The 576,716-nt window shown below is 39.0% G+C and overlaps 3 protein-coding genes and 1 pseudogene across 8 annotated transcripts; 1 reads left to right on the forward strand and 3 right to left on the reverse strand.

Moving 5' to 3' along the window:
- Positions 1-145,229: 145,229 nt before the first annotated feature.
- LOC149220809 (long chain acyl-CoA synthetase 8-like) lies at positions 145,230-457,788 on the forward strand. 6 transcript variants are annotated; one of them, XM_089384924.1, is made up of 9 exons: positions 145,230-145,387; positions 145,597-145,635; positions 146,500-147,035; positions 147,387-147,467; positions 206,293-206,370; positions 291,741-291,872; positions 291,958-292,092; positions 292,183-292,389; positions 457,362-457,788. In XM_089384924.1, exons 3-9 carry the CDS (start codon positions 146,589-146,591, stop codon positions 457,524-457,526), a joined length of 1,245 nt encoding a protein of 414 aa, XP_089241050.1. In that variant the 5' UTR covers positions 145,230-145,387; positions 145,597-145,635; positions 146,500-146,588; the 3' UTR covers positions 457,527-457,788. The 6 variants fall into 6 exon arrangements, with proteins under 6 accessions (XP_089241050.1, XP_089241046.1, XP_089241047.1 ...); XM_089384920.1 differs by having other exon boundaries at positions 145,231-145,387; positions 145,597-145,725; XM_089384921.1 differs by lacking the exon at positions 145,597-145,635 and having other exon boundaries at positions 145,231-145,387.
- LOC149220810 (uncharacterized) lies at positions 149,279-152,184 on the reverse strand. The gene is made up of 2 exons (XM_089384919.1): positions 150,060-152,184; positions 149,279-149,935 (listed from the first exon to the last, which is right to left on the reverse strand). The coding sequence occupies exon 1, from the start codon at positions 151,998-152,000 to the stop codon at positions 150,312-150,314; it is 1,689 nt and encodes a 562-aa protein (XP_089241045.1). The 5' UTR covers positions 152,001-152,184; the 3' UTR covers positions 149,279-149,935; positions 150,060-150,311.
- Positions 302,288-303,629, reverse strand: LOC149220811 (uncharacterized). The gene is made up of 2 exons (XM_089382859.1): positions 303,343-303,629; positions 302,288-303,218 (listed from the first exon to the last, which is right to left on the reverse strand). Exons 1-2 carry the CDS (start codon positions 303,624-303,626, stop codon positions 302,738-302,740), a joined length of 765 nt encoding a protein of 254 aa, XP_089238985.1. The 5' UTR covers positions 303,627-303,629; the 3' UTR covers positions 302,288-302,737.
- Positions 317,990-318,948, reverse strand: LOC149220812 (uncharacterized; annotated as a pseudogene).
- Positions 457,789-576,716: the final 118,928 nt, after the last annotated feature.

Below are 576,716 nucleotides of genomic sequence, written 5' to 3' on the forward strand. Positions count from 1 at the left end.
TATGTAAGGCATGATGTTTGGAGGAAAAATTCGTGGAATCAAATGAATAGCATGATCATGATCACGAATAGGTGGGAGGCCTTTGGGAGTCTCAAATACCTTGGAATGATTGTCCTAAACATTTTGGAGATCTGGAGAAATACATGATTTTGATGTGGGATCCTCCAATGAATATAATTGTGCAATTACGCCCTGTTGTTCTTTATTTAGAAGCTTTGTCATGCTTTTAGAGTCGATTATCTTTCCAGGGTTTCCTTTGATACCCCTCAATTCAACTTCCTTTCCTTCCCAAAAAAATTTCAAGAAAGTTCTTGAAAATTAAAAGCTATCGTACCCAGAGATTGTAGCCATTGGACTCCTAGTAAAACATTAGCACCACCCATTGGAATGGAAAGCATTGGGCTATTCAATACATATTCTCCCATGGATAGCTTGATATTATGGCACTTTCTGGAGCAATTTATGGTTCCTCCACTTGCAACCATCACTTGACACTCTGGTGCTGGATATAGGAAGCAATTCAATTCCTTGGCTATCTTACAATTAACAAAATTATGGGTACTGCACGAATCAATCAACACTTTTACCTTTTTCTTCTTGATATGTCCTTCTATCTTGATAGTTTGAGGAGTGGTAATTTCTTCCAATGCATTACAATATATGGTCGGATTGACTTCTTGAGACTCGATGTGATCTTTCAATTCTTGAACATTTATCTTCTTGATGTGTCCTTCTATATTGATAGTTTGAGGAGTGGTAATTCCGTCCAATGCATTACAAGATATGGTCGGATTCATTTCTTCTTTCTCAATGTGATCTTTCACTTCTTGAACCTTTTTCTTCTTGATATGTCCTTCTACCTTGAGAGTTTTAGGAGTGGTAATTCTTTCCAATGCTTTACAAGATATGGTCGGATTCATTTCTTCTTTATCTAGGGTTGGTTCCTGGTGTATATAATCTTCTTTTGACGTTTCTTGATCCTTTTCTTCCTCCTCTCCACAATCAATGTAAAATAATTTCTTCTCAGCACACTTATGACCTTTAATGTATTTGTTATCACAATTGTAACAAAGCCCTTCTTCTCTTTTTTCTTCGAATTGTTGTGGTGTAACCCTTGTAGGTTGTGGAAGGCTAGGAGAAACAACACTTCCATCTTTATAGTTGTGAGGGGTAGACTTCCTTGTTGCCATAATTTTTCTTTCCACTTTGTAACAAATCCCTTTTTCTCTTTTTTCTTCCAATCGTTGTGGTGTTGCTCTAAAGAAGGTGTTGCTCTTTGTATCCTCATAATGTGCTATCATTTCCTTCGTGAAAATTGACCACGTAACAAGTTGTTTACGAGAACAAAGCCCTTTATACCATAAAAATTGATCTGGTTCTAAATATAACGATGCAATACATACCTTTTGTAACAGTGGTATGTTGAGCCCTTAAACTACATCTCTTCTACACACTTTTCTAGATTTGTTCCCCTCACCAGTGCCTCATAAGCTATCAAATATCATTACATATTGATTCTGAGAGTGCATTTAAGTGTGTTTCTAACTATATTTTTGTGTTTGCTATTTCACTTAGATTTTTCTCATCAGCTGCGGAATGCAGCCACTTTCCGCAGCTGACTTGAGATTTCGCAGTTGTTTTTGTTGATCTCTAGGTTACATGTGTCAGCAAGAAAAACAAGGCACGTGGGCAGTTCAGAAATGATCTAGACATGGACCAAGTCCTATTGGTTTATCCAAATCCGCAGAGGAAAGCCTTGGTCAAACGGTGGTCAAACAAGGAGTTCTATGGCAAACAGGTCTCTGTTTTCAACACGTGAAGGGTCCGAGACCGTTCCTAGATCCATGGATTCATTTTGACAGCTGTAGACTGCCTCCACAATGCAAATCCAACAGCCACCTTTTGGTAGATTGAATGATCATGGCAACCAACACGCTAAGCTTATGGGTGCTGTCTCTTTACGTGTCTTCTGCTGAAGGTGTTCCATAGGAAAAACAGTTACTTAATTTCCTTTATAAATAACGCGTTTGCAAACGCATGTAGCTAGTTCTTTTTGTAGTCTTGCTATTAGTTCATGTACTATTCCATGACATTGGTCCTGCTGTTGTAATGAGAGGATCCTTCCTCTGTTTTGCAATATAAAAAGACTCTATTTTATATGACTGTGTGAGCATAATTTCGGACTGACAGCGTGTTAACCAAGGCCGTGAAGAGGGCCCATGCTGGCTAAGGTTTCATTTCTTTATTTCTGTAAAGTTTTCATATGTTGTTGTCTTATTTCCATTGTAGATATTTCGTAGTTTGTTCACCTGTGTATATTTCATATTTTAGTTATGGTGTTAATGTTTCATTCCTGTACATGATTTCCCAAGCATTGTATATTTTTGCTAACACTGATCAGTGTGTTTTAGGATAGGCTAGGCTCGAGCATTTTCATAAAAATTTTGCAATAAATAGTGACATGAGATTGGCCTCTCTGCTGACTTTGTTTTTCTTAGCTTTCAATTTTCGGTTATACTTTGATTTCAGTCTTATTCATTTGATGTTGATAGATAGTGTAGATATCAAATTCTTCATGTCATTTAACGTTATCTCCAGAGCCATGGCTTAACCCCGAAAAGCTACTTAGCGAGCTATCGGATTATGAGTGAGGTGATTTGATTTTACTTTCATTCTGCAATTAGATATTAGGTTCTTCATGTTATTGACATTATCTCCAGAGCCATGGCTTAACCCCGAAAAGCTACATGGCGAGCTATCTGACTATAAGTGAAGTGACTTGATTTTATTTTCATTTGCAAGTAGGTAATTTAGATATCAATTCCTCATGTTATTGACGTTATCTCCAGAGCCATGGCTTAACCCTGAAAAGCTACTTGGCAAGCTATCGGACTATAAGTGAAGTGAATTGGTTTTACTTTTATTAGTTTGCAGTTTTTGATTTGTTTGAGTGCAATAGCTTAACTTTTATTTCTGTATTTAGATGAGCAGCAGAGATAGTGATTTCATGATCAATAGTTTATTATTTGTTTGGTTTGAATAGCTGCACATTTACATTCTTGTTCAAGTACTAATTTCATCACTAGTAAGTTTTGAGATCCTCTGTAGTGTTAAGCTCTGGAAGTCATCATAAAGGACATAATTGCCTTAAAATATATATCCATACTTTCCTTCTAAAGTATTCTTAAAACTTAGGAATAGGATTTACATTCGCATTAGGAAACAAACCAAGATAAAACCCCCAAAAACAAAATAAAATTGAAAACAATAAAAAGTAAGAAAGAGGTTGTATTGCACATCTAGTGCGCCACACTTCATCAGTTTACGACTCCCGGATTGATAATTAATGTAGAAATTTAGGACATACTAAATTGACTAAACATTTTGGCGCTGTTGCTGGGGAAGTGTAACTAGGTAGCCGATCTCTTACAAAAAAAAAATAAGGGAAAAAATTGATAACTTCTTGAAGTATGCTCTCCTCTTGCACCTAGTGTGATCTGGAGGATCAAAAAAGGGAGTTATTAGTTCAATAATTTCTTGATTATGCTCTCTTCTTGCACCTAGTGTGACCTGGAAGATCAGAAAGAGAATTATTAGCCCGACTTAAAAATAATAAAAATGACATGCATAGAGCAAGAGATTCTAGGGGAAGGTTTATAGCTAGGGCCAAAAGTTCGATTTTCACAACTCCAGCTACTTCAAGGCATAGACAAGATACACCTCCATCTATGACTCATACTTCCAGCCTTAGGATTCCTAGAATTCAAGGGGCAGTAGCCGAATTAGGAGATTCTCCCACACTATCTACTAAATCTGATCTAGGAGAAGAACCTTTCTTCACTTCTACAGGGGAACATATTGTAATCAAAGAAGTAGAATCACCTGAAGAAGAGGGAAAGGGAGAAACTCTCCCTCGTTCACCATTAATATAAGAACCAGAAGACTCTGACGGAACTATCATGACGGAGGAAGTAGTAGATGGATTTGGAGGAGGGGGTTAGAGTTAGAGGAAGAGGAAATAATGGAGGAGGTAGAGGTAACAATGGGGGAAATAGGGAAGGAGATAACTCGTTTGGATTCCCTATAGCCAATGAGGAAATGCATACAACAATGAAAAACATTTCACCATCTGTCCTCCCAAACTTTTATGGGTTGCGAATTGAGGATCCTGAAACATTTCTATTTGAGTTTGAAGTCTTGTGCCGAACCTATGACTATATGGAAGACTCTCAAAAACTCAAATTGTTTCCTTCAACATTGAAAGGAGATGCTTTGAAATGGTTCATGGGATTAGTCACTCAATATATTAGGACTTGGAATGATATGAAACAAACATTTTTGGATAGATACCTGGATTATTGTATGCCCACCAATCATAAGGATGAGGTATTCAAGATGATGCAAAAAGAAGATGAAAACTTGGAGGATTTACTTGAAATATTTCAATACAACTTAAAGAGAGAAAAAATGAGTAATTTAGATGAGGAAACCTTGAAATCCCTTCTATTGAAAGCCATTAGAGATGAATGGATAGATATTTTAAACATGATGGGGAAGGGAGACATTTCTCAACTTCCACTTCGTGACATAGCAGAACTATGTGTCCATCTCTCAAGGGGAAAATCTAAAACTGGAAAAGGGCTGAGAGATCCTTCTCTTATTAGAGCAAACAAATCTGCAACTGGATCAGTAAGTAGGGCAAAGATTGGCAATATGCTTGATGAGTTCAAAACTGATATTCTAGGGAGCCTTAGTGAACAACTAGACACCCTTAAAATGCAAAACAAGCAGAAAGTAGACGTTGATGCCTTGGCCATATTTTGTCCAAAATGTAGAAAGAAACATGCTCTAAGGGAATGTCCCTTGGATGCAAAAGTTGTAGAAACATGTATGATTTGCTCAGAAAGTCATGAGACCAAGGATTGTCCTTCAATTCCTGGGCTCAAAGCTGTCTTTCAAGAAGATCCAAATTCAATAGAGTCCCTTTGTTTTGTTTCAAGAAGATCGTGGCAGGGGCAACAAAATCAAGTATTTAACAATCCTATGAACTTTCAGCTCCCCCCAAATTGGAATTCTTGGCAACAACCTTGGACCCAACCTCAAAATCCATACCAATCATGGGCACAAGGGATGCAAAATACTTATGGGAGATCTGCTCAATTTTATCAATATCCTCCATCTTTTCAAAATCAACAAAATCCACAACTTCCAAATCAAAACCCACAACTTTCATTGCCATTTCCACAACAACAACCTTCTCAACAAAATCCAAATTCTCAACTCTTGCTTCCATTTCAACAAAAGACAAATCAACCACTAGCCCAGCCATTGCCAAATCCCAACAACAAAAGTCCTCAGAATGCTTACATGGTAGAAGGACAACAATTTCCTACCTATATGATTGTTCCTCTTAATGATGTTCAACTCAGATCTGGTAGAATTTTAGAAAAACCTTCTATAGATGTTCAAGAGCAAGGTACCTTTGAGGAGGATTCTCTTAAAGTCAATAAAGGTTCTGAGGAATCATCTCTCAAAACCCAATCATTCAAAATAAAAAGAAAAAGAGTCAACCCCCACAACTCCTATAGTTGAGCAACCTGCATCTTCATCCACACCTCCTTTCCCTGAAAGATTACAAATTGACAAAGGGGTGGAAAAACAAATCTTGTTGTCTGACTATGATTTTCTAGATGAATTAAAGAATGTCTGTATCAAGATTCCCTTGCTACAAGCCATTAGGGAGATTCCTATTCTAGCAAAAACAATAAAGGAGTTGAGTCTCAAAAGACCAAGAAGAAAACCAAGAGATACAAGAAGAATCCACCTAGTAGGAAAAATTGCAAATATCATGATGGGAAAAATTACCATACAGCAATATGTGGATCCAGGTAGTCCAATTGTCAAGACACATATAAATGGGATAGAAATTCCAAACACTTTGATTGACTTAGGGGCTGCTATCAACAGTATGAGTAGACAGACTATGGAACAACTTAAACTTCCTAATCTTCTTTTTACACCCACCTTACTGCAACTTGTAGATAGATCAATAATCAAACCAAATGGTGTACCAAAAGATATTTCAGTCTCCTTAGATTCTTGGGAATATCCAGTATATTTCATGATTTTGACTCCCAAGAGTAATTTAGGAGGGCATCCACTCATCTTAGGAAAACCTTGGCTAGCCACAGCTGATGCCTTCATTAGTTGTATATCTGGGGATATGTATATTTCTTATGGTAGCTCGACAAAGAAATCCAATTTTTATCCTCCAGAAAAATCAATTACAGAAGTAGGAGACAATGAATGGGTCGACGACGAAGATATTATACAACCTGTCTTTAGCATCTCTGAAATTAGTGAAGATAGTCAAATTTTGAACACATTAGAAAATTTTGAAACATCTTCAGAATATGACCACACACAATTTTAGTTAGATTCTAACATTGAATATTTATCATCAAGACAAATGTCTCTTTACTCTATGGAAGAGTTTGGTAGCTCTACCATTGAAATTTTTCTAGGAAAAACACTGAATATCAACAAAAATTTGGAAAAGTCACAACAGGAAGAGCTAACCAAAATCTTGCAAAAACATTCTATTGCATTTGCATGGGAGTATACTGATATGAAAGGTATTGACCCTAAGACTTGCATCCATCATATCTATATCGAGGAAAACAATAGACCAATTAGACAATCTCAGAGAAGGATGAATCCAAATCTTAGGGAGATAGTGAAAGAAGAGCTCCAAAAACTATTCAATGTAAATTTCATTTACCCAATTTCAGATAGCTGATGGGTTTCTCCTTTGGTTATAGTACCCAAAAAGAATGGTAAACGGAGGGTATGCATTGATTACAGAGAATTGAATAAAGCAACTTTGAAGGATCACTTTCCTTTGCCCTTTATCGATCAAGTATTAGATACATTAGCAGGCAAAAAGTACTTTTCATTTCTGGATGGTTTTAGTGGTTATAATCAAATTCAGGTAGCACATGAAGATCAGGATAAGACCACATTTACCTGTCCATGGGGAACTTTTGCTTATCGAGTGCTTCCTTTTGGATTATGTAATGCACCCGCAACATTTCAAAGAGCAGTGCTAGGAATTTTTTTTGATCTAATCCATGATTGTATAGAGGTATATATGGATGATTTTACAGTTTATGGTGATTCGTTTGAAGAGGCATTAGAAAATTTGGAAAAATTCCTTATAAGATGTAAAGAAACAAACCTTTCACTAAGCCATGAAAAATGATTAATGATGTTTACTGAAGGTATTGTTTTAGGGCATCATATTTCAGGGGATGGAATTAAAGTTGATAGATCAAAAGTTGAAGTCATCTCCAAGTTACCTATTCCAAATTGTCAAAAAGATGTTAGAATTTTTCTGGGATTTACTGGATATTATAGAAGGTTTATAGAAAATTTAACTAAAATAGCATCTCCACTCTTCAAACTGCTTACAAAAGACTGTGAATTCAAATGGGGTCCTGATTGCCAATCAGCATTTGAAACTTTGAAAACAAGAATATCAGAAGTGCCTATCTTGAGAGGACCAAATTGGAAACTTCCTTTCCATATTTCTACAGATGCTTCAGACACAACTCTAGGGGTTGTATTGGGACAAAAAGATTTAGTTCCTTATGCCATTTACTATACCAGTAAAAATTCAACGCCCACTGAGTTGAACTATACTGTGACTGAAAAAGAGTTCTTAGATATTATTCATGCAATCAATAAGTTTAGACATTATATAATAGGCTATGAAACTTTTATTCATACTGATCATTCTGCAATTAGATATCTAATGAACAAACCTATTACTAATGGCAGAGTTACAAGGTGGCTCCTACTTTTACAGGAATTCAATATTATTGTGTTAGATAGACCAGGGAAACAAAACACAGTAGCTGATTTCTTGTCTAGGATTCAGAATACTAAAGAAGATTCTCCTGTAAAGGACAAGTTTCCTGATGAATATTTATTTGCAGTAACTACTAAGACTCCTTGGTATGCAGATATATCTAACTATTTGGTTACAGGGAAAATACATCCACATTTATTTCCTGGTGAAAGAAGAAAGATTATTCAGGAGAGTTCAAAATATTCATGGATTTCTAACGAATTGTTTAAAACAGGGCCAGATATTGTGATCAGAAGATGTGTTAGGGAAGATGAGATGCCTGATATTCTCAAAGCATGTCATGATGAACCATGCGGCAGACACTTTGCTGACAAAAGGACAACTTATAAAATCCTCTCTTTAGGATATTATTGGCCATCCATCTTCAAAGATGCAAAACAATATGTCAAAATATGTGACAGCTGCCAAAGAGTAGGGAAACCTACCCTCTCAAATGAAATGCCATTACAACCACAGGTACTCATTGAACCCTTTGAAAAATGGGCTTTAGACTTCATTAGACCTATTAACCCACCATCTAAACAAAGAAAGTATATATTGGTATGTACTGATTATGTCACTAAATGGGTAGAAGCCAAAGCATTATTTTCTGCTACTGAGCATTCAGTTGTTAGTTTTCTTTATGAGGATATTTTTACTCACTTTGGTATTCCAAGAGAAATTGTGACAGATCAGGGAGGTCAATTCACATCCAAACTAGTGGAGAAGCTGATGGAAGAGTACAAGGTCAAGCACGTAAAATCTACTCCTTACCATCCGCAAGCAAATGGTCAAGTGGAGTCTACAAACAAAGTTATTGAAGGCATCATTACCAAGACTGTTCATCTACATAGAAGAGATTGAGCAGAAAGGCTTCCTGAAGCCTTATGGGCCTACAGAACTACATGGAGGAATACAACAGGACATTCTCCCTATGAACTTGTATATGGGAAAGAAGTTCTGCTCCCCATTGAGTTCTAAGTTAGGACTTCAAGATGGCAGTCCAATTGGGAATGGATCTATCAGAAGCCCAAAAGCATAGAATGGAGCAGTTGAATGAACTAGATGAGATCAGACAAGAAGCAATCATAAGAATTGATCTAGTTCAATATCAAAGAGCTAAGTGGCATGACAAATACATCAAGGAGAAAAAGTTTCAAGAAGGAGATTGGGCATTGCTATTTGATTCCAAGTTCAAAGATTTCAAAGGTAAATTTCAGAATCACTGGCTTGGGCCGTATGAGATTGACAAAGTCTTTAGCAATGGAGTGGTAAGAATCAAAACCATTGATGAATATCAAACTCCTCTTATTGTGAATGGTCACAGATTAAAGATCTATCATAAGCCACTCTCAAAGGAGGAATTTGTCAAAATCTTTCAAGATAATTCTGCAATAAGGCTGGTGAAGAAGAATCCTTCTTCTCCACCAGCCTAGTCTTTGTTCTTTTCTATTTAAAAAAAAAAAAGTGTATAAGCCTGAAAACCGATCACTGATTGACAGTCTTATACAGAAAATACAGTGCAAAAATCAGAAACTTTTGACACCTATATTTTCCAAAAAAAAAAAAATCTCTCATTTTATTCATAGTTTCTTGTCATTTCACTTCACTTCATTTCATTTCATCATCACATTCCGCCAATAAAATCCCTTTTATGACTAGTTTTCATATATCATTCACTTAGTCATCATTCATTTCCATCCATCTCCATTCAGTCATATGTTCACTTTGTCAATTTCCGCAGTTGAATTCTGTTTCCGTAACTAAATACTGATTCCGCAGTTGATTGTTGATTCTGCAGCTAACACTCTATTATTTAGCACTGACAGTCAGATGTTGGCCAAATAATGATGAGAACTAAATGCAGGTATGACAAAGAAAAATATTTTGAAGATATAAAAGCACCTAAAGCACCAACAGGAAGCAGCCAATCAAAGGTCAGTGGTGTTAGAAAATTATATATTACGGAGCAATGGAACACATAAAATATTGCAGAAATATAAACACAGAAAACGCACAAAACAAGAGAGACATAGATATATGTGGTTCACCCAGTTTGGACTACGTCCACCCCGAACAGCCAGTCCTTCCTTTTTATTATCCAGCAAAATGAAGAGACACAACCTACAGCAAATCCGTTGTAATATCCTCTGTTTTCTCTCACAGTCTCACCTCTCTGTTTCTCGCTCACAGAATACACATCTATCTCACAGCCTCAAATACAATACCCTCATACAAAGAGAGGGGTTGCCTTCTAGGGCAAAAAAAACCCTAAACTAAACATAAGTTCTACCGTCAGATCATCCGCCTAATGAACGGCCCAGATTGACTAGAAATTACTATACTTTTACAAGGCAATTTTACAGCTGTTTTTAGCTTCGGGGGCGCTGCCCCCGAAACCCCCCGCCAGGGGGGGCTCCCAAAGGTCGCAGCCGCCCCCCCCCTGCAGCGAATATTTTACGGGCGGCGTTGCCGCCCCCATTTCGAACTGGGGTCCTATGTGGCGATACCTTTAAATATAGAAGATAATCAGGCTCCACACCCAACAATCTCCCACTTGGAGACTGATTGTAGCAACTCCACCGCTGCTCCATTTGCTGGACAATGACTCCTCTTTGGACCTGGCTGTTTCTCATCTTCATCGTCATCCTTGAAGACCAACTGAAACTGAGCATATTCTCAGTTTCTCCCTGGTTACAACTTTTGTTAGCATATCTGCAGGATTCTGGCTAGTTTGTATCTTTTCCAGCTTCAACTCTCCATCTTCCAACACTGATCGTATGAAATGGTACTTGAGCTGTATGTGTTTAGTCCTGGAATGAAATGCTGAGTTCTTTGCAAGATGAATGGCACTTTGGCTATCTCTGTATAACGTGCCCATATCATGCTCCTTACCCAATTCACCCATAAACCTTTGTAACCAAATCATTTCTTTACTAGCCTCTATAGCAGCAACATACTCTGCTTCTGTTGTTGAAAGTGCAACAACACTTTGGATTTTTGAAACCCAACTGACAGCTGTTCCTCCAACAGTAAATACATATCCTGTAGTGCTCCTCCTATTATCTCTGTCACCTGCCATATCTGCATCAACATATCCTTGTAGGGAGATGTTTGAACCACCAAAGCATAATGCTTGATTTGTGGTACCTTTCAAATATCTGAGAATCCATTTCACTGCCATCCAATGTTCCTTTCCTGGATTGTTCATGTACCTGCTTACAACTCCCACTGCATGTGCAATATCAGGCCTTGTGCAGACCATTGCATACATTAAGCTTCCAACTGCTGATGCATATGGAACTTTAGACATATAATCCATGTCTTCTTGGGTCTTTGGGCACATTTCCTTGCTAAGTTTGAAATGGCTAGCAAAAGGTGTACTAACTGGTTTTGCATTGTGCATGTTAAATCTTTTCAACACCTTTTGTATGTACTCATTCTGAGACAATGTTAATTTACGATTTTTTCTGTCTCTAGTTATTCTCATACCAAGGATTTGTTTCGCAGCTCCCAAATCCTTCATTGCAAATGAATTTTCCAATTTTCTTTTGAGCACATTTATTTCCTACATGTTAGATCCTGCAACAAGCATGTCATCTACATACAGTAACAATATAATATAGCTGCCATCATTTTGCTTTTTCAAATAAACACAATGATTAGAGTGACATCTAGTATAACCTTGTTCAGACATAAACTTGTCAAATTTTAGATACCACTGCCTTGGAGCCTGTTTTAAGCCATACAAGCTCTTCTTCAACCTGCACACTAGTTTCTCCTTCCCTTTCACCTCATATCCTTGTGGTTGCTGCATATATATCTCTTCCTCCAAATCCCCATGGAGAAAGGCTGTCTTTACATCTAACTACTCAAGATGCAAATCTTCAGCTGCTACAAGACTTAAAATAGTTCTGATTGAAGTCATTTTAACAACAGGAGAAAATATTTCATCAAAATCAATACCTTTCTTCTGTGAAAACCCCTTCACCACAAGTCTAGCTTTATACCTCTGTTTTCCTCCATCTTCTTCCTTCAGCCTGTAAACCCATTTATTCTTCAATGTAGTTTTTCCTACAGGCAACCTGACTAAATGCCAAGTCTGGTTATGCATTAAGGAGTCCATCTCTTCTTCCATGGCTACCTCCCACTTCTTCCTGCTTTCAACCTGCATTGCTTCTTCATAACATTCGGGTTCACCGGAATCAGTCAACAATAAATAATATAATGAAGGAGAGTATCGTTCAAGGGGTCTACCTATCCTGGTAGATCTTCTAACACCACTTTCAGGTGTTTGGGGTGCCTGTTGCTGTTGTGGTGGTTGTTGTTGTTGTGGTTGTTGATTATTATTATTTTCAGGCACCTTTACTTTTTCAGTGATTTCATCAAGAACTGCGTATTCCTTGTTCTCCTTTTCCTGTTTCTTTTCCTGCAACTGATTCTTATATAAGACCTTTTCATTGAATATTACATCTCTGCTCCTAATGATTTTGTGATTTTCGTAATCATATAAGTGATAACCAAAATCATTAACACCATATCCAATAAAGGTACATTTCTTTGACTTTGCCTCAAGCTTTGTTCTATTTTCTTTATCAATATGGACAAAGGCCTCACAACCAAAAGGCTTTAAAATAGAGTAGTTTACCTTTTTACCTGTCCATGCTTCCTCTGGAACACCACCATCCAAGGAACTTGAAGGCCCTCTGTTTATTAGATAAACAGCAGTATCTACAGCATCTGCCCAAAACTGTAAAGGCAATCCTGCATGCAATCTCATGCACCTTGCACGCTCCATGATTGTTCTGTTCATCCTTTCTGACACACCATTTTCTTGTGGTGTTCTTGGAACCGTCTTCTCTGCGAATTCCATGCTCTGAACAGTACCTATCAAACTCTTTGCTGCAATATTCACCTCCATTGTCTGATCTAAGACACTTCAATTTCTTTCCTGTCTCAATCTCAACCAAAGCTTTCCATTTCTTGAAAGTATAAAATACATCAGATTTATTCTTAATACAATAAATCCAAGTTTTTCTAGTTGCATCATCAATAAAAGTAACATAATAACGAGAGCCACCGAGAGATGATACCTGAGCAGGTCCCCACACGTCTGTATGCACAAGCTCTAATTTTTCGTTCTTATTTTCTTTCCCAACTCTGAGAAATCTTACTCTCTTCTGTTTTCCATAAATGCAGTTCTCACAGAAGTCCAAATCAACATTCTTCAAACCCGGCAACAAATTCCTTGAGTGAAGAATCTTCATCCCATTTTCACTCATGTGTCCGAGCCTATGATGCCATAATGCTGCATTTGCTCCTCTGGAAGTTAAAGAATTAACAGAGTTAGAAATACCATTGCATAAATACAATGTACCAACCTTTTCGTCTTTTGCTATTACCAGGGCTCCTTTAGTGACCTTCCAAGCTTTATCTGTGAAAGTTGTCACACAACCTTCACCGCCTAACTGCCCTGTTGAAATCAGATTTTTCTTTAGATCTGGAACATGCCTTACCTCCTTTAATAGCCATTGGTTTCCATTCTGCTGTTTTACAAGAACCTTACCCATTCCAACAATTTTACAGGGTTTATCATCACCTAGACGAACTTGTCCAAAATCTCCTTGAACATAGTCATGAAAGTATTTCTTATCAGGTGTGGCATGGAATGAAGCCCCTGAATCTACCACCCAGGAATCAGTAATATTTTCGAAAGAAAGAATCAAAGCATCTTGTAACACCTCACCTGTCACATTTGCTTCATGATTGTTTTCTTGCTGTGCATCTCCTTCTTTTCCCTTCCGAGATCTACAGTCTTTCTTTAGGTGTCCTTTCTTTCCACATTTCCAGCACACTATCCCCGATCTGGACTTGGATCTGCCTTTCCTTGATTTACTGCGATATCCTGAGCTCTTTCCTCTTTCCATTTTTCTTCCTCTAGACTCTGCACTCAAAGCATTTCCCGATGTCTCACCGGAGCTTTTCCGTCGCATTTCCTCGCTAAGGATAGCACCGACAACATCATCAAACTTTAAAGTACTAGATCCAGAAACGGAGTTACTAATGGCCTGATCCGGATTTAAACAGGAACGCAATAGATTACAGAGATAACCATAAATACAGAGATTCGATAACCATAAAAACAGAGATGCAGCGGAGATAATACTTCATTTCATTACTGTAAAATACTGAAATATGCTTACAAATAGAAATAACCCAGCTAGGGCGATGGTAGCTTATCTCTGAGAAGAGATGTGTCGGCTACATGCCTCTGAACTGTTTCGAACTGTATTACAATGAGGCTCGAAGGCCTATTTATTGTTGAGAAACAATGGAAAACCCTTCACATCCCGAAACCTAACCCTAGAAGATGAAACGCCAAATTGTGGGCCCCGTTTGGGTAAATTGGTACATCAATTTCCCGGGGTCGTAACTTTGGCATACGATCTCCGTTTGACGCGTACGATAGCTCATTATAAAGATCTATCCGAGTACTACCACTTTGGGAGGCACCCATGTCGCCCCAGAATCCCAAAAAAACGTCGTTTAGGGCCTCAAAACGGCTCCGGAAGTTCAGGACCCGAAAAAACTGCTAAAAATAGTAAACTGTGCTACAATTTAGGAAACTGAAAAGACTAAAAGAGGCAGTTGTGGGGGTCCAAATGGGTTGGTGGGTGGCCACCAACATCCACCTGGATCATTCCTCCCCCCTTAGGAAGCAATGGTCCCCATTGCGTTGAGTTCCTCCCTGAGATGAGGAAGCTTCTGCTGGGTTGGTTCTCTGGTGAGCTGTTCTGCAATCTCTGATGTGTCCAGAAATGGTGGAAAGCATGGTCGACGATGGTCCACATTGAATACTCGGTGCAAGCGAAGGAATGGAGGAATGTTGTGCTTCAAAGCATTGTTGCCCATAGCCTTGGTACTGCTGTGAGGACCATGTCGTAGTGGTTGGAGCTTCTGATGGGCTCTTGTAAGGCGTTCTTTCTGTAGATGTAACCAAACTTTGTTGCCCACCTGAAACTTATGTGGTACCCCTGTGGGTGAGGAGAGGTTGTTGCTGTGTTCTGTCATGACCGTATCCCTTTGTTGCTGTTGCTGCGTGTAGGAACCCTTTGCAGGGGTCATGGATGTAGCAACGATCTTCCCCTTACTTTGGGAGTGAACCAGACAGATGAATTTCCTAGTCTGGGAGATGAGCTTGCTGCCTTTCTTAGCAGTGATCAAAGATGTGGCGGTAGGTGGGGCTACCTCCGGTATCCTGTATAATGAATTATTCAAATAAATAATGACAGCACGAGGCCTGGACTCATATACAGCATGTCGCTTCCACAAGTATGGCTGGCCTAATAATACATCACAAACATCTAGAGGTGTAACATCACATAATACCTCGTCTGTGAAGGGCTTGATGCTGTAGGGAAGGCGGCACTGCTGGCGAACTTTGAGATCTCGTCCTTCATGAAGCCACCCGATACTGTACGACTGTGGGTGTGGTGTAGTCGGTAGGCCCAACCGCTTCACGACCTCTGCTGAAACAAGGTTCTTTTGGCTGCCACTGTCGACAATGAATTGTAGCGGCGAACCCTTCACCCACATCTGTGAGTGGAAAAGACGCTCCCCTTCCTCTGGATTTTCGAGCTCATCTTTCTGGATCTTGGCGGTGGCAACAGTGGTGCTGGGATCCGCATCAATGATCTGCTTCCCTTTGCCATTCCCCTTGTCGGGTTCTGGCTCAGGGTCAGAACATGCACCTGATTCGGAAGCCTTCAATTCAGCCACCAGCGACTGCTTGGTCCGACACTCACTTGTGTTATGAGTGGGACTCTTGTGGAACTCACACCACTTCCCTGTGTCCTTCTTTGGCTTTGTGGTGTTGTTCTTTTCTTGCGGCTTCGACGGGTTGTCTTGGGTCACCCTGCCTTGGCTTTGTCCTTTGGGCTTCGGATTTGTAGATCCAAAGTCTCGCTTCTTCTGTTTGAACTTTTGCTCGATTTTGACAGCGTATCGGTATGCTGTGCCGAGTGAGGAGATGTTCAAGAACACCATCTCTTCCTGGATGTATCTGTGTAGGCAGCCACGGTATTTGAGTACCAGATGTAGCTCAGAATCTTTGATACCCAACTGTGTGCGAAGGGTATGAAAAATGTTTGTGAACTCCGGCACATCTTGGTCTCGTCCCTGCCGCAGTGTGGTCCATTTGATGTATTTGTCCTCATAGCTTCCGACAGGGTAGTACTGCTCCTTGATGGCATCCCAAAAGTCATTCCAAGTGGGTGCGGCTGAAAATAGTGAGGTTGTACTTTCATCCTTCTGCTCGCAGTAGGTTTCCCACCAGTCCTTGACGTGGGGGGCTGCTTTGAGAAGAGCGAAAACAATCTTTTCCCGACTTGAAAATTCGTGAACAGAAAAATACCCATCTAGCAGATTTAACCATTTATCTACGGCATTTGCGTCTATTTGACCCTCGAAGATGGGGATTTCAAAATTAACTTGTACCTTAAACGGTGTGGCGTTCCCAGAGTCGCTGTTGGAAGCCGATGCGTCGCCTCTGGGTAGCCGCTGAAGGATCTGTGCAAAGCTGTCCATCATCGCGTTCCTTTGCCGCTCGAGCGCTTCTTCGAGCAAGATTTTGATAGGATCTCCTGCCCCCTCGTCTTTCTTCTCATCCGCCATGGGAGGCCGTCGAGATTTGCGAGGCTGGTCTTGCAAAGGTTCGACCAGTTCAAGCCCTAACTCCTTATATCCTGACCTCGTTGGGGACATGCAGAGAAAAACAGAGAAAAAGCAGACCGCTCTGATACCACTGATCCAGATTTAAACAGGAACGCAATAGATTATAGAGATAACCATAAATACAGAGATGCGATAACCATAAAAACAGAGATGCAGCGGAGATAATACTTCATTTCATTACTGTAAAATACTGAAATATGCTTACAAATAGAAATAACCCAGCTAGGGCGATGGTAGCTTATCTCTGAGAAGAGATGTGTCGGCTACATGCCTCTGAACTGTTTCGAACTGTATTACAATGAGGCTCGAAGGCCTATTTATTGTTGAGAAACAATGGAAAACCCTTCACATCCCGAAACCTAACCCTAGAAGATGAAACGCCAAATTGTGGGCCCCGTTTGGGTAAATTGGTACATCAATTTCCCGGGGTCGTAACTTTGGCATACGATCTCCGTTTGACGCGTACGATAGCTCATTATAAAGATCTATCCGAGTACTACCACTTTGGGAGGCACCCATGTCGCCCCAGAATCCCAAAAAAACGTCGTTTAGGGCCTCAAAACGGCTCCGGAAGTTCAGGACCCGAAAAAACTGCTAAAAATAGTAAACTGTGCTACAATTTAGGAAACTGAAAAGACTAAAAGAGGCAGTTGTGGGGGTCCAAATGGGTTGGTGGGTGGCCACCAACATCCACCTGGATCATTCCTCCCCCCTTAGGAAGCAATGGTCCCCATTGCGTTGAGTTCCTCCCTGAGATGAGGAAGCTTCTGCTGGGTTGGTTCTCTGGTGAGCTGTTCTGCAATCTCTGATGTGTCCAGAAATGGTGGAAAGCATGGTCGACGATGGTCCACATTGAATACTCGGTGCAAGCGAAGGAATGGAGGAATGTTGTGCTTAAAAGCATTGTTGCCCATAGCCTTGGTACTGCTGTGAGGACCATGTCGGAGTGGTCGGAGCTTCTGATGGGCTCTTGTAAGGCGTTCTTTCTGTAGATGTAACCAAACTTTGTTGCCCACCTGAAACTTATGTGGTACCCCTGTGGGTGAGGAGAGGTTGTTGCTGTGTTCTGTCATGACCGTATCCCTTTGTTGCTGCTGCTGCGTGTAGGAACCCTTTGCAGGGGTCATGGATGTAGCAACGATCTTCCCCTTACTTTGGGAGTGAACCAGACAGATGAATTTCCTAGTCTGGGAGATGAGCTTGCTGCCTTTCTTAGCAGTGATCAAAGATGTGGCGGTAGGTGGGGCTACCTCCGGTATCCTGTATAATGAATTATTCAAAGAAATAATGACAGCACGAGGCCTGGACTCATATACAGCATGTCGCTTCCACAAGTATGGCTGGCCTAATAATACATCACAAACATCTAGAGGTGTAACATCACATAATACCTCGTCTGTGAAGGGCTTGATGTTGTAGGGAAGGCGGCACTGCTGGCGAACTTTGAGATCTCGTCCTTCATGAAGCCACCTGATACTATACGGCTGTGGGTGTGGTGTAGTCGGTAGGCCCAACCGCTTCACGACCTCTGCTGAAACAAGGTTCTTTTGGCTGCCACTATCGACAATGAATTGTAGCGGCGAACCCTTCACCCACATCTGTGAGTGGAAAAGACGCTCCCCTTCCTCTGGATTTTCGAGCTCATCTTTCTGGATCTTGGCGGTGGCAACAGTGGCGCTGGGATCCGCATCAATGATCTGCTTCCCTTTGCCATTCCCCTTGTCGGGTTCTGGCTCAGGGTCAGAACATGCACCTGATTCGGAAGCCTTCAATTCAGCCACCAGCGACTGCTTGGTCCGACACTCACTTGTGTTATGAGTGGGACTCTTGTGGAACTCACACCACTTCCCTGTGTCCTTCTTTGGCTTTGTGGTGTTGTTCTTTTCTTGCGGCTTCGACGGGTTGCCTTGGGTCACCCTGCCTTGGCTTTGTCCTTTGGGCTTCGGATTTGTAGATCCAAAGTCTCGCTTCTTCTGTTTGAACTTTTGCTCGATTTTGACAGCGTATCGGTATGCTGTGCCGAGTGAGGAGATGTTCAAGAACACCATCTCTTCCTGGATGTATCTGTGTAGGCAGCCACGGTATTTGAGTACCAGATGCAGCTCAGAATCTTTGATACCCAACTGTGTGCGAAGGGTATGAAAAATGTTTGTGAACTCCGGCACATCTTGGTCTCGTCCCTGCCGCAGTGTGGTCCATTTGATGTATTTGTCCTCATAGCTTCCGACAGGGTAGTACTACTCCTTGATGGCATCCCGAAAGTCATTCCAAGTGGGTGCGGCTGAAAATAGTGAGGCTGTACTTTCATCCTTCTGCTCGCAGTAGGTTTCCCACCAGTCCTTGACGTGGGGGGCTGCTTTGAGAAGAGCGAAAACAATCTTTTCCCGACTTGAAAATTCGTGAACAGAAAAATACCCATCTAGCAGATTTAACCATTTATCTACGGCATTTGCGTCTATTTGACCCTCGAAGATGGGGATTTCAAAATTAACTTGTACCTTAAACGGTGTGGCGTTTCCAGAGTCGCTGTTGGAAGTCGATGCGTCGCCTTTGGGTAGCCGCTGAAGGATCTGTGCAAAGCTGTCCATCATCGCGTTCCTTTGCCGCTCGAGCGCTTCTTCGAGCAAGATTTTGATAGGATCTCCTGCCCCCTCGTCTTTCTTCTCATCCGCCATGGGAGGCCGTCGAGATTTGCGAGGCTGGTCTTGCAAAGGTTCGACCAGTTCAAGCCCTAACTCCTTATATCCCGACCTCGTTGGGGACATGCAAAGAAAAACAGAGAAAAAGAAGACCGCTCTGATACCACTGATCCGGATTTAAACAGGAACGCAATATATTACAGAGATAACCATAAATACAGAGATGCGATAACCATAAAAACAGAGATGCAGCGGAGATAATACTTTTCATTACTGTAAAATACTGAAATATGCTTACAAATAGAAATAACCCAGCTAGGGCGATGGTAGCTTATCTCTAAGAAGAGATGTGTCGGCTACATGCCTCTGAACTGTTTCGAACTGTATTACAATGAGGCTCGAAGGCCTATTTATTGTTGAGAAACAATGGAAAACCCTTCACATCCCAAAACCTAACCCTAGAAGATGAAACGCCAAATTGTGGGCCCTGTTTGGGTAAATTGATACATCAATTTCCCGGGGTCGTAACTTTGGCATACGATCTCCGTTTGACGCGTACGATAGCTCGTTAGAAAGATCTATCCGAGTACTACCACTTTGGGAGGCAACATTGGTCCATGGACCCATGTTTTCCCAAAATCCCAAAAAAACGTCGTTTAGGGCCTCAAAACGGCTCCGGAAGTTCAGGACCCGAAAAAACTGCTAAAAATAGTAAACTGTGCTACAATTTAGGAAACTGAAAAGACTAAAAGAGGCAGTTGTGGGGGTCCAAATGGGTTGGTGGGTGGCCACCAACATCCACCTGGATCATGGCCATTACCAAACCATTCCAACTTTCTAGTAATGAGCACAAGAATAACAGAGCTCTAACTTCATCATCAAAGTTTACCCCTACAAAACTTAACTGACTTGTAACTGTATTAAAATCATTTAAATGGTTTGCAACAGATCCACCTTCCGACATATTCATATTAAATAACCGTTTCATAAGAAATACCTTGTTTGAGGCCGAGGGTTTTTCATATAGTTTCGACAACGTCTGCATCAAACCCTCTGTCGTGGTTTCCTTCGAAATGTTGAAGGCGACTGATGCAGCAAGGCACAACCGTATTGTTCCAAGTGCCTTTCTATCGAGAAGGTTCCATTCTTCGTCTTTCATACCTGTCGGCATCTTTGTTTTTCTGCCCAATGGTAGGTATAGATCTTTCTGATACAGATAATCTTCCATCTGCATCTTCCACAGCGAGAAGTTTTGGCCGTTAAATTTCTCGACCCTAAACTTACCATCTTCCGCCATTGCTCCCACTCGAACCAGGAACCCTTCTTTCCTGCGAGTTTATCAGTCAAATAGACCTTCGGCTCTGATACCAGTTGTTAGAAAATTATATATTACGGAGCAATGGAACACATAAAATATTGCAGAAATATAAACACAGAAAACGCACAAAACAAGAGAGACACAGATATACGTGGTTCACCCAGTTTGGGCTATGTCCACCCTGAACAACCAGTCCTTCCTTTTTATTATCCAGCAAAATGAAGAGACACAACCTACAGCAAATCCGCTGTAATATCCTCTGTTTTCTCTCACAGTCTCACCTCTCTGTTTCTCGCTCATAGAATGCACATCTATCTCACAGCCTCAAATACAATACACTCATACAAAGAGAGGGGTTGCCTTCTAGGGAAAAAAAAACCCTAAACTAAACATAAGTTCTACCGTCAGATCATCCGCCTAATGAACGGCCCAGATTGACTAGAAATTACTATACTTTTACAAGGCAATTTTACAGTTGTTTTTAGCTTCGGGGGCGCTGCCCCCGAAACCCCCCGCCAAGGGGGGGCTCCCAAAGGTCACAGCCGCCCCCCCCTGGACCCCCCCTGCAGCGAATATTTTACGGGCGGCGTTGCCGCCCCCATTTCGAACTGGGGTCCTATGTGGCGATACCTTTGAATATAGAAGATAATCAGGCTCCACACCCAACAAGTGGATGGAAGTGGTAAGATTCTAAGGTAAGCAAAATTCATTTCAAATAGAATTGTAAAGCACATTTTATATAGTTATGAAACCATCGGCTCCATTATGTGTAATGATACGCATTGATAGCTTTCATAACCACTCCATGGCCTTTACATAATTCCACCACAAACTTTGCATTAATTTTTAACGGCCTCATGATCTGCCTCCGAATTTAACTCGTGTTTATTTGTACGTTGGCATTCCACCTGTTGAACCAGGTAATTATGAGGACGTAATCTATTTGATCATGGCTCTTTCCTGCCGCACAAATCTGCAGTCATTTTGAGAAAATTCTAATGCCTATTCCACAACCTTCTAGTTCAAAAGTCGGGCTCACTCTATTTCGATACTATCCCATTGAAGTTGCGTTTGTTATTTATGGCCTGTTTACATAAGCCTCCCCTCCGCGAACTCATTCTCACTACCTGTTCTCTACTCTTCCGTTTACAACTACTGGTTTTTCTCCACAAACCTTCTTTATCCCCCGCTAACACAACCATTTCACCTACGTCAATCCATTACTCATAGTCCATCACTCACAGACATATTTTAAGGCAAAAGGAAGGAATGGGCCTTCTACTAAGAGCAAAGCCGGACAGGCCTAAATTCATGGAGGGTTATCCACAATTGAAAAACATATTAAGGAAGGCACGGCGGCTGCAGTTCATCCAGAAATTCAGAGGTCACAATAAAGAAGTCACAAAGACATTTGCAAGGTCTTTTAATGGCATGGAAGTTGAGGTTGGAGATCTTAAATTTTCAGTCACAGAGGCATCTATCGCAGCAGCAATGGAACTCCCATAGGAGGGGGACTGGTGGTTCAAAAACAAAAACTTTGATGAGAAGGCCTGGAGGATTATCTTACGCAATCTAGGTATGGATATAACCATTTTCAAACGTGGAATCCCTGTCTCTGCTCTAGAAGAAAAGTGGACTAGTTTATTATTGATAATCCAGAAGTTTATTACATGTGAAGGACGGTTTGGGTCCATGTACATGTACCACATCCGGTTGCTAATGAATTTTCTAGAAAATCAAACCATCAATTTGCCTTAATTTCTATTGAATAGCCTGATAAAGATGTCCATAATTGTACAAAAGAATCTGGAGGACATAGAACCCCACCTTTACCATCGCGGCCTTGTAAAAATTTTGATTGAAAAATAGTTGAAGGACAGGAAGGACACCTGGGAACAGTTTTTGATTAGAAACTTCTTTCAGGATCCACCTGAAACACCCGAGAGTAGCTCAGCAAGGAAAATTAGGAGAAGGAAAACAAGTGTGAACATTTAGGACACTCCTACTAACATAGCTAAAGAAACTAGTAAGGAAGATAAGTTGTCTGAAAGTAGGAAAGAAAGAACTGAGGTTAGGAAGCAAAGAAAACTAAAGGGGAAAAGAAATATTGAAGCTATCTATCAAACCCCAGAACCTTCCTCAGAAGAGGATCAAATACTTTCTGAAAGACTAATTTACCTGCAGGAACAATCAACTGCAGAAAAGAGAAAAGGGAAAGAAAAACAGAGTGTGGATAAAGGAGACACTAGCTCACAGAATCTAAGGAGGAGCTCCAGACTTAAAGGAAAACTAAAGAAAGTACAAACTAAAGGGTCCCACTTCATTGATTTAGGAGGGGAAACACTGGAACAGTCTCCAGCAATCCCTCCTAGCCATAGCCCACAACATACTCCTATTTTTCAACCAGATTTTGAGATCAGTCCTTCTCAACCAGATTTTGAGATCAGTCCTTCTCACCCAGATTTTGGGGACAACCCAAGAAAGGCTACACCTGAGATAGATCCAACCCAGCAAGAAATGTATGATTTTATTGAGTCGTTGGAGAAGACTGCCACGGATCAAGTCACTTCATCTACCCAGCCTAATACAACCCAGGAAGCTCTAATCCAATCACTAAAACAGGAAGTTTTTGAACTAGAAGTCCTAAATAGACACATCAAAAGAGAAAACGAAACATTGAAGCAACAAAGCAAGTTGGATAAGATTATTCATGACAAAACCATGTTGCATCTTAGGCTGTGGTAAAAGAAAAATAGGAAATTGAAGAAAAAGAGTAGGAGGTTGAGCAAAGCTCTCATCAACCTCAAATTCATGTGCCTAATGAGAAAGCCTAGGATGACAGTGGTACCAAGAAAGAAGAAAAGAAGGTTGGATGTGTTAGTAAAGGTCTTAGAACACATGAACTGAAGAGAGGATGATCACAGTTTTGGTTGCATGAGGACACGCAACACCTTCACAGTGGGGGTATGTTGAGCCCTGAAACAACATCTCTTCTACACACTTTTCTAGACTTTTTCCCCTCACCAGTGCCTCATAAGCTATCAAAGATCATTACATATTGATTCTGAGAGTGCATTTAAGTGGTTTTCTAACTATATTTTTGTGTTTGCTATTTGACTTAGATTTTGCTCATCAGCTGCAGAATGCAGCCACTTTCCGCTGCTAACTTGAGATTCTGCAGCTGTTTTTGTTGATCTCTAGGTTACAGGTGTTAGCAAGCAAAACAAGGCATGTGGGCAGTTCAGAAATGATCTGGACATGGACCAGGTCCTATTGGTTTAGCCAAATTCGCAGAGGAAAGCCTTGGTCAAACGGTGGTCAAATGAGGGGTTCTACGGCAAACAGGTCTCTATTTTCAACACGTGAAGGGTCCGAAACCGTTCCTAGATCCATGGATTCATTTTGACAGCTGTAGACTACCTCCATGACGCAAATCCAACAGCCACCTTTTGGTAGATTGAATGATCATGGCAACCAACATGCTAAACTTACGGGTGCTGTCTTTTTACGTGTCTTCTGCTGAAGGTGTTCCATAGGAAAAACAGTTATGTAATTTCCTTTATAAATAACGCGTTTGCAAACGCATGTAGCTAGTTTTTTATGTAGTCTTGTTGTTAGTTCATGTATTGTTCCGTGACATTGGTCCTATTGTTGTAACGAGAGGATCCTTCCTTTGTTTTGCAATATAACAAGACTCTGTTTTATATGACTGTGTGAGCATAATTTCGGACAGACAACGTGTTAACCAAGGCTGTGCAGAGGGCCCCTGCCGGCTAAGGTTTCATTTATTTATTTCTATAAAGTTTTCATATGTTGTTGTCTTATTTCCATTGTAGATATTTCGTAGTTTGTTCACCTGTGTATATTTCATATTTTAGTTATGGTGTTAATGTTTCATTCTTATACATGATTTCCCAAGCATTGTATATTTTTGCTAACACTGATCAGTGTGTTTCAAGATAAGCTAGGCTCATGCATTTTCATACAATTTTTGCAATAAACAGTGACATGAGATTGGCCTCTCTAGTGACTTTGTTTTTCTTAGCATTCAATTTCAGTTATACTTTGATTTCAGTCTTATTCAATTGCTATTGATAGATAGTTTAGATATCAAATTCTTCATGTCATCTAACGTTATCTCTAGAGCCATGGCTTAATTCCGAAAAGCTACTTGGCGAGCTATCGGATTATGAGTGAGGTGATTTGATTTTACTTTCATTTCTACAATTAGATATCAGGTTCTTCATGTTATTGATGTTATCTCCAGAGCCATGGCTTAACCCTAAAAAGCTACTTGGTGAGCTATCGGACTACTAGTGAAGTGACTTGATTTTATTTTCATTTGCAAGTAGGTAATTTAGATATCAATTCCTCATGTTATTGACGTTATCTCCAGAGCCATGGCTTAATCCCGAAAAGCTACTTGGCAAGCTATCGGACTATAAGTGAAGTGAATTGGTTTTACTTTTATTAGTTTGTAGTTTTTGATTTGTTTGAGTGCAATAGCCTAACTTTTATTTATGTATTTAGATGAGCAGTAGAGATAGTGATTTCATGATCAATAGTTTATCATTTGTTTGGTTTGAATAGTTGCACATTTACATTCTTGTTCAAGTACTAATTTCATCACTAGTATGTTTTGAAATCCTCTGAAGTGTTAAGCTCTGGAAGTCATCATAAAGGACATAATTGCCTTAAAATATATATCCATACTTGCATTATAAAGTATTCTTAAAACTTAGGAATAGGATTTCCATTTGCATTAGGAGACAAACCAAGATAAAACCCCCAAGAACAAAATAAAATTGAAACAATAAAAAGTAAGAAAGAGATTGTCTTGCACATATAGTGCGCCACACTTCATCAGTTTACGCCTCTCGGATTGATAATTAATGTAGCAATTTAGGACATACTAAATTGACTAAACATTTTGGTACACCATGTAGATCAAAATATTGCTCCATCTGTAGTATCCAATTTACTGGATCCTTTCCATCAAACTTCCTCATATCGACTTTTCTTGATTTCAGGAGCTTGATCCTGAAATGGCTGTAACTCTGTACTTTCATATCTCAAAGTTCTGAAATTGTCTCTTGCAGTAGCCCTCTGAGTCATCTTTCTAACCTCGCAAGTCTGATCAGAATTTGATTCTCCAAGAAAGAGTTATGCCCAATCTCCTAAGATGACCTGATTATATAATGTTTTAATAGAGAAAACATGTATGTCGTGCCACATGTCACTGTTTCGACCTTCGGATCTGAAAAATATTCACAAAAAACTACAGTCCATCCCCTTTCTGTAACTTCTTACGAAATTTCAATTTGTTGCTCAGAGAGAAATTTATGAAGATTTTCCAAAGGTCACCTGCTTAGGATGTAATTCGGGAGACTGCAAAAACCCTAACTTACTCAGATGATATATCCGAAAATATAGCGAGACAATATCTGAAATTCAGATCCTAGATTCAAAACAATTTCTTCTCAAATGGGTTTTTTCTTTAGCTTCTGAAACTTTGTAGCGAAAAGGTTATAGCGAAAATATCACGATGACCTATTTTAGATGCAATTCTGGAGCTTGCCAAAATTCTAACTTCCTCATATCATATCTCTGAAAATCTAGTGAGACAAGATCTGAAATTCGAACACGCGGTTCAGAAATATTTCTTCTCAAATGGGTTTTATTTTTAGCTTCTGAAACATCGCATAAAAAAATTTATAGCGAAAATACCACAATGACCTGTTTGGAGCAGCGAAACCCTAGAATCCAAAGCTCTGATACCAAATGTTATGAAACCAGCTCACAAAAAGTTAGAAAAGATAGATGAACGCCTTACAATTCAGCCTCTTCAAGTGGGCAACCTCCTTTACATTACACAAATGAACAATTCTTGGATGATACAAATGACAAGACCTCCTTTCTATATATAGGAGTCTAAGGGGTCATAAGATAATCAGCGCTGACATAACAATAATAATGTAAGGGCACAATAATAACAATATGGGGACTACATGGGCACAACAATATGATAAGGGGGTTGTACTAGTAGTATAGGGACCTAACAAATATTCTGGTGGGAAAATGATAAAACGAATGACAGTGATCAAAGAAAGAATAATGATCAGATGTTTTGATTAAAGCAACAAATTTCCAATTTGTCACAAATGAAGATAAATCAATTTGAATAGTATTGCAAATGATTTGCATAATATAATCATCTTCTTCACATGACAAATGTAACAAAACATTTTCTAGTAACTGGTTACACACTGTACTAGCATTGTAATTGTCGAAAGGAGTAAAAAGAAATGCTAGGATAACAAACACATGAAACTAGTCAACATAAAACAAGTGAAGAAGAATTGTATTCATCAAATAATCCATGCATTCGCTAACACTCAAGAGGATTTCAGGTGTGATGAAGAAAAATATTAACATCAGGCTATTCACAAGAAGGATGAAGAGTTGATTTTTTTCAAAAGAGTGCGACAACCATGACTCCTTTGGCCAAAGATAATATTTAGAATAATCAACTTTGTAATTCCATGATTTTATGAGAGATACACATTCCAAATCGGAGTTTGATATAGGATACTTGCATGAAGATGAATCGTTTGAAATAGAAACTTGAATCCGACCAGAAATTGAATCTTGAATGTCCGAGAGATCATATCCTCAATGCCAAATATATTTCAAGAAAGAATTTACATAGATCGAAACCATGCAAAAGGAAGAGTTTCCCGCAAAAAACTAGACCTAACTAAGTTCATTGGTCTTTCCAAAGTTGTGAGATCCTGACAATAACCATCAATGTAAGTTGAAGTGCCCCAACTCCCAGGAAAGTCCCGGAACTTTCAAGGATTTTAAATTCGCATTCCAAATATTGAACCAGATCACGCATGGTGTGAGGATGGTTGCTTTCACTGATTTCAATGAGGTCACTATTAACTAGATGGAAACCATCTATGTCACTGATTTGATCAAATTTTACAACTTCAACAACCAAATTACTCAAGTTGAAAGATTCATCTGATCACAAATCTGAAGATACATGAATCGGAAAAAAATCATGAGAAAGTTGGTTTCGAGAGTTGTCTTCATGCAAGAGAAGAGATAATGAGGGATGGAAAGAGTACACATTGATTTGACTGTTTTTATTTTCATCATGGATAATCTCACCACCTTGTGTTAATTGAGAAGTTAACTCATCATATGAAGAACTTGAAGAGCATGGAGTATCTCTGTCGCAAGTAGATGCATCGCAAACGGTGGAGCACAAGGGATAGTAAGATGAAGAGGAAGTTTCGTTAAGGGTATCTTCTTTGACCAAATTAGATTCTAGATCTAAAGTAAAATCTATGTGAGAAACCGGAAGATCAGATGATGCACTTAGGCATTCGTCATCATTTACATCAACAAAATTATCACCATCTGAATTATTTTTTCCCAATGATATGGATTGATCGAAATAATTGATTACATTTAGTTCACTACCAAGATTAGTAGATTAAAAATCATCCAAGAATGGAAGCATTCCATCTTCACATGGAGGATTTTGAAAAGGAGAAGAAAGAGTGAAAGCATATTCACCTTCTTGTTCCTCTACTCATGTACTGTGGTTACCTTGTACCTAATCACAATTTGAACTAGCAACTCGAAAATTAAGAGTGTGAAAAACTAGCTAGTGGAGCAAATTAATTGGGTGGATCACAGTACAGAGAGTCATGACATGTAGATGATAGAGGATAATAGAAATATAAATCATATTGGAGGTTGGAGTTATGAATAATAATATCATGTTGCGGAATGGGGAAGTTGTTCTTCACCATGGGCTTCATGAGCCATTCTAAGATTTCCTCCATTGAATCTTAGTCATGAGAAACAAAAGAAATGAGAATATGGATTAGGAATTTGATCTACATATTTTCCAACTTTATTACCATCACACAAAGGCACTCTTATCGGAATTGGAAAAGGAGGAGGACAAAGAAAAAAAGAAGCAGTAAAATCCTCCTCTGAAATTAGAGGTGTCTCATGATTCATAAGAGTTGGGGAAGTAGGAAAATCAAGGGGTTTAGGTTCGCCGTGTAAAGAGATAAGAACCAAGTGCTCAAAATCTTGTTTTAAGAAGTCTCGGTCCATATATTCTTTGGGAAATTCATAACAAAGGTGAACAATTGATCAGAAAAAATCCTCAACTGATTCATTTGGCTTCATTCTTAAGTGATTGATTATTTTACAAACATCTCAATAGTTATACCTATCAAAGGCTTGATAAAGCTCTTTGAGGAAATGATGGAAATCATAGATGGAGGCGGGTGGTAAGTTATGGCACCATTATTTAACATGACCTTGAAGGGTGAGGAAGAAAAGCGCACAACCAAACTCTTCATCATTGATTTCTTAAGATTCACAAAATTTCAAAAATTCATAAATGTGCACAGTTATGGATGTTCCATTGTCACCATCAAAATTTAACTGAGACAAGTGATAGATAGGCTCATTGGGGATTGAAAATTGATAAATGGATAAATTAGAGAAACACCTCAGAAGTAAGTTTTGAAGATAAGCCATTTGAGATAAGAGGTTTAAAATATACTCAACGGGCACAACTTGTTGTCTAGCCCTCCTTTTAGCGTCAGTTGTTGATGGTGCTAGAAATCCATCAACCAAGGGGGTCTCCCCAATGTGAAGTCTCAATTATACTTCACACAATTTAAAGTTGGATCCCCATCCGGAATATCGACTCTGTTTCCATGTATTCTTAAATATATGCCTTGGGTCTCTATGTCATCAAGAGAGAGGAATGCAAACATGCCTTTGAAAAGCAAGGGAGGTGTGCCTGGTGAGTGTTCAACCGTATGTGTGTCAAAGTTATTTTACTGTCGAGGGGATGAAAGGTGAGCCTCGTAGTACCACCCTATTAGAGACACACATAAACGAGAAGGATTCGTACAACATCAAGCAGAATAGTTCGCAGAGATGCGACAATCGGTGTAACAAATGTAATGAGGAGGATTTGTTTAATATCCAATGGAATAGTCCACGAGGATGCAACAGCGGTAATAGAAATTACAACACATTCTCAATATGATAAGTACCAAAATAACTGAAATAGTTCAACTACTTTGGCACAGCTGAGAGCAAACATGAAATAGAAACATTCATAGAATAGTCTTACAAATATCCATAACCCATACATGAAGAACCCGCTGGCCCATAAGGCTTCTTATATTAAGTAAAAGTTCTAAGACGCATGTATACACTGAACATCACTAGCTCTAATAGTTGAGCGCTACAGCCACTCCTTGCTCCTCAAAAGAACTGCTCTATCTCTCTAATGCCTTGCAGGAGGAGCCAAGGTGAAAAGTCCTTTGCTCAGACAATGGGAGTGTATATATAACCAAGAGGTGATGCTTCACCTTCCTTGTGACTCTTTGGCTACCCTCATGATTGTTTGACTTCCCATGAATTTTCGACCTTGCATGACTCTTCATATTCTGAATGTGTCCTTAGGACTTCCACTTTAGCATACATTTCAAATAGGTAATTACATAATCCACGATAATGATGCGGCATATGATAACTTGTGACAAGACCTAACATGACACTAATGACATGAACTACATGATGATGTGACAGTGCCAAGCTTTCCTTTTTGTTACTTCTTCCTTTGTATCTTCTCGAAAAGATGGTAAATGCTCTTCTTCTTCCTCCTCCTTATCACTTGAAGATGAGGAGTCTTCCATGTGATCTTCATCTTCATCTTCTATTAGAGTTTTGTGTTCCTTCATCTTCTCACCTGATGATCATCTTATTTATTCAGCTCCATATGTGTCTTCTAGCATGTCCTCCTTATCCATATCCTTCTTCATCATCTTTCCATAGCATGATAGAGTACTTGTGTCTGCAATCCACTCATGAGAAGATGATATCAGTACGATAAACCCCTAATCTAAGATGATGCTTATTGACCCACTGACTGAGCCAAAACTAGATGACAGGTTAGGGAATATGCTCAGTAACTACGCAATTGCACGGTTTAGGAAATCAGGGGTGAGATTGAGCCTTGAGACTGCACAGTGCGTAGTTCAGGTTGCGCTAAGCAAGAAAACTACTCAGTCTGGGAGCTCAGGGTGACAGTCTGAAGGAATGGGCAATGGATCAGCCTATTGCATAGTTTAGGAGGAGATATGAGTCCAAGTGATTATGTAATTATGTAGTTCAAGAGATAAGGATGAGCCTTGAGCCTTGAGATTGTGTAGTGCATAGTTCGGGCAGGAATGGGGAGACAAACTGTGCATTTTCTTGACTCAGTGAGCTTAGCTGCGGGGTTTTGCACTGCTTGGGAAAACTGCACAGTTCTGGGAGATAGAGGAGGTTGGTCCATTGCACAGTTTTCCCATTTTAGGAGCTTAAGGATGAGCTTGAGGCTAGAGATTGTGTAATGCACAGTTAATGCCAGTATGAGAGGATGAATTACGCAATTCTAGGAGGCAAGGTTAGGCTTGAGCATTGGAACTGTGTAGTGCAACAGTCTTGGGAAGCACGAACTGCACATTGCGTAGTGTCAAGGGACAAGGATGGATCTTGAGGGTTAGAATTGCATAGTGTGCAGTTGAGGAAGGACATATGAGGCTAGGTTGTTGGGGAATTTCTAAAAATTGGCTAAGTTTGGGGTCGAACAGACTAATGTGAACAGTGATGTGACTTGATTGTGATCACACACTTGAAACACTTTGATGACGCAACATCATAGATCATCCAGAACACATTAATCAACATATTTCCCTCAATGCAACAAACTTGTGAAGACTTTACGACAAGTGTGACACTAAAGATACACTTTGCGATGACCGTGACAACACTTGTGCGATAGTGCTAAAAACTTTGGGAATGAGTGTGACTGATGTTTACATGGTTATACCAACTCATTCACACAAAGATAACCGCTTGAAACCACTAGAACAAGCATACATACATTGTGCAACAGTCAACATGGAAAAGACGCCAATTGCTAAAGTGTGAACGACTCTTACGATATGTGGATGACAGTGAAAGTAACACATGTCAGAGAAAATATAACATGAAAACAACACTAGTTAGAGTGAAGGAAAGTGAAAATGATAGCTGAAAACATGAAAATGACACATGCGAAAATGAAGGTGCGCGAAAGTGATAGTTTGCAAAACTCATCGAAATGGAAGTATGAACGCAGCTAGAATGTGAGAAATTGTCATTGTCAGTGCACATTGATTGTCGACATGGATTCGACATAACATAAGAAAAATATTGATGAAATAGTGAGGGTGTACTTTCGTCCTTCTTCTCACAGTAGGTTTCCCACTAGTCCTTAACATGGGGGGCAGCTTTGAGAAGTGCAAAAGTAATCCGGATACTAGAAAAGATGCAGATCTAATGGGTTCCCTCAAGGTTTTCTAATTGGATGTATCATATTTTCCATCCAGAATTAGATCAACCTATGGCATCTTCCCAAACAAAGAAGAAGAAAAAATAGAAAGCTAAGTGATGTACTTGTCACATTTCCTCTTTTATTCCACCACAAATTCCTTTATGAGCCATGCACTTTTCACACAAAGTCTTATTTATGTACAATGACCAAGACAAAAGAAAACAAGACAAGACTTGACTTGACATGACACACAAAGACCAACACAGACAATAAGAAAAGAAACAAAAAGAAAGAGTTTACAAGAAACATAGTACTTCAAATCTCAGCCATTTATGGGAAGGGGGTCAATCCTCCCGTCTAAGGATTTCAACTTGAAGGTATTATGACTGAGCTTCTCTTCAATGGTAAAAGTGACAATCCATAGAAGTTAGAATTTCATGTGTTTGCCTTTCTCTTCGTGGGATTTGTCCCACTTCAATACTAAGTCACCAACTTAAAAACCCTTAGTCCCTGCGAATTTCTTGTCGAACCAACACTTAACACGGTTTTGATTAACAATAAATATTTCTTTGGCTTTGATCCTTTCTTCCTCAAGTTTGAGAAAAGTATTTATCATACTTTGAACCAGAAGGCAAGGTCTACCTTGGGACTCTTGGGAGAGTTGCAAGGCTGGGAGATACAAGTTTGGGGGCAAGATAGCTTCTTTACCATAAACCAGAAAGTACGATGAGGTTTTGAGGGAAGGCTTAGGAGTTACACGGTCATCCCATAATGCATTTTTCAAAGCATTGTGCCAGTTCCTTTGCTAAGAGAAAATGGTTTTCTTGATTATGCGGATGATAATTTTATTTGTTGATTCAAATAAACCATTTCCATGCGGATAATAGTTAGATGCATACTTTAACATGATACCATTTTCTAATGTGAATTCATAATGTTTCAATAAAGAAAAATAGGTTGCATTATCAAAGACAACTGAGGTTGGAACGCCAAACCTAGTTATAATATTCTGCTTCAAGAAGTGGATGACTTTCTGGTAGCCAATACAAAACCATAGTCATAGTACTCACAATTTCAGTAAAGTAACACTCTGACGACCCACATAAGTTCCAAATAATACCATATCGAAATACTAATAATCATACCAAGCAAATCATCAATAATAGACTTTAACAATCTTAACACAAAGATCCACATAAGTCATATTCCTCTTTTTAACAACAATATTCTCATCACAAAAACCCTCTCATAGTTATAGCATGCAGACCATGGAATAGTCATGCCACAAAAGTTTAATATAATTCTTAAACAGTCATTAGAAATGATGCAAATAGTCAAGAATATGTCAATAGTTACAAGGATATACAAGTCCCCCTAATCATGAGTATAATTATGCAACACATATCATTGCAAACGCATACAGAAATACTCATTCCTTCACTAAAAGTGTTGATACATTCTTCATCACATAACAACAAAACTTATCATTCAAGTGTAACAACCATACATAGAGGTATAAGGAACAACTTATCTTATCAGTTAAATGAATGTCAACTAAGAGAGGGACTCCAACTCTCCTCTGAACCGTAGGCCGGCTACACTACTATTCTTTCTTGTAGTTAGACACCCTTGATCTAAACTTAGATTCTAAGGAGTGAAGTGCTTAAGGGAAATTCACACCAATAAATCATGACACATGGGAATCCAAAGCACACAGTGCCTACACCTGCAATTCAACAAGAGTCCAGAGACATAGTGTCTCCACCAAAAACTTTCCCTTTAGGGAATCCAGAGCACATAATGCCTCCACCTACAATCTAGTAGGAGTATAGAGTACACAATTCATACACCCAATAGTCACTTATAGAAAAATAAAACCCATGGTGTCTCCAATTGATTCACACTACAAGAATCCAAAGCCCATGGTTCCCCCACCTACAATATGGTAGGAATCCATAACACACCATGCCCCAACTTGATATATTTCACAAGAATCTAGAGTCCACCTTCACAGTCTCCACCTGTGAAAACACCAAGATAAATTTTGAAGTGGCCAATATTTCCACCTGTTGAGTAGGAATATAGAGTCCATTATCCCTCTACCTTCTCAACACCACAACTTTAGCCTAAGCTTCCACTTAGCTCTTTCTAGCCCTACACACGCACTATTGCTAACTTAATATTCTTGTTGCAACACTACCACTGCACCTCAATCTCTCATGCCTTTATCATTGTGCTTGATGCTAGTGCACACTTGCAAATCATTTCCTTAGTTCCCTCACACAAAAGTGTTTTTCTCTCTTCCCTACAACTAGTTCTCTAATGCCCCCTGTTCTCGTTTCTTTGCATACTTATGTATATCATTTTTCAATAACATGTTTACTGAGCCAACAAACCTTAGGAGGACATGACTAGCTCGTCCTCTCGCCTATACACATATTAATGTATGTACCAGTTGATGATGCTCATCAATAGGTAAATTATATGGACCTTAATGCCACTCTCCAGCTTATTAAAATTAACTTTTCTCACATTTCTTTACATATTTTATTATATTTTGCATAGTGAGAAGGGTAAAGGTGGGATGTTATGTCATGTGGCATAATGTGCATTAATTGTAGGATTTGGAGTAGTTTTTGGCTAATTTAAGTGTCGGAACTCAAAGTAGACAAGAAAGAGGGATTGTAGGAGATTGGATGTCCCTCCTTAACTCCTTAATCACTCTAATATTCCTCCACCAAATCTCATCAGCTCGGAGTTACAAGTAGCCAAGCCCACCGAGGTCATTGGCAGCCAAGCCAGTGATAGTTGAAGACAAGCTAATCTCGAGTTTGGGAGCCAAGAATCCCTAATTTTAAGGAAGTTGTTGGTGGCTTCAATGGTATAAATAAGAAGGCCTAGGGTCTCATTAGGATTCGACTTTTTTTGTTGTAGCCAAGAGGCATTTTCAAGTTAAAACATTGTGACTGAATACTCTTATGTATTTTTGACATTTTGATGAGAATGAGAAGCATTCCCTTGATTCAACACTAAGTTGAATTAGAGGGTTGAATCTTTTGGGTTAGGGCCCAACCCTAGCAGCAATGGTTCCTCTTTTTGTATATGTATGCTTAGATTACATTCATAGTTAGATGTTGGAGTGATTTATGTTTTGTTTAATCTACAAGTATTTGGATGATTACTTAGTTTGCTTCCATTAGTGAAAAGATAGATCAGTGGTACAATAGTGAAATTAAATATTTCAAAAAATCTTGTGGTAGTGGCCTCTGCCTCATCTCCCTTATGGGATCATGGTTTGAGGGTCCCACTCTCACAGCCCAAAAACATATTTATTGTTTGATCACTGCATAACTTAGGATTTCTTGTTGAATAGATCATTGTTTCTCAATTCCTTAGAAGTACCTGCAATTGTCATTTTGGTTTCTTGAGTTTGCTATGGTTTAGAATCATTTCCATTCATAGACTTAGCCATTAGCCATTAATAACTCTGTTTTTCCTAAATTCAACTCATCTTTTCCATATATAAATGAAGTGTGAATAAATAAATAAAATAATATATGTTGTGGCAGGGGTTTCTAATCTGTGGGGAGACCTCATCTCACCAGCCTCATCCAAGTCTTCTCCACCTACACTGCCGAAGTCTACCAACCCCTAATCTGAATTTATGTTTTATAGCAAAGTAGACATCTTCCTTGAGCAAATCCAACCATATTGAAGACTTGGGTTGAGCTTTGGGTAGTGTGCACCTCCTCTCTACCTTGTTCCCCCATCAGACACATTTTACACTGATGCAGGAGCACCCAACACCCTTAGTCAAAGGGAGGAATCCAAAGTGGAGCGGAAGAGGAAGACGTGGACCAGGGGAGCAAAATAGGGAAAAATCTGTTTTAAAACAGATTTAAAGATGGATAAGTCTCTCAAAGAATTGATCTAAATGTAATATGTCATGTGTATGCATGCATTATCGAGCTTTAAGGGCTTTTGTTGGAGGATTGATCAGATCCTTCCATGATCCGATCCAACACTTCTTATATATACGAACCTGCGCTTAATCGTCAACCGTCGGATCAAGAGCCAAGATTGACGGTTGCGATCAAATCGTTAATCGCAAATCAAAGAATCCACATGATAGTGGGCAGTGCTGAACGCCAATAGTGATAAAGCCAATTCGGCAATCGGAGATCAGTCTATCGGAAGTCGGGCGATCGGAGCAGTGTTATGGATCAACCAAAGGTGCGGACCCGATGGAGATATAGGTGCGGGTCTAATGAATTTGAAGTCTGACTGTTTATGTTCTAGCGGGGTTTCTGTGTGCATTCCATTGTCCTTGTGTATTTCAATATTTGGTGTCCCGGGGGGTTTTGGTAAAGGGGAAGCGGAAGATTAACACTTTCGATAGTGTGGTGGCTCCGATTCTTATGTGGTCCATGATCATAAAGGCTTAAGGCCTAAAGAACGCTTCCGATAGGCTTTGTGGGCCATAACCCACAGGCCTCAAGATTGATTTGTTAAGGAAAAGGGATTTTGGTTAACCCCCAATTTCTCTTTCCATCATACACATTTTATTCCACCTTTCCTACGTCCCTATAGCTTTCAGCCTATTTCCTGTAGTAAAACAGGACATCCTGTAGTAGAACTAGGACATCCTATAGTACTACAGGAAACGCTGTAGCAACCTGTTTTAAGCCCGAATTGAGCAGAAATGAGCATTTGAGCTTAGTTTAGGCCTCCACTTGGCTTCCATACCCTCAACACCATTATGGACTTGTTTCCCCATACTTGTCTCCCCTACCAAAGATCAAATTGGTTCAATGAGCATTTACATTCATAAAATTGAAAATAAAAATTGCTTTTATGTAATTTGTAGTTAGTACATGCATGCAGCAGTCACAATAATTTTAGGATAATTTCCATGCTTATTTAGTCCAGATAACTAGATGTTAGATGCAAGGTTAAGTTAGGTCTCTTTTGCAAGCAATATGTGTAGATGCTTAGCTAGATGATTTCATGTCACTTTATAGCACTTTCCAATTCAACACTTGCATTTCCTAGAGTAGGCAACAATTCCTCTCTGCATTAAAAAATATTTTTCCCTTTTCTATTTGGTAGCCACACTCCTAGTCAATAGAAGACTGGTTTTAAAAACTCGAGTGGTCTATCGCCCCAGTTTAAAAGTGACAAGAATAGACCATTGCATCTACTGTGTATACAACACTGTCACCTCCAAGTTTGTATGAACCCCGAGTTGATGAAGTAAAGTTGGTAGCCCTAGGAGTTGCAGCATCCTTGCTGCAATACTGGAGCTCATCACTTTTTGGCATTGTTTCTGGGGAGGTGTCTAAGTAGATGTGATTTTTGCTTTTCTTTTTGTTTTGCATTCAACAGATAGTTGCAATATTTTCTTTCTTTCCATTCTGCAAGTAGTTCCATTCAGCAAATAGTTGCAAATCTTGCTTTCTTTCCATTCTGCAAGTAGTTCTGAAAAAACCCTAAAAAAAAGAAAAACAAATTCCTTTCATGCCTCGTAGGAGTAGAGATAACTTAGGAATTTTTTTGCCAAATACCCCCACCACATATAACATCCAGATATCTTTGAAGAGCCTATTGGGGAAGAAGAAGAAGAAACTGTTCCACCAACCTACACCATGGCTGAAAATAGAAATGGGGTTGAAAACAGAGATGGTGATGAAAACAGAATTGAGGGTGCTTTTCCCATAAAAGAAACTAATGGAGATTCCAAGATGAAAAACATAAGCCTCTCTTCCCTTCCTCACTTCCATGGCTTAACCTCAGAGGACTCGGATACATTTTTGTTTGAGTTTGTTGTCATATGCAAAACTTATGATTATACCTCTGACGACCAGAAGTTGAAATTGTTCCCGTGCACCCTCAAAGGTGCAGCCTTGCACTGGTTCATGGGTTTACCTGGGGACAACATCACCACCTGGGCTCAAATGCAACAATCCTTCAACAATAAGTAAAGGGATTATTGCAGGTCCAAAGATACCAAAGAGGAAATATTTAGAATGACCTTGAGACATGATGAGTCTTTTTAAGATTATGAGGAAAGGTTCCAAATCAGCTACAAAAGGGCTAGATGCACCCTCGATCCTGAATCACTCAAGCTAGTCCTTCTTAAATGGAACAGGGAAGATCTCCTAGAAACCCTAAACATTTTGTCAGGAGGGGACATCTACAAGTTATCCTATGATGATATCAAGACAGTTTTCAAAAATCATTCTAGGGCAGCCAGAAAGAAGGGTAGGGCTATTCAAGCTTTGGCCAGTTCATCCTCATCCAACAGCTCCATCAAAAGTGAAATTGGGAACATGTTGGAAGACTTCAAGAGTGAAATGCTATATACCCTTGCTCTGCAAATGGACACCATGCAGATCAAGAGGAAGCAGGAGGAAGCACAAAGAGATTTAGCTATCTTTTGCCCTAGATACACCAGAAGGAACCCTAGAAATGAATGTCCATTGAATCTTATAGAGATATGCTCAGTGTGTGAGGAGAACCACTCCAGATACAAGTACCCTTATATGTCTAGATTGAAATTTGTGTATCAAGGAACTGAATGTGTGACTGAACAACTCTGCTATATCAAGCAAATAAGGCCTCAAGGACCTTGACCATACTAGCAAGGCAAGCAAGGGGAGTCTTATTCATATTAAAACTCTAACCAGAATGCATCCATTCCCCCTTGGTGTCCTCTTGCTCATCCTTCATGGTCCACACCTTCTCCCTAGTCTTTTGCACCTCAATACCATTCCCAACCTACCAATCCATCATTTAAGCTATATGCTCCCCCACAACCTCAGTGGAATACACCATCTCAGGGGCAAAGGCCCCCATACAACCAATCTCCATCCTTACTACCTCCACCTCCATCTCAACCATATCTCCTTCACCCTACTCCACCTAAGCAACCTCAGATGCCTGCTCAACCAAATCTGAACCCAAACAATAAACAGGCACAACAGGTCTATAGTGGGGAAACATCTTACCCTGCCTATGCTGTGGAAATTCAAGAAATCAACCTCAAGTCTGGAAGAGTGCTTCTAGATAATCAACCTCCATCTCCACCTGAGGAGCTTGAAGAGGAAAAGGAGGAGAGTGTTCCTCAAGCCAATCCACCTCCTTTTCCTGAGAGATTAATCCATCCTATCCAACACACCCCATAAGAGACTGAACTTCTGGGTGAATTGAAAAACTTGTGTGTTAAAATCCCGCTCCTCCAAGATATCAAGGATGTCCCCATCTACAATAAGTTAATCAAGGAGAAATGCTTCAAACATCTAGGGAGGTGAAAGAAAGACACCCCTACCATTAATGTCATTGGACAGTTGTCTGACTTAATGTTGGGGCAAGTGATTTGCCTGAAGTATCTAGATCCTAGAAGTCCTATGGTAGATGTGCACATCGATGGTATCATTGCCTCCCATACCTTGATCAATCTTGGGGATGCCATCAATGTGATGACTAAGGAGACTATGCTTAAACTGAATCTCCAAGGATCATTAAGGAAGACCACAATAGTCTTGCATCTTGCAGACAGATCCACAGTAGCTCTTGAGGGAGTTGTTGAGGATGTGATGGTCTCCATTGATTCCTGGGAATACCCTACGGACTTCTTAGTTCTCCAACCTAAGACCAAGTTCAATGGTTATCCTCTCGTCCTTGGAAGGCCATGGTTATCCACTACTGATGCTTATATTAGTTGCAAGGCTGGGAATATGACCATTAAAAATGGGCATTTGTCCAAACAATTGGTCTTGTACCCTCCTACTCAACCATCTCTAGAGCATGACTTACCTTTATGGTTAGAAGAGGAGGAAGAAGATGAAGTCTACTCTTCCCCAATCTATACCCTAGATGCTACTATAGGAGGGGGGCAACCTGATGAAGATGACTGATTGAGAAAATCCTCCAGAATCAGCCCTCCAACACCATGTCTCTTGAGGAGTTAGTAAACTTAGTTGAAGATAACCCTTAGACTGATTTGTGCCTAGCTGAATCAAGTCCTACTCATGTCAAGATGATAGAATTTGGTCCAGAAAGAACATTGCAAATCAACCCCTCTCTCTCTACATATCAAGAAAAGGAGTTATGTGACATGTTAAAAAAGCATCTAGATGCCTTTGCCTAGATTTATAAGGAAATTAATGGAGTGCACCCTTCAGTGTGTACTCACCAAACTTACACCAAGGAAGGCCGCAAGCCAGTGCACTAACCTTAGAGGAGGATGTACCCAACCCTCAAATATATAGTTAAAGAAGAACTGCAGAAATTGTTGGATGCAAGGTTCATTTACCCCATCTCAGATAGTGAGTGGGTGTCTCCTCTAGTTCTAGTCCCAAAGAAGAATCGGAAGTGGAGGATCTATGTGTACTACAGATATCTAAACAAAGCCACAAAAAACGACCATTTCCCTCTACCTTTCATTGACCAAGTATTAGATGGTCTTGCAGGAAAGAAGTTCGTCTCTTTCCTGGATGGATTCAGTGCTTACAATCAGATCCATATCAGCCCAGAGGACCAAGATAAAACCAAATTCACTTGTCCTTGGGGTACCTTTTCTTATAGGGTCCTTCGTTTTGGATTATGCAATGCCCCTACCACTTTTTAGAGGGTAGTCCTAAGCATCTTTGCAGAGCTAGTCCATGACTCTATGGAAATTTATATGGATGATTTGACCCCCTATGGGTGTGATTTCCTGGAGGCTCGCTCCAACTTAGGGAAAGTATTAAGCAAATGCATTGAAATGAACTTATCCCTTAGTCCTGAGAAGTGTGAATTCTTGATGAATTCAGGGATTGTTCCAGGTCACTCAATATCCCAGGAAGGACTACAAGTGGACCCAAATGAAATTTCTACCATAAAGAGGGTCCCTACTCCTCAGAACCAAAGGGATGTCAGAAGTTTCTTAGGATTAGATGGATACTATGGGAGATTCATAAAGGACTTCAGCAAAGTAGCCTCACCTTTGTTTGGAGTATTAGCCAAGGACTCCGAATTTTTATGGTCAGAAAGATGTCAAGTGGCCCTAGAAACCCTAAAGGACAAGTTGACTACTACACCTATACTCTGAGGCCCAAATTGGACTCTTCCTTTCCACATCCATGTTGATGCCTCTGACAAAGCTATAGGAGCAACTCTAGGCCAGATAGATGACAAGTTACCTTATTCCATTTAATTCATCAGCAAAAATCTATCCAAGGCTGAATTGAACTATATTATGACTGAAAAAGAGCTCCTAGTTGTTGTCCATTCATTGAATAAATTTAGACATTACATCACTGGTTACCAGACCTTTGTACATATTGACCATGTTGCTATTAAATATTTGATGAACAACCCTGATGTGAATGTCAGAATTATTAGATGGTTTCTTTTTTTACAACATTTTGATCTAACTATCATTGATAAGCCTGGTAGAGAAAATGTAGTTGCAGATTTTTTGTCTAAACTGGCTCTGCCTGTAGGTGAGAAAGGAATGGTTGATGTTCATCTGCCAGATAAGAATTTATTCTCTATTTTAGTTCTCCCTCCATGTTTTTCTGATATAGCCAAATACTTAGTGGCTTCACAATTCCCTCTAAATATGTCCTCCAAGGAAAAGAGTAGAATTATAAGAAAAAGCGCACCATTCACTTGGATTGGGGGCAATCTCTTCAAGCTAGGCCCAGATCAAATCTTGAGAAGATGTGTCAGGGAGGAGGAAGCTTTTAACATCCTTCTGACCTATCATGATGCGCCTTGTGGAGGTCACTTTGCAACTAAGAGGACAGCCTTCAAGGTACTACAAGTTGGCTACTACTGGCCCACTCTCCACCGAGATGTAGGAAGATATACCAATCAATGTCACCAATTCCAAAGAATGGGGAAACCTACTCCCAAGGATGAAATGCCTTTGCAACCTCAAGTGACTCTTGAGCCATTTGAAAGTGGGACATGGATTACATTGGGCCCATTGATACACCATCAAGGCTGAAAAAGTACATAATTGTGTGCACTGATTACTTGACAAAGTGGGTTGAAACCAAGGATGTCAAGGTAGCAACAGAAGAGAAAGTGGTTGATTTTTTAAGGGAGAATGTGTTTTACAAGTTTGGGTACCCTAGAGAGCTAGTCATTGACCAGGGTGCTCAATTCACCTCACACTTGATTGAGAATTTGTTGAGTCAGCATAAGATCAAGCATTGGAAGTCAACTTCTTACCATACTCGGTACAATGAAAAAGTAGAGGCTACTAACAGATCATTGGAAAGCTTTCTCACAAAGGTGGTGAGTAGCAACATGAAAGATTAGGCTGACAGACTAGTGGAGGCCACTTGGGCCTTGGAAGACAACCACTGGATTCACCCCTTATGATTTGGTCTATTGGAAGAAGGCTTTGCTCTCCATTGATTTTGAGTACAACACTTTGAGAAGGTTAGCACAGTTGGATTTGGATGTTACAAGGGCACAACAAGAGAGGCTGCTCCAGCTTAATGGGTTAGATGAATTCAAGATGCAGACCCTCCTACACACAGAGGTGACTCAAGTACAAAGAAAGGTTTGGCATGACAAAAACATCAAAGACAAAATTTTTCAAGAGGGTGATTGGGCTCTACTATATGACTCTAGGTTCAAGGACTTCAAAGGAAAATTGATGACTAGATGGCTAGGCCCATATGTGATAGAAAAGTGCCATGAAAATGGGGTTGTTCAGATAAGAACCATTGATGAAGAAGGTATCCCCTTGCTTGTCAATGGATACATATTGAAAGCCTACAAAAGACCTCTGTCAAAGGAAGATTTTATCAGTACCATCAGTAAGGAACTGAATGTGATCAGAAGTGTCTCAACTTTCAACTCACCGAATTCTTGAAGACTGTTTTATTCTTGAAGAAAAAAATGAAAAAAAGAAAAAAAAAACAATAAGGGACCAAGGTGAAAACTTCCATGGAGCGCCTGAGGCCAAATTTTGGGTTGAAAACCTCCTTGAGGCACCTAGGGCAGGCAAACATGTTGAAAAAATCCTTTGAGGTGACCTGTGTGTCTTTCAAAACAAAAACAAAAAACAAAATGCTATGGCAGGGACCTCAAACCTGCCCACTAATAAAATTATATGATTTTTGCAGGTTTTCAAGCCAAGAAACACCCCATTATTCCTTCATTCACTTCATATCTCTCATGCATACCATGTCTCCATCATCCATCCTCATTTCCAAGTATCCAAAACCAGTTTTCAGGCAATTTTCTTACTTCTACAGGATTTCATGTAGTTACTACATGAGTTTCCTGTAGTACTACAAGATGTCCTGAAACTCTACAAGAATGGAATTTCGGTTGAGAAAGGATGATACATGCCTATTCTAGGTTGAAATAATGGACCATTCAACTCACCACATCTCACCCAACACCAACTCATGACCATGCCACCCTCCGTGTCCATAAAAAAAATTCACTCAAAAAGAAAATATATAGATATATAAAAAACAGAAAATTCCAAGGGTCATACCATCATTAGCCTCACTCACCTACCACTCCATCTCCCCCATTGATACCCCTTCCACACCTACCTCACCACCTATTCCTCCTCCAAGTGGAAAAAAGTGAAAAAAAAAACAAAAGAATTATGAAAGAGGCAGCTACAGGATTTCTTGTAGTACTATAGGAAACCCTGTAGCTGCCTATGTTATGACAACAACATTTCTCCATGCCTCCTCCTTGATCATCCTTGTAGAATAAGAGTTTCAACACCCCTACAAGCACTATGGCACCTATCTAGAGCTTAGCAATAGCAGAAGAGGCCAAGCACCTGCACGCCACAACAAAGAAGACAAATATATCAACTGGGTGAAATAAACAAAACAAGAGCCAAGGAAAAACATGTATCGAAACAAGAAGAAACATAGCAGAGCCACCCTCTAGCATGCATTCACCAAGCGAAGGAAGGCATAGGCATGGCACCTCATCCACACTCTTTCCTAAGTAAAAATATGATAAAAGTGTGGGAATATGAAAAAATTTATTTTATAAGCTCAAGGTGGCTAGTTAACTTGGCCACCCTCAGATCGAAAACAAAAGGTAAACTCCTAGTCAGCAAGCCACATGGCAAGGTCACATCAAAGAAAATGAGTCAAAAAGGTGGCTGAGTTAAGTTGTAGAGGAGTGGGAGATGATTACGAGGGAAGGATGCATGAAAATTAACAGTGGGCCAACAGTCCAAAAGGGGAAATCACGTACACTGCCAGCCAACACAGCGCTCCAAGGAATCAACCATAAATAGAAAAAAAAAATTAACTTTCATGCACAGATAGTTCATTTCGAGATTAAGAGAACCAGGACCACCTGGAAGAGCATTCGAAGAAGTAAACTAGTTTCGGTCAGCCTTCAGGGAACACCTACAAGAAATGCAGAGAACTACAGGAAACAGTGGGAATTGTCAAAAAACTCTGCAAGGGGGTACCTAGGGCCCAGCTATTCAGAAATCCTCCTCACCCAGTGCATCACAGTGAAAGGTAGGTGGCCCATATCCTTTGTGTTTTGACTTGATAGCTAGGAAAGAGAAAAAATAAAAAGAAAGTTGCATTTTTCTCTTCTAATTACAGTGGGGCTGGGGATAGACAAAATTGTGTGGAGGAATTGTGTGGGGATAAAGAGAGAATTGCAGTCACCTTCCTAAACTATAACCCACAGTCACCTTGGAAATATCTAGAGCTAGGCCACCAAAATCCCTACAGTCATATTGCCAGAGAAGAGAAAGTGACAGGAGGTTTTAACAAAAGGGAGCCCACAGGGACATCCAAAATACACCTCCATCCCCCTGTGGTAGAGATATTTAGAAGGTATCAATGGTTGGTATTCTTCACGCTACTTAGAGGATATGATGATGATGTAGCTTGAGAATTTTCCATGTCACTTATCCCTCGGTAGAATCAGTGCCACTTCTGTCGTAAGAGAATTGTCAATAACAATTACCCCTAGAATCATTAGCAAAATCACTACACTTCCTTTAGGCATGAAATGGGGAAAGGAGGATAAAGCTAGCAGCACTTTTTCTAAGAAGAATTTTTTCTTGAGAGATGAAGAGCCAATTGATGACAAAAATGGGATCAGAAGGGAGAGCCTTCCCTATCCTTGGGATGAAGTAAGCTATCACATTCTCAAATACATTTCTTGTGAAGGAAGGCTCAGTATAATTTATGGTTACCAATTTAGACTCCTCTACGAGTTGAGATTTGGAGAGGATTTACCCCTTAACAGAAGAATTAGTGTACCCTACTTCGTGTTGCAATCAATAATAGACATGAGCATAAAGGTACAGGAAGGAAAACATCAGCAGCTGACACATCATGAACTCGTGAAGCTCATACTAGAAGATGCCTTGAGCCAGTTAAGAGTCCCTATTCTATAGTCCACATTTAGGGACATGGATAGGGAGGTTGTAATTGAAGTAATTGAATATGAGAGGAACCCAACCTCTAGTGGTGAGGAGGAAGAAGAAGAACTTGAGGAGGAAGGGGAAGAACCTAAAGAAGAAGAAGAAGAACCTAAAGAAGAAGAGGAAGAACCTGAAAAAGAAGAGGAAGAACCTGAGGAAGAAGAGGAGGCAGAGACAAATAAAATAGAGGAAGAAGAGGAAGGAAAATAGAACATTGGGGAGGAAGAACAGAAGGATGAGGAAAGCCCTAAAAAACACACCAAGGAAGGGGAGGAATCTCCAAGAGTGTCTCCTGGACCCACAAGGAAGGAGGCAGTTGTTGGCTTGACTTCCCTAAGAACACCCATAAAGTCAATAGGAAAAAGGCAGAGGCAGACTCCCCTATATTTCAAAACAAGGAGGAGCACTAGGATCAAACAAGGGATACCACAAACACCCACCAAGACTCCTATAATTATTGAAGACTCATCAAAAGGACAAGAAAAACGAGTCTCCCTGGAAATGAAAGGTTAAGAGGGCACATCAAAACAGGATTCCTCGAAGTCGCCAATCACCTATGTTAGGAGGCTTGTCACAAGGTCAGCCTCAGCAAAGAAAATCAAAGAACCTTTGACCCCATTTCAGAAAGGAAAAATCCTCCTACAAGAAACATAGACAATCCTATAGGAAACTTTGTCAGCACTACAGGAAACACAGAAAAAGTAGCAGGAAGGACAATAAGGATAGATGAAAGGCAAGGAAGCAGCAACACAAATGCAAGAAGAGGAAGATGCTCGAAATACATTAAAGGGAGAATCCCAAGAGATGCAAGAACCTAGCCCATAGCCCAATCTGAGCTCTTATTATAGATTTATTGAGGGAGGCAGAGTAATACCACAGAAATTTTCCATCCCTCTCTTCTTTGAGCTTTAGAAGGAGAAAGGAAGCACACATCGCTAGATGCAAATTGCTAAATCAAACAATGTAGGATGTGGACAATATGGAAGAGAAGCTATTGGATATGGGCAGAGAGTTGATTAGGATAAAAGACAGGGAACGAGTTATGAAATCTCAATTAGAGGCTGAAAACACATGGCTGAGGAGGCAGGTACAGGAAAAAGAGAGCCAATTGGCCACTACGGAAAGCCTCTCTATGGAGGCACTCCAGTGAAGGATGCCACCAAATTCATATGCCTTGTACCTAAAATACCAATGACTGCAATCTCAGATAAAGACACTAGCACAACTGGGTACTATGCCTTTCCAAGACTATAGGAACTTCATTGAGCTATGTGACCAAAGCACCCTCGAGAATAAGGCCAAGATATCTGAATTCTACTTACACAACTTGGCCTTAACAGACTTGAATATGTGGGACCCCAATGAAAAGTTGGGGGACTTACAACTAATGGCCCTTGCATCATGGATGAGTCATGACGAGGTCAAGGCAAAGGAAGTAGAGAGGGTGTTTGAAAGAGAATAAAAAGAGACCCCTTATATTAGAGCATAACAGATCAATTTCATGGTTGTCATTAGTACCCACAACATCATTGCCAATGATGCCTGGCTTGCACCAAGATACCTAGCTACACAAGAGAAAGCAGACACTCATTTTGAATACACCTTGAGATTGCTAGGGGATGAAAGCCAACAAGCATGCCAAAGGAGATGGGGCACCCTACCATACAACCAAAGGATCAGGGAGTATCATTCCTCTGAAAGAATGAGAGATGCACTATAAAGGACCCCACCATATAAGAAGTCACTACAGAGACTCAAAATCAACTCGATTGGTTTGAAACTTAGTCCACCATTGCTGTTGGGTATGTTAGAAGGAAGAAAGGAGGAAGAGGAAAGAAATCAGTGGGAGGAAATAGAGAAGCATGCAGGGTTTTATCTGCAAGAGGAGACTACACTAATAAAAGTTTGGGATGTCAGAGAGGCCACAAGAGCAATGAAAGACATGGACATAGATTAAGTTGCTTAGAGGATGAGAAACACTTTCAGTATGGGGGTGATGATGAGGTTCATCAATAGGTAAATTATATGGACCTTAATGCCACTCTCTAGCTTATTAAAATAAACGTGTCTCACATTTCTTTACATATTTTACTATATTTTGCTTAGTGAGAAGGGTAAAGGTGAAATTCTATGTCATGTGGCCTAATGTGCATTAATTGTGAGATTTGGAGTATTTCTTGGCTAATTTAAGTGCAGGAACTTGAACTAGACAAGAAAGAGGGATTTTAGGAGATTGGATCTCCCTCCTTACCTCCTTAATCACTCGAAGGTTCCTCCACCAAATCTCATCAGCTCGAAGTTACAAGTAGCCAAGCCAGTGATAGTTGAAGACAAGTTAATCTCTAGTTTGGGAGCCAAGCCTCCCTAATTTTAAGGAAGTTGTTGGTAGCTTCAATGGTATAAATAAGAAGTCCTAGGGCCTCATTAGGATTCGACTTTTTGTTGTTGTAGCCAATAGGAATTTTCGAGCTAAAACACTCTGACTGATTACTCTTATGTATTTTTGACATTTTGATGAGAATGAGAAGCATTCCATTGATCCAACACTGAGTTGAATAAGAGGGTTGAAGCTCTTGGGTTAGGGCCCAACCCTAGTAGTAGACGTTCCTCTTTTTGTATATGTATTCTTAGATTACATTCATAGTTAGTTGTTGAAGTGATTTTTGTTTTGTTTAATATGCAAGTATTTGGATGATTACATAGTTTGCTTCCATTACTGAAAAGATAGATCAGTGGTACAATAGTGAAAGTAAATACTTCATAAAATATTGTGGTAGTGGCCTCTGCCTCATCTCCCTTATGGGATCATGGTTTGAGGGTCCCACTCTCACAACCCAAAAATAGATTTATTTTTTGATCACTGCATAACTTAGGATTTCTTGTTGAATAGATCATTGTTTCTCAATTCCTTAGAAGTACCTACAATTGTCATTTTGGTTTCTTGAGTTTTCTATGGTTTAGAAGCACTTCCATTCATAGACTTAGCCATTAGCCATTAATAACTCTGTTTTTCCTAAATTCAACTCATCTTTTCCATATATAAATGAAGTTGTGCATAAATGAAGAAAATAATATATGTTGTTGCAAGAGTTTTTGATCTACAGGGAGACCTCATCTCACCAGCCTCATCCAAGTCTTCTCAACCTATGCTGCTGAAGTCTACCAACCCCTAATCCAAATTTTTGTTTTATAGCAAAGTGGACATCTTCCTTGAGAAAATCCAACCATCTTGAAGAATTGGGTTGATCCTTGGGTAGTGTGCACCTCCTTTGTGCCTTATTCCCCATTAGACACATTCCCACACTTTATTCCACCTTTCCTACCTCCCTATAGCTTTCAACCTGTTTCCTGTAGTAAAACAGGACATCCAGTAGTAGAACTAGGACATCACGTAGTACTACAGGAAACCCTGTAGCAATATGTTTTAATCCCGAATTGAGCAGAAATGATCTGAGCCTAGGTTAGGCCTCCACTTGGATTCCATACCCTCAACACCATTTTGGACCTGTTTCCCTATACATATCTCCCCTACCAAAGATTAAATTGGTTCAATGAGCATTTACATTCATAAAATTGAAAATCAAAAAGGTTTTTCTGCAATTTCTAGTTAGTAAATGCATGAAGCAGTCACTGTAGTTTTAGGATAATTTCCATGCTTATTTAGTCCAGATAAATAGATGTTAGATGCAAGGTTAAGTTAGGTATCTTTTACAAGCAATATGTGTAGATTCTTATCTAGATGTTTTCATGTCACTTTATAGAACTTTTCAATTTAGCACTTGCATTTCCTAGAGTAGGCAACATTTCATTTCTGCATTAAAATACAGTTTTCCCTTTTCTATTTGGTAGTCAGACTCCTAGTCAATAGAAGACTGGTTTGAAAAACCCTAGTGGTCTATCACCCCAGTTTAAAAGTGACAAGAGTAGACCATTGATCTACTGTGCATACAACACTGTCACCTCCAAGTTTGTACGAACCCTAGGTTGTTGAAGTAAAGTTGGTAGCACTAGGAGTTGCAACATCCTTGCTTCAATACTAGAGCTCATCACTATTTTTGCATTCAATTCCTCAAGAATATTGTTGGCCAATTAAATTCCACTTCTAAGCTTGGTTGTTTCCACAATAAATTCCCAAGTAGCTTCTTCTTCTATAACTCCAAATTTGTGTTCTCTCTCTCTGTCCAGTCACTTTACTTTCACAACTATATAAAAATATTTATGAGAGGGATAACCAAAAAGGGTTGTCATAGACCCCACGCCCTTAGAGGAGAATCGTCCTAAATGTTCAATACCTAAACATAAAATTTACAATGAGATTTATACACACAACTATTTTACATTTACATTTTCTTAACCAGCAAACAAAAATGGGTTTGATACCCTCATCTATTCAGCCATCTCCTATGTTGATTAATATTATTCAAAGTGCTTCCATTACACCTTGACCTACTTGATTACTTGATTAAGGATTATACACACAACTATTTTACATTTACATTTTCTTAACCAGCAAACAAAAATGGGTTTGATACCCTCATCTATTCATCCATCTCCTATGTCGATTAATATTGTTCAAAGTGCTTCCATTGCACCTTGACCTACTTGATTACTTGATTAAGGAGCTCAATCTACCTCCAATACCAAATCCACAATGGCTTTGGCTAGAATTTCCCCCTAGATTCCCCTTGTATCATATACCGATCAATAACATTATTAGCATCATAAATATACTTTTTAAGTAAATATATACGGAAAACATCATGAACCTCCACTTTGGGAGGTAGAGCTAGACTGTAGGCCACCGGTCACACTCTCTCAATAATATGAAATGGCCCACAAAATCATGGTGCAAACTCGACAGAATACCCATTCCTTAAGGATATTTTTCTTGGTCTAATATGGAGGTAGACATGTTTCCCCACTTGAAACACTTTGTGCATCCTTTAGCTCTTCTACATGTCCTGAGATATTTTTAATTTCTATCTGATAACAATTATTTGTTGTTCCATTTCCTTCAGCATGTATGGCCTAATATGCACCGAGTTCACAAGATTATTCCAGCTGATAGGTGTGTTGCATTTCCTATCATAACTCGCCTCAAGTGGATTCATTCTCAATGATTCTTGGTACCCATTGTTGTAGGAAAACTCTACCATGGGTAGAAATTCTTCCCACCTCCTTGGCTATTGCCTGACATACATTCTCAAAATGTCTTCCAGTACTCGGTTAACTCTTTTAGTCTATCCATTTTTCTGAGGATGGTATGTTGTGTTGAATGCCAAATTTGTCCCAAAACCAACAAACAATGCACTTCAAAATTTTGATGTTAACTTAGCATCTCGATTTGAAATAATCTTTTTGGGTACACAATGTAACCTAACTATTTATTTTATAAAAAATTGAGCAATGCCACTTTCATAGTAAGTGAACTTAACATCTACGAAATAAACCACCTTGCTCATCTTATCCACCACTACCATGATGGCATCATGCTACTTGGTTTTCCTCAGTAGTCTCATGATGAAGTCCTTTGAGATGATTTCCCACTTCCATTTTTGAATGGGGATTGGTTGTAGAAATCCCACTAGATGTCTACACTCCACTTTTACCTGTTGGCACTCCAAGCATTAAGCAACATATTTAGTTAAATTATTCTTCATACCTGGCCAATAATATAACTTCTTCATAGTTTTTATCATTTTATGATATCCTGGATGACTAGAATATGTCCTTTTATGGAATTCATCTGAGATGAGCTTCTTCAAGTTGCCCATACAAGGTATGTACCACCTGTTTTTGAAAGTTAATAGTCCATTCTCTATGAGGCAATAGTTCTTGCTCAATTCTCCTTCTCGCTCTTACTACAAGTGTTCTTTGATTTTCTCATAGCGCTAATCCTATTGTATGACCTCCTTGATCTTGTTTTGAATGTTAGCATCATAAACCTTATAGCTACAACATGAGATATTTGTATCCTTTTGTTGAGTCCATCGACTACCTTGTTCTCATTACCTTTGATAAATTTTATTTCAAAATTGAACTCACTAATCACGGCTAACCATATTTCTTGCATGGCATTTAGCTTGGGATGATCAAATAGATCTCTTAGCCCTCCATCATCTGAAATAAAGATAAACCTTCTTCCAAGAAGGTAATGTCTCCACATTTTTAGCGCATGCGCTATAGTTTCTAATTCTAAATCATGGGTGACATAGTTGCACTCATGCTCATTCAACTTTCTTGATTCATAATATATTTCATGCCCTTCTTACATCAGGGCCCAATCAAGCCTTTCCTTGTAGGCATCTTTGCACACCACAAAATATTTTTTTGGGTCTGTTATCCTTAGTATCGGTGCATGTGTGAGCAAATATTTCAATTTCTCAAAGTTGGCTTGGCATTCCTATGTCCATTGGATTAATTCCTTTTCTTTGTAGCACTGTCAATGTATTCCCAATCTTGGAAACATTTTGGACTAATATTCAATAATAACCAGCCAAAACCATAAAGGATCTAACCCCTATCATGTTCTGAGGAGTAGGCCTTTCCATAATGGCCTTAATCTTATCTGGATCTAATGATGTCCCTTCCCTTGAGACAATATGTCCCAAATACTGAACTTGGGACTGGAATATTTCACACGTGTTGAGTTTGGCATAGAGCTTATGTTATCTCAGCAATTGCAATCCAAATTCCAAATGTTCTTCATGCTCCTCCTTAGCTTTTGAGTAAACCAATATATCATCAACAAAGACCAATACAAACTTGTCAAAGTATGGATTGAGCACATTATTCATTAAACACATGAATGTGGTTAGGGAATTTGTATGCGCAAATGACACAACCACAAATTCATAGTTCCCATACCTGGTTCTAAATGACATTTATGAATTTCGTCATCTTTGATATGTACCTGATGGTACCTACACCTCAAATCGATTTTTGAGAATACCACATCTCCTCTTAGCTGATCAAACAAATGAGCAATTGTTGGTAAATAATATATGTTCTTGATTGTGGCTTTATTGAGATGCATGTGATCAATACACAACCTCAATGTGCCATCCTCCTTCTTTGTGAAAAACATTGGAGCTCCATATGGTGATACACTTGGTCTGATGTCTGCCTTGTCCAACATCTCCTTTAATTGTAATTTCAACTCTACTAACTCTCGTGTGCTCATTCGATGTGGTGCTTTAGATACTGGTGTTGATCCTAGAAATAACTATATGGAGAAATCGATTTCCCTATGTTGCAATAATCCTGGAATCTCCTCAGGGAACACATCCTTGAATTGTTTTAAAATCGAGTGCTCCTCCAAGCTTTGGATACTAATTTTTGAGTCACTAGTCACTTGGAAAATAAACAAATCATGTCCCTTCCGGTTGCACCACTTCAGCTACAACATTGTTATTTGTCGAACTGTCACTTGTTTTAATTTTCATTGTAAAATTACATTTTCCCCTATGTCACTGAGACATTTTATTGACTTACAAAATAAATTGACTTTGGTCATATGCTTTGCTAACCAGTCCATCCCAATTAATAAGCCATATGGACCTAATGGTAGCAGGTTCAAATCAACTGACATGGACATACTATCGATTATAACTGGACATGACTTCACCACATGCTCAACCCATTTCTTAGTCCTTTGGGGCCAACTAGACCAGCCACAATTCCCATGTGCTTTCTTTGGTAATGCACACTTCTCCGCAATACTAGAGCTAACATAACTGACATTAGAACCTGGGTCTAGTAAAATTCAAAACGAATGGTTATTGATCATACCTTCCATCTCAATCACTGAGTCTTGATGATCAACTTTTCGATTATCCAATGTAGCATAAATCCATGCCACAATTTGAGCCACATCCATTACAGTCTTTGCCTATTGTATATTGTACACTCTCATACTAATTTGTTGTTGTTGGTGACAATCCCTTTTCCTATGGTTGCCTCGACAAGTCCAACATTGCATCGTCCCTCCTTTGGACCTATTAGATTCCTCTCTTGCAAGTCTTTGAAATTGGTCCTTCTCAATAATGGTAAAATTCTTCTATTGAAAATCATCCCTGAATGTGGTGGAAAAATTCGTACCTCCTCTTCCTAGCTGATGTCCTACAAACTTCTATTTTGTCCCTTTAAAATTAATCCAACTCCAAGAATATGGTTGTATAATCATCAATTGACATCTTCTCTCGTTTGTGCTCATAAAACTCCTTGGACTTGTTTTCATAGTACTTATCAGATGGGTACTTTTCACTATAATACCTCTCCAATCTTCCCACCAAATATCAACCTTTCCCTTCAGGTTGAAGACGACTACTCTTGCCTTCATATATTTATAGTAATTATGAACCTTAAAATACTTCTTCATTCCTAGCATCCATTCCCATGCTTCCTTATACTTCTTCACCTCTCCATAAAATGTAGGATATTTGGCCTTCTTAAATTCTTTTGGCATGAAATCCTTCTCCTTCCTTTTTGTTGATAATACTTTTTAGTTGCAACATTAGCAAAATGCTCATGATTGCCTATCCTCCTCTCTGGAGTACTTAGATGAATTCCACCTCTCATTGTATCATTGCTTCCCTTCCTATGCCTTTTCTTAGACCTGCTTCCCTCTACACCATTAGTTCTCAACTCTTGTTTCTAGAGTCCTGATGAACCCCAACTAAACTTGTAGCTAGCACCTAGTTCATGTTTTTTTGTCTTTATAGTTCTAATAGGATTTGTAGTATGACTCCATTTAATTATGCCTGCTTTTCTTAGGATATAACAATCTTCTCATTATCAGCCTTATATCTCCTTCACTCAACTCCTACACTTTAAATATATCCATCTAATTAGGGGGTCCTTCTTCTCTTCTTTTTTCCACTGAATCCTCTTCATGTCCATGTTGGGATCTATCAGTGCTATAATGCACCATTATGGTACTCATTCCTTTTACTCTTTTTATTTCCTTGGTGTCCTCTTATGTGTTATCATACACATACCACTATTAGCCCATAAAAATACAAGTAATCATATTTACCATCACTTTGGCTTAACTACAATAAGCCTACTAATATGTGGTTGTATGAAACACCAATTCTCAAGTTATAATGCATGTTAGAAAATAATAAGCTTATTAGAATAAATACTTGCATACAACACACACTCCACAATCAAATGCTACATGTAGCACACATCAACAATCACTATCATTATTTCCCTCTATGACAAATTTCTAAGAATCATCCTTCTAGCCACCCTTATCCCTAGTGTTGAACATGGTTTCTATGATATTACTCTATAACAGACTCTTAACACATTATCATATTGCATTAGAGTCCCAAATTTGTCTCCAAAGGTCTAATATTAAACCTTATGCTCTCATACCACCGTGTAATGCTCCTTCCCAACCTCTAGACCCTATTAGGCTGAATGGGAGGTGTTACTTGGTTCTAACCTGACCTCCATGGTCTTTCTATGGAAATGGGGTTGCAAAATTTCCTCCTCCTTCAAAATTAGCATATATAACTATGGTAAAGATTATCACATTTAGATCATTGAGATCTTTCCAGTGATATAAATTTTATCCCGATCCAATACACAAATCAAAATATATGCCCATTTAAAGTTTCACCATTTAAAACCTACCACACAAGCAAGGACTTGCCATGTGGCACCCATGTGGCAGTTATATGACCATCCCCACCTCAATCAGGTGGTTCTACATCACCACTGAAATCCATTGTGGACGTGGCTAGGTCCATGTGGTGCTCGCCACATCATCTAACACCCTAGGCCCACAATATTGGCCCTCAACATGAAAATGTGTCAAATCACATTAAATATGATTTTTAGTAAATCTGTCCTTCAATGGAATGACTCTTGGTAAAATCCCTAGACCTTGGAACTGCTAGACCTTACAACCAAATTCCTTTGCATTTACCCTGAATGTGTCATCTTCCAATCCAAATCTGACTCGCACTACCTTGAGCTACAAGGACGCCACACTATATTTTTACTCAATTCAATATTTCATGGAGTCCAGCCCTGTGCTCCACATAGAATTAACCCCAAAGCGCCCCACACTGGATATACCATATCTAGTCTGCCTATCACTCGCATCAAGCTAATTCTAGCCCATCCAAAATCCAGACCCACAACAATGTAGCACTCTCCTTTCCTCCTGAATTCCCGAACTCCCAAACCTCCACAAACTAAACCAAATATGACCTTGAACATAAGGAAGTTTCCACCTTAGTAGCCTAGAACAAATCCTCGGGTTTTCTTTGACAATTTCAAGGAATTAACAAAGAATTCCCCGATGATATGGTTCTCCGCAAACATGCATAACCACCATAGTTTATAGTCATAATTTTATACATTTACCTTCAAGTGTTAGACATAATAGAATACATTCGTAAGATATGAACCTACCTTGCGCACAGACATTGTAGCCAAGCCAAAACCATGGCTATGTACTTTGTAGTTTCAACACAGTGACAATCTGATGACACTCATTGGATCTAGATAAGACCACATTAGAATATATGTTATCATACCAAGCACATCATTAATGACAAACCTCAACAGTCTTAACACAAATATCCACACAAGTCATATTCCACTTTTTAACAACAATATTCTCATCGCAGAGACCCTCTAATATTTATAGCATGCATACCATCGAATATTAATTGCATAACAATTTAACAGAGTTCTGAAACAGTCATAATAAATCATGCACATAGTCAAGAATATGTCAACGGTTACAGGAATCTACAAGTCCCCAAAATCATTAGTATAATCATGCAACACATCTCATTGCAAAAAAATACAGAAATACTCATTCCTTCACTAATAGTGTTGATACATTCTTCATCATATAACAACAACACTTATCATTCAATTGTAACAATCATACACATAGGTATAAGGAACAACTTATCTTATCAGTTAAATGACTGGAAACTGAGAGAGGGACTTCAACTCTCCTCCCAACCGTAGGCCAACTGCACTGATATTATTTCTTCTAGTTAACCACCCTCGAGCCAGATTCAAATTTTGAGGAGTGAAGTGCTCAACAGAAATTAACACCAATCATTCACAACACATGGGAATCTAGAACACACAGTGTTTCCACCTGCAATCTGATAAGAGTCCAGAGACACAGTTTCTCCACCTAAAACATTCACTTCAAGGAATCAAGAGCACATAATGCCTCCACTTGCAATATGGAAAGAGTGCAAAGCACATATTACCTCTACCCAACAGTGATTTATAGGAATGCATAGCCCACCATGTCTCCACATGATTCACACTATAGGAATCCAAAGCCCATAGTGCCTCCACCTGCAATCTAGCAATAATCCACAACACACCATGCCTCCACCTAATAGCTTTCATAAGAATACATAGACCACCTTCAGGGTCTCCAATTGTGAAAACACTAAGAGAGGTTCTAGAGTGGCCAATTTCTCCACCTACTGAGCAAGAAAGAAAGGTTCCAGAGTCGCTAGTTTTTTCACCTGTTGAGCAGGAATCTAGAGTCCATTGTCAATTTACCTTCTCAACACCAAAACTTTAGCCTAAGCTTCCACTGTTTTCTTTCCATTGTTTCACACACATTGTTGTTGCAATCTTCTTGTCGTAGGACTACCACTGCACCTCAATCTATTGTGCCTTTCTCAGTGTGCTTGATGCTAATGCACACTCACAACTCGTCTCTTGAGTGCCTTCAGATGATAGTGTTTTCCGATCTTCCCTACGAATAATTCTCCAATTCCACCTATTCTTGCTACTCCACACACTTTTGTATGCCCATTTTTCAGTAACGTATTGATTCAGCCAACACAACTAATGAGGGCATGACTGGCTCGTTCTCTTTCTCACACACATATTAATGTATGTACCCATTTTACATTCAATTCCTCAAGAATATCGGTGGCTAATTAAATTCCACTTCTGAGCTTGTTTATGTCCCCAAGCAACTTCTCCTCCCAAAAATTTGAATCTGTGTCCTCTCTCTCAATCCAATGACTTTACATTCTCAATTATTTATAATTATACATAAAAATATTTATAAGAGGAATAACCGAAAAGGGTTGTCACACTAATAGATTAAAGATTAAATTTTCGCTCCTTAAAATCATCCCCCATGTCAAGTTTTGGTGGTATATTTACCGTGAGCAAAAGGCCACAAAGGAATCCATAGTGTTTGCAGTCACACCCACTTGGGGTTTTTCCAAGGATGTTATGAAGGACGAATATAACCCCGTTGGAAGCTATAATGACTATTACATGAGATGGACCATAGTGTGGAAGGAGAGGAGCCAAACAGTGTTGGAGCTCATAAATATCTTCCATACCTTGTGCACCAAGTTAGGTATCAAAGACTTCGAGTGGCATATAGTGTTGAAATACCATGGCAGTTCGTACAGATACATCCAAAGAAAAATGGAGTTTCTAGACATCTCTTCACTAGGCTCAATGTATTGTTATGTTGTCAAAATTAAGCATAAATTTGAAAAGAGGAAGCAAGAGTTTGGATTTGTGAATTCCTCACAACAAAAGTAGGGCAAAGGCAACCCCAAACTATGGAACAAAGGACAAATCTAGGATGGACCACCCTAGGGAAACCCATCTAAGCCACAAACAAATAAGGGTAATTGGAATACTAAGAAATACACGAGAAAGTGGTGCAAATTCCATAAGGTCCCTTGGCATAACACCAATGAATTTCACTCATAGTAGCCATTGATGGCCAAGCTAAAAGCTTTAGAGTCAGATGTAGGTTTCAGATCTAAACTACATCTTAACAAAGGCAAGCATATCATTGATGCAAAACCCAGTGCTATTGTTGTTACCATCAAGGTCCAACCAAGTTATATGGAAGAACCAGAGGAAGGTGAGTGCCTTTTTCACTCGCAAATGTGGGTGAAGGGTGTTTCGTTGCACTTCATTGTCAACAATGGAAGTCAAAAGAACCTAATCTTCATAAAGGTCATTAAGTCATTACACCTACCAACAACATCACACTTGCAATGATACACCATCAGGTGGCTTCACCAAGGGAGAGATCTCCATGTGAGCCAATAGTGTTACCTTCCCTACAACATCAAGCCATTCAAGGATGAGTTCATTTCCTAGATTGGGATTTTTGTCTTCTTCTTGATTCGATCTCAAAGTGATAGAATTTCCTAAACACATCCATGACCTACACACAAGGCCTCTCTGCATATCATAATTAAGTGGACAAGGTCATGGAAGAGTACAAATACATATTCTTCTCACCCATCGAGGTACCTCTACACTTTTAGGTCAACCATTCAATCGAAATGACCCCTGATGCACTTCTACCCAATGGGCCAATCTATCACCACTCTATATTGGAAAATGAGGAAATCAAGTGCCAGATCTAAGATTTGATTCAAAAAGGGCACATCCAATTGATATCCTCACCCTATGGAAGCCCAATTTTACTTGTGCAAAACAAAGACAGGACCTACAAACTCTACATCAATTACATATCTCTCCATAGCTCTACCAACTACAACACTTTTCAGGCAGGATCAAGATTTCAACGATTAAGTGCAACTGATGTAGCACTACCCCTTACATCCACACAAGTAAAATCTTCCCATGCTCTATTTGAGGCCAACAAAGCCACCAAATGCATTGATCATATTCAACACATTCGTCAACAGGTCCATGGTATTTTACATAAATCCAATACCAAATAAGCGATGTAATGATCAACAATGGCTACCACACAAGTTTTAGTTGGGAAGCAAAGTTTGGTGCATTTGCAAAAAGAGTGCCTTATAAGATCCTATTGGAAGCTTCGTCCATTTTTTTATGGACCTTACACCATCAACAAGGCCATGGGTGACAATGCTTTTGATATAAGTATCTCCCCCTTTCTTGTCTTACACCCAATGTTAAATGTGAACCTCCTTTGGTCATACTTTCCACCATTATTGGACACATCAGAGACAACATTGCAGTTGACATTGGTAGAGCTCAACTGTGACTACATGGAACATGCAACCATTGATTAGATCGTGGAAACACAGGTTAAAGGCACTCACCAAGAGAGGATATAGCTTTATCAAGTCATCAACAGGGAAACTCCTGCACCAAAGCAAGTGGCTCACTCAGGGCCAAGTTCAATAGAGGTTTTCCCATCTAATGGGGGCACTCAATGCAATCGGGACCATTTCTTCTTAAGGGGGTAGGACTCATCCAAGTGGAAATTGGTGGTTTTCCACCTTTTCCATCAAATCACCATGGTCAATAATTGTTTTCTATTGTTGGTTCTTTCCAAGCCCATGGTTTTGGTGAACCATGGTATTCTCCCATGGTATTTGAGAGGTGGAAGAAAAAAACGAAAAATCTAATTATACAATTAGCTTTTACCATACATAACTAATCATTAGTTTTTATCATATCGATTTGTGGTATTCACCCATGGTATTGGACATATGACTAAAGGTCACGAATCTTGATGAAAACGCAACGTAAATAATATAAATATGGGCCTTCCCTATTGTAAAATCATGAAAGATTTTCTCGTGATGTAGCCCAAAAATATTTTTACCATTTACAAATGATTAAAATCTTTTAAATATGACTTTACATTATTTATTTTATGCACTTGTGACATTTTTTACCAATATTTTGACTCATTCCTCAGACAGTCCAGATCAACGAGATCCAACATCAATCCACTGACTACCACTGTAAGACCGAGAGTATATCCAACAAACCACAACCCCAATAGACCAAGAACTTAGGACTTAGCAAAAATTGAGACTCCATGTGGTGGGGGAGCCTAACCCTTGAGCCTTATCACAACGGTTCAAACATGTCCAACTGGAATTGAACCCAGGTGGATGGGAGAACAAATAGTGCTTGCAACAACTTGAGGTACAACCCTAGTAACTTTAAATTGAAGGACATGGGGGTGGATTTTGATCCACTAATGTGTGCAACAAATCACAAGATTATATTATATATCTGGGTGTAAGCACATGTTCAACCACTACCTCAAGGTGACCTCTTGGCTTCAGGTTAGGTCCTCATGTCGAGTATAGCTCAAGTGGGCGTAACGATTAAGAGCATTTGTTTCCTTGTAAGAGTATCATGTTGTAATGTTACAATTTGAGTGGGTCTAATGATTAAGAACATGTGTTTCTTGCTAATAGGTCACAAGTTCAATTCTAGAGGAGGGTAGAGTATGTACATATTTGAAGACTTTAACAATCAAATCACCATGTAAAAGAGGCTCCATTTTCACTCAAATAAAGGGATATCATGTACCAATTTGGTGTATAATTTAACTATACCTTAAAATTAAATTGTTATTATTTTATCATACACAAAATGTATTAACTTTGGTCTATAAAATAATTTTTCACAACAAACATTTTTCCTAATTAAAATATACAAATTTCATTCCACCATATGCACAAAACTTTAAATGGCTTATAAATTTCAAATTCCATAAGTTCCTTCAATGTTTTATGCTGGTTACAAACCTCATACATTAATTTCTTGAATACAATACCTCTATGTTACCATCTCACAACCTAAGTAGCAAATATCACTTGTACTTATTAGTCTCTGGAAAGGCAAGGCTCTAGCAATCAATTTACTTGTTAATTATTAGTTGAGCATTGACCAATACAAATTCTAATGTTTAACTTTGAAAACTAAATATCTATTTTTCAATATTAAAAAAAAAAACAATTTTGAAACTTCTGATTGGACCATAACTTGAAGGTCTTATTACAGCCTCTTCATAAGATAATTCCCTGTGAATAACTGCCTCACAAATTTTCTATATATTGTTTTCCTTGTTAAATGTATTTTCGTAATACAACAACTTCACCCTCATAACTAAGCTATCACAAATTTTCTATATATTATCCACCATAACATATTTTAGATATAACGCCACCTATATATATAATTGCATCGTTCATCTAAATTCTCATAGATATCAGTATGAAAACTATTATACAGATACTTATGGACATAAAAATAGGAAACCGATGGGCTAACTAATTCATATAAGAAAGTGACAATTGCTAGGTGGTAGTTTGGGTACCTAGAAAATTATGTAGTTGAGTGAGTGGATGCACCACATGTAGGATTTTTGGCTTAATGAAAAGAGGCAACCACTTCAGGAGCAGGGTTGGAATTTGGATTCCTCTTTACCAGTCGGACATTTTTTTATTTTTTATGTTTTAGGTCTTTATACTTCCCATCAAGAAACATTATATTTACAATTTTTCCCTTCAAGAGTGATGTTTTGATAAAAATAACCCTTCATCAATGAATGTTTGATTAAAAAATTACCCTTTAACAACACAATCGTGTTAAAAAAAATTCACATATTTATCATAAGGAAGAAAGCAAAATTACCATAACACACAAACGACTTATTGAATCATGAATCTTGGTTTGAAATTGCATGGAACGCTCACAATAACATATTACGAACAAAAATCAATAAATATTAACCATTAGCTCTAAATAGTATAGTAATTTTTGTCCCCTACAAAACAAAAAACCAACTTTTATTCACAACCAATTCTACATAAAATTTAGTTTCAACAAAAACTCGAAAATCATACTACTTTCATATCTACTAGGTAATACATTAGTACAAGCATAGCTATTTTTATTACATGAATCGTTTAACATTAAAAGTATTATATTGTTTGTAATCCAATAAACATTAAAATGATTTTCAATAAAACTAAAAGAATGTGAAAGAGTTTGATAACTATAGTATACGGTTAATAACGTCAAAATACATAATAATTATATTTTTAGTAACATGCACTAATTAGTGAAAATGATTACTATTAAAAAAATTGCTTATAAAAATATAAAATAGTATCCACCTCCCAATTAAATAATTAGTTATTCAATATTATATTACTTAATTACTTACAATATATACAATAATTTTCCTTTGGGGTCATGCATCAATAGGAGCAACCTTGATAATGAAGATTATGTTGCCTTCTTTATCAAAAACTCCAATTGGGTGTTTTTGTGGTCATCTCAAGCCATAGCCACAAAGTGGTCATCTCTAGCCATAATACAAAGCAGTCATCTCTCGCCATAGCCACAGGAACTCAACAAAGTCACTTTAAAGGACAAATTTCCTATCCCAGTCATTGATGACCTTTTGGATGAACTTCATGGAGTGGGAACGGTCATTTTGGGTTACACTAAGTCTAAAACCAAGTTGATTTATTTTCTTTGCCATACATATCCTTTTTTTCGGGATGCTCACTTGATGGAATCACAGAAAGGGATCTATAATTATAGGGATTCATATGAGCTCCTTGAGTTTTGTAAGTGCCATGGTATCCATACCAGAGAACACTGTATCTTCTAGGAAGACATTAACATTATGCAACAATGGGTCAAAGAATTGAATCAGAATGTCCTACATGTAGTCATCCAAAAACACATCTTTAATATGCTTTCAAGGTATCATGGTGAATTCCAGCATTACGACGTAAATAATGAGATGCTTCATGGATCAATCTGTCAAGGTCATATATGTTCAAAATGGCTCGCTAGCTTGACATATTTGCAACTATGTTTATTAATGACTACAATGTAGAAGATGGTTCCGATGACATATCTAGATAAGTATATTAATTAGATCGTGGATCTTTAAGAACAAGGTGTACCAGTTGGGATGATAGGGATACATGGCCATATTATTGACGTTGTTGGTTCCATTGTACACATTGCTTTGAACATAATGTTTGTTTTAGGGCTACCCATTTGGTGTACAGAGATGGATGTTTACTCAACTAATGAATCTGTGAGAGCAGACGACATGGAGGTTATGCTTAGTGAAGCTTTTGCACACCTAGCAGTTGAAGCATTATGTTATGGTATTTTTGGGAACTTGTGTCCATGGAGCAGGAACACCTTCACCTTGTTGATTGTGATAGAACACCCAATGAAGCAAGAAAGAGATCCATTTCTCTAGAGAAAGAATGGACAACAAATGTAAAGATACATACAAATTGTGAAGGCTATTTTAAATTTAGAAGCTTTTATGGGACCTATGAAATGAAGCCTCAAAAAATTCTAGAGAGATAAAATAGACTTTCACTGTTGACAAAAGTGATTCTCATATTGTGGTAGAGATTTGTTTGTAACCATTTTTTTCTTGTCTCTTTATTATGAAAAATAATGTAAGTCATAAGTTGGCATTGTGTTTATGTATTTCCTCTAATTCTTATCCTCAATTGTATATACAATAAAAAAATGATTGAACATGATCTATCAATAGAGTCATTGAAGAAAATAGCATTGGTTTGTAAAATTGTTATGTAGGGGGAAACTCATTCACTTATCCTTGCATATTTATTGATTGACATAAATTTAACTCTCTACATTTCACAAGGTGTTTTAAATTTATAATTACTCATTATTTTCTTGAAATCAAGTATTTAGATGGCTTTATATTTTCATTTTGAATGTAATGGTATGGTTGGTATATCATAAAACTTACAAACAAATAAAATGCTAAAAATAGGAAGAAAATAGATGAATAGTAAAATAAAAAACTCAAAAATCTATTGCATAAACTCCTTTAATCTTTGTACACTTATAACTGTGAACTAAGTATTGTTAATTATAAACAATTACCTTAAACAATATTTATATTAGACATCATTATAACATATCATAACGATCGAATTGTTATAGGACGGTAATGTAGGCAATCGAACAATAACAATAACAGGCTTCGGGGAGTGAGACCAGGGAAAAAACAGCGATCTCGGCTCTTATCCATGGCTTCCACTGATCCTGTTGCGGATACCGTCCCTGCCAAGCCCGTGGCGAATGAAGCTGTCAAAGCGGCTGAAGAGAAGCTCTTAAAGGAACCGAAGGAGAAAAAGGCGAAAAACCCGAAGGAAAAGAAGTCGAAGGCTGCCAAGGGTTCTAAACCCCCGCCTGCACATCTCCCTTATTTCCAGAGGATTTCTGAAGCCACAGTGGCTTTGAAAGAGCGCGGCGGATCTAGCCCTCATGCGATAGCGAAGTACGGGAGCGAAAAGTTTAAATCTGATCTGCTCCCTGTTTTCAAGACGAAACTTAAGGCACAGTTCCAGAATCTGACAAATTCCGGCAAGCTAACCATAGTGAAAGGCTCTCATAAGCTTGAGGGATGCAAGAAGACGAGTAAGCCCAGCAAGGGTTTAGTCAAAACCAAGCTGGATCTCCTGACCCAGATACGGGCGCCTTCATATTTCAAATCCAAGGAGGATGTGAGACAAGTGTTTGATGAAATGCCCAACCGAGATTTGATCTCAGAGAGGGATCTGATCCCAGCCTTTGCAATCCCGTGTGAGATGCAATGGTTAGAGAACGTATGGCCTTTGCTTGGCCCTACAGATTACAGAGTCGGGAGTTTCAGTGGAGCCTCGATTCCGTGCAAACCAAACTTGGCAATGAAAATTGCGTGCTGCCCTGCGAAGGAAAAGAAGGAACTCGATTACCCTAGGATCGGCACAAGCGTTTTGAGCGAGGGAGCGTTCTTCAGTAAAAATGGAGCTTTCAGGATGGAAAAACGCAGCTTATATTTAAGGTATGAAGGAAAAACCCATTTTATAGAATATCAGAATGTTGTTCTATTAATATATGATGTAGATTTGAGCACCTACATACCATGGGGCTCTGCCTGGGAGCCATTACCAAGGGACAGCCAGATCTGGAAACCCCATGGGATGGAAAAAATTAAAAAAACAGGGGATTGCCAGGGTAAAGATTGGATCCAGATCTTCATCAAACAAACAGGGGGCAGCCACTGCTGCATGCGACTCAGCAAGAATTCAAACATACAAGAGCTAAAAAACAAAATACAAATCCAACTTGGAATTCCCATAAGACACCAGAACCTGATATGTGCAGGGCGTAGCTTACAGGACCATCTTACTCTACAGGAATATGGGATCTGTCAGGATACAACCATATACCTTAATCTAAGACTGCGTGGAGGCTGCAATGGATCTGGCTCAAAGACCTCAGGCTCCTTTCGTGATGCAGTAAAGGGGAAGGGAAAGATGCAGGACAAACCAATGTTACCACCAGAACAACCTGGGCCACATATAGTAGAACAAAAACTGGAACATGCTATGCTCCAAGTTACTATACCAGAGGTAACTACAATACACTCTGCCTTCACAAAACATGTTGTAATATGTAGATTCAATGGTTTCTGGCCAAAATCATATGCTTTACATCAATGGATACATTCCCGCTGGACACCAGAATGTAATATATACCTATGTTCAAAAGGTTTTTTCATTGTTCAATTCCACACAGAGGAAGAAAGGGACAGCATCATCAATGAGGGGCCTTGGTTTTGGGGTAGTGCAGGTCTCTTTGTTACCCCTTGGTTTACTGATTTCGACCCTAATATTATGAAAATCACAACAACACCTGTTTGGGTGAGGCTTCACAACCTCCCATTACATCTCTGGCACCCCATAGTATTATATGCCATTGGGAATTCCTTGGGGAAATTCATAAAAGTTGATGAAGACAGAAATAGCAGAGGGATATACACATTTGCCAGAATTTGCGTTGAAGTGGACTTGAGTCAGGGGCTGCCTGATAAAATATCATTAATCTATAATAACACTGAGAGGATACAGCCCCTAGACTATGAAAACACAGCATTCAGATGTCGAAGCTGTCGGCAAACAGGACACCTTCAAAATTCTTGCCCACTGGCCAGAAAGAATACAAAAGGAAACAAAAAACAGCCAAAAAAGCCAAATGGGTGGCAGAATATAGAACCGCTGGAAGAAGAGGACAATCTACCAGAGCATAAAGTGAATCAAGAGGAACCGGATATAAATATGGAACAGAATGGTACACATGAAGAAAAAGCACCAGACCCACAAATGGCGGACCATGTTCGGCAGCAGGAAACGCCACGGCCGGAAGCTAGTGGCTACAAAAGAACCCATGGATCAGAAGGATCAAAATCCGACAAAGAACCACCAGCGAACACGCAGGAATACTCACAGGCCATCATTGTTCCCCCTTCTGACTCACAGGGTTGGCGTAGGGTGGAGAAGAAGAAGGGCAGAAAAGTATAGGCTTTGATGTAATTGTAACTTTTTTTTTATTCTTTTTTCGAGTATACTTGTCCTATTCATGGACAGCTATCTGCATATGCTCTAAGCATCTACAAAATGTAATTTATTTCAATATGAATATAAATTACGAATTTTTTCCACGTGAAAAAAAACATATCATAACGATCAAAACAGAAAACACTCTTGTTGACTCTGGTGGAGTTTCCCCCTTGATGGAGTTATTGGTGGCCTTCTTAATAGACTCTTTGGTATACTCAGTATATAGCACCATTAGTAGACTTGTCTTCATGTGGCCTATTAGAGTCGCTTGTCATATCAGTGAAGTTACCCTGCAACCTAATGGATATACTTTTAAATTTGACATGTTTTTAAACATTCGCACACCACTATTTATTAAAAAAACTCTAAAATTCTTTGAAGACTCAAGACTCTTTTTGTTTCTTAAAGACATGAACTACCCCACATGTCCACTATATAAGATTCCCTAATTTATTGTTCCTTTCAAATGTTGGAAAAATATTTTGACTGCCACTTGAAGTTGTGCAATTGTGCTCCAGGATTTTCCATACTAATATTAAGCCAAGTGTAGAGTGTCATATACATTAGAGCATGAACTATATGCCTTTTTTTTAACATTTAGGTTAAATGACACTTTTTTTCTCAAAAAAATTATTTGGTACTTTATGATAAAATGTGGTTTCCCATATCACATGGTTGTTAAGTTGAAATTTTCAACAATATAAAATTCAGAAGAAAAAATCATATTAATGTAAAAAAAATCAATGAAGTTCAAGCAACAATAATAATGCAAGAGGCCCGAAAGGGTGCGACTTGTTGGCCAGCAAACGCATTTCTAAGGCATTCGTGTTGTTGTGCAAGTCACAGGTTCAAACCTCGACTTACCTGTGTGCTATGCTTGGGGGTGGTGCAGTTGCACCTAGAGGTTATAGTGGCAGTCATCGGGGATCGACCCTGTGTCACGCGAGTACGAGAGCCGACACGTTACCGATTTTTCCGGTAAAATATATATATATATATATATATATAAATGCAAGAGTATTTAGACATTCTTGGAGAGGAAGGAACAAAAATAATTCAGAGTAGAAAAGATAGATGACAAAATCAACACCTTGTAATTCCTTAATATCCTACTTGTTCTCTTTTCTTTTATTTTGATTTTGATTTTCTCCTCTCCGTCAATTCAAAAATGTTATCACCAACATTTAAACCCTTTCCATTTAATTTTGGAGAAAGAAAGAATTTTTGAGCAATGTCACTAGGCCTGTCAGAAAGAAAGGAGATATGGTGAGTTTACAACGAGTACAAAGAAATGGTGGCATATAAATTGCAAGGCAACAAAAGTAAGCAAGGAGGAAATCAATTGGAGAATTCAAGATGAAAAATAGCAAATTTTAGAGCCACCTATCAACCATGAAAACTAGTCTTATGATAGTATAATATTTATATATGATAATAAACCATTTTTCTTGTTTATAACAGGGGGGAATTACCCTAATGTAATGACATCCATATGAAAAATTAAAGGCAATAACAAGAATGAAGTATCCTTCTAGGTAGAACATCTATCTATATAAGGGATTTGATGTCCTCAGATGATTCATATCATTAGAAGAGGGGTATTGTAACTTCCCATCCAAAGAACCCTAATATAATAGTAGGAGGTCCTTGTGTATAGGGGAAACCCATTAGAAAATTAGTCATCCTCCCTTTGTTTAATTCCAATAAACCAATTTAGGCTTCTGGCAACTGGGATTTTAGTTGTACATTGCGTGTGGCTTACCCAATTCAGACTCATTAGCATAAATAATTTACAAACATGAGATGAAGAAAAATAGTTAGTGGAGCATCAAGCAAAGTCAAAATTTTGATGAATATTTGGAGCATTGGCTTACCACACTTAAGGTTTCTATATTTATAGGCCCTACATTTGATATTTTATCAATATATTTTTCTCATCACCATGCAATACCTCATAGAGTCGTAAGGATCGATGAAAGGATCTACACCTTCGCACGAATCTGTGTGGAAGTAGATTTAAGTAAAGGGCTGCCGGAAAGTATAAGGTTGATTGTTATGAAACCAGCTCACAAAAAGATAGAAAAGAGAGATCCACGCCTTAGAATTCAGCCTCTTCGAGGGGGCAACCTCCTTTACATTACATAAATGAACAATTCTTGGATGCTACAAATGAAAATACCTCCTTTCTATATATAGGAGTCTAAGTGGTCCCAATACAATCAAAGCCTACATAACAATAATATTGTAGGGCACAACAATAACAATAGTGGGCTTCTATGTGGCACAATAGTAACAATATGGGCACTACATGGTTACATCAATATAAATAAGGGGTATAACTACAATAGTAATGGGGTAATCACTAGTATTATAGGGACCCAACATGCCCCTCTCCTTCAAAAAAGTGTTGTCCTCAACGCTTGAGTAGTTCAGGATACTTCTGCATAAAATTCTCGTCCTCCCATGTGGAATCTTCAGCGGATAAGTTCTTCCACTTGATAAGGTACTCTGAAATTGATCGATTTCGTAGCTGTCGAGTTCTTGTTTCTATAACTGCTTCCGGTTCCAATATAATTTTTCCTTCTTCGTCAAGTTCTGGCAATATTGTTTGAACTGGGAGCTTGTCGCCTATAACCTTCTTTAAGCATGAAACATGGAAAACTGGGTGCAATCGAGAAGCTGCAGGAAGCTCCAATTTGTATGCCATAGTACCAATCTTTTGCAACACCTTGTACGGACCATAATACTTTGGTGATAATTTATTATTCTTCTTAGCTTGCTTGAGGGACATTTGCTTATATGGTTGTAGCCGTAGGAATACCCAATCACCTACATCAAAACTTCTTTCACTGCGATGCTGATCTGCCTGTTGTTTCATTCTATTCTGTGCCAACACAAGGTTATCCTTTAAGAGTTGGAGGACTTGTTGTTGATGTTCGATGTGATGTTCCACTGCCTGAACCTTAGAATTTTCTCTTAAATATGATGTGATGGATGGTGGTTGATACCCATAAAGTGCCATAAATGGGGTCATTTTTGTTGCTGTATGAAAGGAAGTGTTATACCACCATTCAGCCAGAGGCAACCATTTGACCCATTGTGTCTGTTTATCAGATACAAAGCAACGAAGGTATCCTTCCAAACATTTGTTTACTATCTCAGTTTGCCCATCAGATTGAGGATGATAAGATGAGCTATGAGCTAACTGAGTACCAAGACAAGAAAATAATTCTGTCCAAAAATTTCCAGTGAAAATGGGATCTCTGTCACTTACAATAATCTTTGGGTTTCCATGTAGCTTTTGAATGGTTTCCATAAATGCAGTAGAAACTGTACTGGCTTTAAATGGATGTGATAATGCACAAAAGTGTGCATACTTGGTAAGTCTGTCAACTACCACCATGATGACACTCTTTCCCTCAGACTTGGGTAAACCTGTGATAAAATCCATTGATACCTCCTCCCAACGTTGGCTTGGAATGGGTAAAGGTTGTAATAGACCCGGTGTCTTAATTGTTTCAACTTTATTTTGCTGGCAAACCAAACATTCTGCCACAAACTTATGAATATCTGATTTAAGGCCATCCCAAAAAAATTCCTTCTTCACCCTGTGGTAAGTTTTTAAAAATCCTGAGTGCCCTCCTAAGGGAGAAGTGTGTAATTCCATAAGAATCTTTTGTTTTAGCTGGGAATTCTTACAGAGGTATAAGCGATCTTTGTACCATAACGAATCATTTTTCCAGCTAAATGTATCAGACGTACTGGAATCTTGTTGTAGCTTTCGAATAAGTGCCCATACTTCTTCATCATTCTTCCATTCCTCCCTTGCTTCATTTATCCAATCTGGTTGGATGATAGAAATAGCACACAACAATGCTTCCACATCCTCATCCTTCCTTGAGAGTGCATCTGCCACCACATTTTGCTTCCCCTTTTTGTAGATGATTTCAAAGTCATAACCCAACATCTTTGTGACCCACTTTTGTTGCTCTTCAGAGGATAATCTTTGTTCTAAAAAGTATTTAAGGCTATCATGATCTGTTTTTACCTTGAAGTGTCTTCCCATTAGGTAGGGTCGCCATTTCTTAAGTGCATGGAGTATTGCCAACATTTCCTTCTCATAAATAGCTTTTCTTAGAAACTTTCCCTTGATTGGACGACTTTCAAAGGCAATGGGTCTTTCATCTTGCATTAGAACAGCACCAATTCCATTTCCTGAAGCATCACATTCCACAGTAAAGGTTTTTGTGAAGTCCGGTGTAGCTAAGACCGGTGCTTGGCACATTGCCTCTTTAAGATGTTCAAAGGCCTTTGTTGCTTCCGGAGTCCATGAAAATGCATCTTTCTTCAATAATGTCGTTAGAGGTGCTGCTATTCTCCCATAATTCTTAACAAACTTGCGATAATACCCTGTCAACCCAAGAAATCCGCGCAAATGCTTTATGGATGTGGGGATTTTCCATTCCTTAATGGCTTTAATTTTGGTAGGGTCTACCTTAACTCCTTCATGAGATACAATATGACCCAAATATTCCACCTCCTGGACTCCAAAGAAACATTTGGATCTTTTGGCATATAATTGTTTCTCTTCCAATAGTTGTAGCACCCTGTCGACATGTTCAACATGATCCTTCCAAGACTTGCTGTAGATTAGTATATCATCAAAAAATACTAACACAAATTTTCTAAGGAATGGTTTGAAAATTGAATTCATCAAACCTTGAAATGTTGACGGTGCATTGGTAAGGCCAAAAGGCATGACCAAAAATTCATAATGACCCTCATGAGTTCTAAATGCCGTTTTCGGAATGTCTTCAATCTTCATTCTGATTTGATGATATCCTGAACGAAGATCCAACTTGGTGAAGTAAATTGATCCATGCAATTCATCCAGTAATTCATCAATGACAGGAATGGGGAACTTATCTTTAATAGTGAGCTTGTTGAGCTCCCTATAATCGGACACATGCGCCATGATCCATCCTTCTTGTGCACCAATACTACTGGAGCAGAGAAAGAACTTTGACTCGGTTGAATTATACCAGCCTCTAGCATTTCTGCAACCATACGTTCAATTTCACTTTTTTGGACATAGGGATATCTGTACGGCCTGATGTTTGGAGGAACACTTCCTGGAATCAGATGAATAGCATGATCATGATCACGCATAGGTGGGAGACCTTTGGGAGTCTCAAATACCTTGGAATGATTGTCCAGGACTTTTTGGAGATCTGGAGAAATAGATGATTCTAATGTGGAAACATCTAGGGAACATAATTGTGCAATTACACCCCTTTGCTCCTTTTTTAGAAGCTTTGTCATACCATTAGAGCTGATTATCTTTCCTGGTTTCCCTGCAATACCCCTTAATTCAACTTCCTTTCCTTCCACAGAAAATTTCATGAAAAGTTCTTGAAAATTAAAAGCTATTGTACCCAAGGATTGTAGCCATTGGACTCCTAGTACAACATCAGCACCTCCCATTGGAATGGAAAGCATTGGGCTAGTCAATACATATTCTCCCATGGATAGCTTGATATTATGGCACTTTCCAGAGCAATTTATTGTTCCTCCATTTGCAATCATCACTTGACACTCTGGTGCTGGATATAGGAAGCAATTCAATTCTTTTGCTACCCTACAATGAATAAAATTGTGGGTGCTTCATGAATCAATCAACACTATAACCTTTTTCTTCTTGATTTGTCCTTCTATCTTGATGGTTTGAGGAGTGGTAATTCCCGCCAATGCATTACAAGATATGGTCGGATTTATTTGTTCTTCATATAGGCTTTGTTCCTGGAATATATCCTCTTCTTTTGACCTTTCTTGCTCCTTTTCTTCTTCCTCTTCACAATCTATGTAGAATAATTTCTTCTCAGCACACTTATGACCTTTTGTGTATTTGCTATCACAATTGTAACAAAGCCCTTTTGCTCTTTTTTCTTCCAATTGTTGCGGTGTCAACCTTGTAGGTTGTGGAAGACTATGGGCAACAACACTTCCATCTTTATAGTTGTGAATGGTATGCTTCCTAGTTGCCATAATTTTGCTTTCCATTTTTCTTGCTAACCTGAATGCCTTCTCTAATGAATCAGGTTCCCAAAGGCGCACATCATGTTGGATATTATCCTTTAAAGACCCTATGAACACATCAATCCTATGCTCCTCTGGAATATCTTTTATCCTTATGTTCAATTTTTGGAACTCCTCAATGTGCTCCATTATTGAACCCTTTTGTTTGAGATTCATCAATTGGCTAAAAAAAGTGTTGCTTTTTGTATCCTCATAATGTGCTATCAATTCTTCCGTAAAAATTGCCCAAGTGATAAATTGTTTACGAGAACAAATCCATTGATACCATACAAACTGATTTGGTTCCAAATATAAAGTTGCCATACGTACCTTTTGTATGTTTTGCACATTATTGAGATCGAAGAATTGCTCCATCTGTAATATCCATGTGGCAGGATCCTTGCCATCAAACTTCCTCATATCGATTTTTGGAACATGGTGAGTCTTCGATCCAACATTAGATTCTATGGAATCATGATTAATATTTCTTTTGTTCTCATCATGAGTTTCCTTTGGTACTCTTTCACCTTTAGTGACTATTTCTTGTAGCAACTTATCCATCTTATCATCCATGCCATCAATTTTAGCTTCCATGCCCTCCATCTTAGCTTCTACACCTTTCTTTAAACCATCCATCTTAGCTTCTACATCTTTCCTTAAACCATCCATTTTAGATTCTGTTGCTTTTTGTGCAAGTGACACTCGTTGCACTTGTTCTTGTAATTTTGATATATCATATAGCATTTCTTCTTCTTCTTCATGAGTCATGCTAGAGCTTTCAGGCTCCTTACTAGGTGTTTGCATTTTCTTTCCTCGTGGCATCAGTTACCGATAATAATTCTCTAATATTCCCTTTGAATACCTTCAAAATAAATTTTCAAACCAAGCTTAAGCAAAAATTAAAGAAAATCTACACACCTTTTTTCACTTTGTAGGAGCTCGATATTGCCTCCGATGTATCTCTGTACTTTCTAATTATCTAGTTCTGAATTTGTCACCTGTAGTAGCCCTCTGTGTCCTCTTTCCAATGCCACAAGTCTGACCCAAATTGGATTCTCCAAGGAAGAGTTATGCGAAATCTCCCACAGTTACTTGATTATAGACTAGTTCAGTAGAGCGAACTTGGACGACGTGCCACGTGTCACTGTTTCAACCTTTGACTCTGAAAAATATATAAAAGAAAACTACAGTCTGTCCTCTTTCTGTACCTTCTTACGAAATTTCAATCCGATGCTCAGAAAGAAAGTTATGACGATTTTCCCTAGGTCACCTGTTTTGAGTGTAATTCAAGAGTTTGCAAAAAGACCAACTTCCTCAGATCATATCTCCGCAAATATCGTGCGAAAAACTCTGAAATTCGGACCCAAGGTTCAGCGCGATTTCTTCTCAAATGGGTTTTTTTTGCGACTTCTGAAACGTCACAGAAAAAAAGTTATAGCGAAAATGCCACGATGACCTGTTTGGAGCAGCGAAACCCTAGAATCCAAAGCTCTGATACCAAATGTTATGAAACCAGCTCACAAAAAGATAGAAAAGAGAGATCCACGCCTTAGAATTCAGCCTCTTCGAGGGGGAAACCTCCTTTACATTACATAAATGAACAATTCTTGGATGCTACAAATGAAAATACCTCCTTTCTATATATAGGAGTCTAAGTGGTCCCAATACAATCAAAGCCTACATAACAATAATATTGTAGGGCACAACAATAACAATAGTGGGCTTCTATGTGGCACAATAGTAACAATATGGGCACTACATGGTTACATCAATATAAATAAGGGGTATAACTACAATAGTAATGGGGTAATCACTAGTATTATAGGGACCCAACATATAATTTACAAACATGAGATGAAGAAAAATAGTTAGTGGAGCATCAAGCAAAGTCAAAATTTTGATGAATATTTGGAGCATTGGCTTACCACACTTAAGGTTTCTATATTTATAGGCCCTACATTTGATATTTTATCAATATATTTTTCTCATCACCATGCAATACCTCATAGAGTCGTAAGGATCGATGAAAGGATCTACACCTTCGCACGAATCTGTGTGGAAGTAGATTTAAGTAAAGGGCTGCCGGAAAGTATAAGGTTGATATACAAACAACAGAACTGGTTGCAGGTACTAGATTATGAAAACACGGCGTTCAGATGCAGGATCTGTAGGCAGACAGGACACTTACAAAGCTCATGCCCATAAGCCAAGAATAAAAAGAAGCAGCAAGGGAAGCAAAGGAAAGGATGGCACTTTCCTCCTCCAGATTCAGATGACGAAGAATCAGAAGCAGCAGAGGAAGAAATCCCAGCAGAGAAAACCGAGGTAGCTCAAGAAATGGAGAATCAGAAAGAACCCTCATCAGACAACAAGGCAGTGGAGACAAGTATGCAACCGAGTACGGGCGGCATAAAATGGCACCACCACTCAGATACGTCAGATTCAGACAAAGAACCCAGCCCACAGAATACAGAGACACAATTAGTCATTGCTTCGATCGAGCCATCTCAAGGAGAGTGGCGAAAGGTCGAAAAGAAAAAGGGGCGAAAAACTTGATGCGTGAGTTTTACTCACTGCCGGATTTCAGTTTTTGCCTCTTTTCTCTCTCCTCTCTTCTCTATTCTTATTCTTTGTACACGTTAGTTCTCTAACGTTGTGTGGGGTGCGAAAGCACTCGGGCCCTCACGGCAGCATACGGAATGCTTCAATGCATCTGCTAGTGTAACTTTTCGTTATCTTTTTAATAAAAAGTTACCGATTTTTTCCTTGGAAAAAAAAAAAATACCTCATAGAGTCGCTATGTTCCATTAGCTTGCTATCATAGGAGAATTCAGTGGGGCAATCAAATCATCTATCTATAAACACATTGAAATTGACTAGACCTTTACAGAGTCCAAATCATACGTATTTTTAATAAAAACACAGTTATATGATTTAGGTCAAAAATGACATCAAAGATTATATGCATACCTGCTAATCGTGATATTCTAAATATGCATAGGAAAGTTGAGCCTCCAACAAAATAACTAGCCTTGAAATGATGCAATGGTAATGTTTGCATTGTTCTCAAAGGTAAAATGACGAAATGTGGAGGCTATAATGTTTTCCAATTATTTTGTCGTGTGAGTTCAAAGTCACACAAGACCTAAATGCATATTAGTGACACTTGTAGATGCAACTAGCAACGTCAAAGCCATAACGATTGATTAATCAATCTATCTTAATGAATAGTCTATTGTTATCTAAGTTGTCCTTGTCATAGGGTCAATAACACATAGAACACACCTCCACACAATTGATTGAATAGTTTTAAATTGATATTGAATCTACTAGAAAGTTACCTTTTTATATTATGTGGAAATTATATTATAATTGTACCTCATTCATTGGCATTAATGGATGTTTCTGGTAGAAATTGTATGTGTACTCTTCGTTCATTTAAATACATTGGTTGGTAGAGATTGATTTGTGATATTAGTTCATATTATAATAATATAATTAATTTCATTCCACCAAATTTGTTGATATTACAATTATGAAGCTAATATTGATACATGATATTGGGTTGGAGAGAAATGGAAGGTTCCCTTCAGCGATAGGGTATTAATGACATTTTCGAAAAGAAAAAAGTTGTTAAAAATATTTTTTCTAAACTTCAAAACATCACAAACATGGTTATATAAAATTTTAAACGTTAAATACATTTAACATGGCCTATGACTGGCATTTTGCCCGTCAAATTCAAACCGTGTTTGGGAGATTAGTTGTCAGTTCCAAGGGAATAAGTTAAAATATGACTGTTGATGGTGGTGTCACAAAAGAACTTCCCAATATGTTAAGTTCCAAAGGTTCCATTTGCAGTCTCTGTAAGGTGGGGTGTGGTTTTTCCCTTGCAGTCTCGTGCCTCTTCCCCGATATTGCATGATCATCAGTTTGTGGTAGGATTTGCAGAATTTGACAAGGCTACGAGAGAGCACTAGTGTCTGGAGATAGTGCGCCCCTATGCCCCTCGGAAGGTAATATATATGGTAGAGGAAAGAAGGAGATTGTTGAGGTTCGTGCAGATCGATACACTCAGAAAATAATTACGATGAATCCCAAATGTTTTCATTTCTCAGAGTTATTACAACTTTGTATAGACTCGACAGGTGAGGAGGATGTTAACAAAGTTTCCAATTTGTTTAATGAATATATGCATATTCTCATAGTCGGCACCACATTTACTGCTAGCCTGAGCAGGTATGAGATTTTATCTTTGAACCTCTAAAGTTTCTTTTGTTTTAATATTTCTTGAATTTTTTAGGGTTTCTAGAATTTTTTGTTCTGGATTTTTTTTTAATATTTCTAATCTTTCCATTTTCTAGGTAGCAAAGGTTAATTTATAGAATTTTCTCAAATCCGACGTGGGAATCTCTGTGGTGGATGTTGTGTTATCTTATTCCATTGCTTGTTGCATGGAGAAGATAGTTTCAATCCTTGATTTGAATTGCGCTAAATTCCTCATGTGATTTCCAACAAAAGTGCCATGGATAATCACCATCAGCGCTAGCAAAATCAGCTGAAAGTTCTCAGCTCCCATGGTGCCTAGAAACGGAAAAAACTTTGTCTATTCCCTTTACAAAGGGAATATGCTTCGCAACAAGCATCTGTCACTAACACATGAGAAAATAGTGCCCAATAATGTGACTGTGAATCTTTGCCTTGCAAGATATCTTGACATCCTTTGGTATCCTTGGAGAGCATGAATTTTGTGACAATTGAATAAAATTGAATGACAAGTTGTTTGTCACTAGTGAATTGTATTTGAATTTTTCTCCTTTTTATTTTCACTCACATGGTAAGTAGGTAAAATTGAGGCTATGGAAGGAGTCTTTGCATGGGTTTCTCTAGTTTACTTAGTGTTAAGGAGTTTATCGACTATAGTCATCTGGTAATGCTCTTGTGGTCTGTCTGCTCCTATTTCCATCATTTTTGGTATGTTATTTTATCCTGGATTTATCCTTGCTACTTGATTTTTGATGATAGAGTTTCAGTCTGCACTATTTTCTTGGGCTCCTTCGGACCCCTGTCCCTTCCTTTCTGGGTTTCACTGTTCGAGGCTCTTACCTCCCCCCATCTTTCACTTAGTTTTTTGTCGTTTTCATCCCCCATGTTGCCCATTGACTAGAACTTGTCTTTGGTTAGTGTTTTGAACGACGATGGTCTGATACGTGTTGTTGACACCTATTCTAGCTCGGGGAAAACATTGTCTTCTCTACTTGTCTCTAAGGCCTGTTTCTCCAATCATACTCGACATGCTTTCATTTTGAACCCTTTTTTGGATAGACCCATGTTGTCACTCGGTTGTGATGTCGAGATAAGTAGGGTCTTGAGTCTATCTGGTCAGGATCTTATGTGTAGGTTTTCTTAAATATCGTTAAACAAAAACCAGTTGTAGTCCTAGGTCTTCTCGCAATGGAAACCTTTGCTGGGCTATAGCCCTACCATTAATATTCTCATGAAAAATGGGATACACTTTAATTTTTTGGATGAAGGAGACCTCAATGGGCATGGGTAATTGGGAGGGGTTACTTATGGTTACAATGATGGAGCACAAGTTTCAATCCTCTACATGAAAATCAAAAGTCTCAATATTTATGGGTGAAACTTATAGGTTTTCTGCTGGAATTATGGACCCGACAAATTGTGACAAAGGTTGCAAATAAGATTGGAAAAAATATTTATTTCGATGATATATCATTGGTGGATTTTGATAAACGGATCTTGTGGGTTCTTGTTGAGATGGACCGGACCAAGAGGCTCCCAATTGAGTTGGAAATTGTACTAGTGGATTTCTCCTTTTTCCAACGTCTGTAGTTTTGGAAGATACCATTCAAATATTCTCTATGCCACCAAACATGTCACCTTAAAGCTTCCTACAGTCTCAAGTGGACTAGTGGGTCAAAAATCCCCTCCCGTGGTAAGTTGGCTCCCTTTAGGTATTATTTGGATATTTTTGTGCCTATTGGTGACTTCATGTGTGGGGATGTTAGCACTCCTGATGTGAAATGGACTCCATCGGATCCAGGGTTTCCTTTGAAGAACTCTGCTCAGGTGGCTGGTTCAAACCCATATATGGTTTCTTAGTATGGCTCGCAAACATTGGACCATTGCTCTATGGGGACAATGGTTGTGTCAAAAAGTGCCTCTCTCTTGGATTCATCAGTTTTGGATTGTCTTCCTCATGATGGGTTGGTTTACAGAAGGGTCCTTTTGAAAAATTCACGTGATCCTGGATGGGTGGACTCAAATGCTCTTATCGTTTCATCTCCCCCTTCTAAAGCCCCACGATCACTTTTGGATGCACTGGCAGGATTTTTGAATATATTTAAGAGTAAGCTTTTCTTACTGGCAGAAAGTAAGGCTCGTCTTCTTAGAGTTGAGAAGGAGCGTTATGTTTGAAGAGCAGAGAAATTTGGATCAAAGAAGGTGACGGGAATACTAAATTTTTTCATAAATTTAGCTCCTGCCAGAGAAACAAAAGAGATATCTAGGACATCCAGGATGATGAAGGCATCTTATATAGCTCTCAAAGGGATTTGGAAAAGGTTGCAAGGGCATATTTTTCTGAGCTATTCCAGAATTCAGGCCCAGCTAAAGTTCATCCAACACTTTCCTCGTCTTTTTTATGAGGAACATTTTGATAGAATGGGAGCCCCTATCACTCTAGATGAGATAAAGGACGTTCTTAAATATTTTACCAAGGATAACTACCTTGGTCCAGATAGATGGACTGTTAAATTTTATCTTTCATTTGTTGACCTGATTGAGCACGATATCGTATGTGTTGTGGAGGCTAGAAATTCTAGAAAGGTGTCAGGGGTGATCAATGCTACTTTCTTAGCATTAATTCCCAAATGCTCTCGGCCTCTTTCCTTTAATGATTATCGAGCGATTTCACTTTGTAATATTATCTACAAGGTCATCACCAAAATTTTAACAAACAAAATAAGAGTCATTCTCTCTTCTTCTATATCGTCATAACAGTTCAATTTCCTCAAGGCTAGATTGATTCATGATGTCGTTGGGGTGGCCCAAGAGGCCCTTCATTCGATCAAGACTAAAAAAAGGTGTGCTCTTGTTCTCAAAATGGATTTATTCAAAGCGTATGACTAGGTGAACTGGATCTTGCTTAGACTCCTCCTACTGCACATTGGTTTGGATTTTAAGGTGACTAGCTAGATCATGGAATGTATTACCTTTACCAATTTTTCTGTGCTCATAAATGGTCATCCTTCTACTTTTTTCTATGTTATGAGGGGCCTGAGATGAGCTTTCCCTTGTCTCCTCTTCTATTTCTACTTATCATTAAGGGCTTCAGCAGGTTGATTCATTAGGCAAAGAAAGATGGTTCCATCAAAGGAGTCAAAGATTCTAAATCCAGTTATATCACTTGCCTGGTCTTTATAGATGATGTGCTTATTTTTGGTGATGGCTCGATATCTGAGTGGAAATAATTTAGTGGTATTTTTCCCACTTTTTGCTCTGCTACAGGTATGATGGTTAGTCAAGCCATATCCTCCTTCTTTTAGAACAATTTGTCTGGTCAGACTATTGCTTCCATTTCCAATTTTCTTCCATATAGGGTGGATCGATTAGACCAAGGTTTCACATACCTCAGCTTTCGTCTCAAGCCAAATTGTTATTTAGCAAAGGATTGGTCTTTGTTACACAAGTGTATTGATCATTGTATTGGAAATTGGTGTTAAATATGGTTCTCACTCGGTGGGAGGATGACTTTAGTCAATTCAGTTTTGGAGAGCATTCATGTTTATTGACTCTCTCTTTCAAAGACTGTTAAATCTGCCATTAATAAGATTTACAAATCTATGTTTAATTTCCTTTGGTCTAGAAGGAGAAACCATGTTGGTTTTCACTTGGTTGAATGGGAATTGCTTTCCCAACCTAAGAGTTGTAGTGGTTGGGGTTTTAAAAACCTTAATTGGTTTGGTTTAGTTTTAGCAATGAAAAATTTGTGGAGAGCCATTACAGGCTCTGGTCTTTGCAGTAATATAATTTTGGATAAGAATTTTTGCAATCGTACTTTTATTGAGTGGTTTTAGTTTTATCAGTCATCAAATTTTGTTGTTGGTTCAAATATTTGGAGGGGTTTAATAGATGCCCTACCTTGGATCCAAATTATCTTTCCTGGAAGGTTGGAAACGATGTTCATGTTTTCCTTGGGGTTAATCCTTTTATTGGTGGGTCGTACTTTTATATTCTATCTAATGAGCTATGTGCACAATTGAACACTCGAGGTCTGAATAGGTTGTGTCATGGTTATACACCTTTCTCCCAGGCCTCACTCAGTGGTAGGTGGAAGCACTCATCAGACTTGGGATTGCAGGGACTATTGGCCTATGAGTGGGATTATTTTATCTCTAAGATGACACATTGTGATCTTATATTATCGGATGAGAAGGATGAATTGGTGAGGTGTTGTAATTCCGCATATGGACAGGTCACTGCCAAACTTACTTATGGTGCGCTTTCTGCTTCTACCCTTCCCTCTAAGAGAAAACGGTGGATCTAGATACTGTGACAATGGCCCCTCCCTCCAAAACTCAGGTGTTTCATTTGGTTGGCTCTCGTACATAAAATATTGACATTGGGAAACCTGCTCCATCATGGATTTCATGGACCCAATGTATGTGCTCTTTGCTTGCGTGGTCCTGAACCGATTAACCACCACTTTTTTCAATGTGCATTTTCCAAATCCCTTTGGAGCGCAGTTATGTATACTCTCAATTTGTTGGATGGAGGTCCATTTTGCTTCCTTGAATCATGTATCCATTGGTGGTATCATCATATGGGGCACTTCAGAGCCCTGCCTATCTTCTTAACACAGGGCATCTGGAAGGTATGTGAATGGTGGGCTCCAGTATTGCAGCAATAATGTTGCAACTCCTGGGACTCCCTTCTTTACTTTTATCAACCCGGTGGTTCATAACAAACTTGGAAGCAACGGTATTGTATGCACAAGTACTAGCTCTTGCCGCAGCTGTCACTTGGTCAGCTAGCACAAGTCCGCTAGGAGCTTAAGCCAACTTCTATGAGCTCTAAGAAGAATCTTTTTAATTGATGGATGAAAGCTAACTCAAAGAAGGCCGATCTACTTGCAGAAAGAAACTGGAAAGCTGAAAGGAAACGTAAACCCTAGCAAACCCTAATTTTACCGGCTAGCCCTACTGATGCAAGAAAAAGGATGCAAGCTACTGAAAGAGATGCCATTGGCTTCTAGGAAGGTAAAATACATGTGTCTAAGCTACTTCTACAGTAACATCTGAAAAAAAATAAAAATAAAAATAAAAATAAATAAATAAATAAAAATAAAAAAATAAAAAAATAAAAAAATAAAAAAATAAAATAAAAATAAAAAATAAAATAAAATAAATAAATAAAAAAATAAAAAATAAAAAATAAAAAAATAAAAAAAAAATAAAAATAAAATAAATAAATCTTTTTGTATTTTTGAATAAGTTGCCAGAATTATCATGCATGCGATTTAACTGTTTTTTACTGTGCAGAGGTGGATTGGCGAGAGGAAATGCTTGGAGGAGGTCGAGAAGGTTCAGAGAGGGCCTAAGGGGTCCCTAACACCCTTCCAGAGAGTTTCACAGAGTTTGGCTATCAAGAAACCTCATTCGTGAGCCTCTACAGGAAGTCTGCAGGGGTTCTACAGGATGTTCTGGAATTTCTACAGGATGTCTGTAATTTTCTACAGGTTGTTCAGAAATGGGATTTTGGAGGATGGATGGAGAGAGAAAGGTGAAGGAGTGAGTATGGAGGTAGGACAGGGGTGTGAGGAGGTCCAGGACTTGGTGGATGGAGTTGAGGAAAGATGAAGATGGCTGGATTTGTTCAAGGAGGAATGAAGCAATGTTGCACAAAAATTAGGGTTATGTGAGCAAGTGTGGCAAACGTGAGGCAAGAATCCGAGTTAGGGGATGGAGCAGATGGGATTGATGGAGTATGGGCAGATAGAGAAGTGGTACAGGTGCTCTGCAAGTTGTTTTTCCAACTGAACCAACGAAGACTTGTAAAATCAAAGACCTAGTTACGTTGACCTAATCTGATCTAGCTAACAGTAAAGAGAATGAACAGAAGTTTTAATTGCAATGAAACCATGTATACTAACTATGCAACGAAGTAATCAAGAATCTGAACATGTAACCAACTTCTGCAAATAAAAATCAAACACTAATGATTGCATGGTGAAGCAAAGTCAGTGTTTTTGTTGGCAGCAAGGTCACCTTGATCCCAGCTCCTGATCCCACTGAGGGAGAGGTGAAATCAGAGGTGCTTGATGGCCCTTTTCTGAAGCTTGTCCCTGTTAATAACCTATCAACTCAATCTGAACATCAAAAATCTTTCTAATCATCAACAGTGACCTAGTTAATCAGCAAGATTTTAATCTACTTAACAAAAATTATTTTGCAAAGACATAAAAAACAAATAACAGTACATAAGGAGGCCTTGGCACTTGGGTTGGGCCCAACCCCAAGAGCTACAGGCTCCTATAAAGAACTCATAACTGATGCCAAGTAAAGCTGCTTTTCATTACTAAAAAATAATCATCACAAGAAAGTTATACAGCAGTAGCTAGAATAAAACGAGCTAAGAAAATGAGAGAACTATAGTGCAAAGCCCAACAGTTCCAAAAGTAAACTACGAAGGTTGAGGCCTTCTTATTTATACACTACGAGGCGCCTAGCAGCCCTCCTTCATTCAAGGGACTCGGCTGTTCAAACTGCCAGTAAACAATCATTCTTCCCAAAGCTGCTTGGCTGCCTTTAGGATTCGTTTTGGTGGCATGTTGAGCTCGGAGTTGAGGGTGGAGATTTTGAGGAAGGGCCATTTAATGCCAGAGAAAACCTCCCTACGAATCCTCACCTCAAGCTTGGCTGCCACCTGGCCCATAATTGCTTGGTTTTGCTCCAAAATTTGTCCAAAAAACCTGAAATAACCACGTATTAGTCTCCTTGGTAGAGTGACCACCCTTATTCGTTCAAATAACATAAACATACTCAAAAAACATGCATAATCTATGAAAATGGTGGATTGATCATGGACAATTAGGCAAAATGAGCCCAATAAGTTACTGAATTCGTGGCTCATCAGTGACAAAAGGATTTTTGAGGATCATTTTATCAATATATTGGGTATCCGTCTATAGATCCTATGCTTGTTCTTTGGGTACTATTGTAGCGGCTACAACCACCCTCCAAAATTTTTCCTTAGCTTCATTTTGTAGCCTCCCTACCAACCATCCTTAGCATCATGTCTTGCACTGTCAAGTACATAAGCTTCACTGGTTTTTCAGCAGCTTGCCAGCCTGTGCATGATAGCTTGCTTCACTCCCCTCACAGGTTGCTACTCCGGACTTGGTCCAGTTTTTGGCTGAGCAGCTCCCTCAAGAAATTGCACAATTCTGGAGGGGAACCAATCTTCCCTCAAGAAATTGCACAATTCTGGAGGGGAACCAATCTTCCCTCAAGAAATTGTGCAAAACTGACTAGAAGCCTGTTGAGCTCAAAAACTGTGTAATTCTGTCAGCCAACCTTCCCAGTGAAAACTGCACAATCGGCCCAGCAGGACTGCTCGGCCCTGAAATTGCACAATTATGGGCAGTAGTCAGTTGCTCCTCCCATAAATTTCATAATCCCTCTGGACAACGAGCCCAGCTTCCTCCTAGAAGCTGCGCAAAATTTCCCCTTAATCAAGCAGGCTATTTCATGTGCCCTCAGGTTGACCGGTTCCACGCGGGACCGAAAAAACTTGACTTGCATACATGGGCTACTTTTTCCTGAAATAGCAAAAAGCAACATGAAAAAGCATCCCTAGAGTTTAGGGAGCTATTTTTAGTAGTTGGAGGTTACATGCAAAGATCATTTTAGAAACCTTCCTCCAAGTGTCACTTTTTCCTAGATTTGTGGCATGCACGTCATGAGCCTCAAACTTATTTATTTGACACTTCAAAGCTCATTCTTCACATCGATCTTGGAGCTCTGACATCCCATAGCACATCCAGGAGTCTTCGACACATCCAACTCAACTATTTCTAGGTAAGTCCGCTTAACTTGTCTTTTGCAGCATTTATGTCGCTTTTTGTGTTTTAGCTTGTGTGAGTGTTGTCTGCTTGATTTCTGTGAATGCTTGTTGTCATTTACATGCATATTAGCTTGTACAAGCATTGTTTCATTTTTTGTTAGCATCTCACTGTTGTCACATGCATGACACTGTTTTGCACGAACGGTCGTTGATTCGACGACTCGTCTCACACACATGCATGTTGTTCTGTTTTTTGAATCTTGCATTCACTATTTGCATGCATGAACATTCACCTCTGATTACACTTAGCATCGCCATGCATTCACATCTTCATTTGCTTTTAGTTGTCCGTCAGCGAGTTTGGGCAACCTTGGCCCAGACTCTGCCTCACCAAGACAGCATTGCGCAATTCTGAGAGGGAAGGCTCTGCCTTCCTCCCCAAAAATGTGCATTTCTAGCCAGTGACTATCCTCTAGTCTTGCCTTCCACAATTCTAAGAGGCAGCTACTACTGGCCCAGAAAATTATGCAATGCAGTCCCTAGGCTACAGCTCTTGCCGGATAAAATTGCGCATTGCACAATCCCAGCACCTAGCAGGTCAGTCTAGATTACGCATTACGCAATTCCAACAGTGAGCTAGCCTCCAGACAGTCTGAAATGCCTTTTGCCCAGTTCCGACAACCAATCTCTCAGCCTCCCAGTGAAAATTTTGTAATCCTTTCTAGTCAATCCCCAAGTATGTAGCATGCCATCCCTAAAGTTTGCTTTGTTTTTAGCTGACATATTTCTTGCCGTGCATGTCGCCACGTCTCCGGATATAGCAGGTGTTCATCCATCTCTCAGTAGTTCAGGATCAAGGCCTCCAAGAGAGCAAGATCAAAGGACACTAATGGAAGCGCAACTGGAGCAGCAGTTGAGCAGTGTCTACAAGTTTGCCGATCTATGAAGACACCAAGATGACTGTAGACAAAGACATCAAGATGAAATGGCAAGAGGTCAATGACACATTCTCAGGCACATTTGGGGAAGATCTCAAAGACCACCAAGTCTATGTGAACATTCACAAGTCTGGCTTGTACCGGATTCCATGCAGGTATCCTGCATTCCTATGCGCGGACATGATACATTGGATCGTCTCGTACACTGATCCCGAGACGATGACATTGAGCATTTTCAGCGGGATGGAGATTGCCACCTTTAGGGCACAAGATTACCAGCAGATGTACCATTTTTCAAAGCTAGTGATCACCATGGAGACACAATTCATCCTAACCAGCAGCAATGCCAACTCCAGGACTATCTTGAAGAACTAGGTGAAGGAGCCAACCAAATTCAGGATGACACCCAACCATATTTACAAGAGGAAGATACTGCAGAAGGTGCATTAATACTTGGTCATCTTTGCATGTCGCTTGTATGGCCAAGAGAGCACGGAGACCTTCCCACAAATTTGGGTGATCACGTTGGACTAACTAGCTAGTGAAGGCAAAGCATGCAACTGGTCTGACATATTGGCTCACAAGCTGAAGGAACAGGTCACAGGAGCTCGGCAGCCGCCCAAAGGTCAGCAAGCAGAAATCTACATGTCTGCCTACATCTTGGATGCAATCTATGCCTGTCAAGAGTTCTCAGGCATGAAGTGGTCATGGACATCAGCAGAAACCTCTATCAACGCTTATTGTAAATTGTTTTCCGAATGTAGCTTCAGAGGATTTATCACACAGTTGTCAGATCATTTTGTCACCCCGGTGTACAAGATGATATTTGAGCAGGATCCACCTTGCATGTTGAAGGTAGCAATGGAGGCATTGATCGACATAGCAGATTGGTATGCCTTACTGTCCGGCTTCTTCATATGGATGTACAGCGCGGATAGGCCTCTGCATGTTTTGCTGAAGTTTGCCATGGACAAGCTCGTCATGTAAGAAGTATCATACCACATCTCGGTAGGACAATCAACTAGGCTATACCAGAAGAAGAAAGCACCTTGGCCCACTCTTCCGTTGTGGATCGGGTTGTACAATATACAGAACCTCAAGCATGCAGATGTTGAAACAAAGGAGATCAAGAAATATCCTTTCGATATCCAAAGCTTCAATCCGTATGACCCACACTATATTATGAAAGATCACTGCATGAGAGTACAGTTTCAATGGATCCACAGGGCATGTCATTGGGCGAAGGAAGATCCATGGAGATATTGGTATAGCTTCTCCAGGCCCAATGAACTGGTTGGCATCGTTGTGGAATGGTTAATGAAGCAGCATGAAGCTGCATCTAGTATAGCACCAACAGAGGTAAACATACCGGCACGCGACAAAGGTAAGAGGAAGATTGTCGACTACGTAAGAGGCAGAACAAAGCTGCAAGTTCAGAGAAGACCCACTTGTACAGAAAATAGTTTTAGCAATAGAGGTGAAGAGGTAGCATCGTGATAGGAGGAACGCGCAAAGGCAGAGAGAAAAACAAAGGATGGAGGAAACAGTGAAGGAGTTGCATGAGTTGAAGGAGAAACTTTGGAAGGAACCGGAGATGTGCAGACAAGACAAGGAAGCACAGAAAGAACATGTACAACAGGGGGCGCAACATGTACTGACAGATGAAACTGCGCCTGTACAGGTAGTAGACTCATCTGAACAAATGGCACCAAGAAAATAGGGTGAGTAGTCACAGGAGCAGGACTTCGCTCAAGAGATTGAGCAATCACTTGAGCATATGGATACGGATATGGAACAACAAGAGAGAGAAAGACATCAACCTCATGCCTTACCACCAAGAGGTCGACCTACCAGCTTCACGGGATCCAGAAGCAGAGCAAGTCCTAAGTGACCAAGGAGACACTGAGATCCTTGGGGACAATCTGGAAGAAGAGATGAACAACATATCATTCGACGAGTCGCAGTATAGAGTTGTGCAATATCGCAGAGTGTCTACTCCGGATGACAACAAATCTCCTGCGTAGTTTGAGGAACGAGTGCTTGTGTTTGACGTGTGCAAGCATCCAACAACATTGGTTGATGCTACCAGAGCATATGCTAAAGCCACTAGCTCAAGTGTTCGCTTCTTGATAGATGAGAACAAGCGAATGGCTAAGGAATTACAGACGACCAAGCAAGTAGGAGAAATGTTTACAACATCCACCTGAGCAGAGTTGAAGCAGGCGGTAGTAGATGAAGTATTGTCCCTTGAGACAGTCATGCGGGCATTGTATTCCAAGTTTGGTACCGTGCATAAGGCAGTTTTCCATCTCAACGGTTGGCAGTAGCCATGTTCTAGGAGAGCACGTATCTTGTCAAATTTGCATATTGTTGTTGACTACATGCAAAAATGGAAAATGAGATACAAGGGAGCCCCGTTACACTTGCCCAAGATGATGAAGCCCAGAGCAGTCGAGTTGAAGGAACGCATCCAGAGTCAGATATGGAACTATGAAGAGCTCTTGCAGCTCATCACTAGTTTGCAGGCTTCCCATGCATGGGTATTCAAGATTATGGATGTTGTTGTGTACGCACATGTGATCCCATCTATTGGGACACTAACCAAGGCAAAGACAAAGGCACAAGTCTGACTGGAGCTTGACTCGTACGTTGACGAGTTGATGTGCATAGCCACCAGCGCAAACTTGGTTATTAGCGCAGACACCATGCATCAATATGTTGCTGGTCCAATCGTACTCAAGACAATGATGCACATGATATCAGACGATTTGGACAGAGGAGCTAGAGCAGTGTACCCGGATGCTACTGAGGCAATAGTTTGTTTCCAGAAAGATGTCACCATAGAGTACACATACACCATCACGGACTACCGAGCTTGGCATCAGTTCACTACTATCGACCACCGTGAGGATGTCGAAGAGATGGTCTTCCCATGGTTGGTTGAGTCATAGTGATGTCTTGCATGGTTTGCTTAAGCATATTTTGTCTCACATGGGTACATGTGCAGATTGTATGTAACGTCTTGTCAAGTGGAAGTTCAAGTGTCGATAGTTAGATGTAGCAGTCATAGAGTAGATAAAGAGTCATGAGGGTAGATGAACAGTCACAAAGGTGAATGTCAAGGGACACCCCACCCTTTACTATATATAGTCCATCATAACTCATTTTAGAGGCTTTTGGTCAACTAAGCTTCCGATACGAGTATCTTAGAGAAAGCTTGGAGAGTATTGTAACGAGCCTTGGCTTCTCTACTATGCAGAGCTAGTATATCTCTTTGGAGGAGCAAGCGTCAGTGACTATAATGTTCCACTGTCAAAACTAGTGGTTGGTCATGGTTGTATTGTATGACTGGAACTTTCACTTATTAATATAGTAGAGCCAGCACGTTTCATGCATATGTCATATTGTATTTTAGCTATCTTGTTTACTCTAAATGATATATGTATCTGTTTTCTTACACATGCATGTGTAGCTATTTTCTGTATATGTATGTATGACTCTTACTGAAATGTATTATTGGTTTAACCATCACTTTGGATTGCTAGCTTACTTGCCTTCCAGTTTTTGATGCATCTTTCCTCGTGTGTTCCCTTTTTAAACCTGTGCTTTCATAGGTTTCCAAGGGGCGCACTCACCTCACCCTCAGTGTGTTAGAACCGCTCATGCACTTTCCTTGACTTTCTGCACATGTCACACCCTTGCTACCAACAGGAATATCTTACTTGCCTTTGTGCGCAATTGCGGTCAAGGCGTTACTGCATGACCCTCTACTAGGACTCCTACACCAAACAGTTTGAGGTCTAGTTGGGAATTCTTACCGAGGAGATCCCCAAACATGTTGGCCAGTCTAGCACCGTGAACAAGTACATTAAACCTATGAAGCATAAGAAGTCTCACCTAATTCCATATAACTTGACCCCACTTTTTGGATATGTCGACTTTTTTGATGGTGCTCAGTAGGAGGGCATCTGTGGTGCTAGGGATCTCCTACTTCTCCAAGGGAATCACTCTTATTATATTTGGCTAAATATTGGCTCTAGTTCAAACACGAAAGCATAAGTATTTGTCTGTTGTGCCCTTCTTCACTTTGTTGTCTCCATTAATATTGATTCTCTGTAGGTCTATGGGGATTCAAAATTTGTCATTCAATGGTTAAATAGGAGATATCACTTACAGTCTCTCATTCTTCATCCGTGGATGGATAGAATAAAGCTTTTAAAGGACCATTTCCATTCACTCTTTTTTTAGCATATCTATAGGGAGTGGAATCATATGGCAGACTCTCTTTCCAAGAAATCCCTTCAAGAGGAGGAAGGTTATATCTCTTTTGAAGAGAGACAGGGCATTCATCTTTATAGGATAGGGAGACTCATTGTTGCCTCTAGTCATGAGATATATCTGTTTCAACCTCTTTGAGTGGAGCTTGACTACACACTTTTATAGTTTTTTTCATTTTGCAGTTTTATTCAATGTGCGAGAACAAACAAGAGGCCCAGTCTCGGACTTTTGAACACTTTTTTTTGTTCCTGAATGGCTATACTATGTATTGATTCTTTAGTGGATAATGTATTATGTGTTTTTTATATGATGTACCTTTGATTTTCAATCTTTTTTTCTATCATTTTAATATGGAGTCTTGGTTACAAGTTGGCTGACCGAGTTCCTACAGACTCTATGCTCTTTTTTATTAACTAAAAGGATGAATTTTCCTTTCTGGAAAAAAAAAAAAAAAAAAAAATAGGTAATTTTCGGGAAGATATTTTTGACACATAGAAAACTTCAAACAATCCTTTGCCACATATTTCAATTTTATCTATGGATATGTTGGAATTGAGAAGGGGGGTTGTTAATACATGAAGATTTCTATCTCTTTGTTCAAATCTCTATGCTTCAAATATGTATTGAACTTAAAGCTAAAACTATAAATTTCTATTTTATAGATACCTTAAAATGACATTTTCTATCTAAATGTAAAATTCTCTGGTATTTTAAACAATAAACAATATAACCATTCTTATTAAATTATATGTTTCATTTTCCCTGCCTTGAAAATATACTAGTTAAAATTTAAATTAATATTTTTTTAATACATCAGCCTAGATCCATCTTAACCCCAGATCTATCAAGCTTCGAGAGGATCAAATCTCTCGAGGTGCAAACCTCCTTTTTTAGTGAAAAACTTGAGGAAAGGATTGTACCTTGAGAGAGTTGATCCCTCTTAGTGATTGATAGATCTGAGGTTAAGATTAGGTTGGTTTTATTTGTGCATGTTCACACAAAATTTGTTGAACATCTAATTATTTTGATCATTTTAAATATGCTAAATATTTCTAAGATTGATTTGGTCATTTTATTTTTATTTTAAATTTTCTCAGTTACATTAGTTTGTTGAGGATAGAGACTGTTAATAACTTAAATGATGGAAAATGATGAAATAAAAAATTTGAATGCAAAATGACAATGTAACAGTGTTAAATGATAGAAAATGTGAATAATAAGAATGTTGTCAATTACAAATAGTCTTGATTGTGATAATTCCCATACTATTTTCTTCTATTGTTCTTATTGTCACACCTATTGGTTTTGCCATCTTTTCATATCAATCATATGAAAAGGGAGGTTGAAATAATAGAGCATTCAAATCTTTAACTCGAGTTATTGTAGTAAACATCATACATTGTCTCTCTTGCTCTCCAATATTAATAATAAGATTCTCCAAAGTCAATCATTGTGACTTATGAAGTGTTAAACCTCAAGTAACTTTCAATGGTAGTTGTTTTCTATTACCTCATTTGAATGAAATGTGACTAACAATGTTGAATGATGGAAAATGCGAATAGTAAGAATGTAGCTAATTAATAGTGTACATTTTCAAGAAGCAAACATTTCAATTATGTGAACATGTTTTTTGAGATGAAAATTCAAGTATTTTATTTATGGTTGAATTATTGTAACACAGAAATCAATGAAGAGGGTTTAAGTTGGTATGATGAGCGTTAGGATTTCATGTTTTGTGGAAATGCATTTGTTCCGCCACCAAGATCTTGTTTTCCTATGGTGTTCATGGCACCCAGTGGCTCAGGTGTGCTTTGTTGTGCTTTTGAAGTTGAATGTGGTCGCTTCTTGTTACATTAGGAGGTGTTTCGACCAACTCTATCTCATTTCACATCATTGGCCCCTATTGCCATACGCGGTAGTGGTTTTGCAAATGTCTTCCTAGTAAAGGCCTTTTCTTTGACTATATTTTGTATGCAAAGTGCAGACAAGTGGATTTTTTTTTGTAATGAAGACGTCATTACCCTATTGTTGCGATCATGGTAGGAGCGACTGCCAAGTATTTCACCTTCTTCTTTTTCTCCCACTTCTTTATCTATGTATATTTGCTTTGTTTTTTACATTGGACAACCCACCATGGAGAAGGATTTTATGTTGTTGGATATTGCCTCCTCTCAATCTCCACACTTTGTCTTGGTCGTTGAACAATTTGAGAAAAAATAAGAGACCCTTTCAAATATTCATAAAAATCTAAAGGAAAAGTCTATTCTCCTGTAGATTAGGGAAACAGACCTAGTGCAACATCTAGACCAGAGTATTCAAGACAATTTAATCATTCTTGCATCTTCCCAACGTCTGATTTACCAAGGGAAACTAATGCAGAACCCATTTCAGATGAGGGACTATGGCATCTCAAGGAATGTTACTATTGTATTGGATTTAAGGTTGTGTAGTGGAGCTTAATGTTCCATTCAACCTTGATGATCTATTTCTTTCAAGGATGTAATGAAGGGGAAGGCCTCCATCCCTGCTGAACATATCCAAAATATTCCAGGCCCATATAGCGTATAGTAAGTGGAACACACTCCAATGATGGAAGTAAACCTCCTAGAGGTAAACTCTCTCCTCTTTGCTCTCTAATTTAAGTCTCTTATTTGTCGTTTTAATTAGTTTTGGCCTAAATTTGATGCATTGCATTAGTGGATTTTTTCTACTTGGACATTCAATTGTGACCTATATTTGTGTTCAGAAGGCCTTTTCATTATTCAATTTGATACATAGAAAGAACCAGATTTTGTCATGAATGAGGGGCCATGGTTCTAGGGTAGAGCAGGGCTTTTCATTACTCCATGATTCCCAGAATTTGACACCAAACATGGTGGTTACAACAATGTCGGTTTGGATAAGAATCCCTAACCTCCCACTTCCTTTTTGGCACCATAAATTCTTTGAAGACATTGGAAATACTCTAGGAAAATTTAAAAAGATGGATCTAGAAAGAACATAAAAAGGTCTATTCTCTTTTGCTATAATCTGTGTTGAGATAGACCTTAACAAAGGCCTTCTTGACCACATCCAATTGAATCATAAAAATTTCAAGTGGACCTAAGTATTAGATTATGAGAACACGACTTTCTAATGCCGTGAATGCTTTCAAATAGGTCACTTGCAGAACACATGCCCTTACGTAAAAAAGAATCCAAAAAAGAAAAAGAGGTTGGTCCAAAAGTCAAAAGGTTGGAAAGTATCAGAGCCTTACCTCTCAAAAGAAGAAGAAGGAAATGTGGAAATTCTACCAAGAAAAACAAAAGTGAATGTACATGATCAATAGGGAAACCATGCAGAAGAGGATATTGTGGAAAGGTTCGAAAGTGTAGTACATACACCGATGGAAATCATCTCTTTAAACATCCAGGCTCTCGATGGGTTGGGAGGCACAAAATGAGCACATGTATCCGAGAGCTTGGATTTTTATAAAGAACCCACACCATCATCATTAGGTAGAGATATGGCATTGGTTCTTGTTGAACCAAATTCAAAGGGTTGGAAGAAAGTACACAAAAAGAAAGGAAAAAATAAAGGTTAAATGATCATTTCCACTCATAGTCTTTGTATGCTCTTTGTCTAGTTTCTTTCATGCCTGTTATTTCTACTTTTATAGCTCATTATAATGAGGGAATGTACATGATCAATAGGGAAACCATGCAAAAGAGGGTATTGTGGAAAGGTTTGAAAGTGCAGTCCATACATCGAACAAAATCATCTCTTTAAAGATCCAGGCTCTCAATGGGTTGGGAGGCACAAAATGAGCACATGTATTCAAGAGCTTGGATTTTGATAAATAACTCACACCATCATCATTAGGTAGAGATCTCGCATTGGTTCTTGTTGAACCAAATCCAAAGGGTTGGAAGAAAGTACACAAAAAGAAAGGAAAAAATAAAGGTTAAATGATCATTTCCACTCATAGTCTTTGTATTCTCTTTGTTTAGTTTCTTTCATGTCCGTTATTTCTACTTTTATAGCTCAATGTCGTGAGGCATTAATTCTAGAATGTGTTCATCATATACAAAATATAATTTGGTTCTTTATTTTTTATGAATAAAATTATAGGTGCTTTTTTGTCCAAAAACACACACACACACACACACACAAAAAAACAATGCACACTATTAATCTAATTACTTTGAAACTATTGTACATCATACATCTAGTTACATCAAATAGGAAATCAATATATACACCGATATCAATGCATCTAGTGCAAGCAATCAAATAGTATTAGAAATCAACAACTACACTAAAATCAATGCATCTAGTGCAAATGATCAAATAGGATTAGAAATCAAAATCTACTCTAAAATCAGTGCATCTAGTGCAAAGAATCAAATAGGATTATAAATCAACAACTACAGTCAAATCAATGCATCCTATGCAATCAATCAAGTAGGATTAGGAATCAACATCTACACTAAAATCAATGCATTCATTTTAGTGGAAAAACAAAATATTCATAAGAGTCTATCTCAAATAGCCTTCATTGTGATCAATGCCAAACTATTTTCTTCTACTATTCTTATTGTCACACCTATTAGTTTTGCCATATTTTCATACCCATCATATGAAAAGGGTGGTTGAAATCAAAGACCATTCAACTCTTTAACTTGAGCTATTGTAGTGAACGCCATACATTGTCTCTCTTTCTCTCCAATATTAGTAATAGTTTTCTCAAAAGTCAATCATTATGACTTATGGAGTGTTAAACCCCAAGTAATTTTCAATAGTAGTTGTTTTCTATTACCTCATTTGAATGTAAAGTGACCAATAATGTTGAATGATGGAAAATGAGAATAATAAGAATGTATTCAATTCAAGAAGCAAACATTTTAGGTAAGTTAGCATTTTATTTAAGATGAAAATTCAAGTATTTTGTTTATGGTTGAATTACTGTAACACATAAATCAATGCACATCGTCAATATTTTTTTGTGCTTACTCTTAAATCAATGCACACTATTAATATAATTACTTTGAAATTAATGTACATCATACATCTAGTCAAATCAAATAAAAAGTCAACATCTACATTGAAATCAATGCATCTAGTGCACGTAATCAAATAGGATTAAAAATCAACATCTACACTGAAATCAATGCATCTAGTGCAGACAATCAAATAGGATTGGAAATCAACAACCGCAATGAAATCAATGCATCTAGTGCAAGCAATCAAATAGGATTAAAAATCAACAATTGCATTAAAATCAATGCATCTAATGCAACCAATCAAATAGGATTAAAAATCAACAACTATATTTAAATCAATGTATCTTGTGCAATCAATAAATATGATTAGGAATCAACATCTACACTGGAATCAATACATGAGAGAAAGTATGAGGAGCATTAGGATTTAGTGTTTTGTAGAAATGCAATTTGTGCCACCACCGAGCTCTTGCTCGCCTTTGGTGTTCATGGCACCCAATGGCTCACGGAATGTGTGCTTTGTTGCGATTTTGGCCCTGAATGTTGTCGTTTTTTGTTATATTAGGAGGTTTTTTTATTGAATCTACATTGTTTCACATCATTGGCCCATATTACTGTTGAACCTCGGAATTACCCTCTCCTTGACAACTTTCCCTTGTTTTTCCATAAGATTACAGATCCCAATCAATGATAAATGATAGGTTTTGTCTTAAGGGGGGCATTAAATGATTGACATGTTATATCTTTATGTTTTTTCTATTTGAATAAAGTTTTTCAAATTAGCTACAAAACGCAGCTTATTCTACAGCTAACTATGTATTTCGTAGCTACTTCCATGGTCTGGTAGGTTCCAAGTGTCAAATGAAGAATCCAGCCACATGGGCATCTCTAGAATCGTCTCCACATGGATCCTATCCTAGTCACTCAGCCCAGATCGATAAGAAAGCAAGCTCAAGATCATAGTCAAAGGTGGAGTCAAACATATGACACCCAGAAGAAATAGGACTCTTCGTCTGCTCTTTCGTGGTTAATCAATAAGCTAACAATTTTGTTGCAGCATTAACTCAGATCAACCACCTGTGTTAACCGTTCTGTTGCAAACATCTTGCTCGAATTTAAGTCACATGTAGCTAATCAAACGTTTACGCAGTCCTATTGTAATACATATAGGCCACCTGTAGCTAGTTTTCCTAAAAAATAGTTATGATTATTTCCTTTTAAATACTAGTTGTACAGAACCGAGGGGGGTTTGAAGAATTTTATGTATTAAGTTCAGACTTTCAGCTCTGTATTTTTGGGAACTTTGTTCTTTTCTATAATATAAATCGTGTGTTGACCAATGATCGTTTAAAAGAGAATTTTCAATTAGTTAGCAGCTCAACCCAGTCAGTTGCAGAGGGCCCCTGCACTGAAGGAGGTTTTCTTTCCATTCGTTTTCTGTTTAGTTTTAATTTCACCATTTGCTTTTAGCAGTATTTCTAACTTAGGTTGATTTCTTTTAGTTTGATTCCTTTTAGTTTTGATCAATAGCATAATGTTAAAGCTCAATTGTGTAGTCTTGTTCCTCCAACACATTTCATGAAAGGAAACGATTTTGTTTCTAAACAGAGTAAGGTTGAAGTAATGAGAATGCATTGTTGACTAGTTTACTCACTGTTTTGTTATTTATTTTCTAGTTCAGATTGTCAATACACTGCGTTAATGAATGTTTTTTATCACCATTTCAAGTTGATACTCATCCTAAACTAAATGGTTAAACATTCACTTCACACAATGGTTGAAATCAATCAGTTACCTTCTGCATGTTTTCATTTAGTTCTCTAGATCATAAAGTATAGAAAGTTTCTTGTATTCCATCTCAAGAAGGTTATCTTTCAAAATTGAAGGTTAGAGTAACTAGAAGTACTTCACTTGATTTCATTCTCTGTATTTATTTCAACATGCATTACAACTTCACCTTTTTATATTCATGACTTTGGATTAATGACAAGATAGGACAGATACTCCGTTTTTCCTTTCTTTAAATTAGATTTTGACTAGTTTCAGCTCTTGGTTCACCTTTAGGAAGTTTAGATTCAGTTTCTCATAGTTCAGATTGTACATCATTAGGAATCAAAGAACAGAAACCCCCAAAACAATATAAAAACAAAAAACAACGAAGTAAGAAGGGTTAACTAAGCACATATAGTGCACTACACTTCATCAGCTTACAACTTCGGTTGATAATTTATGCAAGCAATTTAGGACACTAAATTGACTAAATATTTTGGTGCCGTTATTAGGGAAGTGTAATTACGTAACCTTATCTCCTACATTAAAAAAAATGATATGCATAGAGAAAGAGACTCTAGGGGTAGATTTATAGCTAGAGGCAGGAGTTCAATTCCTACAACACCACCTACTCCACCGAGAATAAGAAGAGATACACCTCCATCTCAAGCTCATACTCCTAGCCATAGAACTCCTAAAGTTATAAGGTCATAAATTCAATCAAGAGGATCTCCTACTTCATCTACTGAGGCAATCCTAGAGGAGGAAAATCTTAGATCTCCAACAAAAGGAGTAGCCTTTTTCACCTCCACAGGGGAGCATATTTTAGTTGAAGAATTAAGAATACCTAGTGAGGAAGAAGAAGTAGAACCTCTCTCCCACATACCATTAATAGAGGAACCAGAGGAAGATAAATTAACCTTGCAGGTTGAACCTTATACTGACTCTGAAGAAACTATAATGGCAGAAGAAGGAGACGATAGAGAATTCACACTGTTTGGGGGGGGGGGGTAGAGGAAGAGGCAAAGGAAATAATGGAGGAGGCAGAGAAAATAGGGAAATAGATAATTCTTTTGGATTCCCTATAGTTGATGAAGAAACAAATGCCACAATGAAAAATATCTCAGCTTCTGTCCTCCCAAATTTCCTTGGATTAAAAAGTGAGGATCCTGAAACATTTTTATTTGAATTTGAAGTCTTGTGGAGAACCTATGATTACTTAGAAGACTCTCAAAAACTTAAGTTGTATCCTTCAACGTTGAAAGGATCTGCTTTGAAGTGGTTCATGGGGTTGGTCACTCAGTCCATTAGAACATGGAATGACATAAAGTGTTTTTGGACATGTATTTGGATTATTGCATGCCTACCAATCACAAGGATGAAGAATTCAAAATGATGCAAAGAGAGGATGAAAATTTAGAGGATTTAATTAAGAGATTCAACTATAACTTGAAAAGAGCAAAGATGGATAATTTAGATGAAAATACCTTAAAAGCTCTTCTATTAAAAGCCATTAGATATGAGTGGATAGATATCCTTAACATGATGGGGAAGGGAGATATCTCTCAACTCCCATTAAGTGACATAGGAGAATTATCCTTCTCTTGTTAGAGTGAATAAATCTACAACTGGATCAGTAAGTAGGGCAAAAATTGGGAATATGCTTGATGAATTCAAAATAGATATTTTAGGGGGCCTTAGTGCGCAAATAGACACCCTTAAGTTACAAAACAAGCAGAAAATTGAGGCTGATGCTTTAGCTATTTTTTGTCCCAAATGCAGAAAAAACACGCTTTAAGAGAATGCCCTTTGGATGAAAAATCATAGAGACTTGTGTGATTTGTTCAGAAAACCATGAGACCAAGGGTTGTCCTTCAATTCCAGGTCTTAAGGCTATTTTTCAAGAAGAAATAATTCCAAATTTAGCAGAATCTCTTTGCTTTGTCTCTAGAAGACCTTGGCAGGGGCCACAAAATTATGGATTTAACAATCAAATGTATCTTCAACCCTCACCAAATTGGAATTCTTGGTAGCAACCTTGGCCTCAACCTCAACCTCAATCTCAATCTCAACCTTGGGCTCAAGGAATACAAAATCCTTATGGAATATTTTCTCAATATTATCAATATCCTCCATCATATCAGAATTATCCTCCCCCACAAATTTGACAACAAAATCAACAACCACAACTTCAAAATTAGAACCCTCAACTTTCACTTCCATTTCCACAACAAAACCAGCAACCTCAACTTCAAAACCAAAATTCTCAACTCTTACTACCATTTCAGCAGAGACCAAATCAGTTACCTACCCAACCATTACCAAACCCCAACAATAAAAATCCTCAGAATAATTACATGGTGGAAGGACAACAATTTCCAACTTATATGATCACTCCTCTAGATCTCAATGATGTTCAACTAAGATCTGGTAGGATATTAGAAAAGGAAAAGCCTTCTGTAGTTATTCAGGAACAAGACAATTCTGAGGAAGATTCTCTACAACCCAATAAAAGTTTTGAAGGAACGTCTCTCCAAAACCAAAATAATGAAAATGAAAAATAGAAAGAACCAGTGAACTCAACTCCTATCATTGAGCAACCAGTCTCTACTTCTGCACCTCCTTTTTCTGAAAGATTTCAAGTTGATAGAGGGGTAGAAAAGCAGATTATGTTGCCTAATTATGATATTTTAGATGAATTGAAAAATGTTTGTATCAAAATCCCTTTGTTACAAGCCATTAAGGAGATTCCAATCCTAGCTAAAACAATAAAGGAGTTGAGCATAAAGAAACCAGGAAGAAAAGCAAAAGAAACAAAAAGAATTCACCTGGTAGGAAAAATAGCAGACATAATGATGGGAAAAATTGCCATACAAAAATATGTAGATCTAGGAAGTCCAATTGTGAAAACACATATCAATGGAGTTGAAATTCTGAATACATTGATTGATTTAGGAGCAACTATAAACATCATGAGCAAACAAACCATGGAACAACTCAAGCTTCCTAATCTTCTTTATACATCTATAATTACGGCAATTAGCAGATAGCTCTGTAATCAAACCAAATGGTGTGTTAGAAGATATTTCAGTGTCCTTAGATTCTTGGGAATACCCTGTTGATTTTATGATATTAACCCCCAAGAACAATCTAGGAGGACATCCACTTATATTAGGAAGACCTTGGCTGGCCACAGCTGATGCTTTCATTAGCTGTAGATCTGGTGACATGTATATTTCTGATGGGAATTCAACTAAGAAATTCACTCTATATCCTCCAGCAAGAACAATCACAGAAATAGATGACAAAGAATGGATTGATGATGAAAATGACATTCAGCCTCTCTTTACTATTTTAGATATTAGTGAAGATAGTCAAATCTTGAATACAATGGAAAATTTTGAATCATCTCTAGAATATGAACATGATCAATTTCAAGAAAAATTCAATATTGAATATTTGTCATCTAGGCAGATGTCTCTTTATTCTATGGAAGAATTTGGTAGCTCTACAATTGAAATCTTTCCAGGGAGAACATTGAACATAAACAATAACTTGGAGAAATTACAATAGGAAAAGCTAATCAAAACATTACAACAAAATTCTGCTGCATATGCATGGGAATATACTGACATGAAAGGAATTAGTCCTAAGACTTGTATACATCACATCTACATTGAGGAAAATTGTAAACCTATCAGACAACCTCAAAGAAGGATGAATCCAAATCTTAGGGAAATTGTGAAAGAAGAGCTACAAAAACTGTTGAATGTAAACTTCATTTACCCAATTTCAGACAGCCAATGGGTTTCCCCTTTAGTGATTGTGCCTAAAAAGAATGGTAAATGGAGGGTATGCATTGATTATCGAGAATTGAATAAAGATACCCTCAAAGATCATTTTCCTTTTCCCTTTATAGATCAAGTGTTAGATACTTAGCAGGTAAGAATTATTTCTCATTCTTGGATGGTTTTAGTGGTTATAATCAAATTTAGGTGGCACCTGAAGATCAAGATAAAACCACATTTACTTTTCCATGGGGAACCTATGCCTACCGAGTACTTCCTTTTGGATTATGTAATGCACCTGCAACATTCCAAAGAGCAGTATTAGGAATTTTTTCTGATCTAATACATGATTGTGTAGAGGTATATATGGATGACTTTACAGTCTATGGGAATACATTTGAAGAAGCTTTGAAAAATTTGGAAAAAATTCTTAAAATATGTAAGGAAGCAAACCTTTCACTAAGCCATGAAAAATGTTTTATGATGTTTATAGAAGGGATTGTTTTAGGATATCACATTTCAAGAGATGGAATTGAAGTTTATAAATCTAAAGTTGAAGTCATCTCTAAATTATCAATTCCAAATTGTCAAAAGGATGTTAGAAGTTTTCTAGGATTTACAAGATACTATAGAAGATTTATAGAAAATTTCACTAAAATAGCATCTCCACTCTTCAAATTACTCACCAAGGATTGTGAATTCAATTGGAATCCTGATTTCCAGTTAGCATTTGAGACTTTAAAAGCAAGAATTTATGAAGCACCCGTCTTGAGAGGTCCAAATTGGAAACTACCTTTTCACATTTCAACAGATGCTTGAGATATAGCTCTGAGAGCTATATTAGGACAAAAAGATTTGATTCCCTATGCCATCTACTATACAAGTAAGAATTTGACTCCCACCGAGTTAAATTATACTGTAACTGAAAAGGAATTTTTAGTTGTTGTTCATGCCATCAATAAGTTTAGACATTATATAACAGGCTATGAAACCTTTGTTCATACAGATCACTCTGCAATTAGATACTTAATGAATAAACCTATTACTAATGGCAGAGTTACAAGATGGCTATTACTCTTGCAAGAATTCAATATTACTGTGCTAGATAGACCTGGAAAACAAAACACAGTTGCTGATTTCTTGTCCAGAATTCAAAATATCAAAGATGACACTCCGGTTGAAGATAAGTTTCCTGATGAATATCTTTTTGCAGTGACTACTCAGACCCCTTGGTTTGCAGATATTGCCAATTACTTAGTCACAGGGAAATTGCCTTCACATTTGTTTCCTAGAGAGAAAAGAAAAATCATTCAAATAAGTGCAAGATACTCATGGATCACTAATGAATTGTATAAAACAGGTCTAGATCTCATGATCAGAAGATGTGTTAGGGAATATGAAATGCTTGAGATTCTTAAGGCATGTCGTGTGGTGGACACTTTACTGACAAGAGGACAACCTATAAAATCCTTTCATTAGGATATTATTGGTCATCCATCTTCAAATATGCCAAAGAATATGTCAAGAGGTGTGGCAGCTGCCAAAGGGTAGGAAAACCTGCTCCTTCAAATGAAATGCCACTACAAATTCAGGTACTCATTGAACCTTTTGAAAAATGGGCCTTGGATTTTTTTGGACCAATTAACCCCCATCTAAGCAAAATAATTATATATTGGTATGCACTAATTATGTCACTAAATGGGTAGAGGCTAAAGCATTACCTTTTGCTAATGAAAAATATGTAGTTAATTTTCTTTTTGAGGACATCTTCACTCGTTTTGGTGTTCCAAGAGAAATTATGACAAATCAGGGATCTCAATTTACATCTAAAATGGTGAAAAGTCTTGTGGAAGATTACAAGATCAAACATAGGAAATCTACCCCCATCATCCACAAGAAAATGGTCAAGTTGAATCTACAAATAAGGTGATTGAAGGAATTCTCACTAAGACTGTGCATCTACATAGAAGAGATTGGGCATAAAGGATTCCTGAAGCCTTATGGGCTTATAGAACTACATGGAGGAACACAGCATGACACACACCCTATGAACTTGTGGGAAACAATTCATGTTCACTATAGAGTTTCAAATGAAAACCTTCAAGATGGCAGTCCAATTGGGACTGGATTTATCAGAGGCACAAAAAAATAGATTGGAGCAACTCAATGAGCTTGATGAAATCAGGAAAGATGAAATTCAAAGAACCAGTATAGTCCAATAGCAAAGGGCTAAATGGCATGATAAATATATCAAGGAGAAGAAGTTTCAAGTAGGAGATTGGGCACTTTTGTTCGATTCAAAATTCAAAGATTTTCAAGGGAAGTTTCAGACTCATTGGCTTGGGCCATATGAGATTGAAGAAGTCTTTAATAACGGAACAATAGGATAAGGACAGTAGATGAAAGCAAAATAACTCTTCTTGTGAATGGTCATTGGTTGAAAATATATCAGAAGCCAATTTCAAGAGAGCAGTTCATTAAGATTTTCTAGAATAGCTCTGAAATGAAGCTAGTGAAAAGAATTCTTCTTCTGCACTAACTTAGCCTTTATTTTTCCACATAAAAAAAATAAAAAAATAAAATTGTATGAGTTTGAAAACTAATCATTTGATTGGCATACTTATACAGAAAATACAGGGTGAAAATCAGAGATTTCTGAAATCCTATATTTTCCATTTCCTTTCTGTAATAAGTAGTGACAAAAAGCTACATTCATTTGTAGTTTAGAGTCTGCAAATTCATAGTCTCATTCCATCTCATTCTATTTTCATTTTATTTTACAGTTCCATTTCATCTCACTGTCATATTTCATTTACATTTTATTTTTACAGTTTTACTCCATCTCACCCTATTTCCCATTTTATTTTACATCTCATTCCATCTCACTGTCATAACCCATTTCCATTTCATTTTTACACTCATATTCCATAGCCATACTTCACTTTTCCTTCTTTTCACATTCTGCAGCTAATCTGATTCTGCAGCTACAACTTACTTATCAGCTCTAGCACAATTGTACAGCTCACAAATAAATCATGAATGTAGGAAATTGAAGAATCAAGTTTTGGAGACCAAACATGCTAAAAGGTACCTACAAATCAACACCAAAAGAGTTATCGAGTAGAAAGGTTAAGTTCTGAAGGTAAAATGCAAAATTTATTTCAAACAGCAAGTTAAAAACATAAGGCATGTATAATATGAATAATCATATGTCTCCTTAACGAGTCACCATTTGATTTCATTACCACTTCATCATACCACATCCCCGCCACATCTTCCATACTCGGTACCAAAAGGTCCATAATAACTTCATCATACCACATCTCCGCTACACTCTCCATACTTTGTACCTAAACGGTCCCTAATAACTCCATCTGTTAATGGTCATGGCTACGATGTGACTAACATATCCACATATCTCCAAACCCTCACCATCTACTTATTCCATGCAAACCCGTAGTTCTTTTTCACCATACCTGCAGCCAGTCCATTTCATAGACTAGGAGAGTAATTCGGAAGGTTAAGAAATTTTGTGAAATAGAAGCCATGGACTCATTGTCAGGACAGAGCCAGTAGGAGAAAAATATATGGAAGGATACCCACAACTCAAGGAAATGTTGCAGAAGGCTGGATGACTGAATTTCATTGAAAATTTTTATGGCTTCCACAAAGAGATCACAAAATATTTTTCTAGATCATTTGATGGTACAGAAGTAGAAATTGGAGACATTAAGTTTGCAGTAACAAAATCTTACATAACAGAGGCTACAGAACTACCAAGACATGGTAAAAGATGGTTCAAAAACAAGGAATTCAATGGTGAATCATGGAAAGTAATCCTCAGGAACCCAAGTATGGATGTCTCTGTGTTTAGAAAAGGAAATCCTATTTCATCACTTAAAAGTAAATGTAGAAGCATGCTTTTGATATTAAAAAAATTCATTACCTGTGAAGGGAGATTTGGGTGCATGTATGTCTACCATATACGTTTATTGATGAACTTTATAGAAAATGGAGAAATCGATCTCCCTTTCTTCCTGCTAAATAGTTTAAGAAGGATGGCTTCAAATGTACATAATAAAATAGAATTCATAGACACAACCATGTACCATCGTGGGTTGGTAAAGATAATAGTTGAGTTTCATTTGAAAAGAATAGGAGATACTTGGGAAAATTTCTTGATAAGAAACTATTTCCAAGAGGCACCAGAGTCACCTGAAGAGGGTAATGTTAGAAGGAGTAGGAGAAAGAAGATCAGAATAACCATTCAAAGCAAACCTGAGTCCTCAACACAAAAAAATGATGAAGAGCTAGTCTCTGAAAAATTGACAGAGATCTGGGAGAAAATCAAGCAAAAAGGGAAGATGAAAAAGAAAGCTAGTGAAACTACTGGAAACAAACCTAAATCTTCATTACAACAAAATGATGAAAAATTAATCTCTAAAAAATTGACAGAGATTAGGAAACAAATCAAGAGAAAAGAAAATATAAGAAAGGAGAAAAAGGGTACAAAGGAGGAAAACATAAGCCCTCTACAACTTAGAAGGAGCTCTAGACTCGGAGGTATGGTAAAGAAGATATCATCAAAGGGAACGAAGTTCATAAATTTAGAAGAAGAAACCCCAGTACCATCTCCTGATAATGTTCCATCTGCAGACAGTCCTCAAAATTCTCCTGAACAGTATTTTGAAGGCAGCCCCAGTAGAAGATCTCCAGGCATAGACCCAATGCAGTAACAAATATATGATTATATAAAATCACTGGAGAAGAAAAGTGCCTCAATGGATCCAGAATCCTCTGTCAATCCAAAACCCTCTGTCAATCCACAAGAACCTCTAGTTGACTCTCTTAAACAGGAAATCTATGAGTTAGAGATATTGAACATACATATCAAGAAAAAAATGAAACCTTGAGGGAAAAAAGTAAATTGGATAAGGTTATTCATGATAATACAATACTGCATCTAGGGCTATGGTATAAGAAGAATAGGAAGTTGAAGAGGAAGAATAGAAGCTTAAGCAGAACAGTCATCAACCTTAAATACAGGCTTCTTATGAAGGAACCCAGAATGGTAGTCACTTCAAAGAAGAGCAAAAGAGTAAAATTAGATGTACTAGCAGAAGTGTCTGAGCAAATGCAATAGGAAAGAATAATTTACAGTTTTGGCAAATTTCATGAGGACATGCAATGATTTTGCAGTGGGGTTATGTTGAACCTCATAATTACCCTCTCCTTAACAACTTTCCTCACTTCTTTCCCTTGTTTTTCCATAAGATAACAGATCCTAATCAATGATAAATGATAGGCTTTTTCTTAAGGAGGGAATTAAATGCTTGACATGTTATATCTTTATGTTTTTGCTATTTGAATAAATTTTTGCAAATTAGCTACAGAACACAGGCTATTCTGCAGCTAACTATGTATTCGTAGCTACTTCCATGGTCTAGCAAGTTCCAGGTGTCAAATGAATAATCCAGCCACATGGGCATCTCTAGAATCGTCTCCACATGGATCCTATCCTCGTCACTCATCCCAGATCGATAAGAAAGCAAGCTCAAGATCGTAGTCAAAGGTGAAGTAAAACATATGATACCTAGAAGCAATAGGACTCTTCGTCTGCTCTTTCGTGGTTAATCAATAAGCTAACAGTTATGTTGCAGCATTAACTCGGATCAGCCACCTATGTTAACGGTTCTATTGCAAACATCTCGCTCGAATTTAAGTCACATGTAGCTGATCAAACGTTTACGCAGTCCTGTTGTAATACGTATAGGCCACCTGTAGCTAGTTTTCCTCAAAAACAATTATGATTATTTCCTTTTAAATACTAGTTGTACAAAACCAAGGGGGGTTCAAAGAATTTTATGTATTAAGTTCAAACTTTTAGCTTTGTACTTTTGGGAACTTCGTTCTTTTCTACAATATAAATCGTGTGTTGACCAATGATCATTTAAAAGAGCATTTTCAATTAGTTAGAAGCTCAACCCAATCAGTTGCAGAGGGCCCCTGCACTGAAGGAGGTTTTCTTTCCATTCTTTTTCTGTTTAGTTTTAATTTCACCATTTGCTTTTAGCAGAATTTCTAACTTAGGTTGATTTTTTTTAGTTTTATTCCTTTTGGTTTTGATCAATAGCATAATGTTAAAGCTCAATTGTTTAGTCTTGTTCCTCCAACACATTTCATGAAAGGAAACGATTTTGTTTCTAAATAGAGTAAGGTTGAAGTAATGAGAATGCATTGTTGACTAGTTTACTCACTGTTTTGTTATTTATTTTCTAGTTCAGATTGTCAATATACTGCGTTAATGAATGTTTTTGATCACCATTTCAAGTTTATACTCATCCTAAACTAAATGGTTAAACATTCACTTCACACAATGGTTGAAATCAATCAGTTACCTGTTGTATGTTTTCATTTAGTACTCTAGATCATAAAATATAGAAAGTTGCTTGTATTCCATCTCAAGAAGGTTATCTTTCAAAATTGAAGGTTAGAGTAACTAGAAGTACTTCATTTGATTTCATTCTCTGTATTTATTTCAACATGCATTACGGATTCACCTTTTTAGATTCATGACTTAGGATTAATGACAAGATAGGACAGATACTCTGTTTTTCCTTTCTTTAAATTAAATTTTGACTAGTTTCAGCTCTTGGTTCACCTTTAGGAAGTTTAGATTCAGATTCTCATAGTTCAAATTGTACATCATTAGTAATCAAAGAATAGAAACCCCCAAAACAATATAAAATGCAAAACAACGAAGTAAGAAGGGCTAACTAAGCACATATAGTGCACTACACTTCATCAGCTTACAAACCTTGGTTGATAATTTATGCAAGCAATTTAGGACACCAAATTGACTAAACAATTACCATATGCAGTAGTGGTTTTGCAGATGTCTTCCTAGTAAAGGCCCTTTCTTTGGCTATATTTTGTATTCAAAGTGCATACAACTGGCAAATTTTTTGTAATGAAGACATCTTTACCGTATTACTACGGTTGCGGTGGGAGCGACTTACAGGTATTTCACCTGTTTTTTTTTCTCCCACTTCTTTATTTATGTATATTTTCATTGTTTATTACATTAGACAACTCGCGGTGGAGAAGGACTTGTTGTTGTTGGATGTTGCCTCCTCTCAATCTCCACACTATGTCTTGGTTGTTGAACATTTTGAGAAAAATAAGAGCCCCTTTCAAATATTCATAAAAAATCTAAAGGGAAAGTCCATCCTCCTCTAGATTAGGGAAACAGACCTAGTGCAACATTTAAAACAGAGTATTCAAGATAGTTTGGACATTCCTGCATCTTTCCAATGTCTGATGTACCAAGGTAAAATTTGTATAAACCATTTCATATGAAGGAATGTGGCATCTCAAGGAATGCTACTATTGTATTGAATTTAAGGTTGTGTAGTGGAGCTTCATGTTCCATTCAACCTCGAGGATCTATTTCTTTCAAGGATGTAGTGAAGGGGAAGGCCTTCATCCCTGATAAACATATCCAAAATATTCTAGGACCATATATTGTAGATCAAATGGAACAAACTCTAGTGAATGAAGTAAAACTCCTAGAGGTAAACTCTCTCCTCTTTTCTCTCTAATCTAAATTTCTTATTTACTAGTTTAATGGTGTCTGGCCTAAATTCGATGCATTGCATTAGTGGATTTTTTCTACTTGGACATCCAATTGTGGCCTCTATTTGTGTTCAAAACACCTTTTCATTATTTAATTTGATATACAGAAACACCTAGATTTTTTCCTAAATGAGGGGCCATAGTTTAGGGGTAGAGCAGGGATTTTCATTACTCCATGGTTCCCAAAATTTGACGGCACAAACATGGTGGTTACAACAATGTCGGTTTGGGTAATACTCCCAAACCTCCCACTTCCTTTTTGGCACCACAAAGTCCTGGAAGACACTGGAAACACTCTGGGAAAATTTAAAAAGATGGATCTAGATATAACAAAAAAAGTTCCATTCTCTTTTGCTAGAATTTATGTTGATATATACCTTAACAAAGGCTTTCCTAAGCACATCCAATTGAACCATAAAAAATTTAAGTGGACACAAGTATTAGATTATGAGAACATGACTTTTAGATGTCATGGATGCTTTTAAATAGGTCACTTGCAAAACACATGCCCTTAGGCAAAAAAGGATCCATAAAAGAAAAAGAGGCCAATTCAAAAGTCAAAAGGTTGGGAAGTACTAGAGGCTTACCTTCCATAAGAAGAATAAGAAGAAGGAAATGTGGAAAGTCTATCAAGCAAAACAAAAGTGAATGTACATGATCAATAGGGAAACTGTGCAGAAGAGGGTACTAAGGAAAGGTTCGAAAGTACAATCCATACACCAATGGAAATCATCTCTTTAAAGATCCAGGCTCTCGATGGGTCGGAGGGCACAAAATGAGCACATGCATCCGAGAGCTTGGATTTTGATAAAGAACCCACACCATCGTCATTAGGTAGAGATCTAGCATTGGTTCATGTTGAACCAAATTTATAGGGTTGGCAGAGGGTACACAAAAGGAAAGGAAAAAAATAAAAGGTAAATGATCATCTCCACTCATAGTTTTTGTATGCTCTTTGCCTAGTTTATCTCATGTCTGTTGTTTATTATTTTATAGCTCAATGTCGTGAGGCATTAATTCCAAAATGTATTCATCATATACAAAATGTAATTTTGTTCTTTCTTTTTTATGAATAAAATTACGGGTGTCTTTTTCTCCAGAGAAAATAAATAAATAAAATCAATGTGCATCATCAATAACCTTTTTTGTGCTTAAATTTAAATAAATTCACACTCTCAATCTAATTACTTTTAAATTATTGTACATCATACATCTAGTTACATCAAATCAGAAATCAATATCTACATTGAAATCAATGCATCTAGCGCAAGCAATCAAATAGGATTAGAAATCAACAACTACATTGAAATCAATGCATCTAGTGAAAACAATCAAATAGGATTAAAAAACAAAATCTACAGTAAAACCAATGCATCTAGTGCAAGCAATCAAATAGGATTAGAAATCAACAACTACATTGAAATCAATGCATCCTATGGAATCAATCAAATAGGATTAGGAATCAACATCTACATTGGAATCAATGTATCCATTTTAGTGAAAAAACAATTCATAAGATGAAAGAGTCTATCTCAAATAGTCTTCATTGTGATCAGTCCCAAACTATTTTCTTCTACTATTCTTACTGTCACACCTATTAGTTTTGCCATCTTTTCATATATATGAAAAGGGAAGTTGAAACCGTAGACCATTCAAATCTTTAACCTAAGCTATTGTAGTAAGCGTCATACCTTGTCTCTCTTGCTATCCAATGTTAATAATAGCTTTCTTAAAAATCAACCATTATGACTTATGGAGTGTTAAAACCCAAGTAATTTTCAATGGTAGTTGTTTTCTATTACCTCATTTGAATGTAAAGTGACTAATAACGTTGAATGATGGAAAATGGGAATAATAAGGATGTAGTCAATTAATAGATTACAGTTTCAAGAAGCAAACATTTTAGGTAAGTGAATATTTTATTTAAGATGAAAATTCAAGTATTTTATTTATGGTTGAATTATTGTAACACATAAATCAATGCACATCATCAATATTTTTTTGTGCTTACACTTAAATCAACGCACACTATTAATCTAATTACTTTGATATTAATATACAACATACATCTAGTCACATCAATTAACAAATCAACATCTACATTGAAACAAATACGTCTAGTTCAAACAATCAAATAGGATTAGAAATCAACATCTACATTGAAATTAATGCATCTAGTGCAAACAATCAAATAGGATTAGAAATCAAAAACTGCAATGAAATCAATGCATCTAGTGCAAGCGATCAAATAGGATTAGAAATCAACAACTGCACTGAAATAAATGTGTCTAATGCAAGCAATCAAATAGGATTAAAAATCAATAATTACACTTAAATCAATGCATCTTGTGCAATCAATCAAATATGATTAGGAATCAACATCTACACTTAAATCAATGCATCTTGTGCAATCAATCAAATAGGGTTAGGAATCAACATCTACACTGAAATCAGTGCATATATTTTAGTGAAAAACCAAAATATTCATAAAATGAAAGAGTTTATATCCCTCCCTCTCTTTTTATCTTTCTCCCCCCACCATCTATATCTATATCTCCTTCTATCTCACCATTGTCTCTCTATCTCAGCCCCCAAACACTCTCTCTCTCTCTCTCTCTCTCTCTCTCTCTCTCTCTCTCTTCTTCCTGCCCTCCCACCTCCATCTGCATCTCTATCTCCCTTCGTCTCTCCTTCTTTATCTCTCTATCTCACCCCAAAACATACACACTCTCTCTCCATATCTATCTATCATTTTCTCTCTCTATTATATAATACAATATTAATATCCATATATATTTTATAATATATTACAAAAAAAAAAAAATTATTGGTATTAAAAATTGGATGAGCATTTTAAAAATAAAAATAACATTAAAGAAAAAGATAATATTAAAACTTGTGGGTATTTTTCCATGTATTTCCACCCTTTTTCCTCTCAAAATGTTTTACTTTTTTCCATCTTTTTTCAATTTAACATGAAGTCAAATATAATGAACATTGATATAGAAATTCCAACTTCGTACACATATATCCTAGAGCTCGCAGAAGCTAATTGACAACATAATTTGCGTCTATGAAATATTTTTGGCTAAAGAAATCACATGTGGACGTTCTTGAGCATTAGGTTGTATATATATATATATATATATTATTGAAGTCGTGTCCATGCCATAAATATTACTTCAACCTCACCTTCCTTCTATCAACTGCAACATGCAAAGTGACAAATAGTAGTTGTATTCAGGTGCCTTGAAATTTTGTGCGCTCATGCAACTTAACTAACATATTTAAGTTTCTTACTTCACGCACAACATATACATATAATCAACATAAACTATCTACGTCTGAGGATTTTCTTGCAAATAATGTTCAAATGATCAACATTAAATATTAGTTCAATCTATGTTATTGATAAAAAATGATGTTTGTGCTATTAATGTAAGTTCACTCTCACCTTCCTTTTTGCGAACATAACTTGTAAAGGTGAAAATAATAATGGTATTCAAATACATGATGCATTAAAATCACGCATTCCTTTGAGTAATAGTGCATGGAATTACAACTCTAAAACATAGAGCATATATATGGAATAAAAAATTATATAATTGTATCAAAAGGTTTGCATGTACAAAATGCTCGAATAGTTAAGTTTTCTTAATCAGTCCCATAATGGAGTGCACGGTAAGAGCTTCTTGAATGCAAAGAGTTTCTTTCTTTCAAGCATTATCAAAATCAGATTGAATGTTGGCTTCTTAAATGCAATGGATTCTTCTTGCAAACATTATTGAAAGCGGATTGAAGGTCTATTGCATTCTTCTTGCAAACATTATTGAAAGCGGATTGAAGGTCAACCACTCCTTCGTAATAATCTAAATAAAATGTAAACCCTGAAAGAACATATCAAATTTGAAAGAGAAAATTACCTTTTTGTTTTTTCTCCTCCATGGATAGAGCATCCCCGCTAAATATTTTTTAAGCAAGACAACTTTCTTGTGGTTTCTAGTTTTTACATCTTATTTCATAGGGAAAGATTGCATTGTGCATATTTTTTAAGCAAGACAACTTTCTTGTGGTTTCTAGCTTTTACATCTTATTTCATAGGGAAAGATTGCATTGTGCATATTTTTTAAGCAAGACAACTTTCTTGTGGTTTCTAGCTTTTACATCTTATTTAATAGGGAAAGATTGCATTGTGCATATTTTTTAAGCAAGACAACTTTCTTGTGGTTTCTAGTTTTTACATCTTATTTCATAGGGAAAGATTGCATTGTGCCCACGACTACCTATCGAAAGTTTGCCATCAATGTGATGGTTGTGACAACTAACATTTTTAAGATGATAGATATGGGCTTAAAATAGATCTAGGTTGGACATAATGGTAGGTTGGTGTGCAGGATCATCTTGTCTTCTAATGTAGAACTTAGGAAATTTCTTGGTGGAATCTTGATTTGTCATTCTCCGTTTATTTGTTGCCGCACATATTTCTATTTGATTAATCAATATAAATTAATCATTCACTTGTATAGGTTAATCGTTCAATAGTAATATGTAATGTGTAATAGAGCTTACATTTAAAAAATGTTTACATCTAATGTCTAATGCATACACATTTCCCCTATTTTGAAAAATGTTTATCGTCTAACGTATAATGCCTACACATCTCCCCTATATTGGGTTGTAGAGCACCTCTCACATAATTATATATAAAATATGAAAATGTTTAAAAATTTTATACTTAAATTATTTCAAAAATATCAATTTTAGCTAATTATTCAATTTAAATTAATTTAATAAAAATATAGTCTATAGTAACATTTTTATTAAAATTTAAACTAAAATTAATAAAAATAATTAATAATTTAGGTAACTTAGAGAACCCAACTTCAAATCTAGCTCTAATCCAATTTCCAAGTCATGTAAACCCTATAGTCACTTTCCCTTTGAATTCCTGATTATATATATATATATATATATATATATATATATATATATACAGACACCAAAATTACTTCTCAGAAACATTTTCATCGGACATTCATAGATATTTTCATAAATAACCTCAACATACATTTAAGCAATTTTATATTCAAAATTGAGATACCCTCAATCATTAACATAGATTTAAATAATTTTATATTCAAAATTATTTGGCATGACTATGTTACATGCAACACTTGTTTAGCTATGAAATGGATGACTTGCCTTTGAACCCTAGTATCGAAAATTGGTCAGGTTGAAACAGTGTCCAGTCAAACTGGTTGATTCACTAGTTGACATGGTTGAACCAGTTATTAAACTCAGTTAGTTTTCTTAGAGGGCTATGGTTTCCTTAAAACCGACCATAAACCAATTAGTTTATGACGAAACTAATCGATTCATTACCAACACGGGCAGGGGCCCCAAGGGACATGGTTTTTGGCATACATGAGTGATTTTGAGGGAAAATAGGGGTTGTTTTTGTAACCACCTCCTCCCACACATACCTAAGTTCACTAGTCCACCAGGGTAAATATGTGATGAAGAGTTACTATGATATGATTCAACCTCCTAAGTATAGTTAAGGAAATGGAATCAACCAACCAAAACTTTACTGACCTTCGTTAGGATCTATAGGACCCCCAAGAGTCAAACAATCACTCTAGGTGCCCAAATGTTGAGTTAACTTTATTTTTCGGTGACCTGGACTCCCAGACACAGAAATAATACTACCTAAATTCAACTATAACCCTCCAGTCACGTCGATGACCCTTCCTCCCAGCTATTGCAAACTAATTTACTCAATTTTGTGCATCTGACCTCGAAATCTTAGCCACTTTTTCAAGACCTGACTCTTAAACACTGCCCAAAACTTAATGAAACTTTCCATAACAATAAATGACACAAAGACAAAGCATATAACACAAAAATTGTTCAAGGAATTGACCTAACCAAGCCTAACAATGATATAAATTTTGTCAAACATATTGAGAACATGTAATCTACAGGTCAAGAATGCATATTTGAACATAAGGATCTGATACTTATATGAGAATCATCAAGAAGAACTAATGCCCTCTCATAATAGCTACAATAAGATCTATTAGGTAATGCATTCACTAAATAATCATTTACCAATTAAAACATGATAAGAGCCATAACTAGAATCTGCCATAAAACCAACATATAACTAGAATAATAAAAATAATAGAACAACCACCAAAGCCACATCTTAACAAGTACATTACTCATAAAATACAAGATGAAAAGACCTCTTATTAACATATGCAAAGCCAACCAAGTCAAGGAATTCTACATACCACCTGACCATAGTGTTACAGATCCATTTGGGCACATCAACCCCAACCAACAGATCAGTACTATTAGGGCCCATCAAAACCTAATTCATTTGTTACATCCCCAGTATGGTCACCAATTTTTTTTGGGAAGTTTTAGTGTCTACGGATAAACGCTTAAACCTATAGACTAGTAGCTAAGTCTAGAACAACAGTGCAAAGCATTCTCTACTTTTTCTATGACCAATAGATTAAATAAGAGGTAAAGAAGCCTACCTGTAGCTTTCGCTTACTCCTTATCTCCCTTGGCCAATTCTGTCACTCCTCTCCGTACTTAATTCACTTGAAGAGTACCTGCAAACAGACAGAAGACAAAAACCAATCAAAGCATATGATAATGATCTATTGATTAAACATAGCATGGAATCGAGTACATGATACACATATGAAAGCATCAATGAATAACACAAGCATATGGAAAAAGCTTTGAACACTTTATTAGTAAAAGGAAGAGTTACAACCCAATTTTCTTGATTTAGCATCACTCCTCCAGTTCAATCCCATCCTAGGTGGTAAAGTTAAGTTTCCATGTAGGTTATGTTAAGGGAATCACCCCATTCACCTTTGTCCCTATCTAGATGAAGCCAAAAAAGTGTTGGATAACCGTCGTGCTTCACCGCAGCGACTTCCATCTGGTTACAGGAAACTATCCCTAAATCCTTCACTAGTTGATGAATTGACTGACCAAACTCAACTGTCGATCAAAACCACTCTCTATGAAAGTGAATCCCATGAATCTATACCCGACCCAAATCAACAAGTCGAGGTAACAGTTGACCCAATTTCACCTTCAGTTAATCGTACCATTCCCAAAGAGAGTGAATATGATACCACTCAAGTTCTTTTTGTTTCTTCAAATTCTAATGAGCTTGGGGGCAATCCTCTTGTTCCATCAAGACAGGAGGAAAATCCTCCCACTCTCGTAACTTAAGGGGTTAATTCTCCTGTTTCTATGGTACCCCCTCCAAGTAGTCTAATCACTTCCTTTGATTGGAATTGACTAGCAGGATCCCGTCTTCCTTCTTATGTGCCTTTCTAGATCATAGTACAAGTTTGTAATATTATTGTATCTGGCACTATTATAGATGAAGGTGCATTTGTGAGTATCCTTTCCTCGACTGATTGGCAAGTGCCTGGTTCGCTGCCGCTTGTGCCTGTTACCCAGAATCTGTTGGCTTTTAACAGAGGAACCAGTCAACCATTAGGGATCCTCCCTCAGTTACCTATTACTTTGGGAGGAAAAATCATTTATCTAAACATGATGGTAGTCCCAGGTCCTTTAGATTACAATTTAATTCTTGGGCGCAACTATGTTTATGGCATGGGAGCTATTGTTTCAACACTCTTTCGAGTGATTTGTTTCCCACATGAAGGCAGAATTGTCACCGTTGACCAGCTTTCATTTCTCAGTCCAAATATGGCTCCTAGTCAACCATCTTCCCTAATTGGTCCATTTGTACCAATGGTATCATCCCCGCCACGACTTAATTATGTGGCAAACCGTTCCATACCTACATCAACTGACGATCAATTCAGTGATGTTGTACATCATGTACTGGGGGCATTGGAACTAGACCTCTCCTTCATGACCACTTATGAGATGTGATCGCAAGGATCCGAGGATAGTTCCTGGTCTTGTGTCAACCTATCTAAAAAATGAAACAAAGGAGTATGAGGATAGTTCCTTTTCTTGTGTCAACCTTGTTAAAAACCAAGGATATGAGGATAGCTCCTTGTCTTGTGTCAACCTCTTTAAAAAATGAAACCAAGGAAAATGAGGATGGTTCTTTTACTATGTCAACCTCTTTAAAAAATGAAACCAAGGAAAATGAGGATGGTTCTTTTACTGTGTCAACCTCGGTAAAAAATGAAACAGGTCCATGACGATAGTTCTTTTACTATGTCAACCTCGTTAAAAAATGAAACAGGCCCATGAGGATAGTTCTTTTACTGTGTCAACCTCATAAAGAATGAAACAAGGTCCCCTGGAGAAAAGTTCCAAGTCGATTCTTTGAATAGATCTCGTAAAATCCCAGTCGAGTCTTTCACTCGATCTCATAAAAGAACCTTCATTCCATCCACCTGATAGCCACGAGTAGTCTACTTAGGTGAATGTAATGAAGCTTGGGGGGCATGCAGCTACTGGTAAAGTTAAGTTTCCCTGTAGGTTATGTGAAGGGAACCACCCCATTCACCTTTGTCCCTATCTCGACGAAGCCAAAAAGGTGTTGGATAATCGTCCTGCTTCACCGCAGTGACTTCCATCTGGTTACAGGAGACTCTCCCTTTCATCATGTTAGGGGGCATGTAAACCAATCTCAAGCATATTTTTTTCATTTAAATTCAAGCATAATTTTTCGTTTCAAGCTTATATAAACATGAAACTGAATCCAAGCATAGTTCTCTATGGTTTAAGCTTGTGTAAAAATGAACCCATCTCCATTTAACCCTCATGATTTCCATTCTATCAACCTCTTTCATTAGATGAGCCTTGGTTGTTTTCATCCCATCACCACCATCCCTTTGGCCATTCATATGCTTTCACTTGGTTGTTTTACCTTTTTTGAGGGACAATTACAATGAGTGGTCTTATTAGCCAGCCTCTTCACATAAATCAACATGTTTTGAGAAGTTCCAACATCACCGGAACTAGTTGCTACCCTAGACACCACTCGTTCCTCAAAATGGAGTCCTCTTTAAGCTCTTTTCAGACTCTCTAAATATGAAAATATTGTCGAGCGTTTGTCCTTTCCAACTCATTAATAGATTGGAAACGATATCTCTCTTGTATTATTTTATGCTTTTTCAGACTTGAGAGATTAATTTATGAAAAATAACTTGTGGAGTTTTCTTTTTGTACCTTTTAAAACTCTCTAAACATGAAAAGGACCGAGTTATCTTTGTCGTTAAACTCGTTAAAACATCAAATAGCGACAAACTTGTCCATCTAGACAAGACCGAGTTTCACCTTTGCTAGACTCGTTAAAGCATCAAATAGCGATGGATTCACCCGAATGGTGGAATTATACAACAAGCATATGTTATCCTCCTGAATCTTGATAAAAATAAAGAGGTATTGTTCAGCAATGACTGGGGAAAATGGGAAAAAGGGGAGAACACTTTATGGTAGCAAGTCGCTCTTGAACATGACACTTTCACCTCATCACCGTGACTATGTGGGTTGGGTCATTCAGCTTGATGGTTATCACACTATTGGACTATCATACCATCCATTACTTTTTTTTGGGTCAATGCTACCAATTCATCTTAGTGTCACTGACATGTTCAAGAGAAGTCATTCAGTTCAAACTTCATCCTTTGTAATATCGTAAACCTTCATTTTCATGACCGCCATTCCTGAACCTTCAGTCGTCAGTCAATTTTTCATCTCCAAAATCATTTACCTCGTTTCGTGTCATTGATGTGGGATACATCAAGGCCCTCTTGTGATGAGTCACTTCTTGTCGACATCAACACATCATACAAGAAGTTGACTTACAAACACCCCTTCAGTATCTTGAGGCTTGCATACATCAATGGCAGGTTTCTCGCTTCCGGCGATAGGTTGACATCACTGACCTTCGACCGAAAGACTTTGTATGGTGTTCGACATCAAATCATTTATTCACACCATGTGAAATTTACTATAGTACCTTGAGGGTCATTATCATTATCGGTGATTCCTCTCGCGTCTGTTAACGGCTTACATCATTGGCCGGTAATTAGACGTTGTCTCCCATGTTCGACTTTAGATCATCTATTCACATGCTTATACTTGTACTTGAGCAAAAGATTGAACGAGATTGAAGACCCCGGATCTAGTTTCACCCATCCGGGCTGCGATATTTTGAGGAGTACTGAATCAAATGTACAATGGCCTTACATTCATGGTCATCCATTCATGGGTCTATATCTGTAGACGACTATATTTGTACATGTAATGAAAGTTTATAAGTTGAGCATGGGTATGCCTTCCCTCAGCAAGTTCATGAGAAAAAATCAAATTATCATGATATATGTATTGTAATTGATGCAGGTCACCTTCTGCTTCAAAACCTCCTCTCCACATGATAAAGCATTTCACTCGACATACATATTTACGACTTCATGCTTTAGGGGGAAACTGTTACAGATCCATTTGGGCACATCAACCCCAACCTATAGATCAGTACTATTAGGGCCCATCAAACCCTAATTCAGTTGTTACATGCCCTAAAGAAGTCAACCATCAGAATGCCTAGCTTCCCAAGAAGTTCCATGACTGAAATCATCCAGAAACTGCCTCTAAGAAGATCAGCGCAGGCAGGCCTTCATTAGGGTGCGCTGCAATGCAGTCCATACACTGATAGGGTGCTATGTAGTGCACTTGAGCCCTCTTTGGCCTACGCTAGGCGAATTTGAGCGAAATTGCATTGGGGTTTGGGAATATTCTTATCCATTGGAGGCATCTAGAAGCTTCCCAAGTTTATCTACTCCTTTGAGCTCGTATTTGGATGAGGTAGGAAGTTAAGGAACATCAATCCCTTTATCCCTTCCTCCATGGAACTAAATCCTAAGTTTGGGAGGGCATTCATTATCACCATTTATGGCATATCTTCCTTCATTTGCCTATAAAAATACCACTCATCTAAGTGATCAGGGGGCTGGAAATCATTGAATTATAGGGATATGTTGTTAGTATGAGACTTGAGTTGATTTGAAGTATTGTAATGATGTCAAAATGTCTTGCTTGTTATGAGGAGAGGATGGGATTGAATTGGAGGAGGGATGTTGAATCAAGCAAATTGGGTTGTAACTCTTCCTTTTACTAATAAAGTGTTCAAAGATTTTTCCATATGCTTGTGTTATTCATTGATGCTTCGTATGTGTATCATGTACTTGATTCCATGCTATGTTTAATCAATAGATCATTATCATATGCTTTGATCGGCTTTTGTCTTCTGTCTGTGTGCAGGTACTCTTCAAGCGAATTAAGTACAGAGAGGAGCGACAAAATTGGTCAAGGGAGATAAGGAGTAAGAGAGAGCTACAGGTAGGCTTCTTTACCTCTTATTTAATCTATTGGTCATAGAAAAAGTACAGAATGCTTTGCACTATTGTTCTAGACTTAGCTACTAGGCTAGGGGTTTAAGCATTTATCTGTAGACACTAAAACTTCCAAAAACACATAGATTGGGCTAAACGAAATATTTCTTTCATCCAATCACCCCCGTGCCATATTCCAAGCATGAATTTGGAACTCACAAAAAACAACCAGGGCTTCCTAAGGATTTACCGCATATCCTACCATTACCGGTCAAGGGATTTCTAAGCTCAAAACTCTCACCTATACAACCAGTGCTTACCGCAATCCCATCATTACCGGTCAAGGGATTGCTAGGCCAAACAAAGAAACATACACTACCAGGATTTACCACAACCAGCCAAAGCCAGTCAAGGGATCACTAGGCCCTAAACAAACATGGATGCCTTTAGATTTCTTCACCAATACCTTGAGTAATTTTCCTGTCTCCACCCTTAGGCTTTGTTTAGTATGCCTCCATTACTGGTCAAGGGATTCCTAGGCCCTTGGGAATTTTCCTGAGACCACCTCACCCGGTTCCAAAACCATCTGGCAATCCAAAGCTCAACGACATGACAAAACCCCATCACACCATGGTTATTTGCAAGATAAGGCTGAAAAGTATTGTCACACCCGGAAAAATGCATGCCAATGATAGCAAGAAAACAAAACACACACATGCATGTACAATGCATGTCGAAACTAGCAAGGAAACCATACATGAAACTCGATACATGTAAGTAATCCTGCCATAGCCGCTTGATCCAACTCTTCCTTGCTTGATCTTTTCTTCCCTTTGCTTTCTTGTCCTTCCTTTGCCTTCCTTTCTCCAATGCTAGAGTGCTCCAAGAATGCTTTAAGTGTGCAAGAGTATGAGATAATAGAGAGAGCTTCAAAACTGAACTGACAAAAGTTGTGAACTGATCCTCAAAATCCTTTTTATTAATGAGACCTTTATTTTCTTCAATTTCCACTGATTTTCCTTAAATTTTTATCACATGCAACCTGTTACCTTTCACCTTCCTTTTCCCATATTTTCCATTATTTTCATCAATAAATGTCAATTAATGCCTCTTTGCCTTTTCAATGCCTTTTCCAATTTACTTAGCCATAATAAACCAATTGAAGACCCCACTAGGATGTTTTTCCCAACATTCAACTTGGAATACATGTCCAATGACATTGGTCTTATTTTGCCTTTATTAACTTTATTACATGAACTTTTAACCAGAGGTTGTTGTAGACTCCTCCCCCTTAGGGGCACACCGTCCTCTGTGTTCTATGACACCTATAACCAGCAAGACCATTGAAAACCAAAACATATTTCCCATGGAACTTTATAACTTAGCTCGATGTTGTATTTACAATGAACAACCTGTTGAAAAGCAAAACGAACATGATAAACATGACAACATGATAACCATACCACTTATTGGAGCTTTATAACACAACCCATTGCAGTATTTACAATAACAACAATACATATGTACATATACCAAAACTCCTTTGCCTCAACTGGCAAACATGAAGGATACATAACCTGCATCTGATTAGCCATCTCCCATGTAGCTTCATCGGGCCCAAAGTGCTTCCACTGCACTTTAACTTGCTCGATTTCTCAGTTCCAGAGCATGAGTTATTTCTGTTGCAAAATTCACTAAGGTTCCGACTGGAATTCTCCTTATGGTTCCACCTACAATACATACCAATCAATCACATGATCAACATATTTTACATATCTTTCAAGCAATGAAACATGGAAAACATCATGGAATTTCACTTTTAGAGGCAATGCAAGTCTATAGGCCACTGGTCCAATCCTCTAAAGGATCTTGAAATTCCCGCAATACCGAGGTGCTAACTTCACACATGACCCAATCCTCAAGGAGGTCTTCTTAGGTTTGATGAGGAAGTATACATGCTCCCCAACCTGAAACTCCTTAAATGCCCTATGTTGATCTGCAAAACTTTTATGTCTATCTTGTGTTGCCTTTAGATTCTTCTTGATAACTTGGATTTCCTATTCCATCTCTACCAACATGTCTAGTCCTATCAGTACCCTGTTCACTGGATCACTCCAGCTAATAGGAGTATTACAACTTCACCCATAAAGTGCCTCAAACAAACTCATCCTCAACGACTCCTGATACCCATTTTTATACGCAAACTCCATCAGTGGAAGTTCTTCCCACTTTCGTTGTTGATGCATAGCATACATTCTCAACATGTCCTCCAAAATCCTGTTGAACCTTTATGTCTTTCCATCTATATGTGAATTATAGGTTGTACAGAAGACCAATTTTGTTACCCAAACCTGCAAATAACTCCTTCCAAAACCTAGAAGTGAACTTATCATCTCTATCCGACACAATCTCCTTAGGAATACCATGAAATCTCACTATCTCCCTGATGAGGACATGTGCTACCTCACTAGTTGAATAATTAGATTTCACTGGAATGAAGTGCGCTACCTTTTTCAACATTTCAACCACAACCATGATGTAATCATGTTGTCTAGATGTCATTGGAAAACTTGCAGTGAAATCCATGGAAATTACCTCCTATTTCCACTCTAGAATCAGAATCGACTGTAGTAGACCACTAGATGCTTACACTTTGCCTTTACCTGTTGACAATCCAAACACCTTGTGACAAAATCAGCTACCTATTTCTTTAGATTCTACCAACAATAAAACTTCTTAACTACTGTCAATGTCTTATGGTATCTTGGGTGACCTAATACAGGTTAACATGAAATTACCGCAATACAAGCTTCTTGAGCTCACTGTTGTCCAACACATGGATCCTGTCCCTAAATTTGACCAAACCATCTGTCGTGAGATCATAATCCACATCTTTCTCACTTTTACCTTGTTGTTGTGATATGTACTTGAGCTCCCTAGACCTATCATCGTATTGTCCTGCCTGTAAGACTCGATCTTGTAAATTTGTCCCATATGAACTCATAATTGTTATATGATTTACTTGTACTCTTCTACTAAGAGCATCTGCAACCCTGTTCTCTTTTACCTTAATATACTCGATCTTGAAATAAAAGTCACTGAACATGGCCAACCACCTAGCTTGCCTAACATCCAAATTAGGTTGGTCAAATAAGTATCTTAACCCATTGTGATCACTCATCAGAATGAACCTCCTTCCAAGAAGATAGTGCCTCCACATATTTAATGCATGAATGATTGTTGCCAACTCAAGATCATGCGTCACATAGTTTTGCTCGTGCTCATTCAGTTTCCTTGATTCATAACATGCCATCTACCCTTCTTGCAACAAAACTCCACCAATTCCTCTATTGCAAACATATGTACACACCACGAACTCTTTATCTGGATCTGCAATCTTTAGAACTGAAGCATTTGTAAGAAACTACTTCAACTACCCAAAACTAGCTGCACATTCCTCTGTCCATTTAAATTTCTTTCCTTTCCTCTGCAACGATGTAATAAGGTAGGCGATCCGTGAAAAGGACCTGATGAACCTCATGTAGTAACTTGCTAACCCCGTGAATGATCTGATCTCATCCACATTTCTAGGAGTTGCCCATTCCATGATAACTCTTATCTTTTCTAGATCCAATGTTATGCCTTCCTTGGAGACAACATGCCCTAAGTAATGTACCTTTTTCTGAAAGAAACTGCATTTACTAAGCTTGGCATACAACTGATTCTCTCTTAGCAACCTCAAACCACTACTAAGTGTTCGACATGCTCTTCCTCATTCTTAGAATATATCAATATATCATCAATGAATACATTCACAAACTTGTCCAAATAAGGACGCAACACATTATTCATCAAACACATGAAAGTAGTTGGAGCATTAATCAAACCGAAAGGAACTACAACAAAATCATAATGTTCATACCTAGTTTGGAAAACAATCTTGTAGATGTCCTCTTCTTTGATGTGTACCTGATGATATCCTGATCTCAAATCAATCTTCGAGACCATTGTTTCTCCTTTCAACTGATCAAACAAGTCATCAATCCTCAGAAATGGATACATGTTCTTAATCGTCACATTGTTCAAATGTTTGTAATCAATACATAACCTAAGAGTACCATCCTTCTTCTTCACAAACAATAATGGTTCACCCCAAAGTGACAAACTTGGCCTTATTTATCCCTTGTCAAGAATTTCCTTCAACTGCAACTTCAATTCCACTAACTATGGAGTGTTCATCTTGTAAGGTGTCTTTGATGTTGGCGCTGCCCCTAGTACCAAATCAATAGAGAAGTCCACTTCCCTGTGAGGAGTCAACTCTGAAATCTCTACAGGGAATACATCCTGAAACTAATGCAAGACTCGGTACCTCTTCAAGAATTTCACATCATCAACATACTTACCTTTATCACTGGAAATATGTATTGCAAAAAATACACACCCTTTCTTGCGACTATGCTTCGCCTGCATAGCTGTAACCATTCTAACTCTTGTTGCCTTCTTCTTACCCTACAATATTTTTTGTTCTCCATTGTCATCCAAGCACTCAATGGCCTTTTCATAACAATCCACCTCATTCTTGTGAAGATACAACCAATCCAAACCCATAAGCATAATGTATGATCCCACTAGAAGTACATTCAAATGCGATGATGTAGACATACCATTCAACTCAAATGGTATGTCTACATCATCGCATTTGATGAACTCTCTTCTTAGTACCTATAGCCAATTGCACTAACCAAGACTCTGTATGAACTTCTTTTCTCAAACCACACTTATCAACTAGGTCAGGGTTAATATAACTATAATTACATCGAGGGTCAATTAAAATAGAAACAAATTGATCATAAAGCTTACCATCCATCTTGACAATAGATGCTTGGTGATCCGCCTGCCTGTTATCCAATGTTGCATAGATCTGAGGAATGCTCTGTCCAACATCCCTGACTGTCTGCGCCTCCTGTGCACTATATATCTGAGGCCTACTACCTTGATACGACATAAAATACTTCTTGAGATGATCCTTCCCACATATCCAACATTACAACCCCTTCCACCACCTCGATTCTGCTGCTCTCTAGGTTATGATCCATGTCCCTTCTCAACTACATGAAACTTCTTGCAAGGAACAATGTTTTCTTTCTCACCTGCATCTTGCGGTCTTGTTCGCTTCAGTGCCCATTTACCTTTAGTCTTGTATTTCCCTTTCCAACCCTATTGAGACTTCGTCTTATGCTTCGGTTGCTCATAACAACATTTAAACTTCCCAATGACTTCTTCCAGTGACCAAGCCTCATCATACTCAATCTGATCCTTAAATGCTAATGGTAATCCACTGAAAAATATTTGAACTTTAGCTTTCTCATCCATAATATACGATACATGCCTCAATAACTCCAAGAAATTAGTCATGTACTCCTCATCTATCATCGATACCATCTTTAGCTCATAAAACTACTTAGCTTTGTTGTCATAGTACCTTTCTGACAAGTACTTCTTCCTGAAAAGTCTCTTGAATTCATGCCAACTTAATTCCTCTGTCCTTATGTCTCTCACCTGCTTCACATTTTCCCACTAGATGTATTCTTTCCCTTTGAGGCTGAAAATAGTTATCCTGATCTTCATGTTCTCAATGTGATCATGCAACTCAAATGATTTTTTCATCCCAAGAAACCATGTATTTTCATCTTTTGGTTTCTTCAATTCTCTATCAAATGTAGGTTTCTTGGATTTCTTGAACTCATCTGGTAAATATCCCCTATCATTCCTCCTGTAAGGATGATAACAATGACGACCATGATACATGACTGAACTAGAACTAGAGTAAATCCCATGTCCATTGCCTCTCCTATTAGGTGTATCCAAGAATCTGACATCTCTAACTATGTCATCTCCATTCGACCTATGCCTACCATGAGACCTATTGCCATATGCCCAATTAGTCTTGTCCTTTTGTCCATGACAGATCCTAAGAGGTCTTGTCTCTACAAGTATGACAAACTCTGAAGGAAAATTGCATTGACCTTTGCTTGTTTCTCTTGTGCCTTGGCAAGCCTTTCCTGTGACTGAATAATTATGTCATTGTCTACTTTGCAACTTCTAATTTTTGCTTTCAAACTTCTCAAAGTGTCTGCTATGTTAGGAGAGAACCCATCACCATGTTGTTCATCTGATCTGTAAGGGAAGTCTCGTGAACTATAATCCACCATTTTTTTAGTCATTTTGATCTTCTTCTTCCTGCAAATATACCATGTTAGTTCAACCAAACATAAACATAACCAACATACTTTAGTATAGTTCATGGGAGGATATCTCGTCTACAAGATCAACCAAATTAACACAATAAATGTATAATCATAACAATATATCAACCTCATGCATTACAATACCAACTACATACCATGAACTCATGCACGATAACCATGACCATAATGATGCATGTATAACAAACTAAATAAATTGACATGCATGCATGCCAACACATTCTACCCATCCAGTCCAAGTGTTGAACCATGCTCTGATACCACTCTATAACCACCTCCTCCCACACTTACCTGAGTTCACAGGTCCACCGAGGTAAATATGTGACGAAGATTTACTATGATATGACTCAACCTCCTAAGTACAGTTAACGAAATGGAATCTACAACCCAAAACTTTACTGGCCTTCCTCAGGAGCTACAGGACCCTCAAGAGCCAAACAACCATTCCAAGTGTCCAAACCCTGATTAACTTTCTTTTTAGTGACCTGGACTCCCAAACGCAAGAATAACACTACCTAAATTTGACAATAACCCTCCAGTTTCATGGATGACCCTTCCTTCCAGCGACTGGAGTCTAATTTACTTAGTTCTGTGCATGCGAACCACATATTTGAGCCACTTTTTCAGGGCCTGACTCCCAACCACTGCCCAAAAATTAATGAAACTTTCTAAAACAATAAATGACACAAAGAAAAATCCTCTAACACAAAACTTTCTCAAGGACTTGACCTAACAAAGCCTAACCATGACATACATTTCATCAAACATATTAAGAACATGTAATCTACAGGTTAGGAATGCATATCTGAACATAGGGATCTGATACTTATTTGATAATCATTAAGAAGGTCTAATGCCCTCTCATAATAGTTACAATAACATCTATTAGGTCATGCATTCACTAACCAATCATTTACCAATCAAAACATGATAAGAGCCATAACTAGAATTTGTCATAAAACCATGCTTATAACCAGCATATAACGAGAATAATAACAATGATAGAACAACCATCAAATCCACATCATAACAAGTACATTCAATCATAAAATACAAGAGTAAAAGAGCTCTTATTAACATATGCAAAGCTAACCAAGTCAAGGACTTCCACGTACCAACCGACCATAGATTGGGCTGAACCAAATCTTTCATTTAACCAATCAGCTCAGTGCCATATTCCAAGCATTAATGTGGGACTCACAACAAAAAAACTAGGGATTCCTCAGGCTTCATTTCATATCCCGCCATTATCGGTTAAGGGATTTCTAGGCCTGAAACCATCACCTATAAAACCAGGCTTTACAACAATCTCGCCATTACTGGTCAAGGGATTCCCTAGGCAAAACAAAGAAACATACACTACTAGGCTTTACCACAATCCCACCAAAATTGGTCAAGGGATCACTAGGCCCTAAACAAGCATGTATGCCTTTGGATTTCTTCACCAATTCCTTGAGGAATTTTCCTGTCTTCACCCTCAGGATTTACTATGTACCTCGCCATTACTGATCAAGGGATTCCTAGGCCCTTGGTAATTTTCTTGAGATCACCTCTCCCGGTTCCAAAACCATCCGCAATACAAAGCTCAACCACATGATAGAACCCCATCACACCATGGTTATCTCGAAATGGCAAGGCAATACTAAAAACCATTGTCACACCTAGCAAAACCCATGCCAATGACAATAAGAAATCCAAACACAAACATGCATGTACCATGCATGCCAAAAATAGCAAGGAAATCATACATGCAACTCGATTCATGCAAGTAATCTCGTTGTAGCCACTTGATCCAACTCTTTTTTGCTTGATCTTTGCTTCCCTTTGATTTCTTGTCCTTCCTTTCTCCAATGCTAGAGTGCTCCAATAATTCTCTAAGTGTGCAAGAGTATGAGAGAATAGAGAGAGCTCCAAAAATGAACTGATAAAAGCTTAAACTGACAAAAGTTGTGAACTAATCCTCATAAGCCTTTTTATCAATGAGGCCTTTGTTTTCTTCAATTTCCACTAATTTTTCTTCAATTTCCTCCTCACATGCAATATGTGACCTTTCACCTTCCTTTTCTCCTATTTTCCATTATTTTCATAAATATATGCCAATTAGTGCCTCTTTTCCTTTTCAATGCCTTTTCCAATTTCTTTAGCCATAATAAACCAAATGAACACCCCACTAGGATGTTTTTCCCAGCATTCAACTTGGAATACATGTCCCATGACCTTGGGCTTATTTTGCATTTATTAATTTTATTACATGAACTTTTAACCCGGGGTTTTTACAGTTTCCCTCCAAAAATAACCACTCCAAGCCTTTAAAAGTATGCCTCCACTCTCATTTGCCTCACATATCTCGACCCTAGCAATGCTAACAATCAATGGTAATGTTAAATTCTTAAAATGAAAGTGACATTTCCTTTATCTTTCATTTTCATCCTTTTACTTAAATTTTTAACATTACCATGAAATGACTCAAGATCTTCGAGAGTGGTTTCAACCTCATTGGATTTCATATGGAGAAACTAGAATTTTAGATATCACTCAAAATCCAATAGACTTAATGGTTTTCAAGATTTCAATATTTGAGGGATTTCAATGTTTCCATTTGATTCTATCATGTGTGAGGGTATAAGATTGGCATTTTAATTTTGATCAAGAGCATGAAACCGTTTAAGTACCTTGATTTTTGTTGCATTGGTTGTTGAACTTCATTGATGTTGATGGTATTGATTGTTGAACTCCTCTACCATGGCCTTAAAAAAAATGTACCCTTCACTCAAAGGAAAATATTTGGTTAGGCATCCTAAGCTTTTTCAACCATATTATAAGGTTGAGGAGATGAACCCTTCACTCAAACCAAAATCTTTGGTTAGGCATGTTAAACTTTTTCAATTTCTACCATATTATAAGGTTGAGCAATCCAAGTGTGAAGACTTTGAGCTAGATATTGTTTATGTAGCTCTTGTTGAAGATCCCATTTATAGTGGTGTTGAATCAATGATGAGTTTCATGATTGATCATGTTGATAAGTGATTTTTAGTTTTGATTGCTAGTTTTGTTGCTACTCATCCTCCTGAGGTTGCAAAGGAGTTTGAGGAGTCCTCAGACTTTGAGCTAGATGATTTTTATATAGTTCATGTTGATGATCCCATATCTAGTGGTGGTGATGAGTTTGATCATGATGAGGCATGATCACGTCGATCATTGATATGTAGACTTGTAGTATGCTAGTGGGCCATAGCTAGTAGCATTGTTTTTAGACTCTAGAGGCCATTTAGAGCCTCATTGATTATATATTTTGTTGTTGATATGTATTGCACTTAGTGTCATTTTAATATATTCACCTTTACATGGTATATAGATGAGCAAACTTTTCATATTTTTTCTCTATTGGTATGGAATCATGGTTTTAAATATTAAAAATAGTTTCTTTCATTAAAAATTAATTATTTCATGTATTTTTTAAAGAACGATTCATTGAGATCTCACTAGTCAGGTTTTTTTGGTTTTGGTTCAAAAACTAGTTTGATAGGTGGACCTGTCCAGTCACCGGTTCCGGTTTTGAGTACTATGCTTTGAAATAATGGATAGGTGGGGTCCCTCCCTTATAAGCATGTGAGAAAAAATCTCACAGTTCATATTTTTTAGTTTAATAAAAGGTATTTCAAAATGAATTAAAAAATGAATTTTGGTAAAATGTTATATGTAAATTTTTCATTAATTCATAAAATAATAATAAATCAAAGATAATAATAATAATAATAATAATATAGTTAAGGTCATTAAATTGGTGTATGAGACCTCTTAATTTATAATGTAATTTGCTTCATGATAATAATTTAACTATCAATCCCCACGGGGGGTGATGAACAAGGACGGTACGAGGGAAGGAGGTAGTATTAATCTCCCATGCGGTAACAATTATGCATAGACATGGTTGATGGTGGGCATTGGGAAGTTGCCAGACGAATTCTCTCGAGGCTCCTCTTGGTTTAATATTGATGGCGTTGGTTTGGATTTGTTATTGTAACTGCAAGGAAATGAGATTCAGTACAATGGAGGGTGGTGCTGGTTCTGACCTTGCGAGTCTCCTCAGAGCCACAAGTTGTTACTTAGGTGGATGGGAGGCTCATTCTACAACCCGCAATCAAGGGATTGACAGAGCACAAGGATTAAGTGATGATGCATTTTCAGTCCAGGACCTGGGCTAGAATCCTTCTCGGTGCCACTAGGTGAATGGACTCCATTTCCAATCTTTCTTCTTCCCCTCTACCTGATTTTTTTTGGATTGAAAGCAAATGGAATTTTCAGGAGGTGGTTTGACCTTTTACTACTTGTCCTTAGATAAATCTACCCCGTTTGCATTCCTCATAAGGGTAGTTTGGTTATTGTATGATGTGTGGGTTGCATTTCCCTCAAGGGTAACTGAATTATTCTGTTGTGCTTATGGTCAAAGTCCTCGAGAGGTTTTCTATTGTCTTGTTTTGTTTCTTTGGGAGAATTTTGTTAATTGGTGGCTAGAAAATAGTGAGAAAACAATGGTCTTAGTTGTTTCTTTTATTCGTTTCCAAGAGAGCTTTCCCCAACCCTTGTGGTGCTCAAGGAAGGAGTCTCGAGCCAACTTTTTTTGTGAAGTCATTATGAGTCGGGCCTTTGGAATCTCAGATCTCTGGGCTAATCGAGTGCTTATGTTTGCTCCTATTTGGTTGGTCTAATCTGTGCGAGTTGAAGTCGTGTTAGTTGTGAACCGCCAATGCTGAGATAGTGTGGTCGTCCATGTCGGGGGGTGGACAATAGGGCAGGGGAGAAAGAAGACAAGGGGCTCAACCAGTGGATGAAGGCATGCTCGAGGTGCCGTAAAGAGGATCTCCTGGGCATGTTGATTTTCTACCTGAATGCAGGTTTTAACCCCGTATAGAACTTACTTGCATACAAATTCTAAAACACAGAAATTAAACAATGCGATAACATAACACATAAAACACATATACACAGAGATTTTCCTCTGGATCCCAAAACTGGGGCTACTAGCTTGATTTTTCATTATTCTCCTTTAAATGTTACAATACATATTTATACATGCCGAAGCATCCAATACCATGGACTGAAAACCATTGCGTCCAAAACATGTGCGAAAAACCATGCACAAAACCATAGGTAGGTCCAACCAGCCTACTATAGGGTCCAAAAAAAAAATTCTCAGAGCACTGCGCCGGACCCCATAGAGGGGGGCTGCCCGCCCCCCTTAAACCTCGCTGCGCAATTGGTGCAACGAAGGGGGGGTTCTGCCGCCCCTCTAACCCCCCAGTTAACTATGTGGGCTAGTTGTGGAAAGAATATAACACAACCCAACATTCTCCCACTTGTTGTTTTCCTTCCACAGGGGGCCACAAGAGAGCTTAGTCATTTATCCAACCTTGAAATGCCCATTGTTTCTCTACACCAAGAGAACTTCTCAGAGCTCACAGATTTTGTAAATGCATCTGTAGTATTCTTCAAAGTGTCCACCTTTACCAGCAACACCTTTTTTTCTTCTATCATATCCCTCACAAAGTGATACTGAACATCAATGTGCTTTGCCTTTGAATGGTAAGCAGGGTTCTTTGCTAAGAAAATTGCACTTTGGCTGTCACAGTATATCCTTATGGCTCCCTATACTAACCCCATACTTGAACAAAATCTCTGCAACCAAACTGCTTCCTTGCTTGCATGAGTGGCTGCCATGTATTCTGCCTTTGTAGTTGATAGTGCTACTGCAGATTGTTTCTTACTCATCCAAATGACTACACCTCCAAATAGGTTAAACTCCAGCCCAGTCTGCATCAACAAAGCGATGGATATCCAAAACTCTGTCCAATCCTGGTCTTCCTTGGTAGCACAAACCATAATCACCAGTGCGATGCAAATACCTGAAAACCTGCTTCACTGTTGTCCAATGCTCCTTCCCTAGTTCTGACATAAACCTGCTCAATACTCCCACTGCATGTGCAATGCCTGGTCTAGTACAGACCATCGCATACATCAGGCTACTGACTACACTTGCATATGGAACACGAGACATATCCTCTTCCTCTTCTTGTGTCTTGGGACATTGTTCAACAGATAACTTTACACCTACAGGAATAGGAACCTTCACCGGTTTACAATCCTGCATATTAAACCTCTGCAATATTGTCTCGACATACTTCCTTTGGTTTAACCAGAGCTTCCTCTTTGCCTAATCTCTTTTAATTTCCATGCCCAAAATATAGTTTGCAGCACCAATATCTTTCATGTCGAATTTGGAGGACAATTGGGTCTTCAAATCCTGGATAATTTCTTTGTCATTTCCAACCAGCAACATATCATCCACATACAAGACCAGATAAATAAGGTGGTCAGCAATTAATTTAAAATACACACAGTGATTTTCTTTTCTTCTGGTGAATCCAAGTCCCTGTATAAATGTATCAAATTTTTGATACCACATCCTTGGTGATTGTTTTAACCCATACAAAGAATTATTTAACTTGCATACCAATTCTTTCTTACCCTTCATCGTAAAGCCTTCAGGTTGCTTCATGTAGATCTCCTCTTCCAGATCCCCATGAAGAAATGTTGTCTTCACATCCATCTATTCTACCTCAAAATCAAAAGCAGCAGCAATAGATAAAAGTAATATAATAGAAGCTACCTTGGCAATAGGAGAAAAACTATCACCAAAATCAATTCCCCGCACCTGGGAATAACCTTTTGCTACCAACCAAGCTTTGTATTTCTCCACCTTTCCTTCTGCATTTGTCTTCTTCTTGAAAACCCATTTGTTTCTAATGGGTTTCCTTCCAGCTGGCAACTCCACCAGATCCCAAGCCTCATTTTTGTGTAAAGATGCCATTTCATCAACCATGGCCTCTTTCCAAAGTTTGCCATCCTCTGAATCTACTGCTTCCTTCACAATTCTAGGATCATCATCAGTAATAGATAGAGCAAAATTTGAACAAAAAGCGGATGGACTATACCTTTCTGGCTGCCTTCTTTCTCGAACTGATCTTCTCACACTCAGAGTTTATGGCTCTTCATCTTCTGATTCCTCCTTTGTTGTAGAGTTTGATTCTTCCTCCTTAAGTTAAAACTCTATCTTCTCAAGTTCCTTTGGTTGGAATTCATGTTTAATAACATCTTTCACCTCTCTGAACACCACATCTCGGTTGTACACAACCTTCCTTGTTACTAGGTTCCAAACTTATAACCCTTTAAACCATCCTTATACCCAATAAAGATGCACTTTTCAGGTTTACTATCCAACTTTGTTATTTTCTCCTTTGGAACATGTACATATGCATCACATCCAAATACCCTCAAATGTGAAAGAGAGGGTTTCTTACTAGTCCATACCTCTTGTGGAGTCTTATCCTCCAACGCTGATGAAGGTGATCTGTTGACTAGGTAACATGCTGTCTCCACCGCCTCTACCCAGAATTCCTGTCCTAACCCGGCACCACTGAGCATGCTTCTTGCCCTTTCCATCAACGTCTTGTTCATTCTTTTTGCAACTCCATTTTGCTCAGATGTGTATGGAGTAGTCTTCTGTTGTGCTATACCACACTTCTTATAGAATTCTTCAAATTCCTTGCTGCAAAACTCTCCACCGTTATCTGACCTCAACACCTTTATCTTCTTCTCTTTTTGGTTTTCCACCAGAGCCTTAAATTCTTTAAACCTGTCAAAGGCTTCAAATTTCTTCTTAAGGAAATATATCCATGTATTCCTTGAGAAGTAATCTATAAATGATACATAGTACACAGGTTTACCCAGTGATGGAACCTTCACTAGTCCAAACACATCACTGTGCACAAGCTCTAATATTTGTTTTGCCCTCTTACCACCAAAGGGGAAACTCACCCGATTCTGCTTCCCATATACACAATTTTCACAAAAATCAAAATCCAGAGAACTATTACTCATACCTTCTACCATAACTTTACCATGAAGTATTCGAAGGCCCTTCTCTCCAATATGTCCAAGCCTTTGATGCCACAACATGATCTTCTCTCCAGAGACCACTAAATTTTTTGCTCCACTTTCAAGAACCACATAACTGTTGCACCCATCAACAAAAATGCTACCTTGCAGCTTGTACAGAGTTTCAATCCAAACTCCTCGCATCAATACTAGTGATCCCCAAACCATCTTGCAGGTATCCTTCTCGAACATTGTTTTTACACCTGCATCATCTAGCTTGCTTACAGAAAATAGATTTCTGGCCAATGTAGGAATATGCAGAACACTCGGAAGTGTTCTAACCCTTCCACCTTGCAACTTCAACTTTAATTTTCCGCGACCAATGATTCTAGCCTTCCTGTCATCCCCCAAGAAGACATCACCACCATCATTTTTCTCATACTCGCAGAACCACTCTCTATGGGGAGTGAAGTGAAAGGATGCACCTGAGTCAATCAACCATGCCTCATGATCTACATGTGTACTTGAAGAAGCCAAGTACACATCCCCACCTTCATTTGAGGTGGTTTTTGCCTCTGCAGAAGGAGCATCATCAAATCCCTTTCCTTTATCAAGAGCTTTAGATTTGCAGTCCCTTTTGTAGTGCCCTTCCTTTCCGCATTTCCAGCAAACCACCTTTATAGGTTTTCCTGGAGATTTAGATCTCCCACTCGATGACTTATTTTTGTTTCTGTTCTAGGGCCATTCTCATACAAACAAGGCATCACCATTCTGGCTCTCCATATTTTTCTGTCTCATCTCCTTCGTTAGCAAGGATGAGACTATTTCATCAAACTGCAAGGCAGTTGCATTGCTACCTATTGCAATAACCAGACTATCCCACGAATCTGGTAGAGAACACAACAAACTGATGCACTTATCTTCATCTAAAATTTTAATATCAACAGACAATAACTGACTTACCACAGTATTAAATGCGTTCAGATGCTCTGTCACCGAGTCTCAGTCTTTCATCCTCATGTTATACAGTTTTTTCCGTAGGAATAGTTTATTCACCAGAGACTTAGATTGGTACAAAGTCCATAACTTGTCCCACAAAGCCTTCACCGTATCTTCCCCTGATACATTTAGCAATATTGAATCTAAGATGCACAATTGTATTGTGCTCTTTGCCTTTCGATCCAACTTCTTCCATTCTTCATCAGACACTCCCGTTGGTTTAGTACCTGGATCTACTACAATCCACTGATCTTTATCCATGAACAGATCCTCCATCTTGAGTTTCCACAACTCAAAACTCTGACCATTAAATTTCTCGATCTCTATCTTTCCACTGCCTGCCATCTTCTTTCACCACTAGAATCGATCCCATAGATCTCCCACTAGACAGGGTCTACCACAGGTCCGAGCGAAACCCCTGAGCAACAAAGGCGTCCCCTTGAAGCCAAAACAACTTCGATACCAAATGTAGGTTTTAACCTCGTACATAAATTACCTGCATACGAATTCTAAAACAAGGAAAATAAATAATGCGAGAGCATAACACATAAAACACATATACACAGAGATTTTCCCCTAGATCCAAAAACCGGGACTACTAGCTTGATTGTTCATTATTCTCCTTTCAATGTTACAATAAATATTTATACATGTCGAAGCATCCAATACCATGGACCAAAAACCATCGTGTCCAAAACCATGGACCGAAAACCATCGCGGCCAAAACCTTCTGCGAAAAACCATGCACAAAACCATAGGTAGGTCCGCCCAACCTACTATACGGTCCAAAAAATAATTTCCTGGGACGCTACCCCATACCTCGTAGAGGGGGGCTACCTGCCCCCCTCAAACCCCCCGGAAAGGGGGGGCTGCTGCCCCCCCTGTGACCCCCCCGTTGCGCAATCGACGCAACAAAGGGGTGGCTCTGCCGCCCCTCTAACCCCTCAGTTAACTACGTGGGCTAGTTGTGGAAAGAATATAACACAACCCAACAAGGGTAGTTTGGTTATTGTATGGTTTGTGGGTTGTATTTCCCTCAAGGGTAACTGAATTATTCTGTTGTTCTTATGGTCAAAGTCCTAAAGAGGTTTTCTATTGTCTTGTTTTGTTTCTTTAGGATAATTTTGTTAATTGGTGGCTAGAAAATAGTGAGAAAATAATGGTCTCAGTTGTTTCTTTTATTCGTTTCCAAGAGAGCCTTCCCCAACCCTTGTGGTGCTCGAGGAAGGAGTCCCGAGCCAAATTTTTTCGTGAAGTCATTGTCAGACAGGCCTTTGGAATCTCGGATCTCCGGGTTGGTCGAGTGCTTCTATTTGCTCCTATTTGGTTGGTCTAATCTGTGCGAGCCGAAGTCATGTTAGTTGTGAACCGCCAATGCTAAGATAGTGTGGTCATCCACGTCAGGTGGGGGGGTGGACAATAGGGCAGGGGAGAAAGAAGACAAGGGGCTCAACCAGTGGATGAAGGCATGCTCAAGGTGCCGCAAAGAGGATCTCCTAGGCATGTTGATTTTCCACCTCCTTTTGATTCCATTGAAGCCCAAATTCACCTGGTCCAAGCCTTAGTGGACCAACTAGCTCAAGACCGCCAAACAAACCACAATGATATGATTAGTTTCTTTTCTGATATCCTGCACAATTATGGACGCATTCTAGACAGCCAGCATCGCTTTAGCGTAATCAACAAAGGTTGCATGACAACATGGATGGTTTTGAAGGGTGGATGGCACATATGGAATCTCACATCCATGACACCTTTCATCGCCCGATTGACGAAGGAAACGAAGCTCAAGCCCCAAATGATGATAATTTGCAATGAAGCAAGTGGGTTTTTTTTTCCTAGTTTTTGCTCAGTTTTGTGCTTGGTGGGCTGTTGATATGAAGTTATCTAGTTTTTTGCAGATCCTCTCAATTCTTTTTTGTATGTATCTAATGGCCAACAAATCCAGTAAGAGTGAGGCCTTGTTTTCATGCTTTTGTTTGTCACTCGATGTATCATTCTCTTGAATTAATAGAAAAACGTCTATTTACAAAAATAATAATTTAACTATCAAAATTTATAAAAGTTTATATACTCTACTTTTTTAAATTTAAAACATTGAAAAACAATCTAGATTCATCTTAACTCCAGATCTACCAAGCACTAACAGGGATCAAATCTCCCTTCACTCTAAAAGAGGTTTGCACCTCAAGTTGTAAATTCCCCAAAATTACAAACATTATTTTTTTTTACGACCAAATTAAAATCAAGTTTTTGTCAAGATCATTATCTTATAAGTCACTATAATTACATTCATAGGGGTGTCTAATTTGGAATAAGCCTTACGTAATTTTGAATTAATTATGAATAATTAATAGGTGGATGATAGGGATTCAACCTTTACTAAATATCCCCAAAATATTTTTAATAGTAATAGGATAGGGGGTTGAGATTTATCTCAAAGATAGTTATACTCTTTTTACTTTTCAATTTAAGTAAAAAGTTTTATAAAATTAAACTAACATAATTATATATATATATATATATATATATATATATATATATATATATATATATATATATATATATATATATATATATATATATATATATATTGATTATGATGAGTGTTTATGATTTTTTGGGCATGTGGTATTGATAAGCCATGGTATTGGAAGAAATCCAATTTACAAGTTAAGAATCTCTATGGTAAAGTGAGTGTGAATCTTCATGGTTAATAATCTTGTTACATGTTTTTTTAAATATATATGTGTTTAACCTATATATATATATATATATATTTTAGTTATTTTTTTAAATCTTATTGGTGTGAGTTGTATCATGAGGTGAGTATTTTGATGTTTATCATGAATTGATACCTACTTGCATTTACCAAACATTTAATTTATATGGTTGTGTCAGTAATAATAATATCCTAATTTTAAAGTCACAACCATGCCAACACCAAATTGGTGTATAGGACCTTATGGTCACAACCAAGCCAACACTAAATTGGTGTATGAGACCTTTGTTGTTTGTGGAGCCCTCTGTGTAATTATTTGTCAATACAGGATGTCTCAGCTCTTGCTTAGTCATTGGATCATCATTGTAATATATATATATATATATATATATATATATATATAACCTATGGAAATGTAGCTTGTGAAATGACACACATACATAAAAGACAAAACTAAAGGAGTAATATAACTATTAGACATTCCTATATAAAACCTATGGAAATGTAGCTTGTGAAATGACACATGTACATAAAAGACAAAACTAAAGGAGTAATATAACTATTAGACATTCCTAATCGTTTTTTCGGGTTAAAATTCCATCCTATAATTTTTGGCAAGATCATGAATTTCAATTATTTAAAATGTGTTTTTGAATACATGAATGGATTAGCTATCCTCAAAAACCTCAGGCCACTCAAATTTTGAAAATTACACCAATATAGATCCATCTTAACCACAAATCTTCAAGTGCTGAGAGGGATCAAATCTCTTATGAAAACCCCTTTTAGAGTGCAAAGCTTGAAAAATTATTTGCATCTCAAGAGATTTAATCCCTCTTGAAACTTGATAAATATGTGGTTAAGTTACACACACCACATGTAATTTTTCATTGTTTAAATTGAATTTTTAAATGCATAAATGTATGCAATGCCTTGAAAGTCCTCTTGGGCGCTTGGATTGTATAGATTACATAACTTAAATTTACAATTCTAACAATTTTTTGCAATATTTTAAAACAAATTTGACCAAAAAATATACTTAAAAAGAGCCAAAATGTAAAATAGTGAGGTTGCTTTAAATATTTTTAGACATTTTAACAATAAGATTTTTTTAAATTGTTTTCTATAATATATACGTATATGCATAGATGACATTGAAATATTTTATTTATGAACAACATTGTCCATATTAAAATGTTTTTCTATTATTAATATATTTTTAAATATACTTCAATAAATATTTTATTTACCACGTTGAATATTTTTTATTATTATTAAAAAAAAATTAATGTCACATATCAAGTTTATATTAAGAATTGAATGAATCACACATCTCCAAGTATATATATATATATATATATAGAGAGAGAGAGAGAGAGAGAGAGAGAGAGAGAGATTTCTCTATAAATGAAGTTTATATTGAAATATACTAATTAATATGAATATTCAAACAATTTATTGAAGTCTTACATATATATATATATATATATATATATATATATATATATATATATATATATATATTACTTCACTCTATTTCTTTAAAGTTGATATAAAATTAGAAGGATCAGTTGGAGTTTTGGCTTTGCTTTGCAAGTTTTAGGGTTTCTTTTGCATAACCATCTATTCTTGGCTTTGCGAGAGGGGGCTCTGCTCCCTCCTTTAGCTAAATTGTTTCAGGAGTTCATAATGATTCTGGATCTATTGGTATTCATCGTTAATATTCTCATCTTCGACATCCTTTTCATTAAGAAACTTGATGAAGTGGAGTTACTAGTTTCGTAACAAACTTTCCATTGGTTGCATCGTGGCAAGAAAGAAATCTAGGGCATTTCCTGCCAAAAGCGGCGCAAGATCCAAAATAGGAGGTTAAATCTAGTAAGATTGGATAATATATCCAATATATGTAGAATCACACTTTGATATGCAAATTTGCTGGATTTCGACCCTCTAAAAAGGCTTTGATTAGGTGGCTCAGAAATAAATAGAACCCCCAGGATCAAATAGAATTAGAGTTAGGGGCCAAGGGTGTTTTTACAACCATTTTCTTCAACTTAGAAGACACATATAGGGGTTTTGAGGGAGGGTCATATTTTTCAACAATGTTGGCCTCTTTATATGATTATGGAAGGAGCAATATAATCCAAAGAAGAAGGATTTCCTTGCAGCCTCAGTGTGGGTTTGTCTTTTTTCTCTCCCCAAGGAATATTGGGAAGAGGAAACCCTTGAAGGCATTGGAAATGCCATTGAATTTTTTTTCAAAGTATTAAAGGCTACGAAGAGAGGGAGCTACACTTCATATGCATGGATTTGTGTTTACATGAATATCTCCGAGTCTCTTCCAACCTCCATAGAGATTTACTATAAGAATAATGTTTGGACACAATGTCTAGATTATGAACAAGTCCCTTTCAAATGCAAACATTGTCATCAATATGTGAATCTCATTAGGGGTTGTTCGATGAATACCAAGGAATCATTTGAAGAAAACCCTTCTCAGAAAGATATAGTTGATTTGAGAAAAATCTACAGAAGAAGCATAAATTTGAGTCCCCAGGGTACCTCAAATCCTAACCAAATCCCTAGATTTGAAAATAGGTTCAAGTCTCTCTCATCTCTGAAGGATTCTCTAGAGAAAGTCAGCATGCAATCAAGCATCTAAGCAACAAAAGGTAAATCCTATAACCCCAAAAAGGTTGGAAAAAAGTATGCTAAAGGGCATCAGAAAAATACATTACCACAAGAGATGATTAGCTAAGAAGAAGCTCAAGTAGAAGCCCTACTGGGAGATATGGATTTGGATGACCCATGACTGATTTCCCTTGCAGAAGAATGGCATGGAAAAAATGTGAAAGACATGCAAACTCATAAGGCTAGGATTATGTATAAGGCTTATCTTTGAAGCAAGCAATTAGGCTCGAGTTCCTCATATTATAGCCTTGGGGTTTAGACAATGGATTTCGAGGTGGTCTCTATCGAAGAAGCCAAAAAATGAGGTCGTAAGAGCAGCAAGGCATGGATCCAAGAAGACGATGAATAATTAGTCAACTTGGGGAAAGGTTTGCAAATACAAAGGCATTCGCCCCCTTGAAATCTTGAATTCTCAAGGAGTTTTCTATCTTAATATGATTATTGTAGTCATTTTCCCCTTTTAAATCTTGAATTCTCAATGAGTTTTCTATGTTGGTACAATTATTGTAGTTGTTTTCTGGTTGTTTGTTCTTGGTAGGAAACTTGTTAGTATCAAGTATCTTCTAGATTTTAGTCCTCTTTTAAAGATTCAAGCTATATATAACTTTTTTCTCATTAATGAAAGGATCCTTTTACCTCACAAAAAAAAAAGATATATAATTATCTTAGTATAAAAATCTAAATATTTTATTTATGGCTTTTAGAGTTAAAGTCAAATATTTTTACCACATCCAAATTAAGTGAATACAGTGAGATTATTGATGTTTTATAATGTTTTAAATCAAAACTAACTAACCAACCTAGATCCATCTTAACTCCATATCTACCAAGCATTGAGAGGGTTCAAATCTCTTTTCACTCTAAATGAGGTTTGCATGTCAAGAGATTTGATCCCTTACATCCCTCCAAAAATCACTTAGAAAAATAATTAAGAATTACCACGAATTACATAATATTTTTTTTTAATCACAGCGTGCATTAGCTATCACATTAGTTGGATGACTAATGAATTTTTCCTTCACATAGGTAACTCTCTTTTGATTTCCACATTATTCTTGCCTCTTCAACAATTAAGTACATTGTATAATCTATGCATTTTAAATTTGGTTTGTGATCCAACTTGGTTGGATATGGTGATGAAGTTTATTATATATTCCTTATTACCAATGATCTATTTAAACACCTCAGGGCTATGGCATATGCTAGAGAATTGGTCTTGCTGATCTACCCCTACCATAGCTTAAGGATATTGGTTGTTGTTATGTTTTCCTTGTACCATAGCCCAACTCTTATAACATTATATTAACATTTATATATCTATATCACAATCCAACTCTTATAACATTATATCGACTCATATTGTATGCATATGGTGGCCACTGACTTTATATTTCCAACGTTTGCACATTATATATATTTATATGGATTTTTCCTTGATGTTACTTCTCTCTTTGCTGGAAATTTATACATAAATTGATGAGTGATGAATATTATAGACATTGGGCCTTTGTGGCACTGTATGCAGCCATGGAGGCATTATGTATTTGGCTCACATGATACCAATACACGGATGAGGGGCCCACGACACTAGACTAAGCCCTAGACAAGTGTTCCCATTCGACGGTGGCGATTTTCTTGAGGTTGATCAATGATGAACATTGTTATGTTTTTGTTAGGGTGACTACCTACCCTTTGTCCCTCTACCACTTCGACCTCATTCGCATTTGCATGGGTTGAGAGCTAAGCTATGCAACCATAAGATTAAACTGATAAGGGCTAGGGTTTAACCAGTATATATATATCACCGAACAGGGAAACAAAAATTACCCATCATAATATCCAAGAATCTTAGCAATAGTCGCATATAACTATGCATATAACCAAAAGGAATTAAATGGATAGAGAGTGAGAGTCAAATTAAGACATGGGTGCAAAACCCTGCCTTGGCCAAAGAACAATTCTCCTTCATGTCGACATACAGAGCAAGACAAACATAATCACTCTGTAAACTCTTTGAAACTACAAGGTAAAACCCTAGCCCTTATCAATTTAATCTTGAGGTTGAAGAGCTCAACTCTCAATCTGTGCAAATGAAAATGGTAGATCTGAAGTTAAGATGGATCTAGACTGGTTTAATTCCCCCCTTTAAATAGACTATATTACACATGAATACCATGGGTCATTTTTTTATTATTATTTGATTTTTATAGGTTATTTTTATTTTGACCTATTTAAAATGTTTGCAATACATTATATTACATTATGTTACAACATCTTTACCATATTGCACTAGAAAGCATAACCCAAAAATATATATAATTATATTTTTATTATAACCAATATTATTATTTTATTTAGTTTTTTTTTTTTGAGCTAGACTGACCTCTAATGTTGGATGGAAGAACGATCTGCCTACTAGTGGATGCCTATGAGTGGGATGCTATCACTAGGATTGTCCGAAGCGATCGAGCTTGGACATCCCTTGAGATAGTTTAATTCCCCCAAAAGTGGCTCCCATCCTCAATCCCTTCCCATAAAATTTGAACCAATAACCTAGTATAGACTGAACCCCACACAATCCAATTGATCTACACTTTATAGTAAAATAGTAATATAATGTATTCTATTTTTAAAATAAAAATAAAATATATTCTATGTTTAATTAAAAAATATATATTTCTAACTTAAAGTTAAACACAAAAGAATTACACAAATGTCCTATTTAGTTATAAGATGAGCCTCTCCGAACCATAATTAATTAAGAAAGAAAGAAAATTATTTTAACGTCCACGAGGCTAAAGATAGTCTATGGGACAGATTTCTTCTTCATCTGGTTGATGTATTGAACCCTTTTCCTGTGAAGCCTCACAATAAACGCTCCCTGCTTCTCAACAAACCCCTCGCTAAATAGATTATCCTAAGAGATAGCTACCATAATATCTGCATAACTTTCCCTGTTGTCTTTGAAGGCCTCGCATTCTAAAATAAAATGCTTTTCTATTTCCACTTTTTCGGAAGAACAAAAAGCACATACTCTTTCCTCCCACACTTTTTTTGGCCTTTTCCAACTCACTGTTTAATTAGTCCTTAACTGAGCAATAAGTATTTTGGCTCTCTAAGAAATATTGGCCTCTATGTATGCTTTTTTTTGATGATTATGAGTGGGATTAAACACTTCAATATAATACTCATTCTTTCTCCCTAGCTCTTTATCCCAAGTATGCTCGTGGAACTTATCCATAACAAAAGCTTTTATCTCTTTATTGTTTATGGGACACATGTTTAAGCAAATACCCCATTTACTAAACCATTTGTTATTTTGTTGCATCCAAGTCTTTTTTCTTTTGCACAATATGTCATTAAAGACAACCTTAGCCCATCTGCCCTCTTCCATTTGCTCAATTTTTTTAAATACCTTATGACTCACACCATAGCAATTGGTTCAATAGGAGCAACCCCAGTTTCACTTAACAAGATAGCATAAGGAACTACACTTTTAATTTTGAATTTGTTTGTAATCAAATGCTTCTAAATTTTCTCAATTTGTTTCCATTGCATGTTAGATGTATTGTTGGCCCACAGTTCACAACCATAGAGAATCACCAGAATCACTAGAAGCCCAAAAAGAGTTTGGGTGGTTTTCCAGTCCCATAATTCTGCCTCTTTACACCTATTTTGAAAAGCATAAAATGCTTTCCAACCCCCCAGAGTTCTTTTCTTTCTACAACCATCCCAACTTAGATTTTTGTTGAAGTCAATTCCGAGGCATTTGTAATCTGCAACTTCTTCCAAAATGTTGCCTTCAAAGTAGGGCTTATGCTAGTTATGTTTTTTTTTTAGAGAAAACCACTACTTTTGTTTTGCTAATATTGACTTGCATCCCCACCCTTCTACAAAAATGCTCAAGGGATAGTAAGTGCTCTTGCAAACCAAAAGCATATTTAACAATCAAGATAAGGTCATCTGCATACAAAAGAAGCCTTAACAAACTTGCCCAAATAGATACCATCACCCCCTCGTGAATTTAACCACTCCTCAAGCTTGTCGATATATAAACCAAAAAGGGTAGGAGACAGTGGACAACCTTGCTTGACCCCAATATTGCTTTTAAAACTTTCAGAAATGCTTGTTGAAGTTCTAATTTTGACTTTCACCTCTTCATATAGGCTATGCACAATTGCTCTCAAATGTTTAGGAACCCCAATTTCCTCCATTATGTGCCAAATCTTATCCCTAGAAACTGTGTCAAACGCTTTTCTGAAATCAACAAAGCAACAAAAGACTTCTTCCTTTTCCTCCCAAATTTTTTCAATGATGTGCCTTAAAGTTATACAATGATCAACTCTGGAATGTTTAGGTCTAAAACTTGTTTGCCTTTTAGCACACTTATCTCTTTCTTCTGCCACTTGCTGCTTTTATTTTCTAGCATGCTTCCAAATAACTTTGCAATGAAAGAGTTTATCATTATGGTCTTATAATTGGAGGGATTATTGACATCATCACTCTTGAAAAGAGGTATTTCCACACTAGTTGTCCAATCTGTGGGGAATCCCTGTTGTATGATGTTGTTGAAAATTTTTGTAATGCGAGGTGCAAGAATCTTTGAGCCCCACTTTGATGTTGTTGAAATTTTTTGTAATATAGATACAAGAATCTTTGAGCCCCACTTTAAATACTTTTCTTGAAATTTAATTAAATCTTTTGCTTTCCAACACCCAACTTTTTGATACCTATCTCTACTTTACTTTTTAAACCCTAAAAAGTTCATTATCAATTCTTAAGCCAAATTAAAACTTCAAGTAACGGTTGCAAAAAATTTAGCCAAATTAAAATTAAACTAACGGAAAAAATCCAAAAAACACTAAACTATCTACTAATTAAACTATGCGAAAATTGCAGATCATAACTGTATCAAACCAATGTGACACGTAGACAGTGATACACAACCCTTCAACAGCGACACACGGGGGAAGAGGAGAAGAAATCCGGAAAGGCTCCATTGACGTCCCGTAAGCATTAAGTTGGTGTCAACTCTCAATTTTACGATACAAACTTTACAATAAATAAATGATAAAAGAAAGGACGTGTTTGATATCAAACATGAAATTAATCTAAAATAAGGAAAACAAAAAGAAGGGCCTGTATGCATTTTAAGGTTTTGGTTGTGCTTCATTTACAAGTTCTCGAATCCTGCAATATCGCCATTTATGAGCGCGTTTAAGAATTGTCTGTGAGGTAAAACATATCTTTCTCATCGGTATTACTCATCCATAAAAATCGACATTACAGTAGAAGTAAACTTCAATTTGCAATTTTTTGTTTTGAAAATGCATGTTGGACTCAAACAATTATACATCACTGAATTTACATCATCAGGTCAAGGCATGAGTACCCAGGCGGCTATTTGGATATAATTCAATTATATCCTTTTCTTTTATGTGCAGTTGATTTGTTTCAAGAGTCGGGAAAATCTTGTTCACTTTGTAGGTGCTACTTCCCCTGTTTTCTCTGGAATTTACAGGGTTTTACTGTTCAGTGCCGCTACTGAATATCGGTTGCTTTCAATGAGCGAGGTTTTAAATTTTGCTTTAATTTCTTAAAGTCACTGGTCAGATACGTTAGGTTTAGTTGAAAGACTTCAGAACTCAATCAATTATATTTTCAGCAGAGCACTTTTCACTTTTTTCAGAAAACTTATTTAAAAGTACTTATGTTAACGTCCGAACTCGTGCACAATGGCATTTAGTCTGGGACATCTTTTATGCCTAGATTGTGGCCATGATTGTGTTCTAAATATTGTTACTTTTTCTCTAGAGTAAAAACTTATTCTTATTATAATTGAGATGAAATTCCCCTTAGTTGTCCATTTCACACGCCTTAGCAAATGCTCATGTTTCTGTGCTGAACCGTATATTGAACAAGTGGCTGGTAAAACATTATAACGCTTTTGCATGAAAGTATCAGCTTTCATATTATCATATGTTCTTGTGATGTTGCATTAATTGGCATGGTTAATTTCTACTCTCTTAATTTTCTGTCAAGTAGCCGCAATAGAGTGTCAGATAAAGAATATTATTTAAGGCCTTTGTTATTCATCTTTAGAAAGAGATGAGCAGTTACTTGTAGCCAGTATATCAACATTGACAATAGAAAGATACCAAGAATGTTAGATTTTATCGTGTCTGTTGGTAAATGGCATCTTATGAATCATGATTCTACTCTAGCTTAAAGATCCAACAATATAGCTTTCTTTTTTCGTTGATATCGTTAATCGAGCCAGAGTAAGCATCTGGGATCCCCCCAAGGCAATCTCCTCATCACCTATACAATTCATATGACAATTGCAGATGAAAGCGACCCGATTGTAACCTTGTTGCAACCATCATTAAAAGCAGATTCTCTGGCGGCTGTCTAGTAATATAACCTGTTCACAAAGATGAATGCTTACATTGTTGGCATCCTTGTGTCTGTGCTGATGTCATTTGTGTTAAGGAACAGAAGAAAGCGAAAAGTATATGGAGTGCCTGTGGATGTGGGCGGGGATGCTGGTTTTGCAATCAGACGCCATGGCACTTCTTTCTTAGTTGAGACGCCGTGGGAAGGAGCTTCAACTCTTGCGGACTTGTTTGAGCAAGCATGCAAAAGACATGCTCAAATGCGTTTACTTGGAACGCGAAAGCTGATTAGCAGAGAAACAAAAGTCAGTGAAGACGGCAGGAGTTTTGAAAAGCTACATCTGGGAGGTTATGAGTGGTTAAGTTATGGCCAAGCATTTGAACGTGTTTGTAACTTTGCATCAGGTTTGGTAGTACTTGGTCATGAAAGAGGAGAGCGTGTCGCAATTTTTGCTGAAACTCGAGCAGAATGGCTTATTGCCTTGCAAGTAAGTTCACAAGTTAGCATCTTTTGTAATCGCAAATATTATTTTTTAAAACCATGAATGCTCAACTCTAATTTTTCAGTAGTTTCTTTTAGATTAGGCATGGCTTTAATTGTCTCTCTTAGCTGGATGCTATTCTGTTTTTTGGAGAAATGGGTATTAATCTTTGGAGTGTTTTCTGGCATATTGATAAATGCAGCCAAATGGTAAGGCCAATGGGATTCTTCGTTTGTTTTGCAACTGAAAATGGTCTTTGCCATGAATTCCTTACTTATATGTCTAAGAAGTAAAAATGGAAAGTATTGTTTTTGCTTTGATTGTTCTCAAGTTTTCGTGAATCTGTATTTGGAATAGGGTTGCTTCCGTCAGAACAACACAGTAGTTACGATTTATGCTTCTTTGGGAGAGGAAGCTCTTGTTCACTCACTAAATGAGGTTTGTTTATCAACCTTTACCTTTTCAAATGTTGTTTCTCCTCATGCTTAACTTTCTGTTTCATTTGCAAAATAGTAGTGTGGTTGGCAAAATTTGTTTCTACCATTATCATATCAAATGTTTTCTTATCTTGCAAGGAATAAGCATACTTCCATTGGCAATCTTAATTGCACAGATTAGCCTGTTAGTCTTGAATTTTTCATCTCAAATTTTCTAGAAGCTTTATGAAGCAATTTTAATTTTAGTTGCATGGTAAAGCTCGGTAAACTTGATTTTTCGTTTTAAATTTTCTAGAAGCTTTATGAAGCAATTTCAAATAGATGTAACATTTTACAAATATTCAATATTTCTTTTTGCATCTTGATCTATCTATCAAGTATCTTTCATCCCGTCTTTCATATTCTCATAAACATTGAATACTTTCATCCTGTCTTTCACATTTTTGCAAACAGTGAATACGGCCATTCTCTTATCTTTGGAAATGCAAGTTTAACCTTTAAAAGATATAGTGCTTTCTCTTTGGTTTCTTTTCTATCATATGAATTCCTATAATTATAATGATATGTTTTCAAAATTTATAGTAAGTTCAGTGCCATTTGAACCCATCTTTATTGAGATGTGAAAAATATTGTTAATTTATTTTAAATTTAATCTGTGTCTGCATATATATACATATATATATTTTTATTTTTTTTCCTCCGAAGAAAAAATCATAATTTTATTCAACCTGAAAAACAGGGACAAAATTACATTTTGCAGATGCTTGAGGGCATTACAGTCACATCAGTCAAAAGGCATACCAAAATGAAGAGCTCAAAGCTCCATAGTTAACATTCTTCTAATTGGAGGTCCATGAAACATCTTAAAAACTGGGCATAGCCCACCCAGATAGCCCCATAAAACCCTAGAGAAATCAAACCCTATGACAAAATTTGAGGAAAACTAAGAGGCCAAGCACGCAGGCCCGCCAAAACCCAGAAGGAGCAACAAAGAAATCCCGTAACCCCCATCAAAAGATAACCTGGGCAAAGATTGCCCAAAAAGCTCAAGAAACCCCACTGAAACTGTGGCAGAAAACCTGGCAGATGACAAAAACTGCAGCAGCGACGACATCAACCACCCATGAAAAGAGGTTAAGCCTAGCTAAGCTGGCTCAAGAACCAACACGAACCTGCACCGACAATGCCCACCTCCACTGCAACAGAAAAGAGGCACGAACCCGTGTATAAGACAACTATGGAGTCATCGCACCCCAACCCCTCAATTCCCTTCACAAGATCTAGGCCAACAACCGAAAAAAAAGGCTCAAATCCGAAAATATGACGACTATGTTGCCGCCACACCTCAACCCTCAAATCCCTTTGCCAGATCTAGGCCAACAACAAAAAAAGACGTCACAAAATGGAGATAGTGGTGAAAGATGACCAAGCATGATCCAGAGCATCATGGCAACGATGATCCAGAGCAGCAACGACGATGTTCGAACCAGATCAGGGAAGAAGAAAGAATACAAAGGGCTACAGTGGCAAGGGTTTATGCAGTCGATCCCTCCAACATATATATACACACACACACACCACGAGAAATATATTTATATCAATGTTGCACACATCGCGATCGGGATTTAATCGGCGCCGGGAAAAAAGCGGAAAAAATCGTTAAAATCGGGAAAAAATCGGAAAAAAGCGGGAAAAATCGTTTGGCACAAAAATATTCATTTTTTTTCAATTTTTTTCAATTTTTTTAATATCTAAACCATCTACAACATAAAATAAATACATTGACACATAAATATGATAAAAAAACTAATATATAAGATGTTCAATATCATTTCTAGCGCTAAAATCACACATAACATTGAATCATGTCCTGAATAGTAAGTCCTGAGTCCCAAGTCCAACTCAGCCTCAAAATATCAACAAAAAATATGATAATGTATCTCATCATGTCATAATGTCATATACAATAAAATGAAAGTCTAATCCTATTGATTTCCTCTGCCCCTCTTGCGAGAAAATGGCACAACTTTCTCTTTCCCTCTAGATGTAGAAGCTGGTGCCTGTGGTGGTGGAAATGGCAGTGGAGTCTGACGTGCTCTAGAAGCTGAAGAACTAGTAGTAGCAGCTACAGGAGGCTGAGGTGGACGGAGACCACGTCCTCTACTGGTGGTAGTGGTAGCCCGGGTAGCCCGGGTAGGCGGTGTCACCTCCTCCTCCTGCTCCTCCAACTCCTCCTCCTCCTGCTCCTGCTCCTGCTCCTGCTCCTCCTCCTCCTCCCCCTCATCCTGCACTAACCAATCCTCAGTGGGATCCATGAGAGGCCTCTCGGTCTCAACCCTCCATTCAGCAGTGGTGTCAATCCCATCCAATGAGATGGCTTCCGTATCAGGTGTCTTCTCTAGTTGTTTCACCCACAATCGAAGATTGTAGTAGACATAGACCATGTCATTAAGTCTATGGGACTCCAACCTGTACAAAGTTCATGAAATAATAAATTAATAATTAATATTATAAAAAAAATATTGTTTAAAACTTTAATGAATTCAAAAATTTATTTGGAAATTTGCAATATTTTAAATGTTTAAGTGTTAACCTATTGCGCTTCTTGTTGTGTATTTTTTCAAATACACTCCAATTGCGCTCACATCCCGAGGAGCTGCATGTTTGGCTGAGGATCCGCACGGCAAGATTTTGCAAAAGGGGGACTCTGCCACCATACATCTTCCACCATGCGTCTACAACAAAATTACAAAGAAAATTTTAAATAAACATAAGAAAAAAATGGAATTTGAAGAAACAATGAAATTTGAAACAAAGTTACAAAGTACATACTACATAGTACAAACTAAAAAATACCTGGCATTTTAACCGTCCTATCAATGACAGCCATCTCAAAGCCAAATGTGCCAGCTGACAACTTATATTGCTCAATTTGTCTAGAGACCTCCATACGTTCTTCTGAAGTTCTCACCATCTTCTGGACACAGGTTAATAATCCTTCCACGACCTCAACATCAAAATTAAACCCACATGCATAAGAAAATGCAGGGTTCAGGAAAAGGCCAGCAGCATGAATGGGACGATGGAGTGTGTTGTTCCATCGCTCATCAATGACCTTCCATAGAAGGAGTTGTCTCTGGAACCCATCATCTCCCTTGTCATCATAGTAGGACCGAATGGCTTCTTTGGCCCTATCCATGGCTTCATACAAATAGCCCATTGCGGGCTTCTCACCATCAACCAACCGAAGAACCTTTACCAAAGGTTCTGTAACAGCGCACACCTCCTGCACTCCCGCCCAGAAGTCCTCCTGGTATGAAACTAGTCTGCAGACGGCCTCTCCTTCTGGTTTGCGGCTCATTGACGAAGCACGCCACTCCTCTGAAAGAAACATTCTCTTCAAATCCCACATAGAATTCAAGAGGGATTGAAGAGATATGAAACTCGTCGCAAACCGTGTAATGGCGGGGCGCACCAACTCTTTGTTGTTGGTGCATTTTCTCATCAAGCTAAGCACAGATGTGTGATTGTAAATAAATTTTGTGATGCTTTTTGATGAGTCAACAACCTCTTTGACAAAGGGAATTTTCCCAATGTCCTCTAACATCAAATCAATACAATGGGCAGCACAAGGTGTCCAAAATAAAGTAGGATGCCTGTCCATAAGCATTCTACCAGCAACAACATAATTTGCAGCATTGTCCGTTATGACTTGGACAACATTTTCTGCACCCACCTCCAAAATAAACACATCCAGCAAATCACATAAAGTTTTTGCATCTTTCATTTGATGAGTTGCATCAACAGATTTGATAAACATAGTCCCCAAGGGACAACTAACCAAGAAGTTTATAAGGGTTCTCCCCTTTTGGTCAGTCCAACCATCTGACATAACAGTGCATCCTGTTTGTGCCCATGATGCCCTAAAATCCTCCAATCTTTGGGTGCAGTCACGCTTTTCATCTTGAAGAAGCCGGCCTCTGAAATCATGAAGAGAAGGGAGTTTGTACCCCGGGCCAACACTGGCAACAGCATCAAGAGTAGGTTGGAAAAATGGATTATTCCTTATAATGCTGAAAGGAATATCACTCCAGAGGAGAAATTTTGTCATCAACTTGTCAGCTTTTTCTTTTTCAGTTCTTTTTAGCATTGAACCAATAGTTGGTTGTGAACCAGGTGTGGTTCGAGGAACAAAATATGATGATGCAGCTACCGGATTGACTGACGCTGCAGTAGAACCTGTGCCACTTGGCCCACTTCCTTCAACTGACCTTTTTAGTTGCCTTTTGAGTTCTTCTTTGGCGTCTCTAGTGTGCTCTAATTCTCCCAATGCTCTCATGGCTTTTTGGATAATTTCAGCATTTGTCTTTAGACAGGGCCCCACATCACGTCCAGGGATTTGTGCAAGGTGGAACTTCAACCTGTACACCCCCCCGAATATTTCCTTTCCACACAACTTGCAATACAAGTTTTGTCTATCATTCGGAGTTTTAGGGTCACCATATTCCCAGAAAGGATCCAATTTCCTTGGCATGTTTGTTTTTGAATTTTGAATTTGCAAACCTATGGAAAAATAAGGATTAGGAAATAGGAATTTAGGATTACATAAATGATAATAGTAAATACAAATTACAATTTAGCATTTGCAAAATTACAAGCTAATTATTTCCAAAATCCCAATTTCTAAACCCAAGTTACCCAACCAAATGCCAAAAAACAATGAAAAATAAAAAAAAATAAACAATGTTTAAAGAAAATGAGAAAATAAAAATCAAAAATTGGTTCTCATAGTCATAACAAATAACCCATCCCAAATCAATGAAAAATTTCCAAAAATTCTTTAAAAACAATGAAAAGCAAAGTTTTTATAGAACCAAAACAAAAAAAAATTAATCTACATACCTGGTTTATGGACAAATTGGCGATCTTGGCTTGGATTCCTCCTAAAATCGCTTCGATTCGCTCCCACAACCGACGGCAACCCTCTCCCTCACTTCTTCTCCTTCTCCTCCGCGGCGGACTGCTGAATGAATAAAAAAAAATTCGTTTTTTCCATATAAAACCCCGCTGCCGCGCGCCCTCGCGATTTTAAGCGAAAAAATCGCGATTTTTTCGATAAAAATCGCTATAAAAAAAAGAGGCGATTTTTTGGATAAAAATCGCAATTTTACGATTTAATCGCGATTTTATCGCGATGTGTGCAACACTGAAATTTTATATTCCATATGAGGAATATACATGTTCCAGTCCTCAAGGGACTACTCAACAACAAGGCTTGAAGCTATTGCAAGAACATTATGAGCTTAACATGTCACATGTGGGAATTGAGCCCAAGTGGGGAGGTTAACAACATTTATCCCAACCACCTGAGCTAAACCCAGCGGACCAATGGATGCATATATATATATATATATGGGTGTGTGTGTGTGTTTTCCTTTAAATCTATAATAAAGTCCAATTATTTGATTTGAAAAAGGACCACTTCTAAACAACTTGTCAGCCTGGTACATTACATCTATTTTAGAGTTGACTATTTAGTCATCCTAGATTGATCTGCATATGTCCAAAATATGGCCGAATCACACAATGTTCCAAATATAAGGAGGTGTTTCTTGTTTACTCTTTACCCACCAAAAAAACTAGCCAAAGAAGCTTGTTTTGATAGGGGATATTAACAAAACTTCTCCTTTGCATCATATTGTCAGAACAGGTGTCTGAATTTTGGAAAGTGGCATGGAGAGTCCCTCCACAGAGTGTTCTACTAGAGTAGGCTCTGGTACATGGATACTGCTTCTTTTGCCAATACATCTGCCTCAACATTTACCACTTTGTAGAAATGCTTGAAAGAGATGTGGTTGAAAGTTGAGCTTCTCAAACTAGGTTAAGAAAAGTCGAGACAATAAGAAAATCCACTTAATTGTTCGTTACACTACCAATACCAGTCTTAAATGATAATTTGGAACAATTTAGTAAAATGAACCAAGCCCCCACTCCACTAAGTCTAGGGTTGCCCTTGGAAACCTCATTGAAAAAATCTAGGGTATGTAGACTCTAGGGGGTCTTAATCAGGGGGGAGTATGATTTTGGGGGTTCTGGAACTTTTGGGAGCATCTTGCTGTTGAGAAATCTAGGGCATTAACATTAGGTGATTTCTCTTTTATTAGTAACTGCTTGTGAGTGTTCTTCACAACTTTGGATTACGATCTTCTTTACTTAGATCATTATTGATCTTCTTCATCAAACAACTACCAATGCATAAACATAAGTAGACAAGAGACACAGAATGTAGGCTATGAGCCAGGGCCAAAACCTCTCACTCTTTGAGGAGAAAACCCACAAAAATTCTTCTTATAGAGATTCCAATTGACAAATACCAAGACCAAGACCCTTGACCTATTAGCCACTCCAAGACCAAGACACAAGTTCTTTTGATAGTCAACCTTCTTCTAGACTCCTCTTCCACTTCGGCCTTCTTCGCTTATGAACTGAGATCATCTCTTATCGAATTGTAGCCACCATACTGTGAACATTACTGTCATATCACCATAATGTGGACATTACTGTCATAGCACCATACTGTGAACACCGAACCTCTGTGACTTACTGATACGTGGCTTCCAGAAATCCAAACTTCAGGACTGTATTGCTATCGAAATCCTTGACTGTGATTATATCTGAGCTTCTTGACTCCTTGTTAACCGAACTAGTCACTGTAGTTATTTACCCGAATTTCAGAGATACATTTGAGCATGTGACTTCAGTAGTACTTCCTTGCAATCCCTTGAAAAGTCCTCACATTGCTTTTATCATAAAAGACCTTCGCTGCCCCTTCAATACCTTCTCTGAACTTGACTTTTGTGATTCGAATCTTAGAGAATTCGAGCTATTGAACTGTGGAAATGTGGATTGTCTACACGCCTATATATAGTCGTTTTCCCATCAATATAAGCTGACCTGTCATTTCGAATAGATGTGTCACCTTGTAATGTGAGCCGACATGAGTTTCTTATCCTTTCTTGAAGCCGACATGAAGAGAGGACTGTGTGCTTGTCGTTGGAGGGCTATATAGACTTATATACAATTGACACATGCTCAAGAAGAGCTCTTCATACATGACATTGACTCTTTGACTCAATGATAAATCCTAAGGCTCTCAATGGGAGCCACTAACAAATAAAATCTCTTGCTCATGAAACCCATGAAGCAAGCCTTACAATAATAATTTTATTCTCTTCTTTTTCATCATTTACAAATATCATAATTACATGTCATTATGAAGACCGAACCTAGTTACATTTTACAACAATCCCTCTTAACTAGGGAGGTATTCATAATGGTACTTGGTCATTCTCAATCTGAAGAATTTCTCATAAGAAGAATCAGATTGGTAACCCATGTGTTTAACATCATATCAACCAACATTGTGTAGGAATTTACAGGGTAAGTTCCTCAGAAAGAACACCAAAAGGACACCGCTCACAACCAGATCACAGATCAATACACCAGTATTTTTGACGTGGTTAAAACCCTCAAAGAGGGAAACAGTCCACGGCCTGAGCCAACACGGCCACTTCAGGCAATTTATTAATCAAAGAATGAAAATTTACATAAGCTTCTCTCATGCACGGATTACCCTACAAATGACCCTCCATACGCTTTAAATAGAATTCATGGACCAATCGGGTGTCAAGCCACGGATCAAGTGTCGGTAATACCGAGGAGAGAATGAACCGTCGGATCACTACATATCGTGACCGTCGGATTGTAAGTTACAAAATGTACAACGGTAAAGAAACACACTTTACCTAACTCTATACCTAACTCTACACTAGACCAAGTTGAACTTAACTATATCCTATGTGTCGGAATATCCTAACATCCCCCCTTAAGAACAACTTGGGATAGGATTGAAGGATTTACAAATATGACACAATAGGAGAAGGAAGGAGGCACTAGAGCCTATCCCCCCTTAGTGACAACTTCCTGAACTCCAACCATAAATCGAAGTTTAGTGAACTTCGCCTCTGTGAGAGCCTTTGTGAAGATGTCTGCAACTTGATCATCTGTTGAACAATATTGCACTTCAAGAACATGGTCGTGAATGAGCTTTCTGATGAAGTGCATGTGCAGTTCAATGTGTTTGCTGCACTGATGTTAGACTGGATCTTTGCATAGCTGAATGGCACTTTGATTATCACACCAAAGTGTAGTCGGATGCTGCTGCTCAAAGCCAAACTCTGATAGGATCTGACGAAGCCACAAGGCTTCCTTACTAGCTTCTACGGCACCACGATACTCTGCTTCTGCTGATGAAAGAGAAATGGCACCCTGTTTCTTGCAAGCCCATGTAATAGGTCCTGAACCAAGAGTGAACACATAACCGGCAGTAGACTTCCGATCATCAGGGTCACCAGCCCAATCGGAATCAGTGAAACCAACCAATAGAGGAGATGCTTTGGCACTGTAATGAATTCCAAACTGAACTGTACCTCGAACATAACGAAGTATTCTTTTAGCTACTTTCCAATGACTTTCACGGGGGTTTTGCATGAACCGAGCAACAAGGCCAACAGCAAAGGAAAGGTCAGGACGAGTATGGGTTAGATACAAAAGTTTTCCTACAAGTTGACGGTATAAGGTAGCATCAACTTCAGGAGAAGTACAAGTGACTGAGAGTTTGACTCCAGACTGAAAGGGAGAAGGGGCTGGCTTACAGTCTTCCATGTGAAAATGACGTAGAATATCACAAGCATACTTGGACTGGGAAAGGGAAATACCCTCCTTGGATTGCAAGACTTGAAGACTGAGAAAATAGTGTAAGTGTCCTAAGTCTGTCATTTCAAATTTCCTTTTGAGGCTAGACTTCACATGATTTATAAGGTTGGGATCACTACCATTAAGGATAAGATCATCAACATAAAGAACAAGGATGATAAGAGAGTTGCCCACTTTCTTGGTGTAGACAGTATTGTCAGAATGACACCTAGAAAAGCCAGATTCTAAAAGAAAGCTATCCATTTTGGCATACCAAGCCCGAGGAGCTTGCTTGAGACCATAAAGGGATTTCTTAAGTCGACAAACAAGGCTGGAGTCTGTTTGTATGAAGCCAATGGGTTGTTCCATATAGATTTCTTCATGCAAGTCCCCATGCAAGAAGGCAGATTTAACATCCATCTGATGGACTTCCCATTTGAAAGAGGCAGCAAGGGAAATAACAAGGCGGATAGAGTTCATTTTGGCAACAGGGGAGAAGGTTTCAGTGTAGTCAATGCCTTCAACCTGTGAAAAGCCCTTAGCAACAAGACGAGCTTTATGTTTATCAACTTTCCCATCTGGTCCATACTTGGTTCTGTAAACCCATTTGCATCTAACAAGTTTTCGTCCCTTTGGTAAAGGAACAAGATCCCATGTATCATTTGCCAATAATGAATGATATTCTTCATTCATAGCTGCTTCCCAATCTGGATGGCCTGAAGCTTCTGCAAAGGTGTCAGGATCATAATTTACTGGAGCTTGAGCCAGTAAAGAAGAGGCTCTCTCGAACTGAGAACGTGTGCGTCGCTGATCTGTAGGATCACCGGCAAGATCACCTGCTGCATCTCGAGTAGCACGAACCAATTGATCTATACAAAAAATTTGAGAGAGAGAGAGAGAGAGAGAGGGGGGGGGGCTTTGGGTTGCGTGCTTGCTTTGAGAAAGCTCTTTTTCCCTACAAAACAAAAAACACAAAACCCAACACGGACATGCAAAGAAAACGAACCTTGCGGCTCGAAGTTAGCTTTACCCAAAAAACTAAATATTTTCAAAAATTGAACCTTGCGGCTCAAAGTTAGCTTTAGCCGAAAAACTAAATATTTTTCTCAATGTTTCTGATTTTCCGAGATCACACTAAGGTGCAGGGAAAAGAGCATACGCATGAGAAAAATCCTTCCTTTCTGTTTCTGATTTGCCCAGATCGCACAGAGTCGCAGGGCAAAGAGCATACGCAGAAATGAAAGGTATAGATCCGTTAAGAAAAAGCTAAATAAACCGAAACCGAAATAAGCAGAGAGAAAATAACAGTAAACTGCAAATAAACACTGTATACCTCCAGATCTTAAAAATGACGCAGCTAGGGCTACCGGAAACCTTTTCGCGTGAAATGAAAGGGGTTCCTCACTGGAACAGATGCTCCGAACACAAAAGAGTAGTCCACTCGGCCCGAAAGCAGTCAGAAACAGCAGATCTAGGAAACGGCAGTCGGATGCAGTTCTACCGCTTCAGATTTGGATCACCAACGGACGCGGCCCTCAAATAGCTCTGATACCATGTAGGAATTTACAGGGTAAGTTCCTCAGAAAGAACACCAAAAGGACACCGCTCACAACCAGATCACAGATCAATACACCAGTATTTTTGACGTGGTTAAAACCCTCAAAGAGGGAAACAGTCCACGGCCTGAGCCAACGCGGCCACTTCAGGCAATTTATTAATCAAAGAATGAAAATTTACATAAGCTTCTCTCATGCACGGATTACCCTACAAATGACCCTCCATGTGCTTTAAATAGAATTCATGGACCAATCGGGTGTCAAGCCACGGATCAAGTGTCGGTAATACTGAGGAGAGAATGAACCGTCGGATCACTACATATCGTGACCGTCGGATTGTAAGTTACAAAATGTACAACGGTAAAGAAACACACTTTACCTAACTCCATACCTAACTCTACACTAGACCAAGTTGAACTTAACTATATCCTATGTGTCGGAATATCCTAACACATTGTTCCATAGCAAGGCCTTGACTAACAACTCTATCTCTCCATAAGATCCGAGCTCAATGCTGGCGAGACCAATGATTTATAGACACTCTCATCATTGTATCTCTCAGAACATACCCTACCCGGGTACACAGGGCGTGTTCCATGAGGACTATTCTTATCTTGGACTTCCTAGCCCTCAAAGAATATCGGTCCTCCACAACTACTCTTCTTTCGGATGCCCTGTATCATCCTCAAAGAGTATTGGATGCCAAATGATTACCCAATCCTCTTATTTTGTCTTTCCAGGTGAAGACCAGAATGATGTGTCTATCTCTCCCTCTCAATTAGGGAGGTCATATCTATTCCATTAAAGAAATTAACTGATTCCTACACAAGGAATGTATTGAAGCTCCCTCTTGGCTTAGAAATTTCCAAGTTTCTTCCAAGTAAGAAACTTTCCAGGCTCCCTCTCAAAATAGGGACCTTGAACAGCTCCTCAGGTGGAGATGATGGGACAAGCAGCTACTTGAAGAACTCCTTTCTTCGATATCATGAATTTCTTCTTTGTTGTGGAGTCTTCATCTTTTGGGACTTCTTCATATGGCACAAACCATCCATCACTTTCATCCATCAGTCATGTCATACTCCTTTCATCGAAAAGTGATCCATCAGTCTTCATCTGGCATTGCTTCATGTTATGCTACCTTCATCAGGCTTTCTTTTCCGGAAGGTTCTTGCATCCTTCTACATGGTTCTTCATGGAAGACATTCATAGTTCTTCCCTTTGGTAGCCCTGCATAAGCCCATCCAGATATTTGTTCAAAAATAAGAAATGGACACTTAAATCAAAATTACCTTTGTGATGGTATTTCATCATGACATCTTTCAATTTGCATCAACATCTTGCATACATGTTGACATATCTCCCAAAGCTATCCATTGCCAAGTGCCTCCATCTTTTCCAGACTTTCGTCAGATCTTCATATCTTTCTAGGAGATTTCCTAGTCAAATCTTCTTGGTCTTCCGGATGTTGATTGCCTTTCCATGGATGCATATTTCACGATCTCTTCCTTCCTTTCTTCACACATTTCATTCCTAGTAGCTTTCATTCAAAGTTTCTCAATTGTAGTCAACCACCTCATACTTCATATGAGGACATATTATGTTGATTTCATCTAGTGCGACCCATGCCTTTCGACAAGATTTCATAGGATGAGATTCCTTTCCTTTTGATCATGCTTCTCAAAATAGAGCAGTGATCCATGTTACCTGCAACCATACAACACGACTTTATAATATTTACTACAAGCAAACATACCTTATTTACCTTTAGGTCATCTCGGCTTCTTTCAGCAACTTCCTTGATTGAAAAGATCTTCAACCCCTTGATCTACTTCATCTCTTATGTCATCATACCATCATCCTATGAATTCCACACGCTGGAGTTCCTGATGAAAACACTAGCTTCCTCTCTAGATCGGTGAATTCTCCGATGAGGATTCCATCAGAGAATCTTGAGGATCTCGCATATCCCTATCCAACAGATGTTTCCCTTTGACTTGATGTATGATGAGACTTGTCCTAGATGACTTCTTCCTTTCCTTAAGTTTCCAATGAGGTTCCCAAGAGCTATATCCTTCATAGTTGATTATCAAACATCCTTTATGTTTCCTATGGTGATGTCACGAGCTCTTACTTCTAATGCTTTTCCTCTTCCTTGGAATTCCTTCTTTCAGCTTCCTCCACTTCTTCAGTGAAATGGACTTCTTCTCTATTCTCCTTGTTATTGCCCTTGAACTTAGGACAATCTTTCCTGTAGTGCTCATAACATTGAATCTTAGCTATGTTCTTCTTTCCTTTTGACAAATGTTTGAATACTTTTGCCCTCAACCTGTCTTCTTCTATCTTGCATAGAAACCACTAGTTGTTGAATGGGATAGCCTTCTTATCCTCATAGACATTGTTACCTTGTTCATCAGTTAGTGCATTTAGAACAATGAGGATTATCTCTCCCAAATCTTGCAATTGAGATCTTATGAAGATAACCCTTTATCCTTTGATACCTTTAATTTGTAGATAAGATCTAAGTGATGTGACCTTCTTTATCGCATCTTCAGAGAATAGTTCTACCAGCTTATCATATATATCTCTTTGATGTCTCCAATACTGCTATATGAGGGGACCTTTCATAAGAATCCCTTTCCATGTATTCAGAGGAGACCTTTTCATTGATATGTTCAATGACTTCACTTTCTTCGAGGACTATGTCTATCCTCTTTTCCATGCAAGGAATTTCGATGACCCAACCAGCTTATAGATCTCCTTGCAAAACGAAGTCATTTTACCAAATTTGATTATAGAATGAAAGATACTTACTTGACAAGTGAAGATGAAATCTTCAACTTGATCACTTTGATGGTGGTTGAAGAAGATGTATTAGTGCTCCTTTTGGATGATCTTCTTCCAAATGAAAAACCCTTCTTCAATAAAGGAGATTGCTCCTTTTATGATGTCAATGCCTTTAGATCTAGCTTCCTTTGTTGATGGTGATTGATGAGGATGTTTTTTATGCTTCCTTGGATGATCTTCTTCACGGATAAGGATGAGATCCTTGCTGCAATGATAGGGAGCTTTCCTTATATATTTTGAAGATGATAATGCCTTCTCGCCTTCAAGATACTTCGACTTCTTTGGTAGTGAATGAATGCAGATCAGAAATGCTTCTAGGATCTCCAAGATGATGTGATCTTAGTCCTAGAAATGCTTCTCTATACTTTGGGTTGCCTTGCCTTGTAGATATCTTCATCTTGATGAGGGTCTTTTTGGTCTTTTGCTAAAGATTATAGGATCCAATACTCTTGCTGGTGTAGACTTCTAGTTGCCTTTATTTGTAGATCTATTCGCCTTGAGTAGAAATAAGGCTTTGGCCTTGATTATTTGATGATCCCAAGACTTCTCCTAAAGTAGACCTTCTTCTTTGATCTAGGGTTTGATTCTTCAATGTAGATCCTTCACTTTGCTTTGATGCCTTCCTTGAAACTCGATCCTTGAGTGTCTCTTAGATTAGATGCCCTTCCTTAATTGTCGCCTTAGCTCTGATACCATGTTGAGAAATCTAGGGCATTAACATTAGGTGATTTCTCTTTAATTAGTAACTGCTTGTGAGTGTTCTTCACAACTTTAGATTACGATCTTCTTTACTTAGATTATTATTGTTCTTCTTCATCAAACAACTACCAATGCATAAACATAAATAGACAAGAGAAACAGAATGTAGGTTATGAGCTAGGGCCAAAACCTCACTTTTAGAGAGGAAAACCCGCCAGGGAAAATTTTAAGAACCCCCCCTAAATTTATAAATATAATAAATGGGCGAATCTCCATGGTATATAGGAAAAATGAAAGGCGATTTTATCAATAATATAATATGTATATATAATTTTTTGGCGAATCTCTCACCAGGCATGGCGAACATTTTACTCAATTATAAAATCTTGTAAGATCTTGGCGAGTCTTTCACTAAATAATAAAACTTTGTAAAGTCCTAGTGAATCTTAGCATAGGCTACATGCTGGTTTAATTCCCCGATTTAAATAGGTTACATTCCAGGTGAATACCATGGGTCAATACCATGTGCCATTTTGGTGAATACCATGGGTCAATACCATGTGCCATTTTTATTTTTATTAATTCTAATATTAGGGTTAATAATGGTTTTTTGCATGGTATTAATAACAATCTAGTCAATGGTATTTGTCCCATAGTATTTTGGCCATAGGTTTCACCTAAATATAACCCATTTTTTGAGTGTTCGTAAATATAAGGTGACTTATGGAGTAAATATAAAAAAATGTTTTATTTGTTTACCATACCTCTCGTTTATTTATATTTTTATTAATTTACCATACCTCTTTTACAAATATGGTATTTGGCCCATAGGATTCACTTAAATAAAACCTCTTTCTTGAGCCTTCATAAATAGAACGAGGGTTATGGACTAAATATAAAAAGAGGTTTTATTTATTTACGATACGTCTAGTTTATTTATATTTTTATTTATTTACCATACCTTTTGAGTAAGTATAAAAAGATGTTTTATTTATTTACCATACCTCCACTTTACTTATATTTTTATTTGTTTACACCCTTACATGTATATAAGGTGACTTATGGAGTAAATATAAAAAATGTTTTATTTATTTACCATACCTCTAATTTATTTATATTTTTATTAATTTACCATAACTCTTTTATAAATATGGTATTTGGCCCATAGGATTCACTTAAATAAAACCTATTCTTGAAAATGGGCGAATGGATTCACTTAAACAAAACCTATTCTTGAAAATGGGCGAATGGAAGGTTGTAAGTCCTAATTTCAAGGGCTAAATTTACCTTTTTTACCCTCTCCCTTAAAATAAGGTGGGCTATTTGAGGTGATTTGTAAAAATGTACTATGATACAAAATATTCGCCCACTAAAAATTTAAAACCCCTTAATTTCACCAAAGGGCGAACATTCGCCCCTAAAATTATCCTTGAAACCCGCACATTCTTCTTATAGAGATTCCAATTGGCGAATACCAAGACCAAGACCCTTGAACTATTAGCCACTCCAAGACCAAGACACAAGTTCTTTTGATAGTCAACCTTCTTCTAGACTCCTCTTCCACTTCGGCCTTCTTCGCTTATGAACTGAGATCATCTCTTATTGAACTGTAGCCACCATACTATGAACACCATACTGTGAACATTACTGTCATATCACCATACTGTGAACATTACTATCATATCACCATACTGTGAACACCGAATCTCTGTGGCTTACTGATATGTGGCTTCTAGAAATCCGAACTTCAGGATTGTAGTGCTATCGAACTCCTTGACTGTGATTATATCTGAGCTTCTTGACTCCTTGCTAACTGAACTAGTCACTGTAGTTATTTACCTGAATTTCAGAGATACATTTGAGCCTGTGACTTCGGTAGTACTTCCTTGCAGTCCCTTGAAAAGTCCTCACATTCCTTTTATCATAAAATACCTTCGCTACCCCTTCAATACCTTCTCCGAACTTGACTTCTGTGATCCGAATCTCAAAGAATCTGAGCTACTGAACTGTGGAAATGCGGATTGTCTACACGCTTATATATAGTCGTTTGCTTATCAATATAAGTCGACTCGTCATTTTGAATAGATGTGTCACCTTGTAATGTGAACCGACATGAGTTTCTCATCCTTTCTTGAAGCCGACATGAAGAGAGGACTATGTGCTTTTCGTTGGAGGGCTTATTATAGACTTATATACAATTGACACATGCTCAAGAAGAGCTCTTCATACATGACATTGACTCTTTGACTCAATGATAAATCCTAAGGCTCTCAATGGGAGCCACTAACAAATAAAATCTCTGCTCATGAAACCCATGAAGCAAGCCTTACAATAATAATTTTATTCTCTTCTTTTTCATCACTTACAAAGATCATAATTACATGTCATTATGAAGACCGAACCTAGTTACATTCTACAACACTTGTTGACTTTCAACTTGTCGAAAATTCTATATATACTTGCTTCTCTATTTTGAAAGATGCTTCTCTACTTGTTTCTAGGTAGTCAAGTGGACCACATTACGTTTAATGCTATTCTTGGGTGTGCCGCTTTTGTATTATTTATGTAGTGGTCTAACACTGCTTTGATATTATCCCTGAATCATTACCGAGGTTGTGTGCTTAGTCTATGGGATGCAACCTAGAGAGTTCTCTCTCGAAATGATAGTGGACCAACAAATGTGAGTTAGATTCTTTTTGTTCCCCACAAAGGGGGTATCTATAGACCCTCCTTGCCAACCTCTTCTTTTTGGCATTTGTTAGGTTGGTACATCATCTTTTATGGAGTGCCAAGCAAAAATAATAGTCTTTGGAGGTGCCTTAATTTTCTTGAGTTTTACCATCACTGACATGTTTCAAGGGTGCTAAGGAGGAATAATTCTATGTTTGATCTTTATGTCGTATCTCCCTGAGGCTGGATTTTCTCCCCATATTAAAAAGTTCTCTTCTCCTTTGATGTGTACTCCAACTTTTGAGGAGTTGGCTTATAAACATTGCCCATTGTTATCCAACTAGACCATGCAGTCCAATCTCTCAATTTGTGTACCACATTTGTACTAGAGCGCTGATTCCTTTTGCTGCTTGACACAAATAATGGAGTTGTCTATATTGTAGAGCTTCCTATAGCTATATGGGTATGATTGGAATACCCCAAAAAATAATCTGACAAATTTTTTGGAATTTTGCTTCAAAAACTTACACTATAAATTTTCCAATATGAAAAAGTAGAAATGCTGCATTTCAAAGTTAACATGAGAAATAGTAGCAAATTCAGCAAAATTCAACCTTCTTATATTAAAAATGTTTCTAAGAACTTGTTACAAACACCAACAAATATTTGTATGGCTGACAATGACTCCTCCAACATTATGCACCTGCGAGAGATCTGATTGACCTTTCCTTGTGATCTTCACTTAAGCCCCATGAGTGGATCTGATTTGTTCCCTTCTTTTACTGAGTGGCTAGGGTATATCTTTCAATACCAAAACCGCTCCTGAATAGATCAACTATGGTGGATCACTTGCCACCGAAACTAACCCTCTACATAATATGGACTCTCACCCAGACAATCTCCAAGAGCTCAACTTAACAACAACAAAACAATAATCCAAATGCATGCCTAAAGAGTGAGCTCTCATTTCCTTTAATAGTCACGGATAATCAAAATACCATAGGTAAATACCATGGGTCATCCGAATACCATGGGTCTTTTTCTTCTTTTATTAAAGTGACTTATAATATTTCTTTTTCTTTAGTCACTTTTAATTAATTAATTCTCCCATAGCCCATAATTAATTTTAATTTGTAACCCAGGCTAATGAGATACTCTCCTTTCCCAATGTCTGGAAAAAGGGACATTACAGTCCTCCCTTCTCGAAATTGCTTGACCCCAAGCAATTCTAACCTTAATACTAGGATCCCAAATGAATCTGAAGAATCCCTGTTGCATCATTGAGATGGAATCTAGAATTTGTATGCTAGGACCAATTCTTGGATCCCACTACCAAATAGGGAATCTAGCATCTCCAATGTCCAAACACTCCAACTGTGTTGTACCCCTAGCTAGAAGTAATCTCCCATAAGTTTCCCATTTGATAGGGTACCAACTCATAATCTCCCTCCAGTCTAACTGCTGGGGTTCTTTGTCATAGTAGATGTCAACTGCCACCATAACATCTTTGGAGTCCATGACTTCCCAAAGAGTGCCTCTCCCACCAGTCATCAACAATCCCTAAAACAAACCACCATGTTGACGTTGCGCTACTATGATTATAATTGAGATGCCACTACGCCATAGTTCTAACTTTTGAGTTTGCATCCCGATATGCTTACCATCCCGCTCTAGCAACTTGCAAGATTGTATTCCCATTCGTCCATTACCTTCTCCTTATGTGGGCTAAGCCATAATGTGCAAGGTTGCTCATTACTCACATTTCTACTACTGTGCAATTGTACGTCTCATCCATTGCTCTCATTAAGAGCATGTTTTTGTTGTTGCCCTCTTAGGTGTTTTAACTGCTCCTCAATACTAAAAAGCTTAATAGTTGTGTTAATTTTAATTAACAATGGTATGTTCTTTGCTTATCACAATTCACTTCAATGTTCCTTTAGTAGCCCAATAACAATTTCCAATTTCCAATAGCAATTACAATAATCACATTAATAGTAAAGGCAGATAGAACATAAAATAAACTGCAGAAGACAAGCCAAGACAAGAGGACACTAGATTTGGCAGATGCTAGGGAAAAACCCCAATGTGGGGAAAACCCTTTGATCAATTCTTCTTATTATTAAATCTAAATTTCAGTAGAGAGAGTACAAAAGTCAAATAAACTTGCCCAATACAAAGTGTTACACAGTATTTTGTCACGCCTCCTACACTTCCCTATGATATACCCTGAAGTGCCCGAAACATGATCATTATACAGTATACTCATCAATGTATACAACTCAGATCCCTCCTTTAACTTTGCTTGGAAAATATCTAGAGCTTTCCTTGAAGAAATAGCTCATGAAACCCTAAAATGAGAATCATCGCCCTTATGAAGCTCAAAACCACGATGATCGCCTGTTGCACCTTGTTAAGCTAGCGATGGCATCACTTTGTTCTCTCTCATACCTGCGATGGTCTCAAAAAGGAAGTTTTCCCAAAGAGGATGAGAAGCTTCGTGATCTAGAAGCTTCCAGAGCGGCGAGCTAGAGGTGGTTTTGCATAGATGAGGTCGAATCCTCCTAATTTGACCTCTTGGTCTCATCCCTATGAGCTACCTCCTTAAGATGTGGGCCTAATCCTATCTTTGGAGGAGGTCTAACTCCCTCTCCCAGCCTATAAATTTCCCCTCTACCATTCCCAAATGGTTGATCTATGTCCATTTGCACCCCTATGCTGAGCTTGTGCTTAGAGGTTATTCATTAGACTTGGAGGAGTGTTGGAGAGTTTCTTGGCTTGGACTTGGATTACCACTCAAGGATAGCCTTTCAACATCAAGGCTATGGTTGTAAGCTTCCCCTTTATTCTTTAAATAATAATACAACTACTGGTTCATCTTCCCAAAATATATATGTTCATGTATGTATTGGTTTGGCATTCCTTGATTAGCTAAATAGATTATTATTGGATTTGTTATTGGTTTTGGCATGCTTTGTTGTCTCTTGGTTGTTTGTGCAGGTACATAAGCGCTGAAAGAAGCAGGAACAAGACCTTGACACAAGCAGTTCGAGGATCTCAACAAAGGAAATCAGATTAGCATCAGAGCAAGGTAGGTCATCTCTCTTGTTCTACTTTTCAGTTATAATCTAGGAAGATGTCTAGTTGATTGTCCTTTCAAGTTGCTAGACCCACTCATTGGGCTAGAGGGATTGTCTCTGTCTGCAGAGAGGATTAACCTTGTCAACAAAATGGCGACTCCACTGGGGAGCCTATGACCCTTTCCTTCCTTTCCTTCACCTTGTCTTTTGACGAGTTTGGTCAACCATTGATTTTTAGACTTCATTGCTTGCTTGCAGTCAGTGTCATTGCCTGGTAGATGTCTGAAGATTGTTAACTTGAGCTGTTTTTGAAAATTTTAGATTTCTTTGTCTTTTTCCTCGACCATCGCGGATATGAACCTGACAGTCACGATGATATCGCGGATTTTTTAGTTACAGTAGCGATGATCGCTACTTTACTGCTGACAGGTGCGATGATTGCAAAAAACTTGGAAATTTAGGGTTTTCTCTTTGATTTTCGGTTTCAATTGTCTTCTCCTTGTGATTTACCAGTGTGTTTCTCATTGACTCTCTCAGTGTCTGCTTGCAATTTCCTTTTGACTTGGCTTGAGTGTTCTTGAAGTTTGATTAGCCTTTTAGGGTTCTAGGTCTTCTAGGTCAACCTTAGTACACTCGTTGGTCTTTAGATCAGAGATTGATTGCTTGTGTTAAAAAGTCTTTGTGTGTTCAGACGTGCTTGCAGATTACTTTTGGTTCTTGTGACTTAAGTTGTTTTCATTAGAGGATATAGTGAAAGTTGCTTAAGCTTCAGTTGACGAACGATAGATTACAATTCAATCGTCTCATTGGAATCAAAAGAAAGTGTTTTCTTTGAAGTTTTTATGTTTCGAACTGAAAGTGAAAGTGTTATTCTTTTCCTAGTTTTCGGAACATTTTGCGTTGCATTCGAATCATTGATGTGAAAGTGATTTTCATACTTCTTGGTTTGCTTGCATTCTCTTTCCCTTTGCACTAGATTACGTTTGTTGCATTTTGAAAAAGAGAAAAATCATCATTACATCTTAAGGAAATTTTTCTTTAAGATTTGTTTTGGCATTGCATTTGCTTATCATGTGAAAGATTAGATTTCATATTTTGCATTTAGCATTTGAAGATGGTCATAGATGCATATTGCATTTGGTTTGATGCATGATTTGAGTGATTTTCTTCCCTACATAGCTAGCCTTCATCGAATTGAAAGATTTCATTTCATCATCTAGTTTGCATTTTAGGAAGAAGAAACATCATTAAGGCCTTGAAATTGAGACATAATTACAAGATTAACTTTAAAATCTATCAATTAACCTAAGGAGCATTTGAAACATTAACGATCATATCTAGTGGTCTAGGTTAGAGACGTGTTCCGGCGTCTTTAAAACTTAGCAGCTGTTGTTCGCTTCGGCATTAGATAGCGCTAGCATGGACTTGTGCTCCCTGTACCGTTGCGTATATAAAGGGAGACCCCTCTAGGTTGCAATCCTTTATCCATAGGAAGCCGAGTCTACCGCCCTATAAACGTGATACACCGAACACAACATTCGGGGAGATTGCCTGCACGTACGTCAAGTCCTTGGTCAATTTATTGGTTGAGGTGTATATTGCAGTTCACGGTTACTTGGTACTCCTTTTACCTAGATTCACCTGAGCAGTCATTTGATCTTTTCTGACTCTTTAAATTTGAAGAGATCATCGAGCAACTTGTCCTTTCATGCTCGCAAAACTATTGAAAGCGACTAGAGTCACCTTTTCACCCTTTTCTCGACTCTTAAAAAATGAAAAGGCAATGTTTTTGTTTCTAAAATTTAACTGTCCACGGTAAACATGTCATCCCAAGCAATTGCTTCTTAGACCAAATTGAGTAATTCCCTGTTAATTTCAAGACTGTTAAAGCCTTAATCAAATTGTTTCCTTTCCTTTTTTGCTATTGAGGGGAAGCCATCATGGTTGAACCATTGAGTCCATCTCATAGTTCCCCTTCGTTGTTTGATACTGAAGGGTCCTCCCAAGGAGTTCATCCGGAACTTCCTCAGTTGCTTGAGGATCAAGGTGTTGAACTTGGAATTGTTCTGAGTATCCAACCTTTGTCTTCTCGCCCGCCTCCATCAGATTCCTGGTCACCACAAGAATCTGATCCGGATTCCTCTGATAATCCTATCCGGACACCCGAGAGTCCGCAGACTCCAGAAAGTCTGCAAAGACTGGTTGTTTATCCACCGAACCCATTGTTCGATCCTGTTGTGATATCTCCACAGCGTCCGTACAGTCCATACGATCGGCCTGGTATTCCTTTGGAGTTATCTCCTTGGACATCTCCGGTTCCTCGTCGCCAGTTGTTTCCATCTATGGAGTCAGAAGGCGAGATCCCAGTCTCCTCTCTGGGTCATTCAAAAGTTTCCGCTACCCACACTCCTCACGTAGATGATGAGCAGGGATACGAGTTCCCTCTAGAAGGCTTCCCTTTTACGGGAAGAGTCCCGTATCTCTCTTATCTTGAGTTTAATGAGCCCATATTGCTGCATGGTTATACCTCTCTAGTTTAGTTGGTTTCGGGCAGTCCTAGTGCCTCATCATTGTATCAAAACCCCATCTGGTCTTCCGGCGCTATGCCTACGTCTGGTCCATTAGGTCAGAACACGACCTCTCGACCGATTGTACAAACTGCAGTCACTTCAGTTCCGGTTCAACCTACCATTCCGTCTCAACCTGTTTTGTCATTTCGACCAACTCTTCTGGTTCAACTGACAGTCTCAGGTCAGGTCTCAGTAAGTTCTTCTATCCCTCCAGCGAGTGGACAAACTGTGCCACCGCCTGGGGGGAAAGATCCGAATATCCCCATGATGTTTGGTGAAACCAGTGTGAGTGGATTACAAACTCACATGGTTGGAATGAATCAACCCTTTTACGGTGCTATTCCTAACCCTGCTGGTCCATCTGGGTCAGGTAACGTCCAATACCAGCAGCCATATATGGCTCAGGTTCCATTCCAACTGGCTTATGTCCCATATGGTTCACAAGCTATGGTAAATCCGCCTTACATTCCTCAAGTTGGGCCTTATGTTCAGCCTGGCCAATCCACTGTGCCTAGTGGATATGGCCAGATCCAATTCAGGAACTATCAATACCCTCAGGGTATCACCCTAGGAACTGTCCAGATACCCTTGCAGCAACAAGGACAACCTTCGTAGCAGCAAGGGCAATCTTTGCAGTAGCAAGGGAAAGCATTGCAGTAGCAAGGACAACTGCTACAACTGCAAGGGCAACCTTTGCAACAGTCGCAACAACCTTTGCAGCCACAGACGCAGTTTGTTCAACAGTCCTCCCAACCTTTTTCCTCGCAGGGCCAACCTTTACAGCAGTAAAGCCAACCTTTGCAGCAATAAGGTCAACCTTGGCAGCAATAAGCCTTATATGCATATCAACAAGGTCAAGGTCAAACCCTGCATCAGCAGGTTCAAAATCCTTACGTCCAGGGTCAGCAGGTTCAACAGCCTTATAACCCGTATGCCACGTACAATTCTCATCAGCGGCCTATGGCAGGGCAGTATCAAACCTACCCAGGACCGAATCCTCCTTATGGGCAAGGTAACCCTTAGTGGGGACAAAATCAGATTCCATTTGGACAAAATCTGCCACTATGGGGGGAAATCCTTACCAACAAGGATGGACTATGCAGTTTGGGTCTCCTCAAAGGTCCTATATGCCATTTAACACGCAATTGCCTTTCTTGGCTACATTGGAGCTGCCCGATGTTTCAAGGCTCACGAATGATCCCATTCTTCATTCGCCATACTGGCCTCCAGTTCCAATGAAGATTCCGAGTGATTGCCCCAAATTCGAGGGAAAAGCGAAGGAGGATCCACAAGCCCATGTGATGACATATCACCTCTGGTGCTCCTCCAATTTGTACGTCGATGATTATATCTGTCTTCGACTCTTTCAAAGAACTCTCACAGGTGTTGCTGCCAAGTGGTACATCGAATTGCCTCGAGGTACCTACGATGACTTCAACTCTCTCGCTATGGCTTTTCTCACTCATTTCCAGCTGCCAGTTCGCTATGAAACTGGCACCCATTTTCTTACGTCACTAAAGCAAGACACTGCGACCCACATCTCTGATCATATCCATGAATGGAGATGTCAGCGTCGCCTCATCAAGTTTGAGATTGCTGATGAGTTGTTGACAAAATGGTTCACAAAATCATTCGTCAGCAAAATTGCTAAGGACATAGCCATGGGTGGATGTGTTACCGAAGAGCAAGCTATCGCTCGTGCTCAGTATTTAGACCTAGTCTATTCGCAATCTGGCACATTGTATGAGATGTTACCTGATGCTCCAAGACCATCATCGGATCTGACAGCATTGAAGTCTCTGGATACACCACTTGTTGACGGTGTGATTGGTTCCGTGTCTTAGACTCCTGCGAAAGCTTCTTCGAAGCAGAAATCGGTCTCGAACACTAGTTCCAATAATCCCTCTAAGAATTCATCCAGTCCTGGTAAAACCTCTAAGGTTCATGCTGTCCAGTCTACCACAGCAGATAAATCCTCTAAAGGTAAAAATAAAGGCAAAGGTAAGGCCAAAGTCGATGCCCCAAAATAGGACCCTCCTAAATCTTCTACTGACGATGCTTCTCGTAGAAAGCCAAAATATCCTTGCCTCATCTGTGAGGAGGATCATTACACTAAAGATTGTCCTCGACGATCTGAAGTTAGTTGCTTGCTAAAAGGGACTCCGGCTGTCTTAAAAGAACCCTTTCCGTCATAGCAGACCCAATTGGTAGACCAACCTCAGTCTTCTGCTTCCTCAGGTTCCCAAGTGTTCATGATGCAAGGTTCGTCACCTATCTCGATCGCTACTTGAACCAAGGACTATCAAGCTACATCTAAACAGACCACGGAGAAAGAAGCCCATGATGCTCCTACTTCTACTCCGTCCTCTTCTAGTCTGCTCCATATCGAGCGCCCTAATAGTGAGTCTGTCATCCGACCACCCCCTAAAGGTGTTCTTCGGAAGTCATCTTTCAATCCGAATGCCAGAGCTGCGCAACATTACAATATTGTTGAGGATTTAGCTCAGGCGCCTTCGGCGATGTCTGCCTTGGAGGTTCTTCAATCCTATCCAACGCAGCGGAAGTCACTACTATTTGCTATAGGTCCTATTGATCGTTCTGATTCGAGTCTGATTACTTTCGATCTAGAGAATCATGTACCTCGTCTTCCTCATCAGATCACATTTTTGATCTAGGTCCTTATCAAAGGAAAGACGATTCATCGAACGGTTATTGATGAAGGTGCCTCAACCTGCATCATGTCAGTTTCGTGTTGGAAAGCCATTGGCTCTCCTCCTCTTAACCAATCTCTGAACACCTTGGAAGCCTTTGATGGCAGAGGTTCGCGACCATACGGTATTCTCACGAACTTACCAATTACGTTAGAAGGCAAGACTGTTGAATTAGAAGTAGAAGTTGTAGATGCCAATCTCAACTACAACCTTCTTCTCGGGCGAAGCTGGACTCATGCCATGTTTTGTGTGGTGTCTTCTTTGTTCCGCATACTTTGTTTTCCTCATGAAGGAAAAATAGTCACAGTTGATCAACTATCTTTCTTTTCTTCTAGTTCGTCCAACGATAACGTTCCTTATGTGGGAAATACTGAGATTCCTTACAAGAGCGTGGGCGCAGGTCTCTTCAAAGACTCTACTTTAATGGGTACTTTTACTCTCCCACCTCCACATGTTCATTTAGTCAATATGATCTTGGATTCCACAGATCCTTGGATTATCCCTTCCGAAGATCAAATTGACTCATTTGGTGATGCTATGCCTTTAAGTCCATTGGAGATAAATTATCAAGAAATTGTTTTAGCTTTGATGGCCGCTTCAGAAAGTCATACTGTCTTCAGTATGAACTTGGACACTTATGTGCCATCCCCTTGGCTTGGTTCTTGGGATTCTCCGGATCCCTTGAACGAGACATTCCCCATTGACAAGAGTATTGTGGAGGTCATGTCTCTGGAGGAAGTTCCATGGAACGGTCTACATCATCGTTCTTCCTTTCTCCCTTGCCTCGATGAGATGCCTTCCTATCCTGAAGCGTCTGTTTCTCATTTTTCTACACCTCTGCTTCAAACACCTATCCGGGTACATGAATTCTTGTCGGAGGATAATATGGGAAACATCACTGCAACCCTACCTGTTGACATTTTAGTTTACCCTGAAATTGTCCAAATCTTTCAACTGGGGCACCTTTTCCTCGTCATGAGATCAAGTTTTTCATGCCTCCTTTCATGAGATTTTTTCACCAAGTCTCTACTGTTTGCCCATTATCGCAATGGGGTTTTCATCTTATGACTCATAACCCTCACTCGCCCGGGGGGCATGGGGGCATAGCCTTTTATGAGTTTTACTCTATTATTTGGCCGAGTCGATGCTTACACGTCATGTCAACGGTGAAACTCCGGTTTTATTCTCTGTTGATTGATTACCCGAGTCCAGAAATGGACTCCATCTGAAATTTTTACGCGTGAAATTCGTGTAAATTTACTTTTGTACATTAGTGTGTTAATTCATTAGTGCATTTTTTTTTTGGTGTGTTTGTTTGCTTTGCAGACATATGTTTTTCTGCTTACCCTGTGTTCCACTTGGTTTGCAGATGTCATCAGGTCATTACATTGGTTTTGTTGATGGTGCCTGTCGTATGACACATAACCTCTTTTCTGCAGCATGGGTAATGGCGAGTTGATTAACTTACAAGGTATCTGCCTTGGTCGAAACACCAATGATATCGCTGAGTATAGTGCAGTTATTGAACTCTTGTCAGAAGCAGTTGCTCTTGGCATTAGGGATTTAGTTGTTAAGTTGGATTCACAAGTCGTTGTGTTACAATTGAACAATCATTAGTCAGTAAAAAATCCACAAATATTGCGTATGTATCTACATGTTAGATTGTTAGAAAGAAATTTTGATTACATTACATATCAACATATTCCATGTAATTTAAATACATTAACTGATGCATTAGCAAATTTTGTTCTTGATAGGCATTTGCGTCATTTGTAAAACTGAATCATGTTATGAACACATAAGTAGAAATAAAACATGCATATATATATATATATATATCGCATTTACCGGAGTGTTTACATCAAAATGTCAAAAAATAGAGTGTTCTGAGACACTTGGCTTTCAAAGCCTACAAAATGTGTAAAAGACTAGAAGAACTATCAAACTGCACAATGCTCATGGTAGCACGCGACTGCTCTGATCACTCGGCCTAATAGCCAATGTAGTCTCGTAGAGACTTTGACTATATGTCTCTGCCAATGCAATGGAACATCGTCGATGGTGGCATAATTTGGAACCCCTTGGGTGATTGCCTCCAGATTGCGCTCCATCTCAGCTAAGGGGTCAACCCCTTCCTCGTAGTCTGCAACCACTATCGGATGGGCAGCTCACCGTGCTATTGGCGACATGCCTGGTGGTCTCTTTGGTCCCACATTTGCACATTTATCATAAGTTGAGTCTTAGATTACATTCTCATAAAAAATCGTAAAAGATTGAAAATTTTCAAAAAAAAAGTTTTTACCTGCGTCGGTCCACTGTTCGCCTGGTGGCAGAGGTAGATCTAGATCCCCTCTGAAATCCGTGCTGGCATAAGCATAGTCATCCACCATAAGTAATTGGCGTTCAAGCCAAGCAAAGAACTGTGGTGGGTAGTGCATATGTTGGCCTGTGCCTCCTCGAGGCATGAGCTGGCTCCATCTCACGAGCCTCGGATCTCGGGGGCAAGATGTGGTACTTCTGCCCACTGATACTAGAAGAGCGGTATTCGCTCCAAGAAGAAGGTCACTAGTATGGAACCAAACCCGAACTGCTTCAGGTGTCCGTGCTTACCCTTGGTCAGTTGGCGCTTCATGTTCGCCAAAAGACCTCCACACCAGTTGAAGATGGTGGGGGTCAAACAAGCAATAACGTACTGAAACTGAGACTTGGAAGCCTCATGAAGAGCTTGCGTGCCAGATACACGCGCCATGGTGAACAATATTGTTCTCAGAACGAGGTTATTGGTGATTGTTGCAATCTTCACCTTACCTCTGTTGGTTATCTCAGCTCTAGGACAATATCTATGGACTAGACTCCTGGTACTCTCACCTCCTTGGCGAGATCCAAAGAGTTGAATGGCTTCTCCTCGACGGGATAATCCCGTGATGAAATAGATGTCCATTTCCTCCAGTTCCAGTTCTTGCCCTTTGATGATGAAGATCTCTCGATCTACATCCCAAAGGCTGATCAAATAAGGTAGCAACTCCATCTGTGCCCTCAACCCTGTGGTCCAGAAGAATTTCAGTAGGCCACAATCCCTCAAAGCATTTATGCATGTTGGACCTTGAGATGCTTGGTGATCCTTGGCCTCATGGCCTCTTTCTTTCCACTCTAGGACCATATTTCTCTTGCAAACAACATTTAAACACTTTTTAATGCTTTTTCCATGGATAAAAATCAACATTTTTTGCTTTAAAATGAGTTTTTAATCTCAAAAATCGCTCTTGGCGCCATCGCGCCTGTTTTTCAAAACAGTGTGATGGCATCATGCGAGCCTTTGGGCTCAAGCGCGACCATCGTGGGTCCGATGACCATACCCGCGATGGTCACCGACGACCTAAATTTTAAAAATCCTCTTTTCTAGCTTAAACTTCAACGTTAAAATTGCATAAGAAGGTAATAAAATGCAAGAGTAGGGATGGGGCTCTTGTCGTAGACGGATCGTGAAATGGTACCCCGGATCTCCCGCAACAGCCACTGGAAAATCAAGGAAATTAGGGCACAAAAACACTTTCAGAGCTCAGTTTGGTAAAATGGTAAAAAATGAAATTACTTTTCCTATTTATAAGTTTTGAAAGTCATTTTGTCAAATATTTTTGTAATATTTTAAAGTTTTCTTGATATCAGTGATGGTTGCATTTCTTGTGCAGTTATAGGTGCCTTCAATGTGAACAGTGATCATTATTGACTGATTCTAGGAGTTTTATTTTATCCCTTTTTCAGACTCCTTAAATAAACGAAAAAGGAACCCCCTCGAGTCATCTTTCAGCTCTTTTCTAACTCTCGAAAACTGAAAAGATTGCCGAGTACTTGTCATTTCGAACTCGTTAATGTAAGTGAATCGACATCACCTCAGTATACGTTTACCCCTTTTTAGGCCGAGACTGACTATTTACGAAAAAGGTACACCTTGGTTGACATGGTCAAGAGGTTCCTTCGGATATTGTTTTCTACCTTTTCGAGTTCGAGGGACAAATTACGAAAAGGGACATGATGGAGTTTTCTTTTTCGTTTCTTTTTCAAACTCTCTAAACATGAAAAGATACCGAGTTATTCTTACGTTGGGCTCGTTAAAATTTTGCGACGAAAGGCTCGTCACCATGACGGGATCGAGCTTCTCCTTCCTAGGGCTCGTAAAACTTACTAGGATGGATTCATTCGAAGAATGAACTTACATAACAAGCATATGCTATCCCCTTCAAGCTTGTGATAAAAATAATTGGGGTACTCGCTAGAAATAGCGGGGGAAAATGAAGATGAGACATTATATAGGCAGCATGTCACTCTTGAACATGACACTCTTCTACTCTCGTGTTGGGTTTGGGATATCCTCACTTAGTCACTTGTCCTCCCGGGTTTGGGTGATCCATCTTGCCTCTCATTTGACTATTCCACACTGTCATCATGACCTTTAGTCCCGTGTTGAGTCAGATGTTGCCACACTCCGGAGTCGTGTCGCCAATATGTTCAAGAGAAGTCCAATCTGCAATTATTTACCTATAAATTGTTTGAGTCATTGCTACGGTTCTGAGTATCATTCTACTTTATTCCTTGTTTCGTGTTGATGATGGGGGAATTCATCATTGCCCTCCTTCGACAGGTCACTTCCTGTCGACTTCAGCTCATTATCCAAAAAGATGACTTAGGAAATCCCTTTCAATACTTTAGAGCTAGCATGCTTTAATAGTCGGTTCTTCGCATCCGACGACAGGTCTTCATTATTGGATTTCGATCGGGTGATCGGGTGATTCCACGAGTGTTCAACCTCAACTTCATTATCACATTCATGGATTGTACTGTTGTACCTTGAGGGCCATTGTCATTATTGATGGTTTCTCGCGTACCTGTTAACGATCCACATCATTGGCCGCTAATCAGGTGGTTTTCTAACATGTTTGACTTCAACACGTTTATTTGCATGTTGGGATTCGTACATTAATTGGGTCTGGAAGGAGCACAAGAACCTAAGTCCTGTCTGTTATGGCTCAGGCTGCATGGAGTTTTATGTTATTCATGATTGTACACATGTTTCTACTATACGGATGGCTGTGACCATACCGTGAGACTTAATATTTATATTGATCCTTGTTATCTGGATGGCTGCACCCATACCATGGATCTTTTTATATAGTCTTCATCATCCGGATGGCTGCGTCCATGCCGTGGATTCATGTCTTAATATCAAATATGTATATGTATATGCGTCCTTGATTTGCAGGTCTCTTGACAGTGTGTCCTCGTCCTTGCCAAAAGCTCGTAAAGTATTTCAGCCATCACTCCTCATTCTGCGTTCATGCTTTAGGGGGCATCTGTTACACAGTATTTTTTCACGCCTTTTATCGTTATACAGTATACTCATCAATGTATACAACTCAGATCCCTCCTCTAACTTTGCTTGGAAAATATCTAGAGCTTTCCTTGAAGAAATAGCTCATGAAACCCTAAAATGAGAATCATCGCCCTTATGAAGCTCAAAATCGCGATGATCGCCTATTGCACCTTGTTAAGCCAGCAATGGCATCGCTCTGTTCTCTCTCATACCCGCGATGGTCTCAAAAAGGAAGTTTTCCCAAAGAGGATGAGAAGCTTCGTGATCTAGAAGCTTCCAGAGCAGTGAGCTGGAGGTGGTTTCGCATAGATGAGGTCGAATCCTCCTAATTTGACCTCTTGGTCTCATCCCTATGAGCTACCTCCTTAAGATGTGGGCCTAATCCTATCTTTGGAGGAGGTCTAACTCCCTCTCCTAGCCTATAAATTTCCCCTCTACCATTCCCAAATGGTTGATCTATGTCCATTTGCACCCCTATGCTGAGCTTGTGCTTAGAGGTTATTCATTAGACTTGGAGAAGGAGTGTTGGAGAGTTTCTTGGCTTGGACTTGGATTACCACTCAAGGAGAGCCTTTCAACATCAAGGCTATGGTTGTAAGCTTCCCCTTTATTCTTTAAATAATAATACAACTGCTGGTTCATCTTCCCAAAATATATATGTTCATGTATGTATTGGTTTGGCATTCCTTGATCAGCTAAATAGATTATTATTGGATTTGCTATTGGTTTTGGCATGCTTTGTGTTGAAGTTTCTAATTTTACTTATTTAGAAACCCTCCATGCACTTTATTTGATTTATTCCTACCTACTTGTTATTTTCCTTAACAAGTTATTTACAATGTAAATACTGAAAATAAAAATTAGTGCATGCTCAACATATCATAGATCAGCAACTAAAAGAAACAGAAACAAACACACCATATAACACCATTATTTTTGGACTAATGTCCCTGGAAAAACCCAATGTGGGAAAACCGGTGTAGCTACATGAGGGTTTTCTTATTAAGCAATATCAGAGTACAATCTGGGTTCTGAAACTGGCCTACCCAACAGAGAATTTACTTAGCAGCTATCCCTCATAGTTTGAGAGAAATCTCTTGGCTGAAACCCCGGAAAATCCTTCCGACAGCTCCTCAGCACAAAATTGCTTTGCAACCCCAGCGTCTGCCCAATCTGGACTGTGTCAGCCCCTCTCTGTCTCACGTTGGCCCTACGTCAGCCCCAGGAGGCCCTGCGTCAGCTTTCTGGGCCTCTGCATCAGACACGCTGGCCTCTCTGGTGCTCTGCGCAGCACTTGGCTACCTCTGCGTGGCCTTGTGTGAGCCCTTGCTGGCTCTGCGTCACTCTCCTTGGTTGCTCTCCCAGCACAATATCTGCCTTCTTTGTTTCTCTGTACTCAATGCCCCTCAGCTGCTCTCCCGATCACTGATTCTATCTCTCTTAGCAAACCCTGCTCTAGAGAATAGAATGACTGATCACTCTGGTGTAATCTCCAAGTGACCCTCAAGAGTCAAGACTCCTCTTATACTTTTCCTGTTGACGATTCAACGGCCGAGATTAAGTCCCTAATCAACGGCTAAGATTATATCTGGTTTGATCCATGTCTTTTGGACCACTCTAACATAGATTCATATTAATACTCATTAATATTTTATTTTCCCTAAGTTTAAACTTAGGGACTCCATTAAAAATATTAATTATTTTAATATCTCCTGATCTGTTTAGAATCTGCCCAAACCCTTTCTGGGTATTGGAGATCTCATGTGCCCCAACCTCTCCACCAAATTTCGTGGCTAGAGCACATCCGATGCTACCCCAAATCAACACTCCCTCTTAGCGAGGATTGTGCTCTAGCAATACTCCTCACTAAGTATTACTCTGATCATCCAGCATCGGTACCTGTGTTGATGCTAGGCCTTCCTGCCCAACATCCTCTGCACTGCTGCCTCCTATACTGCTGCCCATGGTTCTGCCATTGCCACTGCTGCATCTGTACGACAACTCCCTCTGCATCCGTGCTGTTGCTGGTCCTTTCTCCCAGCACTACATCCGCACTGCACCTCCTCTCATCATGCTGCATCGTGCTGCCCACTGCTGCACTGCAACTCAGTTACTAAGAAGTAAGTAACTGATCTCCCAACTGACCTCCCTGTTGGGCTAGAAACACCCACTGATGCTGAAGCTCCCTCTGTTGCTGACAAGTGCTCCCTCTCTCTGACCTCTGCGCTGCTGCAACAACTCCCTGCATCTCGCACCGTTGCACACCTCGCTGTGCCTTCCTGCATTGGTGCAACACTCCTGTGCCTCTTGCACTACTGCAGCCTGCTCGCTCTGCGCTGCCTTGGGACTCCTGCACTGTAGCTCTCTCTACCGCTCCATCCGCATGTGTCTCTACCCACTCAGCCAGTCCTATTACACCTCGTCGGGGCTCCCGTAGCAAGGTCTAATCCAAGAGGCTGGGTACCTCGAGGATCCTGCCCCTCATCGCCTGTAGTCCACCTGACTACAACTCGATGTCTCCCCACTTCCGCTCAAGTGGTGTGTGTGCACTCATGGCACAATCATCGTCTGTCAAAACTTCCTTCTTTGCCTGTGCTGGTGCTGCCTTAGTCTCGGAAGACTCTCCCTTACTCTTCTTCCTTGGGCACTGGGTCGCATAGTGACCCATCTCCCCACAGTGGAAGCACTTGATCTTGGAGAGATCTTTCTTCTTCCGCTTCTCCTGCTTTCCCTCAAATGCTAGGGCCACATCCTCCTCCTCCTGCTTGACCTTGATCCCTTTGCTGCTGCTACCTATCTTTGATTGTCGTCTGATCTCTTCCTGGCGAAGAGCTGCCCACATCTCGTCCCAAGGTAGGAGAGTCCCTCTGCCCAGGATGCTCTGGACAAACACTTCCCACTCTTCTGAGACAACATTCAGGGTTGTCCTCACCATAAGCTCCTGATCCGGTGTCGCTCCTATAGCAGTCAACTGATCTCGAATCTCATTCAGTCCTCTGAGGAAGGAGTCAATCGTTTGACCCTTCTTCATCTGATACGACCTCATTTGGTTCTCGAGCAGCATTCTTCTCTGCACAGAAGTATGTTGGTATAGGTTCTTGAGAGCCTCCCACATCTCAATTGCCATTTCCTTCTCGGCTATATGTGGTACCACATGATCCTTGACCCTGTCAAGGATAATGCACTTGGCCCTCGCCATTGCCTCCTCGTACTTGTCGTTATCATTGGGGTCGACTGGGATAGCTATAACCTTCAAGGCGAAGTTCTTGACACGATTCCTGTCAAGCACTGATAAGATTTTGGCCTTCCAGACTGCGAAGTTCGATGCTCCGTCCAGTTTATCCTGGTATCTTACCCCGTGTAGTGCCATGACGCTCCTCTACTTCCCTCCTGGAAGTTCTCTGTTCGACTCCTCTGAGTCTCTACTTCTCGTCTGGAAGTTCTCTTCTGGACTCCCTCTGAGTCCTGATTTCCCTCCTGGAAATCCTTCTGCTGCTTGTCAAGATGCCCCCTACTCTGATCGTCTTGTGCAATTGCACTGCTGATCCAAGTTCCTTGGCTAGAAACCTTCGGTAACAACTCCTCTGGCCCTACTCTGTCAGGTGTTGTTATGACTACAGTACCTCACCAGCTCCACTCTGCAATATCTCTGCAGCCTTTTAGACTCCAACAATTGCCTCTCTGTGAATTGCGTCAGCCCCTCTCTGCCTCACGCTGGCTCTGTGTCACCCTAGATGGGTCTACGTCAGCCCTGGGATGCCTTGCGTCAGCCCTCTGGCCCTCTGCGTCAGCAATGTTGGCCTCTCTGAGGCTCTGCGCAGCTCCCGGCTTCTTCTGCGTGGCTCTGGCTAGCTCTGCATCACACTTCTTGGCTTCTGTGCTGCTAGAAACAACTTTTGTCACCTTGGGACAGTTGTTTTCTGCTACTATTGCTCCGCACAGCTAATGTCTTGTAGTCCTCCTGTGATCTGCAATCACGCTCTGATACCATGTTGAAGTTTCTAATTTTACTTAGTTAGAAACCCTCCATGCACTTTATCTGATTTATACCTACCTACTTGTTATTTTCCTTAACAAGTTATTTACAATGTAAATACTGAAAATAAACACTAGTACATGCTCAACATATTACAGATCAATAACTAAAAGAAACAGAAACAAACACACCATATGACACCATTATTTTTGGACTAATGTCCCTGGGAAAAGCCAATGTGGGAAAACCGGTGCAACTATCTAAGGGTTTTCTTATTAAGCAATACCAGAGTACAATCTAGGTGCCGAAATTGGCCTACCCAACAGAGAATTTCCTTAGCATCTATACCTCACAGTTTGAGAGAAATCTCCTAGTTGAAACCCCGGAAAATCCTTTCGGCAGCTCCTCAACACAAAATTGCTCTACAAACCCAGCGTATGCCCAATCTGGACTGCTTCAGCCCTAAGAGGCCCTGCATCGCTTTCTGGGCCTCTGCATCAGACACGCTGGCCTCTTTGGTGCTTTGTGCAACACTTGGATGCCTCTGCGTGGCCCCGCGTGAGCCCTTGCTGGCTCTGCATCACTTTCCTTGGCTGCTCTCCCGACACAATCTCTGCCTTCTCTGTTTCTCTGTATTCAATGCCCCTTAGCTGCTATCTCTCTTAGCAAACCCCGCTCTAGAGAATAGAATGACTGATCACTCTAGCGTAATCTTCAAGTGACCCTCAAGCCTTCTCTTATACTTTTCTTGTTGACGATTCAACGACTGAGATTAAGTCCCTAATCAACGGCTAAGATTAGATCTGGCTTGATCCATGTCTTTTGGACCACTCTAACATTGATTCATATTAATACTCATTAATATTTTATTTTCCCTAAGTTTAAACTTAGGGATTCCATTAAAAATATTAATTATTTTAATATCTCCTGATCTGTTTAGAATCTGCCCAAACCCTTTTTGGGTATTGGAGATCTCATGTGCCCCAACCTCTCCACCAAATTTCGTGGCTAGAGCACATCCGATGCTACCCCAAATCAACACTTTGTTGTCTCTTGGTTGTTTGTGTGGGTACATAAGCGTTGAAAGAAGCAGGAACAAGACCTTGACACAAGCAGTTCGAGGATCTCAACAAAGGAAATCGGATTAGCATAAGAGCAAGGTAGGCCATCTCTCTTGTTCTACTTTTCAGTTATAATCTAGGAAGATGTCTGGTTGATTGTCCTTTCAAGTTGTTAGACCCACTCATTGGGATAGAGGGATCGTCTCTGTTCGCAGAGAGGATTAACCTTGTCAACACAAAGTCAAAACAACCCTGTAAATTTCTGGAGTCAACTGTAGTCAAACTTCAACCCTAACCAGAAAGTCAACGTTGATCAAAACAACAACAATTCTTCCTTGAAGCAGCTCCGTCTTCCTTGGGAAACTCCGCTTGATCAAGAGGTCAGTGTCAGCCCAAAACAACTCAGTCAAAGGAGAGAGAAGACTGCTGTATTTTTCTGTGGTCAAACAACAGTCAAACCTGAATTCAATGCAGGTCAACCAGCCCAGAAATCCTGGGTTTTTGTGCCCAGCAATGCGGCCTGGAAAAATCAAATCTTTGACCCAAAAATCAAAGTCAAACTTAGTAAAAAATGCTTTGGTAAACGCTGGTCAAACCTATCCCTAAAGTTTGAAATTTGGCTTGTAATTTTTGCCTAGAAAATATGTTGTCCTAGCCGCACGTGTGAGATAGAGAGAGGTTTCCCAAGAGTTGTACGAACCAATTTGATGAAGAGAGAGAGAGAGAGAAGAATGTGTGAGTGATGGATGTCCAAATGAGGTGTGAGGTCTCTTGTATTTATATAATTCTGTTAGCTCTGCTGCATATCCTTGATTTTTAAAGGTCGGAAGTGAGCTTGGTCCTTGGTTATGCTCAAAAGAAGCTCATAACGATCACTTTCTCCTTTTTCCTTTGCCCCGCTCATTCTCCCTTCATCAGTCCTAAAAACGATTAATTCCTTTATCGGGTCTGGGTTTAATCGCTATCGCAAGTCGCATCCATGTGTGTGTAAACGCTGCGCCCCTCGGCTTCCGCCGATGCGATATTGCGATGCGATCTGATCGCAATCGCGCATCACCATACGTAAAGGCCCAAAATTACCCAAAAGCCCAATCTGATGACTCCTGTCGCGCTCGATGAAGCGCCTTGCCCGATCACTTCTCCACCGTCCGATCAGCTCCGCCAAGATTGGACGGCCTTCGCACATTTCGCGCCCACAAAGCGATGGGACGTTAGCGCGCGATGGAGAGTGGTTTCCTCTCTCCTCCGCCGCCATGTGTCGCACTCTGAATGGGATCGCGCGACGTTGTCCTTTTACTGCCTGTTGTCGCGCAGATTGACACGACAACGCTCAGACCGGGGGCTGTCACCCTGATCCCCGATCCCTCCATTTAAGCCTGTCTCCCACGGCTAAGGGGGGTAGACCCTATGATATGACGAAGACCAACTGTCGACCAGTTGGTTGGGAGACACGAGACACGATATGATAAGCATTAAAAGGATTTGATTAATTTAGCATACCAGTGCCTTAAGAGATTGTTGTTAAAACGATTACTTGTTAGATGATATAGAAACATAAACCGTGAACAGCAATCATTTGTCATCACAAGATATCAGCTAAACTCACAATGCTCTTAGAATGACCAAAACGATATCCAGCAACTGAGAATTTTGAAAAGATGAATGCTTTAAACCACCACGAGAATCATAAATCATTAACCAGATATCATATTCGTATCTAGACTTGAAAATTTAAATCTCAGCATAAAAGATATAACATGATAATTCCCTGAGGAAAACAACTGAATCTGGCAAAAATTTCCACGATGCTTTTAAAATTTTTATTTTATTTATTTATTTATTTATTTTTTTTATCAAAATGAACTAAATCAAAAATTTAAATTCCTAAACTTAAATTTTTAAATATATATATATATATATATATATATATAAATCTAAAATTAAAACTTAATAAAAAAAAACTACAACATAAACACTAAATTAAAAAATTAAAATTTAACAAAGCCTAAGACTAAAATATAAACATTTTTAATGAAATCTAACTATATAAAAAATAAAACTTTAAACTAACAAAAATAACCTACGTCTAAATCTAAAATCTAAGCTCTAACCATATAATACAAAGATCAAACTAAAAAAAAAGCTCAAGTTAAAAGTCTAGACTACAATGAAATACGATCAAACAAGAAACACGCTCAACCCTTAAAACGATACGCAGACAGAATGACCGACTGGCGTGACCCTGGCTCATCGAAAATTATCGAACACGTAAAAATATGACAGGCCGAGAAAATCTTCATAAATAATAGCGCATTGACAAGCTTACCAGATCGATTCGAGCTCAGAGATACTCGTACTTTCAGTAGAGATCGAAAATCTAAGACTATCCTGAAGGTGCAGATGATTGAGATCGGTTTTTTGCAGACATGAAATCCGGTACCGTGAAATTTATGAACGCAAATTTGTCTACTGAAAATGCTGAGTAAGGTTGCTCTAGTCGCAAAGTGAACCAATGCCTCCTTCTGTTGCAGAGACTCGAGCCATTAGCAACTCACCCTCTACCTCACCGCAAAGACTTTAACCTCCACGGTATTCGCCGAGACATCAAGAGCGTGGATCTCTCCAATCCAACGATGAAGATGGTGCCCACTGCCGGAGTTCGAGACTATTATGTCCAATTCCCTGTGTAATACATTTAATGTTGCACGTCAGCCTACAAACCTCAGGTTCCCTCAGAGCGTAATGCTTCTGAAGAAAATGATGTGCTCAGATGATGGCAGAACTGCTCGACAGGTCTGCGGGCCAATCCGGTTTGCCCCCCACGAAACACAATTCCTGTCCTGCATGCAGAAAATTGCAAAGTTTTTTTTTTTTTTAAAGTAAACCCTAAAAAAATTAACCTAACCTCACAAAACTCCACAGCTCTAGAACAGCCAGATTTAGCAATGATTACAGTAATATTTTCAGAAGAAAATTTCAGATTTTCACTATGAAGAACTTCAGAAAATCTCTCTTGCAATGTAGAAAAATAAACTGAATGATAGACCCAGGATCAAATCCAACTTGGCTCAGAAAAAAATGCTTGCGGGAGTTGGCTGGTTCAGCCGAGAACTTCCCCAAACGCCTGTTAATTCTTCTTCAATGAGGGTTTCCTGCACAGATCACTTCAACCATCAGTAAAGAGGGCAAAAATGCTGCTAGATCTCAGAAAGTAATGGAGATACCTGCCATTACTTCAGAAACCCTAACACCACTCAAACCCTAGCAAGTGAACAAGATACTTGTGCTCACAATACTCTACAAAAAGCTATTATTAATGGCTGAAAATAATATATGCAGAAACTAAATTAGCTCACAGCACTTCAAGAGAGTAACACCAGCAAGATTTGGACCCCAAAGTTTTCTTTTATTAACCAGAAATAGATTACAAGAGAGCTTCTTCAGTACCAGACTCACAGAGCTAATGATCTGAAATGACCCCTAGCACCCTATTTAAAGGAAATGATCCCAACGGCTAGTTCGAGTGATCCATGTCGAAATGATCTCGACCGTCGATGAGGATCAAGACATCTCTTGATCTCATCCGTCAAATTATTAAAGAATAATATTTTGCATGCATTCACTTAAAATATTATTATTTTATTATTTTAGGGTTTTTGCTCTATTTTATAATTTTTTTTTATTTATTTCATTATTTTTATTTATTTTCTCAAATGGATCATCGAACTAAGCCTTCAGAAACATCACCTAGGACCTAGGACTTAGGACTCATGAGGGGATTTAAAACATTTTTCAACCCTCAAGACACATTACATCATGACTTTTACAATTTACATCTTAAGGGGACAAACCCACTTAACATAGACCCTCATAAACCACCCAGTTCTGCGACACAACTATAATCTAGCAGATTAACACACTAGGATTCTCCTAAAATTCTAATGACAAAATCCATCCCGGCTTTGGGGTCAGGTTGAAGGAAAACTCTGCCGATCATGGATCGGTGAGACGAAAAACCTTCCGGGACGTAGATTACCACTAGAAAGTTAGGTCCACCTAGGCAATTTACATACACGACTCATATCTGCTAAGATTATTTACAATTCATACATGCAGACTGGGTTTACAATCAAAATGATCAAGCTGCTGATGACTGCAGGATGGCACGGACATGTCGATCAGGTGCTACCCCTTTTTGCGAAGAAAAGGGGGATGTACTACATGGGTAGTTGACCGGTAGTGGTCAACACTGCCCAATGTCCTACGGTGGTGCGATCAATACCGCTCACCGCCTGGTCCTTCGTCCTCGCCCGATAACCACTGCGCGCTTCCGTCGCCTGACAATTTTTGGATCTGTCCACTTGAGATCCAATGGCCCACATTCACTTCACCCCCGCTTTTCTCGATAGCCCCCGCCAAGGCATCTCCGCCGTCTATCTGCCCGATCCGACGGCCAATCTTATTCCTTCATCCGACTTGTCCACCTGCTATGCAGTCCACGTCCCTTGACTGTTCCGTGCACCCAAAGGACGAAGGTGACCGGTCTTCTAGTACTGTTTGCAGTTGCTCCTCAACCACCATATTTAACAAACAGTATGGCCGAGGAGGAAAAGGACGGAGCATGGTCAAATGGCCGCATTTAACAATTATGGGGCCTCATTGATACAAGCACTCCAGCTGCCGGAGAGGATAGTAGAGCACAGGAAAAGTCCAGATTCATCCACGAAAGCAAGCAAACGCACTCCGAAGCTCCATCAGGCAACTAAATGCAGTTGGTGGTCAATGATGACCCCTCCATACCTAGAATGGCCAAGTTCCTTTGTATTAAAACTCTATATACCCAGAAACAAGGGGTAATCAGGGGTTGATAGTTGATGTTTTGATGTAAGGTCCAACTTCTGGAGATTGTAACTATTTTGACACTTGCAGCGTCTTGTCTTCATTTTCAGCTAATACAAGCTTCTTTTGCTATTAATTGCTCACTTTCCATTTCTCCTCTGTTCTAAGTTGTGCTTGATATGCTGTATGCTTGAACTCTTGATTTTTAGCATTAGAGTAGCTGTCATCCTATCTCTGTGTTAAAGACTTGCATGTATCATCGCATAAGTTATTCAGGTTTCTATTCATCTAGTGCCAGAGAGCTGTCATCCTATCTGTGTATTAGGAGATTAGATTTGCAGACTTCTTTACTGGTTGCAGCCAGCCATCACATGGTCTTGTGCATCTGCTGGTGTGGTCAGTATTCTCCATAATCACCCAATCCTTAAACTGTGAGTAGTTGGTGGTCTAAAGCCTTGTAGTCTGGGGGTGTTCACGCATGTCTGGAGTGAAACAGAATAGAAGTGGTTATCTGGCTTGGACAAGCATCATTCCTTCCATTCATCCATTTGCAACAACAAGTTGAATTTATATGTTACTAGGCATCTCCGAGTTACAACCTAGGAGAGTTTCTTGGAATCCTAACATAAATTGGCATCGTTGCCGGGGAGAGGAGATTGAAGCCCAGCTTCCCTGCGAGAATGGCACAGTTCCAGCTTTGTGATAGACAAAGCCTGGACACATTTCTGGTTGTAATCATCCATCTGGCGACTCTGTTGGAGAACCAACCTTTGGCGACCCCACATTACAGTTCTGGCTCAGTTCGTGAGGCATACCTGGAGAAATCCTTAGAAATCACCAGCTGACCCAGTGCTTGACCTTGAGAAGATTGTCAAGCAGAGGAAAACATCACAGAAAGGAGCATCAGGATTAGGTAAGCCTAAAAAATCTTATGTATCTCTACAAGAGAAGATTATAGCTGAGAATGTACAGTTCGAAGATATAGAGCCTAACATTGTTAGCGAAGAAATACCCTCAGAGATTCATAAAGCTCCTTGTTCGTTAAGTTCCCCTTTGGATCTCAGCCCAAAGAAAACCTCCCACACAATCCATCATATTCCTTTGTCCCTATCATTCATTTCACAGCTCCCTACCTTTCAAACTGCCAGCATCCATTCACCTACCCCAGCCATGGCAGGCCCACAAGCTCCCACTAAGATGGAAAGAATCATAGCTGCTAGGTATGGACCTCTTGTCCTACCTGTTCCTTTGAATGCCATGCCCGCAGGAGAATATCAGAAATACATGCCTAAATTCACTGGTACAGAGGGAGTAACAGCTGAAGAACACCTTGAATCTTTTTATAGTTATGCTGATAACCTTGATATCAGTGAGGATGATGTGTGGATGAGAGTGTTTGTCCAGAGCCTTGATGGAGAGGCTAGAAAATGGTTCAGAGAGTTGACCCCTAGGTCAATAGCAGACATTGAAGCATTAGATGATGTATTTTTGAAGCATTGGGGAGATAAAAAAGACCTACTATATTACCATACTGAGTTTGGAAACCTCAGGAGGGAGAATGGGGAATCATTGCCTGATTTTAATAAAAGATTCAATCGTATGTATAGTAAAATACCAGCTGAAGTAAAGCCTACTCCCACCTTTGCCAAACTCACCTATGCTAATGCTTTTGATTTTGATTTTTGCCTGCTGTTGAGAGAAAGAAGATGTGCCACTCTAGCTGAAATGCAAGATGCAGCGCTAGAGGTAGAATCTAATATCATGGTTGCCAAAAAGCTCAAGGGTCATGCTGATAGAAGAAGGCAGAGAGGTGAGGCTTCTTCCTCCTCTGTTTCATCTTTAGAGCCTAAGTTAGACAAAATGACTAAAATGATAGAGTCATTGGCTGCTGAGATATCTAAGCTAAAGGTTGAGCAAAGCTCGGGGAAGGCAAGGCTTCCAAACACATTTGCTCCAAGAAACCCAAATCCATTCAGAAGAGCAAATGAACAATTGCAGATCATTCAGAGGGGTAAAGAAGCAGGTGAAGAACAAAAGGTTAAAGCTCCCTTCCAGAACGTAGTCATGGAGGAGGAGCAGTTTGAAGAAGAAGATGAGATTCATTGCATGGAAGATAAGGGCAGTGCTGCCTTTTTGACATTGGCTGCCTACGAAGAATCATTACTCCAAGACCAGACCAATCAAGAGTGGGACAGAGAAGCTGTTCTACAGACCGATGAACAACAACGGTATAATTTGAGGTCAAGAACGAACAATGTCAAGGAGAGTCCTGCTCAAAGAGCTGCTATCCCCATAGAGCAGCAGGCCAGTAAGCAGAAAAAGCCAGCAGCTGAACCAGTCATCCCTAAAGCTCCAACTCAAGAGGTAAGAGGTCCTGATAAGTTCCCTTCCCCTTTCAGTTTTGAATCAGAAGTCCAGAAGTTAAAAATATCTGTGCCTCTGATAGAACTTGCAAAGAGTGAGGTATTTAGAAAGCCTATCCTTGATGCCCTTGAGCTAAAGGCCTCACAAGCCTCCCATGACTATGTAAATTTGCAAGATGATAAGCCTGCAGTTGTGCTTAGCCCAATGACTGAACCTTCTGATAATAGCTCCCCATCATTCTATGTCTCCTTGACCATCCATGACAAAACCCTCCATAACTGCCTGCTGGACACCGGTGCCAGCCATAACCTGATGCCCAAAGCTGTCATGGAAGAGTTAGGCCTTGACATTACCAGACCTTATCATGATCTATTCTCCTTTGATTCAAGAAAGGTAAAATGTCTGGGATTAATCAAAGACTTGGTCATTACCCTAACTCAACTACCCATGAAAAGCATGATGATGGATATTGTGGTGGTAGATGTCCCTCCTAAGTTTGCCATGTTGCTGTCCAGAGGATGGATTAAGAGGCTGGGTGGAACATTGCAGAACGATTTATCTTATGCCATTATCCCAGTTTTTGGAGGGGAAAGCAGGAGATTGTATAGAGAAGCACAGCTGGCCTACATCATCAGTGATGAGAAGAATCCTTCTAATCATCCCATCTATGCTGTGGATACCGATTTTGGAGCATGTATTCTCCAAATTGAAGAATCCCAGAAGGCCTCATTGCAGCTCAAGGAACCAATAGCCCAGGCTGAGGGAAAGCAAGGAAGTCAGGTTTGGGGGATGTTCTTTGATGGAGCATGTTCAAGGGAAACTGCAGGAGCAGGGGTGGTGCTGATATCTCCAAAACAAGAAAGCACACATCTGTCTTTTAAGCTGACTTTCCAAGTTACCAACAATATAGCAGAGTATGAGGCTCTGATATTGGGCCTTAACGCAGCTAAAGACAGAGGAATCAGAAGCATAAAGGTGTTTGGAGATGCTGATCTCATCATTCAGCAAGTAAACAAAATGTTTCAAGCAAAGCACCCAAGGTTGAAAGCATATAGAGATGAGGTATGGAGACTCAAAGACTCTTTTGATAATTTTTGTATCTCATACATCCCTAGAGTCAAGAATCAGCTTGTTGATTCCCTTGCTGTGTCTGCTAGCATGTTTATTCCCCCCATGCCTCCCAGACTAGTTTATGAAGTTCAGATGAAATATAGACCATCCTTGCCTGATAATGTCCAGCATTGGAAAGTTTTTGAGGATGATGATGAGGTGAATAGGTTTCTGCAAGTCATTGATGAATTCTCTGAAATGCAAATTGATCAAGAGAATGAAGCCTTGGAGGAAAACCCCCAGCCCCAGCTTAAAAACAAAATTGGCAAAAACAACATTGTCCAACTGCCCAGCAATCACATACCTAAAGGCCTAGTCCCTTTAGAAAAGCTGTTTGACCAGAATGATGTGCCTTATAAGGCTGCCCAAAAAGAAGACCAATCTGCGGTCTATAAGCACAACATAGGGAGCCCTGAACATCCAAGATATATAAATCTATCCACCCATTTGTCTGCTGCCCAAAGTTCTGAGTACTGCAATTTAATGAAGCAATTTGCTGATGTTTTTGCCTGGGAATATAGCGACCTGAAAACTTATGATAAGAAGATCATCCAGCATAAGATCCCCTTGGAGAAAGACACCATCCCTTTCAAGCAGAAGCTGAGACCCATAAATCCTTTGCTCCTTCCTCTGATTGAAAAGGAGATCAAGAAGTTGCTGGCTGCCAAAATCATAGTCCCTCTCAGATATTCGAAATGGGTGGCCAACTTGGTAGTAGTGAGGAAGAAAAGCGGAGAAATCAGGCTCTGCGTTGATTTCAGAAATTTAAACAAATGCTCGAAGAAAGACAATTATCCTTTACCCAAGATGGAGCATTTGCTGTAGAAAGTCTCAGGAGCCAAAGTGATGTCTTTTCTGGATGGATTTTCAGGGTATAATCAAGTGGCTGTGCATCCAGATGACCAAGAGAAGACTGCATTCACCACTCCCTGGGGCACTTTCATGTATTCCAAGATGCCTTTTGGGTTGATGAATGCTGGAGCCACCTTTCAGAGAGCCATGGATATAACATTCGTGGGGGAGAAGGATAATTTTGTCCGCGTCTACCTAGATGATATAACGGTGTACTCCAGCAGCCATCAAGATCATTTGCAGCACCTAAAGAAAGTATTCCTGAAATGTAGAAGGTTTGGGATATCAGTTAATCCTAAAAAATCATAGTTTGCTTTGGAAGAGGGCAAGCTGTTAGGGCACATTGTCTTTGCTGTAGGTGTCAAGATTGACCCAGAAATAGTGAAAGCCATACAGGATTTGTCTGTCCCGAGATCGAAGAAGGATATCCAGTCCTTCTGGGCAAAATAAATTTTGTAGGAGGTTTATTCCAAATTTTGCAGAACTTGTAAAGCACATTACCTCCATGTTGAAGAAGGGGTCAGAAATTAAATGGACCAAGGAAGCAAGGGGATCTTTTGAATCCATCAAGAGGGCCATTATGAAAGCTCCTACTTTGATTAGTCTAGACTTTAGTAAGGAGTTCCATATATTCTCATTTGCCTCAGATGACACCCTTGTAGTAGTTTTGTTGCAGAAAGATCATGAAGGTTTAGAACATCCTGTGGCATTCTTCAGCAAAACCTTAAGGGACGTCGAACTAAGGTACGATATTATAAAAAAACATGCCTATGCTTTTATCAAATCCTTGAAAGCTTTCAAGATATACATTTTGCACTCCAAGGTAATTGCATATGTGCCCTCTACTTCAGTTAAAGATGTCCTAATGCAGCCAGACGTTGATGGAAGAAGGGCTAAATGGATTGCAAAGCTGATTGAATTCAACATCGAGCTGAAGCCCACCAAACTGGTCAGAGGCCAGGGCCTAGCCAAATTGATGGCTGAAGAAAACTGCAGGATGCTGGACATAAATCTCATAAGCACAGTCTCAGAAGATGGACAGACAGAAGAAACAACTGAATCGGGGCAGAGCCAATCAGTGGCAGAAAATCTAGCTTCTTGTGAATGGTATTCCACAATAGTTCAATTTTTGATGAAGCTAGAAGTCCCTTCAGGCCTAAGTTCAAGCCAAGCCAGAACCATCAAGCTCAGGGCAGCCAAGTACTGCATTCATGAAGACCTGCTCTATTGGAGGGACCCATCTGGAATCCTTCTAAGGTGTCTGGACAAAGAACAATCCATAGAGGTCATGCACCAGTTTCATTCCAGCATTTGCGGAGGACATCACTATTGGAAGACCACAGCTCACAAGATCCTCAGGGCTGGGTATTACTGGCCCACTTTGTTTTCTGATGTCTTTTCATTTGTTAAATCTTGTGATAGGTGCTAGAGGTTTGAGGGAAAGCAGCAGTTGAAGTCCTTGCCTTTGAAACCTATTCATGCTAGTGGTCCTTTTCAGCAGTGGGGCTTGGATTTCATAGGAGAAATCAATCCACATTCTAGTGGCCAGCATAGATGGATCTTAGTAGCCATTGATTACTTCACTAAGTGGATTGAGGCCATCCCTACAAGAAAGGCTGATCATCATGTGGTCATGAAGTTCTTGACAGAGAATATCTTCACCAGGTTTGGCTGTCCACATAAATTAGTCACAGACAATGTAGCAGCCTTCAGGGCAAAAGAGTTGGTGGACATGTGTGACTCAATGGGCATTAAGCTAGTTCATTCCACCTCGTACTACCCTCAAGGCAATGGTCTAGCATAATCTTCCAACAAAAGCTTGATAAGGATAATTAAAAAGTTGTTGGAAGACAACAAAAAGAATTGGGATTCTAAGCTCAAGTATGCATTGTGGGCTGACAGAGTGACCACCAAGAAATCCACAGGGAATTCTCCATTCAAGCTGGTATATGGCACTAAGGCTGTGTTCCCAATTCAGTTAACCCTCCCTGTGGAAAAATTCTTGCAAGAAGAGCAGAATGAGGAAGAAGACATGGCAAAAAGGATCACTGATTTAGCAGAAGTACATCAAGTTAGAGAATCGCTGGTTGAGAAGTCTGCAGCGCATTAGGGAAGAATCAAGGAAGCCTTCGTCAGGAAGGCAAAGACAGACATCTTTCAGGTTGGAAACTTGGTTCTTAAGTGGGATGCACTGAAAGAGAAGAAAGGCAACCATGGGAAGTTTGATTCTTTGTGGATTGGACCTTTTGTCATCACTCAGATCCAAGGGAACAATACTTTCATGCTGCAAAGTATGGAAGGAGAGACAGTCTTTGATGGCCCAGTTAATGGGCGATTTTTGAAAAGTTATGTTGTTTGAGGTGTTCAGGCCTTAAAGTTGTAAATATGTTGTTCTATCAGTTTTAGTGTAGGCCAAATTAGATTCCATGCCCATGGAACACTAGGAATTTTTTGTTGATCTAGTTTTTGAAGGAAAGACAACGGTCTGCAGTTCTTGAGACCTCATAGGGAGGATCTCATCCCCAGAAGGAGCCAGTGTTAGCTCTACTGCATATCCTTGACTTTTAAAGGTCGGAAGTGAGCTTGGTCCTTGGTTATGCTCAAAAGAAGCTCATAACGGTCACTTTCTCCTTTTTCCTTTGCCCCGCTCATTCTCCCTTCATCAGTCCTAAAAACGATTAGTTCCTTTATTGGGTTTGGGTTTGAATAGCTATCGCAAGTCGCATCCATGTGTGTGTAAACGCTGCGCCCCTCGGCTTCCGCCGATGCGATCTGATCGCAGTCGCGCATCACCATACGTAAAGGCCCAAAATTACCCAAAAGCCCAATCCGACGACTCCCTTCGCGCTCGATGAAGCGCCTCGCCGCCCGATCACTTCTCTACCGTCCGATTAGTTCCGCCAAGATTGGACAGCTTTCGCACATTTCGCACCCAAAAAGCGATGGGATGTTAGCGCGCGATGGAGAGTGGTTTCCTCTCTCCTCCGCCACCACGCCTCGCACTCTGAATGGGATCGCGCGACGTTGTCCTTTTACCGCCCATTGTCCTACGGTGGTGCGATCAATACCGCTCACCGCCCGGTCCTTCATCCTCGCCCGATAACCACCGCGCGCTTCCGCCGCTCGACGACTGTTGGATCTGTCCACTTGAGATCCAACGGCCCATGTTCACTTCACCCCCGCTTTTCCCGATAGCCCCTACCAAGGCATCTCCGTCGTCTATCTGCTCGATCCGACGACCAATCTTACTCCTTCATCCGACTAGTCCACCTGCTATGCAGTCCACGTCCCTTGACTGTTCCGTGCACCCAAAGGACAAAGGTGACCAGTCTTCTAGTACTGTTTGCAGTTGCTCCTCAACCACCATATTTAACAAACAGTATGGCCAAGGAGGAAAAGGACGGAGCATGGTCAAATGGCCGCATTTAACAGTTATGGGGCCTCATTGATACAAGCACTCCAGCTGCCGGAGAGGACAATAGAGCACAGGAAAAGTCCAGATTCATCTACGAAAGCAAGCAAACGCACTCCGAAGCTCCATCAGGCAACTAAATGCGGTTGGTGGTCAATGATGACCCCTCCATACCTAGAATGGCCAAGTGCCTTTGTATTAAAACTCTATATACCCAGAAACAAGGGGTAATCAGGGGTTGATAGTTGATGTTTTGATGTAAGGTTCAACTTCTGGAGACTGTAACTATTTTGACACTTGCAGCATCTCGTCTTCATTTTCAGCTAATACAAGCTTCTTTTGCTGTTAATTGCTCACTTTCCATTTCTCCTCTGTTCTAAGCTGTGCTTGATATGCTGTATGCTTGAACTCTTGATTTTTAGCATTAGAGTAGCTGTCATCCTATCTCTGTGTTAAAGACTTGCATGTATCATCGCATAAGTTATTCAGGTTTCTATTCATCTAGTGCCAGAGAGTTGTCATCCTGTCTGTGTATTAGGAGATTAGATTTGCAGACTTCTTTACTGGTTGCAGTCGGCCATCACATGGTCTTGTGCATCTGTTGGTGTGGTCAGTATTCTCCATAATCACCCAATCCTTAAACTGTGAGGAGTTGGCGGTCTAAAGACTTGTAGTCTGGGGGTATTCACGCATGTCTGGAGTGAAACAGAATAGAAGTAGTTATCTGTCTTGGACCAGCATCATTCCTTCCATTCATCCATTTGCAACAAGAAGTTGAATTTATATGTTACCAGGCATCTCCGAGTTACAACCTAGGAGAGTTTCTTGGAATCCTAACAAATTCATTGTGTGTGAAGAGACACATCCATTGGGCTTCTTGAGCCTACATAATGATGAAGCCAACTTGATCAATTTGCACATGTGTGGGAATAAATTCAAAATCACACTTTTGCTTGTCCGAATGAGATGATCTTTATATCAATCTTGGACCTCTCAAAAAGAGGAATCCAATGTAATCATTATCTCCATCAAATGAGTTGTCCCAAGGTGGAATTTGGCCCTAGTTGCCAATTTTAACACTCCCTCTCAACTAGGGAGAATTCCATTATTCCACTAGCCAATCCATTTGTCGACATCATGCCATCCTGTTGTCATGTACCATCCCTGTCATCTCATCTCTGCTCTGCTCAACCATGACGTAATAATGAAGAAGAATCAATCGATAGTGAGTCACAAGACCTTACCGCTCTCCATTGACTAAAGTCAGTCGATAGGTAGAACCTCAAATGGTACCAGATCAAGTTGTTAAACACCATGCATCCTAGACAAAGGGAGTATGACAATGCATGATGCATCCATTGGTAGTGCTATGGTCCCTATCCACGTCTCCCAACTCGTTGGCCAGATAAGAGGTACTTCCCATGAGTCCTGGACTACATCGGTAGGATGTATGCTGGGGCATTAGCTAGAGAAGGTGAACCACTCATCCTGCTCATATGCCATAGGAGAAGGTGAATTGCTCATCCTATGCATATGTCAATTGTAGGGGAAGGTGAACCACTCACCCTGTATACAGTGCACCACATAGGGGAAGGTGAATTGCTCACCCTATGGTCGCTCATAGCTCCATGAAGTACCCTAAGCCCCCAGGAGCTCCCAAAGCTCACTGTCCAACTCAAGCGGGACCCTCATGGGAGGGTCTTTCCACTCCAAGTCTCTCTCGGAAGGCTAAGAATTTGACCTTCCCCAAAGGTTTTGTGAGGATACCTGTGACTTGCTCATCGGTCCTAATACATTGGAGCCTTATTGCTCCTCGTTGTACCATAACTCGAATAAAATGGTACCTGATATCAATGTTCTTGGAGCGGTCGTGGAACATGGGATTCTTTGAAAGGCGAATCCCACTCAGGTTGTTGCAAAAGATCATAGTGGTATCCAACACGTGCTCAAATAACTCACTGAAGAGCTTCCTCAACCAAACAGCTTCACAACAGGTCATACTAGCTGCAATATATTCGGCCTTGGCGGTGCTTAGTGCAACCGCTTTTTGCTTCTTGCTCATCCAAGAAATTGAAACAGACCCTAATGAGAAGCAACATCCACACGTGCTCTTACGATCCACCACACTGCAAGCTCAATCAACATCTGCATATCCATGCAGCCTCAAATTTTCGGCAGTGTATCTTAGTCCATAATAGATTGTTCCTTGGAGATATCTCAAGAGATTCTTAGCAGTAATTCGATGTATGTGATGAGGCTCGACCATAAATTGACTCAACGTGTTCACAGCGAAGCATATGTCAAGACGGGAGTTTACCAAGAATATTAGGGCCCCCACAAGTTGTCTATATTCGGAAAGGTTCGCCAATTCGGGCCCAACAACACTTTCACATAGCTTCTTGAAGTCGAGTTCCATTGGAGTAGACATAGATTTGCAATCCACCATCCCACATCTCTCAAGCAACTTCACAATGTATTTTCCTTGAGAAAGGAAAATCTCACCTGGCTTTTGCCAGACCTCCAAGCCTAGGAAGTAGTGCATCAATCCTAGGTCCTTCATCTCGAACTTGGAAGCCAACTCCCTCTTGCATTGATAAATGAGAGGGTCTGCACCTGTCAGAAAGAGATCATCCACATAAAGGACCAGAATGAGAGGCCTGTCATTTTCAACCTTGAAATATAGGTTAGGGTCAACATCGCTCCTTGTAAATCCCAGCTTCATAAGATAGCTATCAATCCTCTCATACCAAGCCCTGGGGGCTTACTTCAACCCATAGAGGGATTTCTTCAATCTGCATACGTGTGTCCTTCGATCCCGTACTTCGAATCCCTCTGGTTGTTCCAAGTAGACTTCCTCCTCAAGCGAACCATGCAAGAAAGCAACCTTAACATCCATTTGGTGTAGGCTTCATCCTTGAGAGGTAGCAAGAGCTATAACCGAATGGATAGTGGTATATCGAGCAACTGGTGGAAAGATCTCATCATAGTCCCCTTCCTTTTGAGAGAAGCCTCGAGCAACGAACCTAGCCTTGTATTTTTCAACACTCCCATCAGCTCCATGTTTCATTTTGTAAGGCCATTTAGATGTGACCACAAACTTGTCCTTGGGTCTAGGAACCACATCCTAGACATCATTCTTCATGATGGATTCATACTCCTCATTCATCACATCCTTCCATACTTGATGTTTCATGGCTTCTTCGAACGTACAAGGCTCAGATTGAACAATGGTACTCATGGCAGCAAGGTATCCTTGATACCTGGTGGGCTTCTTACTTTCACGAAATGTCCCTCTTGGAGCAATATGCTTTTCAACATCTTCGAGAGTGTCTTTGAGCCACAACAGTCTTTTCCTTGAGGTAGAGGGATCACTAGGAGGTGGATCAATGGGATCCATTGGACCTTCAACATCGGGCATAGGCTCATCGGACGAAGGTTCTTCCTGCTTTCCTGTAGCATCATCATTTTCTTTTCCTGGAATGGGGAGATCTCTGGCTTTCCCAAGAGCAGTGTCTTCATTGAATGTAACATCATGGCTTACTTCCACATCTCGTTGACCAGGCACATAGATTCTATATGCCTTTGAGTTTTCACTGTAGCCCACAAAAGTTCCTTTCTTCTCGCATGCTCCCAACTTGTTTCTCTTCTCTTTAGGCACATGAAAATATACGGGACAACCAAATATTCTAAAATGAGAAACATCAGGTTTCTTACCAGTGAAAACTTCTTCGGGTGTCTTGAAATCCAATGCTTGATGTGGACACTTATTTTGAACATATACGACGGTATTTGCAACTTCTCCCCATAAGAACTTCGGTAGACCTAGATCATGAAGCATGGCACGGGTGGCTTCCATGATCGTTTGATTCTTTCTTTCAACAACTCCATTTTGCTCGGGAGTGTATGCAACGATTGTCTCCCTCTTAATGCCAGCTTCTCTACAATAGTCATTGAATTCATTTGATTCATATTTGGTCCCATTGTCGGTCCTCAATATTTTGATCTTCTTCCCTGTTTGATTCTCCACCAAGGCTTTGAAAGCACATAACCATTTGAATACTTCATCCTTCTTCTTCAAGAAATAGATCCATGTTTTGCGAGAGAAGTCATCCACAAAAATAACATAATATAAGTATCCTCCTAATGATGTTACGGGCAACATACCAGATAGGTCAGAATGGACCAGTTGAAGAATATCAAAAGTTTGAATTTTGCTTGAGGGGAATGGTCCCCTTGTAAGTTTCCTAGCTGCACAACCCTGGCAAACACCTTCGTGATTCATGTTGAAATCGGGCATACCTGTGACCATCAAATCTCCGGTGCCACAATTTGGATTGAAGAGAAGTGTCGCAAGACATGGCTCCAAAGGACTTCCTCCAACTTGATAAAGATCATCAACCCTAAATCCAAGTGTAAATGCATCTTTAGGGTTTCTTTGCCAAAGACATACCTTTCCATCAACGAATGCTACCTTGAAGCCTTTATCTTCCATTGCAGAAATAGATACCAGGTTCTTCTTCAAATCGGGCACATATAATACTTCTTGTAGATGGATGGTTTGACCTTGATTCAAGTGAAGAGTGACGGTACCTATTCCTTTCACGGGATAGGTGGCATTATCTCCAAGTATGATTTGCAAGTTAGTCTTCTTTTCAACCAAATTTGAGAGGGCCTCTTTGTACCCAGTGAAGTGCCTTGAGGCTCCACTATCAATCAGCCAATGATCCAATGTATTTGGAGGAGAGGCAGTAGATAAAGTGGAAATAAGATAAAATTCATTTTGTTTTTCTACAACATTGCTTTCCTAATACCTGGAATTTCTTGATCTTTTAGGAGGACGACCATTTCCATATAGAGTAGCGAGAGCATTTATCTTTCCTTTGTTGTTGAACTTGTTACTTTTATTGCCATTGCCTTTGTAGTTGTTGTGGTTGTTGTTGTCATCATCCCTTGGAGTATCCTTCTTGTGAGGACACTCTCTAGTATAGTAGCCAAACCTGTTGCAATTGAAGCATCTTCCTTTTCTTCCTTCTTTGGATCCTGACTTAAATCCTTGACCTTGTCTCCTTGGACCAACATTGTTTTTCCTTTTAGCATGAGCAGAGAAAGTGGTAGGATCATTTCCATTTGAGGGCTTATCTCTCTCCATCATCCTTATCTTGAGTGCATCTAGCCAATAATTCATCAAAACCTGAAATCTTGTCATTGTTGAGAATGGTGGTGTTGAACACATCCCATGCTCTTGTAAGACCTCCAAGTGCAATAAGAGTGAGCTCCTTGTCACCAACAACTTCTCCGATAGATAGGAGATCATTCTTGATTTCAGTAATCCTCATGAAGTAGGATTGAATGGACTCTCCTCTATCCATCTTGATGTTTTTCAACTTGTTCTTGAGAAAGAGGACTTGATTTGCATTGTTTACTTTGAACATCCCAACCAGCTTGTCATACATATCCTTAGATGTTTCCAAATCAGAAATATAGGCAACCAAAGGCTTGTGAATGGAATCTACAATAATTTTCTTAGCTTTGACCTCACCTGTACTTTGTTTTTGCAGCAGTGGGTGCATTTGAAGGAGCCTCCACCACTCTTCCCTTTACATAGTCCATAAAATCATTCTCTTCCAAAGTCAAATCCAGAGACATCTTCCATGCATGATAGTCGAATTTGTCCTTGAGCTTGTCCTCGGATTTGAAGTATGATGTAGTCGTCATTAAAGCTAGCTCAAAATTCTTATCCAACAACTTTCCTTAGTGATTGCTTTTCTCACTCTTGCTTAGGCTTTGTCTTCACTTGGACTTTGATACCATGTTAATTTTAGTTAAAAATAGTATGTTCTATGCTTAGCACAATTTACTTCAATGTTCCTTTAGTAGTCCAATAACAATTTCCAATTTCCAATAGCAATCACAATAATCACATTGCCAGTAAAGGAAGATAGAACATAAAAAAAACTGCAAAAGACAAACCAAGACAAGAGGACACTAGATTTGGCGGATGCTAGGGAAAACCTCCATGTGGGGAAAACCCTTTGATCAATTCTTCTTATTATTAAATCAAAATTTCAGAAGAGAGAGAGTACAAAAGTCAAATAGACTTGCCCAATACAAAGTCAAAACAACCCTGTAAATTTCTGCAATCAACTACAGTCAAACTTCAGCCCTAACTAGAAAGTCAACGCTGGTCAAAACAACAATTCTTCCTTGAAGCAACTCGATCTTCCTTGGTCAAAGGAGTGAGAAGACTGTTGTAATTTTCTGCGGTCAAACAGCAGTCAAACCTGAAGTCAACACAGGTCAACCAACCCAGAAATCATCGGTTTTTGTGCCCAACAATGCGGCTTGGAAAAATCAAATCTTTGACCCAAAAATCAAAGTCAAACTTAGTAAAAAATGCCTTGGTCAACGCTAGTCGAAGTTGTCCTTAAAGTCTGAAATTCCCCCGGTAATTTCTACCCAGAAAATATGTCCTCCTAGCTGCATGTGTGAGAGAGAGAGAGAGGCTTCCCAAGAGCTGTATGAACTAATCTAATGAAGAGAGAGAGAAGAATGTGTGAGTGATGGATGTCCAAATGAGGTGTGAGGTCTCTTGTATTTATACAATTCGTTGTGGGTGAAGAGACACATCCATTGGGCTTCTTGAGCCTACATAATGATGAAATCAGCCTGATCAATTTGCACATGTGTGGGCATAAATTCAAAATCACACTTCTGCTTGTCCGATTGAGATAATCTTTATATCAATCTTGGACCTCTCGAAAAGAGGAATCCAATGCAATCATTATCTCCATCAAATGAGTTGTCCCAAGGTGGAATTTGCCCTAGTTGCCAATTTTAACAAGTTGACCATGCATTCCCGATCCTCCATTCTTCAAGCGTATTATCCTTCTCCAATATTGTGCCCTTTAGCTTCTTGAGTTTTTCCTTTATTTCTAAGAGGTCTCCTGCAAATCCGCAACTTCTTTGTACTTGTTCAACTCCCCCATCCAATCTTGGGTGTCACTACTTTCATCATCCTCTCGTGTTATGGTATCTGTAGATAATGAGGACTGTGCTTCATCAACTCTTTCTTCTTCTACTGGTTCCTCCTCAGTTGGCATGTTTTCTTCTTGGGGCATGGCATTAACCCCATGCTCCACGGTTTCACCTACTCTTTTGTCCTTAGCACCCTTTGACTGCAAGAAATCTTTTCTTTTACCAATTCCTCTCTAGTGACCAATTGTTCTCCTTTTTTGTTGTGATGGATAATTTTGCTTCCTTATGTTTTGGTTCTTACCCTAGTTTGCATAACGTGTGACCTGTAACCCCATTGAATTTAGATCTCTTTTAGTTAGTTGCCTTTCTAACCATTTAAGGTCGAGCTCAATCAATCTTCCCAAGAGTACATGAGCAACTAGTGAAACAACCTGCTCTTTCCTCCATATAGCCAACACATTTGATTGCAGCTACTTGCAAATGACATCATCATCACCTAAAACAAAGACAATATTTTGCATTTTGGCTTTTACAATGCTCGGATGATATTCTCTGATGTTGGTGAATAAATAATGGAATATCTGGAAAATCAAATTATTATAGTCTTGATTGAAGTTTTGAACATGATGGCACACAGTTTAGTTTTGGCCACCATATCCAAGATCTTGAGTTTCTTACCAATGGTAAGATCCTCGATATCCTGCAATCCTTGGAAACTTTCCACAATCAGCTGTAACACCCTTCTTAGAATGTCATCATTGTAGGGAGGAACAGGAGCAATTATCCTTATGATCTCATAGAGGCAAGAAGCAATTGCATGTCTTACCTCCTTACAAGGATGTTCCATAAACTATGCTGAATCAAGGCAAGCATGGATGGCTTCACTTCCCAACTTAATATCCTCCAATCAGATTGGGCTACTTTGGACAAGCATGTGTCTAACTCCTCCAACTTAGAGAGAACATCCCTTGTCTTCATAAACTTCAAATTTGATCCAAGGACAAAAAGCCAATTTCCCACGTCCTTTTTTTTTGTAGATACCTCAACTGCTTTTGTGAGAGAGTAATATGGACTCCTTTGGAGAAGGGTTTGTTGATTTGTCTTGTTCTTTGCTCCATAAGAGCATCACTGCCCAAAGAACCAATTGATGTATTATTGAACTATTGTTGCTTTCCCACCAAGTTATTTATGGCATTTGTGATGCGTTCTAAGGCATGTTTCCATCTGTAGTCCATGAGCAAATTTTCAAATTCCACCTTTACAAATAGCCAACATGCCAATCCATTTAATTTAATTCATAATTCTTTTATCAATTTTTTCAGAAAACCTCCAGAAGTAATTTTGCTGAAAAATTAATAAATTCCAACAAAAATTGGACAACTGGTAAATCACAAATTTTTCATTGGAAAAACGTCACAACAGAAAAGCCAACCAATTTTATTAAGAATACTTAGGGATCTTTTTTTTTGACATGGCAAATTTAATAAGCTACTACAATAAGGCAACTTCTCCACAAATAAACTTAGTTGCTGCAATAAACCCAACCTCTCCACCAATAAATTTAGTCTAGCAAAACAAATTTGGCCCAACAAGAGAAATTCAGCCCAACAAGAGAAATTCAACTCAACATAATAAATTCGGCCCAACAAGATAAAGCCTATTAAAATAAATTTGACACAACAAGATAAATTTGGCATAGCAAGATAAATTCGGCCTGGTAAAATAAATTTGTTCCAGTAAGATAAATTTGGCCTAGTAAAATGAACTCTGCCTAACAAGGTAAATTCGGCCTAGCAAGAAAAAATCTGCCAAACAAGATAAGTTCTGCCCAACAAGAGAATTTTGATCCATCAAAATAAACTTGGCTTCGACAAATAAACTCGGCCTTGTTAATTTTTGGATGGTATAGTAGCATCAAACAATTGTTCTAGTCTTAGATGGTGCTGAGAGGCTAAGGAACACAAGATTTTCAATACCCAGAAATGGTTTCACGAGATATGACTCCGAAACACCTTAATTAAATTAATTAGCCAATAATTAAATTATTTCCTAAGTCTAACTTAGGGAAGTTGGTTAATTAAAGTTAATTAATTAAGGATGTTCGAGATTGCTCTAGAGACTTCTATTGATGAAGTCTAATTGATCTTAGCTATTGATGAAGATTTAATCTTGGCCATTGAAGTCTCAATGAGAGATTATAAGAGCAACTCGAAGGGATGGAGAGAGACACATTGAGCATCAGTTTCTTTGTCGATTGAGCTACCTAGTTCGCAGAAAGTGAGGGCGTAGTTTGAGCTAGAGGTAGATCATTAGAGAGAGGGAGCAACAGAAAATTCAGGAGGATTCTAGGGAATTTTCCAATGTTTCTCCAATGCTGGAATGGTGGGAGAAAGGAGGTCAAATTATCTGTAGAGAGGGATGCAAAAGCCAGTGCGAGCAGCCAAAAACCCTAGTGTGAGTTGCCAGAGGCCAGGGGATCATTTGGAAGGCAGAGCGAATGTTTTCCAGGGGCAGAGGGAGGTTGGACGGTTCACTTGGAGCCAATTTGCAGGCAATGCGAATTATCCAGGACAAGCAGTGCGAATTATAGGCAGAGCAAGCTTGCTAGTGCGGGGTTCAAGCAGGCCAATGGATCCAGATTGATTGCAGAAGGGAGAAATCTTCTCCATATTATTTTTGCCAGATATTTGCTGAAGGATTGCCAGTTGGGCATCTAGATTATTGTACTCTCAGAATTTGTTGCATAATAATAAAATAAACCCTCATCTGCTGCACCAATTTTCCCTATGGCTTTTTTTCAGGGAATTTTTAGTCCAAAAATATTGGTGTCAGTTTTATTGTGTGTGCATCTATTTCTTAATTCCTTATTTACTTCCGCAACGTATTTATTTTGTGAAGAATTGTAGTGTGATTTATTCGTTAATTGCCGTAAACAATTAAACTGCTAATCAGTTAGGAGAATAAATTCCAGTTGTTGCAATTTCAAGGAAATTTCACATGGTATCAGAGCATTGCTAATCAAATTGGAGGCTCAGTGGAGAAAGATTAGTAGATTGTGCAGTTTCAGAGGGCAATCTAAAGCACAGAATTCAGATTTGTGTAGGCTAGCTAGACAGTGCGAATTGCTAGAGGCAGAAATTCGATTTCCAGTTCAGGATGGATGTTACAGATCCATTTGGGCACATCAATCCCATAATCCAGATCAGTGTTTTAGGGCTCATCAAACCCTAATTTCGGTTGCTTCATGCCCTAAACAAGTCACCCCTTTGAATGCCTCCCTCCCAGACAGTTTCATGACTTGAAGACATCCAAAAATAGCCTCTAGAGGGACCAGCGCAAGTAAGCCCTTGTAAAGGTGCGCTGCAGAGCACTTGAGTCCATTACCAGAGTGCTCTGCAGAGCACTTAGGCTTCTTTTCACCTGCGCTAGGCGAGAATGAGCAAAATTCACATAGGGTTTGGGGAATATTCTTTTATTTTGGATTCATCTAGAATGTTCCCTCACCTATCAACTCCTATGAGCTCGAAAATGGATGAGGAATGAGTTAAGGTGCATCCTATCCTCTCATCCCTTCCTCCATGGAACTAATTCTAAGTATGGAAGGCCATTCAATGCCACCATTTATGACAAGACCTTCTTCATCTTCCGATAAATTGACCACTCATCTAAGTGATCAGGGGCTAGATTATGTTGAATTGTAAGGAGATAATGCTGTTGTGAGACTTGGCTTTGAAGCAAGTATTGTAATGCTACAAGTTTGTCATGCTTTTGATGTGATGTGGATGGGATCCAAGCTGAAGGAATGGATTTGAATCAGACACCAATGGTTGTAATTCCTTCTTTTATCTAATCAAGTGTTTGAACCTTTCTCCCATATGTTTGTATAGTTTCATAACGCTTATATGTGTGAATTGTATCAGATTCCTTTCACTTATATTTAGTAGATCGTGTGCTTTGATCGATTCTTTGTTTTATGTTGTGTTTACAGGTACTTCTCAAGCGTATTAAGTACGGGAAGGAGCGACAGGATCGATACAAGGGAGACGAGAGGAAAGCGGAACTACAAGTAGGTCTTCTCATCTTCTCATCTTATCTATTGCTTATAGGAAAAGTCTAAAACACTTTAAACTGTTGTTCTAGATATAGCTACTTATCTAGGGAATTAGTATTTATCCGTAGATAGCAAATTCTCCAAAACAATGGAGGAAAAGTTCGATTTGCCTCAGGAGCAATAGCAATAGGCAGTGTTGTTGCTATATATAGGGTTCTGATGAGCAGATCTGGGTGCAAAAGATTTACATGAGGGCTTTGCAGTTGCAGATTTGTGCTGGGGAGGAAGAGAAAAGCACACAAAAATTATACCCAGGACTTATCTAGTAAAATTCTCAGATTTCTCCAGTATGGCCGCAGAGAGATTCAACATTCAAGAGGCTACAAATTTGTCTTCCAGATTGGAGGATGAATTCACTCAGATAGCTTGCCTCTCTAGCTCAACTTCACAGGGAGTCTGGTACATAGACAGTGGAGCATCAACTCATATGATAGGAGTTAGAGAATACTTCTCCAGCTACAAGGAGGAGTAAATGAACTTCTAGATTAAGACAAGAAACAAAAGTAAAGGTACTTCAGTTGGAGTGGGTATTATCGAGATTTAGAGGGAGTAAGGAGAAACCACCAGTGCTACAGATGTGTTGCATGTGCCCAGTTTGTGTATGAACCTAATTTCAGTGTCCCAACTACAGGATAAGGGATTTGATGTCTACTTTGTAGGGAAGAAGGTTATGTGTAGAAGGAAGGCATATATTATGAGGATACCTTCGCCCCAGTTGCTAGATATACTTCCATCCAGTCCATTATATCTCTAGTAGCACAAATGGGATAGTAGATTCACCATATGGATGTTAAGACAACTTTCTTGAATAGGGTGATAGAGGAGGAAGTATACATTGAATAACTAGAGGGCTTCGAAACACATGAGGGGCACACATGTGTGCAGATTGAAGAGAGATCTATACGAGCTCAAACAGGCTCCTAGGGCGTGGTATTGTCAGATTGACAGCTACTTGCAGAAAATGGGATTTGTCAGGAGTGACGTAGATCCCATCCTTTAGTATTTGATGGTAGAAAGTGAGCCACTCATCTGTGTTGTATGTGGATGACCTCTTTCTGACTGGGTCATCAGGGATCATATAGGACAAGAGGAACCTGGCAGCATAATTTGACATGAAGGATCTAGGATTGATTCATTACTTCCTAGGCATGAAAGTATGGCAGAGGGACAGGGAGATCTTCCTTGGTCAAGGGAGATACCCTACAAAAATTCTAAAGAGGTTCAAGATGCAGGACTGTAGGCCTAAGTCTACACCTAGGGATGTAGAGGAGTTCATTGGAGCTCCTAGGATGAACAAGAGAGAATGTAGATAGCTAGACAGGTATCAAGTTTTGGTGGCATAGGTTGTTGAACCTTCCAGCTATAAGGAGGCTGCACAACATCAAGTGTGGGTAGGTGCCATGGTAGAGGAGTATAGCTCTATCATGAGGAATGATGTGTGAGAGGAGTGTCGAGACTTGTGGATAGCTCAGCTGTGGGCTCTTGGTGGATCTACATGATCAAGTATGCTGCAGATAGTAGCGTGGAAAAGTATAAGGCGAGGTTTGTGGCAAAGGGATATGCGCAGAAGGAAGGCATAGATTTTGAGGAGACCTTTGCCCTAGTTGCCAGATTTCCATTCGGTCTGTTATATCTCTAGCAGCACAGATGGGACGACAAATTCACTAGATGGACGTCAAGACAACTTTCTTGAATGGGGTGATAGAGGAGGAAGTATACATCGAATAGCCAGAGGGCTTCGAGACACATGAGAGGGGCACACGTGTGCAGATTGAAGAGAGCTCTATATGGGCTCAAACAAGCTCCCAGGGCGTGGTATGGTTGGATTGACAACTACTTGCAGAAAATGGGATTTGTCAAGAGTGATGCAGATCCCAACCTTTACTATTTGATGGTAGAGGGTGAGCCACTCATCCTAGTGTTTTATGTGGATGACCTCTTTCTGACTAGGTCATTAGGGCTCATAAAGCACTGCAAGAGGAACCTTGCAACAGAATTTGACATGAAGGATCTGGGATTGATGCATTACTTCCTAGGCTTGGAAGTATGGCAGAGGGACAGGAAGGCCTTTCTTGGTCAAGGGAGATACACTACAGATATTTTGAAGAGGTTCAGGATGTAGGAATGTAGGCTTATGTCTACGCATATGATTACGAACTGGAGGAAGATCTATGCATCATAGGACGAGGATGTTGACCCAACCTTGTATAGACAACTTATTGGTTCTTTATGTATCTTGTCAACACTAGGTCAGATATCTGCTTCGCGGTCAACACTCTTAGTCAGCGTATGGTGGAACCTAAGGGAGTGCATTGGACAACAACGAGGCATATACTAAGGTGTTTGCGCAACATGATTGAGTATCGGCTGAGGTATACTCAAGGTGATGGTGTCAAGCTATGTGGTTATATAAATGCATATTGGGCAGACAGTTGAGTGGATCGGAAGAGCACTTCTGTAATGTCCCGTTTCAAAGATATTCCCCAAAACCCCAGTAAACTCCAACCAAATACGCACAAATAGTATAATAACCGGGAAACTCAAAATGATAAAATAACAGTGGTGTAACATATAATAATATAAGCATGAAATATAAGTAGATACTTGAGAAATGTAGAGAGAAATGCTAAGCCATTTTATTATACTGAGTAATGGAATGAGTACAGGAGGTGATCAGAAGGATGGCACCTCGACTTGCACCAGGCAAGTGAAGAAATACACTCAAAATAACAAAGGAATGGCCTCTCTCTGAATTGTGTGGATGCTGCTAGAGAATTGCCGTGCTGCTGCTACTACTGGAAATCAAATGAGGATTTGGGGCTGTTCCCCTCCTCAGAAAATGTTGAAACTCTGGAATCCACCCCTACTCAGAAAACCCAGAAAAACCCAGAAAGCTTTTCTGAAATGGCCGACCCCCGAAAATCGCCCCCTTGGGGAATCACGCAATCCCTCAAGGCCCTGCGTTGCCACTGAGTAGAATCCTCCAAAATACTGCCTGAAACTCTGCCAAACCACTCCAATATGCAAGAGTTGATCCCTTGCTCAATATCCCAGCTCAACTCCTCCACAAATCCTCAATCCGGAATTTCTCCGAGAAGAACTACGTCCCTCTCTCTCAAGACTGCGCAGTCTTCCAATGCTCAACTCCACCACAATGCCAAAGATCAAAACTACTGCAAAAAGACTGCTGAAAATACCTTGCCCGAGTAGGCACTCGAAGTCCCCCAGGGCTAAGGGTGAGATCTCCGAACGGAGACACTCAGTGCACTAAACAGTGCTGCAGACAGGCTAAACAGCCAGTGTGCTCCAAGTTGAAGTGACTAGCTCAAATGCTCATAATCGAATGCCAAAATGAGGAGGCTCCTCTCTCCTTTATAGCATTGGCCTCTCTCAATCCCAAGGCTCACCTCCTCTAACATAATCTCCTCTTGCCATGTGTTCCTTTTCCCATTTGCGCAGTCCCTCCAAGTGTCTGCGTGGGCCCCATCTCTGCGTGGTCCTTTGGTCCCCTTGGCTCCCCTTTAAGTCACAACATTGTGCTACTAGGAATGACTTTTATTCTAAAAGTGAGTTATGTCCCCTTTTCCTCACTTTTTTTATTTACAAATAACTATAGAAGGCGAAATTGAGCAAAATCGAATATTCCAATTAGCCATGGCTAATTAGGAATATTACAGTCTCCCCCGGCAAAATGTTGCTTGTCCTCAAGCAACTGAAGTGATGGATGCTGCAAAATTTTCTCACTCTCCCAAGTGGCATCCTCATCTGGCAAATTCTTCCACCTCACCAAGAATACTCGGATTGTCCTGTTCCGTAGCTGCCTCTCCCTGGTATCAATAATAGCCTCTGGCTGCAACACCAAATGCCCCTCATCATCCGTGGGTGGTATCTCATCTGTCACTGTCACATGCTGCCCCAATGCCTTCTTCTGGCATGATACATGAAAGACGTTATGAATCTTGCTGCCTTGGGGCAGCTCCAACTCATACGCAACCTGTCCAATCCTGTGTTCTACCCTGTATGGCCCATAAAAGTGGGGCTTGAGCTTCTCAACCCCCTTCTGCTTCAGTGACGACTGTCAGTATCGCTGTAATCGTAGGTAGACCAAGTCTCCTACCTCAAACTGTCTCTCCACCCGACCCCTGTCAGCATACAGCTTCTACTGGTTCTGCGCTGTAGCCATATTATCCTTGAGAGCTCAGAGAATATCCTGACTCTCTTGGATCCAAATCTTGGCTCTCGGAGCCTTGCTAGCACCAAACATCACGTCAGCAAAAGATAAAGGATGATATCCACACAAAGCATAGAATGGTAACATACCGATGGACATGTGATGTGTAGTGTTGTAGCAATACTCTCCTAGATGTAGCCACTTCAGCCATGCTCACTGCTGCCCACTGGCATAGTCACGCAAGTAGCCCTCCAACCACTTGTTAACTATCTCTGTCTGTCCGTCTGTCTATGGGTGATATCTGGTACTCGGTGTCAACTCTGTCCCCACCAACCGAAAAAGCTCCTGCCAAAACCCACCCATAAAATGGTTGTCCCTGTCACTGGTGATGGTCTTAGGAAGACCATGTAGCCTGAAAATCTCTTTGAAGAACAGCTCGGCCACCTGCGCTACTGTGTAGTGTGCGGATATGGCGAAAAAGTGGGAGTACTTTGTCAGCTGATCAACGACGACAAAGATGCAGTCCTTGCCTTGTACCACGGGTAACCCTGTGATGAAGTCCATCGAAATACACTCCCATTTCCCCTTCGGAATGGGAAGAGGCTGCAATAGTCCTGCTGGATGGTTCATCTCCCCCTTGTTCCTCTGGCAAACATCGCATTCCCAGACATGTTGGAGTACGTCCTCCTTGAGGCCCTTCCATGAGAACCTCTCTCTAATGGCCCTGTAGGTTTTGGTAAACCCCTGATGACCTGCCAATGGTGAATCATGTGACGCCTGAAGTATCTTATTCTTGAGCTGAGATTCCTCAGTTAAGAAGATCCGGTCCCTGTAGTAGATGATCTCATCGACCACCCTGTGCCTGTCATCCGCCACCTGCCCATCCAGAACCTCACATGCAAATCTATCCTTGGAGTACTCTACTAGGAGTCGAGCCCTCCAGTCTGCGTCCAAGCTCATAAGAGACAACGTGGCTGGTCTACGTGAAAGGGCATCTGCTACCACGTTGTTCTTACCCTTGACATACTCAATGTCAAAGTCATACGCTTGGATCTTATTGATCCACTTCTGTTGACTCTCCTGTAGCTGCTTATGCTCCAACAAAAACTTGAGGCTGTTGTGATCAGTCCTCACCCTGAACCTGTTACCCACCAAATACTGCCAGTACTTGGCCAATGCATGCATGATGGCCAACATCTCCTTGTCATATATAGAATACAACCTCTCATGTGGAAGGAGCTTCCGGCTCTCAAAGGCTATAGGGTGACCTCCTTGCATCAATACTGCGTCGATCCCCTCTCCCGACGCATCACACTCCAAAACAAATGGCTGCGTAAAATCCGGCAATGCAAGCACGGGGCAGCTGCTCATAACCTCCTTGAGCCTATCAAAGGCTCGTTGCACTGTATCTGACCAACTGAATGCCCCCTTCCTCGTCAAATCTGTCAGGGGTGCAGCACGCTGTGAGAAACCCTTGACGAACTTCTGGTAGTAAGTGCAAATGCTAATGAATCCTCGAAGTTCTGTCACGTTTCTCGGCTCCGGTCAATCTATGATGGCCTTGATCTTCTCCTCGTGGACTCTCACTCCGTCCACCCCTATGATGTGTCTCAAGTACAACATCTCCGTCAACCCAAACTCACACTTGGAGAGCTTGGCATAGAACTGCTGCTCTTGCAAGATACGCAACACTGTCTCAATGTGCTGGAGATGCTCCTCCCAAGTCCTGCTGTAAATGAGGATATCATCAAAGAATACCAACACAAACTTCCTCAAGTGACTGCGGAAGATGTGATTCATGCAGGACTGAAATGTAGCGGGGGCGTTGGTTAGCCCAAAGGGCATCACCAAGAACTCAAAGTGCCCATAGTGACACCTGAAGGCGGTCTTGGGAATGTCCTGCTCCCTCACGCGAATCTGATGGTATCCAGATCTCAAATCAATCTTTGAGAAGAACCATGCTCCTCTCAACTCATCCATCAACTCATCCATCCTGGGTATGGGGTACCTGTTCTTTAGTGTCTTCTTGTTCAAGGCCCTGTAGTCAATGCACATCCTCAATGTGCCGTCCTTCTTCTTCACCAACACCACGGAAGAAGCAAAAGGACTCGTGCTCGGCCGAATGTGTCCAAGAGCTAGCAACTCCTGAATGACCTGCTCAATCTCATCCCGATAGGCCTTGGGATGCCTATAGGGGGTAGTAATCACTGCCTGTATGCCCTGCTCAAGCTCAATGTTGTGCTCAAACCCCCAGTCCGGTGGCTGTCCCAGCGGAATCTCCCCAAACACTATGGCATACCGGTCAAGGATGGACTGTATATCTGGATGTACTGTTTGCCCTGTAGTCCCTGCCTCTGATGCACGCAGCTCCACTGCCCACTCTACGTTTCCCTTTCGGAAGATTGCCTCCATCCGATGAGCCGAAATAGTCTGAGGCGGATATGTGTGTTGTCCCCGTATCTTCTCATGCCTCCCTGTCTTCTCATCATCCCACTCCATCTCTAGGGTCTTCCAATCTATCGTGACCTTCCCTAGAGTGATAAGCCACTGAACACCCAGTATCATGTTGGTGTCCAAAATATCGACCACGAAAAAGTGGTCAGTCAATGTGTAGGTGCCCATCGTCACTGATAGCTCTGGAACATAACGAGCACACATCATGGTCTGATCTCCTGGGACCAAAACTGAAAACCCATCGAAGCTCTTTGTTTGTATACCTCTCCGCTCAACCATCTGTGCATCGATGAAGTTGTGGGTTGCCCCACTGTCAACCAAAACTGATACTCGCTGGCCACGTACTGTCCCCCGTATGCGCAGCGTCAAATACTTGGGAACTCCTCGCAATGCTGCAGGGCCCCTCCGGTGGGTGAAAAAGCTGCACCACCTGCTGGTGGTGGTGGAGGTAGCAAAGGACCCTGCACGGCTTGACTATCTCTTGCCTCCACATCATCCTCCTCATCCTCTTCCTCGCTGCTCTTGGAGAAGACCTCAATAAAATGTGCTTTGCCAGCAGCACATCTATGTCCCGGTGCCCACAGCTCCTGACAGGTAAATCAAAATCGCTTCTTCTTCAGCTCCCTCCTGGAATCATCATCAATCTGTGCTCGTCCTGGATTCCCCTTTGGAGGCGGAATCCTCACATCCTTCCCCTTAGGCTGGAAAGCCTATCTCTAGGGGTAAGGTGTCCGAGTCCTGGGTAAGGCATCCTGCAAGTCCCGAGTCCTGCTAATAGCATCTTGGAGTGTGGCTGGTCTGGTGGATCTGACTAGACCCCGAAGTGGCTCTGCTAACCCCTCAACATACATGTAGATCCTCCGTGTCGTGGATAGATTTGGCACCATCACTGAAATCCTCAAGAAGTCTGCAATGTAAGTCTCTAGGCTCCCTGTCTGTTTGAGCTTCGTCAGCTCAACAAAGTGCTGTTCCGGATCCCTCCGGTCAAATATCTCCATCAATCTCCTGGTGAAATCGGCATATGTCATCACTGTGGAATGTCCGAGTGTAACCATCCCATGGAACCACCAATCCTGGGCCTCACTATCCAAATGTAATGCCGCCACCTTGATGGCTTCTGCCTCCGACATCTGGTTAAGCTGGAAATAGATGTCCAACGTCTCCACCCAAGACCTTGCTGAATTGTTTGATGGGCCATAAAACGTAGGCAAGTGGAATCTACTAGCTGTGCGGTGGGTGTCTCCATCATGATAATGCCAGTATCCTCTGTGATGGTCGCGGGGTCTACTATCCTGCTGGAGCTGAACAAAGTCTCTGAATGAGAGAGCGTCCCTGAACTCCTGCCCATAGGCCTGGTACTCTGCAAAATAATCGCCCATGTGACCGGGCTCTGTCTCCTGCTGGGCTCCTGCCCCCGTGTCTGCTCCTAGGAAAGTGGGCATGGTAGAACGTGTAGGGGCATGTGAGGCCATCTGCTGAGTCGTATCACGCTGCTCTGGCAAATGGTGGGATGCACCCGATCCCTCACCAACTTGGAAAACTCGTGGGCTCTCACGCTGTTTAGCCTCTACTGCCGTGAATCTCTGCCCCATCACCTCAATCTGCCTCGACAGACCCTGTACTGATTTGAGGAGCATATCCGCAAATCTCTTCTCGTCCTCGTCTGCCATCGGATCCTCCTGCTCTGCGTCCACCACAGGTTCCTTATGTTCTGCATCCACCACAGGCTCCTCCTGTTCTGTGTCCAACACTGGAACACAGTCTCCCTCTCTGTATGTGTTTTCCAACCTACGCTCAGTGTCTCTGTATCTCCTACCTCTGTAGCAGATGTAGGGCTTTTCTCCCGGTGTCATATATTGCTAGCTCCACAGGCTGAGCCAGTTCTATGCTCTGATACGACTGTAATATCCCGTTTCAGAGATATTCCCCAAAACCCTAGTAAACTCCAACCAAATACGCACAAATAATATAATAACCAGGAAACTCAAAATGATAAAAATAGAAGTGGTGTAACATATAGTAATGTAAGCACGAAATATAAGCAGATACTCGAGAAATGCTAAGCCATTTTATTATACTGAGTAATGGAATGAGTACAGGAGGTGATCAGAAGGATGGCACCTCGACTTGCACCAGGCAAGTGAAGAAATGCTCTCAGAATAACAAAGGAATGGCCTCTCTCTGAACTGCGTGGATGCTGCTGGAGAACTGCCGTGCTGCTGCTACCACTGGAAATCAAATGAGGATTTGGGGCTGTTCCCCTCCTCAGAAAATGCTGAAACTCTGGAATCCACCCCTACTAAAAAAAACCAGAAAAACCCAGAAAGCTTTTTGAAATGGCTGACCCCCGAAAATCATCCCCTTGGGGAATCACGCAATCCCTCAAGGCCCTACACTGCCACTGAGTAGAATCCTCCAAAATACTGCCTGAAACTCCACCAAACCACTCCAATATGCAAGAGTTGATCCCTTGCTCAATATCCCAGCTCAATTCCTCCACAAATCCTCAGTCCGGAACTGCTCCCAGAAGAACTGCGTCCCTCTTTCTCAAGACCGAGCAGTCTTCAAATGCTCAGCTCCACCACAATGCCAAAGATCAAAACTACTGCAAAAAGACTGCTGAAAATACCTTGCCCGAGTAGGCACTCGAAGTCCCCCGGTGCTAAGGGTGAGATCTCCGAACGGAGACACTCAGTGCACTAAAGAGTGTTGTAGACAGGCTAAACAACCAGCGTGCTCCAAGTCGAAGTGATTAGCTCAAATGCTCATAATCGAATGCCAAAATGAGGATGCTCATCTCTCCTTTATAGCATTGGTCTCTCTCAATCCCAAGGCTCACCTCCTCCAACGTAATCTCCTCTTGCCACGTGTTCCTTTTCCCATCTGCGCAGTCCCTCCAAGTGTCTGCGTGGGCCCCATCTCTACGTGGTCCTTTGGCCCCCTTGGCTCCCCTTTAAGTCACAACGTTGTGCTACTAGGAATGAATTTTATTCTAAAAGTGAGTTATGTCCCCTTTTCCTCACTTTTTTTATTTACAAATAACTATAGAAGGCAAAATTGAGCAAAATCGAATATTCCAATTAGCCATGGCTAATTAGGAATATTACAACATCTGGGTGTGTTGCTTCAGTGTTGGATTAGGGGTTATATCTTGGTGCAGCAGAAAATGGAAGTATGTGGCGCTGAGCTTTGCAGAAGCAGAGTACATGGCAGCCAACATGGCCACATGCGAAGCTATTTGGCTTCGGATGTTGTTAGTGAGTTTGTTCAGTCAGAAAATGGAGGCAACTAATATCTAATGTGATAATCAGAGTATCAAGCTCTCTAAGAATCTAATGTTCCATGATAGGTCGAAGCGTATAGACATACGATACCATTTCATTAGAGATTGTGTGTAGTGTGGAGCAATCCAGCTACAACATGTACCCATACAGCAGCAAGTTGTAAATATACTCACAAAGGCTCTAGGGAGAGCTAAGTTCGTCTATTTCAAAGAATAGATGGGTATAGTGGAGAACACCTTCCTCGCTAAGAGGGAGTGTTAGTTTTTGGATGGTATGGTAGCATCAGATAGGTGTTATAGTCTCAGATGGTGCTGAGAGGCTAAGGAGCACAGGATCTCCAATACCTCGAAATGGTTTTGTGAGATATGACTGAAAAACCTTAATTAAATTAATTAGCCAATAATTAAATTATTTCCTAAGTTTAACTTAGGGAAGTTGGTTAATTAAAGTTAATTAATTAAGGATGTTCGAGATTGCTCTAGAGTTCTATTAATGAAGTCTAATTGATCTTAGTTAGCCATTGAAGAGGATTTAATCTTGGCCGTTGAAGTCTCAACGAGAGATTATAAGAGCAACTCAAAGGGATGGAGAGAGACACATCAAGCATCAATTTTCTTGGCAGATTGAGCTACCCAGTTCGTAGAAAGTGAGGGCATAGTTCGAGCTAGAGGGAGATCATCGAAGAGAGAGAGAAACAGAAAATTCAGGAAGAGGTTTCCAGGGAATTTTCTAGTGTCAGATTTGCAGGAGAAATGACCATGGATTATCTGCAGTGAGGGCCACAAAAGCAAGTGTGAGTAGCCAAAAACACCAGTGCGAGTTGACGAAGAGCATTCGTTTCAATTACCGGAAGCTATGAGATCATCCGGAAGGCAAAGAAAATATTTTCCAGGGGTAGAGGGAGGCTGGAGGACTCACTTGGAGCCAGTTTGCAGGCTGTGTGAATTATCTAGGTCAAGCAGTGCGAATTCCAGGCAAAGGGAGCTTGCCAGTGTGGGGTTCGAGCAGGCCAGTGGAGGGCAGATTGATTTCAGAAGGGAGAAATCTTCTCCATATTATTTTTGCTAGATAATTGTCAGAGGATTGCTGGTTGGGCATCTAGATTATTGTACTCTCAGAATTTTCTGCATAATAATAAAATAAACCCTCATCTGCTGCACCGGTTTTCCCTACAGGGTTTTTTGGAGGACTTTTCAGTCCAAAAATATTGGTGTCATTTTTATTTTGTGTGCATTTATTTGTTAGTTATTTTCTTCCGCGACGTATTTATTTTCTGAAGAATTGCAATGTGATTTATTCGTTAATTGTTGTAAACAATTAAATTGCTAATTAGTTATGAGAACAAATTCCAGTTGCTGCAATTTCAAGGAAATTTCACAGGCCTTGCAAATCTTTGTATGCGCCTGATTTAATCTTTGGCACACTCCCACTGCAATATTTCTGAAATAAAACCCTTTAAGTTGGCAGGAAAACCAACTTTGATACCACTGTAATATCTCAAAAAATAATTTGACAAATTATATATATATATATATATATATATATATATATTTTTGGAATTTTACTTCAAAAAATTACACCATAAATTTATTTATTTAAACCCAATCAAATTGCACAATTTGCACCATGAAATTATTGACACAACAAATAAATTTTGCAATATGAAAACCCAAAAATGTTGCAACTCAAAGTTAACACGAGAAATAGTAGCAAACTCAGCAAAATTCAGCCTTATTGTATTAAATATGTTTCTGAGAACCCGTTACAAACACCAACAAATATTTGTATGGCTGATGATGACTCCAACGTTATGCACCTGCAAGAGATTTGATTGACCTCTCCTCGCGATCTTCACTTAAGTCCAATGAGCTTATTTGATATGATCCCTTATTTTTCAGAGTGGCTAGGGCAGATCTCTTAATACAATAACCCCTCCTGAATATATCAGCTAGGGTGGATCACTTACCACCAAAACTAACCCTCTACATAATATGGGCTCTCGCACAGACAAGCTCCAAGAGCTGAACTCAACAACAACAAAACAATAATCCAAATGCATGCCTAAGGAGTGAACTCTCATCTCCTTTAATAGTCATGTACTATTTGAATACCCCATGGGTCTTTTTCTTCTTTTATTAAAGTGACTTATACTATTTCTTTTTCTTTAGTCATTTAATTAATTAAATTCACCCATAACCCATAATTAATTTTGATTCGGAACCCAAGCTAATGAGATACTCTCCTTTCCCAATGTACGAAAAGAGGGACATTACAATGATCCTGCCCTGCCCATTTGTCTTGGCCCATTCTTACCCTTGAACGATTCCTGATCTTCTAACAAAAATAATTAATGACGATGTTGGCTAGTAGAATGAGAGTTTTCCTAAAAGATGGAGCCTCCTTGGTGTTGCTTAATAGGGTCATTGACCCTGTCCTCTAGTGAAAATGGGGCAATATATTTGCTATATAAAACCTCTTGCCAAAGACCTCTATTGTTGATGAGTTTACATGTGCCTTCTGTAGCAAGCATTGAGGTGAATGCGTTAGCATGTTTCATACCCCATCTGCCCAATATCTTTTTGTCGTGATAGGAATACCCAATAGACCAAAGGCATGTTTCTATCTTTATTATTTCCTTTCCAGAGATATTTAAAGCATATCTCTTTGATATGAGAGAATATATGCTTAATGGGGGAGGCAAGAGCTAGCTAGTCAATAGACTTGGATGGCATGGAACACACTTTTAAAATTTATCTTGTCAACAAGAGATCCAACGACGGATCTAATAATTTATTCTTGCTCTTACCCTATTGATAATCCAAACCTAGTCTTGAATCTAATAGTTGTTGGGTTTAGATGAAATCCTAGGTTTTTCTAATTTCACATCAAAATCTTGCTCTAAGGAAGGGAGAAGCTTTATAATCATGGCTAGGTAAAAATGGAGGACAGGGTTGAAACAAATGAAGGATTTTGTCTTGTTTATTTCCAAATGAATTGCTAAGCAGAAAATGAAGAAAAATCACACAGCCATATAATCATACACAACAAATTAACACAATATAATCAAACCAACAACACACAAAAGACAAACTAGCGGAAAAGGCAGAGAGCCCTCGCGTGGCCTCTCATACTCATGAATTTCTCTCTTATTCAAATAATATAATAATACATTTAAATACATGAGCAAGTGGTCCTAAGATAGTGCGTCTATCTTAGACTCACTTGGTTGAGACAATTTCTCAACTTACACACTAATTTAGGAGGGATAGTTGGAGAGAATCTCTCATCCAAACTAGAATCCTTAGTTTGAGGAATTCTCATGATTTTATTTATTTAATTTAATAATTGGATTTATTATTGATTTTTAAGGGAGTGAGGCTAACATTCCCCCCTTCGATGATAAATCCAAAATGAACAAGGAACCATCTTCCAAGTTCTCAAGTTGATCCTCAAAAAAACATTTGCCTGAAAAACCGCCAAAGCTGGATGTTGAAGAAACTACAATATGAAGAGACCATGAGTCAGCTGCATGACTGATTCATCTTTGAATGTCACTTGACAACTCCATCATGTGCCAAGCCACAAAAGGATCCAATTGTCCTTTGCTTGAAAACAACATCCGGTGTCCACTGACACAATTTGATGAATGCCCACTGGCGTATTTGCTAATGATGATCACCCACTGGCTGATGAAGATGCCCACTGGCTGCTTTGCTGATGTTGTCGAGACTTTCAGTATAACAACCACTTGTCAATTTCATTGACATTTTCCCCCCTTTGTCAGCTGAAAGGAGAGGCAATCTTCTCCAAATTATATCTGAACTCCCCCCCTGTAGGTGGAGAAGTGTTTCACTGGTGTACTCCCCCGTTCAATTGCACGAGAGTACCATCTTCATTTGACTGTTGGCTGCAATATGTGTGAGTGAATCCGATTGTAAAACTTGTACAATCTTTTGGCTGTGGATGACCATTCCCAGGGATCAATCCATGAATAATCGATCTTTAATCTGGCAGGTTGGTCTTGTTTGCAACATTTCTCTGATGAATGATTTTGCTTGCCACAATGGTGACAAGGATGGAGATCAAAACACTGATCTTCCAGATGACTAGTTCTTTGACAATGAGAACATGTCGGTTTGTCTGCAACTTGAGTTTGTGTGCATTTCTGTTTGTCTGCAACTTTAGTTTGTGTGCATTGACGTCGGTCTGCAACTTGCAGAGAACTTGCTGAGGTGATATGTTCAAGTAATCCGGCACTGACGAACTGAATGGGCTTTGAATAATCAGGGATATGTAAGTTGTTGTCATCTTCGACATATCCTAAGCCGTGTCGATTTTGATTACTTTGGATTTCTTCCCATGGCTTGATGATGGGTTTGGAAGAAAGTTGCACTGGAACAACTTCAACACTTGAAGTTGGTTGGATGAATGAGTTTGAATGATCAACTTTATTTGGAAAAGACTTGGAAGCAACACACTTCTCTTGCAACTCAATTCTCTGCAGTTGCGATTCTAGTTGAAGGAACTCAATCATTTCATGTGCATGTTGAAGATGCACTTGAATGTCAGCAAGAGTGGTTTTGTTGATGTGCACCATGTCATCGGCTGATGATAACATTAAATTGTGAAGAATTTGGGACAACTGAATGTGTGTCGCCATGTTGTCTTGCTTACTTTGAAGTCAGGCTCGCTTGGTGTAGAAGTCGTGCTTGAAAATTGTGCACTTGAGTTGATCACTGAAATGACAGGCTCGCTTGTACTGCTGGCTGATAGCTGATGCTTTAAACACTTGCTTGAATTGTTGACTTGACGCTTGCTTGATGACGATCACTTTGCTTGAAAGGAACTTTATGATTGTTGTAATGAACTGTTGCACTTGATTTTGGTTACTTGACACGCTCACTCGATCTTAGTGTGCTTGCTGTAGACACATGCTTGTTTTGATGCTTACTTGAAGATTAGAAGTCACGCTTGTTTGATGATGATTGCTTGCTTGATTATTTTATGAACATGCTCGCTTGCTTGATTGTTTGAATGACACGCTCGCTTGCTTTGCTTGCACTTACTTGATTGATTATTGACACTTTGTGCTTTCTTGAATGTACTCACTGAATGTGATGACTTGTTAAAAAAGGAAAGGGTGTCCAACACTGTCGAAAGTGCACCCAAATGACAAATGATAAATTCAATGTTCAAGTAACAACTGTCTTGACTTAATGATGCACTTTAACAAATCAAATGAGGGTGTCGGTTGCAATTGAAAATGCACCCGGACAATTCAGTTAAGACATTGAAAGTGATACAAAAAGTGTTCATAATGTTGATAGCATTTGGACTTGAAATGCTTGAGTGTGTAGCATCCTTAACTTGATGGCATGAATTAGCTGTTGTGAAATGTTGTTGCAGAAGATTGCTTTTATCAAGTCGATGATGTGACGCTTTGTGCTTATGAACTTAATTGATTATGGGAGCTTTGATTTCAGGAGCTTGATTGATGACTTGTATATGTAAACTTTTCTTATGTGCATGTAGTTGTTTTGTTGAAGCATAAGAAAAAGAGCATTTTTACAAAATCGACACAAGTCATGCAAGCACATTCACGACACAGTGTGTACCTATGATCCCCTTATTCAATTTCGGGCGGATCTAGGACACGATCACCACAAAAAGATATGTTTTTATTAATCTTCAAGATACATCATCATGACAATGGCTTCAGTGAGGCTTCTCAAGCACAGACTGAGAACTCTTTGGCGTCAATTTGTCTTCAAAAACTGACTCAACCGCTTTCTTCAACAAAATATGAAAATGACCTCCTTAACAAATACACCTTATCACTCCATTACAAGGAAATAATCCCTTACTTTATAAAAAAATCTCACTTGTCACTCCACACTAAAAAATATTTTCACCTTATTACTCCACAAAATCACACTTTATACCCTTTTAGACTCCCATTAATTTTTATTTAGTGAAGTTCCTTTTAAAAGTGAATTAACTTTTATAAAGTCACTTTTTCAAGTGAACGAATCTCTTAAAAGTCAAAACACTTTAAAAAATCAAAAGACACTTTAAATTTTTCATAAAGTATACCTTTTCGTTGGAGAAGACAAACTGAACATCTCCTCTAGCATTGTAAAAGTCTCAAAGATCTGTTCTTGAACTCCATCACTTGAAATGCTGCTGTCCTGATGCAATCTAACAATCAATCGTTCCAAAAAGGTACAAGAAAACACAAGAGGATCATCCTCCGAGCTGGAATAAGAAACCCCAATATATATTCAAGGGTTGATCTTTTAGCCAATTATACTCGACACCGTAGAAAACACTGCAGAGCACCAACGTGACATTTTGAATGTCTCACCAGTTTGCTTCTTTCAAACATCAATTAGAGGCACTGCTTCATCGGTCCTAATCGAAGCAATTTAAATGCAGTCCATGCGTCTGAGGTTCTTGAATTCACGAAAATATCGCGGATATCTTATCTGATCAGTGGAGATGAAAAAGCTTACGACATTGTGGAGAAAAGACTCATGAAACTGCTATCATCTCTGCAGCAAGAAGGAAACGGATAGGGGAACCGTTCTTGATCCGAGTTAATGGGTCACTCTCGCCTCTAAAAGGTGAATTTCATCAGCTCCCAGTTTCCTGCATTTAAACGATCACATTCAATGGAATTCACAAGGATTGCAGCTTCTTTATTGCTGATCCTCTGCAATCTTGCCGGACGTGCTTTGGCCAACGATTCTCATAAAGTATACCTTTTCTCCTCCTAAATGCTCTCAGCTCACTGGTCGGACCTTACCCAATGTCTTTCATGGAGACCTAAAGCTAGATAACAAGTGATCATAACATGAACCAATATTCCCAGGTCAATTTCCATACAGCTTGCCACCTCAAATAAATATGCCCAGAATAAATTGTCACCACGAAAAGGTAGAAACAAGGAAAAATTAATATACCCAGAATGGATTGTCACAGCATAAAGCAGAATCAAGGGCTCTGAATAGAATCTATGGCCGTGTAACAAGACAGAGGAGGTCAGGTAACCCAACGTTGTCAAAAAAACCAAAATGGTAAGCAACTTATATCCACATCAAAAATACGAGCCTGTTCACTAGTGTATATATATATATATTTAATGGCTGTCTACTATATTTATATTAATGGATTTACCGATTCATCGATTCATGTGACCTGATAGCCTAGAAATGACAAGGGCAAGACCCTGGGTACATGGGATCGTTGTACGATATCAGCTTATAAAAGCTAGTACCCATTTTATCAGACCTCTGAAACTGCACTTAAATATCAATAGAAAATTGTATGTAGTCAAACTTTTCCAACGGGGACAAAGCTCCTTTACACGCAACACTGTTTATGAATCTGATTTGTCGAGGAGAACCGTGTAGTGGGCATTCTATGGGCAAACAAGCAGGACAGTGGACTGTGGTTTGCGCCTGCTTCTTGGAGAGAATGTAGATTAGGTATTCAATTGCTTCCCATTCTTAACATGTTGAAACCACTGTGATCACGATCTGCTCCACGATGTCTCAAAGCTCCTTGGTGCGGCTTCTTCTCGGGCTTGCATGCAGCTTCTACATGGCTCTGGTTCCTTACACTTAGTTTCAAGCACAAACCAGGCTGTATCCAATACTGTACAAGCCTCTAAGCCTCTAGCTTTGATACCACATGAAGAAAAATTACACAGCCATATAATCATATGCACAACAAATTAACACACAATAATCAAACCAACAACACACAAAAGACAAATTGGCGGAAAAGGAAGAGAGCCCTCACGTGGCCTCTCATACTCGTGTATTTTTCTCTTATTCAAATAATTTAATAATACATTTAAATACATGAGCAAGTGGTCTTAAGATAGTGTGTCTATCTTAGACTCACTTGGTGGAGACAATTTCTCAACTTACACACTAATTTAGGAGAGCTAGTTGGAGAGAATCTCTCATCCAAACTAGAATCCTTAGTTTGAGAAATTCTCATGATTTTATTTATTTAATTTAATAATTGGATTTATTATTGATTTTTAAAAGAGTGAGGCTAATGGAAAAGGTTTGGAATTGCAACATATACTCCAGCTTCTTGAGTGGATCCATTTCCAAAGAGAAGCAAGTTGTCAACAAACATTAGGTGGATGATGTGTAGCCCCTTAGCCATTTTGATACCTTTGATATTTCATGAGTGAATTTCAATATTTATAAGTTCACTGAGGCCTTTTGTGATGATAAAAAGAGGACGGGGTAGAGAGGGCATCGTTGGTGAAGTCCCTAAGAGGCTTGGAAGAAATGGGATGGTTGAATTGTTAATGAGATGGCAAAGGATGCTAAGTATTTGTAGGGTTCTATCCAATTGATAAATGATCAAGTGAAACCAACTTGCAAGAGAATCAAATGAAGGTAGAGCCAATTGGAACAATCGAAAGCTTTTCAGAGGTCAATTTTGGCAATAAAGGCTCATTTTTGAAGGGTATCACTAGAATGTAGAACCTTGTGGGCTTTGTTGATTGCATTGATTTTTGTTGGATCATCATATAGTTTTTCATCTATATTGGTACTTTTTGGGTAGAAAAAATTGAGGAATCGGCTTGTAGTGCCCATTTTAGTGGTAGGTCATTTTACCGCAAAATCTAGCAGCCATGTTGCAAAGACTTATTAGGTGAGGGGCCAGAGCTTAGGGAAAAAATGAGGAAGGGTCAATGTTGCATGAAGCATGGACATTTTTTGGAAGTGAAGCTTCGGAAGCATGATTTTCCAAAAATATTTGGAAGTGTCTATATATATTTATATTTATATATTTTTTTGCATTTATATTAAAAGAATCCAAAATACCAAATTAGTTGCAGAAGATATGAAAACATGCATATTTGTACATAAATCAAGATAGATATGGCATCCATTGTACATCAATGATTAATTATTCGAGCATCAACCATCTAGATTCTAGCAATTACAAACATACATCAAATTTTTAAGCATATCACAAATAATAGAAGGTAAAAAGTATCAAAATTTTAAGCATATAATAGAAAGTAGACATTTAGAAGATAAAACATTCAAATAACTTATCTAGCAAGTGAGCAACTATCAACATGAGTCATGACCAAATAATAATGTTTACAAAATAGGCCACCTGGCCACCACCAACTGCACATTGAACTAGGAAGACTAAAAAGTTCAAATTCACAACACTAAAGTCTAACACTGTCACAAAAGAACTTGTGCTCTGTTAATCTTTCTACTAATCTCTCATCCTTACACCACCACGACCACTATGTGCGCCTCCACGTGGTATAAGTGAAGAAGATGCTGGCCGTGGAAGTTGTGAAATTGAAGATGAAGTCCCTGCTGCTGCTTTTGAACATTGGAACGTGGGGTCCATGGTACTAGATGGGGGTGCCATCTCATAACGATCATCATTATCTTGGATAAGAGCATCCTCCAGTTGCTCTGACTGCAACTCCATCCTCTAAATTGGCCTCCTTTGGATTTTTGTCCCAAAGCTTAAAGTCTTTATTTTTCTTTGCCTCCTCACAGTAATGGGACAACAACCGCAAGTTGCAATGAACATAAGCCAAGCTCTCTTCTCAATTTACATTTAACCAATTTCTTTTAACACTATGGATGAAACTGTAGGGGCTCCAACAACTCTCTACAGAAGAAGTGTTTACCACCTGTGATAGCACTCATATTGCCAAAGATTGTAGATGTGGAGTAGCACCTCCATGCTTGTTCCACCACTCAAGAGAAGGAAAATTCCCTCTATCTCTAATTGCATGATTGGTCCCAAATACATAGTGGCAAGGATATAGTTGCTCAATTGTTTTCGTATCATGTCACACTCATTAATTTGTCCAATGCTTTCATATGACCAACCAGAACCTCTAGATCTTTGTGTGGTTTTCTCTTAGTGTGCGCACCAGGTACTGGTGTTGAAAGCTATGATGGATGATATTATTTAGGTGTAAGAACATATGTTAAGGCATGCAATGGAATGTTTGGCATTTCCAATCGCTTTTCCACCTCTGCACAAATATAATTGTACAAGGTGATATCTCTAGGCTCAACAATGTCTTTAATTTGCCCCAACATGCTATCCATATGCTCATACATTGCCCCAATTATTTGTAGATCTCAATTTGCAAAGTTGATCATGTAATAAATTGGCTTGGTGAATTGTAAAACATATTTAACCTATGACCAAAAACAACTGTCAAGAACAATGCCCTTCACTACATTAGCACCATCTCTATTAGTGCTCATCTCATCCCATGAATCACACGTCACCATAGTAGTTAAAGCTTGTCTCACCTTCACTAGGCGCCTAAAGGTGAGGTAGTATCTTGCAAATCTAGTTTTTGAAAGCTTAAGCAGTTGCAACTTGGTGTAAGTGCCATAAAAGTAGTCGACCCTTGTTTGCCCTGTGACATGTTTAATGAGTTGCTTCCCTCTCTTGTATAACTGATTAATCAATCCACATTCCTTATGCTTCACAATATCATGCATCAAAAGGTTTAACGTGTGTGCGAAGCTCTCAAACCAAAAGATGTGTGGATGAGTCCGCTCAATGAATCTTCCTACTCCCTTACAATTTGTTGCATTATCAATGATCACTTGAACCACATTATTAGGACCAACATCATTAATTGTTTTCAATAGGAGATTTGCAATGTTTTGAGAAGATATAGTGATGGAGGAGTCATGACTTGCAAGAAACACTGCACCGCTAGTAGAAACACCAAGAACATTTATCAAATGTTGGTTTCTAACATTTGTTCAACCATTTGATATAATGGATACCCCAGACTCATTTGTAAACCATCTCAAAGCTCTATGACCTTTGCTTTTTCTTTGTCTAATAACAAAGTTCTATATTTCTCATAGTTGGGGCTCTTTTATACTTTTGGGGCTTCATTGATGGCCTTAACCAAATCATGCCAGTAGGGAGAGCGAAGCGTATTGAATGGTATACCACAAGCACAAAGAAACCATACCACTTTTGCATCCACATCATCCCTCATCAATAATCAAGAAATATGCGATTTCTCTTTTAGATTTAAAGGTTCTAGAAGTACCATGAGGAGAGGTTGCACTTAATTTGGACTGAATTTTTTGTTTCATACTTTTCTTTTGTGTAGCCTCCTCTCTTTGGATGTCTTTTCTCCTTTGTTCCATTGATACATTAGGGCAAACTGAGATCCCTATTGGAGCCTTTTTTTTAACATTGTCAATTACCCCACAAATTGCCTCCTGACATGGATATATGAACCACTAGAAGGTTTTTTTCCTCCATGACAGTCATAAGGGCATAAAAACTTGAAGGTTCTGCCACCTCTCCCCCCCTCAAGTTTTGTCACATAATTCCACAAGGGTGTCAATGCAACTTTTCCTCGTGGCATTTCAATGCTCTCTTCATCCCCTTCCTCTCCAAATCCTTATTCTTCATCATAAATTGGGTCACTATGAGTGCGACCACTATCCTCTTCTTCCATTTCTTCCCTTCTATGCTTACCCTGTTGATTTCTGGTAGCATCAGATGTGCTCTAAGTCTCAAATTTTGTAGGGAGGCTTATGCACATGTATTCCAAAGAACCTAGAAAGCATTTTGGGAAATTCCACCGAGAAACAATTGTATTAAAATAATTAATTATTTTTAAAGAGACCCCAAGTCTAAACTTAGGAAAATAAAATAATTAAAGGATATTAATATAAATTGTGGGTGTAACTTCTAGAAGAAGACGAGGATCAAGCATAAATGATCTTAGCCATTGATTAGCTTCTAATTTGGTTCGTTGAATGTCAATGAGGAGATTATTTAAGGAGGCTTGAGGGTCGCTTGGAAAAACACAGAGAGTTTAGAGAATCGTTTTTTTGAAGTAGAGCATAGGAGTTGCCAAGAGAATTTCGATAGTGAGATGTTGCAGTGAGGGGCAGGGATAGTTGGGTTGGAGTATCTTCTCTAAGACCCATGATACGCAACAGAGAGAGGCAGAGAGACACGAGAAGGGTTGACGTTGGGCCAAAAGGGCCCACACAGAGCTTGACACTGAGCCAGAAGGGCTCACGCAGAGACAACACAATCATCCAGAGCAGAAGTCTGAGTTTTACAGAGGAGCTACCATTTCTGAGTTGGGAGGACTGGAAACTGCTCCAAAAGGCAAGACGTTTCCCAGTTGAGCTGACGCAGAGCCTTTTTTAGGCTGATGTAGGACCAAAGCAGAGATAGCCGAGGACAATTGGTTCAGCTGCCGGAACAATCGAGAATTGTTGGGTAGAGTGAGGTAATCTCACTAAGTTTTTCTACCAGTTTATTTTCTCTGTAATTGGATTGCCGGAAGGGCATCCAGAGTTGTATTCAAAAACTACTGCTTAATAATATAAAACACTCAGAGCTACTGCACCAGTTTTACCGCATTGTGTTTTTTCGGGGACATTTGTCCAAAACATACTGTGTCACTTGTGTGGATTTCTCTCTATTGTTATTCTCTTGTTTTGGGCAAATTAGCTAATTAAAGTGAAGGCTGCAGTTGCATTAGCTTCGATATTTGTTGTAGGAAGCAATAGATAATTTGTTTTAGTAATTAACATATAGGAGAATTTTAATCAGTTGCTGCAGTAGTTGATTCGGTTGGGATTCTTGAATTTTTACATGGTATCAGAGCATTGCAAGTGAAGCAAGAAGAACAGTGCCAGAGAACCCAATGTTGAGTAGAAGAGGGAGACCGAAAAAGCTTAGAGGGTAGCAGTCCGAAACCCCAGAGGGTCTGTGCAGTCCTAGCCGAAGTGCTGATTTTCGAGGCAGTCTCTCTCTGTGTGAGTCGACAGAGAGGAAGGACTCCTAGTTCGAAAGTTTGCTAGGGTAGAGGGAGCAGTGCTGAAGCCTCAGCGTGAGGAGAAGTTGGTGGGTTGCAGTCTTTTCTGCAATCCGTTTTGCTAGGAAGAAAGACGTCAGAAGAGAAGGAAGAAGCACGGTTGAGGGAATTTCTTCCTTAGTAAGACTTCTCGCCAAGAAGTTTGTTTTCTTATTGGCTGAGCAACAACAGTAAGAACCAGAGAGGAGATTTTCGACATTTGTGGCAGAGATGGCAGCCAGTGCATTGAGGGATAAGGATAGGTTAGACGAAGCATCCAACTATGTCATCTGGAAGGCTAGAATATCATTCCATCTAGATGAGCATGCCCTCAAGACATATGTCGATAGCATGGTGGCTGTGCCCGCAGATGCAGATCCACTGAAAAAGTACAAGGTAGAAATGGTGAAGGCAAAGTGAATGATCCTTGAGGGAGTGAAGGATCATGTTGTCTGTCACATCGCTAGCAGAGGGACTGCTAAGGAGATGTGGGACGCATTGTCTACGTTATATCAGGGATCTTTCGAGTAGCAGAAGATGTACTTGGAGCAGAAGCTGAGATTTACTCAACTGCAGAAAGTGGAGCGCGTGGATCCATTCCTCATGAAGCTTCAGGACACCCGTGATGAGTTATCTGCTATGGGGTCTACATCTTAAGACTTAGAGTTGGTTAGACTGGTCCTCAATTCTGTCTTAGATGAGTGGCAAGTCTTTGTCTAGAGTAGCCTTGGCAGGGTGACTTTGCTGAATTGGGATGAGATGTGGGCAGCTCTCAAAAAGGGGAAGTTGAGGAGAGACTTGGTCAAGTGCAAGCTTGACGGAAGCAACAGTAGTGGGTCGAAACCCAAGGAGGAGGAGGATAATGCAGCTCTCACATCGAAGGGGTAGCAGGAGACGTAAGAAGGATGTCTCGAAGATAAAGTGCTTTAGGTGTGGTGAGATGGGTCACTAGACAACTCAGTGTCCTCTTAGGAAGGAGGAAAAAGATGAGAAGCATGATCTGAAGGCTACACCCGCAAAGATCGAGGAAGAGCAGTTGGCCATGACAGTCAAGATACCTCCAAGAGGGAGATGGGTTGATTTGGAGTTGTAGTTTAAAGGAGCTACAAATGGGCAGGATCCTTGAGGAGCCCACCTCTAGGATCATTTCCTTGCTATGGGAGCGTAGATCAGAAGTAGCAGGATGGACTAGTGTCAGATGGTGCTGAGGAGTGTCGGAGAGACAGTTGCAGTGGCTAGGAGCGTCAGAGACTGAACAATGCAGAGTAGAGTTGGCAACAGCGCAGATGGCACAGAGCAGAGGTCAACGACAACACAGTAGATTTAGAAGCTCAACGCAAAGACTAGCAGCAGTCAGGTTCCAACATTCACATGGTATCACACTGAACACAGTTAGTTCAATAATTTGGGATTTTTTCTGTTGCTAATGGAGTAGCAACAACAGTTTGCAATGTAGTTGCAGTGGGCAGTGGCAGTGCTAGCAACAACACGAATGCAAAATTTCAGAGGGAGTTGCAGTATGGATGCAGTGTTGATAGTGGCAGGGTTAGCAATAGTACATATGCAACATTTGCTCAATAGTTGGTGGACTACATGTTAGACATCAACAACGCAGAGGGAGATGTTACAGAACAGAGTGATGCTTTAGCAGGTTGTATTGCTAGAGCACATTCCTCGCTAAGAGGGAGTGTTAATTTCGGGTAGCATCGAATGTGCTCTAAGTCTCAAATTTTGCAGGGAGGCTTATGCACATGTATTCCAAAGAACCCATAAATAGTTGTATTCAAATAATTAATTATTTTTAAAGGGACCCTAAGTCTAAACTTAGGAAAATAAAATAATTAAAGGGTATTAATATAAACTGTGGGTGAAACTTCTAGAAGAAGACGAGGATCAAGAAAAAATGATCTTAGCCACATTGATTAGCTTCTAATCTGGGCCGTTGAATGTCAACAAGAAGATTATTTAAGGAGGCTTGAGGGTCACTTGGAAAAACACAGAAAGAGTTTAGAGAATCGATTTTCTGAAGCAAAGTAGAGGAGTTGCCCGAAGATTTTCGATAGTGAGCTGTTGCAGTGAGGGGCAGGGATAGTTGGGTTGGAGTATCTTCTCCAGGACAAAGGATACGCAACAGAGAGAGGTAGAGAGACACCAAAAGGGTTGACGCTGGGCCAGAAGGGCCCACACAGAGCTTGACGCTGAGCCAGAAGGGCTCACACAGAGACAACGTAGTCATCTAGAGGAAAAGTCCGAGTTTTACAGAGGAGCTGACATTTCTGAGCCGGGAGGGCTAGAAATTGCTCCAGAAGGCAAGACGTTTCCTAGTTGTGCTGACGCAGGGCCAACACAGAGATCGCTGGGGACAGTTGGTTCAGCTGTCGGAACAACCGGGAATTGCTGGGTAGAGTGAAGTAATCTCACTAAGTCTTTTTGCCAGTTTATTTTCTCTATAACTGGATTGTCGGAGGGCATCCAAAGTTGTATTCAGAAACTACTGCTTAATAATATAAAACCCTCAGAGTTATTGCACCGATTTTCCCACATTGGGTTTTTTGGGGACATTTGTCCAAAAAATATTGTGTTACTTGTGTGGATTTTTCTCTATTGTTCTATTCTTGTTTTGGGAAAATTAATTAATTAATGCAAAGGCTGCAGTTGTAATAGCTTCAATATTTGCTGTAGGAAGTAGTAGATAATTTTTTTATGTAAGTAACAGATAGGAGAAGCTTAATCAGTTGTTGTAGTAGTTGATCTGGGTGGGATTCTCGAATTTTCACATACCCCTCACCAACACCATGAAAACCAAAATTGGAATGATAATCCAAAAGAACACCATTTTAGAAGGACAACCTGCAATAAAATGAGCAAGAGTAAAGAATGGGAAATAGCAGAGGAGGAGAAAAAACACAAACAAGCATGAAAAAAATGAGGGAGGTAATTGGGGTTTTCAATTACCTCTTTAGCTCTTGAGAATTTGAGAACTTGAGGTAGATTGCTGCCCTTCTTCACTCCTCCAAGCTCCTCCTCCTTCACTCCAAGATCCCCTCAAACCTCTCAAAATTATGATCTTAAAAGCTTGTTATCTCCTCTCTTCTCCAAGCTCAAGCCAAAGATGTAAGAATGAGGAAAAGAGAGGAGGAAGAGGCCTTTTAATCTCATCCCTTTCACCTAACTCACCCTTATCTCACCCTAATCCCCACTTTAACCATAGTCATTGAAAAAGAAAAGAAAAAAAGTTGAGCCGTTGAACCATGTGGGTTGGTCTTGGAACCATTTGCGGATTGCAGTGGAACTGTTTTAGGATCACGGTTTGGGCCTGCTAAACCACACACGGAACTGTCACAGTTCTGGATTTCCAAGAAGTATCATTTTTGGGCGAAATTGCGATTTTCCCACGGTTTCACGTTCTGAACCACTTGGGGGGTGGGAAGTTCCTGCAACACTAAGAAGGGTTGCGATTGTCACATCAACATTCCTCCTGCTCTTTAGTGGGATTTAAACCACATGGGAGGCTTCCCTAAATCATCTATAAGGACATTCTAAAACTAGGGCTTAAGATGATTAGTTTTTGAAGGTCTAAAAATGGATAGAGAGCTTGGTAGGGCCAAAAATGACCAAGATATTCAATGCTATGGTTCAAGCACTCTAAAGCTAGACCACTAAATGGGTTGCTATAAGTTAGGGTTTGGACGATGTTCAATAATATGGCATACAATGTCATATAGCAGCATAAGAAAATGAAAATCCCTCCAAATGATCTTCAACAAGAATGGAGCAAGGACTTCAAATAGAGATTAGCGCTTAACTAGGACAAATTGTTTTAAGGCTTTTAGGTAATGCATAAACAACAAGATAAATGTGTGATGTCAACCCTTCTAGGGAATGTAGGGCTATACACAATGCTAGATTTTGGTTGTATAGGATTTATAGAGACTAACCCTAAATAATGAGCCACCTACATGCAATAAAACAACGATTGTCATGCATAAATCACACCTAAACCCTAACAACTACCCAAGCGTATAAGAGAGAAAATAAGAAGGATTTTTATGAGGGTTTAAGGTGATCAACACACTCTTGGACTAATGCATTATCCTACAAGGGTTAATCGAGTATTTATGGCACAAATTTTCAAGGAAGGATTTTGAAAGAGTAAGGGACAATGCCTTAGGGCATCCACCACTTCTAAAACCCTAGATGTTACTTTTGTGAGGGGAGAAATTAAGTATAAGGTCTGCACATATAGAGTTTCCTTACATGCTTGAAGAGGACAATTTTACATGCAATTATGAAGCAAAATTTCTGCAATGATCGAACAAATAGTGATGGAACAGGTAAAACCCTGCTTTAAACATTGAAGCATGCAAAATATCAATAATATACAATAAAATTACAACAATCCTCCTCCAAAACCACTTCTTTCAAGTCCAAAACAATGTCTCCAAGCAAAAATCACTTCCATTAGCAAGTCACATCCATAAACCTCACATTTTTCCCAATGTAGCGAAAAAGAGAAAAGTTGCACTCCCTTAGAGAGAAGTCAAATTACATGTGTGATGCTGAAAAAGGAAAGGACTCTCTACTTATATGAGACTTAATTCCCTCAATATTACAATGATTCAATTAAAGAAGCCCTATTGACAAGTTTACTTTAAGTGGTCCATAAGAAAGAGGTTACAAGCCAACCTCATAGCTCAAAAACATAACAAAAGTGCCATAAAAGCCCACAAATGTGAGAGAAAATGCTCCTAAAACATGACATCATCCTCCAAATGAGCTCAATAAGCCACCAAAATATGTGATAAGGGCTAATTAGTGCCCCATACTCCAAGATGCAATCTCACAGATCATGTGCAAGCCTCCAAAGTCACTCCATGCCATCGCATCATAAGCGTTGGATCTCCAAGGCGATGTACAAGCCCTCCCATGTCATCTTTAGGATGACCATCATCATCTCGACTTTGGAGTCTGGATCAATTGATGCCCATTATACAGTGTCAAGGCTAGCATGGGGGCATCTTAGGGCCATTGGGCGCATCATCAATATCTCCAACACCAAGCTTCATGGGCTCAATGTTTTAGCATTTGGGGGTCCCTTGGGGTGTCAAGCATCATGTGGGGTCATGAAATAGGCCAACACTTTGGTTTGGACAAACAATGTTACATCATCAAGGTTAATCTCTCTCTTTGCAATTAGATGGTACAAACTATGTTGCTCTGTTGAGAAGGTGGGGCAATCACCTCAAGAAGCCAGCTGCTGCTGTGATAAGAACCACTTGACAAAACCCTTTCAATATCAAGTGAAAATCTACAATCATTAGGTAACAAAAACCATGAGTACATAATAATGGACCATACTTAATGTTAGGGGCACAATAGTACTTCACACAAATATAGGCTTCAAATGTCTAACCATACCAAGTCCCATATAAGTGTTCCCTTGTTAGGGATGGCTAGATAGATAACCCTATTAGGTGTTTCCAGTTGTTGGAAAATGAAAGATATTATATTAGGGTTTGATTCTCCTTTCTTGATAATTACTTGTGAGTGTGTTGGCTTCTTTTACTTCTTTATTATCTTATCTTTCATCAAGCAATTATTGTGAAAATTCTATCACTGCAACATCTGATTTACTTTGCCTAATTTTCAATAAGTTATTTATGAAATTCCTTCTATAAACATTAAAATAAATTTTGCTACAGATATCACACCATAATATAGAAACAGACACATGCACAAGAATCAACACATCGACATAGATATTTTGGACAACAGTCCCCGGAAAAACCCAATGTGGGAAAACCGGTGCAACAAGGGAGGATTTTATTATTCAGCAATTCTTCAGTACAACTAGGTGCCAAACTGGCTTACCCAACAGAGAGAAAAATTCTCCAGCACTTCTCCTAGTCCCATCGTCAACCTGGCTGACCTTTGCGTGGCTCCCAGACACTCTGCATCAGCCCCAGGCCTCTTTGTGTCACCCACGCAGGCCCTCTAGTGACTGCGTAGTCTCCTGCTTCCTCAGCGTCTGCCTCTCCTGCCTCTGCATTGGTCTTCTGTTGCTGATCCTGACTCTCTGCTCCATACTTGTTGCCTCCTACTGCACTCCAGACCACTAGTTCGAATTTCTCAGCTAACCTCGCTCCAAAAATCGAACTGATTGGTCTCGCTCAGTGTTTTCTCCAACTGACCCTCAAGCCTCATCTTATACTTTTCCTGTTGGTCCTTCAACGACTGAGATTAAATCTCTAATCAACGGCTAAGATTAGATTTGACTTGATCCATGACTTTTGGAACCTTCTAACCCAGTTTTATATTAATACCCATTAATATTTTATTTTTCTTAAGTTTAGACTTAGGAACTCCATTAAGAATAATAATTGTCTTTAATATCTCCCAAACCGTTAGAATCTGCCCAAACCATTTCTGAGTCTTGGAGATCTCATGTGCTTTAGCCTCTCCACCAATTTTCATGGCTAGAGCACATCCGATGCTACCCCAAATCAACACTCCCTCTTAGCGAGGACTGTGCTCTAGTAATACTCCACACTGAGCATTACTCTGATCATACGGCATTGGTACCTGTGCTGATGCTAAGCCTCCCTGCCCAACATCCTCTGCACTGCTGCATCCTGTATTGCTGCCCATGGCTCTATCACTGCCACTACTACATCTGTACTGCAGCTCCCTCTGCATCTGTGCTGCTGCTGGTCCATCTTCCCAACACTGCATTTGCACTGCAAACTCCTACTCATCATGTTGCATCGTGCTACTGCATTGCAACATCATACCCATTTCTGCTACTGAAATGGATTCTTTATCATTCCCATCTTCTCCCTGAAATAATCAAACTCGGTTCTTCCAAGGGCCTTAGTAAGGATCTCTGTCACCTGTTCTCCTGTAGGAGTGTAGCTCAACTGTACATCTCCTCATTGGACACATTCTCTAACAAAGTGACACCGGATATCAATATGCTTTGACCGATCGTGAAATAATGGATTCTCAGAGAGCTTGATGCAACTCTGATTATCACACATGATCCTAGTCGCCTCCATTTTTCTTCTGAATAGGTTCACAAGCAGTTTTCTAAGCTATATGGCCTCACACGAAGCTATGCTTGCCGCAATATATCCTGCGTCAGATGATCTTAGAGCCACAGACTTCTGTTTCCTACTGCACCAGGAAGTCATTCTTGATCCAATTTTGAAACAGTAGTCAGAGGTACTTTTCCAATTCACTGAACTTCCTGCCCAATCTGCATCAGTAAATCCACTCAATCTGATATCCTTACCCCTGGTGTACAAGAGTCCATAATCGACTGTTCCCTGTAAATACCTGAGAACATGTTTGGCTGCTGCACATTGCACCCTCTTTGGTTCCACCATGAACTGACTGAGGGTGTTGACAACATAGCAAATGTCTGGCCTGGTATTGATCAGATACATCAGGGACCCTATGAGCTGCCTGTATAAGGTGGGATCAACATCCTTGTCTTCTGATGCATCAATCTTCTTCCAGTTGGTGATCATTGGAGTAGCCATGGGTCTACAGTCCTCCATCCTGAATCTTTTCAGGATTTCTATAGCATACCTCCCTTTCCCAAGGAAGATCTCTCCCTTCTGCTGCCAAACTTCCAACCCTAGGAAATAATGCATTCGTCCCAAATCCTTCATATTGAATTTTGTGGCTAGATTCTTCTTGCAGTCCCCAATGAGCCTGGATGATCCTGTTAGAAAGAGATCATCCACATATAATACTAAGATTAGCAGCTCATTCTCTACAACCAGATAGTAGAGATTTGGATCCGCGTCACTCTTGACAAATCCCATCTTTTGCAAGTAGCCATCGATTCGACCATACCATGCTCTAGGTGCCTGTTTCAGCCCATACAAGGCTTTCTTCAATCTGCATACATGAGACTTCTTCTCATGTGTCTCAAAGTCCTCTGGTTGTTCAATGTATACCTCTTCTTCTATTACCTCGTTCAGAAAAGCCATTTTGACATCCATCTAATGAATCTCCCACCTCGTCTGAGCTGCAAGAGATATCATGGTCCTAATAGATGTATACTTGGCTACCAGGTCGAACGTCTCTTCGTAGTCAATTCCTTCCTTTTGAGCATACCCCTTAGCCACAAACCTGGCCTTATATTTCTCAACACTTCCGTCTGCAGCGTATTCGATCTTGTAGATCCATCTCGAACCTACTACTGATTTGTCTTGAGGCCTTGGCACTACCTCCCAGACATTGTTCACCATTATGGAATTGTACTCCTCTACCATCGCATCTAACCAAACTTGATGTTGAGTTGTCTCCTGGAAACTGGCAGGCTCCCCATCCTGAGCTACTAATGCATGATATCTATCTGGTTGTTTTCGCTCCCTCTTATTGTTTCTTGGCGCACCGATGAAGTCCTTTGCATCTCGCAAAATTTGAAGAAGTTTCCTGCTAGTTCTTCCTCTACCAGCAGGTGCTTCTGTTAGCTCCTCCTCATCCTGTGAATCTTCTTGATCTGAGGAAGAATTCTTTACTTCTGTTGGTTGAAGAGGTTTAACCAATGGCTCTTCTTTTGATTGTTCCTCGGAAGACATCTCACGAGATTTTTGAAAGCCTTGTCCTCCATGAACTTTACATCTCGTCGAACCACTAACTTCTTGCTCCTTGGAAGATAGATTCTGTATGCCTTAGTGTTCTTGCTATATCCCACTAGATATCCCTTTTCTGCAGTTTGATCCAGCTTTTTCCTCTTTTCCTCGGGTATGCGGTAATATGCTAAACTCCCAAATATCCTAAAATGACTGACTTCAAGCGTCTTCCCCGTGAAAACTTTTTCTGGAGTAATCTTGCCCAACGCCCGATGATGAGTCCTGTTCTGAACATAAACCGCTGTGTTGCATGCTTCTGCCCACAGGAATTTTGGCATATCCTAATCATACATCATGGCCCTAGTTGCTTCTACAATAGTCCTGTTCTTCCTTTTTGCTGCTCCATTTTGCTTGGGATTGTACAGAGCTGTCCACTCTCTTATGATGCCCTCCTTAGTGCAAAAATCAATGAAGTCCTTATCGACATACTCTCCTCCATTATCTGAGCGCAAAACTTTTATCTTCTTCCCAGTCAGATTCTCCACCAGAGCCTTGAACTCTTTGAATTGACAGAAAACTTCGTCCTTGGTTTTTAGAAAATAAATCCAAGTTTTCCTTCAGTGGTCATCAATGAAGGTAAGCAAATACTCGGCACCACTAAGAGCTTTGGTGGACATAGGTCTACAGATATCTGAGTGTATCAATCCTAGTACACTCTTGGCCTTGTGTTTACTCCTAGGAAATGATGCCTGGGCATACTTTCCTAGAGCACATCCTCTGCATACGTCATCTCGTTCCGTACTAAGATCCGGAACTCCTATTATAGTGCTCCTGAGAATTCTCAGACATAGGTCTGCAGATATCTGAGTGTATCAATCCTAGTACACTCTTGGCCTTGTGTTTACTCCTAGGAAATGATGCTTGGGCATACTTTCCTAGAGCACATCCTCTGCATATGTCATCTCGTTCTGTACTAAGATCCGGAACTCCTATTACAGTGCTCCTGAGAATTCTCAGAGCCCCATGGTGCAAATGTCCCATTATTCTATGCCATAGTTCGTTCAAGTCCTTGTCTCCATGACTGCCTATTAGTGCCATTGGTTATTCTAGTTGTAATCTGTACAACCTGTAGTTTTGATCCTGATCTGCACTTTCTTTTTCTAGCTCGGTTGTTTGACGTATACCTTCTCCTTGAAGTTGCGACACGAAAAGTAAGTTCATCCCCAATCCTGGTACATGTATCACATTTGTAGCGCGGAACCGTTCTCTCGATTCTGTTTGAAAAACTATGGTACCCTTCCCTACTAGAGTACACTTTGATTTGTTCCCCATGGTGATCTGGAAGTTCATCTTTTCTTCTTGATACTCTGAGAAACATTCTTTGATTCCCGTCATATGCCAAGAGGCTCCACTGTCTATATACCATACTTCTGATGATGCAGAACTAGTCATACAAGCCACTTCTTCTTCCATCCTGGAATTCAACATGGAGAAATCAAAATCTCTTGTGTAATTTTCTGAAAATTTGTGCGAGTCCCCTGACGTGGATGCCTCTACATCATGGTCTCGACCCATAATTGATTTTCCCTTCCCGTCTCTGATTACCCCCTCTAATACCATGTGAAAATTCTATCACTGCAACATCTGATTTACTTTGCCTATTTATTTTCAATAATTTATTTATGAAATTCCTTCAATAAACATTAAAATAAATTTTGCTGCAGATATCACACCATAATACAGAAACAAACACATGCACAAGAATCAACACATCGACACAGATATTTTGGACAACAGTCCTCGGAAAAACCCAATGTGGGAAAACCAGTGCAGCAAGGGAGGATTTTATTATTCAGCAATTCTTCAGTACAATCGGGTGCCAAACTGGTTTACCCAACAGAGAGAAAAAATTCTCCAACACTTCTCCCAGTCCTAGCGTCAGCCTGGTTAACCTCTGCGTGGCTCCTTGACACTTTGTGTCAGCCCCTGCTTGTCTGCGTCATCCTTGGGTCTCTTTGCATCACCCACGCAGGCCCTCTAGTGATTGCACAGTCTCCTGCTGCCTCAGCGTTTGCCTCTCCTGCCTCTGTGTTGGTATTCTGTCGCTGATCCTGACTCTTTGCTCCGTACTTGCTTCCTCCTGCTACTCTTCAAACCACTAGTTCAAATTTCTCAGCTAACCGCGCTCTAGAAATTGAACTAAATGGTCTCCCTCAGTGTTTTCTCCAACTGACTTTCAAGCCTCATCTTATACTTTTCCTTTTGGTCCTTCAACAACCGAGATTAAATCTCTAATCAACGGTTAAGATTAGATTTGGCTTGATCCATGACTTTTGGAACCTTCTAATCCAGTTTTATATTAATACCCATTAATATTTTATTTTTCCTAAGTCTAGACTTAGGAACTCCATTAAAATATTAATTATTTTAATATCTCCCAAACCGGTTAGAATCTACCCAAACCATTTCTGGGTCTTGGAGATCTCATGTGCTTTAGCCTCTCCACCAATTTTCATAGTTATAGCACATATGATGCTACCCCAAATCAACAATTATACATACATGAAGATCATAAAACAAGAGACACAAGATATAGGCACATGCCGGGGAAAAATTCCCCTCGAGGGGAAAACCCAGTCAAGATAATTCTTCCTTTCAATAGTATTCTTTGAGACTCTTCACCCTAGACCAAGACCAGACTTTCCCTCCACACCATGTCAGCCTCCAAGATCTTCGACTAGGCAACAACTTCCAGCAACATGCAGCTCATGACAACAACAAAACCTTAGGAGACTTCGATCTCCCAAACCAGACCACGAAACAAGAGAGAGAGACACCAAAATCTCAATTTTCTTCTTCTATAGAGACTCCCCCGAACTCACACTCCTTTTCTCCTTTCGACAGTAGACTTCGCACTTCCCAGCCCTTCTAGAGATATCGAATTGCTTGAGAGAGTGAGTGTTCCAAATGACTTTGACCTCCTTCAATATATAGGCTTCTTGTGGACCCAAAGACTCTTCAAACAAGTTTGTTAGAAGCTTCCGTAACCAAACAACCTCTTTTCCTACTTCACATGCAACCACATATTCTGCCTCAACACTACTCAATGCAACGGGATCTTGCTTCCTACTCATCCATGAGATCATAGCAACTCCCAAACTAAAGCATCCTCTGGTAGTGCTCCTTCCATCGGTCTCACTGCCACCCCAATTAGAGTTTGTGAAGCCAATTAGCTTGACTTCCTTACTATCATACTTTAGGCAGTGATGTATAGTGCCACGAAGATACCTCAATATATGTTTGGCAACTATCCAGTGATCATGACGAGGCTCCAACTGAAACTGACTAAGAATGTTCACTGCAAAACATATATCTGGCCTAGTATTTACCAGATACATCAGGGAACCCACCAATTGACGATATGAGGTAGGATCCACGAGACTTGAGTTGGAGCTCCTCAACTTCTTGAGGTTGGTGATCATAGGAGTAACCATCGGCTTGGAGTTCATCATCCCAAATTTTTGCAATAACTTGATGATGTACTTTCCTTGCCCCAAATATATCTCCCCGGGTCTCTGCCATACTTCTAGACCTAGGTAGTAATGCATTAGTCCTAGATCCTTCATCTCAAATTTAGCTGCCAACATTTTCTTGCATTCTTGAATTCTTCGTTCTATACTGGTGATGAATAGATCATCCACATATAGTAGAATAATGATTGGCTCATTATTCACGACCTTAATATATAGATTCAGATCAACAATACTCTTCACGAACCCAATTCTGAGAAGATATGCATCCATTCTTGCATACCATGCCCTTGGTGCTTGCTTCAAGCCATATAGAGCCTTCTTGAGTCTGCAAACATGAGAGTCCTTGCTATTCACTTCAAATCCTTCAGGTTGTTCGATGTACACTTCCTCATCAATGGTCCCATTCAGAAATGCGGTCTTAACATCCATTTGATGGATATTCCACCCCATTGTAGCAGCCAGTGAAACCAACAATCTAATGGTAGTGTACCTTGTAGTAGGTGCAAATGTTTCTTCATAGTCAATGCCTTCCTTTTGAGAGAAACCCCTTGCAATGAACCTTGTTTTGTACTTGTCTATATTTCCATCAACAACATGTTTGATCTTATAGATCCACTTCGATGTGACAACCAATTTGTCACTAGGTCTAGGAATGATTTCCCAAACCCCATTCTTCATGATGGATTGATATTCTTCCTGCATAGCTTTCTTTCAAATCTCTTCATGCTCAACTTCCTTGAATCTAGATGGTTCGGCTTCAATCGACTTTATCATATATGCAGCGTAACTAGAATACCTTTTCGGTTTCTTACTTTCCCAGGAGGATCCTTTCGCAGCGCCATGTCCTTCAACATCTTCTAATGTAGGTCTCAACCAATTTGGCCTCTTTCTTGCGGTTGGGACAACCACCGATTGAATAGGCTCACTTGGTCCTTCTTCTTCATCATTTGTAGTAGAGTTCTCATGAACTTCATCTTCTTCAAATACGAGAACTTCTTTGTCATCAAAATCAATAGGAATATCCTTTTAATTTCTTGTAAGCTTGATTCTCATCAAATATGACATCCTTTCTTACTTCAATGTATCTTCCCTCATTTATGTATATTCTATATGCTTTTGAGGAAAGACTATAACCAACGAATATTCCCTTGATTCTTGTCGAGTCCAACTTCTTTCACTTGTCTTTCGGAACATGGACATATGCTGGACTTCTAAATATGCGGAAATGATCTACACTCAGCTTCTTTCCTATGAATACTTCCTCGAGTGTAGTATTGTCAAGACTCTTATGAGCAATTTTATTTTGAACGTACACGACAATCATCACTGCTTTACCCCATAAGAACTTTGGTAGATCTTGATCAAGGAGCATAGTTCGAATGCCTTCTTCGATTGACCTATTCTTCCTTTCGGCCAATCCATTTTGTTTGGGATAGTAGGGAACAATGAGCTCCCTCTTAATACCTGCATCCTTACAATATGCAATTAACTCTTTAGAGGTGTATTCCCCACCATTGTCAGACCTTAGAGTCTTTATCTTCTTTTCGGTTAGGGTTTCCACCTCAGCCCTAAACTCCTTGAACTTATCAAATACTTCATCTTTAGTTTTGAGTAGGTAGAGCCATGTCTTCCTTGAATGGTCATCAATGAATGTTACATAGTAGAGATGACCTCCAAGTGTCTTGTCAGACATGGGCCCACATACATCGGAATGGATGAGATCTAATATTTCTTTAGATCTAGATTCACTATGATGAAATGGCTTTCTAGTATGCTTCCCCAAAGAACATCCCTTGCACACACCTTCATGGTCTAACTTCATATCAGGAATACCATGAACCAATTGACTAAGAGTAGGGATGACCCTATAATGAAGATGGCCATACCTTCGATTCAATGGGACTTATTTCCATATGAACCAGAGCTTGAGGAGATGGAGTGATAACTCTGTAAAGACTCCCTTCACGAGCTCTAATAACCCTAGCTTTGTCGATACTAGAGTTCTTTCCCCAAACCAATACTTTTCCATCAACAAAGAAATTCTTTTCTCTTTATCTTCTAAACAAGAAATAGAAAGTAAATTCTTTTTCAAACCTGGAACATAGAGAATGTTGTTGAGATGCAACTTCGATCCATTGTCCAGCTTTAATGATGTAGATCTCAGGCCTCTAATAGCATAACTTTTGTTGTCACCCAATTCCATTGCATGAGAGGATGACTCCTTTGATAGTGTGTGTAGATGCCTACTTTCACCTGTCATGTGTCTCGATGCTTCACCATCAATGATCCATGGATTGCCATTAGTAAGAGATCTTGTAAGGGTAGCCAAGAATCCACGACTCTTGACTTTGTTGAATAGGTAGTAGAAGATCATCTTGATCCATCCTCCTGCGGAATTGAAACCCAAACTTATGTAGTTTACCATAGCTGGAGAATCCATGCCAACAAAGTGATCTTCGACTTCTCTTGACCTTAGCTTCGATACCATGTTGGAATATCAAATATATTATATTAGGGTTTGATTCTCCTTTCTTGATAATTACTCGTGAGTGTGTTGGCTTCTTTTACTTCTTTATTATCTTATCTTTAATCAAGCAATTATACATACATGAAGATCACAAAACAAGAGACACAAGATATAAGCAAATGCCAGGGCAAAACCCCCCTGGAGGGGAAAACCCAGTCAAGATAATTCTTCCTTTCAATGGTATTCTTTGAGACTATTCACCCTAGACCAAGACCAAACTTTCCCTCCACACCATGTCAGCCTCCAAGATCTTTGACCCCTTCAGCAACTTCGACTAGGCAGCAACTTCCAACAACATGCAGTTCATGACAGCAACAAAACTTTAGGAGACTTCTATCTCGCAAACCATACCACAAAATAGAGAGGGAGAGACCAAAAGCTTGATTTTCTTCTTCTCTAGAGACAACTCCCAAACTCGCACTCCTTTTCTCCTTCCGACAGTAGACTTCGCACTTCCCAGCTCTTCTAGAGATATCGAATTGCTTGAGGGAGTGAGTGCTCCAAATGACTTTGACCTCCTTCAATATATAGGCTTTTTGTGGGTTGAATGGGGGCCTTTAGGCCAACTTGATCTTCCTTAGGCCGACATGATGTGGAGGACACGTAATTCATATTTGACTTGATGCAAAAACTTTTTACATGATTTGAAAGCCCAAGAAGGGTCTCTTCGAATGTACAATGACTCTATAAACTCAATATTAATCCTAGGAGTCCAAAATGGGGAGTTTGACTAATATAATGATGACCCAAGCATGAAACCCATGCTTTAATAAGTCATTGTTACAATAATAAAAATTCTCTTCTTTATTCTTTTGACAAGTGCATTTACATAATGACTGAAGTACATTATTGAAGACCAAACATAGTTACTTTTTCCAACACCAGCCCCCAAGGGGGTGTGACAAGTCCCAAGTTAGCCCATCAATCCATATGTATATGTGAAGATGGTGGCAATGGATTGGACATGACTTTAGGGCAAGGTGCCATAGCCAAGTGACCAATTGATGGTGGTCCAACATCCTGATTGTATAGATGTAAAGAGTGAGCAATTGTGGACGCATGAGTTACCCCTTTCCTCAGCTTGCTTTTTCCATCCCTTTGGTGCACCTTTTATTTCTTATGATAATGATTTGATTTGGGTTGTTGTCGCACGAAGTATCTAGGCACCGCGACAACGTTCAGACTGGGGGCTATTATCCTGATCCCCGATCTCTCCGTTTAAGCTGTCTCCCTAGGCTAAGGGGGGTAGACCCTATGGGATAAAGGAAGACCAACTGGAAACCAGCTGGGTTGGGAGACACAACGAGGGAAACAAGCACTTGCTCCATATTTAAAATTTGATTGAACCTTTAAATGTTTAAGACCAGTGCCTTCGATAGATGAAGTGAACACTGAGTAATTAGCTTGTTGTTGCTTAGGAAATAGAAATATGCACAAGCCCTTAAACAATTGCTTGAAAATATTTACTGAAGTGTCTAGCATACAATGAGCATTAAAACGAACAAGCAATAAAGATTAATTTCAATGATTTAGCAAAGCTTCAACCATGAAAATCTTTCATTTTAAAGCTTAGCCTTAGCACAAAAATTCACCAAAATTATAAACATGACAATTTCTTAGGTAAATACGCTAAAACTAAATGTGACAAAAATATTTCGAATTTTATTTATTTATTTTATGAATAAAATCAAAACCAAAACCCTAAAACCTTTTATGACTTTTTAGGATATATATATATATATATATATATATATATATATATTTTAAATAAAAGAAAAAAATAAAACAAACCAAACTAAAATCAAATATATCTAAACTAAAACAAAAATTTAATGTCTAAAACTAAAATCTAAATATACTAACCCTAAGTATTGACTACGATAACATACATCCAACGAATATAACTAGATGGAATCCTAAGCTAAACTAAATAACAAAATCGAATCGTATCAATGAAAATCGAATTATCGTATTTGTCTTTGTAGGTTCGATAGGCGGCGAAGGTGGGTGCGAAAGGGTACTTCAACGGCAAATCGACAGAGGTGACGGGATGAACGCTGTGAACAGCGTTGCGGCTTGCAGATTTGATGGACGAGAGGGATAGACGCGGAGAAAGGAGTGATGTAGGTCTGGCAGGGAGCAGCACGCTGGTGATGGCTGCATGGATCAGTGGAGGCTTCAGCTGCGTGAGGAGCTGTGGGTAGGGCCGCGATGAAAGCTACGCACAGGCAAAGAGGAGCAACAATGCAGCTGAGGATGCGTGAATGGCTGTTTGAGTGGAGTAGGCAGCGCGTTTGCTGAGCTGAACGATGGGTATGGATACACGCTGACAGGGATGAGGGTAGTGTGGAGCGAGGAGAAAGTGCAGTACTGGAGTTAACGCAGGGTTTTAGCAGTGAATAGGAGCGAGTTTGCTGCAGGTGAAGGTTCAACGGATATGCTTGGAGGTCGATTGGAGGAACGATGTGACAAGGAATGAAGCCTGCGTGAGGAAATGAGACAACTGCGTGGGAATGGAGGACAGCAAGGGTGAGGGACAAAACCCAAGGCAAAATAAGCTTGAAAATAATTCTGGGCAACAAACAAAGTAGAAAATCACAGCTCAATGAAACCCCAAAATTTCCAGATTAAATTGTCTCAGATTTATTAATGAAATCCTTGCAGAATCTTCTCCAGATAAAAAAATTTAAAACCCTGGATTGCAGAAATAATGCCCCTGCAAGAGATTGTTCTGAGGCCAGATCTTACCCTCTTGGGCCTAGATCTGGCTTCAAAATAAAACTCCACCCTTAGATCTGCAACCTGCAATGACAAAAAAAAACACCCAGAAACAAAATATGCAAAAAAAACAAAACTAAAAACCCTAAAACCAACTAAATAATTACAATATTCACAGTTAAAAGGCTCTAAATAGCCATATTAGTTAGTATGCCACAAAAATATTTTCAAAATTTTAAATTTAAGATGAGGTGCTTCAGAAAACCCTTCATGCATCCACAACAGAAGTTCTAATGATAAGCCCGGGATCAAAACCAGTTGGGCTCTTCAGAAAATGCTATCTGGGAGTTGGCTGGTCCAACTGAAGACTTCCCCGAACGCCCGGTAATCTCAAAACCAAGGATTTCCTGCACAACTTAATTCAACCATTAACATAGAGAGAGAAAACGACAATGAAATTCAGATCTAATGGAGATACCTGCCATTATATTCAGAAATTAAACTATCATTCAAACCCCAGTGATCAGACAAGATACCTGTGTCTAAATCACTCTTCAATAAGCTAACATCAATGGCTGAAAGTAAATCTATGCAAGAAAATAAAACATCTTACAACATTTTTCCAAAGAGTAACACCAGCAGAGATTAACCCCAAAGTCTTTCTTTATTGCACATAAAAAACGATTACAAGAGAGCTTTCACTCAGCACACGACTCCAAGGTCGAATGATCTCAAATGACAACTGACCTCCTATTTAAAGAAAAAATTCCCAACGGCTAGTTCGAGTGATCCTTGTCAAAGTGATCTCGACCGTTGATGAGGATCAAAAAATCTTTTAATCTCATTCGTCGAAATTAAAATAATGAGGAAATTCGAAATTATCATTTAAATGCATTTTAATTAATTCAAAAATTTAATTTTTGAATTAATTTCCTCAAAATTTTGACTTTGACTTAACCCAAGGGACCAAGGGCCTAAAATTTAGCAAAATAATCATTTAACCTTAGTCCCTGGACCTCTTAAAATTTAATTTTTTAAAGGACCCTCGAATTTAGCCTTTGGAAAATTTAAAAATACTTAGGACCTAGGACTTATGAGGAGATAAAACATTTTTCTAACCCTTAAGACACTTTACATCATGATTTTTACATTTTTACATTTCAAGGGGGAAAACCCATTTGACATAGACCCTCATAGACTACCTAGTTCTGCGACAAATATAATCTAGCAGATCAAGCAATTTGTAATAAAATAACCTAACCAAATAGTTAAGATTATTTCTAAATCACTTTTACATAGACTCGATCTAGCACACTAGGACTCCCCTAAGATTCTAATGACAAAATCCATTCCGGCTTTGGGGTTAGGCTGAAGGAAAACTCTGTCGACCATGGGTTGGTGAGACAAAAAACCTTCCGGAACGTAGATCATCACTAGAAGATTAGGTTTACCTAGGCAATTACATACATGACATAGATCTGCTAAGATTATTTACAATTTACACATGCAGACTGGGTTTACAAAATAACATGATCAGGCTGATGATGATAGTCGAATGGCATGGACACGTTGATCAAGCGATATCCCCTTTGCGAAAAAGAGGGGGTGTACTGCTATGGGTAGTTGACACGTAGTGGTCAACATCTGGCTCTACTTGGGGACACGTTGCTGCACTGTAGGAATGTGAGAATCCAGAATCTACATCCATGCAACACACAACAAAACATAAGTAGCGTCCATCCAAAAATCATCATATAACGTTAAGCATAGGAAATATATAAGCTCTTCATTTATTAACTATTTAGTAACATGAAAAGTTAAATCTAATCCTAAAACAGAAATGAAATGCTAAAAAGATAAGGAGTAGGGCTAGAAATACAGAGGATCACCCATGGCATCAGATGCGTTCAATATAGTGTATACTGAGCATTTGCCTGCTTTCAGGAAAATCTGTCAGCTGCTTCTCGAATGTGCCATGTCCAATTCTGCATATGGTAGGACTTTTTCCTATCTGAAAATCAAGCTGCTTATGGCTATCTGATGTATCAAAACGCCTTCTTCTTGTTCTCTTTTTCTTGCGTTTTTTCTTTGTGGCAGGCTGTATCACTGATGACGTGGAACTTTCTGCTTCAAAGCTCTCAGATGAAGTATGTAAGATATGCGTGACATGTCTTTCTTCATCTTGCATCTGACTTTTATCGTTTTTAATTTTATCTGGGCCACCTTCAATTAACCACTTTTCAATGGAACTATTGACCTCCTCATAATAATACGGAGCTTGCTATAGCAGATAAAGAGGCTTATGATCTATCGACATCTCCTTGTTTCTTTCATCCTCTGACTGATGTTGAAGCCTCTGTATCTGTATTGTAATGGCATCCATCTGGCTAGAGTGTTCAACCTTCATAGCACTGAAGTTCAGGGATGAACTTGGTATCTGTTGTAATGTATCTTTGGATCATAGGGGGGAATGTTAGATGATCCAAAAATACAATTTTATCATAGGTTATAAAATTAGAATAAAATAATTATTAATTTAAGATATTAAATTAATAATTATTATTCTAGAATGTTTAATTATTTAATGGAGACTTTTAGAATTAGCATATTGTTGTAACTAGATATGACTCTCCAAATGTGTCGTATCTTAGGCTCTATTTTAGGAGATTTGTTAGCTAGTTGGTTTTTATAGCATTTGTTGTAAATGGACACTTGTTATTTAATAAGTGATCCATAATTAGAGGTAGTTAGGACATGGAGCTTATAAATAGCTCATTGCAAGAGTGTTTGTGTTGTTCGGGTGTAAACTCTTGCAAAATCAATTATGTAATTGTTTTTTTCTGATTAATAAAATTACGTGTCTGAGGACACTTCTGCCATTATATCCTTGGCATGTTCTTCTTCCATGCTCAATAACTTATTTTGAAGACATATCTGACTAGCTTCCATATCTTTTATTACTTTATTGTTCTTTTCCTTTATGGTCATCAAGCAATGTTGCATAGAGTTTATCTCTTTCTTATGATTTGCTTGCATCGTAGCCAACTGATTATTATAATTGAATGTCATGATAGTCATTTCTTCATCAATAGTTAATAACTTGTTTTGCATAGAATTAATTTCCCTATCATGATTAACTTTCATGGTTTCCATTTCCTTATCTCGCTTTTCCAGGTTGGTGTATAAAGTTCTCATATCATTGGCATAATTGGTTACCGACTTTTCTTGATTAATCTCCATATTTTTTACCAGCTGCATTAGTTCTTCTATAATTTTCTTATCATTTTCCCTTTCATTGTCGACATTGATTTGACAATTTGTCCCTGCTTTTCCACTATCATGGATTTGATCTGCAACGGTACAGGTGGATGGCACATTCTGATATGGAGAATTGTCTTGAAATCTTTCATCGACAGCTCGATCATTCACAAGATCACTTTCATTCTATTGCATAATTTTAGGGGCACAAGGCGAGCTATCTTGATAACCATATCTATCTTTAAAAGCATTGACGATGTCTTGTAAAGAAGCGAAAGAATCTTCAGGACAATTATTAAACCAATTCAAAGCATCACCCTCTAAAGAAAAGGCAAATAAACGCATTTTGACATCTTCATGATCATACTAGGGAGAACTACAATATATGAACATTATACGAGAAAACTTGCGTAGATGTTTTCTAACAGCGACTGAATCACCACCTGAGAACAAAGACAATTTAGAAATGGCCACTTCTAGAATATCATGGAGAACATCAGTAAAATGACAAGGGGTAAACGAATAATCCATGATGAATAATAGGGACCAAATGGATGATAGAGAGAGACCTTTGCTCAAGAAAATCAAGAGATGAAAGAAGTGGAGTCGCCACTTGAACATGAATCTAACTCTAGGGTCGCAAAGGCAACAAACAACCGGAGATAAGGGGGGCTTCTTGTCTGGGAAAAAGAAATGGAATCGCCACCCAAACAAGAAACGAATCGAGATGACGAAAGATAGGGCGATTAAAAGATCAAATGACGCCGGGAAATGCTGGCCGTTTGATAGGCTAATGAATGTCGGAAAAGATGAGATGATTGAAAAGATGAATGTCGTGAGGACCAAGGACAGAAAAACTCTATCCTCGGCAATGACGCCAAAAAATGTTGTTGTTGCTGGCTCAAATGAAAAGATGACAGATGAGAAGATGAATGAGGAAATGTCATTGAAACGATGAGAATCAAATATCCCCGGCAACGGCGCCAAAAAATGTTGTTGCGCAAAGTGTCTAGGCATCGCGACAAAGCTCATACCGGGGGCTGTCACCTTGATCCCCGATCTCTCCGTTTAAGCTGTCTCCCTAGGCTAAGGGGGGTAGACCCTATGGGATAAAGGAAGACCAATTGGGAACCAGCTGGGTTGGGAGACACAGCGAGGGAAACAAGCACTTGATCGATATTTAAAATTTGATTGAATCTTTAAATGTTTAAGACTAGTGCCTTCGATAGATGAAGTGAAAACTGAGTAATTAGCTTGCTGCTGCTTAGGAAATAGAAATATGCACAAGCCCTTAAACAATTGCTTGAAAATATTTACTGAAGTGTCTAGCATACGATGAGCATTAAAACAATCAAGCAGTAAAGATTAATTTCAATGATTTAGCAAAGCTTCAGCAATTAAATTTTCAAAAGATCGACTACTTGGAAAAACCACGAAAATTACAAGCTAAGCACCCAAAATTTAAAAAAAAATGGTTATGCTTGAAATTCCAGACTTGGAAACATTTATCGCTTTCCAATAGTTAAACTCCAGATAAAAGAATTTAAACACTGTTAACTATAGTAAAACGGTAAAATACTGATACCATGAAAATCTTTCCTTTTAAAGCTTAGCCTTAGCACAAAAATTCACCAAAATTATAAACGTGACAATTTCTTAGGTAAATACGCTAAAACTAAATGCGACAAAAATATTTCGAAATTTATTTATTTATTTATTCTATGAATAAAATCAAAACCAAAACCCTAAAACCTTTTATGATTTTTTAGGATTTTTTTTTAAATAAAAGAAAAAATAAATCAAACCAAACTAAAATCAAATATATCTAAACTAAAACAAAAATTTAATTTCTAAAACTAAAATCTAAATATACTAACCCTAAGTCCTGACTACGATAACATACATCCAACGAATATAACTAGATGGAATCCTAAGCTAAACTAAATAACAAAATCGAATCGTATCAATGAAAATCGAATTATCGTATTTGTCTTTGCAGGTTGGATAGGCGGTGAAGGTGGGTGCGGAAGGGTACTTCGACGGCAGAGGTGGCGGGATGAAAGCTGTGAACAGTGTTGCGGCTTGCAGATTTGATGGACGAGAGGGATAGACGCGGACAGAGGAGTGATGCAGGTCTGGCAGGGAGCAGCACGCTGGTGATGGCTGCGTGGATCAGTGTAGGCCTCAGCTGCGTGAGGAGCTATGGGTAGGGCTGCGATGAAAGCTACGCGCAGACAAAGAGGAGCAACAATGATGTTGAGGATGCGTGAATGGCTGTTTGAGTGGAGTAGGCAGCACGTTCGCTGAGCTGAACAATGGGTATGGATACACACTGATAGGGATGAGGGTAGTGTGGAGCGAGGAGAAAGTGCAGTATTGGAGTTAACGCAAGGTTTTAGCAGTGAATAGGAGTGAGTTCACTGCAGGTGAAGGTTGAACGGATATGCTTGGAGGTTGATTGGAGGAACGACGTGACAAGGAATGAAGCCTGCGTGAGGAAATGAGACAGTTGCGTGGGAATGCAGGACAGCAAGGGTGAGGGACAAAAACCCAAGGCAAAATAAGCCTGAAAATAATTCTGGGCAACAAACAAAGTAGAAAATCGCAGCTCAATGAAACCCAGAAATTTCCAGATTAAATTGTCTCAGATTTATTAATGAAATCCCTGCAGAATCTTCTCCAGATAAAAAAATTTAAAACCCTGGATTGCAGAAATAATGCCCCTGCAAGAGATTGTTCTGAGGCCAAATCTTACCCTCCAGGGCCTAGATCTGGCTTCAAAATAAAACTCCACCCTCAGATCTGCAACCTGTAATGACAAAAACAAACACCCAGAAACAAAATATGCAAAAAAAACAAAACTAAAAACCCTAAAACCAGCTAAATAATTACAATATTCACAGTTTAAAGGCTCTAAATAGCCAGATTTGTTAGTATGCCACAGAAATATTTTTAAAATTTTAAATTTAAGATGAGGTGCTTCAGAAAACCCTTCATGCATCCACAACAAAAGTTCTAATGATAAGCCTGGGATCAAAACCAGTTGGGCTCTTTAGAAAATGCTATCGGGGAGTTGGTTGGTCCAACTGAAGACTTCCTCGAAAGCCCGGTAATCTCAAAACCAAGGATTTCCTGCACAACTTAATTCAACCATTAACATAGAGAAAGAAAACGATAATGAAATTCAGATCTAATGGAGATACTTGCCATTATATTCAGAAATTAAACTATCATTCAAACTCCAGTGATCAGACAAGATACCTGTGTCTGAATCACTCTTCAATAAGCTAACATCAATGGCTGAAAGTAAATCTATGCAAGAAAATAAAACATCTTACATCATTTTTTCGAAGAGTAACACCAACAGAGATTAACCCCAAAGTCTTTCTTTACTGCACATGGAAAACGATACAAGAGAGCTTTCACTCAGCGCACAACTCTAAGGTCGAATGATCTCAAATGACAACTGACCTCCTATTTAAAGAAAAAATTCCCAACGGCTAGTTCAAGTGATCCTTGTCAAAGCGATCTCGACCATTGATGAGGATCAATTTTTTTTTTAATCTAATCTGTTGAAATTAAAATAATGAAAAAATTCGAAATTATCATTTAAATGCATTTTAATTAATTCAAAAATTTAATTTTTGAATTAATTTCCTCAAAATTTTGACTTTGACTTAACCCAAGGGACCAAGGGCCTAAAATTTAGCAAAATAATCATTTAACCTTAGTCCCTGGACCTCTTAAAATTTAATTTTTTAAAGGACCCTCGAATTTAGCCTTTGGAAAATTTAAAAATACCTAGGACCTAGGACTTATGAGGGGATAAAACATTTTTCTAACCCTCAAGACACTTTACATCATGATTTTTACATTTTTACATCTCAAGGGGGAAAACCCATTTGACATAGACCCTCATAGACTACCTAGTTCTGCGACACAAATATAATCTAGTAGATCAAGCAATTTGTAATAAAATAACCTAACCAAATAGTTAGGATTATTCCCAAATCACTTTTACATAGACTCGATCTAGCACACTAGGACTCCCCTAAGATTCTAATGAAAAAATCCATTCCGGCTTTGGGGTTAGGCTGAAGGAAAACGATGCCGACCATGGGTCTGTGAGACAAAAAACCTTTCGGAACGTAGTTCAGCACTAGAAGATTAGCTTTACCTAGGCAATTACATACATGACACAGATCTGCTAAGATTATTTACAATTTACACATGCAGACTGGGTTTACAAAACAACATGATCAGGCTGATGATGATAGGAAAATGGCACGGACACGTTGATCAAGCGATATCCCCTTTGCGAAAAAAGGGGGTGTACTATTATGGGTAGTTGACACGTAGTGGTTAACAGGGTGCATAGCTCAGGAGCCCAAACTCGCTTTTAGAGATTTAGCATTAACACCTGTTAATAATGAAACAATTTATCGTTCATCAGGGCTGGGAAAACACAAGGGTTCCTTTTTATGTATGGAGCATCATGTGCTCAAGGAATTGGGTGATGGCTAATGAGGGGGTAGAGCTCATGCTAGGGTTTTTCCCACTCGCTAATTTTCTGTCCCAACTATCTTTTCCATTTTATCTTTTTCTTTGATTATGGTTTTCTTTTGCTTTTACCTTTCTTTTAATTGCATCAACCTCCAAGGTAAAGTTTTCCTGCCCGGAATCAAGGATGAGGATGAGGAGGTGCTAATCACCATGACCAATGACAACCATCCTGAAGAACGAAGATGGAATAGGGGAAGGATGGAAAGTGGTAATTAGATGGTATCATGGGCACGCTACTTCAATCAAATCCTCCCCAATAGTGTCCTCCCTATAACCATAAGGCCTTAGCAGACGTTCCACTGGACTAGAGTCAAAGACTAACCTCCCAGGTGAAGCGAGGGAACAAGAATACAGTCAATATTGGCCAATCATCTGGAGCACCCCTGATTCATATTAGTATGCTTAAAAATGTTAAGTAAAAACACATGATTACAAAATGGTTAAAGTACTTGCCAATGGATGGTCCACCTTCTTTCAAGAAGTAATGCCGGATGGGAGAAAGAAATTCGATTAGAGCAATGGGTGGAGGATGAATGGCATCATGTCACATGTTGATCAATAGGGTTGCTGGTTGGCTGGCTATCCAAGGAGGAGAAGAATTTCTCTTGTGGCTTACCCACTTTTTGGTGAGTAACATCTGGCTCCAACTTGGGATATGTGATCACCATAGAGCACATGATCCATGTGCTTGAACAAAGAGTGCATGAGAACTTCAACAATCCCTGGGGCTTCATACACCTCTTTATTGTACACTCAATGCAACTTCTTGATAGCAACTGAGCAGGGTGCTGATCGTCACCATTGCGATATAGGATAAAACAAAATTTAAATAAAATGTTAGCTAAATAGTGCATGTGTAGAAAAATGTGTAACTAGGTTCGGTCTTCATTTTTGCTCATGGTTGCTCAAGGTCTTTTATTTTATAGGTCAAGCAACCATGAGTGCTTCTAGGGTTGGTCCTAGGTCAAGAAGTCAAAAGAGTCATTGTCATAAGTTGAAGACCCCATCAGGCACATTGTAACTTGTAAAGAGAATTATTTTTCTCCTTAAAAGTGTCAAAAATACCCTTCAAGACCAAGTTGGCTCGGAAACTGGCAAGTCGACCTAATTTGAGGAGCCACGTCCACCTTGAGAAGCCTATATGAAACTTGACCTCCTTGAAGCACATTCATCTCTCACACATCCAAGCGAAGGAGGAACAAGAAGGCATCGAAGAAGGAAGAGGACAAATGAGACTCGTTTTCGGGTAATTTCTCCCTCACATGTGGGAACGCTAGGGTTTTTGCAATAGATCTAGGGTTTTCTTCTACAAGTTCGATCTTGAAGAAGGGAAGGAAAGAAGGTCACAAGAAGCCATCCTCAAGCTCCAAAAGGAAGAGAAAGCCAAGTGAAGGTCTGAGGAAGCCTTGAAAGGCTAAACAAAGCTCACACGTGTGGCAACAACAACTGCTGGAGGGCCGAAAATTTCAGGTTTGTAGTGGAGGCTGAAATTCTGCAGCTAGGGGTCGAAATTGTGCTACTGGAAGAGATTTGACTGGGTTTGACTTGTTCAAGGAAAGCACATCATCTGGAAAGGCTGGACTTGGTCTTGGAGGGTATTGGTCTTTGTATAGATTTCTTGGAATTTGTCAATTGAAGAATTTATAAGGAAGAGAAGATTTGTGGGTTTTCCTCTCAATTGGAGAGGATTTGGATCTGGCTTGCAGCCTATATTCTGTGTTCTTGTTCTTCTTGTTTCGGTAGCTATTTGATGATATAAAAACATAATAATAAGTAAAGAAGCTAATAAGTAAGAAAAAGTAAAAGTACATCACAAGCAGTTATCAAGGAAAGAGAAATCACTCTAATCATTGCCCTATAGATTTCTCAACATGGTATCAGAGCTAAGGTTGGAAGAGGGCATTATGAAGATCTCTACCACACTGAAGAAGTTCCTAAAGAAGTGTTCAAAGGTAGCAAGTCATCTCAAGAAGGGTATCAAAGAAGCATGGAATCTCCTATTTACTCCAAAGAAGAAAGTAACCAAGACAAAGGACGAAGGACTCTTCTCAGCACTCACTGGCACATTTCAAGATGAGAACATTTGGGTAATCGATAGTGGAGCATCAAGGCACATGACTGGGTATCACAAACAACTAAAATCATTGTAAAAAAGAAAGTCTTCTTACTCCATAAAGCTTTGAGATAATAAGAGCTATCCTGTGAGAGGAATTGGATCAACCTCAATAGAGCTAGAGAATGGAGGCAATATTCATCTCAACAACATCCTATTTGTTCCAGGTTTGCATAAGAACTTACTCTCCATTTCAAGTCTAGAAGATAAAGGTGATAGAGTGGCTTTGATTGATGGAAAAGTTGTTGTATGGAGTACTAACTCAAGCATAGAAAATGCTAGAATAATTGGGATTCGTGAAGGAAGACTATTAATTTTAGGTATGTTCTATGCTTAGAGCAATTTATTTCAATTTTCACAGTTAGCTCAATATCTTTTCCAGATTAGCAATCACATCAGTATTAAAGTAAAACGCAGATAGAACATAAACATAAATCACAGAAGACAAGCCAAGACAAGAGGACACAAGATGTGGCGCTAGCCAGGGACAAACCCCGATGTGGGGAACCCTTGATCAATTCTTCTTATATGTTCTTCAATAGTTCAGTAGAGAGAGAGAGAGATAGTACGTTTACAACAGAAGTCAACACTTTGACTTATCTAGATAAGAGTGAAGATCATCTCTAAGAAGATGATACATGAGATCTATTGAAGACATGCTGCTTCAACTGATTCTCCAAGGTGACTCCTTCATCTATCATTGTGCTGCATTTCGTCATCACGCTGCACCTCACCGCGCTGCACCATGCTGCACCCATCATCACTATGCTGCATATCATCATGCTTCATTAATCATGTCTGTACCCATCATAGTACTGCATTATGTGCCATTGCTACACCATGTTGCCGTATTGAACTATGCTCTGGCTGCACCTTGCTTGCTTGTTGTCCCTAGCATGCTTGTTGTCCATTGCTTTCTTGTTGTCCCTACCATGCTAGCTATCGCTTGCATGCTAGATGTGACATTGCATGCTTGGTGTATATGCTACTAAGTACCATACAACTGTCCCAATGTTAGTTAGCTGTCCCTTGCATGCTGTTCTCCTTCGGAGACAGATGCTCTGGCTGTTCCGACAGTTCCGGACAGTTCCGGCGGTTTCGACAGTTCCTGGCAGTTCCGGCTGTTCCTGGCAGTTTCGGCTTCTGCCCTCTGCGTCAACTTTCCTGGCAGTTCCGTCAGTTGCGGCAATTCCGGTTGTTCTTGGCAGTTGCAGCAATTCCAGCAATTCCGACTATTTCTAGCAGTTCCGACAGTTCCGGCTTTTCCCGGCAGTTCGGGCAGTTCTCGACAGTTCCAGCTTCTACGCTCTATGTCAACTTTCTCAGTAGTTCCCGGCAGTTCCGGCTTCTGCTCTCCGCATCAGCTTTCCCAGTTGTTTTGGTAGTTCCTGGCAGTTCTCGACAGTGTTGGCAGTTTCGGCTTTTTCGGCTATTCCTTGTAGTTTCGGCAGTTCCCGGCGGTTCCTGATAGTTCTAGCTATTTCCGGCAGTTCCCGGCAATTCCGGCTATTCCCGGCAGTTCCGTCAATTCCGGCTATTCCCGGTAATTCCGGCAGTTCCGGCTTTTCCAGGCAGTTCCGGCTTTTCTCGACAGTTTCGACAATTCCTGGTAGTTCCAACAATTCCGGCTTTTCTGACAGTTCCCGGCAGGTCCGACTTCTGCCCTCTAGATTAGGGCAGCATTATCCCTTAAGATCTCTCCTCCTACTAAGACCCAAAGACAAGTAGAGAGGAAGAGATCCAAAGTGTGTTGAAATGACTTGAAGGCCACCTCTATTTATACTAAAACGTTGAGCACAAGTGGGGTTTATTTGGTTGCTGGCCGACCTTGACGAATTGTCCCATAACACAAATAAATTCATATCTCCATGAATACTTATCGGAATCGGATGATCTTTAGATCAATCCTACACCTCTCGATGAGAGGGATACAAGAAAAATATCAGCTTCCATTAATAAGATGACCCACATGGAGTTTGGCCCTAGTTGCCAATTTTAACACTCCCTCTCAACTAGGGAGAACTCCATCTGTTGATCCATATGTCTGACTGTACTATCTCTGCCATCAGTGCCCTGCACTGCTCTGCTGAGCTCTACTTTGCTCTGCTCTGCTGAACCATGAAGAAGAAGAATTGATTGAGAATGTCTCATACCATTCTCTATTGACCCGAAGTCAGTTTCATCTGAAGAGAGTGTGTCACATCACTCTTATTAGCCCGAAGTCAGTTTTATTGATCCCAGATCAATATCACAAGAGAGTGTCTCAAACCACTCATACTGATCCCAGATCAGTTTCATTGATCCCAGATCAGTTTCATTGATCCCAGATCAATGGAGGTCATCCTAGCATAGGGAGTACAGTAGATACATCGATGTGTCCATCAATAGTACTACTATGGTCCCTAACCCCATTTCCCTACTCATTGATCAGATGAGAGGTACTTCCCATGAGTCCCAGACTGCATGGGTAGGATGTCTCGACAGGAGAACTAATCATCCTGTCCACATGAGAACGAATCATCTTGCCCCACAGTCACCACGGGAGAACTAATCATCCCGGCCCACAGGAGAACTAATCATCCTGTTTCATAGTTGCCACGGGAGAACTAATCATCCCGACCCATAGGAGAACTAATCATCCTGTTCCACAGTTGCCACGGGAGAACTAATCATCTCAGCCCATAGGAGAACTAATCATCCTGTTCCACAGTTGCCACGAGAGAACTAATCATCCCAGCCCACAGGAGAACTAATCATCCTGTTCCACAGTTGCCATGGGAGAACTAATCATCCCGGCCCACAAGAGAACTAATCATCCTGTTCCATAGTTGCCATGGGGTATCACAGGGGAAGGTTGAACCTGTCATCCTGTACATAGCGCACCACTAGGGGAGGGTGAGTCGCCCTGTGGTCGTATGTTGCTCCAGTAAGTACCCCAAGCCCCCCTAGAGCTCCCAGAGCTCAATGCATGCAACATGCAGGACCCTTATAAGAAGGTCTCTCAACGACTCCAAGTCGTTCGGGAAAGTCACAGATTTGACCTTTCCCCGGGGCTTTGACAAAATGTTTGCGACCTGTACATCAGTCTCAATGCGATGGAGCCTCCTTGCTCATCGACTTACCATATCCCAGATAAGGCAGTATCTGATGTCTATCTGCTGGAGCAATCATCGAATACGAGATTCCTCAATAATTGAATCCCCCCTCTGGTTGTCATAGAGAATCACAGTGGTATTCATCATGTGTACAAACAACTCACTTAAGAGCTTTTGCAACCATGCATCTTCACACGAGATCATACTCGTAGCTATGTATTTGGTCTCGGCGGTGCTTATAGCAACCGACTTCTGCTTCCTGCTCATCCATGATATTGAAGCAGAACCCAAAGAGAACCAGCGCTGAGAAGTGCTCTAGTGATCCTCCACACTACCTGCCTAGTCAGCATTCGAATAATCATGCAGCTTCATATTTCCGGCAGTGTATCTCAATCCATGAGAGGTTGTGCCCCGAAGATATCTCGGAAGATTCTTAGCACCAATCCAGTGAGGTTCAACCAAATATGAGCTCACCATGCTAACTGCAAAACATATGTCCGGATGGAAGTTCACCAAGAACATCAATGCAAATGAGTTTATGGAACTTAGAGGCATTTCCCAAATCTGGTCCGACATCATCACCATGTAACTTCTGAAAGCTAAGATCCTCAAGGTAGTCACGAGCTTGCAATTTAGCATTCCACATCCGGAATCCAACTCCCTCTTACTTCTGCAAGTGAGAGGGTCTGCACTTGTTTGAAATAGGTCGTCCTCAGAAGGTGCTGGTATGAGAGGTCTATCATCCACAACCTTCAAACAATGGTTTGGATCGGCTTCACTCTTAGTGAATCTCAGCTTCATCTGACAGCTATCAATTCTCTGATACTATGCTTGGGGAACTTTGCTTCAAGCCATAGAGGGATTTCTTCCACCTGCATACGTGAGATTCCTGATCATGAATCTCAAACCCCTCGGGTTGTTCCAAACCTGTGGACCTGCTACATGAGGGGAATGGTCCCCTTATAAGATTTTCCTTCGGTACATCTCAGACATGTACCTTCATGCTCTTCTTGAATTTAGGCATCCCTATCACCATCTGACTCACATCGGGTAGGGCCCCAAAGGTAGACCTCCGGTGTTATAGATGCGATATGTCAATTGACATGATCCCTAATGGACCATCCTGCAACTTGATACAAATTGCCAACCTTGAACCCATGAGAAAAAGCATCTTTGAAAATTCTATTTTTTAACACGTACCTTTCCATCGATGAATGCCACCCTAAAACCTTTGACTTCCATTTTCGAGATGGACACCAGGTTCTTATTGCGTTCAGGTACATAAAAGAGATTATGTAAATGAATCGATTTAACCTCATTCAATTGAGGGGTAACATTCCCTACACGCTTTCCGGGATAGGTGGCATCGGCTCCAAGGATAATCCCACGATTGTTTCCACCTCTACCAAATTAGAGAGTGCATGCTACTATCCGATGAAGTGCCTTGAAGCACTACAATCAATAAGCCAGATTCCCAAAGAATTTGAAGGAGAGGGCCAATACAAGATAACGCTTCTTTATCTTATCAGAAACAACATTTGATTCTTCATACCTGGGGTTCCTTGCTTTCTTTGAATAGTCGGCTATTTCCTTGATGATCTGCATTACCTGTCATTCGTTTGATCATCGAAGATGTCCTTGGAATGATTGTTATCTTCATCAAGAGATGTCTCTTCCATTTAGACACTCCTTCGCATAATTGCCGAACTTATTGCAACCAAGGCATCTGCCTTTCCTTCCACCCTTAGATCCAGACTTCCCAATGAAGTGATCTTTAGCTAGGTCATTAGAAACTTCCGCTGCGCCATTCTGATAATATTCTTTGCTTCGACTTCACCCTCGATGAATTTGAAGAGGGATGAGGAATCCACTGATCCTTTTGTCCTTGCCCAACTATCTTCGATGATTGCTCTTTCACTCTTGCTTGGGCATTGTCTTCACCTCACCTCTGATACCATGTTAATTTTAGGTATGTTCTATGCTTAGAGCAATTTATTTCAATTTTCACAGTTAGCTCAATATCTTTTCCAGATTGGCAATCACATTAGTATTAAAGTAAAATGCAGATACAACATAAACATAAATTGCAGAAGACAAGCCAAAACAAGAGGACACAAGATGTGGCGCTAGCCAGGGACAAACCCCAATGTGGGGAAACCCTTGATCAATTCTTCTTGTATGTTCTTCAATAGTTCAGCAGAGACAAAGATAGTACGTTTACAACAGAAGTCAACACTTTGACTTATCTAGATAAGAGCAAAGATTATCTCTAAGAATATGATATATGAGATCAGTTGAAAACATGTTGCTTCAACTAATTCTCCAAGGTGACTCCTTCACCTATCGTTGTGCTGCATTTCGTCATCATGTTGCACCTCATTGCACTGCACCATGCTGCACCCATCATCACTATGCTGTATCTAATCACGCTTCATTAATCATGACTGTACCCATCACAGTACTGCATTATGTGCCATTGCTACTGTTAAGTTATGGTATGTTCTATGTTTATAACAGTTTACTTATTTTCCTTATTATATTCCATAGATTAGCAATCACATGTACATAAAGTAAAGTGCAGATAGAACATTAAACGATCGACAGAAAACAAGCCAAGACAAGAGACACAAGATGTGGCGGCTAGCCAGGGACAAACCCCACAATGTGTGGGGAAACCCTTTGATCAAATCTTCTTTCATCTTCAATAATTCAACAGAGAGAAATAGTACAATAAATCTGATTCATATCAGCAGTAGCAAACCCTAGATCATCAGCGTTAGTGGCTTCATGATCAAACTAGGGCAGACGATATCACACAAATCGATCGTCGGATCAGCTTGATTCCACCACCAAAAGTTGCAGCTTCCAAAGGAGGTTCAGATGAACCTACAACGCAGTTCAGATGAGGAGATATTCCAGTCCACGCAGGTTACTTCTGCAGTTGCAGCTTCAATTTCAGCAGCTTCCTTCAAACTAGGGCAGTCGATATCTTGCAAATTGTCTGTCGGATTGACTTGATTCCACCACCAAAAGTTGCGGCTTTTAGAGGAGGTTCAGATGTACCTATAGCGCAGTTTAGATGAGGAGATCTTCTGGTCCACGCAGGTCAAACTTTACTTCTGCAGTTGCAGCTTCAGTTTCAGCAGCTTCCGACTTCACATTTGTGAGGGAGAGACCCTTTTCTGCGCAGTAGAGAAGAGACTCTTTTCTGCGCAGTAGAGAGAGAGAGATGTAATGAGATGAGTGAGTCTAAATGAGGAAAAGTCCTCCTGTATTATACACAACATTGGTGTTTGAATAGATGCGACTGTTGGGCTTCTGAGCCTACATGAGTTGTAGATCGGCTTGATAATAATTCCATAATCAAAATAAATTCATATCTCCATGAATACTTATTGGAATCGGATAATATTTATATCAATCCTACACCTCTCGACGAGAGGAATCTAATAAAAATATGATCACCCATGAATAAGATGACCCACATGGAATTTTGCCCTAGTTGCCAATTTTAACACTTCCTCTCAACTAGGGAGAACTTCATCTGCAATATGTCTATCGGTTGTTACTATTCATCCATCAAATGCACTGCCTTGTACAGCCTGACCCTTGCCCTGCTCTGCTCTATTCTGCCTGTTCTGCTTTGTCTTGTTCTGCCTTGTACTGATCTGTATTGTTCTGCTCTACTCTTTCATTGTTATGTTCTGCTCTGCTTTTGTCCGAATTATGAAGAAGAAGAAATGATCGAGGATGTATCATACTGACTCATAGTCAGCCTCAGAGTATGTACCACTAGTCGCAGACTAGTCTCAACCAACCCGAAGTCAGCGTCATAGTGAGTACAACTCCAGTGGTCCCAAACCAGTATCATCCTCCACTGACACAAAGTTAGTCTCAAAGTGCGTACCACTGGTCCTAGACCAGTCTCAACTGACCCGAAGTCAGCTTCATAGTAAGTACCACTCCTACCACTGGTCCCAGACCAGTATCGCAGTCTCAGAGAGTGTACCATTAGTCCCAGACCAGTCTCAACCGACCCGAAGTCAGCGTCATAGTATGTACCACTCCCACTGGTCCCAAATCAGTACTGCACTGACACGAAGTCAGTCTCAGAGTATGTACCACTGGTTCCAAACTAGTCTCAACCGACCCGAAGTCAGTGTCCTAGTATGGTACAACTCCTACCACTAGTCCCAGAGCAGTATCATTGATCCCAAATCAATGGAGGTCATCCTAGCATAGGGAGTGCGGTAGATACAACGATGCGTCCATCGATACTACTATGGTCCCTAACTTCATTTCCTTGCTCATTGATCAGATGAGAACAAGTCAATCCAGGCCGCCATGGAGAACACATCAATCCAGGCCTCATAGGAGAACACATCAATCGTGCTACAATCGCCATGGAGAACACATCAATCCAGGCCTCACAGGAGAACACATCAATCCTGCTACAACCGCCATGGAGAACACATCAATCCAGGCCTCACCGGAGAACTAATCATCCTGCTACACAGGAGAGCGAATCATCCTGTTCCACAAGAGAGCGAATCATCTTGTCCCACAAGAGAGCGAATCATCTTGTTCCAGTGCACACCACCAGGGGAGGGTTCCAGTGCGCACCACCAGGGGAGGGTGAGTCACCCTGTGGTCATATGTTGCTCCAATAAGAACCGCAAGCCCTCAGAGCTCCCAGAGCTCAATGTATGCAACATGCAAGACCCTTGTACAAGGGTTTTTTGACGACTCCAAGTCGTATGGGAAAATCACAGATTAGATCTTTCCTCGGGACTTTTACAAGGTGTATCGACCTGTACATCATCTTAATGCGATGGAGTCTTCTTGCTCATCGACTTACCATATCCCAGATGATTTTTATCTGCTGGAGCAATCGACGAATACGGGATTCTTCAATAATCGAATCCCTCCTCTGGTTGTGACAGAGAATCACAGTGGTATGTGTTCAAACAGCTCACTGAGGAGCTTCCCCAACCAGACAGCTTCATACGAGATCATACTCGTAGATATGTATCCGGTCTCGGCAGTGCTTATGGCAATCGACTTCTGCTTCTTGCTCATCCATTATATCGAAGCAGAATCCAAAGAGAAACAACACTAAAAAGTGCTCTAATGATCCTCCACACTACCTGCCTAATCAACATTTGAATAATGATGCAGTTTCATATTTTCGGCAGTGTATCTCAATCCATGAGAGATTGTGTCCTGAAGACATCTCAAAAGATTCTTGGCACCAATCTAGTGAGGCTCAACCAAATATGAGCTCATAATGCTAACTGCAAAACATATGTTCGGACGGAGGTTCACCAAGAACATCAATGCGAATGAGTTTTTGAAACTCAGAGGCATTTCCCAAATCTGGTCCGACATCACTACCATATAACTTTTGAAAGTTAAGATCCTCGAGGTAGTCACAAGCTTGCAGTCCACCATACCAAATCTTTTTAGAATCTTCACCACATATTTTCCTTGAGATAGGAAAATTTCCCTTGGCTTCTGCCACACTTCAAGTCCCTGGTTCTTCATTTCAAATTCAGAAGCCAACTCCCTCTTACATTTGTGAATGAGAGGGTATGCACCTATTGGAAAGAGGTCATCGACGTACAACACCAGTCTGAGAGGCTTGTCATCTCCAACCTTAAGGTAAAGGTTAGGATTGGCTTCACTCCTAGTGAATCCCAGCTTCATCAAGTAGCTATCGATCCTATCATACCATGGTTGGGGTGCTTTCTTCAGCTCATAGAGAGCCTTCTTCAACCTGCATACATGAGATTTTCAATCATAAATCTCAAATCCTTCAGGTTGCTCCACATAGACCTCTTCTTTGATTGAATTGTGTAAGAACGCGGTCTATCCATCTGATGTAGGTTCCATCCTTGTGAAGGCACAAGGGCTATGATCAAGCGGATGGTCGTATATCTGGCAACAGGTGCAAATATCACATTATAGTCTATACCTTCCTTCTGGGAGAAACCACAAGCAACAAAACGAGTCTTATACTTTTCCGTACTTCCATCTGCTACATGCTTTATCTTGTAAAGCCATTTTGAACTAACAATTGTCTTGTCCGAGGTCTGGGAACTACTTCGCAGACATCATTCTCCATAATAGACTCATATTCTATGGTCATAGCATCCTTCCATACTTGATGCTTGACGACATCTGAGAATGATGAAGGTTCATTTTGTATGATCGTGCTCATGATGGGCAGGTATCCCTGATACCTGTTAGGTTTCTTACTTTCACGAAAGGTTCCTCAGGGTGCAGCATGTCCTTCAGCATCATCAAGTATCCCCCTAAGCCATGAAGGCCTCTTCTTAGAAGAGGAAGGCTCAGGTGGATAAATAGGATTCATGGGTTCCTCCACATCAGGCATTGTTACATCATCTACCCATAGAGACAGCTTCCACAATCGTATAGTTCTTCCTTTCCGCCACACCATTCTGCTCAGGAGTATGTGGTGTAGTAGTCTCCCTCTTAATGCTAGCCTCAGATATGGCTGCGTGAACCAACTGTAATATATCGGAGGTTTTGCTTTGGCTTGAGGGGAATGGTCCCCTTTTGAGCTTTCCTTCGGCACATCCAGGACATACACCTTCTTTCTCTACTCGAAATTCGAGCATCCCTGTCATCATTTGTCTTACACCGAGTATAGCTTTGTAATGAAGGGGGGCAAAGTTGCAAACCTCCGATGCCAAAGTTCGGACTGAAGAGATGTGTCATAGGACATGACACCTAGTGGACTTCCATCGACCTAATACAATGAATCAACACTAAACCCAAGAGTAAAGGCATCTTTAACATTATTTTTCCATATACGTACCTTTCCATCCCTGAAGGTTACCTTGTAGCCTTTGTCTTCCATTGTCGAGATGGACACCATGTTCTTTTTGAGGTCAGGTGCATTTAATACATCCTGGAATTTCTAGCCTTCTTGAATGGTTGTCTTCTTCCTCGATTTCCAGCACTCCTATTACCTTTGCTATTGAATTTTCCATCCCTTCAATTACCATGAGAGGGATTTTGATCATCGTCACGGTGAGAGTCCTTTCTATCAGGGAATTCCCTTGCATAGTGACCTGCTTTATTGCAAATTTAACATCGTCCTTTTCTTCTACCTTAGGTCTAGCCTTTCTTTTCGATTTAGTCCCGGAATTATTTCTTTTTTTATAAGGCAGTAGGAGGACCTTTAGGCATGGGCATTTCTTGCTCTTCTTCCCTTGTTTCTTTTTGAATGCATCTAGCCATTAATTCCTCGAAACCAGTGATTACATTATTGTTCAGAAGAGTAGTTCTGAACAAGTACCATTCAGATGGTATTCCTCCAAGAGTCGTGAGTGCCATTTCTCTGTTAGTAATAGTCTCCCCAATAGATAGGAGATCGTACTTGATCTCGGTGATTCTTAAGAAGTATGCTTGCATACTCTCATCTTTACCCTTCTTGATTTCCCTCAGCTTATTTCTAAGAAACAAAACTTGATTTGCATCATTTACTTTAAATAAACTCACCAGTCTATCGTAGATTTCCTTGGAGGTGTCTAGTTCAGAGATGTAGGCCACCAAGTGCTTGTCGATAGAGCCCCGGATGATCTTATTTTTTTTGACTTCTTCGGTTTTCCAGTTGTACCTGGCAGCAGCGGATGCATTTGATGGAGGATCAACAATATTGCTTCTCACATGGTCCAACACTCCTTGTTCTTCTAGGATAGCTTTGCCTATCTTCTCTTCGGTGATTGCTCTTGCTCTTGCTCAGGCTTTGTCTTCACTTCAGCTCCGATACCATGTTAAGTTATGGTATGTTCTATGCTTATAACAGTTTACTTCTTTTCCTTATTATATTCCACAGATTAGCAATCACATGTACATAAAGTAAAGTGTATATAGAACATTAAACAATCGACAGAAAACAAGCCAAGACAAGAGACACAAGATGTGGCGGCTAGCCAGGGACAAACCCCACAATGTGTGGGGAAACCCTTTGATCAAATCTTCTTTTATCTTCAATAATTCAATAAAGAGAAATAGTACAATAAATCTGATTCATATCAGCAGTAGCAAACCCTAGATTAGCAGCATCAGTGTTAGCGTCTTCATGATCAAACTAGGGCAGACAATATCTCACAAACCGATCGTCGGATTGGTTTGATTCCACCACCAAAAGTTGCGGCTTCCAGAGAAGGTTCAGATGAACCTACAGCGCAGTTCAGATGAGGAGATCTTCTAGTCCACATAGGTCAAACTTTACTTCTGCAGTTGCAGCTTCAGTTTCAGCAGCTTCCTTCAAACTAGGGCAGTCGATATCTTGCAAACTGTCCATTGGATTGACTTGATTCCACCACCAAAAGTTGCGGCTTTTAGAGGAGGTTCAGATGAACCTACAACGCAGTTCAGATGAGGAGATCTTCTGGTCCATGCAGGTCAAACTTTACTTCTACAGTTGCAACTTCAGTTTCAGCAGCTTCCAGCTTCACATGTGTGAGGGAGAGACCCTTTTCTGCGCAGTAGAGAAGAGACTCTTTTCTGCGCAGTAGAGAGAGAGAGAGATGTGATGAGATGAGTGAGTCAAAATAAGGAAAAATCCTCCTGTATTTATACACAACGTTGGTGTTTGAATAGATGCGACTGTTGGGCTTCTAAGCCTACATGAGTTGTAGATCGGCTTGATAATAATTCCATAATCAAAATAAATTCATATTTCCATGAATTCTTATCGGAATCGGATGATATTTATATCAATCCTACACCTCTCGACGAGAGGAATCTAATAAAAATATTATCACCCATGAATAAGATGACCCACATGAAGTTTTTCCCTAGTTGCCAATTTTAACAGCTACACCATGTTGTCATACTGACCTATGCTCTCGCTGAACCTTGCTTGCTTCTTGTCCCTAGAATGCTTGTTGTCCCTTGCTTGCTTATTGTCGCTAGCATGCTTGTTGTCCTTAGCATGCTTGCTTTTGCATTCTAGTTGTCCCTTTCATGCTAGATGTGACATTGCATGCTTGGTGTATATGCTGCTAAGTACCATACAACTGTCCCGATGTTAGTTAGCTGTCCCTTGCATGCTGCTCTTCTTCGGAGACAGATGCTCTGGGTTTTTTGGAAAGAAGCTGATAAGTAAAGAAGCTAATAAATAAGAAATAGTAAAAGTACATCGCATGCAGTTATCAAGGAAAAGAGAAATCTCTCTAATCATTGCCCTATAGATTTCTCAACATGGTATCAGAGCTAAGGTTGGAAGAGGGCATTATGAAGATCTCTACTACATTGAAGAAGTTCCTAAAGAAGTGTTCAAAGGTATCAAGTCATCTCAAGAAGGGTATCAAAGAAGCATGGAATCTCCTATTTACTCCAAAGAAGAAAGTAACCAAGACAAAGGACGAAGGACTCTTCTCAGCACTCACTGGCACATTTCAAGATGAAAACATTTGGGTAATCGATAGTGGAGCATCAAGGCACATGACTGGGCATCACAAGCAACTAAAATCATTGTAAAAATGAATGTCTTCTTACTCCGTAAAGCTTTGAGATAATAAGAGCTATCCTGTGAGAGGAATTGGATCAACCTCAATAGAGCTAGAGAATGGAGGCAATATTCATCTCAACAACATCCTATTTGTTCCAAGTTTGCATAAGAACTTACTTTCCATTTCAAGTCTAGAAGATAAAGGTGATAGAGTGGCTTTCATTGATGTAAAATTTGTTGTATGGAGTAATAACTCAAGCATAGAAAATGCTAGAATAATTGGGATTCGTGGAGGAAGACTGTACAGGTTGCTATCCCCTCTTGCTCAAGCTTTAGTTCACATTGAAATCAACTCATGTGAACTTTGGCATAAAATATTTGGTCATCTCCATTTCAAAATTCTTTTGACTCTATCCTCTATAGTAGATGGAATCCCTGAACTGATAGAAGATCACGAAGGGGTATGCAAGGGATGTGCATTGGGTAAGAACACCAAGAGACCATTTGGAAGCAGTGCTTCACGGTCAAAAGAAATCTTGGATCTTATTCATTCTGATGTCTGTGGTCCTATGACTCCTAAATCACTTGGAGGTCATCTATATTATGTCACATTTATAGATGATCATTCAAGGAAGACTTGGGTTTACTTAATGAAATCCAAGGATGAAGTATTTACTAAATTTCAAGAATTCAAAGCTGAAGTAGAGAACCTTATAGAAAGAAGAATCAAGATATTAAGATCTGATAATGGAGGAGAATATACATCCAAGGAAATCATAGCTTTCTGTAAGGAGTCTAGGATTAAGAGGGAGTTGATAGTCCCATATAATCCCGAACAAAATGTTGTTGCAGAACGAAAGAATCGATCCATTGAAGAAAGTGTAAAAGCAATGTTACATGATCAAGACTTACTGAAATTTCTGTGGGGTGAAGCTACAAAGACAATTGTATATATACAAAATCAAAGTCCCCACAAGTCTCTAGATAACAAGACTCCCGAAAAGGTGTTCACTAGGAAGAAACCAACCATAGATCATCTTCGAATTTTTGGTTGTATTGTCTATATACATATACGTAAGGACAAAAGAAAGAAGCTGGATCCATCTGGCATGAAGGGAACCTTTGTGGGCTACAGTAACTCTTCTAAGGCCTGTTACCATGCAAACCAGCAAGGGACCTAAAGGGGTTCCTAAGAGGGCAATTGCTAGGTTAAAGGCAACAGTGGAGGCTTAGCCCACTGTCACTACAAATAAGTCTCCTTGCTCTTTACAGACTTTCACCGATGGGAGGAGTCCAGGTAGTGTAGGGATCACTTGTAAAGTATATGTCAATGGATAGGTGAGAAGTGACCCTGAAAACCCTTTCCAAAGGATGGAGTGAAGAATGGAACTTGCTTGCTCTTTAAGCAAGGGATTTGGTCCACCAAGGGTAAGGGGTGAGGATTGGAGGGTTGAGGAAGAAAGGATAGGCTTATAAACAAGGTTCTCAATCCCTATAATCCTTGGGAAACTTAGATTCCAAAATGGTCCTTGAAAAATAATCTTTATTGAGAAGTGGGACCACACTAGGGCCAAGTGGACCTGACCTAGGTTCGAGGATGGAATGCAACAACCAATGATGTTCCTATCCTGGACAAGGTGAGGGGAAAAGACCAAACAAGAATATGTACTTCAAAAGGTTGAATTGATCCTATTGAGGTCTAGCCTTGGGGATGCCTGGACAAAATTCGATCCTAGAGCTAGGGCTTGGGATTCTCGGACGTTCCACTGTTAGAATTGCCTCAAATTTGGAGGAGAGGGATGGGATCCACCAGCGCAGTAGCCTATAGGAGGTCAAAGTTTTCCCTTGGGTCCATTCCCTGGAAATTGATACCCTAGGTGACCTAATGGGGCTAGACTTGGGGATAAAGGGGAAAATGGTAAAAAGAGGGTTAAAATGATCACCCCTTTAAGGGACGAGTGTCTAATTCACTTGGAGATATGGAGTCAAGGATGGTGAAGAGTAAGAAGTAGAACTTGGTTTCTTGATCAAGGAGGCCAAGAAAGTCAACTTCGTCCAATGTTGAGATAAAGAAAAGAAAAATGACCTTCAAGCATTTATACTTAAAAGAAAACGATGCAAGCTTATCGAGACAAATAATCTCTAGGATATTTCGTTCATAAAACATTGGCCCATACATTAAATTAGCTAAAACATGCTCATTTCCACAGTTCGATTATGCAACAAGTAGCCCTAATTTTAGCAATATGTAGCAACAAGAATAATAAGATAAAAATTCACTTACAATGTTATAGAGTATATCTAACAAAAAATTCATTCATAAGACAAAGCTCCAAGGCAAGATAAATAGCCTAAAACCATATGTCAAATTCATCCATGTCTAGAAAATTTCTTCCAAGGAAAAAATGCAAAGTTATCTATGATTACGGAGATCCCAAATCAAATAGTGATCCAAATGAATGTATCTAACATCAATATATAGCCTCCTAAAGAGTTCAAATTAGCCTATGGGGTTACATTAGCCCTTAATGATAAAATAATGTGCAAATAAAACCCATATTGGTGACAAGCCCAACAAACTAGCTCACAAGTGTAAAAATAAGCCTCACAAGGGGCCAAATAATAATATGTACTTGTTGTAAGGCCCTCCAAAGGCTCAATAATATCTTGAAGTGCCATATTGAGGAATAAATTCCTTGGAATATGATGGACAAGGGGGTGGCCCCTTGTTCTCCAAGTAGTAGACCTGTGGTGCTCCCAGTGGGTCTGAGGGCACATAAATGACCCCATGGGTATACATGTGCCAATGTAAACCTCTGGGGGTTAGGATCCCATATAAGGAAACCAAACCCAAATGGAAACCACCTGCAATCCTACATAAGATCCAATGCATCTGCTAGGCTTCCAGTACAACCAGTCATTAAAATAATCGGCTAAAAGAGCTTACAAATCACGGATAACAAAGTGGGCGCTTCATAATGGCATGCCCTTTCGTAGTGGGCATTGGCATGTGCTAGTGTCTCCAAGCTCCAAAGGGGGTTAGCCAAGTACCTTATTAGGTGGTTTTAGCCCTTAAAGAGTATAGTATGTCCAAGGTACATCCCTCTAATGGGGGTGGCAAGTGACAAATAAGTGAGGTGGAATAGGGAATGAGAGGGGCAGTCTTAGGCCACATAGTGGGGCATAGGAGTAGCTAGATAAGGGGAAGCCCACACCTGGGTAGGTAATGTATAGGAGGGAGAAATCGTGGTACATGAGGTGCCTTGGCCTTGATTTTTCCACCCTTCTTTATATACCTTTTTCCTTTTATGAATTTTCTTTAATTGACTGCTCGGGGCTTAAAGAGCATGATGTGTAAGATATATTCGTGATTACCCACTTTAGGTAGGGCAGTTCTTTGCCTTCCAGGGTTTGGGACAATCATGGGTTCCCGAATGATAGAGAAGGCTCATCTAGGGCGTATGGAACTAGGGTGATGGCCATGGATTGGGGTAGAGCTCACATAATGGCTTTTGCCCACTTGCTAATTATTTTTGTCCCGACCATCTTTTGCATTTTGTGGTACAATTTCTTGTTAAATGTGGCCAATTATGCTTTTCACTTTTTCTTTTAATTGCTTCAACCTCCAGGGCATCATTCTAGGCTTAACCGAAGGTGGGGGCAAGTAGATAGGGCGGCTGGCCCTATGTGAACCCAAAATGGAAATGTGGACCCAGGCAGGAGAAAAGATGAATGGGGGTATAGTGAGTAGAAAGAGAGTAATATGTGTGGGTAAGGGAGCGGGACCACACACCCAAAGTCAGGGTTTCACAAATAGTACCACCATAGAACCAAATGGTCAATAAAGGAGATCCCATAGGATTAAGATCTAAGGGTAACAACCAAAATAGATCAAGGGGACAAGAGCGCAAACTAAGCCCACTCTTTTCGCCAAATCCCCCCATCAATCCATACCCAAAAGTATCCATGATAAGTAAACCCAATACTTAATTACCAAATGAAAAGACATACCTTTAGATTCAGGAGGCCCACCTTCAAACATACGATCAATACAGGTGGGTGAGGGACCACATTGCTGGCTCAGGTGGCAGAGAAATGGCACAACGAGCTAATAGGAGGCATCAAGGGGTTGCCCGCTGAGGCTCATCATGGAGAAAAAATTCTCCTAGGGATATCAGCCACGAAGTGGTGGGTAACATCTGGCTCCAACTGGGACGTGATCTTTCGAAGAAGTTGACGAGGCTGCTCGAACGGGAGGTGACGAAAACTCCAACAATCTCTTGGTCACCGTAGACCTGTTATCTGCACATGTCAAAGATCAAAGCCATGGGGAAACATGTTTTTCACGGTGTCTAATGATCACCCATGCTTAATGTTAGCCCATAAACCAATATAATATGCCATTTTTTATTTATTTATATATATATGCAATGTAATCTATCATGAGAAACATCATATGCGGTTAGTTCTAATGCAAAAATCATCATGCAATGCATCCTACCCTAACATGCATACAGTACAAAGTCGAGTATCAAGGAAAGGAGTGATGCGACTTATTTTGACCAGTCGAGGGCAAAGTTCATCATTGAGTTTGGCAATGTAGTAATAGTCATCCCCAACTTTTCCATGAATTCTGACGGGAACTAACTATTTGTCCACGAAGGCCAAGTCCCTTATTTTGTATTCTTTCTTTGGTTTCCACCTCTTGCTTGGCTTGTGATTTGGTCTTTTAAGAATATAGACCTCTTGTGAAGGGAGAATGGGGGAAGGCTTCTCAGTGTTATGTGCTTCATAATAGGGACCAATCTCAATTACATGACATAGGTAGGTAGGTTCTCTATGAAGGATGAAGGGGGTCCCATTGGATTGAGGGATGGTAGCATATGATAGATCCATTTGAATGTGACCCCCAATAGTGGCTCCCCATTTCTTAGATAACAACATCCCCCATACATCAGGAATATCGATGACAACAATGTCCATGAGGAGAGATATGTCGGGGTTCCTAGCTAGAGAAACCTTAAGATCTTTAATGAGACCCTCCACTTCCACAGGTTTGGAGTTAAATCCACACACCTTCTTGTATGGTCGGGTGATGCTGAGACCCAATTGCTTCATAACAGTTAAAGGCATGATGTTTGCAGAAGCCCCTGAGTCGAGCATACAATTATGGAGGTAAAGGTCATTGACAACCAAAGTGAGCATAAAAGGTTCGTGTCCGGGGTTACGATTGGGAATGTGAATGTTTTGCAAGTCTTCAGGTAATTCTTCTTCTTCAAAATCCAAGGACTTCTTGATTTGCTGTTGTTGCTCGGGAAGTTTAGAAATTTCTTTTAGAGGGACAGATACGGTCATCTTTCCAATAGCAACATCCATGTCAATGTTAAGCCCAATATGTTTTACCTTTTCTTTCTTTTTGGTGCTTTCTCCTTTTTGAGGGCCCTTTCTTGGTTCAACTTTTGTTTGGGAATCCTTTTTCGAAGGGTTATTTGAAAGGGATTTCTCTTTGGGAGGCTCTTTAAAGGGCACATTTTTGGGAGGATCTTGTTGGGGAAGAGAGTTCTCTTTGTGAGGCTCTTTGGAGTTTGCGGGGTCTTTGCTATTGTCTCTTCGAGAATATTGGATCCCTCTGAATCTTCCACTAGGTTCATCAGTGTTTAGAATAGGCTCTTCTTTCTCGGCTTTGGTTGTGACCTCATCGATGGGAGGGTGAGTGTATGAACCTCCAAGTAGAATGTTGAATACATCGGATTTTACAAGGTTAGTTTGTTCATTTGTTTCATCATCATCACTCTCATCACGCTCATTAGGGTCATCTTCAGAGGATGAATCTTGGTCCACTATATTGGTTGGGGCTAAGGTATTTGGGACTTGAGATGAGCTAGGTTTATCTTCCTCACCTTTCTTTCTTGGAAAAGGCTTCCCCTTTGGAACGGAATTTGACCTTTGGGCTTTCTCCAAAGCAGTGATCATGTTCATAACAATTCAATCTCGTGAATGAAATTCCTCACTAAGTTGTCCATTTTCTTGAGGATAACCCAAAGGGTTTCTTCATGTTGATTTTTTGACTTCTTCTTGGTCTCATTTTTGGCTTTAGGGAGGTCATCGACATCCATTTTTGAGATACGAAGGTTTTCCTCAACCTGAATTGCGATTTCTTTAGCTTAAGCCAATGTGGAAGGTTTTTTGTCTGTTAAGGCATAGGTTAGGTGGCCCCCAACAACTTTGAAAAACTTATCAAGGATGTTGGCACCGGAAGGCTTTAGGTGATCGGGGATATCCCGTACAACCCTATCAAACTTTTGAATGAATTCCCAGAGGTCTTCCCTTCCCTTGGATATATGATAAAACTTCTTGATGTTGAAGGTTCCCTAGGCATTGCAAGACCACCTTTTCATGAATAGGTCTTCAAACTCATCGGAATCAGTAATGTAGCCAGGAGGAAGACTAAGGTACCATTCTCTAGCTTGTCCCTCAAGTGATAAGGCAAACAACATCATGATCCTATCTTCATCAAAGATTAACCTAGGGGACAATTGCCAATAAAATTCTTTAGCGAAGTCACAGGCGCTCATGGTGGCATCTCCCTTGACCCTGGGTAACCATCGGTTGTATTTTTCAGGTAATGGTTTGGCATCATTACCGAGTTTCAAAGGCGAAAATACGCTAACCAAATGTCTTTGAATTTTGGTCATCTTTTTGTTGCTAGTGCCAGAAGTATTGTCATTTTCGGAGTGGAGTCACTAACTTTTCAAATTCAGGAAGGAGAGTGGTGCCAACAAGTGATGGTTCGTGGTTCCTTCTTGTAGCAACCCTATTTGAAGGAGGAATGTTGTCTCCTTCAGACAAACTAGGGGTTTTGACAACGAGTGGAGTCGCCAGAGGAATAATGAGAATGTCGTCAATGAATCAATTCCTCAATGATTCATTGTGAGGCAGACTTGCTTCCTCCTCGACAACAGTGCCAGAAATGTTATCACTTGTTGTGGCCACCAACAACCCCCCTCTTTGTTTAGTATTAGCAATAACACTAAGCAAATGGGGACCCTTAATAAAAATACAAAAAATATTTTTTATAAAAACTTTTGTATTTAACTCCTTAAAACTATATCGCATCGCGAGAAGAGAATAAAGCATTTCCTTATGAGCATAATAAACTGCAAAGAGGCGACGCGAAATTCATCGCATCGCGTACATTATGAAGCGCTCTTAAATGAAAATCTTAAGAAATCTCCGACGGCCGATGTGCGACGTCGCATATCGCAATATCGCATAAGCAGCACCCAATGATTTAACGACTCGTCGCGATCTGCGATAAACGCGATCTGAAATCTGCGATAAACGCGATCTGCGATCTGCGATAATCTAATCTGAAAAAGTTGCGATGACACATCTAGGTAATGCGATGACGCGATGCTGCTATCGCCCATCGCAAATTTCCTCGGCTCAACATTCAAGAAAAGTTGTCTATAAACCAAAATTGGGCGCGCGCCTTAAAAGAAATTAATGAATGTACGCCAAAGTATTCAAGAAGGACAGTTTTGTGTTTTTCAAAGAGTCAGTTCACGATGAGTGTCATGATTTTATACATTCATAGAGGCCCAACGTCCCCTTTGCCCATGGCCCAAAAAACAAAAATAAAAAATAGTAAACTTTCGAAGCCCAACGTCCAACTCAAATGGCTACTAGATGGTTGGACTTGGTCCATAGTCAATTCCCTTTGCTTGAGGAAGACTTTGATTTGGTGGAAGAAAGAATCTATTGACTTTGCAATGGCTAGAAGTTTGTCAAGTTGCTAATTTTTGGTCCATAATGCCCCAATGTTACACTTTGACTTCCAGATTAGCTAAAATTGACTAGTAGACTTGATCGTAGCTAGTACAACTGGATTTCACCACCCTTTGTCTAGTTCTCTGACACCTTGATGAATTTGACAATTTTTCCACTTGGGTTTGCTATAACTTGTCTTGATTTCACGTGGGCCTATCTTCATTTGTCCATATCATGCCCTGCATTGCCACATCATCACTACCACTACTACATCATCACGCCTTTGTGCTAGATCTCTAACGCCCTTGGGATTTTGGAAAAACTAAGACTTGGGTTGTGTTCTTATTCTTCAGTAGGCCACTATTAACATAATGTAATGTCCCAAACGGGATATTATGCTAATTATGTAGAAATTTACTCAACCCAAAATTTCACCGTAAAATCAACTATCTATTAACAGAAGATTGCCATGTAAAATATAACAGATAGAGTGCATGCAATTTCATAACACGATGAGCGTAAAATAATCTTAGCTTTTATTATGATAGATAAACTGGGTTACATGCAAATACAATCAATAAAGCTGAGATGAAAAGTTGGCCTCGACAAACCTGCTCCAATGCTGCACCAACCTCCCAAAACTGAACTGAAATCAATCACTCCACCTGTGAACTCTGGTTGAATCCACCAAGGATGAGGTGGGTTTCTGTCCACTCTCACCAAAATTGTGAAAATTCCACAACCAGAATCCTTATTGCAGCAACTGATGATATTACTCCTATTTGTTAAATTTCTTTAAACAAATTACTTGTTGTTTCCTACAGAAAATATCGTAATACATACACTGCAGCGTTCACTTAATTAAATATCATGCGGAAATAAGAGATTGAGCAAGAAAGAAAATACAACACAATAGACACCGTTATTTTTGAACAAATATCCTCAGAAAAACCTAATGCAGGAAAACTGGTGCATCAAATCTGAGGGTTTATTATTATTATGCAGTAGCAAATTCTGAATACATCTTTGAATACCTCTCTGGTTATTCAGTTACAAAGAGAAATACTGGAAGAAAGATTTGTGAGATTACCTCACATAATCACTGAGAAAATCTTGGCTGATCTGGACTCTGGATGAAGTGCCTCTGGCAGACCCTACGCTGCCTCTGTGCAGTCCTTGCGTCAACCTCTCTAGGCACTGCATCACCCAGTTTGTTGATCAATTGACTGCCTGGAGTCTTTCCTCTTAGCCTCCCGGTCTCACGCCCTGGCTCCCGTCGTTTGAAACTGACTCTCCCCAACAAAATCTTGGACTCTCTCTCACCCTCTGCACTGCCTCTGCGTGGCCCTGCGTCAGCCTCTGCGTCTGGGCTACTAGATCACTCTCTGCTTCTCTCTGCTGATGATTCTCCAATTGAGAAAATCTCTCTCTTTGGATGTTATCGCTGCCCCTCAACTGCAAGAAATCTCCTCGATCAGGAATTCCTCCTGAGAACTTCTCACTTCAGAAATTCGATCTCTTGACCTCTCGGTGTCTTTGAAATGACCGTCAGGCTTCCTTAAATAATCTTCTCGTTGACATTCAACGACCCAAATTAAAAGCTAATCAATGGCTAAGATCATTTTAGCTTGATCCTCATCTTCTTGTAGAAGTTACACCCACAATTAGATTAATGCCCATTAATATTTTTAATTTCCTAAGTTTAGACTTAGGGGTCCATTAAAAAATATTAATTATTTTAATAAAATTGTTTGTGGGTGGAATTTCCCAAAACGCTTTTTGGGTTCTTTGGAATACATGTTCCCAAGCCTCCTTGCAAAATTTGAGGCCTAGATCACATCCGATGCTATCCCAAATCAACATTCCCTCTTAGCAAGGAATGTGCTCTAGCAATATACGCTGCTGCACTGCTCTGACTCAAAGCATCTTCCTCTGCGCTGCTGCACTACTTTGACTCAAGGCATCTTCCTCTGCGCTGCTGATGTCTGACATGCTGCCCACCAGCGACTACGTTGCTGTTGCAACTGTACTGCTGCTGACACTACCACTGTCAACACTACATCCGTATTACAACTCCCTCTTCAAGTGTTGCATTTGTGCTGCTGCTAGCACTGTCACTGCTAACACTTAATCTGCAATGCAACTGAAAAACATCCCAAAATCTGAACAAGTGTTCAACATAGATGCATCTTGATGCTAAATATCTGATTGCTTCTAGTCCCATGCTATCCCTCTGAAGCCACTGCGTTGCTGCTACTACTGCACTGCGGCAACTCAGCACTACGCTACTCAGACTTGGCATTCTAGCCACTGCATCTATCGCTCCAACACTCCTCTGCATCAACTGACACTTAATCCATCCTGCTCCTACTGATCTAGGCTCTCGTAGCTCTTTTGAATTATAGCTCTAAATCACCCCACCTACCTCCTGGAGATGCTTGGGCTGTCATGGCGAAATATAATATACTCATACTGTGGTTGCTACATCTGTTGATGCTTCTGCACTGTTGCTGCAACTACTGCAATAATGAGTCTGATCTCCCCATATCTAGAAATACTAGCTTCCGTAGGGATGATCCCTTTGAAACTAGACTCACTCTGAGTCTCAATCTCCCTATGGGAAATCTCTCTACTCCCTCCTGGAAACTCACACAGTCCTCCTGCATTGGAAACTGGACTGTGAAGCTCTGCTCTGAGAATCTCTTCGCTGGAACTGCGCCTGCATACTGCAACTAGGCATTTCACACTGCCTGTGTCACTACAACTAGGCAATTCACATTGCCTGTGTCACTGCGACTAGTTCTGCAATTGTCTTCTAGAAACTGATTGCAACTAGCTATGCCATTGTCATTTGAATGACTAGCTGTGTCTGTTGACATTGTGATCCTCCTGCTACTGATTTTGTTGGGCTCCAGTAGCAAGGATACTGATCCATGTGAGAAATCTACAACAACTGGATCTAATTTGCTGCTCTTTCATGGATCCTGCCCATCCGTTGCCATCTCTGCAATAATGTCGAATAGCCTCCTCTCTCCTCTGCACAACACTGGACTGGCCTACACACTCCCTTTTGGAGCTTGTAGATCTGCCCCTCTCCACTGCTGCTCAGCTAGTGAGAACTCAGACTCCTTGGCTAGAAGTCCTTTGAGGAAGAATTCCGTCACTGTGCTTCTCCTCTCTTTCTTGACGTCTTTCAGCCCAACAATTTGCTTGCTAGAAACTGCATCCCACCAGCTCTCTCCTCACGCTGAGGCTTTGGGCTGCTCCCTCTGGCTTGGCAAGATTTCGATCTGGAAGTCTTTCCTCTCTGTCGACTCACTCATAGAGAGACTTTCTTCGAAAATTTCAGCCCTCTGGCTAGAACTGCGCAAACATTCTGGGGTTTCGAACTGTTGCCTCCTACATCTTTTCGATTTCCCTCTTCTGCTCAGCGTTGGATCTACCAACTCTGCTCTTCTTGCTTCACCTGCATATCTGATACCATTGGAAAATTCCACAACTGGAATCCCTACTACAGCAACTGATGATATTACTCCTATTTGTTAAATTCCTTTGAACAAATTACTTGTTGTTTCCTGTGACAAATATTGTAATACATACACTGCAAACTTCACTTAATTAAACATTATGCGGAAACAAGAGACTGAGAAAGAAAGAAAATACAACACAATAGACACCGTTATTTTTGGACAAATGTCACCGGAAAAACCCAATGCAGGAAAACTGGTGTAGCAGATTTGAAGGTTTATTATTATTAAGCAGTAGCAAATTCTAAATACATCTATGAATACCTCTCCGATTATTTAGTTACAGAGAGAAATACTGGCAGAAAGATTTGTGAGATTACCTCACACTATCACTGAGAAAATCCCGGTTGATCCAGACTTTCGATGAAGTGCCTTTGGTAGGCCCTACGCTGCCTTTGTGTAGTCCTCATGCCGTCCCTGCGTCAACCTCTCTAGGCACCACTGCCTGGAGTCTCTGCTCAGCCTCCCGGTCTCACACCCTGGCTCCCGACTTCTGAAATTGACTCTCCCCAGCAAAATCTCAGACTCTCTCTCATCCTCTGCACTGCGTCTATGTGGCCCTATGTTTAGCCTTTACGTCTGGGCTACTGGATCACTCTGTGCCTCTCTTTGCTGATGATTCTCCGGCTGAGAAAATCTCTCTCTCTCTCCCCGAATGCTATCTTTGTCCCTCGACCACAAGAAATATCTTTGATTAGAACTTCCTCTTGAGAACTTCTCACTTCAGAAATTCAATCTTTTGATCTCTCGGTGTGTCTTCCAAATGACCCTCAAGCTTCTTTAAATAATCTTCTCGTTGACATTCAACGACCTAGATTAAAAGCTAATCAATGGCTAAGATCATTTTAGCTTGATTCTCATCTTCTTCTAGAAGTTACACCCATAATTAGATTAATACCCATTAATATTTTTAATTTCATAAGTTTAGACTTAGGGGCCCATTAAAAAATATTAATTATTTTAATAAAATTGTTTCTAGGTGGAATTTCCCAAAAAAATTTATAGGTTCTTTGGAATACATGTGCCCAAGCCTCCCTGCAAAATTTGAGGCCTAGAGCACATCTGATGTTACCCCAAATCAACAAAAATCACCCAAGGGTTTCCTGTTGATTTTGGGTAGCATCAGATGTGCTCTAGCTCCGAAATTTTGTGGAGGGGCTAGAATACATGAGATCTCCAAGACCCAGAAATCGTTTGGTAAAATTCCACTTGGTTTGTGTTTTATTAAAATAATTAATATTTTTAATGGGGTTCCTAAGTCTAAACTTAGGAAAATAAAAATATTAAGGGGTATTAATAAACAATATGGGCGAGAAGCTTCTAAGAGATGAGGATCAAGTTTGTTTTAATTTTAGCCGTTGATTAAGGACTTAATCTCGGTCGTTGATTCATCAACAGGAAAAGTATAAGAGGAGGCTTGAGGGTCAGTTGGAGATACACAAATTTGATTTGTTAGTTCGATTTTTCTGGGAACAAGTGATTTGAGTTGCAGTGAGAGGGGAAAAAGTAGAGATTTGTATCAGAGAGGGAGTTCTGAGCCAAAGAGTACATATCAGAGAGGCAACTTGAGAATTAGGAAGGCAACGCAGAGGCCTATGCAACCCAGGAGGGGCTCATGCAGAGCTGATGCAAGCCAGGATGATCTCTTATAGTGGCAGTGCAGAGTATTTGTCAGAAGTCTAAGATTTTGTTGGAGAAGTGAGGTTATGAGCCGGGAGGGCTGAACAACAGTCTTCCTCTAGCAAATCAATCCAACAAAAGGGGTGGCATAGTCTTCTAGTGGCAAGACGCTGGCCTGCACAGTGATTGCATAGGGACTTTGCAGTGTTTGTCGGGAGGAGCTAGATCGCTCATTGGATCAGCTGTGACTTGAGGAACGAGGTAAATCGTCATATGTATTTCTTGCTGCCATAATTTCTTTGTAAGGTTAGCCGGTGTGAGAGGCAACCTATTGTACTCAGATTCTGGTTAATAATACAAACCCTCTATCTGTTGCACCGGTTTTCCTGCATTGGGTTTTTCCGGGGATGTGTTGTCCAAAAATAACGGTGTCCCTTATGTGTTTGTCTCATCTATTGTTTCATTTTATGATCTATATGTCAGTGTAGTCTGCAGTAGTGTTTTTCATCACTGTTTATAAACTAAATAACTTGTTGAAAGAAATAACAAGTAGGGGATGCTAAACCAGTGACTGTAGTAGGATTTTTGATTTGTTAGATTCAGAAATTTTCACATGGTATCAGAGAATTGCAGATCATAGGATACTGAAGCCATCAGTCGAGAGATCCAGCAAATCTGCTGTAGAGAGGCAGTTGTCCCGAGTGACAGCGTTGTTCCAGAGCCAGAGGCGCAGTGTAGAAGAGGTGACGCAGTGCTTGCATCAGCATTCTGAGCTAGGTGAGGGTGACGCAGTAGCTGGGAGGAGCCCACGCAGTAATTGCATCAGCTATCTAGGCCAACGCAGAAGCAGAGAGGGGCAGATCAGGCTCACGTAGAGCCACGTCATCTTTCTGGACCAGGAAGGAGTGACGCAGTGGCCAGGAGGAGCTGATCTAGCTCACGCAGTGACTGTGCAGAGCCTGAGGAGCTCAGATTCTTCAGTTGCTGGGGCAGAGGGAGCAGTGCAAATCAGATTTGAGGTGTTGGTGGGACGTTGTTGTTGTTGTTGCAGAACAGTGTCTGAGGAGACAAAACCGAGGTAGAGTGAGTCACTGCCTTAACATATTTCTTGCCAAAAAAATCTAGGTCCGGGTTGCTGAGCAGCAGCAAAGGAGGATTGGAGAGGAGTGATTCAACATTGTTTGGCGGAGGGATTTTTGTGAAGGAAATCATGACTTAGAGGGAGTCTAGAGGGAACTTGTTTCTTAGAGGATTTCTAGCGCCAAAGAAATCCAAATCCGAGTTTTGATGGGCAGCAACAAAAGAGGGAGAAGAGAACCTGTTCGACACTCATTTGAGCAGAGATGATAATTAATGGACTGAGGGATTAGGACAAATTGGATGGGGCATCCAACTTTGTCATCTGGAAGGCCAGGATTCTGTCAGCCTTGGACAAGAATCGCATCAAGGATTATGCCTTGAAGATGGTTGTTGTTCCGGTCGATGTTGATCCTCTCAAGAAATACGAGGAGGCTCAAGCAAAGATGAAGTGCATGATCTTGGATGGAGTCAAGGATCATGTGATCCCACATATTGCTGAAAAGGACACAACAAGGGAAATGTGGGAGGCCTTGACAACCTTGTATGAGGGAACTTCCGTTCAACGGAATATGTTGCTTGAGAACCAGCTGAGACAGCACCAGATGCAGAAGGGAGAAGAAATTGAGCCCTTCCTTCTCAGATTACAAGGGATTCGAGACTAGCTGACTTTCGTGGGGCTTCTCTACCCAATTGGGAGGAGATGTGGGCAGCGCTTCGATAGGAAGAGATCAAAGTCAAGAAGGAGGAAGAGGAGGATGCAACTCTCGCATCAGCAGGACAACAAGGGCAACAGAAGAGGGAAAAGAAAGACATATCCAAAGTCAGATGCTTCAGATGTGGGGAACTGGGACATTTTGCCACTCAGTGCCCTCGGAAGAAGGGCAAGGAAGAGAAGTCTGACTCAAAGGCTGCTCCAACAAAAGCTGACAAGGAGGATGATGATGAGGATTGTGCCATGAGTGCTCATGCACCTCTAGAGAAGAGGTGGGGCGATATTGAGCTGTAGTCAGGAGGACTACACAGGGGCAGGATCCTTGAGGTGCCCAAACTCTTGGATCACATACGGCTATGGGAGCCCTTAATGATAATAGTGGAATGACGAGAGTCAGTTGGTGCGAGGGTTGATGGAGCAACAGTGGCAGAGCTAGAGTACCAAAGTTTGAAGTAGCGCAATAGAGTGTTGCAGCAGTGCAGGAGGAAACAAAGCAGATACAAGAGCAATGCAGTAGCACCAGAGGGTCAGTGCCGATTAGTAGCAGAGGTAGCTTCAGCATCATAGGGTATCCAGACTGACCAGCATGTCAACTTTTGGGTGACTTTTTCAATTGCTTACTTCTCGGCAACTGAGTTGTAGTGCAACAGTTAGCAGTGGTAGTACTATGGACAACATGATGCAGCATGTTGAGAGGGAGTTGCAGTACAGATGTAGTAGTGACAGTGGCAGTGTCATGTGCAATAGTATAGGATGTAGCAGTGCAGTAGATGAATCGCAGCATGCCAAGCATCAGCAACACAGAGGACCGATGTCGTGGATCAGTGTGATGCTTCTATTGGGAAGTATTGTTAGAGCACATTCCTTGCTAAGAGGGAGTATTGATTTAGGGTAGCATCGGATTTGCTCTAGCTCCAAAATTTTATGGAGGGGCTAGAATACACAAGATCTTCAAGACCCAGAATCATTTTGTAAAATTCCATCCGGTTTGTGTTTTATTAAAATAATTAATACTTTTAGTGGGGTTCCTAAGTCTAAACTTAAGAAAATAAAAATATTAATGGGTATTAATAAAAATATGGGTGAGAAGCTTCTAAGAGACGAGGATCAAGTCTGTTTTAATCTTAGCCGTTGATTAGGGACTTAATCTCGGTCGTTGATTCATCAACAGGAAAAGTATAAGAGGAGGCTTGAAGGTTAGTTGGAGATACACCAAGTTGATCAGTCAGTTCAATTTTTCTGGGGCGTTCTTTGCTGAGAAAATTGAACAAGTGATCTGAGTTGGAGTGAGGGGCAGAAGCAAAGATTTGGATCGGAGAGGGAGTTCCGAGCCAAAGAGTATGTATTAGAGAGGCAACTTGAGCACCAGGAAGGCAGCGCAGAGTCCTGTGTAGCCCAGGAGGGGCTCACGCAGAGATGACGTAGGCTAGGAGGGTATCTTGCAGTGGCAGTGCAGAGTATTTGCCAGAACTCTTAGATTTTGTTGAAGAAGCGAGGTTCTAAGCCGGGAGGGCTGAACAACAATCTTCCTCCAACAAATCGATCCAGTAGAAGGGGTGACGCAGTCTTCTAGAGGCAAGACATTGGCCCACACAATGATTGCATAGGGACTTCGCAGTGTTTGCTGGGAGGAGCTAGATCACTCGTTGGATCAGTTGTGACTTGAGGAACGAGGTAAACCCTCATATCTATTTCTTGCTGCAGTGATTTCTCTGTAAGGTTAGCCGGTGTGAGAGGCAACCTGTTGTACTCAGATTCTGCTTGCTTAATAATACAAACCCTCTATCTGCTGCACCGGTTTTCCAGCATTGGGTTTTTTGGGGGACGTGTTGTCGAAAAATAACAGTGCCCTTCATGTGTTTGTCTCATCTATTGTTTCAGTTTATGATTTGTATGTCACTGTAGTCTGTAGTAGTGTTTTTCATCACTATTTATAAATTAAATAACTTGTTGAAAGAAATAACAAGTAGGAGATGCTAAACCAGTGATTGCAGTAGGCTTTCTGATTTGTTAAATTCAGAAATTTTCACATTTCCGTCTTGGGGCTACCCATGAAGTAGAGAACCAGGTTCTCAACCTCTCATACAAGAAGTAATGTTAAATCCAAGATGTCCTCCAATGGGCTCCTCCTCCTCTTTTATAGATCTGATGGACTCCTCTAGAACCTCCTATTTTATTATTATTTTAATCATTGAGCACTTTTCTCTCTTTTATTTCAATTAAAATATTCTTTTTAATGCAGGAAAAGGGTAAATTGGCCACCATGTCTCTTTAGGTCACTGAAACTCATATCTAACTATCCCATCCTGCAAATCTTCTCGTTCTGGTTCCAAAGAGCTATTACACTAAGGCGTTCTATCATGTATTCCTCTCGGAATGCCACCTTTAGAGTAATTAATTGAGTCAGGCCCAATAATAACTTTGTTAATTGAAAGTTGTCGAAATGCACTGGAACGAAAGGCAAACTGTGCGGATGATGGAATATACCGAGCGAATGCCATTGAAACTCATAGAAACTCCTCATAACCCCTCCAAAAGCCCCTAGGCCCGCTGATGTCACCAGCCTGCACCTGTGACCTGTCTGCCCCCAACTCTGAAAGTCAATCCTAGCTATGTCATAAGGAACACCAGAAAAATGGACATTACACATAATGCATGTCCAAAACTGTCCAATGCTGCCCTTGTTTTGCCACCTATAAACCTGCTATACTTGTTGACTAGTTTTGACCAATGTTGCATTAATCGTTATTGGGATATTATCGACGCGGGGAAAAAATCAGGAAAAATCGTAAAAATCGGTAAAAATTGGGAAAAAATCATAACATACAAAAATATTCATTTTTTTCAAATTTTTTAATATCTAAAGCATCTACAACATAAAATAAATACATTGACACATAAATATGATAAAAGAACTAATATATAAGATGTTTAATATCATTTCTAGTGCTACATCACACATAACAGTGAATCATGTCCTGAATAGTAAGTCCTGACTCATGACTCCCAACTCAGCCTCAAAATATCAACAAAAAATATAATAATGTATCTCATGAGTCATATCATGAGTCATAATGTCATATACAATGAAATGAACCAAATAACTAAAGTCTAATACTATTGATTTCCTCTACCCCTCTTGCGAGAAAGTGCAATAGATTTCCCTTTCCCTCTAGATGTAGATGCCAGTGGAGTTGGCAGTGGGCTCTGCTCTGCTCTAGAAGCTGAAGAACTAGGAGCTATAGGAGGTAGACCACGTCCTCTACTGGTGGCAGGGGTAGCTCGGGTAGGTGGTGTCACCTCCTCCTACTCCTCCTCCCCCTCCACTACCTCATGCACTAACCAATCATCAACAGACTCCATGAGAGGCCTCTCGGCCTCAACCCTCCATGCAGCAGTGGTGTCAATCCCATCCAATGAGATGGCCTCCATATCAGGTGTCCTCTCAAGTTGTCTCACCCACAATCGAAGATTGTAGTAGACGTAGACCATGTCATTAAGTCGTTGGGACTCCAACCTGTACAAAGATCATGAAATAATAATTATAAAAAAAAATATTGTTTAATGAATTCAAAAAATTATTTGGAAATTTGCAATATTTTAAGTGTTAACCTGTTGCGCTTCTTGTTGTGTATTTTCTCAAATACACTCTAGTTGCGCTCACATCTTGAGGAGCTACATGTTTGGCTAAGGATTCGAATGGCAAGCTTTTGCAGAAGGGGTACCTTGGCACCATGCATCTACAACAAAATTACAAATAAAATTTTAAATAAACATAAGAAAAAAAATGAAATTTGAAAGTTGAATCAAAGTATGAAGTTATGAACTTGAAGAGACAATGAAATTGGAAACAAACTAAAAAATACCTGGCATTTTAATCGTCCTATCAGTCATAGCCATGTCAAAGCCAAATGTGCCACCTGCCATCTTGTATGTCTCAATTTCTTTGGAGATTTCTGTATGTTCTACTGGAGATCGCACCATCCTTTGAACACAGGTTAAGAATCTGTCCATGATTTCAGCATCAAATATGAACCCACATGGGTAAGAAAATGCAGGGTTTAGGTAGATCCTTGCAGCATGAATGGGACGATGGAGTGTGTTCTTCCATCGTTCATCAATCACTTCCCATAGGAGTAGTTGTCTCTGAAACCCCTCATCTCCCTTATCATCATAGTAGGCCCGAATGGATTCTTTCGCCCTGTCCATGGCCTCATACAAATAGCCCATTGCGGGCTTCTCACCATCAACTAATCGAAAAACCTTTACCAAAGGTTAAGTAACGGTGCACACCTCCTGCACTCCCGCCCAGAAGTCTTCCTAGTATGAAACTAGTCTGCATATGGCCTCTCCTTCGGGTTTGCGGCTCATTGTCAAAGCATGGCACTCCTCTGAAAGAAACATTCTCTTCACATCCCACATAGAATTCAAGAGGGATTGAAGAGATATGAAACTGGTGGCAAACCGTGTAATGGCAGGGCACACCAACTCTTTGTTGTTGGTGAATTTTCTCATCAAGCTAAGCACAGATGTATGATTATATATAAATTTTGTAATGCTTTTTGATGACTCAACAATATATTTGACAAAGGAAATTTTCCCTATGTCCTCCAACATCAAATCAATACAATGTGCAGCACAAGGTGTCCAAAATAAAGTAGGATGCTTCTCCATAAGCATCCTGCCATCAGCAACATAATTTGCAGCATTGTCCGTTATGACTTGGACAACATGTTCTGCACCCACCTCCAAAATAAACACATTCAGCAAATCACATAAAGTTTTTGCATCTTTGATATGTGTAGATGCATCAACAGATTTTATAAACATAGCCCCCTTGGGACAACTAACCAAGAAGTTTATAAGGGTTCTCCCCTTTTGGTCAGTCCAACCATCTAACATCACAGTGCATCCTGTTTGTGCCCATGATTCCCTAAACTCCTCCAATCTTTTGGTACAGTCAACCTTTTCATTTTGAAGAATCCGGCCTCTAAAGTCAACATAAGAAGGGATTTTGTATCCTGGGCCAACAGTTGCAATAGCATCAACAGCAGGCTGGAAAAATGGATTATTCCTTACAACGCTGAAAGGAATATCACTCCAAAGGAGAAATTTGGCTAACAACTTGTCAGCTTGTTCTTTCTTAGTTTTTTTAAGCATTGAAGTGATAGATGGTTGTGAACCAGTTGTGGTTCTAGGAACAAAAAATGATGAGGCAACTACCGGGTTGGTTGATACTGAAGTAGAACCAGTGCCACTTCTTTGTTCACCTGAGCCTAACACAAACTTTGTTAGTTGCTTCTTCATTTTTGCTTTGGCCTCTCTATTGTGCTCTAAATTTTCCAATGATCTCATGGCTTTTCGGATGATTTCAGGATTTGTATTTGTGCAAGGCCCTACATCAAATCCAGGGATTTGTGCAAGGTGATACTTCAATCTGTAAACCCCCCCTGACATATGTTGCCCACACAACTTGCAAGACAAGTTTATTCTATCAATCCCTCCATCAGGTTCACCAAATTCCCACAGAGGGTCCAATTTCCTTGGCATGTTTGACTTTGAACTTTGAAGTTGAATGGTGATTCGGTGAACCTATGGCAAAATAAGGATTACAATTTACAAGTTACAAACTTACAATTTACATTGTACAAAAACTAAAAAAAAATTACATACATGAGCAATATAACAAAACACATGGAATTTTTGACAATTTAAGAAATTTTAACAAACAAAATGAAAAATCAAATGACAAAAACCCCATCAAGATTCAAATCAATTCAAAAATATTTGATAACCCATTGAATTCTTTTGATAAACAATGGGTTATCCAGATTCCAAACCCAACCAAAAACATAGAAAAAAACCAAAACAAAGTCAAAAAACACAAAATGTTGGTGCCCATACCGGTTTGATGGAGAAAATTCGTCTCCTCCTTAGCTCTCACTCCGTTTTTCTCCTCCAATCAGTGGATTCAGCTCCCAAACGACCAAGAGGTCACTCCATAACCCTGTCGTTGCCAGGGTGTTGGTGTCTGTGCAAATGAATTTAAAAAAATCGTGATTTTTTGTTTTATAAACCTGCTGTTGTAATGGGCCACGATTTTTTGCCATCGAATCGCAATTTTTTGGAAAAAATCGTCGAAAAAGAATTGTTGTATTTATCGGGCGATAATATCACCAGTTTTAAAAAACCGCGATTTTATGATAAAATCGCGAGTAATGCAACACTAGTTTTGACCACCTGTAATTTGATAATGCCTTCATTGTTTGGAAAAATCTCAACATGGCATGTCATCTCATCAATCCGATCATTTTGGAACCAAATCGACTTTTTGACTTCTAAGACCACTTACATTGGGACACATGAATCGCCTCGGGAAATGTGGAGAATTGACTTTGTGAAATTGCCATGTTGAAAGCAATTCAAGGGATATTGCACCAAGGTGGAGGCCACATACGTACTCAATCGACACGTAACCATGTGGAAAGACATAGGTGCACCTTGATGCAGCTGGACTAGCACATACACTGGTGATCACCCCTGCAAAAACATGTTCCTGTAAGACCATGAGTCCTAGATCAATCCTATCTAGGATGAAAGGAACCGTAGATGTATCCAAAGGGACCAGCCATGGCCAACCACACACAAGGTCTAGGACACCTATTATAGACTATAGTGCCTCACTTGGTTGTTACAAGGCTTTAACTTGTGACCTTGGGTTTATAATGGTGATAAATGCACTGAAAAATTGTATGTGTATCCCCGCTCACATGAGGGGTAATAAGTCCTTGTGAGTCAGTGTTGATTTTGTGATTACCAAGGAAGGTCATTGTTAGTTGCTGTTGATGTCGTGATTATCAAAGTTGGACTTTGGAGCACTTTGCTGCTTCCCACAATCATCAAGAAGGATTACATTGTTGAGTTCTGCTTCAGTATTCAAAGAATACTTGGTTGAGTGTTGAAGAGCTAGAGTAATTTTTTTATTGTAAATATATGGCCTGATATAAGGATACAATACTGATTTTATTTATTGAACCCCAAAACATGAAAACTAGAAACAGAGTAGCCAAAATCTTTGTTTAAATGTGACAAGATCCCAATTTTTATTTTTATCAAACTATGGAGTTGAGAATGCAGCTATCTAAGACCCACAGTAAGTTGGGAACTATATGTTTGAGATCTAAAGCATGGCTCTGAAAACTTAGAATGTTGAAACGAGTCTCCACAGCATGATGCTTTACTGAGAAATAAGAATCATAGAGTTTTCTAAGCTCTTCATCAAGCTATTGAAGAAAAGGAATTTAATAGGCCAGATGTATTGTATATACTATATGTTTCTCTCTCTACGTGATGGATTATCAGAATGGACTTGCTTTTCCCTATTATAACTCTTTCATTTTCCCTTTCTGGTTTATCGAGCCCAGTGCCCCCTTTAAGGGTAATGGCATGTGATGTGATCTCTTGTTATTTGTCATGCCACTTCTAGGTTAGGTTTCAGTGGAAACCAAAATTAGGAGATATCCATTTTGTATATAAGCATTCTCAAAATTCTGCATATCTTTCAATTTAAAAATTGCATGTTGAATTTATCACTATGGATGTGGAAGTTCATAACTTTATAAGATCTAGGAAGTTGTTATATCTAAATCTGATCATTTCCTTAATATTTTCAAAGTATTGTTTGGCAAGGACTGTAATTACTAAGATCCATATCATTTTTAATGTTCCTTCCCTGAGGTATGGACATGTCTTTAACTCTTGCTCATGTAATGCATTTTTAATCCACTATGAAGTTTTTCAGGCTGTTCTAACTTCATCTGTCTTGTTCCTTTTGCTTTATGAAGCTCATAGTTGTCTTAAAATTACCTTTCTTGAAAGTTGTTGCATTTCCAGTTATCTTAGAACCATATATTATTCTAGTTGATTTTGTGCTGAATAGTCTTGGTTACATCTGCAGCTGATTGATTGGGAAGGTGGTGGGTATTTGGCATCAGATTCACCAATGCCACGAGGAGAGATAGTTATTGGTGGTCCCCATGTAACTCTGGGCTATTTCAAGAACGAAGAGAAAACTGATGAGTCCTACAAGGTGATTGAATACTGGGGCTTAACTTATTTGAGATTATTATAATTATAGATGGATTACACTCTTACATTGTTTTCTGCTGGAGAAGGTGGACGAGAGAGGATTGCGATGGTTCTTTACTGGTGACATAGGGAGATTTCATCGTGATGGCTGCCTTGAGATTATTGACCGTAAAAAAGACATAGTTAAGCTTCAACATGGAGAATATGTTTCTTTGGGCAAGGTATCAATGATTTTTACCAAAATGTTTCAACTCTGTAAGTTGTCCAGTTTTTTTTCAGCTGCAACATCCTAAGACGTGTCCTTCATGCAGGTGGAAGCAGCTTTGGCCATGTGCCATTATTTGGCCAATATCATGTTACATGCAGATCCATTCCACAGTTACTGTGTGGCTCTTGTTGTTCCATCCCATCAAGCCCTTGAAAGTTGGGCTCAGAAAGAAGGAATTGTTTACAAGGATTTTGCTGATCTGTGTCAGAAGAGTGAAGCAATTAAAGAAGTTCAGAGCTCAATTCTACAGGTCTGTTATGAATCATGATGTCCACCACTACTGCTTCATTATACATTTGTAGTAATCCAAGCTTTAGATTTTTATATAGTACTTATAATAGCTTTCAATATATATTTTCTATGACATATGAATGATGCTCTCTGATATGATAATGCAAGAGTTGCTTTGTAAGGGAAATCAATAGAAAGTTGCACAGAGACATTTCATAAAAATCACCTTGTTATGTACACCATGAATGGAAGGAAGGAACAATATATATATTAACATCAGTGAGCTGATTATAAGAGAATATTAACCCCTATGGTCTGTGGCAAATATGGATGAGTGTTTAGATACACGGGTATTGGGGTTATCTTGGTTTTTGAATCGGATATTTTTCAGGATGTAAAGGAATATGAAGAAAGAAAATCAGGTGGGCACATTTGGTTAGATATATTGGAAGCGGGGTGTAAATGGCATAGTTGTATATACTATAAACAATTCCAAGATACCATTTATTTGGCATATCTAACATTTTTAGTGGTTATTTGGGAATACCATGTGAAAGGGGTACTTTAGAGTACAGACTTATCTTTATTTTTTTGAACATGTTACCTCCCAAACTAGTAAGCTTGCCAAGGTGTCCGCAAGCTGCTAAGATGGCACAAATAGGACAAGTGACCACTGTCACCTAGGCACAAGTCTTCACTCTTTAGCCCAACTCCCTACCTGAATGGCTATGGGAGGATTCCCTATGTGAGACGCTTCACCGAACGATTAGTATATTAGTGCCTTGAATGGGGTCTTGACTCTTGCGTGAAGAGAGTCGTTAATATTTCTTGTTTAGTTGATCTAGAAATTATATTTATACAGAAAAGTAATGCAGACCAGCAAGATCACTTACTCAGAACTCAAGATATTAAACATGTAAACAACTCAAAAAATAAACAACTAATACACTTACCAAATATATAAGTTTTCCCTGAAGTATGCTAAGGGCTTGTCTTGTGTCTTTTTGCTTGCTGTCCTGTGACTGAAAATTTGAAAAATACAGAAAAGGGGAGAATATCTCTTTTCAGAGATGTTTAAAAGTGTGTAAACACTCCAAATCGATAATCTAAGAGTGGGTAAAGCCAGAACAGAAAACATATATCCATTTGACTCTTCTTAAGCTTAAGGTTTGCAATGAATTTGCTTTTCCAGCAAACTGAGACTTGTTGCAGAGGTCTAGGGGTCAAATCTCCAGTGGGAGAAAACCCAGAAATTATTCCAGTTGATAATTTTACTTTTTAGTGACTGGAATAAACTCTAAATAGCTCCAGAACAATAATATAAATTCAAGAAATAAGTCTGGAAACTATTACAAGGGTTTGGAACTTTGGATAATTAATACTTACTTGGAAATGGCCCTTGTACCTTGATTTTTTTTGGATTTGAAGTATGTATTGCAGTAAATTAATGCAGATCTGCAAAACAAACTTGATATACCTCATGAAATCTGTGTGATTGAAAGCCCAAAATAAGGTTTATCTATCCTTGGACAAAATATGAAGTTATAGGTCAAAACCCAAGGGTTAACTAGCTAATCTTGCAATAAAATTAAAAAAAGTCCATAGTTAATAATAGTTCTATTTTTATTTTATAACGCAGGAAAGAAAAGATTTTTAGATTTTCAGAATAGAATGGTTGTTGAGATAGCCAAATATTACCTTTCAATGCCGGGTTGTAAATCAAAACCATTCTCAAGCTGGCCTCGCACTTTGGACAATGAGATGGGCTTGGAGTTGAGAAAATTTTATTGCCCTCACCTTTCTCTAAGATAACTCTACATGTTCCCAGGTTTAACTAGGAGTGACTTCTAGTGAAGTGTCTCTAATCTTTGGGGTGAGTATGGTATTAGAAGAGATCTTCACCTAGTTGAAGATACCCCCAATAAGGGTTTGTCCAACCATTGGATCTAATAGCTCCAATGTCCAACAAATTTACAATGAAGACTAGTGCCTTGGTTTCACCTTCCACACGACTATGTAGCCTCACAGTGGATCATTCCTCCAATTACTATGTAATTGAGATTTACTTGTGTCTATAATATTATTATTAAGAAATATTACTACAAGAGCCAAAAAAATTGGAATAGAAAAAATCGGCCCACAATTTGTACTTAATGTTTGCAAATGAAAATTCTATTATGGCATTTGAACTCACAACTCAACAACAACTAGAATGAGAGAATAGAATAGCCTTTTATAATTTATTTAGTAGCGACTAATTGGACCTCGTTTTCAAAATATTATTTTTACTTGTCATCAACAACCTGAAAACTAAGTAAATTCAAGATAGAATATTTTAATTACAATGTTTGTCCACATGAAAAGCTTGACTTGACTTGATTTGACACTTGGAATTGCAACACTTCCTTTGACTTGACCCTGAGAGGCAAGAAATGAGTAGTATCCAAAGAATGCTCAACGTCCAAATCAAGAAACCGAATGGCTAGATGAGGTGGCTTGACTTGCTTTGCTTGAGTCGATTGGTGGATGCAAACTTGACTTGGTCCAAGGAAGTTTGATTTGGTAGAAAGGACGATGGCTTGACTTTGCAATGGCTATATTTTTGTCCACAAGAGGTCCAATGGTCCTTTGATCCCCATAACTACCTCAACATTCCACTTGTTTACCTCAAATGCCCAGTACAAGAGGCTTGACTTAGTCCATGAGGCTTGTTCTTTAATTCCCTTGCTCTTTTTGACTTGGAAGCATGACTATCCTCGAAATTGTTGAAAATTGTGTAGCTTGGGAGGTACTCCCACAAGTCCTGGGTGCTTGACTTGTGAGGAGAAAACCCAAAAAGAATGTGTTTGTGGACAAAATACACACGCCTGGGGGTTTTGGACCCAAAATGTGGGCTTAAAACCAAGAAAGTAATTTTTTTTATTGAGTGATGTAGGCTCAGATCAGCCAACAAGGCCAAGGGACATTACTGTTGGGGTTTCTGTTGAGAAATCTAGGGGCAACTAGATTAGGTGATTTCTCTTACTTTGATTACTGCTTGTGATGTATTTTTACTTAAACTTGATTAGCTTCTTCTTTTACTGAATTATTATTAGTGTTCTTTATCATCAAACAACCACCAAACAATGAAGATCAATGCGACAAGGAGACACAAATTGTAAGCTGTCAGCCAGGGCTTGTTGCACACTTTTTGTCAAAGTTCCAAGGAAACAGTTGTACCATATTTTTTAAAGGATCAAGATCATCAACCATCAACCTTTTGAGTCATTGTAAACCCATTTTCCAAAATTTGCAATGTAAATGATGCTAGTATGACCGTGTATGTATGTAACAGCCTAGGTAAGCCTATTATTTTGGCGATGAATTTCATCCTAGGAGGTTTTTCGTCTCACTAATTTATCTGTATTTTTAAACATGGTGATCGAAAAAGTTTTTCTCTCTAGCCTCACCCCAAAGCTAAGGTGCAATTTATCGTCAAAGTCTTAGGTGAATCTTAGTGTTCTAGTCGAGTTTTCTGTAAAAATTATTTAGGAATAATTTAAGCTAATTGGCTAAATTATTTTATTAGAAGTCACTTGGTCTACTAGATCATATTCTGTCACAGAATTGGGTAAGTTATTTGAGGGTCTATAATGAACGGGTATTCCCCCTTTGAGGGTTGAATTTGTAAAATCTTATGTAAAACATATGTTAGTGCATGGTCCTTCATACTTAGACACCATTGCTAAAACATTTGAGGGTGAAAAATTAATTAATCCCCTCAAGTGTCAATTAATTAATTTTTCTGGCAAACATAAAATTAATCTTAAACCAGAAAATTAATTAATTAAAGTAAAAATATTAAAATGTTAGAGAAATTAAATTCTCAAAGTGGAAAAATTCGTGGGTCTTAAAGAAATTATTTTTTGGAGGTCCTCCACCAAGAGAATATTGGAAATTTCGAGAAAAATTGGACCCTAGGGGGTTGGTGGTTGAGTCAAAGTCATTTTTTGAGGAAATTAGCTCAAAATAATTAATTTTGAACTAATAAAAAATTGGTTTAATGAGAAATTCGAAAATTCCTTAAAAATAATTATTTTGACGACGAAGATTAAAATATCATCAAAGATTTATCAACGGTCAAGATTATTTTGATGGGATCAAGCCAACTAGCCGTTATTTTCCACTTGGAGGATTTATCTATAAAGTAGAGGTCATTTGTGTCTCAAGCCATTTGATTTTTGGCTAATGTAACTTTGTAAAAGTTGATGTTGTTGAAATTTCTAAGTATTACATGTTAGAAATTTTCCTGCACTATCTAGTTTATTTTGCCTACTTGTTTAATTACTAACAAGTTATTTAACCATATAAATACTGAAATAAACATAATGCAGTCTCAACCATCTACAAATCAACAACTGAAAGAAATAGACAAACACACAAGGGACACTGTTATTTTTTGGACAATCGTCCCCGGAAAAAACCCAACTTGGGAAAATCGGTGCAACAGTTCTAAGGGTTTTATTATTAAGCAACTTTTCTTGAGTACATTGGGTGCCAAACTGGATCACTCGACAGAGAAAATAATCTGGTAGTAATACCTCTCTTCGGAAGCAGATATTTTGAAAGTCTGCTCCATGAAACCCTCTCCAACACCTCTCTGAGGCACTGCGTTAGTCCTCCTGGCCTTTACGTCAGCCCTCTGAGGCTCTATGCAACCTCTCTAGCCCTCTGCCCCACTTCTACAACCTCTGTGTCAATCGCGCAGGCCCTCTGGGCCTCTGCGTAGTCACTGCTGGTCTCTGTGTGGCTCCCTCTGGCTCTGTGTCTGCCTCTCTGCCTTTGTGCTGGTCTTCTGGCACTATCTCTGCCTCTCTGCCTTGCACTCACTGCCTCTCGCTGCAACTCTGATCACTGGTTCGATTTCTCTTAGAAAACCTTGCTCTAGAAAATCGAACTGACTGATCAATTTGGTGTATCTCCAACTGATCCTCAAGCCTCCTCTTATACTTTTCCTATTGAGTCTTAAACGACCAAGATTAAGTCCCTAATCAACAGCTAAGATTATATTTGGCTTGATCCATGTCATTTAGAACATTCTAACTCAGTTTTATATTAATACCCATTAACATTTTTACTTTCCTAAGTTTAGACTTAGGAACCCCATTAAAAATATTAATTATTTTAATATCACTCCAACCAGGTGAATTTCCCCAAACCATTTCTGGGTCTTGGAGATCTCATGTGCTTTAGCCTCTCCACCAATTTTCATGGCTAGAGCACATCCGATGCTACCCCAAATCAACACTCCCTCTTAGCGAGGAATGTGCTCTAGTAATACTCCACCACTGAGCATCACCCTGATCATCCGGCACCGGTACTTGTGTTGATGCTTGGCCTTCCTGCCCAACATCCTTTGCACTGTTGCATCATGTACTGTTGCCCATGGCTCTACCACTGCCACTGCTACATCTGTACAACAACTCCTCTGCATTCGTGCTGCTACTGGTCCTTCCTCCCAATACTGCATCTGCACTGCAGCCCTCTCTCCTCATGTTGCATCATGCTGCCATAGCACAACCACTGCTAGTGCTGCACTGCAACTCAGTTACTGAGATGATGGTAACTGATCTACCCAACTACTGACATCCTTGTCAGGCTAGAAACCCTCCTGATGTTGAAGCTCTCTCTACCGCTATCCTATGCTCGCTCTGTTGCCTCTGCGCTGCTGCAACACCTCTGTGCCTCTCGCATTGTTGCAAACACCTCTATGCCTTCCTGCATTGCTGCAACCTCCTCCCTACGTTGCCAGGGACTACTGCACTCTAGCACTCTCTGCCGCTCCATCCGCATCCGCTTCTAACGATATCCGCCATCCTACTATTGTCACTTCGAGGCTCTCGTAACCAGATATGATCCAAGAGTTTGGGTACTTCAAGGATCCTGCCCCTCATCTCCTGTAGTCCTCCTAACTACAGCTCAATGTCTCCCCACCTCTTCTCTAGAAGTACATGACCACTCATGGCACAATCGTCATCATCCTCTACCTCCTTCTCCGCCTCCGCTGGTGCTGCCTTGGAGTCAGACACCTCCCCCTTATTCTTCTTCCTAGGCCACTAGGTTGCATAATGGCCCAGCTCCCCACAACTGAAGCACTTAATCTTGGAGAGGTACTTTTTCTTCCTATTCCCCTGCTGCCCTGCAGATGCCAGAGCTGCATCCTCTTCCTCCTCTTTCTTGACCCTGGCTCCTTTGCTACTGCTTCCCGCCTTGGTCAGTCGTCTGATCTCTTCTTGGCGAAGAGATACCCACAGTTCTTCCCATCCTGGAAGAATCACTCTGTCCAAAATACTTTGGACGAATGTCTCCCACTCCTCGGAGAATGCGTTTAGGGTGGTCCTCACCATTAATTCCTGATCCAGCGTGGCCCCTATGGAAGTCAGTTGGTCCCAGATCTCCTCCAACCTACTGAGGAAGTGATCTATCTGCTCCCCCTTCTGCATCTGGTACGACCACAGCTAATTCTCCAGTAGCATCTTCCTCTGCACGGAAGTGCCTTGATACAACTTCATCAAGGTGTCCCACATTTCCTTTGTTGTATCCTTCTCAGCAATATGCTAGACTACATGATCCTTGACCCCATAAAGGATTATGCATTTCGCCTTGGCCATCGCATCCTCATACTTTTCGTTATCAGCTGAATCGACTGGGATAGCCACGGTTCTCAAGGCGAAGGATTTGATGCAATTGCTATCCAGAACGGGCAGGTTATTGGCCTTCCAGATGACAAAGTTAGATGCCTCGTCCAACCTGTCTTGATCCCTCAGTCCGTTCATGGCCATCTCTGCTCTTCTTTTCGACTCCTCTGAGTCTCTACTTCCCTCCTGGAAGTTCTCTGCTAGACTCCCTCTGAGTCTCTACTTCCCTCCTGGAAGTTCTCTGCTAGACTCCCTCTGAGTCTCTACTTCCCTCCTGGAAGTTCTCTGTTAGACTCCCTCTGAGTCTCTACTTCCCTCCTGGAAGTCTTCTCCTACACTCCCTCTGAGTCTCGATTTCCCCCCTGGAAATCCTTCTGCCAACAGTCGAATCACACCTCTCTGATCTCCTATGCTCCTGCAACATTGATCTGGATTTCTTGGCTAGAAATCCGCCTAGGTAGCGACTCCCTTCTACCTTGGTTCTGTCCTGTTAGGTACTGTTCTGTCTCAACAGAAACAACACCCCGCCAACCTCACACTCCACAATCTGCCCACATCTTCCTATGCCCTAGCAATTGAAGAACTAAGCCTCTAGGCTCTGCGCAATCCCGGCAGTGGCTGAATCGCTCCACTAGCCAACTGCGTCACTCCTACTTGGCTGAGAAAGATGTTGTGGCTCGTGGCTCTTCGTGAACCTCTTCTGCCTCTCTCTGCTTCTGCGTTGGCCCCTTCTCTGGCTCGAACTGATGATGCAGGCCCTATGCATCAACCCTTCTTTGCTATTTTCCACTTAGGAACAACTTCTGTCTCTCAGGACAGCTATTTCTGTTGCAAATTCTCTAATTTAATTGGTGCCTTCAACTCTCATGTGATCTGCAACCCTCTGATACCATGTTGAAATTTCTAAGTATTACCCGTTAGAAATTTTCTTGCACTATCTAGTTTATTTCGCTTACTTGTTTAATTACTAACAAGTTATTTAACCATATAAATATTGCAATAAACACAATGCGGTTTCAACCATCTACAGATCAACAACTGAAAGAAATAGACAAACACACAAGGGACACCGTTATTTTTGGACAATTGTCCCGGAGAAACCCAACTTGGGAAAACTGGTGCAGCGGTTCTAAGGGTTTTATTATTAAGCAACTTTTCTTAAGTACATTGGGTGCCAAACTGGATCATCCGACAGAGAAAATAATCTGGCAGTAATACCTCTTTTCGAAAGCAGATATTCTGAAAGTCTGCTCCACAAAACCCTCTCTAGCACCTCTTTTAGGCACTGCGTCAGTGCTCCTGGCCTCTGCGTCAGCTTGAAACCCTCTGCGTCAGCCCTTTGAGGCTCTGCGTAGCCTCTCTGGCCCTCTGCGTCACTTTTGCAGCCTCTGCGTCAACATGCAGGCCCTCTGGGCCTCTGTGCAGTCACTGCTAGCATCTGCATGGCTCCCTCTAGCTCTGCGTTTGCCCCTCTTCCTCTACGTTGGTCTTCCGACACTATCTCTGCCTCTCTGCCTTGCACTCACTGCCCCTCGCTGCAACTCTGATCACTGGTTCAATTTCTCTTAGCAAACCCTGCTCTAGAAAATCGAACTGATTGATCAATCTGGTGTATCTCCAATTGATCCTCAAGCCTCCTCTTATACTTTTCTTGTTGAGTCTTCAACGACCGAGATTAAGTCCCTAATCAACAGCTAAGATTAGGTTTGGCTTGATCCATGTCATTTAGAGCCTTCTAACCCAATTTTATATTAATACCCATTAAATTTTATTTTCCTAAGGTTAGACTTAGGAACCCCATTAAAAATATTAATTATTTTAATATCTCTCCAACTGGGTGGAATTTCCCCAAACCATTTCCGGGCCTTAGAGATCTCATGTGCTTTAGCCTCTCCACCAACTTTCATGGCTATAGCACATCTGATGCTACCCCAAATCAACAGATGTAAAGCTACTGTCCTGCTGTGAGTGTTTTAATAATCATAATCAAAGACTTTGGGGTGCAATTCATGGTGTCTTTGTTCCACTGATTTGTGGTATGTGCTGGGTACGAGCATTCCTATATTGTGTTTTAAAATTTTATTAAATTGTTATTTCATTGTAGATGATAGAAACATTCTATTGGTAAGTTTTGGGCTTATCTTAGGTGATCTGATTCATTGTTGTTCCAATGGTTTATTCTTGAGAAAATATATAGTGTTTGCAGGTTCCTCAGCCCTTGGGCTCCAAATTCACAAACTGTGGGCATAGGTTAACTATGTTTGGATCTTGAATATTTTATATGGTTTTCTAACTCACTAAGGCTATGGTTTGACATTTATCCTTTGAAATACATTTAGCCAATGTCAAAAATTTACAAAAAAAATTATTCTCAAAATTCTTCTAAGCATTGTACACTTGTATATTTTGTATAATTATTTTGCAAATTATTTTATTTTCTAACTCTTGTTTTGCAGCAGGGGTTTTGGGATTTTAAATTTTTGTATATATTGATAATTGGGGTTTTCGACTGTTGTAAATTTATTTGTGCATCAAAGGAAATTGTTCGATTAGAGCTATATCTAGGCCTTTGAGGGTAAGATCTAGCCTCTAAAAAATTTTTGTAGGGACAACATCATGGATTTTTGGGCAACTATTGAAGATCTGAAGCAAATCTGAAGTTTTGGCGAGGTTTTGTAATTTTTTTAGGCTTTTAGGCCAGGCATCTGCTTCTCTTGCTTAGCCATGGCACTTTCCTACCATATAACCCTAGCTGCAGACCTGCCTTAGGCCTCGACCTCCTCCACTGCGCTCTATCCTCCTCCTTTTGGCCTATCGCAGGCCTTAATGTCCTTGTTCGCTAGGCCGTAGGGCCTTAGGCCCTCTCCCTTGCCCTCCGTCCTCTTCCTTTTCTCCTTCGCTACCCTCTATCCTCCTCCTTTTGGCCTGCCGCAGGCCTTAATGTTGCTCATTCACATCCATCAGCCTTCCTTATCCCTTCGTGACCTCCCTTCTTCCCTCTACTCCCCTTTATTTCCTCTCGGCCTGCCTTTGTGAGCTTCCTCTCCTCCTCCTAGCCCTCGACTTCCCTTCCTTTTCCCTTCGCCTCCCCTTAGACAACACTCCTTACCCCTACCGTGGACCCCTCAGCCTCTTATCTTGCTGCTGCCTAAGTCACCAGGTTCGAGTTCGAGTTCGAGTTCGAGGACCTTGAAATTCGAATAAAGTTCGGCAACTCAAATTTTGTCGATAAAATTCGACATAAAATTCGACATATAGAAATTCGAAAAAAAAAATGTATATTAAAGATAGAGGGCAGATTTATACACTTATAAAGACTATCTTATTGTTAGAAATTATATTAATAATGGAGTCAAAGCATAATTCGATGAAAAGCTTGAAATGTATAGGAAAAATCAGCAAGTTATGTAGCACATGAAAATTGCTAATGAGTCAACCATATTGACAAAGAAATAATGAAAATTTCTAAAAGATACCATTTGATCACCAACCAAAATATGATGTACCATGTAACCATCAAAGCGAATAGAACAGTAAACAGTCATCAAATAAGAGTGAACAGCTTCCACATTAGATAAAAAGAGAGTTTAAACTTTAAACTTTAAAGTAGCAGCTAGCTTGGCAGTTTTAGGCTCTAGCAAATTGTTCATGCAAAAACTAAACTAGAACTCTAAAACAGGAACACAAGTTTTATTCTTGACGTTCCTGTTGCCCACTTGTTATATCAAAAAGTTCTATGTCATCAAGAGCAGTATGAGATATGGATCCGCTAGATGCTTCAGCACCAGATTCATCAGCGAATTCCCTGTCACTATCAATGTACAAATCAGCATCATCCATTGTTGCATTTGGAACAGGATCGATCCATGGAGTAGAAGAATTGGATGACTCTTTAGCCACATTCTTCAATGCCAACTGCAAATTACTACGAACATAAACAAGATCTTCTAATTTTTGAGATGACAGTCTATTTCTTTTTTTGGAATGAATGTGGTCAAAGGAACTCCAATTCCTTTCACATGCTGATGCACTTGCTCCTTGGCTTAAGATACGCATTGCAAAATTTTGCAATTCTGGTGCCCCTGAACCATACCATTCCCACCATAGTGTTGGATCACTTTTGCTCCTATCATACTTTGCTGATACTGTTCCAAATAATCCTTCTTCTAACCTGTATGCATTCAAGTTGAGAGTCTCAATCAGTTCATATACAACAAGATTCATATAATTGCAAGACATTAACAACAAGATTCATATAATTGCATGCAAAGGAATATAATTCAATAGACATTTACCTGTATGCTCTCAACTGACTTCTGATCAAACCTGCAATCTCTGGATCTGGATTTAGCTTCTCAATAGATTGGATAAGTCCATTCATGATTTCTTCGTCCCTATGTCTTGGCAACCCAAACAATCTAGGGTCCAAATAGCATGCTGCTGCGTGTAATGGACTATGCATCATCTTCCATCTATGATCAATTAAATCCCATATCTCCTTGTAATCAGCTTCCACATTATCAAAAGCAGTTGCAATGGCCTCTTTGCAACGATCAAGGCTTTCATAAACAAAACCCATACAAGGTTTATCACTATCAACCATGCGGAGCACATTAACAATTGGGCCACAAATTTTTAAAACCTTGTTTGCATTTTCCCAAAAGCCATTATTGAGCACTATTTGTTCAACATTTTTCCCCTTAGTTTCTTTTGAGAGAGTAGATCTCTCCCACTCAGTGCTGCAAAAAACAGCTCTTAGGCTCGCTTTTTCCTCAACAACTCTTTTCAGAGTAATATAAAAAGTGGCAAACCTTGTATCACAAGGCCTCAACAACTCTTTTGATGCATTCTTCCTGTATATGCTCAAAGTGAGACGATGGTTGATGATGAAGTTTGAAATTGATTTGGCTCTTCGGATTGTTTCATTGACCCAAGGAAATTTGGCTAAGTCATGCAACATTAAATCCAAGCAATGAGCTGCACAAGGGGTCCAATAAATCTGCCCATATTTTTCCATAATCAGCTTCCCTGCACCAACACAATTTGATGCATTATCTGTAACAACATGGACAACATTTTCCACCCCAACTTCTTGAATCGCTTCATCCAAAATTCCAAAAATGAATTCTGATGTCTTCACTTGATCCATTGCATTCACTGCCTTCAAGAAAACTACCCCTTGAGGACAATAAACAAGCACATTGATCAATGGGCGATGACACAAATCTGACCAACCATCACTCAAAATTGTGCATCCTGTAAGCTTCCAGGACTCTTTAATATCAGCCAACTTTTCTGTCACTCTGTCTTTCGCTCTGTTTAGCAAAGTTGTCCTTAAAGCTTCAGATCCAGGAGGAACATAGCCCTTCCCAAAATCAATGGCCTTTTTAATTACATTTTTAAAATATGGACTCCTCGCCACATTAAAGGGAATTGCACATGCATAAAAATACTCAGCAACAGCGTCATCAACTTCCTGTTTCTCAACAGGTTTCCAGAATTGATTTAATGTTTTCGGCCCACCTGTTTTTGCTTGAGGAGCTGTAGAACTAGATCCACCAATGTTTGAAACTGAATTAATGGTGGAGGAAGACATGGCAATCTCCCTCTCAATTCGCTGCCTCTTATTCACCTTTTTCTGCCTTTGCATCTGTGAACTGGAATGGTCTTTATCCACTTTGGCTTTTTGTTCATCAGTGATCTTAGTGCAGGCTTCAACACCACCTCCACTTCCATTGGTAATACCGAGAAGGTGATCCACTGCTCTAGTCAAAGTGCCCTTGAAATTATGTCCACACAGCTGACATGAAAGATTAGAACCATCTTTTTGGATAAAATTCCAAGCTACAGCAGTTGACTTTGGGGGTGCCATTGGAATTTAGAAGTCTGAAATGTCTGACACTTCAATGTCTGAAATGCCTGCAATTTTTTTTGAAATTACATTTTCGTTAGTCATCTTCAACACAGTCAAATCAGGCTTCAGCCTTCAACACAGTGAGAACATAATTAGAGCCTAGAGCCTAGAAAAAGTGGAGCATATGATCCAAAAGAAATTGTCCTTTGGGTACTCTCAGGCTTCAGCCCACTAAAACATTTTGTTAACTGCAGACTCAAGTTTCAACTGGGCTGATATCATTATAATTTATTACAGTGGCTTGACATAAAATTACAGAGGTTTGATCTTGTTATGACTGTTGAAATAACAATGAAAGACACTACCTTTCTGTTCAGCTTGTTTCTGGCTTACCTTTCTGTATAGAATACATTGCAATTCCATTATGATTGGTCTAATACCAACGAAAGAGACTATCTTTCTGTTCAACTTGTTTCAAATGGTTTTACATGGTATATTATCTTTCAATGTTTGATCAAACAAAGAATCATGGTATGTGAAAATTTCGAGTTTAGTATCTTTTACATGGTATTCTAGACCAGAATATTTTTCTGTTGAAGTTTTGGTGGAGAGATCTACCAGTTTCTTAACATCTGTGGTATTATCTATGTTCAATTTACAGAAGCTATTTCCCTTTCTGGGGGTTAATATTGATTTGTTTGCCTGCAGCTTTCATCACGAAATTCATGAGCATATATAAGAAATTTTTAATTGCAACCTTTGGCTGAGAACATAGCATGAACATAGCATGATATAGTCTCGGCATTCTTGTGAAGAGGAGGATCTTAAAGTGTCACTCTCTGTCTCAGCATACATTTAAGATGCAGCTATAATTTGAGCATAGAACTTAGAAGTAACATAAAGACACAGTCATAAGTTTTAGTTACAAGCCTACAACCATATGATATATCTACTGGACGGTGGACCATGGTTCGTAACTTCGTTGACGTTCCATTACTAATAACTAATAAGTAATAACTATGACGGAATTTGGAAACCGAAAAACTTACAAGTTACAGCCTACAGCCTACAGGCACAGCTGAAGCCTGACAGCACGCGGCAGGAAAAACCCGAGCCCGTCAAGCGTTCAAGGTGTAGAGTTAGACTGTAGTGACTAGTCTATGGCGTCTGCGGGCCTGCGGCGGCAATGAAACCCTAGCCCGAGCCCGTCAAGGTGTCGTGTAGTCGTGTAGTCTCTGTCTCTGTCGTGCGTCTGCGGCGGCAATGAAAACAACAATGAAACCTAAGCTAAAGCCTAAAACAGCAACACGCATACCCGAAAAAAACGAATTTGAACGCATATAAACGAATTTAATCGATTTTAATGTCGAATTTATTCGACAAAAATTCGAATACGCCATTAAATACGGCGAACTGAAACGAACAAATTCGAATGACCATTAAATACGCCGAATTTCGAATTTTTTGGATTAAATACGGCGAATCCGGTGACTTAGGCTGCTGCTGGCCTGAAAGGCCTCTTCCTTAACTTGACAACCCTCTCTCCCTTAGACAACAGGTTTAAAGGCCTCTTCTAGCCCTTGGCTGCCTTGTTTCCTTTGTCGTTGTCTCTTCTTGGCCCACTTAGCCTCTTTTGACCTCACTGTGGATTGGGGTTTTCGGCTATTGTAAATTTATTTGTGCATCAAAGGAAAATTGTTGGATTAGAGCTATATCTAGGCCTTTGAGGGTAAGATCTAGCCTTTAAAAAAAAATTGCAGGGCCAACATCAAGGATTTTTGGGCAACTATTGAAGATCTGAAGCAAATCTAAAGTTTTGGTGAGGTTTTGTAATTTGTTTTATGCCTTTAGGCTAGGCATTTGCTTTTGTTGCTTAGCCGTGGCCCTTTCCTGCCACATAACCCTAGCTGCAGACCTACCTTAGGCCTCGGCCTCCTCCGCTGCCCTCTATCCTCCCCCTTTTGGCCTGCCATAGGCCTTAGTGGCCTTGTTCGCTAGTCCACAGGGCCTTAGGCCCTCCCCCTTGCCCTCCTTCCTCTTCCTTTTCTCCTCCGCTGTCCCTCATTCCCATCCATCAGCCTTGCTTATCTCTTCGTGACCTCCCTTCTTCCCTCTGCTCCCCTTTATTTCCTCTCGGCCTGCCTTTGTGTGCTTTCTCTCCTCCTCCTAGTGCTCAGCGTCCCTTCCTTTTCCCTTCACTCCTCCTCAGACAACCCTCCTTACCCCTGCCGTGGACCCTTCAGCCACTTATCTTGCTGCCGCTGGCCTGAAAGGCCTCTTCCTTAACTCGACAGATCTCTCTCCCCTAGACAGCAGGCTTAAAGGCCTCCTCTAGCCCTTGGCTGCCTTGTTTCCTTTGCCGTTGTCTTTTCTTGGCCCTCTTAGCCTCTTTTGACCTCACTGTGGGTGATCATTTAATTGCTGATTTAACATTGGGTGTGTAGCAGAAATTTGGAGCAAGCTTGTTGTGTTTTGCAAGTGGCCCATCTATTGAAGAGGTTTTGGGCAAGTGCTCTACTTGGCCTAGGCTCATTGGTTTGCTCCTCTAACTCTCAAAATCCTCACTGTCTCATATTTGCAGCATCTGAACATTACATCTCAGTGTTAAAATTTTAACAAAATTGGCATCGAAAGCTATCTAGCACATTCATAAATCATTCATACAATTTGGGCATGCACTGTGAGCTTGTTTCATGACTGTCACATTCTCCTTTTAGGGCTGCATGTTAAGGTCTGATATAAAATAGCAGTGGCATCGTTAAAGGCATCTATTCCTTGGTTCATCTTGCATATGGTTTACATTTCTTGGGCAAAACAAATTTTAGTTTTCTCTTTTGTTTGTGGCAAATATTTCCTATCATCTTGCCATTTTGTAACTCACTGCTTCTTGAATTTGTAAGTTGTGTATTGAACACAAGTGGCATAGAAAAATTTCATTATTGTTTCTCTATTGATAGTACTCATTTAAATTACATTCTTTACATTGAGGCAAGTTACTATTGGTTTGGTACGTGATTTACCTAAAAGCTTTGAAGTGTGCACTAAGATCACTCTCTAAAAGCACTTAACTTTAATCTCAAGAATATCTTGTTGAGAATCGTGTTTTACATCACTTGTCTTTTGAGATCTAGTGGTCTTCATCATTCTAATTGGTATAAGAGCCTTGGTATAACTTTCATTCTTGTTTCATTGCTAATATCTCTTGTTGAATGATAACTTTACATTGACACTATAAGATCTAAGGATTCTTAGGTCTTCTTGTTTTAATTCAACATCTCTTGAGTTGAATGGTCATTGGCATTTCCTAATTTGACTAAAGAACATTGGTTTTATTGCCTAATAATCATTGGCTAAGTGTTATAAATAGATAAGTGCTCTAATTGTTACTTTGGGTTTATTGGTTGTTGATATCTTGAGCGTATTGGTAAATCATTTATCTTGTTGGGCACATCTTGATATCTTGTTGGCACTTGTTAACTTGGCACATTCTCTTGTGGTTAAGGATTGTCTCTTAATTTCCGTTAATAAGTACTTATGATTATAATTGAAGATTAATCATAACTAAAGTACTTAAGGCATTTAGCAATCTTAGAATAAGAAAACACTCATACACCTTGCATAAGCATCTTAAGTCAAGTTGCATTAATAACATACCTCCAAGCATAAGCTTGGTTGATAGACATTTAAGGCCACCCTTTCTCAACTTAGCTTGAGGTATTCAACACCTTTCTAGTGGTTAATATGGTGACCTTGCGGTCATTAGAGCCACAGTCTCTGCAGTGCCATAGGCATCAGGTGGTTGGAACACAAGGGGAGGTATTGTTAATCAAGCCTTTGCTTGCTTCCCGTTGGCTTCCATCCCACAACCTAGTCTAAAGATTGGTTCCAAAACAGTTAAGAGGAAGGTCATGTTGAAGAATCTAGGGCAAGTAGGATTGACGTGATTCTTCTTAACTTGATAACTATTTGTGAGGCATTTTAATTTTCTTCTTGGCACAATCTTCTCTTTGACATTATTAGAGTGTGTGTTTCTTATTTCATCAAATAGCTACCAAAAACCAAAGAGACAAGAACACAATATGTTTGGCTTTCTGCTAGGGCCAAAACCTCTCCCTCTTGGAGAGGAAAACCCGCACACAATTCTTTTTATAGAGATTCCATTTGATGAATACCAAGACCTTGCCCCTTGACCTACTAGGCCACTCTAAGACCAAGACACCAATCCTCATCTTTGACACTACTGAGATCATCATCATTGCTAAACCATTGACGTCATCACTGTTGCATCATTGAGATCATTATTGTTGCACCATTGATGTTCCTTTACCTAGATCATTTCTGCATTCTTCTCTGTTATCATCATCATGTCTTCATTGATGCACTGAGGTCTTCATCATGCCCTTGTCTTCACCAAGATCATTATGTTGATATCATAACTGTATACAATATGTTGAGGGAGTATTGTTGTGGGATTACCATTATGTCGAGACAGTGATAAGTGTATCATCTTCATCTTCTTCATAACAAACATACTGAGACAATGATCAACACTAAGGTCTATGCCATTACATCTATAATGAGGTTGTGACTGTGGTCTTTCCTTGCGCTCTAGACTGTCACCACCAAGGAGGAGAAGATTGTAATCTGCTTACTGAAATTATACCCGAAATATCAGGGGTATTTGAGATGTATCCTTCTATAATGGGAGGCTCAGATCACTGTAACCATTTGAGAGGATCTGAGGTCCTGTATTTACTCAAAGTTTCAGAGATCCGAGACACTGTTCTACTGCCTTGATCCGAGATTCTTGTACCTACTGCACCCATCCGAATTTAAGAGAAGAATCTGAAATCTTGCTTTACTGTGGTGACCCTAATTGCGTATATACAGTAGTTGGGTCTCTGTATTTGAGCTGGCGTGACAGTGTGACGTGTTTTGTCCTTTTATTGAGCCTACATGACTTTCTTTAGTCTATTTAATTCAATTTGAGGTTGATATGACTTCTCTCTTTATCATTTTGTTTGCTGTCTTCCTCATGAGGATTGTGCTGGTCTTGAAGGGCTAATCTAGTCACTAGGTAGACTTATATACATTACATATATGCTCAAGAAGAGCTCTTTAACTCTGACTTTCCTAGACCTATTGTAGTGACCTAGCTAAATAAAGAGCCATTATTGATTTGAAGAAATACTTACCTGGCTTGCTACTGCTGTTGCGGTGAGGGTGCTTCAAAACTGCTCCCGCTTTCTCATTACTGAATAACCAAAACCACCCAGCCAAATCGAGTATACCTAGATACTCGACCCAGTATGCTTCTCAACCGATGCATATCGTTCCCCCGTGCCCAGAAACTTCAGAACAAGTAAGGCTCACAAACCAGTATGTGTAATTTTCCTCTCCTTCCTCCTCCAACAACACCTTCCTCCTCCTATGGCACCCGCATCAGTTTCCTTTCTACTCACAGCAAATACCCTCACAGCGAATACACTCACAGGGCAAGAACACACACCCCTTCTCTGCCCTCGACCTCTCCTTATGTACCCTTTAATGACGGTGGTTGCTCCCTCCACCTATGAGCCCACCGCTTCTTTCTCAATGACACCTCTTAACATGCAAAATCGAATTTCATCTTCAAGATATTTTAACATGTGCCTTTTCACTTTGATTATAATTTTTTATATGTTTAATTAAAGTCTTAAGTCATATGCTTAATTATTTGTCCTATGCTTTATTTTGATTTAGATTATCCCTTTAATAATATATACTTTATTTTAAAATTTCTTAAATAGATAATTATATAACCTGATTTTTTTTAGGCTTTACATAATTCCTTACATTTATTTTCTTTATAACCCTTTTCCTTTACTTTATACTTTTAAACTTAATATCATTGATAATCGCTCATTAATCATGAAGTATTAAGAATTATGCGCTGCTGGTTGAATGCGACTTTTCTATATGAAGGAGTGTCAGGATATTTAATATTTTAGCTAACTTAGAATATAGTTAATAGTGCAGTGCATGCGATACATGCATATGTAGCTATCATATGCATGCATCGTATGCATGCTAATATTCTCGTGCTCTCTACATTAATGATGGGTCATTACATACACCCCTCCTTCAGAAAACTTCGTCCCGAAGTTAGAGTTCAATACTTATAATAGTGATTAGTACATTCTTGTTCGGATTGAGTATTGAGGTTAATATTTTTTTTTTTTTTTTTTTTTTTTTTTTTTACTTAATGTGAGAACACTATAAAATTGGTGTTTTGAATACTTTTAGGTTTATAACTTAATGATCATGTTTTACTTCATCAGGCCCCCCCCAGGCTATCACTACATCATCCTATCCTTCCTAATCTCTTCCGCTCCCATCCTATCCGTCCTCTACTGGAGTATGCCATGGCGTCAGTTATACTGACCTTACCATTCATAAACTCCAAGGGTGACAGCGTTGGCTATACCGACCTGATCCCTAGTAGGCATCTGGCAGTCATCATCACACGTCTAGGGGAGCGTGACTCGCACAGTCCTCCCATGACTCCAGGGTTCGGAGGATAAACGGTGGGCAACACCTCCACCCCTCCCAGTAGAATCAGGGTTAATACCCTATCATGGAATCTCTTTGAGCCTTAATTGTTCTGAAGTTTCTGTCATCACGTGGTCATTTCGGTAATGAGATTTTATCTGCAATCATAAACACTTGTCCATGCATTTATAACATGTGCATTAATATTTTCAAAAACACATAGCTTATGTATATTTCATACATGTTATCTAAAGTATAACATACCTTGCCATAATCTATTCATGTCATTAGCTTTCATATTCATAATATAATCATTCTTTCGTGAATTTGTTTGTGCATAAAACTCATGACTTTAAATTGCTAACTGATACCTGATTTTTGATCTTACGAACACATACCGTTATGTTCCAAACTTTCATTGATCTGAATGCGTCTGCTCCAGTAACAACTAACTGGGTTATTGTCTTACTTGGTAACAAAATGCATCATATGGATAGTCATTAGCGAAGACAAATCTCAATTCCTTCTTTTTAACAATACTGTTACTTGTTGTGTTCTTTTATATATAATTTGATTGAAATACCTAGCTCAAGTATGGTATGCAACACGTTTGGAAAACATATTTTGAACTGAACATTTCCTTTAACAATAATACACCGAACATTGCTCTATGTTTAAATAGTAGTACTCTTTCAATACCTTGGCCCTATGGGTTGAATTTATGCTCATGGAACCTTTTAACAGGTACACAGTCACTTGGGGTAATTTTGAGTAAGGAAGATATTATATGTGACTCTTTAGAGGTCTCTTTTGAATGTTATCTGTCCACTGTATATATTTTCTGAAGTAAAAACTATTAAGAAAACACCTACAGAAGTTTTCATACAACTTGAAGAAAGGTCTCATAGGATAATTTATACAAACTCAAATACATCTCCTATGTCGAGAAGTCAAAGAGAAATATCTACGCTGTTGACAGGTACAGAGGAGTGAGTCCCCTGGTAATTATAAAGGAGGATGACTAAACATTAAAATGAATATCTAGAAGATTGTAAGAATATAAACATCATTACCCATTGTTTGTCATAGGAGCATAAATAATAATAAAAACGAATCCATCCAAGCAAAGTATACCAATACAAGAGAATAACATCAAAATATTCAAGAAGGTACTTATCTCTAGAGAATATGTCAACTCCTTTTGTTCAACTCTTCAAGGAGTTAATCTCGTCCATATTATCATCATCAGGAAGTCCATATCCTCAAGGAATTCACAGCATCAAGGAGTCCATATCATATCATCAAGGAATTCACAGCTTTAAGTAGCCTCTGCTTTAAATCTATGTCTTTTGAATAATTTCAAGTATATCATACAATGTTGCAAATATCATGTAGGTGCTTACATCACCCAGGGACTGTAAGGACTTAGGAAACTCGTAAAATATCAGGGAAATGAAAATGTTGACAAACTTAAATCAAATTAAAATATTCCCCTAATGAAGTTACATTCACCTTAAATGTTTTCAACATGATCCAAAATAAGATAGGTAAAGAACATGTCTAATTTTCAAGGACATTTCCGCTTGATAGAAGATGAATCTAATTTCCAACAGATTTTTAGATAAAAGCTAAGTGGCATAACCATATATTAAAAGAAAAAGGTTTCCAGGTATAAGCAATTCACAGAGGTAACTGCAGAATTCTGGTAGAAATCAAAACTACAATTATCACCTTGACTTACTATAGCACATTGACTTAATCCAATCTCAATATTTGTGTGCCTTGTGCTCATCAGAGATGTGTGTAATAATTTTTTTTTTATAAACTGAGAAATAGACCAATGCAGAATATACTAAAAGCTGAGTGACCACAGATTTATTCTTGTCAAGCAAAAATGATATAAAATGATCTCTAGCAATTCCAGCGAAGTTTAGATTACATCAAGCTTACTGCACAAGAAAAAGAGCCTTGAAAGTTGAAACATTACTGACACAATTGCAGAATCAACTAAAAGATCTCAGGTGTTATTCTCCTCAAGCAAAGATGGTTGAAAATAACATTCAAAAAGTCCAACAAATTCATATGACATGTCAATTACTGCACTCGAAAAAGAGAAGCTTCAATTGAAACATTACTGAATAGAAAACTAAACGGATTGCTCTGAACAATTCAAAAAGAGATTCAGGATTCCTTCTTAAAACAGAGTTCATCCACTACAAAACTAGAGAATGCAACCATAACAAAAGATGAAGTTATTTTTATTATGTTAAAAAAAAATGCCCAGGATAAAGGTCAATGGGATTAGAAAGTGTAATCAGTGATACTAGTCTGTAGGGATGCCCAACGCTAATCAGAAGACATTAAGCAAAATACAACACGATCCACCAGAAACGTGAACCAAATATTACATCAAAGAAGAGGAAAGAAAGAAGAATACAAGAGAACAACTACAAGCCCATGAGACAATTAACATAAAATATGAGATCGAACTGCTAGCCAGTTAACTCTCGATAAAATTAATTTTGGCATACAAGATTAGTTAGGTTATCCTGCGGCCTGCCTTGTGCAGATATGAAGTAAACCAAAGCAAAACTTGGACTTGAGTTCATTTAAATTTACCTTGACTTGTAGAAAATACATTTGATAACTAGCATTTTATTTTACTTTTATCACTACTTATGAAAACTTTGGTTGCGTGACACAGAGCAATATCAAAAGTTAAGAAGAGCATAACATTAACGCAAAGTAGCATTTACAGTAGAAATGCTTGTTAAATTTGTTGCAGAGGAACCTAAGTTTATGCAAAATTGTAAATATTAAAATAACATTTATGTTATATAGAGAAAACGTTTTCCAGTTCCACTTTCACAGAGTCCACTCAGTAATTTAGGGAGTTGTGCCAATAGTAGAGGCCTCTGGTTCAATTCCCATTGCAGCACCAACTAATGCAATAGTGCATGCTTTACTCACAAAACTTATATGGCAAAGAATATTAACTGTACAGTCCACATGGATTTGATTTTCCTTCAATGAATTGGAAAGTTGTCAGACTCAAATTTAACTACTTTATAGGTAATATTTAACAGACTGATCATACCTTTCACTACCAAGATTGAAACACTATAACGATTTATCTTGACAAGGTCATTCAATACAACCACTCATCATTCCTGATTGTCAATGCTTGCTATATTTTTAAGGGATCGCATTCATTTTCTTGCAAGTAGAGAAACTAAAGACAGTATAGTACTTCACATAAGATATATGAAAATCTGCCCAACTTAAGAGACTAGAGTATGAACTTATGCACATTATCTTCAAGTCAGTATTTCACCTTTCCACATAATAGCAAAACACAGTTTGAAAGGGGGTACCTTCAAAAAAAAACACTTCAAACTTTAACACCTTCTAATCGGTTTCCAGACACAACAGTCAGGGATGTAAATCCCTGTTACCCAGATCATTAAGGATAGCTGCAATGCTGACACTACAGAATAATTTGTTACCCTTTGCAATTAAAATATCATAGAAACAGTTTTGCACAACATTCCAATGTCTTCAGAGGAGTGAGACTATCAACAGCACCTAAATGGGATCTTTGCATCAAGAATACTAGGAGACAGAATGTTACTATTTTGTTCAATGAAATCAAGCCATTCCACTCCAAGTTGTGTTGCATAAGGGATTTCAAGTACTTGTATTTTTATGATCCAAATGATAAAAGGAAATAGTATGGTATTATTAAAAATTATAAAATATGATAACTGTATACTAGAGATGAAATGAAGGTCATCCAGATTCTAGATTACAGGATGAATTTCTGTACAAGATATGGTCAAACTGGAACATGTCATATGATCCACTCAACTGCAACTGATAAATGTATAAAGGGGTTGTTCATTGATCTGCAACTGCAACTCAAAAGGCTTACATGTCACTTACAACTAAAACTTGGTTATGGCTACATTAAGTTTAAGAGACTTATAACCTCTCCTCAAATCTAAAGCAAATTCACTCATTTACAAAGTTGAAAAGATAGTGATGAAAACCCAGTAAGGAACTAAGGAAACAAAATTTCGACTTTGTAAAATTCATGAACAAATTTGAAAGATTTAAAGTTAAAAGTGCAACTATGACAATGACTGGCATTCTATTCTTAATGATGATGAAGAAAACAAGTTTGTTAAATTCAGGTCCAAAGACCAACAAAACATCTCTCAATAAACCACCAAAAGTAAACCATAATAATTAAGAAATACAGAGATTGTTCTACAAGTTCCTGTTGAACAAGGAAATAGATATTGTCCACAAGTTTAATGATAAATAGAGCACTTATCTACAACAAGACAATGCCAATTACTTGTTTAGATTTAGCAAGTTTCCTGGCTATTAAATTCTTTGTTCAACAAGTCGATTATCACAATCCCAATGTTGTAATTAAATCACAGCTATTGCCAATCAGATTTCTCGATAAACCAAGGCTCTATGATATTTACAGATCACCAATTATTTAAGAGATTTTTAACAATATTATTTAATTTTGCCAATCAGATCTCCCAAAGACAAGTGAATGTAACTTAAAGCACTCAACAAGATTATGAGATTAGAGTTTGGTGTTTCAAATGCTTTGTGAGCAAGTTTGTTCGAGTGCAAGATTACGAGTTTTGAAACTCAGGATTAGTACTCTTAGCATACGAAGGACTTCTCCAATGTTAAACAATGTAAACACTATGAATCAATGAAAGTATTTATGATACTTAAGTTCCTAAGTTATCAATGAGTAGTGATCCAACTGTGATGACAGCAGAAAATCAATTATGACAACAGTAAGTTTACAAATGACGAATGTGCCCAGAACTGTCCTAAATGCAAAAAAAAAATATCATGCATTGCAACTGTGCACAATATAACTAGCAAAGAGATGAGAGAGGGAGAGTTAGTAATCCATAGTACATACAAGGCTATCCTTGTTTAGACAAATAGCAATGCCAATATCCTGTAGGTATCAAATGCCAATCTCTATCAATCTGCCCTTTCAAATGCTAAATAATCAATTGTAAGAGGTATATATGTTGAATAAGGAAATGCAACCCCAATAACGAAAAAAAGAGAACAATGAGCAATTCTTTCTAGTTCTATCATGTAAATTAACATGCTGCACAAACTAAATCACTAACTCCATTTAATTTATCAAAATGCTCGGAAGGAAAGCAATTTTCTGATAAAAAAAAATAACACAAGTTTGAATACTGTACTAACCTTTGCCAAACTTTAGTTGATAAAATGAACCCAGGAGCAAACAGAGGATCTTCAACTTGGAACACTGAGAAGATAATGACATTTGCTTCCACATGGATGCAGACTCATCATTTTCATCTTCATCACTTTCACTCTGCATGTCTCTCTGCCATGGTAAATCCATTTGGGTATCATCAGCAAAATCAGGTCCCAAAATTGTGCCCTCTGCAACTATTGCAGGTTCTCCCATTTTACTCTCATCCAATTTCTCTTTGTTCTGGAGAAGGTAATGTTCTGTGTCATTAGTAGCATCTTCAAAACCTTCTGTAGTTTCCACCATAAAATTCAACTCTTTTTTTCCACCCTCTCTGGCCACCTTTTTCACATCTCTAAGTGCCTGCAGTTCTTTACAGCAATCATCAGTGTTATCTTCTAAGTTCTCTATAGCCCTTTCAAGTTCATTCATTTCTGTCCAGTTGACCTCACCTTTTTTCCATATTCCATCAATATTTTCTGATAGACTTTCTTCATGTTTAGCCTTGTGTGCTTCCTCCATGTCATTTTCCTGCAAGTAATAACTACTTTGGCACTCAAATGGACTATCAAGTTTATAACCTGTGTCATCTACAAGACAAAGTTTTTTCCCTTTCCCTTGCTGTAAGTTGTTTTCATTCAGGAGTAGACAGTCTACATCATCAGTACTTTCTGCTGATAAATCTTCCAACACCTCTACAGAAATGCTCAACTTTGTCATTCCATTTTTCTCACTTGCAGGTTCTGAACTGAGAAGATTATCCTCCTGGGAAATTTTAGCTCCTTCTTGAATAACCATATCTCGACATTCTATTACATCTGAGCCAGACTCTAGCAGAGGAAAAACAGTGCCATCAATGCTTGAGGAACCTGGGGAACACGGGAAAAGAACTTTTCTGCAAGAATACTTCTCCTCAGTGTCCTGAGGTAAACCATGCCTTGAGCTATTTCTCAAGGTTAGAGGGGATCCTGAAGCTAAAAGATTCACTGATTGACCAATTAGTCCAGTTCTGTTAATCCCAGAGAGCATTTCCTGCATCTTTTTCTTCATTTCTTGAGAACGAGCTGTATAGTTGAAAACATCTGGTGTTACACTTCCATAATCTTCACTACTCGATTTCCTTCTCTTTGTTGATTTGGACTCTGTGTATTTAGACAAATAATGAGAGTGGCGGGTCCAAGAAACGCTTGATCCTATTCTCCAGTAACCAGGATTATAAACTCCAACTCCCCCAACAGGACACTGGTTTGACCCTTCACTATCACAAAGAATTTCCATCCGCAGGGCAATTTTATTGAGTTCAAAGAGTGATGACCAATCTGTCGCCAGCAATACAGATCCTTTCCCAATCCAAACTCTCGTGCAAAATCCGGTCCATTTGTGACGAGTTTCGCTTCTCCAAACTCTTGGCCATGGACAACTCTGCTGCTATTCTAGCAGCCTCTGCCTCGGCTCTTGCCTCTTCAGCGATCCGAAGTCTTCCTGGTAGAACCGTTGTAAAGTTCTTCGAGTGTGCAAGGTAGTTTGTTTTCAACGGCCGGGGCCTTCCGAGGTCCGGACTGAGAACTATCGTTATAGGATGACCTGAAAACGCCTTCCGCCGGCCCAAAACCACCGAACATGCCATCCGAAAATCGTGATGATCTGGATGTACCCCCGCCTAACCCGAAACCCCCACCCATCGAAAAGGGGTGGTTGGAACCGAAAAACTCTGCAAATATGTCCTCTGCATTCCTTGGATTAAAACTGAACTGCCCTGATCCATTTGAAAACGTTGAAGGACCTCCCGCACCTGGCGGCGGAACCTGCCCTTTCAAACCCTCTTCACCATACTGATCATAAATTGCGCGTTTTGTTGATCACTCAACACATCATAAGCTTCGGATATCTGTTTGAATTTTGCTTCGGCTTCCTTCTTATTGTTGGGGTTTTTGTCGGGGTGCCATTTCATGGCCAATTTTCTATAAGCCTTCTTCAAATCATCGTCGCTGGCATTCTTTCCCACATTCAGAATGTTATAATAATCGACACCCATGACGACGCTCCTTCGATCTTAACAAAATTGGCACGAGAAAGCACGGCTCCTAAGATTTGAACCTTTGACCTTCCACTCAAGAGCTAGGGAGTCCAAACCTTCACCTATGCGACGACAGAAGGCCTGAAACCTCTAATATGCAAGCAATCGGCGCTCTGCAATCTGGACGATGTTGAGGGAGTAGAATGTCACCGCCAGGGGCAGCGGGGAAAGGAAGCTTCTAGTCATCGAACTGTTACATTGAATATATTGCCAGAAGCTGATTTCACAAAACTTAACACCGCAATGGTGAAATTTCACTTGTAAGGCAAACAGAAAGTAATTTTCGAGAACACAACGATGTTGCAGAGCCACAGAAACACGAAATTTGCTGGGTGCAACCATCATCTTCTACGAACTCAATTGAGATCTTTTCCAAACAGTTGCAGACGATTCGGATCCAGAGGTTAAAGAATCAAACAAAACCGATTCAGAGCATAAAATACCATAATTTGCAGCACTGGGTACGGAAATTTATCTAGTTTTTCGCACCGAGGCAAGATGTGGTTTGAAAAAAAGAAGAAGAGAGCAACCACAAAATTGCGTAGGGCCTCTGAGGTCGCAGGGTTTGAACGAAAGCTCTGATACCATATGTAGTGACCTAGCTAAATAAAGAGCCATTATTGATTTGAAGAAATACTTACCTGGCTTGCTACTGCTGTTGCGGTGAGGGTGCTTCAAAACTGCTCCCGCTTTCTCATTACTGAATAACCAAAACCACCCAGCCAAATCGAGTATACCTAGATACTCGACCCAGTATGCTTCTCAACCGATGCATACCGTTCCCCCGTGCCCAGAAACTTCAAAACAAGTAAGGCTCACAAACCAGTATGTGTAATTTTCCTCTCCTTCCTCCTCCAACAGCACCTTCCTCCTCCTATGGCACCCGCATCAGTTTCCTTTCTACTCACAGCAAATACCCTCACAGTGAATACACTCACAGGGCAAGAACACACCCCCCTTCTCTGCCCTCGACCTCTCCTTATGTACCCTTTAATGACGGTGGTTGCTCCCTCCACCTATGAGCCCACCGCTTCTTTCTCAATGACACCTCTTAACATGCAAAATCGAATTTCATCTTCAAGATATTTTAACATGTGCCTTTTCACTTTGATTATAATTTTTTATATGTTTAATTAAAGTCTTAAGTCATATGCTTAATTATTTGTCCTATGCTTTATTTTGATTTAGATTATCCCTTTAATAATATATACTTTATTTTAAAATTTCTTAAATAGATAATTATATAACCTGATTTTTTTTAGGTTTTACATAATTCCTTACATTTATTTTCTTTATAACCCTTTTCCTTTACTTTATACTTTTAAACTTAATATCATTGATAATCGCTCATTAATCATGAAGTATTAAGAATTATGCGCTGCTGGTTGAATGCGACTTTTCTATATGAAGGAGTGTCAGGATATTTAATATTTTAGGTAACTTAGAATATAGTTAATAGTGCAGTGCATGCGATACATGCATATGTAGCTATCATATGCATGCATCGTATGCATGCTAATATTCTCGTGCTCTCTACATTAATGATGGGTCATTACACCTATGAAATGAGCAAGATTCTCATTCTCATAATTTAAAAATAATATTTCTTTTTCTTGACAAGTACAAAGATCAAAATTACATTTGTAAATACCAAACCTAGTTACACTTTCTTCAACACTTCCTCTTAACTAGGGAGGTATTTATAATGGTACTTGGTCATTCTCAATCTGAAGGATTTCTCATAAGAAGAATCGGATTGGTAATCCCATCTATATAGCATCATATCAATCAGCATTGTCATAGTGTAAGGCCTTGACTAACAACTCCATCTCTCCACGAGACCATGAGCTACAATGCCGATGAGACCAATGATTTATAGACACCTTCATCATTGTCTCTCAAGGTACATACCCAACTGGGTGTTCACTGAATATGAACTTCTAGGAATATTCTTATCTTGGGTTTCCAACCCTCAAAGAATATTGGTCCTCTTGCCTACTCTTGTCTTGGATGCCCTACACATCCTCAAAGAGTATTGGATGCCCTACACATCCTCAAAGAGTATTGGATGCCAGATGATTACCCAATCCTCCCATTCTTTCTTCCCAAGTGAAGACAAGAATGTTGTGTCTACCATGTGTCTACATTTCTATTCATCGCCTTCATCTAGACTTATGGCTGTTAGTGCTGGTCTAGTGCTTGACACATGACATGGAAAAAACACAGTTGTCACTCCTTTGTAATTAGGGGTGATCTTAATTCAAAGTCCCTCTTGATCAGGGACTTGTCAGAGCTCCCTCTTAGCTAGGGACTCTTCTATATATCAACAACTTTTTCTTTGTGGGTCCTTTAGTTGCTTGATCAACTTCTCTCCTTGATGTCATAAAATTCAATTGAGCTTCTTTCTTGTAGGGCATCATCCATCGATCAATTTCCTTCTTGGTTTGTCATGCCATTCTTTTCTTTGTGGAAAGTGGCCTTCTTGATACATATTTGGAACCTTCTTCATATAGCTACTTATTTCCCCTCATGCTTCTTACAGGAATTTCCATCCACCACATGAATGCTAGTTGTACTTGTACTTACAACTCTTGTTCTAGTAGCCCTGCATGCACTCATCCAGATATTATTCAAGAAATCAAAACATAACATTAAATAAAATCGTACCTTACTAGATGGCTCTTCATCATGACATCTTCCTGTAGGTATCAACATCCTGCATTCATGTTGACACATCTCCCAAATATATCCATTGTTAAGGGTCTCCATATTTTTCAGACTTTCATCAGAGTCTTCATATCCTTTTGGGAGATTTCCTGGTCAAATCTTCTTGGTCTATTGGATGTTGATTGCCTTCATCATGGTTGCATATCTCACGATCTCTTCCTTCCTCACTCATTCCATTCCACGAGCTTTCAATCAGAGTTTCTTAACTATAGTCAACCACCTCATACTTCATATGAGGACATATTATGTTGATTTCATCTTAGTGTGACTTTATGCCTTCCTGCATCCTTTCAGAGGAGGTGATCATTTTTTTCTTGATCATGCTTCTTAAGATAGAAGCAATGATTCATGTTACCTGCAACCATATGACATGACATTATAATATTAAACACAATCATACATAACTTATTTTACCTTCAGGTCATCGAGGCTTCTTCCAGCAGCTTCCTTGATTGAAAAGATCTTCAATCCCTTGATTTGCTTCATGTCATATCATCATCTCATGGATTCCATACGTTGGAGTTCTTGTTGAAACACTTGCTTCCTCTCTAGATTAGTGAACCCTACGATGAGGATTCCATCAAAGAATTTTGAGGATCTTGTATATCCCCAACTGGCAGATGTTTCCTTTTTTACTTGATGTATGATGAGCCTTAGATGACTCCTTTCTTTCCTTCAATGTCCACTGAGGTTCCCAAGAGCTATATATCCTACATGTTGTCTTCCATGGATTTTTTGTCCTTCATGATCCTGATGAAGATGTTACAAACTCTTGTTTCTAATGCTTTCATGATGCCATGATGCATCTTATTATCATTGTCATATCTTTTAACACAAGATTTAAGAGCTTATGATAGGACCCTTTTGTAAGGGATACTATCTTACTCATAGGAGAGATTTGTTACTCCCTCTTTCCTTGGCCCTTTTCTTTAGCTTCCTCCATCTTTTAGTGATATGAGCTTCCAAAATATTTCTATAGCATTGAATCTTAACTATACTTATTTTGTATTGCTTGAGGACCAACCTTGCCTTTCCTTTTTGCACATGGTTGAGTTATTTTAACCTTCAATATTTCTGCCATCAACTTGTCTTTCTCTATCTAGCATAGAGACCACAAGTTGTTGAATGAGGTAACCTTCTTGTTCATGGATATTTGTTACCTTGCCTATCAGTTAGAATGATGATGATTATCTTCCTTCCTAGATCTTGTAGATGGGATCTTATGAAGATATCCTACATCCTTGATACCCTTTTACTTTCATGAAGAATATGTGACCTTCTTCATTGCATCTTTAGAGAATGAGTTTTTCACCTACATCACTTTGATGTCTCCAGTATTGCTATGTGAGGGGATATTTCATATGCATCCCTTTCCATAAATTCAAAGGAGACCTATTGATATGTTTAATGACTTTAGCTACTTAGAGGACTATGTCTATCCTCCTTCTTCATGTAAGGAATCTTGATGGCCCATCCAACCTATAGATGTCCTTGCAATCATGAAGTCATTTAACCAAATATATAAATTGAAAAGATACTTGTCATGTGAAGATGAAATCTTCACCTTGATTGCTTTGATGATGGTTGAAGCAGATGCATTGATGCTTCCTTCGGATGAGATCCTTGATGTAATGGTATGAAGCTTTCCTTCTTGTCTTCAAGTTTCTTCGACTTATACATCTGATTCTTATGATTCGCAACCTGTTGATGAACTTGAGGTAGCATTGTCTTGCTATCACATAAGTGGATTATGGAACCTTGTAGTATGCAACATTGTGTAGAACCATAGAGTCTTGATGTTGCTTGCCATGATGATCATTTTATGGTATTGAGATCTGTTGTCGCACAGAGTGTCTAGGCACTGCGACAACGCTTAGAGTAAGGGTTGTCACTCTTGATCCTTACTCACTCCGTTTAGATTCTCTCCTAGGCAAGTCAAGGGGGTAGTCCATAAGGTAAATGGATGAGAAAGCCTGTGGAACACGGGCTCTATAAGATTTTAATGATGGACAACTTGATGAATCTAAATCAAGCCTCGGTCAATTACGATAGATGGATTAAGATAAGACACAATTACAAGATATAAATGACTATAGACCAGTGCCTTTATGTTGAATTAACCATAGACTAAGTAATAACAAGTCATCCAGAGAAAACTTATAGATGTGACAAAGCGACGATCATGAACAATTAATGTGTAATGACCCATCATTAATATAGAGAGCACAAGAATATTAGCATGCATACATATGATAGTTACATATGCATGTATCGCATGCACCGCACTAGTAACTATATTCTAAATTAACTAAAAATATTAAATATCCTGACACTCCTTCAAATTTTGTAGTCGCATTCACCCATCAGCACACATATTACTTAATGCATCATGGTTAATGAGCAATTACCAATGATATTAAGTTAAAAAGTATAAGGTAAAAGGGTTATAAAAGAAATAGATGTAAAAATTAAGTGAATTCTTAAAAAAGGTTATATAATTATCTATCCCAGAATTTTAATAAAGTATATTAATAAATTATTAAGGATAAATTAAACCAAAATAAAGTTCCTATGTATGAATTTAAGACATTTTAATTAAACAAATAAAATCTTTAATCAGAACAAAAACACACGTCAATATATCTTTAAGAGAAAGATAAGACTCACGTTACATTCAAGAGGTGTCGTTGAGAAAGGAAGCGGTGGGCTCACTGGTGGAGAGAGCGACCACTGCCAAGGAACAGTACATAAGGAGAGGCCGAGGCTGAAGACAGGGGAGGAGAAACAGGAGGAAAATTTGTACACAGAGTTTATCATCAGGAACAATTGAGCCTTGCTTGTTCTGAGGTTTCTGGGCACGGGGGAATAGTCTACTTCAATTGAGAAGCTTACTGGACTAAGTATCGAGGTTATTGCTCAGTTTGGCTGGGTGGTTTCGGTCTTTTGGTAACAAAAGCGGGAGAAGCTTGAGGCATCATCAACCGCAGGAATACAGGTAGGTACTCTCATCAATTCTGTCAGTTAGATTTGTAAAATTTATGTAATTTTATCACAGGTTCATGATGATTTTAAGAAATCCTTTACTGTATTTACAATGGCTGTTAAATTCTATACAGTCCTTACACTAAATTCTGTATAGCCCTTACATTTGGTATCAGAGGGGTTAAACCCTCCGACCTCAAATTAGTAAATTTGCACAATTCCTATTGAAGATTCTTAATTTTTTTTTTTTGCTTAGTAAAACCCTAGTATCAATACCCTGAAATCCCATACAAAATCTGGTTTGAACAACCAATAATCAAACAGGGTTCACAAAGACGTAGACACCGAAATCGTAGTTCCAGAGTATATTGTCATGCTATGATTTAATCAAAATGATAGGCAACCGGAAAGCTAGCTTCCTCATCTTCAATGTTGTTGCCGACGATAGTGTATTCATGAATTTCAGCTGTCAGAAAGAAATACAAAACCCATAGCATTCAGAAAGAAATACAAAACCCACCTATTCGTCCTTTGGTTTCTATCTTCGGTTGCTCGCACTCAAAATGAGATGTAGAGAGGTGAATGTTGAGGTTTAAGAGCCAGCTGCCGACATCGGTTACGAGAACCACTTTTGGAACCGGATGTAAATGCCTCCATATATGGTAGGCCATTTTCTCGGCGTCCTGCGAGTCAACAAAATAATATTTACGTAGCCGTTTAATCTGAGTGCTTATCGACTAGGCCAAGTCCCAAGGCTCAACACCTCATAGCGTTGCCCTGCTTACTGTACAGCTTTACATTCTGCACCTCCGCGTGGCTTGGTGATATGCTTATTTAATATAAATATATAAAAAAAAAAGAGTGAGTTGAGCGAGTTGAGCTTATGCGGAAGACTACTTAAAAAAAACCAAATAAACCCTTATTGTTTTCATAATGTTTATTTATCAGACTTCGTGATGCCTTGTTCGGTCCCTGCCCCACTGTGGAAGGGCACCGCGAGCAGTTTACAAAGCACTCTCCTCCTGCAAACACAGAAATCTTTGTTTTGACTAATTTGAAAGGTTTGTACAATCTAATATTTACAAGCCATACAAAGGAGGTAATTTTAATCTAATCATTCACAACCATACAAACGCGACCTTGACCGGGAAAAATAACCTGCTTGCGATGGTAAATGGAATGTATGTTTGTCAGTTGGAATGTATATTTGGCTAGTTGTTTGAAAAATAACCTTTTCCTAATATTTATGTCCACAGTCCGTCCCCTATAGAGTTTGTTTTTTAACCTGGTTTTACAGTGTTATATTAAACATCATGCGATAAGTAATATTTTGTTTATTGGGTAAAAATAAAATAATATTCCAAACCTAGAATGGAAAAACAGTCACGCTTTGGCTGATGCTTAATGTTTTCCATTAACCTAAAGCAACCACCAAATATCACTGCCATGGTGGTAGCTCGGTGTCGAGAAAGCAGAGCAGTGCATGGAAAGTATGGAGATCGTTAGAAGATGATAACCCCAATACGAAGGTGCCAAAGCTTTAAAAATAGATAGAGTACAAATTTTACATAAAAAAAAAACAAACTTACATATGTTCACATTTATTTCGAGATGTTGTAAGAGCTTTTCTCCATAGTGCATTCATAATCTTGTTAAATGTTAGGTTTTAGCAGGTTTAGATTACAACGACTTTTATATCTAGAAACATACACTATAGTATCTAGTGGAGTGAAGTGAAAGGTTAAATAATATTTAAAAGGCTTAAGTGAAGTTTAATTTTTTTTCTTATTTATATATTTATTATTATTTATTTTTATTAATGTATGCATAAATAGCTACTATTATGCGGATTGGAAATAATATTTAATATAAAATGAAATAAATAAATTAGATAAATTATTTAAATTTTAAATAAGAATTTTATCATTTTATTCAATAGAGTAAATAGTCAAATGAGTCATCTTAAAGACTTAAGAAAAATGATTAGTATATTTGTCATCTAAATCACTTATATTTAATATCTGCAAATAACATGTTAAAGCATAATATATATATATAAATATAGTATTATATAGAAATGCTATTATAATGTAAATATAAATCCGAATGTAATGTAGGAGCATTATAATTAAATGAGGTTATTATAATCATTAGGACATAGCATAATTTTGAACTGATTAATAAATTCTAGTTGAAAGAAATTTAATTTATTATATAGATTGAAGTGTCTATTTAAAAGACCCATGCATTAGAATACGTATTATTGTGCATAAAAATAGAAAAACCTTGCATTAGGACAAGGAGGTCGCGAGACCATCCTCCTTGACCTCGATACCAGTAAGATCTACCTAGCAGATAAAAATAGAAAAAAAACCTATACCCATTTATAAATGTGAAATTGCGAAAAAAAAAAACAAAAGAACAAAAAAAAAAAAAAAACAAAACAAAAACAAAACAAAACAAAAAAAAAAAAAAAACTATATGCTAAATCCGAATGTATACCTCAAATTATTTTACAAAATTTGATTATTGATACAAAAAGCATTACAATGGTAAGGACATATGAGCGACGGCGATGTGATCAGGAAGCGTCACCATCAATAATACCACCACCGTCATCACCATTTCCATCGCCACCATCATCATCATCTCCCTCATTACCAGCATCAACACCAATCGCTCTAGCACCAGAGTTGACTGTGATAATGCATTCATTAAAAGCCTTATTGGAAACATTAAAAGGGTCAACAATGGCTAAGACCAAAGAAGAACCTCAACCCTTAGCAACCAATTCAGCGAAACCAAAGAATTTTGAGTATAAAAGATCAAAGGAAGATATTTCTACGGAGCTTCAGAAAATTAAACTCCCAGAATTTTCAGGAGGGTGAGCTGGAGAGCATGCTGAGGCATGGTTAGAAGGAACGAACAGATGTTTTAAATTAAGAGAATACTCTTATTATGCAAAAACAAAAATTGTTGTATTTCAATTAAGGGAAACTGCTTTGATTTGGTGGGGAAATCTGGAAAAACAACTACACCTCACAACGGATAATGTCCCTTGGGAATTGTTTGAGGAAAAATTCCGCGCGAAGTATTTACCTCCATATTTTCAAGAACAACAAGCCGGAGCCTTTCATACATTAGTTCAAGGTAATAAAACAATGGAGGAATACGAGATAAGGTTTATGGAGCTTGTGAAATACATTCACTACTTAGATTTTGATGAACGTTAGGCTGAATGCTTCATATTTGGGTTAAATCCTCGCATCAGGGCCTTGGTGAGGATGTGGAAACCATCATCAGTAGCTGAGGCGGTAGAATGTGGCCGTTATGCAGAAGAACATCTAGGAATCAAAAAGGATGTCGGGCCAGCAGAACCTTTACAATCAGGGTTTTCAGGAAAGACTCCCCGAAATTTCTTCAGGGGAGGTAGCTCAAGACCACCTTATGGTAATAGATTTATCCCAAGAAATGTAGGAACAAGAGCTCCCATGGTAGTTAATACTATAGCTACTGAATCATCAAACACAAGTCCATGGAAATCTCGTGGAACTGCTAATAGAGGAAGAAATTTGAGAGGAAGCAACATGAGAGGACAAAGCTCTTTATCTAGAAATTCACGTCCTGATTCAAGAGGACCTATTGTTGCACAAATTGACACGACAACGCTCAGACTAGGGGCTGTCACTCTGATCCCCGATCTCTCCGTTTAAGCCTGTCTCCCGCGGCTAAGGGGGGTAGACCCTATGAGGTGATGAAGACCAACCGTCGACCAGTTGGGTTGGGAGACACGAAAGGAAACCAGCACTAAAAATATTTTGTTAAGCTTTGTTGACCACTACCGGTCAACTACCCATGCAGTACCCCCCCCTTTTCTTTGCAAAAAGGGGCAGCACCTGAGCGACGTGTCCGTGCCAGCCTACAGTCATCAACAGCTTGATCATTTTAATTGTAAACCCAGTCTGCATGTATGAATTGTAAATAATCTAAGCAGATCAGAGTCATGTATGTAAAATTGCCTAGGTGGACCTAACTTTCTAATGATAATCTACGTCCCGGGAGGTTTTTCGTCTCACCGATCTACGATCGGCAGAGTTTTCCTTCAACCTGACCCCAAAGCCGGGATGCATTTTGTTATTAGAACTTTAGGAGAATCCTAGTGTGTTAATCTGCTAGATTATAGTTGTGTTGCAGAAACTGGGTATTTTGTGAGGGTCTGTATTAAGTGGGTTTGTCCCCTTAAGATGTAAATTGTAAAAGTCATGATGTAATGTGTCTTGAGGGTTGAAAAATGTTTTAGTCCCCTCATGAGTCCTAAGTCCTAGGTCCTAGGTGATGTTTCCAACGGCTTAGTTCGAATGATCCATTTAAGAAAATAAATGAAATACTAAAATAATAAAATAAATAAAAATTAAAAAATTAAAAAATTAAATAAATAAAAAATAATAAAAAGTTCATAAAATAAAGCAAAAACCCTAAATAATAAAATAATAATATTTTTTGTGAATGCATGCAAAATATCATTTTTTAATAAAATCAACGGATGAGATTAAGAGATGTCTTAATCCTCATTGACGGTTGAGATCACTTCAACATGGATCACTCAAACTAGCCGTTGGGATCATTTCTTTTATATAGGGTCTTAGGGGGTCATTTCACAGGTTTATCCGATCTGTGAGTCTGTACTAAAAAAGCTCTCTTGTAATCTGATTTCTGGTTAATAAAAGAAGACTTTGGGGTCCAAAATTCTTGCTGGTGTTACTCTCTGGAATTGTTGTGAGATGTTTATTTTTCTGCATATTTCAGTTTTCAGCCATTAATAATAGCTTGTTTTCAGAGTATTGTGAGCATAGGTATCTTGTTCACTTGCTAGGGTTTGAGTGTTGTTAGGGTTTCTGAAATAATGGCAGGTATCTCCATTATTTCCTGAAATCTAGCAGCATTCTTGCTCTCTTTATTGATGGTTGCTTGAGATGTGCAGGAAATCTTTAGGTGAAGGATATTGGTGGGCCTTTGGGGAAGTTCTAGGCTGAACCAGCCGACTCCCACAGGCTTTTCTTTGCAGAGCCTAGCTGATTTTGGCCCTGGGTTAATCATCAAGAGTTTATTTCCTGTTTTACATGAGAGATTTTCTTTCTGTTCACAGCAAAGTTCAAATTTCTGATATATTGAAAACATTACTGCAATTATTGTCAAATTTGGCTATCCTAGAGCTGTGAAAATTTTGATTTTAGTCAATTTTTTGAAGGATTTACTGTGTAAATTTTGCATATATCTGCCGGGCTCTTGTTGTCTGCTCTCCAGGGTTATCATTCCGCTGCCTGAATTGTTGGAAGCGGCAGGCTCATAAACAAATCGTCATCTTCCGTTGAGCTGGATTACAAATTCATTTCATTCAGCAGATGCCAGAAGTCCAACCTTGATAATGCATTGAAATATTCCATCGGTCTAGATCATTGCTCCCAGCAATCTGCGTATCAGTTTCTCGAGGTCTGAGGAAAGCAACTCGGTTATCAAGTGTCGGCTGGGGAAGAAGGCTGTGACATCCTTGCTGTAAGACAGAGAAAGAAGACGTTCTGATCGTATACGCAATTGATCGCCGTCACGAGTGTATGCGTGCGTGTTACCAGGTAAGCTTCGACCGTCTCAGGTATTTTCTAAAACCCTCGCCGTCACCATTCCTTATATCGAAATTTCTCTGCGTATTCAGTTTTTGAGCTTTTCTGGTGGGCGTCTGGAAAATTTGCTTGGGTTTCGATACATGCGTTGGCGATCAAATCCCTCCAAACCGAATTTTTTGCTGCCTTACGCGACCTCATCTCCCTGCAGCTATCGTACCTCACTGTATCAGCCACGTAAAACTCCCCCGCAGGCTTCTTGAACCTCTGCCTTCGATCCATTTGAAGTCACGATTTTATCACCTTCCGCCTTTCGATTTTTTTTTGTTCACGTGGTTAACCTTTGATCTTGGATTTTTTGTTCGAACCCGTAGCGTGAACCCTGTTACGGCTTACGACTATTCCCTTTTTTTATCAGTCTTTCAAATTAAAATTCGATCTTTTTTAATTCTTATAATTAGTCGTTTTTCATTTCTTAGATTTTCATTATATAAAAGGTAAATAAAAAAAAAAAGGGAAAAATGGATAGGCATTACGTAAGTTAAATTTTTGTTTAGATCAAATCGTTTTTGCTTTTCAGATCAAGGCTAGTGTAGGTTTCTAATTAGATTTCAATTTAATTTTTTTTAAAGTAGTTTAGGTTTTGTTTTATGTAGTTTTTTTAATTTAGTTTTTTGTGGGTATTTTGAAAATATAAAAAAATAAAAAAGAGTTTAGATTCAGTTTTAAATTTCTTGTTTTCATTTAAAAAAAAAAAAAAAAAATTGAAATTTTCTCTTTTGCCAAAATCCAGCTATTTCCAGGAAATTATCAGGCTAAGATTCGAATTTATAAATGCGGAATGAATGTTTTACCTGTACATGACTGATTATCTTAAAAATGGTGTCTGATAAATGATTTGTGATTGCATTAGTATTTTCTTATCTGCTGGATATCAATATTGAGATTTGGTCATTTTGGGACTTTGTGGTTTTACTGGACATTTAAGCAGTCCTAGTTATCTGATGATAGATGATTACTTTTCATGGTTTATGTTCTTACATCATCTAGCAAGTATTCATTTAAAAAGTCAATCTCATAAGGCACTGGTCCACCAAATTAACAAAATCATTTTAGTGCATCGTGTCTCCCAGCCCAATTGTTTGGCAGTTGGCCTTCATCATCTCACAGGGTCTACCCCCCTTAGCCGTGGGAGACAGGCTTAAACGGAGGGATCGGGGATCAGAGTGACAGCCCCCGATCTGAGCGTTGTCGTGTCAATCCGCGCGACAACATTTTTTGGCGCCGTTGCCGGGGATAGAGTTTTTCTGTCCTTGGTTCTTTCATTTCAAGCTTTTCTGTGCTTAACTTCTTGTTCAAGTGGCGACTCCACTTCCCATATTATCTGCAAGAGTGTACACTAGAAGACATCCAAGCAGTCTGTGCAACCCCACTCCTGATCCTGAAAAGGTTTACAGGGTGCGATCACACAAACTCGCTTCTCGTACACTCCTTACAAATCTTGGACAAGAAGCCCTTTCTGACATTCATTTGCTCTTTAGGGGTCAAGTTAAGCATAGCACCATGGGTATGTATGCCCCTTGTGATTTTTCTAACATCCCAGGGTACCCCAATGATATTCCATCTGTTGGGATAGACAAATTACCTAACTTTCAAGGAGACAATGCTATTACTGCTAATTCCCATTTGCGAGATTTCAACATATGGTTGGCTAAGTATGCTAGATCTCCTGATTTTGATCATGAAGATGTCAGGATGACTCTTTTTATCTTGACTCTAGGAGGTGATGCTTATGACTGGTTTACAGAAAAACCTCCAAATTCATTTGACTCTTTACAATCAATCATTAATTCATTTAAAGAAAAATATGGAGATAAGAGAGAGGGAAGACATCTTGTAAGAGCTCTTACTCTAATGAAAAAGAGAGAGGATGAAACTGTTGAAGAATTTAATAGAAGGTTTAATGGTATTATTAGAGAATTACCTCAAGACTATAAACCTACAGATAAAACTCTCCAAGATTTTTACATTGATGCCTTTGGTCCTGAACCTTCTTATGAGTTAAGGCGTGCTAAACTTGGTGATTATCGAGATTTCCAAGCCCTAGCTATAGAACTTGAAAAGGACAAGGCAGCTTCTGGGAAGTCTGAAATCCCAGGTTATGATAGGGCTGCTACAAAACTAAAGGAACCTAAGGGAAAAGCAGCCCAAGAGCCTGAAAATGAACTTGTTCTCAAGTTGCTTCAAAAAATTGAAACCATGGAAATTAATCATAACAAGGAGATAAACACTTTGCAGAATAGGTTGATTCAAATGGAAAGAGCGCAATCGCAAAATTTTCAACCTCGAAATAATAATAACAGAAATAGTAATTGGCAAAGAAAGGGTCAATCCAGTGAGCAGAGGCCTCCTAATCCGCTTACTAATCTGGTTGATAATGCTCCTCCTTACTGTCGTGCTTGCGATTCTTTTCACGAAGAGTCCTCTTGTCCCATCATCAGAAGACTCCTAGATAATGGAATGTTTGGGACAGGTGAGCAAATAAACGTAGTAGGGAGCAAGTTTCCTTTGCCTATGAATGATTGGATAGACGTTAAGGAAAGGAGCTATGATGTTGTGAATCCTCAATCTGCTTTTAGTATAAATAACCTTGAAAACGAAGATGACATTTTGGCCAGGTTATATGGTGAGAAACCCTCTCCTGAGAAAATTCTGGAAATTGCTAGAGACAAGGGTTTAACATACCAGAGAAGGGATAAAGATCAGAGCGGGAATCAAATTCCTCCTCGAACTTTAAACCCTGGTATAAACTCTGGAATAGATGTCGATTTGGGGAGTTGGTTTAATAATGCTAAAATCTGGGTTCCTGTATCTGAGATCGCTAAGATCCGTTCCCAAAGAGACAAGTTACTAAAAGCAATTTAGGGTCCTCAAGTCAACGTTCCTCAACAGAAGATTCGTGAGGTTGATTATCATGATGCTCCTATTTATCTGCAAAGCATAGATGCTGATAACAAAGATCATCAACCCTTCTTTATCACCTTATTAGTCAATGGGTATAAATTGAATAACTGCATGTTGGATTCAGGTGCATCTGCTTGTGTTATGACTAAAAGGGTTATGGAACAACTTAACTTAAGAGTTTCCAGACCCTACTATAATATATGTGCCATGGATTCTAAGAAAATCGAAGTACATGGTTTGATCAAGGATTTGCAAGTTCATCTTTCGGTTTACCCAGACATCATGGTTGTTATGGATATTGTTGTCGTTGATGTACCTGATGCTTGGGGTATGCTGTTATCTAGAAAGTGGGCCTCGGATTTAGGGGGAAGCATTCAGATGAATTGGTCATATGCTATGATTCCTTCTCCTAGCGGTGGTGGTTTCGTTAGACTAAATAGAGAGCCTGAGAGGAAATTTCATGTTGAAGATCCTAAGAAGCCTCATAACGAAATAATTAGAGAACAATCTGACATCGGGAACTACTCTATCATGTCCAATTTCATAATTCCTCCCGATGATGAGATTAAAGATCTTAAGGATGAAGTCTGGTATATGTACTTTGATGGTGCGTCCTCTAGTCATGGTAAAGGTGCCGGAGTAGTGCTTAAATCTCCCCTTGGTCACATATTCAAGTTTGCCTATCGTTTAGAATTTGAAGCAACCAACAATGTCGCTGAGTATGAAGCCATATTGTTGGGACTTGAATTGGCCAAAGCTTTGAGGATTAAATTACTTAGCATCAAGGGGGATTCCGATCTGGTTATCATGCAGCTTAAAATAAAATTCACATGTAGAAATCAGAGATTAAGAAACTATCGAAATGTTGTGTGGGATACTATGGAGCACTTCGATGCCCTTAACCTTGAAGCAATTCCTAGAGAGCTAAATAGTTTGGCAGATGAACTTGCCGTAGCTGCTACCACTTTCCAGTTGTCTGACGAGTTAATTAACGATAAAATTAAAATGGAAGTAATATTCAGACCATCTGTTCCAGATAACTCAGAGCATTGGCAAGTTTTTAATGATGAAAAACAAGTCGTTCGTTTTCTCAATAGTTTGGATGAGTTTGAGGATTTCCGGATAGTTTCTGGCGAGGATTGTTCTTTAGATCATAGACATATCATGAATCCTACTCCCAGAAATGTGGTTGCCTTAGAGCAACATTTCGATCGGCATGATGCCACGAAGCTGAGAGAAGAAAACAAGTTGGACCCAGGCGAGTACCTTGAAGTTAACATTGGTACTCCTGAAAATCCGAAAATGGTTAAAATTGGGAAAGGTACTAGTTTGGAGGAAAGGAAAAAGTTAACTGATTTACTTCGCGAATATCGAGATGTTTTAGCTTTTTCCTATGATAAGTTGAAGGGCTATAGGGAAGATATTATGGAGCATACTATTCCCTTAAAAGACGAAAATGCTAAACCCTTTCGGCAGAAACTTAGGCAGATTAATCCTAAGTTAGCCCCCCTGGTCCAGAAAGAACTTGCGAAGATGCTTGCAGCAGGAATCATCGCTCAAACTAGGCATTCGACATGGTGTTCGAATTTGGTGATTGTCAAGAAGAAGAATGGTACAATAAGACTTTGTGTCGATTTTAGAAACCTTAATCTAGCATGCAAAAAGGATAATTACCCTTTGCCAAACATGGAAACTTTGTTGCAAAGGGTAACTGGGTCTGGAATGATGTCATTGCTAGATGGCTTTTCTGGGTACAATCAAGTTTGGGTTAAAAGGGAAGATCGACACAAGACCACATTCACAACACCATGGGGCACTTTTGAATACATTAGAATGCCATTTGGGTTGACAAACGCTGGGGCTACTTTCCAGAGGGCCATGGATTATGCCTTCAAAGGGTTGATCGGGAAAATTATCGAAATTTACCAAGACGATCTTACCGTTTTCTCTAAAGATGGTATCAGTCATATAGATCATCTCAGGAAAGTTTTCGATAGATGTAGAGAATATGGAATTTCTTTGAATCCGGCTAAATCTGTTTTTGGGGTAACTGAAGGGAAATTACTCGGTCATATCATTTCTAAGGAAGGAATCAAGATCGATCCCGAAAGAGTTGAAGCGATTCAAAAGATTCCTCTCCCGCATAATCTTAAATCCCTTCAGTCTTTCCTTGGAAAGATAAATTTTATTAGAAGATTCATCCCGAATTATGCAGAAATAGCTAAGCCCATTCAAAGTCTTCTGAAGAAAGATGCGAAATTTGTCTGGCAAGAAGAGGGCAAAAAGGCTTTCCAAGAAATCAATTCTGCTATTGCAAAAGCTCCTGTCTTGGTTAGTCCTGACTACTCCAAGGATTTCATGATTTTTTCTTTCGCTTCTGAAGATACCATCGCCGGTGTTTTGCTTCAAAAGAATAAAGATGGTCACGAGCAGCCTATTGCTTTCATGAGTAGAGCACTTCAAAACTCTGAGTTGAAGTACAATACCATGGAAAAGCAGGCCTATGCCCTGGTCAAGTCTCTCAAGCATTTTAAAACTTATGTGGGTTATTCTAAGATCATTGCTTTCGTCCCACATTCTGCTGTTAAGGACATATTAACTCAAACTGATTGCTTAGGGACCCGTGCTAGGTGGGTTACTAAGATACAGGAGTACGACTTAGAAATTAGACCCACCAAGCTGATCAAAGGCCAAGGTTTAGCTTAAATGTTAACTGAAAGTAATGAAAAAACTCTTGGTTTGTTCTGCCTTGACGATCTATCTTCACCCGAGTTGAGAAGATTAGCAGAGCATGAATGGTATAAGGACATAGTTTACTACTTGACAAATCTTGCATGTCCTAACCATTTAGTCGCTCATAAGAGAAGGGCTCTTAAACTAAAGGCCACTAAGTATTTCCTTATGAAGGATGGCCTTGGATGGAGAAATCCTGAGGGCATAGTGCTTAGGTGTGTTGACGATGTTGAGTCCAAAAGATTAATCTCCGAATTTCATTCAGGATTTTGTGGTGGTCATTATGCCGCTAGAACTACCGCCCACAAAATCCTGAGAGCTGGCTATTATTGGCCTTCGATTTTTTCTGATGTGCACAAGTATGTTAGAACGTGTCAAGCCTGTCAACTGTTTACTGGGAAGCAGAAGCTTGCTGCCCTTCCTCTACAACCTATTATTGTAGAGGCACCTTTTCAGCATTGGGGTCTGGACTTCATAGGCAAGTTCCATGAAAATTCTAGCAATGGCTACTCTTGGATTTTGACTGCTACAGATTATTTCACTAAATGGGTCGAAGCCATTCCTGCTAAGAATGCCACTGAAAAGGTTATTATGGATTTCATTGAAAATAACATCATTACTAGATTTGGTGTCCCCGCTAAGATCACTACGGACAATGCCAAGGCTTTTAGTTCTTCAGAGTTTACATCTTTTTGTTTCAAATATGGCATTGTCTTATCTCATTCATCGAATTACTATCCTCAGGGTAATGGTTTGGCTGAATCAAGTAATAAAAATATCATAACCATTATCAAGAAGATAGTAGGAGATAACAAGAAATCTTGGGACAGCAAAATCAAGTATGCTTTGTGGGCAGACATAATTACTAAGAAGAAATCTACTGGTAAATCTCCCTTTGAATTGGTTTATGGCTTGGATGTTACCTTACCTGTGCACCTAAAATTGCCAGCTTATCAGCTTCTCCAAAATTTTTCCACTAATAAAGATGTTGTTCAGAATAGGATAGATCAGATTGTGGAATTAGATGAGGCTCGTCGTACAGCTTTTGAGGCTATATGTAAAAATCAATCTAACATTAAGAAAAGCTTTGATAAATGCTCTCGATCTAGATCTTTGCAGGTTGGAGACATGGTTTTACTTTGGGATCGCAAGAATGAAAAACCGGGAAAACATAAGAAGTTTGACAGCTTGTGGCTGGGACCATACATCATTAGAGATATAGCTGGGCCAAACTCATTCTACTTGAGCAGATTGGATGGTGAACCACTTGATCTACCAGCGAACGGCCAAATGCTCAAGTTGTTCTTCAGAGATGATATCTGATGCCATGGGGCATCTTTTGTATTGTATTTCTATCCCTACTCCTTGTCTTTTCAGCATTTCATTTCTGTTTTTAGGATTAGATTTACTTTTCATGTTATTAGTTAGTCAATAAATTAAGAGCTTTTATCTTTCCTGTGCTTAATGTATATGATGATTTTGGAATGGACGCTACTTATTTTTATTTGTGTGTTGTATGGATGCAGATTCTGGATTCTCACATTCCTACAGTGCAGCAACGTGTCCCCAAGTAGAGCCAGATGTTGACCACTACCGGTCAACTACCCATGCAGTACCCCCCCCTTTTCTTTGCAAAAAGGGGCAGCACCTGAGCGACGTGTCCGTGCCAGCCTACAGTCATCAACAACTTGATCATTTTAATTGTAAACCCAGTCTGCATGTATGAATTGTAAATAATCTAAGCAGATCAGAGTCATGTATGTAAAATTGCCTAGGTGGACCTAACTTTCTAATGATAATCTACGTCCCGGGAGGTTTTTCGTCTCACCGATCTACGATCGGCAGAGTTTTCCTTCAACCTGACCCCAAAGCCGGGATGCATTTTGTTATTAGAACTTTAGGAGAATCCTAGTGTGTTAATCTGCTAGATTATAGTTGTGTCGCAGAAACTGGGTATTTTGTGAGGGTCTGTATTAAGTGGGTTTGTCCCCTTAAGATGTAAATTGTAAAAGTCATGATGTAATGTGTCTTGAGGGTTGAAAAATGTTTTAGTCCCCTCATGAGTCCTAAGTCCTAGGTCCTAGGTGATGTTTCCAACGGCTTAGTTTGAATGATCCATTTAAGAAAATAAATGAAATACTAAAATAATAAAATAAATAAAAATTAAAAAATTAAAAAATTAAAAAATGAAATAAATAAAAAATAATAAAAAGTTCATAAAATAAAGCAAAAACCCTAAATAATAAAATAATAATATTTTTTGTGAATGCATGCAAAATATCATTTTTTAATAAAATCAACGGATGAGATTAAGAGATGTCTTAATCCTCATCGACGGTTGAGATCACTTCAACATGGATCACTCAAACTAGCCGTTGGGATCATTTCCTTTATATAGGGTCTTAGGGGGTCATTTCACAGGTTTATCCGATCTGTGAGTCTGTACTGAAAAAGCTCTCTTATAATCTGATTTCTGGTTAATAAAAGAAGACTTTGGGGTCCAAAATTCTTGCTGGTGTTACTCTCTGGAATTGCTGTGAGATGTTTATTTTTCTGCATATTTCAGTTTTCAGCCATTAATAATAGCTTGTTTTCAGAGTATTGTGAGCACAGGTATCTTGTTCACTTGCTAGGGTTTGAGTGTTGTTAGGGTTTCTGAAATAATGGCAGGTATCTCCATTATTTCCTGAAATCTAGCAGCATTCTTGCTCTCTTTATTGATGGTTGCTTGAGATGTGCAGGAAATCTTTAGGTGAAGGATATTGGTGGGCGTTTGGGGAAGTTCTAGGCTGAACCAGCCGACTCCCACAGGCTTTTCTTTGCAGAGCCTAGCTGATTTTGGCCCTGGGTTAATCATTAAGAGTTTATTTCCTGTTTTACATGAGAGATTTTCTTTCTGTTCACAGCAAAGTTCAAATTTCTGATATATTGAAAACATTACTGCAATTATTGTCAAATTTGGCTGTCCTAGAGCTGTGAAAATTTTGATTTTAGTCAATTTTTTGAAGGATTTACTGTGTAAATTTTGCATATATATGCCGGGCTCTTGTTGTCTGCTCTCTAGGGTTATCATTCCGCTGCCTGAATTGTTGGAAGCGGCAGGCTCATAAACAAATCGTCATCTTCCGTTGAGCTGGATTGCAAATTCATTTCATTCAGCAGATGCCAGAAGTCCAACCTTGATAATGCATTGAAATATTCCATCGGTCTAGATCATTGCTCCCAGCAATCTGCGTATCAGTTTCTCGAGGTCTGAGGAAAGCAACTCGGTTATCAAGTGTCGGCTAGGGAAGAAGGCTGCGACATCCTTGCTGTAAGACAGAGAAAGAAGACGTTCTGATCGTATACGCAATTGATCGCCGTCACGAGTATATGCGTGCGTGTTACCAGGTAAGCTTCAACCGTCTCAGGTATTTTCTAAAAACCCCCGCTGTCACTATTTCTTATATCGAAATTTCGCTGCGTATTTAGTCTTGAAGCTTTTCTGGTGGGTGTCTGGAAAATTTGCTTGGGTTTCAATACATGCGTTGGCGATCAAATCCCTCCAAACCGAAGTTTTTGCTGCCTTACGCGACCTCATCTCCCTGCAGCTATCGTACCTCACTGTATCAGCCACGTAAAACTCTCCCGCAGGCTTCTCGAACCTCTGCCTTCGATCCATTTGAAGTCACGATTTTATCACCTTCCGCCTTTCGATTTTTTTTTGTTCACGTGGTTAACCTTTGATCTTGGATTTTTCGTTCGAACCCGCAGTGTGAACCCTGTTACGGCTTACGACTATTCCCTTTTTTTATCAGTATTTCAAATTAAAATTCGATCTTTTTTAATTCTTATAATTAGTCGTTTTTCATTTCTTAGATTTTCATTATATAAAAGGTAAATAAAAAAAAAAAGGGAAAAATGGATAGGCATTACGTAAGTTAAATTTTTGTTTAGATCAAATCGTTTTTGCTTTTTAGATCAAGGCTAGTGTAGGTTTCTAATTAGATTTCAATTTAATTTTTTTTAAAGTAGTTTAGGTTTTGTTTTATGTAGTTTTTTTAATTTAGTTTTTTGTGGGTATTTTGAAAATATAAAAAAATAAAAAAGAGTTTAGATTCAGTTTTAAATTTCTTGTTTTCATTTAAAAAAAAAAAAAATTTGAAATTTTCTCTTTTGCCAAAATCCAGCTATTTCCAGGAAATTATCAGGCTAAGATTCGAATTTATAAATGCGGAATGAATGTTTTATCTGTACATGACTGATTATCTTAAAAATGGTGTCTGATAAATGATTTGCGATTGCATTATTATTTTCTTATCTGCTGGATATCAATATTGAGATTTGGTCATTTTGTGACTTTGTGGTTTTACTGGACATTTAAGCAGTCTTAGTTATCTGATGATAGATGATTACTTTTCATGGTTTATATTCTTACATCGTCTAGCAAGTATTCATTTAAAAAGTCAATCTCGTAAGGCACTGGTCCACCAAATTAACAAAATCATTTTAGTGCATCGTGTCTCCCAGCCCAATTGTTTGGCAGTTGGTCTTCATCATCTCACAGGGTCTACCCCCCTTAGCCGTGGGAGACAGGCTTAAACGGAGGGATCAGGGATCAGAGTGACAGCCCCCGATCTGAGCGTTGTCGTGTCAATCCGCGCGACAACAAGCTTAACGGACCAGTGCCTTAAGAGATTGATATTTAAACGATTGCTTGTTAGATGATATAGAAATATAAACCATGAATAGCAATCATTTGTCATCAAATAACTTAGAACAGTGCAAGATATCTGTTAAAACCACAAAGTTCTTATAATGACCAAATCTCAATAACGATATCCAGCAATTAAAAATTTCGAAAAGATCAATGCTTTAAACAACCACGCAATTATTAACCAGATATCATATGCAGCTAATCTTTAAGATGATCATTCATGTGCAGACTTGTCTAAAATGATAAACATTCATTCCACATCAATAAATTTGAATCTCAGCAGGAAAAGTAAAATGCGACGAGCTGAGACTAAATCTGGCAAATTTTCAAATTTTTTTTTTTTGAAAAAAACTTTAAAAAAATTTGAACTATCTAAAAAAAAATCTAAATTGAAGTCTATTCTAAAGTCAAATTTAAACTAAATCAAAAAATTTTTAATCCTAAACGAAAACCCTTTAAAATTATTATTTTTTATTTTTTATTTTTTTATTTTTTATTTTTTATTATTTTTATTAAAACTAATGTAAAATTAAATTAAAATATAAACGAAAATAAAACTTAACAAGTCCTAAAATAAATTAAAAAATGAAACCAAAACATTATAATTTAAACCTTTTTATGAATTTTTGATTTTAAAAAATAAAACTAAACTAAACTAAAAGGTAAATGGAAAACAAAATAAAGACTAATGCCTAATGTATAACAGAAACATAAAGTCTAATCTTAAATCTAAGACCTAAATTTTTTTTTTTTATCATTTTATTATTCTTTTACTGAATTTTGATTTATTCTAAAATAGAACTAAATGAATCTAAATTAAAGAAATAACCCAAAGACCAAATACGAGCTGATCTAAAGACCAAAGGAAATAAAAAAAAGAAAAAAAGAAACGAAAACCTTACCTAAGGAGAAATACGATTACCTGGCAGCGACCATTATAGAGATGCCTGTCCGAAAGAAGAAAAACGAAGGCGAGGCTTTGGCTCTTCACGCATACATGCACCCAAAAGAACATTACACAAATTTGCAGGCGTTGAGAACGCTGAAGAGACTGCGTGTGCGACTTTATGCAACGGATCGATTGCTTGGCGTATTGATTTCGATTTTTCTGTTCAATGCAGGGATTTGAGACTGGGCTGCACGAGAAAGGGAGACGTTCTTGCTGTCGGCGGGACACCTTTGAAGGCGGATAGAATTTCTGAGCGTTTGCAGGTTTGGAACTCCTTCGATGGCAGGATGAGATTGTATTTGCAGGTCAGCAGAGGAGTCGACGTTATGCAAGGAGGGCAACACGTTAAGAAGGAAAAAAGGTGATGATGTCTGCGGAATGCTTGACGGACAGAGAGAAAAACTACGATCTGGAAATGAGCTGACAAGGCCACGGATCGATGCGTATTTTGGAGAGAGCTCAACAGCAGGGTCTAAACAAGGTGCGATGGGAGCCCACAAACTGGCCCGCATTCAATAGAAATCAATCCAACAGACTGCGTTAACCATATTTCTATTTGCTTGTTGTGCACGTCAGCGAAGGAAGCCGCGGGTCAATTTCTTGGGCGTAGGCTGGAAAGCTGACGGAAATTGTGCTCAGTAAAACAACCAGCCATCTCTCTCTCTGCTGTTTGATGGAAGCAGTGGATCGATTGCGTAAAAAAAAAAGGCCGCAGCAATGAGGGGCAGAATATTGGAGAACCAACGTATGGCTGCTTGGATGAATAAAATCGTTTATGTATGGCTGTGTTCGCTGATGAGAGAGAGAGAGGTGGCCTGAAGGAGCTTCGAAGAGATGGCAGCAGGATGAGAGTAATAGTGTTTGAAATCCAGTAGCTTGATCACAAAATTCTCAATCTTTCCCGCTCCAGAAATGCTGAAGAATTTCTCAAAACCCTGTACTTGCAACCTACAATAACAAAAAACCCAGAAATAAAATATGCTAGAGACAAAACCCTAAAGCCAACTAAATAATTACAGTATTTACAGATCTAAGGCTCCTTAGTAGCCAGATTTATCAATAACCACAGTAATATTATCAGAATTTAATTTAATTGTAAAATGCTTCAGAAAACCCTGCATGCATTCATAAAAAATATTTCGAATGATAAGCCCAGGATCAAGAACTGGCTGGGCTCTTTCAGAAAACACAACCCGTGAGTTGGCTGGTTCAGCCGAGAACTTCCCCTAACGCCCGGTAATCTGAAAAAAGGATTCCCTGCACAGCTTAAATTCAACCATCAACATAGAAGGAGAAAACAATAGTGAAACCCCGATCAAATGGAGATACCTGCCAATATATTTCAGAATCTAGACTATCATTCAAACCCCAAAGATTAGACAAGATACCTGTGCCTAGATCAATCTTAATTAAGCTATCATTAATGGCTGAAAATAAAATTATGCAGAAAAATAGAACTTTCTTACAACATTTTTAGAAGAGTAACACCAACAAGATTTTTAACCCCAAAGTCTTCTTCATTGCACAAGAAAAATGACTACAAGAGAGCTTCCGCACAAGACTCACAGATCGAATGATCTGAAATGACCCCTAGCACCCTACTTAAAGGAAATGATCCCAACGGCTAGTTCAAGTGATCCATGTCGAAATGATCTTGACCGTCGATGAGGATCAAGACATTTCTTAATCTCATCCGTCGAATTTGTTAATTTATTTTAAAATGATATTTTGCATGCATTCACTCAAAATATTATTATTTTATTATTTTAGGGTTTTTGCTTTATTTTATAATTTTTATATTTTTGAATTTTTTATTATTATTATTTTTTAATTTTTTAAAATTTTAAATTTATTTTCTTAAATAAATCATTGAACCTAGCCTTTGGAAACATCACCTAGGACCTAGGACCTAGGACTTTGGACTCATGAGGGGATTAAAACATTTTCTAACCCTCAAGATACTTTACATCATGACTTTTACAATTTACATCTCAAGGGGAAAAACCCATTTAACACAGACCCTCATAAACCACCCAGTTCTGCGACACAACTATAATCTAGCAGATCAACACACTAGGATTCTCCTAAAATTCTAATGACAAAATGCATCCCGGCTTTGGGGTCAGGCTGAAGGAAAACTCTGCCGATCATGGATCGGTGAGACGAAAAACCTTCCGGGACGTAGATTACCATTAGAAAGTTAGGTCCACCTAGGCAATTTACATACACGACTCATATCTGCTAGGATTATTTACAATTCATCCATGCAGACTGGGTTTACAACTAAATCGATCAAGCTGCTGATGACTGCAGGATGGCATGGACATGTCGATCAGGTGCTACCCCTTTTTACAAAGAAAAAGGGGGTGTACTGCATGGGTAGTTGACCGGTAGAGGTCAACATCTGGCTCTACTTGGGGACACGTTGCTGCTCTGTAGGAATGTGAGAATCCAGAATCTGCATCCATACAACAAAAATAAGTAGCGTCCATCCAAAAATCATCATATACATTAAGCATAGAAAAGATAAAAGCTCTTCATTTATTAACTATCTAGAAAAGTAAATCTAATCCTAAAACAAAAATAAAAATGCGGAAAAAAAAAGGAGTAGGGTTAGAAATACAATGGATGCCCCTGGCATCAGATATGTTCAATATAGTGTATACTGAGCATTTGCCTGCTTTCAGGCAAATCTGTCGGCTGCTTGTCGGATGTGCCATGTCCAATTCTGCATATGGTAGGACTCTTTCCTATCCGAAAATCTAGCTGCTCGCGGCCGTCTGATGCATCAAATCTTCTTCTCATTTTCTTCCTCTTACGCTTTTTCTTTGTGGCAGGCTGTATTACTGATGATGTGGAACTTTCTGTTTCAAAGCTGTTAAATGAAGTATGTAAGATATGCGTGACATGTCTTTCTTTATCCTTCATCTGATCTTTATCATTTTTAAGCTTATCTGGATCACCTTCAATTAACCACCTTTCAATCGAACCAATGACCTCCTCATAATAAGATGGAACTCGTTGTAACAAATGAGAAGGCTCATGATCTGTTGATGTCCCCTGGTTTCTCTCATCCTCTGACCATTGTTGAAACTTTTGAACCTGTATTTTAATGGCATCCATTTGACTAGAGTGTTCAACCTTTATAGCACTGATTTGCCTGGCATGGTGTTCTTCCATATCTTTTATTACTTTATCGTTCTTTTCCTTTATGTTCATCAAGCAATGCTGCATGGAGTTTATTTCTTCTTTATGATTTGCTTGCATGGTGGCCAACTGATTATTATGATCGAACGTCATGATAGTCATTTCTTCATCCATAGTTAATAACTTGTTTTGCATAGAATTAATTTCCCTATCATGATCAGCTTTCATGGTCGCCATATTTTCCTCTAAGCCTGACATCTTGCTTTGCATGAATCTAATTTCTGTATCATGATTAGTCTTCATGGCCTAAATTTCCTTGGTATGCTGATTTTGCATGATCTCCATCTCCCTATTACGTTTTTCAAGGTGGGTGCATAAAGTTCTCACATCATTGACGTAATTAGTTTGATTAATCTCCATATTTTTTACCAGCATCATTAGTTCTTGTATAATTTGCTTTTGATCTTCCTTTTCGTTGTCACTTATCCCTGCTTTTCCATTATCATGAACTTGATCTGCAATAGTACAGGTGGATGACACATTCTGATATGAAGAATCATCTTGGAATCTTTCACCGTCAGCTGGACCTTTTATCAAATTACTTTCATTTTGTTGCACAATTTTAGGGGCAGAAGGCAAGCTGTTTGGATTACCATATCTATCTTTAAAAGCATTGACAATGTCTTGTAAAGAAGTGAAAGAATCCTTAGGAAAATTGTTAAACCAATTCAAAGTATCACCCTCTAAAGAAAAGACAAAAAGACGCATTTTGATATCTTCATGATTAAACTGAGGGGGTCTACAATATATGATCATTATACGAGTAAACAAGCCTAGATGCCTTTCAACGGCGATTGAATCACCACCCGAGAACACAGGTAATTTGGAAATGGCCTCCTCCGGAAAATCATGGAGATGGTCAATAAAATGACATGGTTTAAATGAATAATCCATGATGAATAATAAGGGATCAAATGGATGATAGAACTAGATCTCTGCTCAAGAAAATTAATAGATGAAAGAAGTGGAGTTGCCACTTGAACAATGAATCTAAATCTACGATCCAAAAAGCAACAAACACGCTGATATGAGAGAGGTTTCTTGTCTGGGAAAATAAGAAAATGGAGTCGCCACCCAAACAAGAAACAAATCGAAGAGAATTTTCTGATATGACGAAAGATAAGGTGATGAAAGATCCAAATGATAACCCAAAAGGTTGAATCTGCCAGCTCAAATGAGAGATGAGAAAGATGAGAAGATGAATGATAAAAAGTCGTTGAAACATCGAGAATAAAGTATTCCCCGGCAACGGCGCCAAAAAATGTTGTCGCACAAATTGACACGACAACGCTCAGACCAGGGGCTGTCACTCTGATCCCCGATCTCTCCGTTTAAGCCTGTCTCCCGCGGCTAAGGGGGGTAGAACCTATGAGGTGATGAAGACAAACTGTCGACCAGTTGGGTTGGGAGACACAAAAGGAAACCAGCACTAAAAAGATTTTGTTAAGCTTAACGGACCAGTGCCTTAAGAGATTGATATTTAAACGATTACTTGTTAGATGATATAGAAATATAAACCATGAACAACAATCATTTGTCATCAAATAACTTAGAACAGTGCAAGATATCTGTTAAAACCACAAAGTTCTTATAATGACCAAATCTCAATAACGATATCCAGCAATTAAAAATTTCGAAAAGATCAATGCTTTAAACAACCACGCAATTATGAATCATTAACCAGATATCATATGCAGCTAATCTTTAAGATGATCATTCATGTGCAGACTTGTCTAAAATGATAAACATTCATTCCACATCAATAAATTTGAATCTCAGCAGGAAAAGTAAAATGCGACTAGCTGAGACTAAATCTGGCAAATTTTCAATTTTTTTTTTTTTTTTGAAAAAAAATTTAAAAAAATTTGAGCTATCTAAAAAAAAATCTAAATTAAAGTCTATTCTAAAGTCAAATTTAAACTAAATCAAAAAAATTTTAATCCTAAACGAAAACCCTTTAAAATTATTATTTATTACTTTTATTAAAACTAATGTAAAATTAAATTAAAATCTAAACGAAAATAAAACTTAAGTCCTAAAATAAATTAAAAAATGAAACCAAAACATTATAATTTAAACCTTTTTATGAATTTTTGATTTTAAAAATAAAACTAAACTAAACTAAAAGTTAAACGGAAAACAAAATAAAGACTAATGCCTAATGTATAACAGAAACATAAAGTCTAATCTTAAATCTAAGACCTAAATTTTTTTTTATGATTTTATTATTCTTTTACTGAATTTTGATTTATTCTAAAATAGAACTAAATGAATCTAAATTAAAGAAATAACCCAAAGACCAAATACGAGCTGATCTAAAGACTAAAGGAAATAAAAAAAAGAAAAAAAGAAACGAAAACCTTACCTAAGGAGAAATACGATTACCTGGCAGCGACCATTCTGGAGATCCCTGTCCAAAAGAAGAAAAACGAAGGCAGAGGCTTTGGCTCTTCACGCATACACGCACCCAAAAGAACATTACACAAATTTGCAGGCGTTGAGAACGCTGAAGAGACTACGTGTGCGACTTTATGCAACGGATCGATTGCTTGGCGTATTGATTTCGATTTTGCTGCTCAGCGCAGGGATTTGAGACTGGGCTGCACGAGAAAGGGAGCCGTTCTTGCTGTCGGCGGGATACCTTTGAAGGCGGGTAGAATTTCTGAGCGTTTGCAGGTTTGGAACTCCTTCGATGGCAGGATGAGATTGTATTTGCGGGTCAGCAGAGGAATCGACGTTATGCAAGGAGGGCAGCACGTTAAAAAGGAAAAAAGGTGATGATGTCTGCGGAATGCTTGACGGACAGAGAGAAAAACTGCGATCTGGAAATGAGCTGACAAGGCCACGGATCGATGCGTATTTTGGAGAGAGCTCAACGGCAGGGTCTAAACAAGGTGCGATGGGAGCCCACAAACTGGCCCGCATTCAATAGAAATCGATCCAACAGACTGCGTTAACCATACTTCTGTTTGCTTGTTGTGCAAGTCAGCGAAGGAAGCCGCGGGTCAGTTTCTTGGGCGTAGGCTGGAAAGCTGACGGAAACTGCGCTCAGTAAAACAACCAGCTCTCTCTCTCTCTGCTGTTTGATGGAAGCAGTGGATCGATTGCGTAAAAAAAAAGCCGCAGCAATGAGGGACAGAATATTGGAGAACCAGCGTATGGCTGCTTGGATGAATAAAACCGTTTATGTATGGCTGTGTTCGCTGATGAGAGAGAGAGAGGTGGCCTGAAGGAGATTGGAAGAGATGGCAGTAGGATGAGAGTAATAGTGTTTGAAATCCAGTAGCTTGATCACAAAATTCTCAATCTTTCCCACTCCAGAAACCCTGAAGAATTTCTCAAAACCCTGTACCTGCAACCTACAATAACAAAAAACCCAGAAATAAAATATGCCAGAGACAAAACCCTAAAGCCAACTAAATAATTACAGTATTTATAGATCTAAGGCTCCTTAGTAGCCAGATTTATCAATAACCACAGTAATATTATCAGAATTTAATTTAAATGTAAAATGCTTCAGAAAACCCTGCATGCATTCATAAAAAATATTTCGAATGATAAGCCCGGGATCAAGAACTGGCTGGGCTTTTTCAGAAAACACAACCCGGGAGTTGGCTGGTTCAGCCGAGAACTTCCCCTAACGCCCGGTAATCTGAAAAAGGATTTCCTGCACAGTTTAAATTCAACCATCAACATAGAAGGAGAAAACAATAGTGAAACCCCGATCAAATGGAGATACCTGCCAATATATTTCAGAATCTAGACTATCATTCAAACCCCAAAGATCAGACAAGATACCTGTGCCTAGATCAATCTTAATTAAGCTAACATTAATGGCTGAAAATAAAATTATGCAGAAAAAATAGAACATTCTTACAGCATTTTCAGAAGAGTAACACCAGCAAGATTTTAAACCCCAAAGTCTTCTTTATTGCACAAGAAAAATGACTACAAGAGACCTTCTTCCGTACAAGACTCACAGATCGAATGATCTGAAATGACCCCTAGCACCCTACTTAAAGGAAATGATCCCAACGGCTAGTTCGAGTGATCCATGTCGAAATGATCTTGACCGTCGATGAGGATCAAGACATCTCTTAATCTCATCCGTCGAATTTGTTAATTTATTTTAAAATGATATTTTGCATGCATTCACTCAAAATATTATTATTTTATTATTTTAGGGTTTTTGCTTTATTTTATAATTTTTATATTTTTGAATTTATTATTATTATTATTTTTTAATTTTTTAAAATTTTAAATTTATTTTCTTAAATGGATCATCGAACCTAGCCTTTGGAAACATCACCTAGGACCTAGGACTTAGGACTCATGTGGGGATTAAAACATTTTCTAACCTTCAAGATACTTTACATCATGACTTTTACAATTTACATCTTAAGGGGAAAAACCCATTTAACACAGACCCTCATAAACCACCCAGTTCTGCGACACAACTATAATCTAGCAGATCAACACAATAGGATTCTCCTAAAATTCTAATGACAAAATGCATCCCGGCTTTGGGGTCAGGCTGAAGGAAAACTCTGCCGATTATGGATCGGTGAGACGAAAAACCTTCCGGGACGTAGATTACCATTAGAAAGTTAGGTCCACCTAGGCAATTTACATACATGATTCATATCTGCTAAGATTATTTATAATTCATCCATGCAGACTGGGTTTACAACTAAATCGATCAAGCTGCTGATGACTGCAGGATGACACAGACATGTCGATCAGGTGCTACCCCTTTTTACAAAGAAAAATGGGTGTACTGCATGGGTAGTTGACCGGTAGAGGTCAACAAGACCAACATAGGTTAATTGTTGGGGATGTGGAGCACTGCATTTTCAACGTGATTGTCCAGAAGCTTCATCAAGTATATTGCATGGGACAGGAAAAGAACCAATATTAAATACCCAAGGCAATCATAGAATTCATGCATTAGTCAACAACAATCAAGCAGCACATCAATCCACTATAGTGGAATCTTCAGGTATTATTAATGGTATAAAACTCAAAATCTTATTTGATACTGGTGCCACAGATAGTTTCATTTCATCATATGCATTAAACAAATGTGGGTTGGCAGCTCGCAAACAAAATGATTTCATACAGGTAGAAATGGCCTTAGGAGAACTCCAATCCATAGACTTAAGTGTGGATTAATGCAAAATTGACCTAGGGCTCTGTTCGACTAAATTGAAAGTTTATGTCACAACCTTAGGGACTTATGATTTTGTCATAGGTATGGATTGGCTAGAAGCTCATCTAGCTTGGGTAGACTGTTATGGGAAAAGAATTTTAGTTATAAATGATGAAGGAGAAGCGATCCAAATTCAAGGTATCAAGAGAAAAGTATCTTTACGCTACATAACAGTAATGAAATTAAGCGTTGCTTAAGAAAAGGTTGTCAGGCATATGTAATTCAAGAAGTAAGTAAAGCAAAAGAACCATCCTTAGAACAATATCCGATGTTAGCCGAATTTTTGGATGCATTTCCAAAGGAACTACCAGGATTACCCCCTAGAAGAGAGTTAGATCTCACAATAGAATTGAAACCTGGTACTCAACCAATCTCTAAAATACCTTATAGAATGACAGCTCCAGAACTTCAAGAATTACAAATTCAATTGAAGGAACTATTGGATATAGGACATATTCGACCCAGTATATCACCTTGGGGTGCTCATGTAATTTTTGTCAAGAAGAAAGATGGATCCTTAAGATTATGCATAGATTATTGATACTTGAATCGAGCTACAATAAAGATTCGATATCCTATGCCTCGAATTGATGATCTCTTCGATCAAATGAAAGGAGCTGCTGTCCTTTCAAAAATTGATCTTCGATCATGCTATCATCAGCTAAGGATTTCTGAAAGCGATATTTCTAAGACTGAATTCCGGACATCCTTTGGACATTATGCATTTACTGTGGTACCATTTGGATTAACTAATGCATCAGCAGTATTCATGAATCTTATGAACAATGATTTCTGCAAATATCTTGATCAATTTGTACAAGTCTTTTTAGATGATATACTCATCTATTCAAAGAATGAGAAAGAGCATGAAGACCATTTACGGATAGCGTTATCCTGCCTCAGAAAACACCAGTTGTATGGAAAGTTATCCAAGTGTTCATTCTTTCAGGAAAAGATTCATTACTTAGGTCATATCATATCAGGTGAAGGGATCTCAATAGACCTTGAAAAGGTAAAAACAATCATGGAATGGCCAATACCAAAAAATGCACATGAAGTATGAAGCTTTATGGGTTTAGTTGGTTACTACCGAAGATTTGTGGAAGGATTCTCCAAAATTGCAAAGCCGATTACAACCCTTCAGCATAAAGGTATTAAGTATGAATCAGTGTTTTTAAAACCGGAACCGGTGACCGGACCGGTCCACCTAATGAACCGGTTTACCGACCGGAACCGGTCTAACCGGGACTGGTTTGGTCTAAACGAACAGGTTTTTAAAAAATACATTAAATAATTAATTTTTAATGAAACAAAACTATTTTTAAGATGTAAAACCATGATTCCAAGCCAATAGAGACAAAATTGCAGGCCTAACAAGCTCTTTGCCTCCAGTGTGTTTCCTCATTAGGCTCAATACCCATGAGTGGTTGTAAATGTATTTTGTAATGCACTTGGCATGCTCTACAGTGTTTTTTACCCACTCCACCTTGCCTATATCCTCAAGCATGAGGTCTATGCAATGTGCAGCACATGGAGTCCAAAATATGGTGTTATATTTGGCCTCAAGCATCTTTCCAGCAAGAACATAGTTTGAGGCATTATCAGTGATGACCTGCACAACATGCTGCTCCCCAACTTCCTGAATAATGTTATCCAAAAGCTCAAATAGAAGGCTTGCATCCTTTACCCTATCAGATGCATCAACTGATTTCAAAAACATGGTTCCTTAAGGGCAAGAAACAAGGAAATTAATGATAGTGCGGTTCTTTCCATCGGTCCATCCATCTGACATAATGGAACAACCTGTTTTGACCCATGACTCTCTAAACTCAGCCAAATACTCATCAATGGAAGATATCTCTTTTTGCAAAAGAGCTCCCCTCAAGTCATGCATACTAGGGCCTTTGAAGCCCTTTCCTGCAGCTATAACAGAGTCCCACATAGCTTGGTAATAAGGTGAGCGAGCAGCATTAAATGGGATATCTGAATCATACCACCATCTAGCAATGTATTGGTGAGAAGTTTCTTTGCATTGTTTTTTCCAATGCTGATCCAAAGTGGGTTGAGAACTTGGCTGGGAGGAAGTGGGATTAGATTTAGAAGAGGCAATGTTGGCAGAAGATGAGAAATAACTTTGGATGTTTGGTCTCTTTGCTCCTTTTGATGGTTGGCCAACTCCAACAGAAGGATGAACATAGTGAAAGGGGTCATTGGTGGAAGGGATAGAAGTGGAGTCTTGAATCTCATAATCATCATACCCACTCTCTTTCATAAGATTCATGGCTTCCATTAATTCCCTCTTCCTTGCAATTTCATCTTGGATGGCCTTCTCCCTAGCCTTATCCTCATAAAATTTTTCAAGCTTGGCAATGTATTCTGCCCTAAGAGGACCTAACAGTTCTTTTGGTGCATCACATGGCTTTACTTGGCCTCTTACCCCAGCCAAGTGTTGTTTCAACCTAAGAATACCCCCACCTCCAATAGATTTATGGCATAATTTGCATATCATTTTTCCCTCAATTACATCACAATGAACCCATGCACTGTCCTTTCCTTTTGGAGCCATGTTTGCTTGAAATTATAACAATTTGCAAAGAAATCTGCCATTTAAAAAAAAAATTGCAGCTAAGGAACATGGAAAACCAATGATAAATGTAGGAAAAAAAATGCACATGCAAGCTACAAAAATTGATAGCATAGAGCTAGAGAGTTCATACTTCATAGGCTTAGCATAGATGATAGATCATTGAAGTGAGAAGTTTATAGCACAAAAAAAATAATTCATGGACAGCAGACCCAAATGAGGAATTATCAAGTGCAAATCCTTACCTGGAAATGCAAAGTAGCTCCCTTAGCCTCCTCTTGATGATGGCAACTCCACTGACAGCTACACACTATCTCCAAAATAGCTCCAACTCCAACTCCAAGATGACTACTTCAGCAAAAACTCCACACTCTCCAAGCTCACAAACAAACTCACAAACACTCACAAACACTCCAAATCAGTTGTGTGAGACAAATGAGAGTGAGAGGGGTGTCTTATAGCAAGTGTGAGGGTGTTTTTGGAGGGAAAATCCCTTTCCCTCACCCCCAAAACCCCTAAACCGCCCTCAGTTCCAAAAAACCGCTGCGCTTTTTGCTTGACCGGCGGCCTGTCCATAAACCGGCCGGTTTAGGATGGAACCGGCCGGTTAGCAATAAACCGGCTGGTTCCGCCCTAAACCGGCCGGTTTTTATCGGTTAGGGCAATTTTCCGGGCAAAGGGTGTTGTAAACTGGGTTTTTTCACCGGTTCTGACCGGTGAGCCTCCCAACCGGCCGGTTAGGCCGGTAACCGGTTGGACCGGAACGGTTTTTAAAACTATGGTATGAATGGACTGAGGAATGTAACAAAACATTCTTTGAACTCAAAATACTACTGACCAGTGCACCAATTTTAAGAGTCCCTGATATGGATAGAGCTTTTACGGTATGTACTGATGCATCCAAACATGGGCTAGGTGTAGTATTAGTGCAGGATAGAGGAGTAATAGCGCATGTTTCAAGAAAATTAATGCTTCATGAAGAACTTTACGCTACTCACGATTTAGAGTTAGCTGCTGTTAGCTTTAAAGATTTGGAGACATTATCTAGTGGGGCGAGGTTTTACACTTAAAATCGACCATCAAAGTCTACAATATTTGTTTACCCAAAGAGACTTGAATGCTAGACAAAGACAATGGAGTGAATTCCTAAGTGAATATGACTTTGGAATATCATATATTAAAAGAAAAGAAAATGTAGTAGCGGATGCTTTAAGCAGAAGACCACAGATATTCTCCCTCATATCTATCAAAGTAGACTTAAGGCAATGAGTACTAGAACATCTCATAAAGGATAGCTGGTATTTAAAGGTAATATTTAGTCTTGATAATAAAAAGCCAAAAGAATCTAAGTTTGAAGGATATGAACTAGAAGATGATGGAATCTTACGATTTCATGGAAGAATGTATATTCCTGATAATAGGGGTTTTCGAGACACCATCCTTAAGGAAGCCCACAAAGCAGTGTATTGTGCACATCCTGAAGTAAAGAAAATGTATACAGATACCAAGAAACTCTTCTTCTGGTCGGGCATGAAACGTGATATCATTCAATTCGTTGCAAGATGTTTGGAATGTCAACAAGTAAAGCAGACCATTGTCATCCAGCGGGTCTCTTACAACCTCACGACATTCCTATGACCAAATGGGAGATCATTTTTATGGATTTTATCACTGGGCTACCTCTTACTTCTCAAAGACACAATGCCATTCTGGTAGTAGTGGATAAATTAACGAAAAACACCCATTTCATTCCCGTAAGAGATACTTATGAAATTGCTGACGTAGCTCGAGTATTCATAAATGAGATTATTAGATTTCATGGAGTACCTAAGAAGATTATATCAGATAGAGATTCACGATTCACTTCAAGATTTTGGACTTGCATGCAGTCAGCCTTAAGAACTCAACTAAATTTGAGCATAGCTTATTATCCTGAAACTGATGGGCAAACAGAAAGGGTAAATCAAGTATTTGAAGATATGTTGAGGATGTATGTTATGGATCAGCAATCACACTGAGAAAAGTACTTATCCTTAGTTGAATTTTCATACAATAACAGTTATCATAGTTCAATTAGAATTCCTCCATTTGAAGCATTATACAGCAGACCTTGCAGAACATCGTTAAGTTGGGACAAGTTAGAAGATTGAGTGATAGTAGGGCCAAAATTAATACAAGAAATGGAGGAGCAGGTAAAATAAATTAGACAGTGGTTAAAAGAAGCACATGATAGACAAAAGAGTTATGCTGATGCTCACAGAACTGATAGGAAGTATGAGGTAGGGGATCAGGTTTTCATCCACATCAAACCGAATAAAAGTACTATTCGATTTGGAAAAGGGACAAAGTTATCACCCCGATTTATTGGACCATTTAAAGTCATGGAAATAGTTGGACCTGTCGCCTATCGTCTTGCACTGCTACCTCACTTGCATATAGTTCATAATGTATTTCATGTATCTGTATTAAGGCATTACATAGCTGACTGATCTCATAACCTTCAATGGAAGGAACTACAGGTATCAGACGAAGGAACCATATCGGTCGAACCGTTACGTATACTAGAACGTAGGGTGTGTTAGCTCAGGAATCGTCTGGTAGACCAAGTTAGGGTCTAGTGGGACAAGTATAGTCCTGGATCAGCGACTTGGGAAGATACGACAATCATATGTCAAAAATACCCCAACTTGTGTCAATTTTGAAGAATTTTAAACCATGATTTGTATATATTTACATTACTTTAAATCAGAGACTCAGAATCATTTTGGAATGATCACATATAAACGTAAATTTTTTTATGATATGTTATCTGTTTAATCCCACTGGTACATGGATACCAATGATCTTACTAAATTATAGTTATCAAAGTAAAGTTTAAATATTTGAACAATTTTGCTTCTGATGAGAGTTAAGATATTATAATTTTGTTTCATTTATGCATATCAATGTGATTGATGAGATAGAAATCAAAGAATGATTACATTTTAATATGAAAGCTAATGACATGAATAGAATATGGCAAAGCATGTTATACTGTAGTTGAAATGTATGAATTATACATAAGCTATTTGTTTTTTAATATCTTAATGAACATTTTATAAATGCATGGAAAAGTGTTTAGGATTGCAGATAATATCCGTTACCAAAATGACCACGTGATGACAGAAATTTCAGAACAATTAAGGCTCAGAGAGATTCCAATGATAGGGTATTAACCTTGATTCTACTGGGAGGGGTGGAGGTGTTGCCCACCGTTTATCCTTCGAAACTTGGAGTCATGGGAGGACTGTGTGAATCACGCTCCCCTAGATGTGTGATGATGACTGCTGGATGCCTACTGGGAATCAAGTCAGTATAGCCGACGCTGTCATTCTTAGAGTTTATGAATAGTTAGGTCAATATAACTGACACCATGGCATACTCTAGTAGAGGACGGATAGGATGGGAGCGGAAGAGATTAGGAAGGATAGGATGATTTTGTAATAGCTGGGGAACTTGATGAAATAAAACATGGTCATTAAAGTTATAAACCTAAAAGTATTCAAAACACCAATTTTATAGTGCCCTCACATTAAGTAAGAATTTAACCCCGATACACAATCCGAACAAGAATGTACTAATCACTATTATAAGTATTGATATACGATAAAAGCTCTATCTTCGGGACGAAGTTTTCTGAAGGAGGGGTGTATGTAATGACCCATCATTAATATAGAGAGCACAAGAATATTAGCATGCATACGATGCATGCATATGATAGCTACATATGCATGTATCGCATGCACTGCACTAGTAACTATATTCTAAATTAACTAAAAATATTAAATATCCTGACACTCCTTCAAATTCTGTAGTTGCATTCACCAATCAGCACACATATTACTTAATGCATCATGATTAATGAGCAATTACCAATGATATTAAGTTAAAAAGTATAAAGTAAAAGGGTTATAAAAGAAATAGATGTAAAAATTAAGTGAATTCTTAAAAAAGGTTATATAATTATCTATCCCAGAATTTTAATAAAGTATATTAATAAATTATTAAAAGGATAAATTAAACCAAAATAAAGTTCCTATGTATGAATTTAAGACATTTTAATTAAACAAATAAAATCTTTAATTAGGACAAAAACACACATGTCAATATATCTTTAAGAGAAAGATAAGACTCACATTACATTCAAGAGGTGTCGCTGAGAAAGGAAGCGGTGGGCTCGCTGGTGGAGAGAGCGACCACCACCAAGGAACAGTACATAAGGAGAGGCCGAAGCTGAAGACAGGGGAGGAGAAACAGGAGGAAAATTTGTACACAGAGTTTATCATCAGGAACAATTGAGCCTTGCTTGTTCTGAGGTTTCTGGGCACGAGGGAATAATCTGCTTCAATTGAGAAACTTACTAGATTGAGTATCGAGGTTATTGCTCAGTTTGGCTGGGTGATTTCGGTCTTTTGGTAACAGAAGCGGGAGTAGCTTGAGGCATCATCAACTATAGGAATACAGGTAGGTACTCTCATCAATTCTGTCAGTTAGATTTGTAAGTTTTTATGTAATTTTATCATAGGTTCATGATGATTTTAGGAAATCCTTTACTGTCTTTACAATGGTTGTTAAATTCTGTACAGTGCTTACACTAAATTCTGTATAGCCTTTACATAATGTAAATGCCCAAAACTTTAACATGCAAGAGATTCCAGATTTAAAATGATCTTCATTTAATCGCCCAAATCTAGAACATTTAACTTTCTCCTACAGCCAATATAATTTAAAACATTTATAGCATCTTGACCATAGAGAAATATAAAAAATGCATTTAATCACCAAATAATACTAAGGAACTTTAGGTTTAAATTTTAATTATTCCTTAGGCAATAACTTCAATGTGATAAATAAATAAATCGAAGTGAATCAAAGGATTAAACAAATTAAAATTTTAATGGGCCATAGGCCACATAAAAATTTTTAATGTGAAAGCAAATCCCTTTAATTTATTTCTTTTAATTCAATTCCTAAGATTTTTTTTTAGATTTTTTGAATTTTTAATGATTTTTTAATTTTGAGAATTTTTAATTTTTTAGGATTTTTAAATGTTTTAGAATTTTTTTAATGTTTTTAGATTTTTTGGAGGTAAATAAAAATGAGAACCAAAATCAAAATGAAAAATAAAAAATAAAAAGAAAATGCAAAATCAAAATCATAAAAATAAAAACAATGTAGTAAAATCAAATCAAATAAGAAAGGAAAAATAAATAAAAAAACCGAAACCAAAAATTGAGCCTTTTTTCTTTTTAAATTTTAACGGACTAAACCTTATTAAAATGAAATCGAAAATACCTTGACCCCCAAAACCTAAAAAAGGAGAACGCAAATGAAATCATGCCACTTGCTTGCAGGCTCGCAGGAAGGAGAGCTCGAAGGCAGGCAAATAGGGTTTGAGGATGAGGAATATGGGATTTGACGATAGCTACGGGAGAGCACATAGCAGATAGGAGGTGCCTACAGCGGTGGAAATGAAGGTTTGCGGCAGCGTAGAGAGGGAGCTGTTTGGATGGAGGGGAGATCGAGGGCTTGAGAGCAGACAATGAGGATAGGTAGCGTGGATGGACAGGGACGCAACAGAGGGAGCTCGCAGAAGGGAGCTACGAATTGCAGATTTCGAAGGGTATGAGGGTGCGGGTTAGGCAACGAAAGAGAGATTCCATGGGTATGCTTTGAGGGCTGGAGCAGAATGCGTGGAGGGCAGGCAGCGTTAGGGATGGAGGACCCGGAAGGAAAGGGTGCAGGTGGGCAGCGTATGGAAAGGAAATGAGAGAATAGAAGGAAAGAGCTGCGGCAAGAGGAAAAAGGGCAACGAGGGTTTGGAATGAAGGCAAATGAACAACATACGATGGAGGATGGAATGCAGATCAGTGAATGGCACTGTTGGCTACATAGACGGATGGCAGCGAACAACCAAGAGAGAAAGCAGACAGGGGTTTGATGGTTGAGAGGGTAAAAAAAAATTCGAATTTACACAATGAAACCCAAAAACCAGGCAACAAATCCCAGAAACCCTTTGAAAGCTTTCTGGAAACTTTAATAAGAATTTTGAATCCACTTGCTTCAGATCTAACCATGAAACCCTCACGAAATTTCCAGATTTGAATTTAAATTTAAACCCCTGGACTACAAAATGTTTGAATAATATCCCTGGAAAACGATTTTAATGAACCCCAGAGATCCAGATCTTACCCTCCAGGGCTTATATCTGGACTCTATACAGTTTTCTCCTTCAAATCTATAGTTGCAAGACAACAAGAAACACTCAAATGATATATACAATGACCCAAAAAACTAAAACCCAGAAAACCCAAGTCAGAAAACTAAAAATAATTACAGATCTATGTACATGAATGACAGATCTATCAGATCTAGGGAGTGTGAGTCTAACTCCACTCCCAAATCTGATAATTTGAGGCTCTCAAAAGCCAGATTTATCGATTTAGCATAGAAAAAATAAAAAAAAATTTAAGTTTAAAGGAGGTGCTAAGCTCAAAACCCTTCATGCATCACCCATAAAAAATATCTTATGATAAGCCCAGGATCAAATTAAGCTAGGCTCTTCAGAAAACACGGATCGGGAGTTGGCTGGTCCAACTGAAAACTTCTCCGAACGCCCGATGATCTAAAAATCAAGACTTTCCTGCAAAACTCAATTCAACCATCAACATAGAGCGAGAAAACGATAATAAAATTCAGATAAATAGAGATACCTGCTATTATATTCAAAACTTAAATTATCATTCAAACCCCAACGACTGAGCAAGATACCTGTACTCAAATCACTCTTCAGAAAGCTATCATTAATGGCTAAAAAGAAATCTATGCATGAAAATGACACATCTTACAGTATTTCCACGAAGAGTAACACCAACAGAAATTAACCCCAAAGTCTTTCTTTATTGCTCATAAAAAGAGATTACAAGAGATCTTTTTTCTTAGCACACAATCAAAAGATCGGATCCACTGACTGACAAATGACCTCCTATTTAAAGATAAATCCTCCAACGACTAGTTCGAGTGATCCTCGTCAAAGCAATCTCGACCGTTGATGAGGATTAAAATTTCTTTTAATCTCATCCGTCAAAATTTTAAATTATTGAAGAAATTCGAATTTTTCAATTAAATGCATTTAATTAATTCAAAAATTAAATTTTTGAATTAATTGCCTCAAAATATTGACTTTGACTTAACCCTAGGGACCAAAGGCTTAAAATTTAGCAAAATAATTAATTTACCTTAGTCCCTAGACCTCTTAGAATTTAATTTTTAAGGACTGACGAATTTTGCTGCCATGAACTCGAGTTTTGCGTACTTGTGATCGAAACTTCATTCTTTGACAAAAGCCTTTGTTGTTGTAGACTGTTGTTGTGGTCTAATCCTTTAATCTTGACAAATCTCTTGCTTTGATGCCCTTCTTGAAGACTGGTCCTTGTATGTCTCTTTTGTTGCCCTTCCTTTGACTTTAGCACCTTAGCTCTGATACCATGTTGAAGAATCTAGGGCAAGTAGGATTGATGTGATTCTTCTTAACTTGATAACTATTTGTGAGGCATTTTAATTTTCTTCTTAGCACAATCTTCTCTTTGACATTATTAGAGTGTGTGTTTCTTATTTCATCAAATAGCTACCAAAACCAAAGAGACAAGAACACAAGATGTTTGGCTTTCTGCCAGGGCCAAAACCTCTCCCTCTTGGAGAGGAAAACCCACACACAATTCTTCTTATAGAGATTCTATTTGACGAATACCAAGACCTTGACCCTTGACCTACTAGGCCACTCCAAGACCAAGACACCAATCCTCATCTTTGACACTGCTGAGATCATCATCATTGCTGCACCATTGAGGTCATCACTGTTGCATCATTGAGGTCATTATTGTTGCACCATTGTTGTTCCTTTACCTAGATCATTTATGCATTTTTCTTTGTTATCATTATCATGTCTTCATTGATGCAGTGAGGTCTTCATCATGCCCATGTCTTCACCAAGATCATTATGTTGATATCATAATTCTATATGGTATATTGAGGGAGTATTGTTGTGGGATTACTACCATGTCGAGACAGTGATCAGTGTATCATCTTCATCTTCTTCATAACAAACATACTGAGACAGTGATCAACACTAAGGTCTATGTCATTACATCTATAACGAGATTGTGACTGTGGTCTTTCCTTGCACCCTAGACTGTCACCACCAAGGAGGAGAAGACTGTAATCTGCTTACTGAAATTATACCTGAAATAGCAAGGGTATTTGAGATGTATCCTTCTATAATGCAAGGTTCAGATTCTTGTACCCATCCGAGAGGATCTGAGGTCCTGTACTTACCCGAAGTTTTAGAGATCTGAGACACTGTTCTGCTGCCTTGATCCGAGATTCCTGTACCTACTGCACCCATCCAAATTTCAGAGAAGAATCTGAAATCTTGCTTTTCTGTGGTGACCCTAACTGCGTATATATAGTAGTTAGGTCTCTGTATTTGAGCCGACGTGACAGTGTGAAGTGTTGTGTCCTTTTATTGAGCCGACATGACTTTCTTTAGTCTATTTAATTCAATTTGAGGCTGACATGACTGCTCTCTTTATCATTTTGCTTGTTGTCTTCTTCATGAGGATTGTGCTAGTCTTGGAGGGCTAATCTAGTCATTAGGTAGACTTATATACATTACATATATGCTCAAGAAGAGCTCTTTGACTCTGACTTTCCTAGATCTATGAAATGAGCAAGAAACTCATTCTCATAATTTAAAAATAATATTTCTTTTTCTTGATAAGTACAAAAATGAAAATTACATTTGTAAACACTGAACCTAGTTATATTTTCTTCAACAAGTCATACTTAGAATAGGCATATAACTAAAAGTAACCAAGATTCTTGCATCACATCTAGGTCTTAAGATTTGCCTAGCATATAGGTTAATGAAGCATCTAAGTACTGATTGTCCATCCTGTTACTTGGCTTTTAATTAATAAGCAAGAAGTTGACTCCACAAGGAACTGGTCTCACAATTCAATTTAATATAATCACTTTACACTATGTCAAAATTTTAATATATACCACCACTCATAATGTTTCACTACTCATATATAACATATAAGATATATCATGAACATATATCATGTCCACCACTCATACCATAAGAATTCCACCCACTGATATTATGTGCCATGGCTTCAACATATAAAAGAATTCTCTAATTGTTAAGTTATGGTATGTTCTATGCTTATAACAATTTACTTCTTTTTCTTATTATATTCCACCGATTAGCAATCACATGTACATAAAGTAAAGTGCAGATAGAACATTAAACGATCGACAGAAAACAAGCCAAGACAAGAGACACAAGATGTGGCGGCTAGCCAGGGACAAACCCCACAATGTGTGGGGAAACCCTTTGATCAAATCTTCTTTTATCTTCAATAATTCAGCAGAGAGAAATAGTACAGTAAATCTGATTCATATCAGCAGTAGCAAACCCTAGATCAGTAGCATCAGCATTAGCGGCTTCATTATCAAACTAGGGCAGACCATATCTCACAAACCGATAGTCGGATTGACTTTATTCCACCACCAAAAGTTTCGGCTTCCAGAGGAGGTTCAGATGAACCTACAACGCAATTTAGATGAGGAGATCTTCTAGGCCACGCAAGTTAGTCTTTACTTCTGCAGTTGCAGCTTCAGTTTCAGCAGTTTCCGGCTTCAAACTAGGGCAGTCGATATCTTGCAAACCGTTCGTCGGATTGACTTCATTCCACCACCAAAAGTTGCGGCTTTCAAAGGAGGTTCAGATGAACCTACGGCGCATTTCCAAAGAGGAGATCTTCTAGGCCACGCAAGTCAATCTTTACTCCTGTAGTTGCAGCTTCAGTTTCAGCAGTTTCCGGCTTCAAACTAGGGCAGTCGATATCTTGCAAACCGTTCGTCGGATTGACTTCATTCCACCACCAAAAGTTGCGGCTTTCAAAGGAGGTTCAGATGAACCTACAACGCAGTTCCAAAGAGGAGATCTTCTAGGCCACGCAAGTCAATCTTTACTTCTGCAGTTGTAGCTTCAAATTCAACAGCTTCCGGCTTCACATGTGTGAGAGAGAGACCCATTTCAGCGCAGTAGAAAAGAGACTCATATCTGCGCAGTAGAGAGAGAGAGATGTGATGAGATGAGTGAATCCAAATGAGGAAAAGTCCTCTTATATTTATACACAACGTTGGTGGGTGAATAGATGCGACTGTTGGGCTTCTGAGCCTACATGAGTTGTAGGTCGGCTTGATAATAATTCCATGATCAAAATAAATTCATATCTCCATGAATACTTATCGGAATTGAATGATCTTTATATCAATCCTACACCTCTCGATGAGAGGAATCTAATAAAAATATTATCAGCCATGAATAAGATGACCCACATGAAGTTTTGCCCTGGTTGCCAATTTTAACACTCCCTCTCAACCATGGAGAACTTCATCTGCAATCTGTCTATCGGTCGTTACTGTTCATCCATCAAATGCACTGCCCTGTACAGCCTGACCCTTGCCCTGCTCTGCTCTATTCTGCTTGTTTTGCTTTGTCTTGTTCTGCCCTGCACTGATTTGTACTGTTTTGCTCTGTTCTGCTCTGCTCTTGCATTGTTCTGTTCTGCTCTGCTTTTGTCCGAATTATGAAGAAGAAGAAATGATCGAGGATGTATCATACTGACTCAAAGTCAGTCTCAGAGTATGTACCATTGGTCCCAGACCAGTCTCAACCAACCCGAAGTCAGCGTCATAGTGAGTACAACTCCACTGGTCCTAGACCAGTATCATCCTCCATTGACTCAAAGTCAGTCTCAGAGTGTGTACCACTAGTCCCAGACCAGTCTCAACCGACCCGAAGTCAGCTTCATAGTAAGTACCACTCCTACCACTGGTCCCAGACCAGTATCATTGATCCCAGATCAATGGAGGTCATCCTAGCGTAGGGAGTACGGTAGTTACAACGATGCGTCCATCGGTACTACTATGGTCCCTAACTTCATTTCCTTGCTCATTGATCAGATGAGAGGTACTTCCCATGAGTCCCAGACTGCATGGGTAGGATGCCTCGACAGGAGAACTAATCAATCCTGTCCTTACGGGAGATCACATCAATCCTGCTACAATTGCCATGGAGAACACATCAATCCAGGCCTCACAGGGGAACACATCAATCCTGCTACAATTGCCATGGAGAACACATCAATCCAGGCCTCACAGGAGAACACATCAATCCTGCTACACAGGAGAGTGAATCATCCTGTTCCACAAGAGAGCGAATCATCTTGTCCCACAAGAGAGCGAATCATCTTGTTCCAGTGTGCACCACCAGGGGAGGGTGAGTCACCCTGTGGTCATATGTTGCTCCAGTAGGAACCGCAAGCCCTCAGAGCTCCCAGAGCTCAATGTATGCAACATGCAGGACCCTTGTACAAGGGTTTCTTACCAACTCCAAGTCGTTTGGGAAAATCACATATTAGATCTTTCCTCGGGGCTTTGACAAGATGTATCAACCTGTACATCATCTTAATGTGATGGAGCTTCCTTGCTCATCGACTTACCATATCCCAGATGATGTCTATTTGCTGGAGCAATTGACGAATACGGGATTCCTCAATAATCGAATCCCACCTCTGGTTGTTACAAAGAATCACAGTGGTATCCAATGTAAATCCAAACAGCTTACTGAAGAGCTTTCGCAACCAGACTGCCTCACACGAGGTTATGCTAGCAACAATATATCCTGCTTCGGTGGTGCTCAAAGCCACCGACTTTTGTTTCCTGCTCATCCAGGATATCGAAGCAGATCCCAAGGAGAAACAACACCCGGAAGTGCTCTTACGGTCCTCCACATTGCCTGCCCAGTCAGCATCTGTGTATCCAAATAGTCTCACATCTCCGGTAGTGTATCTTAATCCATGAGAGATTGTGTCCTGAAGACATCTCAGAAGATTCCTGGCATCAATCCAGTGAGGCTCAACCAAATATGATCTCACAATGCTAACTGCAAAACATATGTTCGGACGGAGGTTCACCAAGAACATCAATGCGAATGAGTTTTTGAAACTCAGAGGCATTTCCCAAGTCTGGTCCGACATCACTACCATATAACTTCTAAAAGTTAAGATCCTCGAGGTAGTCACAGGCTTGCAGTCCATCATACCGAATCTTTCCAATATATTTACCACATATTTTCCTTGAGATAGGAAAATTTCCCTTGGCTTCTGCCGCACTTCAAGTCCTTGGTCCTTCATTTCAAATTCAGAAGCCATCTCCCTCTTACATTTGTGAATGAGAGGGTTTGCACTTGTTAGAAAGAGGTCATCCACATACAACACCAGTATGAGAGGCTTGTCATCTTCAACCTTAAAGTAAAGGTTAGGATCAGCTTCACTCCTAGTGAATCCCAGCTTCATCAAGTAGCTATCGATCCTCTCATACCATGCTCGGGGTGCTTGCTTCAGCCCATAGAGAGCCTTCTTCAACCTGCATACATGAGATTTTCAATCATAAATCTCAAATCCTTCAGGTTACTCCACATAGACCTCTTCTTTGATAGAACCATGCAAGAACGCGGTCTTAACATCCATCTGATGTAGGTTCCATCCTTGTGAAGCCACAAGGGCTATGATCAAGCGGATGGTCGTATATCTGGCAACAGGTGCAAATATCTCATCATAGTCTATACCTTCCTTTTGGGAGAAACCTCGAGCAACAAAACGAGCCTTATACTTTTCTGTGCTTCCATCTGCTGCATGCTTTATCTTGTAAAGCCATTTGGAAGTAACAACAGTCTTGTCCTGGGGTCTGGGAACTACTTCCCAAACATCATTCTTTATGATAGACTCATATTCTTCGGTCATAGCATCCTTCCATACTTGATGCTTGACGACATCTGAGAATGATGAAGGCTCATTTTGTATGATCGTGCTCATGATGGTCAGGTATCCTTGATACCTATTAAGTTTCTTACTTTGATGGAAGGTTCCTTAGGGTGCAGCATGTCCTTCAGCATCATCAAGTAACCCCTTAAGCCATGAAGGCCTCTTCCTAGAAGAGGAAGGCTCACTTGGAGGAGGATCAATCGGATCCATGGGTTCTTCTACATCAGGCATTGATTCATCATCCTTTTCTTTCGGTTCCCTGGTGTTGGCTTCTTGAGAGCTCCTCAAAGTCGAAAGATTGTTCACCTTGCGGTGAACTTTTCTTTAGGAGTCTTGGAACCCAATGCTTGATGAGGGCATCAATTTTGTACATATAAGACGGTGATTGTAGTTTCAGCCCATAGAAACATCAAAAGTCTTTGATCATGTAGCATGGCCCAGACAGCTTCCATCATCGTGTGGTTCTTCCTTCCCACCACACCATTCTGCTCAGGAGTATGTGGTGTAGTAGTCTTCCTCTTAATGCCAACCTCAGGTATGCCTGAGTAAACCAATTGTAATATATCGGAGGTCTTGCTTTGGCTTGAGGGGAATGGTCCCCTTTTGAGCTTTCCTTTGGCACATCCCAGACATACACCTTCTTTCTCTACTTGGAATTCGGGCATCCCTGTTACCATCTGTATTACATCGGGTAGAGCTTTGTAATGAAGATGGGCAAACCTTCGATGCCAAAGTTCGGACTAAAGAGTTGTGTCACAAGACATGACACCTAGCGGACTTCCATCGACCTGATATAATGAATCAACACTAAACCCAAGAGTAAAGGCATCTTTAACATTATTTTTCCATATACATACCTTGCCATTGCTGAAGGTTACCTTGTAGCCTCTGTCTTCCATTGCCAAGATGGACACTAGGTTCCTTTTGAGGTCAGGTGCATTTAGTACATCCTAGAATTTCTAGCCTTCTTGAATGCTTGTCATCTTCCTTGATTCCCAGCTCTCCTCTTACCTTTGCTGTTGAATTTGTCATTCCTTTGATTGCCATCAGAGGGATTTCGAGTTACATCACTACATACTGTACCATGCTTCTCTAATCATGATTATCATCATGCTGCCCATGTCCATGATTTTATCCATCATAATGCTGCTCAAACTAGTGTGCATCATCATCATGCTATCCTATATGTCCATGATCTCATGTTGCCCTTTATGTCCATGATCTCATTCCTCATGATGATCATGATCTCATACATATTGACTTGCTTTATCGCAAATGTAACATTGTCATTTTTTTCTAGCCTTAGGTCCAGCCTTTCCTTTTGATTTAGTCCCGGAATTATTTCTTTTCTTTGCATGAGAAGAAAAGGCAGCAGGAGGACCTTTAGGCATGGGCATTTCTTGCACTTCTTCCCTTGTTTCTTCTTGAATGCATCTAGCCATTAATTCCTCGAAACCAGGAATTACATTATAGTTCAAAAGAATAGTCCTGAACACATACCATTCAAATGGTAATCCTTCAAGAGTTGCGAGTGCCATTTCTTTGTCAGTAATAGTTTCCCCAATAGATAGGAGATCGTTCTTGATCTCAGTGATTCTTAAAAAGTATGCTTGCATACTTTCATCTTTACCCTTCTTGATTTCCCTTAGCTTATTTCTAAGAAACAAAACTTGATTTGCATCATTAACTTTAAATAAACTCACCAGTCTGTCGTAGATTTCCTTGGAGGTGTCTAGATCAGAGATGTAGGCCACCAAGCGCTTGTCAATAGAGTCCCGTATGATCTTCTTTGTTTTGACTTCTCCATTTTTCCATTTGTTCCAGGCAGCAGCAAATGCATTTGATGGAGGCTCAACAATATTGCCTCTTACATGGTCCAGCACTCCTTGATCTTCAAGGGTTAGATCGATAGACATCTTTCATCCGTGATAGTCAACTTTCTCATGGAGCTTGTCTTCGGCAGGAAAGAGTGTTGAGGACCCCATAGTTCTTTTAGGATAGCCTTGCCAATCTTCTCTTCAATGATTGCTCTAGCTCTTGCTCAGGCTTTGTCTTCACCTCAGCTCTGATACCATGTTAAGTTATGGTATGTTCTATGCTTATAACAGTTTACTTCTTTTTCTTATTATATTCCACCGATTAACAATCACATGTACATAAAGTAAAGTGCAGATAGAACATTAAACGATTGACAGAAAACAAGCCAAGACAAGAGACACAAGATGTGGCGGCTAGCCAGGGACAAACCCCACAATGTGTGGGGAAACCCTTTGATCAAATCTTCTTTTATCTTCAATAATTCAGCAGAGAGAAATAGTACAATAAATCTGATTCATATCATCAGTAGCAAACCCTAGATCAGTAGCATCAGCATTAGCGGCTTCATTATCAAACTAGGGCAGACCATATCTCACAAACCGACAGTCGGATTGACTTCATTCCACCACCAAAAGTTTCGGCTTCCAGAGGAGGTTCAGATGAACCTACAACGCAGTTCAGATGAGGATATCTTATAGGCCACGCAAGTCAGTCTTTACTTCTGCAGTTGCAGCTTCAGTTTCAGCAGTTTCCGGTTTCAAACTAGGGCAGTCGATATCTTGCAAACCGTTCGTCGGATTGACTTCATTCCACCACCAAAAGTTGCGGCTTTCAAAGGAGGTTCAGATGAACCTACAACACAGTTCCAAAGAGGAGATATTCTAGGCCACACAAGTCAATCTTTACTTCTGCAGTTGCAGCTTCAGTTTCAGCAGTTTCCGGCTTCAAACTAGGGCAGTCGATATCTTGCAAACTGTTCGTCGGATTGACTTCATTCCACCACCAAAAGTTGCGGCTTTCAAAGGAGGTTCAGATGAACCTATAACGCAGTTCCAAAGAGGAGATCTTCTAGGCCACGCAAGTCAATCTTTACTTCTGCAGTTGCAGTTTCAAATTCAACAGCTTCCGGCTTCACATGTGTGAGAGAGAGAGACCCATTTCAGCGCAGTAGAGAAGAGACTCATATCTGCGCAGTAGAGAGAGAGAGATGTGATGAGATGAGTGAATCCAAATAAGGAAAAGTCCTCTTATATTTATACACAACGTTGGTGGGTGAATAGATGCGACTATTGGGCTTTTGAGCCTACATGAGTTGTAGGTCGGCTTGATAATAATTCCATAATCAAAATAAATTCATATCTCCATGAATACTTATTGGAATCAGATGATCTTTATATCAATCCTACACATCTCGACGAGAGGAATCTAATAAAAATATTATCAGCCATGAATAAGATGACCCACATGAAGTTTTGCCCTGGTTGCCAATTTTAACACTAATGCATGAACCATAACCACAGTTTAACATAACCATTACATAAAGGGCTCTTCACACTTATCCACTTAACACATGTGAGCATATAAACCACCATACAATACATACTAATATATATCGGCCCTTTTATAATGACTATTTACCATTTAGAAACAATACCATACGACCTTCATTAAAAAAAACTCAACATACATTGCAACACACACTGCATCACTCTAGTCATATACCTCAGCTCATGGTTTATGAACACTCATATAAAATACATATGTCTTGGCTCATGGTTTATCACATCCTTTTCATAGAGAAATCAATGCGCAGAGCATAGTTTACATACAACATGGAATTGAGGCATACGGTTTTCAACAGTAAACACATATTGGCCTTCAACAATCAACATAGCATTAGCAGTTTTTGCCGCAATCTCCAACACATACATACCACGACTTTCGAAAAAGAACTCAATGCATACACCGCACAACTCAAACTTCAACACACAACCATATTATATGTAACACCATTATACCATTTGAAACGTGTTGAAGAATCTAGGGAAATTAGATGTAGAGTGATTCTTCAGGACTAGATAACAATTTGTGAAGTCTTTTTCTAATTTGTCTTGGTTAGCTTAATCTTCTTGTTCTCTTATTAACATATGTGTGTGTACTTCATCAAACTGCTATCAAAAACATAAAACAAGAACACAAGATGTTGGCTCTCTGCTAGGGCCAAAACCTCTCCTCTTGAGAGGAAAACCCTTCAGTAAATTTTCTCTTATTGAAGCTTCTTTCTTGATCAATGCTAAACCCTAGACCCTTGACTAGAAGATCCTCCAAGCACAAGTCAAGTCCTTCCTTTTCTCTGCACTATGTCTCCCCGACACTTTGCCCACCTTCTTCTGGCACTTCGTTCCCCGACACTTCTTCCTACTTCCAACACTTCGTTCTTCCTTCCATTGTTAGTAGTCCTTCTAGAAGAGACACTTATCTTTTGTACTTAGTGAGATCCTTCACCTGAGGATACTCCTTCCTTCTCTTGACCAACAGAGTTTCTTCTTTGATGTATAGTTGTGGGCTTTGTGTGACAACACTGCAGCCCTAATTCTCACACGTGTGAGAGGTCTTATTGATTTTATATGGCTCATTTTTCCTTCGCTTGAGGTCCTTCCTTCTTCACTTGGATAGGAGGCCTAGTAGGCCTAGTTTGTAGCCCAAACAATGAGAGATGAGAAACTTTGATGTTGTTGTTGTAGTGACCGTAGACAACCCTCCTTTTCCTCACGGTGTGACTGCAATTCACCCTAAAACAGTCTTTTAGACTTCGGTTATATCTCCTCCTCCTTTGCTACACTAGAGGCTCCTTTAAACTTGACTTTTCCACCTTTTATTTGACTTCACTTGCTCGCTGATTTTAGAGATGATTGCGTTGTCTTTGGAAGAGTGGACAACCTCTATATATAGAGGATTGTCCCTCCTTTAGGCCGACTTGCTGCCTTGAGGCTGACTTGACTTCTTTTGCTTCGATGGGTGGTTTTATTGGTGCCATTGCTTCTTTTGATGGTGTTTTTGCTAGGAGGAGACTTGACTTTTCTTGGAGGTGACTTCTTTGACTCTTATACATAATGTAGCATACCCTTAAGGTCTTTAACATAATTCTTTTAACTCTTTGACTCACCTATAGCACTTTAACATGTGCTAGACCTACTTCAATGAGCAAGAAACTCATTGACATATATTATAAAAATAATAATTCTTTTCTTGGATAAATACAAATATCAAAAGTACATTTATGAAGGCCGAACCTAGTTACATTTCCTTCAACACTCCCTCTTACCTAGGGAGGTATTCATACAACATTACAAGGTGTTTGGCTATTATCAATCTTCAAGAATTCACATAAGAGAAACCGGATTGGCAATCCATATGTTATAGCATCATAGTAACCAACATTGTATCCACAACAAGGCCTTGACTGACAACTCTATCTCTCAATAGATCAGAGCACAATGTTGGCAAGACCAATGACATATAGACACCATAGTCATTGTCTCTCAAGGTACATACCCACTCGGGTGTTCACTGAGTATGACCTTCTAGGACTATTCTTATCTTGGGTTCCCAACCCTCAAAGAATATCGGTCCTCTTGCCTACTCTTGTCTTAGATGCCCTACACATCCTCAAAGAGTATCGAATTCCAGATGATTACCCAATCCTCCCATTCTTTCTTCCGAAGTGAAGACAAGAATGTTGTGTCTATCCCTTCCTCTAGAATGAGGAAGACATGCCCAAGTTTCCTTTGACAGGTAACTTGCCCAAGTTCCTTTGGGAACTTGTCAGAACTCCCTCTTAGCTAGGGACTTGTCCATTCATCAACAACTTCTTCTTCATGGGTCCTTCAGTTGCTCGATCTTTTTCTTTCCTTCAATGTCATGAAGTCTTTGTTCGAACTTCCTCTTGGTAGGGCACCATCCATCGATCACTTTCCTTCCTGGCTTGACATGTCATTGCTTCCTTCGTGGAAAGTGGTCTTCTTGTCATATATCAGGTTCTCTTGTCATCTAGCTACTCCTTTGTCATCTTGTCCATGCTTCAGAATACTCTTCTCATGGATGCTTCGTTGAGCTTGCTTGTTCCCATGCTTTGATCTAGTAGCGCTTCATGACTTCATCTTGATATTACTTCAACATTGCTTTGCTTTCACTGGATGGCTTCTTCATCACGACATATTTGTAGAGTAGAATCAGTTATCTGCACCTTTCATATCTCCAAGGCCTTCATAGGTGTCAAGGGTCCTTCCTTCCTTTGTCAAAGTTGTCCTGCCTTCTTTTGGGAGATATCTTCAATGGTTCTTTGTTAGATAGTGATTCTTTGTGATCATGGTGTTCTTCACATGCTTGATCTCTTTCTTCATTTGCTTCTTCTTGGATAGATTGGTCAACCACCTTATGCTCCTTGTGAGAGCACTTCTTCATTGCTTGCTTCTTGGACTAGTCAACATTTCTTCTTGCTTCTTAGTCAGCAATCTTATACTCCTTATGTGAGCATATCCTTTTGTTGACCTTCATTGCATTGTAGTACATGCCTTCAAGCATGGTGAAAGAGATTCTTTCATACTTGCTCATGTCATAGAACTATTCCCATGACTTCAACAATACACATATGATAACATGACATAACTTTGATGCATACATACCTCATCTTGATTCTTCTTTGATCATCTTAGCTTTATTTGATTGTTCGTGGTGTGGCCCTTCTTGCTTCATCTTAGCTTGCCTTCATATCATCCTTTTCTTGAATCCCATGAATGAGATTCCCAATGAGACATCTGCTTTTGTTTATGAATCTTCTTTTGAAGATTCCATCATAGGATCTTAAAGACCGTTACCCTGCAAATGTTTCTTTCCTTTTGATGATGGAGGTCTCTCAAGATTCTTAGTCATGATCAATTTTCTTTCCTTGTGGATGAGGTCCTATTCTAGGTATGCTCCTTCTACATGAATATCTTGAGCTATATCTACCATGCTCCTATATTCTAGAAGATATTTCTAACCTAGCATTTAGTTCTATTTATAAATGCTCCTTTTACATGAGTATTTCGAACTCTATGTACATCATGCTTCTAGATTCTAGAAGATGTTTCTAGCCATGCAATTTTATTCTATTCCTACATGCTCCTATACTACTCAAAACTTTGAAAGAAGACTTTAAGTAAAGAAGTAGACTTAGTCATAGTAGAGATCCGGAGGATCTTCCTTCTTTTGCTTCTTGTCTTCTTCTTTTATTTCTTGAGTCATATGAGCTTCTTCCCTTTTTCTCTTGTTGTTGTTGTCCTTCTTAAGTTTAGGACAATTCCTTTTGTAGTGTCCATATTCTTGGCATCCAAAACATTGGATTTTGGACATATCTTTGTTGTTTGTTCTTCGTGGACCAAATTTGCCAAATTTTCCTTTTTTCTTGGCCATGGTAGCAAATGCTTGCTCCTTTGATCCCACATCTTCCTTGGCTTTGAGTCTGGTTTCCTCTGTTTTGCATAGAGACCACATTTCACTTAGTGTGGTAGCTTCCTTCAAGCATATATGCTTGATGTGAAGTTGCCCTAATCCTTGGGTAGAGCATTGAGTACTACGGTTGTCATTTCTTTGTCGGACGTGACTTCCCCTAGCTCTTGAAGTTGATATATCATCTCAGGGAACTTCATGAAGTAGGGATCTATTCCTTCCCTTGTTATCTTCATCTTGTACAATTCATTCCTTAGAGATATCACTTCTCCGGTCATGGATACCGAGAATAGCTTTTCTAGCTTATCATAAATTTCTTTTAATGCCTCAAATTTGGAGACATAAGGAATGAGAGAGTCCTTGATAGATTCTATTAGAATCCTTTGAGCTCTTGTCTCATCCTTATTGTACTTGGCTAAGGCTTGGGTTTGTTCCTTAGCAGGGATAGCGATATTCCCTTTGACATGTTCTAGAAGTTCATTCTCTTTGAGAAGTAAATCAATCCTCTTCTTCCATGCAAGAAAGTTATTGGTGCCTACCAATTTGTTGCTTTCCTTGCAAAAATACATTGATGTATATTCAGAAGGGGATATATACTTACTTGATATATTTTGAAATGTAGTTGACTTCTTTTCTCCTTGAAGTCTTGATGGCTTGCTTTCCTTGAATCTTGATGTTCCTCAAGATGTTTTCTCCAATTGGGCTTGCTTGATGATGAGACTTTCTTGATGATTTGTGGCTTGATGTAGGTCCCTCTGATCTGCTCTTTTGTGTGGATTCCTTTATATAAGTCTATTCTTCTAGCTTTGTAGTCTCCCCTGATGAATTATAGATGGTAGACCTTCTTGTCCTTAAAGTGATTGAGACTTCTTGGCTTGATGCTTCAACTTTGTAGACATCCTTTCTTGATGAGTCACATTATGAGTGTTCTTGAGATGCCCTTTCCTTGATGTGTCACCTTAGCTCTAATACCATGTTGAAGAATCTAGGGCAATTAGATGTAGAGTGATTCTTCGGCAATAGATAACAAGTATTTTTCTAATTTTTCTTTGTTAGCTTATTCTTCTTGTTCTCTTATTAATGTATGTGTGTGTACTTCATCAAACTGCTATCAAAAACATAAAACAAGAACACAAGATATTGGCTCTCTACCAGGGCCAAAACCTCTCTTCTCTTGAGAGGAAAACCCTTCGGTAAGTTCTCTTATTGAAGCTTCTTTCTTGATCAATGCCAAACCCTAGACCCTTGACTAGAAGATCCTCCAAGCACAAGTCAAGTCCTTCATTTTCTCTACACTATGTCTCCCTGACACTTTGTCCACCTTTTGGCACTTCGTTCCACGACACTTCGTCCTACTTTTGGCACTTTGTTCTTCCTTCCATTGTTAGTAGTCCTTCTAGAAGAGACACTTAACTTTTGTACTTAGTGACTTCACCTAATTGTAGATAGAACATAAACCGTATAAACCATATGTACAATGAAAGACAACCAAGAACTTAATGAGACATAGAGAAGTTAGGTCAATGACCATGGCAAAACCCACAAGGGGAAAACCCAATTAGATTCTTCTTCTATTAGAAATCAATTGTTCATCAGAGATACAAAGTATAAAGAGAGAATGAAGAAGTTCACCCAAATTTGAAGAATATATCTGATAGCAGTAGCTGATGCAAACACTGGACCACTTTGGCTCTCCAAGTTCTTCTCTTACTCTCCAAGTCTCTCTCTCTCTCACAATCTCTTTCAAGTCTTTTCAACTCTCTCTCAAGTTCGAATTCACAATACACAAGTAAGTGAGGTGACATGATATGAGACACATATATATAGGAGGGGCAATGAATTATTCATATAAAGGAGGAACGATACGCATGCCTTGAGGAGGAGTTACATATGCGAAAATAGGAGTGTAACTTATGCCATAAAGGAGTGGAGTGTAACTTATGCATTTAGGAGAGAAGTGTAACTTATGCATTAAAGAGGTGTAAGAGGAATCTTTTTTTGATGAGCCATTAAAGTGTGTAAGAGAGTGTAAGAGGTGTGTAAGAGCATTAAAGATAGAGAAAAATGAATCCATTAGGAGAGAGTAGCATATGCATTAATTGAGGGGAGTTACATATGACATGATTAAGTCTCATGATTGAGACCCTTGAATTTCTTTTTAATAATAATAATAGTAATAATAATAATATTGATGATTAAGTCGAAATTTTACTATTGGGATTGGTTGATGATCAAAAGGGATTTTCCATCAACAATGCTTGATTACCAATTGATGCAAGGTGATTTACTATTTTTGGAAAGTCATACTTGAGAAATTCTATTTTTAGACTTTCTATTTTTATAAATTCATCCTTGAGCTACCAATTAACAAGGAGCTTGAGTATTTTCAAGACAAGCATGGGCTTGTGGATATCTCCTCCCTGGTTGAGCAGGAGTGAGGGTGGACACCATGTTCTCCATGTGTCACATACTATGGCCAGAACTAACAACCTTAAGTCGACGCATGAACACTAGTAGGGAGAACGGTGGATTGAATAAGCATAAGGGAAGTACATTCTTGAGTCATGTAATGAGCTGGACTAGGATTAACATCCTAAGTTGGAAACCTGGGCTTGGTAAAGAATGGTCCGGAGGACGTACTTTTCCTTGGGATTGGGAAATGTTTTGTGATGTCATACCTTCGGAGCACCTAGGTGGGGTATGTGCCTTGAGAGGCAATCATGTCCAAATTTATGCCTCCTAGCATTGTGCTTTGATTTAATGGAGAAATAGAGTGTATTAGTCAAGGCCTTGCTATTTTGACAATGTTGGCTATGATGACGTAAATCATCATTGATGCTTATCAATCCAGATCCTTTCTTATATGAATATTTCAATTTGAGAGTATCCTATTGTGTCATTATGAATACCTCCCTATTTAAGAGGAATGTTAAAAATGTAACTAGTATCGGTCTTCATAATAAAATGTAATTTCATCATCAAACTATTTATTATATTCATTATTATTATTATTTTATTTTTGGTCAAAGCATGTTCTTCATGCTTTATAGAGTCAAAAGTATTTATTATGAGTCAAAAAGAAATATATTTGAGTCAAAACCCATTTGGACTTTTGTAAGAAAAGAAAAATAATTTTTATTTTTGAGTCAAAGAGTCGACACAAGACCAAGTTGGCCCTCAGACAAGTTGGCCTATGTGGCAGCCATTCGACCCTCTTGGACAGCTATAAATACAAATCAACTCGACCTCTTGGAAGATCATTTTCATCACTCATCTCATCACATCGATTTATGTGCAAAATAACAAGATATATCAACCGAAGTCAAAGGAGAGAGAAGGTAGTTAAAGAAGAGAGAGAAGACAAGTTTTCTGCCCTAGTTTTCCTCACATGTGAGAAGAATTATGTAGTTTTTTGAGGTTATTATAGGGCTGAAATTCGGCCTGTATTGCAGGACCGAAATTTTCTGTGGTTTGATAATATTTTAGAGAATTTGACCAATGTTGACTTTGATTTGTTTGGAGGAGAATTGGAGGAGGGTTGACTTGGATCTTTATGACAGTGTTTGGTCTTGGCGTTGGGTCTTAGATATCTCATTTTGATCTGATTCTATAAGAGAGATTGTATGGTTTTCCCTCTTGTGGGGTTTTGCCCTAGCTTGGAACCTAATTTTTGGTGTTCTTTGTCTCTTTTTGATCTTTATGCTTTGAAATTTTGTATAATTTCTTGAGGAAGAGAACATAATATTAATACAAAGATGACCACCATACAAGTAATTATCAAGAAAGAGGAATCAAGCATTAAACTACCTAGCACTTGGTTTCTCAACAAGTGTACCCCCTTCTCTGATCACAACAATCCCTCGGCTTGTGCCAATATCCTTCTAGGGTCTCCAACATGGTTGGCCAAGGATATCTCAAAGCCCTATGGCTTATAGGAGTTTCGTTTGCCTTCAGGGCTCCAAGTACTCTCGAGACCCCACACACTAAAACTTGTTCCTACACTCCTCCCTCTAGGGCTCCAGCGTTCCACAAGGAAATCCAAGGAGAAATGCTCTCACAACACTGTCACAACATGCATAGGTGCCACTTGTACCATTCTCTCATCAACACCTTATTTTCCATAGCCTTGATTTGACAAGACTACATGCAACACTTTCATTGGCTTCACAATCATGCTGTCAACTTGTTTCTGATTACATGTTCACCATTAACCACTATTAGTCATTTGAATCATGTTATGACAACAGACTACTTTGAATCTTTATGCATGCACATCCACTACTGTATGCACCTAGCATATCTTCATATATCTAACATATCATTATTTAATATCTATTCAATGGACATGCATTTTTGAACTATTTCAGCTCTTGCATTTTTATCACGCCTATGCTATTCTTCATTTGCATATGACAACTTCTCAAATCATTAAAGAAAATTATTACACTAATAAGACATAAGTTAAGAGATTCCCCCTCATGGTTATTTTTGCATCCCTCGGCAATAAACTTTTGCAATTTTGTTGGGTTGCTCTAGGGACTCTAGTTTGCGTTCTGCTTGTTTATCTTGTTGCATCAAACTCAAGCTAGTCTTAAAGTAACCTCAATATGTTCATAGATATTAATTTAAAATGTAAATTCTTTGCTACACTCAAGCCCATCTAGGTTCAATGTTGAATGCTTTGATACCACTTTGTAACATACCCATTGCTTTAACGCTTGATTAATGATATGGGGTACCAATTTTTATTTTTTATTTTTCACGAGCTTTAACAATTAACGCTAATACCACTTTGTCACATACCCCTACTAAATTTATCTTAACCACACTTGCAAAAACTTTATTTTCATCTCTCATACATTTTGTCAAATATTTTAAATGTAAACCTTTCTTCAAATACTTTGTATACAACCAAGTAAATAGTCTCTTTTTTGTAGAAATTTTGTCAAATATTTTGTATGAAATCAAATAAGAAACATTGCTATGATTCCACTTCTAATATATTAGCTGAAATATACCACTTAATCATGCAACTTTTGATTTTTGTCTTTGAGGTATTTTATCAAATAGTTTGTATGCAAATTGTATTGAAACACCTTTAGCATATTTCTTCAAATGATTTGCATGCAAATATTCATAGATCAACTACAACAATACTATCATACAACAATGCTAACATACAACAATACTATCCCCATCCACAAAATGACATTTTCATTGGGGTATTTCATCAATAAATTTATACGCAATGAATCATTGAACCATTTAGGAATTTCCTCAAACACTTTGTGTGCAAACTAAATTATTGCAGTGCAAGTTTTGAAAATTGAACCAGATGATCAATAGAGTTTCCCTTCACTATGGTTCAAGTTCTAGCTTCTCGAACCTTTCAGAAGAAAGTTACAGTAGAAATGCCAACATGACTTGTTTGATGCATGATTTTGGGAGCATCTAGGAAGCTTGACTTCCTCTAATCATATCTCCTAAAAATATCGTGACTCAAGATTTGAAAGTTGGACCAAATGACCAACAAAATTTTCCCTTCATTATGGTCGAAGTTTCAGCTTCTTGAAACCTCCTAGAAGAAAAGTTATAGTAGAAATGCCAACATGACTTGTTTAAAGATGCATTTAGGAAGCCCAACTTTCTCTGATCATATTTCCTAAAATTTTACAACCCAAGATCTGAAAATTGGACTAGAGGATCAGTGGGATTTCCCCTCACTATGGTCCAAGTTTCAACTTCTAGAACCCCTAGAAGGAAAATTATAGTAGAAATGCCAACATGATTTGTTTAAAGAAGAATTTACGAAGCATATCTTCCTCAACCAATGCTTTTACAAAATTTAATACATGTAAAAAACTACAACCAAATAGTATAGCAACTACAAATAATCATGCATGTCACTAAACCATCTATGATAGAAATATTATTAACACAAATAAATATTTATCTATTATAGCCAAAGAAATAATAGAAACTGAAGTAGGGTGAGCTATGTTCCACCATACCATAAGATCAACGATGCTACATTTTTTACTCATAGTTGACCACTCATGTGCCACATCTTGATGCCTTGACGAGAACTCAGGGGTATTTCACATGCTCAGATTCAGACCAGATTTTAACACTAAAAGTGAAGGCCATTCTCCTTCACACACACACACAAGAATACTCAGTAATCAACGTTTCCATTTTTGACTAGGCTCACATTCACAAAAAGAAAATGCAGGTGTGCACACCACAAGGGAGTCATTCTTTGATCTCTGCAGTCCCTTGGCCCTCCCCTCTTTAGTGCTCCATGTGCCACAAACAACCAGGACCATTCCCAACCTTCAAAGTCATCTAGTCCAAAAAAAAGTTCTGCAACACACACTGTCACCAATTCTTATGCCATTTTGAATTTTAAGTGAAACAAAGAGATGTATGAGAGTAATAGAAGAGAGAACCAAGAAGAACCCCTTTGTTTGCTCCTCCCTCTTATTGAAATAATCACACCTTGACGCTTCATCTTCTCAACCTTTTAGTTTCTTGGGAAGACTGACCATCACATCAAAAAGAAACATTCACCCAAGGTATATTTTTCCTCTTAAATGAAGTTTTCCCTCTCCTCAAGCCATCATAATTTGTTGGTTGTCCCCTTTCTTTAGCTCTGGTATTTTTATTAATAAAAATAAACATTATATCATATAATAGATTTTGACATCATTGTTGAAGAATCTAGGGCAAATAAGTGTAGTGTGATTCTTCATTACTTGATAACAATTTGTGAAATCTTTTTACTTTTTATTGTTAGCTTAATCTTCTTCTTCTTATTATTAATGCATGTGTGTGTACTTCATCAAACTGCTACGAAAACATAAGAACAAGAACACAAGATGTTGGCTCTCTGCCAGGGCCAAAACCTCTCTTCTCTTGAGAGGAAAACCTTTTAGTAAGTTTCTCTTATTGAAGCTTCTTATTGATCAATGCCAAACCCTAGACCCCTGACTTGAATATCCTCCAAGCACAAGTCAAGTCCTTCTGGCACTTTGTTTCCTCGACACTTCCTCCTTCCGGCACTTCGACCTTCTTCTTTCGGCACTTTGTTCTTTTTCAATTGTTGATAAACCTTGTTACACTTGCTCTAGAAGAGACACCTTTTGATAAGTCCTTTTCTTGAGATGATCCCTTCCTTCTCTTCACCAACCAATCAACTTGAATGATTGTAATATGAGGGCTGTTATAACAGCAGTGACAGCCTCTTTTTCGTTCACACGTGTGACTGTAATAGGTTTTAGAACAGCCCCCTTCGCACGTGTGACTGTAATAGACTTTAAAACAACCTTATTACCTTCTCTCTTCTTCCTTACTCCTTTGCTTGAGTGGGAGGTACTTTAGGTGTATGCTCTTAGCCCAAATGATGAGGTTTATGTTACTGTGGTAGAGGGCTGCTATAACAGCAGAGAGACCCTCTCCTTCGCACGTGTGACTTTTTTCTACCCTATAAAACAGTCCTCTCGAGTTCGATTATGTACCCTTCTCCTTTGCTTCCCTTGGAACCCCTTTTCTTCGTTCTTTTCTTGCCTCCTTTTCCTCACTGATTTCAGAGCTATCTTGGTGCGTTATATTGGAGTGGACAACCTCTATATATAGAGGACTGTCCCTCCTTTTAGGCCGACTAGAAGGCCGACATGTTAACTGTTTGTAGGCCGACTTGTTGTGCAGACTTTGGATGGTTTCTATGGTGGTTTTGCATGCTTGAAGGAGCTTCTTTGATGGTGCCTTTGCATAGGAGGAGACTTGACTTTGCTTGGAGGTATTCTCTTGACTTTAATACATAATCATACATGGTGTAACATGACCTTTAAGGTCTTCAACCTTTTTCTTTTGACTATTTGACTTACCTATAACACTTTAACTAGTGCTAGACCTATTTCAATGAGCAAGAAACTCATTGACATATATTATAAAAATAATATTTCTTTTCTTGAATAAGTACAAATATCAAAAGTACATTTATGAAGACCAAACCTAGTTACAATTCCTTCAACATAGCATCAATGCTGGCACCATAGCATTATATGTTCTTAATTACAAAAATATAGCAAAATAAAGAAAAAGGGGGTGTCACACTATCAATCAAGGGGTGGTCAAAGTTTCAAACTAGTCAAAAATCGAGTCTTACATGAATGAACCAAGCATGTTCAGATACATTGTCACTTCATTAACTAAGTTGTTGAGGATGAATCTATTGAGTTGCAATTTTCTCCAATAGAGGAGCAAATTGTAGACATTTTCGCCAATTCTTTGGGTCTTGAAAAATTTGTAAAATTATGGGATAAGGTTGGTGTAGATAGTAGATTGACCATTAAGAGAGAGTGTTGAAGTAAATGTCAGATTCTAATAATGGTCAATTAGAGATTAGACATGGGCATTGATAAACTTATGTTTACATTAGGTTATTTTGTGTTTTTATGCTTTATTTCACTCTACTGTTTTTTCCTGGTCTATCTCGCATTCATGAAGTGGATTGAGTTGACTAGCTTGTAGCCCTTTGTAAGAAGGTTTTCACTTTCTCATTTGTGCCAATATCTCTCTTGAGTATCTTGGTTTTCTTGATGTGTTCAAACTTTGTGATAAAATGCACTGTGGCGGATTTCCTTTATTTGACAGTGACTCACATGAAGATGCCTTACAATGGTGGCTTATCTTTCCAATCTCCTCCTATTTGGAGGCTGGGTTCCCTATTTCGTAAAGGTTATGATAACACATGGCTAATTAAAGGGCAGTTTGTTCCTCTCTTTAGCAACCCCTTTAATGCATATATATGTGTGTGTGCGTGTTTATTTATTTATTGTTATCTACTCTAGATTTCTAGAGTCAAAATTCCATCGTGCTTTCTACTCATCTTGACGATGTCCTTAGCCTTCATGGACACTTTTATCGTTCACCTTGATGTTAGGCTCTAGACGAAGGTTCCTTTGTTTTCTTAATGAAAAAATTATAATCACATGTTTTCACTTTATTCTCTCAATTCTTTCACTCTATTCACTTGATTCTCTTATGTTGTTGGTTTCACTCTCTATTTGATGGCTATAATGATGGAAAAAACATAAATATGTTAGCAGTGCCTAACTTTAAACAATTTGCACAATGGAATATACCGACAATCAGATCAATGATAGTACACAAAGTTTAATGCCCAACCTTGTTTCTTATTAGTTCATTAACAAGAAAATCATAGGGCTCCGGTACCAGGGATAATGGCCCTTTATATCTCGGTACATGTTTAAATATACAAGACAAAATGCAATATACTTGTACAAGTTCCTTGGGCTGAGGCTAAGTCCTTTTAGCTCTCATCTACTATAATCATTGTCTGTCCTTTGCCACCAAACTGCCCAGTGAACTCTCTTTACGCTAATAGCCAAGTCAGCGAGTTCTCTATCCACCTGGCAACCTTACTGTCCATTGTTTTTCCTCCATAGCTGGATCATATTCCACTGGTACTCTCCAACATTCATCACATGCTTCATCCTTCGTCACAGAAGCATAACTTGTTGTAAGAACAAAATCATTCTTACCACTATAAGCCTCCCACCTCTTCTTCTCCTAAACCTGCTGATTTTCTGTTGTTTTGGCAAGCCTAAGGAGGCCACAGCCAAGGAAGAAAGAGGTTGGGTTCTATGGCAAGTGAGATGCTGAATTAGGGCTTGTTTGAGGTTTGTTTTGTGAGTTGGAGTAGGCCACATGGCCTGCAATAGACAAGAAAGGGTTGAGCAGAGGTTGTTCCACGCTAGTTGTGGTGGAAAAACAAGGGACAACAACGCTGTAAGATGGGCAGGGAACTTGTTGAGTTGGCTGTTCACCCAAAGAGAGCTAGTTGGGCAGTTTGAGGAATGCAAGGAGTACCTTGTGTGCTACAAAAGATAGCTAAAGGGTTTGGTGGCAAAGGACGACCAATGATTAAGGGTAGAGGAGAGCTAAAAGGACTTACCTTTAACCCAAGTAACTTGTACAAGTCTATTGCATATTGTCTTGTATATTTTGGCATTTGTACCAGGATATAAAGACCCATCATTCTTGGTATGGGATGTTAGTTTTTGTAGCATCGAATGGGTTCTAGCCTTGAAATTTTGTGGAGATGCTAGAAAAGTGTTGCGGGGGAGCGCCCCCCCCCTTCGAACCCGCTCCTGAAGCGCGCTCCGGGCGGGAGCGGCTCGGGAGCGGGTCGGGAGCGCGCTCCCAAAAATCGCTCCCGGGAGCGATCGCTCCCGGAGCGTTTTTTAATGCCCGGGAGCGATCGGGGAGCGATCGCTCCCTGATCGCTCCCGGGCATTAAAAAACGCTCCGGGAGCGATTTCAGACAGGCCGGGAGCGGTTCGACGGAAAAAAAATCCGCCGGACCCGAAATTTCCAAAAGTTTTAGAATTTTATTTATTTATTTTATAAGCCCAATGGGCCAAAAAAAATTCATTTCAACTTCATTGAGCAAGAGATTGAGAGTTGGAGCAAGAGCAAAGGAGCGAGGAGCAAGTGCCCAGGAGCGAGGAGCAAGGAGCCAGAGCTGAGGAGCGAGGAGCAAGTGCCAAGGAGCGAGGAGCAAGCCTGCAGAGGTAAGTAACTTAATCATTCAGTTAGTTTAGCTGGTTAGGTAGTTAATTTGGTTAGTTTAATTTAGCTGTTTGAGTTTAAAGATCATGTATTTAAATTAAATTAATAAATTAAATGAATTAATCCCAATAAACTAAATTAATTTGCAGATTCAAGACTCAAACCCTACAAACATCAAACACCATGGACCTGGGGATATTTATTGGCATTTTCCTCTTCCTGGTCCCTTTTATGGTTATTATGGTGGTGGAGAGTAGGAAACGGAGGGGGCCTGAAACTGAAGAGGTGGATGAAGAAGCCGGAGGAAGTCAAATGGGTGAAAACCCCAGTGAGGAGGAGGTGGAGGAGGGTGAACATGACCCTCAAAAAACTAAACAAGACCAAACTCCATTGTGGAAATATGTTCACAGGGCTGAAACAGGGAGAGGGGGTGGAACCACTAAATTTCATTGCCCCCATTGCAACACTGATTACACAGGCTCATACACCCGTGCTAGAAGACACCTCTGCGGGAAAAGGCCATGGGATGGAGAGAAACAAATAGGAATCAAAACTTGTGCAGCGGTGTCAACAGCAGATAGAGCCAAATACATAAAGGAAGAGGAGGACGCCCAATACAGAACAAAAAGATCAAGGGGTTTCTTTGAACCAATCTCACCATCACAAAGAACTCCTTTAGCATCCTCCCAAGGCAGTGGATATGGACATGGAGGCACAGGGTCATCATCTTTAAGGCGTAGAACCATATCAGATTTCCTTGATGAGGGGTGTAGGAATGATGTGGATTCAAAAGTTTACAGGTTCCTCTATGCATGTGGGATACCATTCAATGTTCTACGCTCACCTTATTGGCACGAAATGGTTTCTGCCATAAATGATGCCCCTAAAGGATACAAGAGTCCTGGGTATGAAAAGGCAAGAACTGTTGGCCTTGATCATGAAAAAGCAAAAATATCACATTCTTTGAATAAAATGACAAGTTCTTGGACTGACAATGGGGTGTCCATTGTATCTGATGGATGGACAAATGTAAAAGGCAAGCCATTGATAAGTGTTCTTGCTGTGTCCCGAAGTGGTCCCATCTTTCTAGCTGCACATGATTACTCAGACAAGTTCAAGACCGCTATCAACATTGCAGAAGCATTGCTTGAAACAATTGAGCGTATTGGCCCATACAATGTCATCCAAGTCATCACTGATAATGCTCCTAATTGTAAGGCAGCGGGAGCAATTATTGAGGATAAATACCCGAACATATTTTGGTCTGGATGTTTGGTTCACACATTGAACCTTCTGTTGCATGATATTGTCAAAAACAAAAATGAACAATACCAATGGATTGGTGATTTGTACAAGAAAGGAAAAAAAATGATAAAATTTATTACAAATCATAGCAATACCCATGGCCTTTTCCGCAGTCACTCGAGATTGGAGTTGCTGAAGATTGCGAGGACTAGATTTGGTAGCTATTACCTCACCTTCAGGCGCCTTTTGAAGGTAAGAGAGGCATTAGCTAGCATGGTATCAATTCCACATTGGCAGGTGTTAAAGGAAAGGGCTACAAATGTAGCTGACATGGCAGGTTTTGAAACGGTGGAGGAGGCCGCTCTTGATGGGCAGTTTTGGACAACTGTGAGACAGGTATTGGATTTCACCAAGCCAATTTATAACATGATTCGGTTTGCAGATACAGACAAACCAGTGATTGGCGAGGTGTATGAGCAAATGGATACCATGTTGGGGGAAATAAAAGACATTGTTCATAATAAAGATCCCAACTTGTACAAACTGATTCATGATTGTGTGTGTGAACGGTGGAATAGGCTTAACCTTCCACTACATTGCTTGGCGTATATCCTTACGCCAAAATACTACTCAGAATCTTGGTTGGGCAAACCTGCAGCAGGGGGTGGTGTTAGGACCAAACCCCATTTAGATCAAGAGGTAACTAGAGGATATCTGGAAGCATTAGAAAAGTTGGTGCCTGACAGGGAGGAATGTGCAGCTGTGCGCCTTGAAATAGGCAGATACTTCAGTGGCAGTGGTTTGTATGGTAACTTCCATGCAATGGACGACAAAGATAAATTTGATTCTCTCACATGGTGGGAAACATATGGCGGCCACGGACTTTTGCCAAAATTGGCAAAAAAAGTTCTTTCACAGGTTGTAAATTCTTCTTCTGCAGAGAGGTGTTGGAGCACCTACAGTTATATACATAATGTGAAAAAAAACAGACTCAACGAAAACCGAGCAGAAAGCTTGGTTTATGTGCACTACAACTTGAGGTTGTTGAGCCATTACTGTGATCGGGCTAATGAAGATCCCACATATAAAATTTGGGACAATCACCCTGAGGACGACAATTTGGAGGATGGCAGTGTACATATTGAAGAACTAGAAGCGGAGCTTGTACGGGATGAAAATGAAGCAGCTGCAGCAGCCATGCCACCTCCACCTCCACCATCCAGTAGCAGTTCTCGGGGCCCGAGTCTTGTTCCATTGCTGTCGCCACCTCCATCGACACCCTCGCGTGGAGGCTCTAGTTCTGGTCGTCGGTCTATGCGGGAGACTCCTAGAAGACCACCACGACCTGCTTATACTCCTGGAGACTCTCGTGGCAAGGGCCACTTGTAGATTTACAGTTTACTTGTCTTTTTTAGTTTCTATTAGACTTTAGTTTTCATAACTGTTGAGTTTTGAGTCCTTGACTCTTGACTCTTGACTCTTTCATATCATTATGACATTATGATATTTTTTGTAAACATTATATCACTGTGACAATGAAAATTTGAAGTTTGAAGTTGGGCCTTGGCAATTATAACTCATTGGTAATGATTGTGAATTATGAATATGATGCTTTGTGAAAGACTAAAGTTGTTTCATTTCATCTCATTATTCATGTTTCATTTTATAAATTTTTAACATTTCATATCATGTTAACAATTAGAAGTTAGGACTTAGAAATATCTTCGATATTACTTCTTGTAATGGTTAAACTTGGCTTACAAGTACAACTTGTTACTTTGGTGATCAATGATGATAAATGTTATTGAATTTTCAATTCTGAAAGCTTGAAGTTGAAACTTTAATATTGAATTTGATGAATCATGATTTATAAGACTCATGGACATGGTTGATGACGATTATAATTTCTAGAATCTAGATGATTGATGTGATATGGTTCAATGATCAATTTATGTTTTTTTATGTTTTTTATGTCTATTTCATCATTCTACATGTTTTTGTTGACATATATGTATCAAAAATTAAAAAATATATATATTTTTAAAAAATCGCTCCCCGATTCGCTCCCAAACTGGGAGCTTATGAAAATGGTCGCTCCCGCTCCCGCTTCCGCTCCCGCTCCCCGCTCCCGCTCCCGCTCCCAAGTAACATTGTGCTAGAATACATGAGATTTCCAAAATCCATAAATCGTTTTTGGAAATTCCGCTTAGAAATGACTTAATTAGATTATTAGCCAGTTTTTAAATATTTCCTAAGTCTAAAGTTAGGAAATATGGTTAATTAATCAGTGTTAATTAAGTCAAGGCAAGAATCATCTAGAAACTCACATGGATCGATCCAGACATGATCCTATCCATCGACTATGTTTTAATCTTGGCCGTTAGTGCTCCAACAAAGGATTATAAGAGGAGGTCGATGTGGTGATGGAGAGATACACTTGAACAATTCGATTTTCTTGGCAGATCGATTTCCTGAGTAGCCGCAGTCAGTCGTTGGAGAGAGAGCCAGAGATCAAAGAAGTGAGAGAGGGGCAGAGACAGTGAGGTTGGAGGAGGCATTCCAGATCTAGCGAGTGCATTTACAGAGAGGTAGAAGAGCCACAAAGAGGCTGACGCTGGGGCAACGCAACAACCTCTAGAGGTAAGATCGATTTGCTAAGAGGGAGAGACGTCTTCAGTTCCAGAGGCCAAGAAGGAGTCCTAGAGTGTCGGAGAAGCATCTTTCTGGTCAGTAGAAGCTAGAACGACTTCATTAGAGACCAATTTGAGGCTAAACGTCTAGCAGGCTGCACAGGGCAGCGCAGAGGCCGACGTAGAGGGATAGAGGGCCAAATTTCTGAAGGCAACTCATGCTGGGAATTTCCCTGTAGGATGAGCAAAATTTCTCACTAGATTTTTGCCAGTATTTTTCTCTGTAGGATTGCTAGATTTTCGCATCCAGTTGTACTCGGAATTTATCACTGCTGCATAATAATAAAACCCTCACTGTTGCACCGATTTTCCCAAGTTGGGTTTTTCCGGGGGACTTTTGTCCAAAAATAATTGTGTTATTTTTATGTGTGTGCTAGCATTTCTCAGCTTCCAGTGTTTTATTTTTCCGTAGAATTTTATTTGTTAAGGTTGCAGTGTATTTATTTCGATATTTGTCATAGCAGATAAATTGTTAATTAATTGACAATTAGGAGAAATAATATCAGTTGTTGCAATAGGATTTTAATTTGGAATTTTCACATGGTATCAGAGCTTAGTTGATCAACTGGAGAGCTTAGAGGAAAAAGAGAAGGAATTTCACTGCTCATTGTGGGCAATAGGCCAAAATTCCCAAGGGCAACATAGTCATTCTGCCAGGAGGCTAAGTTACTTGTGGAGGTTCGATTTTTTTGTGCAAGGGGCAAAAAAATTCGATCCTACTAGATCGAGTGATTCCAGAGGCAGAGTGAGCATATCAGATTTTTCGTTGGGCAGATCTCTCGCTGGACGTAGTGGTTTTTGTAGCAGTTCACTAGAGCAGAGCTAATGTCGGGGTGGAAGAGAGAAGAGCACACATAGAGGGAAAATTTTCCTCAGGGAGCTTCTAGTCTCAAGAAGTTCGATTTTTCCTTGTAGATCGACAGTTGTTGTGAGCAGATCTTCTCACTCTAGAAGGGAGTGCGAATAGCAGAACAACAACCAAGCAGAGGAAAGAGAGGAAGTTTTCGACAGTTCGTTGAGATGGCCACTGTTGAGCTTTGTGATCAAGACAGGTTGGATGGAGCTTCCAACTACGTCATCTAGAAGGCAAGGATGTCCTTCCTTCTAGATGAATATGGCCTGAAAGCCTATATTGATGCAATGGTGGCAATTACAACGAATGCAGATTAGCTAAAAGAGTACAAAAAGGAGATGGCATGGGCGAAGCGGTTAATCCTAGACGGAGTCTGGGATCATATAGTCTCGCATATAGCTGGCAAAGATACTGCCAAGCAGATGTGGGATGCTCTCGCCACATTATATCAAGGTACTTTCCAGCAGCAGAAGATGTACCTTGAGGAGAAGATGAGGCTTATCTGGAAGAAAAAAGGGGAAGGCATAGACCCCTTCCTCACCAAGATTCAGGGGTCTGGGACCATTTGTCAGTTGTTGGGGCAGCACCTTAACCCACGGAGCTAGTTAGATTGACACTCAATAGTGTCTCCAAGGATTGGCAGGTCTTTGTCCAAAGCATATTGGGCAGATACAAGTTAATGCAGTGGGACAGATGTGGGTTGACTTACAGCAGGAGAAATTGAGGCGAGCTCTTCTAAAGAGCTCCATCAGTGGCAACAGCAACAAACAAAAGCAGGTGAAGGAGGAGGAGAATGTGGCCCTTGCATCTAAGGGTCCCAATCAGGGACAGGGGGAGTAGAGGAAGAAGAAGAAGGACCTGTCAAAGGTCAAATGCTTCATGTGTGGTGAGCTTGGTCACTACAATACCCAATGTCCTCTCAAGAAGAAGGACAAGGAAACTTCTGCAGAGATCGATAGGCTTTCCTCCAGGCTGGAGGAAGACATTGCGATGATTGTTGATATACCTCCAGGAGTGAGGTGGGGTGACTTGGCGTTGTAGCCCCAAAGCGCTACAGATGGGAAGGATCTTTGAGGAGTCCACCTCATGGATGATTACCTTGCTACAGGGGGGCCTGTAGTATTCAGTAGCAAGATGGATCAGTGGCAGTTGATGTATTCAGATATCGAGTGATAGTTGCAGAGACTAGGAGCAGTCAGATGCTGGGGAGCATAGTGCAGAGTTGGCAGTAATGCAATTGGCACAATGCAGAGTCAGCAACAGTGTAGATTCTTCAGTGACAGTGTAGATACTAGCAGCAGTCAGAGACTTGGGTGACAGATGCATTATACTGATCACAGTTGATTCAGTATTTTGGATGCTTTTCAGTTGCAGATGTTGCAGTTGCAACAACATATTAGAGGGAGTTGTAGTGCAGATACAGTGTTGGAAGCGGTATGGCAGTGTTAGCAGCAACACAGATGCAACATATATCAGAGTTGTGCAGTGATTGGTGGGTAGCAATAGCTAGACATCAGCAGCGTGATAGGAGATGATGCAGAGATAGGGTGTTGTGGTAGGGAGTGCAACACTAGAACACATTCCTTGCTAAGAGGGAGTGTTAGTTTTTGTAGCATAGGATGTATTCTAGCCTTGAAATTTTGTGTAGAGGCCAAAATACATGAGATCTCCAAAACACATAAATCTTTTCTGGAAATTTCGCCTAGAAATGACTTAATTAGATTATTAACCAATTTTTAAATATGTCCTAAGTCTTGTTGAAGTTTTCTAAGTTTACTTAGTTAGAAACCCTCCATGCACTTTATCTGATTTATTCCTACCTACTTGTTATCTTCCTTAACAAGTTATTTACAATGTAAATACTGAAAATAAAAACTAGTGCATGCTCAACATATTACAGATCAAAAACTAAAAGAAACAAGAACGAACACACCACGTGACACCATTATTTTTGGACTAATGTCCCCAGAAAAACCCAATGTGGGAAAACCTATGCAGCTATCTGAGGGTTTTCTTATTAAGCAATATCAGAGTACAATTTGGGTGCCGAAACTGGCCTACCCAACAGAGAATTTCCTTGGCAGTAATACCTCTCAGTTTCTGACAAATCTACTTGTTGAAACCTCGGATAATCCTTCTAGCAGTTACTCAGCACCAATCTGCCCCAGAAACCCTAGTGTCTGCCCAATCTGTACTGCGTCAACCTCTCCTAGCCCAACGCTGGCCCTGCGTCAACCTATCTTGGTCTGCATCAGCCCCAGGAGGCCCTGCATCAGCTCTCTGAGCCTTTGCGTCAGCTACGTTGGCCCTTCTGGTGCTCTGCACAGCACTTAGTTGCCTCTGCGTGGCCCTGCGTGAGCACTGGTTACTCCTGCGTCTCTCTCTCTGGATGTTCTGTTGCTATCTTGGCACTATCTCTGCCTCTCTGTCTCTTTGTACTCAATGCCCCTTAGCTGCTCTCGCGATCACTGATTCTATCTCTCTTAGCAAACCCCGCTCTAGAGAATAGAATGACTGATCACTCTGGTGTACTCTCCAAGTGACCCTCAAGCCTCCTCTTATAATTTTCCTGTTGACATATCAATGACCGAGATTAAGTCCCTAATCAATGGCTAAGATTAGATTTGGCTTGATCCATGTCTTTTGGACCATTCTAACACAGATTCATATTAATACACATTCATATTTTATTTTCCCTAAGTTTAGATTTAGGGACTCCATTAAAAATATTAATTATTTTAATATCCCCTGATCTGTTTAGAATCTGCCCAAACACTTTATGGGTATTGTTGATCTCATATGCCCCAACCTCTCCACCAAATTTTGTGGCTAGAGCACATCCGAATTGGAAGTTCTCTGTTCGACTCTTCTGAGTCTCTACTTCCCGCCTGGAAGTTCTCTTCTGGACTCCCTCTGAGTCTTGATTTCCCTCCTGGAAATCCTTCTGCCGCTTGTCGAGATGCCCCCTACTCTGATCGACTTGTACAGCTGCACTATTGATCCAGGCTCCTTGGCTAGAAACCTTGGTAACAACTCCACTAGCCCTGCTCTATCAGGTACTGTTCTGACTCTAGTACCTCACCAGCTCCACTCTGCAGTATTCCTACAGCCTTCTAAACCCTAGCAACTGCCTCTCTGTGAACTGCGTCAGCCTCTCTCTGCGTCACACTGGCTCTGCGTCACCCCAAATGGGTCTGCGTCAGCCCTGTGATGCCCTGCGTCAACCCTCTGGCCCTTTGCGTTAGCAACGCTAGCCTTTTTGGGGCTCTGCGCAGCTCCCAGCTTCCTCTGCGTGGCCCTGGTTGGCTCTGCGTCACACTCCTTGGTTTTTGCATTGCTAGAAACAACTTCTGTCACCTCGAGACAATTGTTTTCTGTTGCTATTGCTCTGCTTGGATGATGTCCTTTAGTCCTCTCGTGATCTCTAATCACACTCTGATACCATGTTGAAGTTTCTAAGTTTACTTAGTTAGAAACCCTCCATGCACTTTATCTGATTTATTCCTACCTACTCGTTATCTTCCTTAACAAGTTATTTACAATGTAAATACTGAAAATAAACACTAGTGCATGCTCAACATATTACAGATCAACAACTAAAAGAAACAAGAACAAACACACCACATGCCACCATTATTTTTGGAATAATGTCCCCGAAAAAGCCCAATGTGGGAAAACTGGTGCAGCTATATGACGGTTTTCTTATTAAGAAATATCAGAGTACAATCTGGGTGCCGAAACTGGCCTACCCAATAGAGAATTTCCTTGGCAGTAATACCTCTTAGTTTCTGACAAATCTACTGGCTGAAACCCCGGATAGTCCTTCCAGCAGTTACTCAGCACCAATCTACCCCAGAAACCCCAACGTCTACCCATCCTAGACTGCGTTAGCCTCTCCTAGCCCAGTGTTGGCCTTGCGTTAGCCCTAGGAGGCCCTGCATCAGCCCCAGGAGGCCCTGCGTCAGCGCTCTGAGCCTCTGCGTCAGCTACGTTGGCCCTTCTGGTGCTCTGCGCAACACTTCGCTGCCTCTATGTGGCCCTGCGTGAGCACTGGTTGCTCCTGCGTCTCTCTCTCTGGATGTTCTGCTGCTATCCTGGCAAACCCCGCTCTAGAGAATAGAATGATTGATCACTCTGGTATACTCTCCAAGTGACCCTAAAGCCTCCTCTTATGCTTTTCCTGTTGACATATCAACGGCCGAGATTAAGTCCCTAATCTATGGCTAAGATTAGATCTGGCTTGATCCATCTCTTTTGGACCATTCTAACACAGATTCATATTAATACACATTAATATTTTAATTTCCCTAAGTTTAGACTTAGGGACTCCATTAAAAATATTAATTATTTTAATATCTCCTGATTTGTTTAGAATCTGCCCAAACACTTTCTGGGTATTGGATATCTCATGTGCCCCAACCTCTCCACCAAATTTCATGGCTAGATCACATCTGATGCTACCCCAAATCAACAAGTCTAATCTTAGGGAATATGGTTAATTAATCAGTGTTAATTAAGTCCAGGCAAGAATCATCTAGAAACTCACACCGATCGATCCAGAGATGATCCTAGCCATCGATTATGTTTTAATTTTGGACGTTGGTGCTCCAACAAAGGATTATAAGAGAAGGTTGATGTGGTGATGGAGAGATACACTTGAACAATTCAATTTCCTTGGCATATCAATTTCCTGAGTAGCAACGGTGAGTTGCCGGAGAGAGAGCTAGAGATCGAAGTAGTGAGAGAGGGGTAGAGACAGTGAGGTTGGAAGAGGCATTCCAGATCTAGCGAGTGCATTTATAGAGAGGTTGACGTCGGGGCAGCACAACGGCTTCTAGAGGTAAGATTGATTTGCTGAGAGGGAGAGATGTCTTCAATTTCAGAGGCTGGGAAGGAGACTCAGAGTGCTGGAGAAGGATCCTTCCAGTCAACAAAAGGAAGACCAACTTCATCCGAGACCAGTCTGAGGCTAAATGTATATCAGGCTGCGTAGAGGAGCACAGAGGCTGACACAAAGGGTTAGAGGGCTGAATTTCTGAAGGCAAGTCGTGCCAGGAGTTTGCTTGTGGGGTGAGGAAAATACCTCACTAGATTTTTGCCAGTATTTTTCTCTGTAGGATTGCCAGATTTTGGCATCCAGTTGTACTTAGAATTTCTCATTGCTGCATAATAATAAAACCCTCACTGTTGCATCGGTTTTCCCAAGTTGGGTTTTTCCGTGGACTTTCGACAAAAAATAATTGTGTTATTTTTATGTGTGTGCTAGCATTTCTCAGCTTCCAACATTTTATTTTTCCGCAAAATTTTATTTGTTAAGGTTGCAGTGTATTTATTTCGATATTTGTTGTAGTAGATAAATTGTAAATTAATTAACAATTAGGAGAAATAATATCAGTTGCTACAATAGGATTCTAGTTTGGAATTTTCACAGAAATCCCTTTGGTTTTCTTGTTAATGGACTAGTAAAAAACAAGGTTGGGCATTAAACTTTGTGTACTATCATTGATCTGATTGCTAGTATATTCCTTCGTGCAAATTGTTTAAACTTAGGCACTGCTAGTGTGTTTATGTTTCCTAGCTAAGGCATAGACCAAACTTAGGGCGTGTGGAATTCTAATAGATTTTACCTTCGAAAAACAAATTGTGAAGTCTAGAAAGTTTCTTTAATATATTATATTTTTACAATGTTACAATACAATATGTATATTGCATAGTAGCCATAAACCCTCAATCCATTAACTTTGGATTATAATAAAACTAAGTTATGGTCCTCCTCAAATAACAGTATGGCACTTGCCCCCTGTTTTTCTTGACTCAATCTGACATGTTCCATCGAAATATCTCCATGCATAAGATTTATCTATGGTTGGGTTTGTGATGACTCTTGGTGGTTTTACTTTTCCAAGCTTCCTTATTCATTCATAATCATTGTATTTTTTGCACAACTTGAATTGATAGTAACTCCTTATTTTCAAGGACCATATATTTCTTGCTAGCCACAATGTCCAAAGCACTATGAAGGCTATAGCTTTGTTTAATGCCTTGTCTCTGAACCAGCTACTTGGGCTTCTCACCATTGTAGCTTCCTGTGACTTTCTTTTATTTCCTATGATGTTAAAGGTTTCTTTACAAACCTCTTTGTAAAGTGACATTTTGGATGAACATATAAGAGACTCTTTCCTTTTCTATCTTATAGAAAAAAAACATCTTCCTGGCCCTTGTCGGGCTTTCTTTCAAGTTTTTACAATTGTCCCATTTTTAAAATTTATTATGCAAGTACTATCCAAAGAAATATTCTTGTTTTTAAGGAGCCTTATGTTAATTTTTCAAATTGTTCTACGCTGTTTCAATTACTTTAGCCCAATTCAATTCTTCATTAAACAATGCATCCAATTAATAACAATGTTTCCAATCATAAATAGTAACTGAAGGTAGAACAATATATGCAATGACAAAGGAGACAATAACACAACCACAAGAGATGCCAGATTGGTCAAAGACCAGGGAAAAACCCCACTAGGGGGAAAACCCTTTCAAATCTTCTTTTTATTAGATTGCCATAAAATGTTTTAGCAGAGAGTACAATGAGCCCAATACATGATCATCCAGTAGAGATTCACCCAATTACAAATCAGAAGCAAACTTTTAGAATTGTTGTACAACAAAGAGAAACCTTTCAGCATTCAGACATGTGTGGTCAACTGTCAAACCCTAACTCAGAACCCTGGTTGCACTCATCAAGATATTCCATGAGTGACTGTAACTTCCTGATCACTCCCTGAGACACTATATGTGAGCGGTTATGACTTTTCCAGTTGCTCTCTGAAGAATGAAAAGCGAGTGATTGAGGACGAATTTACCTAAACCTTGTCTCAGACCCTAGTTGCACCCTTCAGGCGGATATGCGAGCGACTGCACCTTCCCAATCCCACTCTGAAATAATGCATGCGAGCGACTGAGGACTAGACCTCCCAGAACTGCCTCAAAACCCTAGTCGCTCGCTTCAGGTTATTATGCGAGCGACTATGATGCCCTAGTCGCTCCTAGAGGCACTGCGTGTGTGCGACTGCGATCGGATCAGACCTGTGGTGAGCATGCGACCGAAAAACAAAAACCCTAATTCGTGCGAGCCTTAGACCAAAAACTTCAGACCTTGAGCGAGTTTCCTCCAACGAACCTGTGCGAGCCAAATCAGTAGACGAATATAGAGGAAGATGCTTGATGATGATGATCAAATGAGCTTGAGGACTCTTGTATTTATAGGCCTCCATGAGGGTCCACTTGATGTTAAGGCCGACCTATCCAAAAGTACATGTGTATAGGGCTGACCTAATCCAATGTACATGAGTGGGTTCATAAATTCGAAAACTAACTTCTTCTTGTCCAAATGAGGTGATCTTTAGGTCGATTTTAGTCCTCTCGAAAAGAGGAATTCAATGCAATCATCATCTTTGCCATTTGAGCTATCCAAGGTGGAATTTGAACCTAGTTGCACAAATCAACTCTCCCTCTCAAATAGGAAGAATTCCACCTACCAATATATGCTCAATGATCATCACATCATCCTGACATGTTGTCATCATGTTGTGACCATCTCTGTTGAACTCTATCTGTTGAAACGTTCTCGAATCTAAAAGAAGAATCAGAGAGCATTAGCTTCCAGCCTCTACTCATGGGGAAGTCATAGATCTCAACCCCATATGGAGCATGTTGACCGCTACGTGTCAACTGCCCATAGCAGTACACCCCCTTTTCTTCGCAAAAGGGATAGCGCTTGATTGATATCTTCGTGCCATTCTGCAGTCATCGTCACCCCGATCATGTTATGTTGTAAACCCAGTCTGCATGTGTAAATTGTAAATGATCTTAGCAGATCTGAGTCATGTATGTAAATTTCCTAGGAAAACCTAATTTTCTAGTGCTAATCTACGTTCCGGAAGGTTTTTTGTCTCACCGATCCATGATCGGTAGAGTTTTCCTTCAGCCTAACCCCAAAGCCGGAATGGATTTTGTCATTAGAATCTTAGGGGAATCCTAGTGTGCTTCGAGTCTATGTAAAAGTAATTTGGAAATAACTCTAACTATTTGGTTAGGTTATTACAAATTGCTTGATCTGCTAGATTATAGTTGTGTCGCAGAACTAGGTGGTCTATGAGGGTCTATGTCAAATGGGTTTCCCCCTTGAGATGTAAAATTGTAAAAGTCATGATGTAAAGTGTCTTGAGGGTTAGAAAATGTTTTAATCCCCTCATAAGTCCTAAGTCCTAGGTCCTAGGTGATTTTTCCAAAGGGCTAAGTTCGAGGATCCAAAAATAAAAAATAAAAGATATAAATAACAAAAATAAAATAAAAAAAATTAAAAAAACTAAAAAAATAATTTTTAGTTATCAAGTCATGTCGATTTTAGTCCTCTCAAAAAGAGGAATACAAAACTAAAAAAAATGGAATTTTTTTTTTTCAAGTCTTTTTTCTGTTGTGGTATAGTTAATGTGCTTAAATGTTTATATCTGGAAATTAACTATTCGAAACTGGTTAGCATTTAAATTGTATGGTTGTTTAAAGTATTCAATATTTAGAGATTTAATTGCTCAATCATTGTTAAAGCATTGTACATTTATTGAACATTTTGCATCGCTTGGGTTAATTGATGATAAATGATTGTTTTACATGGTTTATATTTCTGCAACATCTAATAAATAATCATTTAATCATTAACTCCATAAGGAACTGGTTCATTAACTTATAAAATCAATCAAGTGCTTGTTTCCCCTTGTTGTGTCTCCCAACCCAACTAGTCCACAGTTGGTCTTCATTCATCCCATAGAGTCTACCCCCCTTAGCCTCGGGAGACGGCTTAAACGGAGAGATCGGGGATCAGGGTGATAGCCCCCGGTCTGAGCGTTGTCGTGACAATCTGTGCGACAACATTTTTTGGCGCCACTGTCGGGGATAGAGTTTTTCTGTCCTTGGCGTTTTCAACGACATTCATCTTCTCCTTTCTCATCATGCTTTCATCTTTCTCATCTCTCATTTGAGCTGGCAGATTCAACATTTTTGGCATCATTTGGATCTTATCTTTCGTCATATCGGCACCTACTCTTTAGTTCGTTTCTTGTTTGGGTGGCGACTCCATTTCTTTTCATTTATTTTTCCCAGACAAGAAGCCTCCCTCATATCTGCTTGTTGGTTGCTTTTTGGATCCTAGAATTAGATTCATTGTTCAAGTGGCGACTCCACTTCTTTCATCTATTGATTTTCTTGAGCAGAGATCTCGTTCTATCATCCATTTGGTCCCTCGTTATTCATCATGGATTATTCGTTTAAACCATGTCATTTTACTGATGATCTCCATGATTTTCCGGAAGAGGCCATTTCTAAATTACTTTTGTTCTCAGGTGGTGATTTAGTTGCTTTAAGAAAGCATTTAAACAGGTTTACTTGTATAATGATCATATATTGTAGACTTCCTCAATATAATCATGAAGATGTCAAAATGCGTCTATTTGTCCGTTATTTAGAGCATGATGCTTTGAATTGGTTTAATAGTTGTCCTGAAGATTCTTTCACTTCTTTACAAGACATTGTCAATGTTTTTAAAGATAGATATGGTGATCCAGATAGCTCGCCTTGTGCCCCTAAAATTGTGCAACAGAATGAAAGTAATCTTATAAAAGGTCCAGCTATCATTGAAAGATTTCAAGACAATTTTCATATCAGCATATGCCATCCACCTGTATCATTGCAGATCAAATCCATGATAGTGGAAAAGAAGGGACAAATTGTGAAATCAATGAAAAGGAAAATCAGAGGCAAATTATACAAGAACTAATGCGACTGGTAAAAAAATATGGAGATCAATCAAACTAATTATGCCAATGATGTGAGAACTTTATGCACCCACCTAGAAAAATGTAATAAGGAGATGGAGATCATGCAAAATCAGCATGCTAAGGAAATTGAGGCCATGAAAACTAATCATTACACAGAAATTAGTTTTATGCAAAGCAAGTTATCAGGTTTAGAAGAAAAAATGACGACCATGAAAGCATGATAGGGAAATTAATTCTATGCAAAATAAGTTATTGACCATGGAAGAAGACCATGCCAGGGAAATCAGTGCTATGAAGTATGAACACTTTAGTTAGATGGATGCCATTACAATACAGGTTCAAAAATTTCAGTAGCTGTTAGAGGATGAAAGAAACTAGGGAATGTCAATAGATTAGGAGCCTCCTTATCTATTACAGCAAGCTCCATCTTATTATGAGGTCCTGTGTTCCATTGAAAAATGGATAATTGAAGGTGACCTGGATAAATGGGAAATTAATAATAAGGTTGATGCTCACATGGTTAATCCACTAGTCATAGAAGATCAAGTTATAACTCATGGCACTTGTGAGATTGATCCATCATCCTTGGCAGGGCAGATGCAGAATGAAGAAAGACATGTCACGCATATCTTACATACTTCATCAGAGAGCTTTGAAACAGAAAATTCCACGTCATCAGTGATACAACCCGCCACAAAGAAAAAATGCAAGAGAAAGAAAATGAGAAGAAGATTTGATGCATCAGACGGCCGCGAGCAGCTTGATTTTCGGATAGGAAAAAGTCCTACCATATGCAAAATTGGACATGGCACATCTGACAAGCAGCTGGCAGATTTGCCTAAAAGTAGGAAACTGCTCAGTATACACTATATTGAACACATCTGATGCCATGGGGCATCCTCTGTATTTCTAACCCTACTCGTTTTTTCAGCATTTTCATTTCTGTTTTAGGATTAGATTTACTTTTCATGTTACTAAATAGTTAATAAATGAAGAGATTATATCTTTCCTGTGCTTAATGTTATATGATGATTTTTGGATGGACGCTACTTATGTTTTGTTGTGTGTTGCATGGATGCAGACTCTGGATTCTCACATTCCTACAGTGCAGCAACGTGTCCCCAAGTAGAGCCAGATGTTGACTGCTACGTGTCAACTACCCATAGCAGTACACCCCCTTTTCTTTGCAAAAGGGATAGCGCTTGATCGATATCTCCGTACCATTCAGCAGTTATCGTAGCCCCAATCATGTTATGTTGTAAACCCATTCTGCATGTGTAAATTGTAAATGATCTTAGTAGATCTTAGTCATGTATGTAAATTGCCTAGGCAAACCTAATTTTTTAGTGCTAATCTACGTTCTGGAAGGTTTTTTGTCTCATCGATCCATGATCGGCAGAGTTTTCCTTAAGCCTAACCCCAAAGTCGGAATGGATTTTGTCATTAGAATCTTAGGGGAATCCTAGTGTGCTTCGAGTCAATGTAAAAGTAATTTGGAGATAACTCTAACTATTTGGTTAGGTTATTACAAATTGCTTGATCTGCTAGATTATAGTTGTGTCGCAGAACTGGGTGGTCTATGAGGGTCTATGTCAAATGGGTTTTCCCCCTTGAGATGTAAAATTGTAAAAGTCATGATGTAAAGTGTCTTGAAGGTTAGAAAATGTTTTAATCCCCTCATAAGTCCTAAGTCCTAGGTCTTAGGTGATTTTTCCAAAGGGCCAAGTTCGAGGATTCAAAAATAAAAAATAAAAAAATAAAACAATAAAAAAAAAGATATAAATAATTAAAAAAAATAAAAAAAACTAAAAAAAATTAAAATTTAAAATAAAATAAAATTTAAAAATAAATAAAAAATTGAAAAAATAAAATAAAATAATAAAATAATAATAAGTCAAAGTTTTGAGAAAATAAATGCAAAGTTTTAATTTTTTAATATATTAAAATGCATTTAAAATTTCGACGGATGAGATTAAAAGGGATTTTGATCCTTATCGACGGTCGAGATCATTTTGACATGGATCACTCGAACTAGCCGTTGGGAAATTTTCCTTTAAATAGGGTGTCTCGGGTCATTTGAGATCAGATTGGATCTTTGAGTCTAGTGCTAAAGAAAGCTCTCTTGTAGTCATTTTTTGTGCAATAAAGAAAGACTTTGGGGTTGAAAATATTGCTGGTGTTACTCTTCTGAAAACGCTGTAAGATGTTTTATTTTTCTGCATAATTTTATTTCCAGCCATTGATAATAGCTTGATGAAGATTGATCTAGGCCAGGTATCTTGTCTAACCTCTGGGGTTTGAATGATAGTTTAGATTTTGAAATATAATGGCAAGTATCTCCATTTGATCTGGGTTTTACTATTGTTTTCTCCCTCTATGTTAATGGTTGATTTTAAGCTTTGCAGTAAATCCCTTTGTTTTAGATTACCAGGCGTTTGGGGAAGTTCTCAGCTGAACCAGCCAACTCCCGCTGCTTAAGAGTTGAAAATCTATAAATATTGTAAATTTTTCGCTGGTTTTAGGGTTTTCAGTTTTGTTTCTGGCACATTTTACTTGGTGTTCTGCTTTTGCCATTGCAGGTTGTAGGTTGCAGGTTTTGTGAAATTTTTCAGGGTTTCCATCAAGCAATCTGGAGCAGGAAAGATTTAAAATTTTGATCAAGTTTCTGGACTATGGGTCTGCAACCTGCGTTTTTTATTTTTCACTGTTGCCTGGGGTTTTATTGCTGCAGAAAAAATTTTGAATTTTTTTTTCAAGGGGCTACAGTTTTTTGCTGCTGTCAATGCAGCTGTCATTCAAATCAAATTTTGATGCTCTTGCATCCCCAATCTTCACGCTTCATCTTTTCCTTGAACCTTCACGCAACAACCTGCTCCAAATCATTACACAACAGCCATTACATTCCAGACCTGCACGAAAATCCAGCTCCCTTTCTTCATTCACGCAAATCTCCATTCTTATACGCTACCCCTTACCTCACCGTCCCTACGTTTGACTTCCAGCCTGCGGCAAGCTTGCCTTTTCACGCTGTTGTTGTTGCGTTTCCATGCTTGAGCTCCATCAAACCTGCGCAGCCTTCCCTTCAACGTTGTACCTTCGCTCCTCACCAACGCTGCTCACAACCTGCACACACACAAGAGCAGCAGTCCGCACTTCTGCCTCTCCGCGTGCCTTTCTCCACCTGCGTGGTTTAGTTTAGGAGGTGTGTTATAAGTTTTTGTAAAGTTTTGATTTTGGTTAGTATCTGTTGTATATGCATCTTAGTTTTCTTTACATATTTAATTTTCATTTCATTAAAATTTATAGTTAGTATACCTTCAGGTTAATTTTATAATCTATGTACATATGCTGGTTAAGTTAGCGTACTTTCTTTTTTTTGTACTTAGATTTTAAGTTTTAGAATTAGATTATTATTAACGCATTAGATTTTAGTTCTTTTTAGAATTTTAAAATCATAAAAAAGAAAAAAAAGCAAACAAATTAAAAAATATAAAAAAGGCATCTTAAAGTTTTTTTTTTTTTAAGATTTTAGATACATTTTGTTTTAGATTTTGTATAGTTAGGCTTTAGTTTAGATTGTAATTTTAGTTCTGTTTTATCAAAAAAATATATAAAAGGTATAAAAAATCGTAAATGGCTTAAAATAAAAAAATAAAAAAGGGGTTCCTTTTCATTTTTTGTGTTGGATCTTAGTTTAGAATTTAAAAAAATAATAATAAAAGGTTAAAAAGATTTTTTAAGTTAGATTTAAATTTAGATTTAATTTTTTAAAGTTTGATTTTAGAACAAATCAAAAATCATAAAAATAAAAAAATAAAAAAATTAATAAAATCATAAAAAAGGGTTTCTGAGTTTTATTTAGAAATTAGATTCTATATTGTGTATATAAAATAGAATTTAGATCTTAGTTTTAGATTTTATTTTATAATATTTAGTTTTAAATTCCATTTCATTTGTATATATTTAAATTCCATTTTTCATTTAGTTTAAATTTAGATGTTTTGGTCTATTTTGATATAAATAATAATAATAATAATAATAAATATATGAAAATTAAAAATTTTGAAAAAGGCTAATAAAAAAAGTGGATTTTTTTTTTTTAAGTCTTTTTTTTGTTGTGGTATAGTTAATGTGCTTAAATGTTTATATCTGGAAATTAACTATTCGAAACTGGTTAGCATTTAAATTGTATGGTTGTTTAAAGTATTCAATCTTTAGAGATTTAATTGTTGGATCATTGTTAAAGCATTGTACATTTATTAAACATCTTGCACCGCTTGGGTTAATTGATGATAAATGACTGTTTTACATGGTTTATATTTCTACAACATCTAATAAATAATCATTTAATCATTAACTCCATAAGGCACTAGTTCATTAACTTATAAAATCAATGAAGTGCTTGTTTCCCCTTGTTTTGTCTCCCACCCAACTGGTCCACAGTTGGTCTTCATTCATCCCATAGGGTCTACCCCCCTTAGCTTCGGGAGACAGCTTAAACGGAGAGATCGGGGATCAGGGTGACAGCCCCTAGTCTGAGCGCTGTCGTGACAATTTGTGCGACAACAGAGCAATAGGATATCAAACACACACAGGGGAGCACTTCTCAACCTTGGTATCACATCAGGGAGCTTATTCTCAACCCAGAACCGCATAGGGGAGAAAATCTCAACCCAATCCTATTGCCTGCTGATCTTCCCATCGATGACTCTAAATAGCCATGTGGTAGAACACCTGCATCATAATCAACTTGGGTTGTACACCCCAAGTACACTCTCAACCCATTGGCCAAACAAGGAGCGGTATTCCCAACAAGCTTGACTTTTGGGTATGATGCTAACAAGGGTATACTCTACATAGGCCAAATAGGGGAGCAACATCTCTAACCCTATGTAGATAGGGGAGCAACATCTAATGTGGGTAATAGATAGGGGTGATCCCCTATTATCCAGAGATCCCTCAACCCCAGGAGCCGTCTATCTCAATTCCTTACCTTGGAGCTCAACAAGGGGGAAGAGTTGGTTCAGTGTCCTCGATCAGTGTTTCCCCTTATCAAGAGGGGTCACATCCATTAGTCCAAGCTACTCTCTGAAGTAAGAACTTCCCTTTCGGTAAAGCTTTGGTGAGAATATATGAAATTTGTTCATCCGTCGATATGTGGAGTCTAACATCTCCTCTATGCACCATGTCTCGAATGAAGTGATATCAAATCTCTATGTGCTTGGACTTATCATGAAACACGGGTTTCTTGCCAAATGCATCCCACTCTTGTTGTCGTAATATATCATTGTAGTGTCTAGGACCTACTCAAATAGCTCTCCAAAGAGCTTCCTCAACCAAATTGCTTCACAACTAGCCAAACTAGCGACAACATACTCTGCCTCGACGGTACTCAATGCTACCGACTTCTGTTTTCTACTCATCCATGATATCATGGCAGATCCAAGACTAAAACAACATCTAGATGTACTCTTCCTGTCGATAACATTTCCTGCCCAGTCAGCATCGATGTATCCATGAAGTCGAACATCTCTGGCAGAATATCTCAGACCAAGTGTGATCGTCCCATGCAAATATCTCAATATATGTTTGGCAGCGATCCAATGTGCATGGAGGGGCTCGGTCATGAATTGAATCAATGTGTTCACTACATAGCATATGTCTGGATGGGTGTTCACAAGGAACATCAGAGCCCCAATCAATTGTCTATACTCAGATGGATTCGCCAAATCGGGTCCTACAGCTTCTCCACATAACTTCTTGAAGTTCATTTCCATCAGTGTAGCCATGGATTTGCATTTTGTCATTCCAAATCTTTCCAACAACTTCACAACATATTTTCCTTGTGAAAGGAAAATCTCACCAGGCCTTTGCCACACCTCAAGACCTAGAAACTAGTGCATGAAATTAAGGTCCTTCATCTCGAATTCAGAGGATGGCTCCCTCTTACACTCAATCATCAGATGCTCACTACCTGTTAAGAATATATCGTCAACATACAAAACCAAATTCAACGACATACCTTGGACTACCTTGAAGTAGAGATTAGGATCGACATTGCTTCTTGTGAATCCCATTTTCATCAAATAACTATCTTTGCAAGCGTACCAAGCTTTGGGGGCTTGCTTCAAACCATACAATGCCTTATTCAACCTAAAAACATGTGTTCTTCGTTCCTTCACTTCAAATCCCTGTGGTTTCTCAACATACACTTCTTCCTGTAATATGCCATGAAGGAATGCGGTCTTTGTATCCATCTGATGAAGAGTCCATCCTTGACTTGTGGCAAGGGCTACTATCAAACGAATGGTTGTGTATCGAGCCACAGGTGCAAATATATCATCGTAGTCTTCTCCCTCTTTCTATGAGAATCCTCGAGCCACAAACCTTTCCTTATATTTCTAAATGCTACCATCGACTCCATGCTTGATCTTGATTAGCCACTTTGAAGTTACCACAGATTTTGCTTTCGGTCTCGGCACAACCTCCCATACATCATTTTTCATAATAGATTCATATTCCTTGGCCATAACATCTTTCCAAACTCTTTCTTTTACGACTTCTTCGAATGTGGAAGGTTCAACTTGAATCATAGTGCTCATGGCTGCTTCCTTTCTCTAAATGATCTTCGAATGAGAATGTCTCTCAGCATCTTATAGAGTGTCACAGAGACAAAGTGGTCTCTTCCTAGTCGGAGGATCACTTGGAGGAGGATCTAAGGGATCCATAGGCTCCATGGGATCATCAACAATATAAGTCTCAGAGTCAGGCACGGAAGGACCATCTAGAATATCCCTGTCATCGTTCTTCTTCTCGGGAGGAGGAGGAGGAGGAAGGTCTCGTGCTTTTCCAAGAGCAACATCTTCGTCGAATGTTGTTAAAATTGGAAACTAGGGCCAAACTCCATGTGGGTCATCTTATTTATGGCAGTTAATATTTTCTTGGATCCCTCACATCGAGAGGTGTAAGATTGATCTAAAGATCATCTGATTCCGATAAGTATTCATGGAGTTATGAATTTATTTGCGTTATAAGACAATTCGTCAAGGTCGTCTAGCAACCAAATAAACCCCACATGTTCTCAACGTTTTAGTATAAATAGAGGTGGCCTTCAAGTCATTTCAACACACTTGGGATCTCTTCCTCTCTCTACATGTCTTTGGGTTTTAGTAGGAGGAGAGATCCTAAGGAATAACATTGCTCTGATCCAGAAGGTAGAAAGCCGGAAATGTCGGAACTGCCGAAAAAGCCAGAAATGCTGGAAAAGCCAGAAAAGTCGGAAAAGTCAGAATTGTCGGAAAAGCTGGAAATGCCGGAAAAGCTGGAACTGCCGGAAAAGCCGGAAATGCCGGAACTGCTAGAAAAGCTAGAAAAGCCGGAAAAGCCGGAACTGTCGGAAACGCTGAAAAAGACGGAACTGCCAGAAATGTCGGAAAAGCTGGAAATGCCAGAAAAGTCGGAATTGCCAGAAAAGCTGGAAAAACCGAAAAAGTCAGAAATGTTGGAACTGCTGGAAAAGCCGAAACTGTCGGGACTATCGGAACTGCAAGGAACAACTGGAACTGTTGGGAACAGCCGGAACTGTCGGGAACAACCGGAACTGCCAGAACTGCCGGGAACTACCAAAACCGCCGAAGCATCTGTCTTCGAAGGAGAGAAGCATGCAAGAGACAACTAACTAACATTGAGATAGTTGTATGGTACTTAGCAGTAAATACACCAAGCATGCAATGTTACAACTAGCATGCAAGGGACAACTAGCATGCAACAACAAGCATGCTAAGAACAACAAGCATGCTAGGGACAACAAGCAAGGGACATCAAGCAAGCAAGGTGTAGCCAACACATAGGTCAGGATGGAAACATGGTGTAACAATGGAACATAATGCAGTACAATGATGGGTACAATCATGATTGATGAAGCGTGATGAGATGCAGCATAGTGATGATGGGTACAGCATGGTGCAGAGCGGTGAGGTGCAGCATGATGATGAAATGCAACACAACAATAGGTGAAGGAGTCACCTTGGAGAATTAGTTGAAGCAGCATGTCTTCAACTGATCTCATGTATCATCTTCTTAGAGATAATCTATGCTCTTATCTAGATAAGTCAAAGTGTTGACTTCTGTTGTAAACGTCTCTCTGTTGAACTATTGAAGAACATATAAGAAGAATTGATCAAGGGTTTCCCCACATTGGGGTTTGTCCCTGGCTAGCGCCACATCTTGTGTCCTCTTGTCTTGGCTTGTCTTCTGCGATTTATGTTTATGTTCTATCTGTAGTTTACTTTAAAGCTGATCTGATTGCTAATATGGAAAAGATATGGAGCTAACTGTGAAAATTGAAATAAATTGCTCTAAGCATAGAACTTACCTAAAATTAACATGGTATCAGAGCTGAGATGAAAACAATGCCCAAGCAAGAGTGAAAGAGCAATCATCGAAGACAGTTGGGAAAGGAAAAAAGGATCAGTGGATTCCTCATCCCTCTTCAAATTCACCAAGGGTGAAGTCGAAGCAGAGAATATTATCAGAATGGCGCAACAGAATTTTCTGATGGCCTACCTGAAGATCACTTCAATGGGAAGTTCGGATCTAAGGGTGGAAGGAAACGCAGATGTCTTGGTTGTAATAAGTTCGGCCATTATGCGAAGGAGTGTTCGAATGGCAGAGACACATCTCTTAATGAAGATAACAATCATTCCAGGGACATCTTCAATGATCAAAGGAATGATAGGTAATGCAGGTCATCAAGGAAATGGCTGACTCTTCAAAGAAAGCAAGGAACCCCAGGTATGAAGAATCAAATGTTGTTTTTGATAAGATAAAGAAATGTTATCTTGTATTGGCCCTCTCCTTCAGATTCTTTGGGAATCTGGCTTATTGATTGTAGTGTTTCAAGGCACTTCATCGGATAGAAGGGTGCACTCTCTAATTTGGTAGAGATGGAAACAATCGTGGGATTATACTTGGAGCCGATGCCACCTATCCTGGAAAGGGTGTAGGGAATGTTACCCCTCAATTGAATGAGGGTAACTCGATTCATTTACAAAATCTCTTTTATGTACCTGATCGCAAGAAGAACCTGGTGTCCATTTCAACAATGGAAGTCAAAGGTTACGAGGTGGCACTCATCGATGGAAAGGTACGTGTTTGAAAATAGAATTTTCAAAGATGTTTTTGAGTTTAGGGTTGTATTAAGTTGTAGGAAGTCCACTGGGGACCATGTCCATTGACACATAATAGCACCGGAGGTCTGTGAGTCAGATGGTGACAGGGATGCCTGAATTCAAAAAGAGCATGAAAGTACATGTTTGAGATGTATCGAAGGAAAATCTTACAAGGGGACCGTTCCCTTCGTGTAGCAGGTCCACAGGTCTGGAACAACCCGAGGGGTTTGAGATTGATGATTAGGAATCTCATGTATGCAGGTGGAAGAAAGCCCTCTATGACTTGAAGCAAAACTCCCCGGGTGTAGTATGAGAGGATTGATAGCTGTCAGATGAAGCTCAGATTCACTAAGAGTGAAGCCGATCCAAAACATTGTTTGAAGGTTGTGGATGATAGACCTCTCATACCAGCACCTTATGAGGAAAACCTATTTCTGACAGGTGCAAACCCTCTCATTTGCAGAAGTAAGAGGGAGTTGGATTTCGGATGTGGAATGATAAACTACAAGCCTGTGACTACCTCGAGGATCTTAACTTTAAGAAGTTATATGGTAGTGATGTAGGACCAGATTTGGGAAATGCCTCTGAGTTTCATAAACTCATTCACGTTGATGTTCTTGGTGAACTTCCGTCTAGACATATGTTTTGCAGTTATCATGGTGATCTCATATTTGGTTGAGCCTCACTAGATTGGTGCCAAGAATCTTCTGAGATATATTCGGGGCACAATCTCTCATGGATTGAGATACACTGCGGAAATATGAAACTGCATGATTATTCGAACGCTGACTAGGCAGGCAATGTGGAGGATCACTAGAGTACTTCTCAGTGCTGGTTCTCTTTGGATTCTACTTTCATATCATGGATGAGTAGGAAGTATAAGTCGGTTTCTATAAGCACCGCCGAGACCAAATACATAGCTACGAGTATGATCTCGTGTGAAGCTGCATGGTTGTAGAAGCTCTTAAGTGAGCTGTTTGTACACATGATGAATACCACTGTGATTCTCTGTGACAACCAGAGGGGGGATTCGATTTTTGAGGAATCCCGTCTTCGATGATTGCTCCAACAGATAGACATCAGATACTTCCTTATCTACGATATGGTAATCATGAGTGAGGAGGCTCCATCGCATTAACACTAATGTACAGGTCGTAGACATTTTGTCAAAGCCCCGGGGAAAGGTCAAATCTGTGACTTTCCCAAACGACTTGGAGTCGTTGAGAGACCTTCTTATAAGGGTCCTGCATGTTGCATGCATTGAGCTCTGGGAGCTCTGGGGGGCTTGGGGTACTTACTGGAGCAACATACGACCACAGGGCGACTCACCCTCCCCTGGTGGTGTGCTATGAACAGGATGATTAGTTCTTCTGTGGGTCGAGATGATTAGTTCTCCCGTGGCAACTATGGAACAGGATGATTAGTTCTCCTGTGGGCCAGGATGATTTGTTCTTTGTGGCGACTATGGAACAGGATGATTAGTTCTCTTGTGGGCCATGATGATTTGTTCTCCGTGGCGACTGTGGAATAGGATGATTAGTTCTCCTGTGGGCCAGGATGATTAGTTCTCCGTGGCATCCACTGACAGGATGATTCGTTCTCCTGTGGACAAGATGATTAGTTCTCCTGTCAAGGCATCCTACCCATGCAGTCTGGGACTCATGGGAAGTACCTCTCATTTGATCAATGAGCAGGGAAATGAGGATAGGGAGCATAGTAGTACTATCGATGGACGCATTGCTGTATCTACCGTACTCCCTATGCTAGGATGACCTCCATTGATCTTGGATCAATGAAACTGATCTAGGATCAGTATGAGTGGTTTGAGACACTCTCTTGTGATATTGATCTGGGATCAATAAAACTGACTTCGGGTCAGTAAGAGTGATGTGACACACTCTCTTCAGATGAAACTGACTTTGGGTCAGTAGAGAATGGTATGAGACATTCTCGATCAATTCTTCCTCTTCATGGTTCAACAGAGCAGAGCAGAGCTCAGCAGATCAAAGCAGAGCAAAGCTTAGCAAATCAGAGCAGTTTAGGGCACTAATGGCATATGGATCAATAGATGGAGTTCTCCCTAGTTGAGAGGGAGTGTTAAAATTGGCAACTAGGGCCAAACTCCATGTGGGTCATCTTATTTATGGCAGCTGATATTTTTCTTGGATCCCTCTCATCGAGAGGTGTAGGACTGATCTAAAGATCATCCGATTCCAATAAGTATTCACGGAGTTATGAATTTATTTGCGTTATAAGACAATTCGTCAAGGTCGGCCAACAACCAAATAAACCCCACATGTACTCAACGTTTTAGTATAAATAGAGGTGGCCTTCAAGTCATTTCAACACACTTGGGATCTCTTCCTCTCTCTACATATATTTGGGTTTTAGTAGGAGGAGAGATCTTAAGAAATAATGTTGCCCTGATCTAGAGGGCAAAAAGCCGGAAATGTCGGAACCGTCAGAACTGCTGGAAACGCCAGAAATGCCGAAAAAGCCGTCACTGCCAGAAAAGCTGAAACTGCCGAAAAAGTCGGAACTGCCAAAAAAGCCGGAAATGCCGGAAAAGCCGGAACTACCAGAAAATCCAGAAAATCCGGAACTACTAGAAAAGTCAAAAATGCTAGAATTGCCGAAAAGACGGAATTGCCGAAACTTCCGAAAAAGCCAAAAAAGCCAGAATTGCCCGAAAAGTCAGAAATGCCAGAAAAGTCAAAAGTGCCAGAACTGCCAAAAAAGCCAGAAAAACCGAAAAGGCCAGAAATGCCAGAACTGTTGGAAAAGTCAAAACTGCCGGAAAAGCTGGAACTGTCGGTAATAGTCGAAACTGCCGGGAACTGCTGAAACAGTCGGAGCATCTGTCTCCGAAGGAGAGCAGCATGCAAAGGACATGTAACTAACATTGGGACAGTTGTATGGTACTTAGCAGCAAATACACCAAGCATGCAATGTTACAGCGAGCATGCAAGGGACAACTAGCATGCAACAACAAGCATGCTAAGGACAACAAGCAAGCAAGGTGCAGCCAACACATAGGTCAGGATGGCAACATGGTGCAACAATGGCACATAATGCAGTACAATGATGGGTACAGTCATGATTAATGAAGCGTGATGAGATGCAGCATAGTGATGATGGGTTCAACATGGCGTAGCGCGGTGAGGTGCAACATGATGACGAAATGCAACAAAACGATAGGTGAAGGAGTCACCTTGGAGAATTAGTTGAAGCAGCATGTCTTCAACTGATCTCATGTATCATCTTCTTAGAGATGATCTATGCTCTTATCTAGATAAGTCAAAGTGTTGACTTCTGTTGTAAATGTACTATCTCTCTCTCTCTCTTTGCTGAACTATTGAAGAACATATAAGAAGAATTGATCAAGGGTTTCCCTACATTGGGGTTTGTCCCGGGCTAGCGCCACATCTTGTGTCCTCTTGTCTTGGCTTGTCTTCTGCGATTTACGTTTATGTTCTATCTGCAGTTTACTTTAATGTTGATGTGATTGCTAATCTGGGAAAGATGGAGCTAACTGTGAAAATTGAAATAAATTTCTCTAAGCATAGAACTTACCTAAAATTAACAAATGTTACATCCCTGCTAATTTCAACCTTCCTTTGATCAGGAATATATATTCTATATGGTTTAGAATTTTGCCAATAACCAACAAATGTACCTTTTCTTCCTGTAGCTTTCAACTTGTTCCTTTTTTCCTTTGGCACATTAAAATATACGGAGCATCCAAAGATAGAAAAATGGCTAATGTCGGGCTTGACACCTGTGAACACTTCTTTGGGGGTCTTATTTTCCAAAATTTGATGAGGTACCCTGTTTTGAACATATACAACAACATGAGTTGCTTCTCCCCAAAGGAACTTTGGCACCTTTTGATCATGGACATTGGCACAGGCAATTTCTAATATAGACCTATTCTTCCTTTCCGCTAATCCATTTTGTTTGGGTGTATATGGCACAATAGTTTCCTTCTTGATTCCTTCTTTCTTGCAAAATACTATGAATTTGTTGACCACTACGTGTCAACTTCCCATAGCAGTACACCCCCTTTTCTTCGCAAAAGGGATAGCACTTGATTGACGTGTCCGTGCCATTCGACAGTCATTGTTGACTGGATAAATTTATGTTGTAAACCCAGTCTGCATGTGTGAATTGTAAATAATCTTAGCAAATATGAGTCATGTATGTAAATTGCCTAGGTGGACCTAATTTTCTAGTGATAATCTACGTTCCAAAAGGTTTTTTGTCTCATCGATCCATGATCGGCAGAGTTTTCCTTCAGCCTAACCCCAAAGCCGGAATGAATTTTGTCATTAGAATCTTAGAAGAATCCTAGTGTGTTAATCTGCTAGATTATAGTTGTGTCGCAGAACTGGGTGGTTTATGAGGGTCTATGTCAAATGGGTTTTCCCCCTTGAGATGTAAAGTTGTAAAAGTCATGATGAAAAGTGTCTTGAGGGTTAGAAAATGTTTTAATCCCCTCATAAGTCCTAAGTCCTAGGTCCTAGGTGATTTTTCCAAAGGCTAAGTTCGAGGATCCATTCAATAAAAAATTAAAAATATAAATAATTAAAAAAATTAAAAAATAAATAAATAAATAAATAAAAAATAATAAAAATAATAATAAAATTTAAAAATTTAAAAAAAATAATTAAAAAATAAATAATAAAATAAAATAAAAACTTAGAAATAATAAAATAATAATATTTTTGAGTAAATAAATGCAGAATTTCAATTTTTAATGCATTAAAAAATTCGACGGATGAGATTAAGAGATATCTTGATCCTCATCGACGGTCGAGATCATTTTGACGTGGATCACTCGAACTAGCTGTTGGGAATTTTTCCTTTAAATAGGGTGCTAGGGGTCATTTGAGATGAGATTAGATCTGAGAGTCTGGTGCTAAAGAAAGCTCTCTTGTAGTCATTTTTTGTGCAATAAAGAAAGACTTTGGGGTTAAAAATCTTGTTGGTGTTACTCTTCTGGAAATGCTGTAAGATTGTTTTATTTTTTTGCATAATTTTATTTTCAGCCATTGATGATAGCTTAATGAAGATTGATCTAGGCACAGGTATCTTGTCTGATCTTTGGGGTTTGAATGATAGTTTAGATTCTGAAATATAGTGGCAGGTATCTCCATTTGATCTGGGTTTCACTATTGTTTTCTCCCTCTATGTTATGGTTGATTTTAAGCTGTGTAGGAAATCCTTTTTTTCAGATTACCAGGCGTTAGGGGAAGTTCTCGGCTGAACCAGCCAACTCCCGGATTGTATTTTCTAAAAGAGCCCAACTAGTTTTAATCCCAGGCTTATCATCTGAATTTTTTTTTATGAATGCATGCAGGGTTTTCTGAAGTGTCTCATAGCAAAATTAAATTCTGATAATATTGTTGTGATTATTGACAAATCTGGCTGCTAAAGAGCCTTAGATCTGTAAATAGTGTAAATGTTGTTTAGCTAATCTAGGGTTTTAATTTTGTTTTATGCACATTATTTTTGGGTGATTTTTTCATTCCAAGTTGCAGGGTTTCTGAAGATTTCCGAGGGTTTATCAGCGCTGTCTGCTGCTCAGGGTTTTCAAATTTTATCTGAAGAAGGATCTGCAGGGATTTCATCTCCAGGAAAAATATTTCGAAATTTTTTCTTTAAAAGGAGGCTGTGTGGAGCTTCTAGATTGTTGCCAGATTTCAGATTGTTATTTTCTCACTCCAACTCCCGCGTTGTAGCCATCAATCCATCTCCAAGCTCCACACACAGCTCAGCTCCTCCCTCTGCGGCTATCATCCAGCCTCTTCATCTCTCTCAAGCTGTCACTCCCTCATTTCCTAATCATCCTTACTCGCTGCTTTTTCTTTTCTTTTCCCGCATTTGTTGTACCCACGTTCCTCAGGAACCTGACGCGGTGCCATTCTAGCAATACGCTGTCGATCCGCTGGCCATCTTACGATCCACGCAAGCCTGCTAACGATTCCTGCACTACATTGCCTTCTCTGCTATCATTCGTGCTGCCCCTTTGCTGCAAAATCGTAGTGCCATCCCTTCTGTCATCCTCACACTGGCCATCCACGTAGTCTTTTGCTGAGTTTAATCGTCGTCTTGCTCTTCCACGTAGCAGTAGCCTTCATCCCAGCTCTTCCCATCACTGTTTTCAGGCTGCCTTCGAGTCTATTATCTGCAGCTTCATCGTTGCTCCACCCGCAACCCTTTCCATAGCCGTTCGCCCCTTGGCCGTCAAGGTTTCCTCTCCGTTGCTTCACCTGCACGCACACACAACACAATTTCGATTTTTTTTTTCTTACGTTATTATTTCATGCTTAGGGTTAGCATAAAATTTCATTTAATAGTAAGTTATTTAAATTTCATTAAGGTGTTTAGCTTAGGTTTCCGTTTTAACTTAAATTTAGATTTTTGGTTTTATCGTAAAGTTTAGATTTTTATTTTGATTTTCATATAGATTTTTATTTTATTTAGATTTTAGAAATTTTTACTTTTTTATATTTATGATCACGTGTTGGTTGTTAAATTTCATTTTGTTATATAGTTTTAGACTTAGACTGTTATTTATTCACTTTTGGTTTTATTTATCTTAGGTTCTAGTTTTAGCTTTGGACATATTTAAATTTAGTTTTGTTTTGTGGTTTCAACTTTATAAATTAAAATTCATAAAAATTATAAAGCTTCTAAAATCAGAAAAAGTTCAAGATTTTAATTTTATAGTTTAGTTTAAGTTTTATTCTATTTTTTATTTTTTATAAATCATAAATAAATATAAAAATCATAAAAAAATATAAAATATAAAAAGACATAATTTTTTTTTTTTTTAGAGTTTGGATTTTAGATTTAGTTAGTCGTTTGATTTAAATAAATAAAATATAAAAATAAAAATAAAATAAAATAAAATAAAATATTTCTTTTAGTTTAGTTTTATTTAGATTTTTTGGTTCAAAGTTTCATTTAGTCTTTAATTTTCTTTGAAAAATATAAAAAATATATTTTTTGAAAGTTTTTTGCCAGTTTAAGTCTTGGCTCGGGGATTTGTCGTGTTTGCGAAATATCTTTTCTGCTGAGGCTAAATTTTTGATGTGGGATTAATGTTTATCATTTTCATGTGGTTAAATATGCTTGAATGATCATTTAAAGATTAGCTATATGAATGTGATCTCTCGTTAACATTTGGAATTACGTGGTTGTTTAAAGCATTTATCTTTCGAAATTTTAATTGCTGGAGTATCATTAAGTCATTAAGCAATTATTGATTATCTCGCATGTGGTTAAAGCTAATCTCTGTTGTTTGATGGTAAAACGATTGTTAATGAGGTCATATCTCTGCAACATTTGATAAATAATCGTTTAATCATTTATTTTATAAGGCACTGGTCTTTTAACTTAACAAAATCAATTTAGTGTTTGTTTTTTCGTGTCTCCCAACCCAACTGGTCTGCAGTTGGTCTTCATCATCTCATAGGGTCTACCCCCCTTAGCCGTCGGAGACAGGCTTAAACGGAGAGATCGGGGATCAGGGTGACAGCCCCCGGTCTGAGCGTTGTCGTGACAATCTGTGCGACAACATTTTTTGGCGCCGTTGCTGGGGACAGAGTTTTTTCTGTCCTTGGTTTATTCGACATTCATCATTATTTCTTCTTTCTTATTTTTCATTTGAGCTGGCAGAGTCAAAAAAATTTAGCATCATCTCATCTTTTACGCCATTCATTAGCCTGTCAAACGGCCAACATTCTTTGGCGTCTTTTGATCTTTTCATCACCTTATCTTTCGTCATATCAACAACTTCCCTTCGATTTGTTTCTTGCTTGGGTGGCGACTCCATTTTCTTATTTTTCCCAGACAAGAAGCCTCTATCATATCAGCTTGTTGGTTACTTTTTGGATCCTAGAATTTGACTCATTGTTCAAGTGGCGACTCCACTGGTTTCATTTATTAATTTTCTTGAGCAGAGATCTCTTTCTATCATCCATTTGATCCCTTATTATTCATCATGGATTATTCGTTTAAACCATGTCATTTTACTAATGTTCGCCATGATATTCCGGAGGTGGCCATTTCTAAATTACCTGTGTTCTCGGGTGGTGATTCAGTCGCTGTTAAAAAGCATCTAGGCTGGTTTACTCGTATAATGATCATGTATTGTAGATCTCCTCAGTATAATCATGAAGATGTCAAAATGCGTCTATTTGTCCTTTCTTTAGAAGAAGATGCTTTGAACTGGTTTAATAGTTGTCCTGAAGATTCCTTCACTTCTTTGCAAGACATTGTCGATGCTTTTAAAGATAGATACGGTGATCCAGATAGCTCGCCTTGTGCCCCTAAAATTGTGCAACAGAATGAAAGTAATCTTATAAAAGGTCCAGCTGTCAATGAAAGATTTCAAGCAATGCTTCATATCAGAATTTGCCATCCACTTGTACCATTGTAGATCATAGTGGAAAAGTAGGAACAAATTGTAAACACTGTGTTGACAATGAAAAGGAAGATCATAAGCAAATTATACAAGAACTAATGCTGCTGGTAAAAAATATGGAGATCAATCAAACTAATTACGCCAATGATGTGAGAATTTTATGCACCCACCTGGAAAAGCGTAATAGGGAGATAGAGATCATGCAAAATCAGCATACTAAGGAAATTGAAGCCATGAAGACTAATCATGACACAGAAATTAGTTTTATCCAAAGCAAGTTATCAGGCTTAGAGGAAAATATGATGACCATGCAAGCAAATCATAAGGAAGAGATAAACTCTATGCAACATTGCTTAATGACCATAAAGGAAAAAGACGATAAAGTAATAAAAGATATGGAAGCTAATCAGATATGTCTTCAGAAAAAGTTATTGACCATGGAAGAAGATCATGCCAGGGAAATCAGTGCTATGAAAGTTGAACACTCTAGCCAGATAAATGCCATTACAATACAGGTACATAAATTTCAACAGCGGATTAAGGATGAAAGAAACCAGGAAACATCAATAGATCAGGAGCCTTCTCATTTGCTGCAACAAGCTCCATCTTATTATGAGGAGGTCATTGGTTCGATTGAAAGGTGGTTAATTGAAGGTGATCCAGATAAAATTAAAAACGATAAAGATCAGATGCAGGATGAAGAAAGACATGTCACGCATATCTTACATACTTCATCTGATAGCTTTGAAGCAAAAAGTTCCACGTCATCAATAATACAGCCTACCAGGAAGAAAAAGCGCAAGAGGAAGAAAATGAGAAAAAGATTTGATGCAGCAGACGACCGTGAGCAGCTTGATTTTCGGATAGGAAAAAGTCCTATCCTATGCAGAATTGGACATGGCACATCCGACAAGCAGCCGACAGATTTCCCTGAAAACAGGCAAATGCTCAGTATACATTATATTGAACACATCTGATGCCATGGGGCATCCCCTGTATTTCTAACTTTACTCCTTGTTTTTTTCAACATTTTTATTTCTGTTTTAGGATTAGATTTACTTTTCATGTTACTAGATAGTTAATAAATGAAGAGCTTATATCTTTCCTGTGCTTAACGTTATATGATGATTTTTGGATGGACGCTACTTATGTTTTGTTGTGTGTTGCGTGGATGCAGATTCTGGATTCTCACGTTCCTACATTGCAGCAACATGTCCCCAAGTGGAGCCAGATGTTGACCACTACGTGTCAACTTCCCATAGCAGTACACCCCCTTTCTTCGCAAAAGGGATAACACTTGATTGACGTGTCCGTGCCATTCGACAGTCATCGTCGACTTGATAAATTTATGTTGTAAACCCAGTCTGCATGTGTGAATTGTAAATAATCTTAGCAGATATCAGTCATGTATGTAAATTGCCTAGGTGGACCTAATTTTCTAGTGATAATCTACGTTCCGGAAGGTTTTTTGTCTCACCGATCCATGATCGGAAAGGTTTTCCTTCAGCCTAACCCCAAAGCCGGAATGAATTTTGTCATTAGAATCTTAGAAGAATCCTAGTGTGTTAATATGCTAGATTATAGCTGTGTCGCAGAACTGGGTGGTTTATGAGGGTCTATGTCAAATGGGTTTTCCCCCTTGAGATGTAAAGTTGTAAAAGTCATGATGAAAAGTGTCTTGAGGGTTAGAAAATGTTTTAATCCCCTCATAAGTCCTAAGTCCTAGGTCCTAGGTGATTTTTCCAAAGGCTAAGTTTGAGGATCCATTCAATAAAAAATTAAAAATATAAATAATTAAAAAATAAATAAATAAATAATAATAAAAATAATAATAAAATTTAAAAATTAAAAAAAATAATTAAAAATAAATAATAAAATAAAATAAAAACTTAGAAATAATAAAATAATAATATTTTTGAGTAAATAAATGCAGAATTTCAATTTTTAATGCATTAAAAAATTCGACAGATGAGATTAAGAGATATCTTGATTCTCATCGACGGTCGAGATCATTTTGATGTTGATCACTCGAACTAGCTGTTGGGAATTTTTCCTTTAAATAGGGTGCTAGGGGTCATTTGAGATGAGATTAGATCTGAGGGTCTGGTGCTAAAGAAAGCTCTCTTGTAGTCATTTTTTGTGCAATAAAGAAAGACTTAAGGGTTAAAAATCTTGTTGGTGTTACTCTTCTGGAAATGATGTAAAATTGTTTTATTTTTCTGCATAATTTTATTTTCAGCCATTGATGATAGCTTAATGAAGATTGATCTAGGCACAGGTATCTTGTCTGATCTTTGGGGTTTGAATGATAGTTTAGATTGTGAAATATAGTGGCAGGTATCTCCATTTGATCTGGGTTTCACTATTGTTTTCTCCCTCTATGTTAATGGTTGATTTTAAGTTGTGCAGGAAATCCTTTTTTCAGATTACCGAGCGTTAGGGGAAGTTCTTGGCTGAACCAGCTAACTCCCAGATTGTATTTTCTGAAAGAGCCCAACTAGTTTTAATCCCGGGCTTATCATCTGAAATTTTTTTTATGAATGCATGCAGGGTTTTCTGAAGTGTATCATATTAAAATTAAATTCTGATAATATTGTTGTGATTATTGAGAAATTTGACTGTTAAAGAGCCTTAGATCTGTAAATACTGTAAATGTTGTTTAGCTGATCTAGGGTTTTAGTTTTGTTTTATGCACATATTATTTTTGGGTGATTTTTTCATTCCAGGTTGCAGGGTTTCTGAAGATTTCCGAGGGTTTATCAACGCTATCTGCTGCTTAGGGTTTTCAAATTTTATCTGAAGAAGGATCTGTAAGGATTTCATCTCCAGGAAAAATATTTCGAAATTTTTTCTTTAAAAGGAGGCTGTGTGGAGCTTCTAGATTGTTGCCAGATTTAAGATTGCCATTTTCTCACTCCAACTCCCGCGTTGTAGCCATCAATCCATCTCCAAGCTCCCCACACAGCTCAACTCCTCCCTCTGCGACTATCAGCCAGCCTCTTCATCTCTCTCAAGCTGTCACTTCCTCATTTCCTAATCATCCTTACTCGCTACCTTTTCTTTTCTTTTCCCGCATTTGCTGTACCCACGTTCCTCAGCAACCTGACGCAGTGCCATTCCAGCAATACGCTGTCGATCCGCTGGCCATCTTACGATCCACGCAAGCCTGCTATCCATTCCTTCACTACACTGCCTTCTCTGCTGTCATTTGTGCTGCCCCTTTGCTGCAAAATCGTAGTGCCATCCCTTCTGTCATCCTCATGCTGTCCATCCACGCAGTCTTTTGCTGAGTTTAATCGTCGTCTTGCTCTTCCACGCAGTAGTAGCCTCCGTCCCAGCTCTTCCCATCACTGTTTTCAGGCTGCTTTCGAGTCTATTATCCGCAACTTCATCGCTGCTCCACCCGCAACCTTTTCCATAGCCGTTCGCCCCTTGGCCGTCAAAGGTTTTCTCTCCGTCGCTTCACCTGCACGCACACACAACACAATTTCGATTTTTTTTCTTTTTTTTTCTTTTTTTTGTTTACGTTATGATTTCATGCTTAGGGTTAGCATAAAATTTCATTTAATAGTAAGTTATTTAAATTTCATTAAGGTGTTTAGCTTAGGTTTTAGGCTTAAATTTAGATTTTTGGTTTTATTGTAAAGTTTAGATTTTTATTTTGATTTTCATATAGATTTTTATTTTATTTAGATTTTAGAAATTTTCACTTTTTTATATTTATGATCACGTGTTGGTTGTTAAATTTCATTTTGTTATATAGTTTTAGACTTAGACTATTATTTATTCACTCTAAGGCTAAATTTTTGATGTGGGATTAATGTTTATCATTTTCATGTGGTTAAATATGCTTGAATGATCATTTAAAGATTAGCTATATGAATGTGATCTCTAGTTAACATTTGGAATTACGTGGTTGTTTAAAGCATTTATCTTTCGAAATTTTAATTGCTGGAGTATCATTAAGTCATTAAGCATTTATTGATTATCTCGCATGTGGTTAAAGTTAATCTCTGTTGTTTGATGGTAAAACGATTGTTAATGAGTTCATATCTCTGCAGCATTTGATAAATAATCGTTTTATCATTTATTTTATAAGGCACTGTTTTTTTAACTTAACAAAATCAATTTAGTGCTTGTTTCTTCGTGTCTCCCAACCCAATTGGTCCACAGTTGGTCTTCATCATCTCATAGGGTCTACTCCCCTTAGCCGCGGGAGACAGGCTTAAACGGAGAGATCGACGATCAGGGTGACAGCCCCCGGTCTGAGCGTTGTTGTGACAATCTGTGCGACAACAAAATTCATTTGACATGTATTCCCCACCATTGTCGGACATAAATACTTTGATTTTCTTCCATAATTGATTTTCGATCAAGGCTTTGAACTCCTTGAACATTTTGAAGGCTTCATCCTTGTGCTTCAAATAGTATATCCATGTCTTTCTTGAAAAGTCATCAATGAAGGTGATGTAGTAGAGATGACCACCAATAGAATGCATAGGCATCAGACCACATATATCAGAATGAATGAGATGGAGGATGTCATTTGTCTTGTTCTCACTAGAGGGGAATGGTCCCCTTGTTTTCTTTCCACTTGCACAACTTGGACATACTCCATCATGATGGGATTGAACATCGGGAATACCTAAGACCAATTTCTTCAATTTCAGAAGAGCATCATAATGTAGATGAGCCAATCTTTGGTGCCACAACTCGCTCAAATGATTGGTATTATGAACCAATGCTAGAAGTGGCCTTCCAGTGACTCTATAGAGTCCTTCAAATCTTGATCCTAATGTGAATGCATCTCTCATAGGTGAACCAGTAGACCAAGTCAGAACTTTTCCTTTGATGAAGGTGACCCTCATCCCTTTATCTTCTAATGCGGATATAGATACCAAATTCTTCATTAATCCCAACACATACATAACATCATGCAACAAAACTGATTCCCCATAATTCAGATGAAATTTGATGGACCCAAAACCTTTCACGGGATGAGTGGAGTTGTATCCAAGAATAATCTTCAACTTAGTCTCCCTCTCTACTAGATTAGAGAGAATTTCCTTATATCTAGAGAAATGATGAGTGGCCCCACTATCAACCAACCAACTATCCCACGAATTCGAAGGAGAAGAACTAGTAAGGGCAGAAATAAGAATGTATTTAGATTTACTTACAACATTACTTTCATACCTAGGAAATCTTGACTTCTTTTGAGGATGATGATCTTCTTCATGGTCGCTTGAGGTATCTCTTCTTCTTCTCTCATATTTTCTATCACGGTTATTTCTTCGATCATCTTTCCTTCTTTGATTATTGTATTTGTTGTTGTTGCTTCTTGTGTTGTAACGTGGTCCTTTTCTCTTCTTGGGACAATCTCGAGCATAATGACCCTTCTTGTGACAATTATAACATTCAATATGAGATGATGATCTATCATTCCTTCCTTTTGCATTTTGAGAAGGAGGCTTCCTTGATGGTCCTCCTTTTCCTTTCTTCTTCTTTTTGCCATGAGTGATATATGCAGCGGGCTCTCCCTCTTCATGCTTTTGAATTCTTCCTCTTGATACCATTCTTGATTCTTCTTGAGTAAGCTTTCCAACAATTTCATCAAATGACAGGAGGACATTGTTGTTGCTTATCGTAGTAATGAAGGTTTCCCAAATAGGAGGGAGACCTCTAAGAGTCACAATCACTAATTCCCTGTCAGGCACATTTTCCCCAACTCTTTGCAATTGATCTCTAAGGTGAGATATCCTCATGATATAGGATTGTACAACTTCTCCTTTGTTCATCTTGGTGTCTTTGAGTTGATCTTTCAAAGTGATGATCTCATTCAAATTGTTGATTTCATACATGCCGGCTATCTTATCATACATGTCTTTAGACTTCCTTAAATTCCCAACATATGCAAGTAAATGATCTTGTAAACCATCAACTATAATTTTCTTTGCTTTGGACTCACCTTTCTTGTAGGAAGCGGAAGCATTTTCTGGAGGCTCGGGCATTCTTCCTTGAATGTATTCCAACACATCATTGTTGTCAGCTATGATCTCCAACCTAACTTTCCATGCAACAAAGTTTGATGCGTCACCCAACTTTTCATGCTCCTTGAAGGTAGAGGAAGACATCTTGATTTTGACTAGATAAGTTCCTTCAACTTTCCAAGGAAGATGGCTTCAATGCTTGTCTCCTTTTGGGCTTGTCCTTCACCTTAGCTCTGATACCATGTTAAATTTTCAGATTGTTCTATGTTGTTTCAATTACTTCAGCCCAATTCAATTCTTCATTAAGAAATGCATCCAATTATTAACAATGTTTCCAATCATAAATAGTAACTGAAGATAGAACAATATATGAAATTTCAAAAGAGACAATAACACAACCACAAGAGACACAAGATATGTCAAAGACCAGGGAAAAACCCCACTAGGGGGAAAACCCTTTCAAATCTTCTTCTTATTAGATTGTCATAAAATGTTCTAGCAGAGAGTACAATGAGCCCAATACATAATAATCTAGTAGAGATTTACCCAATTACAAATCAGAAGCAGACTTTTGGAATTACTCTACAACAGAGAGAAACCTTTCAACGTTCAGACAACTGCAGTCAACTGTCAAACCCTAGCTCAGAACCTTGGTTGCACTCATCAAGATATTTTGCGAGCGCTGTGTTGTCGCGCAGATTGACACGACAACGCTCAGACCGGGGGCTGTCACTCTGATCCCCGATCCCTCCGTTTAAGCCTGTCTCCCACGGCTAAGGGGGTTGGACCCTATGAAATGATGAAGGCCAACTCCCAAACAGTTGGGCTGGGAGACACGATGCACTAAAATGATTTTATTAATTTGGTGGACTAGTGCCTTATGAAATTGATGTTTAAACGATTACTCGCGAGACGATGTAAGAATATAAACCATGAATAGCAATCATTTATCATCAAATAACTAGAACAGTGCTTAAATATCCAGTAAAACCACAAAGTTCCTGCAATGACCAAATCTCAATAACGATATCCAGCAACTAAGAAAATACTAACGCAATTATAAATCACAAATCGTTAACCAGATACCATATTAAGATAATCATTCATGTACAGATAAAACATTCATTCCGCATTGATAAATTTGAATCTCAGCATGATAATTTCCTGGAAATAACTGGATCTTGGCAAAAGAGAAAATTTTCCCATTTTTTTTTTTTTTTAAATAAGTTTAAAACAAAATCAAAGATTAATTTAAAATTAAACTAAAACAAATTAAAATCTAATATAAATCAAAATATATAACGTTATTAGATTTTATTTTTTATTTTCTAATAAAACAAACAAACACGCATATAATTCCAAAACGATTAAATCTAAAAAAGAAAATTTATACCCTAACTAAAGCATGAAACGTAATACCCAAACGATGAAACATTACCTACGCGTAAATTCTAAAAAGCAAATGCGGGCCGAGAAAATCTTGATGAATAGTGAAAACTTACCAAATCGATTCACTCAGAGATACTCCTATTTTCAGCGGAGATCGAAAAAAAAATTGAAACTGTTTAGGAGCTTACCTGTGCAATACATTATCTGGTTCGATGGATTGTTTCAATGCGTCATCAACAACGCTTAAACAACAGAAATCGAAACCTCCCACAGTCGACGGCGGCAATGAGATTTAACGCAGACGTGTGAAACCAGTGTTACTTGGGAGCGGGAGCGGGAGCGGGGAGCGGGAGCGGAAGCGGGAGCGGGAGCGACCATTTTCAGAAGCTCCCGGTTTGGGAGCGAATCGGGGAGCGATTTTTTAAAAATATATATATTTTTTATATTTTTTAATTTTTGATACATATATGTCAACAAAAACATGTAGAATGATGAAATAGACATAAAAAACATAAAAAAACATAAATTGATCATTGAACCATATCACATCAATCATCTAGAAATTATAATCGTCATCAACCTTAGTAAAATAATAAATTAAAATAACATTCAATTCAATAACATTTATCATCATTGATCACCAAAGTAACAAGTTGTACTTGTAAGCCAAGTTTAACCATTACAAGAAGTAATATCGAAGATATTTCTAAGTCCTAACTTCTAACTGTTAACATGATATGAAATGTTAAAAATTTATAAAATGAAACATGAATAATGAGATGAAATGAAACAACTTTAGTCTTTCACAAAGCATCATATTCATAATTCACAATCATTACCAATGAGTTATAATTGCCAAGGCCCAACTTCAAACTTCAAATTTTCATTGTCACAGTCACCAGTGATATAATGTTTACAAAAAATATCATAATGTCATAATGATATGAAAGAGTCAAGAGTCAAGAGTCAAGGACTCAAAACTCAACACTGAACAGTTATGAAAACTAAAGTGACAAGTCACAAGTCTAATAGAAACTAAAAAAGACAAGTAAACTGTAAATCTACAAGTGGCCCTTGCCACGAGAGTCTCCAGGAGTATAAGTAGGTCTTGGCGGTCTTCTAGGAGTCTCCCGCCCAGACCGACGACCAGAACTAGAGCCTCCACGCGAGGGTGTCGATGGAGGTGGCGACAGCAATGGAACAAGACTCGGGCCCCGAGAACTGGATGGTGGAGGTGGAGGTGGCATGGCTGCTGCAGCTGCTTCAGCTTCATCCCGTACAAGCTCATCTTCTAGTTCTTCCATATGTACAATGCCATCTTCCAAATTGTCGTCCTCAGGGTGATTGTCCCAAATTTTATATGTGGGATCTTCATTAGCCCGATCACAGTAATGGCTCAACAACCTCAAATTGTAGTGCACATAAACCAAGCTTTCTGCTCGGTTTTCGTTGAGCCTGTTTCTTTTCACATTATGTATATAACTGTAGGTGCTCCAACACCTCTCTGCAGAAGAAGAATTTACAACCTGTGCAAGAACTTTCAATGCCAATTTTCGCAAAAGTCCGTCGCCGCCATATGTTTCCCACCATGTGAGAGAATCAAATTTATCTTTGTCGTCCATTGCATGGAAGTTACCATACAAACCACTGCCAGTGAAGTATCTGCCTATTTCAAGGCGCACAGCTGCACATTCCTCCCTGTCAGGCACCAACTTTTCTAATGCATCCAGATATCCTTTAGTTACCTCTCGATCTAAATGGGGTTTGGTCCTAACACCACCCCCTGCTGCAGGTTTGCCCAACCAAGAATCTGAGTAGTATTTTGGCGTAAGGATATACGCCAAGCAATGTAGTGGAAGGTTAAGCCTTTTCCACCGTTGACACACACAATCGTGAATCAGATTGTACAAGTCGGGATCTCTGTTATTAACAATGTCTTTTATTTCCCCCAACATGGTATCCATTTGCTCATACACCTCACCAATCACTGGTTTGTCTGTATCTGCAAACCGAATCATGTTATAAATTGGCTTGGTGAAATCCAATACCTGTCTCACAGTTGTCCAAAACTGCCCATCAAGAGCGGCCTCCTCCACCGTTTCAAAACCTGCAATGTCAGCTACATTTGTAGCCCTTTCCTTTAACACCTGCCAATTTGGACTTGATACCATGCTAGCTAAACCCTCTCTTACCTTCAAAAGGCGCCTGAAGGTGAGGTAATAGCTACCAAATCTAGTCCTCGCAATCTTCAGCAACTCCAATCTCGAGTGACTGCGGAAAAGGCCATGGGTATTGCTATGATTTGTAATAAATTTTATCATTTTTTTTCCTTTCTTGTACAAATCACCAATCCATTGGTATTGTTCATTTTTGTTTTTGACAATATCATGCAACAGAAGGTTCAATGTGTGAACCAAACATCCAGACCAAAATATGTTCGGGTATCTATCCTCAATAATTGCTCCCGCTGCCTTACAATTAGGAGCATTATCAGTGATGACTTGGATGACATTGTATGGGCCAATACGCTCAATTGTTTCAAGCAATGCTTCTGCAATGTTGATAGCGGTCTTGAACTTGTCTGAGTAATCATGTGCAGCTAGAAAAATGGGACCACTTCGGGACACAGCGAGAACACTTATCAATGGCTTGCCTTTTACATTTGTCCATCCATCAGATACAATGGACACCCCATTGTCAGTCCAAGAACTTGTCATTTTATTCAAAGAATGTGATATTTTTGCTTTTTCATGATCAAGGCCAACTGTTCTTGCCTTGTCATACCCAGGGCTCTTGTATCCTTTAGGGGCATCATTTATGGCAGAAACCATTTCGTGCCAATAAGGTGAGCGTAGAACATTGAATGGTATCCCATTTGCATAGAGGAACCTGTAAATTTTTGAATCCACATCATTCCTACACCCCTCATCAAGGAAATCTGATATGGTTATACGGCGTAAAGATGATGACCCTGAGCCTCCATGTCCATATCCACTGCCTTGGGAGGATGCTGAAGGAGTTCTTTGTGAGCTTTCAAAGAAACCCCTTGATCTTTTTGCTTTGTATTGGGCGTCCTCCTCTTCCTTTATGTATTTGGCTCTATCTTCTGTTGACACCTTGTCGCAAGTTCTGATTCCTATTTGTTTCTCTCCATCCCATGCCCTTTTCCCGCAAAGGTGTCTTCTCAAACGGGTGTATGAGCCTGTGAAATCAGAATTGCAATGGGGGCAATGAAATTTAGTGGTTCCACCCCCTCTCCCTGCTTCAGGCCTCTGAACATATTTCCACAATGGAGTTTGGTCTTGTTTAGTTTTTTGACCCTCATGTTCACCCTCCTCCACATCCTCCTCACTGGGGTTTTCACCTATTTGACTTCCTCCGGCTTCTTCATCCACCTCTTCAGTTTTAGGCCCCCTCCGTTTCCTACTCTCCACCACCATAATAACCAGAAAAGGGACCAGGAAGAGGAAAATGCCAATAAAAATCCCCAGGTCCATCGTGTTTGATGTTTGTAGGGTTTGAGTCTTGAATCTGCAAATTAATTTAGTTTATTGGGATTAATTCATTTAATTTATTAATTTAATTTAAATTAATGATCTTTAAACTCAAACAGGTAAATTAAACTAACCAAACTAACCACCTAACCAGCTAAACTAACTAAATGATTAAGTTACTTACCTCTGCAAGCTTGCTCCTCGCTCCTTGGCACTTGCTCCTCGCTCCTCAGCTCTGGCTCCTTGCTCCTCAGCTCTTGCTCCTTGCTCCTTTGCTCTCAAACTCAAGCTCAATCTCATTGAAATGATTTTGTTTTGGCCCATTGGGCTTATAAATCCAAAAAAATAAGTTAAATTTTTTGTTTTTTTCGGGTCCGCGGAATTTTTTTTCGCCGAATCGCTCCCGAATTTTTAAAATTCGCTCCCGGAGCGTTTTTTAATGCCCGGGAGCGATCAGGGAGCGATCGCTCCCCGATCGCTCCTGGGCATTAAAAAGCGCTCCGGGAGCGATCGCTCCCTGAAGCGCTCCCTCACAGACCAGGGAGCGCAAATTTTTTTACGGGAGCGCGCTCCCGACCCGCTCCCGAGCCGCTCCCGCCCGGAGCGCGCTTCGGGAGCGGGTTCGAAGGGGGGGGGGGCGCTCCCCCGCATCACTGTGTGAAACTATTTCGAACGGGTTTCCTTACATGGAGTTGTTGGCAGCCTGAAATCGATGTATGTTTTGCAGGTTCATGTGCGGGTCAAAGGAGAGGCTACGCATGCGTGGAGAAATTGGACGGCGGCGGAGGGAACAACGAAAGTGCACGAGGAGCTCGGGGGTGAAGCGGATCGATTTGAAATTGGCTTTGATGAAACCCGTAAATTGTTAATCCAAATTTCACTTGTGTGCAGGTTACAGATGGCTGGAATGGTAATGGGGAATTTTGCAAATCGATGGGAGCTTGTTGGCGGAAAGGACGCAGAACACACGCACCCAGGGTCGCTTTGATGCCCACACCTTCATGTATTTCCCGGCCGCTGCTGTAAAAAAATTTAAATTTAATTCATGTACAGGTGACGTCCAGGATAAATTTGCAGTGTTTGAAGGCAAGTAGAAACGTGCTTGACGGAAAGATAAAACCCAATGCCGTATGCAAGAATTATAATGGTCACTGTAACCTGCAATTTGCAAGAAAAACCCAGATGAAAAACTGCATATAAGGCAAAACTTGAAACCCTAATAAGAACTTTGATGAATCCTTGAAATTTCTCAGAAAACCTGCAAATCGAAATAGAAAATCGATACAAGAAGAATGTGTACAGAACCAAAATTTGAAACTTCCCAGATCAGTTAAACAAAATTGCAGATTTTGGCCCCTTTTTAGCCAGATTTAACAATAATAACAGAAGTACTGTCAAAACATCAGAAAACTTCAAATTTACTGTGAACAAGCTCGATAAAATCTCTCATGTAAACCAGAAAAACAAGTCTAAATGATTAACCCAGGGCAAAATCAGCTGGGCTCTGCAAGGAAAAGCTTGTGGGAGTCGGCTGGTTCAGCCTAGAACTTCCCCAAACGCCCACCAATATTCTTCAGTAAAGGTTTTTCTGCACAGCTCAAGCAACCATCAGTAAAGAGAGCAAGAATGCTGCCAGATCTCAAAAAGCAATGGAGATACCTGCCATTACTTTTGAAACCCTAACACCACTCAAACCCTAGTAAGTGAACAAGATACCTGTGCTCACAATACTCTAAAAAAAAAAGCTATTATTAATGGCTGAAAAATGAAATATGCAGAAAGTTAAACATCTCACAACACTTCCAGAGAGTAACACCAGCAAGATTTGGACCCCAAAGTCTTCTTTTATTAACCAGAAAACAGAATACAAGAGAGCTTTTTCAGCCAAGACTCACAAATCAAATGATCTGAAATGACCCCCTAAGACCCTATTTAAAGGAAATGATCCCAACGGCTAGTTCGAGTGATCCATGTCGAAATGATCTCGACCGTCGATGAGGATCAAGACATCTCTTAATCTCATCCGTCGAAATTGTTAACTTATTATTAAAAAGAATATTTTGCATGCATTCACTCAAAATATTATTATTTTATTATTTAGGGTTTTTGCTTTATTATATATATATATATATTTTTTTTTAATTTTTATTTATTTTATTATTTTATTTATTCTCTTAAATGGATCATCGAACTAAGCCTTTGGAAACATCACCTAGGACCTAGGACTTAGGACTCATGAGGGGATTTAAAACATTTTCCAACCCTCAAGACACATTACATAATGACTTTTACAATTTACATCTTAAGGGGGAAAACCCCTTTATCATAGAGCCTCATAAACCACCCAGTTTCTGCGACACAACTATAATCTAGCAGATTAACACACTAGGATTCTCCTAAAGTTCTAATAACAAAATCCATCCCGGCTTTGGGGTCAGGCTGAAGGAAAACTCTGCCGATCATGGATCGGTGAGACGAAAAACCTTCCGGGACGTAGATCACCATTAGAAAGTTAGGTCCACCTAGGCAATTTTACATAAACGACTCAGATCTGCTAAGATTATTTACAATTCATACATGCAGACTGGGTTTACAATTAAAATGATCAAGCTGCTGATGACTGCAGGTTGGCACGGACACGTCGTTCAGGTGCTACCCCTTTCTGCCAAGAAAAGAGGGGGGTACTGCATAGGTAGTTGACCGGTAGTGGTCAACACGCTGTAACTTCCTAGTCGCTCCCCGAGACACTATATGCGAGCAGTTATGACTTTTCCAGTCGCTCTCTGAAGAACAAAAAACGAGCGACTGAGGATGAATTTACCCAGACCTGTCTCAGACCCCAGTCGCACCCTTCAGGTAGATATGCGAGCGATGGTGCCTTCCCAGTCGCACTCTGAAACATTGTGTGCGAGCAATTAGGGACTAAACCTCCCAGAACTACCTCAAAACCCTAGTTGCTCCCTTCAGGCTGTTATGCGAGCAACTATGATGCCCTAGTCGCTCCCAAAGGCACTATGTGCGTGCGACTGTGATTAGATTAGACCCATGGCGTGCGTGCGACGAGAAACAAAAACTCATTCGTGCGAGTCCTAGACCAGAAACTTCAGACCCTGAGCGAGCTTCCTTCGACAAACCTGTGTGAGCCAAATCAATAGACGAATATAGAAGAAGATGCTTGATGATGATGATCAAATGAGCTTGAGGACTCTTGTATTTATAGGCTTCCATGAGGGTCCACTTGATGTTAAGGCCAACTTGTCCAATTGTACATGTGTATAGGTCCGACCTAATCCAATGTACATGAGTGGGTTCATAAATTCAAAAAACTTCTTATTGTCCAAATGAGGTGATATTTAGGTCGATTTTGGTCCTCTCGAAAAGTGGAATTCAATGCAATCATCATCTCTGCCATCTGAGCTATCCAAGGTGAAATTTGACCCTAGTTGCACAAATTAACACCTTAATTTTCCAAATAGTTGTTCAACGCCACATTTTTTTCCTTCTTCCTCGTTATCAAGCTTGGTTTGATACCCTAGCTTAGTTGTGAATCTATCTCCTAAACTATTTTTTGACAATACTAATTTATTGTCTATCTCCCTTAACCTTATAGCACTTTGTTTTAACCTCTATACACTCAGTGTCTGTATCTCAACTTTCTCTCCCTGCACTCTCAATATATTTGCTTCTTTCCACCTTTGTCTCCAAATACTAGTATTTGTTGGGTCTAGCACTTCTGCTAAATAACGAAACCCATTTGAGTTTAGGAAGTTAATCAAGGGGTTTGGAAGTCATTACAAATGTACACAATCCACCCATAGGTCCTCTCCTACCTTTACCTTGATCCATTTCCAACTCTCTATGCCATCCAGTTGACTATTGTTGGAAAATCTCTTACTAATTTCTTCCACAAAATAGACCCCCTTGTAAATCTATTTCTTTAGTTTTCTTGTCCAATCTTCAATGGATTATGTTGCAATGTATTTCTAGAGAATCACTTTTGTTTTCTTTACTGCCAAAGCTTGGCCAAAGCGATGAATGCTTTCCATACCCCATTTCCTAGTGTTTCTGGGTTTAGCCATCTTTCATTTTTTCATAGGGTATGCCTTTAGAGATGTGAGCTAGTGAATGCCAATACTCAAGAATCGCTTCTAAAACTAACTTCCCCAAGGTAAGTCATCTATAGCACCACTTTGGTACTATGTTTTCCACTTTTTCATAAAGCCACAATTAATCCTTAAACATGTAGTGTTACACTAAAAAATGTCACCTTGACTACTTACAGTTAGTATGGCTCAAATCAACAGTCATGCTACCCTCTTAGGCAAGTCTCATGCCTCTGTTATCCATCTCAAACTCAAAGAAGAGAGAAAGTCTTGTAAAAACTATGTTTATCTCTGGGGTCGCAGGTTACCTGCGGGGACGCTGACCATGTTCACAAAATCTGCGTCCATGGACGCTCTGTATGTTAAGGGACAGGTGCGTCCCTCTGTAAAAGGCAAAATGCGCGAGTTTTATCTTGAAAAAGTTACTTGTGGTTACTTCTAGAACATTCTAGAGGTCGGTTTGATGAAATGGATGCGCCTCCAGTTGATTCATGTATCTCTATTAAGGGGGAACTTATCCCATCAATAAGGGAGCTATCCCACCCAAAGAGGGGGATGATCCCATTGATAGTGGACCTGAATAACCTCTTTACAGCACTATAAATAAAGGCATTGAGCCAGAAGGAGAGGAAGGTTGGAGCTATACATTTTCTTTGGGTAAATGCTGCAGGATTTAGGTCTTCCATTAGAGCCTTTGTGAGGAGAGATTGTCTTCACTTGATTCTACTTGGGAGAGGGTGAGCTTTGTCAAAGTAGAGGAAAACCCTTGATGGACCCTGGGAGGAACTTGCACAACACCAAGGCCAGGTTGTAAGAGTTTCTTTGTTTCGTTATTAATACAAACTGGTTTATTTTTCTCAATAGCTTGTGTTAATGAGTTATTTCATGTGTTCCTTGGTCTGCATGTTGAATATATGTTTTATTATATGAAATGCAAGTGCTTGGTAATTGTTTGATTGTTTGTGGTTGCAGGAATTGACTTGAAGGAGGAGCTCATCCGGATCGTCAAGAACGGACTTCAACAACAGCGTTTTGGAATAAGGTAAGCCTAAACACTTGTAGTTTTCATGTTGTAAAAGGTGTATTTAGAGAAAGATCACTCCATTTTGTCTTGTTTGTCATTAGAATGTCTTAGACTTCTAGGAAGGTCAGTCGTGTCCGCACCCTTGACAAATTCCGTGTGACAAATTGGCGACTCCACTGGGGAATCCATTAATGAGAGAGTCTTTTCCTTTATATGAACTTTGCTTTGAGAAAATCATTTTTATTTTCTGGTTTTTGACTGTGAGAATTAGTATTTGGGTGGCTTAGCTTTAGATTTAGTTAGATTTGGTTTTTCTTCATTTTTCCAGAAGGACGCACCCTCTGAGTACTGCACAGTGCGTCTTTGGACGCGCTGTTGCCGTCTGCACAGAGCGGGGCCGCACCTGTGACAACGGGTTGCCTGCGTCTTCCTGTAAAACTTAAAAAAATTCCATTTTTGCTTTAAATTGCTTTTAGATTTTGTTTTTCCTTAGTGTTTTCTGCCCAGATCCTTTAGTACCCTGTCAAGAATTTTCACCTGAACTAGTTTTGTGAGCTTTGAGTGTTTTAGTGGTTTTCAACGAAGTTTAGACCTAGGGTTTGATTTTTGGAAAGGCTTTGTAGTGACTTTGATAGTAGAAAGTTGTCCAGCCTTAGATCTCTCTGGTTAGTCAACCTTCTTAGAAGTTGGGCCTGTCGTAAAGTCTCCTTTTGTGAGCAACTTGCCATTTGAGTTGTTTTGGGTCAAATTTCGAATTGCTTGTTTATAAAGTATTGATTTCCATTTTACAAAAAGAACAAAAAGATTAGAATTTTGTTTTGACTAGTTTTTGGTTCTGCAATAAGCTAGTCCTTGATTTGATTGTGATCAAGTAAAACACCTTAGAAATAATCATTGTTAGTTTTGGCCTCGTTAAGATTGCTTAGAGTAAATTTGCCTTTAGTTTGCTTATGAGTGCATTTTCATAGATTTTAAGAGTTGTTAAGATTGATTTTTGGTTATATTAGATTTATTTGCTTTATTAAAAGAAAAATACAAAAACATCTTCTTTAAAAAGTCTTGTTTCAAGTAGCTTTTTGTTTTCGAAAGAAGAAAAGAGTTTTTTTCGTGCATGTAAAGAGAGGTTATGTTTTTATGCTTGGAAAAGACAAACGAATTGTTTCTTTGATTGTCTTCAATTAAGAAGTTGCTTTTATAAAGATTGCATTCTCTCAACTTTTTAGTTAAGCAATTCATCGAAAAAGTAAAGTAGTGGATAAATCATTCTAGGTGCATTTTGTAGTGGTTTCGAGTCGAGTCAACACACCACTGGTTTCACTTCCATCACCTTTTGACTTAAGAAACAACCTTAAAAGTAACGCTTAAATTAAAATCAATCTAGTAATCTTTATTTTTCTAGGGCTCTGAAGCACCAACATAGCTTAGGCTAGGGTCTTGGAGTAGGTGAGTACTTAACTCTCCAAGACTACAAAACCAAACAGATAGTCTATCTTGAGTAGAACAAATCCAATTGTTTCAGTTACATTCTGGGAAAGCTCCTCTTAAAGGAGAAGCACGAGCTCGTGTCCGAACCAGTGAGGGGATCATTCCTCCCTCGTTGGGAACGACGCCAGGCAGTACGTATTACAAACGGTAAACCTCGGATTAACCATTGTCGAGGAGCCAGGGGTCACTTATCGGTAAACCTTGGATTGTTGTCAAGGAGCCGGTAAGGGGATTGGAGCTTGCTACTCTGCCCTTGCGTGCTGTCGGAGTTTAGACTGTTCCCCCAGGTGTAATTGTTGTGATTGGTAACCTTAGTGGCCATAATATCTAGGATTCTACCCAAGGTGACGGTGGAGGGAAGGTCCCACTGTACCTGGAGCAGACGTCGGTTATACTCACTTGGATTTTCTGGGGGGTTCGCTTCACTTCGAGACGGTTAAAGTGGAGGAACTTGGTCCAGTCTATTCATTAAGCAGGTTGCCGGGGTAACTGTTCCACCCACCATTTCTGTACTGAATCCTGCGAGGTTGGGCCTAATCACCAACTAGCGCTTTTGGTCCGGAAGACTACTGTTTGTGTGTGGTTTGACGCTCTAGATTATTTAGGCGTGTGCTTCAAATTTGTTTGCTTCTTTAGAAGACTTTAGGTGGTTTGATTTGAAATTTTTACTTTGTTTTCGTGTGTTGTAGTTAAAATCTTTAATTGTGGCGGAATTACCGAGACAGTCCCGTAGACTTCGGGGCAAGTCTCCTGAGATTGTTACCGGAATAGATTTGTTAAGAAAACTCCGTAAATCGCGGGGTGAATCTCCTGAAGACATTCCGGGTCATTTAGAAGGGTTAAAGGTCCTTGTAACTCCTCCTAGTGGCAGTAGAGTAGGATCACCTGAAGAAGGAGAATTTTCCTTGGTAGTCCATCCAGATTACCAAAGTTTAGAAACAGGTTACAATCCCGAAGCTGTTACAGTTTCCGAGCTTGCTGGTAGTTTTTCATCTGCCAGTGAAACAGGCGAAGAACCTGAAATTTCCGAACCTGTTACTCCAACTCCTAGTGTTCCTGATTCACCAAGAATAGAAAGAATTATCACCGAAAATCTTCCTGTTGGATTAATTGCTATAGAAGAACTTGTTCCAGAGGAAGAAATAGGCGTTTCTGATTCTGAAGATCTAATTACCCTTGATCTAAGGGAGCGTGAATCCATCTTTTACAGTCCTCCTAGAAGTGAATCTTGGTACCTTGCATTAACCAATTTTTTAGACAACTCAGTAGGTTTTTCTACACCTCGTACTCCGGTTCCACCTAGAGGAATTCATTCTCCTGTAAATATGTCTGGTCAGTCATCTGTGTTTTCACAAAGTCCTGAATCATTTTTACATGGCGGTCCTTCTGTTCCTACTGGGTATCAATCACTTTCTGGTACCTTTGCGGGAGCATCTCCTCAACCCATTGATCATGGGTTATTAGTTGGAAACAGTGGTAATGTACCATTGAGTATAGGTGACATTTATATGATGTCAGGTTCAACTCCCATTAACCAACCTCAAGGTGGCCAATTACCGCCTGGGGGGCAACCTTCGTTAATGCCTGGGGGGCAACCTCAAGGTACTTCATTCGTGACTGGGGGGCAACCTCAAGGGTATCAACCCCAAGGGTATCAACCCCAGCCTCAATATGTACCCCAAAGTCAACCTCAGTATCAATATCAACCTCAAGGATGGCAACCTCAAGGATGGCAACCCCAAGGGTATCAACCCCAAGGGTATCAACCTCAAGGATACCAACCTCAAGGTCAAGGTCAACCCCAGTATTCGTATTTACCTCAAGGTTATCAACCTACGGGTCAATACCCTGGTCAAGGTTATCAACCACCTCAAGGGCAATCATATGGGACTGCACCTTACAGTTATCAACCCTATCCTCAATACGGCTATGGATCTCAGTATCCTCAACCTGTTACGAGTCAATACCCTGGAATGTTAACATGGGATCCGTCACAGGGTCAACAGATGTCGCAACCAAGTATACAGTCGGTACCTCAAGCAGGACAACCTGCAGTTCCTGGTCCACCCCAGCAACCGCAACCTGTCCAGTCAAGTGTTCAGACCCCTGTAACTTCCGTAGTTACTCAGCCGCCAATTGCACCTGGTACTCCACCTCACACGGCTGCAGCAACTACCGCTTCATCTACCATGCTTACTTCTGGAGTATCGGCAGCTCCGGTTTCTACTGTCCCTGTAACCACTCCTCAGACATCTGTACCGTTGTCTGGACCCACGGTTCAAACCACAGTCCAGATGCCTGCAGGCCAACCTGGTACAAGTACGGTTGTTACTACTCAACCTCAATTTGTTCAACCTCCGTACCAGGGACAGTATCAACCTGGGCAAGCTGCCCAACAACCGGTTTACCAGTATCAACCGTATCCTGGGTACACTTATCAACAACCTCAACAACCCCAGTACGGTCCGGTTAATCCTGGTTTTCCAGGAGGATATAATATCCCAAATGCGACTCCTGTTCCTAGTTATCCTGGATATCCTCCTCCTGGGGCTGGTATTGTGACTCAGAGTTTTAGAGATCCTAACCGGCAGTTACCGTTTATTGCGACTTTAGATTTACCCGACTTGACGCGCCTAACGAACGATCCAATTCAATATCTTCAGTTCTGGCCGCCAATGCCAAATAAGTTGCCCAGCGATATACCCAAGTTCGAAGGTAAGTCTGGAGAGGATCCGTCTAATCACGTGATGACTTACCACCTCTGGTGTGCATCAAATTCCATCTCAGATGATTCCATCCGCTTACGTCTTTTCCAGCGTACACTCATTGGTCTCGCAGCCAAGTGGTACATTGAGTTACCACGGGCCTCTTTTTACAACTTTAGCCAGTTAGCTACCTCGTTCTTAACTCATTTTCAGTTACCAGTCAGATACGATAATGGTACAGAATTATTAACTTCGCTAAAACAATCGACATCCACGTACATTTCTGATCACATTCATGAGTGGAGACGTCGAAGAAGATTAGTGAAAGTTTTTATCCCGGACCAAATCTTAGCTGAATGGTTTGTCAAATCATTATTACCAAGAATTACTGAAGATGTAGCTAAGGCCGGAGTAGTTACTGAGGAGCAAGTCATTGCTCAGGCACAATACCTTGACTTAGTTTACACTCAGTCGGGTACGTTACACGAGAAAATTCCGGATCTTCCAAAGTCAAACCAAATCGCTGCTGCTCCTTCGGGATCTCATGCCGCTGATGGTATGATTGGTATCGTGACTACGAAGAGTAAGAAGAAGTCTTCCAAGACCTCCAATACTCCAATTATCACTTTGCCTGATTCTCCGACAGGAGAGTCTTCTCCTCCTGAACTTACCGCCGACATTCACGCTGTAGAGTCATCTACGGCCAAATCAAAAAACGGTGGAAAGAAGAAAGGAAAGAAGAAGGCTAAAGCAGACAAGGCTCCAAAGGAGAAAACGGAAAAGTCGGAAACCAATGACGAAAAACGCAAACCTCGATATCCTTGTCTTATTTGTGAAGAAGATCATTTTACGAGAGACTGCCCTCATCGGGCCGAGGTAGTGAAAATAGTCAAAGGTTCTCCCACTCCTGCTGTGTTAAAAAATCCATTTCCAGAGCAGGAGAATAAGATGATAGGTTCTTCTTCGAATGCCAGTGAAGAACCCATTTTGATGATGTCTCATGTCAGGATTGCGACTCGATCGCAAGATTATGGTAGTAAGGCTCCTGTTGATGGTAAGGAAGCAGAATCTTCTCACTCTAACCCATCAACCTCAGCTCCTGGTTCCGATCCACTACAGATCGAAAAACCTAACCCAGACTTAGTGATTAAGCCGCCCGCCAAGGGTGTACTTCGAAGGTCTGCTTTCAATCCACATGCGAGAGCAGCCCAGAATTACAACATTGTTGAAGACTTAGCTGTTTCACCTTCAGCAATGTCGGCACTCGAAGTGCTGCAATCATGTCCAGCGCAACGAAAATTGCTTTTGTCGGCTATTGGAGCTGTCGATGTTCAGGACCCGAACCTAATGATCTTTGATCTAGAAAGTAGTACACCGCGTCTCCCCCATCAAATGGCTTTCCAAATTCCAGTGATAGTCAAAAACAGGCCTATTCATCGGACTGTGATTGATGAGGGAGCTTCTACGTGTATTATGTCGATTCAATGTTGGAGATCGCTTGGTTCTCCTTCGTTGAACCAATCCCCCACCATCCTTAAGGCCTTTGATGGCCGTGGGTTCCGTCCGTTTGGTATTCTACAAGAATTGCCTATAGGGGTCGAAGGTAAAACCGTTAGTCTGGATGTGGAAGTGGTTGATGCCCCTCTAGACTACAACCTTCTTTTGGGTCGAAGTTGGTCATATGCTATGACAGCGGTCGTTTCATCGGTCTTCAGAGTCATTAAGTTTCCACATAACGGTAAGATCGTGACTATTGATCAGCTGACATACTTTTCATCCGACCCAACCTCTTCAGAAACTATCCAGCATGTTGGTAAAACGACAATCCCTTATAGGGACATTGGTGTAGGTTTAGTTAAGGATTCCGGTTTACTGGGAACTTTTCCTCTCCCTCCACTCAATGCAGACCCTTCGTTTGCAACAATTCATATGATCACGTCAGAAAACATTATTTATGATGATCCTTGGTATGTTCCCTCTGACTCTGAGCTAGACTCACTCGGTGATGTTATGCCGTTGAGTCCGTATGAGATTGCTTATGAAGCTCTTATGTCTTTTACCGACTTTCATTCAACCGAAACCGACCAAATGAATGTGGTCAGTGAAGAGTCACTTTTCACCTCACCCTTAGAACGGATAACGTTTCCCGAAGAAGTGTCATCTGACGAACAACTTCGCGAAATCCTAAGTGTAGATGATCTACCATGGGAAGATCTCCATCACAGATCTTCGTTTTTACCTAAGGATGATGCATTTGAAAATGATTTTTCATCTATCTTTACCGCTGAATATGTCAAAGACGCTCAGGATCCAACGAAACATTCTGATTCAGAGCTGAATTTAGGGAATATTTCTCGTACTATTCCCATTGATATTTCAGTGAAGCCCGGAATCGAGGAGAACATTCATATAGGTGCCGCATGTACTGAAGAAGAAATCCAAACTTACAAGGCCCTATTCCAAGAATTCCGCGACGTGTTTGCCTGGTCTTACGAGGAAATGCCGGGAATTGATCCTGCCATTGTTGTTCATGAAATCAAAACCTACCCGGATGCTAAACCCATTCGGCAACGGTTGCGTCAGATTCACCCTCGAAAAGCGGCTGCGATTAAAGCAGAAGTCGAAAAGCTGTTGAAAGCAGGTTTCATTTATCCGATCCCGTTAACGGATTGGGTATCGAATATTGTTCCCGTCAATAAAAAACAAGGAACAATAAGAATCTGTATCGACTATAGGGATATCAATCGAGCTTGTCCAAAAGACAACTATCCTACGCCTTATATCGATCAAATTATTGATGATTGTGCCGGAAGTGAGATGTTTTCCTTCATGGATGGTTTCTCAGGCTATAATCAAATCAATATTCTACCTGCCGACAACCAAAAACGGCATTCATTTGTCCATGGGGGACATTTGCTTATTGCAAATTACCTTTTGGACTTAAGAATGCCGGGGCCACTTTTCAACGGGCGATGTCTTATGCATTTCATGACATCAAGCACATTGTGCAACCCTATCTCGATGATTTGCCTGCTCATTCTTTACATCGAGCTGATCACCTTGTCCACCTACGAGCAATCTTTATGAGGTGTAGGCATTATCGAATTCGGTTGAATCCCCACAAGTGTGTTTTCTGTATAGAAACAGGTCGATTGCTGGGATTTGTTGTTTCAAAAGCCGGCATTCGCGTCGATCCCTCGAAAGTCGAGGCTATCATCAAATTGCCTCCTCCTTCGAGTTTGCGCCAACTCCAAAGTTTGCAAGGGAAAGCGAACTTTTTACGCCGATTCATCCCAAACTACGCCGAGGTCACTAAAGGTTTTACACGGTTGTTGAAACAGAACGCACAATTCTTTTGGGACGAGATTGCCCAACAATCTTTTGATGCATTAAAACACGCGTTGACCCATGCACCGTTATTGCATCCTCCCAACTACAACCAGGACTACTTCTTATACCTCGCAGCTTCGCATTCCACCATTGGAATGGTGTTAGTTCAAGAAGATGAATTCAAAGCAGAGCATGTGATATATTATCTTAGTAGAACCTTAAATCCCACTGAGTTAAAATATTCGCATGTGGAGAAATTGGCCCTGGCAGCCGTTCAAGCTGTCCAGCGTTTTCGTCACTACATTCTTCTCCGCAAGACTACAGTTATTTCGGATTGCAACCCTATGATTTATATTTTGACAAAACAACTGCTAGGGGGCAAGTACTCTAAATGGATTGTTATCCTGCAAGAGTTCGACTTGGAGTTCGAGAAGTCCAAGTCTAAGAAATCTTTAGTTTTTGCGGAATTGATGTGTGATTTCCCGAGTGCTGACACAGAGACTGTGGCAGAGGAGTCCATTGCGGACGAATCTTTGTTTCTTATTAGCACTTTAGATCCGTGGTATGGGGATATAATCATCTATCTCCAAACCCAAACCTTTCGGCCTGAAGCTTCCAAGGAAGACCGTCGAAAAATTCGGTTTCGATCCCAGCAATACAGAATTATTGGAGATACACTTTATCGCCGGGGGGCAGACTTAGTTTTTCGACGTTGTTTAACTCACGAAGAGGCTGAGAGAGTTTTGAATGATTGTCACTCTGGAGCATGTGGCGGTCATATGTCTGGGTATGCCACAGCTCAGAAGGTGTTGCGCGCTGGCTATTTCTGGCCGTCTATGTTTAAAGATTGTATCCTTGCTGTCAGAACATGCCACAACTGTCAAGTGTTTGATCGAAAGATGCGCGCTCCACCTGCTCCTCTCCACCCTATAATTGCCGCTGGTCCATTCGCCAAATGGGGCATTGACTTTATTACTTGTAACCCTCACTCGGCCGGGGGGCATGCGTATATCATCCTCGCGGTTGATTATTTTACAAAATGGGCCGAGGCGATGCCTACATTCGACGCAAGCGGCAAGACAGCTGCAGTTTTCGTATTCAATCATATCATAACTAGGTTTGGTGTCCCACAAGCAATCATTACTGACCATGGGAGCCATTTTCGAAACGTCATGATGACTGAGCTTACAAGCCAGCTTGGTTTGCGCCACGATAGCTCTACTCCTTATTATCCGCAAGCCAACGGTTTGGTTGAGTCAATCAACAAAGTTCTAGTCATCATGATTCGACGGATCATTGGTATCCATCGAACGAATTGGCATAACATGTTATTTTCGGCGCTATGGGCATATCGAACTTCAGTGAAAAATTCAACAGGTTTCACCCCTTTCCAGCTAGTTTATGGCTTAGAAGCTGTGTTACCTATTGAATGCGAAATCCCATCACTTCAAATGGCTGTCGAATTACTTCCAGCTACTTCCGAAGAGGAGAAACGGTTATTATACTTGGCTAAATTAGATGAGACTCGACGTGACGCTACTTTAGCTATCGAGACTCACGCGAAACGAATGAAAGCTCAGTACGATAAAAATGTAACCCCTCGAAGTTTTTCGGAAGGAGACCTAGTACTATTATATGATCAAGCTAACGATAAGCTAGGTGCCGGAAAATTCGTTCCCATGTGGCATGGGCCCTACATTGTAAAGCGAAAGCTAGCAAAAGGGGCTTATGAGTTAGTTGATTTTGATGGGGACTCTTTGGGTAAACCCAGAAATGGACTTTACCTAAAGAGGTATTATGCTTAAAATGATGGGTATGGAGAAATTTTTAGATAGGTTAGATTTCCTTTCTAGCTAGCAAGTGTGTTAGTTTAGTCAGTGTGCTTAGCTTAGCAAGTGTGGTTTTTCGTCATTATTCTGGCTTATCTTGGTTTTACTCTTGATATTGTAGATGTCGACGCCTCTCCAAACATACATTGGATTTGCTGATGGTGCTTGTCGTAATACACGGAATATCTCTTCCGCAGCTTGGGTTATCTATTCGCCCTCTGACGAGTTAGTTTCTATGCATGGGGTAAGCCTCGGTCAAACAACGAATAACATTGCAGAATACAGTGCAGTGGTTGAATTATTATCCGAATCTATTTCATTTGGAATTCGACGTTTGATAGTGAGGTTAGATTCTGAACTTGTTGTATTACAGCTTAATAGAGTTTATGCCATTAGAAATCCTGTGTTATTAAGGTTGTTTTTGAGAGTGCGTCTCTTGGAACGTGAATTTGATTACATTGAATATCAACATATTCCAAGGTCTTTGAATACATTAGCAGATGCAATTGCTTCTCGAATGTTGGACAGACATTTACGATAATCATGCAAGTAAATTTAAAAACATTTCATCACATATGTTAAACAAGATAAGCCGGTAATAGTGATATATATAGATAGAAGTGTGTCAAAAAATATATACATCGTCTTCGATCATAGGTTTAAAACACCTTATGATCGGCAAAATGATAGTACAAAAAGTCAAAAATGTCACATGTGACTACAAAAGTGACTAGTCAATCACTGGTGGTGCTCTCTGTACGACACCACTGCGCGGGCTACCTTACGCAAAAATCTCCTAAACGGTCCAGGGACCGCGACTACGAAGCGCTGAAGCCTGATAGGAATGTCGTCCATAGTAGTCTCAGGTATATCTGCCGTGAGACGCTCTAGATCATGCTCCAACTCAGCTAGTACTTCTGCTGTCGCGTCCTGTGGGGCCGGTACCGGTGCAGCTGGATGTAGTCTATCATAAGGCCGGAGGTTGGCTGGACGCTGTGGACCAACATCTGCATTTTGAAAAAGTTTACTATTAGTTTTGAGACGATATATATAAAAAATACAAAAAATACATAACTAGAAAACTTGTGAAAATAAAAAGTACCTCTGTCGTCCCATTGTTCTCCCTGTGGAAGAACCATGTCCGGATCACCTCTGAAATCCATTCCGGCATACGGAAAGTCCTGTATCACAAAAAGCTGGCCCTCTAACCAGTCAAAATAACTATCTGAGAATCGAACTACTGTCGCGCCCTCGTCAGGATGCCGGGCCATCACCGCAACCCATCGTATCAGCTTTGGCTGCCGAGGACCCAAGATATCAACAGTGAGTTGCTGAGGGATCAGCATTGGAATTCTCTCCAAGGCAAAGCTCACGACTATAGGCCCATATCCAAAAGTCTTTAGTCGTCCGTTCTTTGCCTTGGTCAGTTGGCTCTTCATATGAGCCGACACAGCTTCACACCAGTTGAAAATGGTGCCTTGGTAACAGTCAATTGCCATCCGCATTTGGGATCCGGAAGCAATGTGTAAAGCGGCCGCGCCGCAAATTCTGGTAACCGTGAACGCTATGACTTTGAGTTCCGGTAGAGTGATGTGTTTTATCTCTATGCCTTTTGAATGGTGAGCCCCACGTGTGCACCAATCCTCGCGGAGACTATCAAGGGATTGGCCACCCGGCCTAGTCCCCGCAAGACTGAGTTGCTCACCTCTGTTTGGCAAGCCAGTGAGAAAGTATACATCCGAGGGCTCTATCTCGAGCTGGTGCCCTCCTATGTAAAAGCATTGTTCTTGTACGTTCCATCGCTCAACCAGCCATTCCAAGAATCTTACCTGGCCCCTCATGCCCGGTATGGTCCAATATTTGTATAATCCGCATGCTCTTAGGGCATCCAGGGAAGGTTGATGATTTATTGCAGCTTCATCTTCCTCTACATGCTCTCTTTCTCTCCAGTCTAACATGATTAATGCCCTGCATATCAAAAATAGCAATTAGAAATTGATTTGGGAATTTTTGGTGGTTTTTTGAGAGAGTTGGGGTTTTGAAATGCGCGTTTCTCGGAGGACGCACCCCGGCTTTGTAGCACAGGGCGCCCGGACGCAGCTGGCCTGAAGGCGGGCTGCGTCTTCCGACCGTTTTCCCGTATGAGAAAAAGTCGGGGGACGCAGGTCACCCGAAGGGCACCTGCGTCCGCCGAGAGGCGCATTCCAAAACCAAAACCCCCCCAAAAAATGAAACTAAAACCTAAAAATTGATTCTAAACGGATAGAAATGCAGAGTAGGATGTGTAAAATACCTGGATGAGACGGCGTTCGATTCCGACGGTCAGATTTTCCGCAGCGACCACGGGAAGTTTCTTGTCAAAAGCTCCTTTTTCAACCTCAACAGTGAAACGGTAAAAATGACATGGTAAAAGGTCTTTTTATAGGTTTTTTGGATGAATTAGTTCATTTTTTACCATGAAAAGATGTTTTTGAATGTATTTTTGCCTATTTTAAACAGGTATGAGTAATGTGTTGCTTTTGTGCAGGACAAAGGGATTTCGAGGGAAATTGTAATTTTTCACAAACAAAAATATCAGAGTCATCTTTTAAGCCCTTTTCTGACTCCTAAAACATGAAAAGATCGCCGAGTGTTTCTTTTTCACTCGTTAAAACGGAATTAAAAGACGGTCCCCTTTTAGCTCTTTTCTGACCGCAAAATCAGGAAAAGATTGCCGGGTTTTTGTCGTTTCGAACTCGATAAGGAAATAAAACGACGTGTCCTTGATCGCTTTTTACTTTTCAGGTCAACGACACTATTATGAAAGTACTCCTTGGTCGCAAGATCAAGCGGTTCCCCCAGGTATTATTTTATACTTTTTCGGGCTTGAGGGACACAAATATACGAAAAAGTTCAACGTGGAGTCTCCTTTAGTTTTTTCAGACTCTCTAAAATTGAAAAACGCCGAGTTTCTCCTATACTGGGCTCGTTAAACTTTTACAGTAGAGGACCTGTTCAATTACAAACAGGAACGAACCACTCCTTCCTAGGGTTCGAATTTAAACTAGGTTGGACTCGTCCGAAGGATGAGCTTATAATCAAGCATATGTTATCCTCCTCAAGCTTGTTAAAAATAAAGAGGTACTTGCCAGAAATGGTGGGGGAAAAGAGAGAAGAATGAACCTGTTTGTCACCTTTTGTCTCAGAAGAAACTTTATTACCACTCTTGAACACGACACTTTTCATTCACCTGGGTTGGGAAATCTTTTACCTCACAGTTGACCAAATCACTTTGAAAGTCTTTAACCGGGTTTCGGGGATTAACTTTGAGTTATTCGTCACCAAGCCATCTGTTGTGTCGTTATGTGTTCAAGAGGTCTGCAAGCAAAACTTTCATCTGCAAAATACTTGTCATCCATTTGACCATCCCTGAGTCAGTCCTTACAGCAACATTTCTTCAACTTGAACAATGATTTCGTGTTGCGGGCTTGCCTGCAACGGGTCGCTTTCTATCGACATCGACACATTATCTAGAAAGATGACTTAGGAATCGACAGTACCTTGAAGTCTGCATGCATCAATGGCAGGTTTCTCGCCTTTGACGTCAGTTTACATCATTGACTTTCGATCAAAGGATTCCGTGAAGTGTTCGACATCAAAACATCTATTCACATTTCACGGGTTGTGCTTGGTACTTTGAGAACCATTGACATTACTGGTGGTCTCTCTCACGCTTGTTAACAGTTTACATCATCGACTGGTAATCAAGTGGTTTCTACCATGTTCGACATCAAATCATTTAATCACATGGCTAGAATCGTACCAATTCGGGAAGTAGAAGTGAAGACCCTGGATCTAGTTTCTACCATCCAGGCTGCGAGGAGTTTTGTATTCATTATCTATGTAGACTAATCATAAACAGATGGCTGCGTCCATACTGTGTCTACAAAAGTCTATAAAAATGATGTACTGCAAGATCATTCCTGTATCAGAATAGTTAGTCCATTAGTTAAAGTTTTGAATCTGAGTATGGGAATGCCTACCTCAGTGATGATATAATCTTATCCATGTATTTTGTGTTGAAAATTGCAGGTTCCAACCAGGCCATCCACAAGACAATCCTTGAAATGATAAAGCGCTTCACCCTTCCTAGAATTACAAAACCCTATTCTATTCCAGGCTTCGCACTTTAGGGGGCAATCTGTTACACTAAAAAATGTCACCTTGACTACTTACAGTTAGTATGGCTCAAATCAACAGTCATGCTACCCTCTTAGGCAAGTCTCATGCCTCTGTTATCCATCTCAAACTCAAAGAAGAGAGAAAGTCTTGTAAAAACTATGTTTATCTCTGGGGTCGCAGGTTCTCTCTAGCCTTACCTGCGGGGACGCTGACCATGTTCACAAAATCTGCGTCCATGGACGCTCTGTATGTTAAGGGACAGGTGCGTCCCTCTGTAAAAGGCAAAATGCGCGAGTTTTATCTTGAAAAAGTTACTTGTGGTTACTTCTAGAACATTCTAGAGGTCGGTTTGATGAAATGGATGCGCCTCCAGTTGGTTCATGTATCTCTATTAAGGGGGAACTTATCCCATCAATAAGGGAGCTATCCCACCCAAAGAGGGGGATGATCCCATTGATAGTGGACCTGAATAACCTCTTTACAGCACTATAAATAAAGGCATTGAGCCAGAAGGAGAGGAGGTTGGAGCTATACATTTTCTTTGGGTAAATGCTGCAGGATTTAGGTCTTCCATTAGAGCCTTTGTGAGGAGAGATTGTCTTCACTTGATTCTACTTGGGAGAGGGTGAGCTTTGTCAAAGTAGAGGAAAACCCTTGATGGACCCTGGGAGGAACTTGCACAACACCAAGGCCAGGTTGTAAGAGTTTCTTTGTTTCGTTATTAATACAAACTGGTTTATTTTTCTCAATAGCTTGTGTTAATGAGTTATTTCATGTGTTCCTTGGTCTGCATGTTGAATATATGTTTTATTATATGAAATGCAAGTGCTTGGTAATTGTTTGATTGTTTGTGGTTGCAGGAATTGACTTGAAGGAGGAGCTCATCCGGATCGTCAAGAACGGACTTCAACAACAGCGTTTTGGAATAAGGTAAGCCTAAACACTTGTAGTTTTCATGTTGTAAAAGGTGTATTTAGAGAAATATCACTCCATTTTGTCTTGTTTGTCATTAGAACGTCTTAGACTTCTAGGAAGGTCAGTCGTGTCCGCACCCTTGACAAATTCCGTGTGACATGTAGTCATTTAGCTTTAAGCATAAAGCCAAGTACTTAACTCCATTATCTGAAATGGTATCCTTTAAGAGTAGAAATAGAAGGTGTTGAAAAGTGTAACTAGGTTCGGCCTTCATAATGACATGTAATTGTGATTTTACGTAAAGAAGAAAAATAAAATTATTGTAATGCTTGCATCATGGGTTTCATGAGCAAGAGATTTTATTTTAGTGAAGGCTCCCATTGTGAGCCCTTAGGGATTTTGTCATCTAATCATAAAAGTCTAAAGAGTCATTGTCATGTATTGAAGGCATGTTACACATTGTAAAAGTCAAATTTGTTTTTGTAATTCACCCTCCAAGACCTTGTCACTAGTCCTCTCTCAAGTCGGCCTACAATGAAAGGGATTATTCTAGAAAGATGATGTTGGCCTATTCCAGTGATCATGTTGACCTAATAGTCATGGACAAACCACTATATATAGTAGTGCTCGGCCTCATTTGGAGAACAACAATTCGGTCAAGCAAGTCTGAGATAACCAAGTGCGAAAATCATCCTAGAAGGAGCCTTAACATCAGCAAAGGAAGAAGAAAGGATAGCGAAGGAAGTGACATCATTGTGGGACTATTTTTGGGCTAGTCTACCCTCACATGTGCGAAGATTACAGATCTGAAGGAGGCCAAAGGTTGCAGTCATATAAGGGTGATCTAGATTGGGTAAAGACTTCGCTAAAGGAAGTCAAGTAAAAGTGAAAAGAATCTCCTTCTAAAAGGAGACTATTCAAGGATCAAAATCCAATCTAGGGTTTCTGTTGTGAAGCAAAAGATTGGAGACCTACTAGAAGAGGCTGAAATTCTAAAGGAAGCCGAGAAGAGGAAGAAGAAGAGCAGCTTTGATCTAAGGGTGAAGAGGAGGCTTGTGACTTGGTCTTCAAAGGGCTCTAGTGTCAAGGGTTTTTGTCATGGTCTTGGTATAAGTCAATTGAAAATTCTATACGAAGAATTTGTTTGAGTTTTTCCTCTCAAAGAGTGAGAGGTTTTGGCCCTGGCTGATAGCCTATATACTGTGTCTCTTGTCTCTTTATTGTTCATGAATTCGTAATTGTCTTGATGGAAAGAACACTATAATAACATAAGCAAGAGAAGATAATAATCAAGAAGTGAAAAGGCTCTCACAAGCAATTATCAAAGTATATAAATCACCTAACTATTGATGCCCTAGATTTCTCAACATGGTTTCGAGGCTAAGGTGACAAAGTCAAGAAGAGGGCATCTAATCAAAGAGACACACAAGGGTCGAGTTTCAAGAAAGGGATCAAAGCGAGTCAAAGAATACCAAAGCGAAAGTTCAAGATCTACATCATACCAAAACCCTAGATCGAAGAAATATACTTCAACAAAAGTCTTGGAATCATCATCAAAGAGGAAGCAAAAAGAAAAACCAAAAACCCCAGAAGCATTTCCGAGATCATCACTCAACCATCATCTAAGGAGTAGAAGATTTTTCAAAGACTAAAGAAGGCTAGATCGAAGAACATTGTCATCATCTTCAAAAGGGTTTGTGAAGCAAGCTCTCTCTCATTAAAGCAAAGCTTTAACCTTTGAAGAACTCCATCAAAGTGATCTCTCTCCCAAAGGGATCAAGGATTACTCTTGTAGAAAGAATCTATCAAGAAGTAGTCTTCTACTATCTATATCACTATCAAGTTAAAGGAGGAAGCAAGTGGAGAAAGCAACATCTACTCAAGTAAGTATATTTATGACTTCATCTGAATCTATCAAAATGTCTTTTTGCAAGGAGAGCAACAAATTAGTTGGGGCTTCAAATTTTCTTGCATGGAAGAAAAGAACAGATCTAAACCTTATTGAGAATGAAGTCATGGAACACATCAAGGGGTCAATAACCCAACCTCCTAAAGAAGATGCTCAAGCACTTGCTAAGTACATGAAGGGGGAAGTAAGGGCTCAGAGGATTCTTATAGAATCCATCAAGGACTCCCTCATCCCATATGTATCAAAATTAAGCACTTCAAAAGATATATATAACAAATTGGTAGAATAATTTTCCGTAAGTATTGCAAGAGAAGTTATCTCTCTAAGACAAGAACTCTTCAAATTGAAGATTTCAAAGGAAGAAGGAATAGCCTCATATTTCATGAGGATTTTCAGAAATAAGAGATCAACTTCAAGATCTGGGTGAAATAATGTTTGACAGAGAAATGACCACTGTAGTATTAAATGCACTACCAGAGGAATGGGGCAACTTCACTTCAAGTATTTATGGGAAGAAAGAAGCCAATCCTTTCCAGGATCTATGGTCATTATGCAAGATTGAAGAAACGAGGCTGAAGGCAAACACTGACATAGGATCAAATGAGCAAAATCAAGCATGTGCTGCTATGACAGAGAAAATGAAAGTTTGGTAAATTTGGTCCTCAGAAAAAGAAGAAGAACATGGCTAAGATTAAATGCTATGGTGCCAAGAATATGGTCACTATAGAAGAGATTGCCCTAAACTTAAGAAGGACAATATCAAGAGAAATAAGGAAGAAGCCCATATTACCGAAGAAGTGGAAGACTTGAGACGAAGAAGCTTAAGGAGGAAGTGAGAGATCTCTACTATGATTGAGATAATCTCCTCCACTAAAGTTCTCTTTAGTTGTGTAAATTATAGCTATCTAGATAGGAAGCATTGTAAATAAGATAGGATGCATCATATTAGAAAATGACATCATGGTAAAAGCATTAGAAGGAAGAGCTCGTGACATCACCATGGGTAACATGAAGGATGTCTGAAACAAAATCTACGGCAGTCAACTATGAAGGATATAGCTCTTGGAAACCTCATTAAAATCTCAAGTGATACTTATGAAGAAGTCATCTAGGACAAGGCTCATCATACAAAAGAAAACACCTACTGTATAAGGATATGCTAGATCCTCAAGATTCTCTGATAGAATCTTCATCGGAAGATTCACCATTCTAGAAAGGTAGCAAGTGTTTCATCAAGAACTCTAACTTGTAGAATTCATGGGATGATGATATGATGACATAAGAAATGAAGCAAATCAAGGGATTGAAGCTCTTTCATTCAAAGGAAGCTGTTGTAGGAAGTCTGGATGACCCAGAGGAAAAATGAGGTATGTGTGCTTACATTTGATATTGTGAAAGTCATGTCATGTGGTTGCAAATATCATGAACCAATGCTCTATCTTAAGAGCATGATCAAAAGAAATGATATCCTCCCTCAAAGGGATGTAGGAATGCATGGGTCACACACTCACTAGATGAAATCAACATAATATGTCCTCATATGAAGTATGAGGTGGTTGAATACAGTTGAGGAACTCTGATTGAAAGCTCCTAGGAATGAAATGTGTGAGGAAAGGAAGGAAGAGATCATGGAATATGCAACCATGGTAAAAGTAATCAACATCTGAAAGACCAAAAAGATTTGAATAGGATATCACCATGGAAGATATGAAGACTTTGATAGAGACCCTTGACAATATATATATTTGGGAGATGTGTCAATATGTATGTAGGATGTTGATGCAAACTAGAAGATGTCATGATGAAAGACCATCACAAAGGTAACTTTTGATATAAGTGTCCATTTCTTACTTGTGAACAAATATCGAGATGGGCTTATGTAGGACTATCAAGTGAAGAACTGTGAATGTCTTCCAAGAGAACCATGTAGAAGGATGTAAGATCCTTCCGAAGAAGATAGCATGAAGAAGGCAGCATGACATGAAGCAAGGACCGTATGTAGATTGATGGATCACTTTCTGATGAAAGGAATGATGACATGACTGGCTCATGGATGAAAGTGATGGATGGTCTGTGCCCTATGAAGAAGTCCCAAAAGATGAAGACTTCATAACAAAGAAGAAATTCATGACATCGAAGGAGGGAGCTCTTCAAGCAGCTAGTTGTCTGTTCATCTGCACCTGAGGAGCTGCTATAGGTCCCTAATTAAGAGGGAGCCTAGAAACAGGTTTCTTACTTGGTAGAAACTTGGAAGCAAAATTCCTAAACCAAGAGGGAGCTTAGGTACATTCATTTCGTAGGAATGAGTACATTCCTTTATTGGAATAGATATGTCCTCCCTAATTAAGAGGGAGAGATAGACACATCATTCTTTTCTTCACTTGGGAAGACAGAATGGAGGATTGTATAAACATCTGGCATCCGATGCTCTTTGAGGATGAGTTAGGGCATCCAAGATAAGAGTAGTCATAGAGGACCGATATTCTTTGAGGACTGGGAATCCAAGATAAGAATAGTCCTGATGGAAGGTACCTTGAGAACCCGAGTGGGGTATGTTCTAGGAGAGACAATGAGAAGGGTGTTTAATATTTATAAACCTTTGGTCGTGCCAACATTGAGCTTAGATATTGTGGAGAGATAGAGATGCTAGTCAAGACCTTTCTATGTGACAATGCCAGTTGATATGATGCTATACAGATGGGTTACCAATCTGATTCTTCTTATGAGAAATTCTTCAGATTGAGAATCACCAAGTACCATTATGAATACTTCCCTAGTTAAAAGGGAGTGTTGAAAAGTGTAACAAGGTTCGGTCTTCATAATGACATGTAATTGTGATTTTATGTAAAGAAGAAAAATAAAATTATTGTACTTCTTGCATCATGGGTTTCATGAGCAAGAGATTTTATTTTTAGTGAAGTCTCCCATTGTGAGCCCTTAGGGATTTTGTCATCTAGTCATAAAAGTGTAAAGATTTATTGTCATGTATTAAAGGCATGTTACACATTGTAAAAGTCAAATTTTTTATTGTAATTCACCCTCCAAGACCTTGTCACTAGTCCTCTCTCAAGTCGGCTTAAAATGAAAGGGATTATTCTAGAAAGATGATGTCGGCCTATTCCAGTGATCATGTCGGCCTAACAGTCATGGACAAACCACTATATATAGCAGTGCTCGGCCTCATTTGGAGAACAACAATTCGGTCAAGCAAGTCTGGGATAACCAAGTGCGAAAATCATCCTAGAAGGAGCCTTAACATCAACGAAGGAAGTGGAAAGGATAACGAAGGAAGTGACATCATTGTTTTGACTGTTTTTGGGCTAGTCTGCCCTCACACGTGCGAAGATTACAGATTTGGAGGAGGCCAAATGTTGTAGTCATATAAGGGTGACCTAGATTGGGTAGGGACTTTGCTAAAGGAAGCCAAGTAAAAGTGGAAAGAATCTCCCTCTAAAAGGAGACTATTCAGGGATCAAAAGCCAATCTAGGGTTTCTGTTGTGAAGTAAAAGATTGAAGACCTACTAGAAGAGGCCAAAATCCTGAAGCAAGTCAAGAAGAGGAAGAAGAAGAGCAATGTTGATCTAAGGGTGAAGAGGAGGCTTGTGACTTGGTCTTGGAAGGGCTCTAGTGTCAAGGGTCTTTGTCATGGTCTTGGTATTCGTCAATTGAAGGTTCTATACGAAGAATTTGTTTAGGTTTTTCCTCTCAAAGAGTGAGAGGCTTTGGCCCTGGCTGACAGCCTATATACTGTGTCTCTTGTCTCTTTATTGTTCATGAATTGGTAATTGTCTTGATGGAAGGAACACTATAATAAGATAAGCAAGAGAAGATAATAATCAAGAAGTGAAAAGGCTCTCACAAGCAATTATCAAAGTAGAGAAATCACCTAACTATTGGTGCCCTAGATTTCTCAACAAAAGGATGCTACCTATATGATCGTTGTCTATTTTGTTGAAAAGGATATTGGATTTGATTTGATTTACCTCCATGCCTAGTGCTTTGTAGTGTAGTTTTATCTCCTTGTAATTACCTACTTCTCTTATAGTTCTTAATCCAAGTAATATGACATCATTTATGTGAGTCAAATAAAGTCAAAAATCTAGCAAGAGGAGAAATTTGTGATTTGCATTAATTGCCCTAAGATATGAAATTTTAACAATGGTTACCATGAGAGAATTTCCTTACACCTCAACCTACTTCGACCCATCTGCCATGTATTTAATGTACAACATTTTGGGTAGGGTTGTCACAAAATCTAGCAAGTCTAGTGCAAAGGCTCACTAAGCAATCTAGGTCTTATGGCAACAAAGAGATTAGCCACCACTATCACCTGGATGGCCTCTCTCTTACTATTTTGTGGTTGGATGCTATCCTTGCAAGGGAGGCTTCCTTGGTAAGACTTAGAGGTTAGATGACTAGGGTTCCAAGCCAAATGGCTCTCTAAGGAGCTTACAGATAAATCACCTAAAAATGTCTTCAATAAAGGAGGGTTCAGGTGTGATAAGAGTCTAATGGTTATGGGAGAAAGTACCAACAAAGCTTTGGAGGCCAAGAGAAGAGTTACAAATGTTCAAGTACACTTTTCACCAACCCCAATAAACTAAAGAAAAGTTGTTACAAGCAAGGATTTTTATAGTATGCAGATTTACAACATGCATTAGCACATAACAACAAATAAACACTCTCTAAAATGATAAGGTCAACAAAGATTAAAGGCTATTGAGGCAAGCAAGGATTAGGTTAACTTCAGGTTTTTAATGGTTGAAAATGCATGTAAAAATAACAAATATCGAGATGTTAGCCTTGTTTCTAGGGCTAAAACATGCATTTCATGCTAGCTTTCCTTTTTTTTTAATTTATTAAATGCCATTCCTACCAATGGAACAATAACATATAGATGTAAAATTGCTATAAAATGCAGATTTGGACCAAACCCTAACTCTAGCTACTAAGAAATTAAGAAAAGAGAGAAACTTTGAAGGTAAGCCCACAACTATACTAGTGCCTTTATTCAATTGGGAAATGGAGTCATTTATAGTGAGGTCAATGATGGAAGGACTTGGATAGAGAGGGTGGAAGCCTAATTCTCTAGAAACCCTAGCAACTTATTTCATAGGAGATTTAAAATCAAAGGATGTATGAAAACAAGTTCTTTTGATGGATTCTTGAGTGACAAATTTTGCGCACAAGAGGTCATTAAAGATATTGCACTTTTTAATATAGTACAGGATAAGCCCCAATTTTAGAAAATAACATGCAAAATGGAAGAAGATAGCATTGAACTTGCACAGTTCAAGGAAGAATCACTTCATCAATCCACAAGATAGTCTCTCCTTGCAAAACTATCCTCCCTAAGACAATTCACATCGTCATTCATCTATTGCATCCAAAAGAAAAAGAGAAAAGAGCTAGTGCGCACTCACTCAAGAGGAGAGATGAGTGTGTGTTATGACAATCCCATGAAAATGACTTCCCTTTATTTATATGAGGGCAACCAAGTCATTTGTCATTAATTTACAATGAAAAAGTGCTAAAAGTTTGCTTGAAGCATTCAAGTAGGCTAATTGGTCACAAGCCGACCTAAAAATAACTTTATAAATGATAATTCATAATAAAAATGTCAAATCCTCTACACGTGTGGGAGGAAAGGCTTTCCGGCATGACACCGTCCTTCAAAATGGTCATCTCCATCGAGCAAATGAAAAAATGGGTCCAAGAGTGCTCCTCACTCCAAGGGACACCATCAAAGTGCATGGGTACATTTCCAAGTAACATCTCCTTCACCAAGACGTCATCATGATGGAGATCACTTGAGGTGGTTTGGGAGGGCTCATGTCACCCTCATTGGGCATGCATGTTTGATGTGGCAGCCCTAAGATCAAGCATTGGCATCAAAATAGGGTGTGCTAGCTGTCCCAAACCATCTCAAGTGTTCTCCATCGTCATCTGGGCTTTGGAACAGGGTAACATCCATGAAGCAAGTTCAAGGTCAGCCTAGGGGCATCCTCTGTCCATCTGGGCACATCATTAATCAAGCCAACACCTTGCTTCTTGGCTTAGTGGTTCAACATTTAGAGGGCGTACAACCATGTCGAGGCTCCTCAAAGCCTAGTGCTTATCTCGAGGAGGGCAACGTTGTTGCTGTTGTGTCATATGTGCTCTCAAAGCTAGGCTAGACATCTTCTTCATTATGTTGGAAAGGTGTCAAGCCATCCCTCAAGGGATCTCTATTGCATGTGTGATGAACCACTTGAAACATACCCTCAAGATCAAGTGAGATCAACATCATTAGGGGAAAAAACCATTAAAGTATCATAGTGGACCATATTCAATGTTAGGGGCACAAAAATACTTCACACAAACCTTGCCTTCAAATGTCTTTCTAGCTCATGATTTGTAAGCAATTTACCACACATGTTTAGGATGACTATGCAGTTATCCCTATTAGGTGCTTCCAGCTCCTAAGTGGAGTGATATTTCACAAATAGACCCATCAATCCATAGATGCATGTAATGATTGTGGTCATGGAATGGGAAAGTCTTCAAGGAATATGACCATAGCCATTGTACCAGTGGAAGGAGGTCCAACACCTCGAGTATTGTTGATTTTCTAGTTGCAGACAAGACTACAACAATTTTCAATCTGATAATTGCTTCCAATGATACAATTTTGACTTCTTTAGAGCATTCCAATCCTTAAGCAGTTATACTTTGAAAATTTCAATCATTAACTTCAGTAGAGCAATAGAGATCACAGTGAAACCAATGAGATACGAGACACCAAAATTTCTTAGGACAAAACCCCACAAGGGAGAAAACCGATAAGATTTCCTTATGAGAGAGAGATTTTAATTCATCAAATTATACATCAAGATATTCTAGTCAAAGGTCAACCATTGACCTCATTACTGCCAAGTCAAATCAAGTCAAAGGAGAGAAGAATCAATATTCTGCTCATAATCAAGTCTGGTCAAGCGGACTGAATTTTGGCTTGCAACACTTGGTCAAAGGACCGAAATTTGGTCCTGCAGTACCTCAAAAAACCTTGGTCAAATCACAGAGTTTGACTTTTGGTCAAAGCTCAGTCAATGCCCAAAAATCAGCTCCAAAATTCAGTCAATAGTTGGTCAATGATTCCAAGAACATTTGGACTTCAACCACAGGTGAAGATTCTGTCAAACCATAGCAGAAGAATGTGAGTCAATGCTGGTCAACGCAGAGAGCAAAAAGTCAAATTCTCTTGGTCAAAACAGTCATCTTCCTCATTTGTACATGTGAACGGAGTCCTTTCAAGAACATCTCTGAATTGTGATTGATGTGATGATCAAATGGAGTGAACCTTTTGTCAATATATAAGCGTTCAACTGGAGGGGTTTTGAGTCTTGACCAAAGGTCAAACCTCTTCATGAGGTGGGGCTGACCTTTCAAACTGGGGCCGACTTGGACATTAGAAACCAATAATTTCTCCTTTGAATTTGATGATGAAAATACCGACTGCAACTACAATTTTCTAACAAGTATAATGATGATAAGAGAGAGCAATCTTGGAGACATGAGTTACCCCTTTCCTTGGATTGCTTTTTCCACACCTTTGGTGTCCCTTTTACTTTAATGATTTATCTTTCTTACATAGCTTAGGTGACCCAACTTGCTATATTCTTTTCTAATGCCCCTTAAAGATGTAGCCGTTTGTCGTTCATCAGGGTTGGAACATTCATAAGTTCATTTAGTTAGATAGAGCATGAAATATTTAAAAACATGGTGATGACTACTCACAGGGGTAGAGCTCATGCTAGGGTTTTTCCCATGTGCTTATTGTATGTCCTAGCCACCTTTTGCATTTTTCATTTTCTTTTATTTGTGGCTTCATATGCTCTTATCTTTCTTTCAGCTGCATCAACCTTTTAGAGAAAAGCTTCTGGGTGCTGACTCAAAGATGTGGGTATAGGGTACCAGTTCCAGTGACCAATGACAATCAACCGAAAGAATGGAAGTGAATATAAAGGAGAAATGGAAAGTGGTAAGTATGGATTTCCTTGGGCATGCTATATCAACTAGTGCCTCCTTTTAGTGCCCCTTCTAATAGTGGAAGAAAGGGGCCTTAGGGGAGGTCACACTGGACTAAGGGCAAAGGATAATTTCCTAGGTGAAGTATGGGAACAAGGGCACAATTAAGAATTGTCAATCATCCAGCTTGGCGTGTGATTCATATTAGTACATCCTAAATATTGGATGAAAGCACATGGTTATAGAAATGGTTAGTGTAGTTTTTGATAGATGACCCACCTTTCTTCAAGAAGTATGCTAGATGGGAGAGAGCACTGACCAGAGCATAGGTCGAGAACTCTGAAGTAATCTATGGATCATCATAAGACTGCTGGCTGGTTGATGACCAATGGGGAGCAATTTTTTCTGCTAGGGGTTACCCACTTTTGGTGGCTAACAGGTAGCATGGTGATAATAAGTAGCTTAGTTAGCGGCTTAGCGCCAAATAAGCTTGTTAGGTTAAAGGCATGGCATAGTGAAAAGGTACATGTGAAACAAGTATATATAGCAGGATTGACATAAGTTTAAACATACCATGTTTATTGTTTAATATATCACTCTTTGCATTTCGGTATCCATGTACTGCTTTGTGTCATTAATAGCAATAGATCTCTTCATTGTGCGGCTGAGTTTGCCTTGCTGTCTAAAGAGGCCTACTGTATGTTTGACTAGATAAGGGCATCTGGCAGTCGGAATTAGAATCAGCTGCACCAGGCTGTCCAGACTCCAAACAGTGAAGTTAATTTGTCTTTTACATGTAGTAGGTTTCCAAGTTTGTATGAATGCTGAAGTTGACAGAATGGACAAGAGTCAGTTGAGGCAAGATATTCATACTGTTAGATTGAACATAATAGAAGGGCAAGAGTCAGTTGAGGCAAGACATTGATACTGTTAGATTGGACATAATGAAATCTTCAATAGTATCTTTTTTGCAGGGAATAAGCTGTAATCTACATTAGGACACCCGCCAGTTGGGTTTACCTTGTTTTACAGAACGCTTCTGAATGCAGGGTTAGCACCTGACTGATTTATTTAACTAGCAAGTCCGATAAATTTAGAGAAATATTTATACGTTTAATGAAAGGCAGTTCTTCAGGGTTCCATCAAGGCAGATATGTGTACGGATGTGTTTGCCTGAGAATGGATTGGGAGTAGGATTTGGATTTGACAGATGGTTTATATCTTTATTTTATCCTTTAAAAATGAAATTAGTATTGCCTTTGAAATATGTCTAGCCGAACTATAAAGCTATTAGGGTCACATTACTGTCACGTTTCTTTTAAAATGCTAAAACCTGAGCTCATTTTTAGAAGTCTTAAAGTTATTTGGATGGAAAGGAAATATGCTTATCCACGAGATTAGTAGGTGTTTGTCGGATTTAATAATCTCTATCATAGACATGGTTTAAGTGCAAATATATTGTTTTCCATATCAGGAATTAATAATTTTTCTGCTGTTACCATGAACAGGTTGCGAAGAGTGCAAAGCTTGATAAATTTGAAATTCCTTCGAAGATCATGTTACTTCCTGATCCATGGACACCAGAAACTGGTCTTGTGACAGCAGCACTTAAGTTGAAGCGAGAAGCTATAAAGAAGACCTTTGCTGAAGAACTGAATAAACTGTATGGCTGAATAGAACTATTGAGCATGGATTACGGTGAGGGATTATTGTTGAAGTCTTGTGTTCATGTTTGAATTTGGGGACAATGAAACAAGGTGAAAAACAGGACAAAATTTTCCCATGCAAAGAGAATTTAGCGAAAGTTAAAACTTCATGTGTTAAAGCTCAATGCAGGGGCTAAGATCATAGTCCTTGGTAAATGCAGATGGTATTTTAAACATACTCCAAAACCACTGTTCGGTGAGTAATTTAATTACCCATTTTCCTACTGAACTTCTTTGTTTTCATTTGCTGCTGCTACACTTGCTTTTATTATAATCAAATCCAATGACTGCAATGCATAAACATTGATATTTTTAATATTTTTATGAGCAATTGTTAAGTGTTGGAAAGAGTGCAAACCTGATAATTTTGGAATTCCTTCCAAGTATCAAGATACTTCCTGATCCAAGGACACCTGAAACCGGTCTTTTGACATCAGCAGTTGAAACGATAAGTTATAAAGGCATTCCCTGAAAAACAATATAAATTTTATGGTTTAATTGAATATCTTAAGCATGTATTATGATGAGGAATTATAGCTTTTGTTAATTGTAGATGCTATTTTAATATGATCAAGAAGAGCTGTTCAGCGAGGAATTTATCAACCCATTTTCTTCTAGCTGTAGTCTTTTTTGTATTCTTTGCTGCTACCGTACTGTCTTCTTGTTGTAATCAAATATTGGTGCTTTTAACATTCTTCGAACTGTGTTCAGAGAGATATTTAATGACCAGGGAAAGTTTTCTGAATTCTCTGCTAGACCGTTATTGTCTTAGTGATATTATAATCAAACGAACAGTAACTAGCCCTAAGCATTTAATAATTTTCTCCAAGCCTAGATCCCTGTCTTACCATGGCGGCTGCATTTGCGGTTTGCCTCTAATTAAATAATTTTATTTGGTCTTTTATTATATACGATTTTCGATATTGAATCTTCCGTCATTTCAATCATATACATTGCTCATTTCTTCTTTTATTCTATGATTATGAATTAGGTTGCTTCTTCCACAATAAATTGAACGAGTGTTTTCCGTATTCATGACCAAATGTGGAGCTTGACTGATAAAGGGCATGGTTACCTTCCATCTCTATAATGAAAAAATCACCTCTGGTCTTATTTCAACTTTTTTAGTGATGAAACTTCCTCGTAATAAGTTACTTTGTTCGACAGCAATTTAGCGTTCGATGAATGATGAATAGGTTATTTTGTTCTACAAAAATTGAAATTGGACAAGAAACTGTTTTTGCATTCATGGCCAAAATAATAAGCTATTATGACCATAGGTAATAGATCTATGGTGATCTTTTTAACAAATCTTAATCCGATAATCAAATCATAAGATTTATAAGAGCCTTTAATATAGATAATAGGGAAGATGTGATAAAAATAATTGTAAAATTAAATTATTAGCAAGTAGTTGGAAAGCTTTTAGTTACAAAATCAAGATTGTTAGAATCTTGCACAGTTACAGGGGTGTACCAGTTTTTATCCTGTATATGTATGCATTTTTATGATCAATAAAAAAGGCCGCATAGTTAGCGTTTCCTTGCCACTTAGTTCAATTATTGAATTTTGAAATGTATGAACTAATTATTGTATTTGAACAAGGGCTACTAGCACGTGTTATAAACTTCAGATATTTTTGTGTATATTTATGATGTAAGTAGGATAAAAAGAAAGTTCAATAATCTTGATAAGCCTAATTTCAAGATGCATGCAGCCACTGCCACAATGCTCTTCTTGTCATGGATGATGGAGACCTTGAAAATCAATTGTAAGTTGTTGAATATGTTGAAGATATATATAACTTTTACCAGAAGATTGAGGTGTCTCTCTGTCAATTATTGCAGTTTTTTTTGGAAATGTTAAGGTAATGTTTTATTCAATTATTGAATTTTGAAATGTATGAACTAATTATTGTATTTGAACAAGGGCTACTAGCAGGTGTTATAAACTTCAGATATTTTTGTGTATATTTATGATGTAAGTAGGATAAAAAAAAGTTCAATAATCTTGATAACCGTAATTTCAAGATGCATGCAGCCACTGCCACAATGCTCTTCTTGTCATGGATGATGGAAACCTAGAAAATCAATTGGAAGTTGTTGAATATGTTGAAGATATATATAACTTTTACCGGAAGATTGAGGTGTCTCTCTATCAATTATTGCAGTTTTTTGGGAATGTTAAGGTAATGTTTTATTTTCTTTTCAGTAAAAGTTTGTAGCACCATATGTCCATATGTCCAAACCATTAGCTGAATACGTCCAGATTATATGACAAGGCAGGTTGAAATCAATGAGAAAATGAGGGCAATTTTGATTGATTGGTTGATAGAGGTAAAAATCTATTCCTGTGCTAGTCTCATTTGCTGTCAAACTTGTATCTACAAAACATTTATATTGGCTATTTCTTAGGCTTGATATTGAAATCTTAAATTGGCATAGAACGTTTCACTTTGGGATTTTTAGTGCATTGTAAACTGTTTGGATAGGCTTTCATACATGAGTCAGAAAGTTAAAGACACCAATCTATATTATTTGGAAAATTGGCTTTGCAGTACAATTTAAAAGTAAGAGTAATTAAAATTATTTAAATAATTCACCAAAGTTATTTTAATTATTTTTTGATGTTTTAAATTTTCATCTATTATTATTTTTAAAGCTTTATCCACGATATTAAATTTGTATGATTATATTTTTTTTAATGTTTTAAATTTCCATCTATTATTATTATTTTAAGCTTTATATACGATATTAAGTTTGTATCATTAGTAGTGAGTACTATGGTATAGTTTAAATAAGAATAAATATAATTAAAATATTAATAATTTTGTTATTAAAATTGTTTAAAAAATCATAATGACACAAATTTAATATCGCTTAAAAAAATAATAATAGATGGAAATTTAAAACATAAGAAAAAATCAAAATAACTTTTGTGAGTTATTTAAATACTTGTAATTGCTCTCACCTTAAAAAATCAAAACAATAATAATGTGGATTGAAAAATATAATACACTTAATATTTTAATTTAATTTATTTAATTATTTTAGATTAAAAATTATAATAAATTTATTAAATTAGGCAACCTTATAAATAAATTATTTTAATAATTTTAATACTATCTAGACTCTTCAATTTACATATTAATTAGAAATTCACTTTGCAAATTAATTAGAAATGTCATATGTGGATTGAAAAATATAATACACTTAATACTTTAATTTATTTTATTTAATTATTTTAGATTAAAAATTATAATAAATACATTAAATTAGGCAACATTATAAATAAATTATTTTAATAATCTTTATATTATCTAAAAATTCAAAGACTCTTCAAATTACATATTAATTAGAAATTCACTTTGCAAATTAATTAAAAATCTCATATTTAAATTTAAGCTATTTCATGTTATAAATATATGAAATATCTATTTTTATGAAACCAAGATACCAAATTAAGAAAAGCACCATATGATATTGAACTGTTAGGTAATACAAAAATAAATGTATTAACAAATACTTCTAAATTTGTTTTTAATAAATTGGTCAATGCAAGTCATTCAAACAAATTTGTAAATAGCTTTTTAGTATTTTGAAAACAAATTCACAAATTTGTGACTACCGTGAATAGGGTTATATCCTAAAATATAATTCATCATGCCTCTTTTTTATTTGTTAAATAAATTTCAAAGCTTTTAAACTTAATATTCTCCTACATGGTTGCGACCATCATCCATTCAGATGCCTCTCTGCCTCTCTTCACACTTGCACAGTCGGTATTCTTTGTGGTCACAGCCAGTTTCAAAGTTTGGGCTTGAAATAAAATTGCAAAGCTCAAAAATTATCTTTGACTTTATGCGAAATGGAGAGGGATAGTTGCTTTACAAATACATTCAATTTTTTTTTTTACTTTTGCCAAATATACAACAGGTGCTCCAATTAATATCAATAAACAGAGCACGCATTTCCCGATTTTCTCTGTATGAGTTGATTCGTCAATTTTCATTATTGCTTGAGTTTGTGTTGATTAGCTGGTATATAGGATGACGTAACATTTTTATTAAATTAATTGTAGAGTTGGTATATACTGTGGGCATGTTGTAATTATTGCATTTTTATTAATTACATTGGTATAACAAAAGATTCTATGCTGTAATTATTGTTTTTTTTATTAATTACATTGGTATAACAAAAGATTCTATGGTACAACAAATCATTGATTTTGTGGTACAATATAATCATTGTACATTCAAAGGTGAACCAATCAAAATTGAAATAAATATATTTAAAAAAATAAAAATAAAAATAAATTAATTTTTTTTAAAGGTAAATATTAGATAAGATCATTTAATTTTTGGTAAATTTAAAATTAATATCAATATCAATATTTTTTGGTATGGAATACTAATAATTATAATTATTTTTAAAATATATTTATTTATAATAAATTTATTAAAAACTAATATAATAGTTACTCATCCCTATTTAAATAATCAAATTACAATTAAAATTCCATTAAAAAAGAGAAGTGATAAGCATGTAAGATTTGCAACCACATGTTCTTGTTGTTCAAGTAACAAATTTAGTTTTTTAAGAAAAATTGAAGTTCTTGTTATTCTTTATTCCACGAAGTGTAATGAGATGCCCTATTCTCTCTATCACATGTTTTAATTTATTATGTCATCATTCGTTACTCTAACGAGCCCCTATAAATATCATTTTATAATGTTCTTCTTATCACACGCAATTATTAATATATTTCTTTTCTTTATTTTCATTGATTGTTAATTGCAAACATAGAAATTAATTGTATTGTGAGTTGTAATCTAATTATTGTTTTTTATTAATTATATTGGTACAACAAAATATTTTATGGTTAATTACATTGGTACAACAAAAGATTTTATGGTACAACAAATTATAGATTTTGTGGTACAATGTAATTATTTTAAAATAAGAAGTGAACCAATCAAAATTGAAATAAATATATTTAAAAAAATAAAAATAAAATAAATTAAATTTTTTTCAAAAATAAATATTAGATAAAATCATTTAATTTTTGGTAAATTTAAAGTTAATATCAACATAAATATTTTTTGAATACGTGAGTACCCTCCAAAGTTTTTAGTAGGTCTAATGTTTTATAAATACCTTTAATAATTTTATTTATTCAAAACTTCTAAAAATATCTTAATGGTTTTTCTTGAAGATTATTGCAGTTTGGATTTTGAAAATTCACTTTAAAATAGATCAACATAGATCCATCCTCCAAAGTTTTTAGTAGGTCTAATGTTTTATAAATACCTTTAATAATTTTATTTATTCAAAACTTCTAAAAATATCTTAATGGTTTTTCTTGAAGATTATTGGCAGTTTGGATTTTGAAAATTCACTTTAAAATAGATCAACATAGATCCATCTTAAATACGGATGTAACATCCAACATTATTTAAACATTATGTTTTGTATAGTTAATTTTTTTTTTTTTTTTTTTTTGGATTTTTAATTTTTTTTTATTTTGGCTAATATGAACAAAATTTCAACTTTGATGAAAGACAGACACCCTTACACATTATACTGGATTAATTTTCATGAAGGACCAATACACTTACACATTACACTAGATTGTAGAATAAACCTCTCAACTTAATAAAACTTTGAGCTATATAATATTTTATAAATTGCTTTTATCTGTCTTATATAAATAAATTTTTTATTCAGTTTAATGTTTTATAAATAAGTTTATCACACTTATTAGTAATGTTCCATATGTCATTTAATCTTCTGCCAAATAGTGTAGTGTATAATAATTTAAAGAAAAAAAATCCCCTTAAGGAGATATTCCACATTGATAATAACCTATCAAGTTGATCACAATCTTCTATTGCATTGACCTTCCTAAATCTTTACGAAGTAAATTTTGTAATAGGAATAAGTATATTTTAATAAATTAATTATTATGATTTTTTATTATTTAAAATATATAAATAAATTTAATATCTTAATTTTTTTATATAAATTACACCAAAATTTGAAAATTTATATAAATTTATTATTCTAAAACAAATCTATATTCAACTTTGAACAAAAACACAAACATCTACTAACTAAATTACGCTATTAAAATATGCCACATTGGCAACATTGATACGACACTCTGATAATAACGAAAGCAGATTGTTAACAACCACGAGAGGCGCCTAACATTATAAACAAGTGGGGGAGGATTATAAATCACATTAAGTTGTACAGTGCGTGGTATTGAAGTATAGGCTAAAGCGATATAATGCCTTCAACAATAATGAAATGAAAAGGAGGGCTCGACATTCTCATAAATTTTTGTTGACATTGCAATGGTGAATTAATGCCTTCCCACGTGAATGTCTCATCCAATTTCTACGTGAAATATGGTCCGCTGAGTCAGTGTTTCTACTTTACAAATGTTGAAGCTGCAGTACTGCAAAATTATTGTTTTTTATTAATTATATTGGTACAACAAAAGATTTTATGGTACAATAAATTATAGATTTTGTGGTACAATGTAATCATTGTAAAATAAGAGGTGAACCAATCAAAATTGAAATAAATATATTTAAAAAAAAAAAAAAAAAAAAAAAAAAAAAAAAAAAAAATTAAAATTTTTTCAAAAATAAACATTAGATAAAATCACTTAATTTTTGGTAAATTTAAAATTAATGTCAACATCAATATTTTTTGAATACATTATTACCCTGTTGTGGCAGGGAATAATAAGGTGCTGGTGATACAAATTTGTTTAACTATTCTTTCTTTGTTTTGGTCTCAGAGCTTAGGTAACGGGGTGTGAGGCAAGCACTGCCAAAAAAATGCTTCATCCTTGACCTTTCCTTTGCATTAGTGCAAAGATATTAAAGTCATTGTGTAATTTTTAGTTGCAACAATCATATGATTTATTTGAAGAAGTCACAAATACGAATTTGGAGAAGCCATTATACATGCAATATGGAATTCCTTGTACATCTTTTAAAAGCCATTGCACATTTTCTTTGACATTTTTGATCTGCAGTATACCATTAAAAGTAAACATGTGTTTGATAACATTAAGATGTTGTGAACATTTTGATAGATCGCTTTTGGCTAATGCTCTGCAAACTCTATGGTTTCTTCTACATATCCCCATGTGTGCTTCGGTCCATGAGAGGGGGCTCTGCCCCCTCTAGCATATTGTTTCAAGAGTTCTTAATGAGTCTGTATCTATTGGTATTCCCCATCAATCTCCTCATCTTCGACATCCTTTTCATAGAGCTGTTGGACAAGTGGGGTTTTTGGTTTTGCAACAAATGCTTTATTGGGTGCATCATGGCTGTAATGTCCCAAATGAAGAAAATTTGGAACAAGCACTTCACATAAAATTTAACAGAAGATCGCCATGTAAAAATAAACAAATAAAGCACTGCGATCTCATAACATAATGAACAAGAAAACTCTTATCTTCATTATATTAGATAATTGGGGTTTTACATGCTGAAAAACCAAAATAGCTGAGATAGCCGAGGCCTCAAATAGATCTACAATAATGCTGCAATCGACCTCCCAAAACAAAATTGAAAATCAAATAACTGCAACCTATGAACCTTGAATGGATCGAGCAAGGGAAGAGATGGGTGCTCGCCCACTCTCACTGAATCAATTGAGGGTTTCCGTCCTAGGGCTACTACTGAAGTAGAGAACTGAGTTCTCAAACCTCTCCACAAAACAATACTCAAATCCCAGATGTCCTTGAATGATCTCATCCTCCCCTTTTATAGATATGATGGATACATCTCCAAGCCTCTAGAAGCATTTTATTTTATTATTTTATTATTATTCTAGAAGCTCCTCCATTGACTTTATCTTTAGTGACCCCTTTTATTTTATTTTATTTTACTTAAGTCACTTTTGGCCCATATCCTCTAATTAATTATTTTTCCTTAATTAAAGTCAATTTTAATTAATAAAAATGGAAAATTGCCCACCATACTCTCTTCAGCCACTGGAAGGCACTTCTTAGCATCCCATCCTGTAGATCTTCTAGTTCCGGTTCCAACAAGCTATTACACTGGGGCGTTCCATCAATTAATCTCTCCGGAATGCCACCTCGAGCATAATTAATTAAGTTAGGTCCCATAATAATGTTCATTTTTGAAAGTTGTCAGAATGTGATGGAACAAAGGGCAAACTATGCAGATGATGAAATATGCCGAGTGAATTCCATTAGATCCCATAAAAACCCCTCAAAACTCTATTGGGATCCCTGATGACATAAACCTTTTCCACTGACCTGGCCATCCCTTGCCTTGGAAATTCACCCTGGCTGTACTATGAAGAAGAATAAAAATGGGGACATGAGGCAAACTAGAAATCCAAGGCATTTCCTTTCAGAAGTAGTGCAAGATCCAAAATACAAGGTTAAATATAGTAAGATCAGATAATATATCCAATATATGCAAGATCACACTTTGATCTACAAATTTATTGGATTATGGCCCTCTTAAAACCTTTTGATTGGGTGGATCCAAAATAAATGGAACCCTTAGGGTCAAATAGAATTGGATTTAGGGGCCAAGGGTTTTTTAACAACCATTTTGTCTAGCTTGGAAGACAAATTGCGGGTTTTTGAAGGAGCTCGTATTTTTTCAACAATGTAGGGCTTTTCGTGTGATTATAGGAACAATATAATCTAGAGGAGGATTTCCTTCCAGCTCTAGTGTGGATACTGTTGAAAATTTAAGTGCAATGAAAACTACCACTAACTTTTGCACATGATAATTACTTTGATGATTTATTTGTCTTCTTTTAGCATTTACAACTTCTTCATCAAGCAATTATACTTCAGAAATTCAACCATACAAGAATACAAAAAGTAGAGATCATAATGCACATAATCAACGCAATGTTTACCCTGGGAAACCCACTTGGGCTAAAAACCCAACAATTCTTTCCTTAGAGAATCAAATTCAACAAGAGATATCAAAGTCAAAGCCATAGACAAATTAACCACCAAGAGCATCCACCAAGTGTCCAAGTCAAGCCCTCTTCAAACTGACTGCAAGAGAGATCAATCTTCTACAGGGAAGCATAGAGAATTTGGCTCTCTTTCCACAAAGTTAGACCACAAGAGATTTGGAATAACCACATAAATTCTGCCTCGTACCACAAAGATTCAACCTCCTTACACAAAGAAGAATCATAGATACCTTGTCCTTTTCCTCAGAGAATTCACCATAGAAACTCAACTACTTTGCACAGATAAGAATCACATACACTTGGCTACTTTCCAGAGAGAAGAATCACAGAAATCTCACTACTTTTGCACTGAGACTATCATAGGGAAGTAGACCTTTTAGCACAAAAAGTTTCGGCTTCCTTTTACAGACTTAGTCTTGTATATTGATGTTTATAGCCAACTCCCAAAACAATAATTAAAATTTTTATTTTATTAAATACAAAAATAATTTAATTTTTCTTTTGAGCATGAAGAACATGCTTTACATATCAAAAATATAGTACGAATACCGACCATAGCTACAAACTTCAACGCTCCCTCTTAGCTAGGGAGTTATTGATAATGACTATCAAGATGATCTCAAGTTGAAAAATTCTCTAAGGAAAGATCAAAGATTAAGATAAGCATCATCACCAATATCATAATCACCAGCATCAACATAATCATGGTTCAACATCAAACAACTATAGACATAATCTAGGTGAAACACCAAAGGCCTCATCAATGATAAACAAGCTCACTCTAGAAAGAGATCTGAGCATGATGTTGGGAGGCTCCTTCTCACTCTAGAAAGATATTTGAGTGGCCTCTAGGACTATTCTCTAACTAAGGTCTAACCGGCACAAGGAGAATGTCCTTTGTCAGACATTTCTTCAAACCAAGGTCAAAGTGACCCAAGGAGGATGTCTTCTACCAGATCATTCTCCAACCAATGTCAAAATGAGAAAGGAAGAATGTCTTCTACCATATCATTTTCCAACCAAGGTCAAAGTGATAGACAAGAATGTCAGTTTTCCAGACCATTCTTCCTAATTTAGGTCAATTTAGTTGACACAAGAAGAATGTTAGTCCATGATGCTATCTAATTTGTTAAACCATTCTCCAACCAAGGTCATAATGACACAGGGAGAATATCATACCATTCTCCAACCAAGGTCGTGAAGACACAGGGAGAATGTCCATTCATAATGGTGTCTCATCAACTCTCCCTCTCAATAGGATAGGTATTCTCCACGATCCCAAGCTTGTCTCGGAAGTACAAAAACTTCCCAAAAGGAGGCTTTGTAAGAATATCAACAATTTGCTCATTAGTGGAGATGTACAAGTGTTTCACAACTCTTTTCAACACCAGGCCTCGAATGAAGTGGTATATGATCCCATTGTGCTTCAACCTGTCAACATGGTCATTACCAACACTTGATCAAGATAATCTTGTAAGTAACCTCTAAAGTCATACTGCTTCTCAACATGCCAATCCAATTATATACCTGGCCGACCTCTGCCATATTGAGTGTGTGATTTGGATTGGATCATTATATTGTTTGTCATCCATCTTGATGCATTCAGAGTGGAAAAAGTGGAGGAATCAACTCACAGGACCATTTTTACCAGCAAGACTCAATTTGTAAAAATGTGGTATGAAACATTTCAGGAGCATTTTGAGGCTTCAAACGACATTTTCTTGGGGATAAAAATTTGCCACTTTAGCACAACAATTTTGCATGCTATTCTTTACAGTAATCTTTCCAATGATGCAACAAGCACGTCAATCAAAGTCTGTATGCAAAAGTTATGGCATTCAAAAGTTGACCTTCCTATTTTCACACCCATAATTCGAGAGGATGCACGTTAATCTCATTATTCATGGAAAAGGGGCTAGCCATGTGATTATGATGTGAAAGACTCTAGAAGAGTCTATATTATAACTTTGGTTAAAAATTGAGATAGTCGAACTTAACCACTAGTAGGCTATGGAACTGTGTTATAGTCGGGCCACTAGGAGGAAGAGGCATTTCATTATTTTGAGTGCATTTGTTCCATAGTTGAGAAAAAATAGCGAAGAGGGATAGGAGGTAGAGCACAGAAAAAGGATTTGTGCACTGTAGTAGCCCATGGGCCACAAACCATACTTCTTTGTACTTGTAGCCATATTTCTAAATAAAGAAAGAGAGCGGAGCGACCTCACCTTCCAATCGGGTTTTTCTCCCGAAAGGGTTTCCCAGAGTAAGTCTTGTGTCTAATGTGTGTGTGAGCTTTTATTTTTCCGTTCTCTATTTGTTGCATAAGTTTTATTTGCATGCATGCACTATTTACAGTGAAATCTACATATCTAAAAATCTAAGAAAAATGTAATAGTATAGAATTTCATATTTCAAGTATAATATTATCAGATATGTTGTGACGAACTATCCAGTGGAATATTCACAAAAAATTACAAACAAGTTCCTTTGGGTATTTTGTGAAGATTTGCAGGGGATCTAAATCGGTGGGGCTTAGAATCGTAAAACCCTAATCATGTACGACAAATCTGTGAATTACCCTCGTGATCCTGTAGAGGTGAGGCTTTTGCAACTGGAACAAGTCACAGATATAAATCACAATGTAAACCTTCACATGGTGGCACTGAAAAATAAGCTTGGGATATTTGGAGAAGATGGGAGTTCAAATGCAGAGGAAAAATCAGAAGGGGGATCGAGAGATCAAGAAGAAACAAAGAACTAGCCGAAGAAAGAACCTGGAAAAGATCAACCCAGTTTGAGTGTCGTGAACTAATCATAGTCCCTGTTTAAAATGGAAGCAAAATTCAATATCAAGTTGTACCATGGTGAGATCGACGTTCTGAAGTTGAATCACTGTTTGCAATAACTTGAAGTTTATTTCAGTGTCCAAATTGATGAAGGACAAAAGATTTCATTTGCGCGGCTAAATTTAGAGGGTCATGCACTGACTTGGTGGGATAGCCACACGGAGACCCTGAGGTTGAGGGAGAGCCTCAGGGGACTAAGTGGGAGGACTTCAAAACTCTCATTAAGTCACAATTTTACCCTATTGGGTACGTAGAGGACCATTGGATCTAGTGGCAGTACTTAAGGAAAATATCGGGCGAAATCATGCAAGAGTACACCACAGAGTTCAGAAAGATGGCCATAATGTTGGGCATCTTTCCAAAGAACCAAATGTACTCAAGTATTTGGGGGGGTCTACACCGCCATCGACGGGAGCAAGTGATGTTGATCAAGTCCAAATCCGTGGACGAGGCTTTTGTATAGGCACAGTACCTGGAGAACATAGTCCTGAAGAGAGCACAATCAAGTGGATCGAAGCAGAAGGAGCAATAAGATGCTTTTAAGGAGGGGAAGAAGAGGCAAAAAGGAGGAAAAGATTAAAACATGACAACCACAACACACCAGTGCAAAGATCCCAATAACCACTGCAACCATTGCAACATTGATGACCATAGAGGAGAGGTGTTGGAAGTTGTATCTAGAGCTAAACCCGAAGAACAAAAAGAAAGATAATAAGAAGAATAATCTCATGGTCGTTGATTCGAGAAACCAAGTTGAAAGTAACTCTGACGTGGATGAGAAGATCGTTTGTACACCAATGTAGAAGGAGGTGAATCTAAGTAGATTTAAACAATAGGAAGAGAAAGAAATGACCAAACGCTTCCATATAAAGATAAAGGTTAAGAAGAAAAAGATTGATACTCTGTTTGACTTAGGATCATAGATGAATTTCATTGCAGCAGATCTGGTCAGGAAGTTGGGGTTGTAGGCAAGGCATCTCTAGAGCGGTGTACTTGGAAACAAAACCAACAACTAAAAAATGTGCTACATGCATACATGGATGTGTTCCGAGAGCCTAAAGGGTTACCACCTAAGAGGGAAGTGGAGCATGATATCCAACTATTGTCGGACTCCCCATTGCCAAACATTGGGTTGTACAGACAATCTGCTATAGAGGCAAGTGAGGTAAAGAAACAATTACAACATTTGCTAGAACAGGGTGTCATTCGATTGAGTACATAACCATGTGGGTCACCCATCATCATTGTGCTAAAGAAGGATGGGACTTGGCAGATATGTATAGATTACATGGCTTTGAACAAAATCACACTCAAAAATAGGCACCCCTGCCTAGAATAGATGATCTACTGGATCAACTACATCAAGCAAAATATTTCACCAAGTTGGACTTGAAGTTTGGATATCACCAGGTCCAAGCCAAAGAAGAAGATACCTAGAAGATTGTCTTCAAAATTAGGAATGGATTGTATGAGTGGTTAGTCATGCCATTTGGCCGATGCAATGCACCAACTATGTTTATTAGATTGATGAATGATGTACTACACCCTTTTATATATTCATTTGTTATTGTCTATTTGGATGATATACTGGTATACAATGCTGCCTGGGAGTAGCACATGTCACATTTGATGCAGGTTTTGGAAACATTAAAAAAGCGCCAGCTGCTAGCAAATTTCAAGAAGTGTGAGTTTGCACGATAGCCTTTGGTGTATCTGGGGTAGGTGATAGGTGGAGGAGAGTTGAAGATAGATCTTTCCAAGATGGAGGCCATCATGAAATGGATGATGCTTACTAATGTTTCTGAGGTTAAGAGATTCATTGGGGCAACACAATACATGAGGAAATCCATAGCCTCATTTTCAGTGGTAGAAGCATTGCTCCACGCCATAACAACAAGTGGCAAGATTTTCCAATGGAGAAAGGCTCAACAGAGGGCTTTCGAGGAGCTAAAGAAGAAGATCAATCAAGCACTAGTTCTGGCATTTCCAAACTTGCAACAACACTTTGAAGTAGGGATAGATGCAAGTGGGTATGCTATGGGAGCAGTCTTGATGTAGGGAGGAAGGCCTATATGCTACCATTTTGAAGTATTTCATGGGGCAATTCTTAACTACCCTACCTACGACAAGGAGCTCTATGCCCTGGTGCAAGATGTGAAGAAGTGTAAGCACTATCTAATGGGAAAGGAGACAGTAATCCACATATATTACCAGTCATTACAGTACTCGCAAGCCTAAAGTAAGCTACAACAGACTAGACATTACAAGTGGATGGGGTTTCTACAACAGTTTCATTTGGTAATCAAGTACAAGAAGGGTAGCTCAAAAAATTTGGTTGGCATGCTTTTAGTGCCACCCACACCAAAGATCACAACTTTGGGAACTCTTATGCATATGGAGCCATTCCTTCATGATGCATACAAACAAACATATTTAGAGGATGAGGACTTCAAGGAGGTGTTTAAACAGTTGCAGAGTTAGAGTCAAGTGCATGATGGAAACAACACCGTTGACTACCATCTCTGGGATGGGTTACTCTACAGGTTGTATAAGCTATGTGTACCTAAAGGTGAGAGATTACATCTGATTAGAGAGGCTCACACCTCCAAGGTCGCATAGAACTTTGGTGTAGGGAACATTGTGTCCAACTTGTAGAGGTATGTGTATTGGCCCAAGATGTAAGAGCAGATAGCTAGGTTCATAAGATGATGCATGCTTTGTTGTACCAGTACGCCTAACAATAGGAAACATGGTCTATATCATCCCTTACATGTACCCACTTGTCCTTGGGAAAGCATTTCCTTGGACTTTGTGGGAGGTTTACCAATGACCAAGAAGGGACATGACTACCTGTTTGTGGTAGTTGATAGGTTCAACAAGATGTGTGTTATGATGGCCTGTAAAAAGGAGATTAGTGGGAAAGAAGCAACAAACATGTTCTTTGGACAGGTCTGGGTACACTTTGGGATACCAAGGAGGATTGTTTCAGACAGGGATACAATATTTCTCAGTGCATTCTGGACTAGATTTTGGGAGAAGATGGACACGAAGTTGAATATATCTACAACATTCCATCCATAGATATATTGAGAAACAAAAGTAGTCAATAGGAATTTGGTGAAACTTTTGAGAGGATACAACCAAAAGAATCCATAGACTTGGGATGAAAAATTGGTATATATACAACATTCTTACAACAAAGCAATCCACAGTTCTACAAGAAAGTACCCATTTGAAACCTATTTTGGATAGTTTCCACCTTCACCTTTGGATATTGCATATGGGCAACAAGGAGGAGTGTGGGAATATCTTACAAGAGATGGCTTGAGGGCTGAAAAATTTATAGAGAAGATTAGGTGAATCCATCTACAAGTACAAGGGACACTGCCAAAGTTGCAGGAAAAGTATAAGGTTAGGCATGATTAACATAGAATAGAGAAATTGTTCAAGGCTGGAGACATAGTATGGCTACAATTGAACAAGGAGAGGCTGTAGGGGTATGGTAAGAAAATCAAGGCTTTGATGTATGGTCTGTTTGAGATACTAGAAAAGGTGGGTGATGATGGATATTGACTCAATTTACCACCATATATGTGCATTTACTCTATTGTGAATGTAGAGAATTTGAAACTCTATGAGCCTTCCATGCTAGATCAAAAAGAGGAACAAGTCCTACCTTCTGTGGAGGATTTGGCACCAGATGCTTAGGTAGATTCGACAGAAGATACAGTTTTGTAGAAGAGGTCCAAAACTACATGACAGGGAAACATGACTTTTGGCAGATTGGGTTGAAATGACAACTTCCAGGCAAAGCTAAATGGTACACTAGGGGGACGGTGGAGGAAAAAATTCCCCACCTCATTGAGTAGAAGCTTTTGGGGACCAAAATTCGCCCAAAATGGGAAGGTGTGATTCATATTGGATAATTATATTGTTTGTCATCTATCTCAATGCATTCAGAGTGTAAAAAGTTGAGGAATTAGCTCACGAGACTATTTTTACTGGTAGGACCTAGTTTGGAAAAACGGGGTCTAAAACCTTTTGGGAGTGTTTTGAGGCTTCAAACGACATTTTTTGCGGGTAAAATTTTTCCGCTTGAACATGACATCTTTTTAAGATATTCTACACGCAAATATTTTTACAATGACAACATGTCAATCGGAGTTTGTATGCAAAACTTATGCCACTCATAAGTTGACCTTCTTGTTTTCACACCTATAATTTGGGAGGAAGCCACATTAATGGAAAATGGGCTAGCCAAGTTACATAGAAGAATCTATATTGTAACTTTGGTTAAGAGTTGAGGATTTCAAACTTGTTGAATTTCCATGATCTTGGGTCTAGGTTAGAGTCTTAAAATCACTAATGCTACTAAGCTAAGAATCTCAACCAACAAAATGGAAATATCTAAAGCAATAAATCACATATGCACACAAGTATAAACAATTTTTAACAAAATTGTACAATAATTTACAACCCAATCTTCATTATATTAAACCAAATCTGAATACAAAAGTCTATGGTATACAAGATACAATGGCAAACTTTGTTGCAACTTTTATGTCGTATCTTATTCGACCGGTCCTTTGCTCCCATACTGCCCCTTAGTCCTTCAAAGGAAAACACATCGAGACTCCAGGAAGGCTACCACCTAACATTGCTACAAGTCACTTCTGTTGCATGTACACGAGCTGATCCATTCTGCTCTCTAGGCTAGCCAATTCTCGATCTCCAATCTTCTAGGCTAGCAGTCACCTTTGTCCATCAAAGTACTACACTTTCGGCACCAAACTTCACCCAACTCTCTTCGTCAAGTCAAGATAGATTGTCTAGGGCTACTTTGGGAAGCCAACACACTGCCCTCCACCATATCAATGACACCCAATCCTTCACTGCAAGATCTACTCCTATGAAGGCTCTTGATCACCACATTAAGCCTCCAAATTGGCTCTCACAGGCTGCATATATAAATGATCCAAAACTGGTCAGCACATTGACCCAACACAAAACACAAATGTTGATCTAAGTCTGTTGTCTTTCTGTTGTTCCTAACTGTGATTGGTTAGGGCACCCAACATGCTACAACAACCCTTAAACAAGTCACCAAACAACTCCTCTTTTGCTGCGGCCTAGGCAAGGAAGGTTCCTCCACACACATGATGTTGTTTTGGAAACTTTGCATCCCCTAACACCTCCACACTTCCCTGTTTTGGAGTGGCTAGGCCTGTGGCCTACCATAGTCCTGTGTTGCCACCTACAACCCACCCAAAACAACCTTACGTTGCCTCTTCCCCCCCCCCCCCCCCCCAACAGAACTCCTCTACCTCGGCCTTCTAGCAAGGATCCTTGACCTTCCCTCCAGCTCCTTGGATGCCTGAAATACCCTTCAAACAATCCTCCAAACTCTTCGTTGGTCTTGCCTCCTAGTTGCGGCCAAAAATAGAGGATGTCTCCTCTCTAATGAGCTGTTCTATTGTGTTTTTGTTGCACAAATGGATGCTCAAATGACTCCTCCTCACCTCTTATTTATACACATAAGAGGGCTCCTCCAAAACGCCATACCTGGGGCTTGTACAACTGTCACAAGGCTAAATAACATTAAGCTGACCTTGACACTTCTTGTGCAAACCCACACTTTGACTTCAAAAATTCATAACTTCATTTCTATAACTCCAATTTGAGTGATCTTCGAAGTGTTGGAATTAGCACGCCAAGCTCTATCACCTCATATTTTTTCGTGCTCAAATTCTTCATGGTTTTGGCCCAAATCCCGATGGGTTCAAAACCCCATGCTTGGGTTCCAAGCCCACAAGTGACTATTGTGGCGCTTTGCCCACCAAACCCTGAACCCTAAGGCTTGGAGTACCTCCCAAGCTACTAAAAAATCAACACTCCATTTTAGTGAGGGAGATAGTTCCAAGACTAGGAAGTAACTCATCATCACTACTTGCAATACTAGCCCAACTCTTAGCATTCACAATTGCAACAATCCATGTTCTGTGAACTATGCCTCTCTCGGAAGTGTCACTATCATTGCTGGAAGCACCCTACTTCTTCTTCTTATCCTGTAATGTCTTCCACTCTCTCCATGATTCCTTCTTGGAAGCTATAGGAGCACCCTTGCTCCCCACTGATCACACACTCTTCTTAAACTGAAAAGTCTGCCTTTGAATCTACAAGCTCCCTTTAGAACTTGACTCCCTCTGAGTCTCTGGAATCTGGACCTTCTTCTTGGGAACCTGCACTTGCTCCTCTAAAGACTGCACCTGCACTTGCTTCTTTGGAACCTACACCTGGTCTAGTTGCTTCTTCTTTCCATGATCCATAGGCTTGCCTGTCAACTTATAGAGATCATGCTCTCTAACTCAAAGTACAATCCCATTAGACTTAGAGCCTCTAGGTCTGAATCTTGCCTTCCCATCTTGTAACAAGAGCTCAAATCCCTTCTTCTCGATCTTTGAGACAAAAATCACGCTATATATGAGTCTTGGTACAAACAATACATCCTGGACCCACATCACTCGTCCTGTCTCCATTCTGAATGGCACAACACCCGATCCTCGGATCTCCAACTAACACTTGTTGCCCAAAACCATGTGAAACTTTGAGTCCCATTCAGTTAGAGTCTCAGAAACCTCCTGTGACTCGGTCATATGCTTCGATGCACCACTATCCACATACCATCCATCCTCATCGATAGTACCCTGCGAGAAATGAGAGATCATAACAAAGTCCTCCTCCTATAATCTCTTGGTGAGATCATCTAGCTCAGTAGAAGTGGCAACACCGATGACCTACTTCCCTTTCTTCTTCTCATCATCTTCCTTCTTCTTCATTGGACATCTCGACAAAAAATGACCCATCTCACTATAGTTTAAACACTTGAATTTACTAAAGTCCTTCTTTTGCTTACCCTTCATTCGCGTTGCAAGTTCCACATTATCATCTACCCTTTTCATTGGATGAAGATCATTGTATCGCAATTCTTCTTGAATGAAGTCGTCCCACAACCTATTCCAGTCTGGAAACTTCTCTTTGGCAACAATCCCTTTGATGAAGGGCTTCCATTCCTTGGTGAACCCTTTCAAAGCAATCCTCACTATATCAGAATATGAAATAGTCACACCGAAGGCAACAAGCTCATCTTTGACCTGTGACAATATTGTCCAATACGAAGTCACGCCTTCACCCTTTATCATCCTGGTGGACTTCAACTTATCCTCCAATACTAGTACCTGATTCTTGTTCTTATTCTGGAACAAATTCTAAAGAGCCATCCACATCTCATGTGTAGTGTTCTTCACAGACATATGAGGTATTAGGGCATCCTTCACACCATCAAGGATGATCAATCTCGCCCTTGTATCCAAATATTCATATATTTCCATCTCCTTAGGTTCGGTTGGCTTCTTGACGACTTTCTTGGTAAATTCCCAGATCCTGTTGACCTACAAGACCAACTTGATCCTTTCCTTCGATGGAATATAGTTGGAAAACCCTTCCAACCTATCTTCATACCGGATACCAGCCTACAACTTCAACATTGTCACCTACAATGTGACCAACTCCCTCTTAAGTTGTACTTTGTCGTGCATAACTCTGATTCACTGATTTCCAAAGTAGCTCAAACACGCTCTGATACCGTGTTTAATTTCCACGATCTTGTCTCTATAGGTTAGAGCCTTAAAATCACCGATGCTACCAAACCAGGAATCTCAACTAGAACTAATTTGCACAACGGAAAAATCTAAACCAGTAAATCACATATGCACAAGTATACACAATTTTTAACAAAAATTGTACAACCTAATCTTTGTTATATTAAACTAAATCTGAACAATACAACTATCTATGGTAAACAAGATACAATGACAAAATTTTCTGCAAATTCTATGCCGTATCTTGCTCTGTCAGTCCTTCGCTCATGTACTACTCACTAGCTTCAAAGGACAACACATCAAGACTCCAGGAGGGATGCCACCGAACAATTTTGCAAGTCACTTCTGCTAGATGTTCACGAGATGATCCAATTTTCTCTCTAGGATGACCAATTCCTGAGCTCCAATATTCCAGGCTAGCAATCACCTTTTTCCATCAGAGTGCTGAAATTTCGGCACCAAAATTCACCCAACCTTCAACTCTCTTTGTCAAGTCAAGATAACTTGTCTAGGGCTACTTTGGGTAGCCGACACACTGCCCTCTACTAGATCAATGGCACCCAATCCTTCACTACAAGATCTGCTCCTATGAAGGCTCTTGATCACCACATCAAGCCTCCAAATTGGCTCCCATCGGCTGCATATATAAATGATCCAAAGTTGGTCAACACATAGACCCAACATAAAACACAAATGTTGCTCTAAGTCTGTTGTCTTTTTGCGGTTCCTAACTACTAGTTAGGGCACCCAACATGCTGCAACAACCCTTAAACAAGTCAACAACTCCTCTTTTGTTGTGGCCTAGGCAAGGAAGGTTCTGTTAGAGTCGGTCTTGAGCCCTCCATCAGCGATCAAAACTCTTTGCATTTGCATAGGTAGGTATCTCATCAGTGTCAATTTTTGCATCCCATTAGGCATGCCATAACCCTGATGGAGGAGCTAGTGTATTTGTACCCCTCTTGGCATTGCTGGATCAGGTCATTTCAGTCATTAAGCTCTTTCAAGCTTGTCTTGTCTTGTCTTGAGGTCAATTTCCTAGGTCTAGGGTTTTGGTCAAGTATGTTTACAAGGTCTTGTGTCTGAAGGTCAATAAGTGTTCAACAAGCCAGAGGGATGATTGTAAAGATGTTTCTTCGAAATTTTTTATCTTGTACAGTTAATTTTCACCTTGGATTTAAAAACTTTGTTTTTAAAGCCAAGGTCATTTTTGAAATTTTTGTAAAAAGTGATGAAATTTCAAAAGACTTCAGCGGACAGCATGTAACCCTGGTCCCCTTGCCAAGATCCCTCAGATGATCTCCCTGCAAAAAGAATCAAGCCAAAGCACTAAATGAGTCAATTTCAGGACAAAGGAAACCAAAAAGTCAGTTTTATAAAGTGTCAAAGAGAAACATTAGAAAGTGGGTTTGAGCATGAAATTTATTCAAATGAAACCTATAAAGACCCAAACTCCCTCCTTTTACTCTCATTGTGCATCCAAGACACTTGCAAGAGAGTTTGGGCGAGTGATTGAGTGAAAGGAGTGAAAGTTGAGCGAATTCGGGCGTTTGACAGGCGCGCGACCCGTCAGGCCAGGCGCGCGACCCGTCAGAGGCGCGCGACCCGTCAGAGGGGTTCCCGCAGTTCAGTTTTTTAACGGGCGCGACCCGTCAGGCGCGCGCGACCCGTTGGGTGAGGCGCGTGACCCATCAGCGACCTCCCTTCCAAACCCTTTGCAAATTTGTTCAAGCACCCTCCAAATCATCAAATTGCTTGAGGTAGGTTCTCTAAACTTGGAAATGATTGCTGGTTATGTTTGAAGGACATCATGATTGTGTTTTTAATGATCAAATTGTGCAAGAGAAAACGCTCCATATGGCTGTATATTAAATTTGTAAAAATTTGCTAGGGTTTGTTGCAGTTTCAATGGTTTTTTCCCTTGTACTCATTTTTCCTCATTCCCATGTCATTTTCCCTGTATGTCCATATAAATCTCCCTTTTAAATTTGTAAAGAAAATAAACCCTACCCCTTTTCCCTAAAAAATAAAAAATCAAGCCCTAACCCTACCCCTCATAATACCCATGTAAACACATGTATTTAATGATGCATATGTAGTGATATTTGCAGTGTTTTTCCCTAAATTCCCTGTTGTATACATGTATTCCCATTTTCCTTGTAAAAATGTCCCTCCCAGCAGCATGACATCCCTGTCACTAGACATGTCATATCCTCACCTCTGGTTACCTATCAGAAAGGCCCGAGGGCCTTATTTGCAGCAGCTCGGCGAGTACTTTCTCCACAGCATGTGGAAGGGGTCTCGCCTTCATCATCAGCTCAGCGAGTGTTATCTCCACATCAGGTGGAAGGGGCCTCGCTTTCTTCACCAGCACAGGTACCAAGGAGGGGCAAACAGCCCATGATTGATGAGGGGCCATCAGGAGTTCTAGATATTGAGCTTGTCGATCTTGAGGCCAGTTCTCCTAGCCGAGAGGCAAAGGAGATCATTCAGCATCTCAGAGCTGAAAATGATGCCTTGCAGAGGAGATTAGAGGGTGCAAAATGGACCATCACATACCTCGAGCAGCGCAACAAACAACTGGAAGATGAGAAAGCACTTGATGAGTTGTGGAGGATTCGTAGTGACCGAATCTTGAACCGAAGAAGACCCGGTGATCCATTGCCTGCTAACCGAGAGTCCATGCTCATCCGGGTAAATGCACACTTGGAGAGGCTGTTGGCTAAGGCCAACCAAGAGAAGAAATTGCTGAGGAACATGAAGAACCATTACTGGGCAAGAATGCATGTGTGCAAGGCAAAGATGAAGATGTTTCAAAGGCGGTTGACCGAGGCACTAAAACAGAGAAAGAGGCCCAATCCCCTCCGTATCTTGGCTGAGGCTTCACTCAAGGATCAAGGCACTAAATAGCCTAGCCACAACACAAATCCCAAGAAATTTTGAGAATTTTGGGTGAATTTTGTCATTTTCAGGCAATTTGCAGGTTTTTCCCATTAACGGGTCTCACCCCCCGCGCGACCCTTCATCATGGCAACTCCATTTGACAAAAACTCAGCATTTCCAGATTTTTCATGCAAATTTACACATGCTCATGGATGGACTTGAGATTTGGTGAAGTTTTGGGCCTCCAGAAAGTCAAAAAACTAGTAAAAAATGACTTTCTGCCACTTTTTTGAATTGCAGAAAGAAGTCTTGGGAGATTTGATTTTTGATAGGGCAAATGAACTCCAAATTCAGAAATTCTAGTTGGGTTGGAAATTAGAATCACAGGCCTTTCCAACAAGCCTACTCTTGCTCAATTTGGCCACCTGCAAGTGCCCCAAAAATGGCTCCAAAGGCGCGCGACCCGTCAGGCAGATTTTTCCAAAATGCACTGTACAGCTCAGAAAAGCGCATTTTGACCCAGTTTGACTTTTTGGGGTGAATTATGATTCTCTTTGATTTAATTATTGTACTTTTAAGACACTTTTACTCTTATGTAACACTTCTAAAGGATTCATTCATGAAAAGGGTAAATATTAAATGAATGAATTGGTTTCCTAGCTTATAGAGGCAAGTTGTTTTGACTGCCTAGTTTGTAGTGCTTAGTTTAGAAGTGGTTGAAACAGCTCCTAGGATAGTGAGCTCGACCCATGGAGGCAGGGAAAGAGGTTAGATCATCTATATTATGTACTTTCTTGCTCATTTTCATGGTTGGACTCTTGAGGGAGAAGCTATCATTGTATTATTCACTGTATCTCTGCAATTTTTGGCTAAGGAAGACCAGGGTTTTGCAGTCCTCTTTGGGATTCTTGTGGACTCATGTGTTGATGGTGTGTTTCTCAATGTACTTGTAAGCTTGTTATGTGACTCATTTCCTTTCTTTTATTTCTGCACATTAAACAAATGAAGTGTTAAAGTAAGAATTCATGCCTGCCATGCTCTGCTTTTAAGTTTGTTTAATTTCAATGTTTTCTACTGTCTAAAGAGAATTCAAAGTTATTGTTTGCTCCCTTTAGCTCCTCACCTTTCATTCCTGACCATTCACCTCAATCAAAGGCATCAATACTGTCTCCTACCTCGCCCCAAAGAACCCCCTGCAGAAACTGTGTCCAATCCCCGCACCCAAAATTGCCCTCTCCTCAATTTGCCACCAAAAACCCAAAAAACCCCAAATCAAACTCTTTGATCAGTTTACTAGCCTAATATCAGTGTTACCTTATTGGTCATCTCATCTATTGAAGATTTTACCGAGATAGACCGGAGAGAGCCTTCTCCTGCCCCATAGGGCTAGCTACGAGGCTAAATGGTTTGATGTTGCCTTGAGGTTTACCTTTCTCAGCCTGAGGTGAAATTTCAAGCGCTAACATACTGGCGACCATACTGGGGATAACAAATTAATCGTTCGCTCATTGACATGTTATTTCATAAGTCTTAGACGGAGCCTGAAGTTACGCCAGGTAGCCTTCGAAAATGCTCTTGTTTTACATCAGCGTTAGTAGATAAACGCTGCTTCAGTCAATCTCTGTGAGCTTGTGGACGTAGCGCTTCATTGACACTTTATCCCAATATAATTGTTAACTCTGAGCCGTTGATGATAGGTTGAGAGTTTTCACAGGCTGAATGGTTTTTCTTTCCTAGTCTTTTTGAGAAAAACAAGCTGGCTACAGATCCTAGACCCATTTTCAAATCTCATTCATGCCCGGCTATTTTTGATTATCTTGAAGATTTAGATTTTGACGAAAGCTTTGAGTTGTCTCTGTTTAAAGCCAAGTCTGAAAGTGCGCTAGATTCTCTAGTCCTTGACCCTGATTTTGCAGCTGCTATTGAATTTGAGAAACATAACAAATTGGTCGAAAATTTCATTTTGAGACATCTCCAGACACATATTCAAGCTACTACCCTTGCTGATTTTGTTGAGAATATCTCTGATCATATTGGATCCACTATCACGGCTCACGAAGAATCTTATCCTCCTTATGTTTCAGTTTCGCCTATAATCACATATCCCGAATCCACAGTCGGTTCTCCTTCTACACCCCATACCCCTCCTACTTCTCCTACCCCTCCGACTCCCCCAACTCCACAAACTTCACCTCCTCTTATTATAGTCCCTGCTATCACAGCTCCTCCTCCTCATACTCATCCTACTCCTCCTCCTAAAGCAATGGCTGCTCGGTTTGCCCCACTTGCTTTGCCTGCAAATCTTCATGATATGCCAGCTGATTATCAAAGCAAAATTCCCATGTTTGATGGCACTCCACAAAGTATTACTGCTCAGTAACATATTGACAAGATGACCACTTTCTTTGATCTATATGAGTTAGATGAAGAAGATGTTACCATGCGGTTGTTCGTGCAAACATTTGCAGGAGAAGTTAGAAAATGGTTCAGAGGGTTGACAGCTAATAGCATTGCCACCTTGGAAGCACTTCAGAATTAGTTTTTAGATCGATGGGAAATCAGAAAAGATCCGCTTCAGATTAATGCCGAATACAACAATCTCAAGCGTAATCCGGGTGAGTCCGTTCAAGATTACATAATCAGATTCAATACAGTTTATAATGCTATTCCTGATGATTTGAGGTCATCTAGAAAATCAGCACTTCTTAAGTTCCCAGATGGTTTTGATCCGGAGATGGCTTATTCATTGAGAGATAGAGATCCTCTTACCTTGGAGGATATGCAAAAGATTGTTGTCAGCGTTGAGGCAAACTTAAATGACAAAAGAGCAAGAATGAAGGCTGAAAAGCGAGTCACAATCAAGGAGGAAGCATCCACATCAAATCAGGTTCTCCGTGAACTTGAACAGCTTAAAAGGGCATTTGAAAAAGTTAGTATTGACAAGCCGGAGCCTCAGATTCGTAATCCAAATTTTAGAGGTCAACAGCAGCAACAATATAGAATCAAGCAGCATGAAACAAAGGCACAAGAGGCAACAGTTCAACAGCAAATGAAATCTCCTTTTCAGCAGAATTTTGTTAGCCAAGAATCAGAGGATGAAGGTGATAATGTTGGAGAGGAAAATCAATTCTTCACTCCTGATGATATGCCCACTTATATTACAGAAGAAGATGAGCTGGTGAGTAATTCCATCATTCCCCAAGATGAGCATTATATTTTGTCAAACGATGCAATACTTGAAGAAGAATCCGAAGAGTATCAACGAGGGTATTTGCATGCTTTATCAGCCCAGCAAGGCCAGCAAAGGCAATTGAGAAACCGAGCTGTTCCCATAAATCCCATTCAGAAAAAGAAAGATACTTCAGCGAAAAATGATTCGGCTTCCTCACACGCAAAAGGAAAAGACATAGTCGGTCCTTCAACAAGTCAATCATCACCAGCAGCTAAGACGGATCAGCCATCAAATGCACCAAAAGATAAAGCTGAAAAAAGAGATAATCCAGCTAAAGAAGGTGAGAAGGTTTCAGTTTTCAGTTTGGAGAATGAGATTGCAAAGTTGAAAGTGCCCATTCCTTTGACATAAATCATGAAGAATAGCACCTACCGAGGCCAGCTCTCCAAGATGTTGAATTTTGATCCGATGCTAGACACGGTGAATGTACAAGATGATCAACCGGAATTGATTTTTGGGCCAACTTTAAATGGTGAGTCTCCTGAAAGTGATGTTCCTCCATTTTATATCAGTTTGCGATTGCATGAGTATGTGTTGCACAATGCCATGTTTGACTCGGGAGCCTCGCATAATTTGATGCCGAAAACGATCATGGAGAAGCTGGGACTTGACATCACAAGGAAGTATCATGATTTGTATTCGTTTGATTCCAGCCGGGTAAGATGTATTGGTTTGATCAAAGACTTGGTGGTGAGTCTAGATCAAATTCCAGCGAAGAATGTTTTGATGGATGTGGTGGTGGCGGATATTCCTCCGCGGTTCGGCATGTTGCTTTCGAGATCATGGGGAGCCAAGCTCAAAGTTACACTTCAGCTTGATTTTTCATATGCCACAATTCCAGTTTTCGGTCAAATGAGGAAGTTATATCGGGAACAAAATATGAAATACATGATCACTAGTAAGGAAAAGCCAGTCAATCATCCTGTAAATTATGTACAAACAGATTTAGAATCTTTTGTTTTGTTTGCGGATAATTTCAATGAGGTAGATAGTCAGTTAGTTCAAGTAGAAGATATACCAGATATTTCAAAAAATTTCAGAGAAGTTTTGAGAAAGGAAAGTGAAGAAAGGTCTGCTGTCATAAGGCCAATTGCTGAAACAAATGGGCAGCAAACAGAGCATGCATCAACATCAGATTTTCAGCACTTAGAAGATGATGAGGATGGTCTTTGGACCATGGATTTTGATGGCGCAGTGGGCAGTGATGGTGCTAGTATAGGTGTATGGATTCGAAGCCCATTTTCAGTCCAAAACCAAGTTCCAAGCAAGGTACGGGTATGTTCATATAAATTGGCATTTGATTGTTCAAATAATGAGGCGGAATACGAAGCTATTATTGCTGGTTTGAAAATCCTTCGGAAGTTGAAGGCAAAGAAGATAGCGGTATATGGCGACTCCGAGTTGGTTATCAAGCAAGTGAAAGGTGAATTTCAGGCCAAACATCCTCGTATGTGAGCATATCGGAATGCTGTCCTAGATATCTTAAAGTGGTTTTCAGAACATACTTTGACATGTGTGCCCCGGATTCAAAATGGTGTTGCGGATGCATTGGCTAAGGCAGCAAGTAATCTGAAAATACCCATGAATTCTAGCAATAAGTTTGAGATATATGTAAAGCATCGTCCTACAGTCCCAGATAATCAAAGGTGTTGGCAAGTTTTCCAAGATGACGAAGAAATCAAAGATTTTCTGCAAATTGAGGGTAAATTCGAAGACATTTCAATAGACACGGAAGCCGAAGGAGTAAATCAGATGGATGTGTTGCAGCTCAAGGACAATTACATTCCTAAAGGATTAATTCCTTTAGAAGAATTGTTTGATCAAGATGATGTGGCCCGCAAGCCAACTTTGAGGCCAACAGACGAAGGTGTTGAAGATGTAAATCTTGGGACAGCCGAAAATCCAAAGATGGTGAAGCTCTCGAAAGCATTGTCGCCAAAGGTAAAGAAAGAATATATCAGATTATTGTCTTCGTTTTCTAATGTTTTTGCATGGGACTATTCAGATTTGAAAACTTATGACACAAGTATCATTCAGCATACCATTCCCATAAAACAAAATCAAAAGCCTTTCCGACAAAAGTTGAGAAGAAATAATCCTAAATTGCTGCCATTGATTGAAAAGGAAGTCAACAGGTTGTATAAGTCTGGAATCATAGTGCCAATCCGGTTTTCTGATTGGATTTCCAACTTGGTGCTCGTGAGAAAGAAGACCGGCGAGATTCGATTGTGTATAGACTTCAGAAATCTGAACAAGGTGTCATTAAAGGACAATTATCCGCTGCCCAAAATGGACCATATATTGCAGCGGGTAGTGGGGGCATCAAGGATGTCATTGCTTGATGGTTATTCCGGGTATAATCAGATTTTGGTACATGAAGATGACCGTGACAAGACATCATTTACTACTCCATGGGGTACATTTCATTATGCTAAGATGCCGTTTGGATTGAAGAACGTGAGTGCCACATTTCAGCGGGCAATGGACATGGCCTTTGCAAATGAGAAGGATGTCTTTTTGGTTGTTTATCTTGATGATCTGACCGTGTTTTCTAAATCGGATGAAGAGCATTTGTTTCATTTGACTAAGGTGTTTCAAAAGTGCAGAAAGTATGGTATCTCATTGAATCCGAAGAAGAGTCTTTTTGCTATGAGCGAAGGCAAGCTGCTGGGCCATATCATTTCTAAAGATGGCATACGTATAGATCCTGCACGAGTGGAAGCAATTCAGCAATTAGAGCAGCCCCGTAGCAAGAAAGAGATTCAGTCTTTCAATGGCAAATTGAATTTTCTGCGTCGCTTCATTCCTAATCTTGCCGAACATCTTAGAGAGATAACCAATATGCTCAAGAAGGACAGCGAGCTCAAATGGACCGAAGAGGCGGTAAAGTCTTTTAATTTGATAAAGGTAATCTTATCTTCAGCCCCAACTTTGATCAGCCCAGATTATACACAAGATTTTATTTTATTTTCATTTGCTTCTGAGCATATGTTGGCAGCCGTATTGATGCAAAAGAGAGATGGGGTTGAGAGGCCCATCGCTTTTTTCAGCCGTATCATAAGGGACGGAGCGCTGAATTATAATATTATTGAGAAGCAAGCATTGGCGCTGATCAAAGCCTTGAAAGATTTCCGGGTATACATATTGAATTCTCATATTTTAGCATATGTTCCCAATGCAGCTGTAAAGGATGTTTTAGTACAAACGGAACCGGAAGGAAGAAGGGGTAAGTGGATCGCTGCACTATTAGAGTATGATGTAGAAATTAAGCCTACCAAGTTGATTAAAGGTCAAGGTCTTGCTAAGTTGATGGCTGAAACGAATCTTCACGTCCTTGATATCAATTTGATTGCTGCCTTGTCCGATGAAGACGAAGAAAATTCAGCTCTACAGGTATCCGATATCTTTGTGTCTTCTCCTTGGTATGCTGATATAATATATGTGCTTCAAAATTTGTCTTCACCCCCTGGGATGCCTAGAAACAAAGCTAGAACATTGAAGCTAAAGGCTGCCAAATTTTGCATTATCAAATCAGCACTTTATTGGAAAGATCCTGGTGGCATATTGCTGAATTGCTTGGTCGAAGAAGAAGCTAAGACAACAGTAGAAGATTTTCATAAAGGTGACTGTGGGGGTCACCTCTTTTGGAAGACCACGGCTAATAAGATCTTGAGAGCTGGTTTCTATTGGCATTCTTTATTTTCTGATGTGTATAAAGTGGTTAAACGCTGTCATGAATGCCAATTTTTTCAAGGAAAGCAAAAATTACAGCCGTTGCCTCTCAAGCCCGTTGAAATCAGTGCACCATTTCAGCAATGGGGCTTGGATTTTATTGGCGAAATCCACCCAACATCTTCCGGCCAACATCGATGGATCTTGACCACCACAGATTACTTCACGAAGTGGATTGAAGCCATTCCCACCCGGCAAGCCATGGACTCGGACTCGGTAATTATCTCTTTTCTTGAAAGTAATATATTGTCACGTTTCGGCTGTCCACATAAGTTGATTACAGATAATGCAGTAGCATTCAAATCGAAGAAAATGGTTGATTTTTGCTATAAATATAACATCAGCTTGGGGCATTCGACCGCCTACCATTCGCAAGGTAATGGGCTGGCTGAATCTTCGAACAAATCTCTAGTGAACATCATAAAGAAATTGCTGGAAATAAATAAGAAGAGCTGGCACAAAAAGTTAGTAAATGCATTAGGGGCTGATCGGTTAAGTCAAAAGAAGTCAATTGGTATGTCACCTTTTGAACTGGTTTATGGAGTAGATGCAGTGTTTCCTACTTCACTTAGTGTTCCAGTAGCCAAGTTGTTTCAAGAAGCTGGTGGCGAGGAGGATCCTATGCAACGACGGATCAGTCAAATGATTCATTTACAGTAGACACGAGAGGAGGTTCATCAAAATTCCCTTAAGTTGCAAGAGCGCATAAAGAAACTCTATGACAAGAAGGCCAAATCAGATGATTTTCAGATAGATGATGTTGTTTTGAGATGGGATGCCCGAAATGAAGACAAAGGGAAACATGGAAAATTCGACAACTTGTGGAAAGGTCCCTACAAAATTGCAGCATACCGTGGTCCAAATGCTTTTCTTCTCAAAGAAATGAATGGTGATGAATGTCTTGGTGGGTCGGTGAATGGCCGACTGCTCAAAAGGTATCATGCTTGAGCATTTTCTGCTCTAATCACTCTCATTGTAATTACCAGTTTACTTTCATTCTGCAGCAAGTGTGAAACTGATCTCCCATCTTCAGTTTGGGGCCCGAGGTGAAGGCTATAATTCTTAAAATGGTGATTAGTTGGTGTGAGTTTTTAAAGTTTTTTTAGTCAGTCTATTTTCTGTGTAAAGTGAGTTGGTTTATGTCAAAGTTAGTTTAAATTTCAGTCAAATGTCAAAGTCAAATAAAGTTGTCAAAATTTGGTCACATGTGTAAAAGTTGACTCCATTGCCCAATGTTAATAAAGCACTGGTCTGCTCTTCCAGAGGTCTAAGGTTCTTGGTACCTCCAAGGAGCTACCATCCCCATTGGAGCCAATGTTAGAGTCGGTCTTGAGCCCTCCATCAGTGATCAAAACTCTTTGCATTTGCATAGGTAGGTGTCTCATCAGTGTCAATTTTTGCATCCCATTAGGCATGCCATAACCTTGATGGAGGAGCTGGTGTATTTGTACCCCTCTTGGCATTGCTGGATCAGGTCATTTCAGTCATTAAGCTCTTTCAAGCTTGTCTTGTCTTGTCTTGAGGTCAATTTCCTAGGTCTAGGGTTTTGGTCAAGTATGTTTACAAGGTCTTGTGTATGAAGGTCAATAAGTGTTCAGCAAGCTAGAGGGATGATTGTAAAGATGTTTCTTCGAATTTTTTTATCTTGTACAGTTAATTTTCACCTTGGATTTAAAAACTCTGTTTTTAAAGCCAAGGTCATTTTTCAAATTTTTATAAAAAGTGATGAAATTTCAAAAGACTTCAGCGGACAGCATGTAACCCTGGTCCCCTTGCCAAGATCCCTCAGATGATCTCCCTGCAAAAAGAATCAAGCCAAAGCACTAAATGAGTCAATTTCAGGACAAAGGAAACCAAAAAGTCAGTTTTATAAAGTGTCAAAGAGAAACATTAGAAAGTGGGTTTGAGCATGAAATTTATTCAAATGAAACCTATAAAGACCCAAACTCCCTCCTTTTACTCTCATTGTGCATCCAAGACACTTGCAAGAGAGTTTGGGCGAGTGATTGAGTGAAAGGAGTGAAAGTTGAGCGAATTCGGGCGTTTGACAGGCGCGCGACCCGTCAGGCCAGGCGCGCGACCCGTCAGAGGCGCGCGACCCGTCAGAGGGGTTCCCGCAGTTCAGTTTTTCAACGGGCGCGACCCGTCAGGCGCGCGCGACCCGTTGGGTGAGGCGCGCGACCCGTCAGCGACCTCCCTTCCAAACCCTTTGCAAATTTGTTCAAGCACCCTCCAAATCATCAAATTGCTTGAGGTAGGTTCTCTAAACTTGGAAATGATTGCTGGTTATGTTTGAAGGACATCATGATTGTGTTTTTAATGATCAAATTGTGCAAGAGAAAACGCTCCATATGGCTGTATATTAAATTTGTAAAAATTTGCTAGGGTTTGTTGCTGTTTCAATGGTTTTTTCCCTTGTACTCATTTTTCCTCATTCCCATTTCATTTTCCCTGTATGTCCATATAAATCTCCCTTTTAAATTTGTAAAGAAAATAAACCCTACCCCTTTTCCCTAAAAAATAAAAAATCAAGCCCTAACCCTACCCCTCATAATACCCATGTAAACACATGTATTTAATGATGCATATGCAGTGATATTTGCAGTGTTTTTCCCTAAATTCCCTATTGTATACATGTATTCCCATTTTCCTTGTAAAAATGTCCCTCCCCTAACATTTCCCTCATGTTCCTTGTCCCCTTGAAACAACATATAAATCAGCTTTTTACAGGCAGAAACAGCAGCACAGTTTGTCCACTTTGCTCTTTAAACAATGTCAGAAACCGAAACCTATGAGCAAAGTGATGACCAGTCATCAGCTTCAGAGATTGAGGTACAGAGGAGGCCTCATAAGGGTGGAAAGGGTGGTCATCATAGGCGAGAGGAGCCCACCTCTTTAGCAGAGTTACAGGCTTGTCCTATGGCAGTCACATGTTTCCAGTATATGTCTTGCTATGAGTTTTGTGAGAGGATCTCTCGGATTCAGCACCACAGAGAGTTGGCTCGCCTATTTGTTTTACACTTGCATGATGGACATGTCAACCTTGCAGGGGTGAACTTTACATTGACACCCGAGGTGATCTCACATGCCACAGGGATACCTAATGTTGGGGAGGTGTGGAATAAGCGCAAGGTGCTGGATAGTGTTCACTTTGAGCCTTTTGTCCGGCCACCATTCATGAGACATTTGGCAAGTGTGTTTCCATTCAGGTTTCTCAGGAGCGAGTATGCTCCCATGATGAGGGTCATCATGCACTATTTTACCTGTGAGGGCAGATTTTCACAGGTATATTCATACCATATTCGCCTCTTGATGCACTTCACCTGAGTGAGGATGATGAACATCCCTGTTTTCTTCTATCAGAACATTCAGAGGATGGTGCCCATGTTGCAGAGGAAGAGCCCGACACAGCAGTATAGGAGCCTGTACCATTATGGTTTGATTTAGCTAGTAGTATTGCATCAGTTGGCTCAGCAGGGCATCTCATGGGAGGAGTTCATCTCTCGTGAGTTTTTCACAGCACCACCCTCGCCACATCCTGAGGTTGTTCACGAGGAGGGAGGACCATCCCAGCAGCATGACATCCCTGTCACTAGACATGTCAGCTCCTCACCTCTGGTTACCTATCAGAAAGGCCCGAGGGCCTTATTTGCAGCAGCTCGGCGAGTACTTTCTCCACAGCATGTGGAAGGGGTCTCGCCTTCATCATCAGCTCAGCGAGTGTTATCTCCACATCAGGTGGAAGGGGCCTCGCTTTCTTCACCAGCACAGGTACCAGGGAGGGGCAAACAGCCCATGATTGATGAGGGGCCATCAGGAGTTCCAGATATTGAGCTTGTCGATCTTGAGGCCAGTTCTCCTAGCCGAGAGGCAAAGGAGATCATTCAGCATCTCAGAGCTGAAAATGATGCCTTGCAGAGGAGATTAGAGGGTGCAAAATGGACCATCACATACCTCGAGCAGCGCAACAAACAACTGGAAGATGAGAAAGCACTTGATGAGTTGTGGAGGATTCGTAGTGACCGAATCTTGAACCGAAGAAGACCTGGTGATCCATTGCCTGCTGACCGAGAGTCCATGCTCATCCGGGTAAATGCACACTTGGAGAGGCTGTTGGCTAAGGCCAACCAAGAGAAGAAATTGCTGAGGAACATGAAGAACCATTACTGGGCAAGAATGCATGTGTGCAAGGCAAAGATGAAGATGTTTCAAAGGCGGTTGACCGAGGCACTAAAACAGAGAAAGAGGCCCAATCCCCTCCGTATCTTGGCTGAGGCTTCACTCAAGGATCAAGGCACTAAATAGCCTAGCCACAGCACAAATCCCAAGAAATTTTGAGAATTTTGGGTGAATTTTGGCATTTTCAGGCAATTTGCAGGTTTTTCCCATTAACGGGTCTCACCCCCCGCGCGACCCTTCATCATGGCAACTCCATTTGACAAAAACTCAGCATTTCCAGATTTTTCATGCAAAGTTACACATGCTCATGGATGGACTTGAGATTTGGTGAAGTTTTGGGCCTCCAGAAAGTCAAAAAACTAGTAAAACATGACTTTCTGCCACTTTTTTGAATTGCAGAAAGAAGTCTTGGGAGATTTGATTTTTGATAGGGAAAATGAACTCCAAATTCCGAAATTCCAGTTGGGTTGGAAATTAGACTCAAAGACCTTTCCAACAAGCCTACTCTTGCTCAATTTGGCCACTTGCAAGTGCCCCAAAAATGGATCCAAAGGCGCGCGACCCGTCAGGCAGATTTTTCCAAAATGCACTGTACAGCTCAGAAAAGCGCATTTTGACCCAGTTTGACTTTTTGGGGTGAATTATGATTCTCTTTGATGTAATTATTGTACTTTTAAGACACTTTTACTCTTATGTAACACTTCTAAAGGATTCATTCATGAAAAGGGTAAATATTAAATGAATGAATTGGTTTCCTAGCTTATAGAGGCAAGTTGTTTTGACTGCCTAGTTTGTACTGCTTAGTTTAGAAGTGGTTGAAACGGCTCCTAGGATAGTGAGCTCGACCCATGGATATAGGGAAAGAGGTTAGATCATCTATATTATGTACTTTCTTGCTCATTTTCATGGTTGGACTCTTGAGGGAGAAGCTATCATTGTATTATTCACTGTATCTCTGCAATTTTTGGCTAAGGAAGACCAGGGTTTTGCAGTCCTCTTTGGGATTCTTGTGGACTCATGTGTTGATGGTGTGTTTCTCAATGTACTTGTAAGCTTGTTATGTGACTCATTTCCTTTCTTTTATTTCTGCACATTAAACAAATGAAGTGTTAAAGTAAGAATTCATGCCTGCCATGCTCTGCTTTTAAGTTTGTTTAATTTCAATGTTTTCTACTGTCTAAAGAGAATTCAAAGTTATTGTTTGCTCTCTTTAGCTCCTCACCTTTCATTCATGACCATTCACCTCAATCAAAGGCATCAATACTATCTCCTACCTTGCCCCAAAGAACCCCCTGCAGAAACTGTGTCCAATCCCCGCACCCAAAATTGCCCTCTCCTCAATTTGCCACCAAAAACCCAAAAAACCCCAAATCAAACTCTTTGATCAGTTTACTAGCCTAATATCAGTGTTACCTTATTGGTCATCTCATCTATTGAAGATTTTACCGAGATAGATTGGAGAGAGCCTTCTCCTGCCCCGTAGGGCTAGCTACGAGGCTAAATGGTTTGATGTTCCCTTGAGGTTTACCTTTCTCAGCCTGAGGTGAAATTTCAAGCGCTAACAGGTTCCTCCACACACTTGTTGTTCTGGTCACTTTGCAACCCCTAACACCTCCACATTGCCCTGTTTTGTAGTGGATAGGTTTGCAGCCTACCACAGTCCTGCATTGGCACCTACAACCCACCAAAAACAACCTTACATTGCCTCTTTCTACCCCCAATAGACCTGCAACACAACTCCTATACCTCGGCGTTCTAGCAAGGATCCTTGACCTTCCTTCCAACTTCTTGGATGCCTGAAATACCCTTCAAATAGTCCAAACTCTTTGTTGGTCTTGTCTCCTAGCTACAGCCCAAAAAAGAGAATGTCTCCTCTCGAACAAGCTGTTCTATTGTGTTTTCGTTGCACAAATGGATGCTCAAATCCCTCCTCCTCACCTATTATTTATACACATAAGAGGACTCCTCCAAAACATCATACTTGGGGCTTGTACAACTGTCACAAGACTAAATATCATTAATTCAACCTTTTCTTGTGCAAACCCACACTTTGACTTAAAAATTTCATAACTCCATTTCTAGAGCTTCAATTTGAGTGATCTTCAAAGCCTTAGAATCAGCACACCAAGCTCTATCACCTCAAATTTTCTCATGCTCAAATTATTCGTGGTTTTTGCCCAAATCCCATTGGTGCAAAACCCCATGCTTGGGTTCCAAGCCCACAAGTGAGTCTTGTGACACTTCCCTCCAAACCCTAAACCCTAGGGCTTGGAGTACCTCCTAAGTTACTCAAAAATCAACAAAACTTAACTCCTAGTAGGATATCAGGTTGTGTTATAAACGAACCACTAGGAGGAAGAGGAATTCCATTCTTTCAAGTGCATTTGTTCCATAGCTGAGAAAAAATAGCCAAGAGGGATAGGAGGTAGAGCACACAGAGAATATTTGTGCACTATAGTAGCCCACATGCCACAAACCATATTTGTTTGTACTTGCAACCATATTTCTATACATAAAAAGAGAGTAGAGCGACCTCACCTTCCAAATGAGTTTTTCTTTCGAAAGGGTTTCCTAGAGAAAATCTTGTGTCTAATGTGTATGAGATTTTATTTTTTCATTCTCTATTTTCTGCATAAGTTTTATTTGCATGCATGCACTATTTACAATAAAATCTATAGATCTAGAAATATAAGAAAATTGTAATAGTGTAGAATTTCATATTTTAAATATAATATTATTAGATCTTGTTTGGTTTTATCTTTCGGAGTCATCGCATTCATTCTTTTGGAATCGACATTTCGAACCATCCTTTGTGGTTCATCATCAAGATAGATCTATGAGCGAATAAGTCAGAAATCAATAGCATCAATAAATAAAGGTGAGGGTTAGGATGGGAATGAATGCAACCGTCAAGTTCTGAAGAAAGAAGCGTGAATTAATTGATAATTTGATGATAATTTTAATTTAGTATTAGCTTTAATTTTAATCTCTAGTTTTCTTTTAAAGATTAATAAAAATTCTTTAAAATTTTATGCAAGCTAATTCATAAATTAATTGTTAATAAATAAATTTTTGTTTTATGCAAGCTAATTCACAAATTAATTGTTAATAAATAAATTTTTGTTTATTGATAATTCATGATGTTTAATAATTGATTAAACATTAGTTACTACAATCAATTATTAAACATCATGAATTATCAATAAACAAAAATTTATTTATTAACAATTAATTTGTGAATTAGCTTGCATAAAATTTTAAAGAATTTTTATTAATCTTTAAAAGAAAACTAGAGATTAAAATTAAAGCTAATACTAAATTAAAATCATTATCAAATGAAAACTAAATCTGAATTAAATCATTATCAATTAATTCACGCTCCTTCCTTCAGAACTTGTCGGCTACCATTCATTCCCATTCTAGCCCTCACATTTATTTATTAATGCTATTGATTTCTGACTTATTCACTCATGGATCTATCCCGAAGATGAACCACCGAGGATGGTTCGAAACATTGATTCCAAAAATATGAATGCGATGACTCCGGAAGATAAAACCACACAAAATACAAATCATAGAAGCCTCAAATCAATAATTATTAGATATGTTGTGACAAATTGTCTAGTGGAATATCCACGATGATTTACGGATCATTGTGACCAATGATTGCTTCATGCTCATTCAGGAAATTATAATGAAGCCCAAATTGAAGCAACAAATTCCTCTATCTTCGGTACTCTCGTCCCAAACTAAATCTGCATCTATACTTCTTAAATCATTCTTATCCAATTGTACATGTTGGTACTCAAATACATGTTGAGCAACATCATCTTAAATAGATTCGCTCGCTTCATCACAATTGCTTTCTGATCACCTTGACTGGATGCTCCCTCTCAAACTAAAACATATCCTACCGTGGTAATCTAGTTTGCTCCCTCTACCACTGATGTTATTGAAATGCATCAAATATAAAAATTCCTTCATATTGAATCAAGAGGTCAAGCGTTCATTGAATTTTTTGAAGTAAATCTTTTTGTCAATGCACCTCCCTCTAAAACATGAACTTTTCTGCATTCGATAGTAGAAAAATAAAATAGGATCAACCCTGATCCACCAATCCAATTGTATCAAATATTAGGAGCGTTTACAAATCCTTCTTTCTAATTTCAAATATAGGACTCATGTACCCTAGAAGCTTGAGATGTCTCATATGTACACTTCTTTTTTCATCGAGGAAGACGATCTCTACATCTAATTGATGTAATATTCAACAAAAACCATAAATAAATTTTAACAAAAGTGTACCTGACAAGATGTCCCTTCATAGTCTTCTCCTTCTTACTAAGAAAATCATTTTCTTTATACTTCTAGCCATTTCATCTCACCCACTTCTAGTCGACATAGATCAAGACATACTTAAATCTTGTCCTCTTAGCTTATAATAATATCTCTCAATATAAACCATGATTCTGGGAAAATCCTCTTAACACTTTGTTTCATTCTTCTATTTCTTCCATCTCTTAGTAGAGCATCGACAACCTTCAACATGTACTTGAAATCCTCACAGGAGTCCATGGAAGTACAATTATAACCACACAAAAGATAAGGAGACTAACTGCTAGTAAAAATAATAACCATAGAAGAAAGATATAAAAGATACTTATCTTAAAAAGAATGTCAACTCCCTCTTGATCTAATCCTTCTTGCAGCAAGGTCCTTCTGATGTCATTCATTTCTTTCACGAGATAGGGGTACTTCTTTCAACAAAAACGTTGATCTAGATCTAGATCTAGGGTTTTATCTATAAATCTTAGGGATTATAAAAAATTCTAGATTTTTGGGGTTTACAAATTAGTGCTAAGAATGGCTCATAGCATAAGAGTTATGAGTCCTCTTTTTATGTGTGAAACCCCTTTAGCTCCATGTGGCTCTTAGACCACCTGCGACAATTCTAGTAAAATAAGTCTTTATCATCAACTACTAAAGTTTTTGTAGAATCATTATTGGATTTCTTTTGATGAGAATGTTCATCATCATCATTTCCCTTCCTCTTCTTATCATTTGGCGCTTCAAGACAATTATTTCTATAATGTCCAAATTTGTGACATCTAAAACATTGGAATTTTCACAAGTCTCTCTTTCCTAGTGAATTGGGTCTTCTACCTACATTTTTATTTTATTTCAAGAGCCAAACTTCTTCCAATTATTCCTTCTAGATCTTGGAGCAAAAGCTTGATATTCTCCTTCATCTGGACTTTGGATCTTTCCTTCAGCTATAAGTCCAGGTTCCTCTTGAGTGCAAGAGGTCCATAATTCTTCAAATCTTGTAGTATCCTTTTCAACATAGATGCTAGCAATAAATGCATCCCATACATTTGGTTAACCATTGATTGCTGTAGTGATCAATTTAGATTCAAAAATGACTTCACCAACGCTTTGGGGATGATATCTTATGTGAGCTATTTTCATGAAGTAGGAGGCCACAGGTTCATCTTTTGACATCTTAGTATCACATAGTTGATCCCTTAAAGACGTCTTCTAGCCAATGTTGTTGATTGAGGACAAATTAACAAGAGAATCATAGACTTCCTTTGATGTAGCCAATTTTGAAACAAATGGGATTAAATGGTCCTAGAGTATTCAAATAGAATTCTTTGAGCCTTGACCTTACCCTTGCTAAACTTTTCTTTTTGTTTATCATCATCACCTTCATCTGGATGAGGTATTTTTCTTTGTACATATTGAAAAACATCATGTTCTTCTAGCACAAAATCAATTCACTTCTTCCATTCTTTGAAGTCAGATGCTACTTCAAGTTTGTTGTCTTCCTTACAAGCGGGAGCCATTTCCTTAGAAATATTGGACATATAGATAAGAGACTTCTTCCTTGAGAGAGAGAGAGATTCAACAAGGTGTGACCTTCAAATTTCTTTCTTCACCAAAGCTCGAATACCATGTTGAAAAATCAAGTGCAATGAAGACTCTCACTAATTTTTGAACATGATAATTACTTATGATGATTTATTTGTCTTCTTTTAGCATTTACAACTTCTTCATCATGCAATTATACTTCAAAATTTCAACCATACAAGAATAAGAAAAGTAGAGATCACAATGCACAAAATGATTGCTTTGGGAAAACCCACTTGGGGTAAAAACCCACCAATTCTTTCCTTAGAGAATCAAATTCAACAAGAGATATTCAAGTCAAAGCTATGGAAAAACTAACCACCAAGAGCATCCACCAAGTGTCCAAGTCAAACACTCTTCAAACTGGATATAATAGAGATCAATATTCTACAAGTATGCATAGAGAATTTGACTCCCTTTCCACAAAGTTAGACCACAGGGGATTCAACCTTCTTGCATAGAAATAACCATAGAGATTATGCGTCCTTGTACTGTGAAATTTCCATGAATGCAGTAACCAAAAATTTATCTTATAATTTATGCAGTTTATTTGTCTTTATAAACATTATGACAAATAACGATAAATTCACTACTACAATTATTCACAAAATTAAATACTGGAACTAAGAAAATAATGCACACACATAACTTGTACACCAATTGTAACGACCACTAGTCGTATACGCAGTGGAAATATTAAAATGCTTCGTAGACAAATACATCCATTGTAAGATAGTAATTTGTAATTTGTATATTATATAAATAATTTATGTAATATGATACAAATGAGAATGAGGGTCCTGTATATATACCCAGGTAAGTACCCTTTCACGAACATGCATGTCTCTAAGACATGCCTTTTCATTATTAACTAACTAACCATTAGTTAATTTACTTATTATTTATTATTATATTTATATTATTATGATTATTATTTATTGTCTATTTTTATTATATTTACGTAATTTATGTTCATAACACCAATAGTTTTGGACAATCGTCCCTAGAAAAACCCTAATGTGGGGAAACCAATGCAATAGTTAAGGGTTTTATTATTATTCTTCAACAATTCAAGAGTACAATGATCTAATTTCCCAATGATGGAAAAGCCTCGGCATATAATATTCTCCGCTAGCAAAATAGTCTGGAGACAAAAATTCTCCTCTACAAATCGATTTGACCTCTCCCAAGCAACTTGCACTCCTCTTGGCTATTCACATTGCCTGCCAAAAATGTGCACTGCATCTTCGAGAAAATTCGTACAACCTTTGGAATCACTTCTTGCTAGTTTTTCTGCTTCCAGCAACTTCCGTGACCTACTCACTCTCTCCAGGTGATAGATTTGACACTGACAAACTGAAACGAGCTCCTTTGGGCAACTCACACTAGCTAACTAGCTAAATCACACTACTATTTCGACCTCCTCTTGCAGATGAAATTGACCTCCTTTCCTGTCACTGAAACACTAGAAACATTATGGAAATCCTCCTCCCAAATCTCTATTGAAGCCTTGCTATCAGTGTCTCCCTCTACTTCAGTTGCGCCCTTGTTGAATCACTACCATTGGGTAAGTCGAATTTCTCTATTCTCCAAGACACCATCAACTTGCTCTTATAACATTTTCATGTCCCTTCTCAAACACATTTGTAACAGGGTGTTTCCACACATTTTTGCACAATTTTGGCTAGGGGAAAGAACCCAACATTTTCGACTTAGGGACTTAGGAGGAAATTCGACTTAATTTGGTTGTTAGTGGAAGGAGGAAATTCTACTTAATTTGGTTGCTAGTGGAAGGTGGGGGCCACCCATGTGGGAATTCAAAATAGGCCATTCGAATGGTTTGGAGAGAATTCGAAGTGCTGGATGGAGGGGCCCACTTGAGGCAAGGAAGGCCCACAAAGATAAAAGGAGGAGAGAGCTCTCATTTGGATTCATTCTTACACCTTGCAATCAAAATTACTTGATTGTTCACTCTGCTGTTTAGATGAGTCAACCGACTGTTTAACCACGAATCTCTTAAGTAGGATATTCAACCTCTACTTCGGGGGACCAACCGTGCCCACGCTAGAAAGGAAGTTCGATAAGTATTTCGGGAGTTCTAGGAGTGTGTATAACACTACCATTCACCCACAACAGGGAGTGCATATTTCTAGCTAGCTGGAGAATACGTAGGGGGAGTTTGGAGCTATCAGTGATCAAGCATTTGCCGAGAGAATTAGAGGATTGGGAGGGAAACAAAGGGTTAGCCTTTCTTGTGAGTTTTAGAGCCAACATAGCTAGGATCCCAGCAGTTCGATTTATAGTTACCTGGGGCCTGCGCAAAAAGCCACCACTAGGCTCAAACGGGAGTTGGAGAAAGAAATTGTAGAGTTGGAGCTGGACGGGAGAAGTAGGAGATCAATTGCAGGGCCATTTGAGGAGGATTTCTGGAGTTGGGAGAACATAGATTGATAGGATCAGTCACAGCAATAGAATTCGAAATTGGAGGAGGGCCAAGTTGTGAAAGGTCAATTTTTGAAGGTTGGAACGAAGGGAAACTATTCCTGGGTTTTCTGGGTTTTGGGCAAGGATCACACTCCTGATTTTATAGAATTTTTTGGGTAGATCTAAGGGGTCAAACATGGGTCCCAACTCAGCCAACACCTAGAGGAGATAAGGGGAATTTGGGCCAAAATTCCGAGGTCAACATTTGGCCAATTCCTTCACGAGTTTTTTCTGGGTTTAGGCCAAGGAGCAAGGAGATGAAATCTCATAATTTTATGAGCACGAGAAGCAGTGATTCCAACCCTTCGAAGTCAGCAGACAAAATAGTTTTCTGGTGCAGTGTAGTTCAGTTTGGTGTAGCAGTTGTAGTAGCCTTTACTTCAACATTTTCTCACCTGGATTTTGTCAAGCTTGTCCATTGAGACAAGCCCAGGTGCACCATTCTATTTTGCTAATGTATTTTTCTCCCAAATAAGTAATAAAATGGCTCAACAGTTCTTTATTTCCAGTGTTTCCATGGGTGCTTAATGTATATTTCGTTTTCTTGATCGCTGATTGTTTGCATGCTTTGTATATCACTTACATTCTTATATAGGATCATTACAAACCTCTTGTGGAGCAACCAACGACTATGATCTAATCACAATCCATGGCTAATATAATATTGACCCCATAAGTCTCTAGTGCAAAATCAATTTTCTTCAATTAATCTGATTTAATTAACTAGTTTTCCTAAGTTAGACTTAGGGAAATTTTAATAATTGGTCATTTCGCTAATTGAGGTGTTTTTAAGACATTCTTGAGAAACCTTTTTTAGGTTATGGAGATCATGTGTTCCTTAGCCTCATAGACACCATAGAGACTAGAACACCTATCTGTTGCTATAAAAAACTAACATGTACCACAAAGATTCGACCTCCGTGCACAAAGAAGAATCACAGATACCTCGACCTTTTCCTATGATAATTCACCATAGAAATTCGACTACTTTTCACATAGAATAATCACATACACTTGGCTACTTTTCACAGAGAAGAATCACAAAAAGCTAGACTACTTTTGCATAGAGATTATCACAAGGAACTCGACCCTATTGATGAGCCCCAAAAATGGGTAACTTATTGGGCTCATTTTGCCTAATGTTCTTCATCAATCCACCATTTTTCATAGTTTATGCATGTTTTTTGAGTATATTTATGTTGGTTGAATGAATGAGGGTAGTCACTTGACCAAGAAGGCTAACACATGGTTATTGCAAGTTTTTGGACAAATTTTGGACCAAAGAAAAGCATTTATGAGCCAGATAATAGCCAAGCATGAAGGAACAAGGGTGAGGATTCGTAGGAAGGGTGTGTCCTACAATAAATGGCCCCTTCCTCGAAATCTCCACCCTCATCTCGGATTTCAGCAGGCCACCAAAAAGGATTCCCAAGGGTAGCCGAGCAGTTTTGTGTAAAGTGACTTATCACTGGTAGTTTGAGCAGCCGAGCCCCTCGAGTTAAGGAGGGCTATTGGAGACCCTCGTAATGCATAAATAGGAAGGCTTCCAGCCTTCATAGGTTACTTTTTGAATAGTTGTATTTTGCACCATAGTGCTGCTAGTTTCTCAGCTCATTTTTGTAGTTTCTACTGTACAACTTTCTTGTGACATGGTTATTTTTGAATAATGGAAAGCAGTTTCATTTGGCATCAGATCTAAGATTTTCTTAGGAGCCTGTAGCTCTTGGGGTTGGGCCCAACCCAAGTGCCAAGGCTTCCTTCTTGTATTGTTATATGTTTTGAATGTCTTTATCAAATAATTTCTGTTAGGTAGATTACAGATTTGCTTGATTACATAGGTCATTGTTGATGATTAAAAAGGCTTTTAAGGTTCAAATTTTTTTGATAGGTTAATAACAGAGAATATCTTCAGAAAAAATGCCATCAAGCACCCCTGATCTCACCTCTCCCTTTGTGGGACCATGAGCTGAGACCAAGGTGTCCTTGCCGCTACCAAAAACACTATCTTTGCTTCATCATGCAATTGTTAGTGTAGATTCTCATCTGCAGATGTTGATACTAGTTGAGGTTACATGTTCAGGTTCATGATTGCTTAGTTTGCATAGCTATTTCACATGATTTCATTGCAATAAACTTCTGTTCATTTGCTTTGCTGATAGTCAGGTCAGATTAGCTTGAAGTAGCTAGGTCTTTGGTTTTTTCCGAGTCTTTGTTTGAATAGTTTGGAAAATAACTTGCAAAGCACCTGTGATACCTCTTTGCCTACCCCTACTCCACCAATACCACCTGCTCCGCCCTCCAACTCTGATTCTTGCCTCACATTTGCTACGTTCCCTCACTTTGACCTAATTTCCATATTTTTGTGCAATATTGCTCTACCCCTCCTTGAACAAATCCAACCAACCTTGTCACTCACCCACTTCGTTTCCTAGGTCCTGGACCATTCCTCATCATCATCCACCTCCATACCCACTTCTTCACCTCTTTTCCACCATCAAACCTTCAAAAATCTCCTTTCGGAACATCTTGTAGAAGCCACAGAACATCCTATAGAACCCCTGCAGACTTCCTGTAGAAGCTCACGAAAGTGGTTTCTTGGAATCCGATCACTGTGAAACTCTCTGGAAGGGTGCTAGGGACCCCTTAGGCCCTCTTCTAACCTTCCCAACCTCCTGTACGCACCTACTCCATTTCCTTTTTCCAGTTAACCTCTGCACAATAAAAACAGTTAAATCATATGCAAAATAACCTTAACGAAGTACTCAAAAATGCAAAAATATGTTTTCTTCATATTTCTCTTCAGAAGTAGCTTATTCACATGCATTTTACCTTTCTAGAAGTCAATGGCATCCATTCTTGTAGCTTCATCCTTCTACTTGCACCAGTAGGGTTAGTCGGTAAAACTAGGGTTGGTTAGGGTTTGCGTTCCTTTCCAGCTTTCAACTTCTTTCTGCAAGTAGATTAGCCTCTGGTCAAGTTAGCTTTCATCCATCACCATTAAAAGCTTCTTCTGAGAGCTCATAGAAGTTGGCTTAAGCTCCTAGCGGACTTGTGCTATCTGATCCAGTGACAGTTGCGGCAAGAGCTAGTACTTGTGCATATAGCATCGTCACTTCCAAGTTTGTTACGAACTACTGGGTTGATAAAAGTAAAGAAGGGAGTCCCAGGAGTTGCAACATTATTGTTGCAATACTGGAGCCCACCACCTGTTGCATAGAGAACTTCAACTTCCTTTTACAAAATTAGTCTTGTATTTTGATGTATGTAACTAATTCCTTATCCTCTTTGGTCTGCTCCTTGTTGAGCTTCGTATTGCTACAAGAATTATATACTTTATGCTCAAATAAAATGGTACTTGAGAAGTGGATGAGTTCCTTAAATATAGTGAACACTAGGTTGAATGGGTGCCATGAATAGCTGGGCCGACTTGAAGAGTAGAGGGCCGATTTGGACAATTTGTGGTGCCAAAACAAGAATTTAATTTGTCTTTTGATAAATAAAAAAATAATTTAATTTTTCTTTTGAGCATGAAGAACATGCTTTACATATCAAAAATATATTATGAAGACTGACCATAGCTACAAAATTCTACAAATAGATTTGTCTCTTTTCTCTTCCTAAGGAATACTAGGAGGAGCAAACTCTTGAAGGTATTAGTAACCCATCAACAACTTTGTCAAAGTATCGAGGGATACCAAGAGAGGAAGGAAAAATTCATATCCACGAATCTGTGTTAACATGAATATCTCCCAACCTCTTCTAGCATCCATCGCTATTCACTATTAGTATAGTATTTGGAAGCAATGTTTGGATTATGAACAAGTCCCCTTTAGATGCAGAAATTGTCATGAATACAAGCATCTTATTAGGGACTATCCGATGAATACCAACAAATCATTTGAAGAAAATTCTTCTTAGAAAGAGCCAGTTGATTTAAGAAATGTCCCCCAAAGAATAATAAATTTGAGTCTCAAGGGTACCTCAAATCTTAACTATATCCCTATATCTAAAAATAGGTTTAAGTCTCTCTACTATCTACAAGAGGCTCCAAAGAAAGTCAACATTCAATAAAGCATGCAATCAGTAGAAGGTAATCCCATAATTCCTAGGGGATGTGCAAAAGTCTCTTGAAGAGCACTTGCAAAATCCATTACCACATTAGCTCTCCTTTAGAAGAAGATGAAGTAGAAGCCCTACTAGAAGATATGGATCTAGATGACCTATGACTGATTTCCCTTGTAGCAGAATGGCATGGAAAAGATGTGAAGGACTTGCCAGATCATGAGGCTGGGATTATGTATAAATCCTATATTCAAAGCAAGCAATTGGACTATATTTCCTCACAATCTGGTCTTGGGGTTCAAACGATGGATTTCAAGGTGGTCTCTAGGTGATCTAGATTCTCTCATCTACCAGAATTAACCAAGAGCTTTTACTTCTATGATGTTAGCAGAATTGCATGTGAAAGAGTATGAAAAACCACCTGTGCATAGTTTAAAGAAGAGGAAACATAAAGACAACCATAAAATCAAAACACACACAAGTTGATAACGGAGTTCACCTAGTGTGGGCTATGTGTTTGGGCCTGGTGTCAAGAGTGGGGAGATCGCTTCATTAATTGTTGCAAGATGATGATGAATACATGAGGTGTTCTTTGCCAATGCAAGGAAGAAATCCCTTAACTAGAGTGACATGTCTCTCCACGAGACGCTCTTCCAATAATAAATCTCACTTATAAAATCTCTTCATTAGCATGACAAGATACTAAAATCTCACATGAAGTGGCATTCAAGGATCCTCCAACATAGTAGCAAACAAGGATCTCAATCATCAAAACATCATCTCAGCAAAAATCAAAGAAGACATGACATCAATGCATCTTATACCTCCACATCCGCAGATGGCCTAAAAATGCACACCTCTACTGAAGAAACATACTACATGATTGAATTCCTAGAGAAACATCATGAAATATGACTGTAAAATTGACCCTTCTGACTTGGTCAAATTTGGGCTCCCAGGGAACGTTAAAGATCCCCAAAGATTCGTTTCTGCGGGATGACTGAAATTTGACTGCTTAGATGAAGAAATTGATCACACCATCACATTCCTTGCGAATAACTGAGAAAAATGAGTTTAAAGTTGACTTGGTTCTGAAACTATCATTTTCAGGGCTCCAGGGAATCTTTTAGATTCCTCAAGATTCCACAAAGATTCTTTTCTGCAGATTGACCAAAATTTCACTGCTCAGAAGAGGAAACTAATTACATGGTCAAAAAAATTGAGAAAAATGAGTATAAAGTTGGCATACTTCTATCATCTTCAAAAATTGGCCTCCAGGGAATCTTTTAGATTCCATGCAGATTCATGCGTCATGGTTCCACCTTCATCATTCTCTCTTTGGAAAATCCGCTGCTGAGACTATAAATCCGTCTGTACCATTAGACTCCTGGAAAAATTCTGAGTAATTTGAGTATAAACTCAGCATAATTCTGACACTGAAAATTTGGCTTCAAGGGAATCTTTTAGATTCACGACATATTCCCTTGTGTTAGGGTTCCACTCCTCGGTTTCTGTGCTAGCTTAGGTTCCACCTATGCATTGGGTTTTATGCTATCTCAGGGTTCCACCTATGCATTGGGTTCTATGCTTGGTCTTATCTCTCGACCGAATAACAAATCTAAGTTTTTATAAAAATATTTAGGGAGATTAACCAATGCGCCCCGTTGGTCATCCTGGTTGGCGGAATTTAAATTAAAAAAAAATACAGTTGGGGTGAAATGGGTTCCAAACCCACGTGGGAATCCGATTATTGTTTGTTTTAAGTTTTGGGGTCACCCTTTGGCGGGCCGACCCACAGGGCTGGGCGAATTCGAACCCCACCAGTTCCTCATTGGCGTGCCGTTGTAACGACCGACCAATATATATATATATATATATGTGTGTGTGTGTGTGTGTGTGTGTGTGTATGTGTGTGTATAGATATATATATATATATATATATATATATATATATATATATATATATATATATATATATATATATATATATATATATATATATTATATATATATATATATATATATATATATATATATATATATATATATATATCTGTTGGTTGGGGGTAGTAGGCTGCCACCCTTTTTTATATTTATATTTATATTTTTTATTTTATATAAAGAACACAATGGTAAAAGACAACTGAACAAATTTTATGGGTTACTGGTAAAATTAAGTAGGTGACAATTTCGCCAGTTTTGACAGCTGGAAATTGTCGCCATAAAGTGCCAATTTTTTGCCTTATTAATTCTTGCCAAATTTAGCATCTCAGCTAGATTTAGCCCGACTCCAAATTTAGTTGGTGCTCTACTAACTTTAGCCAAGGGGCCTTGTGGACCAAAAATTTGACTGGCCATAACTTTCACATGAGATGTTGGATTGAGGTGTTGTTTGCACCGTTGGGAAGCTTGTGATGAGCTCTTAGATCTAACCCCAGTTTCATTGCAATCCAAGAACTTTGATTTTTGAGCATTTTCAAAGTGAGTTTTGATTTCTGAGCGTTTCTAGAGCCACCTGGATCATTCCTCCCCACTGAGGAGATTTTGATTCTATTAGATACCTATACCAATAGGTTTCATATTTCATGATTGGCAAAGAAAGTTCCAAATATGCTCTGCTTTGGTGATGCAAAGATCCCATATTTCCAAGAGAATGCAATATGTGTACATAGCTTGATGTTGACTGAATTTTGGATGGATGGTCCAACAGCCTAATTTGGATCATGCCATATTTCAATTTCTTGTCATTAGAATATAGAATGAAGCCTGTCCAAACTGTTTAATCTTGGCAGGCCAGTAGTTAGGTAGAGAATGAAGGTTCCCAACTGTTTAATCTGGGGCCTTGGAAGCAATAAGGCTAGCTTTAGATAGAAAATCAAAAGAAAAAGCCAAAGGAAAAGAAAAGGCACATAAGGGTTTGCAAGTCTAAGTGCACCCTCTTTGGAGTAACAAAAAATGCTAGGCAATAGAGTCGGTAGGTAGATGGGGTTGCAAAAGCATGATTTCCTTTATGTCACTGGCTCAACCAAAGGAAAAACATGGTGCCAGTGCAGGTCTTTTATTCAACAGTTTTTGCAGCAACTCAATGAAGCATGTCTAACTTCCAGATTATCCCCCATCACATTCATTGCTAGCATCCCAATACTACCTATGTTCATGAAACAAGTCAAACTCTTTTGTTGATTCTTGTTTCTTTAAAAGCCACATTTCTTGTGTAAAATTCTTTTCATTTTGATCTACTTCCTAAACTAAGTTGATCCCATATAAAACTTAGTGTTTTTCCCCCTTCATCCACCTCTTCCACTCATATTAACTCCTAATTTCCTATTTATTTAACTCCCTATACTCCTTTTCCCCTATTATTAGGATAATCCTATAAAACAAATCCCAAATATGTACATATTCCCTTCCCCTTGGCATTATAGCCATATGTTTGAATATTGGAAAATCATGCAGGAATAAAGTCTGCTTGCATGTGGTTGTATAAAGTCAGGGATTAAATTGACCTCTGGTCAGTTTAATAACCTAAGCTACACCCCTTTTCCCTTTACAACCCTTTGAAATCATTTACCCACTCTATTTGCAAAGAAGCCTTGTAAAAACCCACCTTTACCCCTTATCCTAAGTTTGCTGTAATGCGCATTTCAAACACAAATAGCACCAAATAAACCCATTTTTCCGTTTTATCCAAAGTTTATTTGCAAATGCGCACTTTTACAAAAAGCATTGAAAAAACCATAAAACCCGCCAAAGGCTAAAGGTTCCGTCTGGGCGCACATTTCCAGAAAAACTATAAAATATGCCCCGCCCGCTGCCGTATTGTCCTGCCATCTTCTTGACCCGTCGACCGTCGGATCTGGGCTTTCCCATCCGACGGCCCTCATCCATATCGGGTCGGCCCCGACGACCGAACATTACCTCCCGAGAAATTGTCAGAGGGTGACGTCAGGCCTCCGCCACGCGTCGCCCCCAAATCTCATCGGGCCACCCTCTGACAATACCGCGACCGTATCCAGAGCGGTCCGAGCAAACCACTTACCGCTTATTGTTTACCGCCTATCCCGTCACGTCCTCGTCATCGCTACGTCACACCCACGTCATAACCCCTCAGCACCGTGGCAGCGCCCGGCCCGCCACTGCCCTGACCTGTCCGCCACCTCACTAGTCCCCGTGGACCACTCACAGGCCGCCACGTCACCCTTCCGTACCCGACCCCACCTGATGACGTCATCTAGAAAAAGCACCAATAACCCAAAAAGTCCATATTTTCGCCAAAAATCGCGGTTTTTGTCACTTTTGGCAAAAGAACTATTGCTCCGTTCTGCATGCATATTACGACCATTTCGCCGCCAGACTGAAAAGTTCGACTTGGAAACCGTGGGCGCCTGCAACTTCACCTACATTGGTCACCATTGCCAAAGCTTTACCAGGTATTTATCCAAGTTTCCCCTCTGCACCTGGTTTCGTGCATAATTCACCAAAGCTAGCTTAGAAAGAGTGAAAAACAGTGTGTTTGCCAGCAAATCCCCGACGACCAGCATCCATTTTCAGTTGTAAGGTCGAAATTCACCTGCACAGTCCACATTTAGCCAAGTTGTCATAAACTTACAGTCAATCCGCGCATTCGTGGACTTGAAACCTGAGCTGCACTAATTCACCGGGAAAACAGTGGTACCAGTCCCAGCAGTTGCTCATTTATCTCTCTTTGGAGCATTTCGATTGTTCTCGCCACAGTTTACCCTATTTTCCCTTGCAAATTGCCTCACTCTTGCAGAATACCCCTCTGTGTTGCTTTGTCCAGTAGAGCAAATCCTTATACAATTCAGAATCCTAATTAACCATGGAAACTCCAGTAGCATTAAATATCCCACCTCTGAATGCCCCACACAGAGAGTTAGAGTGGAAGGCCCTGGGTGATACAGATTATCAGATGACAGAGACATTCTCAATGAATTCCAAATTTAACATTCATATGCTAAATGAGTTAAAGGCTCAACACCTCAGTGGAGCTGATATTTTAGGGATTTGGGACTCCAATTTGCCCATCTTTAACCTTCCTCAAGTCAATGTCCTTCCAGACTTGATCCATAGATGCTGTGAAAACTATGATCCATGTCAAATAACTGTTCTCAGTTCCAGAGGTTTAGTCTTGTTCCATATCACCCCTGAAACCATAAATGAGATGCTGCACTTTCACACTGCAAAGCCACTAACTCCTCTCTCTATGATGGACTTATTAAAGAAGGGGGGCAAGCTGTCCAGTGCCCAGGTCATCAAGATTAATCAGTTATTTATTTAGACAAGCTCTGAAGCTGTGAGAACACCTCCTATTGGAAATCCATATCTCAATGACTTGGGCAAAATGCTTGTGGAATTGATCAGTTATGTCCTGGGGTACAGGGGAATTGAGGATGTTGATGACACTATTATGGCCATGCTGTCCATATTTTCCCCTGGAAAGCCTCCTGCTGTCCACTATGATTATGCTACATACATTGCCAATAAGATTCATGAGAAACTGATGAATCTAGAGAGGGAGAAGGTGTTCAGATACACCTCATACATCTATCATTTGTTCTTATTTTATCAACCTGACAGTTTCCCTATTCCTCTCAAGAAACTTGATGCCCAGGGAAACCCAAGGTCTGTAGTATTTTGGACTTCAGTTTTTCATCACACCTCCTGTTCACCATACACGTACTGTGAATTCATATACCTTTTCATCCATCCAGCTATGACCTTGTTATATGGTGTCCCTCCTCCAAGATTGACCGATGAGATGCAAAGAATACTCCAGCTCTCAAAGGCCTACAACATTGGTGATTGGTACTTTTACCAACACCATACAGTAATCAGAATATATGGCTGTGAGTTGGATCCTTATAGGCTGCCAAGATATGTCCCTATGAGACTCTTTGCCTTGGAGTATTTCAGGCAATTTGGAAATGCAGACTAGGTCCATTTCCATAGTAAAAACAAGAAGGTACAACTAAAGGTCAGGAACCAGATAGGCCCATTTCTTTACAACAAAAGGGAGGAGGGATGGAAGGAAGCAGATATGATCCTAGAGAGCCTCCAATTAGAAACCAGTTTCCGCTGGGTACCTTATGACCCTAATCATTTCATTTCTCTCAGGAGGGTAAAACATAAACTGGGTGGCTATGCTCACATCAGATTGCCTCACATTGAAAAATATGCCAATTTACTAAGTTGGAAAGAGGGCACTCTAGAAGAGGCAATCACTAGAGAAAAAATGCTACAAAGAGAGGCAAAGAACATTGAGAAAGAGGCTGACTTGGAAACTTGTGGGCAGGTTTCCTCTTCCTATCAAAGGCAACTTGGAGCAGCTACCTCATCTTCTACAGCCCAGCAGCAAGCAGCTAGAACTGTTCATCAGGTGTCAAGCAAGGGCAAGGAAAAGCAGATGGAGCAGGAACAACCACCTCCTACAAAAGAACAGCAAAAAGAAGAGCAGCCAATGCAGCAAGAACAAACAGTTGAGGCCCCAATATCCACTGGGAAACAGGCTCAAGGAACTGTGCCTCCTAGGCAGGAAACGACAGTGGAGGCCTCGGTGCTCCAAACTCCTCAGAATGAAGACAGAAACCGAAAGAGGGATAGAGAGCAGGAGACTCCCTTCACCACATCCACAACTCAAGGGGAGAAAAGGCAAAGGATAAATCCCTTTTCTGAAGAAGAGATGCCCATTGGGCAATCCTTGGGCATGGGCCCACCAAGCATGGAGGCATCTGCCAGTTCCTTTCAGCAGGAACAAGAAAGAATAATCGGAGGAGAGATCAGCTCCTCAAGCCAGCAAAGGAGAGCTGAAACAGGCATCAAGCAACAATTCATTGACATAAAAAAGAGAAATGAGCCACTCAGGCTCCAGATCTATAATCAATTGCTAAAAATGGCCCCTACAAATCAGCAGAGGCTTATGTCAGCTTATGACATAAATGAGGGAAAAATGACCATGAGTCATTTCATGCCAACCATGCTGCAGCCACAATCAGCTGCAGACTATATAAGGACCAACCTTGAGGTCCTTGCAAAAGACATCCACCCTATGGATCAAATAGAACTTCACAAGCAAACAGGTGAGAAGGTGTATTCAACACTTGCAGATAAGACCTTCTTGGCACATAGGTTGGAAAACAGCCTGAACAATACAACCACCCAACTTGAGTTGGAGAAGGCATCCTCTCAGGCCAAAGACAACAGGATAAGGTCTTTGGAGGATATAATCATAGAGCTTGGGCATGACCCAAAGGACCCTAAAGCTATAAAGGAGCTGCTAAAGATAAGAGATTCAGATATTGCAGCTCTAAGAAAGATGATAAAGATCCCAGCAACTCTTCACCCTCAAACAGAGGAGGTTGCCCAGCAAAGAAAGGACCAGGATGTATCAACATTGCTGGTAACGCTACATAAACAACTGGTCCAGACAGAGGAAAAATTGGTAGAAACAGAGGCTGCATTGCAGGCAGCCCTACAGCAGAAAGAAGGAGGCCAAACATTTCAGCCCCCTCCATAAGTAATCAACCTTGAGGAACCCCCTCAAATTGTCATTCCTCCTATAGTGCAAACAGTTGAGACAGCTCCATCTACATCAGCACCAGCACCAACATTAGAGCAGGCTCCAAGCCTTGACATGCAGAAGCTGATGAATGAGATTCAAGCCCTGGAAGCCCAAATGGCAGAGCTAAATGAAGCCAAGGAGAATTTAGCTAAGCTGAATGAAAAATATGACAAGTCTAAGCAAAATGTAGCTGAAAAAGGAAGAGAAATAAAGGCTCTCAAGGAGAAGATAAAGGAGCTGGAGAAAGAGCTCACCCTTGACAAAGTGGTGGCTGAGGTCAAGACAGTTTTATGGGCCAACATTGGCCAATCAATAACAGATCAATGGCAGTATATAGAGACTATTCATGAGCAAATGGAGCTCATAGGCAAAGCACACAGGGAAGTCCAAAGAGCAAGAGCATCTCTAGGCAATATGCCTGAGATAGCCAATAGAATGATCAACGTTCTCAATAACCGTATAGGTCCTCAGCTGGCAGCAATAGGAATCCCCAATAGAACTGAAACCATCCTGCTGATAAAGAGGGTCCTTACATTAAGAAGCCTGGTACAAACATTGGATAGAAGAAGCCAGGACATGCAAACAGAAGTAAACAAATTCATGGATAAGTTTGCAGCATTACAGAGCAGAGGCCTTCCTGGCTTGCTGAACAGCGTAGGGAGGCTACTTTCACCTGAAAATTATGCCAAAAGGGTGAATACATTTGCCACCAATCAGATCACTGCAGGATCAAGTACCTCAGAGGAAACAGGGCCAGCATCTGGGCAAAGTCTCTATGACAGAGTAGAGAACTTATTTTTTATTATGAATGAGATCAAACATTTGTTTGAGGTGCCTCCAAACTTCTACAAATTTACAGAGGCAGATGAAACCTTAGATGCAATTTTGAGACATCAATTGCCTACACAGGAATGGTGGACCAGAATGATACAATTGTTACTGTAAACAAGAGGCTTTCATCAAGCTTTTTCATCAAAAAATACAAGTCATCGTGTTCAGACAGTAGACACATTTACTATGACAGTAAAAGAATGGACTGAGCCAGCTCAGCAAACCAATTCGGCCACTAAAGCAACACTGACAGCTACAGATGACAGGGCCGAGAAAGCTACAACATGACAAAGCCATAAAGACACATCATTCGGCATTAATACAGAATGCTCAACCGACTCAGTGACCTCCAAATGTCAAAAAGACTTCTGACAGAATTAAAGAGTATTCATTTTGTATTTAGAGCAGCAATAACTTCCTTATCTGCTATTTTGTAAAGTTGGTGAGCGTATTTATTTATCAAGTGAATCAGCGGTTCAGATATTTTGTATAATCGATTGTATATATTCCCCATCGCATAAGCTTCAGGGGTTGTTGATTTTCTCTTCAGGAGATACTATGCTGTAAATATTCAGAGTTTTAATACAACAAAGCTGATGGAATTTCCAAAGTTTTGTGTTGTCTGATGCGTTTTGGTGTGCTTGCTGAATGCTACAGGATTCCTGCGTATTTCATGGAACAATAAGTTTCTTTAACCTGTTCGTTATGTTTTTTATTTCCTTCATAATCCATTCATGTTCTGTGTTTCACCGTTTAATGGCAAAGAAAAAGAATAGTTTCAGGATTTATTCATAGAATACCCTGAACTCAATCTATGCTATTATGTTTGTTTTCCTCAGTTATAGTTATAAGAGTGTGATTCTTAATTGCTGCACTTCCAAACTATACCTTTCACAGTGATTATCGTTCAGGAATTCAAACCTGCTCCTGGTCAATACATCTCTTTCTCACATCACCAACTTAGTGGAAATTTCTTAATTGCCTTCCACTGGTTAAACATACTTCATCACCACAATTTCAAGTTTGTCTCATGAAATATTTAAATGGCCCTGCTGTTTCAACAATCCCACTCAACACTTCAAACAACCTGTAACCACAAACTCCATTGCCCAATGGTCTAAAACTGTCTGAAGATATCACCTTAGGTACTGAAAGACATCATTCAACCAAAATTTTTAAACCAAACCCTCACCTCATATCTAGCCTAAGATTATTAAGGACAAAGTTAAACAGTCAAAGAGAGAGCCCTCTTTGATTACAGGTTGGCTAGAACCTGTGATCCAAAGCTTGGTTAGTGGTTACCCCAGCCGTATTCCCTCAGGAGTCAAAGGGAACAACCTGGGTGTTAACAGATTCTCCAAAAGCATGAACACAATATGAAATATGTTGTACTCCCTTATCTGCACAAAAAGTTCCTTGACATGCCACACGTCCTTCTCCTTCACCTTTGTTCTTTGAAGCTATAAGTGATGAACTGACACCTGCATCCTATGCAAACATGTGGTACAATCATTGAAAAATACATGTTCTCCTACAATAACAAACATGACCCAAGAAAACTCCATACTAGCCAAGATTTTGTAACACACATTCTTTCGTCAAGTTTACATAATAGAAACAAACACCCCAACTATCAAAAAAAGGGCCAAAAACATCATCATGCTGCTTTCATAAGTGATGGAAAACCCATCATCACTTTTACAAGAATTTCAAAACATATGATTTACAATAAGATGGCAATGACAAACTATTATATAAAATAAAACGATTTCTCACTCATCAAAGTATATGGGTCATCATCTTGGAGCTGATTCGCTTGTTGAACAACTTTTCCAACTGATTCCTACACAGAAAATTTTCCTTTGAGACACTGCTCTGGATAGAGCCTCCAACAAGTGGTTCTCTAATGTTCATCTCTGTTACAATGGCTGCAAAACTTCTTCTTCCTCCAGACCTGGTTAACCTTCTTCCTTCCCTAATTTGGAGAAGGCCTCTCATGTCTTGTCCTCTTTCTTGCTGCCATTCTTTTCGAGCACTCGACAACCACATGGTTATACAAGCCACAAAAACTATATGGTTTTTTATGCCACAAACTCTGTTCATCCTTAACAATGTGCTTGTAATCAAAATGAACACTAGTATAATGCTACTTTTTATACCTCTCTTGGTTGTCTCTCGTGCACTCCCAACGATGAGAGCTTGCCTTAACTCTTCCTCTATAATGTGCACTGTCATGGGAGGATTGTGATGCGTTCCCATCACCCTCTTTCCTCAATTGTTTCGACAATGGCTTGGAAGCTTCTGCTACCTTCGAACACTCTCCTTCAGTTTTAATACAACAAAGCTGATGGAATTTCCAAAGTTCTGTGTTGTCTGATGCGTTTTGGTGTGCTTGCTGAATGCTACAGGATTCCTGCGTATTTCATGGAACAATAAGTTTCTTTAACCTGTTCGTTATGTTTGTTATTTCCTTCATAATCCATTCATGTTTTGTGTTTCACCGTTTAATGGCAAAGAAAAAGAATAGTTTCAGGATTTATTCATAGAATACCTTGAACTCAATCTATGCTATTATGTTTGTTTTCCTCAGTTATAGTTATAAGAGTGTGATTCTTAATTACTGCACTTCCAAACTATACCTTTCACAGTGATTATCGTTCATGAATTCAAACCTGCTCCTGGTCAATACATCTCTTTCTCACATCACCAACTTAGTGGAAATTTCTTAATTGCCTTCCACTCGTTAAACATACTTCATCACCACAATTTCAAGTTTGTCTCATGAAATATTTAAATGGCCCTGCTGTTTCAACAATCCCACTCAACACTTCAAACAACCTATAACCACAGACTCCATTGCCCAATGGTCTAAAACTGTCTGAAGATATCACCTTAGGTACTGAAAGACATCATTCAACCAAAATTTTTAAACCAAACCCTCACCTCATATCTAGCCTAAGATTATTAAGGACAAAGTTAAACAGTCAAAGAGAGAGCCCTCTCTGATTACAGGTTGGCTAGAACCTGTGATCCAAAGCTTGGTTAGTGGTTACCCCGGCCGTATTCCCTCAGGAGTCAAAGGGAACAACCTGGGTGTTAACAGATTCTCCAAAAGCATGAACACAATATGAAATATGTTGTACTCCCTTATCTGCACAACAAGTTTCTTGACATGCCACACGTCCTTCTCCTTCACCTTTGTTCTTTGAAGCTATAAGTGATGAACTGACACCTGCATCCTATGCAAACATGTGGTACAATCATTAAAAAATACATGTTCTCCTACAATAACAAACATGACCCAAGAAAACTCCATACTAGCCAAGATTTTGTAACACACATTCTTTGGTCAAGTTTACATAATAGAAACAAATACCCCAACTATCAACAAAAGGGCCAAAAACATCATCATGCTGCTTTCATAAATGATGGAAAATCCATCATCACTTTTACAAGAATTTCAAAACATATGATTTACAATAAGATGGCAATGACAAACTATTATATATAACAAAACGATTTCTCACTCATCAAAGTATATGGGTCATCATCTTGGAGCTGATTCGCTTGTTGAAAAACTTTTCCAACTGATTCCTACACAGAAAATTTTCCTTTGAGACACTGCTCTGGATAGAGCCTCCAACAAGTGGTTCTCTAATGTTCATCTCTGTTACAATGGATGCAAAACTTCTTCTTCCTCCAGACCTGGTTAACCTTCTTCCTTCCCTAATTTGGAGAAGGCCTCTCATGTCTTGTCCTCTTTCTTGCTGCCATTCTTTTCGAGCACTCGACAACCACATGGTTATACAAGCCACAAAAACTATATGGTTTTTTATGCCACAAACTCTGTTCATCCTTAACAATGTGCTTGTAATCAAAATGAACACTAGTATAATGCTACTTTTTATACCTCTCTTGGTTGTCTCTCGTGCACTCCCAACGATGAGAGCTTGCCTTAACTCTTCCTCTATAATGTGCACTGTCATGGGAGGATTGTGATGCATTCCCATCACCCTCTTTCCTCAATTGTTTCGACAATGGCTTGGAAGCTTCTGCTACCTTCGAACACTCTCCTTCAGTGTATCCCAATCCTACAAATCGAGGTCTTTGTACAACCTCCAATGACTGCGTCATTCCTTGGCCATTAAAACCAAGTCCTCCTATTTTATATCTTGTCTTGGTAAGGAGTCTCATGCGAGTTACTGAAATGAGTACCTCAAGGCTTCCAACAGAAATAACATCATGTGAAAATGAAACTGAAGAATTGGCAACATTGTTTACCTCCATTGTTGACTCAGAAACAAGTGATGATGGCTCATAATTCAAGTTGCAATCTATGCTTCTCCTCTTCTACTTCTTGTAGAAGTCTCTTCAATTTAACATTCTCTGCTTGAAGGCTCTCATTGATCTCTTCATTTGAATGATGAGAAGAAGATGAAGATAATGTATATTCAATTGAACATGGAGATGGATCATTGTCCTTTGCTCTCTCTTTCTCATGTTCCTCTTTTTCCATTTTCTCCTCATAATTTGCATACATTATATCTACCATTTTTTACACCTTGTAGAAGGCCCCATAGAGATTTTTGTGATCCTCCATTTTATTTCCTTGTTGCATGCTCAATGTTTGGTTATCATTCATACTTGCAATTCACATCAGTAAGAAGACTACTCTGATACCAAACTTGATCTGCATTCTCTCAGCTACCAAAATTAACCAAATATCTTTTACTTCAGTTATGTTAGTAGAATTGCATGTGAAATGGTATGAAAAACCACATGTGCATACTTTAATGAAGAGGAAACATAAAGACAAATATCAAATCAAAACACACACAAGTTGATAATGGAGTTCACCCAGTGTGGGTCTGGTGTCTAGAGTGGGGAGGACGCTTCATTAATTGCTGCACGATGATGATGAATACATGAGATGTTCTTTGTCAATGCAAGGAATAACTCCCTTAACTAGAGTGGTATGTCTCTCCATGAGACGCTCTTCAAATAAGAACTATCACTCATAAAAACTCTCCATCAACATGACAAGATACCAAACTCTCACATGAAGTGGCATACAAGGATCCTCCAACATAGTAGCAAACAAGGATCTCAATCATCAAAGCATCATCTCAACAAAAATCAAATAAGACATGACATCGGTTCATCTTATACCTCCACATCCAGGGATGGTTTGAAAATGCACTCCTCTGCTGAACAAACAGACTACACAATTGAATTCCTAGTGAAAAATTGTGAAATTTAATTGACCCCTTTCTGACTCAGTAAAGATTTCGTAAAGATTTTGTTCTGCAGGCTGACTAAAATTTCGCTGCTCAAATGAAGAAATTGATAACACCATCATGTTCATTGCAGAAAACTTAGAAAATGAGTATAAATTCGGCGTGGTTATGAAACTGTCATTTTCGGGGCTCCCGTGAATCTTTTAGATTCTTCAAGATTCAATAAAGATTTTTTTTTGCAGATTGACTGAATTTTTCTGCTCATTTGAGGAAACTGATTACACCATAAGACTCCTTGTGAAAAACCGAGAAAAATGAGTATAAAGTTGGCATACTCTCGTCACCTTCAAAAATTGGTCTCTAGGGAATCTTTTAGATTCCATGCAGATTCTTGCGTCATGGTTCCACCTCCATCATTCTATATCTGGAAAACATGTTGCTTATATAAGAAAACTATCTGCACCATGACTCCCGACGAAATTATGAGTCATTTGAGTACAAACTCGATGTAATTTTGACATTAAAAATTTGGCCTCAAAAGAATCTTTTAGATTCCTAGCATATTCCCATGTGTCAGGGTTCCGCTCCTCGGTTTCCATGCCCACTCAGGGTTCCACCTTTGCATTGGGTTTCACGCTCAACCTCCTCCCTTGGTTGAATGGAAAATCTGAGTTTTTATAAAAACATTTGGGCGAATTAACCAACATGCCCTGTTGGCCCTACTGGTTGGCGAAACTTAAATTAAAAAATTATAATTGGGGTGGGTCAGGTTCCAACCCCGCGACAGCTGCTCGTTGTCGGGCCGAGTGTGTTCGAACCCCACTGGTCCCTCATTTTCATGCCGTTGTAACAGCTAGCCAAATGGCCATTACATATATTATATATAATAGATATGTTGATTTGGGTTGGCGACCCACCACCCCATTTTTATATTTTTTATTTGATATAAAAAACACAATGGTCAGAAACCACCGAACAAATTTTAAGGGTTACTGGAAAAATTAAGTAGGTGACAATTTTGCCAATTTCGGCCGCTGGAAACTGTCGTTGCAAAGTGCCAATTTATTGCCTCGTTAATTTCTGCCAAATTTAGCAGCTCTATTAGATTTAACCCGAATCTAGCCAAGGGGCCTTGTGGACCAAAACTTTGACTGACCATAACTTTCACATACAATGTCGAATTGAGGTGTCATTTGCGGTTTTGTGAAATCTTGCAACAAGCTCTTCGATCTGAACCTAGTTTCATTGCAATCCAAAACTTTGATTTTTTAGCCTTTTAAAATCCACTTCTGATTTTTGAGCATTTCTAGAGCCACCTGGATCACCAGGAAAAACAAAGAAACCAAAAAAGGATATTACAAGGGCGATAAGACATTGATCCAAGGAGATGGTGAACGATTAGTTAACTTGGGAAAAGTCATCCAAATGTCTAGGTGATCCAGATTTAAACAAGAACGCAAAAAATTACAGATATAACCATACATATAGAGATGCAGTAGAAATAATAGTTCATTTAATTACTGTAAAATACTGAAATATGCTTACAAACAGAAATGGAAATAAACTAGCTAGGGGGATAGTAGCTTATCTCTGAGAAGAGATGTGGTGGCTACCTGCCTCTGAACTGTGTTACAAAGAGGCTCGAAGGCCTATTTATTGTTGAGAAACAATGGAAAACCCTAAACATCCAAAAACCTAACCCTAGAAGATGAAACGCCAAACTGTGGACCCCGTTTGGGCAAAATATATCGTTAGAAATATCTATCTGATAAATACAACTTTGGGAAGAAAAGCAATGAACCATGAGCCCATGTTGCTCCCAGTTTTCTAAAAAAACGTCATTTAGGGCCTCAAAACGGCTTCGGAAGTTCAGGACCCGAAAAACTGCTAAAAATAGTAAACTGTGCTACAATTAAGGAAACTGAAAAGTTGAAAGAAACAATGGTGGGGGTCCAAGTGGAATTGGCGGGTGGCCACCAGTATCCACCTAGATCATTCCTCCCCCCTTAGGAAGAAATGGTTCCCATTGCATTGAGTTCCTCCATGAGATGAGGAAACTTCTGCTGAACTTGGTCCCTGGTGAACCACTTGACCTAGTGAAGGAGTTGGTCTACTTTGACAACTCGATACAGTTGGATATTCTACTGGCGAGTGTGCTTGATCTGTGTGTCCATGATCCGATCAGTTGCAGCTTGTTCCATGTAAACTGGATTTAACTCTATGGGTGTGAGTTGTTTTGCAATGTCGTATGTGTCTAGTAATGGTGGAAAGTATGGATGAAGGCAGTCCACATTGAACACTGGGTGTAGACCAAGGAATGGGGGAATGTTGAGCTCAAATTCATTACCTCCCATAGCCTTGGTAATGGTGTAAGGACCATATCAGAGTGGTCTGAGTTTTCGATAGGCTCTGGTAAGGCATTCCTTTTGCAAATGCAATAAGACTTTGTTGCCCACCTGAAACTTATGTGGTACCTGATGTTGATCATGTCGCTGCTTGTACTTGGAATTTTATTTCTCTAGAATGTCATGGACCTGCTGGTGAATATGTTGGATGTGCTCAATGAATTTGTTTTCATTATCTATTTCGGACTGAACATGAGCCGAAATCTGCTGAGTAGCTGCAAATGGCATGGCCACATCAATAGGACATAGTGGTTGGAATCCCAAGCCCACCTGAACAGGGTTGTGGCCAGTCAAGCTGTGGAGAGCCTGATTATAGCTGTGTTGAACATAGGGGAGGCTCTCATCCGATGTGCATGGATGCTTTGAGTTGTACATGCGCAGAATGTGTATGATCATCCCCTTGGCAACCTCTGTCTAGCCATCAGTTTGGGGATGGAAGGCTGTGGACTTAGTGAGCTTGGTGTCCAGCATTGACCAGAGACTGGACCAAAATGTACTGAGGAACCTGTTGTCCCGATTTGAGATGATAGACTATGGGATCCCAAAGTGTACCCACACTCATTCAAAGAAGAGTTTGGTAGTGGCTTCTACTGTGATGTTCTTCTTGTAGGCCGCCATAATGGCCATCTTTGAGAACCTGCTGATGACAAAAAAAACACAGTCATTTCCATGCTTAGTAGAAGGAAGACCTGAAATGTAATCCATGGAGATGGATTCCCAAGGTCGACTAGGGGTAGGCAGCGGGGTATAGAGGCCTTGCTTTTTGATGGTTGGTTTGGCAATGGTGTAGGCAGTGCATGATCTGATGTACTTCCCACATCCTGTCGAAGATTCAGCCAATAGAAATACTTATATAGTATTGTCACCATTTTCTCAACCCTGAAATGCCCAGCAACTCGATTGTAGTGTGCTTCCCAAATCATCTTGGCACGCTCGCTTGAAGGAACACAAAGGTGACCCAGGTAGCATAACAGGGCATCCTGGAGGTGAAAATCTGTAACATGCTGACCCTCCAAGAGTGTCTGGTATGTGTGGCCGAATTCTGGGTCGCTTTTGTAGAGAAGTCGCCAATCAGAAGTATCATGCCCACAAGAGTTGAGCACGGTAGTTAACGCCATGATCGGTGGTCGGCTGAGGCAATCTGCAACATTATTGGTGTTTCCCTTCTTATACTTGATATTCAAATGGAACTGTTGTAGGTATGTGGACCACTTCTGATGGTGATCATTTTGCAGTTTCCCTTGGGTCTGTATGAACTGTAGGGGCTGGTGGTCTGTGTGGATGACCATGTAGAAAATCTAATGTAGGTTAACCTAATAATGCAATATAAATCAAAGTAGAATATTATAACCTACTTCTACTATCAATTTGCGGAAGCTTAAAGACCGAGCTGAACAATATAACTAGAATAAGAAGAATCAATTGCACAATACACATGAAAATACTTTGGGGAAAGCCTCAGCAAAAAACCCCACTATCTGTATTATCATACAAGGTGGAAATACATAGGAATTATACAAAGCCCTAGCTCTCACAGCTAGCCAGCTCTCAGTACAATCCTCACAGATGCTCATAGGAAATCTTGGCTTCTCTCAAGCCTTCCTCTCTGCCCTCCAAGCTCCTATTTCCTTGTGATGTTTCTCTGGGATGATTCTCTTGTTACCAAGTGCAACACTCTCTCACACACTGTTAGAACTGCGCAATCCTCAAGGATGATGCCTTGACTGCATGCATGATTTTTCTTTATAAGAAAACACATGCAACTGATAGTACACTGTCCTTGAATTTTAACTCAATTGGGTCTTTCTCAGAACATACATGCATGAGTTTCTAATGAGGGAATTTTCAGTTAACTGGAGTAGCACTAGTTGAGTGCACGCATGCATCAACTAACTGTTAACTCTCTATTAGTTCCTCAAACAGTTTGGAACTAATTTAACTGGACTTAACTTAGTAAACTGAGTTAACTAATTACAACTCAAATATAACTCAATCTTATCTCCTTAATTTAAGGGATAACTCTTGCATGACTTCAAAAAGACTTCTAACTTGAATTTCTCCAACTAATTAATTCAAATCGAATTAATTGATTATTTCCAAGTAGTTGTTAAGACTAAATTCGATTTTAATTCACAATTTAATTCAAGGAAAAATTAAATTGGAATATTCTTGTTTCCATATTTCAACAAACTGTTTCCTTCCCCAAAATGTAATGCTTCCATTGTCGGTAGGCCTGCACAATGGAATACATCTCTTTGTCATAAGTGGGATACTTCTGGACTGTGTCTGAAAGTGTCTCACTGTGATATGCCACTGGATGTCCATGTTGAGTAAAGACTGCCCCAATAGCATAGTCAAAGGCATTTGTCTCGACCTCAAATGGTTGTTGCAAGTCTGGTAATGCGAACACTGGTGTCGAGCAAAGGAGATAATTCAACTTTGTGAATGCCTTCTGTCGATATTTAGACCAAAATAATTTTTCTTTCGCTCCTCCCTTGGTGACCTGACTCAAGGGCCAAGTGATATGATAAAATCCCAACACAAGCCTGCGGTAGAAGTTGGCAAGACCCAGAAAGCTGCAGAGCTCTATCATAGTGGTTGGAGATGGCCAATCTTGAATGACTTGGATCTTGGTTGGATCCACATGCACCCCCATTCATCAATAATGTATCCCAGATACTGAACCTGGGTCATGCCAAAAGTGCATTTCTCCAAATTGGCACATAACTTGTGTTGCCGCAGTGTTTCGAGAACCTATCGGATGTGGTGGAGGTGCTCTTCCCAACTCTGGATGAAGATCAGGAAGTCATCCAAGTATACCACTACAAATGAGTTGGTGAATGGTAGCAAGATGTCATCCATTAGCCTCATGAAGGTCACAGGAGCATTCGTTAATACAAAAGGCATAACCAACCATTCGAAAAGGCCCTCCTTGGCTTTGAAGGCAGTCTTCCACACATCGGAGGGTTTGATTGGTACCTAGTGATATCCTGACTTCAAATCGATCTTGCTGAAATATTTTGCCCCCTTTAGTTGGTCCAGGAGGTCATCAATCCATGGGATCAAGTGCCTATTACGGACAATGATCTTGTTCAACACCCGATAGCCAATACATATCTCCAAGTCCCATCCTTCTTCTGTACCAACACGATCGAACTCCCACAGGGTGATGAACTCGGATGGATGTGACCTTTCTGCAGGAGATCCTAAATCTGCCTCTTGATTTCATTGTTCTCCAGAATGGAGCGTCGATATATTGGTCCATTGGGCAGCGGCACACCCGGGGTCAGATCGATGGAGTGCTTGACTTGATAGTGTAGAGGAACCCTTGCGGGGGAGGTGAAGATGTCCTCGTACTCCTCCATGACCTTGTCCATTTGTAGTTGTCATGCGGATGGGCCCTGTCTAGAGGTCGTGGCCACCGTATTCTTCTTTCCTTGAGGTCATGTCATCAGGAAATTTTTTTCCCAGTTTTGGAAATGAGCTTACTGCATTGTTTTGCAGTAACCAAAGAGATGGCAGTAGGCGGTGCTACCTCTGGTATCTTGTACAACTTATTTCTCAAAGTAACAATAACATCATGAGGCCTTGATTCATGCACAACATGTCACTTCCACAAGTATGGTTGTCCTAATAATACATCACAAACATCAAGGGGAGAAATGTCACACAATACCTCATCCGTGAAGGGCTTGATGTTGTATGGAAGGCGACACTGTTGGTTCACACAAAGATCTCGTCCTTGGTGAAGCCACCTGATGGTGTACGGTTGTGTACGTGTTGTGGTCGGTAAGCCCAATCACTTCAAGACCTCTGCCGAAATGAGGTTATTTTGGCTCCCGCTGTCGACAACGAACTGTAGCGGGAAGCCCTTTACCCACATCTGGGAGTGAAAGAGGCACTTCTCCTCCTCTGGATCTTCGGGTTCCTCCTTCTGGATCTTCATGGTGGAAATGGTGGCGTTGGGCTCCGCATTGATAATTTGCTTCCCTTTGTCATTCCCCTTTTCGGGTTCTGACTAAGAGTCGGAACATGCATTTGATTTTGAAACCTTTAGCTCGGACACCAGTGACTTCTTGGCTTGACACTCACTTGTGTTGTGAGTAGAGCTCTTATGGAACTCACACCACTTTCCTTTTTTGGATTTGTGGTGTTGTTCTTTGCTTGCAGCTTTGGCGGGTTATCTCAGGCTGCCCTGCCTTGGCTTTTTCCTTTGTTCTGTGGTTTGGGGACACCTTTCCCTTGCTTCGAATTCGCATATCCAAAGTCTCGCTTCTTCTGTTTAAACTTTTACTCGATCTTGATGGAATATTGGTATGTTGTGCCAAGCGAGGAGATGTTCAGGAATTCTATTTCTTCCTGGATGTACCTGTGCAGGCAGCCACAATATTTGAGTACCAAATGCTGATCTGAATCCTTCAACTTTGTGTGAAGGGTATGGAGAATATTGGTAAACTTTGGCACGTCTTGGTCCCTTCCCTGCAACAGGGTGGTCCACTTTATGTATTGATCCTCATAACTTCTGATAGGGTAGTACTGCTCCTTGATGGTAGCCCAAAATGAATTCCAAGTGGGTGCAGCTGAAAACAGTGAGGCCATACTTCATCCTTCTGCTCACAGTAGGTTTACCACCAGTCCTTGACATGGGGGGCGGTTTTGAGAAGAGCGAAAGTAATATTTTCTCGACCGGAAAATTTATGAACAAAAAAATACCCTTCTAGTAGATTTAACCATTTATCAATGGAGTCTGCATCTATCTGACCCTCAAATATGGGATTGCCAAAGTTAACTTGTACCTTAAAGGGTGTGGTGCTTCGAGAGTAGTTGCTGGAAGTATATGTGTCACCCTTGGGTAGCTACTGAAGTTTCTGGGAAAAGTTGTCCATCATCGTGTTCCTTTGTCACTCGAGGGCCTCTTCGAGCAAGATTTAGATAGGTTCTCCTGCCCCCTCACCTTTATTTTCATCCGCCATTGGAGGCTGTTGGGATTTGTGAGGCTGGCCTTGCAAATGTTCGACCAATTCAAGCCCTAACTCCTTATATCCTAACCTCGTTGGAGACATGCAAAGAAAGACAGAGAAAGAGAAAACCCTTCTGATACCACTGATCCGGATTTAAATAGGAACACAACAAATTATAGATATAACCATACATATAGAGATGCAACAAAAATAATACTTCATTTCATTACTGTAAAATACTAAAATATGCTTACAAATAGAAATGGAAATAAACTAGCTAGGGCGATGGTAGCTTATCTTTGAGAAGAGATGTGGCGGCTACCTGCTTCTGAACTGTGTTACATGAGGCTCGAAGGCCCATTTATTGTTGAGAAACAATGGAAAACCTTAAACATCCAAAAACCTAACCCTAGAAGATGAAATGTCAAACTGTAGGCCTCGTTTGGGTAAATTGGTACATCAACTTCCCAGGGTCGTAACTTTGACATACGATCTCTGTTTCACACGCAAAATATCTCGTTAGAAAGATTTATCCGAGAACTACAACTTTGGGAAGAGAAACAAGGGTCCATGGACCCATGTTGCTCCTAGTTTTCCCAAAAAAAGTCGTTTAGGGCCTCAAAATGGCTCCGGAAGTTCGGGACCAAAAAACTGTTAAAAATAGTAAACTGTGCTACAATTAAGGAAACTGGAAAGTTGAAAGAAACAATGGTGGGGGTCCAAGTGGAATTGGCGGGTGGCCACCAATATCCACCTGGATCACTAAGACATTTCCCCCTTGAAATCTTGAATCCTCAATGAGTTTTCTATTTTGTTATGAATAGAATAGTCATTTTTTGAATGTTTGTTATTTGTAGGAAGCATGTTAGTTTGAAGTTTTCCCTGGATTTAGTCATGTTTTGGAAATTCAAGTTATATGTAATATTTTCTAATTAGAAGGATCCATTTACCCTACGAAAAAAATTAAGTTGTTGTGTGCCCTCTCACAATGTTGTATGATTTTGGGAAACATTGTTCAAACTTTTTAAACTATTGATTTTCTCTAGAGGAAGCACTATCATGTTTTTGCTGCACATGTTGCAATCGTTGTTTGGTAGAAAGAGCAACTAGGAAGGACATTGTTGAAGGTAGTTCAATTATTTTTTTAAGAGAATTGTTGGTTAATTGGTTTTGTAGATTGCTAGTATGTTTTCCAAATATGTCAAATACTTTGATGGATTCCTAATTTGAATCAAATATACTAGATAGGGAAAATTTTGTAAATTGGAGATTTAAGTTTCATACCTTAATGTGAGGGTGCAATGTTTGGTCAATTGTGTGTCGAAATGAGTCAACAACCTTGGTAGCCTTAGTTCAATATTGACAGAGAAAACAAAACAAGGCAAATGCTTTCAAAAGAAAGATCGTAAAAGATAACATTATTCTCCATATAAGGAGATGAAAACGTTCTAAAAAACATAGGAGGTACCTAAATATTTGTACAATACAACCAAAACAAATAGAATATTGTTTTTAAAAAAAAGATTCTATAAATAAAAATGGAAGAAAATGAAAATATTAGTAATTTTCTATCTAGAATTAAAGCACTGAAAGATAAGCCAAGTGATATTGGTGAGAATATATCAAGCATTGATTTGGTCACTATTACGTTGAATAACATGTTAGATGAATATCAAATATTTATCATTTGTATTGAAAAAAGAGAGAAATCACATTTGTTTGATGGTTTGATAGGTATCCTATTACAAGAAGAGGAACGAAGAAAGAATCTTAACAAGGCTTTAGAGTTCAAATTTGGTGTTAATGGCCAAAGTGAAAAATCCATACAAATGAAAGCCATGGGAAAAGAATGTTGGAGGCAAGTCTAATGTAAAACTGCATCAAGGGATGTCATCACCAAGGCTATATACAAGTGTGAAGAAGAATAATTTGTGTTACTATCATGGTACGTTAGGACATTATGATAAGGATTGTAGCAAGAAAAATTTTCACGAGTCCAAATATAAAGGACATAGAGTCAATTTTTTGATAGAGAAGTAACAATAAGTGATGGTTTCAAAAATTTCGTGTCATTTATTTTAGATGCAATGTTATCGACAAAAATAGAGGATTGTAATGCATGGTTTATAGATTTAGGTGCTTCTTTTCATGTCGTCATAAAAATTGGTTTGAAACTTATCATGAGAAAACTAATGGTGCTAAAATATATTTAGGTGATGATAGATGTTATGAAATAAAAGGTGGTGAGATAGATTCATCTCTTTCTTACTTTTGGTATCAAAAAAGTAGTATAGTGATGTATGTATGATTTTTCCAAGTATTCATGTAAAACAAGTCCCAAATGTAATTTATGTGTCAGAGGTTAAGAAAAAATCAATCTCAATCTCAACAATTACATATTAAGGCTTAAAAGCTGAATTTGAGAAGCTAGGTTTTTTTTGTGAAGGATATTGATGAGGCTCATCAATAGGTAAACTATATGGGTCACAATGCCACTCTCTAGCTTATTAAAATTGACTTTTCTCACATTTATTTACATATTTTGTTATATTTTGCTTAGTGAGAAGCGTAAAGGTGAGTTGCTATGTCATGTGGCCTGATATGTATTAAATGTAGGAATTGGATTAGTTTTGGGCTAATTTAAGTGCAGGAACTCGAGACGAACAAGAAAAAGAGATTTTAGGAGATTGGTCCCCCTCCTTTACTCAACTATTTTGAATATTCCTCCACCATATCTCATCAACTCGGAGTTACTAGCAACCAAGCAAGCCGAGTTCACTGGAAGCCAAGCTAGTGACTGTCAAAGACAAGTTATTCTCGAGTTAGGGAGCCAAGTCTCCCTATTTTTTAGGAAGCTGTTGGTAGCTTCAATTTGTATAAATAAGAGAGCCAAGGGATTCATTAGGATTCGATTTTTTGATGTAGCCCAGAGGCAATTTGAGCTGAAACATTGTGACTGTTATTTGCTATGCTGGATTTGACATTTTGAGGATAATGAGAAATTTAACCTTGATCCGGCATTGAGTTGACTCAAAGAGCTGAAGCTCTTGGGTTAGGGCCCAACCCTAGCAACAGAGGTTCCTCTTTTTGTATCTGTATTCTTAGATTCAAATGATAGTTAGCTGCTGAAGTTATTTATGTTTTGTTTAGCTTAACAAGTATTTGAATAATTTCATAATCTTGTTTCCATTATTTTGAAGAAGTAGATCAATGGTGCAGTAGTGAAGGAGAATACTTCAGAAAATATTGTGATAATGGCCCCTTCCTCATCTCCCTTGTGGGATCATGATTAGAGGGCCCCACACTAACAACCCCAAAAATAGAGTTTGTCTTTTGGTCATTTGATCCAAAATCTTTTGCTTATAGATGTGTTAAATAATTACATGCATAAATTATAGCTTAATAGAGAAAACTTAATGTGCACATGAGACAAGAGGAGAAACACATAAAGCATGAAAGAATACAACAAGACTTGATAATGGAGTTCGTCTAACTTGGACTATGTCTCTAGGCCCTGCTCGATCAATGGGGAGGCCTTCATTCATTAAGTGGCATGAAAAAGAAGAGTACAAGCATCAGTTACAAAAAGGAATCTTATACCTCCATACTGAAAAATGACCAAAAAATGCAGAACTTTGATGGAGAAACGAACAACACCATTTCATTCGTTGTGTTGAGAAGTGCTGAAACCATATAAAATTTGTCAAATTCTGACAAAGTGAAATTTCACCCCTCCTGCAACATTTTGCCTCGAACCGCGTGCACTGTCTCCTTTGCCTGAGCGCACTGAAAACTGAGTTTAAATAAAAATTTGTTGACGGATTTCTCAAGAATTCTATTGTGGCACGTTGGTTGAGGATCTGGTTAATAGGGAGGAGGTCGGGCGGTCAAACCCCGCCTCCTTTTTTTTTACACATTATAAACCAACCTTTTGTTTTTTAAAATAAATTTGTTTTTGGTTGGGTCGGGCCCGCCTTGGGTGGCCCACCCACCATACCTTCCTCGCGCATTATGGCTGGTGGCTGAGGCTGGGTCTGCGCCCCAAGGGCCGACCCACCTTTTATGTTGACGGTCCCCTTTTGTTTTTAATGTTGGTGGTTGGGTCTGTGCCCCAAGGGCCAGCCCACCACCTTAACTTAAGCTTTACGGTTAATGATATGGGTTCTGTGGGAGGGGCCAGGGGTCATGGCCAACCCCTCCACTATTTTTATATTAATCCTGTTGTGTGCAGATGAGTTGGGGTGGCAGGGTTGGTGGCTCGCCACCCCCTTTTTATATATTTTTTTGTTATATAAAACAAATGGTGCAATTTTGGAAATTCGGTTTTGGACCGAAGGAGTCTTTTTAACTAGGCCACAATTTTGCCTGGAATCTGGCTAGAGTTGGCCAGATTCCATTTGCCAGAAAAGTGCAAATTTTTTCCTCGTTAAACCTGCCCAGTCATTAAAATTCAACCCAACTTTCACTGCTTCTATCTCCTTCATCCAGATTCGCATTGGAGTGTCGTTCAGACCATTGGAGTCAAGGTGATGAGCACTTCGATTTGATGTCAAGTTCATCGCCTTTCCACCACTTTGAATTTTGAGCTTTTCCCATGCCACTGTGTCTGAAGATCCACCTGGATCAATCCTTCCCATTAAGGAGCTTTTGGACCGCCAAAAGCTTTATCATTCAATTGGCAAGTGAGGGAATTGTTCCCTCACTCTTTCCTTCTCCAGCCATTTTGCCTTGTTAGGGTGCATCCCCATGAAACCAACTCGAATGTATTCCACATCTCCTCGTTGTGAAGTCCTGGTTCTTCTATCAAGGATGATGTCTTCAGGTAACTCATCGAGATACTCTGGTGCAAAATCATCAACTGTAGGAACTGTGTGCACCTCTCGGTGTCCATAATCAATGGTGGCTCATACAGCTTTAAGTTCTCCACTTTCACTACGGAGTACATTTGCATATATATCGGCAAATCGAGATGGAAGGCATTGTTTCCAATCTTCCCAAAATGGTGAATGGACCATAACAGATTGGTCACAACTTCTTCCCTTCTCCCTTCATCCTGTTCTTGCTATGTGGAACCACACTTTGTTGCCCACTTGAAATTGATGGTTGACTCGGTGTTTGTCATCTCGAGCCTTGTACTGGGCTTGCCTTTTCTCCAACTGCTCTTGTACTGCTTGGTGAATCCACTGGATCCGCTGGATGGACTGTTGCACTTTGTCCCTGTCATCACGTCCACTGGAGTCATCTTCCCTTCCAAAGAGTATATCAAAAGGGTCTTTTGGTAGGTAGCCAAAACATGTCTCAAATGGTGGACGATGCATAGATGAGTGCATTGCTCAGTTGTAGGAATGCTGCACATATGAAAGATGCTCATCCCACAACTTAGGATGTTTCCCACAATAGCCTCGCAACAAGTGTACCACGGTGTGGTTGAAAACCTCTGTCTGTCTGTCAGTGTGTGGATGGAATGGCGTGCTTCTTTTCAACTTGGTGTCCATCATCTTCCATAAGCTGGTCCAAAACTCTCTGAGAAAGTGAGAGTCCTGATTTGACACAATCGATGTGGGCAACCCAAAATGGACCCGAACATGCTGAAAGAAAAGATGAGTAGTCTGCTCTGCAATTATCTGCTTTTTACAAGGCATTAAAATACACATCTTACTAAAACATTCAATGACGACATACAAATAGTCGTGACTTTTTCTAGACAAAGGCAAACCTCCTACAAAATTCATCGACACACTTTCCCATGGACGACTCAGAATAGGGAGTGGTGTGTAGAGCCCGAGTTTTCTATTAGAGGGCTTTGAAATAGAACACATAACACAACCCTTTACATAGCGAGTCACAATGTTCTTCATATGAAGCCAAAACCAAAATCTTTGTACATGACACAAAGTTTTTTCAATATCAAAATGACCAGACACAAGGGAGGTGTGGGCCTCTTGGATTACTTGTACCCTTTCCCTTGTGGGTATGCACAATTTTCCAAGGTGATACAACAGTTTCCCCTGCAAGTGATAGTTTTCCACCTCTAAACCATGGGTTAGTTTTGCATAAATCTCCTTAAAGTCATCATCGTTAGCATATTGTTCAACATAACTTTCAAAAGATAACGAAGCATTATGCAAAATAACAGAAGCAGAAATAGGAGGGCGAGATAGCATATTGGCCACTTTGTTGCTAGTACCCTTATTATACTTTATTACCAGATGAAACTACTGCAGAAAAACCATCCACCTGAAATGACGAGATTGCTGCAACTTGGTTTGTGACTGAAGATACAACAAGGGTTGATGATCTGTATGGATGATGGTCTCCTTGCTGATCAGGTAGTGTTTCCACTTTTTCACACTCTGGACCAAGGCATACAATTCCTTCTCATAAGTGGGATAGTTTATCACAGCCTGAGATAACTTCTTTTAATGGTAACATATTAGATTCTTTTATTGCATCAGTATAACTCCCATGGCATATCTGCTGGCATCTGTCTTGATCTTGAATGGCTGTTGGAGATTTGGTAAGGCCAAGACTGGTACGGTGCTAATCTTTTATTTCAATGTTTTGAAGGACTTCTTCTACTTTCCTCCCCATTGAAAGACTTGCTTTACACTTGTCAATGTGTGTAAAGGTGCTGCAATAATAGAGAAATTGGCAATAAATCTCCTCCAATACTGTACTACACCCAAAAAGCTGCGAACCTTGGTTACACTAGTAGGTTTAAGCCAATTTACAATTGCTTCAACTTTAGAGGGATCAATTTTTAACTGACCATGAGCAACAATATGACCTAGGTAAACCAAAGAGGTTTTCCCAAACTCACACTTTGAAAATTTTACATAGAGTTTTTCATTTTTCAATACATCAAGAACTTTCTTCACATGACATACATGTTAATTCCAACTTTTACTAAAGGCAAGGATATCATCTAGATATACAAGAACAAATTCATCAATGAAAGGCCTAAAGAGATCATTCATGACCCTCATGACAGTGTCTGGAGCATTGCAAAGTTCGAATGGCATCACCATCCATTCGAACAACCCTTGTTTGGTCTTGAAGGCAGTTTTCCATACATCCTTCTCTACAATTTGGACCTGGTGATAACCACTACGCAAATCCAATTTGGTGAAATAAATAGCATTCTTTAACTGATCTAATAATTCATCAATGCGAGGAAGAGGGTAACGATTTTTCACCGTGATTTTGTTTAGTGCTCGATAATCCACTCACATCCTCCATGTGCCATCTTTCTTCGGCACTAAGACAATTGGTGAGCTGCATGGAGAAGTACTCGGTCTGATGACCCCTTGGTTCAATAGTTCCTGCACCTATTTTTTGATCTCCTCCATCTCAATGGTCGACATCCTGTACATGCCAATATTCGGTAAAGGAGCATCATGTTGCAAATGGATCTCATGTTGGATTTCCCTCTTCGGAGGTAATCCCTTTAGTTCCTAAAACATCTCACCATAGTTAGAAATTAATTCACATAATTCATTTTTATGCACATGATCACAACCCTGGAAAGCATCGGATAATTCTGCATCTTTTCCCCTTATAATCATAAGCATGCAACCCTTACTGGAATTCACCAACCTCTTCATTTGTCCCGCACTTACAAGGCTGGCATTGATTTTAGTTTGATGAGTCCTTACAATGTATTCTACCCCATCTTTTGTGATTTGGTATTTGTTTTCATGACGGAAGAAGATTGTCTTTTTATCATATAGATATGGAATCCCTAACACCATGCCACAAATATCCAATGGTATCACATCAATTTTTACCTCATCCACTAACTTAGACGCGATCACAAATTTAACCTTACATTGCTTGGTTACATTCAGTTTTTCTTTATCATGTATCCATCCAAGTGGGTAAGGTTTTGGATGTGGTTTGGTTTCCAAGCCTAGCTTCTTTACCAAGGACTCTAAAATTAAGTTTTCTTGGGATCCAATATCAAATAGAGTTTCTACTTTTATATGATTTATGATAAATCTAATATGAAATAGCTCAATTCTCTTTCGTTCATTAGGAAGAGACTCATCTATTGAACTAGTGTCTTCATGTGATTCAGAATTAGCATGAGGTGTAAGAGTACCTTTTGTTCCTGCTGCTATGATCAATGCTTCATCTCCCGAATCGGATCCAAGGTCTTGCTGCACAGTTTCCACTGTCTTCTACTTTCCTTTTCCTCCATACTTCTTTGGTCTCTTTTCCGGGTACTGTTTCCAACAATGATCGTCGTCATGACCTTCCTTTTTGCAGTGATTGCAATAAGGTCTTTCTCCTTCATATTTCTTGGTTGATGCTGTCCTCTTCTCCTTTCCTTTTCCTTTCACTTTGGGTTTTCCATTTGGAGGTTTGAAAGGTGGTTTCTTGAAATGATCATCTCTTTCATTTTTGCCCTTGTTCTCAAGATGAATTGCCTTCACACTGGCGGAGTCAATAGTAGTTGGTTCAAACAATAATAATGAATGTCTAAGGCAACTATGTAATGATCCAATATACTTAGTTACTACTTCATGTGAGTCAAGTGCAATGCCAAAATTAAGTGCCTGTTTTCTAAATTCCTCTGTAAAGCTTTGAACATCCTAACCTCTGCCTTGCCTTAAGTATTGCCAATCCATTAAGGCTTTTTGTTTGTAACCCAAGGGATAGAATTGTTCCTTTAATGCAGAAAAGAAACTAGGCCATGAGGAAAGAAGATTACCCACACTCTTATTGCTTCACAATTTCCTCTCCCACTAAACGAGAGCAGTGCTACTCGTCCTCATCGATCTGTTGAATCCTGCAGTAGATTTCAATCTGCCTAATCTAGTTACTAAGCTTATTTGCATTACTTTCACCGTTAAACATGGGAAGATCAAATTTGAAATCTAATTTAAAGAAAGGTTTCTTAGATGCATCCCTTGAATTTCTATGATTACGGTGATGAGAGGAAGAAGAACTTTCACTCGTGGAAGGAGAAGGAGGGGGTTCTTCTCCACCATTTCCATGCACTGAACCTTGTTCTTCTGGTTTTCTCTCTTTTGCTTTCTCTAGCCTTGAAAGCAACTGACCGACATTCTCTGCCATTGAATAGAAGGTTTTGCGGAAATTGCGCTCCTCTTCAAGACGAGCCTCTTCATCTGCCATGTTTCTCCTTCGATGTGCATGCCCCGCTTCGGGATCGAAAGACTTTAGTTTCCCTTTGCCTCTTCGAAGCCTGTTTCTTGTTAGCATACAAACATGCAATTCACATCTAAAAAAGACCTGCTCTGATACCACTTGATCCAAAATCTTTTGCTTATAGATGTGTTAAAGAATTACATGCATAAATTGTAGCTTAACAGAGAAAACTTAATGTGCACATGAGACAAGAGGAGAAACACATAAAGCATGAAAGAAGACAACAAGACTTGATAACGAAGTTCGTCCGACTTGGACTATGTCTCCGGGCCCTGCTCGATCAATGGGGAGGCCTTCATTCATTAAGTGGCATGAAAAAGAAGAGTACAAGCATCAGTTACAAAAAGGAGTCTTATACCTCCATACTGAAAAATGGCTGAAAAATGCAGAACTCTGATGGAGAAACGGACAACGCCATTGCGTTCATGGCGTCAAGAAGTGCTGAAACCATATAAAATTTGTCAAATTCTGACAAAGTGAAATTTCGCCCCTCCTGCAAAATTTTTCCTCAAACTGCGTGCACTGCCTCCTTTTCCTGAGCGCACTGAAAACTGAGTTTAAATAAAAAGTTGTTGATAGATTTCTCAAGAATTCTATTGTGGCATGTTGGTTGAGGATCCGGTTAATAGGGAGGATGTCGGGTGGTCAAACCCATCCTCCTTTTTTTTACACATTATAAACCAACCTTTTGTTTTTTAAAATAAATTTGTTTTTGGTTGGGTCGGGTCCGTCTTGGGCAGCCCGCCCACCATACCTTCCTCACGAATTATGGATGGTGGCTGAGGCTGGGTTCGCGCCTCAAGGGTTGGCCCACCTTTTATGCTAACAGTCCCCTTTTGTTTTTAATGTTGGTGGTTGGGTCCGTGCCCCAAGGGCCGACCCACCTTAACTTAAGCTTTACGGTTAAGGATATGGGTTCTGTGGGAGGGGCTGGGGTTGTGGCCCGCCCCTCCACCATTTTTATATTAATCCTGTTGTGTGCAAAGGAGTTGGGGTGGCGGGGTTGGTGGCTCGCCACCCCCTTTTTTTTATATTTTTTGTTAGATAAAACAAATGGTGCAATTTTGGAATTTGGTTTTGGACCGAAGGAGTCTTTTTAACTAGGCCACGATTTTGCCTAGAATCTAGCTGTAGTTGGTTGGATTCCGTATGCTGGAAAAGTGCAAATTGTGTCCTCGTTAAAATTGCCCAGTCATCAAAAGTCAACCCAACTTTGACTACTTCTATATCCTTCATCCGTACTCGGATTGGAGTGCCGTTCACATTGTTGGAATCAGGGCGGCGAGCACTTTGATCTGATGTCAAGTTCATTGCCTTTCCACCACTTTGAATTTTGAGCTTTTCCCATGCCACTGTCTATGAAGATCCACCTGGATCATCATTACATAGAGTAGGTTCCATGCTTAACTAGATCATTGTTTATGATTTCTTGGAAGCAGCTGCAATTTTTATTTTGTTTCTTAAGTTTTCCATAGCTTAGAAGGCATTCCATTCCATAGATCTAGCCATTAGTAATAGATAGATCAAATTTCTCAAAATTCAACTCATCTTTTCCATGTTGGTATATAATGATGCATAAATGAAGAGGAAAACAAGTTTTGTTGTAGGGATTATTGATTTGCAGGGAGGAACTCATCCAACCAGCTTCACCTAAGTCTTCTCCACCTTCTGCCAAGGCATACCAGCCCATAGTTCGAATCTTTGTTTTGCAACCACCGTGAACAACCACCTTGGGAAAATCCAACCTCCCTGGAGTGTTGGGCTTAGCCTTGGGTAATGTGCACCTTCCTTACACCTTCTCTCACTGTCATACATCTCTCCAACACCTTATTCCACTATTATTTCCCTCCTAAATATTTCAGTTAATTTCCTGTAGAAAACCAGGACATCCTATAGCAAACTAGGACATCCTGTAGCAGCTACAGGATCTCCTGTAGCAGCCTGTTTGACCTTGTTTTGATCAGAAATTCTAGTCTGAGTATAGGTTAGGCCCTCATCTTGGATTCCATGCCTATAAGTGCCACCTGAGACCAGCTCTCCCATGCCTTTCCCCCTTGCAATATCAGATAGCATAACATAGCATTTACATTTATGAATTTAGAAATTAAAAGACTCTTTTTTTTTTTTTTTTTTTTTTTTTTTTTTCTGCAAATGAAACATGAGATAGTTAGTGCATGCATATATGAATCATAAGATGATAGAACAAATTCCCATGTCCAATTAGTCCAAATATCTAGATGATAAAATGCAAGGTTATCTTAGCTATTTTCTGCAAGTAATTTGTGTCATTTCCTAGCTCGATGATTCATGGACTTTTCCATTCAATAACTTTCATTTCCTAAATAGACAAGCATTTGCTTTCCTACATAAGAACTAGCCTTACATTCACTGTTAGTAGTCAGACTCCTAGTCAATAGAAGAATGGTTTGGAACCCTAGTGGTTTATCGCCCCAGTTGAGAAGTGACATGAGTAGAATGTTGCATTTGTTGTGCATATAGCACAGTCACCTCCAAGTTTGTATGAAACCCCGGGTTGATAAAGTAAAGTTGGTAGCACTAGGAGGTGCAACATCCTTGCTATAATACTAAGGATCATCAGATATACTAGAACACTACAAAGTTATCATGAGAAAACTAATGGTGCTAAAATATATTTAGGTGATGATAGATGTTATGAAATAAAATGTGTTGAGATAGATTCATCTATTTCTTACTTTTGGTATAGAAAAGTAGTATAGTGATGTATGTTATATTTTTAGGGTTGTTAAAATTTTTATGTACAACATATTTACTTTTACTCCTACCTAAATTTATGCAAATAATTGCATAAATTATGGTGGGCAATAATTCTTGGTAAATATGTTTAATTACCGAAATGTAAAGAATATAATTCATATTTACTTTTTAATTTTACCTAAATTTATGCAAAGAATCACATAAATTATGGAGGAATAATTTAACAAAGTAAAACACTATGTGGGTGGATTATAACCTAATTCATGTTGATCTTTGGGTAGATGCTGAAGGTATTCCCCAACTATTTTGAAGAAATAAAATAAAATTTAATTGTAATTTTAATGTGCAAAGAGACATGCCTCTTGGACACTCTAATATCACTATAAAAAGACACTTGAACTTATCATTTACTCACTCACTCATCACTCAAATTTCTCCCTCTCACACGTGGGAAACAATTTGAGGAAGAGGACGAAATTTCTAAGGAGATGAATTTTTGAGATAGTCAATGTTTGACCAATTGAATTTTTTTAGTGTAAATACTTAATGGTTTTTTAAAGTGTGTTAAAATTAATATCATATGTCATTGGAAGTAATTATTAGTTGTAGAAGGTTGTGGTTGTCTAATTAGCACTATAAAATCAAGTTATGGTATCAAAGCTTTGGTGAAGAAAGGCCATTGAGATCACCCCTTGAAGACACCTATTCTGCAATTTGATTTTGACCAGATCCTTGACCAGATGGCTCCCTCTATCAAGCCTAAAGATGGGTTGGAAGGTGCAACAAATTTTAGGGATTAGAGGACCAAAATGGATCTCGTTCTTAAAGATAATTATGTCATGAAACATGTGGAAGACATGATTACTAAACCTTAGGATGATGAGGGAAAGGCCAAACACAAGAAGATGTAAATTAAGGCCAAGATGATTCTTGTTGAATTTATCAAAGACCATTTGATTCCATTTGTTGTTGGGCTGAAAATTTCAAAGCAAATATATGATGCCCTAATAGGGTTGTATACAATCAACAACATTAGTCAGAAGATGACCTTGAGGAATCAACATTGTGATATTTAGATCTTTAGATAAAATACTATGGCTTCCTACTTCATGAGGATCTCTGACTTGAGAGATCATCTCAAGTCCATTGGAGAAAATATTGATGAGTTAGAACTTGTGATCGTGAGCCTTAATGGGTTTCTAGATTCATGGGATTCATTTGTATCAAGCATTTGTCGCAAAATAGAAATTCCAAAGTTTGATCAGTTATGGGCTTCCTTTACCTAAGTGGAGTCTTGGCTAGTATCAAAGGGGAGGATTCAAAGACCTCAAGATGGTGAGTCCCAAGCATTTTAAACTCATACAAAGAATGGTAAAGGAAGAAGAAATTTTGAAAATTTTCATAAAATGAATACATGTAGAAGACCTACTCCCATCTAAAATCAAAATAAGGATACGTCCAAGATTCAGTGTTTTGATTGTCACAAGTTTTGTCACTATAAAAACAAGTTTCCTAAAGGGAATAATGATAAGAAGAGAAATGAACAGCAACATGCTTTACCAACAAACATTGATAATGATAAGCATCCACATCAGAAAGAGATACAGGGATGAACGTACATATGATTGTTGGCATTATGATTCAGGTGTTGTCCTTGATGGCAACCCATTCAGGTGATAGATCACTATTCTTGATGATCAGCTCTCTATTTTTAAGAAGGACGCAGGCAATCTGTTCAGAAAGTGCGTCCCTGCAGGTATACCATGCAGAACCCGCGTCCAGGGACGCAGGCCAGCCGTTCAGGGGGTGCGTCCACCCAGTGCACACATTTCAAGACAGAGAAAAGCACGTGGGGGTTTCTTGTGTGGTTTCTAGCCGACGGTTTTGTGTTTCTATGGTGTCGGCTCGTGGTATTGTTCCATGTTTTGGGGAGGAGCTTGCCTATATAAAGCAAAGGAGTTCATTTGGATTAATCATGTTTTTGGTTGAACATCTTATGAGGGTAAGATCTGGTCTAGATCTAAACAAGGCGAATCTGATGGACCGAGATCTCTTCGGCTCTTGCTCGGATCTGTAGATCTGATTGTCTGGGTTACTTCTAAAGTCTTGAAATCATCTTTGCCCAGAGGGACGCAGGTGCAGTAAGGGTTCAGGTGCGTCCGGGACGCAGGAGCGAAGGGTTTCAGGTGCGCCGGACGCAGGTGCAGGAAGGGTTCTGGTGCGCCGGGACGCAGGCAGTTCAATAGACTCAGTGCGAGGGACGCAGGCTAGCAGTTGAGCAGGGTGCGTCCAGGGACTCAGGTCAGCAGTTGAGCAGGGTGAGTCCAGGGACTCAGGCTAGCAGTTGAACAGGGTGAGTCCGGACTCAGGCTGGCAGTTGAGCAGGGTGCTTCCTTCTCTTAAAATCCTTGTTTATCATTGTTGTGTTCTGGGTTTTGGTCCTATTATTGTTGATCTGGTTACTACAGTTGATTGGGTGATTCTCTTACACTTGATGATCAATTAATATGGATCCAGTTTGAAAATTTATGAAAAGTGGTCCTTGTATGAAAAGAAGTAGGGGGTTGTAGCTCCCTTCCAGGAGAGACTGGAAAACGAGAGAGAGTTGTAGCTCTCTGCAGGTTGCAGCCTGCGTACTGGTAAAGGACTGCACCAGTACAAAATCATTGTAAAAGAATTTCTAAATTGAAAGAAGATAGAGACATATTGCAACAGGTGGTTTTCTCCCACATTGGGTTTCCACCTTACATCTTGTGTTCTTTGGTGTGACTGTCTATTTTCTTTGTTCATGCTCATTATTTTATGGCACTGATATGCAAGAATAATTCAAAAGATCAAATAAGGAAGATTTGTTAAATTGCTAGATAATACTGATTCACCCCCCCTCTCAGTATTATTTCCAACAATGATATGGATTAATTATTCTTTTATGCCTTTACATGCACTATTTTAGATCACAATTACATTTGGTTAGTGGAAAATGGTGCCTCCAAACATATGACAAGTGACCATGACAATCTCACAGATTTGGTAGAGAGGAAGTCAACTTAGAAAGTGAAACTTTGTTACAATACCAAGTATGCTGTCAAAGGTGTTGGGTCATCTTTCTAGTTGGAGTCAGGAGAAATATTAATATAAAGGATGTGTTGTATGTACCGGGTTTGAAAAAGGACCTGATTTTTAATTCATCCTTAGAAGACAAAGGGTATATAGATGCATTTGTTGATGGACAAGTCCCTGTATGGAATAAGCTCCCAATAATAGATTCTACAAAGGTGATTTGCATTCGACATGGAACCTTGTATAGACTTTTGGGATGATCAGCCCAAGAATTCGTACATAATAACACCATTCTATGTGAGTTATGAAATCATATATTTTCTCACATACAATACAAAGGTTTTCCAACAATGGGGAAGATGGTTATAGGTCTTCTAGAGTTCTAGATAGAGCATGAAGGAGTTTGCAAGGGTTGTGCACTTAAAAATAATGTCAAGGGATCATTTCCAAGTAGTGACAATAGGTCCCAGGGGATCTTAAATCTAATACATTTAGATGTATGTGAACCGATGGCAGTACTATCTTTGGGTGTTTTCTTGTACTACATGACATTTATTGATGATTTCTCTTGGAAAACACATATCTACTTTATGAAGACCAATGATGAGGTCTTCGACATGTTTCAAGAGTTCAAGTCTCGGGTAGAGAACTTGACAGGGAAGAAGATCAAGGTTCTAAGGCCAGATAATGGAGATTATACTTCCAAGTACCTCATTTCCTTTTGCAAGGAAGCAAGGATTAAGAGGGAGTTGATATTTCCTTACAACCCTCAATAATATGGGGTTGTCAAAAGGAAGAATAGATCCATTGTGATGGATACTAAAGCAATAACTCATGATCAGGATTTACCCAAGTTCTTATGGGGAGAGGTATTAAAAACGTTAGTTTATGTTTAGAATAGAAGTCCTCACCATATTTTGGGGAATAAGACTCTTGAAGTGGCTTTCACAGGTGAGAAGCTAGAGGTTAGGAATTTGAGGATCTTTGGTTGTCCAACCTACATTCATGTACCCAAGGATAAAAGGATGAAGATGGAGACTTCTTGGAAAAAGGGAACATTTGTTGGATACAATGAGACATCAAAGGTTTATATAATTTGTGTTCTAGGAAAATGATAGGTTGAGGTTAGTCAGGAAGTTACCTTTGATGAGGATGTAGCCTACTAGAGATCCAAAGGATCTCATGTGGATATTAATGATGAGGAGAAAGCATCTCCCAAGGATGTGGGTTTAGGTCCTTCTATACCTGTGGAAAATCCTTTAGATCATCAAGAAGACCGAAAGGGCCCATTGAGCTAGTGGACCCACTTAGGGTCATTATTACATAATCCAAGAAGAGGTTAGAATGCCTTTGAAGTACATTGAATGATGTAAAGGGGCATGCAACTCCCTGTAGAACCTTCATGGAAAAAAATTGTTCTAAGAAGTACTCATGATATGCAACAAATGAGTCACATCATTGATTTCAAGTCATTCAACTACAAGGAGGAAACAAGCTAACAAGTTTGGAAGGATGCCATGATGGAGGAATGCTAGTCCATCATGCAGAATGATGGCAGGGAAATTGTGTCAAGACCTGAGGGGAAGTTAGTGGTGACTTCCAAGTGGATCTACAAGATTAAGTATGCATTCAATGGCAACATAGAGAAGTACAAAGTGATATTCGTGGCAAGAGGATAAAAAGGGAGAGGACTATGAAGAGACATTTTCTCTAGTCACCAAATACACTTGTATTATTTCTATTACTTATTTTATGGGTTGTAAATTGCATCATATGGATGTGAAAAATGCTTTCTTCAATGGAGTGATTGAGGAAGAAGTGTACATAGAGAAACCTTAGGGCTTTGAGGTACATTAGGAGTCTCATGTCTACAAATTGAAGAAGGATTTGTTTGCACTCAAGTAGGAACCCCTGGCTTGGTATTCTCGGATTGATGGATAATTTATGAGTCTTGGTTTCACCAATAATGATGTCGATCCCAATCATTATTACAAGGTTGTTAAAGGTGAGTCTGTGATCTTGTTGTTATATGTTGATGACTTGTTTTTGACAGAAATAGAAAATCCCATTGATTAGTGTAAGAGGGAGTTGAACTCTAATTTCGACATGGAGGATCTAGGTTTGATGCATTACTTCTTGGGATTATAAGTGTGGAAAAAGTTGGGTGAGATATTCCTTGGTCAAGGGAAGTATATTATTATGATCCTTTAGATATTTGGGATGATGGACTGCAAGTGCACGACCACTCCCAGGGTGACCAATTTGAAGAAGTTGAGAGGCTCTGACTTAGATTTGGTGGATCTATTTATGTATAGAAATTTTATTGTATACTTGATGTATTTGGTTAATACCAAACCTTCTATTTGCTTTGTAGTGAACACTCTGAGCCAATTCATGAGGGAACCTAGGCATGTACATTGGATTGTGACAAAGCTTGTGTTGAGATATATACATGGTACAACCAATGATGGATTGAGATATGTCTGAAATTGTGAAGGACAATTGTAGGGTTACACAGATTCTGATTGGGCAAGAAGTGTTGAAGATAGGAAGAGCACATTAAGATGTTGCTTCAGTTTGGGTTCTTTTATGATATTTTGGATGAGCAGGAAGCAGATATCTGTTGCACTCAACACTACAAAGGTTGAATATATTGCATCTAGTTTGATGAGTTATGAAGTAGTGTGGATTCAAATGCTACTCACAAGATTGTTTGATCAAGTGTTAGGGGCGATTGTGACATATTGTGATAATCAAAAGTTGTGTGAAGGAAAATCTAGTTTTCCATGATAGGTTGAAACACATTGAGATCAAGTACCACTACATCTTAGACATGGTATAAAAGGGAGCAGTGAGGTTCCAATACATTTCTACGGATGAGCAGGTTGCTGGCATTCTCACAAAGTCTCTATTCCAGATAAAGTTTGTATACTTTAGGGACAAGCTTGGAGTGGTTGAGAATGCCTTGTTGAGAGGAAGTGTTGATGTTGTAGCATTGGGGAAGACATTCTACCTAGGTCAAGGATATTGACTGGGTGCCATGTAATGTGGCTAGGGAGAATAGCCTAAATAGCATCAGGGCCCAGAGTGCTCCCCTGGTCAGAATATTCTAACCATATTGCTGAGGGTTACATGGGTAGTGGGTAAAGTGAGTGCCTCAAAGCACCGAGAAAGTAGTTTTACCATTCAAGTGCTATGTAATGGCATAGGGGAATGGTAAATGGGCTCGTAGTTTCACCATTAGTGAGGGAAAATTGAATTGGATCCAAGTGATGACTTGGTTAGTTGGTGACCCAGGACTGGTTTTGTTTTTACCCTGGTCAGAGGATACCTAACCATATCACCAAAGGGTATTTGGCTAGTGGGTGACTAAATATTTTGCATGATGTTGATGAAGGATGATTTTCACATGGTTCTAGAATAGAACATGAAGTGGATGGATACATTAACATAGCAATTCATTCAATCTTTTCTTGGGATGGAGAAATTTTCAGCGAAGTGGACATCTACGAAAGTCAAGGTGAATAACTCCCTAGCTGAGAGGGAGTATCAAATTTTTGAGGTTGTTACAATCTTTATGTACAACATATTTACTTGTACTCCTACCTAAATTTATGCAAATAATAGCATAATGGGCAGTAATACTTGGAAAATATGTTTAATTACCAAAATATAAAAGATGTACTACATATTTACTTTTTACTTTTACCTAAATTTATGCAAAGAATCACATAAATTATGGAGGAAGAATTTTAAAAAGTCAAACAATATGTGGGTGGATTATAACTAATTCATGTTGATCTTTGGGTAGCCAAGAGAGGTATTCCCCAACTATTTAGAGGAAAGGAAATTCAAAGAAAGAAAATTTAATTTAATTTTCAAAGAGACATGCCTCTTCGAAACTCTAATATAACTATAAAAAGACACATGAACTTACCATTTACTCACTCACTCATCACTCATATTTTTCTCTCTCTTTAACATGTGGGAAATAGTCTGAGGAAGAGGCTGAAGTTTCTGAGTCGAATTTTTGGGACAATCAATGCTTGACCAATTTAATTTTATGAGCATAATTACTTAATTATTTTCTGGAGTATGTTAAAGTAACATAATATATCATTGCAAATAATTATTAGTTTTAGAAAAGTCTGCTAATCTAATTAGCACTAGAAAATCAATAATGTATGCATGCTTTAGCCAAGCGGTCATGCAAAAAAAGTCATAATGTAATGTATGTGTAAGAGATTAAGAAAAAATCAATCTCAGTTTCAACAATTACAGATTAAGAATTAAGAGTTGAATTTATGTAGCTAGGTTGTTTGTGAAGGATATACTAGCCCGATACTGTTAAGGATCATCAAGGCATTTTCATCAACAAATATGTCTACAAAATAATTATAGCACTTGAGGTATGGTTATCTAAAGTTTAAAGATATATTTTTAATTCAAAATAAAGAGATGGCGGAGGGTCTTCTATATTTTAAGAATATAAATACTAAATGTGATGTTTGCGCATTGGGAAAACAACATAGAAATGAGGTTCCTATAAGTACATATAAAACAAAAAGAGATAATATGAATTAGTGCACACTGATGCATGTGGTTAGATGTAAACTAAATCACTTGGGGGAGTTTATTATTTCTTATCTTCGTTTATGATATGACAAGATTTACATGGGTTTATTTCATAAGAAAGAAAAGTTATATGTAATATTCCTAATTAGCCATGGCTAATTGGAATATTCTATTTTGCTCAATTTTTCCTTCTATAGTTATTTGTAAATAAAAAAAGTGAGGAAAAGGGGACATAACTCACTTTTAGAATAAAATTCATTCCTAGTAGCACAACGTTGTGACTTAAAGGGGAGCCAAGGGGGCCAAAGGACCATGCAGAGATGGGGCCCACGCAGACACTTAGAGGGACTGCGTAGATGGGAAAAGGAACACGTGGCAAGAGGAGATTACGTTGGAGGAGGTGAGCCTTGGGATTGAGAGAGGCCAATGCTATAAAGGAGAGAGGAGCCTCCTCATTTTGGCATTCGATTATGAGCATTTGAGCTAGTCACTTCGACTTGGAGCACGTTGGCTGTTTAGCCTGTTTGCAACACTATTTAGTGCACTGAGTGTCTCCGTTCGAAGATCTCACCCTTAGCCCTAGGGGACTTCGAGTGCCTACTCAGGCAAGGTATTTTCAACAGTCTTTTTGCAGTAGTTTTGATCTTTGGCATTGTGGTGGAGCTGAGCATTGGAAGACTGCACAGTCTTGAGAGAGAGGGACACAGTTCTTCTGGGAGCAGTTCCAGATTGAGGATTTGTGGAGGAATTGAGCTGGGATATTGAGCAAGGGATCATCTCCTGCATATTGGAGTGGCTTCGCAGAGTTTCAGGCAGTATTTTGGAGGATTCTACTCAGTGGCAGCGCAGGGCCTTGAGGGATTGCGTGATTCCCCAAGGGGGCAATTTTCAGAGGTCGGCCATTTCAGAAAAGCTTTCTAGGTTTTTCTGGGTTTTCTGAGTAGGGTTGGATTCCAGAGTTTCAACATTTTCTGAGGAGGGGAACAACCCCAAATCCTCATTTGATTTCCAACAGTAGCAGTAGCACGAAAGTTCTCCAACAGCATCCACGCAGTTCAGAGAGAGGCCATTCCTTTGTTATTCTGAGTGTATTTCTTCACTTGCCTGGTGCAAGTCGAGGTGCCATCCTTCTGATCACCTCCTGTACTCATTCCATTACTCAGTATAATAAAATGGCTTAGCATTTCTCTCTGCATTTCTTGAGTATCTGCTTATATTTCATGCTTACATTATTATATGTTACACCACTGTTATTTTTATCATTTTGAGTTTCCCGGTTATTATATTATTTGTGCGCATTTGGTTGGAGTTTACTGGGGCTTTGGGGAATATCTCTGAAACAGGATATTACAGTATACATTTGCATTTTCAATGAGTTTAAAGATACATTAATTGAAAATAAGACTTGAAAACACATCAATATCCTTATAAAATAATGAGGAGAATACACATCAAAGGATTTTATTGAATATTGCATGGACATTGGGATTTAAAAAAAATGCACAATTTCACATTCTCCTTAGTAGAATGGTGTGGTTGAGAGGAAAAATAAAATGTTGGTTGAACTTTGTTGAAGCATGATTGTAGGTAGGAATATTAATGAATTTTGAACTAAAGCAATAAGTATGGCTTTGTATATAAGAAATAGAAATCCAACCAAAATTTTAAAGTATAAAACTCCTTGTTGAAATGTTCTATGATGATAAACCACTTATTAATCATTTGACAAATTTTTGGAGTAAAGCATGTTCCCATATTCCAAAGGAAGATAGAAGAATGCAAAGGTGATCAAATGTATCTTCATTGGTTAGTGTTGACCACAAGGCTCACAAAATTTATGATCCCATCACTCATGTTTTTTTTGCTAGTAGAGATGTTATATTTCATCAGTATGTAGATGAGGTTCAAAAAGAAAATTATTAATATGTATGAAAACTTCCTGAAGAAGGCACTAAAAGTGCAAAATAATAATAATTTGAAGATCAACAAGATGATGTTAAAAGTAGCATTGGAGCTACACGCAACCAAAGTGCACTAAGAGAGAGAGGAGCAACTTTGCAAAGTAGTGAAGCACTAAGAATATCAACAAAGCAAATTCAAATACTTATTACATATAAATATTATGTTATGATGACTCAAGTTATGAGTGTATGAAAACCTTTGAATTTTGAGAAAAGTAAAGGATAATAAGGAATGTATGAATGGTATGAAAGAAGAATATGATTCATAATAAAAAAATGAAACTTGGGAGCTTACTAAATTGCATAAAAATAAAATTCATATAGGTTAAAAATGGTTCAAATCTAAATTCAGTGTTGATGGTAGTATACACATGTTTAAAGTATATCAATTGCAAAAGGATATTCAAAAAAACAAGGAATCAATTATGAAGATACCTTTGCACTTGTACTACAAATGATTACCATTAAATTAATAATTTCATTAGTTACTAAGTGCAAATGGAAATTATACCAATTTGATGTCAATTCATTGGTTTTTAATGGTGAATTAAAAGAGAACGTGTATATTATTCAACTAGAATGTTTTTTAAAATAGGGATTGATCTGGATTGGATCATTACATTGTTTTTCATCCATCTTGATGCTTCCAAATTGGAAAAAGTGGAGGAATAAACTCAAAGGACTATTTTGACTGACGAGAGCCAATTTGACAAATTCGGGTTTGAAGCCTTTTAGGAGCATTTTGGGGCATCAAACGATGTTTTTTGGGGGTAAAATTTTACTACTTAAATGCCACGTCTTTTTAACCTATACTACACAAAGACATTTCCAATGGCACAATAATTGCCTCAACTAGAGTCCATAAGCAAAATTTATTCCGCTCAAAAGTTGACCTTCCTATTTTGACCGCCACAATTCAAGAGGATTCTAGGTAAACCCTTGTTAGTCATGGAAAAGGGGTTAACCACATGAACACGATGAAGAATACTATAGAAGAGTCAATATTTTAACTCTAGTTAAGAGTTGAAGGAGTGAAACTTAACCACTAGTAGACTATTGTGATGTGTTATAATTGGGCCACTAGGAGGAAAATGGGTTCCATTTTGTGCAAGTGATTTTTTGTTCCACAGATGAGCAAAGTAATCAAGAAGGAAAGAGAGAGATAAAATAGAGGTTTTTTAGCATCCCATGGACCACACGCCTCACTTATTTGTACCTTCATCCATTGACCATTTACAAAAGGAGCAACACAACCTCACCTTTCAGCTATGGCTTCTCCTGAAAGGGTTTCCCATGATATATCTTGTGTCAATTGTGGTTTGTGATTTTTTATTTCATTGTTCTCTAGTTTTTGCAAAATTGTAATTTGTATGCATACACAATAAACAATAGTTTACATATCCAAAGATCTAAGGAGAAATAAAGCCTCATGGTGTAGATTTCATATTTTCTAATATATTTTAATAGATTTGTTGTGATGAATTGTCTAGTCAAGTATTTGTTGAGAAATCTAGGGCATTAACGTTAGGTGATTTCTCTTCTATTAGTGATTTCTTGTGAATGTTTTTCACTTTTTTATATTAGGATATTCTTCATGTTAGAATATTAGTATTCTTCTTCATCAAACAATAACTAATGCATGAACATAAATAGACAAGAGACACAACATGTAGGCTATTATCCAGGGCTAAAACCTCTCTCTTTAAGAGGAAAACCTGCACAAATTCTTCTTATAGATATTCCAATTGAAGAATACCAAGACTAAGTCCCTTGACCTATTAGCCACTCCAAGATTAAGAGACCAATTCTTTTGATTGTCTTATGCTTCTTTCTTATTCTTTGTGACTCCTCTTCCTTCTTGTCACTACTTCTTTGAGAGCCTCCTCACTACATGAACTATCATGGCACTGAAGCGAAGAGGTAGCAAACCCTTCTCACTGTGAAAGCATCAAACTGTAAAGAAACCGAATTGTGAGCCCTTCAAACCCTTCTTGACTTGTGGTAGCTTCAAAATGAAGTGACACTAAATTTGTCACTGTCATTATCATTCGTATCTTAGAGATAACATTGATATTATTTCTGCAAAGTTGTCTTCTTATCTGAGCTCCTGTCTTCTTACAATATAACTGACTTTGTCTCTTATTTTTACACCCAAATTTGATATATATCTAAACCTTATTTTAATGTGATCATCCCTAAGTAGATCTTCACTATCCCTTCATTATAGAGCTTTGATATCCCTTTATTATAGAGCTTCATTGTCCCTTCTATCAGAATTTGTCTGTGTACTAGAGATCCGAATTTGTCTTTGTTTTTACCCATCCGAAAAACTCAGAGAAATTGTGACCAAAAATCTGCTTTTGTGAAATAGGTCGAGGTGCCTATTTATAGTAGTATTTCCATCATATTTAGCCCACATGAATACGTGAACTGATGTGTCTCTTAAATAGGTAAGCCGACTAGATCTTCATTTCGTTTGGAGGCCAAATTCAAGAGAGAGACTAGTTCTTGATGTTGTAGGGCTATCTAGACATTTTATAGATTCATATACATTGTGTTGGCATTAGGGCTAAAGTGTTGTCCTTGATGGCAACCCATTCAGGTGATAGATCACAGTACTTCAAGTCAGCAGCAGAGATTGATGATCAGCTATCAAATATTGAAGAAAATAAGGGGTACGCAGGTACACCTTACATAAGGTGCGTACACGCAGGTCGGTGTTACATAAAGTGCGTACATACCCGCAGTTATCCCGTTCAGGAGGTGCGTACCCCCAGTGCACACATTTCAAGGCAGAGAAAAGCACACGTGGGGTTTCTTATGTTTAACCTTTAGTATTTAGCCGACGGTATTTGTGTTATTATGGTGTCGGCCCGTGGTATTGATCCATGATTTAAGGAAGAGATTTCCTATATAAAGCAAAGGAGATCATTTGGCTTGAGCATGTTTTGTGTTGAATATCTTATCTGGGCTAGATCTGAAATATTATGATCTCTTGGGAGTAATGTCTAGATCTAAATAAGGCGAATCTACTGATGGATTGAGATCTCTTCGGCGCATGTTCAGATCTGTAGATCTGACTGTCTGGGTTATTTCTGAAGTCTTGAAATCATCTATGCCCGAAGGTACGCAGGTACAGTGAAAGAAAAGTGCGTACATACGTAGGAACAAAGCGTTTCAGGTGTGCCGGTATGCAGGCACAGAAGGGTTGCAGGTGCGGAGGTCCGCAGGCAGTTCAATGGATACAGTGCGTATGTAAGCAGGCGAGCTGTTGAGCAGGGTGCGTACGTAAGCAGGCGAACAGTTGAGTAGGGTGCGTACGTAAGCAGGCGAGCAGTTGAGCAGGGTGCTTACTGTAAGCAGGCAGTACATGGGTGAAGCTGCTTACTTCTCTTAAAATCTCTGTTTATCATTGCTGTGTTCTGGGTTTGGTTCTATTATTGTTGATCTGGTTACTACAGTTGACTGGGTGATTCTCTTATACTTGATGATCATTTGATTCTTATGGATCTAGTTTGAAAATTTATGAAAAGTGGTCCTTGTAAGAAAAGAAGTAGGGGGTTGCAGCTCCCTTCCAGGAAAGACTGGAAAACGAGAGAGAGTTGTAGCTCTCTGCAGGTTGCAGCCTGCGTACTGGTAAAGGACTGCACCAGTACAAAACCATTGTAAAAGGAGTTTCTAATTTGAAAGAAGATAGAGACATATTGCAGCAGGTGGTTTTCACCCACATTGGGTTTCCACCTTACATCTTGTGTTCTTTGGTGTGACTATTTGTTTTCTTTGTTCATGCTCATTATTTTATGGTACTGACATGCAAAACTAATTCAAAGAACAAATAAGGAAGATTTATTAAAAGAATTAGATAATACTGATTCACCCCCCCTCTCAGTATTATTTCCAACAATTGGTATCAGAGCAGGTCCTTCAGAGAAGCTTGATCGCTTGAAGGTAGATCGTTCATCATGAGCAACTACGAGAGAGAAGCATCAATCAGGCCACCAGTTTTTGATGGGACAAACTTCAATTATTGGAAGGTAAGAGTTACTGCCTATCTTCAATCTCTTGGTACAGAAGTTTGGGACATCGTAGAGACAGGCTACGCTTTTCCTTCAGCTACTCCTACAGATGCAGCCGAGAAAAAGAAGTATGACAAAAATGCGAAAGCAGTCAGTACTCTATTAGGATGTATATCTCAATCAGAATTCATGAAGGTAATGCACTATAAATCCGCAAAAGAGATATGGGACAAAATTGTCACGAGCTATGAAGGATATGAATAGGTAAAGCGTGCTAAACTTCAAACTTTCAGAATTCAGTATGAGACTCTCAAAATGTATAATGATGAAAGTGTGGCTAACTATTTTCTTCGGGTAGATGAGGTTGTTAATTGTATGAAAAATTTGGGTGAAGAAATAAAAGAGGCTATTGTGGTTGAAAAGGTTCTAAGATCATTGTCCACCAAGTTTGAATCTAAAGTATCTGCAATAGAAGAAAAGGAAAATCTACGAATTCTTACTATGTCTCAGCTACATGGAATTCTAACTGCTTATGAAATGAGAAAGGGAGGTCCATCAGACAGAAGAGAAGCTGCTTTCAAGGCATCAGGCAAAGGAGATTATTATGAAGCAAGCCACGTCCCAGAAGAAGAATCAAATTTTGTCAGAAATCTTCAAAGGGGTTCTGGAAGGTTCAGAGGTAAGTTACCTTTTAAATGCTTTGCTTGTGGAAGAGTAGGTCATTATGCTGCAAAATGTCCTTATAAGGATAAAGGAAAGGAACCTGCTAGATGGAACAAGAAACAGAACGCAAATAAGAAAAGCTACTACACTCATGAAGATAGTGATGGTCTATCAAACAGTGATGAAGATGAACAAGGTAATGAATATAAGTTGTTAATGGCATTTGAAGATGATGATTATATGGATGCTATAGATGTGGATAACCTTTATGATGAAATTACTAGACTCAAGAGATGTATAGAAGAAAAGAACATGATCATTGATACTCTACAATTTCAAATTGATGAAAAGGAAAAACATCTTGAAAAATTAGAAGGTGAAATTGTTGGTCTTAGAAAAGAGATTGAGAAAACAAAAGCTATTAATCTCAAGTTTGTCAAAGGATCTGAAACTTTGGATGAGATTATCAATGTGCAACGGTCTCCACTAAACAAGACAGGTCTGGGCTATAATGGAGAAACTTCTCAAGCATCCACCTCAAAAATTTATCTTGATGCAGCAAGAAGAAATGAGCAAAAGCACAATGAAGATCATCAGGTAAAGCAGGGACGAATTACAAACAGAAACTATCAGGGGCAATCCATCTTAAGGGTGAACAAAAGCTACAACCAGCCACAGGTAAAATCTTCTCAATTTGGTTCAAGAATAGATGACAATAGAAATTAAAATCAATTGGCTAGTAGATTCGATAACCGCAGAAGTTTCTTCAATGGACAATGCTTTTCTTGCCATAACTTTGGTCACAAAGCAGCTCAATGTGTTGCATATAAAACAATCATGACTAGGGAAGCTCAAAAACAAAGAAGTATGACCGGGATTACAAAAAGGACCTATAACAACTTTTCGGTTCTTGAAAATGAAGTTGAATGTTCTATTTGCAATAACTTTGGTCATGAAGACTCTGAATGCAGGAGCAGGTTTCAGCAGAAAAAGGAAGAAGCCTCAAGCACCAAAACATGGAGAATAAAGGAACCACAAACAGAAAGATGTGGGATAGAATTTTATGCAGAGGGACAGGAAAATCTATGGTACATTGACAGTGGATGTTCGAAGCATATGACAGGTGATAAAGAAAAACTTGAGTCATATTCTGCTCTAGAAAAAGGAAAGAAAGTCTCTTTTGGAAATGATACTCCTGCAACTATAAAAGGAAAAGGCATTGCTCAGTTAAAAGAAAAGGTCAAGGCTGGAAATGTTTTGTATGTTGATGGATTGAAGCATAATCTTCTAAGTGTCAGCCAGATGTGTGATCAAAGAACCAAGGTTATATTCAGATCAAATGGATGTCTTGTTCGTGATCTTGATACAGGTAAAACAGTGATCAAAGGCAAAAGAACTCCAAATAACCTGTACATATTTGAAGAAGGACAACAAAAATGCTATCTGAGCAAGGATGATGAGCACTGGTTATGGCATCGGAGGTTGGGACATCTAAGCTTTTCACAAATAAGGAAAGCATGCAAATATCAGGCAGTTCGCGATCTTCCAGATATCAAAATTCCTGACAACACCATATGCAAATCATGTCAGTTTGGAAAACAAACCAGAACTAACTTTCCAGAGAAAGAAGGTTCAGCTAGCATGCCTCTTGAGCTAGTACATACAGATACATGTGGTCCTTTCAGGAAAAGAACACCTCGAGGAGAAGAATACTTGATATTATTCATTGACGATTTCTCCAGGTTTGTCTGGTTAGGACTTATGAAGCACAAAGATGAAGCATTCGAAAAATTCAAATCCTTCAAAGCCTTGGTTGAAAATGAATCAGGTCACAAAATTAAGTGCCTCAGATCTGACAGAGGTGGGGAATTTACTTCAAATGAATTTTTCGATTTCTGTGAAGAACATGGGATAAGAAGAGAATTCTCTACAGCAAGAACCCCTCAGCAAAATGGAGTTGTGGAAAGAATGAACAGAACAGTCCAACAAATGGCTCGTGCTATGCTTGATGAGTCAGGAACTCCCGCAACTTTCTGGGGTGAAGCTGCACATGCTGCGGTTGTTATTCTCAACAAAACAAATGTCCGGTGAACAACACTCAAACTCCTCATGAGCTCTGGAGTGGTAGGACTCCTTCGGTAAAGCACTTCAAAATCTTTGGGAGCAAATGCTATATCAAGAATACTGATGAGCAGCTTGGAAAACTTGAACCTAGAGCAGATGAAGGCATTCTTCTTGGTTACTCTCCACATAGCAAAGCATACAAATGCTACAATAAAAGACTTGGCAGAATTGTTGACAGCATTGATGTAGTGGTTGATGAGAAGGGATACATTCCTAGGCAAGTACATCATGAAGACATCGAAGAAGATGAAGGCTACCCCCAACGACAGAATGATGAAGAAGAAGAACCTCAAGAAGAACCTCAAGAAGAACCAGAGGAGCAAACAAGAATAGAAGAAAAGACTCCATCCAGATATGTTCAGAAGAATCATCCAGAATCTCAGATTATGGGGCAGAAAGAAGCAGGTGTACAAACAAGAAGAACAGTTGCAGAAGCTTCAAGCTATTTGGCATTACTCTCCTCTACTGAACCACAAAATGTGAAAGAGGCATGCAAAGATGAATGTTGGGTGAAAGCAATGGATGAAGAACTTGAGCAGATCGAAAAGAACAACACTTGGGAGCTGGTTCCTAGACCAAAGGATAAGAATGTTATCAGAACAAAATGGGTCTTCAAAAATAAATTGAATGAAAATGGAGAAGTAATTAGAAACAAAGCCAGACTTGTTTGTAAAGGGTATGCGCAGCAAGAAGGAATAGACTTTGAAGAAACCTTTGCTCCTGTTGCAAGACTTGAGGCCATCCGAATGTTCCTTGCTCTCTCAAGTTTTCAAAACTTCAAAGTATTTCAAATGGACGTGAAATCAGCCTTTCTGAATGGAGACTTGGAAGAAGAAGTATACATTGAACAACCAGATGGGTTCATTCTTGGAAATGATCCAAATCTTGTATGCAGATTGAAAAAGGCTCTCTATGGTCTCAAACAAGCTCCAAGGGCTTGGTACTACCGTTTGGACAAATATCTTCATCAACAAGGTTTTTCAAAAGGATCAGCAGATAGCAATCTTTATATAAAAGTTGAAAATGACAAATTGCTAATAATTGTTGTGTATGTAGATGACATTATTTTTGGGAGCAATGAAGAAGCTATGAGTCAAAGCTTTGCCTTGGTCATGCAGAAAGAATTTGAAATGTCCTTGCTAGGAGAATTGACATATTTCCTTGGTTTGCAAATCTAACAAAAGGAAGGAGGAATCTTTTTATCTCAAACCAAGTATCTCAAACAGATTTTGAAGAAATATGGTATGGAAGATGCAAAACCAGTATGTACACCCATGGTCACAGGATGTAGCCTCAGTGCAAATGATGAATCTGCAGCAGTACATCAACCAACCTACAGATCTATGATTGGAAGTTTACTTTATTTGACAGGTACCCGACCAGACATCATGCATGCAGTTGGAATAGTTGGAAGATTTCAGGCAAATCCGAAGGAGACTCATCTTCAGGCAGTGAAGAGTATTTTCAAATATCTTCAAGGGACTCAAAATTATGGCTTATGGTATCCTAGAGATACAGATCTTACACTTCATGCTTATACAGATGCAGATTGGGCCGGAAGCGTGGATGACAGGAAAAGCACAAGTGGTGTTGCGTTCTTTATGGGTTCCAGACTGGTATCTTGGTTCAGCAAGAAACAGAGTTCAATTGCCTTGTCTACAGCTGAAGCGGAATATGTTGCTGCTGCATCTTGTTGCACCCAACTCCTTTGGATGATGCAGACTTTGCAGGATTTTCAAATCACTTGTACCCCACCAATCCCCATCTTATGTGATAACACAAGTGCAATCAGCATCTCAAAGAACCCTGTTATGCATTCAAAAACCAAGCACATACCAATCAAGTACCATTTTCTCCGGGAACAAGTGCTTTAACAGAAGGTCAAGTTGGAGTATGTTCCTTCTAAGGAACAAGTTGCTGATATTTTCACCAAACCATTGCCCAGGGACACTTTTGAATACCTCAGGCAAAAGCTGGGGGTTGTTGATGCATCATCTTATTGCTGAACCTCTTCTGATTGATGGTACAGGTTCAGGGGGAGCATATAATGCATTGTTGGCATTATGGAGGATGTGCAAAAGGAGATCTTGGAAGTAGCTACAATATGTCTCTATCTCTTTCATGGTGGATTATGGTTCTTCGTTGCAGATCTGGTTCATATTCAGGGGGAGCATGTTCTTAGGGGGAGCATAACCCTTTGCCCTTGATATCAAAGGGGGAGAATGAAGCTGAAGTTTTGAGGTTGCCATCAAGTCCAAAGGGGGAGATTGTTGGCATTATGGCTAAAGTGTTGTCCTTGATGGCAACCCATTCAGGTGATAGATCACAGTACTTCAAGTCAGCAGCAGAGATTGATGATCAGCTATCAAATATTGAAGAAAATAAGGGGTACATAGGTACACCTTACATAAGGTGCGTACACGCAGGTCGGTGTTACATAAAGTGCGTGCATACCCGTAGTTATCCCGTTCAGGAGGTGCGTACCCCCAGTGCACACATTTCAAGGCAGAGAAAAACACACATGGGGTTTCTTATGTTTAACCTTTAGTATTTAGCCGATGGTATTTGTGTTATTATGGTGTCGGCCCGTGGTATTGATCCATGATTTAAGGAAGAACTTTCCTATATAAAGCAAAGGAGATCATTTGGCTTGAGCATGTTTTGTGTTGAATATCTTATGTGGGCTAGATCTGAAATATTATGATCTCTTGGGAGTAATGTCTAGATCTAAATAAGGCGAATCTACTGATGGATTGAGATCTCTTCGGCGCATGTTCAGATCTGTAGATCTGACTGTCTGGGTTATTTCTGAAGTCTTGAAATCATCTATGCCCGAAGGTACGCAGGTACAGTGAAAGAAAAGTGCGTACATACGCAGGAACGAAGCGTTTCAGGTGCGCCGGTACGCAGGCACAGAAGGGTTGCAGGTGCGGAGGTCCGCAGGCAGTTCAATGGATACAGTGCGTATGTAAGCAGGCGAGCAGTTGAGCAGGGTGCGTACGTAAGCAGGCGAACAGTTGAGCAGGGTGCGTACGTAAGCAGGCGAGCAGTTGAGCAGGGTGCTTACTGTAAGCAGGCAGTACATGGGTGAAGCTGCTTACTTCTCTTAAAATCTCTGTTTATCATTGCTGTGTTCTGGGTTTGGTTCTATTATTGTTGATCTGGTTACTACAGTTGACTGGGTGATTCTCTTATACTTGATGATCATTTGATGCTTATGGATCCAGTTTGAAAATTTATGAAAAGTGGTCCTTTTAAGAAAAGAAGTAGGGGGTTGCAGCTCCCTTCTAGGAAAGACTGGAAAACGAGAGAGAGTTGTAGCTCTCTGCAGGTTGCAGCCTGCGTACTGGTAAAGGACTACACCAGTACAAAACCATTGTAAAAGGAGTTTCTAATTTGAAAGAAGATAGAGACATATTGCAGCAGGTGGTTTTCACCCACATTGGGTTTCCACCTTACATCTTGTGTTCTTTGGTGTGACTATCTGTTTTCTTTGTTCATGCTCATTATTTTATGGTACTGACATGCAAAACTAATTCAAAGAACAAATAAGGAAGATTTATTAAAAGAATTAGATAATACTGATTCACCCCCCCTCTCAGTATTATTTCCAACACATTGTTATATACCCAAGAAGGGTTCTTCATACATGATATAGACTCTTTGAATTTTAATGACCAATCCTAAGGCTCTCAATGGGAGCCATATAAAATAAAATCACTTGCTCATGAAACCCATGAAGAAAGGATTACAATAATAATTTTATTTTCATCATTACATCATTTACAAAAGGCACAATTACATATCATTATGAAGACCAAACCTAGTTACACTTTTCAACACTCCCTCTTAACTATGGAGGTATTCATAATGGTACTTGGTCATTCGCAATCTGAAGAATTTCTCATAAGAAGAATTAGATTGGTACCCCATCTATTTGGAATCATATCAACCAAAATTGTCACATAGAAAGGCCTTGACTAACAGCGTTATCCACATGATCAGAGCACAATGCTAACAATACCAATGATTCATAGACACCATAATCATTGTCTCTCAAGGTACATACTCCACCTGGGTGTTCACAAAGTATGACCTTCTTTGGACTATTCTTATCTTGGATAGCCAATCCTCAAAGAATATCAGTCCATGACTACACTTATCTTAGATGCCCTATCTCATCCTCAAAAAGCATTACATGCTAGATGATTACCCAATCCTCCATTTTGTCTTCCCAGGTGAAGACCAGAATGATGTGCCTATCTCTCCCTCTCAATTAGGGAGGACATATCAAATTCAATAAAGGGATGTACTCATTCCTATGGAAGGAATGTACCTAAGCTCCCTATTGGCTTAGGAATTTGCAAGTTTCTTCCGAGTAAAAAACTTGCTTCTAGGCTCCCTCTTAATTAGGGACCTACAACAGCTCCTCGACTAGTTGCTTGAAGAGATCCTTCCTTCGATGTCATGAATTTATTTGTCCAGGAGTCTTCATATTTGTGGCTTCTCCATAGGGCACAAACCATCCATCTCTTTCATCCATGGGTCAGTCATGTCATTATTCCTTTCATTAGAAAATGATCTATTTGCCTTCATTTATTCTTGCTTCATGTCATGCTGCCTTTTTCATGCCATATTTTCTAGAAGGATCTTACATCCTTCTATATGGTCCTCTTTGAAGTCATCCACAACTCTTCCCTATGGTAGTACTGCATAAGCCCATCCATATATTTGTTCAAAAATAAGAAATGAACACTTAAATAAAAATTAACTTAGTGATGGTATTTCATTATGACATCTTCCTGTAGGTATCAACATCCTACATACATGTTGAAACATCTCCCAAATATATCCATTGTCAAGGGTCTCCATCTTTTCCAGACTTCCATTAGAGTCTTCATATCTTTCTGGGAGATTTCCTAGACAAATATTCTTGGTCTTTTGGCTGTTGATTGCCTTTATCATGGTTGTGTATCTCATGATTTATTACTTCATTTATTCACACATTCCATTCCCAGGAGTTCCCAATAAGATTTACTAAATTGTAGTCAATCACTTCATACTTCATATGAGGACATATTATGTTGATTTAATCTAGTGTGACTTATGCCTTCCTGCATCCTTTCATAGGAGGAGATCATTTTCCCTTGATCATGATTCTCAATATATAAGTAGTGATCCATGTTATCTGCAAACCATACGACATGACATTATAATATTAAATACAACCATACATACCTCATTTACCTTTAGGTCATCTAGGATTCTTTCAACAACTTCCTTGACTGAAAACATCTTCAACCCCTTGACCTACTTCATCTCTTATGTCATCATACCATCATCCCATGAACTCCACAAGTTGGAGTTCCTGATGAAACACTCGTCTCCTCTCTAGATCAGTGAACCCTCAGATGAGGATTCCATAAGAGAAACTTAAGGATCTTGCATATCCCTATCTGGAATATTTTTCCTTTTTGACTAGATGTATGATGAGCCTTGTCCTGGATGAATTATTCCTTTCCTTAAGTTTGCAATGAAGTTCCCAAGAGCTATATTCTTCATATTTGTTTGATAAGGATTTTTTTCGACATCCTTCATGTTTCCTATGGTGATGTCATGAGCTCTTGTTTCTAATGCTTCCCTGATGCCATGATGCATATTATGATTTATTATAGCCATATCCTATAACACAAGATTTAGAAGCTATGTCAAGAACTTTTGTGAGGGAGACTATCTCATCATATTAGAGATCTCTTACTTCCTCTTTCCATGAACTTCTTCTCTTCGACTACCTCCACTTCTTCGATTATATGGGCTTCTTCTCTTTCTTTTGATATTGTCCCTTTAGGTCAATATTTCATGTAATGTTCATACTTTTTACATCCATAGCATTGAATCTCATCTATGCTCTTCTTTCTTTTTTGAGGACCAAATTTTCCAAATTTTCCTTTCCTTCCCGCAAATGTTTGAGTCCTTTAACCTTCAACACTTTTTCCCTCAACTTGTCTTCTTCTATCTTTCATAGAAACCACAAGTTGTCGAATGAGGTAAATTTCTTATCCCATGGACAATATTCATGGAAGTTTACGGATCATATTGGTATCAAAGCAGGTTTCTTTGGGTATATTGTGGATATTTGCAGGGGATATATATCGGTTAAGAAACAAGTTATAAAACCCCATCCATGGTCGATGAATCTGTCAATAACCCCCATGATCCCATAGATGAGAAGTTTGCATGGATAGAAGCACAAGTTGTAGATATAAACCATAATGTGAACCTCCTCATTTTAGCCTTGACCAATAAGCTTAGGCTATTTGGAGAATATGGGGGTTCTAACACAAAGTTTGGATCAAAGGGGATATCAAGAGATTAGAAAGAAATCTAGAGTCAAAGAAAGAAATTGAAAAAGATCAAGCTAGTTTGAGTGTCGTGAACCATTCACAATACATGTTATAGATGGAAGTGAATTTGATATCAAGTTGTATCAAGGTGAGATTGCAACAATTAGAAGTTTATTTTAGTTTTCATCATATAGAGGAAGAACAAAAGATTTCATTTTCTCGTTTGAAATTAAAGATCCGTGCCTTGAAATAGTTGGAAAGCCACATCGAGACATTAAGGTTGGATGGATATCCTACATTAACTAAGTGGGAGGACTTTAAAATACTCATAAAGTCACAATTTTGCCCTAATGGGTATGTAGAGGACTAGTGGATCTGGTGGCATTACTTTCAACATAAACATGGGTAGAGTGTACATGAGTACAACACAAAGTTAATAGAGGTGGAAATAATGATAGATATCTCCCTAAAGAACCTAGACATACCCCATAAGTATCTGGAGGGTCTAGATAACCATTTGTGGAAGCAAGTGATGTTGTTCAAACCTAGATCGATGGATGACACTTGTGCTCAGGCATAGTACCTAGAGAACATAGGCCAAAAGAAAGGGAAATCAAGTGGGTCGAAGCAAAAGGAGCACTAGGACACTACTTTGGAGGGGAAGAATAATTGGAAAGGGGGAAAAGATAAAAATATGATAGCCACAACATGCTAGTGGAAAGATCCCAACAACCAATGCAACCACTGTAACATTGACGATCATATAGAGGAGAAGTGTTGGAAGTCAAATATAGAGCTTAAGTCAAAAAGCAAAAATAAATATAATAAGAATAAGAATCACATGGCCACTGATTCAAGCAACCAGGTTGAAATTAGCTTGGACATGGAGGAGAATATTGTTTGTACAACAGTGTAGAAGGTGGTGAATATGAGTATCCTTCAACAATAGGAAGAAAACGAAATAAAAAACTCTATCATATACAAATATAGGTCAAGAAGACAAATATTAATGCTTTGTTCAACTCAGGACCATAGGAAAATATCATTATAGCAGAGTTGGTCAACAAATTGGGATTGACTGTTAGTGATCATCCACGACTATTAATGGGCCTCCAAATTAAACATAAATTAAGGCCCATCTGACCATATTTCAACACATTAAACCTTTCTTTTTGCATTAGATAATGGATTTCAATTTTAATATGTTCATTAAGAAGGTTTATGGATGATTGCATATTTGTGCCTAATATTATTTATTTTTGTGGAATATTGTGAGAATATTGGGCAGATTATGAAGATCTTGAGGAGGAGATAATTTAGGGACTTGCGCCTTACTACAAGAGGATCAATATTAAATAATAAATCAAGAAGATATTATGAAATTATTGCACAGATTCTAGAGCTCTAATGATTGAGAAAATCTAGGAACGTGTTCCTTGTCATTTGATGCAGATTCCTAGTATTGGGAATGAGATCCACTATTTGAGGGGATTTGGTGGGGAAAATTTCCTCCTTTCATGGGGAATACTTCCTAATAATTTTTTATAAGTACCGAGTCAAATTTTCCTCTAGGGGTTGATTTTTCTTAGTCTTCTTGTGGAGGGAACTTGTATTTTTGCAGATCCACTTTCATTTCTTGCAGGGATGTAATTGTTTTGATGTAAATAATAAAGATTGGCGCCATGTTCAACTTCTAAATATTGGTCTCCTTCATATAAATCTGAGTTTCCTTGGTCTTGGTCATCCCAGGAGCCTCAGATCCCTTTTGTATCATTTAATTTTCTTCTTTTCTCTCCTTATTCACATGCATCTCTTGTTCTTGTTTCTTAATATTTTAGCATTTAGTATTGATGATTTCTTGTTGTAGGGTTGGGTTGAATGGTTGCAGTAAGTTATTTGTAGGATCAAAAGAATCATTTCATCCTTGGAACAACTTTGGAAGGTCATAGTAATCATTGAACTACTTGGATTAGTTTTCTTATTCCCAAATCTAGATTTTTTGAAGTCCCTTGTGGAAAATAACAATAAATTTCTACTATTTTTTAGAACACGCTAGCAAGCTTCAATCAAGTTGATTCCACTTGAATTAGATCACAAAAAATTCTATTTAATAACAAAAGCTACCCCATTTAATTTTCACTTGATTAGATTAGGAATTTGATAGATTTACTAGCTCACTAGTTCTCGAATGTCTAGATTTTAGACTAGTAATTTTCTGTTATTTTTTAGCATGGGTTAAAAGAGGTCTTTTTGAGTGATTCCACCTGGAATGGAGACTTAATACATCCTATTCAATAAAAAAATTTGTCCCATCCGATTTGGATTTGATTTTCTTGGTCATTCGATGAAATATAACTTCCTGTAGTAAATTTGTAACATCCTGTAGTTTCCTGTAGTACTCTTCCAGTGTGTATATACTTGCCCAGATTTGCTTTAAAAGATTGGTTTTGGTCCCTTAAGGTTGAATCATGACCCTAGAATATAAATAAATGGTTGAGGAGGGATAAACACCACTTAGGACTTGCCTTTTTTTCCATTCAAAACATCTCAACAATTTGGGTTAATGAAGAAATTTATGAATTGGATAATAAAATGATGATTTTCTTGATTGCCACATCTAATGACTCTCTTAATGGATCTAAACTCTTTGAAATGTAATGGTTAACATTTAATTCATGATATTTACTTTATGCAATTAGAATAGGTTTCTTTCCTTGTATTTTCTTTCTTGCAATAGGTTAAGGTTTCCATTTCGAGCATTTCATTTTCTGCAATTAGTTTAGTATTTGATTTCATTATATGCACTCCATTACATCATGACATCAAAGGAAATACACAATGTATGCTACACATATAGTGCCGATACCTCTTAAGTTTGTATGAATCCCAGGTTGATAGTTAAAGTTGGTAGCCTTGGGAGTTGCAACATTCTTATTGCAATACCGAGGCTCATCTACCATATCATTTGGGATGGTTAAATAAGGATGCATAAATAAATGTAACCATATAGTGTAAAATCAAATATGCTATTAGTGTCGACTTCATTCATGAAGTAGAACTAGATGTAGTTCCCCTTGATGCGTGTGGAGTGGTGTTTGGAAGTATTTACATATACTTGTGAGATGCAATCTTGATTTGGAGATCCAACTAGTACTGCCTCATCAAGGATAGAGAATTGTTCACCATCAAAGTGCACTAGGGTGCACTAGGGAAAGTCAAAAAATTCAATAGTAAGTTCCAACCAATCCAAGACACTGAAGTTCCAACATAAGTATATTTTATTATTTTTAAGAGAAAATCAGTCTGTAGAAGAGTTAGTAAGAGCAAACGCATCCTTAGAGGGGTGTAGTAAAAAACATAAAGAACAACTGGAAGAGTTGCTATAGACATATATGAATGTGTTCTAGGAGCCTAAAGGGATACCACCCAAGAGGAAAGTGGAGGAAAATATCCAGCTATTGATGGAATCCTCCATTCCCAAATGTTGGGTTGTATAGGAAGTTTGTTATAGAAGCGAGTGAGGTAAATAAATAGTTGCAAAAACTACTAGAATAGGGTGTCATTCTACCAAGTTTATCACCATGTGGGTCAACCATCATCATTGTGCCAAAGAAGGATGGGAATTGGAATATGTGTATAAATTACAGGGTGTTACACAAATTATGCTCAAGAACAGGTACCCCAACAAATTATGCTCAAGAACAGGTACCCCCTTCCTAGGATAGATGATCTTCTAGATCAATCGCAGCAAGCAAAATACCTCATCAAGCTCCACTTAAATTTTGCATTTCACCAAGTTTGAGTCAAAGAAGAAGATACCTGGAAGACTATGTTTAAAACTAGGGAAGGTTTGTATGAGTGGTTAGTCATGTCATTTGGCCTGTGCAATGCACCAACTACATTTATGAGGTTAATGAATGATATGTTGCACTCTTTTATAGATTCATTTTTTATTGTCTATTTGGATGATATGTTGGCATACATTGCTACCTAGGAGGAACACATCTCACATTTGATGCATGTGCTAGAGACATTAAAGAAGCACCAATTATTGGAAAATCTCAATAACTTTGAGTTTGCACAATAGTCTATGGTGCATCTGGCTTATGTGATAGGTGGAGGAGAGATGAAGATGGATCTTGCCAAGATGGAGGCCATCATAAAGTAGTCAGATCCTACTAATGTTTCTGAAGTCAGGAGTTTTGTTGGAGTAGCACAATACCTAAGGAAATTCATAGTCTCATTATTAGTAGTTAAAACACCACTCCATGCCACAATGACAAGTGGCAAGAGTTTATTGTGGGCAAAGGGTCAAAATAGGGTCTTTGAGGAGCTAAAGAAGAATATGATTGAAGCACCAATTCAGACATTACTGAATTTATAACATCGATCTAAAGTGGAGACAAATACAAGTGGGTATGCTTTGGGAGTGTTCTTGATGCATGGAGGAAGGTATTTATGCTATCAATTTGAAGTGTTTCATGGGGAAGTTCTTAATTATCCTACCTATGAAAAGGAGCTCTATGCCTTGGTTCAAGTTGTAAAGAGGTGGAAACACTACTTGATGAGAAAGGAGATACTAATCCACACAAATCATTAGCCATTACAGTGCTTACAGGCCTCGAGTAAGCTACAATAGACTCGACATTACAAGTGGATGGGGTTTTTACAATAGTTCCATTTAATGATCAAGCATAATAAGGGCATCACAAACAAGTTGGTTGACATGATTTCAAGGCCACCCACATCAAGGATCACAGATTTGGAAACTTTTATGCACATGGATCCATTCACCTATGATGCATATAAAGGGGCATATTTAGAGGATGATGACTTCAAGGAGGTGTTTTAGCAATTGTGAATCCAAAGTCATGTGAAAGATGGTTCCAACTCAGTTGAATACCATATCCAATAAGGGTTATAATACAAGATGGATAACTTATGTGTTTCTAAGGGTGAGTGACTATATCTGATTATAGAGGTTCACACCTCCAAGGTTGCAGGGAACTTTGGTGTAGGGAAAATAGTGGCCAACTTACAAAGGTATGTGTATTCACTCGATATGCAAGAACATGTAGCTAATTTTATAAGATGAAGCATGCCATTAGAGAAATTTTGAGGTTAAAAATGAACTTCAAACATGCAAGAGGAAAATCAACTTTATAAGAACATATAGGATTCAATAAGATGATGTCAACCATGGGGGATAATTCATCATTTTTGGAGTTAAAAAAAAAAAAAAAAAAAAAAACCTACTTTTTCAACTTATCTCCCTGTGATTTTACTCAAATTTCGAGCAGGAGCACTCGTTGGATCTGGAATTTAATTTTGCATTGGAGTACCCACGTTGCATACTTTTGATGGACCCTACTACATGAAAAATGTGAAATATATGAAAAAACGTGATTGCAATCACATTTTTTCATGTAGTAGGTTTCATAAAAAGTATGGAACATGGGTACTCCTTGGATGAAAAAGCTATGCATCCAACGAGTTCTCTTGCTCAAAATTTTAGCAAAATCATAAGGAGATAAGTTGAAAATACAAGTTGAAAAAATAGTTTTTTCTTTTTTTCCCTCCAAAACTTGATGAGGTAATATAATCTTACTTATTATTTCCACTATTATTTTATAAGATTCCTTAGGAGGCCCATTTTAGACGTCAAAATTTCTCTAATGCTTTACTGTACCATCAAGCCTAATAACATGAAACATAATCTATATCATCCCCTCTCTATACCCACTCGTCCTTGGGAAAGAATTTCCATGGACTTTGTGGGAATTTACTAATTACCAAGAAGGAACATGACTACCTATTAATGGTAGTTAACAGGTTAAACAAAATGTATGTTCTGATGCCATGTAGAAAGAACATCAACAAGAAAGAAGCATCAGACTTGTTCTTTGGACATGTCTGAATGTACTTTGGGATACTAAGGATCATAATTTCATATAAGGATGCAAGATTTTTCAGTGCATTGTGGACTATATTGTGGGAGAAGATGGGAAAAAAGTTAAATAGGTCTACAACATTCCATCGACATACAAATGGATAAACAAAACTAGTCAATGTCATGACTTTGGTGTAAATTTCAAGGGGTTACATAAGAAGTATCTGAATAACTGGGCTGAAAATTTGGTATATATACATCACCCTTAATAGATCTAAGATCTATGGCTCTTCATAGATCTGCGGCTCTTTCAGAATTCCTGAGGCCACTTTCAAACCTACTCCTGAGGCCACTTTCGGCCATCCTGAAGCTTCTTCTATGGTTGTCTCAGAGCCCAAATTTCGGCCCCCTTCCTCGGGCTAAATCTCTAATCAAGGTTTGGGTTCTAGGGCATCTGTTCAGTCTCCTTTATGTCCTGTCTAAGGCATATTGCATATATGCACGTTTTAGATTTCCAAGTTTGCAGTGTGGGCACGACTACCTCCAATTTTATTTGTAGCACGTTCATAGAATATTTTGTAAATCATTGCTGTGACTTCATAGATCTGTGGTTCTTTCAGAATTCTAGATCTGTGGCTCTTTTAGAATTCCAGATCTGCGACTGGGCATTTTCCTAGTAGCCATTGCTAGAATACAGCAAAACAAAAATTTGTGGTTCCGATCAACTGCACGTGATTTAGAAGAAACTCAGGACAAGTCTATTGGCTATTATATGAATAGTAGATCTTGTGACTACCATAGATCTATGGCTCTTCACTTCTCTTTAGATCTGCAGCTCTTTACTTCTCTTCTCATTGATTGGGTCTTTTGCGGTTTATAGATCTGCGGCTCTTCTTTATAGATCTGCGGCTTTTCTCTTTTTTTCTTTTCTCTTCTCTTCAGTAATCTTTTGTGGCTTTCTCTTTGGCAATCTTTTATACTCAATAGGAGAGAATTCTCTAGATGGCTCCCAGCTTCGCGAAAATAGCTGCTGGCTCAGTTCCATCCGCCTCTGGGGGGCAAGCTCCTACCCATATCGTCAGTGAAGCTCCCGCTCCCACTATCCAGGTGGTCCAGGCCTCACTCGATGAGGCTTTGAAGTTCTCTGAAAGTGCCCTAATCTACCGATTCAATGGTTTTTGGCCGCGACTGACAGCTCGCCACAGTTGGATCTCGAAGGTATGGAAGCCTCTAATTCCTAATGCAATTAATATCTACCCCTGTGCTAGGGGTTTCTTTATAGTAGATTTTGAAAACCTTGAAAGCAGACAATGTATTCTAGATTCTGACCCTTGGTTTTGGGAAAAATCAGTCCTGTTCGTGAGGCCATGGAACCCATCATTCGATCCCTCAACAACAATCATAACCTCAACACTAGTTTGGGTGATATTTCCAAACCTACCCTTGCATCTCTGGAATTTGTCTTTGCTAGAAGCCATTGGAAATGCAATTGGGAAATTTTACTGCAGGTGCCTAGAAACAGAGGAATATGCCAGAACCACCTATGCATGCATCTGTGTGGAAATGGACTTCAGTGCTAGATTCCTAGCTAAAATACACCTAACAAGTAAAGACTATGTGTGGAACCAGAAACTCGATTACGAAAGTGTCCTCTTCATATGTCGATCCTACTTTGAGACATGCCAACTAGCCAAAAATTGCCCAAAAGTCTCCCATAAAAATTCTACTAGAAAAAATCACCACAGATCTACATGGTGGGAAGAAGCATAAAAATAACACTACACTATCATCAAAGAAGGATACTCTCAAGAAAACTCTGAATTACAAGAAATCGGGTAAGAAAGAAACAAATCTCAAGACAAGCAGGGGGGAAGCCCCGCCCAACAACAAAAAAATGAACTCGACAACCCCTTAAGAATCAACAGTTATGAGGTTTCGAATACCGCGCAAAATAAATCTTCATTTAACAGCAAATCAGATCTCCTAGACCAAACTTCTTCTCCGATTATCTTCAAAAGGAAAAACACAATAGATCGCGAAGCTAAGACACCAATGTCCCAAGAACCAGAAGAGATGAAGGAGATGCAAGATAAAGAAAGTTGGAAGACCGTAGAGAAGAAAAGGAAAGCTACAACACCAATCTCACTAAGAAAGACGAGGAGCCAGACAATTAGAAACTAAGAAAATTATAGGTCCGATAGACCAATTTGGTCTCAGTGGATGTTAACCACCACCATCATCATCATCATAATATAGCAATCCCCATTTGAATCCTTTTTCTTTTTTTTTTTTTCTGGAAATTTTCCACCTTCACCTTTGGATATTTCATATGGATAGTAAGGAGGAGTGACAAAGGATCTTACAGGGGATTCCTTAAGGGCATAAATATTTGTTGAAAAGATAAGGAAAATCCATACACAGGTACATGACACATTGAAAAAATCATAAGAAAAATATAAGGCTAGGCATGATCAACACATAATATAGAAGTCATTTGAGGTGGGAGACAAAGTATGGTTATAGTTAAACAAGGAGTGGCTACAGGGTCCTGTAATAAATTCAAGGCTTTGTGACATGTTCACTTTTATATATTGGAAAAGGTTGGAGGTAATTCTTATAGATTCAATCTAACCCCCATACATGCACATTTACTTAGTTGTGAATGTAGAAAATGTGAAACTCTATGAGCCTTCCATACTAGATTAGGGAGAGGAATAGGTACTACCTTTTGTAGAGGATTTGGCACAAAATTCTCAAATAGAGTTGACAAAACATACAATTTTATAGAAAAGAAGCAAAAATTCAAGACAAGGGCAACATGAACTTTAGCAGATTGGGTCAAAATGACAACTTTACAAGGCTAAGTGGTACACCCAAGAGAAGGTGGAGGAATTTTTTTTCACCTCATTCAGTAGAAGCTTTTGTGGACCAAAAGACTCCAAAATTGGGGAGATGTGATTTGAATTGGATAATTATATTATTTTGCATCCATTTTGATGCTTTAAGAGTGGAAACATTAGAGGAATAAGATCACATGAACATTTTTTTCTAGTGAGACCCAGTTTGACAAATTGGGGTCTAAAACCTTTTGGGAGAATTTTGAGGCATCAAATGGGTTTTCTTTTTTTGGGTGGGGGGGGGGGTGGGTGGAGGAAAAGCTTTGTATCTTAACCAAAACATATTTTTTTCCAATTCTACACACAAATACCTTTCCAATTTTTGAAGAATGTAATTAGGTTCGGTCTTCATATTTATATTTGAGTCAAAGAATGAAAAATAATTTATTATTATTATTATTACAATGACTTATTAAAGCATGGGTTTCATGCTTGGGTCATCATTTTATAGGTCAAAGTCCCCATTGAGGACTTCTAGGTTTTATACTGAGTCATTAGAGTCATTGTCCATTTAATGAGACCCTTCTTGGGCTTTTGAATCATGTAAAAAGAATTATTATTGAGTCAAAAATGTAATTTGTCACCTCCACACCAAGTCGACCCTTGCCTAATGAAGTCAACCTACAAGAGGAAAATTTGACCCACAGAAGAGGCTATATATACAAGAGAAGTTAGATATATTTGGACATCAACTCAACAAGTTCGATACACATCAAGGAAGTGAAAAGAAAGTACGACGTTCAAGGAGAAGAAGAAAGAAGTGAAAGTCGAAGTTTCTGGGCTATATCTCTCTCTTTTATGCGAAGTTACTAGGCTATTTTATGGATTGAAGATTCTGCTATTGGAAGGTTGAAATTCTAGATTTGCTGGGTTGAAGATTCTACTGCTGGAAGGTCAAAATTCCTGATTTGCTACGTCGAAGTGCTGTTGCTGCAAGGTTGAAGATCTAGATTAAAGCTACTGGAAGGAAGGGCTGAATTGGTGGTTGGAGGAGGTTTGTTTCTAGGTTGAAGAGTCTTGGATTATCTTGTATTAACTACTAAAGGAAGTAGTTTGATTGGGTTTTCCCCTAGATAGAGGTTTTTCCTTGGAAAAATTCCTACATCTTGTGTCACTTGTTCTTTTGATCTTCATACACACATAATTTGGTAATTACTTGATGAAAGATAATATAATAAAGAAATAAAATAAGCCAACATAATTCACACATAATTATCAAGAAAGAGAAATATAAAGCTAATTCTACTAGAATTGATTTATCAGCATGGTATTAGAGCTAAGGTCAAGGAAGATTGGAGATCACTCTATTGGATTGAAAGAAAACACTACTCCCTCTATGATAAGATACTTGAAAATGGGAGTCAATATTGCAGGAAGATGGATCAAAAGTTTCATTTACAACTTATTCAAGAAGGTCAAAAGTAAAGGACTTTTGGCTGCACTCACGGGTTCACTCAATGATGACAATGCGTGGATCATTGATAGTGAAGCATCAAGACACATGAAATGAGATAGCAAACAACTTCACACCCTATCAAAGGAAAAATCTTCTCATGCATTGTAAATGGGAGACAACAAAATCTATGTTGTTAAAGGCCTAGGATCAACTTCTTTGAAGATGGACAATGGAGCAAAGCTACATCTCAACAATATACTCTATGTTCCAGGTTTGAAAAAGAATTTACTTCCAATTTATTTCTTAGAATATAAAGGTGATATAATTTCTTTTGTAGATGGAAATTTTTTGGCTTAAGGTAAAGATTCAAGCATTGATAAAGCTAGGGTTATTGGAATTCATGAAGGAAGTCTATATAAAGTAATAGCACCATCTCCTCAATCCCATTGAACTATTGCATAGAAGATATGGACATTTACATTACAAGGTTATTCCCTCTCTCAATAAATTGGTAAATGGCATTCCCAATATTAAAGAAGATCGTGAAGGAATATGCAAGGGATGTGCCTTAGGAAAGAATACAAGGAAACCATTTAGAAGTAGTGAAACAAGGTCTAAAGAAAGATTGGACCTCATTCATTCAGATGTGTGTGGGCCTATGTTTGAAAAATCACTTGAAGTTCATCTTTATTATGTAACCTTCATTGGTGATCACTCTAGAAAGACACGCCTCTATCTACTCAAAAAAAAGGACAAAGTATTTGAAAAGTTAATGGAATTTAGGTTTGAAGTAGAGACCTTAACCGTAAGAAGAATAAAAACTTTGAGATTTGATAATCGTGGAGAATACATTTCAAAAGAAATAATTTCATATTGCAAAGAAGTAGGAATTAAGAGGGAGCTTATTGTTCCCTACAATCCTGAACATAATGGAGTTGCAGAAAAGAAAAATAGAACACTTGAATAATGTATACGAACAATGATTTTTGATCAATATATACCAAAATTTATATGGGTAGAAGCAATAATGATCGTTGTATATTTACAAAATAGAAGTCCTCATAGAATCCTCAATAATATGACAAACAATGTAAACTTTGAAACGGGAACTATAAACTCAAAACAAGAACTCTAGCCAAAAACCTCGAAAAAACATCAAAAGCAGTGTTAAAAATGAAAACTGTTGATATTGGAATAACACCTTTTTTTTCTTGGGTAAATTTTCAACATGTTTTAAAAATGGCGGTGAAAACCAAATTTTAGAGCAACAATTGTCCAAAAAACACCCTCAAAACGAAAAGTGTTAACGTTGGGGAAACACTTTTTTTTTTCAAAAGTAAAATTTCAACATTTTGAAATAATGGTGTAAAATATTTTATCATGACCCCGAAAAACATTAAAATTTAAAAAAATAATGAAAACATAAAATAAAAATGAAAAAGAAAAATTAAAACAATGAAAAAACACAAAACAAAAAAAAAAGTTAAAAAAAAAATAACAAAACATAAATTAAAATATATACTAAAAAAAATAAAAAATAAAAAAATTAATGATAAGAATTAAAAAAAAAATATTATAAACAAATAAATAGTAAAAAAATATTAAAAAAAATGGAATATATATATATATATATATATATATATATATATATATATATATATATATATATATATATATATATATATATATATATCTTCAAAACCATTAAAAAAAATTGGCTAAAAGAAAAAAAAAACAAAAATATGGAAAAGAAAAAATAACATTTAAAATAAACTAAAAATAAAGTAGGTAAAATAGAAAAAAAAAAAAAAAAAAAAAAAAAAAAATTAAAAACAAACTAGATTTAAAAAAATAAATAGAAAATTAACAAAAATTAAATTAAAAACTACTAAAATTGAGATTAAAATGATGATTACTTAAAAAAACAAAAATAAAAAATAAAAAATGTTAAAAAACTTATCTCATAAACCATAAAAGAATTTTGAAAAAAAGAAAAAAGAATATATCTATATATATATATATATATATATATATATATATATATATAACTAAAAATAGAGAAATTGAAAAAAAAAAATTAGCAAAAACTAGAAAAAAATAAAAATAAATAAAAAAAACTAGTTCCAAAAGAAAAAAAGAAAAAAATTAACGAAAAAATTTAAGAACTAGTAAAATTAATATTAAAAAAAAAACAAAAATTAACTCTAATATATATATATATATATATATATATATATATATATATATTTCAAAAAAACCAAAAAAATATTAACATTTAAATTTTTTTTTAAACAATTTTTTTTATTAAAAAAAATATTATTATTAACTTTTTTTTTTTTTTTTAACAATTTTTTTCCTTATTTAAAAAAAATCATTAAAAAAATTTTAATTTTTTTTTAAACGAATTGAAATTTTTAATTTTAAATTTAAAAATTTTAAAAAATTATTTAAAACAAAAAAAAAATTTAATTTTTTTTTTATACATTTTTTTTAAAAACAATTTGTTTTGTTTTGTTTGTTTTTTTTTTTTTTTTTTAAATAAGTAGTATATTAATTTTTTTTTTAAACATTATTTTTTCTTATTTAAAAAAAAATCAATAAATTTTTTTTATACATATTAAACTTTTTAATTTAAATTTTTTAAATTTATAATTATTATTTAAAAAATTTCTATACATATAAACATTTTTAATATAAAATTTAAAATTTTTTAATTATTATTTAAAAAAAATAAAAATAAAATTTCTTTTTTCCCACACTCGGACGCCTGTGGTGGTGAAACTTTTTCTTATATTCATAAAGGAAGAAAAAATAATGAAGAAACCATTGCCCATGAAGCATCTGCAACAAGCCCATTTAGCAAATATGCTGAGAAGATGCAGAATATTCCATTAAAAATGGAAAATCCTGCCGCCAAAGGATTTGGCGATACTCTGCTTGTTAATATTGGTTGTTTGAGCTATGATGAAGTCATTGCTGTGTTACATAATATACATGCTTGGGATTTACAGAGAAAAGCAGAAACTAAGGCAGAATGGTCAGATATTGTTACTCATATTATTTGGTCTTTTACTGGTATTCTTAAGCAATGGTGGGATAAGTTATCAGATAAAGAGATGAACCAAATTGTTGAAAATGAAGACGATCCCTTAAAAGCTTTGTTTGATGCATTGACACATGAGTTTGTAGGGATTGTACCAGAGGATTCAGCTCACCATTCTCAGTTGTTTTTATCTCAAAGGTTATGTAATATAGACTATTTGCAAGAATATTTCTGCATTATGCAGAAATTATTGTATCAAGCAAATGATCCTCATAATGTTGCATATTTGAGGTATTATATAGCTTCCATGCCGGGGAAAATTCCAGATCTGATTAATTAGTATATTGATGAACATAAGATCAAGATTGAGAACTCATCTTTTGCTGCTATACAACAGTTAATTGTTTCAGTTTTGCAGAAAGAGTGTGCTGCTGCAAAACCTAAAAAGAATTTTCATAAGCAAATGAATTTTAGCACTAAGCTCTGCAATAATTTCAAGGAAACTTATGATTTTGGTTTCCATTCTAAATCTAAGAGGGAGAATATCAAGAATAAGCACCAAAATTTTTCCTGCAAGACAAACAAGTATTTTCTTCAAAAGAAATATTATCCTTCTAAGAAAAGTTTTAAGGGGAGAAGGGTTGTATTTAGGAAAATGACAAAGCCTTCAAAGAAAGTTGTTTGTTTTATTTGTGGAAAGGAAGGCCATTATGCTAATTCTTGTAGAGAAAAGAAAGACAAGAAGCAGATAAAGATCATGGATATATTTTTTTCACTACATGATCCAAAAGACTGGGATCTCATATCCCATTCTGATGGAGAATATTTTGAAGTATCCAGTTCTTCCTCAGAATTGGAAGAAATTGAATTACTAGATATAAAAAGACTTGCACTAGATTCTGATTCTACTGACTCTGATGAGACATTTATTGCTGACATAAAAATGTTTCATTTTTCAGATAGTGTACAGGTAAAGATAGCAGAGGTCAAAGCTGAGTTGGCACAGCTTGATCCAGTACAGTTTACAGCCAGGAGAAGGTTAATAGAGAAACTTGAAAACCTAGAAAGTCAGCTACCTTCTTCCAGAAGATCTAGAAAAAATTTCTTAGATGAATTCAGTGAGAAAGAGTTTGATTCAATGTTCAAACCTTTGATGATTACAAATGAGTCACAAGGATCAGGTATGGATACAATCACAACTCTTAAAAAGAAAATTGCAGATCTAGAGTCATCCATTCATCATACAAGAACATAAATGATTCAGTTATCATCTAAACTCCAAATGCTTATTGGTAATTATGATGATTGTAATTCAAAGCTAACAAGCTTGTTGATGAAGAATGTTTCAGAAGAGATTCCCTCAAAATCCACAAATGTTGATATGATAAGTATTATGGGAATTGGAGATAGAGTGATTATTCCAATTAAGATCAAATTGCCCAAAGTTAAGGAATACACTCTAGATGCCCATATTGATTCTGGAGTAATGAGTAGTTGCTACAAATTTGGCGCCATTCCTGCATATTGTTGGCAGCCTACAAAATTAAAATTCAGGGCTATTACAAAATACTTGATGGAGATTAACCATATAGCTCTTGATTTTCCAATTTGTTTGAATGATGTTCAAGTATTTGTGACATTGTACAGTTTTGATACCGGTACAGATTTTTTGTTAGGACAAGATTTTTTGAAGAAATTACTTCCTGTTACTTTTGACATAGATTCTGTTACTTTTTCTACAACAAAAGGTCCAGTGACAGTACCTGCTTCCAATGAATACACAGTTAACATACAGCCTGCTGAAGAAGACCAAATTCATTGCAGTCTACAAGATTTGTCCAAAATTCACAAAATTGTCAAAAATGCTGAGATTCATGGTCCAAAAACATTACAGAATATTTCAGACAAGCTTCGTAAAGATTGTACAACAAGCCGTCCAGATGCTTTTTGGACAAGGGAAAAATATTTTGTGGCACATCCTTATAAAGAAGGATTTGTTCCTAGACCACAAAAGGCAAGTGCTAATCACATGAGTCCACAAGAGCAAGATTTATGCAAACAGGAGATTACTCAACTGCTATAGCAACAACTTATTGAACCATGTAAAAGCCCTTGGGCTTGCCCAGCTTTTTATGTGAATAAGCATAGTGAGCAGAAGAGAGGTAAGAAAAGGCTTGTTATCAATTACAAGCTCTTGAATGATGCATTGCTCCCTATCAGGTATCCTCTACCTAATAAAGAACTCCTTCTTGCAAAAATTTCCAATGCTAATTTTTTCAATAAATTTGATTTGAAGAGTGGGTTTTGGCAAATTGGCATTATCCCTGTAGATAGGTACAAAAGAGCTTTTACAGTCCCTCATGGATTGTATCAATGGACTGTAATGCCTTTTGGATTAAAAAATGCTCCCTCTGAGTTTCAAAAAAGGATGGAAGACATTTTTGGAGGGGTAGAGTTCATAATTGTGTATATAGATGATTTACTTGTTTTCAGTAGAGATGTAAATAGTCACAAGATGCATTTAGAAAAGTTATATGAAATGGTGTACAGACATGGACTTGTTCTTTCTAATTCTGACGAGAATTTTCAAATTGGTAAAGTCAGAATTGATTTCTTAGGACTGCATATAGAACAAGGTCATATTGGGCTTCAATAACATGTTATGACTTATTTATTAAAGTTTCTAGATGTCATTTTAGATGTTAAGAGTTTGCAGAGGTTTCTTGGTTGTCTGAATTATATCAGATAGTTTTATGAGAAACAATAAGATGATACTAAGACTTTGCAGAAAAGGCTAAAGAAGAAGACAATTGGGTGGACAAAAGAGATGACAGAAGCAGTCAGAAACATTAAAACTAAAATCAGTGAATTGCCAAAACTTAAACTTCCTGACACTAATCTTCCCTTTATTCTTGAAACAGATGCTTCACATCACACTTGGGCTGCAGTTTTGTTACAAAAGCATGGAAGGAAAGAGTTAGTCTGTGCATATGCTTCAGGCACATTTAATGACACAGAAATAAAGTATCCTTCTTCCCATAAGGAGATACTTGCAGTAAAAAGAGGGATCAAAAGATTTCATCTATTTCTTAAAAGTGTCAGATTCATTGTTCGCACAGATCTCAAACACATGAAAGGAATTTTGGCAAATAAAAGATTGTTAGAACAAGGTAATACCAGAGTCCTCAGATGGGCACTATGGCTTGAAGGATTTGATTTTGATATTGTGTACAAGTCTGGTGCTGAGAATTATCTTGCAGATATGTTGACAAGAGAAGGAGCTGAGACCAAGGAGATTAAAATGTTCAGGCCTCTTCTTCAAGATGAAGCTTCATCAAGTAGCAGTTCAGTACAGTCTAATAGAGTCAGTCTAGTCGTCATTTGTAGTTTGTGTCAGTATGAGTTTTTTTGGAGTTGTTTTGTAAAAAGAGTCAAGTCTTTGCTCTTAGTTCTTCAGCAGCATATATTACAGAGATGGTTTGATTATGAAGAGGCTATGTGGTCTTATGCTAGAGAGTTACCATATAGAAATAGGTCATGGCGTGTGTACTATGGATTGTCTAGAGAGTCTGTATATTTTGGTTTCATTCAGAATACTGATTGGACATGGAATGATTATTTCACAATTCATCAGAGAGCTAGGATTCATGGGTCTGTTAGAGTCATATTTTATGCAATTGACATAGATAGTGCTGTAAATTGGTGGAGTCCTTGGTTCAAGTTATTTTTGTATAAGTATATGCCTAGAGTGTGTTGGATGCTAGATCATGATTTCCAAAGTACCATCAGTGCTCTAATTTGGGAATTGCATGTTGCTGCGCAAAATGACTATGTCATAGAGTTCGAGTTTTTCCATCAAGACACAATTGTAGTACCAAATGAAAGAGATGAATCTTTTAGTCTCTTTGTGAGTTTTCAAGGGAGGATCATTGTTGATAAATAATAAAGACCACATAATATGTATTCTTTTCCTTTCTACTATTGTTTCAGAGAATTTGGTCCACCTTGGTTGGATGGCTCCATACCACATGAGATATTTTCTCCTAAACCAGAAGAATTATTAGAAGTTGAACAATTTTCCAAGCATAATTGTGAGCATATCAGACATGATCATGAGCATGATTATGAAGATAGAGAGAATAGTGATTGATAGCAAATATCACTCATTTGATATCTTTGCATATCTTAATTTTTGGTTTCTATGGGATTTGCTCCAGCAAAAATCTCCACTGTGTATTTACTTATCTAAAAAGCCGATGTCCTAGATTCTGGCTTGATTGTACTATTTACTTTAT

Source organism: Pinus tabuliformis, chromosome Q, assembly GCF_031772625.1.
Source record: "Pinus tabuliformis cultivar Carrire ecotype Pingquan chromosome Q, CPIR1, whole genome shotgun sequence".
In the NCBI taxonomy this organism is placed as follows: domain Eukaryota; kingdom Viridiplantae; phylum Streptophyta; class Pinopsida; order Pinales; family Pinaceae; genus Pinus; species Pinus tabuliformis.

Bases quoted from the DNA above. Each gene is read 5' to 3' on its own strand.
- LOC149220809 (XM_089384924.1), top strand. From the start codon at position 146,589: ATGAATGCTTACATTGTTGGCATCCTTGTGTCTGTGCTGATGTCATTT. The intron at 147,036-147,386 runs GTAAGTTCACAA...TATTTGGAATAG, and splicing joins AATGGCTTATTGCCTTGCAA to GGTTGCTTCCGTCAGAACAA. The intron at 292,390-457,361 runs GTCTGTTATGAA...TACCATGAACAG, and splicing joins TTCAGAGCTCAATTCTACAG to GTTGCGAAGAGTGCAAAGCT.
- LOC149220810 (XM_089384919.1), bottom strand. From the start codon at position 152,000: ATGCCAAGGAAATTGGATCCTTTCTGGGAATATGGTGACCCTAAAACT.
- LOC149220811 (XM_089382859.1), bottom strand. From the start codon at position 303,626: ATGGGTTTTGTTTATGAAAGCCTTGATCGTTGCAAAGAGGCCATTGCA. The intron at 303,219-303,342 runs GTAAATGTCTAT...GAATGCATACAG, and splicing joins AGTCAGTTGAGAGCATACAG to GTTAGAAGAAGGATTATTTG.